At 40.2% G+C, this 576716-nt stretch overlaps 1 protein-coding gene and 2 pseudogenes across 4 annotated transcripts; all 3 read right to left on the reverse strand.

Moving 5' to 3' along the window:
* Positions 1 to 88588: 88588 nt before the first annotated feature.
* LDB2 (LIM domain binding 2) lies at positions 88589 to 458162 on the reverse strand. 4 transcript variants are annotated; one of them, XM_063108233.1, is made up of 8 exons: positions 457969 to 458162; positions 320845 to 320947; positions 159485 to 159657; positions 152560 to 152682; positions 149826 to 149909; positions 97730 to 97853; positions 94534 to 94676; positions 88589 to 89136 (listed from the first exon to the last, which is right to left on the reverse strand). In XM_063108233.1, the coding sequence occupies exons 1-8, from the start codon at positions 458098 to 458100 to the stop codon at positions 88906 to 88908; spliced, it is 1113 nt and encodes a 370-aa protein (XP_062964303.1). In that variant the 5' UTR covers positions 458101 to 458162; the 3' UTR covers positions 88589 to 88905. The 4 variants fall into 4 exon arrangements, with proteins under 4 accessions (XP_062964303.1, XP_062964301.1, XP_062964302.1 ...); XM_063108231.1 differs by having other exon boundaries at positions 94528 to 94676; XM_063108232.1 differs by having other exon boundaries at positions 94534 to 94679.
* Positions 261174 to 262572, reverse strand: LOC134386305 (T-complex protein 1 subunit epsilon-like; annotated as a pseudogene).
* LOC134386307 (large ribosomal subunit protein uL22-like) lies at positions 322585 to 324459 on the reverse strand (annotated as a pseudogene).
* Positions 458163 to 576716: the final 118554 nt, after the last annotated feature.

A 576716-nucleotide genomic window follows, 5' to 3' on the forward strand; every position in this document is an offset into this window, starting at 1 on the left:
TTTGAGAGGGGTAAAATGTCACATTTGTAAATTTGTCTAAATCAAATCAACTTTGGCCCAGAGCTCCTGCTCACCAAGGTCCATGAGAAGCCTAATGACATCCATTGGGCAGGGTTTGCCCTGCACCCTCCTGGGGACTCTCCACACTACAGTGTGGAGAGAGGAGGCTGCGGGTCATCAGTCCATGCAGATCTTGCCCATTCTGCTACATAATGCAGGGGTCAGATGCTGTTCCTTTAATATCCTTGCCAGCATCTCTGCTCCTGGTGGACCTCAGAGACATGCCTCACTGCACATATTTCCTTCAACTAGATCAGCGATCTGCCTCAAGGACCCTCACTTGGGCCCCTGAAGTCACAGTGCTTAGTGTCTGGGCTCTCCTTATGAGCCCCCACATACCCTCATCCAAGGTCCTGCTGTCTTGGAGTAGTGCCTAAGAGTGGACCACAGCCTCCACCACTGGGAACCCTCAAGCCCTCTGCCTCCCCTTGTACTTGGGCTCCAGCTCCCCAGTAATGAGCCACTCCTTCTCCTTTTCCCTTCAGAGCCCAGAAGCCTCCATCCTCTTTCCCACTAGATTTGCTGACCAATATGGTAGCCACGAACGGCACGTGGCTATTCTACAGAACACCTGAAATTTGTCCAGTTCAAATTACAATGTGCTGCAAGTGTAGAATACTCACCAGCTTCTGAAGACTTGGTCCAAAAGAAATGTAAATTATGTCAATAATAACTTTGCATTACATGTTGAAATAATATTTTACATATATTCGGTGAAATAAATATATTATTAAAATTAATTTCACCTGTTTTGTTTTACTCTTGCAAGTGCTTACAAGAAGATCTAAAATTCACATGTAGTTCACATTGCACTGCTGTCGGACATGCTGCTCTCTGCCCAGTGTCTTCCTCCCGACCTTGGGATAAGAAGCCAGGAGCATGTCCAGGGCAGCCCCTCCCATCAGGCCTGAAGCACAAGTGGGCCATTAACTTGGTCTGTCCTTGTTCCTGCCCCACTTTCCCCAGGGGGCCTGGAACTCTGCACATGGGCGCCTGGCTGCCTGGGCCTGCTGTGCACCGTCGGGGAAGAGAAGGGAAGAGTCCCTTTTATTCTTTCTCTCATGTATCTGCCGGGAAGGGAAACAGGGTTACTAAACTGAGCCAATGTCTTGGCCTCTTTTATTCTTAATCTTCTCTCTGATTTTATAGACGAGAAGGCTGAAGCCCAGAGAGGGGCAGCGACTTACCTCAAGACACACAGAGTAAGCTGCAAGAGGGTAGAGCAAAATGCAGTAACCCCTGCATCTCCCGAAGGCAAGTGAGAGCAACGGGCAGAGGCAGGGAGCAGCGGGGTGCCCGTCAGAAGGGTGAGTGCGCAGCCCCAACCGTGGACGATGCTTCTGGGATGACCGTGGTGGTGTTTGTGGCCAACGATGTAAGTTTAACCGTCCACCCCCATTCCCCACCTCCATCTTGAATTCTCCTTCCCGTGTACATCTCTCCTGGCCCTCAGTTTTCAATTCTTATTTCTACAGGAACTATTTTGATGGTGGTAGTGTGTTTTTTGTTTGTTCATTTACTTAATTTATTGTTGTTATTGTTTGCTGATAGCTGCTTCAAATCCCTTGTGAAAGAAGACAGGGTGGAAACAAACAAAGAAGACACAAATCACGACCATTTCTGTGCTGTCACCTTGGGTGTGGACTCATGAAGCTGCTCCCCAGGAGGAGGCTGAGGAAGGGGCCGTCTCTTCCACAGAACCACCCGCAGGCAGCCGGGGGAACGGTTCTTCCTCCGGAGAATGGGGGCATTTCATTTCATAAAACACAGGCCAGCAGTAAGGGGAGAGGTTGTGGGAGCCTTCAGTGAGCTGAAGAAAGGTTGAAAGACACAGAATCAAGATCAATTCCATGCAAGCTCCATTACAACTTCACTTTCTTCCCCCCTTTCTCCTTTTTGGGGGATACCATTGCTTTTCTGCATCAGAAACTCTAGGAGAAGAGGACTGTATTTCTCCGTGGACTTTCACGAAGACCTGGGTCTGTCTTTACCCTGGCTCTTATCTGCAAGCAACAATAGAGATTTTGCAAACAGCCCAGGATGTCTTTTTAGATTGTCATAGAAACCCATGAATGTCCCAGCTTTCTTCACTCTCTCCTCATGACCACCACCGTGTGAGAGATGAAGGGCAATCCGCGGCCCCGGACCTCTCGTGCTCACTGGAGTGGAGAACCTCAGCATGGGACGGCCTGCTTAGAGAGAGCTGGTTTTCACTGCATCAGCCCTTCGTAAGAACACATCTTTAGGGAGAATCGTTCAGGAACAGTGGGTTGAATGGCTGTTCACTGGAAGGCAGAATGCTCGAATGGGGACTCAGTTGTCTCATCTTATAAAAGGCCACAAATATTTTCTCCCACTCTGTTGGTTGTCTTTTAACTCTTTTAATTGTTTCTTTTGCTGTGCAGAAGCTTTTTAGTTTGATATAATCCCATTTGTTTATTTTTCCTTTGGTTGCCCGTGCTTTTGGGGTCGTATTCATGAAGTCTGTGCCCAGTCCTATTTCCTGAAGTGTTTCTCCTATGTTTTCTTTAAGAAGTTTTATTGTTTCAGGGTGTATATTTAAATCCTTAATCCATTTTGAGTTGATTTTAGTATACGGTGAGAGGTATGGATCTAGTTTCATTCTCCTGCATATGGATATCCAGTTATCCCAGCACCATTTGCTGAAGAGGCAGTCCCTTCCCCAGTGAATAGGCTTGGTGCCTTTGTCAAAGATCAGATGGCAGTAAGTGTGTGGGCTGATTTCTGGATTCTCTATTCTATTCCATTGGTCAGTGTGTCTGTTTTTATGCCAGTACCATACTGTTTTGGTTATTATAGCTTTGTAGTATAGCTTAAAGTCAGGTAGTGTTATGCCTCCAGCTTTATTTTTTTTGCTGAGCATTGCTTTGGCTATGCGTGGTCTTTTATTGTTCCATAAACGAATGAAATACTGCCATTTGCAACAACATGGATGGACCTTGAGAGAATTATATTAAGTGAAACAAGTCAGGCACAGAAAGAGAAATACCACATGTTCTCACTTATTGGTGGGAGCTAAAAATTAATATATAAATTCACACACACACACACACACACACACTAAAACCGGCGGGGGGGGGGGGGAAGAAGATATAACAACCACAATTATTTGAAGTTGATACGACAAGCAAACAGAAAGGACCTTGTTGGGGGGGAGGGGGGGAGGGAGAAGGGAGGGAGGTTTTGGTGATGGGGAGCAATAATCAGCTACAATGTATATCGACAAAATAAAATTTAAAAAAAATAAATAAAAAATAAAGTTTGGTTTGTTTAACTAAAAAAAAAAAAAAAAAAAAGGCCACAGCATCGTAGTCATGGTTGTCATTTGTTGGAGTTTCTGCTTTGTGCCAGAAACTGTGCCAAGTCATTGACATTGCATACCAGCTTTCTTTGTTACAGTGTGTCTCTGAAGTGTGGCTTGCCTGGCTTAGCTGAGGTTGGGTGTTACCCAGCCAGGCTAGACCTCTCACTTGACAGGAGTGAGTAGAATGCCTTTGCTCCAGGGAAGGAAGGACCATGTCTCTTCTGATGGGTTTGTATGTGCAAAATTTGTCTGGGGTTGATTTTGGAAGTCAGGGATAGAGATGGCAGGATTGCCATGCACAATAGTGAAAGAAGAATAAAAAAAAAGAGAGAGAGAGAGAGAAATTAGCAAGAATCTCAGCAGGAGGTGAAGCAAGCAGTGAAAATCCTGTGGTGCTGAAATGGCCAAAGAATAGTTTAAAAACAAAAATGTTCTAATGTTCAATTTAAAATTACTTGTTTTTCCATGATGTAAACCCATTCTCCAACTCCCTCAGGCTCCCCTCCAAATATTGAATAAAGTGTACTATCCTCACACACTCACAAATGTCCTGTGTGAGCTGTTTGGTTGTTGTCATTATTGTTGGAATTGAGGAAGGGTTTGAATTCCATATCTGGATCAAGATGAGGCAGAACCCTGTGTCAGCAGCAGCAAGACCTTAGAGACAGAGATGGTGGCAAGGATGTAATTGCCCCCTAATTTTTTTAAAATATTGGCAGAAAGCTCTAGATTTTTACAGTTCATGGAATAAAGGTTTCAATCTTATCAAGATTTTAAGAGTCTGGGAGATTCCTGCAGACATTTCTGGTTGCATATTATTGGATAAGCCTTTCTCTTTGCCTCTGTCTCTGTCTCTGTCTCTCTGTGTCTGTCTCTATGTGTCTCTCTCTCCTCCTTCCTTCCCCCCCCCTTATTTTAGGCTTATATTCAGGAATCCACACGTATACATCTATACATGTACACATGAACATATCTATACATCTATACATCTATACACATCTATAGTTAGACTTAGAAATATTTTAAAAACCTACCTCCAGGGAGTTTTGCCCACCAGGAGGATAAGGGGGAATGAGACAAGGATAGGTGGTGGGCCCATACTCTATTTGATCCTTTAATGAGACAGATCCTCTAGAATTTTCTATTATGTACTCAATTTGGGGTAGGAAGCCTCTAGGGAAGATATAGTACTATAAACTAGTATGCATATGCAATATATATTTTATTTTGATTTTGCAAAAAAAAATTTAGTCACTCATGAGTAGACCATGGCCAACAAAAAAGTTGATATTAAATTTGATCTCAGGATTAGCTATGTAAATCTTCTAACAGTGTCATCTATCACATCTCAGGCCAGGAGTTATTCAGTGATTTCTACTGCTCATATAAATTGTCTTTACCACATTTTTCTTTATATTCAGCTCTGTTAACCCCTTGGTTCCCATAGCATTCTGCTATGTTCTAGCCTTGGAAATACACTGTTATCTTTACAGACATGTTAGTATCTAATCTGGCCATATATATTTCAGGTTTTCCTAGCTGTGCTTGAGTGATCTGGGTGTTTATCAGAGATTTCAAATAAAATACTGCCTTCTCTGCTGCAGTAGACTTATAGTTTACTTTTAAAATAACTCACTTGAAATTTAATAGGTTTTAAAGCCACATCTGATTTAAGTCCCGTAAGTTTCAGCTTTTAAAAACATTCTTGGCACACCGACCTAGGGTTTTCTGAGCTATTGAGAGGAAGCACAGGCTTGCCATTCTGTTGTACCTTGTTGCTTTATTCACTGTACCTGTGTACATACAGGTACAGTGTGTATATATATATAAACCCACATATATACACATATACGTATATATGTGTATACAGGTATATACATGTGTATGTGTGTACACACACACACACACACACACACACACACACACACACACACAGTACCTGTATATATACATATATATACACAAACACATACACATGTATATAAAAAATAAAACATACTTGGGGTGGCCCATTAGTGAACTCATTGACCCATGATAAACAACTGGTGAATGTCTAAACTTTGGGGCAAAATCTTTCAGTTTATAAGTGGAGTGTTGGACTGGCAGCTTCAGCAGAAAAAAAAGAAAAATAATTCTTTAAGATATTAGCTTATTATAGTCAGTGAATTTTAAAAGTCAAAGAAATCACTCGATCAATGATATCTATTTTCTAACCTCTAATGTGAAAAACAAGAAATGAGGCTTTGATTTCTCTTTCTTGGCAAATCTAAGCATCCTTGGAGAAGGAAAGGAGAGAGGCTGAAAAATTGTTCAGCCTCACAAGTAACACCCTGAACTAGAAGCCTTCGGGGACATTCTCTCCCTTAGTTCTTATAACAATTCTGTGCAGAAATTATCAGTATTCCCATTTGACGGATGAGGAAACCGAGGCTCAGGAGGCACCAGTAGACTATGTCGTAATACACCTAAATCTCGCTGGCTCCCAAGCCCACTCTCTTGCTGTTTTGCTGCTCCTCCTGTGCTTCTCTGGTACTTGCAGTTCAGTCTTTTTAGATTCCTCTGGACACCTCTTCAAAATTCAGGAAACCCTGTAATAGGTCTCCAAGCAGTGCATCTACTACATTCCTAAATAGTGTCTCATTATTTCTCTTTTTATCCCTGATTAGGACCTGTCAAACTCCTTGTCTTAACAAGTAAAGCAATAATGGCTTACTGCTCAGTCTTCTTTACAAAACAACATTTGTTTTCTATACGTTGTTGATTTCACAGCATTTCCTGAAGGCATCCTGGCTGCTCACAGAATTCTTTCTGCTGTTCCCCTTCAGGATTACACTTTGATTCCTCTCACGGAGAGAAATCTTGCTTTTAAAGATACAGGGGGGAAAAAACTATTCTAATGTGGTCTTGACTCAAAATTGAAAAACAATTTGCAAGGTACATGCTGATGAGCTTGGAAAGAGATGAATGTCTCATGCTCTGCTTGTGGGTTTCTTTCCTGATAAAACTATTTTGCAGAGGAATTGTGAAAGCCTTGGAACTTTGCCATTCATTATTATGCTTCTAGAGATCTATCTTAAAAGTAATAATATCAAAGGTAGAAAGAACTTCATGCATAAAGAGATCACTACTGTGTTGTATTTAGAGGTGTTGAAGAAAAAAAATGCAACAATTTAGCTGACCAACAACTGGATAATGGTTAAGTAAACACAATGTATCCACTGATGAATATTATGGCATTAAAATGATGTTTATGCAAGTTTCAACTTTCATGTGACAAATCAAATACATTTATTTACATAGTTTCCAAATTCTTGTTAAAGTGATAGTGAAGGGATTTAAAAAAACAAAAATAAAAACAAACAAACAAAAACACAAAAATTTATAGAGTTCAAGAGAGTGAGACAGGAGACTAAAGCAGATAGAGATGGCGATGCATTTTTCAAAGCTAAGAAAAGCAGATTTAGTGTTGGTAACTGTGATATATGGCTGAGAAAGCTGAGCCCTAAGTGCCCACAGGAGTAAAGATAAGAAGAAACAGAAACAGATTGAAGTCACAGAGCCCTAGCAGGGCTCAGGCCCTCCAGACATCAGCCAGCATTGACAGGAAGGAATGGGTGTAACTGGAAGCAGGGAGTGTGGCTGAAGGTTTTTGTGGAAGCAGTAGGAACCTAGATCTTTCCCCCAATTAGGAGACTATTCTGTCCCATCTCTGCAGAAGATTGGAGGTTTACTCTCAGCAGAGGTTAAACCAAATTCTGGAACCTGAGACATGAGATAGAAAGAGGTAGGGGACCTGTAATGATGAAAAAAAATAGGGATTGAGTGGGAGTCAACATATTAAACTGTGAAATTCTTGGCTTCCTTTTCTCAACCGTGCTAAGAATGCTAGCACGCAAGCTTACAACCTCTGACAGGAGACTGAAGAATTCTCTGGTAGAAACTAGCAAGCCCAAGAAAAATAATCTGCAGATTCTGATAGTTTGGGGGACAAGGGAGGGGTCTCACATAATGCTCAGGTCCAAGTCCTGTCACTCTGTGGTGAAGCCCACTACTAGGTAAATCTTGCCCATACACAGAGTGCCCAGACAGCTTCTCTATGCCTCATTCTCAAATAAAAGCACACAGGAGAGGATCACCCGACATTTGCAGAAACCACGAAGTATGAAAGGTAGGCACCCAAACAAGTCATCCACAAAAAGAAACACAGATGAAACAAAAACAAGGCAGTAAATAGAAGAAATGAAAAACAGCACAACAGTTAATAATATAATTCCTTAGGAAGGTGAGACAAGATAATATGCCCATGAAAGAATTTAAAGAAGTATTTAGAAAATTAACAAACAAACAAACAAACAAACAAACAAACAAAAAACTTCTGAAAATCAAAAATATGATACTAGAAATGGTAAAAGTTCAATAAAACAGTTGGAAGGTAAAGTTGAAGTAATGTCCCTGAAAGGAAAACAAAGAAACTAAGATGTGTAAAAAGCAAAGTGGTTCTAGAAAGAAGGAACAGAATAAAAAGAAGAGAGAAAACTATGGAAATAACATAAGAAAATTTCCCAGATTTTAATGGACTCACTACAAAAAAATTTTTTTTAAAGATCTTTATCAAGCTCTATTAGGATGAAATTTCAGAACACTGTAGATAATGAAAGGATCCTAAAAATCCTCCAAAGACACAAAGCAGTGTGCATACAGAGTGTTAGGAATCAGAATGACAGCAGACTTCTCAGCAGCAACACTGGAAGCTAAGTGACAAAGGAGCAACTGCAAATTTAGAGGGAAAATGATTTCTATTCTGGAATTCTATATTCAGCATCCAGCAAATGATTATTCAAATGAGGTGCTAGAATAAAGACATTTTCAGGCATTCAAAGTTTCAAAAATCCTACTTCTCATACCCCCTTTCTCAGAAGGATGTGATTCACAACAGAAATTGAATATGTTAAGAAGTTGGGGGATCACAGATTCTGGAAAAAGTCAATTAACACAGAAGAGCAGGAGGGGATTCACAGGATGACAGGCAAGAGACATCCGAGGAGGACTGTTTGGGACTGAAGGACAGAGCTGTGGAACAGGGTCTCCAGCATAAATCCAACTGATGGCTGGGTTGTATGCAGAGAGTTTGGAAAATAATTTGTGATGGGTACATATAAAATTAAGCCAATTACATACAAGGCAAATTTTAACACAAAAGAAAACAAAACGTTTCAGAAGGGAGACTGTATTAGTCCATTTCTGTTGCTTATAACAAAATACTTGGAACTGGTTGACTTATAAGAAAACAAAATTTATTGCTTACAGTTTCAGAGGCAGGAAGTCCAAAGTCCAGGGAACATATCTGGAGAGGACTTTCTTTGTTGGTGACGTCAGTGATGGCAGAGTATAACATTGCAAAATGGTGGAAGCAGAGAGAAAAACCTCTTCATGTGCTTTCCTTTTAAAGCCCTCAGAACCATGCCCTGACCACCATTATTAACACATTCACTACAGCACGGTCCTACAATCTAATCACCTTTACAAGGCCTCACCTTTCAATTACCATAATAGAATTTCCCACCCTCAGCATGTAACAGAGGGGGTTAAGCCTCAATGAGGTTGGCGGGGGGGGGGGGGGGGAGGGTGTCATCCAATCTACAGCAGAGACCTAGGGAGTTATGAATAACACTTACATGGAGTCAGTCAGAAAAATATTAAATATCGAATAGGACAAATGTCACTATATACTGTAACTACATTGGAGAGATGGGGGAGATGAATAGAGTGTGCATGTGTGTGTGCACGTGTGTGTGTGTGTGTGTGTGTGTGTAGGGAGAATGAGAGATAAATTCCTAGAAGGAAGGTAATGCCTAAAACTGCAAAATTAAGAAATAGCTGATATGCATTATAGAAAACTGCTGCTTGTCCTGCCATATCAGTTTTCCTCTGAAGATTTATCAAATGTACATCTGCAAAGACCCTGAGCTCAAGGCTGGTACAGAACCCTCAGGGCTCGAACTATAGGAATCTTGTGGCCACAGATGATGAGCATATCACAGCCTGTGGACAAAAGGTCAGGAGGACCTCTGTGAATGTTGTAAACAGCTTAAGATCTCCTGGGGATTGAGGGGGATGGTATCCTAATGTGACTGTGGTTGACTTTCTCTACACTATGCACAGGAAAGGTTCTGAGTTATATTTTTATTTGATGTGCCAAAAAAAGATAATATGATCTTCTATGAACCTCTGTATTATGATGAAAACAAGACCCACTAGGAAAAGTAATTGCATTGCTTAGGATGAGAGCTGTGATAGTATAAAGGAAAGTGGGGAGGGTAGCCTGACCTAGCCTCTGGAGTTCAAAGTTTTATTCACAATACTATAAGCCACAGCTTGGAAACCAGCAATCGTCCAAAACCTAGAAATTTCAGTGTTACTCCATGAAGTAACAAGGTGAAAATAGAAACAGTCTCAAGAAGAGTTCAAATAAATTAATGGGTAGTGGTTCTAGAGATAAGCATTTTGAAAAGAAATTGAAGATGTTTAGAACACCCTTTGTCAGGACAGATTTACAAAAGTGAACTTTCTGGGTGTGCCCTCCTGTCTTTTAGGTAACACAGACAAAAGGAAACCAGAGCTTCAACCTTCCAACAAATTAGCCCTTGTTGCTCTTGTCAGGGTCACCCACTGTGTGGATCCTAGAATCGCGTACTCTGGGTTAGAAGATGCCTTAAGTTTTTCTTTCAGACTGGCCAGGCTCAAAGGAGTTGGTAGCTCCACTTAGGACTAATTTTATTATACTATTATATATTATATATGTGTGTGTATGCATATAATAGCATATAATATTATACTATATGTATTACTCTGTAATATAGTATTGCAATACTATATTTTAATCTCTCCTACTGGAACTTAGTGGCAGGAACAATCCTATCATCTGGAAAATTAGCTCTATATTGTCAAGCAGAAACATACACTGTGAGAGTGGGTCTTTTGTCACCTCACTCTGACAATCTCTTTTCCTTTCTCTTCTTATCCAGACTTGAGAAGTCTCAGTATTTATGAATGCTCTTTTGGAAAATGGATGTATTGAAGGGAAAGGCTGCTATAACAGAAATAAAGCTGAAGATGAGGAAACTATTTCCTATGAAATGGATTATCTAGATCCATGTGACTCTCTGTGTGGATTTCCCTTTGTCCCTCCCTGACCTGTAGTGAAGTCTTAAAGTCTCCTGTTTAGTATTCCCTGTGTTAGGGCCATCAAGAAAAGGATTGAATAAATCAGATTGATCCCTCATTTTACCAATGAGAAAAATAAGGCATACAAGGATTAAGTGTTTGTTCATGGTAACCCAGAGCTGAGAAGAACAGTCTTTTGTTTTAACCTATTCAATCCTCCAAATCATGAAGTTTCTTATGGCTTGAACTAAGTAGAATTTTGACCAGGAAGCTATGGTGCCTCTGAAGCAAGAGTCTGAGAATCTTCTTTGACTCCATCACAGCCGATTCACTCAGTGAACAGTTGCCATGGTTTATACTACGTCCTATTTGATTGTGCGTGATCCACATCAAACATCGTCAACCGGGAAACCCAGATTATCTGTGCTGTAGTATATTCAAATCCATAACTATAAACTTGATCTTGTGACCATGACCATGAATAAAGAAAAATTTCCCTTGGAGCGGTATGCTGGCATCCGAGGATGCCCATTTGCCTGGGCCACCTCCAAAAAGCACCTGTCATTAGAGCATGGGTCAGCAAACTATGGCCCGTGGGCCAAACTCAGCCCATTGCCGGTTTTTGTAAATAAAGTTTTATTGGAACACAGCTGCTCCCGTTCTTTGACCTATGGCTGCTTTTACAGATGGCAGAGTTGAGTAGTTGTGACAGGGACCAAAGTATTTATTTTCTGGCCCTTTGTAGAATGTGCTTGCCAATTCCTGCATCAGAGCGTGCTTTCTTGTTGCAGAACCTGGGTGCCCCTCTAATGCTGACTGATTTTAAATTGGCTCTTTCTAAAGTCTTTTTTTCAATTTCACCTCTGTAACTAGAAATATCAAGAGAAAAAAGGGCAAGGGTCTGTATCCCCTTACTGGCCAGTTGCAAAAAAAAAAAAAAAAAAAAAAAAAGATATATTGTGAACAGAAGTTTCCCAGTATGACTGATTAGAATTACCTGGGTAACATTTACAATAGAAACCTCTGCAGAAGACACAACAATTACAATTACTTGAAGTTGGTATGACAAGCAAACAGATATGAGGTTGTTGGGAGGGAGGGGGGAGAGGGAGGGCAGAGGGAGGTTTTGGTAATGGGCCACAATAATCAACCACATTGTATATTGACAAAATAAAATAAAATTTAAAAAAGAAAGAAAGAAATCTCTGGACCCATTCCCAGAGGTTGTGATTCAGTAGGTCTACTTATGTTGATAAAAATTATTCTGGTGTGCAGCCAGGAGTGAGAAACCCGAGGAAAGCACATGGAAGTTGGAGACGGAATGAGCAGGATACAAATGCTGGCTCATTCTTGCCATGTGTGTGATCTTCATTGAGGCTTGGTTGTTTTTTCTGTTAAGTGGAAAGAGCAGTTCTTATTGCATAGGGCTGTTCTGAGGACCAAATAAGCCAATGGTTATAAAACGCCTAGCAAGTGTTTGCACATAGCAGACAATTGGTTAGCACCCCTTTCCTTTCCTCCACTGGAGAACCCAGTGCCTTGGAAAGTGCACCAGTCAGATTTTCTTTGTTTTACCTTGTATGTTACATTTCCATTTCTGTTTATGTTCATTTTTCTCTTGTCAAACTATTCTTCAATCCACAAGCCCTTCTCGGTATGTATTAAAGCTAGAGGTGTTTTTTAAAAAATATTTCACAAACTTGTTTCGGGAAGCACCTAGAGGACAGGATGGCCCTAAATGGCTTGTTAGACACATCACTGTCAAAGGTCTTATTAATTCTGCTAAAAAATAAATAAATAAATAAGCACAAGCATTTCCATAACTTTTTTGCTTTTCATAAGGAAACTTGATATAAGGAAATGGACTTTATAAATTCAGAAGACAAACCACAGGACAAATTGAGATGATATCTGTGAAAATCTCTTTCCTTAGAAAAGGAAAAACCAATTTGGTCTCTTTGCCTTGGCATTCTCAACGAGTTACAGAAAGCCGTCTGGAAGTATTAGACTGTTTTTGTTTTCCTACCTAGCCTCCTGCCCCACCTGAGTTAACTAGCAGTCCCAGGGGACTTTCCAGCATGCTGACGACTTCCCACCTCAAGTAGCATATCTCTCATCTTCTCCATCTGAAAATTTTCTCAGCATCTCAGGAGCTTGCTCTGCAGGAATCAGACTCAGCCTGAAAGTAAGGAAACTACTGAAGGGCAAAGATGGTGGATAATTACCCCAAAATCCTTGTCCCCCATGGGATAATGCTGAAGGGTGTTCCATAGATTTCCTCAGTGGGTCACCAGTGGCATTGAGCCCCAGCTGCCCAATGTGTCTATCCCTTGCTAATGCACTCCTTCCTGGCTCTTCTCCCTTCCCTGTCTGAGTTTCCACCCTTCCTCACTTGGGATTTGTTGAATCGCCTTCCAGACAAACTGTCTGTTCCTAAGTCCTTGTCTCAGGGTATATACTTCTGTGAAAATCTAAACTAAACCCATGACCTGGTTCTGTACAGGGAGCTTTGAATTTGCATCTGCATTTCTAGCTTCAGCTTCTTTTTGCAAGGAGAGCTTAATCATTAGGATGACAGCCGAGACCCCAGCTATAAGGGAAACAGCCTGAGCTCCAAGTCAAGTCTATGCACTAAATCGTATGCACTTTATTCGTAGGTGAGCATCTTTAGGCCTCTCTCAAAACCTGTTTATTTTTTCTCTTTGCATTGATGTAAAAATCTTGTCTAACTCATTTCCAAATCCATGAATATGAAAAGCAGAAAATTCAGAGGTTGCTATAAGCACCGCTGCAAAACATGGTTGTTTCTAGCCTGCTGGTAAACAAGGAGACATAAATTGCTCACAGTAAAAAGCACTATAGCTTATGACCATTAAGTGAAGTGTGAATTACCCTACATACAGGCGCTGAGGACCATGCTATATTTCAGCCTAGAACAATAACTGATTGTGATTGTTAATTTTATGTGTCAACTTGGCTGGATCACAGTGCCCAGATCTGTGATCAAACAGTATTCTAAGTGTTTCTTTGAGTGTTTTTTTGGATGAGATTAACTTTTAAATCAATAGATTTTGAGTAAAGCAGACAGCTGTCCATGATGTCGGTGGGCCTCATCCAATCAATGAAAGGCCAAATAGAACAAAAGACTGACATCTCCTGAGCAAGAGGGGATTCTTCAGCAGTTGGTCTTTGGACTTGAGCTCCACTTTTTTCCTGGGTTTCCAGCCTGCTGGCTCATCCTACAGAATTTGGAATTGTCAGCCTCCATAACTGTGGGAGGTAATTTTTAAAAATAAATCCCATTCTCTCTCTCTATATATGTATATGTTCTATTGATTGTTTCCCTGAAGAACCCTGGCCAATACACTGATATTCAAGATAATGCATCTCTTCATTCAACAGCTATTTATTTGACCCCTTATTTTGTGCTGAGTCTCATTCTAGGTACTTGGAATATATTATTAAGCAGTTTAGATTAAGATCCTACACTGGTGTGCTTTCATTCTAGTGGGGGAAGACAGATAGTCAACAGGAAACATGAAGCATTAAATAATGTCCTACCATGCCAGAAATGATAAATAATATAGAGGAAAAAAAGAAAAAGAAGACAGTGTAAGGAGGCTTTGGGTCATAAAAGAAAGTTAAAATACAATCATCATATTAAGAAAGTAGATAAATATGAAAAGTTCTTTCACAAATTCACAAGTTATTTTTTAAGCTAAATGTTAAATTTTGAGATAATTATAGATTTACATGCAGTTGTAAGAAATAATACAGAGAGATCCCATATACTCTTTACCCAGTTTCCCCCAATGGCAGCATCTTGCAAAACTTTACTAAATATCACAACTGGGATATTAATATCAATGCAGTCAAAATACACAACAGTTTCATCACAACAAGCATCCCTCCTTCTGCCTTTTTACACCCACATCCCTTCGTTCCCTCCTTAACCATTTCTGTAATTTTGTCATTTGAGGATGTAATATAAGAAGAACCATATGGTATGTAAACTTTTGGAACTGGATCCTTTCACTCAGCATAGTACTTGGCAATTCATCTATGTTGTTGTGTGTATCAGTAATTCATTCCTTTTTATTGCTGAGTAGTATTCAATGGATTAGGTAGACTATAGTCTGTTTAACCATTCACCCATTGAAGGGCCCCAGGGTTGTTTCCTGTCTGGGGCTATTATAAATCAGTTTGCTATGATTGTCTGTATACAGGCTTTGTGTAAATGTAAATTTTCATTACTCCATAATAAATGTCCAGAGGTGCAATTCCTGGGTTATATGGTAGTTGCATGTTTAGTTTTGTGAGAAACTATCAACTCTTTTCCAAAAGGCTGTACCATTTTACATTTCCATCAGCAATGTATGAGTGATCCAATTTCTCTGCATTCTTTCCAGCATTTGGTGTTGTAACTACTTTGAATTCTAGTCATTCTGATCAGTAATGATATCGCACAGTGATTTTAATTTATACTTGACTAATGGTGTTAACATCTTTTTATGTGCATATTTCCCATCTGTATATTCCCTTTAGTAAAATATTTTCTTGTGTCTTTTGCCCATTTTCTAATTAAATTGTTTAGCTTTTTTCTCTTTTTTTAACACTGAGTTTGAGAGGTATTAATATATTCAATGTAACAGTTTTTTATTAGATATCAAGTTTGCAAATATTTTCTGCCAGTCTGTAGCTTATCTTTCATCCTTTTAACAGGGTCTTTCACAGAGTGCAAGCTTTTGCTTTTGATAAAATTCAATTTATCAATTTTTCCTTTTATGGCTCAGCTTTTGGTGTCAAGTCTAAGAACTCTTTGCCTAGCCCTAGATCTTGAAGACTTTGATCCTCTGTTTTTTATAAAAGTTTTATACCTTGATGTTTTACATTTGAATGTGTAATTTTGAATTAATATTTGTATCCAGTGTGAAACTGTGGGAAACTTATGTGAGGTTTATTGTTTTACCTGTGGATATTCCATTGCTCCAACATTATTTGTGAGAAAATTACATTTCCTTCATTAAATTGCTTTTGTACCTTTGTCAAAAATCAGTTGTGTATATGTTGCACTATCTTTGTCCTCACACAGATTTGCTACCTCTCTCCCCTGGGTGATGGAGATGCAAAGGATTACTCAGAACCCATCTCCTCTGAGCAGTGAGACAACCCAAAGTGGTTAACTTCCTGAAACCCTCAAGAGAGAGGCATTCCTCCTTGGGAAATTAACACTGTACTGGGGTTTTGTCTCAGTATTTATTCTCCAGGCCAGAAAGTTACAGAAAAAGAACATAGGTGGAGTTATGGCTAAGTATAGTTTAACAACAGAGGCTGGTAACATCAGAGAAATAACAAAGTGACATTCCGTAATGCAGTTTGCAAAAGGTTAAGTCAATCCACCAACAAAAGCTTGTTCTTAGCAAATACTGTGTTTTCCTACAGCAGTTTCCTCAGTATTTTTACATAACAATAGAGTAATTTTCTTAACATATCTATCAGTATGTTAATCTGCTCCAAGGGCATCTGTCCTTGAGAGCCAGCAACTTTGCTGTGTTACAATTCTATATCCACAACACAGACTTTAGCTTGGGGAAAGTTTCCTGTCTTTTGCAAGCTTAACATTTCTATATGTAATTTTAAAAGTTTAGGTTATACCTGAAAGTACAGGGCTTTGGAGGCTAGGCCCCTCTGCAATACATTTGCTTCATGAATGTTAGTATACTCCACAGGTATATATTTGTAAACTATTTCTGGGTTTTTTATTCTGTTCTACTGATCTACATGTCTATTTCTTCACCTACACCACACAATCTTAACTAATATAGCTATATAATATGTCCTGAAATCAGGTATATTCTTTTGCAAAATGTTTTTAGCTATTCTTATTCCTTTGCCTTTCCATTTAAATTTTAGAATGAACTTGCCTATACCCACAGAAAATTTTTACTGGAGTTTTGATGAGAATTGCATTAAATGTGTATATCTATTTGAGGAGAATTGACATATTTATTGTGTTGTTTTTCAATCCATGAACACAGCATTTCTCTCCATTTATTTTGATCTGTAATTTCTTTCATCAGCATTTTGTAGTTTTTAGCATACAAGCCCTGTGTATATGTTGTTAGACTTAAACCTATGCATTTTATTTTTCAATTGTAAATGGTATTGTTTTTTAAGTTTCAGTGTCCAAGTGCTCTTTGCTAATACACAGAAATGTAATTCATTTTTACATGTTTATCTTATATCACGTAATCTTGCTGAAGGAACTTTTTAGTTTTAGGAGTTTTTTTGCAGAATCCTTGGGATTTTCTATGTAGATGATCTGCAAATCAGGACAGTTTTACTTCTTTCTTTCTCATTTGTATGACTTTTATTTCCTTTGTCTTTTGCCTTACAGAACCGGCTAACACTTTCAGGACCGTGTTGAATAAGAGTGCCAAGAACAACATCATTGTCTTGTTGGACTGAAGAGAAGGGTGGGTGCCACCTCATTACTGCCAGGTGTGAGTAGAAGTCCAGGTTCCCCACTCAGCCTCCATTAACACCCAATGGGTGCGGGTCCTCTTTCCTGCTGTGTGGGGGTGAGAACTCCAGCTCCCCCACTAAGCTTCCATTGCTTCCTCCCTGGATGGAAGGGTGGACATGACTTCTTACTTCTCTCCACGTAGCCTCCACTGACCCCAGGCCAGAAGTGGAGAGCTGGCCTTGTTACCACTGGGCTCTGTTGGACGTGCTCTGTCTTCTAAGCCTCCTCTGACACCATCTCAGTGCAGAGGGGGAGGGGCACCCTGTGACTTCCAAGTGGGGGTGCCATTACTGTCAGCAGGGATGAGTGTCCCATTTCCCTATTTAGCCTTCTCTGATATTACCCTCCTCCAGCAAGGAGTCAGGGGAGCCTCATTACATCCTGATGAGGGTGGAAATCTAGGTTCTGTGCCTGGCCTTTGCTAATGTGAGTGGGTCACAGAATTTTCTGTGAGTTTGGCTAGAAAAAAAGTGTTATTGTCTGAAAGTGGTCTGGCTTTCTAGCTTGCCCCTTTCCTGGCTCTCTGGGTAAAGGAAGCGGGCTTCTGTTGGGGCTTTTGTTTTGCCCATGCTGGCTGGCATTTATGGGTTTTTGGCTTCTTTAGTAACAGTTTGGGATGTATGAGGCAAAATGAAATCCAAGGGAACTCACCACTCTGTCATTCCTTGGGTCCTCAGTGTCCTGGCTGATCTGCCTTCTCTCCACTCTACATAGTCTTCTTATATTTATTACATATATAACATCCAGGGTTTTTAGTACTTAGCAGAAGGAATAGGAAAATACATCTACTCCATCTTCCCCAAAGTGGAAGTTCCTCATAATTTTTTTTTTTTAATTTAAAATTTCTGTTGCTGAACTAAAGTTAGCAGAGGTGGGAAAGGGGAGAAAGGGTTAGTGAGAAATGGTAAAGGGCCACAAAAAGTGATTATATTATATAATGATAAATGTGCTAATTATCCTGATCTGAGCATCACATATTGCACACGGGTACCGATATTTAATGTGGTATCCCACAGATATATACAATCAATTATGTTTCAATAAAAAACAAACAAACAAGAAACAGTGACTCATCAAGGACGTCTGTAAAATTTGTTTCGCCATGTGTGTTATTGGACCAGAGTACTTGCCCCAAAGAGAATTATTTACTCTTCTCGGTATTCTGTTATAAATATTAGATATTTAAAGCTATTGAGTTACCTATTTCTAATAACCACAGATATTGCAACAAATAATGAACTATAAAGCATATTAAAGATAGTCCTCTAACTGGGGGATCTATGGAACAATAAAACTGGAGAGAAAATGGAAGCTGTTAGATCCTTCTACACTGAGGGCTGGATATCCGAGTTGGCGCAGCCCCAGTATGGAGTAGAGGTTGAAGGTGTAGGCTTTGATATTGGGTTGGTCAAGTTCAAACTTCTCTGTTTACAAGTTATGTGACTTTAGATAACTTACCTGATCTTTTTTTCCCCATTTTTAATTGTTATATAATTGGGATTTTAATCATACCTATTTCAGGGGGTTTGGGTATGAATTAAAGAAGTGAGTGTATATAAGCACTTATAACAATTCTTAGCACATATAAGCATTCAATGAACATTACCAATCATTCTTACTCATAGAGTGTGATTTAGAGAGAGTGAGTAGGCCCCTTCCACATACTTTCCTACCTATTTTTCATTAGTGGCTGGGATTCAACCATTGAGTAGTTGCTCAAGTTAAGGTTACGAGCCCTAGTGGATGCAAATGTCAAAAGGTCTGATGTATTATTCTGAAGGCACTTGTATCTTGTATTAGGGAGATCTAGCTATTACCTCAGCTGCCTATGGCAGACCCCCACAATGACAGTGGCTTAATGAAAAATGGAAGATTTTTCTCTTTCATCTAAAAGTTCAAGGTGATCTGGCAGTTCTGATCTGCGAAGTTGTCAGGGCCCAGGCAGCTTCTGTCTCATTGCTCTGAGGTCTCTAGGGTGCTGTCCTTGCCACATGGTTCCAGATGGCTCATCTAGTACCCAACTGCCAAGCATCAGGACAGCAAAGAGACTAAGGTGGAAGCAGTTGCCTTCTTTTAAGCCAGTCTTAGAAGATGCTGGTATCACTCACACTCATGCCCCACTGGCCAGATCTGAGTCACGTGGCCACATGGAGCCATGGAGATCCCTTTGAAAGCAGAGTTGATTGGTGAGTGAGCAGAGATTGGGAAGTCAAGTGTCTTTGACTTCAGTACTTGTGCTTAGGTTGCAAATTGGCACTTCCTGGCTCTGTAACTTGAAAGTTCTAGGAGAGGAAAAAGAATCTGGGGGGCCAGAGTGCTCCAGGGAAGTAAGGGGAGACTGATGTGGGAACAAGAGCATAGTCAGGGGAGGGCAGGGAGACCTCAGCGCAATCACACTTTTCCCTCACGTGGGACTTGCAAAGGCAGCATTTGCTTCAACTGGTTCAGGGGCCTCGGCCACGTGACTTTATTACCACAAAATGGTGGGCAGTGTTATCCTTTTTTTCCCTTGTTGAATCCTAGGAATTGGGGTCTACATTTGTTTTGTAAGACTATTGTAACAAATAACCACAAACTTGGGGACTTAACACAACAGAAATGTGTTCTCTCACTGTTCTGGAGGCCAGAAGTCTGAAGCCCAGGTGTGGGGAGGGCTGCGCTGCCTCTGACAGCTCTAGAGAAGCATGCTTCCCTGCCTCCCCTGGCTCCTGACCACTGCTGGCGATCCTTGGTGTCCCTGGGCTTGTGGCAGCTTGGCTCCAGTCTCTGCCTTCATTCACATGCCTTCTTCCCTGTGTGTCTGTGTCTCTGCCTCTCCATATCTCCACATGGTCTTCTCATAAGGACACCAGTCATTGGACTTTTGCTATTGTTATCCAGCATGACCTCTTCTTAGCTTGATTACATCTGCTAAGACCCTATTTACAAATGAAGGCACATTCGTAGGTGCTGGGGCTTAGGACTTGAACATATCTTTTTGAAGGATGCCATTCAACCCATGATGGGTCTAAGCAATATTTTTTAATTGATTAAAGCTAAGCCATGTTTTCTTAAAACAATTAAAGCCCCTTCTAACCCAGTGGCAACTGTGGGTGCACAAGAGAGCTCAAAGCACACTTCCAGCATCCTGGCAATGTCGGATCCTTGGCAATAGAGAGGCCTCCACTACATCACCCAGTGGATCCTCCTTAATACCTATGTTATTGCAACACATGCAGAAAACACCAACTTACCTTAGAGTTTGGGGAGAATGGAGATATTTAATGATAGCAATATGAGTAAATTTTTTTGTCTCTGATTATGTTCTTTTTTTAATTAAAAAATAGAAATAAAAATACAGATTGGGATAAGAGATCTTTAGTTTGGGGAGGTGATATGAAAGGCTTCTGGTCTTTATATCGTGCATCTGAAAAAGTCTTAATTACGCCAATCAAGGCAACATTCTTTTCCAATGAACTACATATTATATTTTCCCTTCAAGACAAAGATGAACATTTATGAAATTAAAGTAGGCTGAAAGAATCCATGTCAGGCATAAGCTCAGATTTATATTTTAGGGCCCAAATGACTGGGGGACATTAAAAAAACTGCTCACTGCACAACTGAACAAAAATGGTCTTTTTTTTGCACATATTTTGAACAAGAACGAGGAGTTTGCTTTCCCCAGTGCACAGCAGCCCAGCTCCCCTCCTCATTAGTCCAGTGCAGAGCCAGGGCTGCTCCCTCCGGCACTCATCAGCTCACTGAAACATGCTGTAGAATTGATCTGGCAGCCGTGAAAGGAGTTTGGAGTTTGGAGGCAGGGAGGGAAGCACAAGAGAGGGTAAGACTTCGGTAACATGGACTCTGTATTTTCAAGAATATCACCATGTTTGCCTAACGTTAAGGACTGTGACATTAGCAGGGTCCTCTGATCTTTGGGCTACAAAATTGTTGGCACAAGAGCCCTATAGTGTGCGTGTGTGTGTGTGTGTGTATGCGTGTGTGTGTGTACGTGTGTGTGTGTGTATGCGTGTGTGTGTGTGTGTGTGTGTGTGTGTGTTTGTGTGTGTTGGGGGGATATCTTTTGAGTCTTGGGCTTGAGGACACGTATTCAAAATGATGGAGTTCTCTCTGATTTAAGTCTGAACCACTTTCACAGGAAGAGCAAAGACAATTAGCATCTGTTGGTCATTTGCTAAATGTCAGGCTATTTTATTATTTTTGTTTAATCACCATAATAGTCCTGGAGGTCAGCATTGTTACTCCATTTTATAGATTAGGACACAGAGGATATTCAAAATATTTAATAATCAGAAAAGCACAGGCAGAGACCATTTAATAGTATAAGGGTACTTCAAAAAGTTCATGGGAAGATTCATATTATCTTTTAATTCTATTTTTACATGAACTGATGGAAGTACCCTAGTCCTCTGGCTGAGGTCCTGGAGTGCCCCAGGAAGGGGTCAGGGTAGCTGGGGCAATGGGGAGGTGCGCTAAGGGACAGAGGCTGTTTGTAAGTACAAAAGTATTTGGATAACTACCGGAGCATATGTACATTGGCTCTGCTTGGGAGGAAAGTTTGCTTCCCCTAAGACAAAGGTCCCAGTGTCTAACTTGGGATTTGAACTCAGCTCGCTCTACTCCAAAGATTACACTCTTTCCAAAATGCCACAAGTCTCATCTGCTCGCTCCCTCTTTTCGTGAGGGCAGAGCCCTTACATGTGCCTAGGAGCAGGAACCCTGGCAAGCAGTGTTCTTGGGGTAAATGATGTCAGAGCCTTTACTGTAAATACTTTCTAAGGTGGTGGAGAAAGTTTCCAGCATCCTTGGGAATGTGTGACGCATGTCATGATGTCAGACCGTATTTCAAAAGAAGAAAAAGGCATTCAAAAGCAGAGTTGGATAACTGAAAATAAATATTGCCCCAGAGCTAATCCTTCATTTACTGTATGGAAAACACCAGGACCTACAACCCCGATACTCCTGTTGGGGGAAGATAGATGTTCTGACACAATACTTTGAGAAACACCATTTCTGACTTAAATGATTATGCTAAGCATTTTGAAAGCTTCAGTTAAGATTTTGGTTTCCCCCTACACACAAAAGATAGGGTTTGGAGTTTAACTAATTATAGCACAGTATTCCATGGCTTTTTCTTTTTCTTTAATTTATTAATTTATTTTTCTTTTCAATTGGAGCATAAATGATTATACATATTTGCGGGGCACAAAGCTGACTATCGGTAGTTGTGTACAATATATGATGGTCAAATCAGGATAGTTAGCTTATTCATCATTACAAGATGTTACCATTCTTTGTGCTGTTAACCAGTTTCTCATTAATTTCTCATGAACCCTCACCCCTCCCGCTCCCCTTCCCCCTTTCCACTTCTGGTAACCACGGTTCTTTTCTCTCCTTCTAAAAGTTCAACATGTTATTGTGATTGCTGTTTCTTTCTTTCTTTCTCTCTCTCTTTCTTTATTGTTTATTTGTTTATTTATTTATTTATTCAGCTCCCACCTATAAGTGAGGACATGGGGTATTTCTCTTTCTGCTCTATGGCTATTTTTTATGAGTTGATTTAGGTCGCATGAAAAACTATGCCACCTGTACCCATTCCAGTATATACAACACAATGTTGCCATATCTCTCAGCTGACAACCTAAAACTACACATAAAAACATGTGGATGGAAATTAAAGGAGAATGCTTTCTCCCTCTAGTCGAAACAGAAGAGTCATGTAAAATCCTTTTTTTTTTCTTTTTTCCAGTGAGAAAAAACAATATTCCTTTCCAAATACAAACAGAAATCTACTCACTGGCTGTGAGAAAGCAGGCCTAGAATGGACACATTTCCCTCTCTAGGGATCAGCTTGGCTCTTATCTATATTTAAAAACCTTTGAATTTATGCCTCCTGCTGTTCTCTTGCATTTTTTAATTGCATCTATCTTACTAAGCTGTGTTTTCATCACTGACCTAATGCTGCCTCTCCTTTCCTTCTTGCAGATTCAAAACTCTTCCATGATAATCATAGAACTGCAGCATCAGAAGGCAATTCCCTAAGTGTGGTCCACACACATCCCTGGTGGTAAGCCGGATGATTGTAAGTGATAGAGGCACAATTACCTTTTTTAAATTTAACAGTCATGTCTTTATTTCAATGTGTATTAAAATACAGAATCGGAGCATCAAACAATGATTACATAGTTATTATTGCTTAGGACCATGCTGAACATCAAAAGCGAATCTATTATGGCCAATTAAAATATGTTAAGAAAATAATGGTACAGGTGGTGTGTGTGAATACAGCAAAGAGCATAAACCATTCGGGAGGCACTTCTATCAAGGTCTGAAATGGCATTCTCTGACATCGACTATGCTCTCAGCAGGCGGGCAGCCAGCTTCTCTGCTCATGAGGCGGGGAGGTAACTGCAAGAGTGTAATCTGAATAAATGAGGAGCGAACACATCCGCAGCACAATTGGAGAGGCTGGGCATTAGAAGAGCAGATAGCTCTTTTCCTTAAGTTTGGTCAGTCTGATATGCTGTTCTCCAAGTAAGCTCAAGAGCCTGCTCTGTCTACTTACCCATGCAAAGCACAAATCTGAGACTCAGCTCTACCCACTCCAATTTGAAGAAAGAGCCATGTCTACTTTGGACAGACAGAAGAGCATGCAAAGCCTGAGAGCAAGCATGCGGCAGCCTGTGCCAGGCCTTTCTGCTCTTGGGTGTGTCCTGGGCTGGCATAGAAGGCCATGGAGCTGAGCTTGGGCTGGCCAGTTCTCCCAGTGCATCGTATCAAGAAGGTAAAGGAACAACAGCAACAACAACAACAACAAAAAAAACAGGTGGAGCTGGCCACCAACCAGTAGATCGGCTGTCTGCTGTGGTGTTCACTATTCTGCTAATGAATGTAAATTCGGTGCATCCCTATCTCAACTCTGCTTTTGAGGAAAGGGAGAAGTATTTTTCCTAAGGAGTGCATTTACACAGAATAGTTGATGTGTTTGGATTCTGTGGAGAAGGAGAATCAATAGGATAAGTCTATCTACACATCTCTCTATCTCTATCTCTACATCTAATCTAGAAAGAGATTTAAGGTATTGGCTCACTCGATTTGGGCCACAAAAATCCCATGATCTGCTGTCTGCAACCTGGAGACCCAGGAAGGCTGATGGTATAATTTCAAAGCCTGAGAGCTAGAGAGCCCATGTTATAGATTCAAGTCTGAGTCTGAAGGCCTGAGAACCAGGAGCTCCAAGGGCAGGAGAAGATTAATGTTCCAGCTCAAACAGCAAGACAGAGAGTGAATTAAATCTTCCTATACCGTTTTGTTCTACTAAGGCCCTGGATAGATTGCATGATGCTCTCCCGCCCCGTCCCCCCAACGCCCCCTGCATTGGGAAGGGATGTTCACTTTACTGAGTCTACCAGTTTAAATGCTAATCTCTTCTAAGAACACCCTCACAGACACACCTAGAAATAATGTTTAATCAGCTATCTGGGCATCCCATGGCTGAGTCAAGTTGACACATGCAATTAACTATCACACTTGGTATCCTCAATGTGATGCTATATATGACTAAACTATTTAGACCTTGGAAAATATGCAGTGAACTGCTGTGCTTGTTTGAAGTTGTCTATGGAGTCTGCCTACAGTGCTAGATAAATAACAGAGGGGAAGAGGGAATGGATTTGTTTAGAAGAGCAGTTTCTGGGCTCAGCACATGGCTAATGCTAGAACTTCTCTCCCAAGTTCTTGCCTTTGGGAAGAAGAGTTGGATAAGTGAACCCTTAGATCCATCTCAATATTACCCTTCCATGAGCTTGCCCCTTATGCATTTTACCTTTTCTTTGTTCTTTCAGCTCCTGTATCACTTTATCTGGACAACTCTTAGGGTAAGTACACTGCCAATTATGTTTTTGTCGAATCCACTTTGGTAACATCTAAGTGCTTGGGGTGCACAGATCTCTTCATGCTCGTCTCTGCACTCTGCACAGAGTCCAGCTCAATGCTTTGTGAAAATGGTAACTCAGAAAAATGAAATGGAATTGAAGAAGGGGGAAGAAGTGGGGAAATGGTGTCACAAGGCCATGTGATCATACAACTACCCAGGAGACTAATGAGCCCAGCTAGCTCCTAGATGACATTTGTTGAGCACTTGGCAGCAGATTACCTTTGGCTGAGTGGGGAGGAAAAAAAAAAAATCCCAATGTAAATTCAGCTGTTTTAAATTTAAGGTTTGCCTGACTGCTCCATGATCACAATTGAACATGCTGATTACTCTGGCATAAATTAAATGGGCTCCAGTGATACGACAAGTTACATCCTAAATTCCAGGTGTTGACATGTCCTCCTTGCCCCTTTGAAATAGGATCATTGGTGATAACACATTTCACCTCTGTGGTGCTTATAAAATTTACAGGGTTTTTTCACAAGGTAATAAATGGCTGAAGAAAACAGGTGGAACTGTAGATGCTCAGTATATGTTGCTTGGGCACTCAGAACAGAAGCAGATGACAAGACCCTTATATGTTGTGGCCTAGGGACTTGGGCAGGGGGGCCATGTTAATCCCCATTACAGAGCGGGGAAGGATAGTCACTGCCATCACCAGATGGAGGTTTGAAGCCTGCCTCTGCTGCTTGGTATCTGTGTCACCTAGGCAAGTTATTTAACTTCTCTAAGATTCGGTGTTTTTCTGTGGTAGAATGGATCTGAAGACACTTGTCATAATAAATAAATAGCACTGATTTTATTACCATTTTAATGCAGGATCTTGTTTAATATTACAACAACTTTATGAATCTTCTATTAATATCCCTATTTTATAGATGAGAAGGCCAAGACAGCAGAAGCATGGAGAGCACAAGTAGATCTCCCAGGGCCATTAGAGGCTGAGGTGGGTTTTTATGCATGTCCCCAACCAGTGACTGACCCCACTAACCCACACTACTAACTTGAGACTATTATATTCCATAACTAGCACACGTGCTGGATGTGTTCATCTGAAAAGTTGTCAACTGCCCTTTTCTTCCAAGGTGGTGGAGAGACTTGCAGATTGAATATAAGATGTACCTCTGTCCTCGTTGGTGTCATGCCCTACTGGGTCGAAATCCAATAACTATTTTAACAGTGGTCCAGGAGCAGACAAATCCCTTTGTTTTCCTCTTGGCTTCATTGTCTTGCCTGAGAAATAAGAGGCTGGACTCTGAAGGATGATCTCCCAGCTCTTACACTCAAGGGAACACAAAAGGCAGACAAGTTCCATTGGAAAAGAAAAGAAAAAAAAGCTTGTTTGGATCAATATAAAGAAGTGAAAAGATCAGGAAAACAGAGCTTGACAAATGAGGAAACCAGTCGTGACGTGGGTGGGGTAATGGGAGAGGTCTGTGGTTCTTGGAGACTTTATCTAGAAAATTCTTCACAATTCTTAGAAAGCTTAAATGGCTTTTGAAAAAAGAGGAGTGAAATTCTTTGGCTGAGAAACGTGGCCAGGCTGCTCCCGGGCCTGTGAGCATATGTTTGCTAGAGGGTGAGCTTCAGATGGACATTTCCAAGCAGCAATGAGACAGAAAGCCAGCCTCGCCTATCCTTGACGCAACGCTAAGAAGTACGAGCCCATTTTGATTTTAGGATTCGGCAATATAAACGGCATTGGTATCGGGATGGGTGGTATCGAGGGTGGGTGTGAGAACAGTGAGACTGTAATAGAAAACTTGTGTTTATGGGGTCTGATAGTAATTTAAGCTGTAAACGTAATCTAGGAGTCAGTCTCATTTTCTGTGGTTCTTCCAGATGCGCCCAGAGGGGAGAAGCAATGCGTGGAAACATCCAACCCAATAAATAAATAAATGCATACACATTTGCAATGATTGCTTTCTGCCAGTATTTGATAAACCTCCCGAGCTAGAAAAATGGCTAATACGCTCTCCCACCTTCCCCGCTCACCGTCTCCCCGGCCCCTCTCTGCCTTCAAGGCTGAAGGCTTCATAGTCCGCTGAGATTCTGCTCCCCACATTATAAACTACGCACTTGCTCTCTGAATGACTCTCTATTCCTGACTGTGCTAAATAGGACCTCTGTGGCTATAGATGGGGACCAGTGTTTCTTTTGTTTAAATGGTGATGGCCTCCCAGATATTGTAGAATCAGTGGGGAACTGAGGAGTGGGGGAGAGGAAACTTCTTTGCCAGTCTACAAAGAATTGGGGTGGGAAGCAACAAAGAGAACCCCCCTGAGTTTCTACAATCTCTCAGTTTTAGTGAAAGACGAGGTTGTCCTCTGTAAACTATCCAAATGTTTCCATAATTGTTGAGCATTTGGACTAAAACAGGATCTTGGCTACACTTTCCCTGCAAATGGCCAGGGAGAAGGGAACACTCTCTCATCGGGTACAGAGGAGGGAAACCTGGCACCCTGCCTGGAGTGGAGATTTTGTGTTTTACAGAAATGATTCAGGGAGGACATCTGCAAGAAACTGTTGATCAGTGAAATGTGTATTTGCGCAAAACACACTTTCCCAGCTGAGCCCAGCCCTCCCTTCCAAACACTCCCGGCTGGGTCCTGCTCGTTTGGCACCCCCATTGCCTTGCTTAGGGCTGTTGCTGTTTGAGGATCTTAGTGTGTGTGAATTTCAAAGTAATTCTGCTAATGTGGGGGCTTCTACTATCTTATGGACCAGAACTAATTTGAAATCTGTCTACAGTTAAGAGCATTAGAAGGAACAGGCATTTATAACAGTTAACTTACTAATGCCAGACCCATTCTAATACTTGACAAATACTAACCCATTCAATCCTGGCAGCAATCAGGTATTTATTATCTCCATTTTACAGATGAGAAGACTTAGGCATAAAAATGTTAAGTAATTTGCTCAAGATCACATAGCTCGTAAGTTACGGAACCAGTATTTCATAACCAGCTGTCTGACTCCAGAGCCCACACTTTTAAGCACAATACTACAATAAAAATAACACCCACTTCCTAGGGTTGTTCTGAAGATCAAGTGGGATCATCAGTAAAGGTAAGCTTTAATGAACAAGCGTAGGAGAACTAGAAATCTTTAAGTGGTTCTTCTGATTCAAAAATCACAATTGCTGGGATCTTATATTTCTTCCCCCCCCCTTTCTTCCTTCCCTCCATTTTCCATTGACTGCCATGGGTGACTGAACACTTGATCTCACTGAGAAGGCTCTTGAAAAGTGAAAGGAAGGAAGGAAGGAAGGAAGGAGGGAGGGAGGGAGGGAGGGAGGGAAGGAAGGAAGGAGGGAGGGAGGGAGGGAGGGAGGGAGGGAGGGAGGGAGGGAGGGAGGGAGGGAAGGAAGGAAGGAGGGAGGGAGGGAGGGAGGGAGGGAGGGAGGGAGGGAGGGAGGGAGGGAGGGAAGGAAGGAAAGAAGGAAGGAAAGAAGGAAGGAAGGAAGGAAGGAAGGAAGGAAGGAAGGAAGGAAGGAAGGAAGGAAGGAAGGAAGGAAGGAAGGAAGGAGAGAGATGAAAGAAAGATGGCTCTCTTCCTTTCCTTTCCTCTTTCCCCTCCCCTTCCCTCACTTCTGACTCCTGAGCTCACACTTCCAAATAATCTTCTCACATACAAATCATTGATTGTTCTCAGACTTTGCATTCAGAAGGATCCAGGCAAAGTTTCTCTCTGTCTTTCCCTTCCTTCCTTCCTGATCCTTTCCTTTCTTTCAGAATGATATTGATTTGTTTTCCTGGATAAAAGGGTGTTTTGGTTTTATTAGATCGCCTGATGGGAGACCTGGTTCACAGGCAGCAGATCGGGCAGGCAGCCTGTGGATTTTCTCGTCACTCCGTCCCAGCACCCGACTGGTCTGGCACATGACCCATGTTCAATAAATGCTTATTTAAAAATGTTGGAAAGTGTGGGTTAACTCACATTGCCCAATCTACCAAAAAGCGTAAAGTGTAAAATGTATTTTTCCATGAGCAAAACTAGAAAGTTACATGTTCTTTTTTCTTGTTTTTCACAGCAAATTCATTCATTCACACCTGCTTTTCTCCATATCTTACTTCACATGTGGAATTTCAATAGTTCAAGAAGACAGGAAGGGAAGGAGAAACTCTTAATCATATATCAATTTTGGTATGCTAGAACCTTTTTCTCCCTTTCTGTCTCTCAAATTATAATTTTGAGGATCACTGGTCCACTGATGTTTCTCTCTTTTTAAATTTTTGATCCAGAATGACCTACCTAGACTGACCTTTTCTCAGGAGAGACAGTCACCCAGTGGACTAGGAGATGGTAAAGCTCAAGTAGGTACAGTTGGCAAGACTCTGATAGGCATGTACAAAAATATGAAATCATTGCACCAGCAGATTAGAGGTGATAAAGTAAAAGACAGAAGTGTGAACAGAAAAACAAAGTGATTTGTTGGAGAATTAAAGGCAAGATTAAAGGTCTAGAATAAAGAGATCATTGTGCTTCATCTTACAGCAGTAGTTTGTGATTTTATTGATTGATAGGCTGATTTATTATTTGTTGAATGCCTGCCATGTGACAGATGCTCTACCAAAGGCATTCGTTTGTATTATTTCAATAAACTGTAATTGAGAGTATAGACTTATTATTATTATTATTATTATTTTCATCTGCAGTATAACCAAGGAGTGACTGTAAGGCATCCTTGTCAATTTTTTGGGCTGCCTTTCCATGTTTGTGGACTTCCCCATATTATGGGTTCACTCCTCCACAAGGTGGAAGCCAGAAACTCACCTTCTAAACTTTCCTTGCTAGAATGTGACTTAGGCTCTAGATCAGATGCCACCATGTGAGATTTCAATTCAGAAACTAGAGTAAAGGAGGTCCAGGAGCTGGGCAGGATCATACTAACCAGTGACAGGCTCATCAGCACCCAGAAGTGACTGTGACAAAGGTTTCAGTGTGTCATCCAGCATCAGAGGCATGATCTGAGGCACCCGTGCCCAGAAGTGGCAATGGTAAGGGCACCACTGGAGAGCCCTTGCTGTAATTTGGAAGTTATTCCCGGATGTGTAGACTCCAAGTGTCATTCTCTGGCCCTCTGAAAAATTCCTAGAGCTTTTCTGATTAAACTAGTACTATAATTTGAATATCCCCCCAGAACTTATTGAAGCTTGACCTCCCTTATAACAGTGGTAAGAGGGTGGGTCAGACTATGATATTTGAAAGGTGGGGCTTTGGGAGGTGATTGAATCATGAAAACTCTGTACTCATGAATGAATGAATCCATTCATGGATTAATGGGTTAATGGTTTAATGGGTTATCAGGATGTAGACTGGGGACTTTGTAAGTATAGCACATGAACAAGCTTGGACAAGCTCTTCCTCAGCTCTTGCCATGTGATACCATGCATTGCCGTAGGACTCTGTACAGAGTCCCCACCAAGAAGACCCTCAGCAAATGTGTTCCCTGGACTTTGGACTCATCAACCTCTAAAACTGTAAGAAATAAATTGGCTTTTTTTTGTAAATGATCCAGTTTCAGGTATTCTACTACTAGCCACAGAAAATGGACTAATACAACTGGTTAGAATAATCTTATGACTGTTTCAGTGTCATGCTTATAGTTCTCATTTCAAGATGGTAGCCTGAGAACAGTTTGAAATATGTCCCTTCCACATCTAACACTTAGGAATAATAAAAAAAAATTAAGCTGATAAGTAGATATATTTTTTAAATAATACACAAATAAAGCATAGTAGTACTTGAAAAATGAGAGAAAACTCTTCATAGACCAGAAGCTATAAACAATTCTTAGAAGAAAGGATAGGCTGTGTGTCAGTCAGCTATTGCTGTGTAACAAACACCACAAAAAAAATTAATGGATACAGTAATTAACATTTATTTCTCACTCATGAATCTGGGAGTCAGCTGGGTGATATTGTTTCAAGTGATGGGATCTGAGTTGGTGAACATCTACCTGGTCTTAGCTGGCCTTGGGGTTTTTTTGGCTCCAGGTCACAGGTTTGGTTCAGATCTTTTCTACAGGTTTCTCATTCCCCTGGGACCAGCAGCTGTTCAGAGCATGTTTTTTCATGAGGATGGCAAAAGACTAAGAAAGCAAGATTAACCATGCAAGCCAGTCACTGCTCATATTATCAAACACACTACCACCTCATTGGCTCAGGCAAGTCACATGGCAAGCCTGTCATGAATGGTTCAAGACGTAGATTCATTTCTTGGAGGAATAAATATGTAGGGGGTAACAAATGCTTGCTGAACAATGATGTAACGCTGCTAGAAATCAAAGCTGTGAATGAAGGTTGTCATTCAGTTCACTAAGGGAGAAGTAAGACTCACTGAATATCTGATGAAGGCCAAGATTATGAGAAAGACCACAAGTTTGAAGACTATAAGAATGTATATATGAGGAAATAGAGTGAACAATCAAGAATAGCCAGAATAACGCTTTAAAATGTATTAGAGAGATAAAATAGGAGAATGCAGCAATTTTTAAAAAAGGATGTTATGAAGAAATGCTAAGTGGGTAACAAACACAATTAGAGATTTAAAAAATAAAAAATGTAACTTTGAATAGAAAATTTAGTAGAAGCACTCAACTGAAGTGTGCGTGCAGCTGAGTAACAAATGGGTGAATTTGGATACACGATTTGCCCATAGTGAGTGAATGCTGGTTGAATGCATGAATGACTATATCAAAATGGAACTTCACTAGATCACGTAGCCCAATGTTTCCTAATGTGTTCCTATGCAACCAGATCTGCTCAGTTATATCTAAATACTTCAAGTCTGTTCTTTGTACCCCTAGTCCCTGTTATAAGCTGTCATTCTCACTGACCTGAACTCCTGCCATCTCCTCTCCCTGGTCTCCTCTCATCTACTTCTGCTCCTCCACTATTTTTTTTTTCCTACCTTGGAGCCAAAGTGAAGTATTGAAAGCATAAATCACTCTCTTTTCTTTTAAAAACGCTGCAGTGGCTTTCTGTTGCAAGTCAGGATTAAGCCCCAGGTCTGTCACATTTTCTGTAGGGCTCTGTGTTCACTGCCTGCCTCATCTCTCACCATTTTCCACGTTGCTTATCACATGCCATTACACTGACCTTTGTTTAGCCCCTAAAATCAACCAGGATGTTTCTAGATTTGAAATCTTTGCCTCAATTCGGAACACTCATATAACTCCTCTTCTCCAATTTGCTTGGCAAATTCCTCCTTTCTCTTGAGGAATCAGCTTAACCTCATCTTAAATGTGTCATCTTAAAGATCACTTCCTTGTCTTCCCAGTTTAGAATAGTTTTCTTCATTAGCCACTCTCGTGATACCCTTCGTGTCACTTAATCACAATTATAATTATATACATGTGTCATGCTTTGTTTTGTGTCTGTTTCTCCAGTGTGACTGGAGGATATCTGAAAGTCAGAATTGTGACATATTTCTTCAGTGCTGTATCGCAAATTCCTAACTCAGTATTGAGTATATGGTAGGTTTTCAAGACATATGAATTAATTCCTCTTTGAATAAACAAATATATCAGGGTACACTCAACTGAATTGTGAATATACACCTCTGGATTTTGTGATTGAGTTAGTAAATCATACATAGCTATAAAAGGAAGAGCTGCAGGGAATTTTCTAGTGTTTGGTTTCACAAAAATAGTGAAAGTTATCCATTTTCCTAAGATTGGCTCTGAGGTGATCAATTTGTGTCATACTAATGTTGAGCTTTACCAGTGAGTTAATGGTCATCTCAGAAGCAACACCCACTCTGCAGGAAACACACTCTTCCTTCTCCCCATTAACTACTATTCCTTTATTGTCTCCCTCTTCACAGTTTCTATCAAATGTTGGTGTAACCAAGGACAAGATATGCAATGGACTGAATGTTCGTGTTCCCACAAAATTCATATGCTAAGTGATGGCATTAGTAGGTAGGGCCTTTGGAGAAGATTAGGTCATGAGGGTGGATCCCTCATAAACAGAATTAGTGCCCTTGTAAAAGAGGCCCCTTCCACCATGTGAGGTGACAGTGAAAAGACACCACATGTGAACAAGATACCCAATCTGCTGGAGCTTTGAATTTGTACTTCTCAGTCTCCAGAATTGTGAGAAATAAATTCCCATTGTTTATAGCCACCCAGTCTATGGTATTTTGTCATAGCAGCCTGAACAGACTGAGACATGGTATAAGACATTTTTAGTTGCCTTCCTAATGTCCTACCCTCTTCCTTGTTAATAGAAGCCCAACTTTGTTCAGGTCTGTCAACTTTAGGGACAAGGATCTTATAAGAGGCAGACCACCCCCAGTCCTAGAGTGAATATTGATTAGTCTCAACTAACTATGATAATTAATTATGAATGTATTTTCGTTAAAGAAAATTGGGGACTCTAGAGAAGTAGAAAACATACTGTTTCACTACGCAAATGCAACCATTTCTAACATTCTTTTGAAATTTCTTCCAGTCTTTTTTCTATGCACCAGTGAATTATTTTAGCATATAGTATACATAATTTCATATACTTTGTACCCTGCCTGTTTGCTTACAATATATTGTAATCCTTTTCTAAGTCATTAATTAGTTATTTTCAGTGGCTGCATATTTCATTGAGAAAACGTTTCTCAGCCAACAAACATGCTACTGTTTGTATTAGTTTCCTAGAGCTGTGGTAACAAATTACCATAAACTGGGTGGCTTAAAACAGCAGAAGTTTATTCTCTCACAGGTATAGGGGCTGAAAGTCCCAGGTCAAGATGTCAGCAGAGCCATGCTCTCTCTGAAGGCTCTAGGGGAGAAGTTTATCTAGGCCTCTCTCCTAGCTTCCAGACTTGCTGCCAATCCTTGGTATTACGTGGTTTGTAGATTCGTCATCCCAGTCCCTGCTTGCGTCCTCATGTGGCACTCTCCCTGTGGGTCTCTGTGTATCTTCTCCTCTTCTCATAAGCACACCAGTCATATTGCACTTTAATCCATTATGACCTCATCTTAACTTAAGTATATCTGCAAAGACCCAATTTTCAGATAAGGTGCTATACAGTGGTGCTGGGGATTAGGATTTCAATATTTATTTTTGTACGGATTTACTTCAATCTGTTACATCATTCTTCCAAAGTTCAAGAACTATTCTAATTTTTTACCATTATATGTACCACGACATTTAATATCTTCATTCATAGAGTGTTTTCTACATCTAGAACCATTCACATAGGATAGATTCCCCTAAGTGGGATTCCTGGATCAAAGTATACAAATGAATATTTCAAAGTTCTTCTGCAGTTACTATGCTCCTTCCCAAACTACCAACTTAAATTTCCATTAGCAATATAAGAGGATGTATCTTTCACCTCATTCTTGCCAGTATTTGGCTTTTTTAGTTAAAAAAAAAAAAAAAAGAAATACAAGCATATGAAGTGACTAATAAGCAAAAAATAATATCTTATAGTGTGCATTGAGGTTGAACATTTTCTCACAATTTATTTGCTAATTGCCATTTCTGTTTTTGGTGAGTTTTCTGTTTCTTTCCTTTGCTAAGTTATCTATGGGAGTCTTCGTGTTTTTCTTATCTGTTTTTCACATTTGTTGAATTATTTTTCCTAGTCTGCTGGTTATCATTTTTTTTTTGTTGTTGTTTTTATTCTGCAGAAATTTTAATTGGCATATAATTGCCCACAAGGGTAACTTTAAAAATGTAAGCAAGTATAGCATGAATGCTAATCCATCAGAATGGGTGCTGCTTCTGCACTGTGCCAGGATCTGTCTGCCCGTCTTTCCCTTTGAGAATTATTTTATCATTCCTGAGAATAGAAAGTTGTACTCCATTCAAAAGAAGGGAATTGAACTAAATCTTCTTTTAATTTTTATTTATATGCATTATATCCTTTAATTAATCAGAAATGCCTTTTAGTATATAGAATGAGGCAATTATGCAAACATATTGTGTTCTAAATTGTTAGCCAATTGTCCCAATCTCATTTATTAGATATCTTAACTTTTCAAGGAATTGACTAGTGATGAGTTCTTTATCATACATTAGAAGATGATACATAATAGGATCGTTTTTCTGGGTTATTGTCCCTAATGCTATTTTTTTGCACAAGTATAACATTATGTAACATTTTATAGATTGATAAAATACAGCATACTTCCCCTTTTAAAATTTCTTAAATATTATGTTCATAAGTGAATCTTACAATTGTTTAGTCAAAGTCAGGTTGGGATTTTTATTAAAATTGCAGCAAGTCACATGTTAATTAAGAAGAATTTATACCTTGGCAACATTCAGTCTCACCACGTGGTCTCTCTCTCTCCTTGTGTGCAACGTTTCTTTTACATTTCTCCTTAAAGTCTTGCAGCTTTGTGTATATAGGTCACACAGTTTTCATTAGATTTACTTCATGATATGTTGTCATTTTTGTTGCTGCTGGAAATAGGAATTTTAAAAATTATTTTATAAATTATTTTGGTAATCTTGTTTATCTTGCATTCAAACTCCTAAATTTTACTAAATTTTGGTTGTTTCTACCGCATGCCTTTGGATTTTTAAGATCAGTACATGATCTATGAAAAATAGTTTTTTCTCTTTTTAATATCTATTGTTTTATTTTATTTCTTTTTCCTTTGGTCAGAATTTCTCAAACAATGTAAAATGTAATGATAAAAAGCTTGCCTTTTGGGCTCTTGATTTTGATATTTCACCTTTAAGTGACTGCCAACTATTAGTATGAAATATATTTTCTTTTTATGGTAAGCAACATTTTTTATATGCCTACCTACATTTTAAAAATAGAAAGTCATCATAAATTTTAAAGTGACTTTGCAGCATTTATTCAAGTGGTGTAATTTTTGTTGCCTTTGACCTATTACTGTGATATATGATAATAATAGATTTATTATTTGCAAACCACTGTTGTAGTCCTACATTAAATGCTGTATGGCCCTGGTCCTGGCAGACTTTTACAAAATATAGTTGAATTACACTTAATAATTTGTTTTATTAATTATTAACAATAGTTTTGTTTAGCATTAATTGTTAATAGAAGAGCAGCAACTTTATTTTTGTCACATAGACCTTACCTTATATCAGAGAAAGAATTTTATGGCCTAGAGACTGAGTCTGGTATGAGAAGCTGGGGCCGCTCCAAGATGAAGGTATTATTCATTTATTTATTCATCAGTTTGAGCACTCTTTATTCTTTCAGTGTGAATTGACAAACATTTTCTGAGCAGCGCCTGTGCTAGGCAGGAGTGGAAGTTCCAAGCTCAGTTCCTGCAGTCAGGAAGAATTGGGTTCACATCTTGGACTCTGTCATTTACTGGCTGTGTGAACTTGGGCAAGTTAACTGAAAAGCTTCAGGTTTAATCATCTGCAACACAGGCATAGTAAATAGCCCCTGCTTGGCAGTGCACATGCAGATAATGTCTATAAAGCTCTCAGTGGTGTCTGCACACATAATACTCTATCCATGTTGTCATGATGTTACTACATCCAGGGATGCAAAAGTGGATGGGTCCAGGCCATATGCTGGATGACTGGGGTTTTATGTTAACTGCAAGTCATCCAGTCATTCCCAGGCCTCCACTGGTAAAGGTTTGAGCACTTTCCCACCTTGTGTATTCCTTGGGATGTCTGGGATTCAAGTCCATTTCGCTTCCTATTCCTCAAATCTGCACATGCACTCCTGTTGCCCACCTCTCTTTCTCACGCCCTTGTCAGGTCTTCTGTATAAGAACTAGACCAGCCAGATGATTATAGGAAAAGCAGGAGGCACACAACGAGGTCACCTGTGTCATGACATCTGATGACTTCTTGGTTGGGGAAGTTGAGTTGAATATACTTACGCAGATTTCTGTTAAACGTAGTATCAGGCCAGTGCCCTGAGAACTCTCACTTCCAAGGATGGTCACAATTAGCTTTTCAGAATGAATTAGTAGTCTCAGTTGCAGAAAAGATTAAGAACATGCAGATGGCTTCTCTACCCCCGGTGCTTCCTGATGTCCTCTTGCACAAGTTACGTTTCAGAGGTCTTGGCCTTGATCGCCTTTTAACAAGTGTCCTCTGCATGGAGCCTGCTCCATCAGTATCACCAAGGATGGCTGCCTATTACTTTTCTGGCAATTGTGATGATTTATTTTGTTTTGCAAAAGTGACTTATTGTCCTGACCTACTCACCTTTTCAGAAGCTGAGCTAAATTGTCTTGTCTCCTTGCCCTCTGTCCCCAACCCTTTCAGAAGACTGCCCCTGTTTCCCCGTGGGAAATGCACTTTCTGCAACGGAAGCCTCTTTAGACCTCTCGGGCTGCTGAATTGTCTCAGCTTGGAAGACAGGAGGTTTGTTATGCTCATTGTGTCAGCTGCAAACGTAACTCACTAAACCACCCCAGACACAGGATGCCATCAGTGATGCAATTTACAATACCCTAGTGCTCTTGTTGGCCAGTAGTGCTGGGTGGGAGCTGGGAGGTTTTCAAAGATCTGGGGCCATGTTTTCCAGCTCCTTTGTTCCCCTCCATCTTGCCTCCTCCACCTTCCCCTTTCTATGTAGGTCACACTGTGTGCCCCTAAGATTTCTAAGGCCAATTAGTAGGTTAGAGACTGTCAAGATATATTGACCTGCAAGATCACAGTATTTACTGTCATCATAATTTCTCATAGCATTGAAGCTTATACTGGCCCTCTGCATGGCTTTGTTCAAAGCCTGTCCAAGAGAAGGCCGTTTAGATATTGCAATCAGAATTCTTGAGCTGAACTATTTTTTAATTATAGCTTTGGGAGAGGGAGTTGTGTAGTTTGGGAAAGGAGTCCAGCTGGGAGTTAGCATCTCTTTGATCACCAGGCTGAACGATTTGCTTTGATCATGGAGACAATAGTTCATAAAAGAGCCTGGTCTCTTCCCGAAATTTGCAGGTAAACAGAGGGATCATTTGAACTGATTGTGGAATGAGCAATTCACATCCAAGACAATGGTCTCCTTTTAGCTGGATTTAGGGACCTAATCATTAACATAGCAAAGGGGATTGATGGATGGGAAAAGGTGGCTTCAGTCCCTGGAGAAATGCATCAAGAGGTCACTGGCTGGGTCCTCTGTGGTTGGATTCTTAGGTCCTGGATGGATCCTTCTGTGGGGCCCACATGGTATTCAGGCAAATCTGTATAAAAATGAACACCATAGGTAACCTTGGAGGGAAGAAGAACTCGCTCGAAAGAAGGTGCTTGGAATAGTGGGAAGCTTGCAGACCTTGGAGTCAGGGGAAGCTGAGATAAAATCCTTACCTCTCCATTTACTATCTGTGAGACCAGAGGCCAGTTGCTTAAACCCTTCTGTGTCTAAAGTTCTTTTTTCTGTACAAGTTGGACATAAATACTTCAAGGGCTATTTTTAGGGTTTAATGATGTACTTTTGAGAAAGGAACCCCGCTAGGTGCCAGGCATGTTGGGGAAGAAAAAAACACTAAGGAATCCTAAAACAATACTGAAAAATCCTCCTGCTGTATTCCTACACTACTGAGAGCAAACTGTACCCGATTTTCTCGAGCAAATTGTTTTAAAGTTGTATTCTGAATTGTGTTCTGATGGGACTTGTTCAAATACTTATTTATGAGGTTTCATTTATTTAAATTAGAGCGTTTGACCTTTTGAGGGGTTGCAGGAGTACTGCCATTGGGGGAACCATATAACCACAGGTACTCAGTTTGAAGAATGTTAGTCGGGCAGGGATTATTTAGCATTTAGTTATAAGTCTGGACTATGTGGTTTGGTTGTTTCCCCTTGCGTTACCCCATAACACTAATCAGCTGCCATTTGGTTGTAACATGTGAATAAAGCATCCAGATCTAATAGTTATTGTTAAAAGACATGGCCCTGAATAATAAGCCATTTACCTTGGACAGAACGGCAAAACCCCAGGCTCGCCTCTGCCTTAAGACTTCTCAGACACTTGGCTCCTAGGGAGGAAACATATCGTCTGAAGAATGGTCCCATCAGACTGCCTTCCGCCTTCCTCTTCTATAACTACCTACAGCTCTGCTACAGGCCACACGCATTTGTGCCACGGCCAAAGCTTTTCCATTCATTCTTTTTTTTTTCTGGTGCAATAGGAAATCAGCTTTTACTCAGGAATACTGGTGACCTGTGGAGAGATGCTAGGCTAATCCATCTCTCCAGTAAACCTAAAGGAGAATGGCCAGACTAAACTCATTTCAAAGACTCAGGTTTACTGAGGGGTTTTTAAAAGAGGGGTTTGAGGGAATGGAATGTGGAAAGGGACAACCAAGAAGGAGGGGGACATGAGCTGTGGGGTCTCCAAGCAAGGAGCCAGGTGCAAGGTCTCTCCAATTCTGTCTGGTTTCTGTTCCCATCCTTGATGTCATCTTAGGGTCCTGCTGGAGTTTGATGTGCTCCAGGGTAGAATCAGCAGAGCTTTATTGATGTCTTCTTTGGTTCCTCAGGGTCTGGATGGTATGTGTCTCGTGACAAGTTTGTAACTCTAGGCTAACTGAAAAACAACATTAATTCTTTCATACAATTGCCTCCCTACTCTTGAGTTACTTCAGTATATGTTCTCTGTTTGCTGCAGTAAATCATTCAGCAAACTTTTCAGGGAAGGTTCTTGGTTGACATACATGCCTAACCCCTGCATCTTTGAGAATGTCTTCCAGTTGCCCTTGTACAGAAATGATAACTTGGCAGGGTATAAAATTCTTGGTTCAAAATTATTTTCCCTTAAAATTCTGTAGATAGTTTTCTATTGTCTTCTGGCATTTAGAGTTGCCAAAGAAAAATCTGAGGTCAGCTTGACTTTTGCCCTTTTATAGGTAACTTGTTTTCTCTGTCTGGATACTTGTATAATTTTTTCTTTATCCTTGAAATTTAAAAATGTGACCAGAATGTATCTAGGTGTTGCTTTCTTTTCAGGTACCCTGTGTGCTTTTTCCCTTTGTAGATCTAGTTTGTTCTTCAACTCCAGAAAATTTTCTTCAGTTAGTTCCTTAATTGCCATTTTAGGTCCATTTGCTTTGTCCCCTGTTTCAGGTATTCCTATTAAGTGTAGATTGTATTTCCTGGACTACCCTGTAGGTCTCTCTTTTCTTTCTCTTTGCTTATCTTGATTGTTTTTCCCTTTTTCTCTACATTCAGTGAGACTTTCTTTTGTTTTGCATTTACTTCAGTTATTTGATTTCAGCTTGTATTACTCTCCTTTCTGTTAGTCTCTGAACTCCCTCATACTTTTTGAGCTGTCTGCCCATCCTTTCTCTATCACTGTTGATAGTTTGTTAAACTCTCTTGTTATACAATTCTTAAACCTTTCTACAGCTTCTGTTTCCAGTGCCATATCTGTTTCAAGAGGAGGCATTTTCTCGATTATTTAGCTCTGTTCCTTTCTTCTGAACTGCAGTATTATGACCTTTTCAATAGCTTTTCTTAGCAAGGAGGACCAAAAACAAAGATTAAGGGAGGTCTTCTGCAGCATGGAAAAGAAAACATCCAAAACCAAAACTCTTTCATAGGGAGCAGGGTGGGTCACAGAAGTGTGAGAAGGGTGGCCATGTGTGGAGAGGGCACCTAAAATGCCCAGCTATACGAAAATCAGAGGATGCCAGGGGAATGAGTTGTGGGTCACCAAGGCATTAAAGACTCCAGGTCTGCAATACTGCTCCATGCCATTTCAATGAATCATAAGTAAGCATCTACTGTATTAGCATACTAGGGCTATCATCACAAAATACCACAGACTTGGTGACTTAAACAACAGAAATGTATTTGTTCACAGTACTAGAGGCCAGAGGTCTGAGATCACAGCAGGGTTATTTTCTTCTGAGGCCTCTCTCCCTGGCTTGTGGGTGGCCACTCTCTTGCAGGATCCTCATCTGGTTTTTCCTCTGTGTGTCTACATGTCTGTTTTCAAATTTTCTCTTTTTATAAAAACACCACTCATACTGAATTACGGCCCACTCTAATGACCCCATTTTACTGTAGTTATCTCTTTATAGACTCTATCTCCAAATATAGTCACATTCTGAGGTACTGGAAGTTAGGATTTCAGCATATGGATTTTGGGGGGACATAGTTCAGCCCATAACACCACTTGTATGTCAGACACTGTGCTAGCACTTGAGGTGCAGTGATGGCCAGACCCAGTTACTGCCTGCAGGTCTCAGTCTCAGCCAGTCAGTGGGGATGCTTCCTGAAGGTCACATGTCGCATTATCTACTAGACACTTGAGCTTGACTTCTTCTCCATTTTGTTCCCTTTGGCAGTGCCGAACCTACCTTTCTTTCAAAAGTCAGTATGTCCTTGGCATCTGGGGCACAGAACATTTGGGTCTAATTCTTCTTTGACTCCTCTGACCAGCCCATCTCTGTATCTTCATGGTCTGGCTCATATGTCCAACTTTTCAATACTGGTGTTCCTGTAGGTGTACGTTGTCAACCCACTGCTTTTTTTCCCTCTGTATATTTTTCCTTGGGCACCTCATTCTACTGTGCCCTTGCTACTTAAAATGTAACCTGTAGACCAACAACATCAGTGTCCCCTGGGTGAAATATTGAGTCTCAAGTCCCCTAAGTCTAGATCCACTGAATTGTTACCTAGATTTTTAGCAGGATCCCTACCTAGGTGATGGTGTGCCCATTACAGTTTAGGAAGCACACTCTGCTAATGTCAGCTCCCACTACCTACTGCCTCCTGTCTATGACACCTCTCCAGCCTTCTCCCAACTTCCCACTCCTGTCTGTAGCTGCCTGGTGACTGTCTCTTCCAGGATGTCCCACAGGCATGGCCAACTCAGCATGCCCCAGCTGGACTCATCGTCCTGCCTGCCTTTGCTTCTCCTCTTCCTGCATCTCTCATTCCAGGGACAGCTGCAGCCCATGCAGTCCCCCTGCAGGCATGTGACCTCCTGTCTTACATATGGGCAATCAAGTCCTGCTCTTTTTTTCTCCCCATAGTCCTCATCTCTGTCTCTCCTCTCCTTTGTCGCTGCATTGCCCCTACTCCAGGCTTTCATCCTCTACCCCCTGAACTAGTACAAGCGACTCCCAACAGATGGATCGTCTGTGGCTTTTCCTCTCTCTGCTTCCCCTGCCTCTGCCTGGAGCCTCTGCTGCAGTTCGTTGCCTGGCAACACTCACTCATTCTTTAGGATTCAGCTCCCAGGATCCTCTCCAGGAACATTTCCTAACCCCCACCCCCCAGCCCCAGGAATCCTTTTCTCTATGTTTCCTAGTAAGTCTGGGCCTCAGTGTCTTTACCTGTGAAACGGGATGAATGGAAGTGTTTTAAGAAATAAATGTGTTAAGTTCTTGGAGCAGTGCTTGACATAGAGTAAACATGCAATATGTGTTAGAAGTCCTGGCAGCAGCCATTTTAACTTCCTCACAGGCAGTCTGGAAATTTCCTTTTCCTTTCCCTAGGCTGGGGTTTCCTAAGGTGTGGTCAGGTGACACCAGCATCAGAGTCATCCATGGTGGGATGGATATGAGGTGGCCTCCAGTCTAAGAAACTCAGCCTTGGTCCAGGACCTCTTGGGGTCAGGGACTGTGTCTAAGGCATCTGTGAGGCCTGGATGTCTCCCATTTGGGGCCAGAGCAGGTGCTCCTCAAACATTTACCGTACCAGGTGACGCTGGAAATTTTTGGTAGGAGAGGAGGGAGGCATTATTCAGGGTATGGTATTAAGAACAAAATAGGAACTACAAATGACTTTTTGGGCATTTCCTAAATGAGGAAGCTCAGGAGGGTACTGTCAGCTTGGCCGATTTATAGTTTTGAATTTGTGCCCAGAAGCTGTTTGCAGAGAGTGTATTTTTAGAAATATAAAATAAATACAATTAAATTAGAGAGATCTGTCAAGTATTTTTTGCTGGTTTTAAGACTGTCCTCTGACCATTACAGCTTAGGTAATGACAACTCATTGAATAATGGCACCATATATTTTAATTAAATAATCAAGGCTCTCCAATCATTACATTAATGAAGATAGGGGTCAAAAGCCTAGAACCTAAAAGAAAAGAGATTTTAAATGGACAGAAATAGCAATAAAAATGCAAATATTTTTCCTGGCTCTTTTCTGTTTTTTATTAACACATTGTGGGCTGAGTATGTGTCTCTCCTCATGTTTAAACAACTCATTGCCACTTACAATGCCGTAAATTCAGCCTGTGGAGTAGAGAACACACACACGCACACACGCGCACACACACACACACACGTTAGAATCAGGTAGACTCAGGTTTGTATCCTGGCTTACCAGCTGTGTGGCCTCAAGCAGGTTTCTTAACCTCTCTGAATTTCAGTTTTCTCTACTACAGAAAGGGGAGATTTAATACCAATACCATAGTTTGGCTGTGGGAATCAAATTAGATAATATATGTATAGTGAATATGTATTTGATCCCTCACAGTTAGGATGTAAGAAATGTTGCTTTAATTTTTTTTCCCCTTAAGCCAAAACAACTCTGGCTCAACCAGCACATACCAGAGTTGGCCAAAAATTTCAGCTTCTCAGTGGCTCCTTCATAGGATTGTTACAGGAGTTGGAGGATAGTTACAAGAGTTTCTTAGGTTGAGGACACCATTCTGAGGTTTTGTTTTGCAGGACCACATGGCCAAGAGCTCTGCTGGTAGCATCTGCTTCCCTCTTATGCACACACTTAGCTACAGGGCTGTCTGCCTCAGCTCCCAAAGATCTGGAAATAAGAGCAAAATCTCAGGCAACCATGCAAATCAAGTCAATCCGAGGTTTTGCCACTGTTAGTTAAAGCATCTGGAATTTACTCGAACATGCATCAGTATACAAAGTGTGATTGTGTGTGTGTGTGTGTGTGTGTGTGTGTGTGTGTGTGTGTGTGTGTGTGTTAAGCTATCACCTACACGCTGCTCACGTTCTAATCAGGAGAGCACACTCTTGAGATGCTTCGCTAGCAATAAACAGAAGCCTGCATTCTGGAGCAGACAGACAAATGTCTGAGAAAGACACGTGTGTCTGATATCCTTATTGGATCAATAATTCAGGCTTTGCTGAGTAACCTAGTAAATGTCTGAAATGGTTTTTCACTGGTGAAATTGCTCTGTTAACTAGAAGGTTGCATGCTAGAAATGGACTCTCATTGGTGACATTAAATGTGTGTGGACCGACTCAAACATTTTGGAGACATTCCCTGCCCTGAATCCTGTAAGGCTTTGGGCCTGCGCTCCTGGGCGTGGTACCCTCGGCTCTCTGTCCTCGCTTGCACCCCCTTCTTTGCACCTCCCCCGAGGAAGGAATTGTCCAACTGACTAGTTCCTGTTTCTGCCTTTGCTTGCACAGCTTGCATATATGGAATTTGTTACAGACAAACATATAGCTCCTATGCTCACTTCCTTTGGCTCGCATTGCTGGACTGACAAATGAAATGACCCACAGGTGTCCTACCTTGAAGACCACTTCTGGGTCCCCTGTGCTCTTCATGGGCCTCCTGAGCTAACCAGTTTGGAGAGCGTGCTGTTGATCCTAAACTTGAGTCCCAGCAGGACTGCCTCCTGTGTCATGCTGTTGATCCTAAGCCCAAGTCACAACAGGACTGCCTCCTGTGTTGGTCTGGACTGCAGGGGTTGTATTCTGTTTCAGCCTTTCACCTGTCCATGTGCTCTGTAACGTCAAGGCTCCCCTCTGACTCAGGACCTACCTGGTACCTGACTGTTTCTTCTTCAGGACAAGATTTTCTTTCTTTCCACATCCTATGTACTTTCTCACCTCCTAACACAGCCTGCAGGCAGGGGTCAAGAAGAGTTTCGCAAATGGACAGAGCTTGTGGCAAAATACCCTCAGAGGCTCCACTTGTTTCTCTTCTCTACCCACTCATTTGCCTCTGTCCATCCTTCTACCATCCACCTACCCGTAGTTGTAGCAAACGTTTACTGAGCATCAGCTGTGTGCCCTGTCTTTGCCAGTGAAAGGGAAGAAGAATAATTTTTTTCTTCAACATTCACAAGTTCTTAGTTGGAATGAACCCCGTAACAATAGACAGATTAACAAGAGAAAAACAAACAGAAGTTTATTAACGTGTATATCTCATGTATACGTGAGAGACACCCAGGGAATGAGTAGTTCTCCAAGAGGTGGCTTTAAATTCTAGCTTATATAACATCTCCAACAAAGAACAATAATTTTTTTAAAAAAAATTGCAAAACAAAGGAAAGGGGATTCTCCAGAGGCGGCAACATGTGGGAAGGCAAATAAATGGCAGATTAAGGTAGGTTTGTAAGCTTGTTAATGTGGACTCCTCTGGTACCATCTGCAGATGATAAGTGTCTAAAGTTGTGTTCAGTGGTTCTCTCTGCTATAAGGGAGGCAGGAAACCTTTTGTCTTTATAAATCTATGTCTACTCTCAGGCAAATAGAGGGAGAACAAAGGGTTTTCCTGCACCTGTGTCTTCTTAATTGCCTTTAGCCCAACAATCCTTCATATTTTGGGGTGACATGTTCTGGTCTCGCACTCTAGTAAGATAGTATTCCTGCCTCAAGGAGCTCACTTTTAGTGGCTTGGGTTGGGGTTGGGCTGTGGCCGAAGAAGTATTTAAAATGTTTTTAAAAAATAATTAAAATATACAAATTTTAAAATATTTATACACATGTTCAAATGTGGTAAGTGTAATTAGTGGAAGGGATGTATACAAGGCATTTTGGGCTCTCAGAAGAGAATCCCTAACCTGCCTGTAAGTGAACTGACCTTACTGTCCCGGGTATCACATTGAAATTCCTGGGGCCCACTTTTCGTATGAGCCCTGCCTGAACTTACTGTTTCTTTTGGGCAGTCGCCTGAGGAGACCACCACCCCAGCCTGCACAGGGAACTGAGGGGCAGCTGGGCTCTTGTAGGGCTTCTGGAGGCAGATGGCCTGGCTGTGATCCCCAGCCCTGCTGGCCCACTGCTGTAGGGCCTCCAGGATGTATGTAACCTGCTTTATTCCTCCCCCTGTTCTTCATCTGTCTAATGGTGCTGATAAGATAATGGTCTGTACCTCTCAGACCTGTGAAGAGTAAGCAAAGCATTGCCTTTAAAGCACATTTCACTAGGCTTATCACCTTTGAAGCTCCTCATTACATTCGGTTTTGTTTATTATTTATATCATTTTAATGCCCACCTCCTAGCCCCAGCCTCCCAGCACCCCAGGCCAGATTCCAGTTCCTGGGATTCCCAAGAATCAAGCCTCTTGCCCACACCTGCTTAATGTCCTGCTGTGGTTTGAATGGGTCCCCCAAAAGTTCATGTGTTGGAAACTGAATTGCCATTGTGGGTCTCCTCAGATGGCTGTTGGGAGGTGAGGCATGTGGGAGAGGATTAGGCCACGTGTGCTCTGCCCTGATGGAGGGATTAATGCTATTATCTCAGGAGTGGGTTAGTTATCCCAGGAGCGGGCCTCTGTTGAGTAGGATGAGTTTGGCCTGATTTTGTGTGTTCTCTTGCTCTTCTGCCATGGGATAACGCAGCCAGAAGGCCCTCACCAGATGCTGGCACCATGCTCTTGGAGTTCCTAGCCTCCAGAACCGTGGGCCAAATAAACGTCTTTCCTTTTTAAATTACCCAGTCTGTGGTATTCTGTCCTAGCAGCAGAAAACGAGCTAAGGTATTCCCCAATCACTAAACTTCTCTGTTTGCAAATCAAGGAGGGGAATTGTTCAACCTTTTGAAATTACTTTACTAAAATGTTTGCTCTAAGTGTATTCTAAAAGTGCTCAATTAATCATTTAAATAGATTTTAACTGATAAACATTTAACTCAGTAACAATTCTTTATTCCATTCTTTCTTCCAACAAACGTCTTGTAATGAGGCTTATTATGTAATAGGTGCTGAGAATATAGTGGGGACCCAGACATGCTGTTCCAGCCCTCAAAAAGCTGAGAGTATTGTAGGGCATACCAGTGGGTAAACCAACAGCACCAAAATAATGTACTAAGTTCCCCACAAAGGAAGCGGAGGGTGTCTGAGAGTATGACGAGGGGTGCCAGAGCCAGACGGGGCACCTATAAATTGTACCATTGAAAACTGACTTTGTAGTTATTTACTCAAATAGGTTTGAGTTCTCCATAGGTTCTGTGAGCTGAAGTAAGGATCAAGATCTTCTGCTTATCTTCAGGACAAGGCATAGTTCTGTGTGACGTACAATGTATATAGTAGGTGTTAAATAAACTCATTGTTCTTAAAATGGAACCATGTGAGTTTTGTTCCATGAATAAGCATAACACAATATTATTTTTAACCCTAACGTTGAAATTAGTAGGAGGGACTTTGAAATGGGACCACCTGGAAAGAATGAAAAACCATCATTAAGACATTCTGACAAGGCAAAGTGAGAACTCAAGGAAGAGCCTCCTTCCTACCAGCGTGTGGAAGCAGGTTTGGGGGATCTGCAGAAACCACTCAGAGCTTCAGAGATAGAATGACTCAGAGGGACAAGTGCTGGCAGGCACGTGCCTGCAGCATGGAACAGAAGGAGGAAATCCAAGTGTTCTAGCCATACATCATGCCTTTCAGCCGTGGCAATGGTTTCCCCTGGATCTGAAGGCAGACATTGAGACATTTCAGGAGAGTGAGTGTGTTTCTTCTGAAGATAGATTAGCCCCCTGCTTTCCTGAAGAAGGCTGTTTGTGCTCCAAACCACCTTTCCCTGGGTTGGTGACACATCTATGAGAGATGTACACCGATCTTTCTCCATGTACAAAAGAGTTTGATTTCCAGGAGTGCCTGTGGGATGTTTCAATTTGGGGAGTTCAGTGTGCTGCGCTTCGGAGGGGGATATCTGCTCTTTGTGAAGTTCTCTTTTGTTTATTTGGCTTGGACACTGCAAGGAGGGCTGCACAGTCACAGACAAACCATATGTGGCTGGGAATTCCAGTCTTTCTAATTTCTGGGTCTCACTAACTTCACCCCAAAGTCAGGGGTGAGTCTGCAAGTGACAGACACTGGGCTGTGGGAAGCATGTGAACTTCAGAGACCCGGGAATAATGCCGCCTCTGCCTCCAGCTATCTGTGTAGTTCTGGTCAAGTTCCTGAACCTCTCTGACTTCTGTGTCTTTATCTATTAAACTCAGATAATGACAACTTTCTATGGTTTATAATAGGGATTAAATGGTAAAAAATGGAAAGCAAATGGTACATAACAAGCAGTAGAAAAATGTGTCTCTTTCCCTTCCTCCCCTCCCCAGCCCTAACAAAGATTCCTTGAAAATATCAGTGAAGGCAAACCAGAGCTACATTTTCATATGGATAATCAATTTCACTGAATTGGAGAAAAAGATAGATATTGAAATTAGTAAAATGGTCGAGATAGTTTTGTGATTTAACATGATACCAGTATAGGAACTGGGCCAAAATGTCCAAAGCCAAGTCTGTGCCCAAGACTGATGTAATCCAAATCTTTGGCAATGGGACCCAGGTCTGTAGCTCTCCAGGTGATTACATTGTGCAGCCATGTTTGAGAACTAACTCTAGGAGAGTTTAGAAGGCCTGGGTTCAGGCCCATGTGTGACCAAGGAGTGGTGGTCAGTAGATTGTTAGTGATTAGAAATATGTAAGGGAGACAAGTAGTAACATTACACAACATCAAACAGACATCAGACTTGCTCTGAATAGTCCTAATAGTCAACCCATTGTGAAATTTCAAAAATTAAGTAAGTGCATGGGATTTTTACATTTGTTCTGAGGGGGCACAAATGAAAATGTACAGGAAAGAGTTTACATAGCTGACCTGGTGTTTATCATTAGACAGACCTGCTTTGGGGCTGACCCTTGGATGTCATCTGGCAATTTAGCATTTGGAATATTTTCTGTCTTACTGATAAAACTATTTTGTAAGCCTAGAGCACTGAACCCTGTGCCAGCTTACCTAAACTATCTATGGTGCAGGCAATGTGAGTGGTGCACCCTGCTCTTCTTAGTGACCAGATGCCTGAGTGACCAGCCCCCAATAAAAACCCTGGATTTCAAGTCTTAGGTGTGCTTTGTTGGGCAGAAACATTGTTCATATATTTCCACATTTTTTGCTGGAGAAAGGATCATATTCTATGTGACAGTCCCCTTGGGAGAGAAAACATAGATCAAAGACACAAGTAAAACTGCCTCTGAGTCCCGTGAGTCCTTGTGGCCAAGTCACCAAAAGGGCAGGTGTTTGTGGGACCACTATACATTTTTTTTGAATAAAATTGGAAATAAATTTTTTTATGGAACATATGCCACGTAGCAAGCTTTATATGTAGCCATGTATGTTTAGAGATATTTTGTGTGTAAAATAGGATGATGTTAATGAACAGAATTAGAAAAAAGATACTATAAAATACAGTATCCCTAAAGCCACGGTAAGAGGGACTAGGATGGAATCTAGAAGGAGTCTGGGCACACAACAGAGAGTAACATCATCTGTGGAAGACCTTGTGATGGATGGATGGCTTCACTAGGCCTGTGAACTTGTACCTCCCACCGGAGTGGCCATGACCAGAGTAGATAAACCAAGGGCTCCTGAATCCCCACCTGTCCTGTCTTGTTCCTCACCATCCCTGCATCTCTGTCTGATGTGATGGCAAAGCCCATTTTCTGCCTCACTAACCATCATGACAGCTGGCTTTCTCTGCCACCCTCTCAGTGTCATCAAAGAAGGACCAACCATCCATACCCATTCCCTGCCAAGAGGGAGTAGTATTGAAGAATGGTTGTGAACAAAGGGTCTTAAAAAGTCAAAAGTGATTGGACTGGACATCGCCTAAGGATCCTATGACCCTGAGAGTCTGTGATTCTGAGTCCCTGGCATTCTGAGTCTTGGTCTCCTCATCAGTAAAATGGGCGCATGACTGTTGACTCACAGCATTGTAGAGAAGATCGACAAATCTTCCAAAGAATGACAGCTCATCAGAGCTGGAAGGGCAATGTGGACTCCAAAGCACCCATTGTATGGAGGAAAAGGGGACACAGAGGAGCCATAACTCAGCTCTTCCATTCAGATATAGTCAGAGGCAGGACTAGGAGGCCCGTCTTTTGACCCTTCCTGCTTTGCCCTTTGCACACATGTTAAAGCCCTTCATTTATTTTCTGCTGATGGCAAATAGAGTCAAGTTTGCTACGTTTTACTGAGTGCCTACTGTGTGCATGTTAGATGTTTTACACGTATTATCTCATTTACTCCTCGCAGAGGTTAAAAATGAGAACACTCACAGACGTCCATGACTTGCTTGGGTCATTCAGTGTCAGTCTCGAATGTTAAACCCAGATGTTTTTCTCAGTCTTCTTCTCTCATGTGCTGTTTCCAGTGGGAATAATAAATTAGATAGCATTTCCAGAGCACTGACTATGTGCCAGGCACCTTACCCATCTCATTTAAATGCATTATTCCATTTTATCCTTGCAACAATGCCAGAAACGAATCCTGACCTCATCATCTGATTGCATCCACTCCTGAGGCAGCAGGGTGCCCGTTAAATCAGCACTGAGTATGTGGTAAATTATTAAATCTGAATGGCAGCCCTAGTATTCTGAGCCCAAGCCACACGCTGGTAGTTGAGATTACAACTCTGATTTAGGGCAGCCTTGAAGCCAAAGCCATGTCTAATTGGACAGTCAAGTCTTCACCGACTGACATCAGCCTCTGCCCCAAGTACTCCTGGAAATAATGCTTTCCAAATCCTTCACAAACTGCCAAGGTTAAGAGTTTGAGAGTAACATTGGTCTGGGTTTGAATCCCAGCATCTATTCACCAAGGATTCACGCAAGTTTAATCTCTCTGAGCCAGCTTCCTCATTGAAACAATGGGATGTATACAATAGGAACTGCCTTCTTAAGTGTTCCAGGTGTTTAAGAACTAGCCCAGCAAAGACACCAGTGTGTTAGTGTGGACACCCCATGGAGGTCCCCTGCTCTGCTGCGTAACTGGAGGGGGCAGTCAGAGGGGCTCTAGTGAGTGGTCAGGTCAGTGCTGCCAATTCAACCTTTCCTCTCCATTTCTCACTTTCCCCACAGGTGGATGTGGCAGTGAACTTGAAGTGGGTAGGGGGAATTTTGGAGGTTTGGACAAGAAGGAAAGGAAGTTGGAAAGTTTGTGAGAGAAAGAAGCTTGGGAGACCGACAAACTGGGAAGATCTTTCCTTGAATAACTAAGAGGAGGTTGCAGCTGAAACCAAGAAACTAGACGTAGGAAAGAAAACTAACTCTACTGAGTGGCCACTATGTACCAGGCACGTCTTAGAGGGTAGTGGTTCAACTGAGAGCAGTCTCTGGAGATGGACAGGCTGTGTATATTCTTGACTCCATTACTTGTTAATTGTGTGAGCTTTGAAAAGTTTTGTAACTTCTATGTGACTTATTTTCTTTATCTGTAAAATGGGATCATAATAGTATACATGGTGTTTTGATGTGAGAATTCAATGAGTTAATCTGGATTAAGTGCTAAAAACATGTCTGGCAAAAATTGAGTGCTCATATGTGCTGGCTACTCATGTTGTATTTGAGTACTTTATTTCATTTGATTACACCACAAGTTTTTATATCATTGTCTCCACCTCATAGATGAGGAAATTGAGGTTCAGAGAGGTGAAGTTTGATTCAGGGTTAGAACACAAATCTTTCTGACTCCAAATTCAAACTCTTCCTATAAGTCCACAAATAGTGGTAGGTCATGTTCCATGAAATGAAATATAGATGAAAAAGTTATAATGATGTATATGACAACCATTTCATGGCAACTAATCAAGTGTTATTAAGAAAAAAAAAAAAAGAAAGAAAGAAAAGAAAAAGAAACAAAACACAAACTAAAGCTAAGGGCAGCTCACTGTTTCTTGTATTAAAAGGGCACGAGAGGACAGGGAGAGGTGTGCCCAAGACAGCTTGCGCCAGCTTGTGAGGGCTGATTGCTAAATTTTCAGGAATTTTGCCAGCCTGTTGACATCCCCATGGTAGCTTGAAAATGGCCATGCTAAGAATACTTACGCCACAAAAACTGGAAAACACTACATTGGAAAGATAAAAACTAATACCTGAGGGAGGAAAGAGGGTAGAGGGATAGGGGGTAGAAATAAGATTTCTCTGGGTAGAAATTTCTATATAGCTTTGACCTTTAAATTATGCAAATGCATTACCAATTTTTTTAAAAATTAAAAACCTCTTAAATTGAAAACAAGCAAACAGAAGAACTAACCACAAGTCAAGTTGACAGCATAGCCAGAGAACAAACCTATTTCATGGGACTTTGGAACACTGTAATCTCAAATGGGAAATATTCTAAGGATTGAAAGAAGTACAAAGAAATGTTAAACTTCCATAAATTTTTTTTATTGTTTATGTTAATTTCAATATTTATATTTCAAAACTGTTTCTTTATATTGTTGGTTACAGCAAATGGATAATTATGTTAATGCTCTTAGAAATCGGCATTTGTTAATGCTCTTAGAAATCGGCATTTGCAGCATAAAAGAGATACCTTTATAAAGTGAAAAAAAATTAAGTGAAGCCACTATAATGTTAAAATTGAATAGAAATATTGGTAAGAATGCATGATTTTATCCATGTATTTCCATTCGTACAGACAAGTGTGCACGCACATGTGCACACACTGTTTTTCTAGACATAATTATAGAAATGGTAGCAATGAACACCCCTTGCATCCAGATTAGGGCCAGTAATTCAATTCCCCTCTAATAGGAACTGGAGATTCTTGGAAAATCACAAATTTTAGGTCTGAGTCCAAGAATAAAAAGAAAAAAACCCAAAAGGTGCAAGATGAACTAGACACCACTTTTTGTGTTAAGAAGGAAGGAAACATTCAAAATTTAATAGTGTAACGTAAAAAAGGAGACAGCTTAAAATGTGTCACAAAATGTTGAGAATTTGAATATAAAAACAGTAATAATTATAATAGATTTAAATATTTAATCAATAAAAATCTATGAGTCTGTAACAATGTTATTAAAATTAAAAAATAACCCTCATTTGTTCTCATTTGAGGCAGTGTTTAAAACAACTGATTACTTTGAAAATTGGTAATTATATGGATAAAGTAAAACGTTCATCTTGCCTTTCCAGTAGAACCTATGTTTTGGTGTTACCAGACAGCCTAAGTTGAGAAAGATATCCCTATTCTATTTTTAAAATTAGGTAATAAATAGAGGAGTGATAGAATATTAAAAAAAAATTTATTTTATGAGCTCTCTTGGAAATATTGATTGAAGCAAAGATTTTCTACTGGTGCTAAAATCATGAGACGAATGTTTGATGGGGAACTGGATATTTGAATAGGGTCAGAGAAACAGCACACAGGTTGCTTTGTGGAGGCAGGTGGAAAATAACAACTGTACTATTAGGTTGGGTAGTATTCAGTGGTAGCCTCCCTAATGGTGAGTTTATTAGTTTGCTAGGGCTGCTATAACAAAGTATCACAAACAGGGTTGCTTAAACAACAAAAATTTATTTTCTCACGGTTCTGAAGGTTAGAAATCTGAGATCAAAGAGTTAGCAGAGTTGGTTTCTGCTGATGCCTCTCTCCTTGGCTTGCAGATGGCCACCTTCTCACTGTGTCCCCATGTGGTCTTTCCTCTGTGTTCACATGACCATGTTCAAATTTCCTCTCCTTTTAAAGACACCAGTCCCACTGGATTACAGCCCACCCTGATTACCTCATTTTAACTCAGTTATCTCTTTAAATACCCTCTCTCTGGATACAGTCACATTCTGAGGTACTGGGGGTTAGGACTTTGACACATAAATTTTGGGGGACACAATTCATCCCTAACAGTAGATCAAGCAGAGAATATGTGTATGTGAATATGATTCGATGCAACGTGTAGTATATACTACAACCCTCATGATGTGTTCTAGTCAAAATCAGTCCAGCTAATTACATTAAGTATAGGAAATACCAGGGACAGAGGAACATGCCAAATAATATCAGTAGGAGAGAACAAGACAAATTCACCAACTGTGACAATTTGCAGGACAACTTGTCCAGTCTGCTAACAAGTAAGATGTTTTCCCATAATAGGAATTGTTTACAAATAAAAGAGATTTGAGGGAATGAACAGACATAAAATATCTTGTACTGGATTAGATATTGTTTTAAATGAATTAGATGTAAAGACTGTGTTAGGGTTAATTGAAAAGTTTTAAATATTGTGTAGGTAGTAGAGAAAAGGAAAATTTACTAAATGGAATTGACTAAAAATTTTATGTACAATATGATTTTACATTAATTAAAAAAATATACATGGGTACTTTGCTTCTCTGACCAAGATGAGATAAAAGAGACCAAATTTACCCTCTAGCCTGAAACAACTAGAAAATGAAAAAATATGTAAAACAATGGTTTTCAAGACACTGGGCATTAGAAAGAGAATAATGATCTGCAAGAGACAGAAAAACAACAAAGTAAGCCTCACGATTTCTCCAGCTTACTGCCTTTAGGGAGTTTCCAGGTTGTAATGTAGGGAGAAAGAACCCAGGTAGAACCTGGCAGGCTCCCTGAGTTGAGGAGATGAAGAAACGAGGTGATAAAGCTAAGAGTCTGAGAAGATCAAGGCAGATGGAGTTCACAGGATAGACTGTCAGAAGAGAGAGCTGCACATGGAGAGATACCCAGAGAACTGCAGAGGGATCCCCTGGAGTATTCGACTGAATACTGATCAGTGCATGTTTGTGATGAAACTACTTGAGACTTGGGAAAGAACTGCCAGAAAGTTTAGAGATAACACTGCCTGGATCTCAGACAGGACCAGGAATAGTGCCTGTGCCCACCAGTCAGACTGGAAAACCTCATGATTCACAGGCCACTGGGTAGAGCACATTGAAGGATCTTGCATTAGTAGTGGCTAATAATTAAGCCTAGACTGTGCAATGTCCTGGTCATATATTAATACATCTTAATAACAATACCGAAAAGGATCAAACTGTTTTCAAGTAACTTAACTATGTTGTGCAACAAAGTTCACATATGTTCATGGAAATACAAAAATATCCAGCGCCATCCAACTTAAAATTGACAATATCTGGCATCTAACCAAAAATTAGGAGGCATTTAAAGAAACAGAGAAAAATGACCCAGAGTAAGGAGAAAAGTCAATCGGTAAAAACCAACAGATCTGACAGAAATGTTCAACTAGTAGAAAGGGGCATCAAAACAGTTATTATAACAGTATTCTATATGTTCAAAAAGTTAGCTAGAAACACAGAATATATAAAACAAACCCAATAGAAATTTCTAGAAATAAAAACTACAATGTCGGATAAAAATATCCTTGATAAAATTAATGGCAGATTGGATGTTTCAGAAGAAAAGATTAGTAAACTTGAAGACACAGCAATAGAAACTATTCAAAGTGTAACAGAAAGAAAAAAGTGAATAATTATAAAAAAATATGAACAGAACATTAATAAACTGTGGTACAACTTCCAGCAGCCTAATATGTTATTAGAGTCCCAAAGAAGGTAATAGACAGGAAAATAGATAAAATATTTGAAGAAATAATGGCTTAAAAATTTCCAAATTTGATGAAAACTGTATACTTATAGATCCAAGAACCTCAGTAAATCTCAAGTACAAAAATTAGGAAGAAAACTACACTAAGACATATCATACTCAAATTGATCAAAACCACATGCAAAGAGAAAACTCCTAGAAGCATCTATGTAAAAAAGATTCTTTATGTACAGAGCAACAACATTAAGAAAGACAGAATTTTTGTCAGAAACAATGCAAACATGATGACAGTGGAACAGCAGTTTTTCAATACTTAAAACCAAAAAACTGTTAACCTAGAATTTTACATCCAGAAAAAAAAAAAAAAATCCATTGAAAACAAAGGCAAAGACTTTCGGATATACAAATGCTTAAGGAATTTATCACCAGCAGATACACATTACAAGAAATGTTAAAAGGAAATCCTGAAGGCAGCAGGAAAATGATAATAGTGGGAAAAGATCTTCAGAAAAGAATAAAAAGTACCAGAAATAAAACTTACTGCATGGGTTAATAAGTACAATTTTTCTCTTATTGTTTAAATCTCTGTATTAGCTCAAGTTGTTATAAAAAAACACAATATACTAAATAGCTTAACAACAGAAATTTATTTTCTCAAGCTCTGGAAAGTTGAAATTTGAAATCAGGGTGCCAGTATGGTGGGGCTCTGCTGGGGACATTCTTCCTGGCTTGTAGAGAGCTGCTTTCTTACTGTGTCCTCACGTCACAAAGAGAAAAACAGCAAGCCTTCTGATGTCTCCTTTTAGAAGGGCACTAACCCCATCACAAGGGCCCCACCCTCATGACCTCCTGCTGTGGATTGAATGTCCCCTCAAAACCTAATCCCCCCATGACAGTGTTAAGAGGGTGGGAAATTCTATTATGGTAATTGAAAAGTGGGGCCTTGAAGAGGTAATTAGATTGTGAGGACAATGCCCCAAATAAATGGATGAATCCATTGATGATTTAATGATGGTCATGGGCTTGGTTCTGAGGGCTTTAAAAGGAGAAGAAATGAAGATTTTGCCCTCACTCTGCTTCTTCCATCTGCCGTGTGACACCCTGATTTGCTGTGAAGAGCCACTACTCACCAACAAGGCTCTCACCAGATGTGTCCCCTGGACTTTGGACTTCCCAGCCTCCAAAACTGTAGGCAATAACTACTATTTCTTTATAAATTACCCAGTTTCAGGAATTTCTGCTATAAGCAACAGAAACAGACTAATATACCTCCTCTAAACTTAATTATCTCCAACAAAAAGCTCCATCTTCAAATACCATCACATTGGGCTTAGGGCTTCAACATATGAATTGGGGTGGGGGGACACAATTCAGTTCATAACATTCTCTTAAAAGTTAATTGATTGTGGTGGTGGATTCATGCTTCTACACATATGATACAATTGTACAGAACTAAATGCATACTCATGCATATCAGTACAAGAAAAACTGGGGAAATCTGAATAAGGTCAGTGGTTTGTATAAATGTCTATATCCTACTGGTGATATTGCACTATAGTTTTGTAAAATGTTACCACTAGGGGAAACTGGGTAAAGGGGTACAGGAATTTCTGTATTATTTCTTCCAACCTATGATAATACCAAAATAAAAGACTTAATTAAAGATAATTTACAGTTAAAACAAAAATAGTAACAAGGCAGTGTGATTTATAATACTATGTAAAAGTCAAAATGTATAAAAACCATAGTACAAAGGTGGGAGTTGAAAGATAGAGGTATAGTATTGTAAGTTTTTTATGCTATATATGAAATTGTATAATATCACTTGAAGTAGACTGTCATAAGTTAAAGATGCAGACTATAAAGCCTAAAACAACCACTATAATAACACAACAAATAGTTATAGTTAATAAACCAAAAAGGAAATACAACAGAATCATAAAACTCATCAACCCAAAAGTGGCCAAAAAGAAAGAGAAAAATGAAACAAAGACAGATGAAATGAATAGAAAGGCAATAGATTTAAACCTAGTCACATCAAGAATCTCTGTAGCAGAGATTGTCAAATTGGATAAAAAAGTAAGATCATCTATATTCCGAATACAATAAACTCTCTTTAAATGTAAAGATACAAACAGGCTAAAAGAAAAAGCATGAAAAAAGATATAAAAGGCTAATATTAATCAAAAGAAAGCTGTGTCTATATTAATATCAGAAAAAAAATGGATTTCAGAGTAAAAAAATCTTATCAGGAATGAAGAAGGCTATTTCATAATAGGAAAGGAGTGGATTTATCTAAATAACATGATCATTTAAAACTTCTATGCCAACAATAACAGAATGTAAAAATACATAAAGCAACACCTGATGGAATTGACAAAGATAAAGATACTCCACAATTATAGTTGGAGAGTTCAATATCCCTCTTTCAATAATTTTTAGAACAAGTAGGCAGAGAATCAATAAAGATGTAGAAGATTTGAAGAACACACAGAGGCAGGATTCAAACCCAGGTGGTCTAGCTCCAGAGCCTTGCTCTTAATCTTTAAGCTTGTTGGTCTGTGGGTTGTGGCTATCAGGACATTTCACTGTGTCGCTGGGTACCTATTCAGAATGGATAAATGAATTTACCAAGTATTGAGTCTTCCCTAATTTTCATAGATCCTCCTTTCTTTCATAAGGAGAAATCTTGAAGGAGATGCCATTTATGCGGGAGCTGGAAGACCAGGTAAGACTCCCCATCCTGCAAGGCATTATTTCACCTAGTACAGGAAAGGGATCCTGCAGCAGGCGCAGAAGTGGATGTGGTCTCAGGCTTGGCCAGTCTCTGGATAAACTATTTTCTTTGATGAAACACTTTGAGCATCCCAGAGCAAAGCATGTGGAGCATTCACATTCACAAAGCATGTAGAGCTGGTCTTACTTGTGGTCTAAGTAGGCAGCTGCCCTGCCTGTGTATCAATATGCTCGGAGGAAATCCCTTTGCATCTGGTCCAGCCTTTTGCTTCATCTCTCTGTGCTTTCAAGAATTTTCATTCTTCAGTTTTAAAGTATGATGTCCTTCAGCTACATTAATATGTTTGGATTCAGGATCACATGCTTTAATACAATGAACACTGCACTAGAAATTCAAATCTTAAATTTGCTGTTCACTTGCCCCAGTCATTTTACTACTACAAGCCTTAGCTTCATCTCCTTTCAATTGGGTCCACAATAGTGGATGTGAAAATTCAGTGAGATTATGTGCTTTTGACTCAGTACGTAGTCAGCGTAGATACTCATCTGGCCCTCACTATCATTAGGTTCCTTCCTTCCTAATGAACAGAAAATAGCAAGGAGAAGACCCAAGAGTGGGTCACATGGGAGAAAGAAGGGGTTGGCAGCCAATGTGAAAGAGCCAATTTTCTTGATCTGTATTTTTTTGGGGGAAGAATAGCCTCACACAGAGATCTATCTGTGCAAACCACTCAGATGTAAACTGCTTTGTATCTTGCTTTCTTTTTCTTGCCAAAAGCTACCCCACATCAATAAAATAAGCTGAAACATTTTTTTAAAGATGCTGCAAAAAGGTTGCTCCGAGTGGTAATCTTCCAGTGTATTGCAGAATTCACTCTAACTTTACTCTGGGTATTTGATCTTGAACCAGAAGATTAGCAAAATGGAATTGATAATGCTTCTCATCTCTGAAAGCAACTGAAGGGTTACTTCACAAAGTAACAATTTAAAAATAACACCTGAGTTATTCTAGAGCCATTTTCCTAAAGAGGCTGGTGGAGCCACTGCAAGAATGTTCTTAAAAGCTTTTTCAGTCCTTCAATCCCTCTCCCCTAAAGATCATTTAAGGAGAAGAATGAAACTTTATGTGATGAAATGAGAACTTGAAATGAATATGGTAAGAAGTGTTAAATGCCTGCATCAAAATTGCCAAATATCTCCAACATGGGTTTACAAAAAAGACATCATAAGAGTCCACATAGCCATTCAGGATTGGGGGTCCTGACTAGGTCAGAGACCTGCAAAATTTTGTGGATCACATTTTTCATTAAACCAGTGCAAGAGAAATAATGTCTCTGGGAGGAGCTGTTGCTCATCATTTGATGATTTGATAGTTAATAATTCTCAACCTCTCTACGCTGAAGAGTCTTGATCTATACAATGGAAACAATAATGATATCTACCTCAAAGGATTGTTATGAAGATTAAGCGAGAAAATTGATGAAAATGTCTTAAAATGATGCCTATAGTAAGTGCTCAATAAATTAGCCATTCTCAATTTTATTAATTATTCTCTTCCATCAAACCCACAGCACCTTCTATTTGCTGGGCACTGTGATAAGACGTAGTGTATCAGGCTCAGAGTTACAAACAACAGAATCTATCCTAGCTAATTTAGGAAGAAATGAAATTTATCAAAGGACATTTGGTAGCTCATAGAATTCCTAAGAGGGTCAGCTATTGGCTATCATTGGTAGCCACAATGCCAGTTTCTACCACTGAATTGCTCCAGGGGACCCTCTGTAGACCACTGGGAAGAGGCTCCTCAGCCTGCAGCCATTACTGAAAGTCAGATGTCCAACTTGCTGGAAATGAATTCTGCATGGTTTCCTCCTTCTTTGAGATACTACATCTCAACCTAAGTTTCCCTTGAGTTCATCCCAGGTCACATGCCTAGCTTGCCTAGCTGCAAGGGAATCTGGTAAAGTGAGTTTCTGGATTTCAACTTGGGATAAGATTCTTTGAAAGCCATGACAAATGTCCACTAGACCTAGTCTCTGCCTTCCAAGATCTCAGTCAAATAACAACACAGGGGTATAAATAAATTATTACAACATTTGGAGTTTGGAAGTTTGTATTATTATCCAGCAAATATTTACTCTCACTCCCCTGTCTAGTGAACCTGTTTGACATTAGACTTGTTGATGTGATCTGCTTTAATCTACATAATTATGGGAAGAAATGATGGTTTGGCAGATTCAAGCAAAGGTTTTAAGAGGTATCTCAAATTTTTTCCAAAATTTTTCTTGTGTTTCCACCCTATACCATGGAAATTCTCATGTATGATAGTGAGGGTGGAGGGGTAGAGTTCTTCTTCAACTCGGACACTTGAATTGAGATGACATGTGGATCAGACCCAAACTCAACCACACCCTGGCAGAACCATAACATCAAATCCACTGCTGCATCATGAGCAAGAAGTAGGTACTTGTATTTGTAAGCCTTTGATATTTGGAGATTGTTATATAGCATTATTGTAGACAAAGCTGATTGATGCAAGGAGGTAAAGGCAGATGGAAGTACATATACCAAGTACTGGAGGAAACATAGGGGAGGGGATATGTAACTGGGAATGTCAGGGATGGCATCACAAAGGAGATGACCTTTGGAAAGACTTTAGGAGGCATTTAGGATTTGTCCAAGTAGAGAAGCATGGGGAAGGTAATTTCAGGATGAAATATGCATATGCAATGGCACAGAAAATTGAAGTAATCAAGCATGGTTTTGGAAATTCAATGGGTTAACCCTAGCATTTCCTAAATTATAGTAATTTAAGCATCATGTGTTATCTCTGTAAACCAGCAGTATGATTTTGCTTATTTTTATTTAAATCAATTAACTTTCTTGTCTTGCTATCTCCCTTAATATCATTATAAACAAAAATATATGTAAAATCTCAAGCTTGACTGTGTAATCATCTTTCTAATATATATTAAAATAAATGCTTAACTATTTATTTTTAAAAGTTTAAAAAATAGTCTTCCATGCGCCACCAATTTTGGGTGCCCTATGTTGTTCTGACACTGCTAGTAGCCAACCTACAAAATATCTCTTCTCCCCTGCTTTATTACTGATAGAGCCACGATTTGTTTGAAGAAGCACTGTGCCCAGTTTAAAACGCTCACCTCTCCACACTCCTTTGCAGACATACCTTGGGTGCCCATGTGACCAAATTCTGGCCAATGAAATGTTAAGTCCACTGGGTGGTGCCTTGGGGAAGGCTATTATTTTTCTGATGATAAAAGTCAGATTCAGCTGGCAGGTGCCTTTTGCTTTTTATTTCCCTATTCATCTCTCTTTTCTTCTTCTCTGGAGCATAGATTCAGTGCCTGGACATGTAGCAGTCGTCTTGAGACTATGAGAACAGAAGGCATTTGCTAAGGATGGCCAGGCAGGAAGCTGGAAGGAGCCTGGTCCTTGCTGCTTTCCTTTAGCAGCTTCTGTCACCAAGGCACTGTCTTTGATTAAGTCTCTATAGATGAGTACCTGTTACATGCAGCCAAATACAGTCTTAACTGATACATATGATCTGGCAAACCCTAAGCTAGAATATAAGGCTGAAGTCTTAGAGGCCAGGAGATGATTCTTTAAAGGCAGACAAGGGCCGCATACCTTTAAAGAGCCTTGCAGAGCAGGCAACCAGGTACCGGGTTTTTCCCACAGACAATGGTGTTAAACGATTTGGAAGCCAGGGCTTCTTAGATTTAGGGCCTAGACTAATCATCTGCACTATTGTTAGTCCTTTTTTCATTATCATGGAACTCTTGTGGAAGCCAGAAGATTTTATTTCTAGACTTAATTATAAGAACTAAAAGCTGGGTAAATCACAAAAGGTCTAGACTACAGTTTGTTCAACTGTAAAATGCCATAGCTGCCTGTTTCCTGACGCTGCCATAACAAAGCAGCACAAACTACATGGCTTAAGCAACAGAAACTTATTGTCTCACAGTTCTTGAGGCCGGAAGTCCAAAATCAAGTTCTGGTTCCAAATTAGAGCTGGTTTCTTTGAGGGCTCTGAAGGCAGACATCTGTTCCATGCCTCTGTCCTGGCTCTGGGTAGCCTCAGGTGTCCCGTCCTTGGCTTGTAGAATTTGTTCTCTCCCTGTCTTCATAACATATTCCCTCTGTATGTGTCTATTTCTGTGTCCAAATTTCTAGTTTATATAAGGATACAGTCATATTAGGTTAGGTCTCACCCTAATGACCTCATCTTAACTTGCTCATCTGCAAAGGCCTTGTGACATAAGACATATATTTGGTCTCTGCCCTTGGGTCCTGACACAGAGCTCCCAAGTCCCTTGTGACAGGAACATCTTTTGTTATAATATTTGGTCTTACTCTTCAGTTTCTGACACAAGAACTTCTAAGATCCCTGGAATCTCTGGAGTAATAAGAGTGTCTTTTGTATGCTAATGAGATGACTGGTGGTTGGGGTCTTCAGACAGCTTCAGGATAGGAGCTGGTCACCAGAAAGACCAAGGCATGATCAGAGGGTTGAAACTCTCAGCCTCACCCTCAACCTTAGGGGAGGGGGAGGGGCTGGAGATGGAGTTAATCATCAGTGGCCAATGACTTACTCAATCATGTCCATGTAATTAAACCTCTGAAAACTTCTAAGCAGTGGGGTTCAGAGAGCTTCTGGGTCAGTGAATGCATCCACATGCCTGGAGGATGTTGCACCCCAGACTCCACAGGGACAGAAGTTCTTGCACTCAGGACCTTTCTGCACCTCAATCCAATATACCTCCTCATCTGACAGTTCATTCATATCCTTTATAATTTCCTCTATAATAAACCAGTAATAGTAAGTGAAGCGTTTCCCTGAATTCTGTGAGCTGTTATAGAAAATTATCAAACCTAAGGAGGGAGTCCTGGAAACTCATGATTTACAGCCAAGTCAGACAGACGTGTGGGTAACCTGGGGACCCCACTACTTGTTATTCACATCTGAAGTTGAGGGCAGCCCTTTAGGACTGAGCCCTTAACCTGTGGAGTCTGTGCTAACTCTGTGTAGTTAGTGGCAGAATTGAACTAAATCGTAGGTGTCTGCAAAGAATTGGAAAATTTCTTGGTGTGGAAAAGCCACACAGTTTTTCAGAAGTGTTGTGAGTAGAGAAACAGTATTCCTTTAGCCCTATTTCTAAATGAGGTCACATTCACAGGCACTGGGGGTTAGGACTTCACCATCTTTTTCAGGGACATGATTCAACCCATAACAATATGTATCTTTCAGAGCTGTTAATGTCACATGTCATGCATTGGTACACACTGGAAAACAAGGGGCTGTGGGCGGGTGAAGAATTACGATGCGTATGTGCTGGTACATTGATGGGAGAGAACACAACAGCTTTGTCATGGACATGTGACGGGCTGTCATGGATGCTGTCACTCAGTAGGCAGTGATTGGGCAGCCACTTCCTGGCTTTTGCCTCAGTTTCCATGACAGTATAATAAATAATCTCAACTAGTCCCTCTCTGCCTTGCTTTTTGATATTGTTGGATGTTCTAGGCCAGCCATTTTGAACTTTCATTGAAACTTTCCCTCCCCAGGACTTTATAACATTTAAACCTGACCTTGGCCAGGAAGGCTTTCACTGACATCTGAATCAAAGGGTGTGATGGTGACAACGAAAGTAGAGAGCTTATAACAATAACAAAGCCAAGTGGACCACTCTTCAAAAGATCTAAGACATTTTTTATGTAGCTGATGAGAGGATTAGCTTGAGATGAGAGGGTTTCTGTGGAACACAGCAGTCGATTGACTGCGATGCTGGAGAACTCTTTGCAGCATGAACTCTGTTTGTTGTGGGAAAACCTGAGTAAACAAGGAATGAAAACACAGAATGAACAATTCCATCTTTTATCCCCAGAAAAGGCGCTCTATTTAAAATTTATAAGGAGGTCAGCACTGCCTGACCCTGCTTAAATTTCCAAAAGGCCAATCACAAATATATTGCGCATAGACTCAGCTGGCTGCACGGAACAGATTTTATTTTCAGGATGACAGTTTCATTTCAGCCCGTTTTGCCCACACTTGGAAAGGGAGAGAGTTTCCTATGAAATTAACAGAGGGTCGTTTCTTATTCCATCTTTGCTTTTCTAATAAAGGATTCAGGTTTGTGACTGCCTTTCCAGCCAGGTTCACTCTAACAGGCAGACTCAGCTGTTAGGAAACAGAACTTGAGCTTTGGAGCTCAATATTCCTTGGTTCAAGTCCAGGTTATGCCACTTACAAGTGCTGTGACTTTGGGTACTTTATCTCTGGGATTCAATTGTACGATGGGGACAATAATTACATAAAATAGCAAGTTTGAATTGACCTGTGGAGTAGGTGCCCAATAAATTTTTAGTTTTCCTTTCCACTGTGGAGTCTTCTTCCTAGGTGTAGTGATTGAATTTTGTCCCCCCAAAACTCATTGAAGCTTGAATTGTATCCTCCACATTTTATGTATTAGAAACTTAGCCCCCACTGTGATTATTAAGAGGGTGGGAAATACTATTATGGTAATTGAATGGTGGAGCCTTGAAGAGGTGATTGGATTGTAGGACCCTGCAGTAGTGAATGGATTAAACATGGTGTCAGGGGTGAGGTTCTGAGGGCTTTAGAAGAAAAGGAGAGTCTGCCTCTGCTTCTCTTTCTGCTGTCTCTGTCTCCACCATCTTGCAAATGTGAGATCCCTGGGTCATTGTCACCACCACCAGATGGACTTTGGACTTCCCAGCCTCAGAAACTGTAAGCAAACAAATTTCATTTTCTTTGTCAATTACCCAGATCCAGGTATTCTGTTAGAGCAACACAAAATGGACTAATACACCAGGATTCTGCTTCTCCAGGTGAACCTTGAACCTGCTACATTTAGTCATCTGTCTGTCTATCTGTCATCTTTTCATCCATCTGTCCATCCATCCATCTGTCCATCCATGAATCCATTCATCTATATTTTGACCATTTCTTCTTGTTTTTTTTCCACCACCACTGTGTTCTGTCCCATTAGTCTCCCTGGACATCTGAAACTTATCTGATAAACCAATTCATGGGAATGTTTATGGACTTAGAGAACAAAACCTTTTAAAAATGGAAAATCATTAGGATTTTAGTCCAAATCTCTTTATTTATGAAGAGAGTTTGAGTAATTTGGGTGGTGCTTCATGGTTTAGTGGGGATACCATACTAATTTGTGTAGGTTACCCAGGCCTTAAATACCTAGAGTATAAATAAATAAAGTATTTTTCCATGCTTGTATTTTATAATAGAAAAGATGACAGTGATTATGATAGTGGTGGTGATGATGTTGATGGTAAAAATAGATATTATTTTTAGCCTTTATCATGTTCCCAATACTATACTTTATGTAGTACTTCATTTTATTCTCCAAAGAACTCTTTGGGGCATATATTGTGATTTTATAGGTGAGGAAACTGAGACTTAGAGAGGTTAAATAATTCACCTAAGGTAATGAAGCTGCTAAGCGGAGGAGTTATCACTGAATGTTTATTGAGCATTTACGGTATTCCAAGCACAGTTGTGAGCATTGTTAACACATTTAATCCTCACTACAACCCAATGACATCAGCACCCTATTATACCCATTTTTGGATGTGGATACTGAGGCACAGAGAGGAAGTTAAGGAACTTGGGAACTTACCTTAAAGCTAGAACATGGTAGACAATTCCAGCCCAAGCACCCTGGTCTCGAAGTCCTCATCCTGAACCACCATTCAGGGGAAGCCTGTTTTGCCAAGCCTGGCTGTTTTTCAGGCTGGGCTGTGGAGTGAGCAGCAAGGTCATAGGGCAGATCCCATCGGAAAGCAGCATGCACATATCTGGCTAATGAGATAACGTTCACAAAGGTATTTTGTAAATGAACGCACAGTCATGGTTACCATCACCCATCCTCAGCCTTGCCTAGGACATGGCCAGCAACAGCTTTGTCTCACCAGTGAGACCTGCCAGGTTGATCTGTCAGTCAGGAAGACTGAGTGGCTGTCCCTGGGATGGGAAACCCATCCTCTGAGAGCTCATAACCCAAACAGTCTGGAACCTGGGGCTGCATGCCCAAGTGCCCACAGGAAGCCAGGGAGACAATGTGATTAAGTGAAGGTGCTGGGTAAGAAGCAACACTATTGTTTACAGATTAAACCTGTAGGAATAGTCTTTGCTTCCTGCAAAACAATATGGCTGCTCACATGTTTCTTGATACACAAAGTTAGTTCTTTCTTTTATTTTCCAACTTTTGAAAGAAAGAGTACTGGAAATATCACTTTCTTCATAATTCTACCAGAAATGAAGTGATAATAACAACACATTTGCTGTCCAGCCTCAAGATGGGGGAGTGATGGGACCTGGGGAGAAAGGGTGAGCTTGGAACCATCAGAGTGGGCAGCTGCTACTCAGCAGTTATTGGTCAAAGGACTATACTGATCAATATCTATTGAGAAAACCAAAACACATCAATTATTTTAATGTGGAGCCTTATTATAAGAAATCATTAAACAGTTTGGAGGACTGAAAAGGAATAAGAAACACTCAGCTGGTAGCTGCAGGATACTGCTATACAAGAGAGGATGGGGTTCTCAGGGCCTAGAACTACTTCAACCCGTGTGGTAACCATGAGCCCCAGGTGGCCACTGAGCACCTGGAGAGCATCTAGTCCAAATAGTGAAGCTCTGTATGAATTACAGACTCGATTTCCAAGACTTAGTATGTAAAAAATAGTATATAAAAGATCTCAGTAAGTTTTCAATACTGACTACATGTTGGCATGATATGTTTTGGATGAGCCTAGTAAAATTCATTATTAAAATTAATTTTCCCTGTTTCCTTTTATCTTTTTAAAACTTGCTACCAGGAAACTTTACATTACATTTGTTACTCACACTTGTAGCTCCCATTATTCTTCTGTTGGACAGCACTAACTTGGAAACTTTGGAGCAGAGGCCCCATGCTGCTGGAACCTAGATATCTGCAGAGGGGAGTGGGCTGGCTGGTGCTTGAATCTCAGTGATGGAGAGCAGCTAAGCTGGGGTGTGGAAAAACCACAAACTGGAACAGCTACCCTGTCAGAGTGAAGAACTGTTGCTTGGGCGATAATGATGGAGAGAAAAGACATAGGAAAATATGTGTCTTTTCTTCTTCTCTACCTTCCAGACTCTCTCTAATGCCTTGTATTGGCAGAGCCCAACAGGGAACCAGCTGACAAAAGAGAACTGATTGCGGAGTCCCAGCCCTAGCATCACAGACCAATGCGAGAGTTATCCCCTGCATTCTTTTCTCTCTCCAATCTGTCTTTCTCCTCTTCTTTTCATTCAACAATGATGATTGAGTGAGAAAGAGACTTTGTGATTGCAACCAAGACTGAATAGCTAATTACTTCAAACCAATGTTGGCTAGTTTGGGACGTTTGCTCACTAGTCTCAGCTCTGCCCAGAATTTCACCTCTTGATGATAAAAGGCCAACCCCCTTCATTTTAATCCTTAAATCTCCACTTCCAAGAGTACTTGAGACACATAATGCCACAATGCACCTTTGTGCTTGTCCCCACTTGAATATGCAAAATAACCCAACCCTAGTTGAATATGTATGAGCTCCTGCAGCTACACCCTTAAAAGTTATAACTCCTGCCTGCTTGGGAAGCTTGGTTTATTTCAGGTCATCAGACTGACCTCACTCCTGGTGTGTGCAACCCCAAATAAAACTCCTTTCTTTTAAATGCTCAGATCGCTATATTTTGTGTTTCTGCTGGCATACGGAACAGAAAAGGACCCCCATGACACCAAGTATAGGGAAGGGTGGGTTTGGAGCTGAGAACCAGTAGTTTAGTAATCAGCATGCCTGGTATTGCAAGAACTACTTATTTTTCAAAAAAGCACGAACTCTAGATTTTTTTAAATGTGAAACTTTCCTAGTTTTAACTAGCGACTAATTAAATATTTTCTAAAACACTGTGTAGTACAAACAGTACATATGTAGGTCACATTGTCTGTGGGCAAGGATGTGGGGACCACGTTCTAGATGTCTCGAGATCTCTTTAGCCCTCACTGTCTGTGGTTCTATGAACATTTAATATGTGTGTACTAAAGATAATTGAAATTCCCTGGGGAGAGGCCACTGTGGGCTATCGTCCAGGAAGGCTTTGTGGAGGAAGGGAGGCCTGGAGTAAGACCTTGGATGTTCTTTCTTGTAAGCAGACCACCATACAATGCCCCTAGCCAATCATTTGCAGCTTTTTTATCTGCTTGTCTCCATGTGACTGCAAATACTAGTCTAAGTGTGCAGCATTATCTATACCCAAGGGTGGGATTTACCTGGGTCACAAGCCAGGCTCCTTGTTTGGGCCCAACACCTCAGAGGCAAGTAATGACTTTCAGACAGGGGAACGGGAACTTCCTGAAACTGCTCAGAAACTCTGCCTCTTTGTTGAGGTTTTTTGTTGATGTTTTTCATATCCAAAGGGGGTTAATCTCAGAAGTAGACTGTTTCCGTTTCCAACTGCTCTTGTTTGTTTAGTGATAAGGGAGGAATAAGATTATGTAATAAATCTTTCAAAAATTAAAATACTAATGCCAATGTTAAAAGTTTAATAAGGAAGACCCTTTAAGTGTGCTTATGAAAATGTAATATGGAATGGTTATTAGCATTTTAAAACTCTGAAAATTACAACCTGGATTGCACTGTTGTTCAGGCCAAGCTTTTCTCTAAGGAAAACCAACGTGCATTCCATTGTATACACTCTGATTGATTCACTCCTGACTTTAGCTCTTGAGTCTTGCAGGAGCCCTCCTTTCCTGGGTATTCACTCCATCCAGCTATCTCCATTTGAGCCCACTTACAGAATCTTTCCAGCTTAAGGAGTTCAGGTTTAAGGAATCCCTGCAGTCCCTAATGGTTTGGAGCTTGTCAAATTTCTGTGTGTTGTAGTTTGTGCCCTGTAGCTACCCAGTTGGTTGGAGGCTGTATCTGGAATGAGCTGATGGTGGAGTCTGTAAAGGCTGACATTCACTAGACCTGCTCGGAAAAGTGCTTCTAGACACTTTTATTCTGAATGAGCTGCTAAGACTTGTGACTTGGAGATGAAAGCAGGCCTGCTGTCTGAGTTCCAGCTGGGATAATGCATCAAGCTGAAGGTGACTGAACCTAGAGATTGGCTGTGGGATGGCCAGCCACCTCCTGGGGGCTTTGGGGTGAACTTAGCCAGAAGAGGTGCTTCATGCTGAGTGGTGGCAATATCCAATTTCTATTTTTGTAGAAATATCCCTTCAAGGTTAATAAGGAGAAGGTACTTCATTCAAAATTTCTTTCTAAAGCAGTGATGAGTTAACTTCTTTGATTTTCTGTTGCTTCTACTGCATATACCAGAGTCAAAGGAGCTGGAACTCAATTGTATAGTAGGTTTTTTCTTTCATTTATGTATTCATTAAAATGCCTAACATGGGACAATCACTTTGCCAGACACTGAGGATACAGCCATCTACCAAGCAGTCTTTGCCATCACAAAACATGATCACTACTAGAGGGGGAGGAAGACTGAAAAGACAACTGCAGGGTGATGTGTAAGTTTTGAGATGGAGATAAGCAGAAGGCGACAGGAAAGCATAGAGAAGGGGCCACAAACCTGGTCTGCAAGTATCAGGGAAGCTTCAGGAGGAAGTGAGGTGTACACCAAGAACTGAGCTATGCATAGGCATTAGCCACAGAGAGGGAGGGCTTCCTATGCTATCCCTACATCCTTGCAATAAGCTTCCATTTCTGAAGGTCGTCTATGCATGACCTTAGTTTCCTGTGGAGTTTTGCTCTAATTGACCAGTTTGGAGTTTGGAGCTTATTGGCCTTAGGAGCTAAGTCCTTGGGCTAAAGAAACTCTGATCCAGGTTTCCCAATCTGCCGCCAGCCCATGTATTGGAAGTTAACAGGAATGTGAGAGGCAGCAGATCTTTGAGTATGAAAAAGAACGTAGCATGCTCCCTGAAGTTTAATAGCTCCCTTTCTAATTTAACCCTGCCCTTAACTAGCCGACAACCTTGCACTAAGGTATAAGATAAACCACAACCTCAGTTTTATTCAATACCTGCTCTTACATCAAGGGTTGATTCACAACTCATCTCCTCTCCAGCTACAAGAAATGTAATCTTTCCCTCTGTTTCCATAGCATGTGTTCTCTGTTCTCTAATGTTATAGTCTTTTTATTTTTTTATGATTTCTAAATTTCTATAGAGTAAAGAGAATCAGTATTCATACATTACAGAAACAAGCAGAAAATTTATGAATTCAATAAAAAATTTCAAAACATTGAGTTTATTCATTCAACAAAGCTTTGAATACCAAGTTAATGCTGAACAATATATATACATATGGTTGCGTTAAATAAATTTTAATGACTGTAGGTGATTGAATGAAACGGTAGAGAAACAGAGAAAGTGAGGGAAACACAGTATATTTTCTTTTTTTATTTTATAATTAGACAATGTAAACATTTTCTGTGGCCCTTTAATGTTATAGTCTTAAGTTTTCCTTCTGCTAGGGTGGGGTGGCATATGGATATCTCAGAAACCCTGAGTATATTGAGTGCTTCCAGAAAGCATGATCCATCTTTGTTTACAAGGCCTTGCACATAGTAGAAATTTTAAAAGTAATTTTTGAAATGGATTGTTGAGTTTGACTAAAAGTGCAGTCACCGTCTTCTGGACAGGTAACTTGGCTTAGGAGCCCTTTTTATGCTCACTGGTTTTGGTTAGGAAGGTATCTACCGAAGAAGAAAATACTGGAAAGAGTTTGAAATTTAAAGGGTTTAACACACCTATCGCATAAAACTTAGGCTTTGAGAGAGTTAAACTCTGTTCTGTTATCTATGTCTTCTGATGAGATGCTATTAAAGGGCTACTTTCTTGGGTTAGTGTTTTATGTGATTCTTATAAGAAAAGGGGAAGGGCCATTACAGTGGAGCCTGGCCAAAGAGTGTGGCTCAATACATGTTTGTCTAGTTCTTGTTCTTATCTTACAAATCTGCAGAATTAGAATCTCATAGGTGAACACCAGTGACAATACAGCATGGTTTTGAGGCTCTGTATCTGTTTGCCTGTTCCTCTTTTCTATTCCTCCCCAATACCATGGCCTCCAAAACTTCACTGTTAGTAGCTCATTCCTTTGCAGCTAACACAGTTCTGTATTAAAAGATGTACTCCCTTCCCTGTGGGGAGTAAGCATTCAGAGTCTAGGAATGAATCTCAAAGATCCCTTTTGTTATTGTCAATACGAGGGCTTTGGTCTTGAAGACCATAGGAGTACATTGCTTTGAGATGGAAGTTCACATCACAGTATTGGGAATTCAAGTCTCAGTTATAAAAAAGTTGGCTTTCCTGAGAAACTGATTTGTTGTTTTCTTTGACCCCGCTATTGGAGTCAGGAGTAATGCAAGTCAGGTTTGTACTCCCGACCTCTTTCCACCCTCCTGCCTAGGCATTGGTGCATCTTGCTGGACCAATGAGTTTGAGAAGGGAAACTGAATGCAGCCCTTTCTCCTCTCCTTGCTCTCACAAAAGCAGCACCTGCTCGTATAGGCTTGTTGTAGTATGGTGAAAGCAGACCTCCTAGGGAAGCCTTCAGGGCTGCAGACCCACCGCTGACTTGCTGGATAAGTCTCTCTAATGCAGTTTAGGAAGGCTGCATGCCTGCAAATATAAGCCGCATTCTCCACATCAGCATTATCTGTAATAAGGTGGTATTTTATATCCATATACAGTAACTCAACCCCTGTCCAACTCTAAATTGATTCAGAACTTCGTCAGGAAAGTAGTCCCTTTCGTTGATTGAGATCCCTCCCACTCCAGTGTGATCATTCATTCTTCTACTTTTGCCTTAACCATCAGTAAATTTGGATCCAAGATAGTCAGGTTCAACTTAGGTATAATCAAACACAGCAAAATGTAAATAAAATATAAAGGAATCTTGGTATAATTTTTAAAATTTTTCTTCAGTAAAGGATTAGTGAAAATCATTTGGTCAGGTGTGAATAAAATTGTTTCTATTTGTTTTGGTCTCAATTTCTCTCCATTTGGTGATCATGTTCTGCTGATTCTTACCAGTTTGTCTCTTACTACTTTTATCGTAGGTCTGCATTTGTGCTTTTCTTTGATTATTGACATAATGTAAGACTGTAGACCGAAATCATGGTTTTTATATACTATTGTATAAAAATCAGATTTTAAATACAAGCCTTTAATGAAAAATATTTTTGAAGGGCAATGCTCCAGGAAAAGGTTCCCTCTGCTTTCAGACGGCCCCATCTGTCCCTGTCTCCATCAGGGTCCTACCTCTGCCTTTTTTCCTTCTGAGTCTGGCTGTCACTGTGTTTATATTCCACTCCTCTCAGCAACCATGAGCCCTTTGACTGGGGTCTGATCTAAAAATGGATTCCTCCTTTGAGCAGAAACTCAGATGCTCTTACATCAGCCGTAGAAATGATTTCCCCTCTCCTAAACATGGCAAGCTGGAGTATCATTGTTTAACCAATTTCTGCCTACTCTTGCGGGGTTGACAGTTTCACCAACTGGAGCCTCAGATTTTTCACCCATGAGGGACCAGACGTAGGCTGTCTGGCCTCTGAGTCCCTTATTTCCCCTTGCTTTCTTTTTAAGTGAGTCAGGTAGCCATGGAAACAACTGAAGATTAATGCTCAAAATAGACAATTGTTCATTTCTCTCTGAACAATACAGCAAAAATAAAGGTTGTTTTAGCAACAATCTGAATTCTAGCAACAAATTATGAGGTCCGGTTGCAGAATATAGATGGAAGGGAAGAGGTCACCTCTATGAATGTTTTCTTGAGCATCTGAGTGTTAAAATCATGGAAGGCCAGAGAGAGTAAGTTTACCACACATGGAAGCACCAGCTTTCATGAACACTGGATCTGGTCACTCAGTGAATACTTCAGTGGAACTGCAGTGCCACCCATTTTCCACCATAGTGGTCACCAAGCTCATCACATCTGTCCTACTGTCCTGCTGGGCCCTGTACTTAGAGCAGATGTAGGCAGGCTCCAGTCTGCTATCTTGTTTTGTGTTCTTCATGGCCCACCTCACCACCCGATATTATCTTATTTATTTATTTTCTCTTCCAACTAGATTTCCTGGGAGCAATATTTTGAATGGTCTACTTGGATCACAAGCCACATTCTTGGCTATAAGAGAGCAGAACACATTGATTTGCAGTCCTGCCAGTATTTCGCCCAATGAAGATGTAATTCCCCCCAAAGGAAATCGACAACTGTTACTATAAGAAAGAGGAATGGATGCTGCAAAACTAGAAGACAGTACATGTCAGCTACTGGTTTAGCGTGAGACAGCAAACGCAGATGCAGAAAGACTGTGTTGAGCCATGAGCCAGGGAGCCGTGTGGTTTGCAGAAGTAGTGGGAAGTGCACTGGGATTTTTCAGGCTGTGAGATTAGGAGTTTGAGCTTAGTCAGATGACTGCAACTAACTTTTAAGATACAGGAAATGGCTATTGTTAGTATTTTGTATTTCTTTGATTAGCATTATGGTTGAACATTTATCATCTGTTTATTAATGATTTCTTATTTATTTATTTATTTATTTTTGCTTTAATTTATCAATATGCAACATAGTTCTATAAATCTTATCATGTTCTTTGCCTACTTTTCTCGTAGAGGCTTATCATTTTTTCCAACCAATTAATGCGTTTTATTTTCATAACAATGGTAACTATTTGCCTGGTAGATTTGTGATACTTAATTCCCCCAATTAATAATTTTCTTTTGATTTTGATGTTACAAACAAGTTTAACATCTTTATGAAATGAAATAAAATGATTTTTTTCATGAAACTTTCGCTACTGATCTTGCACTTAGGAAGTCAGTCTACAATCTTAGATCAGAAAGATAATACAATTGTATTTTCTTCTTATTTTATACTTTTGTTTTACATATTTTGCTCCTTGTTCTAGCTGGAACTTTTTTTTTTCTCTTTCTTGTGAGTGCTGAGTGTTTAAAATTATGTCCTCCTCCCCTAGTTAGCTAATTGTGTAAACATCACTTATCAAATAACTCTTCCTCTCCCATACATTTGTGATGCTGTTTATATTATAAACAAAATCCTTAAATATAACAGAGTTTGTTTTTAAGCTATCTATTCTGATTCAACAACCTGTCAATTGTCACAAGTACAATATTTTTTGAATTATTGATGCTTTATAATATACTTAAATAGGAAAAAACCCTCCTCACCAGTTGCTCTTATTTATCAAAAAAACTTCTTAGCAATTCTTCTTGATTATATCTCTTAAAAAAATTTAGAATATTTGTCACAGAAAATTATTTGGGGGTTTTGATTGAATTTTTATGTTAATTTGAGTTGAACTTAACGTTTTTGTAGAAATGTAATCATAATAGCATTTGGTGTTTATTGAATACTTTGATGTTTCAAAAGTGCTACATAAATATTATCTCATTTAATTATCAAAATAACGTCATGGGATAGGTAATATAGTGGTACTTATCTGACAAATGAGGTCAAGAGAAATGATGCATCTTTCCAAAAATCACATAGCTGGTTAGAGGCAGTCAGGACTCAAACTCAGGTCTGCACATGAGAGATCCCCTAATTACCGTGTTTTGTTTTGTTTTTTCTGTATCTTAGTAGAGTTTTATTGTTTTCTTAAGATTATCCCTAGGTATTTTATATATACTCTTGCTTTTGTTCATTTTTTTTCTTCAGTTATTTTTGACATACATGAAAGGTGCTAATTTTTATATCTATATAATGCAAAATGGTGCAGACACTTTAGAAAACAATCTGAGTGTTTCTCACAGATTAAACACAGAGTTACCATATGACCCAGAAATTCTATTCCTAGGTATACTTATACTCAAGAGAAATGAAAACATATGTCTATACAAAAACTTGCATATAGTCACAGCAGCATTATACACAGTATCTAAAAAGTGGAAACAACAAATGCTCATCAACTGATAAGTGGATTAATAAAAAGTATGTCCATACAATGGAATATTATCAGCAATAAAATGAAATGAAGGGCTGGCCAGTTAGCTCGCTTGGTTAGAGTGCAGTGTTATAACACCAAGGTCAAAGTTCAGATCACTGTACTGGCCAGCTGCCAAACAAACAAACAAACAAACAAAATGAATTACTGATATATTCTACTGCATGAATGAACCTTGAAAACATTATGCCAAGTCAAAGAAGCCACTCATGAAAGACCATATATTATATGATTCTATTTATATGAAATGTCTAGATAAGACAACTCCATAGCAACAGAAGGTGGATGAGTGGTTGCCTAAGGCTGGTGGGCAGACGGTTGGAGGAAAGGGAGAGTGATAGCTAATACATGTGGGGTATGGGGTTTTGGGGGGCTCGATGAAAATGTTCTAAAATTGTGGTTATGGTTGTACAACTCTATGAATATACTAAAAACCTTTGAACTGTACACTTTAAATATGTGAATTATATGGTATGTGAATTATATCTTAGTAAAGCTACTATAAAAAATGATAATTCTAGGATGGTATCCCAGATGAGCACACACCCCCTTTTCTAGTGATGATTCTGTATTCATTCTAATAGTCACACCTATTATTTTCTGTTTCATTAGGACAGGCCATAAGCACAGCATTTATCACACATGGAAGCATTAGCTTTCATGAACACTTTAGGAATACCTTCTAGGATTGAGTCTTCTTGGACTTCAATGGAACTGGGCTGCCACCTTGTTTGATTAACCAAAGCTTTAATTGATGATGATGATGATGATATTTACTGTAATTTCACTATGTGCCTGATGCCTGTCCAAGCATTTTCTTTTACTTGTACTAATTCATTTAATTTCCAAACAAATATTCCCTTTTTAATGGATAGACAAATAAAAAATGTTTAATAAAAATGGTGGGAAGAATAACAAGGAAGAATAAGAAATGTTAATCCTTATAAAAATTCAAGGGATCCTCAGACATCATAATTAGAGGGAAATTTTTAGCTTCAAACTGTATCATTATTAAGCAACAAAGAGTCAAAATAAAAAAACAGGCTTCAACTCAATAAGTTCCAAAAGCACCGTTAAATAAAGAAAAATAAAACAAAAAATATAGTTGTCCCTTGGTATCCACAGGGTATTGGTTCCAGGACTTCCTCCTCCTTTGCCCCCACAGATACCAAAACCTGTGGATACTCTAGTCCCTTGTATAAAATGACATAGGATTTGTATATAATGTACGTACATCCTCCCTTACGCTTGAAATCACCTCTAGATTACTTTTAATGTCTAACACAATGTAAATGCTATAAAAATAGTTGTTATGCAGTATTTTTTATTTGTATTATTTTTATTGCTGTATTGTTATTATTTTCAAATATTTTGGACTGAATGTGAAACCTGCAGATACAGAGGAACGACCGTACTAAAAATAACAGACATTAATTAATTTTTATATTAATTTGAAATGAACTTAGATCTCTGTAGAAAAACCATAATAGTGCTTTCAAAAAACACCCTGGGGTCATATGGTTATACGTAAACTGGTTCTTTCTGACTTTCCTAGTACTGTAACAGTACTGTGCAAACTACTGCAGACCCCAGAAGAGACAGGATGCTGTCGAGTTTATTCTATGCAGATAGCATAATTCTGCTAGCTGAATAGGACAAAAGTAGAACAAAAATGAAAGCAATAGCCTAGTTCTGCTCTGAACACAGATGCATACAGCAGATGAATCAAGAGCAAATACAATGTAACAGTAGGGTAAAGGAATAATTTACCATGACCAAGTAGAGTTTAACCTAGTAAAGTCAGGAAATAACAACTTAATTCTTGATAATAGTGCAAAAAGAGGAAAAGTACATTTGATCATCTCCTTGGCTGACAAAATGGCATTTGCTAAAATCTAACTTCCATCAGTAATTAAATTGAAAAATGAGAAAATTTTACAAGATGGTTTTCTTTATATATTATAGAATCGACAGCATCATATTAAGTGAAGAAATACACTAGCATCAATTTCATTAAAACTAGGAATAATACAAATGCCTTGCATCACCCTCACTATTTAACATAGTTTAAGTTTTAGCCACTGTATTAAGCAAAGAAGTGAAAACAAAAGATGTATCTACTGACAAAGAAGACAGAAAATTATCAATATTTACAGACAAATTGATTATGTAGTTTAAAAAATGTTAAAGAATGGAGTGAGAAACTATTAGAACTAATGAGGAAATTCAGTAAAATTGTCCAATCAAGGCATCAGTATACAGAAATGCAACAATAACCAGAGAATAGAAGGGAGAGAAAAGATTCCATTGGTTTCATGAGCAATGGTTTTATTTTCATTTTCCAAATACCATGTATATATTAATCTAGCTTTTTCTCTGACTCAATAGCTATTTAGGAGAACTTTAAAATATTTTAAGTGGTTAAGAATATTTTGTTTACATTTCTGTAAAATTTTTTTGTGTTAATATGATTAAACTATGCAACCGGTACAATTACAGCACTAGTGAATTATTTTAGGCCTTTTTTGGCCGTATTATTTGGAACATTTTTGTATATATTATGTTAAAATGTGATATAATTATTAACTTGTCTAAAGAAATATATAAATATTTATTATATCAATCTAATAATTAGATTATTTAATTTTCCATGTCCTTGTTTTGTTTCTTATTTAATCTATGGAAACTGAATGAATGTTCTACCATTAACAAGTGTTCTTTAGCCACATTTTTGAGTTCTAATAGTCCTTTGATTTATATTTTGATGCTATGATCTTGGAACATAATGGCATTTTTAGTTAATAAAACATTTAATATTTTTTGCTACAAAATTTAACTTGTCTGAAATGAATATTTTTACTCTTGATTTCTTTCGGTTTATGTATAACTTTGATAAATAATTTTCTATCTTTTTAATTTTAATCATGCTAAGTCATTTTTTATACATGTTTTTTCATTACTCAGTATTGATTCTTTCTGTCTCAGTCTCTCTTTTGTGTTTGGCCGTTTAACAGGGGGAGTGTAAACCAGTTAAGTTTATCATTGCTCTTACTATTTGACCTTATTTCTCTAGTACTTTAAAACTTTTTTATGAGACTTACTTTGTCTTTTATTAACAGATTTCTTGTAGTGCTTTTTGTGTGTGTGTGGCTGGCCAGTATGGGGAACCATAACCTTGACCTTGGTGTTACAAGGCCATACTGTAACCCACTGAGCTAACCAGCCAGCCACTGCATTTGTTTAAGTCTCTAATTCATCTGAAAATATTACATGAAGGCTAAAGGATGTGAGATCTTGTTCTGAAATGAACAACCAATTATTTAAATATTATCAAATTTCATTCTTTTTTTTTTCGTAATTTTATTTTGTTGATAGATGTAAAACACCTTGAATTGAGATATAAACATACGTATGTTCCTGAACCGTCTTCCCCGGTTTGTCTACTTTTGCACCAGTGCCACACGATCGTACACGCTGCTTTGATAGCTCTTGTGGTCAGGTTCCCTTACTCTTATTTTCAAAGATGTTCTGGGCTGTGCCTTCTGGGATTTGGTTTTGATAATGGTAATATCAGTTGTCCTCCTTTTTGACCCTCTTTTTTATTTTTTAAATTAATCTGGGAGGGCTGTTTTAAGGATAGTAACTAACTGGAAATCATTTTAAACCGGAAAACATCCACAAGTCTCTTTCTAAGGAATATGAAACAATAACTCTTCTGGTCTTTAAAATATGGAGTTAACGTTATGCATATATTTGAAAGAAAAGAGAGAATTAAGGATGTCCATGCATGATCTCAGTGACTAGCTAGATTAAATTTGCTAATGGAAACAATTTGCTCCGTTTGAAGAAACACCGTGTCCTTCCTTTTAAAAAGTATGACATGGAGACTACGATGCCTCATGATCTGAGTTCTGCAGAGGTAAGCAACATTCTGACAGTCCTGGGTACTGGTGGAAGCAAAGACCTATTGGGTGAGTTGCAGAATTACCTTTCTTGGAGATCTCTCCCCTCACCCAAGATGTCATTCCTCTTCAATTATTTGTAAAGACTCTTACAAGGTGCACTTGCACTTGGCCAATGCAAACTCCCAAAACCCAGTTGCAGAGGTCACTGGACCTAAGTGCAAAGTAGCCACACTTGTTTCTAACCGCTCTTTCTCCTGGAGCAAAACCTCAGGCCAGTCATTAGACAGGCTGGACTCACCTCCATTGCAAAGAGAAAGGAGGTTTCCATTGGGCCAAATGGAATAATCCTTGCCTGCTGAAGGCATATTCCTGATTCAGTAGCGCACGGTGGCTTTTTCAACTGTTAGCACGACCGAGCAAACCCAGTTTTCCTGTAACTGAAGGAGCGGTGGTATGAAAGGCAGATGTGCACCTCACTTGAACAGCCAGGACTCTGGTACCTCAGGAATTATTTTAGAACTAATGGTTTCTGATGCTCAGTTGTTCCTTGCTAGCCAACTTTACCCATCGCACTTACCTTGGCCTTATTTAGAATTAAAGTCCAAAGCCTTTGGTGTAGCAGAGAAAGCACAGGCTGCACAGCCAGTCAGACCTGGGTTCAGATCTCAGTTCTGTTACCGATTAGCAGGATGTCCTTCAGCATCTTCCTGAGTGGCTCTTTGCCTCAGTTTCCTTACATGTTCAATCCTATTGAATGATAATATTAATGCCTCTCCCCGCCCCCTGGGTGGGGGTGAGGATTAGAATTGATGTGTGCAAAGTACTGGATGCAAAAGATGCTCAGTAAGGAGTAGCTGCTATGATCATGCACAAGTCTGTTTTGCTACATGTATGGGCAGGTTTTCTGTGACCAAGGAGTTTCCAGGGACATGGGATGTTCATTGATAAAAAACTGGGAGTTTCAGGAAAACTGGATGATTGGTCATCTTATTACGGGGAAACAACTGCTGCTTGTGACTGAGTGTGGAGATAGAAGATGCAAGGAATTCAAGCTCCCAGGCTCCGCTCCTTTGCAATGCCAGGCGTTGCTAGTAGTTGACACCCTTCTTCCCCAAGTGAGCTGCTACCCCACAAGCTCCCAAGCTGCCACTGTCAATCAGAGCTTCAGGGAAAATAAAACTTGTTTGATCCCTTATAGTGCCTAGGTTTTCCAAAATTTCCTTTTGCTACAAAATGAAAGTTTTTACTTTTGTGACAATGGACTTTACCTAGGCCTCAGAAGCTATTCTATTGAAACAATTTCACACTCATTTGTGAATTTTTGAGGATCTTTCTTAACACATTAATAATTTCATTAGAACATAACAGAAGAGTTTGCAAACCTCCAAACAGTAAACAACTACTTTTAACAAATGAAACAAGATCTAACCAGATATTCCCTCTAGCTATTCCCTAGAACTCCAGCCAGAGCAGGCCTCAGCTGGGGGGCAGGGAGTAGCTAAAGAAAAATCTGCTTGACCAAGTAGGACAGTCTAAATTCCTAGGAGTAACAGTAAAGTTTGCTTAACCATAAGATAAGAATAAAATTAGTTAAACATATACTTTCCTTAGGCTAAGCATGATTTCATGGTCACAAGATGTTTGTTCCGTAATAGAATAGCTTGAGATAATATCTGTAATGCCAATTTTGAGTTATTTTATAGACCGCCCTTAGCCAGAAGCCTGCATTGAAAGTTGTACACCTCCAGACTTAAAGGAGCCAAGAAGACCTTAGTCAAGATGCCAAAAATAGTTGTGCTGACTTCACCACAAGTAAATAAGATCCCCACATGACTCCCAAGGCCCCTACTCATGACTTTGTTCTATAAATGCTTGTGACTTTAAGCCATTGGGAAGTTCAAGTATTTGCAGCACTAGCTGCTCTGTTCTCCTTGACTGGCACCCATTAATATTAAAGCTAATCTTTTCTATCATGAATCTCGGTGTGCAGACTTACTGGCTGGACTGCACAGTGGGTGATGAGCTCCTTTCCTTTTGGTGACACAAATTAAGAACTAAAAGAGAGAGAATGACTTATTGGTATGAGATTTGACCTAAATCCAGAATCAAAGAAAAGGGCGCAAGATATAGCATTTCATCTCTGGAAGACATTCAAAGTAGGACTTTTTCATGAACAGATGCACTTAACTCAGGAATAGATATTTTCAGAAGATTATTTGAAGGTTATTGAAAATTGCATAACTTTTTCTTTGTCCAGGGTGGCGACATTCTGGAATGAATAGGAACAGAAAAAAGATAGGGCTGGGTGGGGCCTTTGAGATTGCTTCACCAATTCCCTTCCTTTATAGTTTTAATAACCTTTCCATGCATTTTTTAGCTCAATGGTTTCAAGTTTGATAAGCATCTTTATATAAACACTGACAGTGTAGATGTATTAGGTTTTGTTCAAAACCCAAACTCTTCCATACTCCCAGTGATCAGAGACACCATCTCAACTCCGATGGATAAATGGAGGTGAGGCCCGAGAGCGACTGCAGAGAAGCCACCAGACACTCACATGTACGTATGTATATCAATATGTCACCCCCACCTTCTCTCTCGTGAAGTCTTTCCCGACAACACTCAGTCACAGCATTTGCCTTTTCTCCAGGGATTTCCTGTGGCTTAACAAGCTTTGGAGTCATGCTCTGATTCAAGCTTGACCTTGGTATTATCTATCTGTGTGAACTTAGGAAAGATATTCAACTTCTCTGAACTTCATTTACAAAATACTTGCATCCTCAGGTTATGGTGAAGATGAAATGAGGTGAAAATCACTACACAATAAGCACACAATACTTTTAAAGGTAAGCCCCAGACCTTCAACTTCCTTGAGATTTTATTCTCTATGCTTTGTGATCACGTTGAGTGTATTCAGCCTTATATACTTGGCTAGCATTTTATGCTCTTGCCCTAACTTTATCCTGAGTGAAATGTCAGCACCTTTAGGGTGGGGATCAAGTACAGGAATCTCTAATAATGATCAACATAGTGCCGGGCACATGATAAATAACCAACAAGTGAATTTTGATTTAATAAGCTCCTATCAGCCTTCATTCAAAGAGCTTATTAAAGATTATGAAATTCTAATAGATATAAAAAGTGGGATGGACTAGTCATAAATGAATGAGTTAATAATTATGGTATATTCCATTAGTGGACCATTATATAGAAACTAAAGTCATGTTATTAAAAAATACTTAACAAGGTGACTCATGACATTATTTAATGAAAATGCCAGGATATGTAATTACTTATTCTATATCTGAGCAATGTTTGCAATGTATATGAGCCAGAAGAAAAGACTGGAAGGATATGTACCAGGATATTAGCAATGGTTATATCAGGTAGTAAAACTATTTTCTTCTTCTGTTTGTTCAAATAATCTACAATGAACATGCATTACTTTACAATCAGAAAAAAAAAAAACTAGTAATATTTTTTATAGAAAGGATGCAGGTGATATCCTATTAGAAAATGAATTTCCTAAGAATGCTGCAAATCCTGCTTTAGGAAAACTGATCTCGATGGTCTTTTTCCTGCTGCGCTCCATTCCATGTAGTAGCAGTATGGGCTGTGTTATCCTCTTGAATTAAATGTTCACCTCAAGGTTACAGAGAAATGGAGGGAAAAGAGAATTTCCTGCAAGGACTGGGCCACTTATTTATAAATCCCTTGTCAGATGCCCTTGATATTTTAAGGTCCTAAATGCAGGCCTCCCTGATTGTTCTATCACCAGAGGTAAGAGGAAAATCTTGATCTGTGCATACTCTTTGATAACCCCTCATAATTGGTAGTGAATGACAGAAAAGTGAATGTCAGGACAGCTCTCCCAGGCCAGAGAGCACCCAACCTGCAGATAGTGCATCTGACAGTGTCTAATAAGGTGGTTAGAATCAAGGTGGCATGTTGTCACTGTGCAGCATGCTCTGTGACCTTGAGCAAAAGTTTTAGCTGCTCTAAGTCCCATTTGCACAATGGGGGATAACATCTCCTCACTGGTAGGGATTGAATGTTTACGTCCACCCCAAATTCACATGTTGAAAGCCACATGTTTGAAACCCATAAGAAGGCCCTCGCCAGAACCCTACTGTGCTGTCATCCTGATCTCCGACTTCCAGCCTCCAGAACTGGGAGGATACCCACAGAGGTATTGCAAAGATTTGATGGCATCATGCTTGTCAAGTTCCTGACTTACTATAGAGGATAACCATTATTTTGACTCAGTGTGGTTTCATGAAAGGAGCACAGGCTTTGGCTCTGAGGACCCAGTTTCAAAGCTCACTTCATCCCTTACTAGCTGTATGACAAAGGGTGTCACTCAACCTGCCTGATCATCAGTCTTCACATCTGTATAATGGAGCCCACAATTCCTACTTCCAAGTGTGGTTTTAAGGAATGAAGAGTATGTGTGTAACAGATGTAGTAGCTGACAGCAGCCAGGCAGGGCAAATGAGCGAGTGAAATGTGCTGTGTGACAAGCTAGGGAGCAGCCGAGGAGGGAGCCGTGACTCAGCACCAGCCAGCTGTTACCACCCGTAAGAGACATTTTAATTTTAAAAATTAGAAATCTTAATTTTTGTGAGAAATTCATCAGTTTTTAACTGTTGACAAATCATCCGAAAATCTTCAGGCAGTGTTGTGTAGGTCGCCAGTGGTAGGTTAGATTCCCAGCTGATTACACATAGCCTTTGCCATGGGATTTTGCAGGGGACAGAGTATATTTCCCCATCCGCTGATATTGGGCTTGTCCTTGGGATTTGCTTCAGCGAATGGTTGCAGCATAACCAGATGTGTGTGTGTGTAATTTGGCATTCTTTCACTTCTGCCATCTGCTGGGAGAAGAGAACGCCCTGGGGAGCCACTGTGCCAGAAAGAGACATAAGGGGCAGACCCAAGATAGAGTTGCCCCAGATGACCCACAGTTTCCTCAGTGAGAAAAAAAGGATTATTACAAAGCAAAACCCAACTCATGCCCCACTCTGGGGCTCCTGGTTTGAGACCACTGAGGTAAAGCATTTGGCAGGTGACCGGCTCATGTTATTTACTTAATAAATGGTTACCCTTGTGATTATTCCATGCCCAACAAATCTCATGAGGTTTCTATGATAGAAGGTAAGCTTGACACAATGATTTGACCTCTGAGAAACTTGAACACACCCATCTGTCTACCTCTCACCTTCTGTAGTGGTTTGAATTATGTCCCCCCAAAACCCTCTGAAGCTTTAATTGTGTCCATTAGGTTTTATGTATTAGAAACTGGGCTCCCACTGTGACTGTTAAGAGGGTGGGAAATCCTATTATGGTAATTGAAAGGTGGGGTCTTGAAGAGGTGATTGGATTGTAGGACCATGCAGTAGTGAATGGATTAATAATGGTGGTCAGGGTCATGGTTCTGAGGGATTTAAAAGAAGAGAGAAGAGGGTCTGTCTGTCTCTCTCTCTGATCTCTCTGCTTCTACCACCTTGCAATGTGAGACCCCTGAGTCACTGTGGCCACCACCAGATGGACTTTGGACCTCCCAGCCTCAGAACTGTAAGCAATAAATGTCACTTTTCTTTATAAATCACCCAGTTTAAAGTATTCTGTTATAGCAACACAAAACAGACTAATACACCTTCTTTCATACCTTATAGGGATAAATGTCACCCCAAAGTTGTGCCATAGAATTATAGACTGTTTGAAACTTAAGACAATGTGTGGTAGACAGTGGTTTCATGATTTCTTGCTTGCGAGTTTTTGAGCATATCTATCCCACCAACATGTATGATCAAAGTTAGATATTAAGAATAAAGACTGAAATGATTTAACTTCTCAGAGCTAGAAAAGTCTCGCGGGACAGTGAGGGTTATTCAACACAACAACAAAAACTTGTAAGGAAAGAGCTGAGATAGAACCAAGAAACAAGTAAGTGCTCTAGGACCCCAGAGAGGACAGTGGGCCCCAACCAGAGCTGGGGAGACATCTCAGCGGACGTGAGAATCAAGCAAAGCTTTTAAAGATGAATAGCTTTTGTTACATAAGAACATGGGGAATGGCATTCTAAGAGAAAAAACACATAAAAGACCCATGAGGCATGAGTATTTGGTGTATCCAAAAAATAGAGAGGAGCCTAGGGTGGATAGTAATTCATGTACAAGTGGGGAGAGGCTAAAGATAAAACTGTAAGGTAAGCTGAGGCCAGGTCGTAAATTGCCTTGTATATTGTAGATTTTTTTTTTTTTTCAAAAGTGGCTGTCACTAATTCCTAATTCCTCCCCTTCTGGTATGTGTATGCCACTTACCCATCAAGTGTAGTCTATCCCTTGGTGACTTCAATCTGGGCTGGCCTGTGATTGCTTTGATGGATAGCATACTGAAGTGACTCAGTGCCAGTTCTCAGCACAGGCGATTTATGTTTTCTCTGTCTTGGGATGCTGGCTCTTGGGACACAACCTCTTAGAAACCAACCATTATTCTGTGAAAACCCCACAGGGAGGCTATATAAATGCACTCCAGTCAACAACACTGGCTGAGCTCCTACCCAATAGCCAGCAGTGTGAATGTACCATCTTGGATGCCCAGCCTAGTGAAGACTCTGATGACTTCACCCCCAGCTGGCATCTGAGACTTTAAAGTGCAAACCACCTGGAAAAGGCCAATGAGCTCTCAGAAGAGCAAATGATAATAATAATGTTTTGATAATGATAATAATAATGTTTTGATAATGATAATGTTTTCTTGAGTCAGTATGTTTTGGAATGACATGCTGTACAATAACAGATAACTGGAACAGGTGTTAAATAAATTGTCCTAAGCATCCTCTATAATGATTGCACATATGGGTGACTTTAAAGAACTGATAAAAAAACAACAACAACAACTTAAAGTGGTGAGGCAGGGCAGGGGATACCCTGGAAGTTCTCTTGGAGTACCATAGTGGGAAAGCAATCAAGCAGCTATTTCCCTATGTTTCCTTGGGCTCTGTTGCTTTGCACTGCACATTTTCTACAAAATGCTAATGTTCCAGGGAGGTAATGTGATGTACTAGGAAAAAAACAGACTTTGTAGTCAAGGGACATCCAGATTCAAATCCCAACTGTGTCAGTCCTGATGTCTGGGGGCAATTCACTAAATGGAGTAGATGCTTTGCCCCCCCGGCCCACACACTCTGATGTCCTTTATGAAGCCAGAACACTCATCCCAAGATGCTGTGACTGGTGCCATCTAGTTGACCTCATCTCTGCAGAACGGCCCTCAGCTGATGCAGACCATCTTGCTCTGAAGGTTAGTCTCCTCACACACCATGGGGGTTGTCCCCAGACAATGACAGACTGATACAGGTGCACAAGAGGCTGGCTGCTAGCACAAGAGGGGACAATTCTGCATTGAGGTCAATGCTCCAAAGCCCTCCTCCTATGTGTCAGGCCCAGGATATAGACTACCTACGTCCCCAGCTTTTCTTAGCTCTTTCTCCTTCCTTGTCCTGCTTCCCCCACTCTTTTAAAGGATTTTTTTCTGAAGAACAGTCTCTTAATGAATCTCATGCCCCCAAATCTCGGTCTTAGGCTCTGCTTCTGGAGATCCTAAACTTAGCTTCCCATTTTCAAACCCCCTTTCCAGAATTTGCTGAGATGATAAATTAAAATTGCCTGGCACTTAATAAACACTCAATAAATGATAACAGACTTCCTCTCTTATCTCCTCACTTGTGGAAATTAGAAAAACACGAGGAACGTTTTGAAACACCAAAGATTCTCAAGTGAATTTTCTATACCCTCTATAGGAAATCTTTGAGAAAAGCAAGCAAGAGAGACATTGCTTTTTAAGAATGAGAATATTAACACTTACTCTATGGAGCTATTGCAAGGATTCATTGAAATAATGTTTCTAAGCCTTAAGTAGTGCTCTCTAGTGCAGAGAAAGCACTCAGTGAGGGGAAGGTACTGCCTTTCTGTTTGACTGCAAGCTCCAGGAGCACGGGCCAGTCCATCCTTTTCATTAACCAGCACCTTTTCTCAACCAGCACGTGCTCAGCACGGAGAAGGCACTCCTGCATCTGCTCAAGCAACTGCAGTGAGCAAGGAAAGGAACCAACCATACTTCTGAAAGATGGCACAGGTTTCAGGACAGTTCTCCAGTGGCTTTAGACCGACTTAGTTGTCACCACTTTCTCACTCGTAGTTCTCCATACTAACTGTAAAGTGTGCTGGGAATAAGGGGGGACTGGCTGGAACATCTCAAGCTCTTTTCCAGCCCATCCCCTCAGAAACAGAATGCCCTTCCACACTTCAGCACAGTGACTCATGTGATCCTGGGGTATAAAATCCGGAATGGGCTGCTTTCCGGGGTCCTTCAACTGCAGTGCAAGTAGGATACACAAGTCGAGACTCCTTCTGCCCTGAGCTTTCCTGAGTCTTGGGGGACTGGCTCTCATGAATCCTAGGATTCTGTTGTCCCTTGCTGCCTATCTGTGAGTAATAAACCTACTTCATGTAACTTGTTGCACATGAGTGTATTCTGTCCCTTCGGACTCAGTCAAGTTGGTAACCAGTACACAGTGAACCTGCTTCATGCAGGTGTTAGCTAGACCATAATTTTAAGCTCAATACTTCTATAATCGTGGGCATATTTCTGCACACATACACAAATAGCCAGATTCACTTTCTTTGGTAGTTAACACAGTTTATTATTGGCACACTTATCAGTAAAGCATACATAAAATACAGCTGTTTTTAACACACGGAGCCACTGTGTCTTTACATGTGTGGAGAGACATATTAATATGCAAATGAAAAAATTAGTTCTCTTATAAAGTTTCACATAAATACACTGGAATTGCCCAAAGAGAAAAGTCCCCATAAAAGAACTAGGTGAGGGCTTTACAAAATATTATACAAGAAATATACTATGAAAAGGAAGAATGGTCAAATCAGATACAATTTAAAAAAAAAAAAACACAAAAAAGTTTCAGATTTATTAAACTGCCCACAAAATTAATGGATTACATGGCTTGAAAATATTTGGATCAACAGCAACTCTACAAATGCATAAATTCTCAAGGGTCCAACTGTCTCTCTTTACATAAAAATCAGCCCTGGTGTCTCTGATGACAAAAAGACATTTCTTGTTTCAGCATTCGGGCTAAATTGAACCAACTGACTTGAGAACCAGTTGACATCAGCTCGACCATAAATTACTTGGCTAGGCCCTCTTAGCTGTTGTCCAGTGAAGCAAAAGGTGAAGGAAAAAAAAAAAAAAAAAGGTACATTTAAATTACGTTCCAAAAGCTGATTTTTTTTCTTTTCTTTTTTTACTGAAACAAGAAACTCTCAGATGCAAGTCAAAAAGCAGAAAATATTTTACAATATTAAAAGTCACCTGTAGTTAGGTTCGGCATATTAATGAGATCCTGAGCACTGAGCACTTATAAACAGTATGGCCTTGGTCTGATGCATGAAAAGAAAATTCAACACAAACACATTGTTAAAACCGTGCCAGTAGATGCATTAGCATTTTCTCTTGTTTTAATTACGATCAGTGCCGGTATCTGCATTACCTGTAAAGGCCTCCAAGGAAGGGTCATGGAAGCTTACTTGGAATGATCTTCTCAATTAAAAAAGACAAAACGCAAGAAAGAAAATCAGATCATTGTTGTTTAGAAATAGATATCTGCTTGGAAAATCCTCTTTCCTCTCCTGTAAGCAAAGATCTGAAATTGTGATTATCACCCACGGGCCTATTGACAGTGGTGTCGATCATCTTATTGGGAAGCCTGGGGTGGGGGGTTTTCTGATTTGGTCTCTTGAGTGGCAGGAGGTTTACTGTTCCACGGGCTGTTGTTCCCCAGGGCGGGTGAATTGTTGAAGTCATCCTCGTCGTCCATGCCGTTGGCCGCATCGTATTGCGTGTTTTCTAATCTAGTGATTAGCCTTTCATCCTCGTCCCCAAACTCACCTCCCATCAGAGTTGGCTCTCCTACCACCATCACATCCTGTGAACAGCAGCTGACATTATTACAGGGAAACCTTGGGAGAGAGAAGCTCAGCTTAAAACAATAGTGGGAGGTGTTGGGGAACCTAGGACAGACACCCTCGTGTACTGTACGACAGGGTCAAGTCTCAATGTCGGGGGCCAAGACGCATATTTGATTTCTACAGGAAATAAACATCGCCTCCTGATGTGTAACAACCACGCGAGTTTATGTCCTTAGTGCGCAGCCTGACACCGGAGAACAAGCAATGCTAGCAATCTGCAGAAATAAAAAAATGGATTTTTCAAAATTAAAAAAATCCACGCTTTGAACTTGCTGACATTGGGGACTTTTGAGAGGGCTGTGGAACCTTCTGCTGGGTGCTTTTCAATACCTCCAAAAATCCACCACTTTTGTTTAGGATCTGTGAGTGGCTTTGGAAGTTAGCAGTGACCGGACATGCGTAAGGTGCGATTCTGTGATATTCACTCAACTCATTCCAAATGGTTTTTTCTCTGTCCCAAGCAGGATATACATTTTAATTGAAGACAGAATCTCTCTTTTCTCTACTCAGCCAGGCCCTCTTATGCAGCCAATATCCTTGACATTCTCTACTTAATTATGGTAATTAATTTAGGTAAAGTTTTCGATAAAAACAATGTTCACACTGATTTGACAATTTGCATAGCTAATTAAGTCATTAGCAAAAACCTGCTGATTGCCAACAAGCCCTGAATTTACCATCTGTTATTTCATGGAGCCTGTCACCTATCTCCACACAGGCAACCCTGCCACCAATCTGGGCAGTAAAGAGAACCCGTCTGTCCAGCTGGTGCCATGAAAGGAAGATGAAGTAGTGCAAATTATAATTACACTGATGAAGCTGGTAGTCATCGGAAATGGAAGCGTGCAAGAAGAATCCGTCTAATCACTCCTTTAAGTACAAATTGTCCTTCCATGCAAACAAGCCACCTCCTGTAGCTGGGAGTGCCATGGAAGCCACAGCCAGAGAGGCACAGGGATGGGGAGAAAGATGCATGCACAGGGCAAAGCTCTGGTCTCTTTGTTCAAAGGGGACCATATGGGGTTGATGGGTGACCTAGGCATGGGACAGGACATCTGGCAGGTGGATTCTTCTGGGCAGACTCCGAACAACACTCTACTTAAAAGTGCAGTGACTTCAGGAGAGTGACCAACTGCGATAAGCCTCTACTGAGGCCAGGTAAAGCAGAGCTGAGCCAGATGCTTTTGGAGATGGGAGGGTGGGTTTCCTGGCCAGGATGCTAATTCAAGAAACCCCTTTGACAACAGGTCAAAAATTCTTATCATTGGGGCTTTGCCAGGAGAAGGCTTTCCTAGGATGGTATAATAGAATACTGCCTATGGTCAGGAGAAGGGCCTGGGAGGATCTCCAGATCCCTTCTAGATTTTTGAAAGTGCCCACTGAATATCCTTTAATTACCACCTGTTCTATTTCAGAATGGAAAAATCTGGTTTTATTTATTTATTTATTTATTTATTTATTTATTTATTTATTTATTTATTTATTTATTCATTCATTCATTCATTCATTCATTTTTCCCTTTGAGTTAGGGGAGATAATCAATAGGTTTTCAAACTATGTTTTCTGACTTTTGAGTTGATAAAAATGATTTTAAAGAGAAATTCCCCAGATGGAATAAATGCTTAAAATGTGAACTTGGTAAACTCAGCAACAAAGTTGCTGGCAAGATTTTCAGATGTGTGCTTCCGTGATCATATTTATTATGCAACAAAGAACCAGAAATGACACTGATATGTAAGGAGATTCAGGAGGACTCTTAAGGTGAGATGCAAAATAGACATAGTCTTTTTGATTGGCAAGAACGATGACGGGGTTTTAGAGTGTGGCCACCACAGAGGCGTGAACATTATTGGGTTAGCCAGGCAGCTGCCATAGAATACACTGGGAGTGTTCAGGATAAAAAAGGGCCACTTAGTTACAGGCAATTAGGAGATTGTACTTATGATCAGGAACACAGGTAGATGGAAAGAACGGGGCAAGATTGGCCAGAGCTTGACATGAGGGTTAATCTCATCTCATGACTCGTGTGCAGCATACTTTGAAGGGCTTGGAAAACACATGCATAAGGTGTCACGGGGCAGAAGGATGTTAGAACCACCCACATGGGTCAGCATTAGTGTTGAGACTCCATGGTCATCAGAGATGCTGGGAGAGTATGAAGAGGTCAGCATGATTTGAACAGAAAGAGTAGAAAACCAGGAAGCAGCCAAGGTAAGCATGACAATAGAGGAAAAGTTCCCAGCACTCCAGATGCATTCATTGTATTAGAAAACAACAGTTATTCAAGAAAATTACTATGAAAATAATGGTTTAAATCACTTCAAAGAAGGCTGACAGAGGCTTGTAATTGTTTGGTGAATCTTTGTTCTAGGAACAGCTGGGAAAGATGCCCAGGCATAGGTGTTTTTAAGCATCCTAAATTTCAGAGTGATGCCACATTTGCTTTACTTAAATATCCTTAGACAGATAAATAATAATCATGTGTGTTTGTGTGCACTCATGATTGATAGATGACAAGCTATAAAAGACACGTGCACTGAGGACTTCACATGTACTTAGATACTTGAAGCCACTTATGAAATCATGCACGTTTCCATTTGGTTCTTCTGAACCTCTAGACTAGGACAGTGATTCTCTGCACTGGCAGTCTTGATTTCTTATCGTCACACAAAATAAATGGAGGCACAATGTACATTCTGGGCTGTGTCTGGCTAGGGGATGATAGCAGCATTTTTCCCCACCCCCACTTCTTTAAAAATCCCCCCAACATTGGTAGAGAGAGGCATGTCTTCCCCATCTCTATCTTGTGTGTCCCACGGGAGGCGATTGTGATGCATCTGTGCCCTTGGCTCCCCACAGGGCCGACCTCTGGAAGCCTGGAGGTGCCACCAGCTCTTGCCCATTTCACATCTTCTCACTAATCCCCTGTGCAAGGACCACCAACCTCTGAGGAGGACTGGAAGTGACTCCTTTCAGGGCCCCTCAATGCTTCTCCTTAAATTGGCCAGAAGGGGTCACTGCTGTTGAATGACACAGGTCTCCATCCCTCCCAGGGTTGAGGCTGCAGGTCGGGATCGCTCCTAGCCCCTGCTCATGGAGTGAGAAGCAGAATCCAAGGGTTAAACCCTAGTCCTCACCAGACACACACATTGCTGCCTCAGCAGCGACACAGACTACAGCTGGGCCGTAGTGGCACATGCTCTTGGACCAGGCAGCTAACGCCTGCAGAGAGCATTTCTATTTAAACAGTAAAGTAGGGTTGATCATTCAGCAGACAGGGTTAAAGGTGTGGTCGCTACAAGCCACCCAATGCTTATCATTTAACTTCTATTCAATTCGAGGACATGTGAGAATTTGCATATTTTCCTAACCTCTTTGTCTTCCTGGCCTCTCTTGGCCACCTGAAAGTTTTACTTAATTAAAACATCTTTAATTGCATGGCGTGGGGATGGTGCAGAAATTCAACTCTCACTTTCTAATGGTGTCTTGCTGACACAAAGTCCAAAGGGTCTGAACTCATTAAAAACCCTCTCGACACAGGTATCCTCCACTAAAATGCAGTTGTTGGTTTGGAGGACAGGAGCAGAATAGAGTAGAAAAAACTATGTGCTCTTTAAAATAAAATTGGAATGAGTTCGACTAGACCACCTACGTCAAAATACATGACATGTAGGCTGCTATTCTCAACTTCTACACCGTGCAGACATCACGAACGGATGGCCCACCAAACCCAGACTAGGCCTCAGAATCCTTCTCAACACCGTACTCTGTGACCGGCAGGAGAGAGGGCCACTTGTGCATACTTTTTCAGTTGATGCATTTACATCAGGCCATTTTCTCTATGCATTTTCCAATTTAACCAGGAGTGGGCATAACCTGTTCGTACCTCAATAAAGAGACTGTTTTTCTCCTTTGATTTTTCCCTGAACTTCAGGGGTGACAGTTGTAAAACTCAGTTAAGAAAATAGAAAACTACTTGAGGACTATTTTCATTATGTGGAGACTACAGTTCCTGGTGGTCCTAAAACTAAAACGGCCCCTTCCATCGCAGGCTGGCCAGTCTCTCCATGATCCCTTCTTTCCAGTGCAACAGGAGTGGAAACGATATGGCCTGTCTGTGGAAGGCAGGAGAAGAATCCCAGTGGCCCAGAGAGTTCTCAAGGTACCGATGGGGTTGGTTTTGGACAAAGAGAACTGACCAATGGAAAGTGGGTAAAGGTGGGTGGGGGGCAGATTGAAAGGCACATTTGTAAGTGAGGAATTCCTGTGTGAAGATCCACTGTGACGTGGACCGGGATGGAGCAGGATCAGAACAAGAAGGGTGAGGACAAGAGACCAAAAAGGGAAAACTGTGAGAAAGATGGAGAAGGTAACGTGGACCTGGTTGAAGGAAGTAACAAGAAACAGGGCACACTTCTGAAACACAGTGTCTAGAGGGTATCCCTGGAGCACCCAGAAAGTGTCAGGATTCAAATGACAGTCAAAACACCTGGTGGTGACATGGTGGTGTGAGAAGAGCAGCAGAGAGGAAAACCCACAAGGAATCGTGGAGGGGAGAAGGGACAGCAGATGTTTAAAGGAGCGTGAGAATTGAGAAGCGGTGGTCTGACCCTGGGTGGGGGAATCAGGGGACAGGAAAGAATTATGTAGCAGGGACAGTGCTGGAGAAGTAATGGGAGATGAAGAAAGTTTCTGCACTTTTTACTCTATTTGGGGACTACCCTCAGCTGTCAGCTTTGGGGTTCAAAGAAGCTCCCTTTCAAGTGGCCTTTGTCAAGACCCAGACATGAAAGAAAGGGGTCAAGGGGTCAAGAGAGTTGAGACCAAACCAGGGGCTGATCCTTCTCCTGAGCTAATGAAATGGGTAAAGCAGCAAAATCCATTGAGCTGCATATTCAGTGGCTGCAAATTAATTACCTGAGTTTTTGGGAAGGGCAGGCCAAATTACAGTAGGAGTCTGAGAGCCGGGAGCTAGTCTCCACTGGAGCATGGGGTCTCCCACGGTGGTGCTGAGAGGCCCTGATAGGACACCAGCATGCTGCTAAGTGATATTTTAATTAAATCTTAAGGGACATATCTCCTGTCTGTGACTCTGATGGCTTTTTAATTCAGATCCCATTGCAGCCTCGACTCTTAATATTCCTTTCTCATTCCCGGTTTGCAGGGGAAAGTTTCTGTGGCAGAGTTCCTCCCTCCCACCCCAATCCCTGCCCCTGCCTGTCCTCCCCCCCACCTCCAGCCTGCCCAGGATCTTTTTTGCAACAGCTAAAAGAGAGTTTAATCAGGCCCATTGAGTAGAAAGACAGGCAAAGGCAGGATTTCAGGCCTAAAAGGAAAGCGAGACTTACAGGTACCTGACTGGACAGACTCAGGTTTGCAGCCGGGCTCTTCTTCTTGCTGCCAGTAGTGTTTGCGTTGTTGCCAGCACTGCTGTTGGAAGTGCTGCTGGTGGAATTTTTTCTTTTTCTCCGTTTGGTTGTCGGTTGCCTTGTGGGTTCTGCTGCAATATGGAAAAGGGGGAGACAGATCAGTTCCAGGGCAAAAGCATCAAGGTGACCGTCAGCATACTGTCTCTCCAGAGAAGCTGTTTTTGTGAATTGAAAAGAATAGACCATTTAATTTTTTTTTAATTTCTTGTAACTGTACAAAAATAAAAGCAGAAAGCTGTTGATTTATTATTAGCATAAAATGTGTGAAACTCTTTTCTTTTGTATGGAGATAACATAATTTTTATTTAATTATTCTACATAATTATATGTCTACAATTTATTAGTATATTTTAGGGGTGAGCTACAGGTACCACTATAATAATTGAATCTAACATATTATTGCTATTAGAAAACCTAGGGAGATTTTTTTCCCCAGGACTACCTTCTTTTTATACCAAAGGGAGGATTCCTGGTATTTCTAGTGGACCTTCAGGGTATGAGAGAAGTTCGTGGAAAAATCGAATTGAAGGATAACGTGAATCCTTCCATGAACGACCATGAAGGATCTGTGATGCACCCTTGTATGAATGTTAGTCAGTGAACCAGTGCACAACAGCAGCACCTGCTGGCTAAGTGTCATATTGCAGCCCATCTCTATTACACCTTGATATTCTCAAGTTTTAAAAAAAAAAGGAGAGAGAAAGTGACAGTTCTATCAGCTGTAAATATGGAGCTTAAGGATTCCCAAGTTCAGTAGGAATACTTGTGGCTTGGATCCTGGTATTTAATAACTCCTACTAATTTTTAAATTGCTGGGGAAAAATGTCTTAGCATGTATGGTAGAGCCTGCATATTCATGAAGGGAAGCCAGACCTCTTCTGGAAAGGCCCATTAAAAAATTAAAAAAAAAAATTTTTTTTTTGAACCTGAAAGATGGAGCAACACCTTAATGGAAATATAGGGACCCACGGGAATGTGTAGTAAGATGGATCTTATTTGTTTGTTTGTTTATTACGTATAGAGTATTATTCAACGCCAGATACTATTTTAATATTTCCTATGTATTAACTATTTTATATGTATAACAACCCTATTAATTAGGTATTGCTATTATAATCTTTGTTTTGTAAATGAGAAAGCTTCAGAGGCCTTTTCCAGGCAGTTATTGAATAAGTTGGAAATGGCAAGTAAGAGCATCCTTTTTGCTAACCCTATTTTAGCCCTGACTCTGATGGAGAGAAGGCAAGCCAGGGCCGTACTGGAAAAGGCAAGGGGGACTTGTGACATTTTCTTAGAACACCTGTGCTGCTTCTAGGGACAGTGAGGAGCAACATCCAGCAAGGCTCATTTCAAAGACCACTTAGTCCAAGAAGTTATCCTTCACTTTTGATGAAGAAGATGGGGATTATGTTTCTATTTACCTAGCATCCTTTTTGCTTGTAAATATTTTGTCTTTTATGCTCAAAGATTTTCATCAAAGGGTCTATCATCTCTTTCAATAAAGTTATGAATACTTGTTCTGAAAGATGACAGAAACAGAAAATAGAATTGTCCCAGTTCATAGAGTTGGAAGAAGAGTTGAGTAGAACATTCTAAAGTCAAGTAGACACCCAGGCCTACCCCTGACAAGCATTTTCTTCCTTTGACCTTAAGAATGTAAATAGGCTTTTTTTTTTTTTTTTCCTGTATCTGTACTTTGTTCATGGAATTTTGGGTAAAGTACCCAAAATGCACACTCTGGATTACTCCCATTGGCAGTAGGTGGTTGTGGTAGTAAAAGCATGGACTTTGGAGACAAAAAAAAAAAAAAATCCACTTCGTGGCACAGTCTTCCTTTATTTATTAGCTATGAAAGTGACTTTGGCAAATTACTACTTTAAGTCTCAGGTCTCACTATTCAAAATGGGGAAAACAATAAATATCATAAGGTTATTATAACTATTTAATATTTTTGACTGTTTCATTCAGTGTTGTGCCCCCGGTGGTTAGAGCAGTGCCTCATGCCTAATGGGGGCTCAATAAATAATTGTCAAATAAATGAAATAATAAATAATATATGAATTATATACATATGTTGGAAAATATAGGTGCTCGAAGCATTTGGTGAGTGAAGCACTTTTTTCCATAAAGACTTATCAATATTGAAAGAGAAAATAGGCCAATTTAAGCACACTTAATATATTTGAAAAACCATATTTTAAAAGTCCAAAATTCCCCTGAGATGGGGATGCAACTATTCTATATAAAATAATGCTTATTTTCTCAGCTTTCTAAATATGTACTTGGTCAAATCTGCTATATTCATTTTATATAAAGCCCCTGGTTAATTACCAGTGGAAAGTGACCATTATATTTTGTGATTCAGTAAGCTATGTGCCTCGTGTTAATAACTACTCTTTATAAAAATAATTTTTAGGGAATGGAGACGTTTTGCTTTATGATCAATGAGGCTCGACACATGCCTGGGAGTGAAAATGTATTAGATAGAAAGACAATTAATGGTGACTTGAAGCAGTAATTTCAGAACCCCAGCAGGAGACTTTAGCATCTAAACAGCATTCTAGGGAAGTGCGGGAAACAGAATCTTTTATGAATTCTATGATCCAAGTACCTTTTGGTAGAACATATCTTTAAAAGCAGAACAAACTTTTTCCTTCCGTCCTTCTTTTCTTCTTCCTGTCCTCCCTCTCCCCCTCCTTCTAATCCTCTCTTTCTTTCTTCCATTTTATAATTTTTATCATTTTAAGAACCAAAACTCAAAAGCATTAGGCCATGAGAAGCCAGCAGTCTGGTCCAGTGGAACAATCCGTGGACTGGGAGACAGGAACCCCTGGTTCTAATCTTGGCTTTGCCAATGACGTTCTTGGTGATCATGAACAAGCATCTTACTTTTCTGGGTTTCAGGTTCTAACCTGGAAGCAAGGAGACCGTAGATGATTCCTAAGGATGTGTGCCCTTCACAAATTCAATGTCTCTACATCCAAAATCATGGTTAGAATATCCCTAATAACCTACTTTTCCTGATAAATTTATAACAATCTCCTTCTTTTTCTTATCACTTCATTCCCAGAAGAAGCCCCTGAAAACATATTTAGAAAGAGAGTGAAAAACGAGGGTGTACCTGGCGGGGCCACCATCCGCTGCCACTTCTGAAACAAGCAGGTTTTCAGGCAGTCTCGGGGACTGAGGTTGTAAGTTTTATGTCTCGACATCAGTTCCTGCATTGGCTCCAGTATTACACACAACTGCAAGGAGTTCAAAGACATTGGTGTTTTGCTACTTGATAATAGTGATTGCAATAAATAATGTTAACAGCTGGAATCAGTTAGAAAGCTTAAGGGTACTATTCCTTTTTTCCCTGGTTTTGATTTTCTCTACGCAAGTTTGGAGGAAAAGAGATATTACCAAACATAGGATTGTACTGACTTAATTTATTATTGTTTATAATATGATGTTACCGCTGAATGTGATTTACACACACACACACACATTTTCTGTACAGAATCTGGGGTATATATATATATTCTGAATTCACAGACTCTTTCTAGACAAAGAGAAAATCTCTCTTGCACGGAGCACAGTATGCTCTGATTTCCACTCCGGTTTCTGGCCGTTGTTCTTGTTTGTATAACCACACACCGAGAGGTACAATGCTAGTTCATGCAGATTATCTGGCAGTGAAATCCATCTTTTAAACTTTGAAGAACAGAGTGGCAATACAGGTACTTTTTGATCCTAATTCTAATGAAGGCAGATGATGAATGGTATTTTATTTTTCTTCATGTTCTCATTTGTATTTTACACCTGATAATAATGTAAGTTACACACACCAAAATTCATTCAATGTGGGAGGGTTTTCTGTGGTTCTATCCATAGACACTTGGTTCCCTCTTTCGGTTAGATTTTTTAGCTTTACTTTGGTCCAAGCCATCTGATGACAAAATTAATGACTGAAACAAGAAGGTGAAATCATTTAGGATTCCCTTGGGTTTTTCTGAATTCCTTCTCAATTGGAAGCTTATGAGAATACCATTGCATTGAGAATACTGTATCTAAGAGGACAAAGGCCACAATCTGGATTGCTACATTAGCTGCTTTCACAATTACAGTGATGCAAATGTTGGTAACTCACCTTCCCATGTGAGAAAGCACATCATTTTATTATAAAAGACAGATGTGCAGACTCCAGATTCATCAGCCTACCATTCTTATCACCCTCTTCCCTTATGCCATCCCTCATCTTGAGCATTTATCTGGAGACCACACAGGTTTTTGCCCACTGAGCTCCTCTACCTGCAATTCTCCCCTCCCCGCTTCCTGGCTAATGCCCACCCATCCTGGAAGATGTAGTTACTTTCTCTATTCAGCCTTCCTCCCAGATGTGCACCTCTCCCCAGGCAGGCTGAGTTGGGGCCTCTCTGCAGTTCTCCCGTAGCACCCAGCCCTTTCTGCTCTATGGACTTACTCATTCGTGCTTTCCATGTCTGCCTTTTCTAGTAGGCCATGAACTCTTTGAATCCTGAGACTATGCCTTTTATCTCTGTGTTCCCAGGTTTGGCTCCAATGAATGGATGCATTTAAAGAGTGATTCTTAGAAAGACTGGAGGATCTTTCTATGCCGATGTTCCTCAAAGTGTGGTCTAAGGAACATTTTCATCAGAACCAAATGGGCTGATGATTAAAAATACAGACTTCCAGGCTGTGCCCCTTCTGTTTCACTGGGTGTGGAGGTGAGGCCCTGAATCTGCATTTTAAAAAACCATATCCCCAAGTAATTATGATGAACACTACCAGAGTTCGAAGTCAACTGCTTTAGATATTCTGGGCTTTAGAATAGATAATAGACAGCAAGACATGCACAAGTCCCCAGTGGTTCTCAGCTCTTATGTCACTCACTTCTCACTTTCTGCCACTCTTTATGCTCCCTTCTTTCCTTCTCAGATCCAGATTATCTTTACTCAGGAAGATTCTTCAACCTTCTTGACCTATCATTGACCTAAATTTGCCAAAACCACTAACCCCATTTAAGGGCCAACTGTAATTTTCTTCCATTTGCAGTTTCTCTGGAAGAAAAGGGCAAGATTTCAAAGCCTGAATAACACAAGTACAATATGCCCCGCAGGGACAAAGCCCCCAACCCTAATGAGTCAGGCTGTAAAGTAGTGAGACCTGGAGTAGTTACAATAAATTTTCAATCTTGTGAAGCTTCTTGCTTACATTGGAGTCCTTTTTGAAATCTAGAATATCAATAAAGGCAAAATTGTGAAAGAGGCAGGATTACTGTACTATTAATCCCACATTCCAACATGGTGCAATTCTATGTGTATATTCTTCTTTTAAGAATTCTTTGCTGGAAATCAAAGTAAGTACAAGTTACAAACAACCTCACTGCCTTCCCCAGCCACTGATGCTCACCAGATCATATGGAGAAAAATATTCCACAGTCGTCTCTACAAGTAGATTTAAGAGTGGATTATCACTCAAAGAAAAATCATGAATAGATTCAGACAGGGTCAGAAGATATCTGCATCTATTATTAAGCAAAGATAGTAAGAAAAACTTTCAGAAAAATTCTAAGGACTGGGAAACATTTTTTAATGATAAAAAAATTTAGAAAATGTTTTAAAACTATTTCCTTTTGATTCATTCCCCATTCATTGTAAATGAGCTTACAATGGTTATGGCATACATGGGTGGAGTAGAACATGAATGGACTTGCAAGACAAGAGTTCTAAGCATGAATTTTCCTTGGGTGAGCTACTTAATAATTCTGGGTCTTGGTTTCACCTGCAAAACAATACCCCTCCTGTATACTGCTGTGAGAATTTGAGATACTATGTCTAAATACTTAAGAGTTCAACAGTCTGTAGATATTATGATTACATATTAGCAAGCACAGCACAGATTGCAAAACAAACCACATTTCTATTGCTTTAAATCATCAAGCATTTATTGAATTTTCTCCTAAGTGTCAGGCACTCTACTTAGGTACTGGAGGCACAAAGATGAGAATAACACAATCTCTGCCTTCAAGGAGCATTCTGCTCCCCTAAAAATGATTTAAGCATATTAAGAAACCTACGCTGTGTTTACAGTTCTAGTGTCTCAGGAAATCACATCCTTCTGAAGCAAGTATTTGTATCATATAACAAGTTAGATGGCAAAGAAGACCTGTTTGGACCTAGAAAGACTACCAGCGTCAAACATGCTCTAAAATAGGAGAGTTACATTTAATGTGAGAACCCGTGAGCTCATTATCTCTTTCTTTTTTACAGTGCCTTTCCTCTCTGGGGTTTTGGGAAACACCTTTTTTCAGGTGCTAATCCTCAAAATTTATCCTTTCCTCTTTACTATAAAAATATCTTCCCATCACTGCAACCCACCCCAAAGGAGCTTGCATCTCTGGATGCTAATCAAGATCCCCAAAGCCATTTTTCTTCCAGTGGAGAGTTCCCGGCTGGAGAGGCAGCCCTCCCCTCATTCATGTTGCAAATGAGGCTTCCTCTCTGCTGTTACCACGCAGTGGCTTTGCTGGGCTGTGTGCTGTAGGTGGCAGAACTAACTCAGATAAGAGCCTGTCTTCTTCGGCAGCAAGCCAATGCTTCTTGGCAACAGCAAAGGCCTGGGGCGTTATGAGATGAAATCAGGAAGCCGGTTGGGGGAGTGAGTTTGCTCAGTCACTACCCAAATCCTTTTGGAGCCATGATTCCTGTTCTCCCTAAGGTCTCATGCTCTCCTAAGAATCTGGTGAAAGCTGTGCAGTCTGTCTTTCAAATTTTATACAAAATTTCTGGAGGTTGATGAATCCTTTATAGCCCTATCCATTGACCCAAGGAAAAAGAGACGCCTGTTGGTAATAAGAATGAACCAGGATACAATATATATGCCTTTTCCACCTCCTGCACACACACACTCTCTCACACACACACACACACACACACACACACACACACACACACACCGCTCAAATTCACATTAATGGTCCTGAGCATTGTCACACAGGGTCCTTCAATTTTGAAGAGCAATTTTATCTGCAAAGTTGGGCCTGCTTCAAAGTTCCCAGTGGACCATTCCTTTACCTGAAAAGAAAGGCCATAGCCAGCATGTCTGCTACATCTCCAATATCTGCAGCAGCCTGCATGCAGGGGTGCAGTTTAGTTTGGCCTTCTGCAGTGGTGTTGGAAGATACCATGAGGAATCCCAGGACACGGTGGAAGGAGGAGCAGGAACCAGCAGGCCTGAGAAATCTCTTTGAGTCTGAAGCCCCTAAACCTGTGGTCCCTGCCAAATCCATTTAAGATCCCAAAGAAAGCCCTTGTGCATCCTGGAAAAGCTCCAAGGACACCTTTTGCAGATTTTGTGAGAGTTTTAGGGTGGCATTGCTCCCCTATGCTCCTGACCTCATTTTCTGGGATTCTGGCCCCAACATTGACCCTTTGGTGTGAAATTCTGTAATCACAACAGGGACTTGCTGAATGAGTGAATGGAGAAGTGGATGGATAGATGGATGCTTGGATGGATGGATGAATAATACATCAGCCAGATTTATAGCAAGGAGTCATTTGTTAATGGCAGACAAACCAGGCATGGTGCTGTGGGCTTACAAGTGATTAATTTGTCCATTTAATAAATAACTGATTGTCTCCTCTGTGCAGAGTGCTTTGTGCAAATGCATACACATGTCTCAACCAGGCAAGAAGAGCTTAGCTCAGTCCCAGAATTCTTGTTTTTTCATATTAACAGAGGGCCCAGCAAATATGGACCAGTACAGTATTTTGCTTTTGTTTTGGTTTTCATCTGACAACTCTACTGGAGAAATCTGATCTTCTTCAGCTACACACTCACTCCTGGTGCCAATATCTCATTATCCAGATAACAGGAATAAGTGGTGCTCACTAGAGGTGGCTGTGGACTACAAGAAAGCTGATGTCCTGGGGCTGGCATTTGCTCATTTTCCAACCTAGGCTCTGTCTACTACCAACACCTCAATTCCACCTTTTCTGAATGAACTCCTCTGAGTTTGAACTCTTCATATGAAGGTCTGTTCAGGGTCGCAGGTCAACACCTTGCTCAGGCCTTTGCTCATATAATTCTTCTTGCCCATAAGGCCTTCTCTTTTCTTTTCCAGTCCTCTTAACCAGGGGTTGGCAAACTACAGCCTGTAAGCCAAATCTGGATATCGTGGATAGCTGCTTTTGTGCTAGGACAGAGCTGAGTAGTTAGACAGAGTCCTCACAGCCCACAAAACCAAAAATATTTTCTATCTTGCCCTTCCCAGAAAGTTTGCTGACCCCTGATCTAAGACACTAGAGTTCTAGGGAGGTGGGCTGCAAATGACTTGTGTCTTCAAGACAGGGTAAGGAGCTTCAGGCAGGGTATAACTCAATTCACTGCTTCCTTCACTGAGAAAGTTTTGTGTCCAAAACATGTCAGATAAACTAAGCAATATAACACAGTTGATTTACTTTCTGGATGTAGCTGGTTTACATTCAGGAGGAAGTTCCCAGTCTTGCCAGGGACCAGCACGAGTCTGTAGCGGGCCACCGGTGTGCACCCCACACTTGGCTCACACTATCTGAACAATTACCTTCCTCCAAAACCCACCTCAGATCCCACACCCATCTCTGACCATCCCAGCCTGCAAGGAACTCTGCTTCTATAGAACTTTTCACCAATTTTCTGGCATACCAGTGTTATTTACACTGGAAATTTTCTTTTCTTGCGAACTTGTTCACCTCCTTATCTGTGGCAAGCCACGTTTGACTTTTCTCTTCCTTTTATTTAACACAGTATTAGGTATACTCAAATATTTGTTGTCATAACTTAATAATAGTTATGAAGTGCCTAATCTATGTCTGTCCCTGGAGTATGTACCTTATATACTATATCATTAACCCTCGCCACATTTGGTCCCCACTTTTACCAGGTGAAGAAATTCAGACTTACAATTTATACAAGGTGATACAGTTGTTTGAAGGGTGAAGAAGAGTTTCAGTCAAATTCATCAGACTCCAACCCTGTGCTATGAACTCCTAACTGCTCTATTGTCTACCTCTCCGAATATAAGCAGCTTCAAATGCTTCTAAGATGCCGAGTTCAAAGCTTTCATTGTCTTTGTGTTGCAACTTACACATGGCATTGATCTGTCCACAGAGAGGCAGGTGATGCATGAGGGTTACAGGCTTTGGAACCAGATCACCTGGGTTCAAACTCCCCAGTCTGCCATTCACTAGCTGCGTGTTCCTGGCTAAGAATATCAGTCGCTCTGAATCTCAGTATCCTTGTCCGTAAAATGGGATAATGATACTTATCTCCGATGGTTTGAAACAATGTATGTAACCCTTAATACAAAGACTGGAATAAGGTCAACACTCAAGTAATGGACATTATTGTTATTAACAGGCCAGCCCCACTGAGCCAGATCAGTGTGTGATGGGACTGGAGTAGATCACAGGGTCCCCCTGACTCAGGAGGTCACTGGATATCATGCCCCACGGGTGGTAATCAGGCCAACATAACAGTATATGAAATTTTAGTAGCTAATGTCTCTGATAATATCTGTGGTAATTTTATTTTTAGAATTTGGTGATCAATATAAAATATTCAAATCCACAAACTAGAGTTCTTTTTCTTTCGGTAACTTACTCCTCTGGCTGAATCTGAATTAGAATGACATCAGAGCACGGGGGTGAGGAAGAAGTCAGCTCTTGTCTGTGGGTGAAGGGGTCTCTCCTAAGAAACACATCACCAAAAAGAGATTTCATATTAAAAGGATAGAGAAAGATAATGTATGGAATCTAAAACCAAACCAAACAAAACACAAAACAAAAAAAGCAAATAATCCCCACCCAGAAGCAGGTAAGAATGAATAACAGGCGTCCACAGACTAAACTCACTCTGCCTTAGAGAAAAAACAAGAGAAAGAAGGAAACACTTTCCCTTAGAAGCTACGCAATTCCCAAACATCAGATTATTTGGGTTTATTCCCTGATAGGATTAAAGCTAGATTGGTTGTCAAATTCAAAACATCCTCCTTTTTTCCTGAAGATTCAACCAGAGGAGTGTTTGCTTTTCTCAGTTGTTTTGCAAACTGATTACTCATGAAAGTTATCACATCTAGCCCTGGAGACTGGGGGCCAGCCCCTCCTAGCTCAGGGAGATGAGCGTGGGGGTGACCGTGCAGCAGCTGCCACTCCAGTCTTGCAGGACCCATCATGCTTCCAGTGCATTTCAATATTTATACCTTGATCTCACTTTTGAGGCTGTTGATACATGACCACTGTGGCCACTGACTGCTTCTCTGACCCACCCAAGGGAAAAGCAGCAGCTGCATCAGACCAACTAAGCTCACGATTTGTGCTGCACATGCAGGACCCATGAAGACACTGTTCAAAGCCCCTGCTGTATGTTCTCTTTTGTCCTGATCCCATGACCAAAATTCTTCTGCCATATCTTTATGCATGGGCATCCCCCTCCATAGTGGTCCAGTTACTTGCCTGTTTGCTCTTAGACTGACGTCTTCTTTCCAGCTCTCTATTGCAGGGGACTGACCCCTGCACATTTTTTCCCAGCTGTCTTTGCCAACTGGCTTCATGTGAGATCTGGCCAGTTGAAGGCACCAGGGAAGACTGAAGAGAAGAGGGCTGTGTTAGTTTTCTAGGACTGCCATATCCAAGTACCATTGACTGGATGGGTGGCTTACAACAACATAATTTATTCTCTCAATTCTGGAGGCTGGAAGTATGAAATCATGGTATCAGCAGGGCCACGCTCCCTCTGAGCACTCTAATTAAGAATCCTTCCTTGTCTTTTCCTGGCTTCTGGTGGCTCCAGCAATCCTGGCGCTCCTTGGCTTGTAGCTGCCTCACCCCAATCTCTGTCTCCACTTTCACAAGGCCTCTTCCCCTACGCATCTCTGTGTTCTCTTCTCTTCCTGCAAAGACACCAGTCATTGGATTTAGGGCTCACCCTAAATCCAGATGGATGTTATTTTGAGATCCTTAACTAATTACATCTGCAAAGACCCTATTTCCAAATAAAGTCACATTCTAAGGTTCCAGGTGGACATAAATCTTTGAGGGACGCTATTCAATCTACTACATAGCTAAAGAAGTAAGGAAGGGTATTTTTTGCTCTCTTTGCAGTTGAGGTGGTTTCTCCAGCAGCTGTCACCAGAGAGATCCACTATGGTTCCAACTTCTTCCAGGTGGCTTGAGAGTAACACCTCCTGCCTTGTTTCTCTGGCCCCAGGACTGGTGATTGCCAATCTTAGGGCTGCCTCCTCTTCCTATGGTTGCATGCCCAGCTCTAACATCTTTATAAATAATTTGCCATGTTACATTTCCTCTATTGAAGTACCTGGTATGGGTTTTGTTTTCCTGGTAGTCTCTGACTGACATGCATGATTTGTAAGAAACTAAGCAACATATAAAAGATGAAGGACTTTGGGTATATGAGAGCCTCATGTGCAGTGGTTAAGCATGCAAATTCAGATTAGCTTCATATTCCAGCTACTTAATAACTGGGTGACCTTGGGAGAGTTACTTAATCTCTCGGTGTTTCAGTTTCCCTATTAGCAAAGTTGGATAACAATAGTACCTAACTAATTGGGTTATTAGGAGAAACAAAAGAAACCTACTTAAAGTACTGTATTAGTCTGTTTTTGTTGCTTATAACAAAATACATGGAACTGGGTAATCTATAAGATAATGAAATTTATTGCTTACAGTTTCTGAGGCTTGGAAGTCCAAAGTCCAAGGAACACATCTGATGGTGGTGACAGTGACCCAGGGGTCTCACATTGCAAGATGGTGGAGGCAGAAAGAGCAAAGAGAGAGACAGACTCTCCTCTCTTTTCTTGTAAAGCCCTCAGAACCATGACCCTGACCACCATTTTTAATCCATTCACTACTGCATGGTCCTACAATCCAATCACCTCCTCAAAGCTCCACCTTTCAATGACCATACTAGGATTTCGCATCCTGTTAACAGTCACAGTGGGGAGTAAGTTTCTAATACATAAAACTTGGGAGACACAATTCAAGCTCCAGTGAGTTTTGGGGGGACATAATTCAGTGCACTACAAGTACCTAACTAGGTCTTAGCATAGAGCTTTACATAAGTTTATTGTGATTAGGGTATAACCAAGCTGGGGTGGCAGGGGATTCAAAGAAGACATTCTAAAACTTATTAGGACAAATGTGTTAAAATTATATACATGTTTCCTGCTCTATGTAGATATGTGTATGTGTGTGTGTGGATATACACACACGTGTATATCCACACACACACATATACATATACACATATACAACCTGAAAATTAGATTTTGATGATACAATGGACATCTAAAATTTTGGTCACTGTGTTCTAGGGCAAAGTTGCTAGATGTTTCCAAAGGATAGAGGAAACATCTGGCTGGAAAGGGAGTGTCTGTCACTTAGAGGAGTAGAGGAAAATTTCAGGCAAATTTAAAAAATTCTCATTGACCAATTGCTGTACCTTCAGTCTAGCCCGGGTGCTGAAAGTGAAGGCCAGTGACTCAGGATTACTCTAAGTGGCTTTTGGCAAACACGGCCTCTTTATTGTCTGTCACTGTGTTAGTCAGGGTTCTCGAGGGAAAAAGAACCAATGGGATGTGTATACACGTGCATTTACTGTGAGCAGTTGGCTCACATGATTGCAGGGGCTACCAAGTTCAAAATTCATACAGTTTCCACAGCCTGGAAACTCAGGCAGGTGATAATGCTGCACTCTGAGGCTGAATTCCCTCTTCTCTGGGAAACCTTAGATTTTGTTCCTAAGACCTTGGATTGACTGCAGGAGACCCACCTACCTTACCAAGGGTAATCTGCTTTACTTAAAGTCTATTGATATACATGGTAGCCACATGTACAAAATACCTTCACAGCAACACCTACATTCATGTTTGAGCAAATAACTGGTACTAAGCCTGAGAAGGTTGACACATAAAATTAACTACTATAGTGCCCCTCACTAGACTAAAAAACAAGAGATCCAGGCTTCGTCCTAGGCTTCTATTTCATTTCTCTTTAATATTACCCAGCACCAACAATGGGTCTAATGTTTATGGAATGAGTGAATGCTTGAATACATAAATGCAATACAATGAAAAACAAAGCAAAGAGGGGATTTGACGTCAGAAAATGGGTCAGATCCTGTTTCCTCCACCTCACAATTGTAGTAACTCGGGGCAAATCATTCAAGCACATATCACATGCTATTTACCAAAGGCCCTGCGTGTGCTCAGGAAAGGGATACAGCCTCTGTTCCCTGAGGCTTACAGGGGAGGGACAGGTGATAGACATGAATTCCAAATGGGCTGCATATTATAAAAGAGAAGGGCAAACAGTGTCAGGAAGGGCTGCCAGGAAGAAATGGTATTTAAGTTGAGACACACAGAGATGAATTAGGACTCAGCCCGCCGAAAGTGAAGATGCGGGGACAGAGGCGGTGGAGGATGTCTCTGGCAGAGGGAACACAGGTGGGGATGCCAGAGGGAACGTAGCATCGGAAATCGCTACGTTGTGGACGACAGCACGTGAGGGAAGGCTCACCAGTGTGAGCCGCAGGGGAAAGGCAGGCAGGGGCAGATCAGTCAAAGCTTCAGTTTCTGTCGCACAGAAAAGCTGACACATGCAAACGATGCAGGCAGAGCACTCTGGGTGGGGTGCAGTTTGGGTGCAGGCCAAACTGAAATATGGTGAATGCTGCACTGTTTTTCTTTCCTCCACGTTTCCTGAGCAGGAGAAAGGCATTGGCGTTTTCCTGTGATTGGGGAAACAAAAGCACCAAATATCCCAAAAGGCAAACCTTGGCTGCTTAGTCTCCAAGTGGCAGAGACTGACTCCCGTGCTGCATGTAGGTGATCACAGCGTAGGGATATTTGCATTCCTCTCGCCTGTCCTCGCTGAAAGTGGGTGGCTTTTGTAGCATGTTGGTTATTTTTCCAGGGAACTAAGAGACTGTGTACTTGCCGTGAGGTAAACACTAACATTTATAAATGGGGCCTCATAATCTTAATACTGCGAGTGAGGGAATTTGAATATTGTCCTTGGGAGCTGTCAGTGACAGTTTCCAAGGCACATGGCTGTCTTGTTTGTGCAGTTATAATCCCTCCTGCACATTAACCCAGTGGTTATGCCTGCCTCCTGCTAAATACGCACACGACTGTAAAAGACAGCTTTGTGTTCTGGGGTTTGGGACAGCATCCCCAACGCTGCTGTTTGCGAGGATTTCTGGGCTGCTGGTCAGTGTGGGGATATCTCTCTCTTGGCTCTGAGCTCTCAAAGTGTGGCTGTATTTGGAACACTTGCTTGCCTCTTTGGGAGCTTCCACCAGGCAACAGCCCCCCAGCTCTGCTCTGACACAAAGGAAAGGAGTGATTTCTCAATAATGCGGCACTCAGCTGCTCTATGGCTCCCTGGCTGCCCTGATGATTGTGCATTTGTGGAGCCTCGTATCAGCAGCCACTTCCCCACCCAGGGACAGAAGTGAATTCAGTGAAAAGCAGGATTCATGTTGATGATGGCAGTGCTTTCTGAAAATGGAGCTGGCAGAGGCTGGGGTCCACTCATTCATTCAACCATTCATTCACTCAACACATTTATTGAACGTGTACTATGTGTACCATAGTTGTTCTAGGTGAAAACATAAAAGAAGAAAATCACGGCTCTTAATGGAAGTACATTCTAGTGAAGGAGATGGATAATAAAGAAATAAGCAAAAGATATATACCATGTTAGATAGTGATAAATACCGAGAAAAAAGAAAGCAGGGAGGGAGATATAAAATGTTGGCATTGGGAAGATTGAAAATGTGGCTACTCTGGCTAAAGGCACTGAGACAGGATGAATAATGACTGCTGTGATGTCCACGTCCTAAACCCCTCGAATCTGCGAATACATCAGGTTACGTGTCATAGGGAATTAAGGCTGCTAATCAACAGACCTTGAGGTGGAGAGATTAGCCTAGATTATCCAGGTGGGCTCAATACAAAGCAAGAGTATTGTGATGGTTCATTTTGGGTGTTGACTGGATTAAGGGACACCAAGAGAGCTGGTAAAACTTTACTTCTGGTGTATCTGTGAAGGCTTTTCTGGAGGAGATTGGCATGTGAGTCGGTGGAGGGAGTGGAGAAGATCTGCCCTCAATGTGGCTGACCCCATTCAATCAGCAGGTGCCCAGGTAGAACAAAAAGGCAGAGGAAAGGTGAATTCACCCTCTCTCTTCTGCAGCTAGGACACCCTTTCCTTTTACTCCTGTCCTTGGGCATTGGAACTCCAGGTTCTCTGGCCTTTGGACTCCAGGACTTGCACCAGAGGCCCTCCAGGTTCTTAGGCCTTCTCCGGAGGACTGAAAGTTACACCTTCAGCTTCCCTGGTTCTGAGGCTTTAGAACTTGGACTGAGCCTTGCCACCAGCATCCCAGCTTGTAGATGGCCTGTTGTGGAACTCCTCAGCTTCCATAATCATGTGATCCAATTCCCCTAATAGATCCCCTTTCATCCATCCATCTATCTATCTAATCTATCTATCCTCCATCCATCCATGCTATTGGTTCTGTCTCTCAGGAGAAACATGACTAATACAGTTATTTAAAAGTGCAAGAGGGAATCAGAAGGTAGAATCAGAAAGATGGCAGAATGAGAAGGACTTAATTTTGAAGACGGGAGGCACCATGAAGAAATATGGGCAGCATCTAAAAGCTGGGAAAGGCAAGGAGACAGATTTTCCCCAGAGCCTCCAAGAGGAACGTAGCCCTGCCAGCAACTTGATTTTAGCCCAGTGAGATCTGAGTCAGACTTTTGATTTACTATAAGATAATAAATGTGTGTCATTTTAAGCCATTGAGTTGGTAGTAATTTGTCTTAGCAGCTATAGAAATGAATACAAACACCCAAAAGGTGACTTCTGAGTAGAGATCTTTGGTAAGTTGCCATCTTTAGCACATAAAAATACAGGATGCTCAGTTAAACTTGAGTTTCAGATAATAAATAATAATTTATTAAAGTAATATATTAATAATAATAGTTTCTTTATTATTTATTTGAACAATCTGTGTTTTATGTGGCAACCTAAATTTCCGAGGAAGTTAGGAAGTGAGATATTTGGGGAAAACATTCCAGACAGAGGGAACAGCATTCTGAGCAGCGGGAACAGCAAGAGCGGAGGCCTGAGGGCTTTGAGAAACATCCAGGAGGGAAGCGTGGTTGGAGTGAAGAGATTGAGGGGAACAAGCAGGAGAAGATGAGGCAGAAAGTTTGTGACGAGCCAGGTCATGAATGTCACACTGAGGATGTGGGCTTTTGGCCTGAGGGAGTTGGAAAGACATTGTGAGGTTTTGAGCAGAGGCAGGCCAATGTTTGGGGCCTCCAGAGAATGGAGAAATGCTGACTGTAAGAACCGGGGGGCAGGGTCTTTACCCAGGGTCGTGAAGTCAGCGCATGTGTGCGGGTGGGCAGCGGGCCTTCTAATTGCTACAGCTCCTGCTGTGTCACCCGCAGTCAGAACCAGGAAGGTGTAGGGAGGTGTACGGTGGGAGAGGAGAGGACTTTAAGAGGAAAACAGTGGTTCATGACAAGAAATCTGGTTTGCCAGCCAATTAGTAAAGGACATGGGCAAAGAACAGATATGTGGAAGTGAAGACATTATGTACAAAGCCCAATTTTACTCTGGCACTCAGGTGTTAGGGAACTCAGAAACAGAGAGAGAGTCATGACAACTGTCTAATCTAGTTACTTCAGAGCAGCAGAGTGTAACCCCAGGTCCCAGGAAGTGATATTTCAACTCTTCAAACTCATCTGGGTTTCCTTAAAACACTTACAGGAGGAAAACACTATGATTATAATAAAACTCTTTTAGAAGCTTGTTAATGAATAAATCACTCACTGTCTCTAATCATACCCAGCACTTGGTGTCTACTGGGTGCCGGGCACTGGGCTCAGGGCCTCACAGGGGTTTTCTTACATCGTTCTCTCAGTACCATGAACTGTGCAGATATACAAATGAGAAAAGGGAGACTAGAGAGATTAAGTAACTGGTCCAAGGTCACACGGCTTTCAGGGACTCATTGGATCTGACCTCCTTGAACTTAGCCCCCAGTTACCCCACTCTTAATTTTATGCTCATGCTTGTGAACATGTCTTTATCACCCTGTGTTACAATAAGCTGAGTAGATAGATAGGTAGGTAGGTAGGTAGGTAGGTAGATAGATAGATAGATAGATAGATACAATGTTGCTTCTTTAATGAGACTGTGATCCGGGTGGCAAGGAGAGTTGACCATCTTTATATCCTCAGAAATCGGCACTTAGTAGGCAAGCAGAATAACTAATTAAAAGTGAATGAACAAATGAGGGAATGAAATTTCCTCTCTCAGCAGACATTTCTGCATAAAAGACTGACGGGGCCAAGCCACGGCCACAGCAGGGCCCATGGTCCCACATCCTCCACAGAACCAAGTCGGAGCTGAAAATCCCCCCCCGCTTCTGCCACTTCTTCTCTGACATCACTGCAGACATGAATATGCACGACTTGTAACTTCATTGTGCATATTTCCCAGAGAAACTATTAAGAGCCTTGAGAGGAATCACAGATTGTGGTCCTCTTTAGTTTTCTTCCATCCGTCTGCAGTTACTCGCGTTGGGGCTTCTCCTCCTTGTCTTCCCCTTATTTCACCTTGTTTTCCTTTCATTTTCCATGTTTTGAGAGCATCCCTGGTTTCTGGGTCCTTTATGCGAGATCTGTGTGTAATATTTGAAAGTCTGCTACTATTCTCGCCATTCAATCGATCTGGTATTCTAGGGCTTCCGCCCCTAACCTTTATTGGTATGTGTGTGTGTGTGTGTGTGTGTGCACATCTGTGTATAGTTTTCTGGTTGACACCTGCCTGATCCCATCAATTTCTGGCATTTAAAATCTAGATGTGAGAGAGAACGGGTTCCCCAGCCCTCTGGGAGCAGTGAGGGGCTTGGGGTGAGCATATTTGTTGGAGGTGGCTGGTCTAGTTGGCAAAAACAGCCCAGGTGCCTTCCAGCAAGAAAACACAATCACAAGTTCACTCTCGGCAACTATGTTTGGATGGAGTTTTAAATTCTTAAGTTATTTACAAACCACATATCACAAGACTCCTAAAATTATAGACTTTTGAAAGCAAGAATACTGTGGACATTTTTATAGTGGCAGAGTCTGAAGCTCATGGGATTTAAGAGACTCTGCCTGATCTCACATTGCTGGGTTGGGGTCAGCCCTGGAATTGTGGTCTTCTCTCCCCTTGCTCAAGGTCTTTTCCTTTCCACCATGTCGTGACACTTGGTAAAGTTTTCCTCTTTTCAAATCAGACATTTGCTTTCAGTTAGGCTTAGCTTCAGTCCTCTTTGCTAATTCTTGGAAAATTCCTGCAACCTGTAACTCTCCTGTGGCCTTCAGGACTCTCTGTTTTGCAGTGCTGTTAGGTATGGGCAAATCTCAGTTTGCCCATTAGTAGAAGGTCACTGAAAGCAAAGTCCTTCTCTATGGCCCCCATCTAAGGCAGAACCTAGTGCCTGAAGTCCTGAAAAGGTGCCAGTTCATTTCTGGTTTAAAACATATATTCATTTGGTACAAAGACAGATGAAACAGGAGTCAACATATACCTCCTTTCTTTTGGAATCTTCTGCATGATAAAGTCTTGTTTTGAAGGTCCAGAGAAACTTCCCAAAATTATAAGTTCCCAACTATCTTCTCAGAGACTCTCCTAAAGTATGTTTTTTCTTGAACTTTGTTCACCTGAGCCAGCACCAGAAATCCTAAAAACACTTTTAAGTACTTTAGGACACTGGCATAATGACTCATTGCCCTGTTACCCATCTAAACATCACAATAGCTCTATGACTTAGGTTATTATCATCTTCATTTTACAGATGAGCAAGCAGAGTCTTAGAGATTTATGTGACTCATCATTCATAAATTATTTCATCTACACAGCAATGATATGGATCAGGATTTATAATCCACGTTTTCAGAGGCCACTATCAGTTTTTTGTTGTTGTCTGTTTGTTTAAGAGAGTGTATGTGTTTGTCCCCAGACCCATAGCTGAAAAGTAGTGGATCCAGGTTTGAGCATACCTTTTTTGAACCATACCCATAAGCATGCTCAGCAAACAGTAGGTGCTCAATAAACACCTGTCGAACCAATGGGTTATTCCAAAGCCCACATTCTTCCCACTACCCTCTACCATTGCAAAGTTGTCCTCTCTCCCTCTGGCACATAGCTTTGAAATTGAGGCTGATTAAAAGGCATGTTGCCAAGTTGTCTTTTCTCAGGCCAGCTTTGGGCTGTCCAGTTCCTCTGTTACCTCCCTGTAACCCTTGCTCCCAACGGTATCTTTCGGAAACAGCTTAGGAAACGACAATTTCCCAGTCCACCATTTCTCTTCACTATCATGTGTGAAGTTGAAGAATGACATTTCCTTCCCCTTAATTTCTCCAAAAGGCAAACAACATATTCTTAGGAGTTCTGCATCATATCTCAATGCCTCATCTGTCTGATATGCAGACCATTCACTTTTTCTATTTGTGCAGCAATGAGGCCTTATCATTCTTGCTGCTTTTCATTTCAATTATAAAATGCATCCCCTGTCGCTCTTCACCTGTGTCCTTGGCAGTTGCCTCAAGTTCACATGGCTTCTTAAATGTTATTTGTCTTGTTCAAGTTCTTCTGGCCCAAAATAAATCATGGATTTAGAGAAACCATCCCTGTGTCATCCATTCTTGAGTGGTGGCATGGTTAAGGAGACATTCAAACCAGGGACATCGTTTAGGAAAACCTCACTATTGGAACAATTCCTGTCTAGGAACATTCTGTACAAAAACGCCCCAAAAGGGGTGTAATTGTACAAAACATCATATAAGGAAATACAGCAACCCATAGTTTTTTTCAGGGACACTTAGCAGTCCAAACTGATGGGGAGAAGCAGACGAGGACCTGAGATACGTGTGGCACAGTTTTACTTAGGAATAAAGCCTTCTAAAAAAAGGTTTTTTCTGAAGTTTCATTCTAGCTTAGCATGATCATTTTGTGCACTATAAACAAACAGAGATTATGCATAGCTAGAGTTTCGGAGAAAAAAAAATCAGCCTCTCTCTTCATCCTTCTCTCTTCACTTTCTCTTTAAATTATTTTTCTTTTAATTTTCAATATGGCAAAAAAATAAGGTTTTTGGGAGCATAACAAATTATGGATTGTGGGCATCACAATGTTTTCTCCAGGGTACACACACACACACACACACACACACACACACACACACACACACACACACACCCTTCCACGTTTCAGTACTGTGGCTAAAGCACAAATGCGGTGTTTTTCACAGAACTGGTGCTATTTTTAGACTGAATTGTAGGAAATCTGCAGCATTAATAAATGGACAAGAAGCACGGAACCGCAGTGCATGTAATATGCCAATGCAAGAGCTGGCTTGGCCTTTAGCCAATGAACTGTGGTCAGATGTTGCAGCAACGAAAGTAAAAACACCACTTACAAAGGAATGATTAATAAGCTGACAAACTTCCAGGCACTTATTTCCTATTTTTTAGTGCCAGCTATATTAATGTAGCATATTTTTTACTTTATTAGTAAATTCTTGGAGGCTAGTCCTCTTAGGTTTGTTCATGGACAGCATCTTAAATCAGGTGCAAATTATTTGGAGGAGTGGACATTTGAAAAACATTGCTTTTCTCCCTGTGACCCTAATGGACCATGTCTGTTTATTGTTTCCATGGCACCTTGCACTAAACAATAACCACTATGGCTGCCCAAACCCAGTGCTGCATGAACTCTTCTCCAACGTGAGCGTTATCTCATGGTAATTGATCCACGGGGGCAATTTAGTGTCACTTCTTAGGTCATGTTTGCTTCAGGGAACTTCTGTCCCTCTTGGTGGCAGTCAATCTGACATTCCTTGGATGACAACCGCTTCTTAGAAAGGGAGCCAGTCAATAGGCTCTATCCCCTCTATGGGATAAACTCATGATTTTATTCAGCTGGGAGGATGGAGTCAAATGAGGAATTATGGGATGAAATTAGGGTGATCAACCTGTTCCAGTTTGCCCAGGACTATTCCAGACTTTAAAACTGGAAGTCCCACATCCCAGGAAATTCCTCATTTCCATTCATTGTGTTGGTCATCACCCTAGATGGAAAGGTCACTGGCGTGAGCCTGAAGACCAGGAAGAGACCTGGGCTTTGCAATCAGACCCAGGTTCAAATCCCAGCTGGGCTCTACCAGCTGTGTGACTCCTCAAGCCTCAGTGTTATCAAAATGTAGTTAACAATGGGGGCCAACCCGTGGCTCACTTGGGAGAGCGTGGTGCTGACAACACCAAGTCAAGGGTTAAGATCCCCTTACCAGTCATCTTTAGAAAAAAAAATTAAAAATAAAAAAATATAAAAAATAAATTGTAGTTAACAACACCTCACCTGAGGTTATGTGAGCCTGTTTCTGGAGTTAAAAAACTTTTCCTGACTGCAAAAGTGAAAATGACAGCTACCTCATGGATCTGAGGAGACAAGGCAAAATCACATGTATGATTTTTTGCGGAGCAGTAACCTTCAGAGCCCTGGTCACCGTGCTCCAAAGTGTGTGGAGATCTCTCAGAAGTGGATCCTCAAAAAGTGGTGACAAGTGACAGAGTCAAATTGAGTCTACTATGACCTGCCCTCCTTTGGACTCTGAACATGGTTTTATTCTTGTCCATAAAGCTGAAACTTTCCCCAGGAGAGCAGGACAATGACACAGAAGGCAGCTCCTTGACCAACTCCCTAACGTCATCACACCTCTTATCAGAGGGACATCACTCTGGTTGAACAGACGGGTGCTTATGTAAAAGAACTTGCCCACCAATAAAATTCCATCTCGGGGTTACATAAAAACAATAATTCCTGGGAAGTTGAAAATTTTAATTAAATATATTCAGAGGGAGAACAGATTAATGCCTCTAAGCAAGAGAGTATTTGATGTTTATAGGCAGGCTCATGCCTGCTGAAGCAAAAATCTCACTGCCAGCGAAGCTACTAAGTATTGATATTTCCTACACTAATAATACTCTAAACCACATTCATAATAATATAATTAGCAACACAATTTCAATCATACAGCATGCGAGGACTCTGCATTATTAATTACACCAGCGTCCCCTTCCTATCAAGCACCATGCTCTAGTTTTAGTAATCAAGGTAAGCGATTTTAGTGATCAAGGTAAGCGATCGTTAACTTGAAGGGTGGGGAGCCTGGCAGAGAATGATGCACGTTTCTCTGTGATCACTAAATAACAATGAATGCTCTGTCCACAGCGCCTGCAGGGATGACGCCCGTTCTAAAGTCCAAGCTTGAGTAAATTTGGCTGTGCTCCCAAATTTTGTATGTTGCAAAATATGATTAATGTCCCCAAAGTGTTTATTCTATCTCAGTCTCCATCGTAAAACCCATAGGGCATCATGACACTTTTATGTTGATGAAGAAGATGCCTTAGTGAAGGTTTTAGAAACCAAGTCGCACCCCAGTGGTACTTGCCTCGAAATTTCCATCCCTTCCTGAACACTCTGGGCTGACTTTGCAGGAATTCTGCCTCAGGTACTGGGATAAGGAATGTGCACGTTTTATCATGGATGGTTTTGCTAAAGGCCTATGCTAGTTCTGTAATGAAAAATGTATTGAAACATATGAGGGTACTTCAAAAAGCTCATGGAAAAGTTTGTATTATCTTTTAATTCTATTTTTCCACAAACTTTTGAAGTACCCTCATACAGTTGTGCTAATTTATATCCCCCAAGTAGCTTAGAAGGGCACCCCTTTTCTTGTATCTTCACAGATACCATGTATTATTATTTAAAAAATAACGTGGACAATTTGATAGGTGAAAAATGATATGGAGTTGTTTTTATTTTCCAAGGTGAACTCAGAAGAGCACAACTCAGCTGAAATTAAAGCAAGGAGGAGGACGTGGGACCCAGAACGGATTAGGACAGATTCAGATGAACCTCTGGAGGATTCCCCTTGCTATACCCATTCATCTGAACACCACACTTCTTTCATGAAGCCCGTCCCAGCACACCTGTTTACCTGGAGATCTGTTAGCTCAGAACACCTGTTAACAGTGGCTCCTCTACCAGAATCTAGAGTTTTATTGTTTTCTTATTCTTTATATTAAATTCAAGCAAACAGTAAAAGAAAAAAAAAAAAGGCGTTTCTCAAGGATTTACTAGACACTAGATGGGCATTAAGCTAGCTTCTGGAGATGCAGAAATAGATAAGCTCTGTTGCCAAATTACAGCAGCAGAAAGCCTAGTGAGGAAGATGGAGAAGTCAAAATTAAGTTATAATTCAGTGGGAGAAACAAAAACATAAAGAAGATCTATGTTTAAGTTGTAATGTGCTCATTCTACTCCCCTCTTACAATGCATGAAACATGCTAAGAAACAGGAGTGGCCCTCATTGTAATTTTATGCTCTGAACCAGCATAAACAGAAGCATCTTGGCTGTGGGGCTTCCTAACGGTGATACCCCGTGGGGCTTGGCCCGCAATACCCGGGCCCCTCCTTGAGCCCTCAGGAGTGGCTTGGCAGGGATTCTTTGGCTCAGAGAAGGGAGCTATTCCCATTTCCTGGGTGAAGGTCAGAAAGGAGTCCCTACAGAAGGGGGTTTAGTGAGCTAGGTTTTGCCACACAGAAAGGAGGGAAAGTTATGTGCAGATGTATAGAAGTATAAGGTGGCAGAGTACATATGGGGGGTGTCTGATACTACTGGAAGGAGGATCGGTAGGAAATGAAGCCTGGGGCCTGCGAAGTGTATATGAGGTATATCAATGTTTCCTATAGTGTATGTTGCAGATAGTAATAAGTGTTAGGCAAAAGATTACAAAATATCTCAGGTTGAAGAAGGTTGAGATAATATATTGAATGAATTAAAAGTAAGCAAATTTCTTTACTGTAAGACTTCTCAGAGCCTTTAGCTAAATTCCTAGGAGGAAGACACAGAGGACACAGGATTTCCCAAACTTATCACCAGGTTAGATCTTTTTTTCTTTTTTTTTTAATTGGACAATGCAGGGATAGAACCCCAGACTTTGTTGTTATAGCACGATTTCTAACCCCCCAAGCTAACCAGCTAACTAGATCTTTTTTTTTTTTTTTTTTTTTGTCAATCAAAACTGTCATTTTTGTAGACCAGTAATAGTCAAATATTGGTAATTTTGTATGATTCAACCTAAAATGTTACCACTAAGCTCTGTTTCCAAAACTTCTGGCTTGGAAAATAGTTTGCAAAGTGTGAATATAAATATTTATTCCAACCCAGAATGCAATGCCCTGCAGGGAGCAGATGCGTAGGCATCTTTTTACTCCATCCCCACTTCTTCTCCACTCTCAAAATATATGTTGTTTAACAAAAACTTTTAAAAGCAGATAAAATTTGATGAGCTTTTCTATAGGACAAAAAAGATCTATCTACCCATAGCCGAAATGTTTCTAGATCATCTCTTAGTCTGACCCTAAGAGTGTAACACACAAAAAATGAGAAAGCTGAGTCAGCAGCAGGACCCAGGACGCTGGGCTGGTGCCAAATGTCTGCTGCATGAGCAAGTCACCCCATCCTGGAGTGCAGACTCAAAGAACATCTTTAAAAGTATGACAAAGCAAGAAATGTAATTATGACAAATCTGGTGTTGGGCTTCGTGCCAGTCTCAGCACTCTCCAAAGTGACACCTGACTCTCACTTTTGACAGGCTAAAAGAAGGCAAGAATTTCTCTAGCCATATTAGTTGCAACAGGCTTTTCCATGCTTCTCAGACCAGGTTCTGATGAGCTGGTTGCTGTGACTAGGTGAGAAGAGGGTGGATGGAAATGGTTGCTGGTTCTAACAAGAAAATCATCTGGGTGACCACAGGAGAGAGGGGAAGTGAAAACTTTCACAGGCAGGAGAGACCTTCCAGGAGAGACCTTCGTCACGAAACAATGCCACATAAAAGGCATGGATGGGATTTTGGGGAGGTGAGCCTGAGTAATGTCCTGGCCACCCCTCCCCCTCACTGTCAGGCCATTGTCCTCTCAGGCTCCTTTAAAAGAAGAGACTCAGGGGCCTGGTGGTTTCTCAGGCTTATGAACATGGCAGAGACTTCAAGCTCTCCTTGTATTCACTCCCTCACTCATTAATTGAACAAATATGTGTTGACTGTCCACATGGTATGTGCCAGGCTTTGTGCCAGCTGCAGAAAACAAAGCAGACACAGTCCCCACCTTCCAGATGGGGTTCTGTCCACGATCACAGGGGAAGAACAGAGGCTGTGGGACGCAGCGAGGAAGGACACTCAACCCAGACTTGGGTGGAGGGGTCTGTGGGCAAAGTTTTCCTGGGAGAAAAAAGCACCAGAGCTAAGGCCAGAGGGCTTAGATATTGATTCCTGTAAATGCTGGAGAATAAGAGTAAATAGGAACACTTGAATGCTTCTGAGTACTTTCATTGTGCTGAATCCTATGCTGGCATTTTCACAGGCTACCTCCTCTATGAAGTAGGTTTTATTATTTTTACTATGTATAGACAAAGAGACTGGTGTTTAGAAAACTCAAGTGCTTTTTCTATGGTCCCATTTAGGAAGTGGTGGTTCTGGGAATTGAACTTGGGCAGAAGGAATAATCCAGAGCCCTCATTCGTAGCTACTGTACTATGCTGCTGATCTCTGTGACTTGGGAGAGACCTTTGGGAGCAGGATCTTGGGAACAGGCAATGAAGCACCATTTGCAAAGGCAGATGAAGGAGAACAGCATGAAAACCCAATCCCAGGGATGCCAAGGGAGTGAAGACAGTCGGGAGGAGGACCAGACCACGAAGGGGAGCCCCGAGAGGGTGGCAGGCTCTCTCCCCAGCTGCTACCTTTGTCTTCTACACTGGATACAGAAGAACAGCGGATACAGAGGATGCCCATGGGTTTTGTTTGTGTAAAAGCAGCAACAATTAGCATCAATGCTTTCTCTCCCAGGCTAGATGTGACCACAGTGACAGAGCTGCTCTGGGAGACAAGTGGCTGGGAAGTGTGTTCTCAATCACATGCCTGGGGTGGGTGCCTTTGTCTACACACACTGGGTGTGGTCCATCCCGGCCCTGCAGCCCTACTATGCTTCCTCCTTCGGTGAGTGCTCAGATGTGCTGGGCTGCTGGTCAAATGCCAGGTAGCCTTCACCACAGCCCAGAGAGGTTGGTGCCTCCATTAGGATGCTTTTGCCTCGGGTGAGACGCACAAAAACCTGACACCTGCATGGAAAGGTGGAGCCAGCTCGGTGAGGAACAGGCATTTGTGTTAACTCAAGTTGGACCTGGAATGGGCACATTTATTCTCACTTAACAGGAAGTTGTCCTAGGGCAAGGGAACCCCAGTCACATCATCTTCAGCATCACATGGCCCGGGTGGGCTGGATGCTGGAGAATGGGTAGACAAGGGGGTGGCAGGGCTGCAGAAAGCCTTCCTGAAGGTTTGAGGGGATGGGTGGGAGGCCCAGAAGGATGGCACAGGTCAGAAGCCAAACCTGCCTGGGTGATAATCCCAACCCCCTGTCTCTTGACTGTGTGGCCTTAGGCCAGTTACTCAGCCTCTCTGCACTCAAAACAAAGCCCTCTTCAGGGCTGTTCTGAAAATTAAGAGAGGATGCATCTAAAGTACTGAGCCCCCTACAGAGATGGAACAGAGCAGGCGCTTTGTCATCTATCACAATATTACTCACTGCCGTTTTTTTTTTTTTTTTTTTTCTGAAATCATATTTATTTATTGCCTTTTTTGAGGTTTTTTTTTAAAGTTTGTATTTTTATGATTGGCATATGAATATGTGTGTGTGGCTGTGTGTCTATGTTTTGTCTGGGGAAGAGGGTCTTTCCTGCTCTTCAGATTTTCATGTAGAGAGATTTCAAGAACTCAGGCTCTTAAAAACACCAAGCCTTTTTATTTTTTTCTGAGCGACAAAGCAAGACTGTGGGAGAGTCTCACAGAAAAAGGAAATGCAGTTTAGTTTTACTAACTGTCAATGAGTTTGCCTTGCTCTCCCTTTCTCTGGAAGGAAATATGTAGATTTCCCTAGTTTCTTCCTTCTGTGGGAAGACCTGATATACAGATATACTGTTTCCTGGGAAGGAATAATTCAGAAAAAAACAATGTACACGTAAAACAGATTCAAAGTGAAAGCACTTTTACAGTCCATAATAGCCTGGTAAATACTCTGTTCTTTCTTTACTGAGAAGACTTCAGTTTTTGAATGAAAGCCCAGCGAGGTGCTGGGAACTAGGTACAACACAGTGTCTGAGGTCAACACTTGCCTGTCTTTTACAGTTAGATGTGAGAATGGATCATATAGTAGCTTGCAAAGAGCTTCCATGCAGGATGGTTTAGTGCTGCTAAGGTTTCCCTAACGATCCTGAAAGGAGGGTCAATGAGGGCTCTCCTCCTACTTTTACAGGCAGTAAAATCAAGGGGCAGAAGTTACATGCAACATCCCAGTCCCCCAGCCAGCCAATGCTGGAGCAGGACTAGCATCGGTCCTCTGCTATCTACTGTATAGGACAGGGCAGTGACGAGAAGGACCACTTAGTACTTAAAGATGTTGCCTCCGAGGGTAATAAACCAAACTGTTAAAGCCTCTTTAATTTATATTGTGTCACTTTATCCCTTGATGCATCCAGGCTTGGGTTAAGGGACTTGGGTGTTTAGATGTCCACAGAGCTGGCTTGTGGTAGTGGCTCTGAGGGCAGCAAGTCACACCGAAACTGTGCACTTGTTTGGCATGTGTCATGGGACTCCCTGCCTCCCTTCTTCATGTAGCAAAAGAGAAAAGCGTAATCCCTCTATGATGGGCCTGGACCGCAGGCCCAGAACAGAATAGTGAGCCCTGTTCTGTTTCTCCCAGCATCAGGGAGGCACGAAGGATGAAGACAGACTGCCAGCTGGACTGCTGAGCCTTGCTACAACCTGTGAAATGAGAGATCCCTGCTCTGTGCCCAGAGGTTTCCAGTCCTGAGGCATGGGATGTTTTTCTTTTATATCTGCTGGAAGGGAACCAAGAAAGTCCAACAAGCAAAAAAAAAAAACAAAAAAACAAAAAAAAAACAAAGCAAAAACAAAAACCAAACAACAAACAAACAAACAAACAAAAACACAACAGCGGAGATTCAGCAGTAGCCAAGGCGTGCTCTCCTGAGATTTCAACAGCTTTTTCTGTTTATTTCACTCATTTGTTGAGCACCACATTTGAGTGCCACATATAGCAGTTAAGGGATGACTTTGGGAGTCAGCCAGCTCAAGCTAGCTGTGTGACCTTGAGCAAAAAACCTCCCCCAGAAGCCTTAGTTAGGTTCCTCATCTGCAAAATACCACCTCATGAGACTGAGTCAACCACTCACTCATTCATTCATTTATTCCTTCATGTACCAAATATTTATAAAGCACCTACTCTGTGCCAGTCACTATTGTTAAGCATTCTGCATGTATTTTTTATTTAATCATCATGACAACCTAAAGTTAATCTCTTTCGTTTTCCTCATTTTACAGATGAGGAAACTGAGGCCAAGACAAGTGAAATAACTCATCTGAGGTCACAAAGCCAGTAAGCAATTGAGTTGGGATTGGAATTCGTGTAGCCATGGTCCTGCGCCTGTGCTGGTGAACAAAGCATAAGACTCAGTTCCTGCTTTTAAGATGCTAACTACCTAATAGGGGAGGCGACATGTAAATGGTTAAGCGGTATGTAGGCAAAGTTTCATGTCACAGATATGCATGTAGGGAGGTGCCCCAAGTTGTCTTAGAGCTGGGGATCAAGGAAAAGCTTTATAGATCAGATGAATTTGAGTTAAACCTTGAGGGACACATGGCTATTTTCTGGGTAAAGGGGGGAGGAAAGGGGAAGGAAGGGACTCCATGCAGAGGGAGAAGGGTGTAGAAAGGCACAGAAAAGATCAGGTGCGTTTGGGAAGTTATCAGGAGTTCATCAAGTTTGGAGGGCGGGGTACTTCCAGGAAAGAGGAGAGACACAGATCTTGAAGGATACTCTGGGGCTTTATTTCTCTCTGGTCACATATGCAGACCAGGGCAGTCTCTGCCACCTCCATTTTGGTAACTATGGTGACGGTGATACTAGAATGGATTTGCACAACTCCCAGCCATTTATGAAACACACACATTACACTACATCATTTGATCCTGTGAAGTAGGCAAGGCAGGGAGTAGTATTGTCCCTGATTTACACAAAAATAGTTCAGCTTCCAATTGTTTACACAGATCTGTAATTTGTTTACACAAATTTATTCAGCCACCCCAAAAAGCAGTGGTCAAACGATGGCTTTTTGATGTAGAGTCCAGTAGTTCACTATTATTTCCCTTATCCAGTAATCAATCATATTCTAATTAAAAGTTCATCATTATTGTGGCAGAGTTAGTGTTAATGTGCTCCCCTGCACTTCCCAGCCTTCCTTGCAGTTAAGCTGGAGTCACATGACTAGCTCTGGCCAATGGGCTGAGAGTGGACATGTGGCAGCACTACAGGCTAATGCAGTTAATTGCTTTCTCCTAATTGCTTTTTCCCTGACACAGCAACTTTGGACATTGCGTTTTCCAGATGGTATAGTTTCAAGACGGAGGATCCTGGGTGTCCAACCCCTGCTGGACTTTATGAAGAAAGAAATAATTCTTCATTGGGTTAACCCAACTGTGATTTGGGGTCTTATCTTTACTCCAGCATACTATCCTGACTACTATAATTCTCAAGATGTTGGCTTCCCTTCTACTTGTCTTTGTATTTTATTCCCCACCAGCTCTCCCTCCTCAATTTATTTCTCAGCCTCACTGGATCACTTAGAGTTCTCTGGCTATTTTCTTTTAGAGTTATTTACTGACAGTCTCCTCCTCTCCCACTTGATTATAAGTTCCCTGAGGGCAGAGCTGTGACAATCATTTGGAAAAATAAATTATTCACAGTAAGAGTGTGGCACAAAAGAAATGTGCATAGGATAAAATTTTATTTTAAAAAAAGATCCATAGAAAAGGACTATGTTGCATAGGAACATAGTGCTTTTTTAACCCCCAAGGCAGGCTAGCTGATTTTAGTAACGATATCACTTAATGTCAGATGATTCTTTGACTTGATTTTTCAGTCTTTGACAGGTTTTACACCTTTACCCCAAGTTAAGAAAATGTAAAAGTTTACAGAGAATTGCCTTATCTCTGCTCAACAAGAGTTCTATGTTTTACATGAGAGGCTGGGCAAACTACAGAACAGAAAATAGCAATGTCCACCAAATCAGTAGCACAAGGATAGATTAAAATAATGATAGGCTGTTAAACATTGAAATTGTGCTCACTACACAAGAGAACCTGAGTATTTGCTTTGTTATGCATGGGCTTGGAGCTGGTGAAATCCAAGCAACCACCATAATTGGGGTTCCTGACTTACTGGATGACAGTCACGTGTGTGCTACCCTGCCTGAGGCATCCTGAATAAGGGCTGAGCAGCAGGCAAGAAAGTCTGTGTGATATTTGCAACTTGAAGCATACTAATTTTCACTCTACCCCTCAACCCCACAAAAAAAGTATATCAGAATTCAATGAAAGAGAAGATGTGACAAGAATCTCACCTGATCTATAATATAAAAAAATAAATGACACACAAAGTTTGGTAATTTGGCTTCCATACGTGGCACCACTCAAACTGATGGTGAAGTACAGGAGTTGAGAACTCCTACTCCAAAAAATGTGTGGGAAGCTTCTATTAAAAGATTTTGTTTAAAGTAATGAAGATTCACCTTGTCAGGCTTGCTGTGGGTGTTTCCTTTCCTATTTCATGCCTCGGTCTTTTCTATTTCCTGCGGTACATTCTGGCAAGAACTATGGCAGTCTCCTCTGTTTTCCAGGTGCCCAGCCCACTGCCATGCACGTAGCAGCAAATCTGTAAATAGTCCTCATCTGTGATCACATCAGGGGCAGGCAGGAGAGTATAAGAAGGTCAACGCCCTAGAAGGCAGCTTTATTTACTCATTCACTAAGCAAGTAATGCCCAAACACCTGCCATGTGCCAGGCAATGTGTAAGCACTTGGCAAAAGGCATTGAGCAAGACTGATGAAGGCCCTGCCCACATAAGGCTCATATTTTAAAGGGGGGAGAGAAATGATGGAAAAGTAAAAAAAAATAAATGAATAGGTAAGTAAACAAGATATCGCAGATGCTAAGTGCCATGACGATAATAAACCAGGGTTATGTGATAGAAAATGGGTACAGACAGGGATAGCAGGTTTGGTGAAGGTCTTTCTGAAATGACATTTGATAAGGGCCCAGCCATCTGAAAATCTGGGGGAAGAGCCCCCTTGAGTAGGTTGGAGGGAGGAAAGGGCTTGGCTTATATGATGAAGGCTGAAGTGACTGCAGTCAAGTCAAAGAGGGGGACAGAGCCAGGGACCAGTCATAGAAAGTCTTATACTAAGTGCAAAGGAAACTATTAGAGGGTTCATTTTTGACATTACTATAAGGGGTTAAAGTGTAAACAGAGCATCATGTGGTTTACCCTTGTTTACTAAACTTCAGACCAGTCTCAAGAATTGATTTTTTTTTCTCTCCCTCTCTCTCAATTATTCTTTCTTTTTCTCTTCTAATAATGACTTAGCACCCAGTCTATACCAGGTATCATGCCACACGTTGCAGATAAAGCAGTGCACAAAAATGGAATTCCTGTTTTCATGGGTCTTGCAATCTAATGGAGAGAAATAAACAATAAACAAACACACATGTACTAGGTCAGGAGTCGTTCAGCTTCATGAAGGGAAGGTAGAAGGATTATAAGCTGAGAGAGAGCCGTGCATGTGTGGTGGTGCCTGCTGGCTATTTCTTTTTTATTTTTTTTTTTTTTAAAAAAGATGATGGGTAAGGGGCTCTTAACCCTTGACTTGGTGTTGTCAGCACCACACTGTCCCAAGTGAGCCACAGGCCGGCCCTCCTGCTGGCTATTTCTGATAGGGGGTCTTCAATGGGTGATCAGAGAAAAGACTAGAAAGAAGAAGACCCTCTGAACACCCAGGAGAAAAGCAGTCCTGGATGTGGGATGGCAAGTTCAAAGGCCATTGTCTGAAGAAGTGTAGGGGCTGGAGGGAGTGACTGGGGAAGAGAGCGGAGAGGAAAGATCATGGGGGTGGCTGGAGTCCGGACCACGTAGGCCCTCATGGGCCGATAAAAGGACTTTGAATTTCATTCTGAGATGGGAAAATGTTGGAGAGTTTTGAGCAGAGCTGCTGCAACATTATTCCATTTAAGCATAAAGCCATAAATATTAGAACAAGTGGAAACAGGAGAGTAGCTGGACCAGTGGCAGTCGTGGGGGAGGTGGGGAGCTGTCAGATTCAGGGCACAGTGTGAACAGGAACCAGCAGGATGGATGGGGCTGGGGGGTAAAGAGCAGAGTTAGAGAAAACGCCAACGACGTTGGCCAGAGGGTGTGCAGGAGAGGCCAGTTTGGGAAAGGGTGGGGAACAAGTTCAATTCTGAGCTAGATGAATTTGGTGTCTGTTAGACCTCCAAGTGAGGATGCTGAGAGTGCAGTTGGATGTGTGGGGCTGGACTTTACAGGAATATAAATTAAGGAGTTGTCAGCTTGAGATTGTATTAAAAGGTATGGGACTGAATGATATCTCCTAGAAAATAGGTGTAAAAAGAGACAAGAAATCTATGCACTGAATTCTAGGGCAAGAGATGGAGGAAAAACAGCCAGTGTGGGAGGAGGAGGACCAAGGAAGCGTCAATGTCCATAAAACAAGAGAGGGAGGTTTTAAGAAGAAACATAAACTGGAGCAAAGGAAAGTATTGCTGGACCTTCCTTCCTTCCTTCTTTCTCTCCACCCTTCAGTCTCTTGTTAGTCTGAGATCCTGTGGGCCAGATATTTCAGGTTTTTTTCATAGAAACGAGGACCCTGGGCTTGCTTCCTCCTGCTACCCTGCAATGCATGCAGAAATTTAGCAAATAAAGAGATAATCATATCTCACTACAAAGTGCATCCCTTGCACTCCATTCTTACATTCATAGCACTGCTGGTACTTTCCTTCCAACTTTTACCCATGGAGAATTGAAAAGACACTCCAAGTGAAGGTTCAGAATCATCAAAATGTGTACACGATCAGCATAAATGTCTCATTTTGAATGAATCCACTTCGATTATATATTTCATTCAGCTGAGAGCTCCCCAAAGAAGGATTATTCTGTATTCACCAGCAAAAGTATTTCAGATACCCTCTCGGGGGCAATGATTTGCCAAAAATTCATGCAACCTTTTTTTTATTAATGCAGAAAAACTTGAAGGTTATTAAGTCCATGCTTCTGACAGCCCCTGCAGTTACAAATAAAACAGCTAATGAGAAGAAAAACTGCCCCTACTGCCTTATTCCCAGAGCCCCAGCCATCTTTATGCAAGAATGTGGTGACAAATGATACTCTTCACCTTCCTAACATGCCCCTTCTCCGATTATAGATTTAGATGGATAACATGACCACAAGAGTTAGGTCCCGAAGCAGATGACTGCCTCTGGCACCCGCCGTATGCAATTCGAGTGAAATTTCCAAGAGCCAAAGGAAATAATTGCAACAGGGTAAGTCTAACTCTGCAACTGAATTTATAAAAATTAAAAGGTCTGAGAGGTAATGCTCATGAACCCATTTGTCTCATTTTTCCTCGTTAAGATTTAATTGAAACGAACTCTCGTAACTGTAAGAAAAGTTACATTCTTATTTTAGAGTAGCAGACAAAAGAAGGTAATTTTTTAAGCATCGAACTCTGCTTGAGATCAGCTCCATGCACTGCTATTCCACAATTGATACTAATGGAAACACACTAGTGAAATTCAAAAAATATAAGAAACCTCATTTAATCCTATCAAAATGGGGCTGAGTTTTGACATTTAAGGAGTATGGGTATCTATGTTTGAAGGCACAATTAAACCACTTCTGGACAAATTCTAAAATGTGAATTGGCCCCCTACCAAGTAAAACTAATTTAAAGAAAGTGGAAAGTCAAAATATTGTCATCTAAAATAATTACCTTATATAGACATGGTCATTCATTCATCCACCACTTCGATACACTGCGTGTGAGACAATTAACGTAAATACACTCTTACTTACGTATGCATCAGAGCATCTGGAAATGTAAGAATATGACAGTGTCCTCATTTGGGTTTTTTGAGGCTGCTAATGTGTATAAGGCCATTTAACAGCTTGCAAATGGTGGGATAGCACTGGCTACCAGGAGTTGCAGCTCCACACGGCTCCCTTTTCCTATCAATAAAAAAAAAGTTCTTGCCAAGGACACCAAAACTGCCTTTGCTCACCACAGCGTATGTTCCACACTTCTTAGTGGCATTTGACATTGTTACCCCTGCTATCATTTTTGCATATAACACACTCTCCTCCTTCTTGAGTTGCTAGATTTCTCCTGGTTGCCACCTTCTATCTCTGATGGCTGCTCCTTGGTCTCCTCTCAGGGTTCTTCATTTGTCTGTCCCCCAGTGTCCAACCTCCCCCACCATTCTTCCCTGGGTCTACTCACCTCCATGCTAGAGACCTTCCCAGGACAAGCTCTTCCACTGCAGTGGGTTGAATAATGTCTCCCTCTCCACCGAAAGATATATTCCAAGTCCTAGCCCCTGGAATCTATTTGTGCAAGCTATTTGAAAATAGGGCCTTTACAGATGTAATTAAGGTAAGGATCTAATGATGATATATTGGACTTAGGGTGGATCTTAAATCCAGTGACAGTATTCTTATACAAAAAAGGAGAAGACACAGAGAAACACATAGGAAAGACAGCCATGTGAAGATGGAGGCAGGGGTTGGAGGTAGGCTGTCACAAGCCTTGGAATGCCCAAGGCCACCAGAAGCTGAAAGAGACCAGGAAAGATATTTCCTAGACCTTCAGAAAGAGCACAGCCTTAACAACACTTTGATTGGGGATTTCTGGTCTCCAGAACATTGAGAGAGCACATTTCTGTTGATTTAAGCCACCAACATGTGGTAATCTGTTACAGCAGCCTTAAAAAATGAATGTATCTACCCCAAATGAGACCTCAAAGCCTACATTTAACTTAATAACTCCCAATTTCATAGCCCCAGCCCAGACATCTGTCCTGAGTTTCAGACCCTGGGCACCTCTGCACCTCAACTGGGATGTCCTACAGACACCTTCTTCCCAGACACACGTCCACCCTAGGGCTGCTGCCTGCTCCTTGCTGGCTCAGGTGCTGATGCTGGAGACTTGGGAGTTACATCACTCTTCAAGAACTGCTTATACCATCAAACTGGGCCCTAATTTTTGAGGCAGCAGCGGGATGCAAGAGCTAAGAACCCAACTCTGGAGCCCAAATGTGTGGGCTGGAATCCTCGTCCAGGCTCTTATTTTACTCACTGAACTTGGGCAAGTTTTCTGTCTTGCTACTTCAGTTTTCCCATCTGTAATGCAGGCTAATACTAGCTCCAATGGGTGTTGTAAGAATAAAATTAATTGCTTTTTGTGAAGGGCTTAGAACACTGCCTGGTACATAGAAAGTCCTATTTGTTTATTTTTTACAAATATTTGGAACTCTCCTGGTTCTTGACCCAAACTTGGGGTCAGCAAGGCCTCATCCTCTTCTGGAGGAGAAAACAGGCACTGACCAGGTGGGTCAGAAGAGCATCTCTGTGCCCACCTGTGCAGGACCTTGGAGCTCATTTTCTGTAGTTCACCCTTTGACTTTGATGAGCCGGCTTTACTCCAGGTGGTCCAATAATACGGTTCATCCAAGGCTTCTGACCACAAGTCCATGCCTCTCATCGGAAATGCTCATCCTCTTCCTCTCTATTCTCTCTCATCCTCCTGTCTTTCTTCCCCGGGTGCAGCCAATCAGACGCAGCCTTCTGCAGACCCCCTTCACTATGCCCCTGCGGGCTGAAGTGCACAGATCTGTTTATCATCTGTCTCTTCTGATGGACTGCCGGTTCTTCGAAAGCAGGAATGGTATTTTATTCCTATGTGCACCTCGAAGAGTTGGAAGGCTGCCCGCATGTAGAAGAGATGCCTGAAATCTTTGTGAAATGAATGACCATTTGTTGGTCAGCTTCTGCATCCCTCCGGGTACTGAATAACAGGGTAGGCCTGAAAATGGATCTTGGCTGCCAAATTATAGCCCTAAAATCCTCCATTTTAACAATTAGCTGAAAGCCTTTTGGGAAATGTAATAGTCCCTCACTGTTTAGATTCCAACAAAGCCCAACACCCTACAGCCTTCTGACTGATTATACACAGAGTGCATTTCAAAAAGAAAACAGCTAAGTGTGCCAGCGGCAGAGATGTGACATTGGGGAGATTAAGGAATAGGATTTCTAGGAGATTAAGGGCACAGAGCAAGACCCAAAGATCTATGCCTGGGAGAAGATGAAAAAATGGAAGGATGACATCTTATACAATTAGGAGGTATTGGAGTATCAAGACCTTTGTGGGTTCTGAAACCAACTTTATGCAGTTGTGACCTAGAACCCATGCAGTGATACACACTGTTCTGTCCAGAGCTTTTTCTGGACATGGTGGAAGCAGCACAATTTCTAAACGTTTCCTGCATCCTTCCTGTCTTTCTAAAGTTTTTTCTAGGTTTTTCTAAATGCTTGGCCCATAGCTTTTAGGGGAGTTCAGTGGCTTAGTGTTGTTGACAAATTGGCATTGAAGTGTAGAGCACGTGTCTCCCACACAGGGGACAGTTAACATCAGGACTTGTAACTGCATTAGGTGTCTGCTCTCAACAAGACCCCTTTCACTGCTTCGGTCAGCAATTTTCTGAGGAGTGAGTAGGAAAATAGCAATGGACTCAGCACTTCCTCTTAAACCCCACATTCTGTCTATCAGCAAATTCTGTTGACTCAACCTTTAAAACAGATCCAGGACACACCCTGGCCCAAGACCCCATTATCTTCTGTCCCGATTTTTGCAACAGCCACCTGACTGTGTCCCTATTTCCCTTCTTGTTCCCCTTCCATCTGTTCTCAACACAGCAGCCAGTCTTCCTGCTCAAGTTAAGTCAGACCACAGCACGCCTCTGTTGAAGGTGCTGCAATGTCACCCAGAGCAAAAACCCAGGTACTCTCGGTGTCGTACATGCCCTCTGCCATCTGTCCCTGGAAAGGATTGGAAAAGTTCCTCATGAAATCGATGCCATTAAGCTCAGATCAGAAGTGGAAACTTGGTAGACTTTTGCTGACATAGCAGTTCCTCTCCACAGCAGTTACAAAATATTTTGCTGAAAGGCAGCAGAAAAATTAATGGCTGTGGTTGGAGGGCTGAAGGCAACTAAAAATCTAAATGATGTGCAAGTCAACCGGTACATGGGAGGGTGAATGACCTGTGTTAGGCATGTTCTCCTCAGAGCTCCAGACTCCAGCCGCCATCCTTTTTCCTCTTCCTGCCAAGAAACCTTTGTCAGGATTGATCTCTGGGTCTAGAATGCTCTCCCTCAACTTTTCCCTCGTTAAAAGCAACTCATCCTTAAAACTCAGTTCAAGTATCATATTCTCAGGGAAGCCTTCTGAGATCTCTCCTAGACCAGAGGGAAGCTTCCTTTCTTATATTCACTCACAGACCTATATTCCTTTTCTTTAGTTTGAAATTATACACACATTTGTGTGAGATTATTTGGTAAATGGCTCTCCACCTGACCAGAAGCATATGAGAGGAGGGATGCATTTGTTCCTGCTCATCCTTTTATTTCTAGCACTTACCCCCTTGCACTGTACCTGGCATCTACCAGGCATCCTTTAAACATGTGTTATGGGAATGAATGAATGCCTGGTACATAGTAAGTGCTCAATTATTTTGGCGATTATTGCTAAGCTTGGTGAGGACAAGCACCACATCTTCCTTTTTATAATCCCCAGGCTTTGGAATATAGTGGGCACTCAGTAAGAGATTGTTTTGTGTATTATCAAAGCTAATGACGATTCCTTGGACTTCATCTAATAATCAGCATTTCAAGTATATCAAAAGTATTTTTCTCCATCATAAAACCAAGAACAAAAAAGACTTTATTTACATGGTCATTGCTACAGCTAGAAATTGCCTAAAGCCACTGGGAAATTAATAAGGAAATAATGGTTTTCAGAGGGGTGAAAGACCTCTAATAAGAGAAAACCCAAGTACATATAGCTAAAAGTTGAGTTGACTACATGTAAATATCGAAACGGAAAACAGTTATAACTACATTTATTTTAAAAAGTTTATCTCCTTATCAATTTATAGTTGGACATAATAAAGTCAGCCTGTCAAACACTTTTAAGAATGAATAAATAACATCAGAATATTATTTAGGCTCACATATTGGGGAAGATAGATTCTAGAGTTTTCTAGAAAACTCTAAGGTCAGAAATCCTAAGTTATCCTTTATTAAATAGATTTTTAAACAGTAACACTGTGTTTGTGTTAATATCTAAAGACTATTCCAGAGAGTCATATTAAAATGGTGGCAGCAGAATTCTTGCCATAAAAAATTTGCAGAATTTTCATAAGCAGACAAATCTCCCTCAGGATTCCAGACACTGGTTTTATATGTGCCTCTTACTTTTCTTCCTCCTCCTCCTCCTCTTCTTCTTCTTCTTCTTCTTTTTTTTTTGTATTATTTAAAGTCTATTTTGTTGGCTGTAAGAATAGCTACTCCTGCTCATTCTTGGTTTCTATTCATGTGGCGTATTTTTTCCATCCCTTCACTGCTAGGCTATGTGCATCTTTACAAGTGAGGTGGGTCTCTTGAGGACAGCATATAGTTGGGTCTAGCTTTTTAATCCAATCCATCAGTCTGTGACTTTTGAGTGGGGAGTTTAATCCATTTACACTTATGGTTGTTGAAACCCCACTTCTAGGTATATACCCAAAGGAATGAAAATCATCATGTTGAAGGGATACCTGCACTCCTGTGTTCATCACAGCTCTGTTTACAATAGCCAAGATATGGAACCAAGTTAACTGTCCATTGATGGATGACTGGATAAGGAAAATTTGCAGCAACATGGATGAGCTTTGAGAAAATTATGTTAAGTGAAATAAGCCTGGCACAGAGGGAAAATTACCGCATGTCCTCACTCATAACTGGGAGCTAAGAGAGAAAGAAGGAAGGAAAAGAAGACCATAGTGGTGTGTTGGACTTGCAGAGGGAGAGAACAGACCTAGGGATGCTAGGATGGGGGTGGGGAGGGGCACTGGGGACAGGTTGGGTGGGGGACATGGAGAATAATTGCATTTGAGGTGGTGGGCATGCCGATAGCATTAATTTTCTCAAAACTTGGGCACAGGTGCTGACAGTCAGCTCTTATCTCATATATGAATATGTGCCATCAATAAAAATTTAAAAGATTAAAAATTAAAAAAAAAACTAATATGTCATATTTCAAGAGGATCTTTGGGTTCACAAACCAAATTACAAACCTCAGTATTACCAAAAGCATTCAAAAACCTCTACTCAGAAATTGTAAAATAGCACAGCTAAAAGGCTAGAGGGCAGTCACATCACCATGGACCTGACCCTGGACATCACGTATCTCCTTGAGGAGAGACGCCCATAGAGACCCTGTAGTCCCTGAGTCAGGGCTTGCTGTGGATTGGATGTCCCTCCAATTAAGTCATGGACTTAATCCCCACTGGGAAAGTGTTAAGAGGGCAGGAAATCCTATTACTGTAATTGAAAGGTGGGGCTTTGAAGAGGTGATCAGATTGTGAAGATTATGCCCTAGTGAATGGATTAAACTATTGATGGTTTAATGGTGGTCATGGGCTTTGTTCTGATGGCTTTAAAAGGAGAGCATGTGAGAAGCTGTCACTCTCTCTCTCTAGCTCTGCCATCTGCCACGTGAGACCCTGCATTGCTGTAACTACCACCAACGCCCTCATCAGATGAATTCCCTGGACTTTGAACTTCTCTGGACTTTGGACTTCCCAGCCTCTGAAACTATAAGTAATAAATATGACTACTTCATAAATCAGCCAGTTTTAAGTATTCTGTTGTAAGCAACAGATACAGACTAATACAGGGCTGTTCTTTTGGAGGATCCCCAGATTGTTCCACAGCTCTAAAGATAAGACTCCACAGAAGCCCTGACATCAAGGTTGTTCAATGAGTAGAAAAATGAAACAAACACTCAATTATAGGGATTGTCCAAAGAGGAAGGTTAGCTAACACCCTTGCAGGGTTATGGCTGGGTGCCAGGCTCTCTTCTCCTCCCTCGTCCTCCTTTCTTCTTAAGCTTCATCGTTTATAATGAAACTCAAGGTTTTAATATCCAGATATTCAAAAGACTCACAGCTTATATCTGATCACGTTTTTGATAACTCTGGATGTTTCAAATACCCTCGAATCCAACATATAAAAAACAAATAAACAAAAAAATCACTCAGTGTCTCTCTCCACTCAATAACCTCATGCCTACATGAAATGAAATATTCTCCCTGTTCCTATAAGTAAAGGGAGCCAGCATCCCACCTGCTGTACAAACTAAAAACTGGGGGACAGCTTTGGAACCTCCATCTCTCTCACACTCCTTGTCCAATTCAATCACCAAAGTGCACTAATTTTTCTTTCTTAAAATCTTTCCAATGCATCTAAGTGATCTTCCCTTCATAACTTCCCATTGCTTTAGGGTAAACTTTTTAACATTGTAAGTGTTATTCATTCAATGTGTATAACTGCCATATATATTAAACTATATTGAAAGCCTTCAAATAAAAACTACGTGTATGTATATATCAGGAAGCTCCTGTCCACAAAAAACCCTAGGCCCACATGGTTTCACAAGAACACATAGTGTCATAAGCAAATTCTACAAAGCCTTTAAAAAGCGGATAACTTCAATGCCATTCAAATTGTTCAGGAAAAAGAAAAAGAAGAAATATTTCCAAAATGTTCATGAGGCTAGGAGACCAATAAGACTTGACACTGACAAAGACAGAATAAAAAAAGAGAATTTCAGCTGAAGTTTTTATTTGAATACTAATGCAGAAATTATAAATAATAATTCACAATATTTAATAATCAATGTGGCCCATTAAAAGAAGGATACATACTCAACAAGTGGGATTTGTTCCAGGAATGAAATGATGATTTGTTATCAAGAAATCTATCACAATGAAAGTTTACAAAGTTCTATACACGAGGAAATCAGCCTGAGTTCAAATCTCAGTCTGCCACTTACTGATTGTCTGAACTAGTCCAAGTCATTTCACCACTGTGATGTGAGTTTTATTAACTTTGGAGTGAGAATAGTAATGATACCTAGTTCTAGACTGGGCAAGAATTGATGAGTTTGTGCATGTAAAGAAATTACAATAGTGCCTTGGATAGTAATTGTACCAAAAAGCTTCGATTATTCTTATTAATGTATTTAATCATAATAATAAAAAGAGAAAAATAATGCCATATCCTTTGACACCAGAAATACATTTGATAATATTCTTCATTCTTTTTTTTTTTTACTTTAAATAGCTCTTAATAAAATAAGAATAGATATTACCTTAACATGGAAAATATGTCTATCTCAAATCATAATCCATCATCCTGCTTAATGAAAAAATCTAGAAGCAGTCTCATTAATGTGAAACACAGATAAGGATTTTAATTATTCTCACTATTATTTAACACTTTTCTGATGGTACTAGCCAATATAATTAGACAAAAGAAAGAAATAAGATATAAAAATTGAAAGAAACTTGTTGGCATCATTATTTGCAAATGATATAATAATTTAGCTGGGACAACCATGTAGTCAACCAAAAAAAAAAAAAAAAAATATATGTTTAAAAGATTCCACTAGGTGCTTGGGAGTAAAATTAATATACAGAAATCAATAACTTTTGTAAATATAGATAAAATCAATTAAACTATAAAGTGGAAGAAGAGAACTTATTTATGATTATAAACAAAAAAATAGATTATCTAGGTGCAAAGTTATCAAGAAATGGAAAATATATACTCATACATGTATATGTAATGTATATACACAAGGGTATTTCAAAAAGTTCATGGAAAATGGAATTAAAAGATAATACGAATCTTTCCATGATCTTTTAAAGACTCCCTTCCTATATATAACCACACACATATATACATACACACACACGCAAGCGCATACATGCACACCCTCAACATGTCACCAGGAGGCACAAAAAAGGCACTCAACAGAGGCTATTCAAGATTTTGGACAGAAAGATCAAACATCATAACAATAGCAATTCCTCCAGTGCTAATTTGTAAGTTTAATAGGATTCCAATAAAATACCAAGAAACTTATTTTTAAATTGGATAATCTAACTCTAAAGTTTGGATGAAGAAACAAACAAAGATTTAAAAACCCTAAGAAGAATAGTGAGATTATACCAGTGCTACCAAATACTAAAGTATATGATAGAGCAACAATAGTTTAAAAAGTGTAGTACTGGATTAACGATATAAAGGCAAATTAACAGAACAGGAATTGAAATACAGAAATGAACTCAAATACTTAAATCAAATTAGAAATATGCTAAAAAGAATATTTCAAATCAGTGAAAACAATACCTATTAGACATTACATGGTGTTTGGATAAATGAGTAACTGAATAGCTTCCTTGCACTTTGTAATCCCCCAAATTCCAGGTGGAGCAATTATTTACACACACACACACACACACACACACACTCACTCTCTCTCTCTCTCTCTCTCCCTCCAAATTTCAAAAGGGGCATTAGAAAACATGGAAGAATTTATATCTTTTATTATTAGCTAAAAGAGGGCTACTATTAAATGCAAAATATAAAATTGAAGCAATAGGGTAAATTTATTTAACACAAAAATACCCCCAAATATCCAATGAATAAAACAAAACTTAAAATTAAGAAAGGAACCCTCAAACTTGTAATTTCAATTGTATCACAAAAAAGTTGCTTCTTTAAAATGTAAAGCCCTACATATATATAAGAAAAAGAACAACCTAATAGAAAAATGTATAAAGTCTACAAACAAATAATTCATCAGAAAGGAAGTACAAATGGCTCTTAGTGTAGGAGGAGATAATAAATCTCTCTTGTAATGAGGGAAATGCATATTAAAATGAAAATGAGATACCATTTTTCACCCACAATATTGGGGGGGGAAAGAACAAATTTTGAAACCTCTAGTTGTTGAAAACTGTGGAAAAATAGGCATTTTCATATGCTGGTGGTGGAACTGGAACATGGGGCAACCTATGTTGAACGACTTGACAATATCTATCAAAACTACAATGCACATATCTTTTCAGCTGGCAATTTTACTTCCAGAAATTTCTCCTACAGATTTAGTTTTTTAGTTGTTCCTGCACAAAATCAAATATAAAAAGATTTTTGCATATTATTGTTAATAATAGTAAAATATTAGAAACAACCTAAAGGTGCATCAATAAAGTACAGGTAACATAAACTGTGGTATGTTACCACAGGGATATCCCTCTCCAGGATATATTTCTGTTGCTTTTATAAAGAATGCCAGTGCTCAGCACTTAGCATTGTAGGGATAGTATGCTACCATTTGTGTGTGTGTGTGTGTGTGTGTGTGTGTCTGTTTAAAACAATGTATGCTTGTAGATGCACAGAATATCCCTGGAAGAAAATGCCGGAAACTGGCAATGTTGGCTTCCTCTCGGGAGGGGAATTGGGTGGTTGGGGGTAGTTGTGAAAGGGATACATTATAAAGGTTTTTACACTCTTTAAATTTTGTACTATATGAATAAATTATCTATTCAAAATATGAAGATGTTTTTAAAAAAAATGAGATGATAAGGGTTGGTTAAGTGACTTGCAGTGTCTGGTACAGGGTCCTCAGGCAATAAATGGCTGTTATATTTATTGTTAAGATGCTGACTGGGAATTAGAAGATGATGGCGGGAAATGAAATATCATGGAAGCAAGTGACTGTCTCTCTTAGATATGGGACTCCTGTCCCTTAAATATTACAGTAAACCACATGAAATAGCCCAAAATTTAACATTTTTTTGACCTGCAAAAATAGCAATTTACACAACTTAATTAAATATTATTTTCTTCTGTGTACATTAGACTGTCAGGTGACAATGACAATAATGATGGCTCTTAGTTCAATTATTCTTTGCCATCAAACCTATGTGATTTCTAGATTTAGAGACAGAGAAACCCAAACCACCCTATACTGATAGGCAGGCACATGTGAATCAGCCCCATCTATTGGCCTAATATCTTGTTTCAGTTTCCTCATTTCTAGCATTGTTTTTATTAATATTTTATATGTGGTATTTATTAATATTTCTTTCTATTTTTGTATTCTTTCTTTTTAGAATGCTTAAATTGGAGAAGTACTTAGAAGTCATGCTTATCTCCCTTGTTTTACAGATAAGGAATATTTATTGAATAAAGCTGATGACACCCCACACCTACCCTCAAATACAGGGTTGTTTATAAACTACAAATAACAGCATCGAGTCCTTGGCAGGGAGTGCTACAGGCATTCAGTCTATCATGTCAAGGATAGTTAACAGCCTTCACACAAGTGTACTCAAGTATTCCAAGGCAACACTAGGATTTCAGGTTTTACAAATGGTTTGCTCTTTAACACTTCTGACTTTTCAAGGAGCACCTCTCAAGTTGAATCAACTTAAAATGATTCACCCTCCATTTACTGCATATCACATCCTGTTATAGGCATCAGAGAAGAAGAGACATGATTCCCACTTTCAAAAAGTTTACATCCCAGTAACAGGCATGGGAGGCAGAGAAATGGTGAAAGGGTGAACTGAATTATGCAAGATGATTCAACTGATAAAAAGTGCTACAAGGAAAATAAGACAGGTGATGAAGTGTGATAGAAAATAACTGGGGTGGAATGGTCACCTTAGGTAAGCTGATCAGGAAAGACCTCTTGGGGGAGGTGACATTTTTCATGAGACCTGAAGTATAGGGAGCCAGCCACACAAAAATCTGGCCAGAGTATTCCAGACGGCAGGACAATGATGAAGCTGATTCTCAAACAGCAAGTATTCATTGTGCACTCAATACGTGCCAACTTTATGGTAAGTACTTTACTAGTATGACTTCATTTAACCCTCTCAACAACTTGTTGAGGTCAGGGACTATTACTATCCCCATTTTATTGATGAGGAAATTGAGGCACAGAAAGGGCGGGGAATTGCCCAAGCTTCTACAGCTAGTTAAGTGGCCTGACACAGCAAGTACAATGGCCCTGCCATGGCAAGGAACTTGGTTTGTTGGAAAAATAAAAATCAGGCCAGGGGGTACTAGAGCCTGCAATGAGACAAAGTTGGAGAGACCAGATGCCGCAAGGCCTTGCAGGCTGAGCTAATAAGGACTTTGGATTTTATTTGGAGTGCCGTGCATTGTGCTGTCATCAAAAGGTTTCAAGCAGATAGTTTTAAGGTCCACCTCAGAGGAGTGTGACTTGACTTGATGTATGTTTTTAAAATATATGTGCAGGCACTATCACATGAATAAGAGTCTGGGTAATGAGGGATGGCCTTGAAGCCTGAGATTTTGGAAAAGTCCGAGATAAACAGGAATGTGAGGCATCATAGGATGAGTCCAGAAAGGGTTTGACCACTTATGATTAAGCTCTAAGTAGTTTTCAGTGTTCTCAATCCATTGCATCTACTGACAATTTGGCAAAATAGCTTGGCCGTCGCAGTGGAAATAACTGGCTTCATCCAGGTCTTCAATCTGGCTCTTGTTAGGAGGTGACATTTCTGTAGTATGACAGAGTGGTGAGGGCATCAGGCCAATATGGGATCCAACACCAGCCCAGCAATTTGCCCTCTGAATGATGTTAGATGACTCCCAGACCTTTCCGAGCCTCAGCTTTCTCTTCTGAAAACCAGACCATTAACGCCTACCTCCCAGACTTGTGAGAATTCAACAAAACCAAGTTTGTGTCTTGCCCGTAGCAGGACTCAAAGTGACACTAGTTCACTGTCCTCCCTTCTCCTTTGTAGGTATATGGTGGACATTTTAAATTGTACTTGTTTTCTCTTAATTATGCCCAAACTCATTGTAGAGCTGAAGGCCAGAGACGTGAACTGCACCTGCCTCCCCTCCCTCTTTCACATATCTGCTTATTACTGTCTACTGTGCTCCTCCAACTCTGCTAAGACAGATGATGAAGACATAGAATCTCGTAACAGTTACTGTCTTTAAAGAATTCAGCTTTTCCATGGGCAGAAAGACAGTGCCCGTGCAAAATGGAAGAGCAACCAGAGACCGGCCACAGAGAGAGATCCTGAGCCTCGTAACTAAGCGGTGAAACTTACCAGCCCCCTTCACATTTCAGGCTACTTCCCTGCCTATGCTCTTAAATTAAAAGAAATTCAGACAGCTCCGCCCTTGCCCCACCACCCCATCCTGCTTTCTCGAGACAACTTTTCAGCCATTCTAGGCAATTGGGAAGGTTATTTCCATCAACTCTGGGCTCCATCTAGAGCTTCAGTCTGCAAACCCCCAGCTTTCCCTTGGACCGACTGCTCATTTCCCACCTTACCATCTCCCTTGATTTTCAGTGTCTTGTTAAACAACAATTTATTTCTCAAGTGCTTGAAACAGGAAAATTACTTTCTTTAATCCAGGCCCTATTTGTACTTTTAAGGCCAAGAATTTTAGAAGCATTCATGGCTCTGAAACTGTTTTCAGTTAGAATTGCTCTGTTAAAATACTGTTTTTGTCTGTTAGGTTTTTTTGGTTTATATATATATATATATATATATATATATATATATATATTTTTTTTTTTCCTTTCATTTTTTAACGTTCTGATAGCCATTCCCTCTGGCCTGACTTTAGAAATAACTGTTTTCTAGTGACTGGGATGTCTGTATGTTATGGTTATTTCGTATCTTTAAGAGTTAACTGCTTTAATTTCCTTATCATGTAATCATATGTGCTACTTTTCTATCTCCAAATGCAATTAAAAGTGCCCTTCGGGTGTTGCAAGTCTTAATCATTCTCTGTGTGGAGCACTCCCATGGCTCCAAAGGACTTTGTCTGCCTCCTCTCAAAATGGGGCCTTTCTCCAAGGAGGAAAAGGTTGGGGTGGGGGGAAGGGGAGAAGTCCAGAAGGAGATCTGACGGCTTCGTTTCACAGGCCAACTCCCTCACTTTCTCGACAGCACTGTCTCTCCTACATGGGCACACTGAGGACCCAGTCCTTGCCCCACAGTGGGTGGCATGGGGCTTTGGGAAAAAGCCAGATCCAAGCCCAGGAAAGCATTGCTGCCGAACTACTTTGTGGCCCTGGGTACTGATGGATTTGTATCTATCAAATGACGATAATAATACCCATCTCACCATTTTATTAGGAACTTATATAAGTTCCTCAATAACTAATGGTGCTGTGATAATTATTGCCCTGGACATTCGCTGGAGAAATGGGAGCTGGTCTCTGAATAAAATTCATGTCACAGCACTCTATATCAGTGCCAGTGCTCAGCAAATGTCTGTGACATGTGCTCCTCCAGCCCTTGACTAGTGGTCACATGCCATGTGAGTCTGACGACCCCTGACCTTCTCTATATCATGAACAGTGGGATGAGTTCACTGGTGATGTGCTTGGATGTTCTGACAATGTCAAATCGCTATAGTAGTTTTGACATTCCTGCTCTCATTTTCTGGACTTACTTCATCAGAGGCAGTAACAAACAGTTTGCAAGCCTCCGGTGACCCATGGGCCATACCTGGAATTGCACACATTATACTGGAAGTCCTTTGAGGGTCTGTAATATGCCAAGCACTGAGTGAGGCCCAGGAGAGCTGCTGATGTGGCTTCTGCCTCCCCAGAACTTCAGGGCTTCATAAGGGTTTGTTGCTGCTCTATCTAAACACATGAATGGTGAATGGTCTACCCAGAACCCAGCCCATTCTGACTGTTGATAACTATGGTTCATCTCAATCTCTAAGCAGGGACTCCTATCCATCCTCACGCTTGTCATTTAGGTGGAAAAGGGGGGTTGGACTGTAATCCCTTCTCCTGTCATAAAGCCAAGGAAAATATCCTGGCTGAGAGTCAAAGCCTTATAAACATAAGAAACAAAACAAAACCTCTGCAGGATTCCAAAAGCTGACTCCTCCATGCTCACTTTCTTGGGGGCCAGTTCATATCATACTGTTGGGGGTGATTTTCCAAAGCTAATTGCCCAATTCTTCCAGGCATTGGGCAATATTCCTGTTGCTATTAGTGGAGGCAATGTGCAGGGACCAATATTCTTTAACGTATAACAAAACAAGAACAAAAATCTTCATTCACTTGGGAAATTAAAGGTATAGAATCAGAACCTTACTGTGAAACCTAAATTCTTTCATATCCAATTGATGATAATGCATATTTGAAAAGTTGGAATTTTTTAACACTAATGATAACAAAAAGCCTATATATAGTATTGAAAACAACCAGTGACAATGATTATACATTCGTAGTGACAATTGTATGGGGAAGAGTGCCAAATATATGGCACATGTCCCAAACTCCCTCCTACTACCCTTCTTTGCAGATAATCAATCACTCCTCTTTTTTTTTTAATCTTTCATGGAGTCTCCGAATCTCATCATAGAATTCAAGGCCACAGCCAATGTATGATAGATGAGAAGTGAGATGAGACTTACATGGCTTCCTGGAGTAGTGATTTCGAGTTTAAAAAGTGCTCTCCCCACACTGTTGTGTTATCCCTCATCTGTGCTGCAGTTACTGTGATTCACAATGGATGTAATCATTCACACATGCGACAACTGGGGCTCTGAGAAATTTAGGCATTGATCAGTATCATATAAATAAGTGGTAGCAGCGAAAGTTGAGCCCTGCTCTGCTGTTCTCAGATAGTAAAGGAGGGGATTGGTATTTATTACACTCCTTGCTGTGGATTCAATGTCCCCCACAAACTCATTGAAGCTAATCCCCATCATAACAGTGTTAGAAGGGTGGGCAATCCGACTACGACAGTGTGGAATAGTGAGGCCTTTAAGAGGTAATTGGATCATGAAGACTACGCCTTTGTGAGTGGATTCATCCTTCCATGGAGTGATGGCTTGTCACGGGTGTGGACTGGTGGCTTTATACGGAGAGCACATGGAAGAGCTCTTGCCATCCTTGCCATGTGATTGCCTACGCCACCACAGGACCCTGTAGAGAGGTCTCACCTGGAAGAAAGCCCTCACCAGATGTGTCCCCTAGACCGTGGACTTCCCCAGCCTTCAAAACTGTAAGAAACAAATTTTGTTTCTTTACAAATCACCCAGTTTCAGATATTCTGTTATAAGCAACAGAAGATGGTCTAATACAGTCCTTTTGTGTGCCAGGCTCTTATAAACTGCAGTTCATCTAATTTTCATGCCAACCTCATAAAACCAATTATTACTCCCAGTTGTCATACTTACTCAAGGCCATATATGTCATAAGAGGAACAGCTAGGATTTGAGCCTACATTTCTCTGAATCTGAAGCACATTTACTTTTCTTCCCACGAGGACTTTGCAGTCCAGACTTCTATTTGTAGACAACACTGTTAAAGCAGGACATGCATAGATGTTTAGAGGACTTCCACACTCAACATTAGAGAAATGATTAATCAAACACTGTCAAAACACCACACTGGAATATTTACTGCTATTGTAATTGGTTAATGATCACTACGTAGAAACATGCAAGTTTTTACCAAATAGCATTAAGAAATTGTATGTAACCTGATTGCTTTTATGCAGAAATTATGCATATGGATGGATAAAGAGAAAGAAAACACAAAGAAAATGTCTTTTGGCTGAGATACAGGATAGTAAGATGTTTTGAAGTTGAGTAGGACATAATGCATAAAAAAACCCCCCAAAAAGTATATGTATCCCAGCACCAAAAAAATCTGGCCAAAGGAAATAGACAACAATAATCACCCATTAAAAAATTTGTCCTTGAGACTTGAAAGAATGCATTTCCAAGATAATGAAAAGGGCATAATGGCATTTTGAGTAAAAATTAAATACTGATTCACAGCAAGCAGAAGAAGTGATATCGGAATACAAATTTGACATTAGAAATTTTGAGTATTTAAGTGGGAATTTCGTACACTACAGAGATCTTGAGGCCTCAAGCCGTTTCCTTTTAGTTCCTCAATGCATTCAATTTTTCTGCTCCTTAGATTTCATGGTGAACTTCTAAGTAGTGACTTTAAAAATGAATCATACATATATTTTTTCCAGATGCTATAAGACAAGTGAATTTACTGGAGTTTGATTTAAGTGGATTTTATCTATTTTTTTTTATGTCATTCAGAATCAAGTCTTCCATTTACCAAACCAACCATCCATTCAAAAGACGTTTCCTTGGTGCTTATGTGTCTTCATGTTACTCAGAACCTAGTGCAGGGGACAGATGAGTGGAGTGACAATTCTTAAACAAGAAGACCTGCCAAGAGCTAAGCTTGAGACTACGTGCACAGAACTCCAGGAGCACTGAGGGGCTCCAACCCCAGCTGAGGGTGGGAGAAAGATTCTCAGCAGAGGTGGTAGATGAATGGGTCCTGAAGGGTAAGAAGAATCTAGACGGGGAAAATTGGATGGGAAGGGAAGAGCAGAAACAATGTTCCAGGCCATGAGCCCCATCGTGAAAAGGCCTGGAGGCGAAAGAGCATGACCAACGTGGACCAACCGCAGGTGGTTCATGTGATGCAGGATGGAGTGCCAGGTGGGGAAGGGGCATGGGGCAAGGCTGGGAAGCAGCAGAAGCCTGATCATGGAGGGTCTTGAGTGCCAAGATAAGAAGGCACGGTGAAGCAGAGAAATGGATTAGCACACTGAAAACTGTAAGCAAGGCAAATTTAAGTCATCTGCTGAGACGAAGAAGATTGGAATATCCCCAGGGATATCAGAAGAGGAGAAAAATGCTGAGATAACCAGTGGTCCCCAGCTGAGGTTGGACAGCGTGGGCTGAAAGCAGACCTACTTGTCACAGTATCTTAAACTCCTTCAGAGAGGGAATGTGTTTCAGCCATTCTTGTAAACATCCTGTCCCATCCTTTTTGTGCCTAACACATAGTAGATGACACCAAAAAATCTCTTGGTTAGCTAATTAACATTAGTTTAGAAACAAGAACAGATGACTGTAAAAACTAATGCTGTCCCTGCAGCTTTCTGAGGGTACGAGGCATGTCCATTCTGTTGTTGGGGAGATGAATGAAAATAAAAATCACATCTCAGTCAGTGCCATCCTGGACCTTTGTGGGGGTTTCCTTTAAACAAAGACGGAATGTCTGCGTTGCCCATCCCCTTTCTCTTTATGGTATTAAAAATGATATAGACATGAATTATTTTCTTTTGAATTTTAAAATCATATTCCTTAAAGCTATTGAAGAAAACGTAGTTATTATATACAGTAAACATTCACATACAAGAATTTCATGTAAGAAATTTGAAGTTGCACAATTACAAACTCTGATTAGAAGGGGCTTTACTTTGATGAAGTCAAAGGCTAGACTTAAGGAAAAAGGATCAGACTCCTCGGCGTGTTGATCCGTGGGAGTTCTCACAAGCTCTGCAAGCAGGAGAATCCAACCAATGACTCGACTCTACCCAGGGGAGAGGACCAGAGACCCCTATAAAGTACACTTTGGCAAATGAGTAATGTAAGCTTTTCATGCATTTATCTCATGAGAGCCCAGTGAGGAGAGTGTCGTAGCTCCTTTCACAGATGAGAAAACTGAAGTTCAGAGACGTCAAGTACCTTGCCCAGTGACACACAGCTAGTAAGTAGATGTCCTCAAATCCATACTCTTGTCTGTCTAACCACCAACCTCATGCCATGGCAGGAGGCTGCTTACCCCGATCATTCTGTCTGTGGCTGGAAAAGTTTCTCTAGAATATACCACTCAGCTAGGCTATATGGTTTTGGTCCAAAACACCAACCTCTTTTGGTACCTAAAACCGACTTGAAACTTAAATTTCAGCCATGCAATACTTCCTAGAATTCTCCAGACCCAGCAACTCTCTCCATCCTTCCGTGACAATGCTCACAGTGAACCCTCTGTCTAGACTGCTCTGTGCCTCACGTGCCTGTGACCACCTGCTCATCATCATTGATTTCAGAGTCACTGCAAGGGCCGTCTCCTCTATGAAGACTTTGCAGCCTCCCACATCCACCTTCCATAACTTCTCCTTCCTCTGTGTCTGGAGTGTTCAAATCCCTACTGTGCCACTTACAGCTCTGTGACCTTGGGAAGTTACTTCTCTGTGCCTCAGTTTCCTGACCTGCAAAAGGGCACTAAAAATGATTCCCAGCTCATAACATTGCTGAGAATATTTTTTAAAACGTCTCTGCAAAGCACATAGCAGCAGTGCCTGGCACATGGTAAGCGCTCCATAAATGTTAGCTAGTGCTAGGTTTATTGCTGATATTTCTCCCAGCATATATTTGATTTTCTTTCTCATGTACCAGGCAGCAATGTCTCTGAGGGCAGAGACCTGGCACAAAGAAGGTGTGTAGGGAATGCTTGTGAAGTGAATGATGAAAATGGGCAAAGAGGGCCTGGTGGAAACTGACGAGGCTCCACAGTCAGGTTCCGTTGACTGGGATCACCTAGCACCTACCAGAGAAGTGCACTCTGCCTTCCCTATAGGGAATGCCAAGGGGACAGAAGGACCCATGCTTTCCCACAAACATGACAGTGTCACCTATTAAATGGTGCCATCACCCCAAAATATGAAACAATTCTCCTCCCCAGTAGATGGAGGACACATTTTGTGAAACCCGCCACCCAGTGTCTGGGAATGCCTAACAGCCACTAGGAGGTGACTTCCTCAATCTGCAGGCCCATTCCCAGCCCCGGCCTGGACAACCACTGCTGGGATACTAGATCAGCAAGCCCAGCCTCTCCCAGGCCACCAAGGCTGTCCCCAGAAGAAGAGAGACCGTGCCTCAACGACCTCCAGTCACAGCTCCACTGGACCACTGAGTCAGCCATCTTTGCATCTCTCAGCACAGAGCACCTCCAACCTTTCCATGCTGGGAGGTGATGGGAGGGAAAGGCAGGCAATTCAACATCCCAAATCAAATGGCAACAGCTGTTCTTGTCGCTTCAAAAGCATGGGATCACCAGAGGCCCCCGCATCCCCACCCCGGATGCTGGCAAACATGTGATTCAGCTCCATCATCTGCATTCATAGCCTCCAAAGCTCAGTCATCATGTACCACCTGCTTCTTGCTGCAATGACAATGCTACCTTAAACCAGCTCTGCTCATTTCCTGACTGCAGGTCTCCATGAGAATGAGTAAGAATTTCATGGAAATAATGAACTCGTTGTGATGAAGATAGATGTCTGTAGTTGCTTATAATCTGCATTGCTTAATTGTGTTACATGTCAGACGTCACATGCTGCAACTTCAACGTCTGGAACATTTAAAATCGCTATCTCCCCTTTCCAAAGCAAGATGAATTAATTTTTAAAATTCTTCTACTGCAATAGAAGGCCTTGGATTGATATTTGCCAACATACCTGTCTGAACTCTTTTTCTGATACTGGGAGTGGCTCCTGAAGGTCCTCATTAACTCTGTTTCAACAATACTTCAGATGCCCTTCTGAGGCTCGAGGCAAAGGCCAGACTCCTCAGAAGGATGGGGGAACTTCAGATTTTCAGGCAATTTTACAAATGAACGCATTTTGTGACTGCTCAGCTGTCTTAAAAAATCAGATGATAAGACTATTAGGGGAATCAAACCCCAGTTCTGAATGGAAGAAATAACCTTAGTCTGTCATTCCCAGACCACTAACCAGGCCAGGTCTCACCACAGCAGCTTTGTGCACTGATTTTGGGAAGTGAGTTTGAGATCCTGCTCAAAGGCCACTCCAAGGACTTGTACAGAAAGGATTGTGACTACAAAACAAAATTCACAAACCTGGACTGCACTTAAGGAAAAAGAAGCAGCAACATAAACTTGACGATGGGGTTGGGGGCCCTGAAGAGCGAACTGCTGTGCAAAGAAAGAAATCAACATCTCAGAGGCATATGCAGGTGGACTGTGTGGCTGCTTACTTTGCATGGATTCTGGATGCAGGACAATGCTTGCTTTATGAATGAAACCATATCCCCCACCTGTAACTCAGTGACTGCATTTCCACCCAAAAACCTTGTGTGATGTATGTTTCCTTTTCAGGCCAAATATGGAGGCTATGAGTACTGCATTGGCAGGGAATTTTGCCCAAAACACTTAATTTTTTAAAGTAAAAATTGAATCTATATCCAATTTTTACTAAGAATGAAATTCTGCACTTCACAGCAACGTTGATGAACTTAAAGAAAAGTATGTTAAGTGAAATAAGCCAGGCACAGAAAGAAAAATACTGCATGTCCTCACTAGTAAGTGGGAGCTAAAAAAATAAACAAATAAAGAAAAAAGAAAGATACAACAATCACAATAATATGTTGAACTTTCAAAAGGAGAGAACAGAACTGAGGTTACCAGAGGTGAGAAAGGGGGAGAGGGAAGGAGGGTAGTGAGAAATTGGCAAAAGGCCACAAAAAATTATGACATTGTATTATCATGAATATACTAATTATTCTGATTTGATCGCCACATATTGCACAGAGGTATGATATTCAAAGTAGAAAAATTTGTTACATGTTAGGCAGAGTCCATAAGAAGCCTTAGGAACGTCTATGTTACAGCACTGGGATGGATTTTTTCAGGAGACCCTATAGACATGGCCTCTCTCAGGACGGCACACTGATTCTCCTAAGGGGTGAGGGGTCCTTGGGTGTAGACATGGAGGCAGCCAGCTCAACAATAGCACATGAGAAACTTGAGACAACCAGAGAGAAGTAGCATCAAAGAATTTTAGGAGACAAGGACATTGCTAGCCTTTGAATTATTTATTCCAAGTGTCATACAAATATACAGAAGAAGTTCAACCCTGACAGATTTTAGGTTTGATGCTTTGTGAATTAAACCCCATCCTCTGTTGAACACAGACACCCACATACACACACACACACAACACACATGCCAAGGCACAGAACATACATATTGTGCTCTATCACCTCATTTCAACTCCTTGGTTCAAGATGCATACAAACCTCTGAGGTACTTTTCAAACTCACCAGGAAATGTACTTATTCAATTGGTCTTACCCTGAGGTAGTTGAGGGTGAAGTTTGTTAGTCCCATCCTCGTGATGTTTTTGGACAGCTGATCCAGGACCTGAGGATCTTGTGCCTGAAACAGAAAAAAAAAAAAAATTATATATTTTATCCTTATAAGATGGTCTCAAGAAAATCAGAGACTGTGCTATAGGTGCTAAGATATGCCATCTTGAAATTGTCGATTTTTCTTTGAAGGACGGGTTGCTGGAGGTAATTTAATTTACATTTTGAAGACACTTGTATATAATGCTCAAGGACATTTTTGGATCAATTGTGCAAGATCGGGGAGAGTCAAACTGCCACAGTTGTGCATTCAGTCTTTGAGAGAAATGGCGTTACTTGCTCTGTGAGAGGCCCCGGCTGTGTGTCTTTGTGCTGGGAGTTGCTGCGCCCTGCCTTGAGAGCTCCAGGTCCAGGGCCCTCTTTGGAGAAGGCAGCATCTCGGGATTCGGCAGAGCCATGCTGTAGGACTGGCCTTTGTTTCCTCCTGTGATGAACGTGGTTTTTTTTTTTTTTTTTATATATCTTGGGATTGAGAACTGTGTTTGAAAGCTGGTTTGGGCAGAAAAAAAATAAAAAATTCCTTCTGGATTTCATTTTAAAATGAGTCTCTTGGTTGCTGCTCTTTCTTTCTGCTCATCTTTCCTTCTTTCTTAACTGATGTAAGCAATTTGGCACTAAACGGAGGGAGACATAAGTAAATATTCCTTTGTCTCTATGTCTGCATTTATGAGACTATCTAGGTTACACTAATACAACTTTATTTTCTGTATTTACTTTTTCTTTTCTTTCTTTCTTTTCTTTTTCTTTTTTTTTTTTTTTTCTTTTTTGTGACCGGTAAGGGGTTCACAACCCTTGGCTTGGTGTCGCCGCACTGTGCTCAGCCAGTGAGCGCACCGGCCATCCCTATATAGGATCCGAACCCGCGGCGGGAGCACCGATGCGCACCCAAGCGCCACACTCCCCCCGAGTGCGCCAGGGGGCCGGCCCTGTATTTACTTTTTCTCACAGTGGGACTACAATTGGATTTGTGTATATAAATAAAACACAAAATGCATGAAAAAACAGAGCATATCAGTTTCATGTCAATTTCTTGAAAGTTGGTCTTTGTGGAAGTTGAGCCTATAGTCACTGAACCCCTCTCAAGTGGTAGGAAAAGTTGGTTCTACAGAAATGCATTAAGTAGTCATAGCCAACCTCAGGGAGCTTACATTTCAATCAAAAGACAAGATAATAATAAATAAATGGAAGAATGTTGCTGCTGTGGAGAGCCAAGCATCAATACCTGCAGAGGACCTACTATGTGCCAGGCATTGTTCTAAGTGCATTCACTCTTAACCCTCAAACCAGTTCTCTGAGGCACTCTTTATTACTGTACACATTTTATAGATGAGAGTCCGGAAACTCAGAGAGTTCACATCATTTGCCCAAGGTCACACAGGAACAGAGATACAGCCCTATGTGGTCTCAACCCAGGGACCAGGCTCCCAACCACTTCCCTCTGCTGCCTCTTAGTCTATTTTGCACATAATAGGAGTGGATATTCCAGACTTCTTTAAAAAGAGTGGAAGATGTGAACTGAGCTTTGAAAATTAAGGAGAACTGGAACATGGATAGTCAGAAATAATGGAGCAAGGCAGTGGGGTGCCACAGCAGAGAACACAAGGTCAATGGGCAGAGGATAAAAACCTGGAGAGACAGCATGGAATCAGATAGTTGGGAGACAGCTGGCTTATGAGCCTAGGCTTTTTAGTCAGAACCAGCAGGGTCAAAATCATGATTTTGCCACTTTGGGGCTGAAAAACATGGGGCAATTTGTTAAATGTCTCTGAGCCTCAGTTTCCTCACTTCTAAATAGGAATAATAACAACTCACCTCTCTGAGTGACTATGAGGATTATATACCTTAATGTATAAAAAACGTTTAGCACAGGACCTGGCATCGTAAACACTTAAAAAATGTTAGCTGCTGTTATTTTATTCTCTTCATTGCTCAGGGTCTTACAAATCAGGCTCACTAAGTCTGTTTTCATGGAAGCTGCTGCATCATGCATTATAGAGCAGGAATTTATTTAAGTCAATGCCTTTTGACTCCTTCAGCAGAAATTGCACCTGATTACTCACCTTTAAAAGAGAGCTCTAGATTGGCATTGACTCCACCTTTGCACCTCTTTGGTGATCAATAAATTTGATATCATTTATTGCCAAATGAAACCAAGAGAACTCAAATATTCCACTTCAATTCCAGCACTGTGGTTAGGAAGGACCAACTACTGTTGACACACATCTGAAGGTACAGGAGTCTTGAGTCTGGTCAGATGGTTCTAATTAAAACTAGAAATTGTTCTTGTTATTTCTTATTTTATTTCACCCCCTAGTTATACATAACAGGTTTATTAGCCCAGGCAGAGCAGTATTCGATAATAACTGAATGGAATTTAAGAAAAGTACAAACTGTTTATTGAGGTAACCTCAATTTGGAGTTTAACATAATAAAGTTTCAAAAATAGTATCACAAGGTACTAAACTTGGAAACAAAGGAGGGGGAAAAAGTCCTGTGGGTTAAAATGGTTGAGAGCAAAACTCAATATTTAGACTTAATTATCTAAAGTGTGACAACTTCTGGAGTTCTTTCACAGAGAAACAACTGGGTTTTTCCCCTTGAGTATAATGGAGGAGGGAAAAAAATAAAGGAAAATAGAAATTAGAAATTAGATTACTTACATGCATGGCTAGAATGCTTCTCGGAACTAACTCTCTGTATTGTCTAATGGTAAAGTGCCATGTCTTTATTCTCATGAGATCGTCAAAGGTGAACTCCAAGATCAGTCTGCCTTCTGTACATACCTAGAAACAACAAACAACACACTCACTTGTGTACTTTGTGAAAGCCACATTTTGTAACTCACACATCAGCTACTCAGCATGCTGTCCCTTACAGTCCTTGGGTGGTGCTGGCTCTTGGTGAAGATGGGACACAAGTGGTCTATCCATGGCACATGGGGACAAGTATCAGCTCTGGAATCAGTGGGTTTACAAGACAGCACAGCTGCTTGCTAGCCATGAGGTACTAGCAACTGTTAGTTACTACTGAAACTCCAAGCTTCCATTACTTCATTTTTAACTATGAGGACAAAACCCATCTTGTAGGGATATTGGGCCAAACACTCCTGGCACCCAGTATGTTCCATCCGAAATAGTACTTTCTCACTTTCTGCTTTTCCTCTATGTTCAGCATCCTTCTACCCCATAGGAGCTGGAGCTCTTGTTCTAATCTTGTGTATCCTACTCTGAGAGAATGTATCTAATAAATTCATTCATGTGAGTTACTATAAAGTTACCCAACTAGATGAAATTTCATTTCCAAAGAGAAATTCCAAAGGGCATTGCTAAACTCACAGCTGTGGGTATCAGTTACTGACATGTGGAAAGTAGAGGCTTGTTTAGAGAATATACTCCCTGAATTTCATCACATCAGCAATGACAAATTCTGCTTGCATAAAGGGCCAGTCTTGGAGGGGGATAGACATTTTATCTTTATAAGAAAAATATATATCATTAATGCAACATAATAGAATTTCAAAGACTCTCTTTCTTGGTAGAGTAATCAGTGACAAGGTAGCATTTATTTCTATCTTCTTTTGGTATTTATATAATTTTTAGCACCCAGCTCCTATTTTATTTGACATTCTTTTCACTGTTAATGACTTTGGTATGGAAGAAAATGCCAGGCAATCACACTCCACTGAGCCTCTATCAGCAACGAGATAGGAAGTGATGGTGGCACCTTGGTCCAGTTTAAGTAGTTACAACTCATTACCCAGCCTGTATCTGCCTTAGTGGACAGAGGCTTTGGCATCAGACAGTACTGGATTCAAACCCTGACTCTACTTTTTACCCATTTTGGAACACTGGGGAAAAAAATAATAAATTCCTTAAATTTCAGTTTTCTCATCTGTAAAATGGGGATAATAATATCCTTAGGTAGGGTTGTTGAGAAGATACTTTAAATGAATTATGTATGTAGATTACCTAGTATTGTGCCTGGCAGACAGTAGGAGAACAGTAAATGATAGCTTTACAAATAAAAGAAATGCAATTAAAGATGGCTGTCATAATGAGCTGAGACCTAGGATTTCATTAGCAGCATCTCAGAGGCTCTGCGGGGAGGAGCTCTACCTCGACTCTGAGATCCCCAACCATTTTCTGGATTCCACCAGAGCGGCTTTGATTTTATCTCTTGCTATATTGGGTTTCTGATCAAGCTCTTTTGGAGAAAGATTTCCTAGGCTAAAAACAGACACACAAAAGTCTGGAAACTTTAAAAAATGCAGTTTTAATCAATCAATTAATTAATTTACTAACTAACTGAATAGGGAATATGAGCATTTCTAAGACTATGGTCCATGAAGATGGTTAACATTTATATCAATTCTTTATGAAATATTAATAATCATTTTCCTCTTTGGGAATTTGATATAAGACATCACCATGTATCGGGTTCCAAATGTGTCCTCAGCACTGCGTTAGGTGCTTTTCATGCATTCTGATTGAAGGTAATATTTTCTTTAAACAAACCAATACAGGGGAATTACTAACAACTGTCAACAGGGTACTAGTCAAGGAAGATGCTATAACGTCTGTGGTTCGTTTTATCTAAGGTCTCAGAAACACTGCAAGATAATTACTGATAATATGGGTTAAGACATCTACCTCAGATTCAATGAGCAGAATCTGTGCGTAATTTCAGACATTTGGGTACCTTGCCCCAGACTCCTTAGTTGTGTAGTCTGCAGAGCCTTGTTTCTGGCATTTTAGTTATGAGAGTTGAGTGCACTGAGATGGGGGAAGACTTTAGTGTCCACAAACCACTCCCCTAGAACATCGTCAGCATTGAAATTAATTGACCAAGGTTTTCAAAAGAGTTGCATGGACATTAAGCCACACAATTCCCCCCAGAGTGTTAGCATGACAGAAGCCACCTGCAGTGACAGCTTTCACAAAAGGGAGGTAGCTATCACTACATCAACAGGGAAATGTCTTAACAAAACAGGATAGAGATATTGGGATGTTACAATCCTTTTTATAAAGACAGGATTATCAGATATTTAAAGAAATATTAGCCCAGTTAAATGTCAGGCTTTTTTATTATGTAATCTATTTGTTGTGTGTTTATGAAGCACAAGCCCAGAGCAGGTGGAGGTTCTGGTCTACGTCTACTGGAATAAAATTTCATAATAAGAAGGCATGCATGTAGTCCTTCTGATGGATTACTCAATTGGAGCATCTGTGAGGTCAAGTTAAATTGTGTTCTTTGTTCACTGTGAGATAGCAAACCATTTGGGGGACTTTCTTGCAGTCAAACTGTCATGGGTCTACAAAATGGAAAATTGAAACAAGTTTTGGGCTCCTTTTTCAGTCAAAACAAAGAAATCAGCTCTATCCAGCGCATACCATATGCAAGACAGGAATCCTTACAATTGAATGTGAGTTGACTGTGTTGGGTGTTTTCTTTAAGAAGAAATAAATGACTTTCCTGAATGAAAAATGGAGGAGAATTTTGGTCACTGCTGGTATTCCTCAAGTAATCAAACCCGCAGTTTCATCTCAGGCCCTGGACAGCCCCTCCACCCCCTGCCCCCATCATAGAAGTAAAGAAAACTAAAGGCTTTGTGATTTGTTTTATATGCAACAATCAGTAAATAGAATAAAGGCATATAAGAAAAAAATATATATATTCCTTTTTTAGAATGGTAAAAAATGGGCAAAGCCTAAAAAGGGAAGTTAGTCTTCTCTCTCCAGAAAAATTCTGTGCATTCCTCTTAATCAATACAATTAATGTAGCTTTTATCTAAAGTTGGCCTTATTTTTTAAAGCTGCCTTTCTCTTGGAATCCAAAATCAAAAGGGTCCCCAATTAAGAAAACATTTTCTGTTGTGCCGAATTCATGTTACCGTACTGTGAGCTCTGACATTTTGTTTCTGTGGTAACCAAAATCAGCTGATTAGTTGGCATGGCAACAGAAAAGATGTAATCCCAGCAGACATACTCTAATCAATGCCCCCAGCACAGATGGTCTCCGGAGGATCAACAAGAGAGGCTGGCAGGCATTCAACACATCACGTGCTGGCTTGAGACTAGGCCAGGAACAAGAGAACTAAAAAAGACCATTTCTTAAACTAACCAGTAGCTTTTTAACCCTTTTCTTTCTTTGACTAATTGCAAAGCAATATGGACCATGTAGTTGTATAATACAATAATTCTCATATAGCTTTTATAAAACAATGTGTGCTTTTCAGACTGGAACATTTATTTAATTTTCTTAATCATTATGCTTCAAATAGCATGCATAGAATAGTGCTTTTAGATGAACAGTTACATAAAGCTCATTGTATTTTACTTAGAGAGTGCATATGTGAATACACACACACACACATATATCCATACACAGGGCAATATGATCACTGATATTATAATTTGGTTACAGTGAGAAGAGCAAAAATTCTGGAGTATGATGTGGTTACAGGCTACAGAAGGAATGATGAACTGTCAATGGCAGAAGTGGGTATTCATATAGGAAAACTGGTTGGTGTACTTTCATGGTACTTTCCTACAATAGCAAATCATTTCATAATAGCAGAAAATAATTCCATAATAAATAATTGAGAACAGAAGAAACAAACTATGTTTACAGAGGTGGTAAAGGTGTCCGGTAATCGTGGTTACTATTGTTCCAGTTTGTAAAACCTAAAAATAACCCCAAGAATGTACCCTAGAGAGTGCTCTTCTCAGCATCTGCCAATGTTTGCATGCTCAAATATAAATATAACTTAGGGGTCTTTGATTCTGAAAACCTTGGTGCCTGCCTTTCTGATTATTAAGCCTTGTTTTCTATTTGGTTAAAAAATTGAAAACATAAAAGAAAAGTTTGCTAATACGTATTTTAAAATTATAATTACATATTTATCCATATTCTATAATGTTTCTCGCACCAGGAAATTGCAAAATGCTCACTATACTCATGAGGAACATGTTATAGTACTGTTGATTAGGACTGCAGCTGGTTTTTGATTCACCAGTTGACCAAATTTTCATAAAAGCAACCCAGAATCACCAGGTCAAATGCTGTTTGGGGAATGAGAGCTTATTGATAGTGTAAATTAGAACAATGTGATGTCACTACAGTGAAGGTGCTAAGTAATGCCATGTACTGTACCAATAGCAGGCTCCCCTTTAAAAATAAGCATTGGCTTCCAAACTGTTTTTCTTTGTGATACTGAAAGGTCATCAGCCCACTGTGTTATACTAAATAGCCATAGTATTTTGTTGCACAAAGATGAGTTATTTTAAATTAATATAAGAACAAAAGATGCTTGGCACATTTTTTTAATGTAGTATAATAATCACCAAGAAGCCAAAAAAAAAAAAGCTTCTTTTAAATTTCCTAAAAATAAATAAGCATAATTAGCATCTGGACTAAGTCCATATAACTAAACTACATTTCTCAGAAAGTGATATTTTTCATCATGATCTAGAAATATTCATTACAGGAGTTGGAAAATATACTGCATAGAGTGGACTATAAAAGGTGGGGTCCATGTGACTGATGTTTGGGGCCAGGGAAGTTGTGTTCAGGAGAGTGCCCAGGTCTTTCCGGAGCCTGCCTTGGATGCATGAACAAACCACTCAACCATCTGAGAGGGAAGCATTCCAGGCTATGAAAGAATGCAGCAGAGAAAAACCTTAGTTTCTTGATTTGAATGAAAACAGCACTTTATTAATTCATCAGAAGAATGGGATTCTTTTTGATCTCAAACAAGTCCCAAATGCGCAGCCCTATACCTTCAGAACAACTAACTATGCTTGTTTATGAAAAAGTTTTGGCCTGAGAAAGCAAGAAATTGAGTAAATATATAAAGGACTACTAAAAAAACGCATTTGTATTTTCAACGGTTACAGGCTTTGGAAGGAGCTCCTTAATTATGGCAAAGCTTTTTATCCAATTATCAGGGATTTTTGTTCCCTTAAAGCATAGGGAGTTCCTATACTTTTCTTCAGTTACCTGAAAGTAACAGTAAGCCTAGAGAAAAAAATGATAGTGAAGAACAGAGAAAGGCTTTGTCTGCAGTACTCAGACTTTGTAACACTAGAAATGAATGGCTTGTGTATGCATCTGATCTACAAGATTATGTAAATGTTCTGCATGTCCAGAATGAAGTGAGATATAGACAGATTAAAGCACTATTCAGGTGATCATTCCTTCCCATATAGCAAAACTCTCTTTCCAACACAGACTTCTGCATTCAATATGAATGTGTCTTTGTCTCCAAATGACAACTTTCCTCTCTACCCAACTGTTAGAACGGAAGAAAAACCCTACCCCTGTTCCACATTTATAATGTTTACTGACAAATTTGAGATACCATAGAATCAGAGGCATTTGAAGATTTGCTTTTGCATTTTATAACCATTTCCTTTGCTTTTGGTTTTGTATACCAGCATGGGCACTGGAAAGATTAAATGGCTCCAACAAGATCAATGAATAAATAAGGAACATTTTATTTTTTTATTCTTGCAGCAAAACTGCATAAGCAACAAACACATCTTTAGTTTTATAATTTAGGCTTTTGCAATTAACCCTGTTAATTCAACTTCTCTTAACTGTAAAGAGAAGGTCGTCATTTGTGTTTTGAACTAAAAGAGATCATTGCTGTCATTAATATAACAAATTAGTTTCACATTGAGTCTTAGTCAAAATGCATATGAACCAGGGTTCATTAAAATAAACTTTCAATTGCCAGGTTTTATGACTAGATATTTGCTTTTACTCATTTTTCTACTTGGGAGAAGACATAAAGGGATCATCTATAGTGTTCTAGAAAAATCTTTGCCCATAGGGAATATTTCACATGTCAATTATCTGTGTATGGCAAAGATCGTAATTGTAAAACGCATAGAAGATGAGGTTGAACTTCCTGCTTCTTTTCATTTTACATCCTTCATAGGGTCTTGAATTCTGCCTCAAACCCTGTGTCACCTGATCCTAGCAGCCGTCGTCCCCTCTCGTTTTTCTCATTCACTCTTTCACAACCAGCTTATGGCTCTGCTCTGCTCACTTGCTGAGCTGTCTGTTGCATGCACTGACCGAACTTCTTAGACTTTGGGAAAACAGACTTTAAATGCTGAATTCCCTAATTTCATTTATATTTTTACGTTTTTATGTTTCGTAAAGAATACAGTTAGATTATGGTCAGTGGATTTTTTCCCTGCTTGTTCAAATTTGAATTTAGGTTGAAAATTTTTCTTTTTAGTAACAAAGCACAAATACTAATTACATAACAATAGGAGAATGTTCTTTTGGCTGTAGAAGACTCTTTGTATAAAAATAAAAATTCCAATTTAGCAACTGAAGTTTAAAAGGCAGTAGAACCTCTTCCTCTTACTTTTGAGGCTCTATCATGTTTGATTTTCCCGGGCTCGGTGTCAGTTGCTCACAGAGTCTAGTTAGGTCACAAAAAAGATTCTCTCATGGTGCTGAAAATGTCTGAGAGATGAGAAGTCAGCTTAAAGTTCCAGAAGAAACCCATAACTATTATCTTTTAGTTCACTCAAAAGAAAAAGCCGATGTATTTCTGAGCCTGCCTTGTACCTTGGTAAACATGGGCTTCCCGTGCTGGGTGACCATGGCACACTGGTCGCAGTCCACCGTGATGGATGAGTTGTGGTATGACTCTTTCGAGTGTTTGAGAATGTAATACAGGTCGGTCACCCCTCCTTCAAACACAGTGCTAAAGTAACGAGGGATGAGGGTCCTGCCGATAGCTGGGAGAGAAACACAGAGAAACACACCATTAACAAAAATATCTGACACAAGCCATGCCACCACCGAACCTGCTACAACTGGATACAAATAATCTCAGGAAAACAAATCATGACCCTTCTAGGTTGCAGTTAGCAAAATATAATCCCCAACTATTCAGGAAAGATGTGTACAGTCATCTGATACTGTGAGCAATGAGAGGCAGTACAATGAGTTAATACTCTAAAAATCATGGGAGGAGATGCATTAAGTACTTGAATCACGTACATACTTTTTAAGTAAACATGTATTTTAAAAATTAGACACATCCAACCTACTTAGATTTTTCAGTGTGCTGTTTACAGAGCAGTTACTCAATCACATTTTATTTTTCTTATTAGTGGTAATAATACAAATTTTAATAACAATAATGCTTTGTAGTGTGAAGTATTTTGGCATTTTCTCATTGGATCTTCAGAACTACTCTGAGAGTACAGGAGTAAAACCCAAACAGGTTACTATGAATGTTTCAAAGTCACATGACTTGTAAGTAGATATTTGCGGGTCTCTTACTCCATATCTGCAAATACCAAAACCCCTGTTCTTTCTAACATTATGTCTCAAACTGCTTTAAAGAATGGAAATCTTTCAAAAGTAATCTGCATCTCCATATACAAAGAGATCCATAACTGTGTAAATGCTGGTAAATGCTGATTATGCTGTCTGCTTTTGGAGCTGGATATCTCTCTAGAATAAAAGGCCCATTTTAAGAGAACTCGATACCTTCACTTAGTCTAAATTGGTGTCTTTCATTCCATGTGTTCAGTCCTGCCCCATTTTAGCTTGAGCAATTGTGTAAGTAGCCAGACCTTTCTGATATATGATTCTTAGAAACCTGTAACAAGCCCTTGCTTCAGCAATGATTTGAAATCCTCTTACACTGGAAATCCCAACTTATGTCAGGAATTTTGCCTATGTGCAGATTTTAAGGCAAAGCCCTAAAGCACTCTCAAGTGATCCAGGGTTTTCAATAAATCTCTTATACCCACTATATAACGTCCCTGGAAAGACCAAAATAATATTTAAGGTAAATAAATTACCAAAGAGAGCTTTAGGTAGAGAAGATCACCCAATCATCACATGAATGTTTTAAAATATTAATTTCATTTTAAAAGAATCATTGGTAATCCATTCCACATGGATCTATATCTTTTTTGTACATGGATTTGGAAAAATAAGTATAAAGAGAATACCCTGCTAAACTGTTTTCTGAAGTGATCTGTAAAGAATCCTGATATGGATAAGTAGTCTCTGAATAATTTATGTAGTTGTTATTGCTTCATATTTGCTGCAGGTAAAATCAATCAACAAGTGCGTGCTAAATATTCCAGGATCTTCAGCAATTCTATCCTAAATAATCCTTATACATATATTTCCTAAATACCACCAAATCCCCATTGCTGCATGTTCGTTCTCTGAATATAAAATTCAAATGAGAGTAATTTGAGCCCACCATATCCTTAAACTTATGCATAGCTAATATAATAAAGAAAACTTTGCAATGCTAAAAACCTTATTGTACTTGACTAAACAAATAAAATTAATTGAATGCATTTCAAATATTCTAACTTAAAGCTAATTACCATTAATCAGCTCAAATAACTTGACAATTTGGGATCTGTACTGTTGAGAGAAAATACAAACCATAAAAATGCAGATGTAGGGTGAAAATATTTCACTACAATATCCAAAGAATTGTCACATTAAAAAGGTTATTGCAAATAACCAGCACTGGATTAGTCACATTATAGTTTATTTGTCATGAATCACACACAATTTAATTCCTTTATAGAGCTGTTTGCTGTATATTATCATCATTTTCATTCATAATATGGAAAATTTGAATGGGAAAAATGTTTGAGATTCCTTAAATTTAAACCCACATTTTTAATTATCCTCCCCACTCCAAAAAATGTAAAAACTACATGGTAAATATAGTTAGAAACACAGCTTTGTTTCACTGAATAATTTCTAGTACTCTAGGAAATGATTGATATAGATACCAGATGTATGCTCTCAGCCCTGTTTCCTTTGAGGGACTGCCCTGCCATTTTCCCCCTGGTTCTGTTTGGACCATTAGTCATGGAGCTTCACTGTCCACTCTGGTAGACTGTTATTCTAGGGGCCCCAATGAGCCATGACGATGGTATTCACACCCTTGTGTATGTAGTCTTCTCTCCTTAAATCTGGGCCCGGCCCTGTGCTCTGCTTTAATCAATAGAATGTGGCACGAGTGACCTTGTTTCAGTATTGGAATACACCTTAAGAACAGGCTCTTAACCAGTACCACAAGGACTTGAAATTTCTCTGTGACTCCACCCTATGTAAAGTGTGGGTGAAATTCTGCTATGTGCCAAAAATAAAGTGGCCACTAAGATGGGGGGGAAAAAAAAGACCTGGAAACTTCCACTTTGTGCTTGGGAAGGAGTCAGTTGCTATGTACAAAGTCCAGCAACTGAGAGACTGCCACACTGTGAGTTCAACCCAGACATGTGCAGAGGTCACATGAGAGAAATGAGTCCTCCAGCCAACAACCCCAGCTGACTTTCAAGCCAACAGCAAGTACTGTCTTGCTTAAGTGAAACTGTCCTGGAAGTGAGTCCTTGAGCTCCAAGCTGGTATCACATGGAGCACAGATAAGCTGTCCCTGACATGCTTTGCCCAACTTGCAGAATCATAAGTAAATAAAATAAATGTTTGCATGTCAAGCCAACAAGTTTTGGTGTGTTTTTAATGTCGCAACGGATAACAGTAGCACCCTTTCAACCTGCTAGGACTTAAAGGTGGACAAATCAGAATCCTTCCCTATAAGAAAGAAAGCAGTTTTGCCACTAAAAACATATGAAACACAGAAGCCTGCATACAGAGGGAAAGCAAAGCAGAGAGATGGGGTCGTAGAGGCCTGATCTGGGCCTTCATCTCAGCTGACGATGAAGCCAACTTCATCCTTAGAGGTCCCACTTATATGCAATGTACCCCTCTCCTTTTTTTTTTTGGCTTAAGCTAGTTTGTATTCTATTACATAATGTGATAATTACATTTCTATTACATAATGTGATAATTAATAGTTTATGAAATGGATTTGTGATTTTGAACTCTTTACCAGTATCTTCTGAATCCTAAATTCAATGTACAACTTTATTATTTTTGAAGAACTGAGAAGATTAACGTGTTCTTTTAATGCAGTAAACCATACAACCACATAGTTCAGTCTAATATAAATGACTTTAAATCAGGGAACGATTCAGATTTGGTATCGGTGATTTCCTAACTCATCAGCCACACCAATTCTGAATCTATTTAGATTTTATACCATCACATGCATATGTTAAACTTACATATTATATGTACACTTTAATCCCTGGCATTAAAATAACTTAAACATTGATATACATCAATCTACATTATGCTTCCATGAGAAGTATTATATTTTCCAAATATTCTTGGAGCAAGAATAAGACTATAACAGATTATAAAAGAGATTTCTTTTTTCTAACACATTTAGGCCAAAGCCCCCCAAATTGGGAAGTATGGAGAGCCAGATAACACAGGAAAATTTTCTGTGATGTTAGGTGTGTGGAACATACTATATACTATTTATCTATGTATTATCAAAAGAAAAGAAAACCACAGATTAAATTATGTAGGAGGTGAAATGTGCATAAAGAATATTTAGTATTATGTATCTTTATTTTCATTAGTTTCAATAAACTTTTTGATTTCCTGTTTAATTTTTTCTGGGACCCATATGTCCTTCAAGAGCATGTTATTTAATTTCCATGTATTTGTATAACTGCCAGAGTTTCACTTGTTATTTACGTCTAGTTTTAATCTGTTGTTGTCTGAAAAGATACCTGAAATGATTTCAATTTTTAAAAATATGTTGAGACTTGATTTTTGACCTTACATGTGGTCTATCCTAGAGAATGTTCAATGTGCTGATGAGAAGAATGTATCTTCTTTAGTTGCTGGATGAAATGTTCTGTAGATATATGCCAGGTCCAATCAGTCTAAAGTATAGTTCAAATTCTGTATTTCTCTGCTAATTTCTTGCCAGATGATCTGTCCAGTGCTGAGAGAGGGGCATTCAGGTCCCCTACTGTGATTGTATAGGGGGTCTATCTCTTTCTTTAGGCCTAATAGTGTTTGCTTAATATATCTGGATGCTCTGGTGTTGGGTGCATATATATTTATGATTACTATGTCTTCTTACTGGATAGATCCTTTTATCATTATATAATGGCATTCTTTATCTCTCTCTCTCTCTCTTTTTTTTTTTTTTGGTTTAAAGTCTATTTTATCTGATATGAGAAGAGCTATTCCTTTTCTTTTTTGATTTCCATTTGCAGGGTATACCTTTTCCATCCCTTGAATATTAGTCTGTGTGTACTTTTACAGGTGAGGTGAGTCTCTTAAAGATAGTATATAGTTGGGTCTAGATTTTTAATACAATTTGTCAGTCTGTGTCTTCTGAGTGGGGAGTTTAATCCATTTACATTTAGGGTTGTTATTAAAAGGTATTGTCTTACTTCTGGGCATTTTATTGATTTTGATTTGGATGTTTTAAATCTTTTATTCCTTTCTTCCCCTATTATTGTTTGTCTTTGTTCTTTCTTGTGTATTTTTGGTAGTGATTATTGTTTTTCAAATTCCAGATGCAGGACTCCTTTCAGGATTTTTTGCACAGCTTGTTGTGTGGTGGTGAACTCCTGAAGCTTTTTTTGGTCTTGAAAATATACTATTCCTACCTCATTTCTGAAGGATAGCCTTGCTGGGTATTCTTGGCTGGCAGTTTTATTTTTTTCTTTTAATATTTTGAATATATCATCCTATTTTCTTCTGGCCTGTAGAGTTTCTGTTGAGAAGTCTGCTGTGAGTCTGATAGGGGCTCCCTTACAGGTGATAACACTGTTCTCTTGCTGCTTTTGAGATTCTCTCTTTGTCTTTGAGCTTTGCCTGTTTGACTATAATGTGTCTCAGAGAGGACCTTTCTGGATTGAATCTGTTTGGGGATCTCTGAGCGTCCTGGATCTGATGGTCCATGTCTCTTTCTATACCTGAGGAGTTTTCCATTATTATTTCATTGAATAGGTTTTCAGTGCCTTTTCCTTTCTCCTCCTCTTCTGGAACATTCATGAGTTGAATGTTTGTGATCTTAGGGTTGTCTGCTAGCTCTATTAGATTTTGTTCATTTTTTTTAACTTCTTTTTTTCTTTTGTTTTTTCTGCCCATCTGGGTTACTTCAAAAAGATTAACTTCAACATCAGAAATTCTTTCTTCTGCTTCCTCTAGCTTGCTGCTTAAGCTTTCAGTTGTGTTTTTATTTCATTGAATGAATCTTTCATTTCCATGTTCTGCTATATTCTTTTTTAAGGTATTAAACTCTTTGGAAATTTCCTCCTTCATATCCTGGATTTTTCTTTTTTACTCATTTCATTATGTTGTCTAAATGAATCTTCTTGTATCTCATGAATTTCCTTAAGATTGTTGCTTAGAATTCCTTTTCAAGTCATCTCAAGGATTTCTGGTATTTGAGAATTACTGTATTCTTTTACTGGTGTCATATTTTCTTAGGTTTTTGTATTTCCAGTATCTCTGCATTGATGTCTGGTCATCTGGTAGAGCAGTTGCTTTTTCTATTACTCTAGAGTGGGTTTTGAGGACAGAGAATTCCTTTTTTTTTTCCTGGTCACTGCTGGTGATTCTCCTTATGTCAATGCAGTTGAGTGGATAGTGGGCTGCCTATACAGTGGATATGGTTGCTACTGTGGTGATAAACTGCCCTTGCAGGGGCAGTGCCTGTGGCTGTGGCAGTAGCTATGGTGGATCACCCATATGGAAGTGGTGTTTTTGGTGTGCTCCTGCCTGAGATCTCATGCATGCTCCTGCCTTCTGCTGAGTGGGGGAGCTGCCCACACTTCATACTTTGTGAATATGTTGCTGTTGAAAATTCTTAAAATGAAGCCAGGCTTCTAGACTGTCCCTGGGAAAGTGGAACTGGGACCTCTAAAGCTCAGGGTAAGAGAGACCCACAGAGTTTGCAAAGGTGGGACATACCAAAACTTGTGGGATACTGCAAAAGCAATTTGAAGAGGCAATTTAATTGCAATAAATTTTTACATCAAAAAAAGAGAAAGATTTCAAACAAATGACTTAATACTATACCTTAAAGAACTGGAAAAATAGAAACAATCCAATCTTAAAATTAGTAAATGGAAATAAATAGTTAAGATCAAAGCAGAACTAAATGAAATAGAGACCCCCAAAATGATAGAAAAGATCTCTGAAACAAAAAGCTATGTTTTTTGAGAAGATAAACAAAAGAGAGAAACCATTAGCTAGGCTAAGTAAAGAAGAGAGAAGACCAATAAAAATTAGAAACGAGAATGCAGACATTACAATTGATACCACAGAAATACAAAGAATCATTAGAGACTATTGTAAACAACCATGCTTCAACAAATTTGAAAACCTAGAGGTAAAGGATAAATTTCTGGACATATATAAACTGAAGACTGAACCAAGAAGAAATAGAAAACACGAACAGACCAGTAAAAAGCAACAAGATTGAAGCAGTAATCAGCGGTCTTCCAACAAAGAAAAGCCAAGGACCAGATGGTTTACTTCAGCCAAACCTTTAAAGAGGAATTAATACAAATTCTCTTCAATCTATTTCAAAAAGTGAAAAAGAGGCCATCCTCCTACACTCATTTTATAAGGCCAGCATCACCTTGATACCCAAACCAGACAAAGATACAACAAAAGAAGGAAACTACAGGTCAATATCTGTGTTGAACATAGATACAAAAATCCTCAACAAAAATTTAGCAATCAGAATACAGCAACACATCAGAAAAATTATACACCACGATCAAGTGGGATTCATCCCAGGGATGCAAGGATGTTTCAACATATGCAAGTCAATAAATGTGATACACCACATCAATAAAATCAAAGACAAAAAACATATGATCATCTCAAGAGATGAAGAACAAGCAATTGACAAAATTCAACATCTCTTCATGATAATGAAGCAAATTCATGACTCTCAGCAAATTTGGTATAGAAGGAAAGTATTTTAACACAATGAAAGTCATATATGACAAACCAATTGCCAATATCATCCTGAATGGGGAAAAGGTTAAAGCTTTTCCATAAGAACAGGAGCAAGATGATGATGCCCACTCTCATCACTCCTATTTAGAATAGTATTGGAAGTACTAGCCAGAGCAATTAGAAAGAAATAAAGGACATCCAAATAGGAAAAGACAAAGTCAAACTATTCCTGTTTGCAGATGACATGATCCTATATACAGAAAAACATAAAGACTTTACCAAAAAACTCTTAGAGTTGATAAATGTTTTCGATAAAGTTACAGGATACAAAATTAACATGCAAAAAGCAGTAGTATTCTTATGCTCCAATAATGAACTAGCAGAAAAAGAAACCAAGAAAGCAAACCCACTTACAACAGTCACCAAAAAAATAAAATCTCTAGGAATCAATTTAACCAAGGAGGTGAAAAATCTCTACAATTAGAAGTAAAAATCACTATTGTAAGAAAATAAAGAAGATACAAAAATGTAGAAAGACATTCCATGTTCTTGGATTGAAAGAATTAATATTATGAAAATGTCCATTTTACCCAAAGCAATCTACAGATTCAATGCAATTGTCATCAAAATATCAATCACATTCTTCACAGAAATAGAAAAAAAATACCATCGTAACATTCATATGGAACAACAAAAGACCCTGAGTAGCAATGCAATCATATGCAACAAAAATAAAGTTGGAGGCATTACACTACCTGACTACAAATCATACTACAGAGCTATAGTAACCCAAACAGCATGGTAACAACATAAAAATATACACTCAGACCAATGAAACAGAAGAGAGAACCCAGAAATCAACCCACATACTTACAGCCAACTGATATTTGACAAGGGCAACAGAAGCATACGCAGGGGAAAGTACTGCCTCTTCAATAAGTGGTGCTGGGAAAACTGGACATCCATATGTAGAGAATGAAACTAGACCTGTGCCTCTCACCATAAACCAAAATCAACTCAAAATGGATTAAAGACATACATAAGAACTGAAACTATAAAACTACTAAAAAGAAACACAGGGGAAACACTTCGGGGAGTAGGACTGGGCAAAGACTTTATGAACAAGACACCAAAAGCATAGGCAACAAAAAGAGAAATAAACAAATGGAATTATATCAAACTTCTGCTCAGCAAAAGAAACAGTTAATAGAGCAAGAAGACAATCTACAGAATAGGAAAAAAATATTCAGAAACTATGCATCCGACAGGAATTAATATCCAGAATATATAGGGAACTCAACTTGACAGTATAAGAACAAGTAACCCAATTAAAAAATGGGCAAAGGAGCTGAGTAGGCATTTCTTAAAGGAAGATACACAAATGGCCAATAGACACATGAAAAAATGCCCAACATCTCTAAGCATTAGGTAAGTGCAAATCAAAACAACATTGAAATATCATCTCACACCAGTTAGAGTGGCCATTATCAAAAAGACAGAGAATAACAAATGCAGGTGAGGATGTAGAGAAAGAGGAACACTTCTACACTGTTGGCGGGACTGTAAACTAGTGCATCTGTAATGGAAAACAGTATGGAGATTCCTCAAACAATTACAGATAGAACTGCCATAGGATCCTGCAATCCCACTGCTAGGTATATGCCCAAAGAAATGGAAAGCTTCATGTCAAAGGGATACCTGCACTTCCATATTTATGGCAGCTCTATTTACAATTTCTAAGAGTTGGAACCAACCTAAATGTCCATTGGCAGAAAACTGGATAAGAAAAACGTGGTATGTATAATCAATGGAATGCTACTCTGCCATAGAAAGGAAAGAAATTTTGCCATTCACAGCAACATGGATGAACTTAGAGTAGATTATGTTAAATGAAATAAGCCAGGTACAGCAGAAGAAATACTGCATGTCCTCAGTCACAAATGGGAGCTGAAAAAAAAAAAGGGAATGAAAGAAAGATATAAAAATCACAATAACTCTTTGAACTTTCAAAAGGAGAGAACAGAATGGAACTGAGTCCACCAGAGAGTGGAAAGGGGGAGGAGGGGGGGGGGGATTAGGGAGAAATAGGTAAATGGCCACAAGAAATGCTTACATTGTGTAATGGTCAAAAAAAGAGAATGTTTAAATAACACTCCCCTTGTAGGTAAATATGATTAGCCAAAAATAGCAAAAAACTAATTCATAACTGATCTGGATGTTGAGCCCTGCATTTAGGTTTTTTAGGGATTTCCTTACCATTGCTCTGTTTTGTTCACACCCATCCCCACTCCCAAGAAATTCTTGCTTTGGAATTTGATAGGCTGATGGTGTTGTAGAGGCAGAACCCAGCTTCTACATTTTCTTGTAGGCGTTATTTGTAGATATTAAGGTATATATATGACACTTGTAGATATTAACTAATTTCTTCCCCATTTAGAAACCAAATGGTACAAGTTGGGAACTCACTGAGAAGATATAGACCATTGTGCATCCTGCCCAAAGCAGAAAGTCTGCCTTTTAGAGCATTTCATCTCTATTAGTAACTATAAAATGCTTTTCTTAAACACTAAAGGATATATATAGGTAATTAACATGACAAAAATTACACATATAGAATAACCACATGGGAAAATATTCAAACTAGTAATCAAAGTATAAAATTACAACAATAAATAGATGAAAACATAAACCTGATGTGGTTGTGGTGTAACAGGCATACTCAGATAGTCTGAGGGAAATCAATGTAGTGATTACTCCTTATCCTGAGAACCTCTAAGTCTCTGGAAGTCTATTAGGTATGACTCTAAGCTTCTGGTAAATATCCTCACCACAGTGCAGTTCTAAAGTTCAGAACTTAAGTGCTCTGAAGTTCTTCAAGCTCTTTGAGAAACCCTTTGTAAGACCTTTTAATTTGGGGCCATCGTTTACTATTTTAAATGTTTCAAAGACTATTCACTTCCAAAAAAAAAATGAAAGAGGTTGAGAATTTGCTTAAAATGTTAAGTAAGAGGAAGATTTGTAACTAATAATGCATTAGGACCACTTAAAACTTGGCCATTATTTAGCTAATGATTTTCCAGCTGTGAAAAAAGAGAACCATACAAACAAACAATTGTGTTTTTAATTAGACAAAATTAATTGTATTAAAATAATTGATATTATGATTCTAAAAAAACATGATAATAGATACATTGCTTATCTCAACCTGGGTAGTTTTATATAATTCTGCTAAATCTGCCGTACCTCAGAAGTCCAAATGGAAATTCTACTATTGAGACACACAATAAAACTAAAGAATCATTAAACTTTAGACTTATTTGTATTCATAAATCAATGAATGCATTATGCTAAAATGTAAATGTAGATGCTCCTAGGAGTGAAATAAACAATACTGCTAATTTCATTTATGGTGAATAACCAAAACCATGAAAATAAAACATGCTTGGACTTTGACGGGATGATATTGGTTCAAGACAGATGCTGTTGTTCTTGGTGAAGAGAAAGCAAGTCAAACCAACTTTATTTTCATCAATCACCATGATTTTCATTCTAATATGCTTTTACTTATTTTTACAAACAAAGCAATTTAACTGAAGTATCTCTCTCTATTTACCTCTGTTGCTATTTCAAAGATTCGTTCATTTCAAATATGCTTACTAAGTATCTACTATGGGCCTGACATTGTTCTAGGTGAGGGAGATAAAGAGAAGACAAGTGGGGGACAGAGAACGAAAATGATGGCAAAGGGAAGCAGGCTTGTTTTGACTGGCCAACCTGCAAGGTTGCAGTGAGGAGGTGATGATGGAGCTGAGTTCTGATTAGATGAGGCATATGAAGACCTGGGATTGGAGAGGCCCAGGCCCGGGGACCAGCAAGAGCCCAAGACAGGAATGAGTTTGGATTTGAGAAGCTTAGTGTGTTAAGTATCAGAAAGAAGGCAGTGCTGCACGAGCACAGTCAAGGAGAGTAAGATGATAGATGAGGTCAAAGAAAGACGAAGGGTCATGCTGCAAATTGGATGTTTCCCCCAAACTCATTGAGACTTGATCCCCACTGTGACAATATTAAGAGGGTGGGAAATCTTACATGGTAATTGAAAAGTGGGGCCTTGAAGAGGTGATTAGATTATGAGGACCATGCTCTAATGAGAGGATTAATCTATTGATGGTTTAATAATGGTCGTGGGCATGGTTCTGAGGGCTTTAAAAGGAGAGCACATGAGAAGCTCTCTTTCTCTCTCTCTCTCTCTGCGTCTGTCGTTTTGCCATGAGACCCTGTGTCACTGAGTAGAGCCACCATCAACAAAGCCTTCACCAAATGTGTCCCCTGGGCTTTGGATTTCCCAGCCTCTGACACTGTAAACAATAAATAATTACTTCCTCAGAATTATTAATTCTGAAGAATTAATAATTACTTTCTTCTTCAGAAATTAACCAACTTCAGGTATTCTGTTAAAAGCAACAGAAATTAACAAAAACAGAGAATTGGTACCAGAGAAGTCAGATGTTGCTTACAACAAATACTTGAAAATGTGGAAGCAGCTTTGGAATTGGGAGTTTTGCGGAGCTAGAAGAATTTGGAAGGACAGGCTAGAAAAAGTGTAGATGCTCATGAAAGCTTAGAAGACAAGAAAAGCAGAGAATTGGAATATTTTACAGACTGGTTAAATGGTGGTGACCAGAATGCTGATAGAAATATGGACAGTAAAGGCCATGCTGAGGAGACCTCAGACATAAATGAGAAGTAGCTTATTGAAAACTAAGGCAAAGATCACCCTTGCTATGAATGGCAAGTAACTTGGCTGCATTCTATTCATGCCCCAAAGTTTTATGGAACATGGAACTTCAAAGTTTTGAAGCAGAGTATTTGGCAGAAGAAATTTCTAAGCAGCAAAGCATTCAGGAAGCTGCATGACTACTTGCAACAGCCTACTCTGAGTTATGACAGAAAAGGCATGATAAAGACAAAATTTGTAATTCAAAAGAAAGCAGAGGACAAAAAATTGGAAAACTTTCAGCCTGGCCACGTAAAGAGTGAAAAGGTGTCGTTGGGAGAGGAAAGCAAGGATGTATCCCAGAGACAGTTTGCTGAGATTAGTACAGAAGAAGGGGATTCTCGAGAGAATAGAAAAAAAGACTTTGAAGGCATTTTAGAGATCTTTGAGGCTGGCCCTCCCATCACAGGCCCAGAGGCCTACTGAGAGAGAATTGTTTCAGGAAACAGGCCCAAGGCACCTTCCATGGGCTCTCTGCCCAAGGCCACCTCAGGATGTCGGTAGCCACAACCTGGTTGCTTCAGTTTCAGCAGCCATGGCTAAACTGGCCCCAGGCATGGCTGGACCTGAAGCTTTGGAAGCTGCAAATCAGAAAACTTGGCATCCACATGGTGTTAAGCCTGCAAGCTCCCAGAATGCCAGAGGCATGCCACCCAGATTTCAAAGGATGTATGGAAAGGCCTGGGGGCCCAGGAAGAGCTCTATTGCAGGGACAGAGTCACCACGGAGAGCCTTCACTAAAGAGATGCCAAGCAGAAATGTGGGGTAGAGTTGCAGCACAAATACCTCACTAAGGCCATGCCTAATCGAGCCATGAGAGCAGGACCGCCACGGAGATTGCAGAATTGTGGAGCTGCCAGCATGCAATGCCAGCCTGTGAGAGCTAAAGGATGGCTGGAGACCAGAAGAGCCATAGGAGCAGAGCTGTGTGAGGACTTGGGGACCCACCCCCCACAACAGCATGCAGAGGATGTCAAACACGGAGTCAAGGTACATGATTTGCTAGCTTTGAGATTTAATGCCTGCCCTGCTAGGGTTTGCATGTATTTGGGACCTGTTACCCCTTTCTTTTGGCCTATTTCTCCATTTTTGAATGGGAATATGTACCCTATGTTTGTCCCACCATTGTATCTTGGAAGTATATAACTTGTTTTGATTTCACAGAGGAGACTTTGGACTTTTGAGTTGAAACAAGTTAAAACTTCGGGGGATGAAATGAATGTATATGTACATAAAAAGGACATAAATTTGGGGAGTCCAGGGGTGGAATGTTGTGGATTGGATGTCCTCCCAAAGCTCACTGAGACTTAATCCCCACTCTGACAGTGTTAAGAGGGTGAGAAATCTTTTATAGCAATTGAAAGCCAGGGCCTAGAAGAAGTGATTAGATTGTGAGGACCATTTCCAAGTAAATAGATTAATGCATTGATAGTTTAATGATGGTCATGGGCATAGTTCTGAGGGCTTTAAAAGGAGGAGTAAGGAGTTAGCTCTCTCTGCCTCCACCATCTGCAATATGACACACTACTTTGCTGTGAAGAGTCACTACCCACAAACAAGGCTTTCTCCAGATGTGTTCCCTGGACTTTGGACTTCCCAGCCTCCAAAACTGGAAGCAATAAATATTGTTTCTTACAAATTACCCAGTTTCAGGTATTCTGTTATAAGCAACAGAAACAGACTAAAACAGGCCAGATTAGGTGGAACTTTCTAAGCCATGGCTAAAGGTTTGCATTTTATTCTTCGTGCAATGACGTAGCACTGAAAATTTCTAGCCTATGGTACGATCTGATGAACCTACTCTTTCGTCCTAAATATGTCATACATCTGCTAACATGGCCCTAAAAACTCCACAAAAATTTTGATCTTCCCCTAAATCTAATAGGCATTTTCTATTTACCAAATTTTTAATAACTTGATAAGACCTCAGCCACACCACCTTGCACTAGATGCTAGGTGCTGGAGAAACAACAATGACCAAGATAGACCCCATCCTTCTCTTGCAGAGCTTCTGATCAAGCAATTCTTACTATCACTAATACATTAATTAAGGGCAATGAGATTATCTATTGCCTGACACAAAATAATGAATGAGTTGATGTAGTACGTCAGGGAATCTACATGTAAAACTTATATAGTCCGTGTCATTTAATTCAAGCCAGTGCTTCAGCACAGTCAGATTGTTTTGGATCCTGATTCTGTCAATCATATTGTGAGCTATTTCTATTAGATGTGTGCCTTTCATGATGGCAAAAATCTTTCAGCCTTTGCTCCAAAGTGCTGACAATAGCATTGTGCAGGAGAAGTACAGAGCAATGGAGACTACTCCTGGCTGGACCTCTTACACTTTGGGTGTGAAATTGAAATCCTTTACTGACTTCTATAGTAAGTCCTTGTGCTTGTTACTGATGGCTCACAGAGGTGTGCAGGATGAACAGGGAGAGAGTGAGGTGTCGGAAAGGACGAAGCTAAAGGATGGCAGACATCAAATTAGGCATAAAAGGCACGGGGAAGAGAGTGGCCCCAGCAGAGGGAACATTATGTGTTGGGGAGGATGGTGTGTTTCCCACCGCCAGATCTTCCCCTGACCAGATGTTATCTATTTACACCTCAGAGGATCTTGTCTGCGTGAGCTATTCCATCACCGAGGGCTCTTTCACTCTCTCCTTATAATATTCTTTTAGTTACTGAAACTTTATAAAGTAGTTTACACATGGTAGATTTATGTTTGCCCTCTGTGTTACTTTTTTATGTCAACATTTTTATAAGTACACTCTATTTCCTATTCTTCAAGATGAACTTTGAGATAATTTTGCTAAAAATTGGGAGAGAAATTAGTTCAAATTAAATTAAATTTACTAAGAAAGAGCTGAAAACTTTAAAATATTTAATCTTCCCATACAACGTCCATTTGTTTAAGTTTTTATTTTTATCTAAAAGAATTCTGTAGTTTTCTATGTATAGATACCTAACATTTCTTAAGATCACTCTTGAATATTTTAGTTATGCTGAATAGTTAATATAATTATTTATATTATATTTTTATTTGAAACCCAGACACTTAACTGAATAGTCTTTTAATATTAATAGCTTTTGGGAAGATTTGAGTTTTCCAGGTAAAAAAATATCTATTATTCCCAAATATTAATAATTTTGTTTTCTTCTTCCTTTCCAATACATTTATTATATTTTTTCTCATAACAATGGTTAGAACAGAGCTTCCAGAAAAAAATCAAATAATGAGGTAAACAGTGGGCATTCTTTTCTGATACTTTTAGAATGTCTCTAGGTACTTTCTGATACTTTTAAGGAATGTCTCTACAATTAAGAAAAGTACTATCCTTATGTTGAATTGAGATCATATGACTTACTGTGGAAAGAAAAACAAATTATTCTTCTAATCATTGTTTTTATTATTTTTCTTCTTAATCATGATAGAGGTTTAATTTGATCAAATGCCTTTTCAGTAACTATTGAATTTATTAATTTTCATTCAGAAACCCATCTACTAATATATTTTGAACTAGTGAACAACTTTTGTCCTCTTAGTATAAAGCTTATTCTCTCTTATATACACACATACACATATTTTTGTATAAATTTTTGCATAAATTTATTCATTCCTTTAGCAAATATCAGTGAAAGCAGATCTCTATGTGAGCTGCTGTGCTCAGTACTAAATTAAAATGACAGGGCCAGAAAAGACCTCAAGTTTAGTCCAGTGATTCCCAGTAGTATTTCCTAATCCTGATGGGTTTCTGAAGATCTTAAAATGCATTCCTAGCTATTTGCATATTTTAAAAAAGAATCATTCAAAACAGAATATGTTTAGCATGTCTCTCTGATTCAAGTAGGAATAGTCTCAATTTATGGCAGTACTGATTAGTTCCTGATTAGTGATTATGAATGGCACTTAACATATGTGGAAAAAATAAAATACTAAATACTGACAATTATTTAATAAATGTAATTAGGTTATCTATGATTATATTTTACACCCTCATTTTGCAGGAGAAGTAAAACTATATAGCTGCTTGGCGTCAGGGAGAAATAAAGTAGAGCACTTGTGGTTTTTAATCAACCAATTTTGGTTTGTTTCTATGTCCCGATTAAATTTTTATTTCTTTTATAATCACATAAGTAATATATGTGCAAAAATTGACATACTAGGGTACTTCAAAATGTTTGTGAAAAAATAGAATTAAAAGATAATACGAATCTTTCCATGAGCTTTTTGAAGACTCGTTGTATGACCGTCACACATGCTAACTAGCTGTTCACCAGAGCTGTTCACCAGAGCTGACATTAAGCTAGACCTTACTGCCCACACTCCCTTTCGTTGGGTGCTGCCTTGAGACAGAGTTGTGGCCAATGCCCAATGGACACTTCCATTGTTTTCATTTTCCTCAACAGAATAAACATCATGAAAGGAATTCCACTTCCAGACATGGCCAGTAAAATCATTCTATGTGTAACTGGCACACTGTCTCCCACCTCTGACAGCCAGATGCTAAAGACCCAGCAGGGCATTCCATGGGCCTCTCCTCCCCCACCCATAGTGGAGGAGTCATGAGATGGGAGGAGACTGGGTCTCAATTTCCACCAGGAGGAGAGCTACCACATCTCATGAAAATCCATTTAGACTTTAGAGCAAAAATACCTTTCTGTGGTGTTAGGTCATTGAAATATCAAGATTTATTTGTTTAAAAACCTAGGGTTAACTAATACACTTACTAATAAGTCTAAAGTTTCCCTGGATGTCTGTAATTAATTACTGAATTTTATCATCTACATGCAGATAAACCTTTGATGCTTGAGGGCTGAACCTTTGTGAGGAACATACTTTATAATCTTAATGGCAAAAGAATTAAAATTTGACAATATCAATGATAAAATTCAGTAATTAATCACAGACATCCAGCTCAATTGGTTATGGCTCCAAGTGAATCATTTACAACCCGTACTCACCAGTCTCAGTGTTAACCTCTCCCTAGGTCATCTTTGTTGTCAATATGTTACATAGCCTTCTAGATTTTTTAGTTATGCATTTATATACATACAAGTGCACTTTAAAAAGTTCATGGAAAATTGAACTAAAAGATAATACAATTTTTCCATTAACTTTTTGAAGTACCCTTTATATCCCCTTAGAAAACACATATTTAGTGTGAGTGCTTTTCATTTCATTTTGTTTTGCTTTTATTTACACAAAAGTTATATTAAATGCACTCATATAGAACTCACCTTTATTTACTCTATAATACATTTTTGAGCTCTAAACATGTTAGTGTATATAGGGCTAATTCACTGATTTTAAACCCTGCATGATATTCTAGAGTATGACTAATTCACATATTATTTAGACATTCCCATGTTGAGGGACATACAGATTGTTTTCTCAATTTTTTTTTCCCAACAGAGTAGACACTGAGAAAGGGAAAAATATATTTTATTTTAATAGATACCACAAACTGCTGTAAACAACCTACTCTCTCATCAGCCCTGATAGCATATGTTTTGCCCACAATCTTCACCAATACTTGATATTGCCAAACTTGAATTTTTTTGCCATTAAGATTATGAAGTATGTCCCTCACAAAGGTAAGTCCTCCAGTACTCAAGGTTTAGCTACATGTAGATAATAAAATACAGTAATTAGTTACAGACATCAGCTCCTGCGGTTATGGCTCTGAGTTAATCATCTACATTTGATCTTTTCAAATGGTTTGCAGTTTTCCACCCAAAATCCATTTACATGGCTGAAGGAAAAAACTGCTCCAGACTAGAGAAGTGAAAAAATCCCACTTTTTTATTTTCAAAGGTGTGAAACTTCAAGAATTCTTATAAATTTTTTTCAGTATGATTTATCTGGACTTCTCAAATTCAAACTGACAGAGACACCACAAGTCATTCAATTTTGTGTTTTAACATCAGCACAATTCATCTGGGTTAGAGAAATGTTGCTGGAGAAGGAGACATAGGTGCATGATTTCAAACTTAATCTAAACCAGGAATCTGCAACCTTTAGCAATTCCAAAGTCAGTGAAAGGGACGATTTCCTTGCTGTAGAGAGAAGGCAGACTTGGGTAAAAGTGGGCCCTCCCCTAGGGCTGGATATAATATGAGACATTTCTTTTAAGGTGTTACGTGGTCACTAAAATGGAAGCTAATAGAACATGACCCTGTAAAGAAGATTTTGAAGTCAAGGGAAAGGTTTGTAGAGTTAAAATAATAAACTGGCTCTCTCCAGCACCCTTCCTTCAAGCCCATTTCAATCTCAGCTATTTCTTGAGTGTTGTCATGCACTTGAAATCTTCGAAACCTTTGTTCACAAAGCATCCCCTGCCCTAGCCCCCTCTCTTCTGTTTTATCCATACTTTTTGGCATCCTCGAGACTCAGCTACAGCAGCATGTCCTACGGCTGAGCATCCTCCGCCTTTTCCTTTGAGTTTTCCACTCTCTTTTGTACTTTTTTTAAAAAAAAATTATTGAAACATAATTGATTGTACATATCTGTGGAGTACGGCATTGAATATCAATATCTGTGTGCAGTATGTGATGCTCAAATCAGCATAATTAGCATATTCAGCATGACACAGTGCACGGTTAAAGTAATTATAAACTTGGGTGCTACAGTAGAAGTTTCTGATTCTTATACCGGCTGTGCTACTTACTCATGCTGTGACCTTGAACACATGATTTATGGTCTCTAAACCCCAGTGGCTTCATCTGCCAAATGGGAATACAATCATAACTAATCAAGTGGGCAGTCACAAGTACTAATAATATCACGCACGTAAAGTACTTAGCACAGAGCCTGACACTGTGAAATGCATGTTAGCTGGTCTTATGGCTCCCCTAATACCTTGTGTACGCACAGACTTTGAGACTTACCCTGCTGTATTGTAACCATCAATTTTATTGTCTCTGCCTCAGTGACTGTAGTTCTCTGAAGATAAGGAACATTTCTCAATCATTTCAGTATCACAGTACATTTGTGATGTAAATAGCTACTGAGGAGATGTTTGGCAAAGGGATGAATGTGAATTTGGCACGTCTGTTTGGACAATCCGCCAGTCTCAGACCTCATATGCACACACATGGTTTCTAATGCAGAAGTAAGGCCACTTGCAGTTTATCCAGAGAGCCAAGACCACAAAAAGAGCAAAATTAGGTTTTAGGGCCCCGTATCTGGAATCTTCACATCTCAATGTTCTAGCCCAGATAATTATGGTTTAAAGATTAATCATTTTAAAAAATTCATTTTGGGATTAAGGTTATTTGGAGTTTTACAAATTAAAAAAGCCTTCCATCCGAGGCTACTTAGTTTTGATGAAGCTTCTCCCTTATTGTATCTGTGAGCACAATTCACAAGCATCCAAACTCCACACGTGAAAGCAGAAAGGCTCCATTTGCACGCCATGTCAGCTTTCCAGTGGCATTTAACAGGGAAGTGAAAGTCCTCGGAAAAGAGAAGCAGTAACAAAGGCTCAGATCCACATTCCATAGACGTCCACCGGGAGCTGTGCTTCTGACCCTTAGATTGTGTCTGCAAGAAAAGGAACAACTCTTCCTACAGAGAACTAAATGTTGCACAGGCTTTCTGGCAGCGGGAATACCAGCCCAACTGTGTCCACCCAAGTCTGATCCAGCTGCGTGGGCACTGGTTGTTGGGGTCTGACACTCTGTGTGCAAGTTTTCAGCAAAACTTGAAGTCAGGATTCAGGCAAGAGAAAGTGGTCTCTGGGCATTCTGTGGGTCTGGAATGGCCCTAGTGGCCGAGCCTGGCCCCCTGTTGCTGGTGCTCATGCACACCCACTCGTGTCCCTTGAGGGTTAAAAGGCACAAACACCCCACCCGACTTTCCACCACTATCCCATCAGCCTTTCCTCGGAGTGGCCCCATCTCCTTTCAGTGAGGGGACTGTGGTTCCATTCCCCAAGATGGAATGACACTTCTGGACTCTGTCTGCACTCCATTGCCTCCAGGAGGTAAGGTGACCTACTGATAGGGAGATGAGGAGCACAGACATTGACGGGATCACATGAGTTGGGAGCAGGGCCGCTGCATCAGGATGGGCGAGGCTCCGGCCTCTCTGGATCCCCTCTGTCTCTCCTCTGTTGCTGTTAAGAACTGATGAGAAAGTCCAGAGACCCTCCTGGTCTTCCCCTCACAGGTCTCACCAGGCCTGACTCTCTCCCAAGAGTGGGCCAGGGGGTCAAGAGCATGGACCTAGAGCCACCCTGCCTAGACTTGAATCCCAGCTTCCCCATATAGTAGCTGTGTGACAATGGGCAAGTTACTTAATCACTCCGGCCTCAGGTTTCTCACCTGCCAGTGGGGGTGAGAACAGTACTGACCTCATAGGAACATCATAAAGAATATGTGAAATCCTCTGTGAAATGCTCTTACCTCAAGCTAAACTCTACCTCTCTATCCTAATTAGATTTTGTCATAACATTCACAGCTACTCATATTATGTTATATTTGTATATCTCCTGCTTGCCCACAAGAATACAAGCTCCAAGAAGTGAAGAGCTGTATGTTTTTGCTCCTGGTTATAGTCTTACAACCGAGAGCAATGTGGAGCACACAGTAGGCATTTAATAAATATTTGTTGAATGACTGAACTTTGCATTGGCATATATTAAGATATTGATAATGTTATTTTATTATTGTATTCTGGTTATCATTATTATTATTAGCTTACCATAAGGACTAAATAACATGGAAAACAACCTGGTACCTGGTGTGTGTTCGACGCACACTAAATAAATGCTACAAAGAGAGACAGGAGAGAGATGGAGAATGTTAAAGGAAGGATAGAGGGATAGACACATTCCCAAGCGGAGGTGCTGGGAGAAGAATCAACTTAAGGCTGGGTTGGCAGAGAGAGCAAAGGAGCGGCTAGTGTTAGGAGAGGGTGGAGCTGGGGCTGGGCCACCTCAGTCCTTGGCCAAGCACCATCTAAGAGTGAAGCTTATAGGTCAGGGACACAAGGCCACTGGGAGAAAACATGTTCAGTGCTGCATTGGTGCTACCTGATGGCTGCATTGGGGATCTGGAGATATCTCCTGCATCAGGGACAGTCCTTTTGCTATTTCCCAGAGTGAGGAAACTAGGGATTCAGAGCCTGGCTCCTGCTCAAGTAAAAGTGCCCCCTCAGCCCCATATCAATACACATGTATTATGTACCTAGGTGGCGGGCCATATGCTAGTTACACAGTGATATTATTTCTTTCCAGGTGACCTTGTGGGTTAATTTGAATAGACAAAGTACACCCAGTGCCTGGCCAAGCTCCCAGGATACCACGGTGCTCAGTAGAGAGTAGAAGGTAGAGATGCATAGTGAGGGCCTTGCATACAGCAACTACTCAATAACTGCTTCCGGAGGGAGGGGACTCAGGTTGAAATACAGAGAACACATCCAGGATCACACACACCTTGTCTACATCCCACCTTTTACACAGAAAAACGAGATAATTCTAAGTGTTTTCATAAACGCATCTGCAAGGCAGCTGCTTTAGAGGATTTCTCTCTTTGCAGCAAACCCAGGACTGACTTTATTCATTAGCCTGCAGTTCCCAACTTGTTCAAGATTCCAAAGATTAAAAACAGCAGAGCAGCGTAATCCGGGTGCATTTCTCCTGCTTGTCTGTCATGATTTTCCCAGATCTTTGAATGACTGCGAGTGTGCACCTTGCTGCTCTAATAACATCTCTTCAAAATTCTCTCTTTCTCCATCCCTTCTTTTCTTGCCCTTTCTCTCCCCCATTCCTCATTTCCTTTCTCCCAAGACTTTTGTTACAAGAATTTCACCCTCTCCTCAGAGGGAACATTTTAGCTGCATGGGTTTATGGCTACCGTAAAGAAGCAAGTTTGAAAGGCAAAGCCAGACGTGATCCCAGCTTTATAACAAACTCCTGTCAAAACATAACAAACCACAGCTAGACATGAGCTTCAGTGACAGGATGCAAGACCATAAAGATGATGGAGATCAGACGGGACAGGCACTTTATAGAAACAAACACCTTTCTTGCCAACAGATAGGGTGAGTGGAACACTGAAAACCCTCCCTGGGGAAAAAAAAAATGGTCAGAAGAAATAAGGACAAAAACATAAAATTCAAATGACAGCCCAGCCCAAGGAGATAAACCCAAGGCAGACAAAGAATCCAATTTTACTAAATCAAGCCGACGTCTTCTCCTGACTTTAATTGACCTCAGTAAGCTGGATCCTGAACAAACATAAAATTAAGGAGCAGGGAACACCCAGTGGAGGAATGGACTATGAGTGTGCAGGTGTTTGAAGTTGCACTGTCTCGGGACACACTTGGTTCTGTATAGGAAACATAAAATGATCAGCTCCACTGGGGACAGACACCAGAGAGCCATAGGATGGCCTGAGGTCAGGAATTCAGTGTTCCAGAGAGTTACACATGGAAGATTCTGGATGCAAGGTCTGGATCCTGCCGTATGTCTAAATACCAGTTCAGGTTTCTGTGGTGTTGCCATTACCAGAAAGTAGTAGGCACAGGATGAGGAAGTGAAACTAATGTATGTAGCTTATCGGGGTGCCAAAGCCCCCAGGCAAAACTTTTCTTCTGTTAAATTGAAAGTGTTACAAATAGAGGAAGCCCTGCATTGGTCTGTATTTGACGGAGCCTATGAATTACTGAGGGTGGTATGCCCCGAATAATCTCCCCACAGTCTCTGGCTTTCCTCTGCTGGGTATTCTTTCTAACTGGTCTTCCTTCCCTTATTTACTGGACAATTCCTTCCCTTCTTGAGCTCCCAACTTGGGAACTACCTTTCCTCCAGAACACCTTCTCTGATTTCCACAGGCTGTGCTGGTTGGGTTACTCCCTGTGAGTTCCACGAGCAACCTACACTTCTTTGCTATAGTATTTATCACATCACAGGGGTGCTTAAGCTTAGACTATACCTGGGGAGCATGTAAGACAAAGATTCCCAGTCCTTACCCCCAACAGCACCTGCTTCAATAGGACTGGGCAGAGGCGAGGGTCTGGCATTTTTAACAAGTACCTCAGGTAATTTTGGATGCAGGTCATCCCCAGACCATATTCAGAGATACTCTGCTTTATTTAAGTTGTCTCTGTGTCCTCTTAGTACCTGGGTTCTGTGAGGACAGACACCACATCTGCCTCCCTCAGAGTTGTATTCATAGGATTTTTCAGAGCACACAGTCCCTAATAACAGCCACCCACTTGTATACGAGGGCACTGCAAATTGTTCGTGGAAAGACTCATATTATCTTTCCATCCCACTTTTCCACACACTCTTTGAAGTCTATTGTAGATATACAGTCATGTACCACATAACGACATTTTAGTCAATGACGGGCCACATACAGTACGGTGGTTGCCTTGGGTTGAATGTCCCCCCAAACCTTAATTCCCACTGTAACTGTTGAGGGTGGGAAATCCTAGTATGGTAATTGAAAGGCAGGGCCTTGAAGAGGTGATTGGATTGTAGGACCGTGCCCTAGTGAATGGATTAATAATGGTGGTCAGGGGTGTGGTTCTGAGGGCTTGAAGAGGAGAGCACATGAAGAGTTTTTTTTCTCTCTGCTTCTATCTTCTTGCAATGTGAGGTCCCTGGGTCACCAAAGCCTTCACTAGCTGTGTTCCCTGGACTTTGTACTTCCCAGCCTCAGACACTGTAAGCAGTAAATTTTGTTTTCTTTATAAATCACCTAGTTCTGGATATTTATGTTATAAGCAACAGAAAAAGACTAATACAGTGGTCCCATATGATTATAATGGAGCTGAACTATTCCTATTGCCTAGTGATATCATGGCACAACATACCCATTCTTCTGTTTCAATATGTTTACATATGCAAATACTTACCACGGTGTTACAGTTGCCTTCAGCATTCAGTACAGTTACATGCTGTAGGTTTGTAGCCTAGGAACAGTAGGTGACACTATATAGCCTAGGTGTGTAGTAGATTATACCAGCTAGGTTTGTGTAAGTACATTCAGTGATATTCACCCAAGCATGAAATCGCCCGACAATGCATTTCTCAGAATGTATCCCCATCATTAAGCAAAGCATGACTGTTTATGTGTATGTAGGTACCTGTGTGCATATGCATATATGTACGCATGCATATATGTTTGTATTTGTATGTATATGTATGCACGTGTGCATATATTTACATATGCATGCACATATTAGTCATTGAGTGAATGTGACATGGAGTTGTATTTCATAGGTCGCTGGGTCTGCTCTCTTCAACAGAGACGAGAATGCCCCTGACCATGGTGTGGGGGACTGGAGTGTGGTGTCTCATAATCTCCAGGTGTCATTACCAATGTCCTTCATGATGGGGTGCAGAGAAAATGAACGGGATTCTCAGAAAACGAAAACAAAAGCTTCCATTTCTTACTGTTGGCAATGCCTCAGTAACATGCTGGCTGCCTTTATCCCTCCCAAGACTCGCCAGGCTGCAGACCCTGATCTAAAGAACCTGAAGCCACCAAGTGGGAACCTGCCCTAGTGGCACTTCTGTTGAGAGGGCAAATAGTCTATTCAAACTTTTGGGACCGAAGTGGGTCCATGCAGTGAGGAAACTGGGAGAAACAGATTTGAAAGGTGAAGTCTCTTTCATAACATTGCCAAACTGTTATATTCCTGAGACTGCCCACACTTTGCTTAACATGTTAAAATACAGTTGAGTGCAGAGCTTTAGCCAAGGTTCATTACAGTGGGAATTTTGCATGATGAATTTGTTGGAGATGAGGGATTTGCAGCAGTCCAAGAAGGTAATTCCTACAGCCTCCAGGCCATCTGAGCATGTACGAATTGATAACCAGGGTGATCATTCGTGCAATTTCAGGCTGCGGGGATGAACAATATCTCACTAGTGGATAATATCAGTTGTCAAGCATATGTTTTATAACCCTCAGAACTCCCTCTTGTTTTTGCAAGCTGCTGGTGGATATCTTTGATTTTTTTGCTGGCTGCATAGAACTTTGGAGGGTTTTTTCGCCCTTCTTTTACTAGAGAAGTTAATGGTAGAGAAAAGTTGAAAAGTAACAATCAAGATAGCAGATAAAAACATGAATAACCATTTCATCAGCATTTTAAACACCATGGAAAGGATTCTAAAGGCATATTTTAATATCTTTAGCAAACTCAAGGAGGATCTTGCATATGTCAGATGCGCTTCTTTCTCTGCCTGGATAATTATCAGGGTTGGGATGTAATTGCCTGCCCCATCTCTCTAGCCCCTGGTTGTTCAAATTTCTGCAAGGGAAGGAACCGTATCTATCTCAATCACCTCTACATCTTGAATGTCCAAAACAGTGCCTGGCACAGTTTCCAAATAATATGTTCACGTATCACTTTGAGTTTCTAACAGCTAAAAGACTGAGCTGGCAGATAGACTGGGAGCCATGTCAAGCAGACATGATCCAGGAAAAAGGATGAGCCTATGCAAAGTGCAGGCAAAAGGAATCAGGAATCAAGAAGTAAGTTCTGAGTTGTTAGAATTAAGTGACTCGAACTACTTGGAAGGGGAAACCAAGAACAAGCTAAGACAAACATGAAGAACCCATGCAGGAAATAGGTAAGGAGTATGTTCCAAATCAACAGAAATGATAATGCTGCTAGAGAATGTTTTTCCCAGCTCCTGGGACTTCTTCCCTCTAGAGGGATCCCCACTGAGGTATCACTGAGAAGATACATGTGTTGGGAACTCTATAGAGAATGTGTGCTCTGCCTCAGCCTCTCCAGAGGCAGACCCTGTCCTGCAGAGTACCCATGCTGGTGATTGTATGGGCAGGTCTACTTGTTCTTGTGCTTAATATCAGGAAAGTAATTTGCCTGTAGATATAAGCCATGTTTTGCAATAACTGTTTGCACCAGAATTATCTTTGTCTTACTTCTCAGTTGGTTCTAAACTTAAGAGCAAGTGTTATTTATTGGAATCTTGACTCACTGATAAATAGTTGGCAGGTAGCAAATAAATTTTCACCTAATTCAATTCCACAAATGTTTTTCCCACACCTACTCTGTGTACAGTGCTGTGTTGTGTTTCAATAACTGAGACAAGAGTTCAGGCCAGGCCAGGGATACCTACGTAACATTATAGACTCAAGACAGAGGATCACATCTTTGAGGTCATGACAATTCATTCAAAGACCAGAGCCAACTTCCCAGTGCTCAGGTTTATATATCCAAACTCTTCAGTTGACCTGGGACTTCTGGGACTCCAAATGCATCTTGTAATGTGACCTTCTCGAGGGCAAGAACCCCACCTTAGTCTTAGTCCCAGTGTTTACATCAAAGCTTAACCTAGAGCATCATAATGTGATGGTTAGCTAGATGGATGGATGGATGAGAAGATGGATAAATCCTGCAAGACATAGAAAGATGTGTGTCGAGAAGAAGATAAAAATCACCTCCACCCTGAGTGATCATAGAGGCAAGTTAGAGAGGTTTTGACCGCTCCTAATAATTACATTTCTAAGTAAATTATTTAAATTTAGAAAGAGATTTTGAAAAATAATCTAGTGGGGATTTTTTTTTTCTAGATTAGGAACAGTATTTCAACATCAGTAAAGGTATTAAAAAAAAAAAGACAGATGATGTCTACTAGGATAACAAATCTATACAGAAGCTACTGCCACTTCCTTCATGGAGTCTTGTCTTTGCTCATGCAGCCAGTGAGTATCAGTGGAAGAGTAAAACTTGCTGTTTGATAGGGAAGGCTTACTTTGATTTTCCAGATGAGTCAACCAGTTGGAGAACCAACACTAAGTGCTTATTTAGAACTGGAGAATCCACAGACTGGACTATATATTTCAAGAGGAACAAATAAAGAGAAAAACAAAAACTATGAACGTCTGGCACATGGGAGACATTCAATAACTATTGGTTGAATGACATAAATGAACCAGACACATGCTTAAGAAAATAAAGTCAGGATAGGTACAAATGACAAATCACTAAGATGAGGCAGTGCTTAGAGTTACAGAAAATAGCTATAATATAATTTTCCCTCTACTCCCCAAATCCCTGAGTCTTCGGATACTTTGGGGATTAAAGACAAGATCTCAAGAAGAACCACAGCTATTGACTAGCTTCTTCATATGGAGGTTATGAATGAAAAGCTTTAGAGTTCACCTCTTCCTCTGCAGACAGAAACTATCATGGGGTTTGAGCAAGGAAGGACCAGATCTGGATTTAAATATTTCCCAGCTTTAAATTTCTATGATTGTTTTGGAAATAGCCTAGTAGTGCCTAATTTTCTCTCTTAATATTCACATCAAACCACTGAGAAACTAGGAAAAATTGTGCGGATCTGGTGTGGGGTGAAAACATTTGTTAATGAGGATCAAAATCTCTATGGGTTATACATAAAATTTTAGAGACTCAGTCTATTAAAAACAATGCCATAAAAAAGCTATAGTCCTAAAGTTTGTGATCCTGCATAATGGTCTTAATTCTAATTTACTAATTACTCCAACAGTGTCCAATCTTATCATAAGTATTTTTCTATTCCTATTTGTAGATACTTTGAACCAACTCCCAAAGATTATCACTGATCTATTCCAAAGCCAAACCTATAAGTAGCATGTAAGCTCTAAGAGGGAGACCCCTTGTCTTTTTGTTCATTCCTGTATCGTCAGTACTGGCCTATTTCCTGGCACAGAGCAGGCACTCAACAAATATTTGTTGAATAAATAAATAAATGATGACTGCAACAAATTCAGTAAAATAACACTCAGAGTAACTGGAGGAAACCTTGGCGGGGGGGGGGGGTGGAAGCGCATGGAAAATTCATAAAAAGGACAAAATGTTCTGCAAGGAAATGCCATTCCATTGCTTTTAAACATATTCTTTAAAATACGCAACTATCGAGGTGCTATCAATTTAAGTGACACTTGGAGATACTTGAACAAGTCAATATAGTCACATTTATAATTGGCATATTGCATATCACCTGCATGCCTTGAAAACTGCTTAAAGTACTTCAAATATATATACACATATACACAATTTTTTTAAAGATTGAGCTTAACATTCCCCATCACCTCTGCTAACCACCAGACTTTCTGTTATTTATTTGTTTTTGGTCCCATGGAGAAAAGAATTTCATACTAAATAAAATTACTATGATTCTGCATTTGAGGTGTCCAAATATCAGAGATGTTACTACAGCTAGTAATGTCATAGTAGCAATAGCCTTTCATTGCCACCCCCTCCAAACTCTTCTCTGCCAATTTTAGCTTCACAAAGGTACCAATTCTACTCCTGCTACTAAAAATAATGTTAATAAAATTGTATTGTATTAGGGATTTTTGTTAACTAAGTAAATTTTAGCTGCTCTTGTTATACATGCACAAAAAGTAACTATGAGATGATAGATATGTTAATTTGCTGCACTGTAGTGACCATTGTATTGTCTTTGTGTATCCCATAACATCATGCTGCAAACCTCAAATATAAAAAATAAAATTAATTAAAATAAATAAATAAATGGACAAAGAAATTTTAAAAAATAGTATTACTAACTAAATTTCATATTATGTGCTGGTCATTAAACTAAGTATTTTATCTGTGTTCTTTCCTTCAATACTCTCAGTGACTTTACACAGTAAATATTATTATCCCAGTTTCACAGACAAAGAGACCGAGACTTAGACACATAGAAGTCACACATCTAGAACATCTGATCCAAAATCAAGCAATCACTAACACATCTCGTGCCATGTTACCGTGTAGGACGGTTATATGTTCCTTGCATTTTTACTTAACTTTATGCACAATTGCATCCCCCACCACACCCAGCACCCAGATATCATCTACATCACAGGCGAGCGATGAATGTTTTGCTAGACTGACACCATTTTGTGAATAAAAGCTACAAAAGTACAATTGGTCATTTTCAAAGTATTAAAGAATGTGTTTCTCTGCATAGCATTTCAAAGAGAATACTCACACAATAGTATTTGTTTGAGATGGTTTAAATATACAGGGGCCTTAAAGATCTTCTAGTCTACTCATCTGCCAAGGGTATCTGGCCAAGTTCCCTAATCTTCGAAACCTTTCAAGGTCTCCCCATTGCCTTCAAGGCAAAATCTAGTCTTCCTAATACAGACTGCAAGGATTTCTCGTGACCTGGTCCTTGCTTACGTCTTCAGCTCCGTTGCCTCTGTTTCTTTTCATTCTCTCATGCCTCTCTCTGGGTTCCTACCGCCCTGCCCACATTGCAGACAGACACACACACTTGGTTCTAGCAGCAGGGAACTTCTTACAGTTCCTGTGCATTGAACAGTTCTCCCTTGCTTTTGAGTTTTAGTTCATGAGGTTCCATTGGCTTGGAATCTCCTTGTCTTTCTCTGGTTAATTTATCCTTTAAAATCCTCTTCCAAGAAATTTGAAAAAAGTATCACACAGCAGAGCTTCTGCTGTTCTTTCTGCTCAGTAGTAACAGAGCACTTCTCACACTGAATTGAACTATTTACTTGGTTGTCCTCCCATGAGATTGTGAGCTCTTTGAAGGCAGGGATCATGACTGATTCATTGCAGTTTCCCCATAGTACCAGGGTCACAGTAGACTGGGTAGATATTTGGTGAATGAGTAAGTTAGACCCAGAAGCCAGGATTGCCGATGCCCACAGGGTACTCTTCCATGAATACATGAGCTCATCAACTGGGAAAAACACAAAAGCAACAAACCCTTTGTGCAGTGCAGTTTTCTGAATACTGGAAGTGGTTTTTGCATGGGAAATCATTTGAACCACCCGGAAAACTGACAGAAGCTTAGGTACAGTCCTGAAGCTTACTAATTTCTGTGGCATCTCTAAATAATAGCAAGCACTTCCTGATTCTGAATTGGCTGTTTCATATGTGATAGCATCATCTGTTTTAAAAAATGTTTCGAAGCTTCTCCAGAAAGCCCATCACTCCTGCTGCATAGCATCTACATGGAAACCTTGTTCCCTTCTGCTTTGTCCCAGAACTGCAGAAAGGCCCAACAGGAAGGGGTTGTGAAGATCATCTTGTCCAATACTCTTATCTGTGGCATAGGTTGATATAGGACAGGGAACTGGAATCCTAAAAGGCACTGGTTAGTGGGCAACACTGCACATATTTGAGCCAAGCTTTTGTGCATTATCTGACTTTTTTGACAGCACAGCCTTATGAAGTAGGCACTATTATTAACCATTTTGTACAAATGAGGAAGATGAGGCATAAAAATGAGAAGCGGCTTGTCCAAAGTCACTAGAACAACTAGTGTTCTCTCTCCATCCAATACTCCAAACCTCCTCATTCCAATCAGAACACACCTCAGTTACTGGACTCCTGGAGAATGTGAGATGTACCTTTATCTCCAGTCCAAGCCCCTGGGTTTCATCTGCCCTTGGGTTATTCTTTCTCTCACTGTTTTGCAGTGGCATGTTAAGACATCAGAAAAGGTATTGCCATGAGAGACATGTTATCATAAAGCCTAAAGTTTGAAATAAGTCATGAATCACCAGCATATGTTGGCAACTTTGAGAAGACCTCACTCCCAAGTCCAACTAGCACTACATTCCACTCCCATATGCCTGAAATCTAGCCAGGTTTTCAGGGAAAAATCAGGGAAGTACAGTCTGCACCCATTTCCAGTGGCCAATTCTCAGGCAAAGCTTCTTTTCATTGCAAATCATCACAGACATCTTTTCATTTACTAGGTGTGTAACCTTGGGCAAGTTGCTTAACCTCACTGTGCCTCCATTTCCTTATCTATAAAATGGGGATGATAATAGTCCCTACTTCACCTGGCTGCTGATTAGATGAGATAACATGTAATGACTCATTAATAGTGACTCTCAGTGAAGGCCAGCTAACCTTGTATTTGACACGTAAGAGCCCCAACAGAAAACCTCTTTTGCTCTTTACTATGAGGAAATGCCAACACCTGCATAAAAATGCTACAGAAAACAGATCCATTGGATGGTCATGAAAGGGGACCTGGACTACAGATGGATGATTCTCCAGAAACTGCAAGGAGAACACAGAGAGCTGCCTCTTAGCTGTATGAAAGGCTGCTGCTGCTATTTAAAGGAACTCCCCTGAGGAGGCTGGAGGAAGGAGTGTCCACTCTCGCTCGATGCCTCCTTGCCCAGAGGCTGCATAGTCATAGTTAGGGCTTCTTGGCACAAGACACTCCATGAGTCACATTGGGAAGCCAGCGACCAAAAGATTATTCCCTTCAGTGTCATCCCAACCCACCAGGGTTCCACTTTCCATTCACTACTTTATGTGCTTAAAGCACCCGGAAAATAAATAATTATCGAAGGTACTAGAAATGTGTGTGCTAGTTACTGGTGTGGCCCATGAGACTGGGAGCAGTGTGCTGCTGGTCTTTTCCAGCTCAGTAGGAGGTTAGACTCACTAGTCCCTCTTCTATACAAAGGACCACTCCGCAAAGGTGCTTGTGGGAATCTCCCTCTACCTTCTCGAGAGAAGGAAAGAAAAACTGATACTCATTATCATTTCATCGTATCTTCACTATGAATATTTTGGGCTGTTATTCATTATGTGCCAGATCTTTTCCATTCACTATCTCCATTTTTATGGGTGAAGAAACCAGGCTGAGAAAGATTAGATTATTCACCAAGTTCGCACAGATACGAAGTGGCAAAGTGTTAGGATTCCTAGTGTGGTTAGCAGCCCAGCCTCCAAGGGGCCCCAATGCTTCCTGAATCCCGGTGCAGGTGGCCCTCCATATCTGCTGATGAGAAACCCAAGGATATAGAGGGCTGACTGTAAAGGACTTGAGCATCCATGGATTTGGGTCTTGGAACCAATGTCCTGTGGATACAGAGGGATGACTGTATTCACACCCTTATGTAATCCCTTCTTCTTGAATGTGCAGTATGATTAGTGACTTGCTTCTAGCAATAAAATAGAAGGTGACAAAGGTGACGGGATATCACTTCTAAGATCAGGTCACAAAAAGACTGTGGCTTCCATCATGGGTGGCCTGTCTTGCTTGCTCAACCTGAGGGGAGCCAGTTGCTATTTTGTGAGCTACATTACAAAACAGGTATTTCTGGTTCACAGACTGCAAGGACCTAATTCATGGGAGACTGCTTGGAAGCAGATCCCCCCAGCTGAGTCTGGAGATGAATGCAGCCGCAGCTGACTCCTTGATTACTGCTTTGCTAGAAACACTGACCAGAGACACCCAGCAAAGACACTCTTGGATTCCTAAATCACAACACTTTGACATAAAAAAAAGTTTGCTTTGTAAATTGCTAAGCTTTTACATAGAAATTTCTTACGTGAAAGTATTTAACTAATACACCAACTCAATTTGGTTGACCTCGTAGCCTGGGTGTTGGACTCTCACAACTACGTTGACTTTGGGACACTGTCTTTACTTCATGATGTTGCAAGTCAATGTTCTGCAGACTCCAACCCAAGTTTGCTCTAATGACCTCATGCCATTATGGTCTGCAGTGGGGTACGATGCAACAAAGCTGAGGGCTGGAAAGGGGGAGAAGAGGGAGAGGTAGTTGGGGAATTCCAAGGATTGACCTTTGCACTCTCCATCACTGCTGGCCTCTAAGGAGGAGGATCTCAGGAGCACATAGGTCAAAAACTGAAAAGCGATGGGTCCAGTAAGTATTTCAGCAGCCCTTTTGGGTTTGATTATAGCCCAGGTATCACACACAGTTGTGCAGTTTGGGCACTGCACCTTTGTGCCAGGGTATGGTGGATGAGAGCTGGATGAGACAGACCATATTCACCCCGAGGGGCCACCTTCTAACTCACACATGGGCTTGCGGCGGCTATGGTTGCTGCCATGTCTTAATAACAATGGGTAGATTAGGACAGGCCTTGTGAGGCCGAGGAATTGCCCCAATTATGGGAGCACCAGAAACTTGCACCATATCGCTCAACTGGGTTTTCTTTTACTTTCCATTTGTACTCTCTGTCAGTTGGTACAGTTTTTATGAAATCCCAGGCAGTATCAAAGACGTTCAAGGTGCTAACCAGAACCAAGACAGAGGTAACTTTAAAAAATTTTTGGTGTTTTTAAATCTTTAATCGATCTAATATTAAAGGGTGAACTGGGTGGTGTTCCTTTGGGGTAACCTGATGGGTGGGAATCAATGGGGGAGACCCAAAGGAGAACATGACAGTCAGAAAGAGACTCAGGGCCACCTGCACAACCTCGTCTCCCTCCAGTGCCAGAGCCACGGAAACTCTGCATTCTTTTAAAAGGATGCTTGTGCCCTATTTCATTCAGGGGCAAAGAGCAGTCTGGGTGCAGGGAAATGTGCAAGGCTGGCTCAGGGTGTGGGTTAAGTCTGGTAGGGCTGAAATTTGGGCGGTGACAAGGGAAGTATGCAAACCAATCCTAGGGACTAAGGAAGAAATAGGGACAGTGGTTGGACACAGGAATGAGAAGTGTTAGTTGTCTGGGCTCTCCCAGTATCCTCCACCCAAGTTCCTCACCCTACATCCTGGACTCTCATCCAAGTCCTACTTTAGCTCTGAGCCTTTGAGAGTTCTTCATACAATGGCCCCACCACCCACTTGGAACTGAGGGAGTCTCCATTTCATTGCCCCAGTACAGTGCAATAGAGATAGTACACGAGCTGACCCACTTTGCCTGCCTAGCAATACCACTAAGTATCCCATGCCTCCTCAGGCCTCGGTACCTTACCTATGCTACATCTCCCACCAGGCTAGTATCTCCTCTCATCTCCCCATTTTCTTTCCCACACAATTATCATCTTTCTGGTGAATTCCTATACACTCTTCAAAACCCAGCCCACAGATCATTTCTTCCAGGAAGTCTTTATTGATATCTGGTGACCTGCCTTCACTCCACTATCCCAGGCTGTGTCAGAGGAGCCACCTGTGCCCTCCCATAATGCCAAATATTTTCTCTCACATAACATCCAACTGTATTACAGCAATCTGTATTTATGTCTGTCTTCCCCACTAACTGAGAGTGCCTGGAGGGCGGGGCCTACAGCCTGCATTTTTGTACCCCAAACGCATGCTATAGACAGTCAACAGTATTCTTGAAATGAATAAATAAATGTGAGGGGAGAGCATGGGAGGCAAAGGGATACAGAATACTTTGCCCCTGAGATGCAGCTACATGCAGAAGCATGAGGCTCGGGCCCTGTGGGTGACTTTCTGCCCACCCCTCTGGGGCTGGGATGAATTGACTTGTGCAGCCTGAACATGCAGCCACTGCAAACACAGAAAGACAAACTAGTGCTATCAACTGAACAAACACAAGTGACTTAGGAGTTGAATTCTGCCCCTTTGCACTGTGTACACACCATTAAAGAAACCCATTCTGATCCCCGTGTGGAAGATTAGAAAGGCTCATGAATGGGCCAGAAAGTCCCTGAGCTGCAGATTAAACACAAGCAAAGGAAAACTAGGCTCTGTTTCAAATGGTTTGCTTTTAGTAAAATTGGACAATAGATCTTGCCTAACACCTCCTACTTTAACTTCTAAACCCTTGTAAACTCTATGTGAATCGTAAATATGTGGGTTGCATTCCTCTGACTCAATTCATCCAAATGTTGTTTTCTAAGGATTATGTGAATTTCAGGGAGCTCTTGAAAAATGGCATTCCTTTATCTCATGACACGGAAGCTCCCCAAATGATCCCTGCAACATGGGACAGTGTCATTTGACTTAGAACCTCTCCAGGGTCAGTTCCATCCCTTTGGCTCCCATGGGGGTCCCTGGCCTGAAGTTGTGTATTTTACCCCAAATTGATAGTGAGTGTACGTCAGATCAATCTGTTATGCTCCATCTTCCTGATGATTTTAGAACAAGAAAAGTAACTTCGGGAAAGGCCCTTCTCAACCTTCTTGCCTGACAGAACACTATTCTTTTTTTGTCCCCCACCATTAAAGAAAGCCTCTCTTAAATGTGGTCACCCATGCTCCTGTCCTTTTAAATAGTCATCATTTACCCCAAGATAATAAATGGATTTCAGCTCGTTAATTAAGTTCAAAGCATTGGGAGTCAGTGCTTGGGAACCATGTTGAGAAGATTCTGTCTTGTATTAGCATCAATTAAAAGCACATCAAGATTGACTTTTGATGTCTGCTCTGGACACAAGCAGAGGGAACGATGGGATGCACGCCATGTATGTGCTGTCCTTGTTTGTGCTGTAATGCAGTCACGCTCTTAGGGCTATTGAAAGGCCTTGGGGAAAAAGGAAGGAAGAAAAAAATAGATTCTGTGTCTCTGTCTTTGTTACATCATCCCCTGAGTCTTTCTGTGTTGGTTTGCCATTGATAATAACCCCATTCTCTTTTATCTGCTGTTTCTAATCTCCCAACATTGAGCAAACCAGGTAACTGACATAGAGTAAATATGGTTCCAAGTCAGGGCCCAGGGGCTCTGCTAAGAGTGAAATACAGGAGCTTTGCGCATGGGATTTATCATTCCTATTGGAGGTGCTGGTCTTCATTTCTCATGTCTTAGTTTCTCAAATGTGTTCTAGACAAGTGCAGGCTCTCATTAAGAAATGGCACCTAAAGACTGAAAGAAGCATGATCATATATGTGGTTAGCCAAGTAGAATCTTTGCAACGTTTAGGATTGCTTTACAGGAAGGCATATGCAGTATAAAATACCAACCCAAATTACTAAAGTCCCAAATGAGTTACATCGAGGGTCAAATCCTGATAGTCATGGTTATGGTATTCCCATTTTACAGATGAGATCATTGAGGCTTGGGGAGCTGAAGTGGCCTGCTTAGGATCATACCACTGTATCAGTGGCAGAGCTGAGATACTAGTCTGCCTGGGTCCATGAGGAATGCTGCACAAATGTAAAGAAGACTTTATCATTCTCTGCTGCCCAGCAGCATGTATTCTTTCCTCTTCCCCCAAACTGATCAGATCAAAGAAACTGGAAATGGAAAGCCACAGAGATCACAGTTAACAGGCAGTAAGCCCAAAGTATCGTCCTTGATGCCAGTTCATCGAGTAGATTAAGTGTGTTGTGTTTCTGATGGGGCTCTGGGTTTTTAGAAGATAAGCTGATCCCTAGACAATGAGATTCTGTAATTTACCTGAAGATCCTTCAGGCTGTGTGACAACTTATATTTATGTACTTTGTTTTCAACCTGCATCTTTATTCTGTGAAGTTAATAATAGGAATCATTTTATTGTAGTAAATCCTCTTACATTTGGACTAGGGCAATGTTGGGGGGATGGGGATGAGAGGGGCATTTTGAATTGGTGAGAAACCTAAATCATACAATGATTTTAGAGAGATGACAAGTTTTTAAAATTTATAATTTATCTGCCAGCTAAAACAAGAAGAACAAAAGCCCCAAAGCAGCTGGGAATCAAAGAAGAACAGGATTTGCAGAAAGGACAGCTGAGAAGCCATTTGGAAGGAGAAGGAATATAAATGCCCCTAAGAGCCTAAGAAGCACTGTCTGTGCTGTATTAAAGTTTACTCTGCAGTTTGAACTCCCTGATAACAAAAAATTTCCAGATAGGAGCCCAGTTGATCTGCTTTAATTGAAATCGGAAACCCCCATCTGGCTACAAGCAACTTAGATGCTGAAATTCCTCAAAACCAGTTTGGTCTAGGAAAAATAAGAGCACCTACTGTCTTGTTGTAAATCATTGGCTTTGGAAACATTGCCTTCAGTTCAGCCTAGCCAGGATAAAATATTCACAAATTCTACTTTGTGGAGTCTAAAAGAATGAGGTTTCAATCACAAAACCTGGATGGTTTTTTTTCTACATAACAGGAGGAATCCAAATTCTCTGTGAGAAAGGCTTGAATAATCTATGAAAGTCTTTGCCTAGCTGATATTTTAAAAAATTATCCTCTCTCCTTATAGAAGGGGTGGGCTTTCTCTAAGGAGCTGTTGAAAGAGCTGTAAGCAATTATGTGGGTGCTTAAATGATAAAATGTGACCAATGACATGAAGCCAATGATGACTTATGCATTAATTGCACAATTGTTTATGGAGTGCCTGCTCTGAGCTAGGTACAGGGCTGGCTACACAGTCAACCAGTGATCCCTCTCTGTTTTCTTGGAGTTTAAAATCTACTCAACAATACGCAGATGTTGCACAAAGAAATGTATAATAAATAATAAATTGTGATAAAAACTACCAAGAGAAGCCCTGGAGGTTCTGAGAGTATAACGGGGAGACTTAAGTGGGATGGGGTGTCAAGACAGGCTATAGAAAGAATGGGAACAAGGTAGTGGGGACAAAAGCATGAGAATAAATTACTCTTCAGTATCTAACTGTGGAGATTTCTTCTTCCATTCTTCTATGAAGAGTCCACCAAGAGATGGTCATGGCAAATGCTGGAAATGCAAAGTTGAACAAAGCACATCCTCTGCCAAAAGAAAGGGAGGAGAGTGTTCTGGACCCTGGGATGGGGTGCCAGGCGTCACATCCTGGCTCTCCCACTTACCAGCTGGGCAGCCTGGGCAAGTGACTGCACCTCTCTGTGCTTTGTTTCCTTATTTTTTATTTTATTTTATTTATTTTTAAGTTTTTATTGAATCAAAATTGATTATACAAATTTTGGGGGTTCAACATTGAGATATGTTGATCAAATCAATACTACAAGCATATATATTGTTACAAATCATAATTATTATGCCCCTTGTCTTATCCCTTCCTATCGCCCTTTCTCTCCCTTTCCCCCCTCTAATTACCCTAGATTTCTTCTCTCCTTCTGAAAGAGTAATGGTTACTCTGTTGATTTGCTGCCCCAATGATCTGTCCAATGCTGAGAGATGTGATCAGGTCCCCCAATACTTTCATAGAGCAGATGCCTCTTCTGTCACTCTGAAATGGGCTCTGTGGGGAGAGACATCCTCCTCCTTTCTTTATCTCTGCTGGTGACTCTTCTTGTGTCAATGCACTCCTCCAGTGGCTGGCAGACTATGTGCATGGTGGTCGTGGTGTTTTGCCACCTTCATGGCAGCCATACATATCATGGTGGCTATGGTGGGCCACCCACATGGAGGAGATGTTTTTGGCATGCTCCTTGGTGCTGGCAGTGTGCCTGGTTGTGGAGAGTGTCCGATTCCTGGCTCCATACCCCAAATCCCCCAGTGGGTCCTGAGGAACCGGCACAGTGTGCCTGGTTGTGGGAGGGGGGTCAGGTCCTATTCTCCATAGCCAGGGTCCCCAGTAAAGCTCCAAGGCACTGGTGTGGGGTGCCTGGTTGTGGGAGGGGGGTCTGGTCCCTTTCTCCATGCCTCAGGTCCCTGTGCAGGCCCTGAGGCACTGGGATGGTGAACCTGGTTGTAGGAGGGGGTCCAGTCCCCTTCTCCATGCCCTGGATCCCCAAGTGGGTCCTGTGGCACTGGCGAGGTGTGCCTGGTTGTGGGAAGGGGGTCTGGGCCCCTTCTCCATACCCCAGTTCCCTGGGCGGGCCCTGAGGCACTGGCGCGGTGTGCCTGGTTGTGTGTGTGGGGGGTCTGATCCTCTTCTCCATGCCTCATGACCCCAGATGGGGCCCTGAGGTGCTGTCACAGTGTGCCTGGTTGTGGGAAGGGGGTCTGATCCCTGGCTGCTAGCCCTGGGTCTCCGGGTGGGCCCTGAGTCATTGGTGGTGTGCCTGGATGTGGGAGTGGGGTCCGGTCCCCAGCTCCAATCCTCAATTTCCTGGGTGGGGCCCCAAGGTGCTGGTGGTGTGAGCAGTTGTGGGTAGGAATCCTCCCCCTGGCTCCATGCCTCATGTCCCCTGGTGGGCCCCAAGACAGTGCTGGTGTGCCTGGGCTGGAACTAATTTTTTGTCCTTTGCTTACTTCTAACACAGGGGAGCTTCTTGTGGGAACCAGTACTTGAGCTGTGTGGTTGACCTAAATTGCTGCTTTGCTACTGTTTCCCTAGGGAAGCCTTTTGGAGCAGCTCGGGGTTTAATGGTTGACCTTATAGGTACTTCTGGCTCTGATACTCGTTGCACCTGAGTTGTGTAGAAACTCTGATCTGGGCCTGAGTTTTTTCATCCAACTTCACCCCATGCAATTCTGTATTCCTGACCAGTCTCCTCTGAGTGGTCCTGCACTGATTGGGGGGCAGATCGGCTGTCCTTGCTGTGTCCCAGTATTCTCCCAGTGGGCCTGTTCCTAAATAAAGAGGAGATGGACACAACTTTAACAGCATCCAATGTGTCAACTCTTTCCTTTATTTTCAAATTAACTTCTGTTGCTTCAGTGTTTTGCCAGCCCTTACTGTACTGCACTATTAAAGTCTGCATCTTCTTTCATGTGTTTATTCGTTCAGCAAACACTTATCCAGTGATTTTACTTCTGTCTCCCAAGCACTGTGCTGGGTACTAGGGCATAATGGTTGGCACCTCACTCTGCCTGCATGCAACTTGTCTATCATCTGGTACTTGACACAAACAAGGGGACAGATTGATAAGATAAGATGAGAGCAACATGTGCTGTGATTGAAACAGGCACAGGATTTTGTAGGAGCACAAAGACCCAACCTCCAATTTGGAATTTGTAAGATGTTGTTTAAATTCTTATTCTTATTCTCTTGTGATACAAAAAGGCCATAGTAAATTCAGGTTTGGATCCTTCAAGTTTGGAACAAATTTTCAGAGCAGAGTTTGAGAACTTTGATAAAGTTTAATAAAGTTTGTTACAGGAGGAAAACAAACTGCATAAGAATTATAATCCTTACTTTGTCTCCCATTTCTTTGAATAATTACACGAAAATTTAATTCTAGGCAAAGTGTTTCTAATGTTGTCTGGGAGAAAAAACAATGGTTCTCGAATTTCTGTTGCCCTGTGAAATGATTTAAAGGTTAAAAAGCTAATTGTGCTAAATTGGGTCTATAGAAATTTGGCGTGGCCATGACTTGGCTTCAGAAAGTGCTGTGAAACAAAACCCAAAGATAGGTGTAACATTCTAAATACAAAACTGGCAAAAACAGATCTTTTAATGAAAAAATTGTAATTATGATGAAAGAAAATAGATAAAGAAGAAGCCAGAAGCAAAGGAATCATTTTTTCAAATATTGAAATGTAACCCCTATTTTGCATTAAATTCATTCCTTCAACCAACATACAACCAGTGACACTGCACTGTCCTAAGAGAATGGGACCTAGAGGCAATCAAACAGAAGTGGCTCTGCCTTCATAGCACTCACCATTGTGCAAAACACAGGCCAAGGACAAAGATGACTAACAGCGTAAGCCGTCTACCTGTTTCCAAATTTTCATCCATCCAGCCACCCATCCATCCATCCATTCATTAATTATTTGTTAAACACCTACTCTGTGCCACCCTATTTCATAAGTTTTTGAAACACTTTGGACTTCTTTGCAGTACCTATGTCAGTCAGAATTTATTCCCTACTGGTGTTATCATGTATTTAGTGTCATGTTACTTTTTTATTCTATAAGGGATAAGAGGGCAAGTATTCTACCTTGTGGCTGTGCCGGAAAAAAAAAAAAAATGTACAGAATGAACAGATAGACTAGTAGTCTAGTGGGGAAAGAGATAGGTAAATAGAGAACTGTAAGATGGTCTAGGAAGTGCAGTAACAGAAACCCTGTAAATAAGTAATGGATTGTAGAGGGTTCACTGAAGACGAAGGACCTCCTAAGTTCCTGGGCTGTGAGAGAGGCTTCCAGGGTGGTCCTGACTCTTTAAGGAGGAGGAATAAGCCACAAGGACAATTTTAGAAATGTGTCCTCATTCTTTCTTCCTCTCAATTGCTTCCCAGATCTATGGGATGAAAACAAACAAACAAAAGAATAGCAACAGCTAACATTTCCTGACCATTTACTATCAGCCAGGCATTATTAAAACCAATTGCTATATATTAAGTGATATAATCCTTATAACAGAGTCTACGAAGTGGGTAGTACTGCTGTCCCCAGTCTAGATACAAGGAAACTGACTTACAGAAAGCTGCAGTAACTTGGCCCAGGTTTTACAGCTGGTGATTAGCATATAGAGACTCAAATCTAGATAGTCTTGCACCAAATTCTCTTCTGGAAAGGGCAGATTCCATGCTGCAGGGCTCCTAATGAACAATGTATCTGATATTTTGTATCTAACATAAGATTCCTATTTGGAACTTGTCCTTATCGGGAAATATGACTATTTTTATATCAAATTCAAAAGTGCAAATAACAATTTTATTTTTCATTTAAGCTGGCTCAGTTTTCACTTTAGCCTCAGAGTCCTTGTCTCCATGATGCAGTGAAGAAAATTACCATCTTCTTCCTCCCCTGGTGGACAGAGCCCTGCTTTAGTTCTCAACATCAGGCAGCTAACATGGAATACAGCCCACATTGCTGGCTTAAAATGTGCATGTGAGTGTGTTATCCCAGGATTACACATTTAAGACGAAGAGAACACCAGTTCCAAATGATGGAGGAAAACTGAAATCTACAAAGAAGAGAAGAAGGAGATGGAAATAGATGGGAACATTCCGAATTTGGCTTTGACTGAGGGGTTTGGAGGTAGAGAGAGGGAGATGATATTTCTCTGATGTCTAGAAAGCATTTTAAGATAAAAACACCAGAAGGCTATTTTAGGAGAAGCAACTTTGTTTTAGGAGATGGCAGGTGGAAAACGGAAGGTTGGTATCTGAGGAGTACGTGGAATAGCCAATAGCTTTCAAATAACAATGGCTCACAATTTGGTATCTGTGAAAGGACCAGAAATGAGCCTATGTAGAAAAAATAATAATCAATAAGAAACAAAGAAAAGGTGAGGCATGGGGTAACTATGTTGGGAAAACATAGTTTAGGAACAAAAAGGACTCACTTAGTCACATAGAAAAAGAAGGCAGAGAGTTGGGGCCAGGGAACAGGGGACAGACCGTAAAATAAAATGGCACTAGCAAAATAAAAAAGGAAATAGCAAAAAACAATTACTAAGTGTAACCAAAGAAGTGGTGGGCATGATTTAATGTAATGAAATTTAAGAAGTGGTGGCCAAGGGAAGAAACAGACAATTCTGAAATACAATGAAGGGTTTCAACACAGCATGACTTCCAAACTCGGTCTCATCTCCCAGAAACCAAATGCCTCAGAAAAGTGAGTCACTTACAGGGAAAATCATAGCAGTCCTAAATAATATGGGAGAGAGGAATGAGGTCATGCCTACAGTATTAGGCCAACCAGAAAGTCTGAACATCCTAGCGTGATTAATATGACAAGGAACCACACAGTAACTACAAGAATATACCAAAGGAAAAGAAAATTTTTTAAAAAGCAAAAGGAAAAAAGAGAACATAGCAGGTAAAACACAGTACAATAACCTCCTTCTAAGAAAAAAATAAGTGAAAAAACAGGAAATGTCCCCAAAACCTTCATAATACAGAACTTGTTAAGACTTGATAAGAACATGAATTCAGTAAACTAAGAACTCAGACACAAGATGATAAAATAGCAGGAGAAGACAAACTGAGAAAAAAAAAGTAACAGAAAACATTAAAGAATAAAATAACATTATTGCTGAACTAATAATAATTACTGGGACTCCTGTTCCTTGGACCCAGATTCAGGGTCCTGTGTCTCCTCAATGTCAATGGTTCTCCTCCAGGTGGCCATGATCAAGTACTTGGAGGTGGCTCTTGTAAGGAAACTCGTGGGCCTTCATGCTGATTATGTGTTTAGTTATTGCCCCACTCAGACTACGAGCCCCTGGGAAGCAGACATTCTTCCTGAGTACCCGTTACAACCCCATAGGTGAATGCAGACCCTTAGCAGATGGTCAGTGGATAAACAGATAATTTGCATCAAGATCAATGTTGTTTTTCATTCAGTTTGAATGAAAAGGAAAAATTGTAGGGGAGTGGCAGGAGAACTTTCTTTTCTTTATTTGTCTTAGGAAATGAGAATGTTCTCCTTCCTGAACCAGAGGACTGCTTAACCCTCTGGACCTCCACATATGCATGGTGTCTGGTTAGGGCCACCCCTAAGGGAACACATTTCACTTCATAGATTTGTATATTTATTACAACAATTTTCTGGTAGGTGGCAGTAAGCTGTCTTGGTCTAAATAATCAGTTTATTACAACAATTTTCTAACAAGTGGAGATAAAAGTATCTTGAGGAAGGAGCACTTTTTCCTAATTCCCATGGAGGCTCCATACATGCTAATTGCAGTGCCTAGAGGATGACATACCCATGATCGAATCCTAATTCCACTAGATACTATCTGTATGATCTTGGAAAAGTAATATGACTGTTCTAAGGTTCAGATGTCTTATTTATAACAAAGGGTTGGTAATAGTTCCTTTCTCATAGAGAGGTATCAAGAAGTCATTAAGACAATGCAACTAACATTTAGCATGGATAACTGGCACGAATAAGACCTAGGTGCTATCTGCAATCATCATCATCATCAACATTATTTATTACTGTTAAATAGTACCAACACCCTGATTCCTTTGCATTTTACAAATCAAGAAGGCAAATTATTCTCATTATGCCCATCATGCCTGAAAATATTATAATTATTTATTTCAAGCTAATAAAATAAATTTTATTTTAAGTGCTTCAAAGTATTTTGTCTATTCCAAGTACTTGCCATGTAGACACCTTAAAACTACTTTTACATTTTTATCTTTGGTGAAGAGTAACTAGTGATCTTAAAAAAAATGTTGCGCAGTAATTAAGTGCATCTCACAAATAAAGTGTAAGAAATAAACTTTGTGTGTTACAGTATATCTTTCATTTACTAACTTTTCTTACAGAGTCTTGAGATGCATTCTGAGAAATAATTTGTTTGTGCAATGGCAGAAATAGCACCTAAACGTGTTCTTTCTCTGTTTTTTTTTTTTTTTTTTTTTTTTTTTGGTATTTCCTAAACAACAAACAACCCTTCCAAGTGCTGCTTCTTGAGTAATTGTTTTTTGTCAATGTTTTGTCAACTTGTCACTTGCTCATACACAGTTGATGAACACTCTCACAGCACAGCTGTCTGCATTCTGACAGAGAAACTCATTCCTTTGGAATGCCATTAAATATGGTCGTCCCATTTGAGTAAGCTCTGTTTATACCTAGGAAGAGTGGGAGAGTGCATGGGAGATTTATCACCACCACTTTGGAAAATTCTGATTTTGACAGAACTTTTTTGAATACAGGATGCCAGCTGGTGTATAGACACAAATGATGGTACCTGTGCTTCAATATTTCATTCCAAGCTCCAGGTGTTTTTATTAAGGATTAGCCCCTACCTGCAGTAAAGTGCTGATTTCTCACTACCAACCTAATCATTAGGTGTTTCACATGAACTGTTTTTTTTGTGTGTGTGTTATACTTTCTGATAAGTCTTCTCTCTTTCATAATTCCACCTTTTAGCCCCCATAATCCTCCCCTGTTACACTAGTCCCTTCCCATTCAGCTTCCACATCAGATATTCAGAACAATTGAACGTTCGGGCACCGTTATTTTTTCCCTCTTCCATTCCTACCATCTTACCATTCCGGGTACCTTCAGGTAATCTCATTTGCTCTCAGCTGGACCCCTGATATAAAGACATAAGCATAAACACTTAATGTGGGAAGAAAAAAATCCTTACTCATGCTGAAACAAAACAAAACAACCTCCTGCTCTATATCTCACTTGTGTTTCACTTAGACTGTGGCAAAAAGGAGAAGCCCAGACAGCTAAGCCCATTGATGACTATAACATCTTTTAGGCAATTGATTCAGCCCCAATGATTCAGACCGTCAGTTCAGAGCCTAAGCTAATTCACAGTGACTATCATTTCCTTTTATAATAGCTGTGGTAAAAAAAAGAAGAGATTGATTAGATAGATTCAAAATAAAAGTAAGGCTGAAAGAGGAATGTTTTATTTACTTAAACACAAAGAAAACCTAGAATGAATGAGTAACAGGAGGTAGATTCAGGTTGAGACAAGCAGAGATATTTTATCAGAAACAGCCAGGATTGTGGTTGATCCCATGGGCATCTGGTCCAAATTTAAATCTCAGACCTGCCACTGAGTAGCTGTGACCCTGATCTTCCTAAGTTTCAGTGTCCTTGTTTGTATAATGAGACGATAATAGCATCTACTCCAAGAGCTGTCTTGAAAATAAATAAAATGTAAGTAAATAGTATGGGAACTACCCAAGGTGGCTTTCAGAAGACCAGGTGGCCTCAGAAAGTGGAGAGCATCCAGTCTGGATCTGGAGTCTCTTTTAGTACCATTTTTATCTCTGTAGACAGAATGAGACATCCCGTAAGGCTCTTTCTACCCTTAAATTTTGTTCTTCTGTGAAGTAACCAAGCATCTGAGGACCCCTTAAACATTGAAATGGAATGTGTAAAACCAATAGGCTATTTACAAATATCTCTACCTTTTCATTAGAGCACGTCTCCAAAGAACAGCTCCCAAGTTACTATGACTTTCTCATATTTTTATTATTGTTTTTAAATATGCTATGATTTGAAGACATCTCTTCCCTCTCTCTTTTTGTCTGTTCACTTACTTACCATCTTGATTTAAAACAATTCGGTTTTAGAGTACTGAAAATTCCATATTAACTGCAGAATATTAGGTTATTCTTCCCAAGTCTTTACTCCATCCTCATAATTGGATTGCATAAACACAGTTTGATGTGTGACACCACAGAAACTCTCAGAAAAAAACAGAGCAGCCTTTCTCACACCACTGACTTTAGGCTTAGCTGTGTGACTTGCTTTGGCCAAAGCAATATTAGTGAGGTGGCATAGTCTCTTATAAGAGATTTACAAATTTGCCATAATAAAAGAATATGTCCTGGGTAGCCGCTGGTCCCAGCATGAATCTACCTGCAGCCTGGGATCAAATCCTACCAGCAGAGCTACAGCCGACTTGCACACCTAAGAGCAAGAAATGAATATTTGTCACTGTAAGCCACTGAGGTTTGGGGTTTGTTATGCAGCATTACTACAATAAGTTAACTCATGTTCAGGACCATCAGATGGTAAAAGATTGAACTGAGCTGTAACGCCTTCTGGTTCTCTTCCACAAAGCTCCTACAGCCACAAACAATAGTCAGTATATCAGCTATTAAGAGAAAAGAGGGAAAGAGTGCAGTCAGTTTCAAAAATATTCTGACAGTTCCTGAAAATGTCAAACACAGACTTGCCATATGATCCAGCAACACCACTACTAGATGACAAGAGAAATATAAACATATGTGTATGTAAAAAATTGTACATGAATGTTCATAGCAGCATTATTTATAATAGCTAAAAAGTGGAAACAACCCAAGTATTCATTAATTGAGGAGTGGATAAATATCATGTGTCATATCCACATAATGGGCTATTATTCAGTCATAAAAAGGAATCTTCATTCATATAGATACTACAGCATGGTCGAGCCTTGAAGACATTATGTTAAGTGAAAGAAGCCAGTGACAAAAGACCACATATAGTATGATTCCACTGATATAAAATGCACAAAATAGGCAAATCTTTAGAGACAGAAAGTAGAGCAGTGGTTACCAGGAGCTGGGGAAAGAGAGGAAGGGAAGCGACTGCTAATGAGTTTGAAGATTTTCAGGGGGTGATGAAAATGTTCTAAAATTGATTATGGGGGTGGTTGCACAGCTCAACGAATGTAGGAAAAACTATTAAATTGTGTACTTGAAATAGGTGCATTGTATAGTATGTGAATTATATCTCAATAAAGCTGTTATACAAGAAAAAGGGAAGAAAGTGTGTGTATGGTTATGCTAAATGTCTGGCTAGGGCAACTGTCGGAATCCTGCCAACATAGCCAATTGTATTGCTAGGGCTAGGGCCCACAGACCCTACGAATCTGTTGTACACACTGGGTCACAGACCTCTCATACACCAGGCTGGGTCACACCCCCCCCACACACAGGTCCATGAGCCAAGTAAGTGAGAAAAGATCCTGGGAGCCACCAGCAAGTTTGCAATGTGAACTCAGTCCTCAGCTTCCTCAGTGTTGGCAGCAACAGTGGTAACAGCTTGCAACTACCTCCAGCAGCAGTAGTGGCCTCCCCGTGGCCCCCCCCCGGGGGTGTCCCGGGGGTGGGGTGCCCTGTGGATCAGAGCCATTCATCCTTTCAACTTAAGTCCAGTAAACCAGGACAGCTGAGTGTGAGTCAGACAACCCAGGAACATCTGGGTGCACAGCACAATTACATTAGACAATAACCAAGGAACTCCTGGGCTCATGTGCTTATTTACATCAAAGGCTTGGGAAAACTCTGAACCCTTGAGGGACCCTGACCATTTTCCTATACTTTCCCTACAGTGTGTTTAAGAAGAAATATACAGTCCCTAGTAAATGATCACCTTTGCAAAGGAATGGATCCCGGGCTCCATGCTGTGATGCTTCTGGTGCCCACATCAAATCTGACCTCACCTCTCCCCTGCTCAGGGTCCTCAGGATGGAGCTCAAGGTCCTGGAGAGCCATTCAGGATTCCCTGGTCACGGCCTGTGCTTCAGATCACAGCCCCAGTCATTTTATTCTGATTGCTCCATGCCTTTGCTCCTGCTGTTCCCTCTTTCTGATGCCCATCTAGGTGAATTTCTATTTGGACATCAACACTGCCAAATTTAGTACACCTTACAGACTTATTCAGCTTTCTCCTAGCTAACCCTGTTCTCTGGACATAATACTACTGTTCTGTTTCTCATACTGTATTCTAATCATTGTCACTAGTCTACCTTCCCTAGTAGAAGAATTCCTTGAGAGAAGTAACTGTTTCTTGTATACTTAACCCATCACATAGCATCACATCACATAGCAAGTATTCAATATATGTCTATAGTTAAACCAGCTGATTTCCATTGCTCTCCAGTGTTATCTTAAAAGGCAGATGTTCTCATCTTATACACAAAGAAGTTGAGTCTCAGAGAAGGTTAAGTAGCTTGCTAGGCTCTTAAAGCTAGTAGGGCCTTTAGCTCAGAGCTCCCACCTCAAATTTCAGCTCCTTTGCACTCCACTGTCATAAGTGAGACATTGTCAGCCAGATCTGATGAGAAATTCCATAGCAGATGAAAGTGTTCTCAAGCCATTCATGCCTCAAGACTTTTCTGGGAGGAAAACAAGTCTAAGGTGTGTGGCTTTGGACAAGCAAGCACTGTTCATTCATCTTTGTCCCTTTCTGTCTCCTCTTCTCAGCTGTCTGGCTTGGTGAACCTTCTGGTGACTGGTACCAGAGACAAACTATATAACTCATCATATAGTCATCCCTCACATGCATTGATATCTGCAACTTCCTTTTACATTGTCTGCAGATCAAGTGAGAAAGATACTCCAGAATCTGGTAAATACTATTTGATTCTTCTTGCCTTGATCATAGAGCTCACAAGCTGATTTGCAGTCTTGGGAATAAAGTGGATATACAACACAAGCCCAACATTTTAATGCAAAAGGACTATTATATTTAATCGCTTCTCTCAACTTAACTCCTTTTTTTCTTCCTTAAAATTTCTCTATTTTTTTGTTAACTGAAAAAATCCAAATTGCTGTAGTTTTTTTAAACCCAGCCATGGCTGGAGCAATTCCATTTATATTTATAGCTAAATTCCAAGTGCATATACTCTGCTCATGATTAATTCACAGATGAAGGGCTCTGAGCTTGAATGTTCTAAGTACAAAGCAGGGCAGAGTTTAAAAATGATAGCTGAAGCCAATAATTTGAAATTTTTTTTAAAGTCAGAAATCATAGACAGCCACTGGTTTAAAAATTTATGATCACTTAGAAAACTACTTTTTTATGTAGAAAAAGAAAATATTAATCCTATGTTAACTAGATGCTGGCAAGAAGCCAAATCTCAACTTAAAACTTCATTTCTTTATATCTTCTCTTGGCATAATCCTAGTAGGGATGTTATCCAAAACTTGCTTCTGTCAAGAGGTGAATACAATATTTGGCCTTCAGGGTAAGCTAAAGTAAGAACTGCAGGTTTACACTGGGAATGAAATGCTTCCATTCCTCATGATGAGGTGGAAGTTTGCCCAAAATGTGCACTGTAAAATACACGACCAAAATCTAATTGCTCTAATGTGTTGTAAACTTTTCACTTTCCTTAGGTTTCTGAACACATGGTCATGTTGGCATATATTAAAGAGCAAGAAAGAATCAAAACGTTTAACAGAGTTTCTTACACAAAGGAGCAAAACAATAACATACCTTATACATTTGGGTAGGGTAAGTTAGTCTACAGGGTGCATTCTTTTGTTCTTTATTCAGAACATGTGCATTAAGACCTGCCAGGAGTCATGAGAGCTGCTGTAGGTCCAGATTGCCTGGATCCCAGCTCTACCACTCCCTAGCTCTCAACTTCTGTTCCTTAGTTTTCTTGTCTGTAACATGGAGATGCCAATCATTGTTCTTACTGCATAAGTCTGTGTAAAGGGCTTGGAACAGTGCAATGAACTCGTTTTCTTATTATTACTGCCAGAGCTTAGACATGAGCACAAAATACTGACAATTAAACTAAGGATTAATGCCATGCTATCAAAGTACCTCAGAGGTTAGGGCTATTTGGAACAGTAGTTTAAGGAACTCATAGAGTTGGTGGCTAGAACTGACTGAGAAAATATCTGTTTTAAAGAATGTTTATCTTTTCCTTCTACCTATAGGTGCTTGGTGGGTTGAGAGTGTCTCTCTTTGCTCCCAATTCTGCCTGCAAGGGTGGCACCTGCATCTTTCTAAGATTGCTATTTAAGAAAAGGAGAAGCAACTCTCCTTTTCAAACAAAGCTTTTCTGCTGTTTAATCAAGATGAAGAGTAGTTGGAAACAGCTGGAATCGACATGCGTCATTTCCAGTCCTGGCACCACCACTTGCAAGCTGTGTGATCTTGAGCAAGTTTATTGACCTCTCTGTGTTAAGTTTCCCCACCTATAAAATAGAGATTTTAAAATGGAGAACTTATCTGCTCGGGCTATGTGAGGGGTCAATGAGTTTATATATCTTAAGTATTTAGAACTGGGCAGACAATATAGTAAGTACCAACAGCACATTTGCTGTTTTTTTTACATACCTTCTTTATGTCTTGTTGGTTCGCCTAGTGTAATTCTTTCATTCATCCAGTAAGCAGTTATTGATGGTTGACTATATGTTAGGGTTAACGCTGTGTGTTAGGGTTACAGAGAATCTAAATATAGGACAATTTTTCTAAGATACGTATTCAAAGGGAGAACAATGTTCTGCAACTCTACTTATAACATTTAATAACGGTCAACACATTCGTGTTTCTGTTTTAAAATACAAAATCTGCAATGTATAGCAACAGTTGGTAAATTCCTTGTAGTGTTGGATTATGGCATATGTCTACAAGTGAACACATTGAAGGACACCCCCACCCAAAGTGTCATATATCCCTTATGTCAATGAAATTAAAACAATGTAAACTTTTGTCTGGAGAGTTTGGGAAAATTTTTACATCTGTGTTGTTACACAGTCGAGGATGACTATGTTATCTAGGTTTGAAGAGAATATACACTTCCTTTTTAATTCCCTACCAGGAATCATTCATTCACTACCTCACATAAGTCTTTGCAATCACTGTGTGTCAAGCGCTTGTCCTACGGTGTCATAATGGGTAAGGTTGGTGTTAGATGTGACAGCACCAGAGGTAGCTACCAATTTCATGAAGGTTTCTTTGCAGCTCCAAAGTCCAGGTCAATCGGGTGCAAATGTTAAACATTGTTCTTTGCTTTTACTGAAGTCATTAGTACCCATATATAAATTAAAATGACTTAGACTTTCCATTTTCACATGCCCCCCCAAGAAACAGATTCCAGTCAATATTCCCCTTGCGAATAATTGTCTGGAGTAGAACTGCACCTATTTCTGGAATGAACGTAGGGACAGCCAGACTGAGCTGCCTCGCTTTCTCAGTTGATTCTCCTGGACCCCAGGGTTGTTTTCATCCTGCCTCTTCTTTTATTTTTTTTCTTAATGTCTAGGCTTTTAATAAAATTTGAAAGCTAGATATTTTACCCCAATTAATGGTATTTAGAATAAAGGTGCAGTTTTCCCTTGGCTTTCCCATGACTAGGTCTAACCATGACCTTGTTTCTTCTCTCTCAGAAAAGGAGCAACATTATTTCCCTCAATGGACTTGGTCACTCGATCCTAACCAAAGAATATCAGCAAAACACATGGCTTTACGCAGAAGGGAGGTGGCATACCATGGTCAAACAGGTGTCTTTAGAACCTCCTCATTAGCCCCTGTATCCCAAGAATGCTAAAAATGCTGTACTCATACTTTCTTTATGAAGGTGAATAGAGTAATTAATTTTTCATGTTAGTAATGCACACCCAAAACATCTGAAATCTGAAATGAACAAACCTCAAGGAAGCAAAATATGCTCTTCAGAACCTAAAAGCTGCTCAAACATATTGTTTTTTTCCAAAACCAAGAACTGGAATGTCAAGTTGACTCCAGAGAGAATGCTTTGCTGCTGAATGAGATGTCCTGGACAATTCTGAGTTTACTATGTTCAGGCTGATTGATATTTAACCCACCCTGGTCTTAATGGACCCCTTGCACCCCATGTGTGGAGGAAGGGTGGGCTAGCCTGCACAGACAGAGCTCTGGAAGGAGATACTGAGATGCTGCCAGCATTCCAGCCAGACCTCAGGTACCACTTCAAGAGCATCCCCAAAGCTCTCTCTGTCCATGGGCTTTAATGAAGCCATCTCCCAAATACACCAGGTGTGAAGCTGGAAGCTTCAGTAACTCCCACTTTTTCAGAGGATAGGGCTACTTTGGTGACAGTTGATTATATTCAGTCATTCATGCAGCTCCCCCAAGGACATGATTTTTATTTTTAGAGAAGGCTCTATTTGCAGACTGTCGGGAGGGAACACTCAGGAGAAGCTATTAGCAGTCACTTGTTTCAATAAACATTGAATATAACATATGCCTCTCAAGTAATGTGTATCCAAACATACAATTTACAAATAATTAACATCATGTTAATTAGTCACATTAATTTATGCCACTTTGTGGAATTATTTCCTCAGAGTGTTTAGGAACGCTGCCAGGAGCTTGAGCCAAACAGTGTGAAAATGGGCTTGAAGTTGACTGTTGTGAGTGGCTGTGAAACACAGCTTTAGCACGTGGCTGGGGAGCACTGCAGCTGACAGAGACCTGCCCAGGCTTCCAGCTGCCTGACATGAGAAAGCCAAGCTGCGTCAGGGGCTCTATCACCTCTCTTGACTTGCATCCTCCTTTTTCATTTTTTGGCTTCTGTTAATTGTTGCTGAGTGTGCATTCTCTCCACCAGTGACCACACCCGACCAGGTAAACCCCAGTGGGCTTACAACAGGTGAGCTGGGATGAGCTTTACATGTAGCAATATTGTGCTGACAGCTGGTGTTGGTGATTAAAAAATAGGGAACAAAAATAACAGCAAAACAGCAGCTGGGAATTACCCCCTGTCAACAAAGCTCAAGAACATAAAATGGCAAAAGTGAGGTGTTGATGTCTCCAAATAAAGGGGGATCCTCAGGAAGTCTTTGACTGTCTTTGAAACACTGGCACCTTCTCCAAGATCCAACCCCACTCTTCTCCAAAGTGCTTAAATCAGGGCAACAATCCAGTCGAGCAGTTCAGGAATGACAAAGAAAGATATCCAGAGAAAACAGACTTTGTGGACTTTGCTGATGGAGCACAAATTCAGTAGGAAAAATGAACAAAACCAAACTACAAAATTAAGTGGAAGTAAGAGTGCCTACCTCAGGGACTGGAGTTCATCTTAGTGGCCAAGTCACAATGAGAGTAAGACAGCTTTGTAGCATAGCAGAGCCAGCCACAAGTTAGGAGTCTGCGAAAGTTTCCAGATTGCTGCTTCCCAGATCCAGTTGGTGTTATTGCTAAGCCCAGAGGTGATTATATCGAATGTTTATTTTACTGGGATAACTAATTTGATAGAAAGAGATGAAATTCAGACCCCTTTTCTAAACTTCATAGTGTAAATTCTGGATAGATCCAGACAAGACAAGGAATCCTGTCACCACCTTGTTTTCAATGGTGGCATTCCAAATGGGTAGATGATTCTAAATTGATCACACATATCAAAACTAAAAACCTATAAGCAAATGATACTCCTAAGGTTCAAATATTAGTTTGTATAAAAATCTCATGCAGACAAATATTTGAGGGTGAGAACTTGACCAACATAAGGAAATTATGGACAATAGCAGGAACAGTAATCCAGGAATCTGAGACTCTACAATTGTGAAAACAAGAAGATTGGAGTTGATAATCAACATAATTACCTCCAAATCGCTGTTTTGTCTATTTATTTTCACAGAATAGGCCATTGCAAGCTCCCCTACCCCATCAAAATCACAAGAGTTTTAGAAGAAGTGAAGGGACAAAATAATGAGGAGACTTGAGGGATGCTGGAGAGGCACTGTGAGATATTAACACCAAACATCATCCCATCCTCATGGAGTTTAATAATCTAGTGGGAGAAGCAGGTGTGTGCAGAAAATATATATATATAAATTGTGATATAAATGACAATAAAGCCTGCCAAAAAGGGGACTTAAATATGTGTTGTGCGACTCAAAGGAAGCCATGATCCATTCAGAAAGATCGGAAAATTTAGCCTAAGAAAATTCTTATCCTGATATTTGTTCCTAGCTATCTTAAGAGAGAAATTTAGAGCTCTATTTCTATATGAATACATTGATATATATGAGGAAAGGGTATTTTTCCCCCATAAGAAACTCTTGACTTATTGGTATGAGAATCACATTAAGTCTATAACTTCCCCAAAAGTCTTGGTTAATAACAATATATTTTAAGTGTTGCTTTTTAAATTTTATTTAGGGCTTATTTGATTCATTTTAACTTTGATTAAATTTGGTTCTCTTTAATATTTATCCAGTAATGTTTCAGAATCCCAAAGATGTGAATACTTGAAAGCTCTTCCCTAATGTCCAGGAAACCATTGAGAACATAAAAGCAACAAAAGTAGTCATCCTAGTGTTTAAGGACGTACTGAAACTTCAAAGAGATTCGAATGAAATCTGCACCTATTTTGCCCAATCTGAAATTGCACTCAGCAGGAGAAGCTCTTCTCCCCATGAAGAAATCTGAAAATGCATTTGAAAAAATAGATCCATATTTTAATTAAAAGGGGCCATTCTGAGCCCAGCATGTGGAAGTGCAGCATTAAAATTTGTGACACTAGCCATGGGGGACAGAGGGGCCAAAAGGGTCTTCCATCAGCAGTGGGAGGTCAAGGTTGATCTTTCTTGAAATACAGATTCTCACAGACATGAAGGGGTCTGTTCTGGCTTCAAAGCACTACCCAAGGACAAGGCACGTTGACGGCAGGTCTGGAGACCCATTAGGGGAGCTGTGGCGGGATCAGAGTTTAAGCAGGAGAGTGCTTCTAGTGAACAAAAATGCTCATGGATGCAGATGAGTGCAGGAGTGTGTGTGTGTGTGTGTGTGTGCATGCATGCATGTGTATGTGACAGCCAGAGATGACTCCGTCAATAACACAAACACATTAATAAGTGTCAATTCACATTTACACAAATTTTAAAATGAGTGTCATTTGTTCCACAGACTTTAGAAATATGGGCTACTGAATATCAATGGCATTTGCTGGCATTATTTGGAGTACAATAGCTGTCAAACAGCTCATATGTGGCATTTAATAAAAATGAACAAATTAAGCCAACTTGTGGCAGTGAATTCTCAATGCCAGAATGTGTACACTGGCCATAATGGCCAGTAGCCAATCTTGGCATATGCAGTACTGCTGTATTTATGGACATGTACACTTAAAGTGTAACAAGTAAGAAAAAATCACGTGTATGTGTATGAGTCAATTTTTTTGATGTCAAATGTATTGCTTCCTTTTCTGAAAGAAAGTGCTGGTTATTCTTGGAGGAATGCATGCTTAAAAAATGTAACCTGGCTCCAAAGGGTTGGGTTTCACATTGCCTTAGCTTGCTTCTTGACTGAATGCCACAGCAAGCTCTGATATTTCCATTCTGAGCACCAGAGATGGAAGGCCAGGGAATAGGAAGGAGAGAACAGTAACCCAGAGAAGAACTCCTTCACCCACCCCTTTCTCTGGTCAGTGAGAACAAGGCAGGAGAGGTAAGGATAGGATGGCTCAGCACTGAGTTTTGTTGGAGCTGTGCTGTCCAGTAAAGCAGCTGCTAGACACACATGGCTATGAGCACTCAAAATGTGGCTAGTGAGGCTAGGAACTGAATTTTAAATTTTAGTTCATTGTAACTTGTGTAAAGGTAAATTCAAAATCGGAAGCAGCTCAAAAGACTTTTCCACCAAACACAACTTTATAATGTCAGTAGGATTACATTTCCACTTAACTACTACATCCCATAAGATGTTGTTGTTTTGCAGTGGTGTGTTAGGCACACCTGTTGTTTGTACTATTACACATAAACACATCATGGCAAAGTGTGTTCAGTCCCTGTCAACAGATTGATTCAACTTGAATATTTTTTTTTTTTTTGCACATATAACATCAAGACGTGCTTACTTAAATATTTTACACAAACAGCACAAGTTACAGGGATACGTATGTAAATCAAAACTGGAAATCAAATTGAAATAATTGTTTTAATTATAAATTATTTACTTACTTTCTAGTTAAAATAAGTAAGCATAGACAGATTTTAAAATTTAAAATGATAGGACTGTGTAAAATTGAGGGGAGAGTCACAAGCCAGTTCTACAACTGGAAATGATAAGAAAAAAGAGATGAGAAGAAGGAATATCACAAACCCCAGCAGGAATGTCAGCTACAATTTCCTGCAGCAGAATGGAATGAAGCTGTTGTGCAAAAAAAAAAAAAAAAAAAAAAAAATTAAAGGTAATAAAGTAGACAATATAAAGAGATAATTTCAGCAAATACATAGTAAATTTAAAAAGATGTTTCTTCTCAACACTCAACATAAAAATGTGGCTCCTAGAATATGATTACTTTAAAATTTAAAATTATTCATATGCTTGGCATTATATGTCTGTTAGTGTCATGGTACCAATAGATGCTCAATCTTCAAAATCTGTTTCAAATCTCCCCACCCCATTATCACCCTATGACCATTGACCTTCACCTCTCACTTGCTCTGTGATAGTCACCACCTAACTGGTCTCCTGGATTTACTCTTGCCTCCTTGTATTCCATTCTCTGTTCATCAGCTAGCATGATCTTTTTTTTTTTTTTAATTTTTTAAAATTTATATATATATATTTTTTTATTTTATTTTGTCGATATACCTTGTGGCTGATTATTGTTGCCCATCACCAAAACCTCCCTCCCTCCTCCCTTCCCCCGTCCCCCCCACCAATGTCCTCTCTGTTTGCTTGTCGTATCAACTTCAAGTAATTGCTAAAGTAGGCATTTCTCTAAGGAAGATATACAAATGGCCAACAGACATATGAAAGAATGCTCAACACCACTCAGCATTTGGGAAATGCAAATCAAAACCACACTGAGATATCATCTAATCCCAGTTAGGATGGCTAAAATCCAAAAGACTCTGAACGATAAATGCTGGCGAGGTTGCGGAGAAAAAGGAACTCTCTTACATTGTTGGTGGGACTGCAAAATGGTGCAGCCTCTATGGAAAATGGTATGGAGGTTCCTCAAACAATTGCAGATAGATCTACCATACGACCCAGCTATCCCACTGCTGGGAATATACCCAGAGGAATGGAAATCATCAAGTCGAAGGTATACCTGTTCCCCAATGTTCATCGCAGCACTCTTTACAATAGCCAAGAGTTGGAACCAGCCCAAATGTCCATCATCGGATGAGTGGATACGGAAAATGTGGTATATATACACAACGGAATACTACTCAGCTATAAAAACGAATGAAATACTGCCATTTGCAACAACATGGATGGACCTTGAGAGAATTATATTAAGTGAAACAAGTCAGGCATAGCATGATCTTTTAAAAGTGAAAATCAGATCTTCTCCTGCCCATCACACTTAGAACATTCGCAAAGCCCGTAGACAGGCCCAGGAGGCCCTGCATAATGTGGCCACTGTTGTCTTCTCTAATCACTTTTCTCATCCTCTCCCACCAACCTCCCTGGACTTCCCTCTGTTTCTTGGAATTGACATATCTAAAAATATATTCCAACCTCAGGGCCTTTGGACTTTTGTCTTCTGTGTCTGTGTCTGGAATACTCTTTTCTCAATTCCATATATGTTTGTTGATTAAATGAATTAATGGATGTGTAGGGATGGGTGAATTGGATTAGACATTTGAATTTCATCCAGAATTTATCCATTCATCCATTTATTCAGGCAGATGCACATTATTTAGTCACCACTATTTGCCAGACACTAGGCTAGGGTCTGAAAAGCCACATATTTTAAAAACTTTCTCTCTATAGGAAATAAAAAGAGAACATGGTTTCTGTTTGTGATTTTTCTTCTTCCAATTTTGGAGGACTAAATTTATCTACAGCTAAGCCATTCCAGAAATTTTATGTTGTAAGTATATTAAAAACAGAACAAAACAAAAAACTGGGGCTCAACTTGATGATCTCGTAAGCAGAATATAAAAAGTTAATGACATTAGGAGTCTCAGCCTGGGTTGGAAACAGATATACAGAAACTCCAACTCAATTAATAGGATGGAAGAGGTCAGCAGGGCAGGTTCCTCTTGGGCAGGGGCTACATCTTATTAGGTTTTGTATCCTCAATGCCAGCTCCACAGTAAGAATTCAATAAATTCCTGCTAAATTGAAATCATCACTTATAATAAGCCCTTAATAAGACTGTGGATTCCTTGAAGGCAGGTCTACATTGGTAGGTCTCTGCATTCTTGAGCTCCCCCATATGCCAGTCTCCACTATCATTTATGTGCATTATGGATAAACCTTAAGTCCTAAACATATCAGGCAAGTAACATAAATGAGTGAAATTGGCCAGATGTAGACACGAGGGTAAAGAGACTGGGGACTGGGGAGAACAGGCCCCATCTACAGGGGCCCAGTGCTGCTAGATCTTTTTTTCTAAAAGCTGAAAATTTAGATTTTTTTTACTTGAAATCTCATTACTTTTAAATATTGGCAATTAATTGAGAATGTTTGAAAACGCTTTGCAGGACAAACACATATGTAGGTTACATTTGGCCACCGGGGATTCAGGCCATAACCTTGGTGTTAAGAAAAGGGGGCATAAATAAATACTTCTTAAGCATCTATGCACATAGCAGGAGTTGGGCTAGGAGCTTTCCACTCTCCATCTCTTTATATTCCCCCAACCTCCCAAGTACAGGGTATCATTAGCTCCATTTATAGAGGAAAGCAATAGGTCTCAGAAGGGTTAAGTGGCTTGCTTGAGGTCATAAAACCAGAAAGCTGGTGAGGTAGAGTGAAAATCAAAGACATTGATCTTTCCAATATATTGGGCTGCCTTCTAATTACAGATAGCAGATCAATTCTTAAACGGGAAACAATCAAATGAGTAAACAAACAAAATAGTTCCTTTACTAAGAAAAAAGAAACTGGTTTTTACGATAGGGTCATCTTTGAAACATGAGCAGGATCACCACCTAGGAAATGTTTCCCAAAGACATATTCTTACATATGTCAAAATTCTTCTCTACTTTCTTAGAGCATGTAAAGACCAAGACTGCCCTGAAATATAAAAGTTGCATGCATGAAAAAGGTCTGAGATACACTTGGCAGTTTGATCTTTCTGTGTTTGGTTTGCAAAGGCTCATTTTGCAGACATGTGTTCTTGCTTAGAAATGCACAGAGGTGGATAAATCACTGGGTCGGCGTCCTCAGAGCCAGCTCCATTAACTTTCTTGGCATGATCTCACCACTGAAGTCAACATGACTTAAGAGTTTATATAACATTTTACTAGGCTTTAATTCCATACTTTTCCTGAATTTTAATGTTCATCTGATGGGTAGAAAATAAATGTTGCTCATGACTCAGAGACCAAAGTTTTGAAAATTTAATTTGTTTTAAATTAACTTATTTGGCTAATTTTGATTACAAGTAGATAGGAGGGAGAGAGTTTTGAACATCCCCGAAAGGAAAACATTTCTCTCTCTCTCTCTCTCTGTGTATATATATATATATATGTGTATACTATGTGTGTGTACATAAATACATATATATATATGTATATATGTATTTATGTACACACACATACTATACACACACACTCATATAAACACACTACAATGTAATCATCCTTCTAAGAAGTGGACAGAAGTTCAAAGTCCTATTTAATAAAGAAAATAGGACCATTTTACCATGATTATGAGTCATGTGACTTTGGTGATTGCATTTGACTGGCTTCGTCTACTGACCCCTAATGCTTGCTTTGTAATCCTTAACAGACTTTTGTAACTGTGTAGCTCAGTGTTCCCATTAAAAGGAAGGAAGAAGGAAGGAAGGAAGGAAGGAAGGAAGGAAGGAAGGAAGGAAGGAAGGAAGGAAGGAAGGAAGGAAGGAAGGAAGGAAGGAAGGAAGGAAGGAAAGAAAAATATCATCACCAAAACTCAATTAATCAAAACTTTACTGTTTGGACAAAATCTTTAGACCAGTGGATCTTAGCAAAAGACAATTTTGCTCCCCAGGGTACAGCTAGCCATGTCAGGAGACATTTTTGGTGTCATGACTTGGGGGGATGCTACTGGCATCTCGTGGGTACATGTAGACCACAATGCACAGATAATATATGACATGAGAGATGCCCTAAAGATAAAGAGATTATGCAGATATCTTTTATCGCAGAGGAAAGAGACATGCATATTGCCTCTGTTTCTCTGATATGGAATCTTATTTTGCAGTTGGATTTTGGCAATACCTCACACAGTTGTGGGGGTGGCACAGAATTTGGGAAGGCTGAACTCAAGACCCAAAATTTGCTCAGGTCATCAAGTGGCCTTACACAAGGTCCTTAAACTCATTGACACTCAAAGCCCTTACTTATACATGGAGATAGAAATTATGACACCCACCCATCTCACCTCAGAGGATATTAAGAAAATCAAATGTGATAATGACTGTCAGTGTGCACACAGATAACCACCACTGCCACCACCATCATCACCATCATCATCATCCAGGAGAATTGAAAATGTCCATAAGGAAGCAACATGATTTCCTTTCTCATTCATTCATTTCCTTAGCAAACATTTACTGTGCCCAGCTATGTGCCAGGCACCCTACTATGTTCTGGAGATATAAAGATGAGCAAGACATTAAGACCTTGTCCCCTTACTGCATCAGCTCCTACTCTACATCATCTTACTTTATTGCTGGATAGAACAAGAGTAACAGGTTTGGGGTTAGATGACACAGACAACACATGAATTCCTTATTTCAGAGTTCCTGTCCTAACCAGTGATCCCAAAGAAGAACACAGTGAGATTAGGAATGTCTGAGGACATGTTATTGGGCAAGGTTAGAAAAGGGACTGCATAAATCAGTTGGCATTTGGTCCAGTCTGACCCAGTCTCAGGCTCACGCCTTCCTGGAGGCACGAGGAAAATGGCCATTGTCCTACACAGGCTAATGGGGACTACTTTCACATGGCAGCAAGGTTCCCTGGGGTTTAAATTTAACTCCCTGGAGAATCTATGAATAGACTGCAGATTTTAAAGCCAAATTATACCCTGTCCTTTCAAATCTTTCTTCCAACACCCCAGGAAGAATTATCTCCCCCATCTTTCTATGCTCACACTTTCCCTCACAACACTTTGTGCAAGACTCACCACATTGTGCATGACGTGTGTGCACGTGTATGTTTATATAATGTGTCTGTACCCACTACTAGACAGAAAATCAAGGAATGAAAGGAAAGGAGCAAACAGTTCTGGACAGACAGCCAAGTACTATCCTCTGAGATATATCAAGTACTATCACTTTGGCCGATGGTTTTTCGACTTCACAAATATATCAGAACCTTCTGGAAAACTTTATAGAAATATAAAGGGAATATAACAGTGGTTAGGAAGTGAACTGAAAGGGTTTAATCCTAGATCTGCCACTTAATAGAGATGGTCCTTGGGCAAGTTAACCTCTCCATACTGCAGTTTCCTCATCTTTGATGAGGATGCAAAATCATCATAGAGTGGTTGTGAGAATTCAACAGTGCCTGGCACCTAATCAGTGTTTGCTGTAGCTGTTATTACTGTTATAACTATTTTTCATCATTGTCATCATCGTCATTATTATCACAGATGTGTTTCATTAGTTTCAAGGAATTAGGGCCCAGTTGTCAGTATTTTTTTAAATGTTCCACAAGGTGGAGAGCTACTGACTCAGCATGCAGTAGGCAATTCATAAGTGATTGAAGAATAAACGAAGGAAATGAAGGTCACACCCAAAAGAAGAGATACAGAGCAGAAAGTGAATCAAGAAAAAAATGAGAGCCAAAAAAATGTAGCTAATGTGAAGAACATCTTGCCAGTCAGACCCTAAAGGACATTAGTGGAAGAATTCATGGAATGTTCTTCTCTGGGAACTTTAATTAATGAGCAGATAACATTCATTCTTGGGAGGTTTCAGCACAGATAGTGCCTTGAGCCAAAGGAAGCCTTTAAAAATCTCTTAGTCCCCTTCCAGCCTTGCAATTATTAATTTCTCCTTTCTACAGGACACAGGTAGAAGGAAGGAGGGTAACCGACTGCTAGAAAATCTTAGATTAATTCTACACAACTTCTCTTTGTAAATATCTTTCTGTTTCCACTTCACCTTGGAAGAACTTGGTCGCCGCCCCTTCCAGGCCATTTCCTCACCACTTACCCATTCATACAGTAAGCACACGTTGGACCATGGCCTTTCAACACATCCTGCCTTAGTTCTGGGAATTAGTATCTTATTGATCTTTGCCCCAAACCAGCACAGAGGATGCTCAGTAATCATTTGTTAGAAGATGAAAATAACCCAAACAAAGCTTAGTGCAGAAGGCAGCTCGAAAATAAATATTGGACATAAACTTCTGAACTCCCTGACCTCCCATTCCTGCTTTTTGTAAAGCCCACCCTCTCCTTCACAGTGCTTTATATAAGTTAATATCTAGTGAAAATATACCATTCACTCATAACAAACTGTGAGGAAGACTTTTAAATTACACTTATATATGTTTTACAGTTTTATTTTCTTTGAATAAAATGATAATTTAGAACATTATAATAACAAATAGAAAGGAAGACTCCTCCCCCCAAGATCTGCTACTGACTCTTGCTGGACCCTGAAAGGGTCATGGAACCACTCCAAATATTTGTTTCCTGGGGACAAAGAATAAAGAAAATAAAGCTTTTCTTCTAGAGAGCCCAAAGCACTTCCTTTTGCATACTTTCTTTGGTTCTCACCACTTCCTTTAAAAGCATGTGGGATTCTTCTTGCTGAGGCACAGACATGCTAAATGGTTCTCTCTAAAGTAAATTAGCCATCAAAATGAAAGCCAGAAGAGAAAACACTATCCTCCTACTAGAAGTTCTAGCCAGTGCAATAAGGCAAGAGAAAGCAAAAAAGAATATCCAAATCGGAAAGGAGGAAGTAGGACTATTCCTTTTTGCAGATGACATTGTCATATACATAGAAAATCCTAAACACTCCACAAAAAAAAAAAAAAAATACTAGAACTAATACATGAATTTAGTATAGTGGCAGGATATAAAATCAACACACAAAAATGAATAGCCTTCCCAGATGCCACTAACGAAACAGCTGAAAAAGAAATCAAGAAAGTAATCCCATTTACAATAGCTATCCCCCAAATGAAATACCTGGAAATGAATTTAACCAAGGAGGTGTAAGACCTATACAATTAAAACTATAAAACATCATTGAAAAAAAAATTGAAGAGGACACAAATAAGTGGAAAGATATCTCATGTTCATGGGTTGAAAGAATTAATATTGTCAAAATGTCCATATTACCCAAAGCAATCTAAACATTCAATGCATCCGTATCAAAATACCACTGACATTCTTCACACACACACACAAAAACTATCTTAAAATTTATATGGAACCACAAAAGGTCCCATATAGCTAAAAGGCAACCTTGAACAAAAAGAACAAAGTTGGAGGCATCATACTTCCTGACTTCAAAATATACTATAAAGCTACAGTAACCAAAAAACATGGTACTGGCATAATAATAGACAAATAGACCAATGGAATAGAATGAAGAGCCCAGAAACAAACCCACACACTTACACCCAACTGATTTTTGACAAAGATGCCAAGAATATACAGTGGGGAAAGGACAGTCATGTCAATGAATGGTACCAGGAAAACTGGATATCTACCTGTAAAAGATTAAAACTAGACCCCTATCTCTCACCATAAACAAAAATCAGCTCAAAATGGATTAATGACCTAAATTGATCTAAAACTACTACAGGAAAATATAGGCAACACACTGTACCCACAAAAATAAATAGAAATAAAACTGAAAAATAAAGAATTTTTTTTTTTTTAAAAGAAAGCACTATCCTGATTTTGGTGGTGTGCTGGTAAATGTTTAACAACTGGCTCTCTGGAAACAAAACTGTCTGATTTGTACTGCTTACCAATTTCTGTGATGTAAATACTCTCACTGTGGCTGATTTCAGGCTATTGACTATGGCATCACTGACTCCAGAGTTGGGAAGAGAGGCTCACAACTGGCTGTCGTGAACAGTTGTGACAGCCCCAGCACACCACTGTCTGACTTCCCAGACCAGCACCTCATCACTCTCATAGGTGTGAGTTGGTGGTGACGCCCACCTCCTCCATACTATTTTATGACATGTACAAATACAGTTATGGGGGCTCTTATGTTTCAAAGCAGGAAGCTCCTTGGGGGAAGATGGTCGCTTATTCACCTCTGTGCCCTGGTGTTTCGCATAGGGCAGCTAGTCAATAAACCGCTGCTTCTAAGAAATACATGTATTTGTAATCTGAAGTCCTTGAGAACAAAACTTCCCATGTTAAAAAAATTCTCATTACATATTACACAGGTTCTGATTTACCCTATTTTGTCCTGATACATGATTTAACCATCCCAGACTGTCAGGTTGATAGGAATGAATGCTTTGGCAATTCCAAGGAGTAAAATCTTTCTTTCTGGAACTGCACAATGTTCCCAGTGATAGCTATCACCCTGGGAAACACAATCCAAGCAATGACCAGCACATTCTCACAGACTGATACGAGCTAGTCACAATTTCCTCCCAGCACACTTGGCAGAGAGCTAGGGGCTGTAGGGACAAAGCAATGTTAAGTTTTGATAAAGGAGAAAAAGAGAAAATGGGAATATGAAAGATGTCTGCATGTCTGTGTCCCCCTCAAATTTATATGTTGACATTTTAACCCCCAAATTGATGGTATTAGTATGTGGGTCCCTTGGGAGGAGATTAGGTCATGAGGGTGGAGCCCTCATAAATGAAATTAGTGCCCTTATAAAAGGGACCCCACAGAGCTGCCTTGTCCCTTCCATGATGTGAGGACACAGTGAGAAGGCACCATCTATGAACACACGGGAACCTCCAAACTCCTCATGGGAGAAACAACCTGCTTTAGTCATTGACGAGGCCTAAGTAGGATGTCAGCTTTAAACATTTGCCAGGCCCAGATAACACAAAGCCACCCAGCCAAGTGTGAACTATCCCATTGTTCCCACTTCACCTCCCTTAGAACCTGGCAAAGGGTAAATGACAACTGTGTGGGATGAGGGTGGGGAGGTGGCAGGAAGAAGGTGAGCAGACAAGAGTAGAAAGAAGAACGATGCTTTTCTTCCCACCATAGACATAGTCTTCCAGTTTGAATCAGGTCTGAGCTGCAGAGGAGAGAAGATCTAACTCAAGTTTAAGCTCTGGCTGCTCTTCAGCAATAGATAGTCTAGTTACTAAATTGAGACCATGTTTGAAACTTAAAGTGGCTGAATGCTACCTGGGAGTGAGCACAAAAGACATGGCTAACATTCCTCCAGGGATGGGGGAGAAAACCCTCCCATAGTGGGTTTTCATAGCAGTCCCCCAAAAGATACATCCACCTGGAACCTGTCAATATGACCTTATATGGGAAAAAGGGGTGTTTGCAGATATAATAAAGTTAAGGATCTCAACATCAGATCATCCTAGATGAGGGTGGGTCCTAAATCTAATGACAAGTCCTTGTAAGTGAGAGAAGGGAAAATAGTCAGAGACACAGGGAAGGAGGTCTGGCAGGATGGAGGCAGAAATTGGAGAGACACGGCTATAAGCCTCCTTATGCCAAGGATCACCAAGGATCACCAAGGATTGTCAAGGATCACCAGCAGGCCCCCAAACTAGAAGAGAGTCCTGGAACAGATTTTCCCACAGAGCCCTCAGAAGAAACTAACCAACCCTGCTGACACCTGGATTTTACTCTTCTGGCCACTAGAGTTTGAAGAGAGTAAATTTCTGCTGTTTTAAGCCACCAAATGTATGGTGATTTGTTATAGCAGCCACAGGAAACAAAAGCAGCATCATATAAATTTAAAGATACAACAAGAAAACCAAGTAAGGTTGTGTTTTATCATAATCCTCAGGACAAGCGTGTGCCGTACCCAAGTTACAAGTGTTTTTACTTTCCCGGCTCTGGCTCACCCAGGGGCTATAACAAGCAACGAAGCCTCCCCACGCCTGGCCGCTGTCCCGGAGGCTGCGCGTGTGGCTGTGCTCTCCTCCAAACTGCAACCCCTCGATGGCGGGGACTCTTCCCTTGCGCTCTGTTTTCTGCCTCTGGAAGAAACCAGGCTGCTGCTGCATGTTGAATAAATACAAACAAAGGCAGCATCATGGCAGCCTCATGAGTTACTTCTCTGCTGGTTCCCTGAGTCTTGCTTCAATTTAAAGGACAGTCAAGGTTCCACTGGGTTGTCACTGCATGGATGTCCACAGAAGCTCAGGTTTCATGTTATCTGTGGCTTCACCCCGGTTACCAGCTGTCAGGTAACGGTTTTATGGAGACAGACCCTGGAGAGAAAAATCCACAATATTTTGCAAAATCTAAGAAATGGAAAGATTCGGGGGTTTTGAAACGGCAACAAACTGGACAGATGCCAGTGCAGAAGGCATGGCAACTTCTCCCCCTTGACTCAATTTTGACAGAACAGGCAGCGGTTGTTTTCAGACAGAGCTTCATTGTATTTTTAAAAATGAAGAAAAAAGGCGAAGAAAAGGATCTTATTCCATCCATGTTGGTTGTCTCGAGGAACAGGGTGGAGGGTGGAAAGGTGAGGTATGCAGAAGGTGGTTAATCTGTCTCCTGAACATTATGACTATCTGTTAGGTTAAGATCATCACTGCAAAGCATCTGGGAATGTCAAGAACCACCCAGCCCTCATTTGTGTATTTGCTTGTTTGTTTGTGAGGGTAAAGGCAAGAACAGACAGGGTGAGGGGTGTGCCAGATGACACACAGAGCCAGGGAAAGGACTTGTGTCCCGGCCCAGATCTCTTCCATCTCTAGGCCTGGCCCTGCTGAGTGTTCTCGAAAGTCCTTGAAGTAGTATCTTACAAAACTAAGAAAAGGCACTTTCACCACACCATGCTGCCTTCCAGTGTTCTCTAAGCTTTAGACAATGAGAAGGGGAAGGAAGTTAGCACCTAAAGTCCTTGCACTGAGACAAGCCCAGGGCTACATTCTTTACCTGACCTGAGATATTCCATGCTGTCCTCCTGACCTGCAATATTCCACACTGTTCTCCTGACAAGCCCACAAGGTGATGAGCCATTATCATCCCCATTTTAGGGCTGGGGAAACCAAGGTCCAGAGAGGTGGAACAATTTGGCTGGTTTCCAGCAGACCTGGGATCTCCCAGGTCTCTGTGTGGTGCACCTTCTGCTCCATCCGCCACTTCTGCCCACAGCGGCTTGGGGAGAAGGTGCGAATAAAAGGAAAACACAAGTAACGAGGGCTTTGGAGTAAGGCAGAGCTGGGCTTCCGGCTGAACTCTCACCTCGGGCAGTCACAGAACCTCAGTTTCTCTCATCTGTAAGGCTGACTCACGGATGGCAAGTAGGTTTCTCACTGGGAAGCATCTGCCTAGAGTGGAGGGTTGAGAATGATTCGGAGGCACATTTGGGTCTGTAGAAACAGAGTGCCGGGAGCGATTAGCAATGTCTGCCTGGATGGGGTTGAGGGAATGCAGGTGCCCACACTTCAAACAGCTGTCCCTGGACTGTACCCTGGCTTCACATACTTCATGCACCTTTATGTTATGAAAGAACAGTTGCAGGTAATGGTATGACATGTGTGGCCAATCACCTTTCTCTCACCCTGGGCCTCTGCTTGCATTTTGTACCATCTGGGCCTCAGGGAGGATGATGGTCCAGGAAACTGGTACAAGAAAAGAGTAATTTAATTTATCTGTGAACGGCTCATCCACTCAAGCATTCAGCAAGACAACCATAATGGTAGCCGCAGCATCCAGGAGAGGAGACCCTTTCTCTCTCTGTTCTCCCAAGTGTGCCTGAGTCACCATTCCCTGACTTCTTGCCTTTCTTTACCGCTGTTTCTCTTTTACCCACCCTTAAAGGTGTTTTGTCATTTCTGAAATCTCTCAAGACCATTATAATATGGCTCTCCTATGAAAATTCCACGTTATTCCTTACATTTGAAAATCTGTCATATACTACCATATTGTATTGTATGCATGGTTATTTCAGACTTTCTCCATATGGGTTTATATAAATGATTTAGCAGAAAGGACTTTGTACTCAGAAAGATTTGGGTATGAATTTTGCCCCTTACAAATTTTTGAACTCTGCAACCAGGGTTGAACATCTAACCTCTATAAGCATGAATCCTGCACCTATAAATGGTGTGGTAATATATGCCATACTAGGTTTTACAGGAGATTCAGCAAAATTATAGATGCAAAGAGCCTTGCATATTGCCTAGCACAGAGTAGAGACTCAAAACTGTGATTCAATATCACTGTCATTATAAGGTGATTTCACAACACCTTAAAAATTGCAAAAACAACAAACACATGGTAATAAAAATTATTACAGGGCGGATTCATACGAGATATAAGCAGAAGAGTAAAATGTCAGGGTAAGGAAGACTAGACTCAATTTGAGGTACTCGTGAGGTCATGAAAACCATGAAGACTCACTGTGTGCAGTGATGGAGAGAGCACAGAACTCCTGGGTCATCCCCTGGAAAATGAGGTAACAACACCTAGCTCAGAGCTCATTAATGAGATAATACGGATTAGTGTCTTGAGCAGAGTAAGCAGTCAGTAAATTAAAATTGCAGGTTTTGTTAGTTTTTCACATTCTTTGATAAATTGTTGGTCGTGCTAAATTCTCAGTTTTCTTATCTTTAAAGTGACAATCATAATATTTTTCCTATCTGGTTCGAAAGAGATATATTTTGGAATGCAGTTTCTTAGTGGAAATCAAATTCTGGATAAATTTGAGTTAGGATTTTGAAATGTCTTCTTGTCCACCTGGTTTAATGTAAATACCTCTTCTCACAGGAGAAGCATGACTGAAATATAGCAAGAGGTTGACTAATACGTGTTTGTTGAATGTTAAATGAACAGAATGGTACTAATAGCTACCACTTATCAAGTCTCTATTAGGAACTGAACACTATTTTAAAAATTGAGTACTCACTCTTTTATTTAATCTTCCAATAACCTGTGTAACCTGCATGGTGGATAATATTTTTTAACACCCATCTGCAGCTAAAGAAACAATAATAATGTGCACTAAGCACTCACTATAGACTAGGTTCTGCGCTAAACATTTTACAAATCTTATTTTACTCTGTGGTACCATGGTGATTTATGCTGGCTCCAGCCTGGGTTTGAATTTCTGACTCATCTATCCTCCTCGGGCCATCAGTCACTTTCTGGGCTTTCCTTTCCTCGTCTATAACATAGGGATGATAATATCACTGACCTTGTGAATTAAATGAGTGAACACAAGCAAAGCTCTTAGAACAACACTCGGTACACAGTAAGTGCTCTGTAAATGTTAGCTATTATTATGATTATTGTCTTTCAATGAATAAAATATCAAATAAAATGAACAGCACATAAGGGGCAAGCTGTGTGAGTGCAAAAAGCTCAGGAGGGGGGTCTAAAGTCTGCTTCCGAAGAGGAGGCAGCTGCAGCGCTCAGCTCTGGCCATGGTGCATGGCTGGGATCAGGAAGCAATAGCTGGTCGCAGCGCCACCGTGGCCAGCAATGGACGAGGGGACAGCCGGCCCTCGGGGCAGAGGAGCAGGGCATGGCCAGCAGGCACAGTGACTGTGGCGATTTCAACATGAATCTCTCCGGGTTGGACTGTTCCCAGCTCTCACAGGCTCACAGCTCCAGGAGCTGCAGCCCACAAAGGGGCGCTGGCCTCTTCCCGGAGACCTGGGAGCCGGCTGAGCTACTCAGGGGAAAGTGCATGCAAGGGAGGAGAACCAGGAGCCGCAAAAATGGAGCGCACGACTTAGAGCTGGAAAGGCCTTAGAGGTCATCTCATTGAGAATGTTTTCTTTTAAAAAATAAAAAAAAGGAAAAGGAGAACAATGTCAGCGAAGTTCCATCCCTAGCCCAATGGCATTCGCTCACCGGTGTCAGGGCTGGACCTCAATCCTGGCCCTCTGGCCCCCTGCCGACCCTCTGTGCACCCTAGTGGAATGGCCACCTTTTTTGAGACTCTTGTTTCTCCCGTTACCATTTCACAGGTGAGGACACTGAGATGTCAAAGGGTGAGATGCCATGACATGCATGGCCAGGCACTTTGGAAGAGCATGAAATAGGAGGGATTTCAACCAGCACCTGTTTGACCCCAAAGCAAGTGCTCTGAACACTGATGTCAGTTGTCAGTTAAGCGGGCATTTGAGGAGTATTCTCGGGCTTCCTGAATTTTCCTCCAGAAGACTTTACATGCTGTATGGTCTTGTTTATGATCCTCGAAAATAACAGCATAAGCATCTCTGGGTCATCTAGATGACCTACAAATAACAGGGTACTAAGACTGGGTTTCTGCATCTGCCTGGGTAGAGGGTTTAGGGCGCACAGCTCCAAGGGAGGGTATAATTGACAGTGTTACACATTCAATGCAGAGTCTCTGAGACCAGATCCCGAGGGCCCACAAACTTACAAAGTGGGGTATGTGGTCTTCAGATTAGAAAAATTCTGTATGGGACAACATCCTTCTCCCAAGTCCCAAGGGCTCTTGAAATGCAGTATCTGTGAAACCCAAGCAATCCAGGCCTGGGCATTGCCCCTGCTGCTGGCCTGGCCCTGTCTGCTCTGTCCAGGGAGGGTTGTGAACCCCACTCCCTGCCTCAGGCTACGCCCACCCCATAACTGGGCCTGGAAATATTCTTTCCTTTTCTCAATACCTGGACTTGAATCCTTACTGCACTTGATTAAAGAGCAATGACTTTATCAGCAATCCACGTTCCTTGAGTGTTTTCTAGGAACCAGATATTGTTTTACTTATTTAATGCATATTCACCCATTTGAGAGTTAAAATAACCCTATGGCTTAGGAATATATATTATCACATTCATTTTACAGCTGAGAAAAGTGAGGAGCAGAGAGATTAAACAACTTGCTCCAGGTCCTACAAGGAGTCAAGCTTTGATACCGGGTAGTTCCTTTTCTCCTCAAAGGGGGGCGATCTGGTTTAATGTGATATATCTGGAACACAGCAGGTTTTGATAAATGTCGTTTGGTTGCAGAGAACTGATGGATGAGAGAGCAAGTATCAGTGTGGATATGGGCTTAAACATGGGCTTAAACCTGGGTTCAGGCCTTTCACCAGCCACGTTCCAGCTGTGTGACTTTTGGCAAATGGCTTCATTTTCCTGAATCTTGTTTTTGTCAAATGTGGAATGTGGATAGGAATGAAGACACAACTCCAAACAGCACATAGAATGTGGTAGGTAATAAGTAGATCTTCTTCTTCTTCTTCTTCTTCTTCTTCTTCTTCTTCTTCTTCTTCTTCTTCTTCTTCTTCTTCTTCTTCTTCTTCTTCTTCTTCTTCATCATTATTATCATTATACTTTTGAATAATAGGAATTAGAACTCTCATCCTTCAAGTTCATGATCTCCATGGTCTGCGCCATTTACATGGAACTGAACTCCTTGAGAGAGGAGGTGGAGATAAAGGGACTATCAGCACTAGGAGCCATGGTGTCAGAAAGTAGTTTCTGACCTAGGAATGAGCCTATGCTTAAGTCATTCCTATCTCACGAAAAAAGCAAAGTGCAGGGGGAAAGCAACACGGGACCTTAGAATGAGCCCGTGCTAGGAATGAGGAGACCTGGATTCTGCTTCTGCATCTACTGCTAACTAGTACTCTCTGCTAGTAGCCTTGCTGCTGGAACGAGCCTTAGCAGATGGCCTTGCCCAAACTGCTCTATTAATAGAGGAGACACATTGAGACTTAGAAAGGGTGACTTTCTCAGTGTCGTATAGCAATTTGGTGTACAGGCCAGAGCTGAGATTGAGACCACATCCAGTCCTTTTTTAACTGCCTCCTGACTTGCTTCCAGCACACTCCTTGCAGCCCCATTCCTCTCTCAGATCAGTGACCCCAAGCCATGTATCCATATCTACTATTCTCTCTCCTTCTCTCCTGATCATCACTGCAAAGATACAGTCAGGTACTGACCACCATGGGCCTGGATCCTTAAAAAAAAATCAACTCTATACAAAAGGATATAGGGATTTAGTTGAGGTGATTCTCAATTGCCATTACAAATATTAAACCATTAAGAGGTCGCACAAAGAAATAAATGATGGATATCAGTATCAGAGAAGTTTAAAAAATACTCTATGCATAAAGAGCTTAGAACAGACTCTGGTACACAGCAAGTTACCAGTGTAATGTGAGCCATAATAATAATTATAACAACAATAAGAGTTGTCATTGTTGTCATCGCCATGATCACCATCACTATGACATCCCATCCTAGACAACAGTACCCTATGTGGAACTACTTTTCAAACACAGCTTGGGATCCAATGGGATTCATGAAATCAAATTACTGGATCAAGGCCAGCATCTTAAAATATTAAATGAAATGGAACAAACAAAATAAAACTGAGTAAGTTAGAAAGTTATCAAAATGCATTTCCTGTGGTAAAAGGAGAGTTTCATAAATTTTTTTTCCCAGTGATATGTTGTGTGTGTGTGTGTGTGTGTGTGTGTGTGTATACACACATATGTATTTGTATACTAATTCACACGTAAAATATACTTATTACTGCAGCTCATGGTCAAAATGCCTCGAAAAACACTGTTCGGCAAAGCGTTGGTGTCAGAAAGACCCAGATCCTGGACGGGCACAACTTCTCATATAAAATTGCCTGTTCCCCTCCTGGTTGAATGACTCGGCCCAAGGGAACGCCTTTTCTACTGAACTTAAGTTCTGTCCTCTGGGGTGACACAGCAAAGAGCAAACTCCTCCCGCCATGACAGCCCTCAGGCCCTCCAAATCCTGCTCCCTCCCAAGCTAAGCCTTTTCTCTTCTTTCACATCTGATGAAAATCTTCTGATGAAATTCCTAGGCCACCACATTCCTGTTCATGTGCCACCACAGCCACTACTATTTTTTAATATCCCTTCAGTATCTTTTTACAAAGTACTTTCACAGACCAGAAGTAATACTGTATTATTTCTGAGCCCTTGCTCCATGCCAGGCACTGCACTAATTGCTTTATATTTTCTGTTAGTCCAGATCCTTTAGTGCAAGTGACAGAAACACAAATAAAAATGGCTTAAGCAAAGAAAATTCATTTGCTGACAGCACTGGAAACCCAAGGGATTTAGATGCAGTTAGATCCAGATAAAGTCATTATAACTCTATTTCCTTTGTTTTCTGTCTTGCCTCTGCTTTATGACTTTTTCCGCAGGTGGCCACCTGAGCTTGAGACCTACGTCCTAGCTCCCCAACTTGAGAAGAAAAAGAGCTTCTCTTTCCTGATAGCTCCAGCTAAAGTACTAGGTATGGTTCTCAGTGGCCTTGCTTGGGTCACGTGCTCATCCCTCCAAGAAATGAGCCTAATCCCACTGAGCTTCATGGACGAAGTTTGGGCTTTTGTGGTGCTTGGAGGAAAACTAAGAGGGGGGTGTTGTTACCAGAAAAAGGAGAATGAATATTGAGCAAACTAAAGAAAGAGTCATCTACCAGCGAACTCACAATACTGTAAGCAAGACGTTATTCTTACATGTGGCACTAAGGTAAGCATGATTATGTCATTTAACTAAGATCTCATAGCCAAGAGGTGACAGAGCTGGGACTCCATCCCAGAAGTCCCAGGTCTTCTTCCTCGCCGTCTACCACACTTCTTTGCCTGCACTGTCCTCCTGGTTCTTCCCTGGTCTGGCCCATGAATACCACTTCCCTTCATCCCTGCTCTGCATTCTCATCAATGCAGACAGTCGCAGCTGCCTTTGCAGGAGCCTGGCCGCATGGCTGGTTTAGTTATTTAAAATCTGGACCCTAATGTTTAATCAAGTTCTTCCAGCCTGTATGGCTGTTGATTATTTTCTAAAAGATAAGTGAGTGTATATTCATTCTTTTGTATTTAAAAAAGGATTTTTATATATATTGATACATGTAGTGATATATTTGATCAATACATGGATCCACAGAGGAGAGTTGAGTGCTTTCTGTATGGAAGACATAAGTGAGATTCAGAAAGGTTAAATAATTTGTCTAAGGTCACACAATTATTAGTGACGGAGCTAGAATTCCAATCCAGCTATTCACGTAATTTCTAATAGTTAATACCTGCCCTTGTCTTGGACTGTTAAGAGCTTTAGGAACCGTGATTTTCCCCACCTACTTTTCACCTAGCTTCTTTCCCAAGTTTTTGTCATTACCAGTTAATAACTCTGTGTTCCGATCTAAATCAGAGATCCGCAAACTATAGCTGGAGGTCTATTTCTCTAAACTGCCCCCTCACCTGTTTTTATAAATAAAGCTTTATTGGAACACAGCCATGCATATCCTTTTACATGTTATCTTTCATGCTGTAATGCTGGAGTTGAGTAATTGTGACAGAGACCTAATGGTCTGCAAAGCCTAAGATGTTGACTGGTCCTTCACAGAAAAGTTTTGCCAACCCCTGATCCAGGTCATTGTGAAGAGCTGAACTGAACCTAGCCAAAGATCTGCTCTGCTGCCTACCGCTGCAAGTGACCTGCTCTGTTGCCCACCAGGCAGTGAGTGATCAGCACTATGTTGCCGGTCCTCGTACAGAGCTGGTATACAAGGACAGTTTACTGACACAAGCCAACACAAGCAAAATGGCAACCCTGGGGCCCATCCAACAGTGAGTTCTTCACCAACATAAGCCAAATGATCCTGAACAGAATTTCCAAATATCTACCATCTTTTTTTTTGCTTCAGAAAATGTTTCTTTTCTCATTACTGTGAATCTCTTACTTCAGAGGTCCACTGCCATACTTATTCACACCACAAATAATATGTCACCACCACTGTGCTCTGTGCTGGGGACTATTCAAAGCAGTTCTCAAGGGTGATGTCACAATACTTTGGCCTCAAAGTGATCTGTGAAGTATCCACAATTAACTGGCCAATAATAATTAAAGTCCTGAAGTTTAGAACTAACTTACTACTAAATAAAAAACCAGAGCCAATTCAAGTTCACAATAAAACATGACCTAATACATAGAAATGAGACTGCAGACCCTGGATTAAACCCTGCCTTAGTTTATTCTACCTGCACAACCTTGGGCAAATTACTTAACCACCTGTTGCCAAATATCCTCATCTGTAAAATGGGAATAATAATAGTACTTACCTAAAAAAAACTTTCTGTGGTAGTCAAATCAGTTAAAATATGTGTTGCCCGTAAGAGAATGCTTGGTGTGTAGTAAGGGCTATATATGGGTTAGCTATTGTTATTTGTTGAGTGTTTATAATATGTAGTTGTATGCTAAGAGCTTTGCATGGATTAATTTAAACCTATAACCCTGTCACTGTCACCTGATTTATGATATGCTTGCATATGAGAAAGGAGGAATTAGTTACAGCTGGTATATGGAGATCTGTGCAGAACCCACAGCCTATCTTAACTATGCCGTATTCAGAAATAGATTTTAACTGGATGATCTCATTACTCAACTGCTTGGAAACAAATGCTTTTTAGAATAGCACATACACAAAAATAAGAACTTACAGCTTAAACCTCATTTGCTTAACTTCCTCTTAAAATTTGGAAGGGGGGGGTGTCTACTAAAATCTAGGTATACCCTTGACAGCCCATCAAGCATGTGGACATCATCTGTCACATGTACACTAGAAGAGAAATTCTTGTAAATCTCTTTTCTAGGGTACTTAGAATCACATTCCCTTTCAGTCCATCATGAGTTTCTTCATCTGTAAAGAGCCAGTCTCCCAGGTTTGTTGTGAGGAGGAAATAAGATACTCCATGTAAAAACTGCTTCACTCAGCTCCCGGCTACTGACAAGCGGATGACTGTCACCGCCAGAAACTTCAAATCATCTGCCATTGCCCCTATCGGGTCTGGGCTATCTCAGCAGTCAGAGTTCAGGCACGTTTCAATCTGGCAGCTCAGCCAATTCCCCAGAAATGGAAAACCAACAATTAGAACCTGGGCTTAAGATATGCAACCTCATGAGCAATTAATGCAACACTGTCTAGTCCTAACACTTCTAGGACCTTGAAGAAACCCAGACTCTTAGGAGCCAAAAGGGGCCCGGTGGTGAGTCACGGAGTCCACCTCCTTCCCTGCTGCGAAATGGGTCTGTGCCACTGAGAATTATGCAAGAGCTTGGGGGGGCCCAGCACATCACAACAATGCCACCACATCTCATAAACCATCTGCAGAGAGCTCCTCCACACGCAGTTGGGTGACTGGGACTATAATTAAAATACACGGGCCAGGCTCATGAACTTATAGTTGCCTTCCACCCAGGACAAAAGTGGGATGCAGCTAAATTGGCTTCATTTTAATGTCTCACTATTTTCTTAGTCTCAGCAGAAAACATGCTGCCTGGCGTCCACTGGAATGCAATTTCCAGAGCTGCTTCCTGGCACCCTGGACAGATGCATGAAGGAGAAGAAGACTCCAATGACAGAGCTCACCTTGTAATAACAACAGCAACCTTGGCCCCTTACTGAGTACATACCAGGTTCCTTAAAGATGTTTTCTTATTCATTACTCTGAGCAATGCCCTGTGAGGTAGGTATAATTATCATTCCCATTTTTACATCTGAGAAAAACCAAGGCTCAGAGATGTCAACCAATCTGAGGTCACACAGCTTATAAGTGGCAGAAGGCTATTAGAAGCCAATTCAGTCTGGATTCAGAGCCTGCAAGCCTAACCCCAACTCTATTGACTCCCAGAGTTAAGGTGTCTCCAATACCAGCTGTATCAGCCTGTTTTGTGTTGCAATAACAGAATACCTGAGACTGGGTAATTTATAAAGAACAGAGGTTTATTTGGCTTATGATTCTGGGACAGCTGCATCTGGCATGGGCCTCAGGCTGCTTCTACTCATGGTGGAAAGTGGCAGGCAGCTGGCGGGTACAAGCAGATCACATGGTGAGAGGAAGCAAGAGAGGCAGAGAGAGGGAGGTTCCAGGGTCTTTTAAACAACCAGCTCTCATGGGAACTAACAGAGGGAGAACTCACTCATTACCCACCCCCCCAGGGAGAGCATTAATTCATTCATGAGGGATCTGCCCCCATGACTCCAACAGCTCCCAACACTGCCACATTGGGGATCAGATTTCCACTTGAGCTTTGTGGGGGACAACACATCCAGACTCTACCATCAGCATTCTTTTGTGGCTGGGTCTCAGGAGCAGAAGAGAAGGAAGCCTGGAAGGAGTGGATGTGAAGTGAGTGGCAGTTTTTGAGCTGCTGATGAGTCCAGAAGACTGAGCTCTAGCAGAATACCAGGGAGGCAAGAGTTAAATGGAGCCTGGCCTCCTATTTTCTTGTGTGCTAGTTTCTTTTTTAAACTATACTACTGGGAAGGACTACAGGACTTTCCTGCTCCTTATTAAAAATAGAAAATCTGTTAAGGCAGCAGCTACAGCACAGAGGCAGACAGATATATTGCAGGCAAAAAGAACCAAACTACAGGCAGGCCAATAGCAATGGAGGTGAGGCCTGCAGTCTCTAATTAAACCTAGTGCCTCTCTCAGGGCCAGAAAGCAAGAAACAATAGCGATCCTCTTTCCCTGCAGCAGCAGAGAGAATGTGTCCTTCCGGGAAGAAAAGAACTGATTCCTTTCTCCCTCCTTCCTTCCCTCTGTCTTCCTTCTACCCTCTCTCTCTTTCTTTCCTCCTTCCTTTCCCAACTCTTCATTGCAGATTCTGATTTGTGACCAATTCTGAAGGAGAGTGGTAGTTACCATGTGTTTCCTTTTCAGGGAAAAAGACACGAATCTGCTACACAGGAGACATCTTTGCTTGAAATCTAGAAATACAAAGTTTTCATTTGATGTGATCTGGCTGTAACACCCGTCTGACTTCTTCCCCTTGGAAGTGTGCAAGTCCCCAGATCATCAGCATATACATATTCCACTGAGACCAGGTTGAAAACACTTGCCGATACTTAATAAATTACTATTGGGTGAGTGAATAAATATTAGAAGTACAAGAACTCCAAAGTTGAGGTTATTCCTGCTGGGATTAAGTATCGCTTTAAAAATGGGTTAGCAATGGGGAAAAGACTTGGGTCTTCTTACAAGCCTATACACCCTCTGTCTAAGAATACGTTCTCACTAGTTCTGAAATTTGTTCCATTCCTTTGAGGAACTGAGATTTTTAAAGAGGGTTTGGAGTTTCTTTTAATGCTGATGTGTGCTCTTCTCCTCCCTACATTTATAATAAATATTTCCTGGGGTGAGTTTTGCCCCCAGGGAACATTTGGCAATGTCGTCACAACAGGTGGGAGGTACTGGCATATGGGATGCTGCTAAACAGCCTGCAATGCACAGGGCAGCCCTCCCACCCTCCCCCAAATTATCCAGTCCGGAATGTCAACAGTGTCAAGGTTTAGAAAGCATGGGTTACCCCGGTGAGAGATTCCTGGTGAAAAGGAGGGGAAATGTGAAAGTCAAAATGACAACATTTCTCCTTATTATACATTTCCTCCCCACTTTCACAAGCCCATTAAATTCTGTGGGATAACTGTGCCCAGAGCACTGAGAGAGCCTGTAAAGAAATTAGACAAAGATCAATAATAATAATAATAACAGTAACGACTCACATTTGTATATCGCTTTACCATTTATCAAGCGCTCTCCCATACATTAACTCCACTGGAGGTACGCTAGGGAAGGAAGTTGGAAAGATTTCCCTAAGAATATTTCCCATTTTATGGGTTTCCAGAATTAACAGTTTAAAACAAATTAGAAATAGATTAAACGAGGTACCTTTGGTCAAACAGAAAAGCAATTACATGATAGGAAATTGTAATAATCCATCACAGGCATCTGGTTCTGAATCCCAGAGCCAGTTGCAGTTTCTGCTGGCATCTGCTGTTGAACACACGACTACAGAAAGAGATTGCTTTTTGTCTTTGAGATGCAGAGATAAGAGCAGTTGCCCCAGAGGAGATGCTAGGAGAGGGGACCTAAGTTTTCTCAGTGATAATTCAGGTGAACCTGTACTTTATTGAATGCCCACTTACTGAGCTCTACCTTACCTGTTGGGTGCTTACATACTATGCATTCATGTCTGAGCACCATATTTTTGCAAGATAAGAATTAACATTCACCTATTTGATGTATTTCATAGACAAGGAAGCTGAGAAGTTGTACAACTGCCTCAGAGCAAAGGACTAAGGACAACTAGTAAGGCAGGATTTGAATCCTGGTCTGTCTGCCTCCCAATTCACGTATGTACTATTACATCGGTTGAGATCTGTGAATACATGGTACCCGGAGCACAGAAAGTACTGAATAAGTATTTGTTGATATTGTCATTTGCAGAGAGAAAATTAAAGAAAAAAAAATCTCATCTATTTACAGTGTGCACAAGTGTGCGCACATACACACACACACACAACACACACACACACACACACACCTTTCTGATGAATTCCCCATCAATGTTAAGGGAGTGTACTTGGTTTCTATTCTTTTTCAGCACTATGAAATCAAAATATCTACTTTATTATTTAGGAACCCCAAAATGAATTCCCTGTTTGTCCTTATGTTTATATATATGAAAGTTCTGCGAACAATATGATACTCAATTTTTTTTTTTTTTTGTCTTTTTTCGTGACCGGCACTCAGCCAGTGAGTGCACTAGCCAGTCCTATATGGGATCCGAACCCGCGGCGGGAGCGTCGCTGCGCTCCCAAGCGCTGCAGTCTCCTGAGTGCGCCACGGGGTCGGCCCTGATACTCAAATTTTTAAGTTGTGTGGACAATTTTAAAATTTGTCATCATACCTCCTCAGTACCTCAGATGCACTTATTTATTTTTTTCAACTTTTTTTTTTGGAAATCATTGTAGATTCACATTCAGTAGTAAGAAATAATACAGAGAGATCCCTAACAGCCTTCACACAGTTTCCCCCGATGGTAACATCTCACACAACTATAGTACGATATGACAACCAGGGAATTGGCATTGACATCCATTAAAGTCCACCCACCTTACTCAGATTTCACCAGTTTTGCACTTGTGTGTATGTGTGTGTCTGTGTGTGTGTGTAATTCTGTGCAATTTTATCACACGGACACATTTTATTTTATGGCATGGTAAGTACTCTGTGTAACATCAAATATAAATCAAAACACATACACACACCAATAATAAAATGCATTTCTAATGTAGACACAGTAGTTCAATGATTCATTGAGGGTCATTTCTGTACCAGCCACTTTTATAAGGAAAAAAAGGGACATGAAGAGAAAGAAAGCATACCTCCTGCTTTTATGGAACTTGTGTTTTCATTGGAAAAGCAGGAATATGGATAATTACAGGACCAATTAGTGCAAAATGAAAGAATCCTTTCAATTAGGTGCAAAAATAATCAAGATGAATAAAATTATATATTTTTGTGCTTATTATATTGGCCTTGATCCCAAAGTCACTTGTACCTTTAACACTATACATGTCTTAATATATTAATAGTGCTCATCTAACATATGTTTTATATTTTAAACTATTAGCTCTAATGATCTATCAATACGGTGTCTGTGTATCTTCTCCCATTGCAACAATTCAGGTCAATATGTTGAAACATAAAAATAAATTAACTCCAGATTTGATTTATTTACACACAGATTCCCCCATTTCTTTTTTATAAGATTATATAGAATTCCACTAAAATGCATATATCTGCCTGTGCTTGCTTAAACAAAAACACCTGTCAGATGAGGAGGGAATGTTTGGCATATTGGCAGGCGCACTTTAAGCTTTTACAAATAATAAGAACAGTGTTTCATACCCACACAAAAGCCTCTGTTGGGAGAAGCCAGAGGAAAAGTGTTTCATGACTGAATAGAATCATGTCTGAATACCTGATACACTCAATTTCTCAAGGTGGGAGGTGTGGGCTTGAGTGTGTGTGTTTGTGTATTAAATTGCCTCACCTACAACTGAATCCAAATGCATTTTTTCTTTATTGCTAAATCTAGCCCACTCTGTCCTAGAGTGACTTCTCAACTCAGTGTTCAACATCGTGTGAAAATTCTGGAAGATATTGATAATAAAAGAGTAAGGCAAGACTGCAAAGCATTCTGTCTTTTTCTCTACCGCATCCCCATTATTGCTAGAGAGTGGAGAGCTAATCTAATCCTGCTGTAAGTGTGAAAGCTCAGAGGTATAAGGAGGGAAAGCCCCTAGGCCAAGATCACACACTAGTGGCCCGCACTGGATTAGAGCACCCGTCATGGAGTTTCTGCTCTGTGCAATGTACCATATCAGGCGCTGTGGGGAATTACACAGAAAAGGAAAAAAATCTACCAACCAGGAAGCATTATTCACCACTTACTACATATAAGGCACAACACCAGTTTCAGGGACACAAGTAGCTCTAAGAAATCATTTCTACCTTTAAGAAATGTATGGGGTGATATAAGAATAACATAATACATGATTTAAAAAAAACAAACAAACATATGGTCTAAGTTATAAATACAGTAAGAATACTGAAAAGAAAAAAGAAAAATGAGAACCAAGTCAAGGAAGGATTCTTGGATATGCTGGAGCATGAGTTTATGTGGAAGGTGAGAAAGACTTACCTGGACAGAAGGGTAAGGCAAAGGGCACAGGCGGGAGGAGCCAGGTACCAGCGGGGAGGCCAGAACAGAGACCCTGCCTTTTGGTATTGAAGTCAGACAAGCTGAGATTTGATTCTTGGCCCTGTCACTTAATAGCAGTGATTTTGAGAAAGTTCCTTAATGTGTTCGAGCCTTGGGTTCATCTGTAAGTGGGCTAGGTCAGTGCCTATGTGGCAGGGTTGTGGTGAGAATGGCATGTGTTCATACCTGTGACACACTTGGCAAAGCCAATAAGTGCTTGAGGAAGACAGCCATGGGGTGGGGTGGGGAGAAAGAGAATGAAGGAAAACAGAAGGATGGATAGAGATCGGGGTGGCCTGAAGCCAGGCAGAGGAATTAAGCTTCTTTCCCAAGCAGCCAATGGTCTTCTGAGCTAACCTAACTAAATCAAAACAAATAAGCTACATGCATGAAACATGTTAACAAATAAAAACATATTCACAACCAACAGTACAGAATGGAGAGAAACTCTGAAGTAGGTGGGTAGGAATTGCAAAGGACAAATGGAGGGAGGGATGACTAGATTGGGTGGGAAAATCTAGTTCTCTCTCATCGGAGAGAACTAGATTACCATTCACATCTCTGCATTCGGGGCTTCACCCCAGCAGCACGGCTGTGCTGGTTTCATATTAGACAAGACCCCTCCTTGGGAAAGTAGCTTACTAATCCGAGGTTCTGCTTGATTCCATAGAGCTCCAGAATATGTATTGCTTTTAGATCAAATATCTTGTTTCATATAATTAAGGTGTTCATAAAGTTTATTGCCTAAACTAGGAAGCTTTTGTTCTGACAAATGCTAAATCAGATGGGCTGCCAGGAAATTGTCCCTGTTTTGTCCAGCCAAACCAGGACATGCACTCCCGTTCTATACAGCTCACACAAATAATATCAAATTTCTATTTGTTAGTCTACCATGGAAAGTGAGAAATGGCTAGACATATTTTTGCCATAATTGGAAGTATCTGAATTTGAATATAAGTCCCTGCAAACTTTACGTCGAGGGTTCTGGGAGACACCTCAAAGGTGTAGGAAGTCATTCCCACAGCATCTGAAACTCGATTACAAGAGAAACTGATAACTTTCATTCAGGAAAGATGGGCCATTCTGTAAGGACCAGGAGAGCATAGAGAAAGCAAACCATGATTTCAAAGATCAGCCCCAAATCAGAAGCACCAAGGGCAGACTGGCCAACCCACCAAGCAATGGCACAGGGAGGCACGGCAAGCTGTTTCACGATCATGTAGCTCTATGGGGTACACTTGAGGATGAGTAATTGTAGGATTTATCTTCTCGCAGCAACACAATAAAGGTTAACTCAGGAGCTATCATTTGTTGAACAATTATTTTGTGCCAGGCCACTGGTAAATTATTTTCTTTTTTGACAGTTGTATTGAAATATAATTGACACACAATAAACTAAACATACTGATTTTTAAGTATTCTTACACCTATTTGGCCATCAAGTGTACAGTCTATGTGTGTCCCACTATCATATGGTGTGTGAAGTGTAGTGTTGGGCACTAGTGGGGTTTCACAGTGTAGGTGACCCTTGCCCTGGGCTTTGGGTTTCCAAGTGGAGTGAATTCACTATAGTAATACTCTGGGCTTTTCTTGGGCCCCTTCCCTACTCTATTCCAGGAAATGTGGAATAAACTATTTGATAAATTCTGGAGGAATTGCTAGGAAAATCTGGTTTGGTCTCATCTCTTCTTTGGGATAGAACTGTCTACCGAAAGGACTTATGCTCAGCTCCTCCTTGCCATATGGCTTGCAGGGGTAGGGCCTGGCAGGCAGATGCAAGGTTTGCTGGCACTGCCCATGACAGAGTGAGTAAGTGGTTTTCTCTGTGGTCCCACGTGGAAAATCTGACTTAATTCACAGGGCCATCACCCCATTTTCTAACCTAGCCTTCACCTTTATAAAGGTAATAGGTGATTTCCACAAGCTTGAGTTCTTTCATTTTTAAACAAGTGTAGGGATGAAGAGTGCTACTTATTATGCTTTTCTAAATCTCCACCCATATAGCTACAGCCATCTGATCTTTGACAAAGGCACCAAGTCTACACACTGGGAAAGAGACTGCCTCTTCAGCAAATGGTGCTGGGAAAACTGGATATTCATATGCAGGAGAAAGAAACTAGACCCATACCTTTCACCATATACCAAAATCAACTCAAAATGGATTAAAGAATTAAATATACATCTTGAAACAATAAAACTCCTTAAAGAAAACATAGGGGAAACACTCCAGGAAGTAGGAGTGGGTACAGATTTCATGAATATGGCCCCCAAAGCACAGACAACCAAAGGAAAAATAAACAAATGGGATTATATCAAACTAAAAAGCTTCTACACAGCAAAAGAAACAATCAACAGAGTGAAAAGACATCCAACAGAGTGGAACAAAATATTTGAAAAATATACATCTGACAAGGGATTAATAATATCCAAAATATAGAAGGAACTGAAACAACTTTCCAGCAAAAAAACCCAAATAACCCAATTAAAAAATGGGCAAAGGAGCTGAATAGGCATTTTGCAAAGGAAGACATACAAATGGCGTACAGACAAATGAAAAAAGGCTCAGCATCACTCAGCATTTGGTAAATGCAAATCAAAACCACTTTGAGATACCATCTCACTCCAGTTAGGATGGCTAATATCCAAGAGACTGAGAATGATAAATGCTGGCGAGGTTGCAGAGAAAAAGGAATTCTCATACAGTGTTGGTGGGACTGCAAAATGGTGCAGCCTTTATGGAAAATGGTATGGAGGTTCCTCAAACAATTGCAGATAGATCTACCATCTGATCCAGCTATTCCACTGCTGGGAATATACCCAGAGGAATGGAAATCATCATGCCGAAGGGATACCTGTACTCTAATGTTTATTGCAGCACTCTTTACAATAGCCAAGAGTTGGAACCAGCCCAAATGTCCATCATCTGATGAGTGGATAAGGAAACTGTGGTATATCTACACAATGGAATTCTACTCTGCTATAAAAAGAAAATGAAATACTACCATATGCAACAACAACATGGATGGACTTAGAGAAAATTATATTAACAAAACAAGTCAGGCACAGAAAGAGAAATACCACATGTTCTCACTTATTTGTGGGAGCTAAAAATAAAAAATAAATAAATAAATAAACACACAAACAAATAAAGGTGGGCAGGGAAGAAGACACAACAATCACAACAATTCCTTGAACTTGTTAAGACCAGTGAACAGGTATGATATAGTGGGGGGGGGTTGGGGAGAGAGGGAGGGGGAAAGAGGAATGGGTAAAGGGTCACAAAAATCAATTACAATGTATATTGAGAAGTTAAAATAAAAAATAAAATTAAAATAAATAAATAAATAAAATCTCAACAGTAGGGAACCTATGAAATATAAAACAATGTTTCTGACCTTATTTCTAGGTTGTGGAGACAAAACATATATACACAAATTAACTGAAAATATATGTAATGCAAAATTGCACTTTTAAAATGCTTGTGCTAATGTAAATGGCACTAATGCATTTTTATTTTATTTTTAAAATTTTCATCCTTTTTATTCATATGGTCAAGAACTGAAGGGCAATGCATAGAAATAAAATAATTTTAGTAGGGTGAATGAATGAATGATCCTTTTAATTTTTGGTGTGATGTCGTTGAATAGTAAAGAAGGGAAATGTGTCCCTGAAGAGTGAGAGAAGAAAGGAGAAAGGAAAGAGGGAGAGAGAAAGAAGGAGAGAAGGAAGGAGAGAGGGAAGAAAGGAAGGAAGAAGGGAAACCTTTCTAAGTTGTTAGTAAAATAATGAATGAAGTAATGGTCAGTGCTAATGTTTGTCAAGCATTTACTCTGGGCCAGGAGCTAATGCTTTACTTGTACTAATGCCTTTAATCCTCACAACAGTCCTCACAGCAGTACTGCTGTTTTCATGTCCATTTCAAAGAGGAGGAAAATGAGGCCCATGGAGTCGAGTGACCTGATCACAGTCCATGATCTGTAAGGTGCAGGGGCTGGGAGAGGATGTGAACATCTGTGGGCTGCCTTCAGCCCATGTGCTTCTAATGTTACACTCTCCAGCCACTGATGATGTGTCACTGAGAGTGGCTGGCAGGGAAGGAAGTTGGGAGAAGACAGGTGAGGAGGGCGCGAGAGTGTCCCTGAGGAAGAGCTGATGGCATCAAGGCCAGAGGTGAGTCAAGCAAAGGGTCCCCATCAGAAATGCCTGCTGGCCAGCCTGGCCACAGCAGAAGGTCTATGCAGGAACAGAGGACATGGCTGAGTCTCTCACATCTCTCTGCCTTCGTGCAGGAAAGATGATCTCTTTTTGCTCAGAACATCTTTCTCTTTCTTGTTTCTTTCCCTCAATCAAAGCTAATTTCAAGGTTTACCCTCTGTTATAGACACAATGTTTGTATCCCCCACCAAATTCATATGTTGAAGCCCTAATCCCCAATGTGATGGTATTTGGAGGTGGGGCCTTAGGCAAGTGATTAGATCATAAGGTGGAGCCCTCATGAATGGGATTAGTGCCCTTAGAAGAGACACAAGAGAGATGATCTCTCTCCCTGTCATGGGAGGATACAGCAAGAAGGTGTCCTCCTGAAAACCAGAAAGGGGACCCTCCCCAGGAACCACGTGGGCCAGCACCTTGATCTTGGACTTCCTAGCCTTCAGAACTGTGAAGAATACATTTCTGTTGTTATAAGCTACCAAGTCTATGGTATTTGGGGTACAGCAGCCCAAACTGACTAAGATCCCCCTCCTGTAGACTCAGCAAAATGGAAGCAGGGAAACACCATCTGTCCCTGCCTTATCTCTCTTTTGCCAACTGCATTTCAAGACTGCCTCTGAGAATGGGTATCAGTACTTAGTTTCTTAAAATTACCCTGTGAGCTATTAAAATAATCACCATTTACAGGGTCCTTTATGTGGGGATCTACACTGAGGACTTACTTATCACATTGACTATTCACAAAGATCACCTAGGAAGGATTGACTCCAGTTCAGAGATTAGGAAATTGAGGCTCAGAAAGGCCAAGCAGCACATCCAGTGCCACACAGCAAGTAAGCACAGAAGCATGGATTTAAGTCCTGGTCTATCTGCCTCTAAAGTCATGCTTTTATCTATTGCTTTATACCTTTCTCCACTTTTTCAATAACTGGGAGGGGATACAGAATGGGGTGTAGGACAAATGCAAATGAAAACAAAAGCAAACGGGACCCTCACACCAGCAAACACACCTGCTCCTCCTATCTCACTATTTAGCATTGACAGTCCCTGATTCTTACGTAACCAAAGGAAGCAGAAATACCCACACACAATTTAATTAAATAGTAAGTTTAGAAATTTACCATTAAGATGAAAAGTCACAAGAACATTGGATTGTAGTAGGCAGAATTCTAAGACGTCACCCCAAGATTACTGGCTCCTGACTCTTCAGGGTAGCACAAACCTAGGAGCTGCTGCAAAGGGATTTTGGAGTTGTAATTGAAATCCCAAATCGTTAAGATGTGGAGATTATCAAAGTGTGTAATTTAAAGGGCCCAATCACATGAGCACTTTAAAAACAGAAGTTTTCTCTGGCTGCTGTAGAAGAGGAACTCAGAGAGATTCCAAGTGTGAGAGGGATTTAGTTCGACAGAGGTTCTCCCAGGCTGAAATGAGGGAATGTCAGAGGCTCCAGAAGCTGAGTGGGGTCCCTGGCCAATGACCAGCAGGAAAATGGGGACTTAGTTCTACAACCACAAGAAATGGAATTCTTCTAACAACCAGAAAGAGCTTGGAAGTGAATTCTTCCCCAGATAAGAGCCCAGCCCAGCTGAGGCCATTAACTTGGGCCTTGTGAGACCCTGCACTGGGAACACAGTTGAGCCCATCTGGACTTCTTACCTCCAAAACTGAGAGATAATAAATATCTTCTATTAAAACATTAGGATTGTTATGATTTGTTACAAGGCAATAAAAACTAATTCAAGAATTTCACTGTGATAGTGTAAATTATTGAAATGTACTCTATTCCTCATTTTAACAAGACGTATGCATCCAGTTCTGCAAACTGGACAGCAGGAAAAATCTCTTCTACTTCTAGTTAAGGCATGAAGTTAAAGCATTAAGTCAAAGCATTGATTTAAACCATTGACATTAATTTAAACCATTGGGTACCTATTTATAAATGAAGATTTATAGCAATGTGCACAACTGATTGATTTTCCAGGTGAGTATATACCTTTGTTAAAAAAAAAATTATGTCATTTTGAACATTGCTCATCATGTGTTTATTCTAAACATACAGAGAGAAGACAACCATATGAGAAAGTTGATGGAATTTGAGTTTTGAATAAGTAAAAAGTTATTTTCCTGTATCGTAATGGTTTTAATCTGTCAGGAAAAAAGCAAAGCTTTAGAAACAAGTCAAAAAGTAACTAGTCAAAATAAAAAGATTTCAGTTTAGGTTCTGCCAGCTCTGAAAAGCAGTCTGTTTCATCTCTTGAGGATGAGTGTAAGAGATGGAGAAGTAAGCATGTGGTAATGCCTATAGGAAGAAGAGAAGGACCAGGCACTGCCAGCCAGCTCCTCCCTCATTTACCACCAAAAGCTCTGCCTCCTCACTGATGATTGAGCCTCCACACAAGATGGCGGTGAGGACAACCAATGCTATTTCTTGAAGCACTTAGAATAATGACAAGTATAGGAAGATATCCAATAATCGTTCATTCTTGCTCCTTTAAACTGCCCACCAGTTAGTTGGGAATGCTGCTTCTCCACTCTTGAGGTTACTTTCCTATGACAGCAGCTCAATAATTGAAGACCCTTGGCATGCTCAGCTCAGCACCTCCTTTCCTCCTCCAGGAAGATGGCTGTTCACAGTGGCCACCTTAGCTTCTGGGGGAGGAGACTTGCCCCAGTGCAGCTTTGCCTACACCAAGTTCTGGAACTTAGAATGACAAGCACACTTGACAAACAGATCTCATGTTGAGTCCTCCAGCCTGGCCTCTCAATAGCAAAGGTGACATTTCAGCCTAATCTTTGATACTATATTTTATTTCACTCCTTGTTCAGAACCAAGATGGGAAACAGAGTGCTGGTTATTGGAGCTCCTATTCTGAGCTACCAACAATATCCCCCAAGAAACTATAACTCATCCCGGTTTCATTTTGATGTGCATGATTGAGCTACCAAAAGCAGATCCTTTGATTCTAGGACATGTCCCTTAGTGGATGTCCCATCTTATTTATAAATTTCTCTGCTAAATTACATTAATGCGGTTTTTCAGCTTACAAACTCACCCCACCTGGGAGCTCTCTAGCCCAAAGATAAATGAGAGGTAAACTTAAATAAATGCTTATGGGGCCCAGAAAATAATAATATGTCACTTTAAATAATCTGTCATAAAACCAACAACAGTATTTACGTATCTCCAAATATATCTCTGTTGGGAAAATTCCACTTGTAGATAACTGTACAGCTGGAAGATAACACAGAGGCCTACTTCCTGCTCTAAGACTAATGTAATGTTTTCCCCAACCCCAAGAGCTAACATAATTTCAAGTATAAACTAGCATGGCCTAAAAATATATACCACAGTAAAGTTGAAAAAAAAACTGGATTTTTTTTGAGAATTATGACACCTGAGCTCTAGAGCTAGTGCTTCCATTGATTAGCAATAGGATCTTAATCAAATCACTTGATATCATTTATAAACCCAACTCAGTTTCTTTGTAAAAGAAGTCATTTGGACTGCAATCTCCAAAGTCCCTTTCAGCTCTAAAATTGTGTCATTCTAAGGGACAATTAATAAAGAACACAGGAGTAGAATTATTCAGAAATTTGGACACATATACTTCCAGAAGAGGGTAAACTTTTATGGGTGAGCACCATTACCACTGGAAATTGTTCACCTTAGGAAGGTTCCATGATAGTAGAAAGTAGAATTATGAATTTACATATTAATTAATGTTAGATGCTGTAACAAATAAGCCCCTGAATCTCAGAGGCTTAGCACAACAAAAAGCTTGGTTTTTGTTCATCCACTCTGAAGAGGAGGTTCAATAGGCAGCCTACCTTGCAGTAATTTCAGGACCCCAACTCCTTCTCTCTTGTGGCCCCATCACCCTCAGAGTCTCTATTCCTTCTAATCCATTTAGATGAAAAATAAGGAGTAAAGAAGGCACACATGCTTCTTAACCACTCAGCTAGAAAGCAAATTACTTTTCTCACATGCTATTGGCAGCAATGGGTTATAAGACCTAGCCTAGACAGAAGAGGGCACAAAAGATGGTACTGGAATTACAGTTCCTGGCTGAGCAGTCACGTGGCTGCAACAACTTTTCTCTATGGAAAATGAAATTCAGTCTTTGGAGAGTTGATGTAATGTGCTCTTCATAGATTTAAACTTTCTATTTTCAACAGCAACTTTTACATTAGCAACTAATTTCTGCCTTATCTGGTTTTAATTATGTGATATAAGTGTGCCAAATAAAATAGCACCAATTGTGGTTAAAAGCAAGCAAAACTCATCTGAAATCTATTGTGTGTTCTGCAATGTGTACCTTTCTGTTTTCAATGTGTGCAAGCAGAAATACTAGCCAGATGACTCTAAGAGAAAAAAGCGTGACTGCAGTTACTTTTGTCCAGTTGTAATAAAAACCCACACACAAAGAATGACTGGATTTAGGTAGAATTCAAATCATCAAGAATATTTTACAAAATACGTATATATTCCTTGATTGCTCATTCAATATATTCTGACTTATTGAGCTGCTTACAGAGTTATAGTTCTTGTCAGAGGGGAAAAAACCCTTTGAAAAGGTGGCATGTTATTATCTAGATAGCTGAACCTTATTTTTAATTTGCTGCCAAAGGCAAAGAAATGTCTAGATTTAGTAAATTCAGATTTCAGCCCAGTAGAAACATTTGGACCTTTGGATTTTGGATTTGATATTATTTCCACTATACATTATTGTCTATGAGGGAAAAAACACATATTAAAGAACAATAATTCAGAACTCTAGGCCAGCAACAAGTATCAACTGAAGCAGGGTTTGGAAAACTTTTTTCGTAAAGGTCCAAGTAGTAAGTATTTTATGTTTTGTGGGCAATATACTCTCTGTCACAACTAACTATTCAACTAGCCTTTATATCAAGAAAGCAGAAAGCAGCCATCTATGATATGTAAATAAATGGGCATGGCTGTGTTATAATAAAACTTTATTTACAGGAGCAGACAACAGGCTGGATTTGACCCACAAGATGGCAGAAGACACCAAGTGGAAAATTTTCCTGCACATTGCTGGGAGAGAACATCAGATTTTTTCTTCAATTTTAAAGCTAAATCTTCCAGGTTTGTTTGGAACTTCTATAAAATAAATAACATTTTCATTATAAACAGGTGATGAAAGGAAAGGATATTTACCAGCTGCTAATGAACAGAGTTTGAGACCCAGGAGACCAGGTTTTAATTCTGGCTCTTTCAGGATAGAGGATGTGACATGTGCTTGCCTCATTTAACTGCAATAGGCTTTTGTTTTTGCTTTCCTAAAACCAGGGAGTTAGCCGAGATTACCTCAAATATCCTCTACATCTCTCAAGTTCTTTTAAAACTGGAAAGCTGACTGTGCTGGAAAAAATTTTAGACTTGGACTCAGAGAACGCAGCCTCACAGCTTACTGAGTATGTCACTATGAACGAGTTACTTTAACTCTTTAAGGCTCAATGACCTCATTTGTTGAATGGACCTAATACTCTCTGCCTAAAAGGACTAAATAAAATAATGTATGTGAAAATAGATACCAAGAGAAAAAAGGTTTAATGTCCCATTGCGAATTGAATCCAAATGTGATTCCATGACTAATTTAAAGAAACTTTCTTTGCTATTATCCTAATGCAATAATCAAAGCTGCCTGTACCCCCTTAGAATCTAGAAGTATTCTGTAGCAAGTGATCATAAAAACTAGGTAAAAGTAAATCAGAATATATAAACATGGCACATGCCCAGTTTCTGTGGGGCAGAAAGCTCTGAGCAGGCATGGCTATGAACGGGCATCCCTGACCCCTTCATGAGATCCTCAGAGAACAATAGCCCAACTTCTCCCTTCCTGTGTCTGTTCCTTTATCACAGACTCAGCCAATAACCCACATCCTAAGAGAGGGCTGCAGAATGCACAATTAGAAAGAAGGTTTATTATTTTTGCTGTGCCAGTCAGCACTCCGGCATCTCAGTACATTTCTTTTCATTGTACTTACACAATCATACTCCACAGGTGGCGTTACCCTTCTCATTTTACTGATGCAGAGGCTGAAACTCCAACAGCTTAAACAACTTATCCAGAGACAAAACGTGTGAGGAGGACTGTGTGACTCCACACATTGTGTTCTCGTGCTTATGCGTGAAATCTCAAGAAATGATAAAAACCTGCAGGCAGAAATGGTGACAGCTGAGGCAGGGAATCTGAAACCAGTCTTCCTCATGAACCTGAAAATCAGAGACTGCTTCCCCCAACCTCTGGGCTGTAAGAAGATGGATAAGGCAGAGAGACCATCAGGATCTAAGTCAGGAGTACTAGCTCGATCTTGACACTGGAACAGAGCCTAGGATGTTGCAGGCCAACTTTAACTGGTTTTGAATGAATGAATGAATGAATGAATGAATGAATGGAGAATTGCTCAAATTCAAGATGTCAGTATCATATTGGTCCATGGATAAAAATGACTGTTGATCTGATTTTGTATTTTTAATTCATGTCCTTGCTTTTGCTACAAATCATGTATTGTATCTTCTCCATCAATCTTTCACCCTTTTGAAGTCTGTCTTTCTATTTTCTTTGGCCTCATCTTCCTCTTCCCCTGATTCTACCTCCTACCTCTTCTCTATCCTCATCCCAAATGCTTTCAGGAAGAAAGCTTGAGAATAATTTTTTTTTCACTAGTGGAATATAAGGTGAAAGGAAAGGATTTATTATCTTTATATACATTTAGATTGTCTGACTTTCCTGTGTAAACTTGGAAATAAACCCATTAATTTGAGTTCATGAATACAATGCCATGTGCTTCTTGTTGAGAACTGCTATGGACTGAATATTTGTGTTCCCCTCAGATTCATATTTTGAAATCTTAACCTCCCATGTAATGGTATTAGTAGGTGGGACATTTGGGAGGCGATTAGGTCATGAAGGTGGAGCCCTTGTGAATGGAATTAGTTCCCTTATAAGAAGAGATACAAGAGAGATGATTCTCTCTGCTCTCTGCCATGTGAAGATACAGCATGAAGACAGCTGGCTGTAAACCAAGAAGCAAGCTCTCATCAGACACTGGATCTGCTGGCCCCTTGACCTTGGACTTCCCAGCCTCCAGAACAGTGAGAAATAAGTGTATGTTGTTTAAGCTGCTCAGTCTATGGCAATCTGTTATAGCAACCCAAACTGACTAAGACAAGAATCATATTTTCAATCATGGGAATAGTAATAATAACAAAGAGGTTGATTTAAGGAATATATAAACAAAGTTTGGATTTCTTGAGAAATCAAAAAATATCAGACCCTCCTGGGAGATGTACCCACCCATGTCAACTAATGCACATTCATTCATTTGGAGAACATTCCCCCTCCTGTATTTCCTTTGTATAACGTACAGTGCTAGACCTGGATCAAAAAGGAGTCCAGGAAAAAGTTAACATGTGAGAATACATTATTCTCAAAACTGTCCAAAGATTTTCATGAAAGAGAAGTTAGCATGTTTTGGAACTGGAATTAATCTTGTTCATTATAAATAAAAATGTGTAATGCAGGGAGTAACTGGTTGAGGATAAGTCCTTATCCAATTTAACACACATTGCCTATAGTTATACTATATATATATATATATATAGTATCAGACTTGTTCAGCATCTAAGTGTCAGGCAGGCTAGACTTTCTGTTATTCTCTAGGTTCCAAAACATTTCATGAGTCAGAAAAAGAAAATGAGACATAAGACTTAAGTGAATGATTCCTAAATATAAGGTGTAGAAGTGCATTAACAGGGATTTGCACCCAAATCTGTTGGACCCTAAATCCTTAGTGCTTTTGCAACCATTCTGAGCACATGAATGGTCTTCCGCACAGCAGGAACAGAGCAATTTAGCAGTAGATGGATGTGAGGATTTGGTAGGAAGATAAAGGAAATCCCCATGAAATCAACAACTTTTGGATAAAGTGGAGATTGTTTTAGGGATCCCTTATCCCACCAAATTCAGCCAGGTGCCTAAACAGCCTCCCACGCCCACATAGCAGAGGAGGCAGGTTGCAGGCACTGATGGCAGCTGCCTGAGTCTTGCAGCTCTGAGAGGTCACAAGATCATGAAGCACTGAGGAATCACCTACCTGGCTGAGGGGTTAGCCCACTCTGTGATGTAACTGAGTTTTAGTAGCAGCAGCTTTCATTGAGTAAGTGTTTACCATGGGCCAGTCATGATGCACTTTGTTAAGTATTTTGCATGCATGATTTCATTTAACCTGCATAACCTTTTGAGGAGGTACAATTATTCTCATTTATTTATTTATTGTTAATAGATGAGAAATCTGATGCTTAAGAGGATAACTTTTCCAAGTCCACTCTTTGGTTGGTAGCAGGGCTATGATTCGAGTCCAACTTTGCTTCATACTAAAATCTTTGTTCTCAACTCTGTACCCACAGATATTTATGATCAACTATGCTTCAATTTTTTTAAAAAAAGATAAGTAGTAAATAAGTAAATAAAATAAACAAGTTTGGAAAAAAGTAAATAAATAAAATAATCTTTAATCTCCCCATTCATAAAACAATTGCACACACTGAAATCTGATAACTATGTACACTTCATGTATCAGCTGAGACACTCACCAATGGTATTTGGGAGTTTAATGAGCAGAATTCCCTGTGGGATCAGAGCTGGAATAGGATCTGCATCCCATTGGAAGCCACAGAGGGAAGAAGAACCAGTTGCTAAAGAGGGTCCAGACAGGAGGAGATGCCACAGAAATTTGTTTGTAAGAAAGGATCAGTAGTTAATGCACTTTTGTGAAACATTGGTGTGGCCTTTTCTATATATGACACACACACACACACATGCATGCATGCATTGCACTGATACATAGATACAGGCCCTCTCTACTAATCCTTTTGGTGTCTCCAAAGTTCTAAACTAACAGAAGCCCTTCAGATATTGATGAGGAGATGTGCATGAACAGGGACAGACCAGCCGACAAGGGTGTACATGCTGGTCACGGTTAGACAAAGCAAGGAAGATGTCACACTCCGGAATGTTTGATGGGGTATGTTTCAGAGCCCATTGGGAGGCCTTTTCCAAACTGCACAGGCTGCTCACTATCAGCTTCATGGGCTGGGATCTGGATGAATCTGGTGTGTGGGTGCTTCTTTGTGGAAAGGACGAGAAGCAGACAAGAGGAAAAAAGCAGCATAAGGCTAGCATCTTAGTACCTCTCGAGGAATCTGTGAGAAAAAGAGAAATTCCCTCTTTAGGTCCACAAGAGGAAATCAAGTGAATTCTAGCCCTTTCTGAGCATGGATAGAGAGATGCTTCTCCATCACCCGCAGTGAGTCCAGGAAGCCACCATAATACCGTGCAACTGCGGAGACTCCACTTGGTCACAAAGGACACTTAAGTGCTTAAAGCTGCTCAAACGGCAGAGAATGACAGAGAAGGCAGAGAATGACAGAGGCCATGGGAGTTGCCACCACTGCCCAGGCACAGGATAGATATGAAATGATAGCTTTTCGCTCTCCCCTTGCATTCCATTTTTTTAAACGGCATTTTGCTGGGTAGCTATAATTACTGTTACACCATTGGATTATATTACAGGGTCTGATAATAATTTTTAAAAATTGTAGTTTCACTTTTCTCACAGTCCTGAAAGACTCGTCCAGGAGACCTAGTTTGGGGCTTCTCCAGTTCAGCTGCATTCAAAACAGAGAATGGGCTGAATTTCAGTGAGGTGTTCACAGTATGTAACACTCCACCCACCAAATCTGCAGGCACAAGCAGGATTTTTGTAGCCTCAGTTCAGAATCTCTGCCTGCTATTCTTGCCCTTAGCAGTCCTTCTACTCTCCTAATGTATGTGTTCAGTCTTAGCACTTTCCTTTCAATATAGTTTTTTTTAGAAAACTATGAAACAACATATCAGTTTTATAGTTTTGGATTCTGCATCGGGCAGAGTCCAGCCAAATAAATGAAAACCACTTCAGGTATTTCAAGCAGAGGGAATATAATACAGGGAATTGGTAACACACATGATGGAAATAGAGACAACAACTAGGGAATCGTGGGCCTTCTAGAAATTAGTCACAGCAGGAGGCTGCTACTAACTGGTGCTGGAGAAGAAAAGACAGGAATTCAGGATCTAAGACCACCTGGTGGGAGCTGGAACACACCATGAGCTGGGATATGGAAGGAGGGGCTGACCTTTAAGAGGTAGATCACAAAGGATAAGCAGCTGATGCTGGAGACAACACCCAAAACAGAGGGTGGCGGAATATGCTAGCTGTGTCTTTCTTCTGTTCTCCACTTTTTTTTTTTTTTTTTTTTTTTGTCTTTTTCATGACCGGCACTCAGCCAGTGAGTGCACCGGCCATTCCTATATAGGATCCGAACCCGCGGCAGGAGGGTCGCCGCGCTCCCAGCGCCGCACTCTCCCGAGTGCGCCATGGCTGGGCCCCTGTTCTCCACTTTTCTGCCAGTGTCCACCCTTGGCTGAACTTGTGTGGTGCCCGGAAGACAGACAAAACTGGAAAATTCCTACTGATTCCTTAAGGTCGGATTCACACACTACTCCCTTCATGAACCCTCCCTTCAGATTCTCAAGTCCCTTTACATGAACTTTCTCATGATGCCACATTTGGCTATCCATGATAGTTATGTGTGGATAACAGTCTGTGAGCCTTCCAGAGATAAGCACTATGGAGGAGTCTTTGTGGTATCCCCCAATCTTAGACATAAGAGATAAAAATGTCTGATAGACCTGGGTTCAAATCCTGGCTCTCCCACTTATAAGATGCCTGACTCTTGTTAATTTTTTAAATCTACCTCAGTTCTCTCAGCTGTATGAAGAAAATAAACTTGCTGCCAGTGTGAGGATTCGATGAGATGGCAACTAGTTCTCTGAGCACAGTAAGCAAGTAGCTTCTTATTGTAATGCAGTCTTGCCTGGATTGCAAGTGAATTATGATGCATTTGGAGAGATAATGACTTTCATTTGCTCTTTTCCCTAACTAATTTGCTGTATATTATATTATATACAACCTAATGGAATTGACTATGTCTGGTTAGAAACATCTAAGAATAGTTGGACCTTGAAGCTGTAAATGTGAAAATCTATTTGTAAACTCTGCTTTCCTTAACACTAGAAGAATCCCGGGAGAAAGGAGCTTCGGATGGAGGCTGCAGAAGGGGTCAGCCCAAATTGGGTGAGACCCATATGCACACTTAATCAACTTCAATAAGCCACAGATAAACAAATCCGGTTGGGCTAATTTCCATTGGCCATGATGCTCTTTAAAAAAGAACACACTGTCCTCAGTCTTACTCACAGGGGAGTTTATCACTAGGACGTGTAGTATAAACAATGCCACATCAGCTACTGACAAGATTTTCCAAGAAGTACAGCTGGGTACTTGAAAGATCTATGGATTTTTGCACCTGCTTTGACCATCTTGAGAGCTGAGGTAAGTAATTGTAAACCAAGGGACAACCCTCTCAGTCTCAGAGGAAACAGGGCAAACAAAAATATCAATCCTACCAGCTAAGTTCGATTAGAACCTCCGACACGAGCATTGAAACTTGAGGAAAGAAACAAAGTCATGCTTCAGTAAATTAAGTCATAGGGGGGCAAACTTCCTAAAGCTTAAAATAAACCCCTTCAGTGACAGAATTCTAGAAATATTTTAAATATAGTTAAAATCACTCTGCAATTGCCCAGAAAGAAATATCCTTGAGTCAGTTGGATAGTTTTACCTACATTGCAAGAAAGTCGTCTCAGATTTCCTCTCATACCTCGTAAAAATAAGCACCCTATCAGCAACGTTTAATAATCATCTATTATATAGCAGGCAATTTATTTTTATTAATGATTTCTAAGTCTTACTGTATAACTGTAAGGTATACTTCATTATACAAATCTTAGAGGTGAGGAAACCAAGATGATTGGTCACACAAGGTCCAACAGCTTCTAGGTGGCAGGGCTGTGATTCTAGTCCAGGACTGCTTACCTCTAAGGCTCTGAGGGTTTTTCTCTTTCGGCTGGACCATGCTACTTCTCTTATGTGAGAGAGTATTACTTACCCAGTCATCTATTCGTTTAACAAAGAGTTAATGAGGACTTACCATGTGCATGGAACTGTACTAGGTACTAGAGCTATAAGAATAAACATGACGCAGAGCAGCTTTGCAAAAGTGAATGTTCACAATGGCTATAAAATTCTCTGCCCTGAAGGGAAATATTACTATTTATTATTTAATAGTAAGTAATAGTAAATAATGAATGTAATAAATCAATAATAAATTTAATAGCAAATAATAATATTTACTATTCTGTAAATAAGGACTGTGAGCTATTAGTGGCATTTATGTGATTCTGCCCATTAGCCGGGGGTCTAGGGGAGCTGTGGAGACTAATTGACAACAGGGCAAGAACCCAGAGAAGGGGATGGATTTCGGGACAGAACAAACACCATTGTTTCTTGCTTGGAGGAACAAGGCAATATCTAATTTCAAGAATGAGAACTCTGGCCAGCATGTCTGAGATCAATCCAGACTGGGATGATTGGCTGTGGCAGTTTTTGTCTCAGGCCTTCTTTGGGGAATAGAGACAGTTCCACATCTTCTGAGCTCTGATTCCACCGTTTTCTGTCTTTAAAATGAAAGGAAGAAGTTAACATCATTTCTGATGATCGTCATCATTAAAAGGAGTTTAGGTGTCTGAAACATACAGGTTTCATTTCTTCTGTTAAGGACCCCCTTTCTTCTTAAATTAATGATCTTTTGAGAAGCTGCTTCCTGTCCTGAATTTTATTTACATCCTTTCTCTACCTGCTAATTATCAACACAGTTTATGATTACACTGGGTTTATGATTACACTGGCCTTTCCTCTTTTATATCCAATGACTTTATTGTGCTAAATCTGTGGCATTTGGTGACACTCTGAGAACCACAGTACTGAAATGTTGTAAATGTAGTGTGAAAGGAGCACCATTTGCTTGATCTCGAGACCCAAAAATATGTGCTTGGAGGCAGAAATCTTATATGCAAGAAGCATCGAGCGAGTACGAAGACATCAAAACATAGATGCTTATAAACATATGTGCTTTTACATCAGAATATGATGAAGTGTGAGTTAAATGCAAGTACAGTGACTCATGACCAGAGTCTATAAAGCAGAAAATGATATTTAATTAATTGCTGGGACTTTCAAAATAAGCATGATTAACGTGTTTTTATCAAGTCTCTTGCTAAAACATACCAACAAAAATTAGGTGTGACCTTGCCCTTAGAACTGTAACCAGCCTAAAATCCAACAGCAGCAGCAAAGGGATTACTTCCAACCTTGCCTTGAATTTGGAGCTGTACAGGTACTGTGCCCTGAACATGTAATATTTATAACAGTCATACAAGTTTAATATTTCCTTCTTTGCTGTGGAAAGAAAGAATACTTTTTCCCCCCCTTCTTTTTTGGTAAAGCTCAGCACTGCAGGGGGAAGAAATGAAAAGAACCTCTTTGGTTTGGAATTTTCCACTCACCCCCACCCCCCTCCATCAGTCTAGTCAAGAGAGCATAGCAGGAGGGACAGAGCCAGGGAGAAAAATACAGATACAATGATTTGTCTTGTGGAGTTTCAGAACAGCTCAAGGTCCATGAGGCTGATTTAACTTGTGCTAAGTAGTGACTAGGCCTCATTCGCTTCTCTTTCCTTACAAATGCATATAGCAGCCCCTATGTAGACACAGGAAGCGTGGACTGAAGTTTGCTATGGAAACCCAAGACAGTTTGTGCCTCTGTTGTGAGCGTTTACATTAACTCCTATCTTTCTTATGGTAGAAATTACTGTAAAAGTGTTTTCTCCCAACATTTTCTCCCCGGCCCCCAAGCCCCGGTTATTTTTAGAGTGAGAATTAGGTAATTATCTAGACCAGGCCCCCTGTAATTCTCATTAAAAGCCAGCAAATAAAACTGATTCTGAGGGCCTTGGCGTGGCTTCAGGCAGGATATTGGGAGCAAGGATGCCATGTCTTGAGATGTGCAAAGAGTGAGTCCCCAAGAAAAAGAATAAAATGTGAACCATTTTATGTTTATCGATCATGATTTTATTGGAACATCAAGAATTTGGTACCTAAGACTCACTAGGGAGAAGAGTCAGGCAACTGTGGCAGCCCCAGAATCTTCTGGTGGGGTTGTGCCCTTGGACTAGGGGTCACCTGTATTCTCATGCCTTCTGTGGCCTGCATCCCTGTGGGGCTCATACAAAAAACTGCAGACACTGTCCCTAGAAAAATGCCCAAACACATAAACATGATCAAAAATGTGTATGTATTTTCAGGGCACAGAGTGACGGCTAAAGAGTCCTCTTGAGATTCCTTGGACCTCAAGCTACAAATCTGTGTTAGAGGAAGCTACAGAATAATAAAACTCACTACTAGCCACAACTTGCAAAAAAAAAAAATAAATTGATTGACAGATGGAAGCATGGGAAGTGGAAGACAGATAAGAAGGAAAGGCAAGTACAGAGATTCCTGCACAAGGAGCGTCTGTGCCCCCGTCAAAACTGGTGCCAAGAAGCCACGAACTCCCTGCATCGTCGGACCATCAGAGTTACTGTCATAGCTCTCTAGTGTCCATTGAACGCTGCTTACACGCCTGGCATTGTCCTAAGTGTGTTAGCTGTATCAGCACTTTCAATCCGCACAACTCTGGATGGTAGGTACTTGCTACACATGTAGCCAGTGAGAAAGAACACTGTGGCACAGAGAGAATAAAGCCACCAATCTAGGCCATAGGATGCCAGTTCCTTTATGATGATTAACAACGAACCAGTCCTCACACAGGGTTTGTCACTGTCCAGAGCCTTCAGCACACATCCCATCAGAAGTTTCAATCCAGATGTGCCCCACTTCGATTTAGGAGGGCTGGGAGGGGAGGATGCCTTTCAGAAAGTGAGGCACGAGCCAACGTGGTGGACCCTCCCAGATGTGGAGAACGCGGATGCCTCATTTAGTCTGTTGTGGTTTCTTCACAGAAACACCCTTCATTAAAATAAACATGAATGACAATGATACTTCCATTCCAGGCAGTGAGTATTCCCTCAGCCGTACATTCCAGCAGCAGCTGCGATCAGTCAGTATTCTTCAAACAGAGGGAAAAGAAGCCCGGAAAGAAGGGGGCAGAGGATGCAGAGAAAGCTTCTCAGAGTCGGAGGAAAGTGTGAACACGCAAGAAAACACGGCAATGTGTGTTGTAAACTGCTGTTTTCACAAGCAACCATCGGGGTCAGGAATCCATTAAAATCCTTCCAGTAAGTTATCCCAAATGTGCAGACCCAATCCTTACTGAAGAAGCTTCCTCCAGTGTGTGCACACAGCTAAGCTCTGCAGTTGTGAGGCAGAACCACAAAAGCAGCACGCATTACACTGGCAGCCCCAGAAGCTTCTGCTCTGACTCAGTGGTACGATGTGATCAGCCAAGAGGGGCAAGGTGACAACGGGAAGCTTACACTGTTCAAAGGTTGAATGACTTCTTTTCTGTATATATTGAAGTGAGGTAAGGTCATCACCATCAATTTGCATCCCAGTTTGCTTCCTTGAGAGGGAGTGAAAGAATGTGTGGCAGGTAGCCCTGTAATTATTCCACACTCTGGCTAGTATCATCTTGGGAACAAGTGTCTCAGCAGAAAGAAAAAGTACGTATTTATGGGAAGCACTGTATTCCTATTCCACAGGGTCATGAAGGTGTCATGGTGCAGTGTCTTGGTCTCAGCCTCATTCAGTCCCTCCCCAATCTCTCTGCTGTGATCTGGGGTTGTCACAGAACGAAAAACATACCACAAAAGGCAATCAGATTTAGCAAAGAAAGAGTTAGCCAAGTATTTTTAAAAGATGAAAAGCCTTATAGAATGTGATAAAAAAAATTATACACAAAATAGTAGTATTTTAAAATATATCTAAATATTTTTTAACTTAAGCATCATCTGATCGAAATGGATTGATCCAGGGATTGTCAAACATTTTCTGTAAAAGATCAAATAATAATTTGTTTGTTTTTACCAAACAGCTATTTTTACTGTATCATCTACAGTGGCTGGAAAAAACATGTAATAATAAGTAACTGCATATGCATCACAGGACACCTATTTATTTAATCACAGTCGTGGATCTCACTACTACGTTTTATTCTACATTTCTTCTTTATTCTTCAGATTCTCCAGGCTTACGGATGTCACCAGTCTTCAAAATCATTCTAACCATTTATGTTGCAAAAGATATCTGTTGCTTTTTGCCAGTCAAGGTTTCTATGACATGTAGTGGCTTCATGTCATTTGTACCCTTGTGCAAACAGTCAATTCCAAGAGCAGGGCTCATCTCCTTCCCCTGTCTGGCTCAGACTGCGATCACAGTCTGCATGGGATTCATGCCACTGTTTTCAGAAAGGGCCACGGGATGACCTCCAATGCCTCAGCAAAAGCTCTCATGGAGTACAGCCCCAAGGCTGGGCACGTATCTGCCTCTTGGCTAACTGCGAAAGCACAAGATATTTCAGCAGCCTCTCCTCCATACACCACGTGATTATCATGCATGAGGTTCCAGATGATACACAAAGCATCATGAAGGGATCGTTTTGCTTCCTCAATTATCATCTTATTTCCTCCTCTAATGGAAATGGTTACTGCTCTGGGGTTCTTACACTGCTCGATGACCAGCATTTTGTCTTTAGTTGTCCCAAATGAGATCTCCTGTACCAGACCAGCAAAGTCCAGCTTCTCAGAGGGGAGTTCAGAGAACTGTGGGATGATCTGTCGTCCTGTCGCAATGGCGACCAGCTCAGTTTCAGGTCCTCCTATCTGGCAAACGGCAGGCAAATTATTCTGAAGGAGTAAGTGGTAAGCTTCATCATCAAAGCCCCACTGGTAAATTGCTAGGTTAGCACCAGTTTCATTAATCTGTTGAATCGTCTCTTGGAACGTCTCCTTTCTGTATTTCTGAAGGACTTTAAAATTTTCTGCAGAGATCACGTCCAGCTTATGTTTCATTTTTGGTTTAGGGGGCTCAAATGGACCTGTAAGAATTGCAATCTTAGCATCTTCCACCTTTTTCAGAATCTGTGGGTGACTGAAATCCTTATCCACAATCACACCATTGATCAGTTTCGTGTCCTCCAACCTCCCCCCCATTTTGCCTTCTACTTCAATAAGTTTGAAGTCCACATCTCTCCACTCCATGTCTGCTACCGTGAGTATGGCATTCACAGCAATTTTGGTCATTTGTCAGTGACAGCTGTTCACCACTTTGGAGCCCAGCCTGGTTTTTGCAGTCTGAATCAGGGGTTCAGTGTCCTTGATGTCAGCAAGGACACTATGGCTGATCTTGTCCAGGTGTTAGAGAGCCATGTGGCCATCCTGTTCATAGCCATCAGCTATTCTGATGGGTGAATGCCTCGATCTAGCAACTGCTCAGCTTCTTCTAACAAGGAACTAGCCAGGACAACCACTCCTGTGATTCCATCTCCAATTTCATCATCCTGTGATTTGGACAGTTCGACCATCAGTTTGGCAAGCTGATGATTGACATCCATCATGCTTAAAATCATCGGCCCCTAGCAGGGCAGCAAGCGTCTCTGGTGACCAGTGGGTTCCATGTGTGGGCTGCTCTCAAGGACTGGTCAGAGGCTGCGGAGCCTGAGCAGCTGCTCCCGGGTTCTTTTAGCCAGGGCTGAGCTGCTGAGTTGGTGCTAACTCTGCAAGCAGCCGATATTTCAGTAATGAACTAACGATTACTCAGTTTCCCAATCATTAAACAAAAACAATCCAAGTGGCCATTTACACTAAACTATTTTTTTCGGAGTTAATATATGTGAAAGAAAAAGTCGGCCCCAAGAATCAGGATCAGTTTTCTCTCCACAGCCTGGTTTGGGCCCTTCAGGAAGTAGAGCCGTAATTCCTGGGTGAGGAAGAGTTGAGAATTGGGCAGTGGGCTGAAGACATTTGAACCCACCAGCATGACAATAGACCCATTTGCCAAGAGACTGTGCTCTCTCTATTGTAAATTGGTCATAGAAAAAGGTATATTACCCTTTCCTGCACATCAGTCTTATTTTGTGCACTCTGTGGTTGTGAAAATGGATTTTCTTAGAGAAACTGTCAAGCCATTCCAGGATGGATCTAAATGCTGTTACTGTGCTGCCTACGGGGATGGGGGCAGGAGGGGTTCCCAGAGGCCAAGACACCTGCAGCAGACTCACCTGCAGAGATTTAAAAAATAACAGATTCCCAGGGTCCACCCAGACTGCTTCTGATTCAGTAGGTCTGGTGTGGTGACACGGGACATATATTTGGGGGGAACAAGACACCAGCTGATTCTAGTATCAGCCAGGTTCGGAACTCACTTCTCTGGTCAACTGGATAGGCTACTTGGGGAGGGGACGGAGCAAGGAAACGGCAGCTTAGAGCCTCCATGGACATCACAGTGGCCAAGCGCAAAAGGAATTTCAAGGACTGCCAAGTGCTATGTTTCTGTCTTCAGTAATGCTGGATCACAAGTGCCTCAAAAATCTTGTCTTTGCCAAATCCACCTCACTGTGTGTCTGCCCTAGTGCTAGTAGAAGTATATCTCCCATACTATACTCATTTATTTGCAATACAATTTTTTTCCACATTTTTCACTTTCTATTTACTATCAAAACAGCATTTGTTGAGCACAAACTATATGCATGACCATCCCCTGTAGCCTTCTCCTGAGACTTCGGGTGCTACTCCACTTGTCCGTATTCGCGTGCTGCCCACCAGAAGTTCCCAATTACGTCCCAGCAATGCTTGGCATCTGAAAGCCAGTGTTGCTCCCTCTGCCTCCTCCAGCTGCAAGGAATTAACCACTCATTCTTTTTCCAGTCTGCTGAACTGTTGCAGACTCTGAGGAGCTCTCCCCAGCCCTCCAGCATCTCTCTCAGGGACCACTGGAATAGCCTCTAACTCTTCTCTCTATTGCCCTCCTGCCCCTTTCAGTGACTTTTTCACCAGGCACCTGGAAGATCTTAGGAAAAATATAACTCAGATTCAGCCACTCCCTTGCTTAAAACCCTTCTGAGCTCTCTATGAAGCTTACAGGGTGAGGCCAACTCCCAGAGTGGCCTCTGCCCACCTGTCTGCCGCCTACCTGTGTCTCACTTGCCTTCTCCGCTCTGCCCTGCCTGGCTCCCAGCTCTTCGACAGTCCACCACGTGTGTCCCTGCCTTCAGGACTTTGTGCTCGCCTTCCCTCTGCCTGAACCCTCTCCTCCCTGGTCCTGAGGAGTTTCATTCCCATCAGAGATCCCATGTGCCTCCTGATTCCCTCCACATTGGGGGAGAGGATGTTGGGCAAGGGAGATAAAATTTCTGTTCTTATGAAGTTAATGTTCTATGCTTTGGGTCAAGTGTGTCCCCCAAAATTTCATGTATTGGAAACCTGATCCCCATTGTAACAGTGTTAAGAGGGTGGGAAATCCAATTATGGTACTTGAAAGATGGGGCCTTTAAGAGCTGATTACATTGTGAGGACTGTGCCCTTGGGGATTGATCCACTCATGGAGTAATGGGTACGGCTCTGAGGTCCATAAAAGGAGAGCGAGTGAGGAGGTGAGCTCTCTCGCTCAGCCCATGCTTGCATGTGATAACCTGCTTCTTCACAGGACTCTGCACCACCAAGGTGGCCCTCACCAGGTGTGTTTCCTGGTCTTTGTACTTCCCAGCCTCTGAAACTGTAAGAAATAAATTTCATTTCCTCATAAATAACCCAGTTTCAGGTATTCTCATATAAGCCACAGAAATGGATTAATAACACTATAGTAGGCAAAGACCAACAGAAAACAAGAAATATATAAACACAAGCAAGACTGATTTAGGCAGTGGTAAGTACAGTAAAGAAAGGTGAAACAAGATAATGTGTTAAAATTTTGTTTACCATTGCAGTGCCAGCACCTGTAAAAGTGCTGGGAACATTGTAGGTATTGAAAGTTTTAGTAGAAAAAAATGAATTATTTTTTGTGTGTATGCATTCTTTATATTTAGGCAAAATGAGTTATAATTTACGCCCTGTTCTACATTCTACTTTTTGCAGTTGATAATATATCATGGAGAGTTTTCTGTATAAGCACTTGAAGACCTATACCATTTTTGTTTTCAATTTTTCATCTACTGCATCACACACATTATTTTTATTTACCCAGCTGCCTCTTGACAAGTTGTTTTCCAGTTTTGTTTTGTTTTTAATTACAAACATTTCGCTGAACATTTTTGGACATATATCTTGATACACTGAGTGAAACACTAGTAAAGAAAATTCCTGGGAGTATAACGATAGGGTCAAAAGAATATCAGCAATATAATTTTGATAGATATTACCTAATTATCTTCAAAAACGATGTCACCATTTGCATACCCACCAGTAGTGTGTGGTAATGCTCTTTCCAAACACCTCACAGGTCCCATTATTATCAAACTTTTAATTTGTCAGTCTGATAGATTTCTCCTTGTAGTATTTGATTTGCATTTGTTTAATTACAATAAGGTTGAGCATCTTTTCATATGTTTATTGACCATTTGTATTCCTTTCAGAACTATTTTTTCATATCCTTTGCCCTTTATTCTATTGGATTGTTCATCTTTTTTCTTGTTCTTTTCTGCGGGTTCTTTATAAATTAAGGATATTTGCTTTATGATTCATATTACAAATGTTTCTTCCTGGTTTGTCATTTTTTTTTTCATTTACTTACTTCATATTTATTTATTTGTGTGTGTTCATTTGCCATACAGAGAAGTTTTTAATTTGTATAAATGCAAACTCATTATTTTTCTTTCTGGTTCCTAGGCAATAGTTTATTTTTCATGTAATAAGCATATTAGTGATCTTGCCATGAACAAAGTTTATAGAGCACAGAATTCCTAAAGTCTTGGCAATAAAAGGGCTCTTAAAGAAAGCCAAGGAAAACTTTCCAGCCAATGACTGAATTTCTTCCATTATATCTCTGATGACAGATCAGCCAGCCTCCCAGGAATCAAGTTTCCTATTTTAAGAGGCAGTCCTTCATATTGCTAAACAGATTTTTACTCATTTATTCAAATAAGAGGTACAGGAACTGTGGTCCAGGCAGGAGAACAGAACAATCAGAGGTCGCAAGCAGACAATGGCATATTCAGGGGAGAGGCCGGCATATCCTTCACCTTTAACTATGAGATAGTTCCTTCTAACACAGAGCCCAAATCTGTCTCCTAGTGTTTTCTCGTGATTTTGTGATAAAGCAAACACATTTGAAATAAAAGATTCTGCCACTGTTTTTGATGCATGTTGCAAAAATCAAACCAACACTACATGATAAGGATCAGCACTAACTAATTGTGTAGTAAATCCTGGTACAGATTTCATTCCCTGATGATATTATCAAGTAATAAGTATTTCTTTCCACTTTGTGCAAATGGAATGTACTTCTGTGAGTCTGCCTGTAAAATAAGTTCTGTATATCAATACCATTTTCCACTGACTTTTATTATGTAACTAGCTACGTGATGGCTTTGTATCAACATCCATTATGCAAATAGAGATATGTTCCCATGGAGAATATTTGAGATGGAGAGGTATATAGACTACCCAGAATTATAAAGAAACTCCCCTCAGAATTGTAAGAGAAATAAGGCAATAACTCCAATCTTCAAAAATATAAACTATGGAAAAGAGGAACAAGGAAGAAAAGGCCAAAGATAAATGCATAGCTCAAAATGATCATTATTCCAGAAAAAAACTGCAACCTCTCATTGCTCCCTTCTCTCCTCCCCGGGTGGGGAAATAGAGAAGAGCCTGAGAGAGGTAAGAATTCCCATGATGCACTCTCTGCAATATGGTAGGTGCTGCATCCACTTAGAACTCATGATGGTAGGGATGCCAGATTTAGCAAATAAAAATACAGAAGACTCAGTTAAATTTGAATTTCAGACAAACAACACTAATTTTCAGTGTAAATGTGTCTCAAATATTGCATGGGTTCCCTGTGTTCTACTTGACAATTCTGATAAATGGTCAATTCATTTTCCATTTGGAAATTCCAAACTCCATAAAGGTGACCCTTAAGGCACCTAAAACGTACAAGTCCTTTATATTATGTGTTAAGTACACTTGGTTACTGTGTTAAGAAAACATCCTGAGAAGTTCCAAACATCTTAGGAAAAAGCCAACCACATATTTTACTTACACATAAAGACATCCTGACTTAAAAAGCAATTGCCACTTTCTTTCCCACTGGAAACGTCCGGTGGGCCAAAAAAAAAAAATCGCCAGATTTATTTTATTTTGTACGGCATTTCATAATCAATCATGTCATACCTGCAAAAATGGGCTTGAATTGGAGCAAGGCAAGGCAATATATGCTGGGCAGAAGCCAGATGGTGTGGTGGGAAATCCATGGAATATTCTTACCAGTGTCCCTTGTACATATACAAAGTGTGAGAGCTTGAAGTGAGAATAAAATCTCATAGGTTTGTGAATGAACACAATCACTTCTGACACCTCCTGGACCAGTTTGAATACAAAAATACTTTAGGTAATGAGTTAAAAAAAAAAAAAAAGTTAAAGCCTTCCTCTGAATAGGTAAGAATAAATGTTCTCATCAGCTAATGCAAGTGAAGGGACAAATGAGTGAGCAGATCACAGCCTATATTGAACAATAGTAATGTAAGTAGCTCTTGTTTTGCATTGTGTGTTTTCCGTATATTAACTCATTTGTCACTCAGAACAGTCCTGTGAGGGAGAAACTCTTATTATCTCCATTTCCTGCTGAAAAGCCTGAAGCACAGATGGGTTAAATCATGACCCGAGGTTAGACAGTGAGGAAGTGGTTAAGGAATTCAAACCAAGGCAGGGAATATGATGTTTCCTTTCTAAGATGCCACACGCCACTCAGAATACCTGACAAGCAAAGAGTAATTTTGATTCTACCAGAATCTTTAGTGGGCAGCCTCAGCCTTCACAACTGAAAACACTCAATAGATACCCCCTGAGCTAACAATCATGGTCTCAGTCTATTGACCAGCCTTATCCCCCATTTTGCTTCCAGAAGTAAAGCAAAGTGGATCACAAAAGAGTCAAGTGGACTGAGTGTCCAAGACCTGCCTGGCAGCCATGCAGCTTTGGACAGGTCATGGGCCTCAACATCACAGCAGTTTCCTCATCAGAATGGGCAATGAGGGCTGGCCAGTTAGCTCAGTTGATTAGAGCGCAGTGCTGTAACACAAAAGTCGATGGTTTGGATCCATATACCAGCCAGCCTTCATTGCCCATTCCAATGGGTAAAAAAAAAAGCTGCAGAATGGACAATGATAAAATGATAACAGCAGCTCTTAATCTGTGTTAGTCACAAGGCTAGGCACTTAGCACACACGGCACAAAGAACACTGTGAAAATAGCCCCCGTTGCTGCCCCTGGTTTGCAGATGAGGAAATTGAGATACAGAGGAGTGAAGTGACCCTCTGGAAGTCACACAGCAAATAAGAAGCAAAGCACAGAGTTGTATCTGGTCTATTTAACCTCCTGGGGGCTGCTTCAGCCTGTGGGCTAAGTGCACAGCTGTGGTATTCAGGCTGGCTGGATCTAGTCCTGCTCTTGCTGAGTGACATTGTTGACATTATTTAACCTTTCTGGGCTTTGTTTTCCTCTTCCGTAAGTCATGTTAAGATTAAAGCAGACAATATATACAAAGTGACTATAGCATTGCCTGGCACCGAGTGAGCTCTGACACAAGCTGGGTACTGCCGGTACTATTACTTTTACTATTGCTATTGCTATGGCTATGGCTATGGCTATGGCTGTTACTATTGTTATCATTATTGCCATTACAATTGCTATGGCTTTGCTCTTACTATATATGCCTTTCTAAGTCAGCACATTGCCTTGGTCATATAAAAGGAAGAATTTACAGCTCAAAACGACGGTAATTCTTGAAATTCTAGAAATTTGAAGGTGAAAGAAGAAAAAAATAAAAATAAAACAAAGACCAAAGTTTCTTTAGGAGAAAAGAAGTCCTTCTGAAGGGCTGCTGGAAAAGGATCAAAAGGAGAAAAGATCTGAAATATCTAATCCTTTGAGTTTCAGATATTTTCTTCCCATTTTCTTTGTGATATTCAGGTGCTAACACTTGAACTTAGAAGTTCTCTTCTTGGTTATCAATATATTTCCTAAGAAGGATCCATAAAATGAAAAATCCAAACTGCGTGCACTGTCATGCCCATCCCTCACCCCTTACCCTGATGGGCACATCACCCTTAATCACCTAAATATGCGTTGTTTTAGAAGTCAGCACCAGGTTCCACCTACCCCTCTTGCCCAATGAGCTCTTCCAGGGTCAGTTTCAAGAGGAAGGTAAGGAAGAAACGAATTGAAGGTGAAAGAAAGAAGCTGCTACTGTGTTTTGGGCTTTACTTTCCTTGCCCAAGTGACTCTCCCCTGCAGGCCCTTTAATGGGATAAACCTCCTCTTATCTACTTCATTCAGGGGAGGTGGAAACAATGGCTGTGGAGGTCCATGCCTCTTCTTGGTCTGCATAGGGGGGACCGATGAGTGAGGCCTAGTCCCACCAGCGTTTGCACAGACACACGCCTATGTAAAAAGACTGGCAGCACAGCTGGAGCATCGTTCCTTCCCGCAATGCATAACCTGCCCTAGATGAACATCCTGCCCTGTTCCTCCCACTGAGCCGTATTGAATTGCTCCCAGCCCTTCAATATCCAATGTACTCTCCCTCACCTCATCTGTGTCCCATGCACACAATTCCCCTGCATGGAAAACTCCCACCCCTCCCCTTCTCATCTCTACTCATCCTGAATGGCTAAGTTTAAACATGGCATCCTCTAGGAAGTCATTCCTGATCACCAAGTCTGGGTTAATTGTCTTTCCTGTGTACATCTACACACAATCAACTCCCATTTATTTAGCATCTTCTATGTGCCAAGCCCTGCTCTAAGAAATGAAGGAAATAAGTGTTGAACAAGTCAACATGGAGAGAGAAATGGCAACACAAGCAAGACAGTTTCCAGTAGTGGTAAGGGCTATAACAGCTATAAGAGGGAGATTTGATAAAGAGAAAGGAGGGGAAGCTACCTGAAATTGAAAAACCAGGCATTCCTTCAAAGGAGGAACTAATATTTAAGCAGAGTCCTGATGGCTGAGAAGCAGCCAGTCATGACAGGAGCTGGGGCAGAAGCTACAGGTGAAAAGAACTATGGAAAGATTCTGAGTCAGGAATGAGTTTGGTGTGTGGGACGACAGAGAGTTCCCTGGAGGAAGCTAATGGTTTACTGTCATCTCAGTAAAATCATTGCCATGGCCAGTATACAATCACTGGCCATCTGACAGGCAGAGAGCAGCTGAACATATAAAATGAGGTTTAGAATAAAGCAGCTGTCTCCTCCACTTACGGGCTGTGTGGCCTTGGACAAGTGTCTTAACCACTGTGGTCATCAGCTTCCTCAGCACATGATAGTGCTTAAAAGCAGATCTTAGAGTTAGTCAGACAACTGCATTTTTACTAATTGGGTGGCTTGTATTTAAGTTTTTTAAAGCTTATTTTTCCTATATGCAAAGTGGGTCACATACATAAAGCTGGCATTTAGTATATGGTCAACACATTATAGGAGTTATCATTGTTGTAGTTAATCATTTATGTGCAGGGAGTTCTAACAGCAACTGTACAAATTGTTTTAAAATTAGACATAGTTTATGTGCAGGGACTAAAATTTAGTGAGAATTTACCACTTTAGTGTAGTTGATGTTTCTTTTTTTACATTTACTTAATGACTATTTCTCTATTTAACAGCATCCTTCTATCCATTAGGGAAGGACTTCTTCCAATCAGATGTATCTAGTGGTAGTGTTAATTGTGTACCTCTCATTTCCCCAGCCAGTGACCTACGCTAAACCAAACAGACACTTCTTCCTTGGAATCTGAATCTTAATTTCTTTCTTTCTTTATTTTTAATTGAGCATATTTGTGGGGTAGTGTGTTTCCATACATGCATAATTGTACAATGATTTACGAAGGGTAGCTAGGGAATCTGAATCGAGCAGAATCAACAAAGCAGAAAAAAGATGGCATCCATCAATTTTAGCAATGATGCCTAAGAAAGTCTTTTCTTGTATAAGACTATTATTGTTGTTTCTGTTTCCTCCAACCTCAAGAACTGCAAAAATCCCTTTCCATTTTCAATGCCTGTTCTCCTTTTCTTATCAATTCTAGAAGACTTCCAATAGATTCCCTTTTGCTTAAATTAACCAGAGTTATCTTCTTTCGCTTGTGATCCAAAACTGTAATCAATCCAGATAACTACATATTATCATTGTTATTGTTATTAGAGAGGAGGGTCTAGCTACCAATGTTATTGTTTATTGTTATTTTTGATGGTGTGGGAGGCATAACCACACACACGTCTCCTGCCTAGATTGGAAGTAGACAGTAAAACCAAAAGAAAGCCACATGCACCTCTACTCCCTTTCACATTCAGACCTGCGCCTGCTTTTTGTATGTATCTGTTCATATAGCTTGCTTGACTTGCAGTTAAAGACTAAAACCTGGCTAAAGTTCAAAACAAGGAAAAATTTACAAACAACAGACTGGGCTGCTGGTTTAATGTCTGTTCTGAAGGTCAATGATGTAGTCAGATAAAGAAAGCCTCTGATCAAACAACAGAGAGTGATGTTTGTTAGGTGTGCTCTCTGTGGGGAGGACAAGGACATATATTCAAAACTCATAGATGACACTGAATTTCCTACCTGGGGAAGCTACAGTCTGTTCTCGCACAATTGATTTTAATGAAACAATAAGAAAGGCAGGTAAAATAAAGATGAATAGGTAACATTCCAGAGGACCTGGTGGGGTCCTGTATGTTTACTCTAGGTCTGATTCTGTGATTCTGTCCATGATTTTATTAATTTCTTTTTAAGTGCATGAAGATTATTTGGTTTAAGAAGAAATTTTCCGTACCTATACTGTAATTTTTAACTTGCTCAAGTTCTCTCCCTCTACATATAATAGGAATAAAACGATTTCTGTTATTAATTGTGCAATAATAATTATATATGCTGCTTTCATAGTTTATATGAATACCATCATGTATAATTCACGAACCTGTTGTAAAGACTACAAATAAGTTGTGAGCCCTTCCATAGGAGGCTGAATCAGTGTCCACACTCCTTCAAGGCCTCCTTGCATTAGAATTATTTATCCATGCCCTATGGCATCTGACTTTGCCTATCTCTTGTTTCCCATCCACTGAAGTTGGGTGTGACTGTGTGACATCCTTTGGCCAATGGAAAGTAGGTAGAAGCAACAGGGTGCCTTTTCTGAGCTGAGGTTTTTTTTTTTTTTTTTTTTTTGACTGGTAAGGGGATTGCAACCCTTGGCTTGGTGTTGCCCGCACCACACTCAGCCAGTGAGCGCACCGGCCAGCCCTAGGAGGCATAGTGAGTTTCCACTCTCTCTGTCCCCTCTGGCAAATCACTACGAGAATATGACCTAAGGAGAATGAGGAGCCAAGCCCAGCCGAACTGTAGCCTGATACAGAGCTGCCCTAACCCAGCACAGCCCCATAAGGAAAAAAGTAATGCTCGTTGTTCTAAGCCACTCAGTTTTGGTGTCAGACAGCAAGATTGCAACAACAGCTAAGCAATGTACTAGCCCTTATCATAAATTATATCATCCTTTGAATGATTTTAAGCTCTGAAAAGTCAGGTTAGGCTCTGCCTGGTCCATTGTTTCTCTGCTTTCTGGGAAAGTTTATAGTGAATAATATTGAACGGTCCATGAGTCTGTTGCATGAGTTCTTTATGTTAGTCTATTTCCCTCTCTCTAATCAGATATAAACTTAAGAAAAATAAGCAATCCTCCCTTAAGAAGGATATCCATGAAGTACATATGAGATTACTTTCACTTTTCCAAGTATAATGTTTTTGTTTTTGTTTTTGTTTTTTTGGCAGCTGGCTGGTACAGGAATCAAACCCTGGACCTTGGTATTATCCACACCACGCTCTAACTAACTGTTTTGTTTGTTTGTTTGTTTGTTTGTTTAAGTGAACAACAGCAGCAAAAAAAAAAACAAATACAGGCAAATCTTGTGGACAATAGCTCAGATGCTATTTTTAAAACTGTTATAGAAAATATTTGTTTTTTCTTTTGATAGTGGAAGGACCAGCCTGATATTTCACCAATGCCAGTAAAAATAATTCTGGATTTGCATATTTTTTTATTCATTCAACAAGTCTTTTTGATGCAATGGAGTGAATGTTTATCTGTCCTCCCCTCCCCAACAATTATATTTTGAAATCCTAATCTCCAAGGTGATAGTATTAAGAAGTGGGGCCTTTGGGAGGTGATTAGGTCGTGAGGGTGGAGCCTTCATATGGGATTAGTGACCATATGAAGGAGACCCGAGAGAGCTCCCCTGCCCTTTCCACTATGGAAAGACACAGCAAGAAGGTGGGCATTTGCAAGCCAGGAAGAGGGCCCTCCCAAGACACCTCTTCTTCCAGCACCTGATCTTGGACTTCCCAACCTTCAGAACTCTGAGAAATGTATTTCTGTTGTTTATCAGGCACCAAGTCCATGGCATTTTGTTATAGCGGTCTGAACAGACCAAGACATATGGAGAGCAAGATCATGTTTCTTGGTCTTAAGTCATTCATGCTGTTGTGGCAGACACAGTTCCATAGACATCTGAAGTTTAGTGTGTTAAGTGTCTGGATAGATAGAAAGAGGCTTCTTCCCATGGGCACATAAATAAGGGAGTATTGAACTCAGACCCGGGAGAAATCAGAGGTGACTTCTTTGAGCAAGTGATAGCTGGCTGTATCTTAACTAATGAGTAGGAGATAGCTGAGCAAATACTAAAATTGAGAAAAATAACATAACAACTACTGCAATTCTCCTCAGAGATGTCATGACAGAAACAATGACAGGGATCCCTTGATTAGAAAGAAGCTTATTTATGATTGCTAAGTGTAGTGCATGAGCGCGGCATTTGTTTTGGATACTTTACCAACCAGAACTTTGTCCCTTCAATATCCCCTGATCCTCTAAGCAAATGATTAACTTCCACTCTGGGAAACAGTCCAGGGCGAGACAAAGTCTGCAATCCTTTTAGAGAAAAGAGCCACAATTTCAATTTATTTGCCCTCCATAATAAAATTAATAATAATACTATTGTACTTAATTTGGGGACAGAAGCCACTTATGGAAGTCTAGGAAATAATTAAATGAGATAAAATCTGATAATTTGTGAATTATCTTGCAACCCAAAAGACAACGTTTGGGGTCATTTTATGTCACTGAGAACGTCACCTCAACCCTTGTGACATATAACCAGACTACCATCTTTCTGTTATATACATTTTGGCAAATAACTGATCATAATAGTGAAATACAATTCTAATGCTATGCTCTAACCTTTTAGAGGAAGAAAAACTCCTATAATTAAAATATTATACAAAATGACCAAAGGGACGTGGGAGTAATGTAAAATAAATCCTGGAATTTAGTCAGCTTTTTAATCATTGCTAGTTAAGACAATTGGTTGGGCCTGTTATTTTCAGCAGCAAGTGACATCGTTTCACATGATAATTCTGAGGGTTAATTGTTGCCATTTATTCAACGCGATCTTCTCCATCGGCTTTATTTTTATCTGTCAGTACACCAATACGCCATGATTAGCATAAATTAAATAAATTCTGTGGGTTCCTAAATTATTTTACACTGGTCTTTTTTTTATTTTCCTCTCCAAACATTTAAAGGTTAGGGAGGGGTGAATGGTTTGGTGGCAAATTCCAGCAGCCAGCTGCTCAGCCACAGCTCAAACAAAATGCTTAAAAACCAGGTGATTGATTTTCAGAAATCTTGGGTAGAAAAACACATCGTGAAAAATGTCATCACGAAAGATGTCGTATCATTATCTGCTGACCTTTTACAGAGGCCCACGCGACTCACAGCTGGAAAGCAAGAAGCCCTCCATGCAAACTTAGATAATGCAGAATGGGAAAGATTTGCGTGTGCGCCTAAATGAGCCATTCGCAGTGTTCGAACTGACATGGGTGACCTTGGATGGCTCCAGTAACATTTGTTCTTAACAAAGTGAGTTTTATCTGATTTAGAAACTCCATTCTTTTAACCCTGCCTTATTGGTGGTAACTGATCTTTCACCGAGAAACTCACCACAGAAATCCTTAACTTAAACCCAACTTTTGAAAGAAAGTCTCTTACACAGAATAATAAGTCTCTTCCAGGACCTGTTTCCCATCTACCTCATTACCATCCAGGACACCTACTGCTCCTGCCCACCTACACTCCTCCCCCTACCCACCTACATTGCCCCCAAAACCCCGGTCACCTCTTCCTCCTTCTCCTCCCTACCTTACTCTTTTGGGAACTTACCTACCACCTATCACCTTCCTCCTCTGAAAATAGGGCCCCAGAAAAACTCCCCTTCTTCAGCCAACAACATTTATTTGTGCCCCTATTAAAAATCAGACTCTGGGCCTGGTGCTGGGGATACATTCTTGAGACAAGGTAGAAATGATACCTTCTCAAACTTAGAGTCACAGGAAAGACAAATAATTGTAATACATAAAGTGATAGACATATTATGTTAGGGACTGTAGAAGATTGAATTATGCCCCTCCAAAACTCCCTGAAGCATGAATTGTGTCCCCCAAGTTTTATGCATTAGAAACTTAGCCCCCACTGTGACTGTTAAGAGGGTGGGAAATTCTATTATGGTAATTGAAGATAGAACCTTGAGGAGGTGATTGGATTGTAGGACCATGCAAGTAGAGAAAGGATTAAAAATGGTGGTCAGGGGTGTGGTTCTGAGGGCTTTAGAAGAAAAGAGAGGAGAGTCTGCCTTTTGCTCTCTCTGTTCTCTCTGCTTCCACCATCTCGCAATGTGAGACCTTTGGGTCACTGTTGCCACCATCAGATGGACTTTGGACTTCCCAGCCCCAGAAACTGTAAGCAATAAATGTCATTTTTCTTTATAAATCACCCAGTTTCAGGTATTTTGTTATAAGCAACATGAACAGACTAATACAGGGACAGTACAGAGACCTACGAGAACCGAGGACCTTCTTTTCTCCCTCCTCAAGTATCCCACGTTCTCTGTTGGAGCTACCCTTCCCCGCCCCCACACACGCTACTTTTCTCCTCAATGGGATGGTGGGGTGGGCAATACCTTGACTTTCATTGACAAGGAAAAGGTGACAACAATAATGTGCTCCTTACTCTACAGGTCCTCATTCTGCCAAGCCACCTCCTCCTGCCTTGTGCCTCAAACACTTGAAAGGCACAGCAGATCAGTTCCTTTTTTCCTACCAAGCTGGGGGTTTGGACCCACTGGCAGCTCTTCCTGTGCCATGTGCTCAGAATTCAGGCCAGTGCAGAAGGCTCTCTATGACCTGGAGGCTGCCTCTTCTGTCCATCACTGAATTTTCATTTCTGTGCCCAATGCCTATCTCAGAAAGGTGCCCAATAAATATTTTTTAAGCCAAATGAATAAATTTGTGTTCGATTAATGATTTAAATGTATCATGATTCTTGTTTTAAGAATCATAATATATTGAAATATGGTGGATGATGTTTGACTAGAAAGGATGACTACACGAAATTAGTCTGCAGAGTGTCATATACAGCGAGAAAGGTTCAAAACTATTGCGAGTCTGATTTAAGGCCCAATGAGAAGCTTAATCTATCACTTATAAACCAATTGACTATAAGTAGCTTCAAGTCCCAAACGCCTGACTTAGACTGTCATTTCCATAAGCACATAAGGTCTCTCTTGCCTAGCACTGAGTCCATATTATGTAGTACACAACACAAAAAGGTGCTCAATTAATATTTGTTGAATATATTAAATGAATGAGCAAAAATAAACTTCTGACTCACAAGACATTTGCATGGAAAGGGCCTTTTGTGCAAACATTTACCAACTAATGGCCTGCAGAACTGTCTTATTTGATCTGCACCTTGTTTTTCTAAATTTTGAATTTTTTGCTAACGTAAAAATTTTTAATATAAAAACATTTTACATCCCCCAAATTTCAACTTCCATCTTTCCTTGAAATATCAGAGGATCTAGAACTAGTGTAGGTAGGAATAATGCCAGTAGGTATGTCACCTGGAGCTTTAAGGAGCTGATTCCTTCATATGATGCACAAACTCCCTAGTTCACCAAGTCCCTATCTGGCCAATTTCATGCATCCATATGCCCCTGGAGATATCTGGCTTTGCAATCCTGATCTATACAAGCACATTAAGGAAGAAGCAAGAGAGATTGTTTGAGATTAGCAGCCCCAAGCCAATCTTAAATTTTTAATAATTTGTAGCTTAAATCCTTTGGCATATATAAATGTATATATATACACACACACACATACACATATTTTAACAGAGAGTTTAAAATAGAGAGTGATGGCCTGGAAAGAGGAACAACTTTAAAAAAAATATTTCTGCCTTTGTCAATAAAACTCAAAACACTACTACACCAGCCAAGTAAGCTGCAAACAGCAGGGTGGGGTTAGATAGCTGGTTCTCCACATGTTCTCTGCTGGCCCATGAGGAAGAGAAGGGATGACCATGAACACACGCAGTCTGGAGAATACTAGAAGAATGTGTTGTTTGACAGTAAAATCAACCAACAGCTTTAAAAAGTGAAGTGCTTTCATTCAGAGGCTGGCATCTGACAGTCAAATCATGCTTCCTGGGGTTTGCCTTGTCAGTAACAAAATGATGTGAAAATTACTGAGAGTTTGTCAAGAATCCAGGCTTCCTAAGGAATCTGGAGTTACTTATTTATGGGCAGGCCCTCAGAAGGTGGAATAAAAGACAAATAACAGCTATTGAGATGGAATAAAATAGACTCCCAAAGCGGAAAACAACCTAAGGAAGCCACCCCATAGTAGTCAACAGAAAGGTTTTACTTCAGGAAATTTTCTTTTTTAAAGTGTGTCTCCAGGGATATAAATTTGATTTGCACGTGGGCATAAGACCCTGCAACCTATCCCTAAACAATATTCAGACTGAGCACTATCCTTATGCAAAGAGCTGTAGTTGTTTAATTTTTCCACTCTTCCATCTTCTGGTCCACTGTTTATGGCCCAGCAACATCTTCCAATGAAATGCTGCATCCACAGGGAAAGAGGCAAAGCCAAGGGCAGGGAGTGACGGCCCCAAGAAAAGGCCGAAAAGCAACTGGCCCTGCGTTTGTTGCCTGTGGCTGGGAAACAATTTTATTGCAATCAGCAATGGACCCAGACTCCACAAATCTCATAATGTATCCTTGGCTAACTAAGGGCCTTTCTGAAATTTCAAAATGTGCATTTATCCACCCACTCATCCAACGATGCTTCTAAGTATCAGGGATCATGAAGACCAACGCTGAAGCACTTGCAATCTAGGGGGATGGATAACCATGTAAACCTATAATCATAATGTAATGTGGTAAAAAGTATGGTAAAAGAATCTCTAGGGCACCTAAAATAGATAGTAACGGGAGGATTCGCTCAGGAAAAAACTTCTGGTAAGAGTTAACGAGTGGAAAAAGAAGGGCGAAATGGTGTCTAGGCAATGACCACAGTACTCATGGTTTGTTCAACCTTATGTGATGGACGTCTACTTTGTGCCAGGCACCATGCTTGGCTCCAGGTCAGTATGCTGGGCTCTGGTGCTAGAAGGTGTTATTGTTAATGGTGCATGTGGCACCACTGGGCAACTCGAGTAGCCCAGTCGTGCTGGAATAAATGAAGAAATGTAAGTGAAGGTGGGAAGAAACGAGAATAAATGGGTAGGTAGGGCAATATCACTAAGGTAAAATTTAAACATTTTCCTATATTATTTATCAGGTTATTAAGCAGGAAAATAAAAGCCTTTACACACAGATCACAAGTCTGATCTAGGTTTTAACAAGGTCCCTCTGAATGCTGCATAGACTATGGACTGCAAAAGGCAAAGAGTGGAACAGGGACCAGGTAGGAGGATGGGCTAGTGATCCAGAAAAGCAGATGAGAACCTGATTTCAAAAATTACTAGAAAGTTAGAGTAATAAAGTCAGTACGAGCCCAACATGAGGATGGACATACAGATCAATGGAATAGAATTGAAAGTACAGAAATGAACCCTTTCACTTACTGTCAATTGATTTTTGACCAAGTTGTTAAGACAAATCAATGAGAAAAAATAAGTCTTTTTAACATTGTTGAGGTAATGGCTACCCACATGCAAAAACATGAATTTGAATCCCTAGCTCACACCAAATGTAAAGATAAACTCAGTATGGATCATAGACCTAAATGTAAGAGCTACAAACAATAAAACTTTTAGAAGATAATGCAGGCCTCGTGTTAGGCAAGGATTTCCTAGAAATGACACCAAAAGGATAGTCCATAAGACAAAAAAATTGAGGATTTCAACTTAATCAAAATTAAAACCTTTTGTGCTTCAAAAGACATCATGAAGAAAGTGAAAAGACAACCCACAGACTTAGAGAAATACTTCAAAATCATATATCCAATAGGCAACTTGTATCCAGAATATATAAAGAACTTTTACAACTCATCAATAAAAAGACAAATAACCCAATTTAAAAATGGGCAAAAGACTGAGTACACATTTCTTCAATGAAAATACACAAATAGCCAAAAAGCACATGAAAAAATGCTCAATATCATTAGTCACTAGGGAAATACAAATCAAAAGCACAATGAGATGCCACTTGATACCCACTAGCATGGCTATAATCAAGAAGATAATCACAAGCATTAGAGAAAATGTGGAGAAATTGAAACATTCACACATTGCTGGTGGGGATGTAAAATGGTGCAGATGCTTTGAAAAACAGTCTGGCAGCTCCTCAAATGGTTAAACATAAAACTATCATATTACCCAGTATTTTAACTCTTTGGTATCTATTCAAGAAAAAGAAAAATAATAAATGTTTGAGGTGATGGATATTCCAATTACCCTGATTTGATCATTACATATTGTATAGACATGTATCAAAATATTATGGATATCTCATAAATATGTACAATTATTATGCATCAATTAAAATTAATTAATTAATTTTAAGATTCTCCAAACCACAGTGGTAGTAGTCAATATTGTACACTTTAAACCATTTGCCAAAGCCTTCAGTGGATTGCTTTTTAATGACTATGAATATAATAACATCAAAATTTCACTGTGATATTGCTACACAATTATATTACTAATATAATTAGTAATATAATTATATTATTTACATAATTTTGGTTAGAGTAAATGACTACTACTTATTGAAATGACTACCTTTTTGCTAAATGTAATTTTACTGCAGCCTATTCATAGAGAGGGCATCCAGCTTTAAACATTGATTCTGTTTTGTTTTAATTTAATCTAGTTTGAAATTGAATTAAATACATCACAGTAATGTTTAAAGAAATGATAACATATTTTTACACAGACTTATACACAAATGTTTATAGCAGCATTGTTTATAATCACCAAAAAGTGTAAATAACCCACATGTCCATAACTGGTGAATGAATAAACAAATTGTGGTATATTTGTACAATAAAATACTATTTGATAATACGAAGGAATAAAGTACTGATATGTGCTACCACAAGGATGAACCTCAAACTTATTAGCTAAGTAAAAAAAGCCAGACACACAGGACCAAATACTGTGTGATTCCATTTATAGAAAACGTACAGGAAAAGAGCAAATCTGTAGAGACAGAAAGTGGATTAGTGGTTTCCTGGGAGAGAGGCAGGAATGAGGAATGTGCATATGGTCACTGTGGGTCCCACTGGGGTGATGGAAGTGTTCTAAAACTGGGTGTGTGGTGCTGGTTACACAACTCTGTAAATACACTAAAAACATCATTGAATTATGCACTTTTATGGTATGTATAAAATAAGCTGTAAAGCTATTTTTAAAAGAGAACAGACAAGGCATGGAAGGAAGTGATGTAAACCAAGAGTAAAGAAGTAATATCAGAAGAACGTGGCAACTAAAAAGATATGACAGTGGGTGCCGAAAAAGAATCCTAGGATTAAAAGCAAGGACAGTGGAGATTGCTAATTGTAATAGAGCAACTATGATGTGCTGGACACTGTTATATACTTAATAATCATCATATAGTTTTTGTAGGAAATATTATTAGGTTGGAACAATTATTATCTATGTTTTATATATGAGAAAATTGTGCTGAGGCACAGAGAGATTAAGAAATGTGAAACAAGTCAGGCACACAAAGAGAAATACCACATGTTCTCACTTATTGGTGGGAGCTAAAAATTAATATATAAATTCACACACACACACACACACACACACACAAAAAAAAAAAAAAAACCGGGGGGGGGGGAAGAAGATATAACAACCACAATTACTTGAAGTTGATATGACAAGCAAACAGAAAGGACATTGTTGGGGGGAGGGGAGGAGGGAGAAGGGAGGGAGGTTTTGGTGATGGGGAGCAATAATCAGCCACAATGTATATCGACAAAATAAAATTAAAAAAAAAAATAATAATAATATAATGCACTATAAACAGAAAAAGAAAAATTTCTGAAGGTCACACAGTAATTTGTGACTGAGAAAGCCATTTGTGGAGCTAGAAGGACAAGAGGAGGGATGGGTTTCACAGGCAGCCCTGGAAATTCACTCTAATGCTTGACAGTTTTCTGTTCCTTGACACTCACATCACACATGTTGACCTGCCCAGGAGAGAGAACATTCACATTGCTTCTTTTTCAGCTATAGACTCTGGCTAGAGCAAGTTGCTTTCAGCTCTGCCATTGCCTTCTGTATGGACGTCCACTGATAGATTGATTAGTTCCATTTGAGACCATCAGAAATGCCAAATGGAAAGTCAAGGACAACAGCCAGAGAAAAATTAAGAGCAGTTAGGGCTCAGTCACTAGTGAGAAGATATTTATTTATTTATTTATTTATTTATTTATTTTTTATTTTTGTCTTTTCCGTGACCAGCACTCAGCCAGTGAGTGCACCGGCCAGTCCTATATAGGATCCGAACCCACGGCGGGAGCGTCGCTGGGCTCCCAGCGCTGCACTCTCCCGAGTGCGCCACGGGCTCGGCCCGAGTAGATATTTAATAGACAATTAACAATTTCCTTCTGATGAACAGCCAGAAATAGCCACAGAAAACACTGGGTGCAAACCCGCTTTCTTTGGCAGGAACTAGAGAGCCATAAAGCCATCTTATAATAGTTTCATGCTAAAAAGTTTGTCCTGAGAAACTGACTATTCTTTGATCATTGTTCAAACCAGGGCACTATTTTGCTTGGCAAATGACTCTGGAAAGTAATAGGTATATGGTTGGTGTGTTTCTTCAGCAAGAATTACACTTGTGCTAGAGATGAGCACATCCTCCCCACTTCAGGTAGCCGGGCATGAGAAAGCTTGCTCAACTGGCCTCAGCTACCCTGACGAGGCACATTTCTCCTAGGGACAGTGGCCTGGTGCAGGTAGTGTCCAGAAAAGAACAGCTGGCTCCCCAGAGGCTTCCTTTGCACTTCAGGCCCTTGTGCTGCCATGCCAACTCTCTGTGCAGCTTCAGGCAAGCTCCATCTCCTCTCTGGAGAGAAAATGAGAACACTACAGAAGACAGGGGCGAGGGTCTCTTTCAGCTGAAAAGTTCTTCTCTTCTATGGTAGTCTGTGCAACAGCCCTGCCTATTAATTGCAAATTCCACTAGGTGCTGTAGAGAAGGAAAGAAACAATATGGCACAAGGCGGCACCTAATGGTTAGAACAGTGCATTAGTTTCCTGTGGCTGCTGTAGCACATCACAAACTGGGTAGCTTAAAACAACAGTGTAGTCTCTGTTAGTTGTAGAAAAAAAAAAAAGATTTCAGCTGCATTGGTTCCTTCTAGAAGCTCTGAGGGAGAATCTGTTCCATGCCTTTCTCCTAGTTTCTGGTGGTTGCTGGTAATCCTTGGTGCTCCTTGGCTTATTGACACATTGCTCCAATCTCGGTCTCTGTCTTCATGTGGCTTCACCGTGGCCTTCGCCTTTGTGTCTCAAAACTCCCTCTTCTTTCTCTTATAGAGACACCAGTCATTGCATTTAGGACACACCTTAAATCCAGCATGATCTTCTCTTGAGATCTTTAACTACATCTGCAAAGACCTAATTTCTATATAAGGTCATAGACAGGATTAGAACGTGGACTTATCTTTTGGGGGGGACATAATCAACCTGCTAACAAAAAATTAACATTTAGTGAGATTTAATATGTGACCAACTTGTTTCTAAATGCTTCTCATGTGCTATCACACTCAATCTACACAACAGCTCTACATAGTAAAAACTTGTATGCATTTTTTAAATGAGGAGAACAAAAGGATAACCAACTGGTCCATATGAGCCAGTTATTAAACCAGAAAATTGGAATGCTTCTAGAGCACACACTGGGACAAGGATTGCATGCTGCTTCCCATACAAATGTAACCACAAGAAGTGCAAGCTTTATGCAGATTATAGGTGCTGTCAGTTTTCATTCATTCATTCATTAATGAACAATATTACATATGCTCAATATACACATGTGCTCAATACATATCTGTTAAATAAATAAATGCCTGAAATACAGCAGGTTCTGTACCGGTCACTGGAGTATAGATGTCAACAAGATTCTAATAAGCCTTAAACAAAATAAAAAATGGCTCTTCTCTGAGATAGGCCTAAATTGTGTTTTGATTAAAACTAGCAGTAAGGCAGAAATTCGAGACACGAAGAGTGAGATATAGGAGATCAGACAGAGGGTTATTCTCCTGTCCGTTTTTTCCTCTATTAATAAAACAACATCAGAAACAAAAATAAACAAAAAATTACATGACATTCACGTATTACCGATGGGTTTCAGCCATCTGCTTGTGAAGACTCTCTTACTCTTTTATTTGCACTCTCTCTCTTGTTCTGTTTCTTATGTTAGGGGGATCGCCTCAACTAATTATTATTATTATTTATTTATTTTTTTTGGTGGGTGGGAGCAATCACTAAGGTTCAACCCACAAGCAGGAATCTGCCACAAGGAACATGTGTGCATGGAAGTGGGGGTGGTGGTGACACTGCTAAAGACCTTTTTAATAACCTCTTCTGGGCACATTGAGTGGCACCTGTATGACAGCCAATCATAGTTCCATCAGTTCACTGAAAGCAGAGGTAATGGTTGGGTCCCTCCTGTTCTTTAGTAGTAGCATGAACTGAAAGCTGGCATAATTTTTGAACATACCCTTTTCCCAGAAACTTTTTAGGCATCACATATTCTTTTTATTGGAATACTGCAATGCTCTTCTTTTTGGTTCACACAAACCTTGATATGACTACCTTGAGAGTAATGGTTAACCATCACAAAGAATTTGTTTTATATGTTTTTCCCAAAAGAAATGAGGAATAAACCCATTCGATGTACAGTGAGTGTCTGGGGCATCAAGCCTCTGAAGAGGAAGACAGCCAGGGTGTCTTACAACAGCGGTCCCTCGAGAGACCTGTGGGCAAGAGGGGTCAGCAAGGCTTCTCAGCTAGGGTGTGCCTTGAGCAAGCCCCGGGATGGTAGCTCCAAAGAGCCGGAGGGGCAGTGATGAGGCATTATAGAGTGAACAGAGATCGGACTAAAAGCGCATATCCGTGGGATAATAAATAGAGTATCTAGGATGGAGTACAGTGTTTATTTAAAGAAACGTGTATTTTTAAGACCGGAGAAGGAGATTGTGAAAGGCTCTGAATGCCAGGCTGTGGTATGGGAGCTATTCATGAAATGAGGAATTAGTGACATCACTTTCAATATATAAAACCTTAGGGAATAAAATAAACCTTCACATCAATGACCAGTGGTTTTTAAATCTAGAATTTGAGGATTAGCGTTTAAACTTTTTCTTTCTCAGATAAAATCTTATGTGGAACCCCAAATGACAAGACAGGAAAAACTGGTTTGAAAATGAACCAAGGTCCACTTGGTCTTCTTCTTAAAGGATTCTCAGTGTTCTGCCCCATTCTCGAGGGTTTCTGAGAACATGGATTAAGCCTTCCCACTCCCACCCACGAAACAGGGTTCTGCAAAGTACAGTGATCATACCATTATGATGTACATAGTAATTTAGTATGGCTACAGATAAATATTTATACTAAGTTTTAATATTCATGTATTTATTTTAATGTATATTATTATATCAAGGACATGATTTCATGGACATGGTGATTTAGAATGAAGCTAAACATAAAAAAGGATTTAATTTAAAATTAAGCTGAAGAAAATATCATTAAGTAATAGTGCAGATTAAGTTTTTAAAAAGACTTTTATAAAACAGGCGTTTCTCAGCTCTTCAAAGTAATAGGTGGTTAGGTTAGCATGGGAAAAAGGAAGCCTGAAGTTAGTAGCTTTAATTTCTTCACTTTTTGCCAAAGCTGATGGCAAATAATAATGATAATAATGGTGGGGATGAGGGCTAGGTTCATTTTGCTCTTTTTCTCTGTTCCCTTTTTACTGAACTAGACATCGGTGAACAGAAGATGACTCCGCCGAGAAAACGATAGTTTAAGTTATTCTGCAAGCCAGCAAAAGCAGGCCTGGTTAACTAGGTATTAACTGCACAAAACTGGATCATTACCTTGAATACAAAGCATCCTGCACCGCCCCATCGCACACCCTCCTGCACATTAGATGCATTCAAGGGAGGTTGTGGGCATTGCAAATAGCTATATATTGAGTCATTACTCATTGACTTGCTTACACTGGCTGGGAAGTTTTCCCAGAGGAAGAAAAATGATCCCAAACTATAATTAAAACTCATATTTGAAGAATCTTAATAATAATATCAAAATGTCTTCTGTGTTTCTCAGTGCATCAGCCTTTAGCTACCCCACAGCCCTGCATGTAAACAGTAAATCTATAAGATCATTTTTACATTTCTTTACTGTTATGTTTTATTATGCTCAAATCTCTTATTGATAAACAGCCCCCTCTTAGCTAGACTGATTGTGTTTCTTGATATTTTGCCCAAATTATCACATCAGTGGCTCCCCGTGTGCATTTGTGCCCTTCAAGTATTCCTGAAAGTGGTAATGGGGCCCTCCCAGGCAAAACCTTCTAAAACTCATCATTTTTTCGTCAAAATATGGCTGCCAAGGTTAATTAAAATATCAAGTTTCTTTGCTTTAGGCAGGAATTTTAGAAACTCAGTATGATAACAGTGCTATCCCCTGCAATCAGAAGCTCCATCTTTTAGTGGCAAACAATGGGAAAACAAGTTAATTGTTATGTATTAAATGCAGTTTGGTAGAAAATAAATCTTTCAAAATGTGGAACCCAGGGAGAGATTAATAAAAGATACCCATGTAAGTTAAAAATGCAAATAAATTTGAATTTGATTGGTGGTGGTTGGAGCATTGATAGAGTCGCATATTCGTTTACTCAACAAAGAATGATTTATTCAGTTTCTACTGGGTGCTGGGCATTTTACCAGCTACTGGGGAAAAAGAGGTGTCTTAGTACACTTTCTGCTCCTATAACAGAATACCAGAGACTGAGTAATTCATTTGAAAAAAAAAAAGATAGAGAGAGAGAGATTTATTTGGCTTATGGTTCAGGCGGCTGAGAAGTCCAAGATCAAGGAGCCACCTATGGTGAGGTCTTTCTTGCTGCTTCATAACATCCTGGAAGAGCCAGAGAGAAAAGGGTGGCCAAACTTCCACGTTAATGGCATTAATCCATTCACGAGGGCAGCCCTCATGACCTAATCACCTCTTAAAGGACCCACCTCTTAATACCATCACAATGGAAACTAAATTACCTGAGTTTTGGAGTGGACATTCAAACCATAGCAAGAGGCAAACAAGACTTGAGTCCTATCCTTAAGGAATTGCCAATATAGAAGGAAATATTACAATATATGATTATATATATATGTAACATATAAATTATATATGTGTATGTATGTGTATATATTCTTCAATCCATTTAACATGGTGAGTCTAATGCAATGAAGAGAAAAATGAAAATTGTTTAACATAATTTTTCAAGATAAGATTGAGTCAGAGCTTTAATGGCTTTAAACTAAATGCTGTTCTGACAAATTTTAGTCTTGATGCTTAACTTTAGACATAAGCCACATAGGCAAAAATTGAGATCTGCAAATTGAGGCAGCCAATCTATACTTGTGTAGTCATTGACCTAATGAGTGCTCTATTATTTCTCAATGTGTATCATAAAAAGCATCATCCCTTTAACTATTCCTCCAAAAACCAGGGAAGGGAGGTCATGGTCAACAATCTAGGAATTACTGAGTTCTTTCTCTCTCCATCTTAGAAATTCATGTCAACCTACACATACAAAAGCTATATGAGGTATTGCACCAAATAATATAGTTTAGTTTACGGAAACTGGTCTTCCCCAAACTTGCTTGATCAATGGATGGCACTTTTGTGTATAAAATCTATTGATGGGTCATGGAACTAGTACTCCCCAAAATGTTCTCTTGGAAATGCTGCAGCAAATACACAGATAACAACTGTATATCTATTGCTCTTAAAAGAATATCTGTAAACTTCTTATGCTGTTGACTCCAGTGGAAATTTTACAAAGGTTAAACTTCCATGCCCTGTTGTACACATTTCCAGAATCTAATATTGACACAAAGTATGCAAATTGAAACTCAAAATAAGTAGGTATGTAAGAAGGAATAACCTGTACTATGAAGTTATGACCAAATACAAAAGAAAAAAAGAAAAAACAAAGCAAAACAAAAAAAACACTTTTCACACACAGTGGGCAATCTGTTGTTAAACAAATCTTTATGAATTGCTTGGTTTTCCATATTTCTTTCTTCTTGACATAAACATAATTCAATTGTTTGACTCAATTTTTACTTGATTACTTTGTTAGCTTCAAATTTTGGATTACTCCTTCAGGGAAGGCTAAAATAATTCAGCAGAAAACATGATCAGCCAAAGGGAGTCATGTTCTTCAGTTGTAAAGAAAGTGCCTACAAAGAGCCATAGGAAGCTCATTAGCTTGATGGAATATGTTCATAAGATCAATGAAGTAAGTCGAAATAATTTTATTTCCATTAGATTAGGTCCACAGAGAATGACCAACTCTTTGACCCTTTTTGTTCTTTAAGAAGGTATCTGTAGCATCAAATATCACTTAAAATGTTTCTCATTTGCCATCATCCATCCCACTGATCCCTTCAAAGATGCTAAAGTGTCCTACATTCCTACCTTTCTCATTCCCGACCCATAAAGGTTTTAGCTAAATTTTCTCCACTAAAATGATCATATTTGTATTTATAATTATCAACATTACTAAGAGTAACATTTACTATAGCTCTTAAATGAGATAATACAGGTAATGCATTTATAACAGCTTCTGATCCAGAGTAAATGTTTCCTGAGTATTGGCTGTTATTGTGCAATTATGTATTATTATACATTATGTAATTCACCAGTAATTATAAATTCAATCTCTCCTTCACTCCTTACAACCACTCTATTGGGTAGATATTGTTTTCCTCATTTTGCAGGTGAGGAAACTGAAATTCAATGACACTAAAAAACTTGAGGCAAAACCCAACCAGCTACAGATCCTAGAAATTATTTTAAATGTAATCAAAAGCCAGTTTAAATACCTGCCTTCTTGTAATTCACTAAACTTCAACTATTATAATCCCTCTTTCATATGATGAGAAAAATTAAGCCCAAAGGAGTTCAGTAGCTCGTTCACAGTCACAGAAGCCTGGTATGATGGTCAGTTTTATGTGTTAATTTGGTTAGGTTCTCACCCCTAGTAATTCAATCAAACACTAATCTAGGCATTGCTGGGAAGGTATTTTGTAGGTGTGATTAAAGTCCATAATCAGTTGACATTCAGTACAGAGATTAACCTTCATAACCTGGGTAGGCCTGACTGAATCAGTTGAAAGATGTAAAGAGCAGAGCTCAGGCTTCCCTGAGGGAGAAATTCCATCTGTGGACTGCAGTGTCAGCACATATCTGAAAGTTCCAGCTTTCCCTTCCCCAGGGGCCTGCCCTATAATTTTTGGATTTGCCAAACCTGACCCCACAATCACATAAGCCCATTCCTTGCAACAATCCACCTAATATATATCTCCTACTGGTTCTGTTTCTATGGTTGAACCCTGACTGATACACTTTGATTCAAACCCAGATCTCTGTGTCCAGAGACAGAGTCCAGCTCTGAAGCTCTAGCATCATGGCAACTACCAATACTCAACTCATTTAGGTCAAATGAGTCTTGGTTTGGCAGATCCGCATCTACTTAATTAAAAAGCTTTAACAATATGCACCATGAATAAGCAAAATGGATGTTCTTGTAACACTACTTTTCATCTACTATTTCTAAAATAATAATAGTAATGCTAGTAGTAATTAACATTTACTACGGAATTACTATGTTCCAGCAAAGGGCCATGATCTTTGAAATCATTATTTTATTTGATGGGTACAAACTATAAAGAAGTAAGATTCTCCTCAATATAAAGAAGAATAAGATTTTTTTAAGTGGTCCAAAGTAGACTGAACTGATCCAAGAGATGGAAAGCTCTACATTTGCCAAGAAATGCAAGCCCAAGTTCAAGTCACTTGACAGGGTAGAGAAGGAATTCAGCACTGGATATTAGCTGAAGCTGATAAACTCTAAGCTCACTTGTTCTAAAATTATGTCCTCTGGCAAATTATACATTTAGGCTCCACTATATTTTTAAACTGCTGATAAAACTGTCTTCAAATGACCGAGTATGTGCATGCTTGGACTTTTTGGGGGTCAAGTTAGAAATAAAACAATGACATTATCTTCTCTTGTGGTCTCCCACAAGGGTGACAACAAAGATTTATAAACAGGTACACAATAAATGCAAGTTAAATCTGAGTCAATTCTCAATTGTCCACATTCGTAATTGGAGCAAATGGACTAACAAATCAAAACAGCAAACAAGAGCCAGTGTATTATATCTTTGGTCTTGAAATTCTGTGCTCCACCTTCTCCATAATGAGATAATTCTTGTCTGAAAAAATATCCCATTTCTAGATAGAATTCTGGTTCCCCCTTTCTGTTTTCAATCTTTATATTAAATTCATTAGAATTCTTAATTTAACTGAATCAATAAGAATTAGCATCAATTTCTTTTTAAATTTTCCCTGGACTCTCCAAAAACTTCAGGCAGAAAAGGGCACAATTATTCCACACAAAAGTTTGCATAGCACTTGGATCAGCAAACCTAAGTCGTGAAGCTAATTAGTTTGCTAACATATGAAAAGCACTTTGCTTCCTAAAGGTAGCTCACACCAAACCTTCCCACAGTGGGAGATTCTTTGTCTCATCTTGACCCTAAAACGACCCAGTTACTCTGTCATAGAGTTGGGACGCAGGCCAGTTAGTTTCTAGTCTAAGCCAAAAGTTTAGAGAACGAAAGGACAGTGACCTTTGTCAGGAGCTTCCAAGAATTTTAGGGGGCCAGAGATAAGGTATGAAGCAACTGGTTTTATTTCCTAAGCCATGAATCATGGCTCTGCAAAGTAAGAGAAAGTTCCAGCTTCATTTTTGTTTTATTTAAATAAAAAAATAAGATAGTGTAAACTACTTCGAGACAGAACAAAGTGCTGTGCCCAGGAGAGACTGCTGGACTAGAAAGTAGAAGATCTGGGTTCTAGATCCAGGTCTGTCAATAATTACCTATGAGACAGCAGGCAAATTACATCCCTTCTATGGGCTTCAGTTTCTTTATTATAATAACTACTACTTGTTGAAAGCTTTCTTCCATAAGTCTTGGCTATTTTCCAAAAGCACTTTTGAGTTTTAATTTATAGAATTCCCACAGACAGCCTTAAGTATCATTAGTAACCCCATTTTACTCATGTCAAAAGTGAGGCATAGAAAGTAACTTGCCCAGGCCAGGATCAAATAAGCTTTCAACCCACAACTCTTAGCCACCATGTTATAATGCCTCTTAGCTGGAAAACATGAGAGTTGAACTAGATGTTTTCTCAGGATCATTTAGCTTCCGTATTCTGTGATTCTACAATATAGCAAAATGTCTATTAAATAGAAATTTTTAAGGGAAGGAATTTCCTTCAGAAGGAACATCCATTTGAAGAGATTTTCATCTTTCAAGATGCAGATCCAATGTCCCTTCCTCTCTGCCTTAGCACATCCTACGATCACTAGCACATCCTAAGTGAGATGAGTAGTGCCTTAAATCCTGGCTTTGGCACCCACCACACTTCCTGGTACTATCTTGTCCTTCTCATCTACTTGACTGCTCACTCTTCTAGGTCAAGACCATGACTTGATCATCTTTGTGGGATCCCAGAAGCTGTAACATTATAGGCGTCAATAAGTACTTTATTTATATATAAGTATTGTATTTAATAGCATGCCAGCTGCATGAGGCAAGACACTTCCCAATTGTGACAAAATTGGGGCTGAAAGAATGTATAAGAGTGAGGTAGTCGAAACACCTAACCCGTTTCCCTGCCATCCACGAACTCACTTCCTCCTACACCCCAAACTGTCTTCTCTGGGCTTGTACCTTACTATCTCCTGCCACTCTCCCCTGGAGCCTTCTTGCTGTTCCTTATCACACCAAGAAGGCCCTACCCTCAGGACTTTGAGTTTTCTGTCCTCTTGTCTGGAGTACCCTTCTCTCAGATCTACAAGACACATTTCCACACATTCTTTGGATGTCTACTAAAACGTCAAGGGATGAGAAAGCCCTTCCCTGACCACTTATAGGAGGAAGTAACACCCTTCACCCGCCTGATACCTCTTGCCCATGACATTTCCTACCACCTGAGATAGAACAAAGCCATTTTTCCTCCATTCGAATGACAGCATCATAAAGTTAGAATCTTTCTTCTATTCATCTACTGCTGTATGCTCAAAGCCAGGAACAGGGCCTAACACATTGTAGCAGATCAAAAACTGTGTAGATCAATGAATGGATGAACAAAAACTTTTCATCACACAAATATTGAAAATGCTGTTTAAGGGCTTTGTTATGATAACAATAAATTTAAATGTGAAACATTAGGTTAATAACCCAAAGTTTGTCTCTGGTCAGCTCTCTGGCCTATGGCTTGCTATATTTGTGAAGAAACTACCAAAAGGATGCGAAGTGCATTTCTTTGCTGTGATATTCGGGTCTTCGTGTTCCAGCACTAAGAGGGAGCGTGAGGAGTACGTGTACACAGGATGCAGGGAAATCACCTTAGTGCTGCTGACTACGTAGCTGTGTTATTGAACATCTGCCTCTCCCTGCACCCCTCAAAGTCATGAAGTCTGTCGCGTTCAGCTGTGCTTTTAGTGACAGGGCCTGGCAGGCAGAAGGAGTGCTTTAATGACTGTTGAGTGGGTGATGCCAGCGCTGAACTCAGAGGCTTTGCTGTAGCCCCATCTCAGGTTACCTTCGACCAGGCCATGGCAAAGCCATAATATACGAGTTTAACTCCCCTGTGAAACTCTACTCTTATACCCCTTTTACAATCTATACTTTCTATGCCATGTCAGTACTTTTCAGGACTCCTCATCTCACTGGTTGGTTAGCAAACTGAAATTACGAAGATGAAGACTGTGTCCAAATCTGAGTCTACAGCCTATGCAAACAGAGGTGTTCAATCGACACTCAGGAAGTGTTAAATAAATGAATAATTAAAGAATTCATAGAGAAGCTTTCCCAAGAGAAGGGTGTGCGCCTAGGAGGTACTACGCCGTACACATATACGTTATTCTGGTCACTTAGTTAACTGATAGATGTTAGAATTTTTGTTTTAGGGACATAAGAAGGGAAGCCCAGAGATATAAAATTATTTACAGATGGTGATATCACACATCACTGGTAGAGGCACAAGTTTGGGGTTTGCTCACTCTGCCTCAGAAATCAGAAAATCTGATTTTAGTAAGGATTTGTCCTGTTCTCTCATTGCACCTGCTTGTGCACATACAGGAGAAGCAGAACAGCTCCCTTGGATAATTATATTAGGGCTACCACTATCTACTCACTGACATGCACTTGAGTTATTAGTCACGGTAAGCGTTTGTATATACCGTACCTAAACATCTATCTGCCTTTGTCTGCATGTGTAAAGAGAGAGAGGTGGCCAGGCCATATATAAAAGTAGAACTCTATCCCATAACCTGCAGCAACCTGCCCAGGAAGCCAACCCATTATCTGCAATAAACAACTCAGGAAGGCAGCTTGCTATAAGTCAGATTTGTGGGAAGCCAGATTGCTATCTCTAGTGACAATCTAGGAAATAAAGCAATAACTCTGTAACAATGAGCCCAGATGGGCCAGGCCTTAATTAATAACTGAAAGCTTCCCTAATTTTCGTTCCCACTTCCAACTTTGAACCAACTGGAGTATTCCAAATGGGCACCCCTAACCAATCACATAGCATGCCTGCTCCTAGTTAACCCACCCAGGCCAGCAGCCTCCAGTCAAGGCACACCTGAAGCCTTCCCTTTTTCCCACTTTGCTGCCCGTCTTTGACTTTATGCCAAAAAGCAGGTGACGGTGGCCAATTCCCTTGCTACAATAAGCTTTGAATAAATAATGTTTGCCGGTTCTCATTTGGTTGGTCTTCTTTACATATATATATATATTTTTATAAATATAAAAAATATATATATTATATATAAAAATATATATATGCCATTAGTATACAAAATTTCTATTTGTATACATATATACCTACATACATGCATATATATATATATATATATATATAAATTAGGTCTATATATATATTTCACATAACTGCTAAATTATTGTTTAATATTTTAAAAATATATTCCTTAAAAAGTGTTTATTTTGAAATCTTAACACTTCTATCTTAAACAGAAATATAGTAATTTTCTAATATGCACTAAAGTAAGTGCCTATTAAATTAAATATCTATTCATTCAGTTATCACCTAAAAACATTTCACATACTACCAGTAGTATGTGTAGCTTAGTTAAGCAAATACTGAATTTGTAGTAAAAAAAAACCAAACCTGTGTTTGAATTCAGCTCCACCCATCACCTGCTCTGTGGCCTAGGTCAAATGACCTAACCTCTCTGGGTCTCTGGGTCTTGGGAACTTACCTGAAAAATGCCAATGATGACTCCAAATCTACAGGGTTATGGTAAAGATAAAATTCAAGTGTACTTATGCATGCACCAAGCTCAGGCAGATACTCAATAAATACATTTATAATTTAATACATGCAAAATTACAGAAGGCAAGAAGGATGAGAAAAATCTGTAGCAATAGAATCAGGTTCCCTGAATTTGTTCAAATCCAAATGAGTATCAGGAGTCCACCTTTGGCCAACTACGCAGCAGCCAGAAAATGTTCATCTGCATTAAGTAAAGTGCTGACAATGAAAAGCTATTTAAACCACCTTAACTGAATCACAAGATATTATCTACAAAGGAAGACTTTAAACGGGGAAGAAAGGACCAGCTTGTGGCCATTTACAACCAAACAGAATCATTACCGATAACATGTGTTCAATGGCTGTTTAGGGGATCTTTGAATGCTGGTCAGAATTAAAGCTCAGAAAGAGAAAAATATTCCACAGATGACAAAACAGTCCCAAATCTATTTTCACACATTTTCTAGAAAAGACTGGGTCTCTTTCAAAAGCTTTAAATAGACACTAACAGTAAGAAATCTGGAACACAGAAATTGCAAATGTACATTGTATGTGTGCATAATTATTTCTTAACAAACATCAGTCAGGTTGCTTTCGAAAAATGGTATAATCGAGGTGGCTTGATGGTAAGATATTTCATAAATTACTGCACAGGTTAATAAATCGTGGAATGCATTTAAAAGATGGGTGAGGGGATCAGATTCTTCTCAGGGTATCTTAGAAGCAGAACTAATATGTTGGGTAGATGCTGCCAAGGGCATCGATTCCTGATTCATACACCCAAAGAGGATGTAACAACCTAGGTTACAGGCTGAGCCAAGGTTTTCCGACTTTCCATCTCGTGTGCATCTTACTACATCCTGCTGGAAAGCTGAGCAAGAATTTAGCCAGGGAACTGAATGCTCTGGATTTCTGAAGGTTGTATTTTTTTCCTTAGCTCTGCACATAAGAATGAAAGTGCTTAATTAAAAAATAAGGACATGGGACAGGGTGGAGTATGGGGGAAAAGAAACAAAGTATAGAATAAGATGGAAAAAACAATAAAATTCATTGGAATAAAGAAATAATAGAAAATCTGGGGGGCTGCAATGTGGCAAATCCTTCATACAACACGAAGACCTATCGAACCTGGTGCCATCCTTCAAAAAGCTTACAGAAGTCAGCTTACCCAGAAACTGTGCATTAGTACATGAGAGGAAAGAGAGAAAGAGATAGAGACTAGACATACAGATAGGTAATAGACAGAGTATTAAATAGTGTAGTACAGTATCAAGTATCAGGCAAAGCATTAATATTAACTCCAAATATTTTTAAACCCTGCAAAATTAAAAAAGCAAGAAGTGACAAATTATAATTTTTTTTTTTGCTTATATGAACATCTCATTTACAGAAATAGTCAATGATTATATTTACAATCTAAGCTTTACTATAACACGGCACAATAACTAATCTCACGTGTCTATTGTTTGTATCAATGTAATTTCTAGCTGACTGCTACATGAAAATACTTTGGTATGTCAAGTTTATGGATTCACCTAGAGTGTCCTCTTTTTAAGGGCAGGACCATATCATGTATATCTTTGTATCCCTCAACAGGCACAGCCAAGATTTAGTATGAGATGAGAGCACAATAAATATTTGTTAAATGGCTAAACGAGAGAAAACAATGATCTCACTAACAAATAAAGGAGAAGAATACAAGGGTTCTAAAATGAGGCTGCACAGGACTTTTTGCCCCAGCAGCCTGCATACAACTAAAGTGCTAAACCTCAACAAGAAATTAAGGCCACATTAAAAAATCAAATGGATCCCTTTTTTATTGGAAGGACTTGAGTATGGATCTATGGTCTGCTAATGCATGAAAGATGTTCCTTGTCATTATCAGCCACATCCTGAAAATATGGATGACAATCTCCTAAATAACACAGAAAAGGCAAGTCCCTGCCTCGCAGAAAATTCAAGTGCTTCCCTTTTTCTTTACTGTATTTCAGATGATTTCAGATTTCAAAGCAAACCTCATCTTTCACGTTAGAAACAAAACCACAAACCCTCCAGCCTTTTCTGCTCATGCTTCGAATTAAGCTTGTCATATTAAAAGAAGCTTTATAAGTTCAGCCTTTATTTATCCTATTATTTATCATAAGGCTACACTATTTAAGGGTAACGCATATTTGTTTACAGAGGATTGGCCACAGAAACCACTGGGCTACATGAAGTTCAGTCGGAAATTCACATTTAAAAGGTAACCATCTTCTCTTTGAATGGCAACTGACAAGAAAAGATATAAAACATACCAGCTCAGCCAGAGAGCAAGAGTGGGAGGAGGGAATTAACAAATCTTTGAAAAATAAAGCTGCATAATCTGCTATATTTCAGGCTGCCTTTATCCTCCAAATCCCCCATCTTTGTTTAAGCTACAAACAGGCTCTATAAAAATCAGCTCACCCCCCCCCCCCCGCCCCATTACACACCTCCTTGCACAAATCAAATGAAGCTTTGGCTGAAAAACTGATAAAAAAAAAAAAAAATACACCACCACCCAACACATGAGCAAGCTGATGTATTTAAAAAGTGGTTATCATTTTTGATCCTCTCCTTTCTCTCTAGGGGATAGATCACCTTTCTAAGAAGCACACAAAACCTTGGCACTGGGCATATTTCACCCCTTGTATTTGTTTTGATTAAGGATTTTCTAAAATAACCACTACACGAAGTGTCTTATCATTAGCATTGATTTTTAACACCTTAGGAGTGAACAGTTGCAGTTTAAGTGTTTAATATCAGGGAGTAACCATGACCACCTCCTGATATTTGCTCTCACGATATAGTTTTTCCTGGCAAAACACGTTCTTCTTATGCTGAAAAGAATGCTGGCTCTGCCTCATCCAGAGACTTTGGGTCTATCCTGTTTCATTTTGTTTTCAGTTTCAGTTGTTTGTAATAAATTCTAGATTCTGGCCAGCAACGTCAGAAAGAAACACATCCTCTTGGCCTTTGTGTTCTGGCTTTTGTCCTGATTGCAGGCATATTAGGGGGATCCTAAGATGCTCAGAGCCTATCTCTTTTATAGCTCTGCTTTACAGGCTTTCAGGCCAGATCGGAGTGTCCCCTTACACAGCTGCCCAGCACCAGGAATCTCTGCTTCACAGTCACTATCACAGTTACAAGTTAATGCCTATCTCATCTGTGATACTGTGAAGTCCATAAGGGCAGAGATTGTTATTAATCTTTAAATCTTCCATGCCCAGTGCAGTGAGCTAGGCGTGATAAAGACTCAATATCTGTACCACTTAGCATATTATAGATTTTTTGTAATCATGACATTAGCTAAAATTTACAATGTACTACAAATCCAGTACTTCATATACATTATTTCAAGTATTCCTTTCCCAAAGTCAATAAGGTGGCTACTAGTGTCACCATCCCCTTTCACAGATGAGAAATGGAGACTTAGAGAGGTTAAGTCATTTGCTTGGTTATGAAAGCATGGGATAGAATCAGGGTTTAAACTCACACAGGCTGACTACAGAGCACAAGGGATGACCCGGTAGCTTCCTCTTCGCTCCATATCCGCTCCCCACACTGGGCCAAGATCATCAGGGTAAGACTGTCATGTCTCACTCATTGTTGTAAAGCCTGGTGCCATGTAATAAGCTCCTACATTCTTGTTCTGAGACATTTGGCCTAAAACATAAAACAGGCCTGTTCAATTACATATCATTATTGTTATTCCTGTTGACTGTCAAGAACACTGCTACTTAAAGTTCAAGTGACATCCCCCAGGCCTTTTGGAAATCAAAAAGCAAAGTTGGGACAAAGTTTTCCCAGTGCTTCCTCAAGGGAGTGGGAATTGGAGAGAGGGAGAGAAAGCAAGAAGAAAACAAATAAAGGAATTGCTCTTGGCCACCAAAAAGAATCAGATGGGAATAAGGGAAGGATGTGCACAGGAGAAAAAAGAGGGCATCGAAGAAAATGGTATGCTGGGTGCACAGGTGAGACTCGGGGAGGCATTTGTTGGAACTAGAGTGGAATAGAATGGAATGTGTTGGAATAGAATGGAATGGGATGGATTGGACTGGAATTAAAACATGTGGCCAGCTTTCCACTTGGCACAGGCCTATTCTAGTATATTGGTTTACTTTTTGCTATGGACTGAATTGTGTCCCCCAAAATTCACATGTTGAAGCTCTAACCCCCTATGTGATGTATTTGGAGATGGGGCCTTTGTAACATTAGAAGAGGTCATGTGGGTTGGAGTCCTCATGATGGGATTAGTGCCCTCATAAGAAGAGACACCAGTCAGACAGTCAGACAGTTCTCTCTCTTTCTCTCTCTCTCCCCTCCCCCAACCCCATGCATAAAGAAATCACGTTAGCACACAGTGAGGTGGAAGCCAGGAAGAGAGCTCTCACTAGGAACCAAATTAGTCAGAACCTTGATCTTGGACTTTCTAGCCTCCAGAACCATGAAAAATAAATGTCTATTGTTTAAGCCACTCAGTGTATGGTGTTCTGTTATGGAGATCCAAGCCAACTAAGACACTCGTACTTTCCTAAAAGGTCTTGAAGTCAGCCTGCTTGAGTTTCCAAGTCCCTTGGTCTGGACTAGGCTGTCCTCAACTGGTAACATTCTCTGAGAATTTTTTTCCTCATCTGGATCTGCCTGCTTTCGTTCTAAAGCAGTTCGTTCAGGAAAGCAAACCAATACAAATCCAAAGGCATCTGAGGCAAATCTAACTCCTTTTTCAAAACTCACCCAATTGGCCTTACAAGATGTGGGTGAAATTCTAAGAACACCCCAACAGGAATTCAAAAGCCTTGCCCTGAAAAGTAGATCCGTTCCTTCAAAGCAGTTTTGTGTAAACAATTTAACCTATCAATCTCAAATTGCTTAGATTCCAATTGGCCTAATTACAGATTTAAACCTGCTGCATAGAGAAAAAATTCTCCCTCCCTAATGAACTGTTGTTTCAAGACACCCAGCTTTATGGTTTTCAGCCCCCAGCTTTGCCTTTTCACAGGGGCTCGGGACTTGGTTGGAGCTTTCTTTCATAAATGCAAATACAATTATTAGTTATGCATTTCAATAGAACCTACCATGGTAAAGGACAATACCATGGCACTCACAATAACAATACATTCCTTTTTATCCCCTGCAGAGCTCCAAATGTTGCTTCATTAGTGTGGATTTGATCACAATGCTCTTTGCTGCAAATGCTATATAATGTATGATTATTAACCTACATCAAGCAAATCACAGTGGCTCAGTATACTGTTTTTTTACTAAATCAACCCATCATTAGTAACCTTGATTATTATGCATGGATAGAATAGGACTTTATAGTACAGATAGCTTGAAATTGCCATGGAAAGAAAACTCATTACCATTCACAGCTATAGTTCTATCTAGAAGTCAAATTGAAAAAAAAAAAATGTGAGAACTGCCTAATACAGAAAGTTTTATTTTGATGAGAGACACCTGAAATGATTTCTCATCTATTTGGACAAACAAACACATACATTTGAAGTATGAGCTATTAGGGACCAGGATGGTGAAAAAAAATTATGGGATGCATTCTCCCCTGAAAATGGATTTGGCAACAAAGCAACACCAGTGTAAATTAAAAATGAACACTCTGTACTTAGAAAAGCAAATTATGCAAATTCACCCACTTTCTACCTAGCTACTGTTTCTCTGCATTGGCTGACTTTAGTGTCCAGGAAAGAGGCAGAGGGATATTCACAATCTGCTGGGTTAGCTGCTGAAGTTCACATTAAGTCATAGTTGGGGAAACTAGACTTAACTGGAACTGGACACACATTTTAAAAAACTGCCAGAACAAGAAGAATGAAACCATGAACAAGTACCTTATACTCAGGACCCTTCTTAGATTGAGTGTTCAGATTAAATACATCAGCTCAACAAAAGACACAGGCCAAAAATCAAAGGAGGCTACCTGTTACCTTGATGTAGCATATTTTCCTACCTCTAATTCTAGTGCAAGGTAGGAATACAAAGGATCTAACCTAGCCACCTATGACTATAAGGTGAATTGGAGTGGTATAAAATGTAAGCCTGAAGTAGATGCTCCAAGCAACATAATTGGAATGAATTTTAACAGGTATCTATTTACTAGGAATTTTTTAAAAAGAGCTGTCTAAGGCTAGTATCTGGCTGGAATAGCAATCTTGGCATCTGATTGCTCAGCAGGTCTGGAAGTTCTTGACAGATCCAGTGGGCACAAATACAGTTTAGGGATTGGCCTGGGAATCAGGAATCTGGCTGCTGACATAGTAGGCAAATGATTCTGGGTGATAAAACCAAACCCTTACAACTTGGGGTTTAATACATCTGCCCCAAAGGAAAGCTGTAGGAATATAATGAAAGAATAGAAGAGACAGCCTTGTGGAAATAGCAACACTGGGTAAAAATTATTTGTGTGGCACCAGGGACTTCAGAGTTCACACATTTTCCAGCATCCATTCACAGGATGAACATTGCCTCGTGACACGGCAGGCATGCAGAAGGGCTGCCTTCTGATATGATGCATTACGCTGTCTCAGCTACCGTACACAAACCATCCTAGGCATCAAGGCAATAATTAACTTCATTTTGATGTTTCCTAATTATCATGTTTACTTTTCACATGATCATCACATATTGGCTTATTTTCTAAAAATATTGTTATTAGTGGTAATAGATCTAATAAATAAAATTTCAATACTTGGGAGAGATGAAGCTGCAGAACACAATGCATATTTTTAGAAAGGCAGCCTGGCATAGGAAAAAGAGAACAGGATTTGGATTCAGGAGGGAAAAAATCTGAGTTCAAATTTTGATTCAGCTTTAGATTTCTCATCCGGTAAATGAGAATAATACTCACATTTCAGAGCTATTGGTTGGATTAAGTGAGATGTTTATGTAATGTTCTTAACCTAGTTTGTGGCACATAGTAGGTTCTCCTTAAATAACAACTGTAATGATAATAATGGTAGATAATAAGTATGGCTAGTTGGGTCAGATCTTTGGAGTGAGGTGTTTGAAAACCCATCCACTGAAGTAATTAATCCAACAACTATGTATTTAATATTGTTGATTAGGTAAATAAGCAAATGAGAGAATGAATAAATGAATGAATATGATTTAAGGAACATGCCAACATTACTAATCAGTAAGAATTTCGGAAGTTGAATCTCTGGGCCTGGAAACAGTACCTGGTGCTCAGAATTTGTTGTCTTGAATGAAATAAAACTGAATTAAAAAAAAAATCCCAAAGAAACACTGTTGCACTGGGGATCACCATTTCCTGGTTTTTCACCCTCACCTTGTCCTACAAGAACATTTGTTCATTTGCAGACACTCCTCTCCTGCCCCATCCCCTTCTTCCCTCTGCGATCGCAGCTTCCCCCACCCTCTTTCCCTCCAGCTGTTGCCCACATCTGGGATGCCCTATCTCTGTCATCTTTCCTCTCAAAGTTGAGGAGGAGCTGATTGCCATCTTCTAAGGACTCAGCTTGCAAAGTAAAATGCTGTAACTTGGGTACAAAAGAGTGAGAACAGTCATCATTCCTCCAAGATAGGGATTGATGATATAGGTGGGACATCAAACTGTGAATGCCTGTTCACCCTGGGGCCCCTGTCTTTTGTGTTCCACACCACCCTCCTCCTAACATGGTGGGGGAGGGGAGGGGACACTTAAGTGTCCTGGAGGATCTGTAAGAAGACAGTGTCAGACTGACTCTCCAGGTGAAGTAGCTGCTTTCACCACTGGGGGCTGGTGAAGTTCTCCCCTCCCTTTCTCCGTGTCTCTATTCCATTAAGAGCAATTGTCCAGGGAACTGGAGCTGCAGGCCGGTGCAGAGACCACGCCACAGCAGCACCAGCCACCGCAGGCAGAGGCCAGCCCCACCTCCCTTCTCCTCCACTGCTCCTTCCCACCTAACATGCCCTGCACCCCAGAACCCCAGCTCTGGGCAAGAACAGTGCTCTGCTGCCCCCTCCTTCTGCTGCCTCTGGCTGACAGGCACACACGTGCCAGACTCCAGCTCACCTGCTGCATTCACCTGCATGCAGGGATTTCCAATCCCCCAGCCTGCTCAGAAGACGACCAGACCAAAAGACAGTCAAATAAATGTCTTTCCAGATAGGAAAATCAGTATTCGCCCCACAGTATTTTTGAGTTTGTATCCCCCAAAAAACAAAAGTCCAATCTTTATATTGTCTATTTGCCTATATTTTTAAGGCTCTCTCCCTGCTCAACTTTGATTTGATTCTTTTATCTAATACCTAATCAAAAGTAATATTTCTGCAGCACTTTGAGTTGTATAAATATGGCACTGAACAGGAGGGGATGTTAATAGCTTTAGAGAAAAACAATGAGAAACATGTTGAATTAAATATAGGAGAGCCTGCATTCGGATGCTGCTGTTACTACTAAGCGGTTGTGTGTGCAAGCCACAGAATCTTCTTGAGCACATGATACCAAACTGTGCAGGTCCAGAAATACAATTTCTAACATACCTTCAAATTCTGAAGTCTTGACACTCTATTCTTCAGTTTATTAATAAAAACAAAACAAACAAACTCTAAAATTGGAATCCTTTTGCTTTTAGGAGGTAAAATAAAATGTGACAGAAATTCATATCAACAGAGACCTCTACATTAAAAAAAAAATTAATAATTTAATTGAAATATCAAGTATTTAAATTAATAATTTTTAAAAACCTAACCTAGAAACAAAAAAATTGTTGCATGTTTCTCTGAGGTATTCACTTTGATTTAATCCCCCAAAATCAGAATTAAAAAATTCACGTTAATGAATTTGTACTTGAAGTTAGTTTTAAATATAAATATTGACAAATATGGGTATTTTTTGTAAATAAAGAGTGAGAGTAGAAATTTATAATGTGTATTTTGTGATAATAACTAGTGCTGCTGGGAGTACAGGAAAATGGACTTTCTTATATAAGAGTATTACTGATAGGAGTTTACACTGATACAAATTTAAAGGATCAAAATTTGACCATGTCTATTAAAAGTCTTTAAATGTAAACCAATATTTCAAAATTTTACCTTTATTCAGTGATTTTTTTGTGTGAATTTATTTTAAGGAAAAAATTAATTTGTGCACAAAAATTTAGTGACAAGATATTCATTAAGGCACAATATTAAAAAAAATGTCCAATGACAGAAGAGCAGTTAACTATATGAAGCCAATTTATAAGATAATGAAAAAATGAAAAGATGCTTATATATTGGGCAAAGATATATATATTGATATATATACATACATATTGAGCAAAGATAAGGACAGGTGATGGAGTACATACAAGTAAGGTTCTGATTTTGGAAGAAAAAAAAAATCTATAGAAAACAAAAATTGGAAGGGTATAAACCAAAATGTTTAGTAATTTGTCTTTCAACTATGCAATTATGGATAATTTCTGTTTCCCTTCTTTCTTTTTTTCTCTTTCTATTTTTGCTTTTCTGTGTTTTTAAAATTATCTTCAATGAGCATCCTTGTGTTTTTCCTCTAACAATTTATGTTTCTTATGAAAGGGATTTTAGAATAAGGATTCACCTTATTCTAACTGACAGAAACTCGCTATCCATAGGTGTTATTAAATGCAATAGTCATTTAAATGAGTTTGCACTACTCTCAGATCACATTCAGTTTGGTTTCATAGTTAACTTTGGTCTTTAAGGTGACAGGTGTGGAGCTGAAAGCACAGGATCTAGAGGCTCTATTTAGAATATCCAACCAGTGGTACCACCACCTGATGTGCTCAGTATTTTGGGAGGAAGCTATACATGGGACATCTCCCTCAGGTAGAATTTCAGGAAAATAAAGGTTTAGGAATTTCACAAGCCCTATTATTGGATACACCCCTGATCTTCTCCTATCTCCCCACCACCAAGAGATGGTACGACTTTTGTCATCCTGTGACCAAAATAATGAGAACTATTTTTTTTAAGGAAAGAAAAGGAAGAGAAAGAAGAAAAGGAGGGGAAGGGGGGAGAGGCAGAGGGGGAGGGGAACACTTAATGATAAAACAGAAGAGGAGCTCTGAACTCCGGAAATTATTTTCTACAGCCTTTCTATGAGGCAGCTCCATTGCCCAACACTAGAAGCTACCACCTAGCCTGTGACATTTGATGATTACAAAATCCAGATTTACTTATGTCAAATTAAAAAAACCCTTTTATTTCACACCATTTATGAAGACTTTTAAGGCTACCGAGGTATCCTCAGAGGGAAGTGAAAATCTGGTTCATATGTATTAAGTACAAGGAGACAGAGAACATTTGGCAAATTAATGAACAAATGTTAGCAGTGTAAAGTGTAGAATGAATGAATATGCGAATGGATGAAATAACATTTGCAGTCCCATATTGAATACATTCTTAACGTGGATTGTTTACTCATACTTTATGCAAATCTTCTCTGTTCAGGCTGGCTGATATACCTAGTAATTTGGGGTTCTTTGATAAGGAGGGCAGTTTAAAATTCTGGGCCCAATTCTCCTAACGGGATAATCCCTGTCACTCTGGAATATCTGTTTCAAAATCCTTCTGATAGAAGAGGAAAATAATCAGTTAAGGAAAAAGAAGAGAGAGAAACTGAGAAAGAGAGATTGAGAGAAACTGCCTTCCAATTCTTCCAAATGGAACGTTCAAGTAAGCTCCTTAATTAAACCAATCCAAGTCACCCCCAAAATAATCTTCCTTCAGAATTCTGAATCTTGGCCATCCTGTCAGTTTCTGAAACTCCAGTTGATGATATAAAAATATAAATTTTTCTTTTGTGGAGAATTTTTGGAGTAGGGGTGGACAGCAAGTACAAAGCAGAGAAGAAAAAAAGATAAGTCATTATGGCTTAAAAACATATGAAAGCAACTTATTTTTTTAATAAAGTGGATTGCATTTTATATTGAAATTTAAAATGTTCATACTTTGAGAAATTACAATCAAAATGCATTATAAGAGCATGTGTTTATTTATTGGATTAAATGAGGGAAGTTTCTTGTACATAAAATAACGGAATCATGAAATAACATGGTCCAATTCACATGACTCATGGAAAGAAAAAATTTTAAATTAAATTTGGAATTGGAGATGGAAAAGAGTTAACAGATATTTTATTGTGAGACCTCAATAAATACTTCTTGGTTTTGTTTTATTAGCACTAAAATATGACATCCTCCATTTGAAAGAAATTAGGTTTGTCTTTGATTCTCTAAAAGACAGTTTCCATCATTTCTTTTTCTGGCAGATGCCCAACTGTTTAAATTCTTTCACCTTACTGCATTTGGTTATATTGCCAGCTTACACTGCCTTAACCGCGCCACTCGTGAGCCTTGGAGGTTTATAGGTGTCTATCACGATGCATTCTCTGGTAACAGTTGCTTAGCTACATTGCAAATCTTTTGTTCTTTGCCCCTGAATCAATCCCACCAGGCCTCCAATAGTGTGAGCTGTTCTTTTGATTGTCCCTCCACATCCTGTGCCCTTCCTGCTGCTAAAATCAGCATGCCAGGTACTAACTCATGAACTTTCTGCATTGGTTTGATTTTTGTCTCATGCTAATGTGCTACTTGTCTAATACAACTAAGGGACTTCTGGGATAGAACCACTCCTCAGGTTTCTCTCTCATTGCAGAACTATCTTCTGCATGACATTTTATTCATGTGTACAAATATGCATTTTTCTTCTATAGTAAATGACACAGTGATTCTCTGGATGCCTTACTCTATCATACAGGCATATTTTCATTCCTAGTTTAACAGACTTTTCAGCCCTAATGATTACTTGGAATATCTCCTTAATGCAATCTATGTATTTTATGTATACTGCAATTTTAAACAGTCTTACCCTCCATATCATAAATGTGATTTTCAGTAATGAAACCAAAATGTATAGCACAACCCAGAAGTTTATGGCCAGGAAAGACTCCCAATCAGTAATGCTATTTGTGGCCATAAATCGAGCATGTTAAAAAACGCATTAACTTTCTCAAGTAATCAGGACCAAAGACATAATTTGATAATTGAAAATAGTTATAATCACATTTCTCAAGTTCTACTTTACTTCAGATTTATACTCACAGAATAAGGAGACTTTTGTCACCTTCAGGGATGGCGTGCTCTGCTTCTCATTCTGAGGCAGATCGTTCCATTTTGGAAAACTATTTTTTGGAAAGATCTTCCTTTTAAAGCACTATAGTCTATCAGTGTGTTACTTCCACCACTTCCAACTAGTTCTAGTTTATTCATTCAACAATAGTACTCGGTGCCAAGCATAGTGAAGTACAAGATATCGGAGATGAAGAAATGAAAGGCCATAATCACTGTCCAAGGACATCTCCAATGAGGTCCCCGTTGAGTAGCACATAAGCAGATAACCATGACCTATGAAAGCAGTGTCCAAATAGATATGAGTGCCACATGCCACGGGCACAGACAGAAGGGAGCAATTCATCCTCCAGAGAGAACTAGGGAACGAGGTGGACTGTGAATAATGATAACTGCCACATAGAAAAGACAGCAAAAGCACCGGGCAGAGTCGTTCTGTCTCAAGTCTCAGATCTCTTCATGCTGTCAGCCCAACAGATACATGAAAACACTCACGGTCAGCTTGATTTGTCTCTTCTCCAAGGCACATTTGTTTCCCCAGATTTTTTTCGACCTTCAAAATTTCTTAGAGAGATTTAGCTTGACTTCCTCCCCTACCGCCACCTTCCACTTCTGCCCCCTGTAGAGACTAGTTAAAGCTCTGATTTGCTCTCACTGCATTTCATGTATTTTGCTCTTAGCACTTATCACAACTGAAATTAATTAATGTGATCTTTATTAGCTCTTTATCCCTCCAGAATGTAAAGTCTACATTATCTAGAATCTAGAGTATAGATTATAAGCCTTATGAGGGCAGGGACCACAGCTGCCTTGTTTGATGTGGCCTCAGAGCAAAAACAGATTGAACTGCACAGCATGGACATAGTAGATATTTGTTGAATGAATCCACGAGTGAGTAAGTGGACCATTTCTTATACGACATGGTTTTGAGTTCTTTTACCTACACCCACCTCCAGCTGGCTTAATCTGTAGCTTACGGAATTTAATGCATTTTTCCAGACTTTTCTACTTACTTCTATGTACAAGGAAGAGACCTCCTGAGAAAGGTATTTCACAAGCCATAGAAGCCCCTAGATTTGGACTCTGCCACAAAGGGTGGAGAAGAAACAGACTTTTCCAAGGTCTTGAAGGGTGACTAGAAAGAGGATTCAGAGCCCAGCACACAAAGGACATGTGGCTGGGCCAGACTCCCTCTTCCTGACTCATCAGCATATGAAAAAGCAAAGGGCGTTCAGTTCATGGAATCAGAGGCCTCCAAGAGCAGCCCTGTCATACTTTTTATAGGTTTCATATGCTGGAAACACAACAGTCTCCTTAAAAACCACGGAGCAGTTTCTTAAAGCCTAGATCCAGCCAAACAAAACCATTAACCATTTCCCCAAAATACTTTCTTCACTTTTCTTGGGATGTGCTTTTTCCACTCTGCTCCTATCTCACAGCCCCGCTCACCTCTGCCCACCTGAATTCCACCCATAGCCTCTGCCACCCCCCCCAGAACCCCACAGCAGGAAATGACCTCTCTTCTCTGGTTTCACAGGGCACTGTACACTTGTTTAATGGCATTTGTCAGGATGTTTTGTATTCTAATTATAATACAATTATGTATATGCCTCAAGCCCAGGAGATAGAATTCTAAGATGGCCTCCAAGATTCCCACACACCCTACAAAATCCCACCTACCCCCCCCACCCCCTTGATTGTGAGTGAGACTTGTGACCATGGCGGAATATCATTCTATGATTATGTTACACTATATGGCACAGGGATGTTGCAGATGTAATTAAAGTCCCTAATCAGATGACTCTGAGTTCATGAAGAGGGTGGGCCTGACGTAATCAGGCAAGTCCTTCGTGTCAGAGCAATTTGAAGAGAGAAGCTTTCTCCTGCTGGCTTAAAAGAGCAGGCTGCCATGTTGGGGAGGGAACCAGGTGCCCAAGAATAGCAGGAAGCCTCCAGAGATGGAAACAGTCCCTGGTTAACAGCCAGCAAGAAAGTGGAGCCCTCCATCCTACGCCTGTGGAAAACTAAATTCTGCCAACAGTCCTGAGCCTCAGCTGAGATTCTAGCCCCAACTGACACTTCGATTTCAGGCTAGGGAGACATCAGCCAAGCACCTAGGTAACCCATCCTGGACTCCTGACCCAGGGAAACTGTGAGATAAGAAATGTGTGTTGTTTTGAGCTGCTACATTTGTGGTAATTTGACATGCTGCCAAGAAAACTAAAATGCCCATCAAATAGGTTGTCTCCAATTTTTTGCACATCACTGAATTCACTGTGGTTAATAACACTTCCTATTGTACTAGCTCTGAAATATTTTGAAGATGATTCAAAGAACAAATATAATAATAAATGCACCCCATAAATTATGTTTCTTCCAGGCTATTTCCAATAAGCAAGGGAGTATAGAACTTCTAGCTAGTCACTAATGACTGGAGTCTAGTGTTTTATAATAAATCAGGAGACATAAACTTGAATCCTGAATCTGTCACTAACTAGCTGGGTTGCCTTGAACAAGTCAAAGCCAAGTCAACATCTTGGTGTGTTAGCTACAAATAATCATAATAATAGCTATTATTTGTTGTTGAACTCCCATGTATCAGGAATGATATGTGCATTATTTACAAATACCATTACACCACTGCCAGATAGACATAATTTTTGTTATACAGATAGAAATTGTGAGGCTCAGAGAGATTAGGTATAATTTTGAAGGTCATGGACAGGCCACGATTTGAAGCCAGGTTCGTCTGACTCACAGTCCTGGGCTATTTGCCTTCAAAGTGAGGGGTTACTGGAAGGTACTCTCTAATGAAGTCATCCCAGAAATACAGACTGAGTATGTGATTTCTACATACTCTTCTCTCCCTGCACCTCTGGGGTAAGTCACATCTGAGTTCCTGTCAGTCCAAATGTACCCAGGCTGAGACAATGGCAGGGTCCCAGCACCCAGAAGGAAGACTGCATGGGTCTAAGATCTCTTTTTTTCAGAACAGTGAAAGGGAAGTCAAGCATGAACTTTCTGAGTTTCAGAGATATTCTCAGGACCCTTTTGGGAATAAGCATAAATCTTCAAAATTTTCCAAAGTTTAGCAAATTCACAATGACAAATGCAACAGTTCCTCTAAGTTGAAGTTCATCTCTTGGCAGTTTTGGAGGCTTGAAGAAAATGCCAGCAACAAGCACTTGGAAGGAAATAAATTTTTAGATTCCCTGAAAACATGGATAGTTATTGTGGAAGACATATGGAGGATCCCATAATTCTTGAAAAAGAAAACGTATAAATGTCAGCTTTGTAGCAGCAATGTCAGAGGGATTTCAGCATTCCACACTTAATAGTGATGAGAAAAATGTGCTGGAGGTACACATTTGCCTTTAAGAACGAATTATTCTTAACCTGTGTTGTTTCTGGAAGGAGTGAATGAGGCTAGAGGGAGGTAAGTTTCCAGGATCCAGAGCAAGAGATTAGTTTTTTTTTTTTTTTATCTAAACAGGCAATATTTAAAGGTTCCCTACTGTTTAAAAAGCTGTTGGGAAGTGGGATGGTAAAGGGGCCACGACACGGGCCAGGATGGGGAAAGAGTTCAGCTCTGCCTCTCTCTGTTCCTCACTTTTTTTTTTCTTTCCAATACAAATAGTCAGTACCACACCTGCTCTCAGCTCGTAGCAAGGATGCAATGAGACTACACCATCCGGTCTGCTCAGCAGTTACTAACCACAGCCTCTCTAGCACTTACAGAGGCAAGTGCCGGGCTACAGGCGTGAGTGAGCTTACAGATGGTCCTGATTTATGGAAGAATTTTATAAACTGCAAAGCATTATCAGAATGTTTGTCATTTTAACCCATTAACCAATCTAGGAGGTTATTCTTGGACACATTTGAAAAACCCTAAGATAACAATCCACCAAGTATCTGGCTCATTTTGAGTGGCAAATAATATCATAGCAAGAATTACTTATTTTGGACTACAAATTGGACTCTGTACCTATGTCTCTTTTTAGACAAAACCACAGCAAACATTGGAAAGTCTTGAGTTGTTTTATTTATTTATTTATTTTCTTTTCCAAAGGGAAAGAAGAAATGAATAAAATTGCAATTCAAAAACAGGGAAAGTGGGAAGAGAAATGGTATCATGTGCATTCCTTATTTTCCTAGGAATGGGTCATCTTCCTTTTTTCTTCCTGAAGGCTCAGAATGGAGATTGTGCCAGTTAAACAGTGCCCCGATGGCCACAAAGCCCAGAGCTAAGAACGGAAGGAACACAATGGAAACTCCAACTGTCAGGAGACACGATAGGACCTCAGGAACAGTGCTACAAATACCTAATGAGAAATAGATAATGTCTTAGAACTTCCGTAACTCATGTCAATGAGGCAATGATGAAGAAGAGCCTGAATTTAATAAATCTTTTCATATTTCCACAGCTGGACCTGCTTACACGGGGCTGGTAGACCATTTTCTTAAATAAGGCATGGTGCTGGTCTGACATTAGTTTAACAAGGTAATTATCCAGTGAAAAATAGCTGCTGCACTGCTGTGAACCTGAATAATCACTCCCATAATTACTGATTTTGGGGCCCATCTTTTAAAAAAATAATAGAGCTCTAAGTACAAAGCATTTTATAGGAAATACATTCTGGTACAGTGTCTAGAAATGTGGAGAACTATTAAGGATATAATTAGCGGTTTATTTACATAATCAGTCAAACACCGTTTATCATTTCTCTTATGGTCCTATTGAAAGGAAGCAAATAAGCACGGGAATGTTAAGTTATTTTATGCAGGCAACCTTGAAAAAGTTGATTATTATTCGATTTTTTAAGGCTTGAAAGTTGAATTATTCTAAATGTCTCAACTGAAAGCTGAATAAGTATAAGTGACTTAAGCAAATATTAGTACTACTTTACATATATGACATGACAAATATTTCCAGAGGAAATTTTACGTGGACAAATATATCTCTCAGGTGGCTAACTTTAATTTTTGAAACATTTTCAAAGCTTGCATTATTCCTGAAAACACAGGCACACATTTTCATACTTTGTCTGAGAAGCATCTCAGGTAGCTGATTTTTATTGGGAATACAAGAGAAACATGAAGATATCATGTGTGTCTACAAAGAAATAATCTCTGAAGCATTACCGACTGGGCTGGGTTCAAAATTAAATTCTGCAATAACTATTGTTCAATGTTTTCAGGGCAACAAACCCATCCTGACATAGCAAATGATGCATTTTTCAAAGTAAAACAGAGACAATCAAATTGCAAGTAAGTTATTCAAAGATAGGAGTAAGTAAGACAACCGTATTTGTAGGAAAGTTTGTAAAAACAGTGTAATCAATCCTCTTTTTGCTCTAGATAATATGGAGGACAGATTCTGATGTGCAAGTAATTGTTCTGTCTCACAAAATGGGAGTGGCTTTATTATCATATTCCCAGGTGAACTCACTTTCTCTTTTTTCAGATCTCCAAAATGATTATTAGTGTCAATTGTTGTTCAAGTCCTGCCTTGGTGAAGAGCCAAGGATACATGTTGTTCTGAGGAAGTTCCCATCAAAGAGTATATTAAAGATAGCACCCACTGGGAAAAAGCAACTTCATAAAAATAAACAAGCCCTGCATCATGGGTGTGTGGAGCAGATTCTCCCTGGATGAATAAGAAAAGCAAAATAAAATACACGGAGGCCTCAAGTTGTGTAAGCTCCCAAATTCAAATACTCCAATATGACTACCTTGATTAAACAGTAAATGATGAAATATATCCTAACAGGTAATTTTGTCACGGAGCCTCTATATTCTTACTGAAAGAATGCTAATTTAACCTGATTTCAAAAAATGCTTTATTTTACCCCATCTGCATAAATAAGTTGTGTGCACAACTTGAAAACATGACACAAATGTGAAGATTAAGCTATACATTGGCTTGTGGGGGAGGCTGCCCAGAATTAGCTTCACCCACTAAACTAAAATATCACACACCAGTATTATACAAAGAAAATATTGTACACATCTCAGCTTAATGATAATTTTTCCAAATGCTTTACCTTAAAAAACGGTACCAATGTTACATTTGGAAAGAGTTTAAAAATATGGTGTTAAACATTATTAGGAACAGCTTCATAAACAGGCAGAGGGCATCTATATGAAAAGACATGAATAAATCTGCTAGTAGTCAAGTCTGCGAAACAATAGCTCACTAGATCTTTAGCTCCTCCAAAGCAAGAGATTTTGCTCATTCATCTTCTTGTCTTCAGGGCCCAGAAAGATTACACATAGAAAGTTCTTGAGAAAGGTTAAATTGATAAATAGGCGTTTCCCCTGAAATTATGTCTAGTAAGAGCCGTTCAATAAGAAGATTCAAATACCTGGTTAAGCATTGCTGAAGACTACTTATTTTATAAAATTTGATGATGTAATTGGACTTGCCAAGAGGTTGGTACTTACAGTATGTGGTGAAATATTCTAGCAATGTATGGTCCTAAGCACTTAAGGAAAAAAAAAAACAGTCAGTACTGATTTTTTAGGTTGGGTGTATGTAATTTTAGTTTGGAGCTTAAATTGTGAGTTTCAAGCCCTGGTTCTGTTTGTGGACAAATTTCCAAATTGCTCAGTGACATTTCTCTTACTCTGTAATACAAAATAGGTTGTAACAACTTGAGACTGTGATGATGGAAACTTTTTAAAATCATGGGAAAAACCATAGGTGCAGTAACATGCCTGGAGGCTAGATAATCAGACATCCTGGGTCACATTTATACTATTTACCAGCTCTACATCATTTATTTTGTTCACAAATACCTAACAAAAGCCTTGTATTTGCAAGATACCGCGGTAGGATGTTTTCTGTCCTGAGCTAATGACTACGGGTTTTAGAAGGTTAGAAAGAAGTCTTTGCCAGTCTCAGTCTTTTTCCACTTAAAGCAGACTTGATCATTCCCTTCTCCATGCCCCATAGTACTTTTTTTCCCATAAAAATTGTTAACATTTAAGGTGTACAACATGATGCTTTGATATATATACATAGTGGAATGATTACTACAGTCAAGCAAATTAACACAGCCATCTTCCTATATAGTTACCTTTTTGTTGTTGTTGTGAGAGCACCTGAAATCTACTCTTAGCAAATTTCTAGTATACAATACAATATTATTAGCTATAGTCATCATGCTGTACATTAGATCTCTAGTGCACTGTAGTACTTTGCTTACTATACATTAGCTCTCTAGTGCACCGTAGTACTTTGCTTATCCTGTTCTTATGGTGTTGATGCTATTGCATTAAAGTTAATAATTTACCTGTTTCTATCCTTTGTTAAACTGGAAGCCTCTGTAAAGCAGGCCATATATCACACTACTGTGTGCACACGCAACGCCTGCCTAAATGTCTGACAAAATCAACTGCAATATGAACTTTTGATTTAAACTCAGCCAGACCTGTACCCTCACTCTCAACCCTCTGCTGAGATGCTTCTTTCTTTAGATGGAGTTTATAGTTGCTGGACATAAACAGAGGCAAGACTTTTGTAAATAAAAAGACTGGGTAAATCTCTTAGAGTCTCTTTTTGTATAATGTTCCATGCTCACACCCCATTGCATCCTCTCTGGAATTATCAAGATTTTATATTTGAGTATGAACTAGGGACCTTCAGGTAGGGCTGCCATATTTAACAAAGAAAAGAGTTAAATCTGAATTTCAGATAAACAGCAAATAGTTTTGTAGTATAAGTATATCCAAAGTATTGTATTTGTATTCTTATATTTTATCTGGCAGCTCTACAAGATGATGAGTAAGCTGGAGGTAAGTAGGGTCAGGTGAGGTGTTTCTCAACATTTTTTTTGTTATTGTGCAGAACAGTTATCTTTTCCATCCCCAGACAATAAGTGCCAGTAGCACCACCTGTCATTGTGACAACATGACACTTTTCCTGTTACCCACTATGGGGTAGTGCCATCTTGGTCTGAAAACCACAGGAGGATATACTCCATGAAACCAAGAGTCAGGAAATGCATGTGCTAGGACCCCATAGATATCGTAATCACACAGCATCTCAAAACACAACACATAATGGCCATTATCTGGTTAGTGCCTTGTTCAGACCTCCCAACTAAGCTCTCGATGGCAGTCATAGATCTGACTTGCATAAGCTTGTACTTTTGACAATTTTAACTTCATGAGAAAAGACAGAACAACCATCCCAGATTTGGTAACAGCTTGACTTACAATGTGTAAGAGGAATATAAAAACTCACCAAATTCTAAAGATCAATTATAAATATGGTAATAATTAAACCTTCAACTTGTATAGCACTTTAAATTTATTCAAAGCACTTTTCTGTCCATTATCTCATGTGATCATTAGTGTGGTATTTATTAGAGATGAGAGAATGGAATGTCTGCTCAATCTATTATTATGGCCAATTTGTGACTTCTGATACCATCAATTTGAAACCACAAATGGGAAGTGATTCAGTCTCCTTTTCCTCCTTCAGAAATTTATCAGTTCATCTATCAGTTGTGGGCTTACTCTCAAGTCATTTTTATGACCAGTCCGAGATTTTTCCATTAATGTCATAAGGTAATCTCTTTCTGAGCAAATTAGTTGATTATACTAATTTAAGGTAGGAATTTTAAATCAAATGAAACAAAAAGTAAATGAAATTTTTTGTGATGGCCTGCCCCCCTCCCAAGAACTGTCTGCCCAACTAAGCCAATGTCTGACAAACAGCAAGAGCTCAGAGGGTTCTGAATGAATGAATCAATGAATGAGTCAGGAAACGAATGTCAAAGGAAAGTCTGCTTTAGTCATAAGTAAATCCGCTCCAAATCTCACCAGACTAATGAAGACTGTTGTTGAAAGGGTCACTTACTAAAATCACAATGTCGGAGGCTAGAGCCATCCAGAAACCATTTAATGCAACTCCATGCAAAGGAATGCTTGTCCAGACTTATCTATGTCACCATGCAACAAAGATGCCACAGTCACAGGCAAGAAGCCATTCCCGTAATTAACCATCAAGGATTATTCTGAGCAAGTGTACTCTTTTCTCTAAGATAAATTTTTGGTTGCAATTGAAGTCAATTTCCTTTTATTTAGTCCTCAATAAGATGTAGAGCCCAAAGGTGCCCAGAGAAGTTACTGGCACTTGATAAATGTTCAACAGCTCCTTGCTCTCTGAGCAAAATGGGGGATGGAAATCTCACCCTCCGTTAGACAAATGTTATAATTGTAATTGTTTGGGACTTGTTTGTTTAAATCACCACCTTCCATTAATATCAGTTTTTCTCCCAACTGGTCATTAAATTCTTAGGGTTCCCATGTAGAAAGAAGACAGGTCTGATCTGGCTCTGCCCAAAGTCCTTCCTGGACTGTGCCGAGTGACTGAATGAATAGTCGGAACTGTCCTGTATTTTAATTCCAAGTAGCTGTTGTATCATAGGACTAACCCATTCATTCATTCATCTATTCATTAACTCATGCAGCAAGAATTTACTGTGTGCTTTCCATGGGTGGCATTAAGCTTAGGTTACAGGCATATCTCATTTAATCTTCATAAGTATTCTACAATGTTGGCATTATTATTATAACCTTGGTATTACAGATGAAGAAACTGAGGTTGAGGTAGTTTAACCAACATGCCTGGATCTCCACCCCCATGAATGAAAAAAAAAAAAAAGAAGAATGAGGAATGATCAGGGGAATAGTTACTTTATGAAGGACCAAATCCCCAGGGCCAGGTGGTACATGCCCCTTGAGGAAGCTCAAGAGCATTAAGCACTGGCCACATGAACCTCTGCCTGTCCAGATTTCAGGTGGATGCTTCAGAGGCGTAATTCATAGTAAGAACATATGCAGAGATTCTGGCTTTGAAATCCCTTTCCCTGTGTGCTGCAGAGTATGCTCTTTGCATGTAACTTTTTTAAATGGCCACATTCATGCCACAATATTAAGTGTGGTATAAAAATGCCTTATGCTAACTATCAAGAAGTGATTTTCCCAGAAATATATTTTTAATCATGCAACATGATATAAGAGAGAGAGAGGAAGAGAGAAAGAGAAAATGGGGGGGGGAATGCTTTCAGAATTCCTATATGGCAAGCACAATAAAACTGTAGCTGGGTGAGGTGAACCAATAAAAAGCAGTAGAAAAACAGTAACAGAGATAGGGCAGCTGCTTGGGCCCTGCAGAATTTCTCTACCTTAGGGGATCACGACCAAATACACAACACATAAAAACACATATTACAAGGTGAAATTGAAGAACTTAGTCAATATTGCAAAGCTACCGGAGCTTTCAGAAAAAAAAGGGAGGTGGGGAAAAGATGTAAAAGAGGAACAGTGAGCATAGACATGGCTCCACAGAGGGGCTGACTTGTGGTTCTTCAAACTATCTAATGAGACTCGGTGACTAAGGAAGATAAAGGCACAAGGCATGTTGACATTTCCTAAAACAACTTCCTCCCCCACCTCGTCCCCAGCAGTCACAGTATAGTTTTTGGCTAGTGTGACCATGAAGGTGTGTGGTCCTGCTGGAAATCCTCATCCCAGACAGAATACAGAAGTCAAGTATAATAACTAGTGTATGACAGAAAATTACTGGGACCTCCAGCCCCAAATTACAAACAGTAGTTAAAGGGTTAATGAAATTGTTTTTATCTGAATTGTCCTGGGTCTCAATCTAGAGGCAGCAATGTGCTCATTGGAATTCAGGCAGATAATAACAACAGCTAATATTTATGCAGCATTTTCAAGGGGGTGAAAATGCTGCTAAGAACTTTACATGTGTTGTCCCATCAAACCTCACTTTTCAGACGCTTCACAGTGAACTCAGCTCAAATCACACAGGTAGCAAAAGTCGGAGCGGAGTTTGAACCTGGGTATCAGACCTCAAGCCCCTTTTCCTAAAAGGTGGGCCAACAGGAAGTGCTTTGAAACCAGAAGGCATTTTAGCAGTTACATCATCCCTTCCCTCACTCCCCACCAACTTCCAAAGCAATGCCAACCCAGACGTAGTTTAACCAAGTGTTCTGCAGTCTTTAGCCCCGCCCCCAACTTACAGACCCCCACAAATACTTAATCACCCCTGTGATCCCTATTCCCTCCTCCTGCTCACCACTTACTTATCAATAGTGAGAGTGGATTTCTGCAGTTGAAAACTGGGAAGGGAGCCTAACCTCATCAGTACTGCGTTTCAGCAGCAGGAACTGTCCATCTGCAGACATGTGGGCTCCTGCCTGGCCTGGGAGACTCTGCAGCAAGCTCTACACATGGTGCACGTGATAAGTCCCTGCTAAATGGCAAACTTCTGCAATGCACAGAGGCTAGGAGGAGGACAAGGGTTACTATTTGCTTCTAGGCTCTTTGATTATATAATCTCATTTAATTTTCTAACGGTCTTTATGCTACTGACTTGCTGAAAAGGAAGGAATTTTCCAGCCCTGGTGCTCTTCTCTCCTGAGATACCACCTAATCGAGGGGGAGAAGTACCTTCCTGGAGCCACCAACTTCTCCAGCTGCCAGAAAAACACCTCCCCAATGCTCTCCAAGGCAGGGGCAGACATGTGGCCTTAGGGATAAACAGCCCAGTTTCTAACACAGTCCAGTAACCTTGTCTGTCCTTCATCTCTCTGCACCAACCACCACCAGTCTTCTAGGAGGATACCCCTGGTTTCCATCTGGCCTGACAGTCTCTCCACCTGCCCACTCATACCCCCTGGGGCTCCCACCTCCATCAGGAAAGTGGAGGGCTTGGGGGCTGGGATACATGGAGCAATAGGATCAATGTAGAGATTTCTGAAAGGAAGGAACCATGTATCATCCAAAATATAATTATTTCCTGAATTATAATACTGTTGAGACTTGAAGTAGATCAGATCATATCCTAGAGTTTATCTGATAATACCAGCAGAACACTGTGGATCAAGTTCTTCCAGTTTAAAAGAGTCCAATGATCTCAGCAAAGGATTATTTTGCCAACATTCTACTTGCTGACATAAGCTTTTCTCCAAATATCTGTTCATTTAGTCACACATTCATTTATGCATTCAACAAATGTTTATTGAGCATCTATTATGTCTGAGTTCCTGTATTAATCTGAGAATTCAGCAATTAACAAAACAAAGCCCCCTCCACATGGAGATAACATTCTATTAAGGGATAACAGGCAACAAATAAATAAGTAAACACGTATTACAGGATTTAAGGCAGCTTAGAGACAGAGTAGCTTAGAGCCAGAAGGACCCTCTAAGATGCAGACATGGGGAGGGGAAAGGAAAAGTTTGTCTTGGAAGGGCTAAAAAATAAGCCTCATTTAGAATATTTCTTATTACCTAGTTTGTGTGTAATTTGGGGAAATAGTTTTGCAAATACAAATATAATAGCCAAGTCTTATTTTCCTTTTCAGAAATCCAAAGCAAGGAAGAGCTGTGGCTTCCAGCCTGGGGACAGCCAGGCGTCTTCCCAGCCGGTCACAGCATGCTTGGACTGCGAATGGGTGAAGGTGGCAACACCGTGCTGTGCTCTGTGCTCAGAGCGCTGCATAAACAGTGCTCGGCAGGCGTTCTAAGCAGGCTTCGTCTTCCCGGTCTCCCAGTCTCGGCTGTCAATCAGCTGTCACCCGCCTGCACATCAGCAGTGTGTGCACATCACCCGGCTGTCAGCAAGGCAGCTGATGAGACTCGGCTCAGGACTGTCAATCATCTTTGTTTCTCTTCTCCACTTGGGAAATATTTTGGCTCAGAGAAACAAAGAATCCTGGGCAGCAATGGCTCCTAGACAGGCATTTACGCCTATACATGGAGGTAGGATCCTAAACAAGTGCTGATCATGCCTCACCCCCAATGATGCTGGGGGTGGGAGTGGACAGAGGGAAGAGCAAGAGTCGGTTTTGTCAGTACAGGCTTCAAAACTGTAACTCTGGTTCCCTGAGCAGACCCTGACGGATTCCCGAACCAACCAAGCACAGGAACATAAAACGATAACTTGAAGTTATCTGAGCTTATGCCTCAAAAAATAAATAAATAAATAAATAAATAAATAAATAAATAAATAAAATAAGGCGGCTCAGAGGATGGATGACCGCTTGGTCAGAAAGTATTCATCATTGATCAGGCGGTCTTTTGGGGAGGGAGTAATTGTTGGACTGCTGCATTCATTTATCCCCCAGGGACTTCTGAAACACATCTCCAGGGCGCGATGCTGCTTGGGGGACTCATACCCCAGAAAGCAAGTTAACTCGGCAGGACCCCCATGAAGAGGGCTTACCAGTGCTTACGAGAGTAGTCATTTTATTGAATGTAAAGATACTCTAAAACAGCCATTGTGAGACATGCTACCTACTCCCCTCACCCAAAATATTTATTAGAAAAGTCCCATGCCCTTAAAAGCCCAGAATACACAGATCTAAAGAGATGCTCCCAGGAACAAGTTTCAACAGGGCAGCAAGTTTACCCTGTTCCCCACCATTGCAAAATCATCAAGGCATATAGTAGCAGAATCAATCAATTCATCATGTAATTAATCCAAACAGTACTAAGTTATGGAAACCCCCCCAAAATTAAAAAAAAAAAAAATTACTCCCTAGTGGCTTTGAGATAGATTTAGCAACAATCAGAGCTTTTAGTTGTGTTTATCAAGAGCATTATTACCTATCAATTACCAAATGTTCTGCCTTGGCTCATTCATACAGTGGTCGATTTCATCACCATCTCAGTGTTTGTGACAGTGGGGATGTTTTCCCCTTTGACAAATCCTTTCATACGTGCAATGCTGATTTCTGAAAACACATCTCTCTCTGATCTAACTGGACATTAATTGCTTTTTTGCTGATGTATCTATGCTTCTTGGTCTGATAGCACAACCAGCAAATCTGATTTCTGACAAGTTGGTTGAACCTAATCAGGACGGATCAGCTGTTACCCAAGGTGCCACAGGCTGTAATTTGAGGATCTTTACAGAGTTATCACTTGCCGGAAAGACAAGGAGCTATAATTGTGTCAACACTAATCCCAAACTGTGTGTTCAAAGCGGCTATGGCCTCCCCACTCCACAAGAATAGATAGCACTTGTCAAATAAATACCTGAGATAATTGATAAGAAGGAATTAGAAGGATGTGGTTGATATAGGGACGGTGAGAAAAATTTTTTTTTCTAAAGATACCTTCAGTGGCAGAACATTGGGTGTCAAATGTGAGCCGTCAAGGATTAAAGAGGGTTGCAGAAAACAGATGCATGGAAACTTCCCATCATTCAGCTCCCACTTATCATTGGGTGATTTGGTTCATATTTGCCTCGCTCTCTAAACAGGCAAGTACCCAAACATTCTAAGCCTCGAAGGAAATCTCTCAGAGCTGACTCGGGCTGCCACCCGTTGACAAGGCCTTGATGCGAAGCAAGAACATTGTCAGGAGTGGAGGTATTATTGTCAGGCTGTCAGCACTGTGCTGTTCACTGAAGACCCCTGTGGTTTTCTTACAGGCACACAAAAAAAGGAATATTAGAAAAATAAACTTCTTTCTTACTGTATCGCTTTGGTCCATCTTCCAAACAAAATGAAAGGGTTAATGTGGCGTCATCTTCAAAAAATTCAGTGGCAAACGCGTCCCACCAGAGGTTGTCACTATCCTGCAAAGAGACAGATCATTTATTTAACAGGTGAGAGCAGAAAATATCTCAAAGAGAGGAAGAAAAGGGAACAGAAGAGACAGAAAAGTCCAGAGGCTGCTTGCTTGTTACTTAGCATATGTATTTGTGTTTGCTCTAGGAAGGGGTGGGTGGGCATGTGGTCAGTCTTCAGATTAATGGCCTCAAATGGGCACTGAATTCGAGTTCCATAAGTGAGTTAACACAAACCGAATGAAAATTAATTCTTGAGAACATATTTGGGGAGATTTAATAAGCATACCATGGAACACAATGTGATTTATTTTTCTTTTTAAAAGGGTTTGCACTTCGGGCCGAGCCCGTGGTGCACTCGGGAGAGTGCAGCGCTGGGAGCGAGGCGACGCTCCCGCCGTGGGTTCGGATCCTATATAGGAATGGCCGGTGCACTCACTGGCTGAGTGCCGGTCACGAAAAAGACAAAAAAAAAAAAAAAAAAAAGGGTTTGCATTTAATGTCAAGTACATTCAACTTATTCTTTTTTAATCTTGCTCTCTCTGCTCTTTTAAGAGTCCATTTTTACACACAGAACCCACAATATTACAACCAAGTAAAGGTGGTTAACTTTTCAAAAAATAATTTAATCAAAAAGGGATGTTCCTGACTCTAATTCATGCAAATCTCCCTATAAAAGATACAGGTATGGCTACATGGTACACACACACACACACATATACACACACACAGAGGGATGAGTTTATGCACAAGCAGCCATCACATGCATGTGGACTACTCGAGGGTCATTTTAAGACGGTAGGCAACCACTAGCATGTTATCAAAATGATTATTAAAAATAGAGTAGTTCAGCAGAATGTGAACCACACATATGAACTCTGTTTGTCTTGGTTAAGTGTTTCTCTTGCTCATCCAGAAAACACTTTGGAATTGGCCCAGCTTAAGGCAGTTAAAATCATTGCTAATCTCCAAGAGGAGAAGGGGCCTCCTATAATTAGGAAGGTTAGACTGAGTGTGGTATTTGAAGGAGGAATCATACCCAAGCCTTGTCCTCTGTACAGGATTCAATTTACCCTCAAATTCTTAGGCACAGTTTTTTTTCACAGAGAATTGTTGGTTAGTGCCAAATTTTAGGACAAGACGCTTCCCAGCTGCCTGTCAGATGGCGGGGGTGGGAGGGAAGAAGGGAAATGTTCATTCCCTGCTCAATCGTCCCCACCACTGGAGCCCTGGCAGGGATATTGAAAGCCTCCCTTCTCCCCATTAAGTTGTTCTGCTTATGACAACATTAAGTTGTTGTCACTGGCAGGCCTCAGGAATGAGCCTTCAGTCCCGGCAAGAGTAATTAAGAAGCCATGGAAGATTGATGGCATGCTCTCCTTCAGAAAAGAAGCTCAGACAAATGAATTTTTGTGTCTCTCTTCCTCTGGCTCCCTCCCAAACACCACACCAAAAGCCAATCCTTTTCTTAGTAAAACAGAGTAAATATAAACCACCCAAGGCCAATGCATGGATCCACATGCAAAACACTCCCCTTTATCTTCTTTCAAAAACCAATATTTATTGAGCACTTCACCATGTGCAGACCCTCGGAATACACAGCTGGAGGAGAGACTGGGCCCTACCCTCCAAGAGCTCAAACCCCACTAGCAGAAGACAATCAAGCGAGAAACTAACGGGCAGCCTCGCTCCACGTTGGAGAACACGGCACGTGTCCTCAGTGCCGTGGAAGCTGTTGGAGATTTCGGAAAACTCAGTGGGCTTGGAAGCGAAGAACCAGCTGGGGAAAGAAGCCCTATTTGGAAGACTGAATACATTGGTTTATTTGACTTCAAAGTGCTGCACAGATGGGAAAAGAGTCATAGTTAACATTTATTGAGTGTTTACCACATGCCAACCCCTGTTCTAACTACTTTATGTGCATTTTTCTACTTAATCCACACTACTAACCTGTTTCTTTTTCTTTTTCTCTCTCTCTCTTTTTTTCCTTTTCCCAGTACAAATATAAGCTTCTTGTGAGCAGGGGCTTTGTTTTGCCCACCACTCCATCTGCCACCCCCAGTACAATGTCTAGCTCATGGTACTAATAACAGTAGTTCAATGAATGAATGGAGCTGCTCATATTATCTCTGCTTTGCAACTGCAGAAACCAAAGCTTAGGTGGTAAATGTAACTTACCCAAGGATCCTCAGCCAATAAATGGTGGAGAAGGGATTTAGGCTCAGACCCCGGGACATCCCAGAGCTGTCTGAACCTCTGCTCTGTAGAGCTGCCTGCCACATTTCTCTTGTAATCTTTAGGAGGCAGGGGTTAGGATTCAGAGAGAAGAGCAGAAGAACTAAAAGGAAATATCGTGTCTCAGGTTGCCTCGTTCTTCAAGTTCCTTGCTTTGCCGCACAGCTTTGCCACCAGGACTCATGCCCAGGAGAACGCCTGGCTCTGCACAATGCAGCAGCTGGTACGTCATCGGTGGAATTCACTCCTGCGGGCCACCCTGCCTCTTCCCAGCTCTGTGGACATGGGCAACTTATTTTACCTCCCTCAGTCTATTTCCTTACTTGGAAAATGAAGATGACAGCAACAACAACAATAATAACCATCTGGCAGAGTAGATGCGAGGATTAAGTAAGTTAGTGGGTATATGGTGCCTAGCAGAGAACCAGAACACAATGAAGTCCAATAAAATGCCTTTTTCCTGACTCTCTCTGCCATCTTTATATCATTTCTATGGCAGAAGACATTCCATGGCCTGAAGAACTGCATCTAAAAAGAACTTTGTAGAACAGTCTGTTTATAAATCAAGCACTTTCCCCTATCATTTCAACTGTTCCCAACCAACTTACCTGAAAACAGCATCTGCCTATGACATGGTTAAAAAGCCAAGCAGAAATGTGCAAACTCCCTTATCTTTATTATTATTTTTTTTACTCTTATTTGCATTTATTTTATGAGAATTTATTCTCGAGCCATAAGTTTTTGTTACTTCAGTGTCTTCTTGGGGTATCTTTTTCTTCTGTGCAGCCTCCTCTTCTGGTTTGGGAACAATTTGTTCCTTTTCAGTAAGGATCATCTTGATGCAGCAGGGGGAGCTCATTGCTGGGTGAATCTGACCATGAGCTCTGTAAGTGCGGCACACATCTTGGGTGCTTTGTTCGCCTGGATATGCTCAATTACCGGAGAATCTACATATAAAGCCTTATGTTCCGCATTACTCTCTGCATTTTTAAGCATGTGCAGCAAAAAATCAGCACTCTTTTTAGGCCACCGACCCTGTGTCCAACCCCACTGTTTGGCCTGGGCACACCGACCAACTCCACCATTGTAACGCCTGAATGGTACACATTGCTTCTGTAAGGTGACATCCTTCAAGTATCCTTTAGATACTTGGTGGCTTTATGAATATGCATACTCTTGATGGCCTGAGCAGTTTCACAGGTGTTCTTAAGGTGAACATGAAGATTTCAGCCTCTTGATTTGCATGATTTTGTGGGGTTTTCTGGGTCAAGCAAATCACGAACCATTTTCAAAGATCACCTTAGGCCTCTTCCTGGAAGAGCTGTGCAAACTCCCTTTTGCCTTGCTCGTTATTCAGAGGCCCAGCGACTGGATCAAGTGCTCCACTCCCACGTTCCTATCATCTAACTCTAGGTCTCTGGCACTTCTGCTAGAAAATGGACCGGTGAAAGGCAAAAGCCGAGGGAAATCCTGGCTGATCTGAGATCTCTGGGAGAAAAGAAAGGACTCGAGCTAAAATGAGAATTGTCTGAGCGGCCTTATGTGTTCCACACGGTCTAGATAAGTGAATTTCTGCAGAAGCTGAAAGAGGCCTAATGACCCAAGAAAGCGAGATGCCATTTAATTCCAACTAATTACATTAAAACATGGGATGAGTCAGCATCTCCAGAAATGTCAAGTTTGCTAGGAGAAGGGCACGTCGGGTAACTACACACACACACACACACACACACACAAAATTGGCTTTGGTCACAAATATTGGAAGAACATCCCCCAAATGAAAATGTAATATTTAAGCTTATAGTGCCAGACACATAATAAATAGATAAATAATATCTGGGGGCTGATAGAATGGATGAATGAATGAAATCCTTTATTTTACCATCACAAACCCAATTCAAGAAAGTCACTCTACAAAGTTGTCCATAGATCTTGATTTTTGACCCTGCTTTGTCTCTTCACCAATATTTTTCAACTCACATAAAGATTCTTCGCTATGTTTTTAAATTAGAATTGTCAACCACCCCACCCACATATACACACACTTATATAAAATTTTTGAGTTAGTCCTCAGTTATGAGAGAAAAAATGTTTTATGTAGGAAAGGGAAAAAAAGCAATAGAGCTTTAAGAAAAAAGTACTAAATATTGAGTACAGGCCAGTCTTGTGTTGGCTGTGTATGAGGAAGCTGATTGTCACAACAGCACACATCTGGGGCCCCCAGGTTAATGACAGTACCCACAACCCAGTATTTCCTGTGTGTTTTACATGTATTGAACCATCTTATTATATTCACAGCTGCCATAATTGCTACCAAGGGGCAGAGCAGCCAGCCTTACAGAGAATTTATGTCCTTAACTTCTATGTCACACTGACGTGGACATATGAATTCTGCCTCTTAATAGCTGACCTTAGTCAATTCACTTAACTTCTTTACATCTGTTTGCTCATTTGGTAAGTGGGAATAATGATCTCAGTGGACTGTGAGGACTGAGGAGAAACTGCCCAGCACATAGTAGCTGCTCAGTAAACGTCTACTATTACCACTCATTATTATTTCATTTGACCATTAAGATATTTATAAATAGAGAATCTGAATTTCAAGAAAGTTAAGCTCTTCAGTAATGATCAGACAGCAAGAAAATGGTGAAACTGAAGTTCATGTACAAGTCTGCCTAACTCCGATCCATGGATTTTTCCTACATAATTTTCCACATAATTTTTTCCCACATAATTTTGCTTTAATCATCTTAGGCTACAGACCAGAATGGTTCACAAGAGTTAGAGATTAGCATTGCTAGAGGAAGTTCCACGTGAGGAAATTCCCTCCTCTAACCTTTTTGGGGTTTGTACCCTTTCCCCTACCTTCACGTGATTTTCCTGATGGTAAATCTCTTTGAACATCTCTTGCTTTTGTTTTGCTTCCTGGTATACAGTCAAGGGGATACGTTCTGAGAAATTCATCATTAGGTGATGTAGTCCGTTTGTGCTGCTTATAACAGAATACACAGAACTGGGTGATTTACAAAGAAAATGAAATTTATTGCTTACAGTTTCTGAGGCTAGGAAGTCCAAAGTCCATCTGGTTGTGGTGACAGTGACCCAGGGGTCTCACATTGCAAGATGGTGGAAGCAGAGAGAGCAGAGAGAGAAAGAGAGACAGACTCTCTTCTTTTAAAGCCCTCAGAACTATGCCCCTGACCACCATTTTTAATCCATTCACTCCTGCATGGTCCTATAATCCAATCACCTCTTCAAGGCTCCACTTTCAATTACCATAATAGGATCTCCCACCCTCTTAACAATCACAGCAGGGGGCTAAGTTTCTAATACATAAAACATGGGGGATACAATTCAAGCTTCAATGAGTTTTGGGGGGACATACTTGAATCCACTGCAGGTGATTTTGTCATTGTGCAAACATCATAGAGTGCATTTACACAAACCTAGATGGTATAGCCTACTACACACTAAGCTATACGGTATAGTCATTATAATCTTATGGGATCACTGTTGTGTGTACATATGCTATTGGTTTGTAGTTGACCTAAACTACATTATGCAGAGCATGACTGTAGTTCCTGGGATCAGTTAGGCAATTTTGTAGAAAAATTTTGCATAATAAAAGGCTGGGAGTTCAGGGAATCGCTGAAATGCAGCGACAAAGATCTCTGCTGAACCAAATAAGAAATCTCCGGCAGAAGAGCTAATAATCCTGATGGGTAGAAGGTCAGTTCTTAGCCACACAGCCATGTCATAAGTAGAGGACAACAGAAGAAAAAAATCAGTCTCTCCATTATCCCACTGGTCATTGTCAGTCACCCAGAATGGTGTTTGCTGTGCAAGACAGATGCTTCCAGCACTCTGCTTGGCCACATGCAAGGGACAAAAAGGAGCTAAAGAGATATAAAAGCAAATGTGCTAGTTAAAATTCTGCAATTCTTTGTATAGACTAGCACTTCCACCTCTCGACTGTAAACTCAGCACCAACGTCATAGGAGAAATGGAAGAATCACGAAATTCCCAGTTCTCCCTTTGGGTCCTGTAATGTGGCCAAGTACAGAGAGACAACCGGTAGGAGTCTGCCCAAGCAAAGTTATCAAAGCTGGTTTGAGGCAAGGATTCCAAAGAGCTCAGAATCTGGTTTCCTCCGATTGGAGGGGGAGCAGGATGCAGCTGAACACTCTCACTCCAAGCACATGATCATCTCGAAGTCAAACTAACTTGGAGATTAACTAGGAAGTTCACTGAGACTGACCAGTCAGTCAAGATCAACCTTTTAGAGTTCCCAAGTAAAGGTTATGTTCATGCCCTCAAAACCTAACCATGAGCCTGAGGCCCTGTTCCCAGGTGTGTGGGGTGGGCAGGCACATCTGTTACTGGCAGATGTAAGAGACACAGCAATTGGTGTATACATTCTAAAAGAGATTCTTCCCAGGGAAAAAACATTTTTACCACACCAGAAAGGGGCCAGCATAGTCAGGAGCCTGCTGTTTGCCGCCAAGCTCTGCCTGTGTGTAGCCAAGGGACCTCCAGCAACTCATCTTTTTGGGCCAAGGGCTCCTTGTCAATTGCTGCCTTCCTGCCTTTGCATGTATCATTCTTTTGGCCTGGAATGTCCATCAGATGCCATGCCCCAGTTCGTGGACCCCTCTTTCACTGTCTGCTGTATTAGGAAAGCTTGACAACTATACCTGCATTAGTGTGTGTATGGAATTATAATTGAATCACCACCTTATAATATACAATTATCTAAAGTTCTTACTGCTGTAGCAGACTGAGTTCCTTAAAGATGGGGACTGGGCATGATACATCTCTACATCCTCCCATCCTCAGCAGAGCTCTCTATAAATCAGCACCTGATGAAATCATGGAAAAACTGAGTGAACAGAGGGAGAGGTTGAACCCACAGAGTGAGTAAGATTCTTTTTCTAACACTGTAGGAATCTTAACAATCTAAGCTCAGTGGCTAGGGGACCAGGACAGTGTTCAAGTGAAGGCTTCTTTCTGCCACATGACTGATCACTTTCCATCAGTGGGATACCCCAGACATGCATGTCAGAAGTTCATATTGAGGCAGAAAGTTTACAAATTATCTCACACCCACACTGCCATTATATTGAGCCACATTCGAGTGAAACGTTGGTTAAGATTACTTACAGGAATGAAACGTTAGTTTTAAGATTCTTTATAGCCCATAAATACTCTTTACTGAATGCTACTCAAAAAAGCCAGGCTTTACATTATTAATTTTTAAAAATATAGAACAGAAGATAATATGATGAAGACTCATAAGCCCATTACCCTGAATTAACAATTATTAAAATATCTGATTTTCCTTTTTTAAAGCAATTAAAAATAATAAACGCCCTGGGTCCCAATATCTTACTCTACTTTTCTCTCCCCTCCCCCAGGCCCCCATAAACAACTATCTCATGAAAATCATATGGGTCTTCCTAGCCATCTTTTGTATTTATTTACATACATGATTCCGTTCATATATAGACCTATTTTGTTTTTAATATTTTTTGAATGGTATAATACATTATGTCCCCTTCTCTAAACATGACATTTTTCATTTAACATTGTTTTTAGAGATCAACCTGTTCTATATATTGAGGCTTCTTCTTTCCTCATATAAACTACATTATAATGTGCTGAATGGACAAAAATTTTTTTTTAAACATTTTGCTACTAATGATCTGTAGACAGTTTCTAGTTTTTTGCTGTTACAGTAACGCTGCCATAAGTATCTTTGTAGTGCCCCTTTGTGAATATGTGTAAGAATTTCTCTCAGGCATATACTTCAAGTGGCTGTGCTTAGGCAAGGGGTATGAACTTGTCTTATTTTGATTCTTTCATTGGAGGTCCCTGCACTTCCATATTAAAGATCTTTGGTCTGGTCGATGCATGAGTAGCGATGAAACAAAGAGCATTTCTAAGGGATGCATTTACAAGGGGGATCTATTAGCAGGAGCAGCATAATTACAAAAAACAGAGTCTAGCTCTTCCAGGAGAAGAATGAGCATCTAGAAACCCAAAGAAGATACAATAATGGGATAACAATAATAATAATAATAATAATAATAATAATAATAATAATAATAATAATAATAATAAGTTTGCCTATCATTCTCTTAAAGGAGAAGTTGGATGTTAGGGGCTTTGTTCAGCAAAAGGAGGATTATTTCTTGACACTGACACAAGAAAGGAAGCATAGGTTTCTGATGGGCCTCCACGATGACTCATGGGACAGAATGACAGAGTCCCAAACACCCCTATGCATGTATAGATCTAGCCCTACACGCCTTGCCACAAGGCTTCTGACCTAGGAGGTGTCTTTTGCCAACACACAGATATATCCAATCATTGCTGTTGTTTAGTATCTGAACTGCACCTGGTTAGTGTTTAGTGAATATTAATAAACAAAAAGTGGACTCTTTTCCCCAAAGCTGGAAAGTAACAATAGCATAAAGCAACCTCTAGGAAAATAAAGATGAAATTAACTCAGCCTGAACACAGGCAGGGGAAGTGTTGCTGACAATTCTCATATATTTTAATTAGGTAAAAATACCATCTAAGCTTTTCCATTCTAAATAATCCCCTATATGCATTTCTGAGATTGAAATCCTTGGTCCCTTTGTCCTATCTCACAAGTCAGCCTAAGTTCCACTGGCAGCCAAATCATATATCAGGATGAGAGACACACTTATGTCAAATAGCAGAAGAGAGTCTTAATTGTACTTAAAAATCCACAAAAGCATTTTGCTTCCATCCTGGATTCTCTCCTGTTCCCAACCCTATCCCTCTCCACCAAAAACAGGATCCTGGTGCCAGGGCTGCCCCCTGGTATCTTTAACTTAAACACTGACAGGTTACATGGGATTTTTGCCAGAGTAATTATTTTTCAATTCAACAATAATGAGAAATTACCATGGCAACCATTTGTCATGTGGTACACATACACCCCCTCCAAAGAATGAACCATACTTCAAGCATCTATTTCTTGAAAATGTGGGCTTTTTTTTTTTATTATTAAAATAAACTTAAACAGGTCAAAGTAGAGAGCATTGTGAACGGGTCTGAAAGCAGGGAGATGGGCAGGGCACTGACTTTCTTCAGTATCTTGCGGTTCTAGAAAATAAGAATATCTCATCATGTAACCCACCCTCTTGTGCACACACACACAGACAACACTCTATTAATTTGTATCTTACCATTTAGGTCACCCCCATTTTACCCACCTCAGCTAACCTCTCTCAGAAGATACTGAAGGAAGAATAAATGTACCTTGACTGACTGGGGCAGAAGCACATTTGGCCAGACTTGCTTTTCCTGAATTTCTTTGCCTGCCACATCGATAATACTGAGACAGCAGACAAAAAAGATCCCAAATCTCCTGCCTTCTGCCTTCTTTTTTGTAGAGTTCCCCTCACAGTGAAGGAAGTGCAGCTCATTTATTTTCTAGGACTACAAGTCCTTTTGATTTCTTACTTTCTAGCTACACATTCTCCAAACAAGGGAGTCTTATATTATCCCCTGCTTATTCTGAATCAGCCATATTTAGTAATAAAAATCAGCAGTGACAAAGCACTTACTGTGTGCTGGCCACCATTCTGAACTCACTACACATTACGTAAACTGCTTAAAACCTCATAATGACCCTATGAGATAAGTGCTACTATTAACCCATTTTATAGATGGGAAAACTGAAGCACTGAGAAGTTAAACATCTGCTTAAGATCACATAGCTATCAAGTTGCAGAGAAAGAGTTCAAATACAGGGACTCTGGCTCTGAAGTTTAGATTCTTATATCCACTCCACTATGATGTCCCTTTATCCAGAACACTATACTTCAAAACATGTCTTCTTAGTTGTTTCAACATCCAATCAATGCTAAAAGCACTGAATGTTTGGGGCTCCCTCCCCTGAAGAGATAGTCCAAAGCAGGCTTTCCATCACATCTATGGAATTCTATATGAAGACAGAGAAATAAAAGCAATAAGGTAAGACCATTTGCTCTTACCAGCTGGTAATTGCACAGGCATGTAATGGATGCAGGGAGAGAATTTTAAAACCCCCCCCCCTTTAATTTATCTTTATGGAATTAAAAAAAAAAAACAACGAAAAACCTCATGTCCCAGAGATTGAATTTTTCTTTTCTTTTTAAATTCTCAACTATGATTTTGTTCATTCTCAGCTAAACTGCATTTTATTTAACAGTAAACGTTATCATTACAACAGAGAAATTCTAAAACGGCATGTTGCCAAGATAGTAAATCGTGTATCTTGCTAGAGTATCTCAGGGTTTCACTTACAATTCGAGGATTCCCCTTCAGAAAGTGCTTTCTATATTTCACTCGCAAGTGCAAGTGGATGCTGCCTTGGGAAAGAGGCATATTAAAATGATCAGAAAGACAGCAAAACTTGGCATCCAGGAGATACAGCTCTTCAGCAAAACATGTGTCAGTGTCTTTTCACCCAAATACCTGGGAAATTCATGTATTTTAATCTCCATTTTTGACTCACTAAATCATTAATAAATTGTGAGCATTCTGAAGAGAAATGTTATTTAGGATAATCTAAAAATAGTGACTAAAATGTATGCAGGTTTAGTTGCCAAAAATTGGGCTTTTTCCACTGGACTTATCACAACTGGAATAAAATAATATTTTATTTGGAGTTTGGATTCCTGTCAGCTTTAAGAGGGCAAGACATCTCTTGTGTATAGACAGCACCTAACACATGGCAGGCATGTGACAAATAATTACTCAATTATTTAATTATTTAAATCATTTCAATTAACAAATAAGTATTTATTTAAACCCAGAAGAAAGCCAATTGTGTTATTTTCATGATGGTTGAACACTGCCACGTTCTTTTTGGAGTACATGTCTGTGAACCAGGGACTCTGATTCTTTAATGAGTGGATCAGGGACAATGCTTAGAGTTTCACAGTGTTGACATTTTCTAGTCCTCGTGGTGTCCCTATCAGTTTGGCATTTTCATTATTCCAATTAAAACGGGGAAGCTAAGGCCCCAGTAGGCTGAGGATTGCACCCAAGGTCTCAGGTGAAGTCAGAGGCAGCACTGGGATCTGCACTCCCTCTGATTCCTGAACTCGTGTTGCCATCTACAAAGCTTCACTTGCTGCCTATTCTATTCCAGAGCATTCTGGTGTGAAGGAGGAATGGTGTTTTCTTTATAATTAAATTTCCTATTTTATACTCAAATATGAAGACGTGAACTCTAATATATCAGAAATAATATACTGGGAACCCTAGGCAAAGTCACATTGAAAATGGCATAGCAAGGCATTGCCCTAGAAGCACAGGTCTTGCTGATGACAGTCTGTGGCGATGAGCACCATACCTCACATGACATCACACCACGGAGGTGGGAGAGGTCCCGAGATGCAGGCTAATGTGGTGAGCCAGTCACGTGGACATCCTTAGAAAAGCTCACCCTGGCATCAGGCACAAATGTTCTGCACCAGCACAAACACAGCAGACAAGAGCACATTTCTGGAAAAGCTCACATAATGCAAAGCTTGTTTCTGTGACCCACCCAATTGCATCTGAATAGTTGATCAACTGACAGGAAAAATTCCTCAAGTCACGACTAAAAATTGAAGGATTGTGCCAGAACCAAGGCCTTAGGAGGCCACTAGAAAAGAAAACTCAAAGAAGTTCCTCCCTTTTCTTACTTGGGAAAAACAAACAACAAAAAAAGGTTTTGTTCTCAAAGATACATGTAGGAAACAGAGCATATTCCCTAAACCGAGAAAGAAAATACTAGGCTTATCTTGATGATGGCTGGCCATTTCCAGTCTCTTCTCTGTTTACACATCTGTTTACCAGGGGACTTAAATCCTCTGTTATATGCCAATGACATCCAAGCCTGTACTACAGCTTCCAGCTTCTCCCCAGGACTCCAGAACTGCAGCTCCAGCTGCCTATCCGACCTGTCCACCTCGTAACCAAAGAGGCATCTCAGACTTAACATGGCCAAAGTCAAACCCCCTCACCCAAATCCACTCCCCACCCTATGTCTATTCTTCTCAGTCCTTTCCATCTCAATAATGTAATTCCAATTTCCCAGTTGCTTAAGCCAACATTTTAGGACATATGCTTGATTCTTCTCTTTCCTAACCCCACACCTCACATTCATCAGCAGATCCCATGACTCTACCTCCAACACATGAACAGAACCCAACCATGTTTCCCTCCCTCCACCGCCACTCCTTCTCTGAGCCTCCAGTAACTGCATCCTGGATAATGGTGACTGTGTCTTAAATCATGTCACCCGTGCTCTGCAGAGAAGCCTGAATGGTCTTCTAACAGCACCCATGCAGTTGCATCCCTCCCTAATAAAACCCTGCCTCCCATGGCTTCCCATGGCTGCTACTGCTGCAGAGCACGCTGTCCTGTGTGGCTGGGACTTGGTCTTTCTCTTTGCTCTTGGTTTGTCCACTTCACTCTCAGCACAGCTTATAGGGCTAAGCTCTCGCCATGGGAACCTCCGTCTGTCCCCAGGTCAGATATTATTCCACCACCCAGAGGATGCTTTCCCTCTACTCCGTGTGGCTGTCTCTTCCCTGTCATTTGAATCTCAGCTTCCTCATCACCTCTGATCATCCAGTCTATAGAAATCACCTCGTTATCACATCAGTGTATGGTTTTCCTCCAGGAAGCATTTATCACTAGATTTTGTTTGTTTATTGTCTTCTCACCTACAAGAAAATTGTGTTCCTTGGGAGCCAAGATCCTACTGCCTGTTTTACTATGAAGCCTGGCACATAATGGGTGCTTAATCAATGACTGCTTAAATAAACGAATATACAAAAAAAAAAAAAATGTGTTAAGCAAACAAGAAACAAGAAAAGATAAATCTATCAAGGAGACCACTTTAATCGCCCTCTTCCACAAGGTAGCCATGCCCAGATCCAGACCTGGCATGGCCCTATTGACAGCAACTACATAATAGAGTACCAGGAACTTATCAGGATCTTATTCACTTTAATTTTTAAAATAAATACATGCCATGAATTAAAAACATTGGAAATATTCATGCCCTTTGACTCAATAATTCCATTTCTGGGAATCCATCCAAGGGACATAATCCAAAAATATGTAAATGCTTTACATGCAAAATTATTTATCACAGGAATATTCATAACCAGAAAAAAAAAAACAAAATAACTAGAAACCGTGTGCTTCCTTTACAATAAAGAGAATGATTCAAGAAGCTATGATATATCCACTAGGGAAAAAAATAGGAATCTTTGAAAGTAATGTTTATGCATGGTTTATAATAACACAAAACGTTCTTACATTGTAATGTAAAGTGAAGGAGATAGGAGGGGTAAGGGGAAGATGCAGAGGAAGCTTGTGTGGGAAACGATCACCTGAGAGAAACAGCACTGCCAGGGGTGGGTCAGGATGAGCTATTCGTTAAGTAGTGTTGGGACAATTAGATTTTCACATGGAAAAAATAAAGTGATACCTCACATACTCATAGTCAAACATAAGTTCTAGATGAATTAAACATACAAATGAAGAAAACCCCAAATTCCAAACTACTGGAAGGAAAGATACAATGATCTCTATCCTTATGATCTCAGAAGATGGGAAAATTTTGTAAACACACCAGAAGAACAAGTCATATGAGAAACAAGTGATCCATCTGAGTGCACAAAAATATAAACATTTCATGTGACAAAAGACATTACACACAATATGGCAGTAGTAGTGACAAGCTGGGAGAGGATTAGTAACTAGCATATATGACAAACTGCTATGAACCAAAAATCAACCTAGTGTAAAAGAGCCAAGAATGTGAAAACACCATTCCCAGAAAATAAACCAAAATGGTCAATAAAGCTATAAAAAGATGCTCTATTTCACGTGTAGTCAAGAAAGAGAAAACTAAGTCATTGCACACCCACGTTCGTGTCAAAAATCAAAAACGTGAACAAAACCCCATGTTGCTGGAGATGCGAGGAGGCAGGGTCCCTCTGCCGACTGCCACTTCTCAGCAGCGTGTGACTCCCCGCGCAGCGTCCCCTCTTCCTGCACCCCTCTCCTGGACCCCGCCGCAGCCCGACCAGCTTTCCCTTCCCCCTGCATTCCTTCAGTTGCCATATTCCTGGCACCCCACGTTCTCCCACTCTTTCCCAGCCATCCTTCACTCATTTTTAAGGCTTCTACCCCAGTTTTGCCTCCCAGGCCTCCCAACCTATGGATAAGTCTCCATTTTCTAGACTAAGTTGAATGAATTTTTTTTTTTAATTCAATTATACTGTGAACCTCCTGGTGACTACTCCTGCAGTACTATATTTGAATTTTATTTTATTTTACGTTGTGTCTAGTCTCAGCAATCAGGCCCTGAACTCCATGGGTGGGGACATTATCTTCTTTGGGTTGTTCTGTGTCTTCCCACTGCTTACCTGGAACACATTTGTCATGTGTTTAATGATGAACCAAACACTGTGCATTATCTATGTTCAGCTTTTGAACTACATTATCAAGGAGATATCATGATTGTCCTCATTTTGTAGGTGAAAAAAACCAAAGCTCGAAAAGGTTGATTTTCTCAGTCACATGGTTGCTACATGCAGGACTCAGTGCTCAAACCCATGTAATCTGGCTCCAGAAATCACTGCTGTGTGTGTGGGGGGGGGGGAGCAGGAGGGTAGATAATGGGAAAATTCCTGGTAATAAAAGATCCTATACACATGTGCATGAGTGTTCACAGCTTCATTTTTCACTTTAGCCAAGGAATGGAAACAATCCAGATGTCTATCAACTGATGAACAGATAAACAAAATGTGATATCTGCACACAGTGGAACGTGCTGTGAACGATGAAAGAAGTGGAATTATGAGGCATGCTGTATACAATACATGTCTCAAACATTAAGCTAATGAAAGTAGTCAGACACAAAAAACCATGTATTATGTGGTTCCACTCTCATGAATGCCCAGAATCCTAGCTCTGCCACTTACTTCCTATGTGACCTCAGGCAAGTGACTTAAGCTCTCTGTACATTTGTTTTATCATTTGTAAAATGAACCTAATACCTCACTCTTAATTGTGAAGATTAAACTAGATAATACATGGACCGATAGCTGAAACAGTAAACACACAATAAAGGACACTATTATTAAGTGGTGGGGAAAGTCCTGAAGCCAGAGTCACTGTGAGTATTAAATAATATGTATTAGCAATGCATCCCGCAGTACAGCCTGCACACTTTGCAGCCAGATAACCTGGGTCTAGATTCTGGTGCCATCACTTCTTTGCTTTGTAACTTTGGGCAAGTTACTCAATTTCATTTGTCTTCCCTGTAAAAATGGGAATAATAATAGCAGCTACCCAGAGTGCTGTTATTGGGATTAAATGAACTGATACGTTAAAGTGCTCAGAACAGTGCCTGGCGCATAGCAAGCACTCAGTAATTTTTGCCCACCATTATTGTTATGGTTGTCAGTGTTAGATGGCATAAAGACACCCAAGATAGGGCTCGCTATTCTCAGAATATGTATAATCTACTTAGCCGGGTCCTGACACTTATACAGCTGATGTAGTACTGACACTGACAGCATACTGCCCCACCGCTGGGTTAAAAACAGGGTGCTCCTCTGTCTGTCCTCTGTCCTTCTCTGTCTCCTTCATGAGACTGAGACTGCAAACTCCTCCAGGACAGGATCAGTGTCCTGATTGTCACTGTACCCCTGTGCCTTGCACGGTGCCTTCCTGGGAAAGAGCAAGAGCGCAGTCTCTATCACAGTGAGTTTCACTGCAGCCCATCTGGAGCAGAGCCTCTAGTTTGCACACCAACCTTAAATCCACCATTGCACATGGTTTGGGCTAATTTGCATCTCAGCATCTCAGAAAGCTCTGCATTTAGCTATTCAATTTGCTTCCTTGTCAACTAGCAATCACAACTTGCAAGGCAAAAAAGAGCTTTTGAAAACTGTGGCTTGCCTGCCAGCATCCATATTTAGACCTGCAGGAGTTTTCAGCCTTCCTTCCATCTCCACGGGAGTCAGGAAATGGGGTTCTAATTCTGATCCTCATACTTTTTTTTTTTTTTTGCTAAGAATCTGAAGTGTTCAAAATGTCCTTAGAGGGTGTGCTTGAGCCTCAGTTTCCCTATCTGCCAAATATGAGGAATATTCTAAGGATCCTTCCAAGGGCATCCTGCCAGAACATGACTTCTTCAAGAATTTGTGGTCCACTGAGAGAACCTGTCCACCTTCCCCACTCTTGCCTTTGAGATCCCTTGTGGGGATCTTAGGCTAAAGTAAAGACAACATCACCATCAAAGGATGTAAACTAAAAGGTTTCCCATTCCATCACCTTCCAGGGTCCAAGGAGAGTGGGATGGGAAATACACTTCAACCCAAAGGATGGTAAATGGATTTCAATCCAAGTGACCTCATTAATGGACTGGTGGTGGTTACCTAGGACTCTAATTCATTCATACATTCACCAAATACATACTGAGCACATGCTAGACACTGTTCTAGCACTAATGGTAAAGCAGTGAAAAAAAGGACACCAGTTCCTGTCCTCATTGAGCTCATTTACTAGTGGATGGCAAACACTAAACAAGATAATTAAGTAAAATATGTCATTTATTAGTGATAGGTATGCAGAAGAAACAGTAAAGCAGGAAATGGGGACATGAAATACGGCGGTGAGGAAGGAGAAGTGGAATTTCTGATAGGGCAACCATGGGAAGCTTTCTGGAATGTCTCTTTAGATCAGGATTCTCAACCTCAGCATTACTGACATTTTGAGCTGCATGGTTCTTTGTTATGGGCCACTGTCCTGTGCATTGTAGGATGTTTGGCAACATCCTGGCCCTCTACCTGCTAGATGCCAATAACACCCCCTTCAATTGTGACAACATCTCTGCCAGATGTACTCGGGGGCAGAGGTCAAAACTGTCCCAGGTTGAGCACCACTGGTTTCGAGTAAGAACCTAAAGAAATGGAAGGAAGGAGCCACACAGAGATCGAGAAGGATTCTGTACAGGCACTAGAGGTAGAAGAGTGGACAAGAATGGCCCCAGTCCCCTCCCACAGGCAACTTACATCAAAACCAATATCCTCTCAGTGACAATTAAATTACAGCTGGGATGAATGACATGAGGGAGAAAAGTACATCGTGTTATGAGAGAGATGATGGGGGGTTCTGGGAGGTGATAAATGACTTCCTGCAAAAGTGATTTAAACCAAGTGCTGAGGCATGAGAGCTTTGGTCAGTTGAGGTGCAGAAACAGCAGGTGCAAGAGCTCTGAGGTTGAAAGACTGTCATATATCTGATCTGAGGGTTGGAAGCCAGGGTGGGAGGCTGTAGATGAAGCTGGTGAAGCCCCAGGGGTCCCCCATGCAGTACCTGGAAGAGCTGGATAAGACATAGGCTCTCATCCTACAATCAATGGGACCTCATAGAAGGGCTTTAAGCACGGAAGCATCATGATCAATTTAGTGTTCCAAATTCTATGACAAAGTCAAGTAACTTCTACTTTTTAGTAGCTATGCAACATTGGGTGAATTCCTTCACTATTCTGGGCCTCAGTTTTCCCACCTGTGAAATGGGGAGCTAGGACAATAATTTTATCTGCTCCATGTGTTTGTGGCAAGGATCAAATAATATGTGCAAAGCACTTAGAACTGGACCTGGAACACAGAGCATGGAGCACACTCAGTAACTCTCAGTCTTGATTAACAGCACTCTTCCTAAACAAATACTAGCTATCCTTTCCTTCCCTTTCTCTTGGAAGCTGACCAGTGCCTGAGTGAGATTTACTGCTGGTTTGGCTTTCACACGCAACCTTGTCCCTACCCTGCCTTCCCCAGCCCCCACCCCAGGACACTCATGCCTCTGCTCACAAGGTCCTGCGTTTCTACTTCTAGTGCAGCACCTGGTTGGCAGCTTCTGAGCACACCTGGACTTACTTTCCCCATCAGTGGTCCTTACTGGAGACACATAGTTGCCTTGAAAAGCAATGTCAAAGAGGCCTCCACATGCTAAAATGCAGTAGCACCTCACACTTGTATGTGAACTCTAGGGCCTGGTTTGGGAATGTGTCCTCGAACAATCAGCTGTCACCTTTGCCAACCATCACAACACCCCTCACCAAACACACACGCACACACACACACGCACACATGCACACACACACACACACATGCACACATACACAAAGCGATAAGCTGCTTCCTCACAAGCCATATTATGCTTATGAAATTGTTCTATCTGTAAAATCTTCTCCACAATTCATGGTCTAGATCATTTCCACTAGGTGATACCCACGGGAACTTTCTTCCCATTCTTCCCTCCCCTCAGCCCAACCTCCCCAGCACCCCTGCCACTGTCTCTCCACACATGCTTGGTGGGTGGGAGCACACATCCTGCTTAACTCAAAATTCCAGCACCTGCTGGCTCCTGGCATTAAGGTAGCGCCTCCTCTTTACCCCAGTCAATGTCTGCTGGAGGGCTTGATGTATCTAAGGTAATGCCACATACAGCATCTTATTTGTCTCACTTGATCCTTGCACCAAGCTAGCGAGATCAACAGAGAAATCTAAGGCTCAGGGAGGTTAAATAATTTGCTCAAAATCACCCAGTAAGCAAAGACAAAAGCCATAACCTATACACGAAACTTCTAATGTCTAGTGACTGGACTTCTGTTTTGAATAAAAGTTCCACTTGCCAAAATTTAAAAATAATATTTAGGCTCAAAATATGCAATAAATAATATATATAACAAATATACACAAAAGCACTGCCTATATGTTCCTGAACTTATTGTTATCACAATAATGTGAAAATAGTAGCAATAATAATTAACAATTATTGAGTCTTTTCTCTGGGCCAAGCAGTGTGCTAAGCACCTTACAAAACTGTCTCATTTGATTCTGACAGTATTTCTGTGAGATAGATATGAGTATTTCTAACTTACAGATGAAGAAAGCATGGCTCAGAAACGTTAAGTAATTTAACCTAATCCATTTAACTAGTAAACAATAAAGGTAAAATCAAATGTAGGCCATCGTGATGGTTAATTTAATATGTCAACGTGATTGGACCATGGGGTGCCCAGACATTTGTCCAAACATGATTCTGGGTGTGTCTGTGAGGGTGTTTCCAGATGAGGCTAACATTTGAATGGGTAGACTGAATAGAGCAGATGACCTCCCCATTTGGTGGGCGACTCCCAGCAACTCAAGGCACGAATAGAACAAAATGAGTAAGAAGCAGCTCTGCCTGCCTGACTGCTTGAGCTGGAACATCAGTCTCCTCCTGCCCTTGGACTAGAACTCACACCATCAGATCTCCTGATTCCCAGGCCTTTGGCTCTCCTGGTCACCAGCTTTCTGACTTCAGACTATAAATCATGGGACTTGTCATTCTCAATAACTGTGTGAGCCAATTCCTTATAATACTATTTATTACTCTATGTATACAATGTATATATCTCCTATTGGTCCTGTCTCTCTGGAGAACCCTGACTAACATGGTGGTATATTCTTAAGCCCTCATTACCATTGTCTATATTAAGTAAAAACAAAACTGCTTTTACTCCAGGTGGAGCAGAGGCATTAATTATCAATAGTGTGCACCAAGGGACTCTGAAACATTCGCTAGGTATAATTTGTTTTGTCCCCATGTCTCAGAAGCAGCTACGTCTTCCTGCTTGCTTATATTTTGGAAAATCATACTACAGAAAGGTGGGCAGTGGTGGAGAGATGGCTTTGGGTTTTCAGGAGCCTGTTTGACCTTGTAGCTCTGACATGATCTGCATGGATGACCTTGGACAAGTCATGTCCCTCCTTGAGGAGGAAAGTCCGTTTCCTCATCTGTAAAACATGGGTTACTTTTACTTATGTGCCCCAGGGTGCATGAGGCTTATGTGAGATCAGGTCTTGATTATTTTTAATTTAATCCTTTCCAAAAACACAAAAAAGTTAGCAAGCAAAGGGAACCACTAGCTCCAGGAGCAATGCACAATGTAAAAGAAATACTAATTCTGTTTAATCTGATTCTTGTCCAGTCATCTTAACTGAAGGCTAAAGTGATTCCGCAGTAATAAAGGGAATTATAACAGCACCAGTGTAGAAGCTTGGAGAGCAGTTCTAGCACAGAACAAGCAATTATACACTGCAACAAATTAAAAACTAAAAACAAATAACAGCAAAAGGGGAAGGGGGAGAAAACCAAATCCCTTTAGAAACGCTATTTAATAAAAGCAAATTCTATTTTCTATGGAATTCCAATCAAGGGGCACTTCGGCCACAAGGAGGCAATTAGAGACATCTATGATTTAAAGAAAATGCAAAACTTGAGGACAAACAAGACAAGTTTGTAACAAAAGGCGACTTCTCATATCCCAGCCACCAAACTGCAGGACACAGAATGGCTGAAAAGCTTGTACACAGTGAACATCAGCCAGAGACATAACCCCCCAAAGTCAGCTCTCCTTGCCTTTTTGCTAAAACACAAAGGAAATGAAGATTTAAACAAAGCAAGGGCCAGGCATAAAGGACATTGAGTAAGGACAACCCCTGCAGGTGTCCATCCAGGCCTTCTGTGATTTAACAAGGAGGAAATGTGAGCTCTGCCTGTGCTCTTTGGCCTTGGTGAGAACATGGCCCTATTCCTTATGCGGGACTTGAGCACCCATGGGGCTCCCTTTCCTGACCATAAGCATCTAATGCAATTTTAGTTTTAAGCAACGTTCCTCACAGCAGAAACATGTAAGCCACTATCCTATGACTTGGAACTCTTCCAGCTTCACACAACAAACAATAGGACCCATTTGTCCTGCTGACATCATCCCATCCCCTCATCTCCTCAGGCCTCGCTCAACAGCTTTCATTCTGTTTTCCAAACCCCCCAGATTAACTTCTGCTTCTGGGTCTTGTACTCACTGTTGTCCTCCTGTCAAGGCTTCTCCTTCACGTACTTGAAGACACGACTCCTCCTTGCTATTGAGGTCTCAGCTCAAATGTCCTCTCTTGGAGAAAGGCCTTCCCAGCATCGTCTAACTGAAGTAACTCCAGTTTCTCTGCCCATGATTCCATCTTATTTTCCTCTGAACACCTGTCACTGTGCAAAGCTATCTGCACCATTAATGCATTTGTTTGCTGGTTTAACCTGCTGCCTTCCCCAACCCCTCCTGTAGGTAATAAGCTTCAAGAAAGCAGGAATTTTGTCCTTTTATTTGTTTACCACTGTGTTCCTAACTCCTAGCACAGTTCCTGGCATAGAATAGGTACTTAATAATATCAATAGAATGAATAAATAAAATGGTGGGTGCTTGGAGTTTCTGAGTCTTTGGAAAGACTGTTTTAGCCAAGAAGTATTTATTTCATTGGTTCATTCTTTGAACAGTCGTTGAGTGCCAAGTATGTTCCAGGAGGTGGGGATACAGAGATGAATTAAATCTGATCTCTGCCACAAGGAATTCAGAGTGGAGACGGAGAGAGGGAAGGAAGCGGCCCAGCAGTATGAGGCGAGGTGAGGCACCTGTCAGGTACGAGGGAGGAACTTACATGTGACAGGTGATGATGCTGTCTGGTCAGAGGTTTGGATCACAGTGTGGAATTCAGAGGTCCTCACTGTTAAATAGGCAGGTGTATAGTTTTGGGGCTACTGTAACAAATTACCACACACTGGTGGCTTAAGATAACAGAAGATTATTCTCTCACAGTTCTGGAGTCTGAAGATCTAGAGTAAAAGTGCCAGCAGAGTTGGTTCCTTCTGAGAGCTGTGTGAAAGAATTGGATCCATGCTTTTCTCCTGGTTTCTGGTGGGTGCTGGCAGTCCGTGGCATGCCTGGGCTTGCAGGTGTGTCGCCCCGTCTCTGCCTCCATCTCTACATGGTGTTCCTACATGTGTCTGTCTCTGTGTCTGTTTTCTCCTCTAACATGGGTATTGGTCACTGGATTAGGGGCCACCCTAATCCAGTATGACCTTATCTTAACTAATCACATCTATAAAGACCTGTTTCCACATCAGGTCACATTCTGAGATTCCAGGTGGACATGAATTTTTTGTGGGGAGGAGGAGAGAGGACACTCTTCAATCCTGTATAATTGGCTACAACTTACTCTTTGATTCCAGAAAAGATATTCACTTTCATGAGTGCTAGTTGTCTGATGGATTTAGCATGACAGAATTTTGCTCTCCACTGAGCACATGGATGTGCCACAGTGTGAGGCGTGACCCACATACTACTTCTCCCCCGATCTACTCAATCTACCAGGGGCAAGAGGAGCAAAGTAGGTCAGTGGCGGGCTGCCGACCATGCCCCCTGCCTGTGCCTCCAGCCTCCCTTGGCTGAGGGCTTGTGCTCACCCGCTCTGGCTTTATTTTCTAACTCAACAGTCTGGTGTGTGTCCAACCACAGCACAAGCCCAGTGAAGCGCTCCCACCCAAAGATACTATGAAGACTCATCATAAACGGCTCAAGGAGGGTAAAGGAACTGCTGTCAGTTACAGCTCCTTTTGCTTCTGGGTGGCCCTTGACATCCTGGCCTCGCCCCTTTGCTGCCTCTTCCTGCTCCTTAGCTTGACTCCCGATCAATTGCTTTTCTGATCCTATTCCATTCTCCTGGGGCTTCCTTCCAAATCATAGCTGGGCCACAGTCTTAGCTCCTCTTGGAGATGACAACCAAAGTCCCTGGAGCCCAAAAAGAGGATGGTTAAATGGAGAGAGTTAACAGGTCTCCTGAAAGGAGAAGGTCCTGGCCACCTCCAGGCAACACTGAACTCCAGAGTCCAGGAGGATTCACAAAGTGGGGGTCAGTGGGGAGATGGCGAACATGAGAATCCAGCAGCCCAGAGTCCAAACCCAGACCTTTAAACTTTGACCTTCATTAGACATCACACTGTAGATGAGCTGCTTAACTTTGCAACCAGTTGTTGCCTCACTGATACCAATTCCTATCATAAAGTGTTAATACGAATATATATGTGTTAAATAAAATAATAATAATAATGCATTTAGTGCAATTGAAGTCACATGAAATGTGCTCAAGAAATGGTTTTTGAATTGCACCAAGAAAACTGAGAACCTAACACAGAACTAGTAAAGTTGGGAGAAGGAGGAAAATATACTGGATCAGGGTCTGGAGAGAAATGCACATACTTTTATCGATATACAAATACAGATTTCCCCCATGGCTTATACATTCTCATTCTTCAGGTAACCTAAATGTAACCTCCTCAAGTGACCTTGTTGAGCCACCTGTATCTAAAAGAAGTCATCTCTCCTCTGTTTGGTCTTAGTCTATTTTCCTCATACCACTTATTACCAGTAACCATTTTTTGGTTTTATTTGCTCGTGTGTTTATTGTTTGTCTCCTGCTCTAGACTTTAAGCTGCTTGAGGGTACAGAGTAAGCTCTAATCCCAGAGCCTAGCACAGGGCCGTATACTAGCTAAAATTGTAAGTAAATGAACGAGTAAGTAAATAAATTCTGACAGAGTGAATGGAGATGCTGCCATATTTTCATCATTTTAGCAGTTTCAAAAAAAAAAAAGGAAAGGAGGAAGATTGCACATTTTGGAGAAGGAAATGAATGAAGTAAATATAATTAAAATTTAACTTCTACTAGTGGGTTTATCACAGCAAGTCAAGAATGGCAGGGACCTTTCAAATCATCTAGAACAAGCACCCAACTGGTGCCTGAAATCTTTGGACAACATTCCTGGCCATTGTGTTTAGACAACTGAACCGAAAAAAAGGCAATAAGGACAGGGGGAAATTAACTTGTCCTGTGCACCCGTTTTCCTCAACTCCCTGGCATTTGGGCTGCTTTAACCGCCTGAGGGCCCTGAAGTTTAGTCTCTTTAAAAAAATGACCTTCAAAAACATAAGGACACAGTCATGGCCTCTCCTGCCCTTTTTTCATCACCCCTAGGTCATTCAACTCATTCTCAAAGGACAGAGTCTCATGTAGTTTCATCATGCAAGTTGGTGGGTGGGGCTGAAGTCAAAGAGCCGCTTAACTTGCCACCCAGTGTCATTCCTGTGTGGATAACAGAGCGCGAGTGAAAAGACCAGCAGATAAACCCAGCCCATCTGTGCTTAGAAAGTGCATTTTGTTTCCCATAAAGCCATAAAAGGTTTCAGATGACACATGTGCTTCAAAAAAGACAGATTCTTAAATGAGAGTGATTTCAAGAAGATCGGGCATCCTGTGGTGCACTCAGGGAGGGAAAGTGAATTGCATAACCATTGCTCATCTGAGCAGTGCAGAGGAGTCCTGCCAGCAGCAACACAAGTTCAGATCCCAGGCCCCGAAGCCAAGTTCTGCAAACAGGCTCCCCTGCAGCTCGCGACCCCCCACAGCTAGATGGCCAGGCTAACTCATTCGTTCCAACGTGTTTCCCAGAAAAAGGGAACACGGGAAAGAAAGAAAGTGAGCTTTGCAAAATTCATGGCTTTGTCCTAAAGCTATCCTCCTCTGAGTTACAGGGAGACAATGAGACAGGGATTAAAGAGCGTTGTCCTGGGAGTCAGGTTTTCTAGGTCTAGTTTTAGAACTGGACGAATCCTTAGACGTGAGCTAGCTCGACTCTCTAATTTTACATCCGAGGACACTGAAACATTTTTGTTCACTTCGTTATGTGGTTATCTGTGTAATCTTGAGCAAGTGGCGAAGCCCGGCGAGCCTCAGTTTCCTGATCTGTAAAATGGGAAAGATGATGATAACATTCTCCACCCTTAAATGCTTGTGATGATTAAATGATATGGGACATTTCACGAATGTGCTGGGAAGGAGAAAGCACAATGGCTAGCTGTTATTTTTCATTCAACAGATAGTAATTGGGCTCCTACTACGTGCCAAACTCTGCTCCAAGTAACGAGGATGCAGCAGGAAATGAAATAAACATTACTTCACCCTCATGAAGGCTGAGGAGAAGACGGACACGAAAACACAGATTCACAAGCCCTCTTGATTACCGTTGTGATAAGTGCTGGCCGTAAGCTCACACTGCTTGTTGCTAACAGAACTGGAACTAGAATTCAGATGACACAGCTTAGAGATTTTTAACTTCCGTGATCTCTGTTGACATCTACCTCACCTTCCTCATTTGCATGAGGGGCTTGTTGACATATGATGACAACCTGCATGAATGCCCCTCCTCAGTGTTGGTGAGCCTGCTAGGGGGGCACCAATTCAGTTCTGGGAACCCTTCCTTCCAATGAGACATGAGCCATTTGGAACCAAGTGTGTGGACCAATATGGCAAAACCATAGCGGATAAGGAACCCTTTGGAGACGGGAGAGGAAACCAAACAGACTGAAGATAAGATGCTGTTTACAAGGTATGGGACCTTTCACCAATTACTGAACTTCTTTAAGCTTCAGTTTCCTCGTCTGTATATTGGAGCTGGTAATTCTCACCTTGCCAATTTGGTTTAAGAATTAAATAAGAAAGTGCAGAAAAAGCACTTAGCCTAATAATGCATGCAGTAAATGTTCAGTAAATGCCACTTATGATTAGAAGGAAGAAAGGAGAGTTCCAATGCAGAGGTTCAAAGCACAGATCATTTCTCTTTCTGTTCCAAACCCTCCAATAGCTTCTCAACCATCTGCTCACCATGACATCTCTGTCCTCATCTCCCTATACTCCCACACTCACCCTAGTCCAGCCAGATCCCGTTATTCCCTGGACACACCAAATACAGGCTACCTCAGTGCCTTTGAACTTGCCAGCCCTCCTGTAGAAGACAGGATAGCATAACAATGAAGAGAATGGGCTCCAGGGTTGAACCTCTGGGTTTGAATCCCAGCTCTGCCACCTACCCCATGTGTGATTTTGACAAGTTACTTAACCTCTGTGTTTTAATGTCTTCATCTGTAAGATGGAAATAACATCACTACTCACAGAACTTGACCTCTCCGTGTAGGCAAGAAGCAAATGAGAACAAATGTAATTTGTTTAGTTCCTGGCCACTTGGCTGGCTGCCTAGCTGGTAGATAGTACCAGCACTCCACACACCTCATATCTAATCTCCACAACAAGTCTGAGAGAAAGTGTTAATAGTCCCATCTTAAAGATAAGAAAACTAAAGCCAAAAACAATTGAGGCACATCCAGGACTCAGATCCAGCCCCACTGGCTACGGAGATCTTTATACTCTCTGTGTTCCCCCAGATCTGTTCACCCCCTCTCAGTACAGTTTCAGATTCTAAAATCAATAAAATATGAGATCACTGAGGCACATGTTTATATATTGTCCCTGTAGGCTTGAGCTTCAAAAAGGGGCACTACTCATCTAGTGAGCATGTGTGAGCTAGAAAAGCCCTTCCTATCCTATACTGCAGAGGCAAGTAGGCAGACGCCACGCAGAAAGGATGGGAACTCAGCCCCACGGGGACGTGCACTCCCTTGTGGCTGTCTCATAAACAAGTGGGGTGGAGACCAGAAAACACTTCTTCAGTGACTGAAATCTCCCCAACCTTTCTCCAGCACCCGACCTGCCAATGAATGAATGAATACCTATGAAGAGCATAGCATGGTGACTGGCAGCGTTAGACCTTATGAATATTTTTCATTTCTCCCCAGGCTAAGTGTCCATCACCTCTACTCCTTCTGAAGTCGGCAGAAAATGAGAGTCAGTACGAGTGCACGTGCACATGCGTGTAAATCAGAGACAGGAGCGCTTGTCTGGGAGAGCAGGGTTGCTGGAAATAAGGGGCTCTGGGGTCTGTACTGATGGGTAATCTCCACATGGGAAGTGCTTTATGACCCACATGGTGGCCAAGTGGAAGAACAGAAGGCACAGAGATGGTCAAAGGCAGGGTGGGGCTGTGGAGCCTGTAGACAAAGCCACATCTAATTCTCCTTGAAACATGGCCATGTACAAAGAGTTTCTCCACCTGGGGATGAAAGAAATCAATAGGCTAAATACCCTGCGGTATCAAAGAGGCCAGTGCAGGAACAAACCACTTCTTCACTGTAACCCAGTCACTGGGTACCCTGCCCTCACTACAACGGGCACAAAAACAAATTACATTTTTTGAAGTCTGCGTCTTCAAGGGTCTTGTGAACTAAAATGTTAAATTACGTGGATTACCAGCAGGCAGAGAGATACTCATAAGGTCTTGTTACTGAGCCAACGCTCGTGGCAATGATGACTCAGGATCTGCCTTTTCCTAGCCATTTGACGTTAAATGTCATCGACACCACTAATGCTATACTGCACTACACAGATAATAACTGATGGAGTTTGGACATGTTGTCCCCTCCAAAACTCATGTGGAAATTTGATCTTCAATGTGGCAGTGTTGCAAACTGATTGAGTCATGCGGGTGGATCCCTCATGAAGGGATTAATGCTCTCCCTGGGGAAGGGGGGATTAATGAGTGAGTTCTCGCTCTATTAGTTCCCACGAGAGCGTTGCTTAAAAGGCCCCTGGCACCTTCTCTCTCTCTCTTGCTTCCTCTCGCCATGTGACCTGCTTGTATCTGCTGACTGCCTGCCACTTTCCACCATGAGTAGAAGCAGACTGAGGCCCGTGCCAGATGCAGCTGTCCCAGAATCATGAGCCAAATAAACCTATCTTCTTTATAAATTACCCAGTCTCAGGTAATTCTGTTATAGCAACACCAAATGGACTAAAACAGAAAATTGGTACTGAGGAGTGGGGTGTTGCTATACAGATACCTGAAAATGTGGAATGCCTTAGAGACTTATGTGGTGGTGAGCAGAATGCTGATAGAAATGTGGACAGTAAAGGCCATGCAGATGATGAAGTCTCAGGTAAAAATGAGGAACTTATTGGGAATTGGACAAAAGATAACACTTGCTACACCACAGCAAGGAACCTGGCTGCATTGTGTCCATGCCCTTGGACTTTGTGGAAGTTGGAACTTAGGAGCTATGAACCAGAGTATCTGGTGGAAGAAATTTCTAAACAGCAAAGCATTAAGAATGCTGCATGGCTACTTCTAACAGCCTACTCTGAGTTATGGTGAAAAAGGCATGATGTAAAGCCAGAATTTAAAATGGAAGCAGAGCGTAAAGATTTGGAAAATTTGCAGCATGGCCATGTGGTAGAAAAGCAGAGAGCATGCAGTGGTGCAGCCTAGCGACCATTAGCTAAGAAGATTAGTACAAAGGAAAGGGATTATCAAGTGAAGGGAAAAAAGGCCCTGGAGGCATTGCAGAAGGCTCTGGGGCCAACCTTTCCATTTCAGGCCAAAGGCCTAGGGAGACAGAATGGTCTTGGGTAACAGGCCCACGGCACCCTCTATGGGCTCGCTGCCCAGGGCCACCTCAAGAAGCTACTTCCAGCACCAGCACCCAAGCTGCTTTGGCTGCTCTAGCCGTGGCTAAATGGGCTCCAGGTGTGACTGGACCTGCAGTTTTGGAAAATACAAGCCAGAAGTCTTGGCAGCATGCACGTGGTGTTAGGTCTGCAGGCTCACAGAATGCCAGAGCTGGGAAGGCTTGGGAGCCTCCACCCAGATTTCAAAGTATGTATGGAAAAGTCTGGAGGCCCAGGAAGAAATCTGTCACAGGGGTGGAGTTACTGCAGACAGCCTTCACTAGAGTAATGCCGAGCAGAAATGTGGGGTCAGAGTTGCAGCAGAGAACTCCCAACAGTGCCATGCCTAGTGAGATGCCATGCCGTGAGAGCAGGACCGCCATGGGGACCACAGACCTGTGGAGCTACCAGAGTGGAACACCAGCTTGGGAGAGGTGAAGTGTGGCCTGAGACCAGGAAAGCCATAGGAGCGGAACTGCCCAAGGACATGGGGACATAACCCCCAGTGTGCAGAGGCAGTTGAACATGGAATCAAGGTTCACAGCTGGAAGAACTTTTGCTTTTGGTCTCAGAGGAGACTTTGGACTTTGGACTTTTAAGTTGGTGCTGGAACAAGCTAAGACTTTGGGGACTGTTGGGATAGAATGATTGTATTTTGCATGTGAGAGGAACATGAGTTTTGGGGGGCCAGGGACAGAATGATGGAGTTTGGATGTGTTGTCCCCTCCAAAACTCATGTGGAAATTTGATCTCCAATGTGGCAGTGCTGGAAACTGATTGAGTCATGGGGGCAGATCCCTCATGAATGGATTAATGAGTGAGTTCTTGCTCTATTAGTTCCCATGAGAGATGGTTGTTTAAAAGACCCTGGCACCTCCTCTCTCTCTCTCTTGCTTCCTCTCACCATGTGATCTGCTTGTACCTGCCGACTGCCTGCCACTTTCTGCCATGAGTAGAAGCAGCCTGAGGCCTGTGCCAGATGCAGCTGTCCCAGAATTGTAAGCCAAATAAACCTCTTTCCTTTATAACTTACCCAGTCTCAGGTATTTCTGTTACAGCAACACAAAACGGACTAAAACAATAACAATGATAGTAATAATGATGATAATGATGTTACAATAGTTACTGTTACCCAAACACTTTCACATGTGCCAAGCACCAATGCTAAATACTTTTCATGCATTGACCCATTTAGCCATATCAACAATATTCTGAGGCAAGTACTTTATTGTTCGATTTTAGAGATGAAGTCACCAGGCTTTAGAGAGATAGTAGGCAGCTCGCTCATAGTTAGGAAATAACAGCACTAGGACTCAAGCTTGTATAGGGCTTACACCAAAGACATGCTCTTATAAACATTGCTATGTCTCTCTAATTTGCTCCATTGTCTGGACCTCAGTTTTGGAACCTGCAGAATTATAGGGTAATGCACCAGACAAAGTGATTTCTAAATGAATACCTGCAAGTCTGCAACTCCAGCATTACAGACTTCTAGACCATTCTCCAGTTTTTAAAGGGCAGTAGGAGACACCATCTCTTCCCAGGGTCTCAGAGGCTGGTTCCAAGTATGAGGGTCTCTGTGAACAATCTCAGATCTTGCTTTTCTTCCTCTCCATGATGAGGAATGGCTCAGGATGTGGAAATAGCTTCCGAGGCAGAGAGAAAGCTGTGCCTTTCCTTAAGCCCGTCTCTGTTCATTCTCCGCACTGTTCAGTCTCGAATGGAATCCCTTCCCCAGAGAATAAAGTTCAAATTCCTCAACACACCATTCGGGCTTTCTGAGGTCTAATCCCAGCCTGCCATGGGAGCCCACTAATCTCTTTCCTTTCTACTTCTCCCAACAACTCTATCCCCACTCTATCATACCCTCTGTGTCTCTGCATCTGCTTTTATTCTCTCTAAAAATAAACATAGTGACAGAAAACTTCAGTTTGGCAGCACGTTGAAGCTCTGGCTCCCTGGGTATAGACTGCCTACACCCTTTGCTCTGTCACTCTTAAATACCTTCCATTCCCCCACAGCATCTAGTTTGCTACAATGAATGAGTGTTGCTCTATAATTGAGAAAATAAGTTATTTTTAAATTGTTAATAATGGCATGGAAAGCTGCTTATGATATAATAGCAAATGAAAGGAGCACAATATCAAGTTCTACATATATGTGTATATTTAATGATCCCAATTTTGTAAACATAAATGTATTATTTTTTTAAGTCTGGAAGAAATTCCGTAGGTGGTCGAACTAAAGTGACCCAAAGAAAATGTCTGTTTGGTGAAAAACATGGCTCCATCCAAGTGTCCCCAACACCCCCAGCCACAGGTACTCCAGCTCTCAGAAAGGGCAGGGGCTGAAGCAAGCATGAGCCATCTCCAGTCTTTTCCCAGTCGCCTCCTGGGTCTCAGTTCTCCCATAGGCCAGGCCAGAACCGAAGGGGAGAGGGTCAGCTCCCTGGGAGAACACTCTGTTCTCTGCTGCGCAGCCTAAGGCTTTGGGGTGAGGACAGACAGATCACCACAATGAACGGTTGCAAGTGCCCATTCTGGCTCCACAAGCAGGCCAGAATGTCACATGGAAGAGTTGCCTCCTGTGGCTACGATGGCAAGGCAGCCGCTGCATCAGGTGAAAGCAGAGAAAACGTTCCATGACATTCCTGTGATAATAAGCTCTGGTCACGCATGGGAAGTGGTTCCTGAGAAAGGCATGACGGGTACACAGGGCAGCAGGACAACACACTTGGTGGCTGGCTTGCGGCTCACACTGTCGCTGGTCCACTCCCTCCCTGCACTGCTCACCCACCCAGTGAGAGAATGACCTAAGCTTCCTCCTGAGAAGACTTGGCTCCTTCATCACTTTTCCAGAAATCCACATTTCAGGGTCTGTTCCTGGAATCATGTTAGGTATTTTGGCTTATCCAGAAAGGTTAAAAACTCTCATGACCCTCAACCCAGCTTCATTTTTCTCCTCAAGTTTTGAAAGCCAAACTCAAGGGACTTTCTCCAACATGAATTATGCAGTAGATATGATAAGATGAGATTCCACCTGCTGCTAAGGGACTCGCCTTAGAAAAATGTAATCAGATATTCATTTCCTGATATTAACAACCACTAAAAGGGAGCTCTGATTTCTGGAACAAATACCTTAAGACGAAAGTTTAAACATATATGTTTTAATTGAATTTTTTTCCAGCCCAAATGTAATTGACAGCATCCTATATTCATCATGATCCACAGGCTCTGTAACTCATAAGTCGGCTGATCTACCAGAATGACTTTTCTACATTCTTAATCCTCTTATCAACCACTCAAGTTTCCAGGGAGACTCATTAGCAGAGCTGGCAAATGCTGTAGGCGGCATCCCTATCAACCACAAAAGTTTTGAGCATCTGCTCATCTATACATTTATTTGCTCATTGTCTGTCTCTCACCAACTAGAATATGAACTCAAAGAGGCAGAAGATTCTGTCTGTTGCACCCACTTCGGTGGCCCTGTACCTAGAACTCTGCCTGGCACTTGGGATTCCCAACACATATTTTCTGACTATGAATCTCTTGTGTACTGAGGAACTGGAGCCTGGGGATGCAAACCAGCTCTACCCTAAAGGGATTTTTCGCTTCTCTGGCTGGGTGGACACACACGTATAAACACACAATTAAGCAGAGAAACACCCGGGAGCATACGCTAAGAGCCAAATGGTTGGCACAGACATTAGGGGCTAGGAAAGGGGGAGGAATCCAGTCAACAGGGTCCCCTTCATGCTCCCTTTCCTTATCTTATGTCAACCTCTTGATGTTGAAAGAAGACTTAGAGAAACTGGGAAATCCTCAAATGCCCAAGCCTTCCTGTTTAGGGGAAATACACGTTTCACCAGAAACTAGAGGCACCTGCCTCTTCTCCCGTCACTGAACCAGACCCTAAGTCCTGCACATTCTACTCCCGAATCTTTCACGAATGCGTCCCTTCTCCCCCGAATTCATAGGGCTCTGGGAAGGGACTCATTGTTGATATTTAAACAAAGTAAGTCACAAAATGCAAATAAAATACTTCCCTCTGAAATACGAAATAGGTTGAAATTTTTTTTTTTTTAATGGCTGCTAAGGAGAGAAAAAGTACCGAGTGCTGAAGAGGCATTTTTTTCATATTTTCTCTCTTTCATTCAATGAATGTATATTGAACACCACATACTAAAAGTTGGGACATACCGGGAACCATAAAGACACAATCCTGCCTCAAAAATCATATGATCTACAGATAGGATACACAATAATAAATAGATAAGAAAAATAGGGTGTGACAAAATCCATTGTAAGCACAACATAGGGTGCTGTAGTTGCAAAATAGGAGGCAAACCTCCCTTCAAACACCAGTTCTGCCACTGCAAAAGCCACTTAGTCTGATAAGTCACTTCCTACTGACTTTGGTACTCAGGAAGTTGGAAACTTGCAGGACTGCTGTGTAAGGATTTGGCACCCTTCCATAGATAAGAGGCATAACAGAGCACGTGGCCACTGTAGGCTCTCAATATAATGTAACTGTTGTTATTAGAAAGGGGGATGTCAGGACTCAAATTCAGATTTTCTTTCCACTACTTAGGTATGAATGAAACTAAGCTTGGGATACGAGTATCTGACCACTTCCCTTCCTCCCAGCTGCAGAGCTCTGTCCTTCCCTCCTCTGTGCCCAATGGGCATTTCCCTGCACAGGTTGAAGTCTGGGCATTGGGGTGTGCCATGAGTTGAATGTGTCCCTCAAAAGTTAATGCATTGAGAACTTGATCCCCATTGTAACAGTGTTATGAGGGTGAAAAATCCAATTACAATATTCAAAAGGTGGGACCTTTAACAAGTGATAGGATTGTGAGGACTATTCTCTCATGAATGGATTAACTAATTCATGGAGTAATGGGTTATCATGGGTGTGGACTGGTGGCTTTATAAGGAAAGCACATAGGAGAGCTCTTGCCATTCTCGCCATGAGATACCCTGCATCACTGCAGAGAACCATCACCAAGAAGAAGGCTCTCACCAGATGTTCTCCCTGGGCCTTGGACTTCACAGGCTCTAAAACTGTAAGAGATAAATTTCACTTCTTTATAAATGACCCAGTTTCAGGTATTCTCTCATAAGCAATAGAAACAGACTAATACAGAGTGGGAGTAAGGCATCAAAATCCAAACATATGAATGATATCTGGCTCTAAGAAAATACCAAGAGCTTTCCCAACAGCTTTTCAACTGCAGCAAGAGTAGCCAAGAAGCTCGGGACAATTCTGTTAAAAGGAGCCTGCAATTTCCTCAGGGGCGAGGTATCTTTGCTCACTGCCAGTACAGGTTGCCAAGGGATGGCTGAAGGGGGACTTTCAGGGTGGTGATGGGAAGGACGTGTTCTATATATCAAGCTCCTCCACCCCAAGGAACCCAACTAACTTAAAATTGAAGACAAAAGAAAGTGCTTGCTATGCTAATTCTTCAAATGATGAGTCTTCCCATCCATGGGAGATGTATGGGGTGGGATCTACCCAGGTATCTGACCAGACACCAAGAGAAACTGAGAGGTACCTTAGATCCTAGACTTGCAAAAATGTAGGTCTCAAGCCACCCCACACACAATGGAGACACTCCGGAGCAGCTTCTGATCTCTTCTGTGATTCTAATAGCACAGTGCCTGATACAATAGCAGAAGAGGGGAAAGCACTGGTAGATGAAGGAACAAACCAATGAATGAATGAATGAACAGAGGAAAGAAACAGCTAGGGATTTGGAACTGTCTTAGTTCAAATGACACTAACAGTGAATCTCTGAGAACAGGCAGGTTTATAGGTGGGTGCTATCCCTGCCTCCAACACTACTGGCAGCGAAGGGGTGCAACTGAGCAATTAACTCCTTCCTGCCCAGGCTGGTGGAGAAGCAGGGCAGCCCACAGCAGCACAGCACAGCCATTACACGAACAGTAGGGGGTCCCAAAAGCCGCCAGACCGGATTTCATTTTGGAATGCACTATATGATTTTTTTTTCTGCTGCTCTAGCAGCAGCAGTAGCAGCAGATTTACTCTCCTAATTATGTTTGGCTTTGGTTAAATTAGTTTGCATTCCCTGAGCACACACTGGTTGGGGGAGGGGGAGCAGTCAGCAGAAGGAGGTGGCCTGAGAAGATGCCAAGAGGTAGAGAGAGGCTTCTCAGAGGGTGATACACACAGCCAGGCACAGGAAGAGGCTGGGTAGCAACTGCACAGTATCCACAGATCCAAGAGCAATGGAGAAAGTGATGTTCTGCCTAAAGCCTCCATTCATTCATTCTTTCATTCATTCATGCTACAGACATTTATTGAAGACCCACAATGAGTTAGACATCAAACTAGGAGGTGGAGGAAATTTCAGTGAACCAGCTTCCTTGACCTCATGAACCTATGTTCTGGAAGGGGAGTAAGACAAGAAACAAAGAGATAAAGCACAAATTCCAGATGCTATGAAATCAATGTGACAGAGTAAAATGATAGGACTATTTTATTTGTAGTAGCAGCCTCAAACAGCGATAACAAAAATAATGCAACTACCATTAACCCACTTATTCAGTGCTCACTACATTCCAGACACTCACCAAGCTTTTCATGTAATTTTCACAAAAACTCTATGAGATGGGTATGGTTATCCCCATTTTACAGAGGAGAAAATCAAGGCTCAAAGAGTTTTAGTTATCTGCTCAAGGACACAGCAGATGACTTTTAATGCAATAGTGCCCCTTCATGCCCTTATCAAAGGCCTACCATTAATAACAGGAACGAGTGACTGAAACAGCCACTAAATACCAGACACTGTAACCTTACAAGAAAGAAGTCTTCCGTGTCACGTTTTACCAACTGAGACTCCACGTGGCTGATTAGTTGAGCCAGCACAAAAAAACTACTAAGGAGTGAAGGCAGGATTCCAACTCCAGTATGTGTGACCCTCAAGTCTCTTTGCTACCCCAGAATACAATACAAAGCAGTCTGACGGAGTTAATAACTGCTTTCTTTTATAACCAGAAGTATCAGATGTTTAAAAGTTTCGGAGTCACAGCACAGGAAATTTCCAGTTGTTGTTTCAGGTAATCCCACGTCAAGCTTAACACTCTAGCAAAGTTACCTTGGGGAATGAACCAGAAACAGAAAAATGCCTAGAACCAAGGCAATGTGCTAACTATAGAATTATTAAATTGTGGTATCCTGAGCAGAGACATCAGTAGACAATACAAGACTCAGTACTGTGTATGCATGAGAGCTATATATGAATATACACAGGCAGTTTCTCAGCATCTTTTCTGCTCAGCAGACTTCTATTTGCTAGGAAAGCTCAGCTGCCTGACTCCGGACATCTATTTACATGACTACCTGTCATTATCAACCGCTGGGTTTGCTTTCTCTACTGAAACCCAAGCCAACATTTCACACCACTGCAACAGTTAAGAGCACTTTATAATTTCCATGATAAAGCCTGTTCTTTGTCCTTTAATACCTCACCTGTTTTTTCCATTTGTAGTGAACTCAAACCTAAAAGGGGAATTGTCAAATCAGGATTTTTTTTTTTTTAACAAAAGCCATTATAGATAGAAGCAGCTGCTTTTGATTTATAAACACTGTAATCTTCCCCAGGCCTTAGATATTTTTTTTTGACAACATCCAGATCAGAACCAATTTAATTTTGAAAGATAGCTAATCAAGTAATTTGCTGTAGCATCTCTCTTGTTCTCACGGTGGTTGAAGGGGGCTGGGAGCCTCTTAACGGAGAAACCAGCACTTCATTGAAGATTATGAATTGACCCTTCATGTATCATAAAATGTTTACCTATAATCTCCAGAAATAAGATAACTCCTATGCATTCATTTCACCAACTAACTTGAGCATTTCAGAGAACCACATGAAATAGTACACATTTACATGATTAAAACTTGAAGATCCAAACATTTTTTATGTGCAATACTTTTCCTTTAAACTCATTTTTTTAGAAACTTATATAGATAAATTCCCAATTTTGAAGATAAGTGAACAATCTCATAATCTTTATTTTGTAATTTTCTATACTTACAATACCCGAACATCTACATACTTAATAAGCAACAAAATGTGGATTTGAGAATTTCACATATTGTGAGATCGTTATAGTTACCCTGAGTTTTTTATCCACCAAACTTTTATTGAGCCTTTACTATATGTCAGGAATATGAGCTACCCTTGGAACTCATGTTCCCATGAAGACAGCAAGGCAACCCATTGAATTTTACCTAGCAAACACTTATATTTCTACCATGTGCCAGGCTCTGTTTAAAGTACTTCATAAACATTTAATCCTCATGACAACCCTACACAGGAGGTATTGATTTGCTCCCTTAAATTTTGTTCTTTAAATTTGATTTGACTTGAGTCTTAGCCATCAAATTCTATTTCTCTCTACTGTGTAGAATAGAAATTGTCATCCTATCACACAGAATAGTTTTTTAAGATCTATGTCACATTCTAATGCAGAGGAAAAGTGTCAAAGTTGAAAATTGCTCCTGGTTTACTAAACCCCCTTCTCCAGAACCCATTATCTAATTGCACTTTCTGAGCAATATCCCTTTTCCTCACAAAAGATGCATCATGATTATTGGGAAGGCTCAGAGCCCGTAGACATTGCCCTGCCCACGTGGGCAGATGAACGTAAAAAGCTGGCATTCCTCCCAGTTATCCATGTTTCTCTCCCCTTCCCTTTACTCCTCTCCTCTCTGCAGTGAGACAGCCCTTTCTGCTCAGTGACTTGCAAGCAGGAATTACGCAAACTCTTACAGGAAGCTTTAACAGAAGGAAGGGGAGAAAGAATCTGCATTTATGAAGAAGGCACTTCTGAAAGTGTTTTCAGCATACCGTGATAGAAAGAAACATGAATTTGGATGTACAAATCCCAGCTCTGCCCCGTACTTGCTGTGTGACTTTGAGCAAGTCACTTAACTTCTCTGAGCAATCGCCTTGTCTGAAGAAAATCTATTTTGTAGATTCCTATGAGAATCAGGTAAAATTAAATTATGTGATACAATATAAGTATAATGGCCCTTTATAAATATTGGATCCATCCCCATTTTCTCCTCCTTCCAGGACAATCTGCTACTGTCATTATCATATACAAAATAACCCATAAGTGTTTAGAAAGAAAAAAGACTCCTCCCTATCCTGAAACCCTGGGAGAGACATATGGTTCCTGTTTTATAGATTTGCTGAGATGGACTAATTCCCACTCAAGATGCCCTTTCTGTTCCATTTTCCTGCCCCTGAAGGAAGCTAGCAGCCACAAACCCTTACAGGGGAGAGAAATTGTTTGCTCAAGGGCAGAAAGGGAAAGCTCTAGCCTGTGAGTTTTTCATTTTATCAATCTGGATAACTGTCCAAGCCTTCCTCAGACCCAAAAGGAAAGGATTCGGCCCCCAAAGGAATGGTCTCCAAAGAAACACCCCCCCCCGCCTTGACTGAAGTATATTACTATAGGATTTCAGCTTATATAAGTAGAGGTTGAAGGTGGCTATTTTCTTTGCATTTGATTTTCCAAATCAGGAAACTTCATTTCTAAATGTGCTAAATAGAATCTACAGGATTTCTTCAGCTGACAAAAGGAAAGCAGCTGAAAATCGGCATACACGTTGCTTTTAATTCAAGCTTCTGTGCCCTTTCCCTGGGCCTTATTGTGTAGGGGATTACACGCAACTCCTGAACCCCAGGAAGAAAACAGTATAAAAGCACCTTCTAACCAGGGCAGGATGAGCCTGGTGACTTTAGAGCCTTAATTCTGAATTTTATGGCTTCTGTGGGGTTATATCAAATTGTCAGTGTTCCTTGCAGTGGTGTTTTGTACTTAATTATACTTCGAGTTTCGGCAGGTGGAATTCCATTTGAAGCCAGGCCACCTAGTCATCCGCTTCCAGATTGTCATTTCAAGCTTCTCATTTCTAATCACTAGGGTCTTTACCCAAGATGGGATTTTCCTCAAGTTAAAGGGATTTTTATCTTGTAAGCAGCCATTCATATATACAGTGTTTTGTTTATAGAAATAAAAACACCTAAATAGATCTAAATCCTTGATATAAATAATTCACAAATTATAACTAAGGGCTTTGTGATAATTTCTATTTGTAACTCTCATTTTAGTCTAAGTCACTCTGTTGGGGCAGGAAATGTGAAACCCCAAATGGTTTTGGAGCAAGGCTGTGTGGGACATCAGTCTGAACCGTGTTGTGGTAAGAATCACCACGTAGACTTGGGAATTCAGAGGGGCAAGAATTTTCCAGGCCATATCACCATTTTACAGACGTTGAGGCTAACTGAGGTCTGTGCAAGCTACACAGGGTCATGAGAGCAATTAAAGCACTTGTCTGGGACTTGAGGCTTCCATCTTCGCCCTCGTACTGCCTCTTTCAGTAAGCATTACCATATCCGAAGTCCATTTGCACGCTTCCAGAAGTGCCACGCAAAAGGAGGAAAGCAGCTCTCTCACTTATCAGAACAGGGCATTTTGGGAACCCACTAATGACTTAAAGCCCACAGCAAACAGCACAAATAAATGCATTAGGCACTGTGGGGCTGATACCCTGGGGTAGAGTGGGATGGTTTGGCTTAAAACCCCTAAAATGCCAGGCTGTAATCTACATCCTGAAAGAATTTTGGTTGGCAGGAGGTGGGAGCCAGGAGATGCCCTGGCAAAGGCAATGGGTGATTAAAAGAAACATGCAATAATATCAAGATGACTATCTCAAGACGGCTGCAGCTCCTCCTAATCCATCACTTTACCTTCAGTCTGCCCAACAGATGTCTATGGAAAACTCACATCTCATCTTCTTACACCCTCCTTTATGCCCCTCAGTGCCCTCCTCCCCACTTGTTTTCAAGATACAGGCTCAGGGTTCAGAGCACTGACACCTGGGGCTGGAGCCCTGGCTTTGCTACTGGGCTGTGTGACCTTGGGTCTGTTACTTAACTTCTCTGTGCTTCAGTTGCTTCATTGCTCAAATGTAAATAATAGGAGTATCTACCCCATAAGGTTGATAGCATCAGTAACGAGTCAATACCTTTAAAGAACTTAAAACACTAAGTGTTCAGTAAAGTTACTACTGTCCCTTATAAATATTCAACCATTTTTTGGCTTACAGAAATGACAATTTTGAATAATTCAACCTAACCATTATTAAAATTCTCAGCCTTACCAAAGCTTCATCTTTGCTTCTCTTGATTTAACTCAATCATCATCTGCTCCTGGAACCCTTCGAGATGCTCAGTCTGAGGTTATTCCCTCATACAATCACGTGTTCACTTACTCAACAAGAGAGTATACAGCACCCACAGCCAAGAGCCAGAGGCTGGAAATTAAACAGTGAGCAAGATTGATACAGTTCTTCCCTCAAGGAGCTTAAAATCCAGTCAAGGAAGACACAACTGAGAAACTGACAATCAATAGAACAAGTGCCTTTCTAGGCTAGTGAGGGTGCTATGAGGAGACATACTTGAAGACAGAATCTTGATGGGGAGCACGACTTCAGGGCAGGGAAATTTTTCTGAAGCAAATAACCTTTACTCAAGACCTGCAGAATGAGCAGGAATTCGTCAGATGAAGAGGAGAAGAAAGATTGTTCCAGAAACATCTGGCCCTTTCTGTAAAGTATGTTGGATGTGGCTACAGAGAAAGAGAGAGAGAGCTTGTGGTGGAGAGAGTAAAGAGACCACAAGTACCAGGGACCCAGTTATAAAAGGCCTTGTGAGTCCTCTAAAGAAGTATGGGCACAATTTAAGGAGTCAGTTGCTTTCAGGATCATGCAAATGCAAAGCTGCACCTGACAGTGAATTTGACAGCGGCCCCTGGGCTCCTTGCTGGTCTCACCATATCCCTAGCCCTGCTGGGCTTTATTTTGAGGTCAATAGGGAGCCCTTGAAGGGACTTCAGAAGGAGAGAGACACCTTCCTGGCAGCACTTGAGATGGCTCACTCTGGCTCAGCTTGGCTGATGGACCAGAGGGAGGCGAGAGGAGGGTAGAAAGCCGGCTGCTCCTCCTGTGGGTCCCCAGAGCACTCTGACTTTATCTTTAGCAAGTAACTTATGATATGATACCAATTTTTTTAATTGACATGTAATAATTGCACATGTTTGTGGGCTTCAAAGTTATATTTTAATACAAGTATACAATGTGTGACGATCAAATCAGGTTAACTAGCATATCCATTACTGCGAAAATTCATCATTTCTTTGTGATAAGATCATTTGAGCTCCTCTCTTCTAGCCATTTGAAGACATACAAAAAATTATTGTTATAGACACCTAGCACTACTGCAGACCAGTAGAACTTATTTTTCTCATCTAGCATAATTTTGGTAATACCAATTTTTAGTTATTCCTTTATCTGTGTGTCTTCCAATAGACTCTGAATCCCTTGAGAATAGGGACCTAGGAGTCTCTCTTATCACCCTAACCTCCAGGACCAGCACCATGCCTAGTACATAATAGATAGTCACTAAATGATAACTATTATTATTATAACTATTGTTACTAATACTTTTTATTGTTGGAATCCAAACACACAAATGCTATTGCTATAATACCACATGGCAAACTGGATTCCATGGAATATCAACATTCTGAGAAACATTAAGCAATGTTTGGGGTATTTGTGGGGGGTGGGGAGGGGCTCTGTAGTCAGAAAAGTTTGCTTAAAAACATTAAATGGGATTAGTATACATGCATATATTTCCAAACTCCCACCGCTGAGAGGGCCTGGAAGCAACAGCCCTCAGTAACAATGAGCATAGCCCAGACTCTCCAAGAAAAGATAGCAGGGTTTCTTTAAAAAATGGCTAATTCTAGAGCAGGAACAATGAATATGTAAGATGAGCATGGAGTACCTTGTAGTGTCAGAAGATAAGGAGGTGACTTCCCCCCTCGCCCCTGCATACACACACTGATGAGGCTGTGTCAAAGGGACAAAGGAGCCAACTGAAAGATTTTGAGCTCCCAATGGCAAAAAGTACAACAATTTGAATAACAAATAATGTAGTATTGGATTATGACCCAAAGTATAGCACAAATATCCATGAATCCATGCTGATACAAATAGATGGTTGATTAAATAAATGAGGGAGAAGGGACAAACCTCCCATGCAGGAGAATTATAAACAATGTGTGTAGGTGCTCTCCTGGAAAGTTGGTGGAGACTTCCTCCCCACCCCTCATGCTTGGGCTCTGCTTAGTCATTTCCTTTCAAAGAGCATGGTAGGGAAAGAGGGTAACCTGGTAAATTCTACCTTGGCCAGGTGATCAAGCTTAACATCACCTCTAATAAGCCACGTTAATAACATGTACCTTCAACATGACATGGTGAGAATGGCACTGTACCTCTGTGGTGTCTTCCAAACTCCTATAACTCTTTTCTAATCATTAGAAAAACACCAAACAGAATGGGAGAACATTCTGCCAAATATCTGACCAGTATTTCTCAAAAATGGCATGGTCATCAAAAACACGAAAAGTTCGAGAAATTGTTCCAGCCAAGAGGACCCTAAGGAGACATGACAACAAAATGTAATTAATATGGTATCCTGGATGGGAGCCTGGAAACATTGTGCAAAAACTGAAGAAATCTTAATGAAGTCAGGATGTCAGCAATGTATTAATGTTGGTTCAGAAGTTGTGACAAATGTATCATACTAACTTAATATCTGAACAACTGGGGAAACTGGGCACAGGGTATGTGGGAATTCTTTGTACTATCTTTGCAACTCTTCTGTAAATCTTAAAGTATTCTAAAATAAAAAGTCTAAACAAATTAAATGCTTTATTTATTATCTGACTTTTCCAATACTTTAATATTCTGAGATACATTGAGAATCTTCCCAAGTTAATACGACTAATGAACTAAATAGCTGTTACATTCTCTTGGGCCCTGGTGTTCTCCAGAATGGTTAAAAATAATAATAATAATATTAGCTAGAATTTATTAGAGAGGCTCTGAACATCGTGGTTAATAATGTTGTCCCATGAGTCAGATTGCCTGTTCACATATTAGCATCACCACTTAAAAACTTCATAATCTTACGCAAATTATTTAATTTAATTGTGCCTTGGTTTCCTCAGCTATAAAATGGAATTAATGATGCTACCTAGCTCACAGGATTATTAGGAGAGTTCTCTGCATTTATATAAACAAATATGTACATATAAATTGCTCAATATATATGACTCTCATTGTGACTTCTTGAGGACTGTCCATATGTCCTTTCTCCACATTGCAAATACTATCATACGATGTAGTTCTCAGCTACCATTTTCTAGAGAAAGGAGAGCATTTTCGTAACTTGCTCCAGGTCAGATAGCTAGAGAATGATGGAGTCACCCAATCTGGGAGGAAGCCCAAGGTCAAGACCTAGAATCTTGGAAAGAAGCAAGAAGACCCTTAGTACTGAGAATCCAGAAGAGGGAGGAATTTCCAAATGATAAGAGAAAAACTGAAAGCAGAGGAACACAGCAATAAAACTAAGCCTGGTCTGCTTTGCAATTTCACAAGCACCTTCCTGACCACCTCTGCTAAAGCCATAAACTGCCCCCCCATCTTCCTCTACCCACACCTCTTAAGGGCCAAGACCTGCTGGACCTTTCTCCACCCAGCCTTCTGTACAAGGACATATTTTGTCCCTGAAATGTCCAGCTCCTCCTACAATATGGAAGAGTCCCTGTGCACTTTTCTTCTTTTGCCTCTGGCCTGGACTCTTTGTAACTTGCAGTCACTTCAAATCAAGTCACAGAGAGCCTCAGTGCTTACTCATCATAAGATTGGGTTTTTCATCTCTCAGCCAACTGCACAATTACAAGAAAAAAGAAAATGCGAAGCTATCCAATATGAATGATTCAAACCTTAAAAGTCTGGAAGAACCAGAAATGGATCCCCCCAACTCACAGTGTGCTCTGAATCCCCAAACACTGAACATCGTGCCTGAAGAACCTGCTGGCCACAAGCACATACATGGTAACCTATGGTACTAGGGGTAATGGTAGCTAATTAGGGGTGGAGCTATTCTGTGAGGCCTGAGAAGCATCACCCATGTGACATAACCTCCACGCCCAGTTTCTTTTCCCGTTGACAAGCAAATACCCATCAGAGTTCATCCCCTGTAAACACCAAGTGTGAGGGAGAGGATAGAATAAGGGATTGTCCCCACTGGCTCTTCTCCTACCTTCCCTTTTCTTCCAGAATGTAGGTCCCTGCCGTCCTGTAGCCTATGCCCAGTTTTGTACTGAACTTGGCTTCTCCCTTACATCTAAAGAGGGTTTATGATTAAACAAACAAACAAACAAAAAAATACCAATCAAAACAAAGGTAACAACTAGGGAAATGGAGTCTGTCATCAGGTTTCCTGAGTCCTCTGAATTGACCTTTTAGATTTTTATAATTCTACAGTCTGCAGCCCTTGCTCAACAATTTGCATATAAAACAATTTGCCAGATAAAATACAGGATACTCAATTAAATTTTATGAAATCAGCCTAGGTGCCCATCTGCAGATGAGTGGATAAAGAAGATGTGGTGCATATTCACTATGGAATACTACTCAGCCATGCAAATGAATGAAATTGTGTCCTTTGAGGCAACATGGATGAGCGTGGAAGCTATTATGTTAGCAAAAATAAGTCAGGCACAGAAAGATAAATATCACATGTTCTCATCCTATGTGGAAGGTAAAAAACATAAATAAGTTGGACTTTTAGAAGTAGAGAGTAGAATTGTGCTTACCAGAGGCTGGGGAGAGGGGAGGGGAAGTAGGGAGGAGTTGGTTAATGGACACAAAATGACAGCTAGATTGAAAAAAAAATAAATCTTAGTGGTCTACAGCAGTGCTAGGCATCTGAAATTAATGATAATTTGTTGTTTGTTCTCAAATGGCTAGAAGAAAGGAGTTCAAATGTTCTCATTACAAAGACATGATAAAATTTTGCAATGATAAATATGTTAAAATTTGATTTGATCATCACACATTGCATACATGCATTGAAATAAAACTCTCTACCCCATAAGTACGTACAATCAATCCATTTCGATTAAAAAATAAATAAATTTCTTCTTAAAAAATATTTTAATCCTGTTTAAAAAAAAATTTTTTTAAAGTCACATAGGTCAAATCCAAAAAAAAAAAAAAAATCTGAATTTTAAACAAAGAATATTTTTTTAGTAAAAGTATATTTCATGTGATCTTTGGGACATATCTACTCTAAAAATGCACTTGATAATTACTTGAAATTCATAACTGGGCATCCTGTGCTTTTATTCGGGAAATCTGGCAACTCTACACATAGTGAAAATTATATTTTTAGTAGATTGCTTTGTTCAAATGGTATCATGCACAGATGCCTAGTATATGAATAAATTAAAATGAAAGATTGAAGCCCAGGAGGGGAAAGTCCAAATTGGAGTGTCAGAGCTGGGGACAAATGCAGGCTTCCAGAACCCAAGACTCAGGCTTCTCTTCCTTACTGTCAGCAAAAATTATGAAAATTTTTGAAATGGGCATAAAAGATTCAGGGGTGCTCTCTTCTTCAGGATTATCTCCACTTATAGTGTCTTTGAGCTACTCTGCAACTCTGTAAACTGTGAAAATTGATAAAAATGTAAATGATCCTTGTCTGTAGACACATATTAGCTGTGTTAGTTAATTGTTGCCGTATAGACAGACCAGTCTCTGTATCTCTTTATAAACTTAGGTTAGCATTCCTTTAGTGCCTATAAACATGTGGTTCTTTGATTCCTCTCTTGAATTCTCCTTCGAATTCGCCCTTACAATATCTTATCACTTCCCTCATTAACTACTAGGTTAAGTAAATCTTTGACATGCATTTATTTTCTGTTTATAAGATGCATTATTTTTCATTTTGTGAACAATTATCCTTTGATAGTTTGTCATTCTTTTCTGTACATTTAGCCTAAAAGGAAATCGAAGATGGAGACTGTGCCTAAGTAGTTATGAGATACTAAAGAGTCATGAAAGGAAATGGACTGGATGCAGAGGAACAGAAGAGAAGACATTTCCAAAGCATAAACCTGATCATGTCACTCCCTGTGGGACACTGTCCCTAGACTTTATTGGCATGTCCCTGAGGATGAAGTCAAAACTCCCCATCGTGGTTCCCAAGTCTACCTGTGCAGTGCTGGTTTTCTACCCAAACCTTTACACATTCCAGAAACCCTCTCCTATCCCCTCTTCATGGGGCTGCCTCCAGCTCCCTGTCTGGTCAGACTCATTTTGATGGACTCCCATCCTGTGGGCTCCATAAGCCCCTCGGGCTTCAGGAACCACAGCACTTTTCTCTCTGTGTTGCCATTACTGTTTGTCTGTAGCCCACATTAGACTGTGCTGTTAGGGCAGGGACCAAACCTTGCTCTGCTTTGTTTACTCATGCATTCCCAACTCCAAGCTGAGGGTGTGGCACACGGAGAGGCTCAAACGTATTTGTTGAATGAATGAATGGAAATGGAAGCATAATAGGTCCACATGAATGCAGAGAAGAGGGAAGCTAGAGGGATGAGAGAGAAGCACAGGAAGGAAGGCTGGCACACTCATGCTACCTATTTTCTTAGAAAAACTCTTCAGGGTACAAATCGCCAAGCCACCCGCCTCCCCCGGGTACTGATTCACAGTCATCCAGAGAGTTCCTTTCATCTAACTATACAGATCTAATTATTATATTATTCAGAGCACAGCAGAGGAATTTTCATTACCCTTCCTGTGAAACTGAGTGATGAAATTGGACAGGTCCACATAAAATCTCACAGTGTTTTATAGCCTTTCTAAAAAATGAATAGAAGTTTCCTATGTGAAAGTAAGAAACAAAAAAATATATATTTTTGAACCCCACCTACTCACAACCTGTAGAAAAGCCAATCAATTGTGAAAAGCTGCTTCCAGGAAAGAGGCAAACTTCAAACTTATGAATCCTTTTCTAATGTGTTGCCCCATCTCCACCTTCAATTACCATTTAAAAGCTCCCGAAGAATTCCAGGATCCTATAACTCCTCAGGATTCCCAAAGGACAACCTGCTTTTCGGCTCTCTCTTTCCAAAGTGTGCTCACTCTGGAGGCTGCGGTTTCCATTTGTAAAAGTACTTGCTTTGTGCCTCGCACAGGTGAATTAGCTAGATGGTCTTTGCTGAGGAGCTGCGAGTCTCAGCGAGCATTAAGGATGGTGCTTAACTACTCCCCTGCCCCCCACCCCACTGCCCATTGCCCCATCTCCTCTGTGGCTACGAGCCATCCACATATCCTGCTGGAGATGCATGCCATCGCTGACTCTAACGTTCACATTTCAAGAAACAAGTTAGGTCTGTTTCAAGAGACACATGCAGGTACTGAAAGAATACTAGAAAAGAACAAGGGCTGAAATACTCGGACTGCTTGCCATGTACTAAGCACTATGCTAAGTGCTTTACATGCATTCTCGTATGTCCTTCTCACCAGGCCTGTGTGGCACTATCCATTTCCACTGTCACTTGAGAAATGAAGAAAATGACTTGAAGATGTCAGGCAACCTCCCCAAGGCCTTACAAGATGGTGGCAGCAATAGAATGAAACCCCAGATCAAACATCAGGGTCTGAACTCATAACAACTCGAATGTATTTGTTTGGGAATTAGGGGCCAGGTTTTTTATTTCTGCCATCTCATTTATCTCCCAATGCTACTCTGCACTATTCGATTTCTTCACAAAGCACATGGAACTTTCCCCAAGCCTCACAGCTAGGAAGGGCTGCCTGTGGCCAGCAGCCAGTGGAACTGAAATAGGCATGGGACATCAACTGTGCAATTGATGCAAGAGGCTCTGAGTGCTAGTATGAGCTCCTGACCACCAGGAGCATCAATCTCAGAGCAAGATTTTAAGAGAAAACCCTCCAGGCTGGAAGAGTGTAAAATAGGACTCATCATTGCATGCTTGCCTGAGATTCAAGCTGAGTCTTAAGATATTGAGGGGGGCAGTGATCGGGCTCACTGGTCCCCTTCGCCACTGGCTCCTGAGAACATTTTGCATCTCATTGCTTAGAGGAAAGACTTTATAGGGCTGGCATCCCAGGAGATTGTTTGAAGTGGTTATATCCCACTATAAGGACCCTCCTTGTTGGACTACGTCAGAGAGAGCGTGAGTCATGTGAGCACTGGGCAAATATCACTAAATTTTGGTTCAGAAAGCACTGACCCTAGTTTGTTGGTTCCTCTACTGCTTCTCATCTTCTATCCATTTTTCAGCTTAAAGTCCAAAAGCTTATATCAAGTCATTGACTCATTACTGAATTCATCAATTTCTTGAGAATCAGATAGGAAAATATTGCTGCTCTTAAAGAGCATCTAGAAAGATGCTGACTTCCTAAGAGAGCTGCAACTTTATAAAAACTTAGTGGGTGTATTTGTTTGGGAGTGGGAGGAGAACAAATATAAACGTATATCATTTAAGAAAAGTGGTTCAGAGTTCAATTTATAAAGGAGGGTTTGACCACAGGGCAGAGGTTGTTCCTATTTTAAAACTGAATTGAATCAGCACACACTCTGTTAGGTGTGTGAACCCAACAAATCACTAACAATTGATGAGGAATAAAAATGCAGCTAGCTCGGCTTCACATATAACCAACAATTTTTCAAACACATAATAGGACAAAAGTGGAAAAAGATTTGGGCTGGAGAAAAATAAATCTGGGTTACAATTTTGTGTTTTTTTTTTTCTTATTGTTACTTAATTTCACTGCATCTTGGTTTCCTCATCCATAAAATGGAAATAATCATACCTATATAGGTCTGCTCATGTACTAAATGAGACAAAGGGAGCAATTAATGTAGTACATGCTGAAGATTAAGCAATGCTTATTCTTATTTTAATTTTTGTATATATTACTAATATGGATCTGAATTAGCTTCTAAGTCAGCCAGCTGGTAAGAATAAAGCATTGACAGGCTTCTGTCTTTAAGAATTGTTAAGGTTACTGAAGGAATCAAACAGATTCCTGAAGATTGTAAATTTATTTCATCACTCGACTTTGTACTCTTAGAATATGATTATGAATTGCATTTTGGAGAAAGTTTTTTTAATTGATCCATATAAATATGTAAATTGAGAAGATAGAGCAATACCTATTTTTATAGGATAAAATTTTATGTGTACAATACATGCAACATATGTATGTATAAACACATACACACATAGAAAGAGGATGAAACAAGGAGAAAAGGACAGAAACAGACATTTGGATGGGCCCGTACCCAGGGGTAAACAGGATGTAAAATGACAAGTTAAAGAGAATTAAATCCCCTAAGCACCTTACTGTTGACATATAATTATTCAGGTTGATTATGAATACATATATGCTACTTTATTGTGTTTGATTTATGCAATACAAGCAGTGCTTGGTCAGCAGTGAAGCTTCCTTTCCAACAAAGAAGGGGTGACTGACACAGAAATACAAAGCTCAAATGACTGTACTTGTCTTGCAAGTGATGTTCAGACATAGCTTGGCAAATACAGCAGAGGGAGGCACTAGTAATTAGTGAGGACTGTGGCGAACTGGAGGTTCCAGTGGAAGGAGGGCAGTATCTACTCAGCTACAGGCAAGTGCTACCATTTAGGAGGACAGCCAGATATTTTCTAGGTTTATCTATTGTTTGTTTGTTTGTTGTTTATTAAGTTATCTTTTTTCTTTTTCTTTGGTGAGACACTTTAAAACTGGATATATGCCAGTTTGGGCTGTCATAACAAATTCCTATAGACTGGATAGCATTCTAGCTTAACCAAGAGAAACTTATTTCCTCACAGTTCTGGAGGCTGGAAGTTCAAAATTGGAATGCTAGCATAATTGGATTCTGGTAAGGGCTCTCTTCCTGTCTTGTAGACAGATGCCTTCTCTGTGTGACAGAGAGAGAGAGAGAGAGAGAGAGAGAGAGAGGAGGGGACAAGCTCTCTGGTGTCTCTTCTTCTAATGACACTAATTCTATCATGCTAACTCCACCTCATGATGTCATCTTACTTTAATTACCTCCCAAAGCTCCTATCTTTAAATACCATTTACATTGAGGATTAGGACTTCAACTCATGAATTTCAGGGAACACAAACATTCAGTCCATAACACTGGATTCAAATATTTAAAAATGCTGGGTAGGCCAACAAAATTCATCTCTTTATCAGCAAGTGTTTATCTGGTCCAAAGTCATTGGTTTATGACCAAATAAATTCTACCCTCTATGCTTCAGCACATTTTATCACTTTAAAATTACAGCACACACACATGCAAACACACATACACACACTTTAGACATTTTGTCAAATGCTTATGCAAGGGGAGAGAAAATCCAGGTGAGCGGTGAGATGGCAGATAAGAGTGCTGGGTTCGAGGGAGGGCTTTAAGACTGTGATCAACTCGGTTCAAACTGATTTTAGAGGCAATTGGGAACCACTACCTAGTTCTCAGGAAAGAAAATGCCAGGATAGCAATTACAGCAATGAAAGACAATTCCTCTGACTGTATGTAGAATCAACTAGCGTACAAAAAGCCTGCAGAGAGAAAAGGCAGCTGGAGCCTATTCCCAGACTGAGGACTGTGCCATTGGGAGAAATTATTCTGTGGCTTTGCATATGCTGATTTCTGCCATGAGGATTTTCTTCCCTTCACTCGGGCACCCTCTCTTCTCTGCCTGACAACCGTAATGCTGTCACGAAGTGTCACACCCTTTATGAAGGTATTGAGACGGTTATAGTGATCATTTCATTTACCAAACACTATGTGATCAGTTTCATATGAAGATTTCTTATGTAATCCTCACCTTAACTCTACCAAGGAGGTGGTATTATCATCTTCATTTGCCAGAATAAGAAACTGAAGTACAGTAAGAAAAGTAACTTTCCTAACTTCTCCCAGGTTCCAGTCGACCTGGCCATGACTTGAACCTAAGTCTGTCTAATTTCAGTTCCTGAGCAACTGATTCATACTCTACTTCTAGCTTCGACCCCTATTTCTTCAGCTCATTTAGCTCCTCCCATTTCTGGGCTACCAGAATACATTGCTCATACCTCTGTTAAACCATTTACTGCATATCTTGAAACTACCTAATTACACATCTTTCTTCCCCCCTTGAAACTGTGACATCCTTGAGGACAAAGATCAGAGCTGTTTCATCTTTGTGTTCTCTAGATGCCCAGCTCAGTGCCTGGCCCACTACAGGCATTCAGTAGATGGCAAATAAAGGCACAAATAAATGCCCATCAGGCTGGCCTGAGCTCTGTGCACCACAAGGGACAACTGGACACTGGCAATCGGCAGAGCTGGATGTAGAAGGAGATCTGCTTTCAAGTGAGCAGACAGTTTCAGAGGAGCTGATTCGAAGGTGATTTTGTTTTCACATCATTGAAAACTCTTTCTGCAGGAGTTCTTCAGGACTCAGAAGACAAGACTGCTAAGTCTTGAATCTGAACTTCAGATACTCAAGGCCATGGGACAATTTCAAAAATCTTGACCAAATTTTGGAATGTTTGTGTTTGGTGTTGAGAGGAAGTTCAAGTAGAGCTCCAGATAACACGCTCTGCAGACAGACTGCCCAATTGTAGTCCCAGCTCCTCCCCTTCCCAGCTATCTCACTAAGGGCAAGCTGCTAACCTCTCCTTGCCCCTTTTTCTTATCCATAAAATAGTGCTAATAGCAGCACCCATCTCATAGCATTGCTTTGAAGATTGAGTTAATATGTGAAAAGTACTTAGCAAAATGTTATATATACATATTAGCTATTATTAGTATTTTTATGTTTTAAATCTCCTTGGTAAAAGAGCCATGGATTGGTAGCAAAGAAAACTGTTTTGTGACCTGAATCTGCCCCATTCTGGGCCGACACTGACAAGTCCTCTCACATGTGATATGGCCCTGTTTTATGTTATCACCCCTGGAAGATAAACCTAATATATGTGTATAATTTCATAATCCCATCTGGAGAATGGGTTTTTAATTCCTGCCTTTAACTTTCACAAGTTTAAAACTGAATGTGATCATGCCTTGAAAAATGTAAACAGTTATGGTCTTATTATAATAATTATTTTTATATTCACAAGTAGAATATTTCAAGAGCCATGTGGCCTTAATTAATCATGGATAATAACCAAAGTCATCCATCTAACCAGGAATAATGCTGGATGCTAAAAATAGTCTATATACATGGATGGAACACAATGAAAAATCTCTCAGTGTGTAAGAAACGGAAATGTGTCTTCTGCAAGGATATGAAGCATGCCTTCAGTCATTCTGTCCCTATTTTTCACAATCCCCTTTCTTCTTGCTTTCTTACTATTCCAGCCTTGCCTACCACAGATTTCCCTGAGGAACAGCAGCTCTTGGTGAATCATGAAGATTATTGGCTGCTTACAGCTAATGAGCTATTTCATTTGCAACACTGTGGAAAACCCACCAGATCTTTCATCCTAATACTCATGGACAAGTGACCTGTAGAGAAACACGACCCTCCCCACACCAATGCACTCTTTAAATATTGTATTTGGAGAAACTGCAATGGCTAAAAGATGAGTAACAATGACCAGGTTCCTATTTCTTCACACCTAGTTTTGATTTTCCCGTGTTCTTCCAAATATTCGTTCATCCATCAGCCCTGGCGCATGAGAGATTGCCAAAGATTTCTAAACACAGCAAAAAAACTACAGATGACTCAGGAAGTGTATCTCTTGCCAATGGGGAATTTTCACTCAACACTGAAATATTTAAATTCACCCACAAGGTGGAATTAATTTTAATAACAGTTTATTCAACCCAATATGTTAAAAATATTATTTCAACATGTAATCAATACTTAAAATTATTAATGAGTTCTTTTGCATTCTTTTTACTTATACTAACTCACTGAAATACGTTGTGTACTTTATAAATATAGCACATCTCAATTTGGACACAAGTTTCATTGGAAATGCTTGATCTGTATTTCAATCTCATAAAATTTACAGGTAAAAAAGATTCATATACCAAAGTTGCTCCAAATATACTTAAGTTTTTCCATAACTGAATTGATATCTATTTTTAAATTCAAATTAATTTAAAGTAAATAAAAAGAAAATTAAAAAAAAATTCACCTACAAAAGGTAGGCTTACTCCAAAGTGTTTTTTCTTCTCCCAATTCTGTATGTCAATGGAACTTCTATACTAAAAATAAAAAAATAGAAAAGTATAAGAGAACACACACCTTTAAACACTCATTGTAGTGTGTAGAATCATTAAAAAGGTAAAGAAAAAAAAAGAAAGAGAAAAAGAAAGAAATAAAAACAGGAAACTCAACAATCCTAAAGTTAGTGTATATCTCATTCTTCAGATATGTCCCTGTGGAAAACTCTGGAATCTTAATTATGGCAAATGCCAATGAAACTTTTCTTTGTCTTTGGAGCTCAAATGCGACTCTAGACAAAGCTCCCCAAGAGAATGACAGATAAAACTTTACTAGTTTCAGCAAGACATAGACGTGGCTCTTCAGCAAAGACTTTTATAAAGTCAGGGAGATGCAAGATAGCAAAAAATCCTGGAAACAAACAGAAGTGCAGCTGGATTTTATTAATGACAAGTGGAATCTGGGAGCCTGGAAATTTAATGCAGTTTCCTCTTTTAAGGTTATTTTTTAAAAAACAAAAGAAGAGAAAACATGAGATAATTAGGAACTCTTCAATTTTCAGTATCCCTTAAAACTGCTTAACTGCCTCTGATAAAATTTTCAAAGCAGAAACTTAAGAGACGGTTTTGATTTAGCAAATTTTATAACAAAAGCGGAGGTTTATAGAAGCTCCAAGAAATAGAGGTTATCAGTATTTAGGGGGCTTACCAGGGCGATTAGTGACAAAAAGAAAGCCTGTATAAGTTCTACTAGTTTGAGGCAGATGGACTGTTTCCCCCATTGACTAGAAAACTTTGTGAAATATCAGAACAGTGAGTTTTCCATATTCATATCCCAGGCACTTAGTATCCCAGGACTGGAGCACACAGCAAGTCCTAGTGTACAATTATGGCTAACTCTTTACCGAAAATTTGTGCTGCTTCTTGCATAGAGTGGTCTTGTCACTGGAAAGTGGCTGACCATCTAAAGGAACTACATTGACAAGTCCTGTTTGCATCTTGTGGCCTTGTTTTAAGTTATCACCAATGAAACATAGCCTAAGAGACATGTGTCACTTCTAGATCATGATTTTTAAAAATGGGCAAGTGTATCTTTCCTCTCTTTTTCCACTTTCTCAGGCTGAAAGTCTAAGATCACTGAGACCCTAGGGGATGGCAGAGCTACAGGTGGAAGGAGCTTGGGCTCATGAATCAGTACGTAGAGGAAAATCGCTCACTGTCCAGAAATAGCTACATTGACCAGATGTACATGGTAGATATTGACACTGTGAGGTTTATTTGTTACAGCAGCTATCCTTATCCTAATACACTATTTTTATATAAGAACTTGAATAGTGGGGTTTTTTGTTTTGGGGTTTTTTGTTGTTGTTGTTTGTTTTTTGTTTTTGTTTTTGTTTTTGTTTTTGTTTTTGTTTTGCTTAATATGAATGTTTAATTCAGATCATATAGTAAGAAAGGTAAGGCAAACCAGTTCAACAAATAGGCATTGAGTGCCACTGCTAAATTAGGCTGTTCAGGAATAAAGGTGAGTACCGGCCGGTGAGATCTCAAGCTTTCTTTGATTCGAGTTGGAGATCAGGCAGATACAGATACAATTACTATACACTAAGACCTTGAACTCCCACCTCACTTTTGAAGGTGGTGGCAGTTATCACTACATGTCAGTGAGTGGGTCTTGCACAGGATTTACAAAACTTCTTTGAGCAGAGGGCTTTAATCAAGGTCAGTGCCTCCAGGCACAGTGACCACAAGTCTTGCACCTAAGCCACCTAGGTTCCTGCTTTGGGAAATGATCTTAAACTTCTGCTAGCCCATCAAAAAAAAAAAAAAAAAAAAAAGGACTACATGGGAATCGCTGATAAACTGGTATTGATTTTTACAGATCACCCTTGTCAAAAGGATTCATTGATGTGTCAATGCATGTTGTCAAAAGGATCATAGCAGGATGGCTTTGAAGGATTTATAAGAAATCTACAGCCTTTAATACACTCAGCGGTAAATAACTAACAAGTACTGCACATATTGATTCTTTTCATGTGGTCAATTCAATCTTTAGCTCACTAATTGTCAGTATTGACAAACAGTTCATGATCTAAATGAGCAGCTGGACATTGCTCTGAGTGGAATGCTTCCAAATGGCATTTTCCTCGCTGTTCTCAGCCTCATGTTAATGGAGCAGCCTTGCATGTAATCGGCTCTAGGTGGGGGAAACGTGCGGTAATTAATTCTTCCTTAATGTCAAATGTTGCTATAAAGGGACAAGGGAGGGAGGGAGAGGCCAGTCGTGGGGCCCGTCTGGTGCCCAGTTCCATGACACATATACAGCAATCTCCTCCAACAAGGACCGTCTCAAATGCCTCTTCGTAGGAGTGAACTTTCCAAAATCACAACAGCCATGGGGATTTCTACCACCTCAACCCCTACATCCTTCCCAGGGAACTAATCTTACATTACCTATGTTGGACTTTATCTACTTATGTTTATCTATTGTGTTATGTCTAAATCTCAGTGTTTTAATTGTATTTGAGCTTCTTAAATTTGAGGAGGAGATAGAAATTGGTTATGATTCTTACTTAGGAAGATGATAAAAGCTACTAATACTCCCTTTAGAAAAACATACAGTTAACAAATCTGAAAAAGGTTTTCAGAGGGTTCACAGAAGGGCTATGGGGGGGTCTGTGAACCCCCTCAAACAGGAATTGAGCTGAGGTTCAAATTCCAGTTCCACAGCCTCCTATCTGTGTGACCTTTCAAATGTAACCTTTCAGTTTATCCATTCTCAGTATAAGAATACTAAGTTACAGAACAGGTTTGTTGAAAGAATTAAGTGAACCGATCCATGGGATGTGCTTGTACATAGTGTCTACTCTAAAACACTATTAGCATCATTCACGATTTCTGAGTTCCTTTTTTCCTTCATTTTGCAAACATTTACTGAGCACTAATCAGGGTAAGATGGGCCTTTTCCTGTGCCCCCTGGTTGAGCCATCCAAACCATCAAGCAGAGTGTCTTGCTTACCATAGTTGCTCAGTTAATGCTTTATGATAGATTAATTATGATTCTTACCATTCAGTGGAACAAATTTGAAATCATTCTACTATGTTATTTTTAATCAAACATTCAAATACTGCTATTGACTAAACTGTTTTATAAGTCTCTATGGTATACTCACTAAACTTGAAGTAAATCTTTTAGAGAAAGGGCATTTATGAGACCATATTTTCTACAACAATTATCCAATCTATTATTTCTGTGGAATTGTATCACATTGTAAATAGTTTAACCATACCTAAATGCATTTTTGCTTCCCCTCAAACATATTAATTGAATTTAGTAGAATAGCCATTTGCTCCTGTTACAAAACAGACACACATACCAACTTATATCCAGCTCTGCTGTAAAATATTTAGTTCTCCACTGGTGAAAAATACTATAAAAATGCAATTAGCAAGTGCAAACAAAAAGAGTGACACCAGGATTGACACATGTGTATTTGATCTTTGAAAGCACTTTTTAAAACTTGGAAGATTATCGGCACAACGAATATTATATTGTTTTAGTTAACAAGATTATCAGAGCTCATTTATAGGCTTATAGAAATCTTTCCAGTTATTTTTATCAATCATTTTTTTTCTAAGCCTCCAATCCTGCCCCATCCTACTTCATCTTTATTTTGCTAATGGGAAAATTTGGGATTATCACAAATAATCTTAAACTCTATCACCTGGATGAAGTCTTCTATTCCATCTTTTATAATTTCTCACTGTATTTTCTGATAATTGAGGTTTAGCACATTAACATTAGCAAGGCGTAGAGCCTTAGTGTCTGGAGACAATGACTGACACTCCATTGTCAAGAGATGTAGCTTCCTAAGGAAGTGACATTCTGTCTGATCTTACAAATGTCTCCAATGTCCAATTATCACCAGCCATTTAGGTGACTGACAAGATATCAAGGGGAAATTCTTTCCAGATCACTTTCTCTCCTTCTTTTTCTTTTCCTTTCTTTCTTTTGCACAGGAAGGACTCCTTATTATGATATAAAAAGTATGAACAGTAACTCGGTAGTAGTAGCAAAAGTTTTAACATAGAATTGCTTGTTTTGTTCCTCCAAACCAAATCCAATCAGATCATCTGCCCAGCATAGGAGCTACCACTCTTCTTTGATTCAGGGTTTAATCTCTTGCAGCCCTACAACTCTGATGCACAAGGGAAAAACAAGAACAAAAACAATTAATTCTTGAGAGTGGAGCCAGTGCATAAGATGTAAATGTAAATATACATATACACACACATATATATTTAAATTATGGGAAAAACATTAGAGAGAACAATGACTCTGAAGTCTTTGGCTTCGGAAAATAAGCTGGTCATGAGCTAGGATTGGAATGATTAATTAAAGAGAACAAGAGTATGAAATAGTATGATATTTCATTATTATGAAAATGCACAGCAATAATTGTATTCACCAGAAGCTTTCTTCCAAGGAATACTAAATATTTTGCCAACATTTCCACATTAATCTTCTTTATAATCTTGCAAGATGGCAAAGAAGAAAAAACTTAACATTCAAATGGGATGTGGACCATAGAATATGATGTTGATGACAGACACTTCTGAGATCTGTGTGCCTCGGTTTACTCATTTGTATCATAAGAATATTCGCAGCATTTAATGTATAGAGTTAGTGTGAGGATTAAATGAGAAGGATGCAGATAGAGGCTGAGACGAGAGCCCAACACATACTGAACACTCAGTATATGCGAGATGATATTATTATTATCATTATTATTGTTATCATCATTGTTAGTACCTTAGAATACTTGATACAAGTGAGAGAAAGTCACCTTTGCATTTTCTCTCAGGCCTCAGTGCTCAAGAGAGGAGTAAACATCTCAATTCCATTAATCAAGCACCTACTGCACATGGTGCTGCAGAATACACCGAAAACCCATAGAAAGAGTTTTCTGCATTTATATATTACTTTTCATTTAAAAAGCACTTTTAGATATGTTCTCATCTATGACCCTCCATTTAATAAGTGAGAGAACAAAGGACCAGAGGGGATACATGACACACCCAAAGTCACCAGCAAGTTTGAGGCCAAGATAAATTCAAAATGAATTCATCACTATGGAGTTCTTTCCACCTGCAATGGGTATCTGTGTGTCTTTGGGCTTTTTTTTTTTTTTGACTATTTGACTACTCATATTGATCCCACCTTCCTAATAGCCCTTTGGTTTTCCTTCTGGAAAATTACCTTCTGCTCAGTGTGTGCAGGCATGGTGGGAGGTAAACAAAGTCACCTACAGAAGCTGAGGGAGTCCTGTGTCTAATCTTCCAGATCTTCTCTTCCCATCCAATGCAGCCATATGCCACTGGGGAACCAGGATTAGAACAGTCAGATTCTCTCTCCTATGACTTTAAATCTTAAATAGCAGGACGCAAGGTTGGAAGAAAAGAGTGGCTTCAATCCAGTGATTGCAATCAGATTAAAAACCCTGAAGTCATTTCTGCTGCTAATATCCTCTGGTGTCTACAGGTTCCCAACTCCCCTAAGCCTGATTCCTCAGCCTCCCTGCCCATTCTCCATGCAACCCCTGTAATTCTCCAATAACTTATCTTCTTGCTTAAGTTAACGAGAGTTATATCCTGTTTTCTGCAATTTAAGAGCCTGAGCTGATGCAACACTACTGTCCTTTTCTTCCTTTCCTTCATTCCATTGACAGACTTATTGAGAGCTTATCCAGGGCCAGCTACCACACTAAGAGTTATGGTTTGGAAAATAACCTGGATTGAAAAATTGAAATCACCTAAGAGAGTTTAAAACAAATATGAAGTGCCACAATCAGGAGTAAAAAGTGATGGGCACCAGAAAACAGGCAGATCAAAAATATCTGGAGAGAAAACAAAACCTTCCTGCAGAAGGAGGGACTTCACCTGGGTCCTGAAAAATGAGCAGGATTTGCAACCCGTCGTTTTCAAACTTTCAGGGTCTAATACTAGGAGGAAAAAAACATTAGTGGTCCATTCTTAAGCACAAGTATCATCCTTTTAAGAAGCAATGCCAAATTTATGGAAAAGAGGAGCATTTGAGGAAACACGATTCTATATATTCAGGACTTTCCAATGTATTATTTATCATTTGTTCTCATCAACCCTGAAAATTATTACAGAGCAAGAGTTTTAGTAAACATTTTTAATTTCAAGTCCAAGGCAAGGTATTGTGTTTTTCATTGTACTCATCAGATTTATCACTGCGATGACGGTCTAAAATCCTGCTTGGTTTAAAACCAGGGTTTCCAGCTGAAAGCTATAATAATACTACCTTGGTCAGTACCCTAACCAGACCAATTACTTCCGATTAAAAACTCACCACTAAATTATCCCTGATACTAGTGACATTGGTGGGTGATGGGGAGGTATGGCGGGGTGGGGGTGGGGGGTTAGGGATTAACAAAGAAGAGGCACTTTTAGTTGTTTCTCCTATGTTCAGAAGGGTTTACACAAATCCAAAGGATTTCACTGGGGTTTTTGTTGAAGCTGAATAAAATAAATCCAAAACCTTTCCATTTAAGATTATGTGGTATTTACTGAAATTCAGTACCCCTTCCAGTGAATCCTCTATTTTTCCCAAAGACTCTTTTGTAAGATCCTCCTACCACAGGGCCTTGGCACAGGCTGTGGTCTCTAACTGCCTTTTCCCACCCCTTCTTTTCCTACCTATACACCCCGTTAATCAAGCCTCAAGTCGAAGTCACCAGTTTAGCGAAGAACCCCCTTAGGAAGCCCTCAATATCTGATCTGAGTCACCCCTCTCATAGTTCACTTTGCTTTTCTCTCAAAAGGTGACAAAGTTGTGATTATGTGCTGGCATAATTATTCGATTAATGATTGTCACCCAGCTGTATCATCTTCACTGAAAAGAATAAATGAGCAAATGCAGAGTTCTAATATATTTGGCTTAAAATCCTACTACTTCCAAAGACTATGCAAATACCTTATGTATATGCAAATATTGATACATATCAACACAGATTATATATACACATTATCAATACATATCAATGTGAATCGTAATACCTGCCACTCAATGCATTTTCCCCAAGTTCAAAGCTGTCTTTGTTCATGGATCACTTTTCATCAATTTTATCTTTATTTTTAGCTCTCATTTTCCCTGATGACAGTTTGTAACTCGTTCTGTTTTCTTTTTCATCTTTCACACCAAGAAGAGCAGAGCCAAACCTGACGCTTAGATGTACGAATTCTTGCGGGCTTTTATTTCCTTTCTCTTCGTGTATGTGGTCTCAACTTCCTATTTCTACCTCTAGTTTTTTTACCTTGTTCTTTACATAGCCACATTGTGCACACCATCGTAAGTAGAAAGACTCACTTCCTCATCTGCATGACATTGCACCCTGTTCCTGCATCTGTTCTTGTGCCCACCACGTGGTATTATTTTTCTTGGTCTCAGTCTTCATTGCCTATAAGACCGTGTGCTTCTTACAGGCAGGGACAGGCTTTATTTGCTTAGGAGTTCCCATTTTTGAGCATAGTACCTGGCATGTAACTCTCAGTAAATATTTGTTCAACCAAAATGCCTCAAGTCTTTTTTTTTTAAAGGATTGGCATATCGATGGATCTAGTTCAAAACCTTGAACACAAATGCCTTTAATCTTTCTATTTAATTTCCTTCATAGCTCACCTTCCTACTCTCTCCTGATAGAAAGATGTAATCCACTGTATTCTACATGATTTGATGTCATGAATATGATTAATGTGCTACTCAACCTCTTGCCCACATCACTAATAACAATGTTAAAGAACAGTGGACCTGCTACTGAATGCCACTCCAGCAAATATGATCACGTCTCTCTCTCTCCTTGTTTTCAGTTCTTTATCTCTTTGAGGTCCCATAGGGATATTCATTTCTAAGACCAATTTGAGTTAATTTTTGCAATTCAGATATCAAGAGACCTGATGATATAGAACAAAGCCTTGTTCACAACCCAAAAGCAGTAAAGACCGAACCTCTGAGCTGTAATGTAAGTCAATGTTCAAAAGTGTATTTACTTACTCTACAATAATAACACGTATTTACATAGCACTTTTTGCATGCAAAGTATTGTTCTAAGAACTTTTATGTATACCAGCACTGACTTTCATTAATATTCACAGTAGTCATATGAGGTGGGAATGATTATTATCCCCATCTTACAGATGTGGAAACTGAGGCACAAAGAGATTGAGTAACGAGCCCAAGAATTCAGTCAAGGCAGTCTTTGCCCCAGAATTTGTGTCATGCTGTACTGCCTCTGGGGAACTGCTTACCTGTAATATTTGCAGCTACTCGAGTGTTCTGGTTATCCATTGTTGCATTAAAAAAACTGCCTGCAAACATAGTGGCTTAAAACAATCACCACTGTATTAAATCTCATGATTTTGTGGATCAGTGGCTTGGCTAGGTGACCTTCTGCTCCACATAGCATCAAATGGGTTCAAGCTTGGGGATGGAGAGTCCTTGAGACTTCCCCAAGTGCCTGACCCCTTGATGGGGACAACAGGAAAGCCGGTCTCTACTGAGCTCCTCTCTTTCTCTGTGTGGTGCTGGGGTCTCTCCACACAGTTCCTCAGCAAGATGTCTGCATTTCTCAAAGGATGGCTTAGTGCTCCCAGGGACCCAAGAGGAAGCTGTCAGTCTACCCAAAGACCAGGCTGGAACTGGTGCGGTGTCACTTCTGCAGTACATTCTTGGTCAATGCTGTCACAGCCTACCCTGAATGCAAAGACAGGGGAAACAGACCACACCTCTCAATGGGAGAACCAATGTGTATGTCGCCACAGTAAGCATTACAAGGAAAGTTGGTTTTCAGGCGATTGAGCCAAAATACAATATTTTGTATTTTGTTCCTTATTTTTGGTTCTGTTTTTTAAATTAACATATTTTTACCGGTAAGGTAAAAGAAAAAGAGCCAGGCATTCTGTCAGGCATTTTCCTCCATGTTATCTCAATGGCCACCAAACAGGACTACGGTGAGGCTCCTGGCAAAGGTGATACACCAAGGCTCACTCCTGAAAAGTGAGTACACCAAGGCTCTGAGAGGTTAGGGAACTCACCCATTGAAGGGCCTGGACTTAACCCCAACAAGAATGGTGTGTATTTTGTCTTTTCAACTAAATGGTAATTTCTTCTTATGATTTTATAGGGTTGTTGATTGGAATGAAGAAGACACAATAATAACATACTAATGTACTTCATTTTGAGACAGTGTTAGTTGAATTCAGTATGAACTGGGGGTGTAACGGTCCCTCTCTGAACCGAACCTCTGTCTTTTCATCTGTAAAGTGAATGGTTTGGTCCAGATTAGTGTTTTCCAAACTGTATCTTGAAGTCAGTTTATAGAGACACAAACAACATTTTTTAAACAAAGTAGTATAAAATATAAAATAGAGCACATCCCATGCAGAGTGGTAAGTATTGCTTGTAGATCCTTTGTTTCAGTTATGGTTGCCTGTGTGTGTGTGAGGGTGTGTATCTGTGCGTCTGTGTCTGTTTGTGTGAGTGTGTGGGTATATGTGTCTATGTGTGAGCGTGTGTGTGTGTGAGTGTGTGTGTGTCTGTGTGTCTGTGTGTGTATATACTGGATGATGCCATAACATGCATTGCTTGCTGTAGGTCATAGAAAAGAAAAAATTTGAAAATCACTGGGTTAGGTGACTCATCAAAAAAGTATGATTCTGGGAACAGTCGTGATTTCAGTCATAATTTTGTATAAAACAGGTTATATCTAACTTGCTTTGAACAAGACCCTGAATAAAATGATGGTTATATTATATTTGACATATTTATGGGCTTATATATTATTATTCAAACCCAAAAAAACATTCAGTACTTTAGGTCAAATTTTGCTCAAACAAAAACCTTCCCTGAACCTCACCTTCCTGCCCTCAGGAAAAAAAAATCTCTGCATAGCAAATATTCCCAGGACCAAGTTCATATATTTTGTATTCATTTCAAGCAGCATTTTTCTTTTAATAAAGTTTTACTGCCACAAAAGAATTAGGACCATCCTTCCAATTTGGAATGTAACATGCACAATTCAATTTTTATTAAATGTAATGATGTCTAGAAATTAAACCCCAAGAGAATTTTTAAAACACAGTGTGAGCAATATCATATTGATGCTAAATTAATTCAGGGGATACAATCTGCAAAAGTAAAGAAGTGATTTAGAGATGAAAGTGTCAGATTTGGGGACCAGATGAAGTGAATGAACACTTTCTTTTGCCCTGAAATTCCTTGATTCAGCAGCTCTACTACACATGTTGACAGGCACATATTCTGAAGCATTAAGAGTCAACATGAATTGTGGATGACCTTGTTTTTCTGATCCTCTCAAATATAAAATAATGCAGACTCTTCTCTGTGTATTCAGCCAACAAGCAAGATATATTTTTTACTCTAAATGTAGACGCACTTTATGTTGGAAAATACTGATTTCCTAAACTTTTAGAAATTGGCACTCAATTAAGTAAATATTGCATGAGGAGTGAAGTTTAGATGGGCCTTTGGCAAAGATGTCTGATATTATTTGCTCAAAAAATTTAGAAACAGTGTAACCAAATATCAATTTCCACATAATAATATGTGTATGGGCTACATTTTAGTATTTTTAAAGGACTTTTTATGGTTCATTTATGTAAAATTATGTTTTGGATGCCAACTTTGTGCCAGGCACTGCTCTAGGCCGCAGTGAACAAGACGAGGTCCCCTGGAGTTTACAGCTACACGGAGGGGAAAGACGAGAAACAAGAAAACAAAGGAACGAGATGGTTGCAGATTGCGATAAGCGTTGCGAAGGGAAAAAAAAACAGTCAGTGATGACTTCAGTTGTGCAGGTCAAGGGAGCCTCTAAGGAAGTGACATTTGAGCTGAGACCTGAATGGCAGGAAGGAGTCAGCCCCCTGCAATCCCGAGGGCAGAGCTCTCCTGGCCGTGAACTTGCTGGGCGAAGACGCTCTAGAGGAAATACCCGGGCATGTTCTCTAGCAGCAATGCAAAGGCACAGACTAAAGAGTCTCACGTAGTCCACACTTTCTCTCTTCAAGAATATGTTGCATTTAAAGAGCTTGTTCTTCAACCTTCTAACTTCAGTCTCTCTTTGTTCCAAATTTTGAGACAAAAAGGAGTTGAAGAAAAATGTAGTAAAATTTTTCTGCATACTACATGCTCAAAATAATCTGGTAATTTTTTAATCATTTCTTTATATTTTTTCTTTTGCTTGTTGTTAATCTTATTTTTTAAAGTCACTTTAGGACAAAGATCAGAATGATAAAGTTCCATTGTACAAGGGATTTTTTTTTCTTTTTCCCTTGAGCCTGATTTCTCTAAATATCAAATTTCCATTAGCAGTGGGCTCATCCAGTGCTAAATATTTACAGCTTTTTTTTTAACTTCTTCATCGTTATTTGATAATTTTAAAAACCAATCACCAATTACTTTACAGCTGCCATAGAAAAAATACATATCATTTTTTGTCAATAGAAAATATGCAAAGTTGGAGCTAATTTTCTCCAAAATATTTCACCCACTTGGCACCTTCTTCCACGTGAAACTGTTCCCCTTTCTTGCCACATCTTCACTCCCACTCATTCTAAGGACAGGGAAGATTTGGAAGCAGTTCACAGAAAGGGTTCATCGACTTAGCTATGCTGCGGGTTTCAGTGCAATGTTTCAGCATCAAAAGTGCTATTTTTCTTTCGTTTTTCAAAAAGATTGAAAATAGACCACAGCCTTTAAAGCCACTGGCCTTTTACATGGAATATTTGAATTTTATTTTTGATACCTGAGAATAGAAAGCCTTCTAATGTTAAAAAGAAAAAGAGAGAGAGAGAGATCAGGAATTTATAAGGTAAAACCACTGGGCAAATTGCCCAAGTTCTCTGAGCCTCATTTTCTGCAATGAAACGCATGGCCTCTATTATTAAATAATGGAATTTTAGAGCTGGAAGGAAGAAATCCTAGAATTCATCTCAGCTCTGAAGTTTTGGACATACTGTTCTCACTCACTGGAATGTTCGGGCTAACTTTTTCACCTGACAAACTTCTCAAGAGCTTTCAAATGAGTTGGTATTGGCCCCAGAGACACCTAGACTCAAATCCTAACTCTGTTTCTTAGTAGTTTATCAATTCAGGACCTCATTTATAAAACGGGCTTCAAACGAGGACTTAGTAGGATTGTAAAAAAAGGCTAAATGAGATAATCCATGCACACCTGTCTACATACCGCTGAGCTGCTATCTGTGTCTAGTGTCTACCCATGAATACTAACAATTATTTTTACAGTAGCTGTCATTTTATCTGATATAAGAGGGCCTCGTAGTTGGCAAATTAATAGAATATTGGTTACAGCAGATGCAGCATGGCCTACTGGCTGCGAGCTTTAAGCATTAACCAGTCTGTTTTACAGAGGGGAGGCAGCATGACAGCTAACCTAGACAAAGTAAGTGGAAGATATCTTCAAGACCTTCCACCAAATTTTTTTTTTCAGGTCTCAGTTTAAATATTTCCTCTCAAAGATCTGTTCTTCCCATACTCTCTGCATAATCTTAGTTCTCTCTGTTCTGTGCTCCCATAGGAACAATCAGTATTTATTGAGCCATGTTATGTGCCAGGCACACTTCTACATATTTCAAATACATTAGTTCACTTAATTCTCACAACAGTCAAATTAAAGAGGTGTCAATGTCTTCCTCAATATCACATACCTAGTAGTGTCAGTGACAACTGAGACCCTAGACAGTCTAGCTCCGGAGTCCGTGTAGGTAACCACTGTGCAGCCAGCCAACCCACAGTCACCTGCACTCCCCCTACTGGGGTTCTTAGCACTCTTGATCTAAGCCCACTTTGTCTGTCTTCCTGAGCAGCTGAGCTCCACGAGGTGAAGATCATGTCAGTATTGTCACCTCTGCATCACCACAGAGTCTGATAAGGATCAGGCAGTCAATACATGTGGGAGCTGACTATTTCCAAACCGTCATTTTACAGATCAGAGAATGAGGTCAAATGAGGTTTAGCGACCTGCCCAATGAATGGGCAAAGCTGCTGTTGGAACGTGGGTCTCCTCATCCCGAGACCACTGTCTTTCTGCTTCATCAAGCTACTTCTTGTGTTGATTTCCCTGCTCAACGTCTTCTCAGTCATTTCACAACATCTTGTTCCTGAAGTCACAGCCCCAAATCCCATTCCATGTCAGGTCTTAACATTCAGTTTCTCTGAACCTGATTGAAGTGTTTGATATGATGAGTTGTAAGTATATTCTTTTTCTTTCTTTTTTTTTAAAAAAGAAGGAGCAGTAAATACTAAAACATCCAGATAGAAAGTAAAACACAGGAGCTTAGGCCCTATCTGTGCCAGCAATGATGCCCGCACCCACAGTACCAGGCTGCATAATCACCTCTCTGGCAGAAGTTCCACAATGCCATACCTTTGAACTAAAAGAAAAAAACAAATAAATAAATAACTAGCTCTGCTGATGAGCAAGGTATGGCAGCTGCTGGAAAAATCTCCCACATGTAACTTACAGTCATATCATCCTCCCTGATGTTTGTTTCTTCTTCTCACCGAGATGAAGAGAAAACCGAACTGTGCTTCTAGTGCACAATCTTACCTAATTATGCCAGCTGATCACTTAAAAGTAATGTTTGCACACAGGCCGGGAAGATGCTTATAAGAACCAGCTGGTTGATAAAGGCTATAAGTGAGGATTTGATTCCTTTTCAAAGACTGTTAACTATTTACATCTATTTTTAAACACCAACTCGCAACACGTGTTACTGAGTGGCACTGTAGAGAGATACTGTACTCAAGTTCCACAGGGGCAGGCAGACTTGGGAATAAAAGTACTGCTCAACACATAGGAAGTGTAACGTTGCCATTTGCTATTGCAGGACAACTATTTGAAGGATGACAGACTACTGTGCCTCAGTTTTTAGACTCAAACGAAAGATTATAAGAGTTATCGAGGTAAAGATTGTGTGTGTGCATGTGTGTATGTGTGCGTGTGCTTTTGCACAAAGCAGAAAGGTACAAGTTAAATACTACTAGCTTTTGGACTTAGAAGACTTAAGTTAGAATATTGGCAATGACGTACCATCTGCATACCTTGGCCAAGTTACTTCATAGGCTGTGGGGAGGAGACCAGATGATGCCCAAGAAAGTCAGGGCATAAGAAGACTTAATATAATGAAAGCACCACAAATATAGCTTATTATCACTCATGAAACGATATAATGAAAGCACCACAAATATCACTCATGAAACTCATTGTATACGTGTGTGTACAATATGTACGTATATATTTTCGTTATGTATTATCATCATATGTAATCCTTATGTATAGGTAAATCATTAATATCAGTCATATTGGTTTATATCTAATGTCATACTTATCAATCTAATCTACTTACAGATTAGATAGAGGCATGTGTAGATAGAAGATAGGGATAGATACAGGTACAGCTATACCTTTAAGACTAAAATAATATTCAGATCATGATTGGGCAGACTGATTTTAAATCACACACGTTTCACAAAACCAAAGTTATCAGCACATATCTAGTCCCAATAGTTCAGGGTGTCTTTATTTTAGTGTAAACAAAAGCAAAAGGACAAAAATGAAACCAGTTTCTAAGATACTGGCTATTTAAATGACATAGTAAATATTAACATTTACCAGGAGCTGATCTATATTTTCTATTTACACAAATTTGTAAATAGGGAAACTTCTACCCCCAGAATATGAATATTCACAAATAAATGGATGGATTAAATTGTTATGCAAAAGACATTGTCTCTGGGCACATTGAAATTCCCTTTGCCTCACTCTGATGAGCAAGGCTCCTCCCGCAAATGGTTTTATAAGACGGAGTTCTTCAACAAGCGTTTGCAGCAACTACTAAACCTCAGCGCTAACGTACACTATGAAAAGGGAAAATCCTCTTTCTAAACCCGTTTATTAGCTTATTCATTTGCCTGCAAACGCTTGAGAAAATCTCCTCTTTTCAACAAGCTTAAACATTTTGGGAAGAGCCAGGACAAAAAGAAAAAAGGAAAAGGAGAAAAAAGGAAATAAAAAGGTATGTTAAATGCAAGTGGAAGAGCTTAGTGAGGCGTCGAGACTGACATTTGAACTGCAACCACGTGGCAGGTAATTCGAGATTGATTAAATACTGAACAAGTCTTGATTGGTGTAGAGATTCAATCATAATCAAGATTCAGAGACAGGAACGGAGAGAAAGATTCCCCCATGAGAACCTGAAGTCTGAAGAAAGTGCAAACCAGTTGCACAGAAAAGACATTTAGAGAATTCTTATTTGCTATTCATAGTTACGTCCTGCCATACTTAAAGGAGCACTTGTAAAATAAAAACACCCCCACCACCAGGAAACAAGAATCCAGATCAGATGTTGTGCTTTATGAATATCTCCTTGAAGGTACTGCCTGTCCTCTTCGCAGAGGAGGCAGCTCCACTTGGGACAGCATTAGGGAGACAGCTGGTGGACAGCATCAGAGGGAGGGGCTGGATTCAGGTTCAGATTGTCAGAGGGGGTTTGAGTTATGAAAGATGAAAGAAACAAGTGCTAAGATGCATCTAAAGAGATTCCATTCATTTTTTGCTCTTAGGCATATTCGGAATTTTCCTACCATACTTGAAAAGAGGAAAGAAAAAAGAAAAAAAAAAAAAAAACAGCATGAGAACAAGGATAACCTGTTAAGAAAAGCCTGCAATTCTGACATGCTTGACAATGGACTTTGCAAGGCTCTAAGTTTAGTTCATAAGATTTGCTAAACAGATTAGTATTGAAAAGGCCTTATTTTTGAAAACAGAAAAATATATACAGTCCACTTTCTGTATCCAGGGGTCCCACATCTGCGGATTCAACAACCAAACACAGATTAAAAACATTCAGAAAGAAAGTAACAATACAAATAAAAAATCAATACAGTATAACAACTACTTACGTAGCATTTACATTGTATTATAAGCAATCTAGAGATGATTTAAAGTATATGGGAGGATAGTATTCTATGCAAATACTATGCCTTTTTATATCAGACTTGAGCGTCCACAGATTTTGATATTCATGGGGGACCTAGAACCAATTCTCCACAGAAACCGAGGGATGACCATATGTGGAATGTACTATAAAGCATATGTACTTCACCGGGCCTGGTTTTCAAAAGCCTTGCAGTTTCAAATATTGACCTTGCAGAGGACTGGAAATTTCCCTCAGGCTATAAGTCTCTGGTGTAAGATAAAGAATTGTGGCACAGCAAGGTTGCTGGCTCAAAGACAGATTAGCTACTGATTGATATCTAAGTTGCTGGAAAACTGTAAGAGGGAGAAGGAATGTTTGCTAAGATCAAGCTTTTGTTAATTGCCTTACTGGAATGTCATCTGGCTTGTTTCACTGAAAGTTACCAGCCTATACTGTTAAACTATAACCCCACCTATGTCTCTTCCTGTAACTTCCTGGTCTGGAAAATAAATGTAGGAAGAGAACCCCAATTCGGGGTTAATTTCCTGAGGAAGGGTTGCCTCTTGCTTGAACATTCCCAAAGGAAGTTAACCACTTCAGGGTCTCTCACTGCTCAGAAGAGATGGGCTTTGAGTAATTCTTTGCATCTCCATCACCCAGGGGAAGAGGGGTGACAAATCCATGGGGGGTGAAGCAACACAAAGCAACAACCATATATATAATCGGGAATATGAATAGATCATGAAATGTTCATGTCTGCATACAGTTCAATATTCATATTTTGCCTGCACTGTAAAACCAACATTATCTTGTTTTTCTTACTTCAAAATCTTGCACATATGTCTGTGCTTTGACAACTGGCAGGGAGTTGGGGGTGGGGCAGAGAGAACCAAGCAGAATCTCGAAGTTTCATGGACGAGCCCCAGAATTATCAGCATCTGGGTCCCTGGCCAGATGAAACACCCTGGTTGAGCTAGACCTTGAGACCCTTTAGTGATTTTCCAGCCTCTTATCTCTTAACTGACACAAACTGCTGCCATCAGGCAGACAGGCGCTTCTGGTTTTCTCCTTTTCGACTCATGATTGTTGCCACTTTTGTACTTCCTTTCTCTTCCCAAAATCCTACTCTCTCTCCACCCCTCTCTTCCACCAAACCATTTCCTTTCCTTCCTATCCCAAATTTTCATTTCCATCCCTTTCCCAGATGCTTCCATCTGCTCTCCTGGTCTCCACTCTTTCCCTTCCAGGAACTCCACCTCGGCTCTTGCAGACACTCTTTGTAGGATGTAAGTGGCAAGCCATCATCTTAGGACAAAATAATACCCAGGCTTCTAAAAGAACATACAAGGCCCACCTCCACTTGGCAAGTAACAAGGTTTGCATATCAATACTTCCTTTCGGGCATTCCTTTACTCAAGGCAAGCTGTTGCGCTCACTGTGTTTCCTCTGGCCCTGTGTTTCTCTACCTTTTGGATTTTGCTCATACTGTTCCCCTAGTCTTAGATACATTTCCTTCCACCTCCTTCAGTGCCTTTCTGTATACCGCTCAGTGGGTAGGATGGGTCTCTCCTTCCAGCCCATAATCTGTAGCCTCCTCTCTTGGATGTGTGATTGTGTGCCTGTGTTAGAGGTATAGAGTCCTTGAGCACAATTTCATCAGTGCTAGATTATAAAATATTTGAGAGCAGAATCCCTTGTAGGTTTCTCTTGTGTCTCTCCTAGAGTTTCAACGGTCCCTTGCTTGTGATATATATCGTGAGAGAGTATGATAGTGGGAAGAGCAAGCCTAGAAACTTCCATTTTAGAGTTATCAGGACCACATGCACTTTTTTTAAAAATCCTATCTGAAATGACAAGGAAGCACCAGAGAAGGTGCACAGTAAGGGGTGAAGGGAAATGAAAGAGGTGGAATGGGTGAGATATTTTGACAAACTTTTGAAAGATGAAAATTGAATGGAGAAATAGTAATATCCTTATTAAACGTGGAGACACACAGAATGTGGCAACCTGCAGAAAAGGACACCAAAGAGAAGTGAACCAGTGTATCCTGCAGAACCCCAAAGAGTCTCAGAATGTGGACATGTGGCTGAAGACAGTGGGAGAAGCATGGAGTTGGGAATAGGGCTCTGATTACAGAGTGCTTACATGCCCAGGCCCCCTGCACCACCCTCCTCCTCTCTAACTAGAATGCCTAGCTGCCTGCAAACCTCAGCAGCTCTTACCCACCCTAAGCAGGGAGACAGGAAGGTCTGTTCAGGAGAAACTAAAAAAATCCAGAAAAAATGAACTCTAGAAACTGCCATATGGGTCATTCCAATGAAAACACTAGCTGCTACCCAATCAACAGGGGTGAGACCCACCAGGCAAACAACACTCACACTCAGAGCTTGTAAATAGATTTTATCACATGTTTAATGTAAGAGGACAACCAAGGATCCCTAGATTAAAGCAATTTTCCAAACATAAAACAGAGAGACTGACATAATTAAGTAGGGGGGTAAAAATAAGCCAAAAAAAGAAAATGACAATACAGGAAGCATAAGAAAAATTAAAAACAAACAACACACAAAAAAACACCATCTGATTTTTACAATCATTGTCTATATAGTGCTGTAATAACTATATGTCAATATCACCTCTAAGTTGCATGACCTTGGGCAGCAGCCTCCCTGAACATGTTTTTCTATTTTAAGAACAAAGGCCATAAGGAAAGACTGTACTTTCCTTAGGAGGATGGAACAAGCGGTGAGGAGGCTGATGAGGCCGGAGTATAGTGAGGAAGAGTGACATGGAGATAAAGTCAGAGCAAGAGTGGAGCCAGGTCATACAGAGCTCATAGACATAGCAAAGGTGCAGGCTCTCTTTTGAGTACTATGAGAAGCCATTGGAGGGTTTCGAAGAGAGGAGAGACATGATCTGACCTACCTTTTCAAAAACTTACTCTAAGATATTGTATGGAAAAGATGGTGGAAACAGAAGGAGTAATTCCCAGGGGTGCCTTTCACAATAATCCTGGGACAGAGCGTAGTGGCTTGACAGGGCATTGATGTTGCTGGTGCTAGGGTGGAAGAGTCAGATTCAGAACATCCAAGGTGCGTTGCTGGATGTTCTAAGATGAAACTACTGAGGAACCCAGGTAGCTGGGGACAACTTCTTAAAAAGAATGTGGCAGAGCAAAGGCGCTACTTGTCTTCTTCCTTCTCAAGAATTGGACCCCCAGATTTTACTTGAGCACGTGACTGCCCAGAAAACAGATTACTGCATATATTCCAGTCTCCCCAGCAACTAAGTGTGACCATGTGACCAATGCAATGTCAGTAGAAGTAGTGTGAGCCTCTCCTGGAAATTGTCATTAAAGGGAAGAGGCAAGCCCTTCCCCTTTTCTCCCTCTCTGTGTGCTAATCTGGGCATGACCAGGGCTGGAACAGCCATCTTGGGCTCTGGAGTGGAACCCATGTATCGAGACTGGGACAATCAGGAAAGAAGCCTTTGTCCCTGCTGATCCTGGTGCACCCATCCGAGCCCCAGATTGCCTGCATTCCCAATGAAACTTCTTAACAAAGTTCAATTTGTTTACAGTGCTTGCAGCTGAACCTAGTCCTAACTGACTCAGAGGATAATAAAAATAACTATTAATCCACTTATTAAATGTTTACTATGCTCCAAGTAATATGGAAGGCACTTTTGTGTTCTTTAATCTTCATGACGCCAAGATGGAGGTACTGTTATTATCATTATTTTACAGATACAAAGCTGGTGCAGTGAGAAGTTAAATAACCTGTCCGAGATCACTTGCCAAGCTTATAACTGGCAGAGCTAGGGTAGCTAGAATTTGACTAATAGAAAAGCGGAAGACAGACTGACAAAATTTTAGGGAAAGGGGAATACCTTTAATATTCTTATCTGACAGTGTTACATTTTGACCTCTTACATTGACATTGAAATACAAAGGAATCCAGGTTATGTTCCTAAAACTGGATTAAGTTTTTAAGATGTAACATTCTTTGAAGAAAGTGTTAACGAATTTAGTATATGCTAAGCACATTGACACTAATGCTGCTTTTACAGCGTAACTTCAAATTTCATAATGAAACAAAATCACACAGCCTAAATCTTGAAATTGATTAGAATAAAGATAGGTAACTGGGTTTGCATTTTTGAGCTGCATTTTAACAATCTGCTCACGGTGCTCTGAGAAAGGCTACTGCCCAGACTAAGGATCATCAGACTCAAGGGACCTCTGTTAGTATCACCAATACTGCTGATTAAATGGGGAAGTAAATGACACAGAAATTAGTTGGGGGTGAAATTGGGAACCTGTCACATTCCTAGAAAGCAAAATTGCAAGACCATCTGAACAATTTGGAAAAATCCTATAAGTGGAATTCAGAAAAGCTTAATATTTACTAAGTAACTAATATACAATCCCACAAATTGATTTGAATATCTCTATCCTTCTCATAATGAAATTGAAACACTGATAAAAAGACCAGATCTGAGCCTTGCTCCATCCAATACTCAGCTGTTGGACAACAATATATATTTGTTCATTTTAAAAACAAACTTTTATCTCATAACAAATTCTAAAGAAAAGGAATCAAGTATGTTTAATAAATCATAAAATTAGAAAAATTCAGTTTGTATAATGTTCAGGCCAATGAGATATTCCTGAAGGTTCATTGTAATCTGTAAAAGGGAATATTTACAACTAGTTCATAAAGGACTTTAAAATGAGATCTCTCTAGAAACGTATTTTCAGTAGACATTTCTCAGTGTTGGTGTCATTGAGAAATATACACAAAGGTGATACTATGACACAAACAGAATAATAAATAACTTTTCCTTCATTAACTTTTTATTCATTCATTCTACACATGCTTTTGAGTGTCTGTTGGGTGTCTAGTGTCTTTACTTGCTATGTCTCCTTTGATACTAAGAATATGATCTGGTCACACCAACCTCACTTTCTCTCAGAGTTTTTGCTCATTTTCTATTGCACTGTCTATTCCAGCTCCATGGTCCCTTGCTGCTCCTTCAAGCATACTCTGACCCCAGGACCTTTGCACTTTCTCTTCTCACAGTCCGTAAGTCTCTCACCCAGACATCCACATGATTCACTCCCTTACTTCAATCGAGTGTCTGCTCAAATGCCACCTTCCAGAGAGGTCTTCCCTGGCTGTGATCTCTAAATGAGTCACCCTTTAACTTGATATTTTTTTAAATCATAGCACTTATTTCTTCTTGACATTCTGTTACATATCTGTTTGTTTATTTACTAGTGTTCTGACTCCTCTACAAGAGATGGGTTTATTGTCTGTTCTGTTCACTGATTTCCAGTGCTTGGCTCAATGTTTGGTCCACACTAGAGGCTTATAAATAGTAGTACAAATGAGTAAACTTTGCAAGAGGTCACAAACTTAAGTGTTAGGTCTGTTATGTGTTTGGGGGAAAAAAATGAATGAATTGTCAAACTTTCACAGTCAGGACTTCCATATTCTCTTGAAAAATCAGATCTGGCATGACTGAATGACTGAGTCATCACCTCATAATAGTTGAGTTAGAGTGGAGGAGAGGGAGCCCTTCTTACACAGGGCATATGTTCTGCATCTGTGACAGAATCTCATCAGCCCACTTATTGTCTTCACCCTTACAGGTGTGTGACCCCTATAGGAACTAGCTTTAGAAAGTAGGATCTGTAGGGGAAGGGAAGAGTCTGTCTTGTTCACTATTATAGTCCCAGCATCTACCTACACAGTCACTGGCACATGGACTTATTGGTTGAAACAGTAAATACATATGTTCATTTTATATATATATATATATATATATATATATATACCCAATATATATAATATGCAGTGAGTATATATCTCCCTATCTTTCAAATGAGGAAATTGAAATTCAGAGAGGAAGTAACTTGTCCAAATCACAGAACTGGTATACGAGGGTACTTCAGTAAGTTCATGGAAAAATAAAATGAAAAGATAATACAAATCTTTTCATAAATTTTTTCAAGTCCCTTCATAAAATGCAGATGGTATTTAAACTCCAGACTGCTTGACTCCAATTGCGTGGTTCTCACACCAAAAAGACAGTGAAGGAAGAGCTTGATTCAGGCATCTCCTACCTCCAGAATATGGACCTTGATTTTTTAAATTGAGGTAATATTTCTGTGGTGCAAAATCCACAGATCTCAAGTTTACAATTTGAGTTTTGAATTATGTTTATACCCATGTAACCACCATCCTTATCAAAACATGAGCATTTCCTAAAACATCCTTTCAGGCTGCTTGCCAGTCAGTCCCATCCCTACACCCAGAGGTAGCAAGGGTTCTGATCAATTGCCAAAGACAGATAAAAACTCAGCTCTTCTTAAAGTTCATATAAATGGAACCATTCACTACATACTCTGCTTTGGCTTCTTTCATGTAACATAATATTTTTGAAAGTCTTCCATGTTGTTATGGACAAACCCAAATTGTTTATCCATTTTCCTGCCATGGTTTCTGCCTATTACTAAAAAAAAAAAAAAAAAAAAAAAAAGCTGCTATAAATACTCTTGAACACGTCCTTCTGTGGACATAAGTTTTTATTTCTCTTGGGTATATACCTAAGAAAGGAATTGCCAGGTCATTGGGTGGAGTAGATGGAAGTTTCACTTTATAAGGAACTGCCAAAGAGTTTTCCAAAGTGGTTTTACCATCTTATACTCTTTTTTTTTTTTTTTTTTTTTCATTTAACATTATTATTATTTTTTTTTTTTAATTTTATTTTGTCGATATACATTGTAGCTGATTAATGCTCCCCATCACCAAAACCTCCCTCCCTTCTCCCTCCCCCCCTCCCCCCCAACAATGTCCTTTCTGTTTGCTTGTTGTATCAACTTCAAATAATTGTGGTTGTTATATCTTCTTCGCCCCCCCCCCCCCCCCGGTTTGTGTGTGTATGTGTGTATGTGTGTGTGTGAATTTATATATTAATTTTTAGCTCCCACCAATAAGTGAGAACATGTGGTATTTCTCTTTCTGTGCCTGACTTGTTTCACTTAATATAATTCTCTCGAGGTCCATCCATGTTGTTGCAAATGGCAGTATTTCATTCGTTTTTATAGCTGAGTAGTATTCCATTGTGTAGATGTACCACATTTTCCGTATCCACTCATCTGATGATGGGCATTTGGGCTGGTTCCAACTCTTGGCTATTGTAAAGAGTGCTGCGATGAACATTGGGGAACAGGTATACCTTCGACTTGATGATTTCCATTCCTCTGGGTATATTCCCAACAGTGGGATGGCTGGGTCGTATGGTAGATCTATTTGCAATTGTTTAAGGAACCTCCATACCATTTTCCATAGAGGCTGCACCATTTTGCAGTCCCACCAACAATGTATGAGAGTTCCTTTTTCTCCGCAGCCTCGCCAGCATTTATCATTCATAGTCTTTTGGATTTTAGCCATCCTAACTGGGGTTAGATGGTATCTCAATGTGGTTTTGATTTGCATTTCCCGGATGCTGAGTGATGTTGAGCATTTTTTCATATGTCTGTTGGCCATTTGGATATCTTCCTTAGAGAAATGCCTACTTAGCTCTTTTGCCCATTTTTTAATTGGGTTGCTAGTTTTCTTCTTGTAAAGTTGTTTGAGTTCTTTATATATTCTGGATATTAATCCTTTGTCAGATGTATATTTTGCAAATATTTTCTCCCACTCTGTTGGTTGTCTTTTAACTCTTTTAATTGTTTCTTTTGCTGTGCAGAAGCTTTTTAGTTTGATATAATCCCATTTGTTTATTTTTCCTTTGGTTGCCCGTGCTTTTGGGGTCGTATTCATGAAGTCTGTGCCCAGTCCTATTTCCTGAAGTGTTTCCCCTATGTTTTCTTTAAGAAGTTTTATTGTCTCAGGGTGTATATTTAAATCCTTAATCCATTTTGAGTTGATTTTAGTATACGGTGAGAGGTATGGATCTAGTTTCATTCTCCTGCATATCGATATCCAGTTATCCCAGCACCACTTGCTGAAGAGGCAATCCCTTCCCCAGTGAATAGGCTTGGTGCCTTTGTCAAAGATCAGATGGCAGTAAGTGTGAGGGTTGATTTCTGGATTCTCTATTCTATTCCATTGATCAGTGTGTCTGTTTTTATGCCAGTACCATACTGTTTTGGTTATTATAGCTTTGTAGTATAGCTTAAAGTCAGGTAGTGTTATGCCTGAGCTTTATTTTTTTTGCTGAGCATTGCTTTGGCTATTCGTGGTCTTTTATTGTTCCATATAAATGTCTGAATAGTTTTTTCCATTTCTGAGAAAAATGTCTTTGGAATTTTGATGGGGATTGCATTGAATTTGTATATCACTTTGGGTAGTATGGACATTTTCACTATGTTGATTCTTCCAATCCAAGAGCATGGAATATCTTTCCATCTTCTTGTATCCTCTCTAATTTCTCTCAGCAGTGGTTTGTAGTTCTCATTATAGAGATTTTTCACCTCCTTGGTTAACTCAATTCCTAAGTATTTTATTTTTTTGGTGGCTATTGTAAATGGGCAGGCTTTCTTGATTTCTCCTTCTGCATGTTCACTATTGGAGAAAAGAAATGCTACTGATTTTTGTGTGTTGATTTTGTATCCTGCTACTGTGCTGAAATCATTTATCAATTCCAACAGTTTTTTTGTAGAGGTTTTAGGCTGTTCGATATATAGGATCATGTCATCTGCAAACAGGGACAGTTTGACTTCATTTTTTCCAATCTGGATGCCCTTTATTTCCTTCTCTTCTCTGATTGCTCTGGCTAGTACTTCCAACACTATGTTGAATAGGAGTGGTGAGAGTGGGCATCCTTGTCTAGTGCCTGTTCTTAAAGGAAAAGCTTTCAGCTTTTCCCCATTCAGGATGATATTGGCAGTGGGTTTGGCATATATGGCTTTAATTATGTTGAGATACTTTCCCTCTATACCTAACTTATAGAGGGTCTTTGTCATGAATGAGTGCTGAACTTTATCAAATGCTTTTTCAGCATCTATAGAGATGATCATATGGTCCTTGTGTTTGAGTTTATTAATATGGTGTATCACATTTATTGATTTGCGTATGTTGAACCAACCTTGCATCCCTGGGATGAATCCCACTTGATCGTGGTGAATAATTTTTCGTATGTGTTGCTGTATTCTGTTTGCTAGTATTTTAGTGAGGATTTTTGCATCTATATTCATCAAGGATATCGGCCTGTAGTTTTCTTTTTTGGTTATATCTTTACCTGGTTTTGGTATCAGGATGATGTTTGCTTCATAGAATGAGTTTGGGAGATTTGCGTCCGTTTCAATCTTTTGGAATAGTTTGTAAAGAATCGGTGTCAATTCCTCTTTGAATGTTTGGTAAAATTCTGCTGTGAATCCGTCTGGTCCTGGGCTTTTCTTTGTTGGGAGCCTTCTGATAACAGCTTCAATCTCCTTTATTGTTATTGGTCTGTTCAAATTTTCTACGTCTTCACGGTTCAGTTTTGGGAGCTTGTGTGTGTCCAGAAATTTATCCATTTCCTCCAGATTTTCAAATTTGTTGGCGTATAGTTGTTTATAGTAGTCTCGAATGATTCCTTGTATTTCAGATGAATCAGTTGTAATATCGCCTTTTTCATTTCTAATTTTTGTTATTTGAGTCTTCTCTCTTCTTTTTTTTGTTAGCCATGCTAATGGTTTGTCAATTTTATTTATCTTTTCAAAAAACCAACTTTTTGATTCGTTGATCTTTTGAATTGTTTTTTGGTTTTCAATTTCATTCAGTTCTGCTCTGATCTTAATGATTTCTTTCCGTCTGCTAACTTTAGGATTGGATTGTTCTTGTTTTTCTAGTTCTTTAAGGTGAAGTGTTAGGTTGTTCACTTGCCATCTTTCCATTCTTCTGAAGTGAGCATTTAATGCAATAAATTTTCCCCTCAATACTGCTTTTGCAGTATCCCACAGGTTTTGGTATGATGTATCATTGTTTTCATTAGTTTCAATAAACTTTTTGATTTCCTGCTTGATTTCTTCTTGGACCCATATGTCATTAAGTAGAATGCTGTTTAATTTCCATGTGTTTGTATAGTTTCCAGAGTTTTGTTTGTTATTAATTTCTAGTTTTAATCCATTGTGGTCTGAGAAGATACATGGGATAATTCCAATTTTTTTGAATTTATTGAGACTTGATTTGTGACCTAATATGTGATCTATCTTGGAGAATGATCCATGTGCTGATGAGAAGAATGAATATTCTGAGGTTGTTGGGTGGAATGTTCTGTAGATATCTGCCAATTCCAATTGGTCTAGAGTCTTGTTTAGATCTTGTGTTTCTCTACTGATTCTTTGCCTAGATGATCTGTCTAATATTGACAGTGGAGTGTTCAGGTCCCCTGCTATTATGGTATTAGTGTCTATTTCCTTCTTTAGGTCTAATAGAGTTTGTTTTATAAATCTGGCTGCTCCAACATTGGGTGCGTACATATTTATGATTGTTATGTCTTCTTGATGGATCAGTCCTTTTATCATTAAGTAGTGTCCCTCATTGTCTCTTTTTATGGTTTTTAGTTTAAAGTCTATTTTGTCAGATATAAGAATAGCCACTCCAGCTCGTTTTTCTTTTCTGTTTGCATGGTAAATCTTTTTCCATCCTTTCACTCTTAGTCTGTGTGAATCTTTATGGGTGAGGTGGGTCTCTTGTAGGCAGCATATAGTTGGGTCCTGCTTTTTGATCCAGTCAGCCAGTCTGTGTCTTTTGATTGGGGAATTTAAGCCTTTTACATTAAGAGTTGTTATTGAAAGGTGTTGATTTATTCCTAGCATTTTATTGGTTGTTTGGTTGTCTTAGGTGTCTTTTGTTCCTTGGTTTCTGATTTACTGTTTGGTTTCTTTGTTTGTTGGTTCCTTAGGTTGTAGATAGTGTTTTTGTTAGCTTGTTTTCTCTTCATGAATGCCATTTTTATTGTACTAGCGGGTTTAGATTTTTCTTAGGTTTTTATGGCAGTGGTAGTTATTTTTCAGGAACCAAACCCAGTACTCCCTTGAGGATTTCTTGTAAGGGTGGTCTTGTGGTAGTGAACTCCCGCAGTTTTTGTTTGTCTGAGAAATATACTATTTGCCCCTCATTTCGGAAGGATAGCCTTGCAGGGTAGAGTATTCTTGGCTGGCAATCTTTGTCTTTTAGTATTTTGAAAATATCATCCCATTCCTTTCTAGCTTTTAGGGTTTGTGATGAGAAGTCTGATGTTAACCTGATTGGGGCTCCCTTATAGGTGATTTGACGCTTCTCTCTTGCAGCTTTTAAGATTCTCTCTTTGTCTCTGAGTTTTGCCAATTTGACTATGACATGTCTTGGAGAAGGCCTTTTGGGGTTGAATACGTTTGGAGATCGTTGAGCTTCCTGGATCTGAAGATTTGTGATTTTTCCTATACCTGGGAAGTTTTCTGCCACTATTTTGTTGAATATGTTTTCAATGGAATCTCCATTTTCCTCCCCTTCTGGAATACCCATGACTCGGATATTTGAGCGCTTGAGGTTGTCTGATATCTCTCTCAGATTTTCTTCCATGTCCTTGATTCTTTTTTCTTTCTTTTTGTCTGCTTGTGTTATTTCAAACAGCCCATCTTCAAGTTCAGAGGTTCTCTCTTCAACTTCGACAAGCCTGCTGGTTAAACTCTCCGTTGTGTTTTTTATTTCGCTGAATAACTTCTTCAGTTCAGCAAGTTCTGCTACATTTTTTTTCAGGACATTGATTTCCTTGTATATTTCCTCTTTCAGATCCTGTATACTTTTCCTCATTTCATCATGATGTCTAGCTGAGTTTTCTTGTATCTCATTCAGTTTCCTTAGAATTATCACTCGAAATTCCTTGTCAGTTATTTCAAGGGCTTCTTGTTCTATAGGATCTAGAGTATGAGATTTATTAACTTTTGGTGGTGTACTTTCTTGATTTTTTGTATTTCTGGTGTCTTTTTTTTGGTGTTTATTCATTGTGGCAGGGGGTTTCACAGTCCACCGGTTTAAGACTAATGACTAACTAGGATGTTGCTGTGGTTGCCAATTTGGTATGGCTCCCGCCGTGACTGCTCAGTTGGCCTCTAGTGTCTTGTGTGTGTGGTTGCCTCGGGTCTTGGGCTTCTCCCGGGATCCACCTTTCTGGTCAGCTTGTACTCTGCTGGGCTGGTGGATCACGTACCACAGCGTGTGTGATCTCTGTTGAGCTTTCACTTTCTGTACAGGACTTCTCCCCTTTCCGTGTGCTCTGGCCCAGGCTGTTAGATCGTGCAGTGGCGACCCCACCGGGTGTATGGTTTCTGTCGAGTCTCCGCCTCCCTGGCCGCACGTCTCCCCCCTCTGTGCACACTGTGCTGGGTTGGGGCGTGTCTTCTGCACCCCTCGTCTATCAGCTGGGCCTTCAAGACCCTGCTCAGCACCGCCTCGCCCAGGAAGTCTACCAGGTTTCTGCTAGGCACAGACGACCGGTCTCTCTGGGTGCCTTTGTAGCACTGTGTAGATCTTTCTCGGGTCTTGTTCACCTTTGTATCCCCCCGGTATAAACCGAGTCTAGTGCCCGCCTGCAGCCTGCTCTCCGGCAGGTTCAAGCGGACCTGGGAACTGTCCTACCACACTATTCCCAACCAGAAATTCGTTAGGCTTTTTTCCAAACTGGTGGTCGCAGAGATGGTATCTGCCTCCCAGTAACAGGAAGTTTACCGGGGCCGGAGTCCAGGGTGTGGTGGAGTGACAGTCGGCCCGCCCGTACTTCCTAGCCCTCCCAAAACTGGTCGGGACGCCCCACACCCCCAGCCCTGCCAGAGAACCGTGGAGGGAGTGGGAGAGGAGGTCGACCCGCAGGGTCCGGAAAGCCCCGCGCCAGGCCAAGCAAATGGGCTCAGTGATGGCCGAGCAGGGCGGAGCTGCCCGCACCTGGGAAAATGGAGGCAGCACCGGGGTAGTGAGTGGCCTGGTGGTGCAGGCGGGAAGCCGCGTGGGCATCCACCCCCCGAACGGAGCTGTGCTAGGGATCACTCACAGTGCTGTGCCAGGTCGGGTGCTCGCTCTGTCTCTGGTTTGTTGCCTTCCGTGTTCTCGGCGCTGCCGCCTCGGGCTGTTCAGTCGCGGCGCCGCTCGGGCGCTCCCAGGAGTCTTCTTTAATGCCGGCTTGAAACCTCGAATCCTGGATAGGGCAGCTGGCCGCCTTCAGTGCGGCCCCAGCCTCCGGGATCCTGGCTGCATCCACAGCAGCCCTGGCGCCGTGTTCCCTGTTTCAAGACTCACTTTTGCAGCTAAGAATCAGTTCTTTTCCTGCTCCACACTTCAAAGCTGTTGCCTGTAAATGAGGCAGCCTCTCCTGCCGGGGGCAAAGTGGCGTTGAGCCCCCACGACCGGCCAGCAGCAGCAGTCCTCCCTTAAGAGATGGCCAGAGGAAGGTCCACAAGTTTCCCGGCTGCCTGAGGCCCAGTGGCCACCTTTTCCACCTCAGCTACTCCGCGCCAGCCGCCGCAGCTGCCGCCATCTTGAAACTCTGTCTACCATCTTATACTCTAATCACCAATGTATGAGAGTTCTAATTGCTCTACAGCCTCACCAATATTTGCTATTGTCAGTCTCTATAATTTTAGCCATTCTGTCGGTCTGATGTTTTGTTTGAGGATGACTCAAAACATACACTCATTTTTCAGAGATAGGAATCTTCCTCCCAACTCCTCCAGTCCTACTGAACTTCACACTTAAATTATCTGTGCCATTGTGACACGTTGGCAAATGTTTAACAATGGAACATTCAGGGTTGTGAGATAGAGGGCCCTTATTTGTAATATTTGCCAATTCCTCTCATGTAAGTTCTTTCACTAAGGATGATTTTAAGCTACCAACATTAAACACAGAGTTGGGGGGAAAAAAATGCACACAGGGTGGGGGGCCTCTTGAGAGCTTGCTCTGACACACCACTCTCTGTTTGGTGCTTCCCGTGAGATTCTATCAATAGAAAAGGATCTACATTTTCCAATGACAATGACTGTGACAGTGTGAACCAAGGGTTATTGGTGACTGACTAAGAAGAGAGAGAGGGCTTTCCATTCCATTACTGATCTCCCTCTCAACATTTGAAAAATCTCAAATTACTGAGCTTATGGGACTCAAATTAAGGGACTCATTTGCACTTATTAAAAAGCTTGGCTGGGAGGATGACCTTGGATAATGGGGAAATACACTGGGCTCTGAGGATGGCTGTGTGTGAAATCATACACACATTTTAGTCACTCCCAGGTCCTAAGGAAGTCCATAGGTTCCTATTTTCCAACTTGGCAAATTTACTTCCTCTGGTGGAGTCAAGTGCCTCTAAACCTGAGGTTTATCTTGCCTAACCATTGCTACTTTCTGTTGCTCTCTACCATAAACTGGCAGTTCTCAATGCTCAGGCAGAGGCCAAGGTCATCCGTGCTATCGGACCCCCTCCCTCTTTCCAACATTGCTTTCCTGTTCTCAAATGCCCTCCCTTTTAGCTTTGCTGGCTTCCTTTTCAAATCATTCATGCCTGCCACTTACTGAATTCCATCTAGGTACCAATGCTGTGCTCAGAGTTTTACATACATGGAATTATTTAATCCTTAAAACAGTGTCCCTGTGTTAAAGATATCACTGAGGCTCATAAAATTTAAATAATCACACTGTACAAGAGGAATCCCCAGATTCTGAACTCAGCACTTTTTATAACCATAGCCCAGATGCTTTCCATTTTGGAGGAAAGCACCAATTAAAATCTCCAGAATCACTAAAACATTCCTGAATTATTATTAGTTCTTATGGTTGATTAACCTTTTATACACAATGAGCTAATACATAACCATTATTTGCCCAATAAAAGCAAATTCCATATCTCACCTTTTGTTTTCCAAGTGGTTGCTAGTCCAGGCTTGTGTGGACCCTGGTAGCAAGGCCAAGAGGGAAACTGGTTCACAAAATTATTCAGTTCAGTGTTAACATCCTGGCCAGCACTATCTATATGACTTTAGGCAACTTAAATAACTTCAGGATATTTGGAATAATAGGACATACCTTGGAGAACTATCTTATATATTTAATAAATTAGCATATGTAAAATGTCAAGCCCCATACCAGGCACATAATAGGTGCTAAATAAATGAGATGGTAACTGTTATTATTTAGGTCAAGACCTGTGGTTGATTGTTAAAGTAATAGTCCACAATGACTCAAACCTCCTCTGTTCATGCCTTGGCATGGTCTCTTCCCATGTTGACTCTGGGCTTGGCTACATGACTTGCTTTGGTTTCTGGAATGTTAGAAAACAGGATGAAAGCAAAGACTTGAAAGTCACTTGCACACTGGGATTGCTTTCTTAAAATGCTGCCTCCATATGAAAAAGCCTGAGCTAGCCTGCTGGAGACACGTGGCCCAGCCAGCACCTAACACCAACTGCCAGACATGTGCATGAAACAATCTTCTTCAACCATCTAGACCCAGACAAGCTTCCAGATGACTGCAGTCATGTGAGTGATCCCAGGTAAAACCAGCAGAAGGACTACCCGGCTCAGTGCAGCCAAATTTGTTAACATATAGTATTGTGAACAAATAGAATGGTGGATGTTTCAAGCACTAGACTTGGGTACAGTGTGTCAGACAGAAATTTGTCATTCATATTTAAAATTCCCAGCACTTGGCATGCTAGCTCATACACAGAAAGGTTCTTGGTAGGCATTCACTGAATTCTTTAGGTAGAAAATTTGCACTTGAGATTGTGATACCTCCAAAAGCAGGAACTAGGCTTCCATGGCATCTCAAATAGTTAGAACACAAAAAGGCACAAAATAAGGCTTTTTGCAGTCATGGAAGCTTGACTTGATTTGCATTTAAAGAAAATCAAAGCCCTGTTTATATGAACAGCTGAGATATGTAGGCATCTTCTTGAGCAATGAGATCTCTCACAACACAGACATTTTTTTGACATGGAAATATATGAGCTAAACTTTTCATCGAAAGGCACAATCCAGCTGCTATGCTAGGAGAGGCTGACCTTCTCTCTAATTAGGAGAAATTAGAAATGGAGATCAGCAAGCAACAGATGCAGAAACTCAAACTAATCTGGCTTTCATTCTTCCAGCTCCCTACCTCAAATCCCTCAGCATGTGACCACAAGGGCACCTTTCACTGCAGCCGTATTGACATTTCTGTGGCTCCACATCTGGAAAAGCAACTTTTAAACTTTGTTTCACAAGCACGTTTGTGGCTCCCTTTTGGCCTTTAAAGACACCAGTACACGTTTTTTTAAACCTACAGCTAGGCACTGTACTATAGGATACTATAGGATGTATCCTTGGGAGGTTACATGCTTCTTATTGCATATAAAAAGAAGGACACCCAGAGTGCACTGTCACCCTCTGGAGAACACAGCAGAGGAAGCACCTCCCTTCGGAGTTCCCAGCACACACTGAGGTTACAAACTTGGCTCAACCACTTCTCTACCTGGCAAAGCAGGCAACTTCCAGTGTGAGGGAAAAAACATTAATTTGTTTTCCATGAATGCTAATACATGATTCAGCCTTCCACGCACTGAGTGGAGAACAGAAAGCAAAAACATGATTCAACATGTGGAAGAACTGACTCTAAATACTGAAATGCATAATCAAATCAGTGACCCAACCTCAGGAGGCCTCATCTGACTTTGTTTTTAAAGCCTCTTCCCCAGGAACAATGAGAAGTTGAAATTTTGCTCTGCATTGGTGACAAAGTCCAGCGTCTCACAGGAAAGCAGGACTAGCTTCTCCAAGTGTGTCCTGCAAGGGAAGTCTGCAAATATGCTGTACCCACAATAAAGGAGGAAGAGAGATAACCAGTGTCTGAGCTTCTTGTGTTCCAAGCACTTAATATACACACTATATTTAAGCATAACCATGACCCCATTGGGTGGGAATTATCTTCATTATACATGAAGCTGGGAAGGTTAAGTAATTCTCCCAAGTTGGGTAATGTGTCAACATTTAAGTTAGGAAATTTGGCCAACTTAAGAAGTTTTTCATGATCAGTTATAGATAGGGCTGGGCAGCTACTTAATGGTAGAACAGAGATCTGAAACTAATCCAGCCTATGTTCATTATAAGAAATCCTAAACTGAGAAAGATACTCTTCTTTAGTATTACCTTTGTGCCACTGTGCAGTAAGCTTTACACCAATTTTCTTATGTAAACTATAAGGAAATCACTCACCTTGATTTGTAGCTGAAGAAACAGCTTTGTGTGAATCTGATTCCAGTTCTTTATGAACAGTCTATGAATAATACACGCACGCACGCACGCAGGCACACGTGCTTGTTGGGCCTTTCTAACTAACGTGGCCAACATTTTCAGGGAGCACACTAAATCTTTGAGTTGGAAGCAACCGAAAGGTTTTCTAAATCTTTTGCATGCTAGTACTGTGATAAATCCCTTTCTTTGTCTATAGCCCTCTTCAGTTTATTAAGCACTTACAGAATCATCACCCCTTTTTAACCTCTCAACAATCCTATCAGGAAGGAAATATTATAATCATTTCACAGATGAGGAACTAAGGATTTGAGAAGTTGAGTCACCTGCTCCAAGTCTATCAGCCAATAGTGGCAAAGTCAGGCATTGGGCCCAGTGGTCAGTGCCACTGATAAACATGACACCCATGTTGAAAGAAGTTCAGATGGAAATGACCTTAAGTGACAAAGTGTAGTATAAATTTATATATGTATGAAATCACAACTATGTAGATATATACATCTCAAACCTTTTATGAATGAGCCTGATTACAAATAGATGCAAAAATGCATATCAGTAGTTTCCAACACATCCTTATTGGCTGCGGAATATTTATCCAGGAAGCCATGACAGGGAAAAACTCACAGAAAGTCAACACTGGGGAGAGGAAAAGGTGAAAGAGAGAAGGCCATGTCCACCATGTGGCTTTAGTAGCCGATCTACAGCACAGAGGCTGTTTGGGATTATGTGGGTGACAGGACTGTAATATGGTTAAAGCGTGGACTCTAAGGTTCAAAAGACTCAGATTCAAATCCTGGCTCAGCCCTTGTCAACAAGCTGTGTGAACTTGGATGATTTATTTAGCATCTCTCAGTTTCAGACAAAGATGCCCAACTCATAAAGATTACTAAATATATTACAGCACTTGGCACGGTATGGATAACACACACATCTTCAGAAAATAATAGCTCTTAAAATGGTGAATTGATCATCTTTTTGTCTAGAACTAACAATGGGCAGAGAGATCTCCTTCTTTGCCTGTAGCAACTGGGGCGATACCCCATTCACAGCTCACAGCTTCCTGGTCCAACCTAGAAGAGACCCTACAAGGAAGGAATTTGCTGCCAGTAATACAGCCTTGATTAAGAGCATCAGAGGGTCTTTGCTTGGTTGCAGCTGCATTCCCCCCATTTCTGCATGTGTACTCAAACCCAGGGTCCATGAGATAGACCGCATCTCATGCAAACTCATAACCTGTGAAATTGTGTTTTGATTGGGTGCACCACAAATGCCCGGCCTTATCTAACCAAGTCCCTGAGGAAAATTATAGAATACCATTTTTTTTTGTAGCACCAGTAGAAAAAGATTCAGTTATTACATTTTTTAAAATTCTGGGCAGGCTTAACCATAGCTAGCCTTGACATTTCTGAACAGACCTGAATTTCCAGAGAAAGCATGGCTAACACAACCAGTATACTAAGGTTTTTTCTAGCACATAGAGAATGTGAGTGGATTCACAATATCCCAGAATAATCAATATTCTCTCTCGAGTGTATGAAGCAGATGAACCAGATATTTAAATTACATGATGACATGGTTTATTCAAATTCTCCCACCTGGTGAAACCACTTTTTGAATGGCATTATACATTATGTGTGAACCGACTTAACAGGTGTTTGATAATCCTTTAGAAGACGTCGCATGTGAGTAAGATTCTAATTCTCACATAGTTACCTTTGAATAAGAACAGTACTTTCCATCTTGAAAGCAACCAACACACAGAAAAGTACCAGACGCGTTGTGCATTATGTATTCTAACCTAGATTTAACGGGAATGTGGCCCCTTTCTCCTTCCTTACGGCAGGATGCAGTATGTTAAGAATGTTTTGTAAACTCTTCAGCCCTATACAAGTATCAGTCATTGTGCTGGAAAATAAACTTTATATTTACCTTGGAATCAAACAACTACAAAAACTTCAGAGTTGAGAGGAAACCAGGAGGTCATAGAGTCCAACCTCCCATTTTCAAGTGGGCCCCTACAGATGAAAACCAGATGACATTTTAAACAGACCACTTTCAAATTAAATGTCAACTGCATATGATGCAAACTAAAGCACCATAAACTCTTAGAACACAAAGCTGTTCCCAGTTTCTCCAAGAGGCCATCAAGACCCACATGGAATTCATATATTCATTCTAGAAGTCTATAAATGTGTATTGCCGGGTACCTCTTGAAGAACTCATCTATTTTCATAGCTTTGGCGAGCACATTTTAAGGTTATAATCCTTCCATATGCCTTTAAGAGTCACCTTTGTAATTCTACTCCACATATTATTTTTTACTCAGAGTCAACAGATATAAGGCATAATAAAGCAACCTAAGCCCGGAATCCCCATTGCTGGTTGGGAATTTAAAACTTTGGCTGTCAAATACCTCCAAAGTGCAAATTATAGTGGTTTCCTGACCTTGAAGGGGTTTGTTCAATGAAAGGAAAAAGTCAAGAAAATCACACAATGGGTATGATGAGAATGTCAGAGAAAGAGAGGAAGAAAGAGCAAAGAGAAGCCAACCCAATGAAAGAAACTAATTTACCAAATAAACCTTAAATTTCCACCAATTAAACAAAATCCACATTCCAAACAGTAGTTTAAAATAAATGATCTAGCTAATTTACATTTATATACTTTAATAAAAATGTGCTTAAAATTATTTAATGTACACATTTATTAAGGCATTCAAAAACATTTCAAATATGCATGACTGACATTCGACTGAAAATTTAAAATTTACAAAAAACTTTCACAAAGATCACATGTGAATCTTTCCATAGTAGCCTTTGGGTAGTGAATATTATTAAGATCTCCATCTAACCAACAACGCATAAGAGCTTAAGCTCTGAGACCACTGCTTAGGTTTGCGTTTTCGAAGCCAGGCTAATTCATCTCTCTGAAGGAGCAATTTGGCATAGAAGGTAAGAGGTCAGGTTCTGGAAGTTTCTGGGTTTGAATCCAAGCTCTACCACCATCAGTGCCCCATTCTCCTGACCCGTAACACAGGGCTGTTGCAAGGATTCAATATTAAGCTCACAAAGCCTAACACCGAATAAGTCTACTGAAAAGGGAGACTGTTATCTTTATACTTAAACAAAAAGGAGATCTTACAAAGAAAAAAAAATTCAACATAATCTCATCACACAACCATTATTTTTCTTCCTATACTTTTTACTTTCCTTATTGTTAGCATAATTGCAATTGCCCAGTATATACAAATCTGTACTGCGTTGTGTTTACTTAATAGAACATAAACACTTTTCTCACAAACACCTTATTCAATGCCTATACCCAGTAAATTTACTATAATGTAAGTAATCATTTTCTTAGTTTTTAAACAGTGAGGTTGTTTCCAATTTTAGTGTTAAAAATAATGCTGTGATAAATGTCTTTGGGAATCTAGCATTTTCCACATACCGGATTATTTCCTAAGAAGGCATTTTCTCTGTGTGCTTCTTAAAGGCTGGAACCAAATCTGTCTTCACTGTGCAGCCCCCAAAGAGTACCATAGAGTCTGACTCCAGAAACAGTTACAAATGAGTGAATGAATACATGAATGAATGACTTCAACAGATTCGCGTGTTAAATATTGCGTGTAAGTGTACATATAGTTCATTAAAATGTGAATACCCAGTGCTAAAAAATATGGAATACTCTCATAATACACATTATTGAAGTCCTTATCAAATGGTGTAAAAATGGTGCAATGCTATTTTATCAATTTTTATTCTCTAGAAAAGGGTTTGCTTTTCCTGTTAAGGACAGTAAACGGTGGGTCAGCAAGAGATAGGTGTGTGAGCAAAGACTAAATTCCTCACTTCTTCCCATTTCCCTGGGTGTCTCATTTCAAGTTTCTTAGCCAATGACGTCCTTTCACTAAAGCTTTATTTACATCTCTGCAGTTCCACATCTGGAAAAGGAACTTTTAAACTTTATTCCACAAGAACTCTTGTGGCTCCCTCATGGCCATTTATATAGTAAAGTTATTAAGGATTTGTTTGTACTTTTTCTGTTAATCCTTTTTTTTGATACTGTAATTGGGATATGCCTTTGAGGCACAGAAGTTTTTAATTTTTAGGAAATCAAATTGATTGATTCTGCATTCAAGAAAATATTCCCCATGCCTTTTCTCACCTTGATATTTTTGTCACTGACTTCTCAAGACATTGGTTCAAAGTGGTACTTTCCTGCTCTTATTACTGAATTTCTTCACAACATTAGCATATTTTTCAGAACTCTTGAAAACATCGCTCTTCCCTGACCTATACTACCTAGTGTTTTCTTCCACCTGCATTAGTTTGATTTCAGGCTTGATACTGTATTAAGAGTTCAAAGCAAATGGAATGTGGTTTGTGGTTAAAATGTACAAGAGGGAAAAGTACATCATGTTGCGTTTCTGCTAATGGTAGATCAAGAGTAAACATTCATACACAGATACAGCAGAATCTACTGCCTCCTGCAGAAACTTCACTCTGGCTCTTTAAAAGTCAACAGCTCAGGCACATTGAGTGAATGTTTCAGCCCAGCCCCAGACTAGAGATTTGAGGGTCTCAATTTCACTGTGCCAAAGCTGGTGCTGGGTGGGGGGGAGGGTGTTGTACAAGGTCAGGGGTCTTTGTCCTGTGATCCCTGATGATCTAGAGGGCCTTGAAGGAGAGAAACAGGGGGTGCAGGGGTGGGAGCAGATTCCCCAGTCCCAAATATGCACAGTGATCCTCCTTATTAAAAAGTAGCTTTGGTTACTACAAGCAGAGCTGTACTGGGTGTCACCAAGGCCCCCTCTCAGAGCTGTCATGTGAAGATTCCATGACCACCCCTGTTTCTTTTGAACATCGGTGGTTGTTTTAGCCCTCTCAGTAACAGCTTTCTCTAACAAAGAGACCCAGATAGCAATGGGTAAGGCTCACTTTTCTCTCTTGCTTTCCTTTAGCAGCTACAAGGACTGGCACATGTTAGGGGCTCTATAAAAGTCTGTTATGGTTGCTTATATTAGTTACAACATAGGCTATTTATAAAACACAAGGTTACCTATTATCCCACATCCACTGTTTCTTCTTCCAGCAACATTCGATGACAGCAGTAATTATAAGAATAGTACCTATAATAACAGCATGGGGACTTATTGAACACCTACTACGGGCCAGGCACTCTGCTAGGTGGTTTATATGTACTATCTCTTTCAATCCTGAATTTGAAGGCCAGATGGGTATTATTAGTCCTCATTTATGAGGACATTTATGAGAAAACTGAGTGCCAGCAAAGTCAAATAGTTTGCCCAAGGCAAAATGAACTAATAAGCAGCAAGGCTGGATTTTAAGGCCATGTGTGTCTGGTCTCAACTCATACTTTTTCTGCACACCGTACTGTCTCTAAGACTCTGGCCCATTCCTGACATTTCCCATATTGCCTAATACACTTGGTTTCCAAGAACTTGTTAGTTAACAGATGAGAAACCTCACCCGTAATATGTAAACCCATCAAGATGGCTAACTAAACTTTAATAATTTTAAATAACTAATAGCCCAGTGGTGTCACGTTTTATAAACAGAAGGCAAAGTTTGTCCTCTCTTGTCTTCCCCTAGTGCCGTTGATAGCAAAAGATTGAACTCTCTAGCAGAACTGCTGCATTCTAACTTATTGGAAGTGGGTCTAAACATTCTGCCTATATATTTTTTATGGCCGAAATGCATAGAAATCAGACTTTTGAAGGATTTTTTTTGACTTTCTGTGGTAGTTTGAGAGAGAATTTCTAGAGCTATAAAAACACTGAATATGTAAATTTTGAAAACATTTATATGTTAAAAATACTGAAAAACAGCCATGTGTATGCCTTGCTAAAAGCAGGTAGAGGGGGATGCGGCGTTTGCAGTTTGTAGACTCCCCAGAGCTCTTTATTAATTCTTTCATGTCATTTACATGAAAACGGGGCCCTCCTTTGTATGAAGATGCTGAAGCCAAACCGCATGGACAATGCAAATACGCCAGCGAAGAGTGCTCGTCATAAAAACATGCAATTTATTTCAATAGTTTCTGTGGATTTTTATCTCGAAGTCTCTTTATGATACTGACAGTCATCAAGCAATGTTTGTCAAAGTCCATTTCCCAGACGTTTAAATAAAACTGTTTTGCTTTGATGAGTTTTATACTGAAAGCTGGAGAAAGAATGCACTCTATGCAAATTCCTCTGCTTTTCAAGTTTGTTTTGTATCTTCCTCTTTTCAGTTTACCTCTCACCTGAAATTTGAAACGTGGTGCGGAGGGTAGAGAAGTGTTAATTAAAATTAACAGTGACTCGATTGATAAACAGGCAGAAGCAAAAGCAGACAATTCAGAAACAAGAAAATGTAATGACTAATAAACATATGGGAGTATATTTATCCTCACTAGTAAGCTACAAATTACAAATGAGAATACGAACACTCAATAGTTTTTGACAATCAAATCAGCAAATGTTTATTTTAATGATAATGCTTAACAGAGACCACCACGGTGTGGTCAAATGGCCGTTCACATTCATACTGATGGGACGATCATTTGCACAATGGTTTTGGCAAACCGGTGTTGACATTTTGTGTGAAACTCAAGCTCTCTTCCTTTGTGATCCTCCTTAAGGATGCTACCCAAATTGTGGAAAATTTGTTATAATCACAGTTATCCATCTAAATACCAACAATCATTAAAAACAACTAAAGCTCTAGCAATAAATTAAGTCATCTTATTGACTGAAAGAAATACTGGGCAAGCATTGGTAAGTGGGAAAAATCCTTTTTAAGAAACCTTTTAAAGTAATATTTTTGGAACATGGTGTAATGCAAGTGAAAAAGCAAAATATAAACGTTTTGTACAAACACCATCCCTTGTGAAAAAAATGAAAGAAAAAACTCTACAATATGTACATATTACATTGAAACTAGGGACAAAGTGAATTATAAAAGCCAAAAAAGAACTACGTAAAGGATCTTGCTGGCGAGTCATTGCTAAAAACTTAGCATTCATTCTAAACTAAGACTGTATAACATGGTTCTGCAAAGAGATTACAAGCTCAGTTTGGAAAAGTCCACATAGATACAGCATAATCTAATTAAAGGCATTTTCATTCAAACTAATTTGAAATTTTAAGGTTTTAAAACAATGTCAAAAATCTTCGGTATTCAAATATTTGGCACAACTTTCTGAGAAGACAGCAAATGTATTCCATGTGCTTCCAAAGGAGCACGAATGTACACATGGATGGAAGATGTAGGAAGGCAGAGTCTAGTTTAGCATGTGGAAGAATTTTTCACCTTCAGAGATATCCAACAATGAAGTGGGCAGCCTAAAGACATATTAACCCCCTCGACTTGGACAGAAATTTAGCAGAGGCTGTGCTAGAATGTAGAGAAATATTTTTCTCCCTATACTTTTTCCTACCTCCATCTGAGTAATCCCCATCTCAGTAAATGACACCAATACCCACATTGTTGCTGAAGACAAACATTTCAATCTGCTATTTCCTTCACCCCACAGATCCAATACATCAGCAAAATACATCTGAAATCTACCCACTTCTCCCCAGTCCCACCACCACCATCCTAGTCCAAGCCAGGATAGTGTCTTGTGGACCACTGAAGGAGCCTCCTAAACCATCCATACTTTCCTGTAATTCACTCTGCACAGCTGCCTGCAAAATATATCTACAGCATAAATCAGATCATACCAATCCCCTACTCATAGCTTTTCAAAGGTTTCCCCAAACACCAAAATTAAATTACTAAGTGAATATTGAAACCCTTTTCCCTGGTCTACAAGGACAAATTCAATCTGGCCACTAACTATTTTGTCAATCTAATCTCAGGCCATTTGCTTCAGTCATATTCATGTTCTCTCTCTCTCTCTCTCTCTCTCTCTCTCTCTCTCTCTCTCTCTCTCTCTCTCTCTCTCCCCCCCCCCCTCTCTCCCTCCCCCTCTGTCCCTCCATCCCTCCCTCTCCTTGCCATTGGCTTCTACCTGTTAGTTCTGCTCCAAGATATCCACAGAGCTGGCTGCTTTCTTGCATAGAAGTCTTTGTTTAAATATCACTTCACCAGGGAGGACTTCCCTGACCACCCCATCTAAAGTAATCCTAACTATATACTCCTTCATCCTCCTCTTTTATTTATTCCTTTCACTTAGATCACTGCTTGATATCTTCTCATTTGTTTTTCTTTTTTGCTGCTTTGCCTCCCACAGATTAGTCACCCCTTTTCTCCTGAGTGATGAAGCAACCAAAGATTACTCAAATCCCATCTCTTCTGAGCAGTGAGAAGCCCCAGAAAGGGGTTAATATCCCAGGACCCTCAAGCGTGAGACATCCTTCCATCTGAGAAATTAACCATGAATTGGGGTTCTCTTCCTGCATTTATTCTCCAGACCAAGAAGTTACAGGAAGAAACATAGGTGGGGTTTTTCTAAGTACAGTTTAACAAGTTTTACAATAGAAGCTGGTAACATTCAGTAAAACAAGTCAGAAGACATTCTGTTAGGCAATTAAGTGATCCACTAACGAAGGCTTCATTTAGCAAATATTCCTTTTCCCTCCAGCAGCTTTTAGTAACTTTACCATATCAATTAGTAACTTGTTTGTCTTTGAAACAGCAGCCTTGCTGTGTTATGATTCTTAACTTGCAACAGAGACTCAATAGCCTGGGGAAAATTTCCTGTCCTTTGCAAGGTCAATATTTGAAACTGCAAGGCTTTGGAAAACCAGGCCCTGTGAAGTACATTTGCTTTATGAATCCTCTACACTTTTTAAAATTGATTTTGTCTAATGCAAGCTCCATGAGAGAAGGACTCTGTTAATCTTGTCCACTGCTTCATTCAAAATGCCTGGCATAAAGCAGTTGTTTAACTAATATAGCTGGAATAAATGTTAGATATACTCTATCAGGACTGAACTCAATCCACACAGGAAGAGCACAAAGACACTCTCCAAGGAGCCTGGTGACTCATTGGGAAGCCTTCCTAGAGAGTTGTGCTGCATCAGATCTCAGGTATAACAAATGCATTAACTCTTTGGGAGTCTTTTAACTGTACAGTGACTAATGGAGTCTCATGTGACACTTCATGACGTGACTGTTTCCTGTTTATCAAAAAATAACACATTCTTTGAAGTACAGCTGTTGAAAAACAGCTCTCAGGAATATGTGGGCACTTGATCCTGCTTCCCTCTGATCTATCACTCACTGACCATTTCATGGGTGAAGTTCGCATCTCCTTCTGGAGGGTAAGCACCTTGAAGGTAGGCACAAGCTCTCAGCCTTCTATCTGGTCCCTGTTACATGTGATCCCTTCTAGTGCACAAGCTAGTCTCAGAGTAGCATTAGCATACTGGTGGTTGACTTTAAGAAAAAAAATCAATTATGAAAATCATGCCTACTTTTAATAATGTTCTCCAAGAAGGTGAAGCCCTTTCAGTTTAAAAACTCCAAAAATATAAATAAACTTTGCATCCCTCCATCTCAGTATTTCAATAGGTGATGTGCTACATAGGTCCGTTGGAAGGTAAGCAAGGTGATGGGGGTTGGGCCTACAAAGGCAGCAGTAGAAAGAGTAAGGTTCTCTGAAGCTCCTGTGTAGGGTGAGGGTGGGAGGCACTTTCCAAGAATCTGTTATGGAAGCTACCAAGGAGTGGCCAGTTTCCCTCCACATAGATACATCTAGCCAGAGGCAGTGTGGGGTAATGGAATGTTCACGGGCTTTGGAGTCCTACAGGCCCAGCCAAATCCTGGCCCTGCTACCTACTAGCTGAGCTTCATTAGATAAGCCATTTAATTTAGTAGAGGTTAAATTTCCCTTGCATGCAAAAAAATTGATGGTTATGTCTACATCATAGAAACATTAAGAAGATTAAGTAAATTTAAGTATGGAAAAGCTCCTGAAAGTCTCAGCACCTAGTAGATACTTAATTTACATGAGTTTATTTCCCCTCCTTCCTGAGCACGGAGGAGAATTTGAGGATATCAGACTTCCCATATTGTAGAAATCTGAACAGCCTAAGAATCAAAAAGAAAACCATACCATCATCCAAAACCACCATTTCCATCCTGTTACCACCCAAAGAACCAGCACGTAGAATGATTTTTAACAGTGTCTTCTTGGTCTCATATGGCTGAGGAGACTGAGGATATATCAAATTCTGGATTGAGTACATGGGGACGGTGGAATCATTAACTGAAATACGGGACATAGGAAAAGAGCAATAGGGTGAGTTTGGTTTGGGACTTGGTGAACTTATAGAGCCTGTTCAAAAGCCAAACGAGCATTTTCAGGAAGTGTTTGGATATACAGGCCCAATACTCTGAAGTGAGTTCAGGCCTGGAGATCGGTACATAGGTGACAGTTAAAACTGTGTGTGGGGGGGTATGTGGTGTGTTGGGGAGAGGGGGAGATGTCCCCCATGGAGAATGTGTCAAGTGAGGGGAAACTTGTTCACAAGGGCTACCCTAGGAAATACCCACATTTACAGGGGTGGGTAGAATCAGTAGGGAGTTTGTAAATAGTTACAACTTGCTCTTGAAGTTGGAGAGGCTGATTTTTAATGTTTGCCAATTTCTATGGTGTAAATACTTCACCATAGCCAATTCCAAGCTACGTATATGACATCAACAGGCTCACAGAAGTTGTGAAAAATGAATATCGGCTCTCACAAGCAGGTTCGAGCCAACTCCAGTGCCTCACAGGGTGGCAGGAAGGACAGAATGTGAAGGATAAAAAATAGTTATGGAAGGGGGAAAAAAATCCTATTAGGACAACAGTGTCATGAAAAGCAAGTGACTTGGGTTTCTCTGTAGAGATGAGGGCAATCACCACAGAAAGGTCCAAGAAGTAAACACAAAAGATGTCATTCGGATTTGTAGGTGAATGAGGCATCAAAGGCAGAGTCACCAGAGGGATGGGGGGAAGTCAAGCTGCCTTGAGAGCAAATAAATGGAGAGGAAGTGGAGGCACGTGTAGACAATCCTTTTGAAACACTAGCTTAGGAAGGCAGAAAGCAGCAGAGGAGGAAAGCAATGGCTACAGTGGGCTGCAGGGACAAGGTAGGGTTTGGGCATAATCTGAGAAGCACAATCCACAAGCTGGAGAAGAGCACGGCAGCTAAAACACGCTGGAGATGAAGGGCCACCGTGTCGATAAGAGGAGAAGCAGGGCAGGTGGTACCGAGCTCCACAGTGCACCAGAGAAAGAAAGAGACTCCCGGGATATGTCCTTCTGCGTACTTTGTCATTATTACCTCTAGTATGAAAGAAACAGTAGTGACCCAGCTTGATTTCTGAGGTCACAGATAATTGGGAGCAATCCAGATCATGTTCACATGTCCTGAACATGAACAGTCCGTGTCATGTGCCAGCTTTGTGATCTCAGGCAAGACTTACTTTCTCAGCTGTAAAATGGAGACAGTAATAACCTCACCTCGATGGCTTCTTATGAAGATGCAACTATCTAAAACGTACAAAGGACCTCTCAGGGTTCCTGGCATAGAGTAGAGCCTAGGTACATTTTAGTTTCTTTACTTCATTCTTTACCAAGAACGCTAAGGCATTTAAGCTAAAATCATGAAGGTACCATGTGCTCTACTCATGACTGGGGAGGAAAGAAATGTTCCTTCTCTCTCTCTTTTTTTTTTGGGGGGGGGCAGGTACAAGGATTCGAACCCTTTGCCTTGGTGTTACAGCATTGTGCTCTAACCAACTGAGCTAACCAGTCAGCCCCAGGAAGTATTCCTTCAGCTGCGTAAGTCACGCAGCTTCAGACACATGAGAGGATAAGCAGGATGGATCTTTCTGCTCCCTCACACACATCTACAGAGCAATGAAGTTGTGAACTTTCATGCACATGGGCTGAAGGAGGTCAATTGCCACATGTAGGGAAATCCATTCATAAAGTGCTTGGAGAATCATCTGAACAAAAGATGTTACGTTAGTATCTACAATCATTACCAATTACATATTCCATTGGTATGAATCAAGGAAGGACATAGTATGTATAAATTCAGAAGATTATACCTAGGAAATTAACGTGCTACAGCTTTCCCTAATTTGACACTAGCTATTTTTAGGATTTTATGAGCTCACTTCTTATATGAACTCAATACAAGAGTAACATTTGTTTTAGTACCCTTAGATGGTATGTTTGGGGTTGAAAACTTATTTATTTTCCTATTGTAGACATAAGAAAGTTAGGCAGTTGCAGAAGTATAAGAGTCAGTCACTAATACATAAATCAAACAAACTGATCCAAATATTTTGAGTAACAGAGGTTACTGTACCCTGAATTTTATATAAATATTGAGTTAGGTTTATTTATATTAGTTGGTCAGAATTTGAAAAATAAAAAAGGAAAAATTACTTTAAGTTTAGGGAAAACTTTGGCCCACATCTCCACAAGCAGATAGGTAGGCATTGCTTCTCAGCAGGGAGCAACCAAAAGAAAACCCTCTAGCTTGCAGAAAACACCATTATATTTTCCGGTAAGCATGTACTATGACTCTTCCTATTGCATATGGAGCAGAAACATTTTTTCACGTGCTATTCTGCTATAAGGATTAAGATTTCATGTTTCTATAATTTTTTAAGTTAATTGTTTCAATTACTATATTCATAAATACATTTTCTTATAAAAAATTAAAATACCAAATAAATCAAAAGTCACAACTGATGAACTCTCTAATGTGAGTCTCCTCTCTTCATCCAAAATAATGACTGTTATCATTTTGTGTTAGCATTTCAGTGTGAACCCTTTCAGATATTCATTATTTTCTTGTGCATTTAAATATATATGTTATGTATATATTATATATGTTTCATATATAATAATTTTATATAGTTATATACATATGTATAACTGTATAGGGGAGGGCAATTTATAAGTAATATACTCTACATTTTCTGAAACTTGCCTTTTTTTTTAACAATAAATGTTAGCCTTTTCATGTTAGTACATTTCATGCAATGCGGCATTTTACTATTTTATCAATGCACATAATAATTTCATCTTTGCCCTGCTGGTAGAGAAATAGTTTCAACACATGTACCAAAGATCATTATCCTCAATAATACGTCACTTCTAAAAATCAATTAGAAAAAGACAAACAATCCAGTAGAAAAATGGGCAAAAGATACAGACAGCTAGTTTGCAGAAATAAAAAACAAAATATGCTCAACCTCAGTATGAGTTAGAGTAGCAGTTCTCAAATGGTCCCCAAGATCATTTCAGGAGATACACGATATCGAAGTGATTTTCATCATACTTCTACAGGATTTGTCTCTTTCTCTGTGTTGACATTTGCACTCACGGTGCACAGCAATGTTGAGGAAGACTGGGGGCCCTTAGTGCAAATCAAGGCAATGGTATCGAACTATAAGGGAGTCATTTTATTTATCACCACCATAAACTGAAGTTAAAAAAAATTCCTTGGTAAAGCAGGAGAAATTATAACTTTTTCATATTCCATGAGACAAAATGAGAAGGATGAATATAATCTCTAGAAAAAGCACTTGTGTGATTGTTGTAAATTCGACTAGTGGCTTATTTCATGCAATATTATTTTAGTTAAAAGAACAACTGAAAACTGTAGTTATACAGATATGTATTTGGCAGACATTTTCTCAAAAGTGAGCAGAGTGAGTCAATCACTTCAAGGACAACAACTGATAGTATTTGCTGCCAGTGATAAACTTGGTGCTTTGGGGAAAAAAATTAAATTATAAAAAAGTTATATCTGCTTCTGTGAGCTTGACAGCTTCCCAATACTTAAATACTTTCCTGATGAGATTGATGGTGATATTAATGAATGTTATTTTTTTGCTATTGTATAATGAAATATGTCAAATTTGGAAGATATGCAAAACTCAGTGAACCAATATTTTCCAAATAACCAATGCCTGATATTACAAATTCATGAGTGGGTAAAATATCCATTCAAAGTGCAAGACAGACTAATGGATTTTGATATTAGAAAGCATGAAAAGTTCATCGATATGGTTTCAGATTCTACACTGCAACTAATTTTAAGAAACTACTACTTGTAGAGTTTTGGTGTAGCAACAAAGAAGAACATTTATAATTATCTCAAGAGGCTATTAAAATAGTCCTCCCCTTTCCAGCCACAGATCTACACGAGACCAATTTTCTTCAGCCAAAACAACATGTCAGCAAATTGAATGCAGAAACTGATATGAGAATTCATCCATCTTCTATTAAAGAAACATTAAAGAGATTTGCAAAACTGCAAAACTATGCCACACAAAAACTCTTTCGGGTCCTCAAAATTCTTTAAGAGTGCCAAGGGATTCCAAGACCAAAATCTTTGAAACCCCTGGTCAAGAAAATGCAAGTTAAATTTAGATACCATTTTTAATCTATCCGTTTGGCTAAAAATTTCAAAATTAATAATATCAAGTGGTGGTGAGAGTACATGGAAGTGGATATTCTCATACTCTGAATCATAAAGGGAATGTAAATTGGTACAAGCACTTTGAAGTACAATTAAACTGTATCTGTTATAGGGGTTAATGAAGATTTTTTCAATGAAGACTGCACATGATAAATGTCTTAGATTTCACAGGCTGCAGCTGTAATTGCTCAGCTCTGCCAGTGTAGGAAAACAGCAGCCACAAAGTGTGTGTGAATGGATGGGTGTGGCTGTGCTCCAGTAAAATCTTATTTATGTTTAAAATGTGTACATTCTGTGACTCAGTAATTCCATCTACTCTAGAGAAATGCTCACACCTATGTAGTGTTTAATATCTTCTGGGCACCATTCTAATCACTGCATATTTAACTCATTTAATCCTCACAACAGTCCTATGAGTAAATACCATTAGTTTCCGCATTTTATAGATGAAAAACTTGAGTACAGAGTGGTTTAGTAATTTACCTGAAGGCATACAGCTAATGCATGATGTTTGCTGCAGCATTGTTTTATATAGCAAAATTCTACACATGACCTAAATGCTTAGAGACATTAAGCATGATATTTGATCTGGTTGGTATCTTTCCTTATTCAGGTCTCTCAAAATTAAACGGTTTTCTACATTCATTTCTTTGTCTATTCAAATGCTACAAAGTACTTTCTCCTTAAAGCTTTTGTAAGCCATCTGGCCAGTACTGATCCCTGCTCTTCTTAATCCCCATAAAACATTATCTCTGTAGTTTAGAGATAGAATATTTGTGGAGTTTATGTCCTCAATGATCACGTGTTGTAAGGTGGGGAGGTCCTCAATGGTCATATGTTGTAAGGTGGGGGGGTGTGGGAAACCATTTCCTTCAAATGTCTTCTATCCAATATTTCCTTAAAATGTCTGCTGGTAGAGCAGCAGTTCTTGAAAGACTGAGAATGAATGAATCTAACACTCTCTTTCTATTCTTCACAGTCTGTGGCCATCTCTACCACCTCCACCACTACAAGCCCCCTCCAAGCCCCCATCCTTGCTTGTCTGAGAAGAAAAATCTCCAGACCTATGTCTCTGTTCCCATTTTTGCCTAACTACAATACATTATCTTCACAGCATCCAGGGTGAGTATTACATAAAGTTTAATTCAGATCAGATCTCAGCTGAGAAGCCTCCAAAGGCTTCCAGCTGAATGGAATCACAGGTGTTCACCAGGGCCTTTGAAGCCTGACTTCATCTGACCTGACCCACTGCTGTCCTGGCTCACACTGCTCCAGGCACACGAGGGTCTTTGCCATTCCCCATGACAGATCGAGATATTCCTGCTGCAGAGCTTTTGCACTGGCTGTTTCTTCCGCCTGGATGCTCTTCCCTGAAATATTGGCAAGGCTCGTTCTCTCACTTCATGAAGGTCTTTGCTGCAATGTCCCTCATCGGTGAGGCTGACGACCCCTCTCAATAAGCGTACCTCCCCCACCCAGCTCCTTCACTCTCTCTTCCCTTACTCAGCTTTACCTTTTTCATGTCAGAACCCAGTACACCTTGTATGTATATGTCTATGTCTTTACCATCTCTCTCTCCCCTCAACCCAATCTAAATAATGCCCTGAACTTTGCTGTTCAATAACTATATAGATTGAATGAGCCTCAGTTTCCCCACTTCTACAATCGGGATAACACTCTCCCTCACAGGATTATCAATCATCATTATTATTTATTCTATTATTAAAATATAGCAAGTCGTGCCAGGTGTACTGTTAACACTTGCCTGCCTTACCTCACATAATTCTGATAACAGCCCAAAGAGATTGGTAAGATTATTATCTTCCACGTCGCAAATGAGGAAAGTGAGGCACAGAAGGGGTGAGTCACTTGCCCAGGTCCCCAGATCTGCAGTAAGTCATAGAGGTAAGAGTCAAAGCCAGGAGTTGAAAGCACAGAGCTTATATGAATGCAAGGAATTACTGTTTACATTACTGCTACAACAAGGGCTCATGTGTGGTTTAGGATCCCCCCAGGATGTGTGTGCCTGTGTTTACAACCCAGGAGAACTGACTGCTCAGGTGAAAAGAGGGCTTTTTCCTCACCAGGGACTTTTCTTAAACACTGCTTGGGAAAGCTGTTGGCTAAGTCCATTTCTGATCAGATAATGGTTTGACACTAATTCTTCTATTTTCGGCTGGCACCAAACCCGGTCCTCAACTTTATCACCCATTGGTCATCTGTGTCGCCTGGAAGGAACTCTGGGTAAGGTACAGGAAAAAGGTGGGGGTATTGTTAGAGCTTCCTGCTGGCCAGCACACTGGCCTATTGTTGGGTTTATTTTTTTAAACTATCACATCACAATTATTTCGGCAACATCCTTTTTCCATCCCGGACCTGATACAATATTTATTAAACTATACAAACTGCGTCAATACACAATTCTTTCTGTAATGCCATCCAAGTTCTTTAGGGTATCTTTTTAAATTTTAATCCATTAAAAGATTTTGCTAATTGCCATTTGATCAGCCAAATACACAAATTTGAAATCATAGTTTTCTTAAATGAAAAGAGGTTTTAGATAGAATCTTGCTCAACCACTGCATTTTTTAAATAGAATTTCTTGAGATTACTAAATGCCAGCCACTATGCTATGAGGCATCTCATTAAAGCACCATCACCACCCCAGGGCTGTTAGTATTCCCATTCTACAGATGAGGAAACTGAGCTACGAGAAGTGGTAAAAGTACACTCCTAATAAGTCATAGATGTGTACTCTGACTCCTGGAAGGCCCACTCCAACCTCTAACCACATACAGAAAAGAGAAATGCTTTGTCCTTGAAATATTTTGCCACTTTAACTTGTGTTCAACTGAATTCTGTAAGTAGCGGAACCCCATCCTCACCAAGACGGGTGGTATGTGTGGGGGATTCACCCATGTTCCACTTACTTAGCCATTTAACTAGATTTTAAGCTGCAGTTTGAAAGCCATAAGCAATACGGCAAGACTGAAGCTGCCACATTGCCTCATGTCTATTTACCCTTGCTACTGATTTCTGTTTGATTACAGGAGCAAGTCTTCACAACCAAATCAGGACTGGGAGAAATGCTCTCTGCTTCCTCAATAGGTTCCTGTTACTTTTCCCTACCGCTGTCACTTTGGATTCTTTAACTGTGGTGTAACCAGAATCACAGATTCAGAGACTTATTACAGGGAACTTGTAGAGTCGGGAGGAGACATCTTCATTTTATTCAAAATAGGAGGCTCAAAGAGGAAGGTGCCTTTTCCTGGACCACATGCTTAGTGGCAGAGGAGTTACTCAAAAGGAAAAGAGAAGTAATGTTTGTCAAGAACCTGCTATGTACCAGACACATTTTCTAATGAAACAGCAATAATACCAAAAATAAAAATAATAATAACTAACATATATTGAGCTCTTAAAATTTGTTAGGCACTACACAAAATGCTTAATTTGAATTTAAAAAAAAATTTTAAGCCTCTCCAATCTTTGGACACAAGTACTATTATTACTCCCATTTGACAGATGAGAAAAGCTGTCAGAGAGGTAAGTCAGTCATAGAGATAAGATTCCAAGATCCTGGCCTATCCAGAAACATGGTCCTTGCCTTATTTCAGGCAGGAAAATTACAATTAGAGGGCAGATCTCCAAAGCCCTAACCAAGCCAAAAAGTATCTTCCTAACCATGGACTTTTGCCGAGACCAACACTGAAGAAGACAGATGGATTTTGGTAGCCTGGGAAGTGATGTTACCTGCCAGCCCTGTGGGAACTTCACTTTCCCTGCAACTCATTGGCACTTTCCTGCACCATTTAACTCATCTCACTGATGAGACCTTTAAGAAATGCATCATAAAAGCATTTTAGCCTAAATTAGAACCTTGATACTTTAGACAAAAGGAGCACCACTGTCACAGAGAAAACAAAGTGGTTCCCACATCTGAGCAGATATGCAATCCTCTCAGATTATATGTGTTAAACCCAGAGGTCTCTAACCAATCCACCTCTGATCAAACTGGAAGGAAATGGTACTCTGTCATCTATGACTACAGAATGCCAGCAGGCTCAGTGGTCTACTTTTAGATGCCTACACTCTTGTGAACGAGTCCTAAGGCTGCCACCCATTAGCTGTGTGATTTCAGGCAAGTTACCCAACATCTCTGGTCCCCATTTTATTCATCTGTAAAAGTAGAGATGGACTAAACAAAATCAGTGGTCTCTGCCAGCCAAATGCTCTATGATTCCTTGGCAAAGATAATCTCATTCAATGAGCACTTGTTTCATAATTAGATTATTCAATGAGAGACTCTATAATGCTGAAGCAATATTGGCAGTGATCCACATTTGTGCACTAAGTCATGGATGGTGAATTTATTTCATATCCAGCAATGTAGTGACCTTGACAACATCATAGTTCTTTATCACATGGTTCCACATCTCCCCAGTGAAACAACCAGATACTCCAGAGGCATACCACAACTATAAAAAAAAATCTGAAATAATTTGCTGGAAAGGCAGGCATTAGTCTTGACACAAGGATTCTGTAGCTTAAATATAATAGGCATGGTAACTAAAAGGACCTGTCCTAAAGCCGTTTGTTCCATCAGGGAATGGAGGACTTCTCCTCTGCTTGACGACAAGTTTATAACAAACATAGACATTAAAAATAATCATTGGAATTTTCATAAAACATTTTTCCTACCACTGAATTCTTTCTCTTATCTTTTTATATCTACTTTACACACAAAGAAACTCAAGCACACTCACTAAACTAATCAAAAGAGGTGAAAAAGAATGTGGGGATTGTGATTTTCAGTTAAGACCCAGCCAGTGACAGCCTGAATCACTCTAGGTCAGGATTCCTCAACCTTGCGTCTTTGATGTTGGGGTTGGCTAATTCTTGTTGTGGGGACTGTCCTGTATATTGTCTGGTATTTAGCAACATTCTTGGCTTCTACCCGTTAGATAACAATAGCTCCCCCTCTAGTCGTGACAACAAAAAATGTCTTCAGATTTTGACAAGTTTCTCTGCCTGGCAAAATCAGCCCCAAGGGGAGAGCCAGTGCTATAGACGTTCAAAGAAAACAGGAGGGATAATAACTCCTTGGGTCCCCTGATGACACAGGCCTCGCTCAGGCCACCTCCATTCTCCCCAGATAGCTTCATTTGTTTCTAAACTTCATCAATCCCAGTCCCCCTTCTAATCACAAGTTCATGCTGAACCCCTACTTTAAAACTCCCAAGCCATGCCCTCATTGGCTGCAGAATCATATACATAGCTTTGTGTGGCCTCCAGCCATGGGCCAGTCCTAGCCCTGGTGCTCCAGCCACATGGTAGCAGCAGACACACCATATGTGGCCATTCTTCCTTTGCACATACTGTTCTCTCTGCCTGCAGTGTCGTTCATGTCCTCCCAAACACAGCCCATGCATATCCATCCTCCTGAACTCATACACTTGTTCTGAACACTCCATAGGTGCTCAAGAGCTATTAGTGGAACTAAATTGACTCCCTGCTCAAGTGCCCCAGCCCTTGACCTCAGTCACATTACTCAACTGCCTTTGACCTCAGTTTCCTCACCTATAAGGTGGGCACAATGATCCCTCCCTTACAAGGTTGTGGTGAGAAATAAAGGACATCGAGTGGCTGCCACAGAGCGAGGTCTCAGTGAAAAGTTCCTTCATCCTCCTGTTCTTACCAGTCTGTGAAAACTGTTTTACAAGAATGGGCTCGATCTCTGGGCTATATCTTCACACATTTGGTATACAGAAACAGAACCAAAAACCTTAAAGTCTCTTTCTTTGGAATCCTGAGTAATATTCCATGATTTCCAGTTTTGGGTTCCTAGATCTCTTTCCTAAGTATTTAGAAAGAAGAATCTAAGTTTGAAACCAGTGTAACTATAGAAACAGCCCTATCTTGTGTGAATCAAAGAGCCCTCTGGCTCTGGCCCTTGGTGAGTTCTCTCCAAAGAGTGCTATCTGCGACCCACACTGTTTGCAAGCGTCAGTAGTTTTTAAAAAGGCTTCCAGTTTCCCACGGGAATATAAGGAAATTGGAATTATTAAACCAAACGATAAGAGAAATGGGAACAAAGCCACAGATCCCCGCCCCTGAAGTCCAGCAGATTCGAAGCTCTTTGTGTAACGTTTATAGAGATGCCAACTCCTCAGAGATTGGTCACCAGGAAAAGGAAGAGGACGAGGAAAAGGAAGAGCATACAGAGTCACAGCCGGCTGAGCAAAGAAGCCATCCATCACCAGCATTTCCTGGGCAGCCTGCACGGTTCCAGTCACAGAGGGCACTGGCTCCGGCCAGCCAAGGACAGAGGGAAAAAACAACTTTGGCTTTGCTTTACTAGTTAAGTGAACAGACTCCTTAAGAGTGCTGATGTATTGACTAATGATCTTGACAGCCAGCGTGCCGAGTGCTTACATGTTTAAAGGGCAAGAATAACAAATCAACAAGTTATTAATTTAATTCCTCTTTGAAAAGGTGCCAAAGGTAGAGAAAACAATGAGAGGAGCATTTGTCATGTTTACATCAGATCACCTCACCCTCTGCTTCCTTAGCAAGCGATTTGCACACAGGCATGGGTTGAGACCCCAGGCTGGGGCGCTTATTAAAGTGCAGATTTCTAGGCCCATGTTCAGGTGTTTGGTTCCACTTGGTCTTGGTTTGGAGCATGGGATTTGCGTCTTTACTAATCGCCTCTCATGCCGATGAGTGATAAGCAGGGAAAGAGGCAACCACTTGGAGAAACAGTGTGCGGAGCCGGTACCTGGGTTATCTCTCACTTGACACCTGCTCCTGGACTACCTTTCCATCCCTCTGCTGGAGCTGGAGCCGCTTGACGATGCGATGAGCAGCACTTCCAGGCCTGGCTCCAAGACCTCCTGTCCCGTCCCACGCACTCTCTCTCTCTGCTTGCTGGCTGGTTGGATGCAGAGGCTCCAAGAGAAGCTCTGAGCAGGGGAGAAGTGATACCACAACCCAAGAAGGTCCCTGAATATTCAGTGGAGCAGAATTCCATCCCTACACCCACCAGCCCGCACTGCACTATCACACGAGTGCGGGAGAATCGGTGGGGGGAGGGCACATATTTTATTTTATTAAGGCACTGAGATTCGACAATTTTTCTTACATTAGTTAGTCTAACCTGACCAATATACATTACTCTTTTCTTTTCTACCATTTGATTAGATCTGCATTCAAAGATTCAGGGTAAATGCTTTAAGGACAAAACTGGGAAACAAACACAAGGGGAAATCAAAGAGCGATTCATCACATCAAAATCTCATCCTGCCCTCAGATATGGTAATGAAAACTCCTTAAAATTTAATAGGTCTCTTGGATTTCCTTGCACATCCAAGATTACACCTTAGATCTCAGTGTACCTTGGGGCCAAACTAATACAGTCAGTGTTAGACTCAGGTAAAATTTAAAGTAAACACTCAAGTTGGGGGTAAACTAATTATCCCTAGAGAAATAAAAGCCCTTCTCAGGGCACTTGGAATGCAGAGGAATCTATCACAGAAACAGGAACAGGGAACTATAACCATCTCTTAGGAAGTAGCCCATTCCTAGAGTTTACTTGGCCATCTTCAGACCCCTTGGGCTCCACCAACCAGTATTCAGAGGCTAACACCCTCAGCCCCATTGCAGGAAGCCTCTGCATTCTCTATGGGAAGGAAAAACGAGCATGGAATGCTCCTCTGTGACTAGCCTGATTTATAGGGACTTGGGCCGTGCTGGCAGTAGGCTCAGCTCCACAAGACATGCTGGAGAGCACACGCAGGGTGTCTCCACTAGCCAGCTCCTGCGACAGCGAGGATCCCCTCTGCCTCAAAGAGAGGGACATTTTCCATCTGGTGAGTGTGTCCTCACCCATGAAGCTAACCCTTTCAATGGAGGGGGAAGCATCTTCAATTCCTTTCTTTTTTCTTTAAGCCAAACTAGCCTCACACCAGAAGAGCAGGTGACACCAGAGTATATTGATCAGCATTTGCCATGTGGCTGTTTACAGTCACTCTGGGAATGACCCAATTTGACATTGGTATAGAGATGAGAAGGGGCTTGCATCTCAGAGAGCTCACCCAGACTTCCAGCCACACTGGCCTTCTCACTGCCCCAAGAACACTCCACAGTCATCCCTACCTTTGCACCTGCTGCCCCTCTGCCCAGGATATTCTTCCCCAGACCTTCACGTGGCTCATGCCTCAGCTTCCTGCAGGCCCCTGATTAGATGTTCCCTCAAAGAGACTCCCTTTCTGAATCAGCTACTCCCTTTCCAGTCACTCTCTAATCCCCGCCCCATTTTATTTTTCTTCAGAGGCCTTATCTCCACATGGACGTGTAATAACTTGTTCTAGCCTAACAGGATATCTAGGGAAGACCGTGAAATAAGGGCTGCAGACTTGGAGAAAAGAAAGGTGATCCCACAGACTTTTTCCCCTAAGTGCCATTTAAAAACAATCGATACACAGAAAAAATCATCACTATGGAAAACACACATGATACAAGGTTAATAAAAACATAGTTTACAACTAGTACACCTCACAACTAGCTGGAAGGGACTGGGATGAAATAGACAAATATTAGATACAAGTGATGGAATAATAATAGTTTTTTACTTTTCAAAATTCTGTATGCTACTTTATATTACCTTCTTAATTTTAAGAATGCATTTAATAAATATAATAAATACATAATATATAAATCAACTAAATCAAAGTAATAAATCAAAGCATTTTGTAACAATCTGGAATAGTCTATAGAGGACATCTGATCTAACACCCTCATTTGCCATATGAAGAAACTGAGTCTCAAAGAGAAGTGAATTGCCCAAGGTCATACTCAAGGTCAGTCAGTGAAGAGACAAAGTAAAAAGCAGAACTTCGTTGCTCTCCCCACTGCATTATTTTCCATAGTCAGCCAAAGAAAGAAGTCGTAAAGGAAGCTGGAGATGAGACAATTAATTCTTACTCCAGATGTCAATTGATTCAATGTATGAAAACTTCCTCAGTCTTAGTAACAGTGCCAGGTCTATTATTCCATTCCCTATATCAATCAGATCTAAAAACTTGAAGCAAAAATGGATCTGCATGGCTTGCATAATATGACAGCTTGTATTTTCCAAAGACGGTTATATTAATATGCATCTTATCCCACATGCTACAAGGTGATGTAGATATTCCCATACTGAGAAGTAGGAGTTTCTTTTCCTTCTTCCTGAAGCTAGCAGGACCTTTGTGACTGCTTTGCAAAACAGAATCTGATAGAAATGACACCTTCTGAGATGAGGTCCTAAAAGACAATATGGCTTCTTCCTGGCACACTGTCCATCTGATGCTTGTCCCTTGGAACCCAGCCACCATGTTGTGAGGAAGCTCAGAGCCCATGGAGAAGCTGTGTAGGGGTTGTGGCCAACACTAGCCCAGCTAAGGTGCCAGCCGACAGCCAGCATCAACTGGCAGACATGGCAATGAGCAAGCCTTCACCTGATTGCAGCTCTCAGCCTTTGGAACACCCTTAGGTAACACTGAGGGCAGAAGAGATGAGCTGTGCACACAGAGCCCTGACCAAACCGCAGATTCATAAACAGAATAAACGTCGTTGTTTTTTATGCCAACAGATAACTGGAAGAGCAAGAGAAACAGCAAGATACAGGGTAGGTGGTGTCCAAGATTTGTAGTGCTGTCTGTGTAAAGAGGGGCTATGGTAGATATAGTTACTTAGAGAATCACTAACTTGAGGAGATAGACAGAGCTGTTTGGAAATGGAGAAATAGGCACCAGTAATTGATTAGCAAAAGATGATAATAGCTCTAAGATTTCAAGGTGGTAATAGGGATGGCAGTGAAGAGGTAGTCTATAATCAGATAGCTGGAAGGACAATTCAGTACAGTGTAGTCCAGGGATGGAAAATATTGGGCATTCATAACAAACAGCTCCCTCCTATGCAAATAGCAGATACCAATAATCAATGACAGCATTCTATCCCTAACCTAACCTGGCAGCTTCAAAAGCAATCCACTAGCATCTTTTGGAGTTGTCACATGAAATGAAATTCATTTGCCATCTCTGATAAAGTCCAGACCTCTCAAATTACCAAGACCCAGAAAGTCTGTCATTATAACGTCCTACATGAATTACATATGCATTTTCCACACCTTTCTTTTAATCACACTAGAATCATTTATCTTAATGATTTAAACGGACCTTAATAGATGATCTAATCTAGCTCTATCATTGAGAAAGTAGGTATTATTCATTTCATTTTACTGTAGGGTCAACCGAGGCCCAGAAAAGGTAAAAGACTTGCCCAGAGTCTCCCAGCTTTAATGGGATGGGCAAGAATAAGGACCAGACCTCTATATTTAGTGCCTCCTGATAGTACTATTACTATTCAAAAATCTCTAATTGCTTCAATATCAGATTCTAAGGTTCCAGGGACACCATTTGCAGATGTCAGAATGCAAATTAATAGCTGTCAAACTGGGTGTACTTTGCAGATTAAAATGCACAGCAAATGCTACTATTTATATGGATTCTTAATATCAGAGAAGACAGAGTCACCACCCACACCCAAGCCCTTGCCCCTCCCCAGACAACGACCCAGCTCTGAAATCAAAGCAAGTTGGCAGAATCTTAGGGCAAAGCACACCAAGATGCACCCAGGCAGATATAAATGACTTTGTCTCTCTCCTCCTTCCTCTTTCAGCCACACTTCTCCCTTCAAAGGATGAAGACCACAGTAGTCATAACCGTGCCATGTGTAACACAGACGTACTTCTTGTTCACGTGAGGCAGTGATGCCCAAGACCTTCACCTAGGAGCTTTTCTTCAGCCCAGTCACTCAACCTTTTCTGAGGCTCTGTTTCCTCTTATGGATTATGATGGTGTTGATGATGATGATGTGATGATGGTGATGGTGATGATGATGATGGTGATGATGATGATGATGTGATGATGATGGTGATGATGGTGATGATGATGGTGATAGTGGTGATGGTGATGATGATGGTGATGGTGATGATGATGATGATGATGTGATGATGGTGATGGTGATGATGATGATGGTGATGATGGTGATGATGATGGTGATGGTGATGATGGTGATGATGATGATGGTGATGATGGTGATGATGATGATGGTGATGATGATGGTGATGATAGTGATGATGGTGATAATGATGGTGATGATGATGGTGATGATGGTGATGGTGATGATGATGGTGATGATGGTGATGATGGTGATGATGATGGTGATGATGGTGATGGTGATGATGATGGTGATGATGGTGATAATGATGGTGATGATGATGGTGATGATGGTGATGATGGTGATGATGATGGTGATGGTGATGGTGATAGTGGTGATGGTGATGGTGATGATGATGATAATGGTGATGGTGATGGTGATGATGGTGATGATGGTGATGGTAATGGTGGTGGTGGTAATGATGTTGATGAAGATAATGATGAGGAGGAGGATGTTATTGGTGATGATGATGATGGGTGTGATGGTGATAATGCTGATGGTGAAGTTGATGGTGATGATAATGGTAATGATGTTGACGACAACATTGGTGATGTTAACTGGTGCTACTAATTATCAGGCACCATGCTAGGTGCCTCAGTGCTTCATGTTATTCTCAACTACACTGTGAGGTGGGCATCACTATTGTTATTATTATTATTCCCTTTCATCAGGTGAAGAAACTGAGCCCTGTCAAGGTTAACTTCCCCAAAGACACACAAGTAGTAACATATTTCAAATTAAAAATCATGCTCAGGCAGGCCAGTTTCAGAGGCAGAATTCTGGCACACAAATGTCAAAAACCCTGAAAAATAGTTCACAAGTGCCTGAAGTTTTGGGAAAGATAGATCATGCTATGCTGACCCTTCTGAAAGGGAGGTGGCGATATCAGCCAACCCTCTTCAGAAAGAGGGGTTGTTCTAGAGAGAAAAAGAAATCACTGATGTGATGGTGCTTCTAAAACTACCAGGTCATATGAACACTATATAACAGTGTTAATTCAGCTAAAATTCCAATAACACTCAGAAAAGGTAGTTACTATTACTATCTCCTTACATTTAAAAATGAGAAAACTGACTTGTAATCAGTTCAATAATTTGGCTGAGGAATAATTGAGCTTAAATTCAAATGCAGTCAGGTATCAGGGCTTGAAAGATGAACTGCTATACTTCGGGAGTTCTAAGAACTATGGTTATTATTGAGTTAGGAAGTTCCCACATCAAAAAGGTACATTTCACATGCTTCATCCCTTAAGTCTGGAGATTGTTGTAACCAATACGTAGATGTTCACTTTCCCCAGTGATATCTTTGATCATCCTCCACTTTAAGTATCTGAGGAATACCCAGCCATTTTAGGTCTCAAATTTGGAAGTGAACCAGAAGGTCAATGTGGAGATACAAGAGCAGCACTCAATATGTTCGTTGATTTCTTTACCTACTTACAGCCTTTTCTCATCCATGCATCTCAGACTTTGCGGACTTGTTCATTCAGAGTGACAGTAGTCTGAGCTGATGTGAGTGGGTGGCCACGATGGCATGACAGCTGGCAACAACACTGGAAATGAAAGAGGTTGCTCCACACCTTCCCCAAATGCTTTACTGGAAAAGGCAAGTCACTGGGTTTTCTGCAAGACAGCAGCAGAAGCAGGCCACCAAATTCAGAGGCAAAGAGAGGAGATGCAGAAGGTTAAGTGGATTCAGTATTTGGAGGATTAGCCATAACCATATCAATATGAGGGGATGCTGAGGAAGCCCAGGAGTCTGCCACACGGAGTCAATAGGCAGCAGGATCCATTGCATTCATTACATGAAAAAGACCTAAAGCCTGATTCAGATTCAGAAATTATTAGAATTGAAAGGAAGTTGAAATGCCACACAAGTTCAACTTCCTCAACTTACAGATAGGAAAAGTGATGGCCAGGAGGGTAAGTGATCCTTCAAAGTCACAGAGCTGATTAGGGGCTCTGCAATCCTGCTGACTGTGGTGTGCGTGAACAGAGAGTAGCCTCTTTTGGAGTGTGTGGGGATCTGTGGGTCACCTCCACACCCCTTAAAATGATCCCATTAGCAGATACAAAGGCCCTTCCTGATCTGACCTGACTATATCTGCAGCCTCCTCCCTCCTCATGTCACTCTGCCCACAAAGTGACCTCCTTGCTTTCCTTTAACCTACCAAGCATGTCTCTACCGAGGCCTGCATATGCTGCTTCCGGTGCCTGGAATGCTCTTTCCTTAAATACCCATATGTCTCAGCCCTGTGTTGGAGCCAGCTCATATCAGCTCTCCTATTGTTAAATTTTCAGGAATTTTGTAAGACAGCTCTTAACTTACAATTACACACGTTATATTAGAAGCAAAGGTAATAAATAGTCAAAACATCCTAATTATTTTGCTACATTTTACTGTCATTAGTGCTCTTGAGGTTATTTTTATGTTTCACATCTACAGGGTAGAAATACTGAATAATGATACATGTCTCTTCCCAACACCATGCTTAGTGGCTTAATGTTGGTAGCCTGAAATTGGCCATAGTGGGAATATTTACACCACAGAAATTGGCAAATGCTACAACTTAGGGCTTGATTTTTTGTTTTGTTGATTGTCTAGGTTTAAGACAGCGATGCAAAAATTGTTGATAATGCAGATTAAGCATAAAAGTGTGTCATGTCAATAGTCGTTATGTTGTGAATGCAGAAAATTTGAAAAAATATTCTTCTAGTATTTGAAAACTATTATCTGATTCTGAAGAGCAGTGACATGTCATGGAATGAATGAATTTCAGATATTAATCTCTGTTTCATTTGTTTCTTATTCATTAATGCAAGAGACAACATCAGCCAACCTTTATATCAGAATTACTCTTATTCATCAATTAAAAATAAAGTTTGGCTATGACTGCAAGAATTTGTCAAAAATCAATAAAAGTATTTTGGGAGAATTAATTAGCTATGAAAAATTTATAATAAAGAGTATTGTAGATTTTATTATGATTTATGAACTGTAAACTATATCTTTCTATCAGTAAAATTTATAATAAACTAATGTGTGTATATATATATATATATATACATGCTTTTTTCTTTTTTTGAGAACCAGGTGTTAAACATTAATCTACATACCAATGGTCTCACTTCTGCATTTCACATGGGTCTCTGCTCAAATGCCATCTCTTCAGAGAAGTCTTCTTTGACCACATTATCTAAAGTAGTGTCCATCATAACTCTTTGTCCCTTAATTACAATTTATTTTTATCTCTTATCTATCTTTATTTTTATCTTTATTTTTCTTCACAACAGAGATATATATCTAAACTTTAATCATTTGTCAATAACAAGTTGCTGCTCTTCTGAATTGAGTACTTTTCAACTACGACTTCATGTTATACCATACATATATTTGTTGACTTGTCTACATATGGTTCTGCCACTCGATTGTATGTTTTTTTCCTCCTGCACTGAAAATGGATGCCTAGTGCATAGCAGACACTTAACATGTATTTCTTAAACAAATGTCTGAGCACAGCAGACCATCTCAGATTTTCAGGTAAATTCATGTCATCTTTTGTTATAAGCCAATGTTGGAAGACTGTTAAACTCTCAGTGTTACAATCAAGAAGAACATATGAAAATAGTCTAGAAATCAGTGCAAGAAGAAGAAAAAACAGAAAAGATTTTATACCTTCTGACCAGTGGTATGACTTTTACTTAACTTTCAATATTTTTCAGCAAAATATGACAAGATCTAGAGTTATGTTTCATATGATTTCTGCAAACAAAGCAAGGAAAGCAAAAGATTCACCGTATTCAAACCCAAACTGGCCAGATTACTTATAGGGAAGTTCGCCTACTGCTCAGGGCACATTCTAAGAGTCCCAACAGCAGCCCAGTCCCATGGAAAGTAATCAAACAAGGAAGATGCTCACTGTCTATTGGTGGGTCAGGCACGTCAAGGGGCAGGTTGGTAAAAATGCAGTGAAGGAGGAAGGTATATAGAGCATCTCCACTGCACGCGAAGAAGAGCTGAGCACCCTGGGAATATTTAGCCCAGTAATGAGAAGACCTAGAGCCTCAGGATAATTAGCTATCAGTGTTTGGAGAGTGCAGGGCTATCTCACAGAAGACAGAATGGGCACAGAAGAGGGCTGGTGATTGGAAGTGACTAAGAGACATACTCAAGTTTAATTTGTTTAATTTCTTTTAACAACTAAAACTCTGAGACAATAGAAAAGATTGCCTCAAAATGAGGTAGGCTGCCCATCACCAAGAGTGCTGGAGCAGAGCACAGGGATGGATGGGCTCAGGATGATGGAACAGAGAATCCGGCATTCAGCCAGTGGTTAACCTTGGTGATATTAATGGTCTCTATTCACCCAGAAATCTTAGTGCAAAAAGTGTTCTGTGTCTTTATACTTTCTACACTTCTACCTCATGCCTAAAGAAAAAGCAAGTTTTCTAAAACAAAAAGTATTTAGCATATTTTAATATTATTTTTATATTTCATATTATTTAGCATATTTATAGTCTTAAAACTTACTATTTGGGAAAACAGCAGTGGTGGCAACAAGTTTTTTTAATGATCTTATTGAGGTATCACAAATCATAAAATTTGCATGTTTCAATTTTTAGTAAATTTACCAAGTCGTACGATCATTACCACAACCAGTTTCTACAGATTTCCACTATCCCAATATGATCCATCATATCCATGGCAGGAATTCCTGTTCCCATCCACCATAATCATACAAAATGTGGTCTTTTCTGACAGGCTTCTTTTGTTTAGCATGATGATTTTGAGGTTCATTTATACTGTGGCACCTATCCAAATTTTGTTCCTTTTTATGGCTTCCATTGTACGTATATACCACATTTTTTTATCCGTCATCAGTTAACAGATATTTGAGTTATTTCTGCTCTTTTACTGTTAAGAACAAGGATAGTATCATTTAAAAATATCTCTGAGTCTCTATATAAACCAGACAATGTCGTGCAAAACCAAAAACCCATGGAAACATTTACAACAAAATTAGATGACAAGACCATGATGGTAGTGTGCAGGCTGAAAAATGTGCAGATCTTAAAGTCCAGTTTCATATCGTATTTAGTGAAAAAAATCATTAGAATAAATTTTAAAGTAAGAAAGAAAGTTTTATGACAGTAAGTACAGTAAAATCCCAAATACTTATATCTATAAATAATTTTATTAATTCTAAGATGCACATTTCTTCCAATATCAATCTGATGTCTCAATGCATGTTTTACAATCAGATTATGATTTACCATCTCTGTCAAGCCATCAGTGTCACTGTACATGTACAAATATTCAAAACAGAAGCATCTGGTCAAGAGGATGTTGAATGTTCCCAACACAAAGAGGTGACAAATGTCTAAGGTGATGGATGGGCTAAGAACCCTGATACGACCATTGCACACTGTATAAATATACCCAAATATCATACTGTACTCCAGCAACATAAACAATTATTATAGGTCAATTAAGAAAAAAGAAAAAAAAAACAATTTTAGAATCAGAAGTAGATTAGAGGTTACCAGAAATAGGGCGAAGAAATAATGAGAAGTTATTGTTTAATGGGTACAGAGTATTTATTTATGATGATGAAAAAGTTTTGTAAATAGGTAGAGGTAGTAGTTACACAGCATTATTAATGTAATTAACTCCATGCAATTGTATGTTTTAAAATGCTTAAAATGGCAATCCTTATGTTATATATTTTTATCACAATTAAAAAAAACAAAAACAGAAGCATTGTAATTTACAGAACAGGTGTGGATGACTTGGAGAAAATGGGAGACAGAGATGGATCACTCTTTAAGCCCACAGAATCAAATGGTTGAGGGTAAGAGTTGGGAGAGTGTGCATCCAACAAGATTAGCTGGATTCCTGAAAACTGAATTCAAATTTAGGCAAACTCCACATAATGCAAAGCCTGCTCAGAGCCCAGCATCACCCATGGTTGTTTTTCTAAATGAGTTATTTTGAAGAATGCTGTCTTGCCAGTGTTTTGGATGGCACAGAAGTTATACTACGTGAAAAATCTTGGACAACAATTCTGAACAGTTAGACCCTGAGCATGATAAGCCTTAGGAAGCCTAACCAATTGCTTTCATTTATATTTTTTATAAGAATGAGATTTAATAAAAATTTGTCTAAATCTAAAAAGGCTATCTCAATAGTATAAAACAAAAATTCCATGTGATAAGAAAAGGTGACATAAACCCCAAAATACAAGCCAGTGGGACATACCACCACAGCCACAAGCCATGCTTGTTCTCAGAGTCTGATAGGACTCTGCAGGAAGAAGCAGAGAAGGCTACAGAACACCTGATGGACCAGAAAATAAGTGATCAAAAAGAGCCAACAAATATTCACTGAAAACTGAGGCGGGCCAAACTGAAAATAGCAGCCTAACATGGTAGGGAAACTCGAGAGAGTTAATACTAAAAATGCCAATTAATACCATATAAGGAAAGGGAGTATGATTAAGACAGGGCTTCTGGGCTGGCTGGCAAATTTCTGATCTGGTGGTAGCCAGACAATCTCTTTCTAATTCCTTAAGCTTTACAAAATTAATTGATCAATTTAACCATACATTTTTAAAAGTTACCATGGTTGGTTGCTGGATAAAAAGCAGATCTTGAAGCCTGTTGTACATGCACTGATTCAGAGAATTTATAGAGAAGCAAAGAAAATTAAAGCTCATGGAGAAAAACAAAAACAAAAATCTTACGATTGATTTTACTTAAAATTATTTTAAAAATCGACTGCATTTGAGAATGAATCATACTTTTAGTCACTTGCGAAATTTCTTCCAATTTTATAAAAGAAATTTTCGTCCAATAGAAGAGTCTGTATCTAGAATCATCTGATCTACACTGATCTAGAAGAGGCGTAACAGTATTCTCAGCAGGTGGTGACTCAGAGCCCTCTCCCAGGAGGGCTGGGCGTGCCTGCAGAGCAAGGAGACATCACGTTATGTAAGCAGACAGTCAAGCACAGACTGTCTCCAGGGACAAAGAGTCAAAGGCAGAGTCTAAATGTTGGAGGTGATGCGTGCTTTATTACAGTAGCATACGCAATAGCAATGCCATTGTCCATATAAGTCTACAAAGTACCCTGCACGTTCCTCCCCCCCATTCTTATTGGATTCTTGGAATCCTGGGTACTAGGCAAGGGATGCATTATAAGAAGGAGCTGAAGTTCAACAGGGGAGGCCAGATGTGCAGAATGGTGGGCTGGGGCTGTGACCCACGTCTCGGGCCCCAATCCTTCTACCCTCCTATCAGGCCTTTCCACAACCAACTCAAAGTCACCAAACTGTCTTGCATTACCATGCTTTAGAGGCACTGAAGGTTTGGATAAACTGACTATGCTAGACAGAAATTCTTCTTAAGTACCCTGCGTGCAACAATTTCATCAACATTTAGTATTCTGGGCCTATTTCTTTCTCTGAAACACCTATCGAGTTGATTGATAATTTATGCAATGGTGATGTTCTGCTGCATTTAAATCTAAGGTTACACAGCTCTACCCTAATGTTGCTTCTATGTTTTCCTACCTCATTTTTCCTTAAAGGAGTCAAAACTTGGTAGATACAAAAGAGTTACAGCAGCTAAAGCGTGGAGTTTGAAAGATAAAGATTGCTAGGGTCACCCTAACATATCCATATTGCACCATCCTTTATAGGATTTTTCTCTACTAATAGACGATTAAATATAAATCCTAATGTACATTCCATTTTACATGCAATATGGGTTAGTTACTGTTGCTATGGAAACCTTCACTTTTGCATTTACTGATTTTAATTCTGTGACATTTGCTGACTTTAGTACAATGTAAAGTTTATAAATATAACATACAGGTTTGTGGAGATTTTTTTTTTAAGGATTTAATTTGCATAGCTAATTCCATCACAAATCTCTAGGTGCATTAGGGGAAAAGGCATCAAACTGATCCCAACTAACAGTAATCACCAAAGACCAGGCTATTTCCAGAAATAACTATTTCCATCGATCCTCAAAAATCTTCCTTCACTAACTAAACGCCCCATCTATTGTAAAGCCTTTTAACCATTGATTCAGTGATAACTTCCCAACGTGGAATTTTTCCAGTGCTTCTATTTATTCAAAATACTTTCAAATCTGTTACCTTTTTATCTTTAACATCAGCCTGGTGAGAGACAGGATAGATGGGGTTTTAAGAAAGAGAATGACTCACCTTGGAGACAGCTTTCAAACTAGGGCAACTCTTTGACTTTCTCTTGGAGCTTCAGGGGCTCATTGCAACAAATCACCCTCTTTTTCTTTTCATTCCCAGTCCTGGTCTTCTTTGCATCTTTGGAATTTAGTACAGTTCCCATATGTGGGATAAATGCATGCTCTCTAAATGTCCATAATTTTTTTTTATACTTTGACTATTGCCACTTAACAGATACAGAAACTGAGACCCACTACGCAAACCACCTAAAGTCATTTAACAATGCACTGGGAAAATAATGCATCCATAAGCATTTCCTGAACTGACATGCATTTAGGATGAGCCCCCAATGCTTTTGAGGGTTTTCTCACAGGCATTGGTGAAAATGTTCTAGATCCAGAGAAATCATTGTTGAGTCTGTCCTGTCTCTTCTGAAGCCTAGATTCAGGTAACCATTCACATACATACATAGATATAAAAAAGGCATGTACAAGAAGCATTTTAAGTGATGCCATCAAAGCCTGCACATTTCAATAAAAGAAATAAATTTAACCAATATTTGTTGAGCCTCAATATTGTATCAGACACTGCTTAGCAATCTTCCAGGAGCCAAATGTCTACAGTTGTACTTGAAAATGAAGAAAGAAGGTGAAAGAAATCTATATTGCCACACTTAAGGCTTGTAGGGAAAACGAAGACAGGCCAACAAAATGGCAAATGGCTTAAGAGAATCACAAGAGCTTTTTGAAGACAAGAGGCACTTGAAAGAAAACAGGACCACTAATAACCAAGGAGAAACAGAGAAATAACGAGACTCAAAAATGAAGAGGATGAACTCAATCAATCTTTGCTTTAAAAAAAATTGGAAGGACGTTGAACAAAGTGGTAAATAAAGATGACATAAAAGTTAACGTTCATCAAAAGCAGGTAAGGGAAAAGGGCTTGGTGTGTACACAGCTCAGGGAAGGCAAAGCAGGCTATGGAGGCGTCTGACAGAATTGATCGACATCCAGGATGTGCTGTTATAGTAATTTCAAGGGGATTCTGGGAAGCAGATAGAGTGAACATCTTTAAATCATACACCGATTTGGGGGTTGAGGACACAAGTACCTACGCTGACAAGAATGGATAGAGATGAAGGGTTGCTCCTTGCCAGCAACCCTGGAGCTGGGGAGTGGTCGGCCCCATCACATTGGAGCTGACGGTGAGTTGTCCTGCCCATTGCATTTAAACTTCAGGGCCTGCTACCTCTCTCGTATTCTTCATTCATTAAAGAAAATTCTAGATTATCTTTTCTGCCCCTGGTTGGGTGTTCTGTGCTGCTAATACAAGGATGAGCCAGCTACAGTTCCTGACCTCAAAAAGTCCAAGGCGTGTAACCCCCATTGTGGATTCTCAGTCAACACATGCTGGTCCCCTCGTTGAACGTGGGGGTCACTGAGGAACTGACGGCAGGGCAGAGTCATCAGCCAATGATAGCCTTTAGCTCTGACCTCCCTGGGTCTCAGTTTCTTCATGTGTAAACTATCTGGGGAGTCAGCAGTGTTGACAAGTGAAGTTCAGCTCTGGACCGGGGCACACCCAGGCTCAAGCCACGGCTCTTGCTGGCTGTGAAAAATGGGAGAGGAGACCGCCACTTGCCGCAGTGGTGTATGGCTTTATTGAGACTCTGATGCAAAGCACTTAGCTGTGAGACCGGCATACAACAAAAACCCAGTAAATGTTCACTAGGATTATCATTGTTTCTGCTCTTGAATATTTTAAAATTTTGCTTTTTGCTCATCCAGTCTCCTGCCTCCCATTTTAGGGCTTCCTAACCATTCAAGGTTTTGCATGATCTGTTTATTCCTAAAATTCTTTCAATATTACCTAGCTGTCTACCATAGTTGGGGCAGTGGGATTTGGGATTTTTTTTTTTAATTCACTTGTAACAACCTGGAAGTTTCACCAAAAATTACTATAATCAATTTCTTGGTAAAAATTAAAATTTCTACCCTATACTCAGACAATGTCTCATGACTGGGGGGAAACTCATGCTGCTTTTGATGTGGGCTTTTAAGTGGGCTTAAAGAAGTTGCCTTTTTTCTTTCTCCCTCACCCAAGATTTAGGTGACAATAGGTTAGGGAACTTTGCTGCAGTCATCACTGGGGCATTTATGCTTTATAGCTTTATCTCCTTAGTTTGGGATGTTTAAGCAGTTTAACTCCTCCAAAGATCACCAGACACTTGGTGTCATCGAGAAGTTAATGGTGCTCTAGATTAGACATATGAATATTTGGGTCACAATTCACAACACACCTCAAGCAACTTGGAGTGTGAGTGTGCGTATGTGTGCACATGTGTGCATATCGCAAAAACACAATCCCAGCTGGAAACTTCCATCCTGGCTGCTCTCAGTAGCCCGCCCTTTCCCAGCATGACACTTGTCACCCTTTGTCATAGCTAGTTGTTCAGCTGGATGCCTTCCCCACCAGGCTGTGAGCATCCTGAGGGCAGGGCTTTCCCTGCAGTCCTCAATCATGGAACACATAATAAAAAAGCTCAATAAGTTACTGAGGAATGAATGAGTGAATTCAACTCCATTCTAGACACCATGGGGTGCCACCTTGAATGCTGCTTCTTGAATGGTTTTAAAATCAAAGCTGTAATAAAACTAACAGCAGCGTTCTTTCTTCTCTCTTTTTCTCCTGCCTTCATAAAGGAAAAAATCACAGGAAATGTAGAATTAGGACTGGAAACCTTTCCCCATCCATTCTCGCCCCACCTCCCCCATTCTCTCATATACCAGGAGTATCTGGTATCCCTCCAAGGCGGTCTCCGGGGACTGGGTAATCTTATATAGGGTTGAGCTAGTTGGAAATACAATGGAGTGAATTAAGGCTGAGATTTCAGTTTCTAACTATAAATGTCTTGACTTATTTTCCTTTCAGACAAACACCTGGAAAGATAATAAACTATATTTTAATGTTTGTTTCAAATACAGTATTTTTTTCAACAGACAAATGTAAAGTTTTAAGTCCAGAAAAAAATAGGTTTAAATCACCATCCCAGCAAGCAGTTTATAAAACAGTACACACAATTGATCATTTCAAAGCAGTTTAATGCACTTAGCCAACAGGCATTAATAGTCTTTTCAGAATAACCTAACACCTTAAGCTTATTTTCTAGTCTTGGTTCAGATGAATCGTAACCTTTCTAAACAGCGGATAGTATGGGTCGCCCGCCTAATTGTAGCATATCCTGCATTTGCATTTTAAGCTTCTTTTATGATGACAGGAAAAAACAATCACTGGGTTTTCCTTTATGTGCAGGTTTTAAGACAATGGTGCAGAGAGCATTTTGAGGCAAAATGTGGTCCTCCAGATCCGGCAAGTTTGAGGGGAAAAGCCAGACACAGTAACTCAGCAAGGTGCCCTCACCAGGGAAGGTGGGAGAAAAAGGAAGTTTGACTGAGAGTCCAAAACACATTATTTACCTTGATTTTATGTTTAATGTGGCAGATTAAAACAGAAACACACAGTCCACCTAACTGGAGTCATAGACTCTGGGGCTGAAGAGAGCTTGGAGTTCACATCTAGTCTAATCCAGACAAGTCAGAAGAGGAAAGAGGCTCAAGACAGGGGAGATTTCTCACGGCCACAGGCTTACATTTATAGAGAGAGGAAGGTGTGAAAAGGATTGAAGAAAACGCCCATAGAATGAAAAAAAGTCTATGGGCCTGCAAGGCAACATGAAATACCATGTGGGGAACAGAACAGCCACCACCAAATACCCACCTGGGTTTGGCAGTTCACCCACATGGTCGTATTTAGTGCTTGGGATGTCCTCTGAGGTTGGTATATTGTTCCCTCCAATGTGAAAACCAAGGCTTGGAGACTCAGGGCTCGTGTCCTGCACAGGGTTGCAACCCCGCTTTGTCTTTCCCACTTGACTCACTACCACACCACTGAGGGGTCCTTGTGCCAGGCAGGCTGCCAGCTAAGGGACATTTCCCAGAAGCCGTGGCACATCGCTTCTGGCTTCTCACAAACGTCTCAGTTCTGTCAAGGGGGGGGGAGAAAACTCAAGACTGAAGACCCTGGGCACCCATGCTCCAAAAAGGCTGCCAAGAATTTCACGGCCCACACTGGGCCTTACTGATGGGCAAATAGAAGGTCATGGGGCAGGTTATGTAACCTGGGCTTACAGCAATTTTGCATCTTAAAAATAAATGCCATAAAAATCCATCTTTTGCCTCAGATACACTAGGCTAAAAATATCTCAGCCAGCCAGTAAGCGTGTGTGACGTTTTTCTTTATGCATCTCCCCATCCACTGATTCCCAGCAGACAAATAGGCTCCTAGACAGGTCACCAGTCCACCCTCCACAAAGGGACCGATCGGAGTGTTCTTGCTCAAAAGCAGATCAAATTGTTTCACTCCCCAAGCAAAAAACCCACCTTGATTAGTTCCCTTTGCCCAATAGTAGAAGTTATTGCTGACTAAATCTTTGCAATGTTGCATGTATTAGTCTAAGGGCTTAATGGTCTTGTCTTACTAAATTCCCTAAAGCAACCTTTTGAAGTGGAGACTACTGATGTCCCATTTTCCAGGTGAAGAAACAATGGCACAGAAGGTAAATAATCATGCCAGGGCTCTCTTTGAATTCATCACTCTACAGGTCAACATATAGTCTCTAAAAGGTAAAGACCGACAACCCTGCGTGGCATCCCAAAGCCTCCACAGTTTGGCCCCCACTTCCTGCCCAGGTTTATCTCCTACCACCCTCTCCAAACTCACCCAAAACACATATACATGTATTCCCACTCACACGTACACCCCAGAGCCTAAGCCCCAGCCATGCCAAAATCCTCATCCTTCCTCAAATATAACATCACCTTTTAAAATTCAGTTTCTTTGCATGTGCTGTTTCTTCTATCTAAAACACCTTTCGCAACACCTTTCCGAAATTGGCAAATTCCTAGGCATCCCTCAAGACCTTCCTTCTCTGTAAATCCTGCAAATACTCTGTCCTCACTAAGCTCTTTTAAGACAGGGATGCTGCCTTCTGCATCTCTACACCAGTAACTCCACATAGAGTAGCTGCTCAACATCCATTAAACAAAGAAGCCATAACAGTAGTAGTTAACACTTACAGGGTGCAGGCACTGTGCTAAGCACTTTATAAGAATTATCTCATTTGCTCTTCATAACAACCCAAAAACATAGATTCTGTCCCCGTCTCCTCATTATCCAGGAGGGCAACCCAGGCAGAGAGGGGTAAATCAACTTACCCAAGGTCACACAGCCACTAAGTAAAGAAATAACTTTGCATGAGTTCAGGAGCTAAGCACTTAATGCTAATGCTGTGGTAGGTGACATAGTCTCACTGCACACCACTGTGATGCAATAGGAGCATATGTGTATGAGGCTCATGTATAAAATGTATATTATCCATATAAAAACAGTAATAAGTCAGAAACTAGTCACAAAATATGCCTTTTAAAAATAGATTGCTATTGGACACAGAGAATATCAATTGTCATGAAGGAAATACAGACGTGAATAAGATAGTACCTGACCCCAAGGATCTCTCCGATCCAGTGAGGAAAGTACGATGACATTACTTACAACTCATGGCATAACCCACTTTTTGAGGTATCCCTTTTCTCCTTTAATCAAAGATACGTCCTTCAAACAGTGTCATAAATTAACTTGCTGTATCACAACACACTGGTTCTAGATCGAAATTAACTCTTTGCATTACTTTAAGATCCCTCTTCCCAGTATGAATTGTGCAAAAATCTTGATTTATGGACCTTATGCAAGGTTGCGTGTGAGCTGCCTCTTGACTCAGAAATAATACGAGAGAAAGAAAAGCAGGGGGAAAAAATCTATTTTCAAATGGGGGGGGCATCTTTCTTAAAAGGAGACAGAGAACCCTGGATTCAAGATTTCTGGCTAGTACTAGATGCTAATATAGTCATCATAACAGCCATCACAGTTAACTCCTTTCTACCACCATCCCTCTACCTTACTGGGGGATAAGATTGACTGTAAAGAATACTGATTCTTTGAGTTCAAATCATGATACAAAGGAGCCAAATAATTTTTTAAATATCTATACGGTGTTAATTTTTAAAACAAATAGATGTATGAATAATTCAGGCAACTCAAAATTATTATATTTTCAGCATATTTAAGGACATAATAATAATAATGATTGTAATTTCAGTTAAAAGAGCTGGATTTAAGGACATAATAATGATTATAATTTCACTTAAAAGAGCTGGATCCAAAAGGGTGTTTTAAATGCCCCTAAGCAACTAAGTATATATGAATGTATGCATTAAATGTATATACTAAAATGTTAACAGTAATTTTTGCATAGTAAAATTAATGATAATCTTTTAAAGCATATGCAAATTTATTTTAAATATATAGGCAAAGCAAACAATCATCAATTCAAATACAGTAAGGGTTATTGATGTGTTTTTTAACATCAACAGCATGATGCTAAAGATCAGTAGCATTTTAAGGCAATTGGAAAACTGTAAAAGGAGAAGAGCTTGGAACATAAAAGTTTTTGAAGGGTTAAGGTATAAATCAGTGCTTGGTAAGAGTGTCTATTCTGGGTCAGTTCCTGGTTCCTATGTAGTGACAGGCTAGTGCTATGACTAAGAAAACCTGAGATCACTTATGAATTGGCAGCACAACATGTAAGCTCCCAACTGGGTCTAGTTTCTACACTTCTAAAATGAGGAGCTTGGGCTAGATGATCTCTCGTGTCTATTCCAGCCCTGAAATTCTAGGATTCAGCTAAGTTGGGAGTGGTAAGCCTCACCAAACCAGAACTTTTCAAAGGCAGGTAATATGTACCGACTGCTTAATTTCAATTTCAAGTAAGAAAATTCAGTCAACTGCAGGGCAATCATGGTTAAAAATTATAAAGGCATAAGAAAGGTTGATTTTTGTGTGTACTGCCAAATGGTCAGCCTTGTTTATTGGTTTAGCATTTGCTTGCCTACACAGATTTTCAGTGTAAGATAAAATCCTCAAGAGTCCTAAGAAATGACCTACATTGGGAACCAAAATTTAACAACCACTGACCCCTCCAAAAACAAAGGAAAAGAAAGAAAAAACCTGCAAATGATTTAATGTTTGAGCTATGCAAGATATTTCTCTAGAAAGGTTGATAAAAATTATTATCGATATGGAACTCATGCCCTGGTTAATAAAAAGAAGTACAGGAGGGTGTGTGTCATTTAAAGAATTCAATATGAGCAATCACGGAGACGGTACAATGGAATGAGCAGGCACAGTGAACTAACGCCCAGTTGCACCTGTAAGGAAAGCAGAGACAGGCAGCATTTCTACCCATCAAGGTGATCCCTCTGGCCAGAAAGAAGCCACACGGTACCATTCAGCACATCACCAGTTCCACCCATGTGTGCATTTTCACTGTGTTAAGGAGTAAGCCACAAGGTGTCATAGCGGATCAATTGGAAGGGCGGTTATCAGTCCAGACATGCAGGTGGTGCTTCAGGCTTCCGACCAGTGCTGACCCAGCTCCTTTGGAGAAGTCTGTGCTGGGCTGCATATTGAGAAGCACATCTCTTTAGAAGAAATGGCCAGGAGAGGCCAGCGGGTGTGTGCTCTCCCTTCCTCCCCTGAGGCTCCCATTTAGACAGCCCTGCACAGACCCTGGTGAAGAGGAACATTTCAGTGTTCTGTTGTCTCCGCTGAGTTCTTGGATGGAGCAAACCCTGATCACGGCTTTTCCCTACAGAATGGAGTGTATGTGCTCCTGTGCATTGATCAACTCTTAATATAACCATGAGTATGTCTGAGGGATAATTATAACCTGAACTTTGGGAAAGACCATGGCCTCTCTGCCAAAGCATTACTCTCCAAACAAGATGGTATATGATTATTATGTCATCACTGCTATGTAATGGTGAAAAGCCCTTGTAGCATTATCACGTATTATGCGAACACCAAACCCACAAGTCCTAGAACATGTTATTGTAAGTTTTGTTCATAAATTGAAATATGCTAGTGCAGCCGCAGGCCATGTAAAAACTGTGTTTAACAATACTTTTAGGAAATCAAGCAAAGTTTTGCATGACTTACACTATTTAATTTGCTGAAAAAATAGAGAATAACATCATCATTATCATCATCATCATCATTCTCATTTATTGAGCACCTATTATGCACCAGATATTTTACATGCATTAGCCCTTCACTGCACAATGTAAAACTCAGGCTAAGAAAACTAAGTCTCAGCAAAGTTAAGAAGTTTTTCTAAGATCACACGGCAAGTAGGAGGCAGAGCCAGGGTTTGAACTCAAGTTTGTCTTATCATAAGTCATGCTGAGGTTCAGGATTTTGTATTTAAAGCAGGTCACTCTTTTAACTCCAGAACAGGGGGGAAAAAAAAAAACTGGTGGCAAAAATTGTACATATTTTCTAAAAAGGAAATATGCTGCACACATACACAAACACAATCCGACTGGGACAAGTATCTCTGTCTCTGTCTCTCTTTTTGTATGTGTGTGTGTCCTTATCTCTCTTTTATCTCTCTGTCTCTCTGTACATGTGTATCTTTCTCTGTCTCTGTCTTCTCTCTCTCATTCTCTCACACACAAATGTACACAGCATACACTTAGCCAACTAAGTTATTATAGACCACAACACCATGTACTGATATAACTTCCCATATTTTTTCTGTTTTGCAAATAACTTCAAATAAGCTAATTAATGGCCCTGAAAGCACTTTCCTAAAATACAAAGTGTTCCAGGAAATGTAAGGTAGTATCATGATTCACATTATAATTCATGGCTTCAGAGGCCCCCAGGTAGATCCAGACAGAAAGAAAAGTGGTAGAAATATCAAATGAGAAAAAACCACTAGGGCAAGTATAAATATTTTTAATCAGAAGTCAGGAGATTCCCAACAGATCTACACTACCCAAAGGGCACAGTTCTCGGGTCAGCACTTCTTTCACAGACGAAATTCTTCTTTCTCAGGGCTTTTTCTGGCTGGTCTGGCTATGCAGTCTACCAGTGAACAGCAACTGGTCTATTAGGCTCTCAGATTCTTCTCCAGCTGGGACTGCAGGCAATTGCTGGTAAGATTCAGGGCAAACTGCAGTGTCAGTCTGGAAGTACTAGTTTCACCTATAGAAATTGTTTATGTGAGAACATTCATTTTTCCTAGGACAGGTGGAACTTAATTTCCTTTATTCAACATATACATTTTGCATGACAGCTACATGCTGCGGGGCATTGGAGGGACAACTATCAACAGAGCCACCAGGTCCCTGCCCTCACAGGGCTTATATTCTGTTGAGGGCAGGCAGCACTTAGGAAACAAAGAAGCAGCAAGAAAACATCAGCTGGCAGTAATTTCTAAGAAGAAAGTGAAGAGGGGATGCAACAGAAAGTGATTGGGGGTTCATTTTAATTGAGGTGATTGAGGAAGGTCTCTCTTTGATGGGGGCATCTACGTTGGTCAGTAGAGGACCTCCTAAGAGCTGGGACTCTCTAATTGATTGCCTGCAAATAAAGCAGTACCATGCCAAATTCTAATCCAAATTCGTTCTTCTGATCCTTATGTGAGTTATTATGGAGGAAGCCATGTACCCATTCCACTACTGAGGGCAAAGCCCCGAGATGTGAAGCAACTCAGCAAGCTAATAGATCCAAAAGAAGCCCCTCGTGGCTTGAGTCTAGTGAACACGTGGTGGGAGATAAGACTGGACCATCAGGAAGGAGCTTTAAAGCTAGTGGGAGAAGTTTAGAGTTTGTTGTAGGTGTGAGGGGAAGCTGGGGTCACATGGACTGATTTATGCATCAAAAATGCCACCCTGGCTGCTTTCAGGGAGTGGATTATAAGGTGGAATGAGGGATCAGGGAGTGCAGTTAAGAGGACATGGCAATCCAGAAAAGAGAGGATGGGGGCTTGTAATGTCCCCAGAACAGAGTAGGTCCCTCTTTCAGATGGGTCTGCCAAATCTTTAATACTAATAAGTCTTCTATTTTTCATTGGAAAAGTAAAATTTCAACTTAGGCAGGTCAAAAGTGATGCTGATGTGCTGTCAGGGTCTCCAATAGGGAGTGGACAGTTGGCAGGTAACATGGCCTCACCGGCATGCTGCAGCAAGGAACAATGAATGGGGGAGTTAGAAGATCCAGCCCCTGGAGATTCAAGTCCCAGGGTGTCCATGTGTGGACTCAGACAGTCTTCACTTCTCTGAGCTTCGGTTTCCTTGTCTGTTAAAGGAGAACAAGATATGTGCATCTTAGGCCTTTGGGTGGGTCAAATGAGGAGACCCATCTTATTTCCAATAATTGGAAGGCATTTACTCTGACTGTAAAGACAATGGGCTCTCAGGTGGCTAAAGCAGGCTGTCAGGTAGGGAGGAAAAATCATCTCCCACAAAGAACTTCTGCAGGGAGACAGGATCTGGGGGAGACTGCCTGCCTCCCAGGAGTGGATCAGACTATGATACTGAGAAGCCTAAACATATCTGGATTTCTTATCCTTCTCTGTCTTTATTTTCTCTAAGACGATAAAGAAATTGATTACCCACAAAGGAAGCCAATACTATGTCAAATTCTAATTCTAATTTAATCTATTAATACTTAATTGATTATTATCACAGAGGAGGTGACACTACCAAAAGTGGGATAGCTTTTTTACATACTCATTCCACTCCTATTTAAAGCAATCAAAACACCATCTTTCACATGACTCAGAAGAGTCAAGCACTGGATAAAAATCTGAATATTTTTTAAGTAAAAAAAATAAAACTTTTAGATGACCATGCATAATATTCTACAGCAATTCCAGTGATTTTTCAGATAAAGCAAGTGTATTAAGTATTCTTCATTAGGGAGTGTGATTTGGGATTTTTGGTTTTTTGGTTTTTGTTTTCAACAACCAGGGTACATTGGCTTCATCCTTTGGAATTTCACATGGTCCCTTTTAAGTCATACATTTGGAGATTTTTTTTTTTTTTTTTTTTTTTTTTTTGTCTTTTTCGTGACCAGCACTCAGCCAGTGAGTGCACCGGCCATTCCTATATAGGATCCGAACCCGCGGCGGGAGCGTCACCGCGCTCCCAGCACTGCACTCTCCCGAGTGTGCCACTGGCTTGGCCCTAAGTCATACATTTGGGAAAAAAAAAAAAATACTAGTAGAACCAAGTTAGGTGAGTGGGGTCAACTTCCAAGCCACCTCCAAAGTCAACCCGTCCTAGGAAAAATGAATGTATTCGTATTAAAAATTTCTACAAGTGAAGCTAGAATCCTAGGTACTACTACTTATTTCAAGAGAGATGCTATAGCAGATAGTTAGGAGCACAACCTCTGAAGCTAAAATGCCATCCATTTGACTGGGGACAATTTTCCCAACTTCTCTGCTCCCAGTTTTCTCATCAGTAAGAATACAGATGTTGGTCGTATGTTGGTCGTACCTATCTCATGAGATGACCATGAGGGTTACATAAGCTGATGTTCAGAAAGCACCTAGTATTTTGCTCAACAGAAAGTGAACTCTTTATAGATGCTAGTTATTATCATCACAACCACCTGTCAGAAAGGCATGTGCCTCTCACGACATGTATCCACCCGGAGTACACTGTGTGTTCATCTATCGTGGCGCTCATTGTGAGAGTTGGTAAAAGACTTTAGAGGACAGAAAATGTCCTAATCATCTCTCTGTTTCCAGAGTTCAATATTGTCATTGCCTGAAACATAGAAATTCTTGAAAGAATGACTGAGTTTTGTTTTTAGTATTAATAGTGGCCTATGTTCAGATGCATGCTGCCAGAATTTAAGTTTAGAAAAAAAAAAATCTAGGCTCAAATTAATATTAAAAAAAGAAAGGAAGAAGAATATCTTGGTCGGAAAATGACAAAGGCTGTAGTATCTACATTAGTTGAACAGTTTTCAAATGCTATGTTTTCCGACACTTCAAAAAGAGACTGTTTCCCAGATCAATTAGATTTTGAGACCCACCAACCAAATCCAAATGAATAAGTTTATGAATCTTGTTCTTGGCAATTTATAAAGCTGGAGGTTTGGGGTTGTTTGTTTTACATTTTGTTTGCTTTCAGAAAGGGGGTTCTCTGTGCTCCTCATGAAAAATGAGTTAATGTGGACAATTGTAATAAAAGGAGATTTATGGCCCTGTTCTCAATACAATTTAAATTAATTTCTTTCTGAAACCCAAACAAAAAGCTAAATGCTTTAAAAATGCATAGTGTTTAAATCTTACATCATAATTTACACACCAAAAAGGGAGAAATTTAAATGTGCATTGATTCCAGGCTGATAAGAATCTGTGTTGAATGTGAGTTGAAAGATTTTTTATTTTTTTTCTTCTTGGCCTCCTACGAATAGTTAGTTTGCAGCAATTTTTAATTAAAAACAGTTCCCATAGTAAGAAAATGGAAAAAACAAAAAAAGACTTCAGGAAAATAAAATCAGCACAAGAGTCCTTCAGTTTGTTTCCTGAGGCCATGTAGAAAGCCTGAAAAATAAGAGAATTGGGAAGTTCTCGTTTTTTAAAACTGCACTTTTGGTTTCATTTAACATTTTCAAAATAGCTTTCCTTACCACCACCAATCCCCCTCCCCCTGCTCCTAACCAACCCCCTTCAAAAAACTTGGAAAGTTCTGTTTTGAACACTGAAAATCATTCATATAGCTCAGAGAGTACCAGCAACCTTTTTCTTTCTAAATTTCTGGAGGGGGGGGGGACCCTCCAAGTTATCAAAAAAGCAGTTTTCTTTTTTTCCACCTATCCAAATTACCTAATCTCATTTTAACTAGACTCCATCTGAACATCAATGATACTAAGCTATTCCATGAATAAACATGATGTTACAACGTGAAACCCTGTGACTGAAGTATGTAAAAATGTAGCTGAAAGAAAAGAGGACTGAGAACCCCCTTCCCCTCCCAAGCCCTCCCCAGGGAGCTTCAGAGTTGAGCTGAGGAGGGTGAAAAGCAGCAGATTTAAATTTCAAGGTCTTCAAACATTTTTAACATTCACATTAAATCCTGTAAAACTAAAAACTGTAATTTTAATAAAATCCTTGTGTGTATGACTTCATGTTGTAATCACAGTTTTCTCTTTGGAATGGGATGTGTAACACTGATAAAGAAAAAAAATCTCCAAACAGAATAAGTACATAATGGAACTCACACTTTCCTGGGATTTATGGTATTTTATTAAAATTAGCATTTAATTAAAATTATTTTTAAAATGCATATACTTAAAAACATCTTCATTTGAATGGAGACGTTTTTGGACAGAAGAGTCATGTACAATAACAAAGATTTTTTATAACTTGATAAACTTTCTTAAATTCTATAATAATCCAATGTCAGTTCAATCTCTTCACTTAAAATGATGCTTCTCATATATTTTACCTATATTTTCATCTCATAGCACAGACCTCAGGAAATGAAAAAATACATTGTTTCTCTTTTCATTGAAGCTTTCCGCAGATCAAATTCTGAAGTCTTTAGAACAAATTTTTTTACCCAATCTGACTGTACTCTGTGTGCAGTGTTAAACTATATAATTGTGCTGTTGTATTCTTTCAAAATACATTTGGCTCAGCAAGACCATTCAAATACATGAATTTTAGAAGACATCAGGAAAATTTATGGCAGCATTCACAACGGGGAAGCAACCCCCTTTCCAGTGCCTGGGAATTACAGTGAGCAAGTGACGCAAATCTCAAAGTGTTTCTCACAATTTCATTTTAAAAGGGGGGAGGGGACACCCACACATTTCTTCATGAAATTCCACTGAGATCTTGGTGTTGCAAAGAAATTTTATTTCCCAGAACAGCCAGCAGCATTTAAAACATATTTTGTCGTTGCTTACTTTTCAATGCGTTTACAGTCCTTTAAAAAGAGGTGAAGTCCTGTAATCCCTTAGACACTTGCTTTCTTCCTTTGCCGCAAAGATTAGGGTTCTAAACAACATCACGATATAATAATTGTGGGGAATGTGGGGTGAGCACTTTAACGGGAGAGGAAAGCAGATAGCTAAAGCAGCTTCTGCTCAACAGGAGGTACCAGGTCCCAAAAAGCGTCAAAAAGAATTGAGTTTCTCAGGGAAGGTGTAATTTCAAGGGCATGGTTCTCAAACTCTCTCTCCTCTTTTATGTACTGATTCATGGATTGTCTAGTCAACAAATGTTTATTGAGTACCTACTTTGTTCAGGAAGTGCTTGCCCTAAGTGCTTGCTTTAAACAGGACTAACAGAATCAGGACCTTCAAGTTTTCTCCACTATTATCTGATTAATTCAGTACCATTTATGATTTTGAACCAAATGCCATAAGCAAAGAAATAATATCTGAGCACTTTACTCTGTCTCATGATACTTTCTCATACTAAAGAAAACTGATCTGAATTTTCAAATGAAAGGGGTAATGCAGATAATTCACCGGCGAAGAACCAAGACCCACACCAACTAGTTACTGACAGAAACTAGTTAGAGATATTATTAATTTCCAATCCAATGCTCTTTAAACTAAAACTATCCAAGCTTCTGCAGAACTTTGATTTTACTTAATTGGAAGAAATGCATCAGTCCCCATGAGAGAGTGCCCTGAGGACCAGCCATCCAAGGAAAGAAGGTAAACATCAGGGTTCTTTACTAATTTCTTTCCATAGAAAAGGTTTCTAGGAAATTTCTACAATTTCATCATCACAGACTGGTTGCTATAATTTCTTTCTAGCCAAGTCTATGATACAAAAAAATGGAGAATTGAGAGTATTACCCAGACGTGTGTGTGTGTGTGTGTGTGTGTGTGTGTGTGTGTGTGTGTGTGTGTGTGAATAAACTGATAACTGTTGCTGGATATATTGTAGTTTATTTCAACCAATCCCTCTCCAGGGGGATTTATCAAAGCAGCTTTATCATAAATTGTAATCATTGGTAAAGGCACAGTGTAACATTTTCATAAAAAGTTATTTTTTCTAAGTACATATCATGATCAAAATTTAATACTTAATGTTAATATTTAAATATCTTAGGGACAATTATTTGATTCTTTCCTTTTTTTCATGTGAAATGAAAACAAATTTATGCTGTTGGGTTCCTGACACCATTTATTGCTTGGAAGAAAAGAAAATAAGAAGTGTCCAGTCAATTATTTGCATAATTATAAGAAAGATCTAATTAAGGGGTACAGGGGTTGGCTCTAAAACACACCAGAAAATAGTTCACAGTACTTTATTGTCACAGGAAAAAAGGTTTAAACAATTTTTTTGAGGATTTGCCATAATAAGCTTTCCTCTCCCACTTCTTGAGCTATAAAGTAGTTTTTTCCACTCAGAGCAAAATCTTTAAAAGTAATACTCCATCACCCAAAAGTTAGGAGTTCCAGAGTTTAGATCTCACAAAAGATAATATGCCATTTTTGAAAAACATACTACTAATAGGGTACTTTTCAATGTTTTATCTCAAACGTGAAACAAATGTGGGAACCCTCTTGCACCCTGCGGATTTTTTTGAGGGCCAGGGTAGGGAAATCTTGCAGATAAGTCTCCTAGCTCAGAAGTGGCCAAGAGATTAAGCAAGGGACAAGGGACACACGGGCGCACAGATAGAGAATGCTGCCCTCGTTCCTGACTGCAGGAGGATGCGAGAAAAACCTCTTCTGCAACTCCTCAAAAACTTTCTAAAATGTAAGGTGAACATGGGTTATTTTTAAATCCTGTTGCTGTTTAAGAAATGAACCATAATGGACCTAGTCTCTTTTATAAAACTAACCATACTTTTTTTTTTCAAATTTGTATTGCAATCAGGTGCCTGAACTATAAGACATTTTCTATCCTTCTAATTATGAAAGCAGGCAATGTCAACCAATAGTTTAAGTAGGAATTTAAAATTCCAACACACAGTTGCAAAGATCTAAATGAAACATACAAATTGTAACACACACTAAGCAACACACACAAAACACATGCACGAATCCCATTTACTCCAACAGCTAACCATCCTAAGCAAAATAGTTCACACTGCTATAGAAGCAACTGGCTTGTAGAGAGAGCAACAGTACCAGCAATTATATTTAATATCTATAGTGTCTTAACATATAAAAATAGCACTGATAAAGACAACCCAGCTTTTAAAAAACTGTAACTCCTTGTTCAGCAGTTAGCCAATCAGAAAGCAGGTCACACATTTTGTTAGGTGTATTAAGTACATTAAAGATCATGAATTCTCTATGGCTCCATTGACAATTCAAGCAAGTGTGTTTTATTTCATAATACAAACTTAATTGAGTCCCTTCCCAGAGTTAAGAGTCAATCTTCAGTCTAAAATTCCAGCAAAGCTATTCCCTAAAAGCTCTTTGGCATAAATCCTCTGGGTATTTGTACTCTGCAGAGAAGACTGAATTCCTAGTAATTTCTCATTCCTAAAGCAACTTTGGTGCACCTATAACAAACTCCTTTTCAGAGCAATTCAATACAAAGCCTTAACTTACAGACAAATAGAGAATCCAGCAGCACAACCTGCCAGCTGAGCTAGCACAGAGAAAAAAGTCAACTGACATTAAATATTTAAATTGCAAGAGGCGAGTCTGAAGTTTTGCATTTAGAAAGTTCTGCAAGTCCTGTTCTCTCTGCTCCCAGAGTTGCTAGCTGCCTAGGAGGCTGGGTCTCCCTCGCTCAGGCACCAGATCACAAATATGCAAAACCAGAGCTGACTTGAATGGTGAGCCACCTCCTGTCCTAAGGTAGGGTCCTTAGGGGGCCCTGCCATCAGCGATAGGAGAAAGTCAAGAATCCCCTTGCCCCAAGCAACTGGTTTTGGAATTTAACATGGAAATATACAAACATGTGTCCCTCCAGGGCTAGTTCTGAAAAGTATGCAGGGTTACTCTTCTGCTCCCTTTACCTCAATTTTGGTGACTTTGAAAAGCAAATACAGGTCAAAGCAGACTTCCTCTGGAATTTGTAAAAGAGTACATACATATTTTTTGCTAGATCATCACAAAATCCCTTGGATTTATATCCCAAGAAACACTAAGAGGACCGAGTAGGAGCCTGCACACACCAGAGTTCAGGGAGAGCAGCATTTCTGCAGACCCAGCATGTGAACCAAGTGCTGGTTCCTCTATCTCAAGATTCCGGCAGAAACTGTCCTCTGCTCCAAGAGTTGCTGTGCCTGGAAGCCCAGCGTTCAAACTAGTGGATTCATCCTGCCGCTCATTTCCACATACGTGATAGTATCTAGTGGGACACTTCCCATAGAATTCAGCCAGAAACCCTAGAAACAGCCCATGCACAGTTTTAAAACAAACAAACAAAAATACACAAACACATACTCAAGGTTGAAGTACTTACCTCTGTGCGAGACTGCAGTCTCTTGTTCATCTCATAGATTCGGTACTCTGGCTGTACCATGTATGGTGTATGTCTCCTATAAAATGGGCCGAAAGGAGAAGAATAGAAGGGGTCATGTGGTGTGCTGGACATCTTGCCTGCTTGTCGAAAATCAAGCTAAAGAGAGTATCAGTAACGTCCATGCAGAGCACATGGGCTGTGTTCTTCACAGTACAAAGTAGACGCACGCACACACGCTCACACACACACACACAGAGGCAGGCAGGCAGGCAGGCTGAACACACTGGCTGGGAACTGCTGTGGGAGCCTCTATAGTGAGAGAGAGAGAGAGCGGGAGAGCAGGGAGGGAGGCAGAGAGGGAGGGAGGGAGGGAGGGAGGTTGGTAGGGAGGGAGGGAGAGAGAGAGAGAGAGAGAAGCTGGATAGCTTTAGGCTCCACTGCTTGTTTTTAAAGAAGCAGCTTGTGGAGAGGTCATTTCCTGTCCATACTGTAGACTAGTTCAAAAATATAATTCTCCTCTCAGTCTGACAAGAGGTCTAAGGTTTGGTTTGAATTTTTTTCCTCCAGCCAGGACCCTTCACAACCTGATGGCTAAGCTTGTTAGCATAGAGGTGCTTTAACCGCTGCCTGAACCACTCTCCCCTGACAGCCACACGGTTGTAATGTAGCAGAAATGTGATTACTACAAAATAACAGAAACAAGGGCCAGCAAAGTGGCCCCCCGATTTTGAGCTGGTGATTCACTCTCATGCAGAGATGTCTCTGGGCATTAACCTGCCGCAGTTTGGGGCTCTACTTGCTGTTGTTTCAGGAGCTTGTTGTATTCTGTGCATTTCTGTCCTTCTCACCCTTAGCCCCCCAGTCATTCCTCTCCCGGGCCCTTTCCCTCTTCTTCTCCCAACACTTCATTCAAGCCCCCTAAGGTGGTGTAAGAGGGCCTGGATTCAGGTTATGGTATCGGAGCATTTTCAGGTAAAGACAATTATCCTGAATGTGGAATGCCTAAAATACATCCATGAGGCAATGGTCATTTTCTCTAGAAGGAAAAAATAATACCAAAAGCAGACCTCCCAATAAGATAGGATAAGCAAAGAAGGAGAAAACTCCCTCAAAAATGACCATGGAGATTCAGTCGAGTAGGAAACTGCAGATAACTGATTGGATCTTCCTCAAATAACATGTCCAACTCTGATGGAGAAAAGGTCTTTATTTTCCAAGACTGGTCAAATATATAAATCTTTTCCCAACTGTGGCTTATGATAAATGGAAGAAAACCCATACAGCCCATGGGAGGTGAAAGAATCTCTATAGAGAATTAAGGGATCTTTAAGATAATCAAATTCTGCTGGAACCAATGATAACCAGACATACGATACTTCAACAAAGCCTAGCCACAGAAAATTTAAATGTATTGAGCGAACACCTAACTGGGTCAGTGGTATTAAGGAAAGAAAGCAAAGACCACCAAAAAGCATGATGAATGCAAGACCTGAATGCAAATGAATGCAAATGAGACATTTCTTCTTTTTAATAAGCAGATTAATTAACTTTCTGCCCCAATCATGGCTTGGGGTATCTCCAAGTCACTAGCCAACAGGGGAAAAGGTATTACTAATTCTGCAATTTACACTCTTAAGGATACTCAGGCACAGAAATGTCCCCAGATTGCTGTCTTGATCAGTCTTTTTCCATAATTGCATGAAATGTTTGCAGAGTCCACCCCAAACTTCCAGCAACACAGCCCAACACAGTAATGTCGCTTGCCAGGATGAGATTACAGGAGGTATTACACTAAGGCTGCTTGGAACTTGTGCTGGGAGACCCCAAGGCAGGCCAGTGTGCTTGGTTTCAGGTTTCATTACAAATCCAAAAGCTGGACTAAATTTGCTGCAAGGTTTGTCAAAACACACAACCTTCTAAAGAAAGTATTTCAAACAAATTTGGTGTGATTTATGTTTTGGTATGGCGGCCACTGCAAAACCTAACAGTTCCTTGTGTTTAAATTCCCAAACTAAAGACCTTCCAAGAGCTTAGTGCCTGCCTGAGTTTGTGTTTATGAGACAAGAATTGAAGTAACACCTAGACAGGCGTGTGCAGCCCAATAATGATCAAAACTGGAACAGCTCAAAAACCCATGGAGATAGGGAATCTCTTTCTGAATAAGGGTAAGTTTTGCTCTCATTAGTTCTTGCCTACCATTCCAAGTTATAATTGGAAGTATTTCTTTCTGTTAATACCCAAAGACTCCAACTTTAGAGCTATCTGAAACTTTGTAATGCCTGGTCCACATTCATCAACTCTCATTCCTGCTATTTCAAGAGTCTCCAAAATGGGTTCCCGACTCACAGATTCACAGTTCTCTTCCAAGTTGCAATCCATGCTTATTCTAATCAAAATGTTGATTGTGGAAAAGTGAAACTGGTCATGTTCCATGTTTTCTCCTTCAGTGTTTCCTTGCTGCCAGTAGGAAAATGTCCAAGCTCCTTATGACGTGGCACACAGGCCTCAGTAGGACCTGCATGTGCGCTCTCTCTCTCTCTCTCTCTCTCCCCAAGACATACACACACTCACACACACACCCTCATTTATTTGTTTGTTTGTTTATTCATTCACTCGTTTGTCATACTTGATCTCACAGGAGTTACAATCTCTTCTCATGCATGACCACATTTGTACTTTTGTCCCTTGTTCACCTGCAAACTCCTACGCATCCTTCTATCCAATTAAATTTGCTCCTCCCCATACACCTTTTTAAATTATGCCAGCATTAGTGTGTTTATTCAAGAGATACTCCATTCACAGTGTGTGGGAGCACAGGCTATAACGCCACTGACCAGAGCTCATTTCAACCCTGATGCCACATGAACTTCAGCAAATGACTTAACTTATCTGTAGCTCAGTCATCTCGTTTGTAAAATGGGGACAATGATACTAACTAGTTCATAAGATTGTTGCAAAGAATTAGATAATACATTTGAATGTATTAGAACCCATACATCTAAAGGCTCAACAACTTTACTGTTATTAGGTGCCTGAAATCTGCTCAGGTGCAGGAGAACATGGGGAAGCCAAGATGGACATAGCAGGCAGGCCACCTGCCTTCCTGCCCTATGCAATCTAGTGAGGGGAAGAGGGAGATCATAGAAGAACTAGGGGACTCTGGGAACACCATTTAAAACTACAGTGCATGCTATGATGGAAACGAATAAAAGAAAGAGATAGAAAATCATAAAAATAGTAATTACTGTCATTTGTTAAGTACTCACTATGTGCCAGACTGCGCCAAGTGGTCTGCACAAATACTCAGTTACTCTCACATTAAGTCTGTGGGATTGATTACATTACAGATATGGAGACTGAAGCTTCAAGATGCTAAGGAACTTCCTCAAGGTCATGCAATGAATAAGTGTCAGGGACAAGATTCACACCAAGTCAGCCTGACTACCTGGGTCTTCAGAATATTGGTGCCCAGAGCCCAGGTCAATACTGATCTCAAGGGCATCTTTGTTCTTTGTCTCCTGTGGCCAGCGAGGTGCCAAGATGTGTGGACCTAATTAAATGGAAGAAGCAAGAGGATGAATTTTAGAAGAAGCATCACCTGTTGTCTTTGTCCTGCTTAATTTCAGACATCCATTGTCTTCCAGTCTCACTCCCACTCCTTCTCCAGAACCCTTGCCAAACTGCTCACACCTTTCTTATTGTCTAAAATTTCCCAGCACATACTCCCAAATCTGCACTACTAGGTGTCTAACCCTTTGCACCATCAAGTTACCTGGTTGGTTTTGTCACTCAACTGTCTGTCTTCTTACCCTGCTTCTTGAGGGACCAGTTATGACTTGTTTTCTTCTGGCCCAGGGCTGAGCCTGAGAAGAGAAGGAAAGAAATTGCTAATTTCAGGGCTACAAATCAACTCCTTTGGGAAACCACAGGAAAACTCAAGTAAACAATGCTTATGTACCCTCAAAGGAATAAACCTAGCCCAGGTGCGACAGTTCTGTTACCCACAAAGATTGAGCCATGTTCATTTATGTATTATTTTTCATGTTTAGAATTGAATAAGTTCCAGAAGTCCTCGCACAGACAATCAAGGTTCCCTGAAGCTGGCCTGCTCTTTCAGCTTGGAATCTCGTCTGCCTACATTCACCTTAGGTTTAACCCACAGAGTGTTGATTTTTACTTTAATTTGAAATACTTGCCCACAGTATAAAACGTGAAGGATTTCACATGCAATCCAGATTTTCATCTTCTCTTGAAAAGTCATAAACTCTGGCAACCCTTGGCCCCACCCCTGCCTGCATGGCAAAGTGCAGCTGAAACTGCTGATTGGTTCCTGTTGATTTGTCATGGTCTCTGTCACTCTCCAATGCCCCTAATTTCCATTTACCTGCCTAGTCTTGCTAGGTATTTGAATCTTTGTCCTTTTCCTTAATCTATCAAGTGCACCCTTTTCAATTCCTTCAACAAAGCTCTGTTTGCATCAGAAGCTAGTTTCCTTACCGCTCTTCAGTTCCCCCTCTCCACCCTTTCTCACCTATTACGGTGTCCCATGCTTTCTTTCTGCTCCTTCATTCAATAAGCATTTAATTAATAGGTATGTGCAAGCTACAGCAGAGATGTGGTGGGCGGGAAAAAGATAAATAAGGACACAGAAATCATGATCTTTGTTTTCAAGTGACTTTCAGACATGCAAAAATATGCTTTCTTCATTCAACAAGTATATATTGAGCCCCAACTATGTACTAAGCACCAAGCCAGATGCTGGGAATATAGCCCCCAGGAACAAAAGGTAATCTTCAACTCCAGGTAGAGAGGCAGTGTAGAAAAATGTTTTCTCTTTCTTTCTTTCTTTTTTGTTTTTTGGTTTTTTTTGTTTTTTTGGTGGTTGCCTGTTAAGAGGATCTGAACACTTGACCTTGGTGTTATCAGCACCGTGCTCTGACCAAGTGACCTAACCAGCCCGCCCTAGAAAAATGTTTTGAAGGATGAACTTTGGAGCCTCACTGACTTGGCTTGAATCTTGACTCCTACATTTAGCTGTATGACGTCAGGCACTTAACCTCTCTCTGCTTTGGTTTTGTCATCTATGAAATGGGGCTAATAACAATCCTACAATTCTTATGAGGGCTAAATAAGTTAATTAATGTAAATGTATTAGAGCATTGCCAGGTATTTAGTAAATGCTCATAATTATTCCTGTTATTATTAGAAGAGGTAACAGGAATTAACCAATCTCAGAAATAAATGTAAAGTTTACACTCCAAGTGTAGAGGACAAACTAGGGGAGTAGGCATTCACAGTAGAAATGGGACAAAAAAACCTAAGCCATCTTCAAATTTACAAATGAAGTGGAAAGAGGGATAAACTCAAACTAGTTAAATCAAGGGAGACTTCACGGGGGAGGTGGCATTTATGTATATCCCTGAGCACTGAGTCAGAGAGACAAAGATGAAAGTTTGGGAAGGGTCAAAGTAGGGGGATCGCCATGGAAAGTAACATATTTGACATCAAGCAAAGTCAAGAAACTTTGTGAAAATAGAGATAGTAAAAAGATGTTGATGCCCAACTCCAGAAGGCCTTAAGTGCCATTTTAAGGAATTTGCCATTTATTGCATGGGTACTAGGAAGCCAAGAAATGACAAGATCTGTGCTTTGTTCAAGCAAGATGACTTGCAGATACAAGAAGGATGGATTGGATTCATACAGACCCAAGAACTGACCTATGGGAAGTGTTGGGAAGTTGATTCCATGAGTCAACAGAAGCCCTGCATGCACCTACTCAGAGACCACTCTCTTGGATCATAGGAAAGAGAAGACCCGGACAGAGGTTAAAAAAGCTCTCTCTTTGTTCTTGGCTATCAGCTAGAATTAAAATGTTTGGTGATTTTGTGGAATTCTTAAAGGCTTGTCTTCTCAACAGCATCAGTAGCAATTGTTCAGGCACTTAAAATTTACAAATTAAGTTCATGGTCAAGGAGGGAATTGCTATGTCCATCAAAGAACATGGACTCTGTCCCCACCCTGCAGTGGTAAAAGAGTCTTGAATTTCCCTTCTTGTGATGTTCACTGTCATTCTCTCATGTCCTCTTGACTAAACCAAATCTAGAAAGTAACTGTAATGACTAAGGTAGGCCATAGCCAATGAGAACACCTCATTTATAGAGTATCAACAGTAAAATCCAAACCCATTGCATGGACAATTCAATATACATATAATTATTCAGTAAGTGTTTACTGAGTGCCTGTGTTGTCCTGGACCCTCTGTGTGAGCTGGTCCTCTCCCGTCTTTCCAGCCACTTCTTCCAGCTCATTCCTGTGACGTACCAAACTCTTTCCTCTAAATTCTAGAACTCTTTACTTTTTGGCTCTGGCATGGCTAGTTCTTTCTCAGCCTTTAGTATCAGCTCAAGATGTAATTTCTTCAGAAAGGCCACCTATGATGAGGTTATATATATAATCTATCAATGCTGCATCACTTTCTACTGTTGGAATCTTTGTTAGGTCTCTAACACTGTTCACTCCTTGTAATCATGAAAGTATTTGCTATTTACTTACATATTGCCTGTGTCCACTATGAGATTGTAAATTCCACAATTGCTAATGATGTGCTAGTTTTATACACCAAGGTACATTCAGAATTTAATATGAGACCTGGCACATGTGGGTGCTTAGTATATTTTTGTAAAACAAATTGTTCAAAACTTAGAATGAATCCTAGGAGCTGTCCTAGAAAATTTCATCCCTTAATTCCAGGCCAGACCATCCATAAAATAGGGATGTATAAAAGCTATTATTCATTTATAAAGTATTCATCAATTTATTCATCAATAAAGCATTTATTGTATACTTACTATGAGTCAGGTACTATCCTGGTACTGAGCAAACTAAAATGGGCACATTTGTTAACACGAGAAACTCCCTTTCCAGAAGCCATTTCCCTGTAAGTCCCTTTGTCATCAGGAATTGTTTAATATCCAAAAGATCGCAGACTTACTATTGAGACTTCTGTAATCAATGTCTGATTAGCCACATGGTCTCCCATTTAATGGATTAAATATTTAATCCATTATTAAGTAATGGGAGACCATGTGGCCAAGTTGCAAGGACCCTGCATTCTTGGTCCAGTTTTGTTCCTTCCTCACTATGAATTGGGTAAGTCACATCACAGCAAGTAGCTTTAGTTTCTTTATTTGTAGAATGCAGGTAATAGGACTAATTTCACAGGGCCCCTGTGGAAGCTGCTCAATAACAATAAACAGCTGTTGCAAAGTGTGACACATTGTTCCAAGCACATTATAAATATTAACTCATTTATTCCTTAAGGCAATCCCATAAGAAAAAGACTATTATTGTTCCCACTTTCCACATAAGGAAACAAAGGCACTGAGAAGCTGAGTGACTTGCCCAAAGCTATGCAGGTAGTAATTGGTGGAAAGAGAATGGAAAGGTAGTCTGGCCCCTCCCTGTGGACACTTTCAAACAAGGTGGTCCACAGCCTCTGTCCGTGTCTGCCCTCCATGTGAGCTGCTCGAGGGCAGGACATTTCCAGTATATGGTTGCGTAGATATGCAACATTATTTTTTTATGGAGGAAGAAAAATATAAAGGAGAGGATGAAGACAGAGTATCATTTGAAATGTTTTGGCTTGCAAGTAAAAGAAAACTTCCTCCAAATGTCTTATGCAAACAAAAAAAAAAGTATCCCCCAAAAGTGAATTCATTTGCTTATGTAATTGGAAAAGTCAGAAGCACCTGAATTCAAATACAGTAGGATCCAGGGGCCCAAATTTTGTCAACAGGACTTGGACCCTGCAGCTGCCTCTGTAGGTTCTCCTCACTCGCTGGCAGACTGTCCACGTGGTAACTGCAGGCAGGACTGGGCTTATATGCTCCCAATTTAGCCCAGCAGAAAAAGAGGTTTCCTCTGCAGGAGTTTCAACAAAAATGCCAGCTTTATGTCTCACTGTGGGGTCCACCAAAATATATGTTCAAGTCCTCCAGTACCTGTAAACTTATTTCTGTATAGGGTCTTTGTGGATATAGTCAAGTTAAGATGAGATCACTCTGGATTATATTGGGCCCTAAATCTGATGACCGATGTCCTTACAAGGAGAGACGCAGAGACATAGACACACACAGAAGGAAGATGGCCATGCAATAGGAAGGCAGAAACTGGAGTGATGCGGCTACAAGCCAAGGAATACCATGGACTGCCAGAAATCAGGATGAAGTAAGGAAGGACCGTTTGCTAGAGCTTCAAGAGGGAGGATGGCCCTGCTGACAACCTGAGCTTGGGCTTCTAGCCTTTAGAACTGTGAGAGAATAAATTTCTGATGATTTAAGCTTATTGGTTCATGGTACTTTGTTACAGCAGCCCTAGCAAACTAAGAGAAGAAACATGAATCTGGTACGCTGAGCCTCTTATATCCAACTGCCAAGAGGCTGCTTTAGCTCAAAACAACGTGAGTTGGAAGGGAGTGCAAGGAGATCCTGCCTGTTGTCTTTTCCTGGGCTAATAAGGATAATAATAATAACAATAGCATCATTTACTGATTGCCTACTAATTGCCATGCAAAGCTGAAGTCTGGTGCTTTATGTAAAATTACATCACTGGACCCTCACAACACCCTGCTGAGTTAGATATGTTTTCCTCTATGCATGAAGAGCCATCATACACAGCATATGATCCTCTTTCTTATGTTACAGGTGAGATCCATGAGAGTAGGTTCCATATCTCATTAATCTTCATATGACACCCTCTCCACTAATATCTCACACACACACACACACACACACACACACACACACACACACACACACACACACACACACCCTGTGCCACGCCACTAAACTGTGTTTGCACCAAATAAAGTGGGTGACAGATATCTCACATATGAGCAAATGGCAGCCTGTGGTTAGGGAAATCTCTGACTGTTAGAAATACTGTTCTAACATACTGAAAATTATCATCCATGATAATAATTATCCACGTTTTTCTCCTTATGCTGTTTTATCAGACCTTACTCTCAGCCACCCTGCAATCTGCCAGAACTAGCCTTACTCATCCTGACTTCAGCCACGTGCCTCCTGCATCCCCTCCCTCCCTTGAAGCTCCACGGGGAGACTTGCAGAGGGGCTGCTGACACGCTGAAGGCAGGGGACAGACAGCATGCTTCACAAAGTCTCCCAAACACTGCCAAAGACAAACTTCCACAGTGCGACTTGAACCTGGACAATCATTCGTGAACAAAAGAGCCCTGGTGGCCGTGCCTGCTCAGAATTGACTTTTGAGTCCCTTTATTATTGGGACTGACATCTGAAGTGTGTGTCCATTTTTCTTTCATAAAAGCCCTCCCCTAATCCAAGATCAAACAATTTATTTTGGAAAATAACTGTACATAATGGTACATTTCCCAGAACTGGCCAGGTTTCCCCCTGTCATTTGCCATCGCCTTTGAAGTACTTAATAGCTGCTGTAACTTGGAGAAACTACTATGTCCCCAAAACTGCACTTACTGCTGCAACTGCTTGCCAGGGGCTTATCATTTACTCACTGCTTTTATCAGTCCACTTCTTGCTTTTATCTGCTTTGTTTCCCATGTGAATTGTCGTTACATAGTTTTCTACCCATCATTTTTAAGATGTGGAGGGTTTCCTTCTGTGGATGGACCTTATCTGATCTGTCCTCTGCAGTTGATATTGGCATTATTCCCAATTTTTCTCTAATACAGCAATTCTTGAATGACTATTCTTATATCTTTTGGTATATCTGCATATATCCACAGCACAACTCTAAAAGTAAAATCATTTTAAGGCAAAGGGTATGCACTTTGTAAAACTTTTGTTACATATTGCCAAATGACCCTATAAATGAATTAAATGGATATAGTGCCACCAATAGTTTTTAATTTTGATTTCATTTTTTTGTTGGCAAGCATGATACACACTCATGAAGGAAACTGATTCAATACTTCAAAGTAAGGAGAGGCGGAATGCACTTGGTTTCTCCATTGCACATGCTGTGTAGAAGGACATGGCAGCTCCCCTCTGTAAGCATGTGGTGACTCTCCAGCCACCAATGTATGGGTGTATGGTACTGTAGCTGAGAAATCCCTATTTTCTAATTTTTCACAATTGTAAACAACAGCCAATGACTATCTGGCATTCATCCTTCAGCACTGGAGGTAAATGTCACTTCTTGAGGAGGCTTTCCTGACTCCCCAATCTATATTTCAACTTCCTTTTTGATTAATTAACTCAACTAAGAACGCTTTGCATAGAAATGAGCACCCACACAGTATTTCATATGTAGCACATCATAACAAACTAGGTCTATGTGCATCTATAGATATGCAGCAAACATTTTACAATGTGCAACATGCTGTGAGATATGTTATCAGTCACAACTTAATTTCTAACTGAATCAATATTTTATATACACAATGATTTACATGCTCAGTTCAACTGGACAAACATTTGTTGTCATCATGATGCATTGGATACTAGGCAAGTGTTGGGGATTGTGATGGTTAATTTTATGCATCAACTCAACTGGGCCACAGGGTGCCCCGATAGTTGGTCAGACATTATTTTGGATGTGTCTGTGAGGGTGTTTCTGGATGAGATTAACATTTGAATTGGTAGACTGAGTAAAGCAGATTGAGAGGATTAACCTTACATTGCAGGAGGAAACTGTAATGGCCTCTCCTGAAACATTTGCTGAGCAAGACAATGCTGATTCTCCTTAGAACCAGCCCCCACACTTTTTGCTTCTAGACCTGAGACTAGACTCAGTCTCCTCAGGCCCATAAAGGTAAGGAACACGTGTGACCCATGAGGAGGTGTGTTACACTCCAAAAGATCTACTTGAGTTTTCTAATTTATATAGACAGAAAATTGGGGTGCATGTGTGGAAATGGATATTAAAGGTGTGGGATAATGATGGAAGGAACATAAAGTTGGATCAAGCTGAATTTATTGACATGGGCTTGCCAAGCAGAGATTCTGCATTTAATGTTGCAGCTCAGGGAGTTGGAAAGGGCTCTAATAGTTTAGTTGGTTTGTTGGTTGAAATGTGGATCTGATACACAGTGAGCAAGTTGGAAATTCCAGACCTGCCTTGATTTAATGTAAGGGAAGGAATTCAACAGCTTAGGGAGATGGAATATTAGTGTGGATTTGTCATTTAAAACCTATTCACCCACACTGGGAGAGTCCAGAGACACACTTTTCACCATAATTCTGAGAAATAAATTTATGAGAAGAGCCCCAGCATCCTTGAAGAATTCTGTGATTGCTCCTCTATGCAGGGCAGACTTTACAGTGGTAACTGCAGTCTCTGAGCTGGGAAACCCAAATGCAATTGGAGTAATTGGAGTAATCAGATCCTGGGGTGGCAGCTCTCATCCACCAAAGGCTAGGTAGGAGTGGCCACAGTAATGGATAGCTGAGCCAAAGCAGCAATCAGAATAGCCCGATTCACACAGACCAGTGGTGTTGACTAGGTGATCATGGTGTTCCTGAAGTGAAATAGAAAGAAAGCCTATTAATTCTTACTAGATGTGTACAAGCAGAAAAGTTCTAGGTTAAATGAACAAAAGTCCAACTTTCCTTCCACAAGATGATATCACACTGCTCCATTACACTGATGACATCATGCTGATTGGACCTGATGAGAAAGAAGTATCAACTACTCTTGACTAACTGGTAAGGCATTTGCATGTCAGAAGGTGTAAAATAAATCCAACAAAAATCCAGGGGCCTTCTGCCTCGGTGAAATTTCTAGGCGCCAGTGATGTGGAGCATGTCAAAATATTCATTTTAAGGTAAAGGATAAGGTGTTGCATCTGGCCCCTCCTACAATCAATAAAAGGGGGGGGGACACAATGCTTAGTAGGTCTCTTCAAAGTTTGGAGGCAACATACTCCTCATTTGGTTGTGTTACTCCAGCTCATTTACTGAGGGACCCAAAAAGCTGCTAGTTTTTAGGGAGGCCAGGAGAAGGCTCTGCAACAGGTCCAGTCTGCTGTTAGACTTGCTCTGCCACTTGGACCATATGATCCATCAGATCTGATGGTGCTAGAAGTATCAGTGGCAGATAGGGTTGCCATTTAGAGCCTTTGGCAGGCCCGTACAGGTGAATTGCAGCATAGGCCTTTAGGATATTGGAGCAAGCTCTGCCATCCTCTGCAGGTAACTACTTTCTTTTGAGAAACAGCTCTTGGCCTGCTACTGGTCTCTTAGTAGAGACTAAACACTTAACCATTGGCCACCAAGTCACCATGGGATCTGAATTGCCCATCATGAACTGGGTGTTATCTGACCCAGCAAGTCATAAGTAGAGGCATGCACAGCAGCACTCCATCATCAAATGGAGGTGGTGTATACATGATTGGGCCTGAGCAGGTCCTGAAGGCACAAATAAGTTACATGAAGAAGTATCCTCAATGCTCATGCTCCCCGCTGCAGCTACACTGCCATCTCTCTCCCAGCCTCCACCTATGATCTCATGGAGAGTTCCCCCCAGTCATCTGACAGAGCAGGGAAAGACTTGGGCCTTGTTTACAGGTAGTTCTGCATGCTATGCAGACACCATTAAATGTGAATAACTGCAGCACTATAGCTCCTTTCTAGGGCATTCCTAAGGACAACGCTGAAAGATAATCCTTCTAGTGGGCAAAATTTCAAGCAGGGCACCTGTTTGTTCACTTTGCCTGGAAGAAGAAACTGCCCAATGTGTGACTATATGCCAACTCGTGGGCTGTGAACCACAGTTTGACTGGGTGGTCTTGGACTTGGAACATGATTGGAAAATTGGTGACAGGAAATTTGGGGAAGAGATATGTGGATAGACCTCTCTAAATGGGCAAAAAACATGAAGATGTTTCTGTCCCATGTGAATGCTCACCAAAGGGTGCCTTCAGCACAGGAGGATTTTGATAATGAAGCAGTTAGGATGGCCCATTCTGTGCATACCAGTCAGTCTCTTTCCCCGGTCAACCCTATCATTGTCCAGTGGATGATGAACAAAGTGGCCTTGGTGTCAGGAGCTGAGATTATGCATCGGCTCAGCAACGTGGACTTCCACTCACCAAGGCCGACCTGGCCATGGCTACTGCTGAGTGCTCAACCTACCAGCAGAGGAAACCAACACTGAGTCCCCAATATGACACCATTCCCCAGTGTGATCAGCCAGTTATTTGGTGGCAGGTTGATTACATTGGACCACTTCCATCATGGAAGGAGCAGTGTTTTGTTTTTACTGAAATAAATATTTACTCTGGATATAGATTTGCCTTCCCAGCATGCAGTGCTGCCACCAAAATTGACATCCATAAACTTATAACATGCCTTATTCATCATTAGACAGCATTTCTTCTGCTCAAGAAACTCACTTCACAACAAAAGTATGGCAGTGGGCCAATGCTCATGAAATTCACTGGGCTGACCATGCTGCCCACTATCCTGAAAAAGCTGGCTTGATAGAATGGTGAAATGGCCTTTAGAAGACTCAGTTATAGTGCCAGCTGGTTGGCAGTACTTTATAGGGCTTGGACAAGGTTCTTCAGAAGGCTGTATGTGCTCTGACATACACACACACACACACACACACACACACACACACACACACACACACACACACACATATACACACAACTCTTTCTTCCATATTCCATAGCCAGGATTCACTAGTCCAGGAATCAAGGGGTGGAAATGACAGTGTCACCACTCACTACTACCCCTAGTGACCCACTAGCAAAATTTTTGCTTCCTGTTCCCACAACCTTATCCTCTGTTGACCTAGTGGTTCCAAAAGTGAAATTCTTCTACAAGGAGACACAAAAATGATTCCATTGAACTGGAAGTTAAGGCTGCTACCTGGCCACTTTGGGCTCCACATGCTTCTGAGTCAACATCAAAGAAGTGAGGTACTGTACTGACTGGAGTGACTAATCCTAACTTCTAAGGGGAAATTGGACTACTATTCCCCAATGGAGGTAAAGAACTCCACAATAGAGGTATGGCAGAGTGTGTCTGAGACACAGGAAATTCATTAGGGTGACTCTTAGTATTACCATCCCCTGTTATTACGGTCAATAAAAATTACAATAACCCAATCCATGCAGGACTACTAATAGCCCAGATCCTACAGGAATAACTGATTGGGTCATCCCACCAAGTAGAGAACCGCAACCAGCTGAGGTGCTTGCTGAAGGCAAGGGGAATACAGAATAGCTAGTGAAAGAAGGTAGTTATAAATACCAGCTACAGCCATGTTGCCAGCTACAAAATTGAAGACTGTAATTGTAATGAATATTTCCTCCTTATTTTGTTATAATTATTCTTGTGTGTGTGTATTAAGCAAAATACCTTTGTTTTCTTTCCTCTCATGTCTCCTCACATGTAATGTGAGATGCGTTGACTTTATATTATAGTATTTAAGTATTGTTAACTTAACATCATAGTATTTAAGTTATGAGATATCAAAAAGAAGAGTAAACATCACTTAAGGACATTACTGCCTCTTTGGGGAAAGGGATTAGTGCATCTCTGATTGTACACAGGATAGTTGCATGTTTGGTGGAATTTTGACCTTGTTGTCTTTATTTGAAGATTACATATAGTTTAAGGAGATGCATACGAATGCCAAGTTGACAAGGGGTGGACTTGTGATGATTAGTGTAATGTGTCAATTTTTCTAGACTATGGGTTGCCCAGATATTTGGTCAAATATTATTCTCTTTGTTTCTGTGAGGGTGTTTCTCAATGAGGTTAACATTTCAACTTGTAAACTGAGTAAAACAGATTGCCCTCCTTAATACAGGTGGGACTCATCCCAGTTGAAGACCTACATAGAACAAAAGGGTGACCCTCACTCGGGTTAAGAGAGAATTTTTTCTGTCTTTGGACTGAAATTGAACATTGGCTCTTCCTGGGTCTGAAGCCTTCAGGCCTTTGGACTGCAACTAAAACATCAGCTCTCCTGGTCTTCAGGTCTTTGGTTTCAGATTGGCACTACACCACCAGCTCTCTTAGGTCTCTAGCTTGCCAACTGTATTAGTCAGCATTCTCCAGAGAGAAAAAATATTAAAAAGTAGGAGATAGATGATATATAGATAGAGACAGATAGATAGATAGATTGATAGATAGATAGATAGATAGATAGATAGATAGATAGATAGATAGATAGATAGATAGATAGATATTGTAGGAATTAGTTCATGCATTATGGAAGCAGAGTAGTTCCACCATCTGCTGTCTGCAAGCTTGAAAACAAGATAGAAATCTGGTATAATTCAGTAATTCATTCTGGGTTCAAAGGTCTGAGAACCAGGGGGGCAAATGGTGTAATTCCAGTACAATTGGGTCCAACGGCCTGAGAATCAGAGGTAGGAGGATGAAGTGGTGCTTGGGTAAGTCTCAGAGTCCAAAGGCCCAATCACCAAGAGCCCTGATGTTCAAGTGCAGGAGAAGATGGATGTCCCAGCTCAAAGGAGGAAATTTGCTCTCTTCTGCTTTTTTGTTCTATTCAGGCCCTCAGTGGATTAGATGATGCCCAATCACACTGCTGAGAATGGGTCTTCTTTATTCAGTTTGCTAATCCAAATGCTAATCTCTTCCAGAAACATCTTCATAAACACACCCGGAAATAATGTATTACAAGTTATCTGGCCCAGTCAAGTTGATACATAAAATTAACCGTTACACAGACTCAACTACAGATCTTGGGACTTGTCAGCCTCCATAATCATGTAAGACAACTTCAATATATATATTGTATGTATATGCATGTATGTATATATGTAAATATATATATATATGAGTTCTCCAGAGAAACAAAACCAATAAGATGTATCTCTATCTCTCTCTCTATATATATATATACATATATATATAAATACACACACACATATATATGACTAATACAGGAATACAAATATATGCATAAACAATAAACAATTCTGATATAGTAAGACATGTGGGAAAATAAAAACCAACAGGATAGAGAAAGAAGTAATTCAATTGTCTGAGAAGATCTTGGAAGATGTGAAAGAATGGGTGAAAATGGAGCAGGGTTTTGAAGAATGAGCAGGAGTTTAAAAAGTTAAAAAGAAAGATGGATAATATCAAAGTATGAAAAAATAGAATGTGAAAATTCATAGAAGAATAAATCAGCATTATGTGATCAGGACCTCCAAATTCTTGAAGAATTGTTGAAGTATAAAGAATGGAGAAGGCAGAGGAGATAAGACTACCCACGTGGAGTTTCTGATACAGAAATACTATTATTTTTAATTACATACTATTTTTGGTCCCTTTGGTTGAAAACAATTTAAGATGGCTTATTAGTAACAGATGATTCAGTTCAATGATCCAGACTATAATCAAGCATTAGTATTGACAATGACACAAGACGAAGACCCTCAAGAAACTTGCAAGATAGTCTTCATACCTATAATGAGATTCACAGAGAGGCTGTCTGGTTAGCTCAGTAAGTTAGAACATAGTGCTAATAACACCAAGGTCCAGAGTTCAATTCCTGTATGGCCCAGCCTCCAACATTTAAAAAAGAGAGAGAGAGAGAGAAAGAGAGAGATTCATGGCGAGAATTGCTGAGTGGCCAGGATAAAGGTTGAGGGATTCGGAAGTACAGAGTGATTCATCAAAATCTCTGGGAACCAGGACATCTTCCTATAACAGTGAGCTATCTATGGATCATTTTGTGTTGGAATCATCATACTATACTCTTTTACTGACTCGTGTTTTCTACTGAAATGCCAGCTTCCTTTCCCTGAGAGTTACATAAGCACAAGTCAAAAGTTGCAAAAAGAATCAAGAGAAAGAGCACTTGAAAATGTAGACAATAAAACAGAAAAATCCCATAACCATATTGTATACTTTATATATATTACATTTACATAAAACTATAGGAACAATCTTTATTTTTTAAGTCATGTAGTAGTTCTCCAGTTATCAGTGTAATAATTAGAGAAGATTTTTAAAAAATTAAAATAGAGAGGCAGTTGAAAACCAGTAATTCTACTCAGAAAAAAATTACTGACACTTTGGCATACTTCTTTTTAGGAATTGTTTATACATACATAAATTAGTTTCAAGTATAATTGTAATAAGATTATATATAAAGTTTTATATCTTTTCAGTTAACATTATAACCCTATATACCAGTATGACCATTTTCTTATATCATTAATCTTTGAAAACATGATTTTAAATAACTGTGTATAATATTCTAGTTTATGGGTGTAGCATGATTGAATCAGCCATTTCATTATAGTTGTATTTTTAGGAAGTTTCCAATTTTTTGGTCTTTTGAATAACAATGATGACATTCATAGTAAATCTTCAGCTCTATTTTTTATTTTTTCCTCTAGAGATATCTTAGGACAGGTTCTCTGAGAAGTAGAAGTCAAGGCAGGATTAGAAATGCAAGATATTATTAGGAAAAGTGCCTGAGGGATAATGGAGAGGGAGCTGGTAGAGGCTGGAAGAGCTGTCAGATCAAGGTGCAGATCTAACCCCTGCGAAGGAGAGAGGAAGGGAGATGCAGTGGACGGAAAAGTGACAGTCTGAAGTGTCATTCGATAAAAATTCCAGAAGTCCAATGGGTGTTATTCAAGCCAAAGCTGCCCATCAATGAAGTCTTGCATCTCTTAGCAGGTGTATCAGCCCATGGGAAGAGGGGCCTAAGCACTAAAGCTATGGGGGATTTCAGAATGCAGCAGCTGGAGCTGTCAACCAACTTGTTCCTGGCATTCAGAGATCTCAGAGGCACAGTTTCATGACCACTGAGGAGGAGATCCTATGAATAGGATACTAAGTTCCAAAGGGTAGAAAAAGTGTTAAATCTTTTGAATAACATTACAAATTCCTTTCCTTTTTGATAAATATCTTAACAAGTATGAGTACAATTTTTTTTAAATCTGTAATTAAAAGGTAATCATATACCGTGTCAATTAACCTAAAGCAGGAATCTGGTAGGTGTGTTTTAGAATTAGTATCACTCTGATCGACTTAGATAAACACAGACAAGGACACTGATATACGCACAAACAGGAAAGCACCTGTTTCCATAATAAACTCATCTTCACTCAAAACCAGCCCTTCCTTCTGACTTTTCCATTTCTGCTTATATAATAGATTTTTTTCAGTAACTCAAGTTTAAAAGTGAGTCATCCTTAGTGTAACAGATGCCCAATAAATAACTCTTAAATTAATAAGTTAAGTTAAATAAATAGAACTACACCATGGCCCAACCCTGTAAAATGTACAACTCCACAAGGTCTCTAATCTTGGGATTTTCTTTCTTTTCTCAGGGACCTTCCTCATGGTTGGGTTTTTGTTACCACTTACAAAAATCTTTGTAGCCATCTCCTGACTGTTTTCTCCACTTCCAGGCACACTGTTATATAATCTATTCTATGCTCCACTGCCACAATAATTCTACTAAAACACAGTTCTGACCTGTCTCATCTCTGCTCAGAAACTTTCCAAGGGTCAATAAAATGTAAATTGTCAACAAAGAATTCCCACAATATAGTACTATCACACATTCCCAAACATCCCTAATTATTGTACATATTGGTTGCCTAGAGCTGCCGTAACAGAGTGCTACAGATCGAGTGGCTCAAATCAACAGAAATTCATTGTCTCACAGTTCTGGAGACTGGAAGTCCAAAATCAAGGTGTTGACAGGGTCGGTTCCTTCTGAGGGCTCCAAGGGGGAATCTGTACAGAGGGGGAATCTGTACTGTGCCTCTCTCCTACTTTATGGTATCCCCAGGTGTTCCTTGGCTTGTAGATCCATCCCTGCAATCTACCGCCATCACATGGCGTTCTCCCTGTATATGTTTGTGTTCACATTGCCTTCTGAGAGGGACACTAGTCGTGTTGGACAAAGAGCCCATGCTAATTCAGCATAATCTCATCTTAATTTAAATTGCACATGCAATGTCTGTTTCCAAGTAAAGTCACATTCTGAAGCACTTGGGGCTAGGACTTCAGCATATCTTTTCTTGGGGGAAACAACTCAGCTTATAATGTTGGGACACTGAAAGGAAATTCCCCCAGTACACAGTAAAATGAGAGGGACGATAACGTAGGTTTTAAGTAAAGCTATTTATATTCAATTTAAAGGATTGCACTTTATTCTAAGATTATGTCCTCTCTGTCTTTCTACTGTTGAAATATCCTTTGCTTTAGTAATAATGATGTCATGATAATGATAATGACAGTAAATAATCATTTTTTTCCCAAGGGAAGAAAACAAAAAGTGGGCAACATGTTGAAATATTTTTGAAATTTTCCTTATTCAAGAAAAGTGATCTCCAAAATCTCTCGGTCACATGCCCTTATAGGAAAACAAATTGAGTAAGTGCCTACAGAAATATTTTATTTGTTTATTTTTAATTTATATCTGAACATTACAAATACTCAGGAGTTTTAAAGGATTAAAGATAAATAATATTTCATTTATTTATAATGACATAATTTTGGAGCAATCTTACTAAAGTTATTATAGATAAAGGTTTAGTGATAACAATGGGTTTGACCACGCTTATTATTTTGGTAAGTCATAGTTTAGCACAGGGATATGGCCATTTAAAAATTGGGTTCTAAATTCAATTTATTTTAATATTTTATTATCATAGTTGTCAGGACTGAAAAATTGCCTTGAAGAAGTAAGTACACAATCATGCAATATGTGCTGAAGAAGAAGTTTATGGTTACTCATAGTGGATATATAAATTCATATTTAAAATAGCATTCTTGATCATGTAAAATTTGGAGTTGAGCAGATCAGCTGGTTTTTTTTATTTTCAAACCCTATCTTGATTTATAGATTTGATGAAGGCGCCAATGTAAATCCAATGAAATATGAATACAATGAAACTTCTGTTTTTTAATAAAATTAGAAAATCCCCATTAGACAAATACCACAGTTATTATTGTTCCATTGACAGATGGAAAACTTTGGTGGTCAAAAGTACGATGAGAACAGGTTACATACCTAGTCTCAAAATCTTTCCACATCATAAACTTTCAATTTCTCAAAAAAAAAAATTTACAATAGACATGTAAGACACCATCTTAATTGAGTGATCAAGGTTAACTTGACTGGTAACTAAACATACTGACATCATAGACAACCTGATGTGCTACACTGTGAAGGGCATCACTTCTGTGATGTTTTTGACAAAAAAAAGTCATGATCTCAGTCAAATCAGGAGAAAACATCTGACAGAGCCGAACTGAGGGACATACGATAAAATAACTGACTACTATTCATTAAATATTAGAAACAAGACTGAGGAACTGAGACTAAGATGACAACTAAATCAATGTGAGTTCCTGAATTGGATCCAGGACCAGGAAAAGAATATTAGTAGGAAAATTGGCAAAACTCAAATCAGGTCTGTAGAATAGTTAATGGCATTGCAGCAGTGGTAAATGCCTGATTTAGATCACTGTACCATAACTACGTAAGATGTTGACATTAGCTGAAGCTGGGTGAAGAGTATTTGGGAACTCTCTGTATGATTTTTGTATCTTCTCTGTCAGTCTAAAATTATTTTAATATAAAAGAAGAAATTAAATATGCCAAATAAATTGTAATATTCTCTTCCTGTATATGCTGGATCCTCTTGCCCAGTCCATGTTAGATACCCTAACTTAAGATTCCCCAAACTGGTCCTTGTGTGCTTCCTTGCTCCTATGCTTTTGCTAACGCTATTCCCACCATCAGGAATTCGCTCCACAATTAGTCGAAGGCCTACTGAGTGTACAAGCAACTGATGTCTGCAATTGTTGAGCTGAGTGCTATCGTTACCAATCTACCCCTCATTATTGGTCAGTTGATGAACATACTTCTAAAGTGCGCTCTCAGATATATGATGATTCCAAATTGTTCTTGCCAACAACCCAGGCAAGAAAGACAGGTACCATATTCTAACACTGTTTTTACAGAAACAAATTCCAAGACATCAAATAATTTGCATACTTAGAGTAAGTGGACACAAGCATGTTTACTGCGGAATAAAGAACCATTTGCTCTTTTCCTTCTCTTTAGCCACACCCTAAATTAAGTAGGTACAAATGTGCCTTTCATTGATGAATTCATCATTTTGCCCAACCTGCATTGTTTGTCTCAGCATCAGTGCTGAACAGAAGAGCACATGGAGTCTGCAGAGATGATTGGGCTGAAGGTGTTTGTATTAGCCCATTTCTGTTGCTTAAAACATAATATTTGAAACTGGGTGATTTATAAAGAAAATGAAATTTATTGCTTACAATTTCTGAGGCTGAGAAGTCCAAAGTCCATCTGGTGGTGGCAACAGTGACCCAGGGGTCTCACATTGTAAGATGGTGGAAGCATAGAGAGCAGAAAGAGCAGAGCAGTCTAACCTCCTCATTTACTCTCTTTTTAAAGCCCTCAGAACCACACCCCTGACCACCATTTTTAATCCATTCCCTACTGCATGGTCCTACAATCTAATCACCTTTTCAAGGCTCCACCTTTCAATTACCATAATAGTATTTCCCACCCTCTTAACAGTCTCAGTGGGGGCTAAGTTTCTAATACATAAAACTTGGGGGACACAATTCAAGCTTCAGTGAGTTTTGGGGGATATAATTCAATCCACTACAATATTCTCACTGACGGACCTTTTCTAGAAGTAGGTTGTGATGGTTAATTTCATGTGCTAGCTTGACTGGGCCATTGTGTGCCCAGATATTTGGTCAAATATTATTCTGGGTGTTTCTGTGAAGGTGGTTTAGATGAAATTAACATGTAAATTGGAGGACTTTGAATAAAGCACGGTTACTCTCCCTAATGTGGGTGGGTCTCATCTAATTGGTTGAAGGCCCAAATAGAGCAAAATAAATGACCTTTCCCAAGTAAGGGGGAATTCTCCAGCAGACTGCCTTTGCACTTAATCTGCAAGATCTGATGGCCTTTAAATTAGAATATCAACTCTCCCTGGATCTTCAGGCTGCCAACCTACCTTGCAGATTGGACTTTCCAGCCTCCATAATTATATATGCCAATTCTTTTATATATGTATATATATACATATTCCTGAATATATATATAAAGCTCATGGAAAAATCAAATTTAAAAAAAAATTCAAATTTTTTCATGAACTTTACATATATGTGTCATTGGTTCTGTTTCTCTGGAGAACACTAACACAGTTGTCCTGTTTGTTCTTGATGTATGTGTGTTCTTTGTTATTTGCCTCTTGTTCCCCACAGTCATTTGCAGGAGAGGAGGGAGGGCAGCATAATTCGGGTATTTTCAAGTCTGATTATAATTAGCTCACAATACTTGTACACACTATTGATTAACTTTGAAGCTTCTACTGGAAAATATACATTTTGGTATACAAGGAAATGGCTGGAATATTGACTAAAGTAATTTAAATACACTCTTCTCAGTGTATCACAATATGATATGCACACTTATATGAACACTTGTCTTTTATTATTTGGCATAAATATTGCTAGCAATATTTAACAGAAAAGTACTCATTTCTTTGCTTTATTTAAAACGAAAACTTGTGGTTGTCATTTACTTTTCTAGTTCAGGTGTGGGTGGGTTACCACCTCTCTCCCCATCTCTCCCATTTTGCCTTTGGAGTATTTATTAAAGCACCATATTTCCTAAAACAAGTTAAACATTTCAGCATCCCTTTTATTCACCGCATACAGGGCAAACATGCTGTCTTAGAATTCTATGATGTGTCAAGCTTCGGTAGTCAACGTGACCCAGATCTTAGATCATATTTCCTTGAGAGGAAGATATTCTTCTGAGCCTGAAGTATTGGAGACATTTCTCTTTTGCCGTTGGGGTCTTCATATCAGCTCCGTTTCAACCCCTCCTACATTAAAATCTAAAGTATAATCCCAATTATTTTGTTATATGTGAATTTTGATGCATCAGTCTCCCTAGTTTTAAAAATAAGGCTACCATCCACTAGAATCTGGTTTGACTGCACATTTTTCTCTCCAATGTGTTTACTGTAAGGGGCTTTGAGCCATACATTTTTGCTATTTACAGGACTCTATTCAAAGTAATAATGAAATTGGATAATTACCCAAGATTCAGGTTGTCGGGTTTGGGGAAATGGTAGAAGTGGTAGTCAGAAGGTTCCTACCTGGGAAACTAGATAGTGACACCAGAGCAAGGGGAGAATGGCCCTGCAGGTTGGTGTGATCAGTATGTGCTCAACAGGAAGTGACGTGCCCACTCTCATAGGTGGAGTGTGATTGCCCATTTAGAATTAAACAATGAAAACAAACAAAATCAAACAGATTACTTGAGCATACAGAAGGAAAGACTCTGCTATTAGAATGGGAGCATTAAACACAGGATGAACAGCTCCCATTCGACAGCATCAGCCATGTGCAGGTGCTGTGTCAAACCTTGGGTGTATTAACTCAGTTAGTCCTACAACCACTGTAGGACGTGGGCATTGTTCCTCTCATTATGCCCTTTTAGAGACTAGAAATGTAAAACTCAGGTTAAAACACTTGCCCTGGTTATGTTAGTAAGTGGCTGAGCCATAATTTGAACTCACTTGTTTTATTCCAACACTTTTACTCTTGAGCAGCACAATAAGTGCCACCTGCAGCCAAGAGAGTCACCAAGGCAAACACTGGTCATGTCCATGCACACAATGCCAGCAGAGAGAGTCTCCCAAAATTCCAGTTCACCTGGCAGCTACCTCAGTTAGGAAAATCAGAGCCTAATACCATTATACATTTTCTGTTTTCTTCACTCACCTCCCTTTTAATTATGCTCTGCTCACCAATCACATGATTTGGCTTCCAATTTTTATTGGGGAAAAAATGTCACAGGATATCCATGCTGCCTGCCAGGTGGGGTTCTTGTAATGTGGTCCATGACTGTCTTGGCTTACAAATGCCCGTCTCTCCTGAGGTGGCTGGAGTAGGTCTGGCTCTCTCCTTTCATTGCCCTGGGAGCACAGGTAAAACACCAACATCCCCAGCTTCAGTCCAGACCTCTCAGAGAATTCAGCAGACTTCCTGCCACCCCATGAGGTGCTCATGGCAACCCAGGGGCCAGACAGCTGATCAGTTCTGATGACATATCTTTCTTTTGAAATTCATCAATTGCTACCAGAAATAATCTCAGAAATGTATCTATAAAAAGCTATGTAAGACCTACCATTTTTTAATTACACAAAGTTCCTGCCTTCTTTCCTTAATCAGACACAGTCTTTTCCCCTTCTGGACAATTTCCCCCTCTTTAAGCAGGTGATGGCCAGATTGGAGTGTGATTTCCCTGGATAAGGGATGTTTACTGGTGAGTCTGCAGTCTGAGTGCCCCATCGCCTCCTGCCTCCCTCTAGTGGCAGCTTCAGGGATGGCAGGCACATGAATGTAAATTGTAAATCACACCTCATGGTGCCCTTGTTTAGGAATCCTCCAGGGGTCTCCCCATCGGTTAGAATAAAACCCAACTATCTACCAGATTCTACAAGGCCACAAGCCATCTGGACCCTGCTTATCTCTCTGACTACTGCCATCTCTTTCCTCCTCACAATCCTTCTGCCGTCATTCTAACTTCAAATATGGCAAACTAATGCTCCCCTTAGAATCTTTGTATTTGTTTTTCACTTTCTGGAATTCACTTACCCCAGGCTCTTTAAGGCTAGCTTCTGCTTGTCATTTCGGTCTCAGCTTAAGTGCCACCTCTTCAAAGGAGTCTTTTCTAACCATCCAATCTACAGAAACCCTCTTTCTTCATTGCATGCAATATGTTTTTATTCCTTTATGGTATTCACCACTACCTGACATTTTCTTGTTTAAATCTTTGTGTTTACTTCTTTTGCAACTTAAATGGAAGCTCCATGGACAAACAGTGCTTGTGTTTTTCAGCTCTGTATTCCCAGTGCTTAAATTAGCACCTGGCACACAGGAAGGGACTCAGTATGCATTTAGTAGTGAATCAATTCTGCCTCTCTCCCATCCGAAATCCATGGCAGATAGAATCAATCAAGTACTATGCTCTCCCTCTGCGTCTACAGCATTGTGAGGACCATCCACTGGAGATCCTGTGCTCACCCCTTGTTCAAAAATAAATTCTAGACAGAATCCCGAAAGTCAGAGATGATATTTTAAAAGAATATTCTTATAATATTGCAATGGAGGAAAAATCTCAATGGAAAATATATTCCAAAGTTAAGCCAGAAGACAATAAGGAAAGAATTGACAGATGTGACAATAAAAACATTAAATGGTGTACAACATAGTAAATCAAATTAAGGATAAGTGAAACATTTGGTAAAAATATTTGTAAAATAAATAACCAAAGATTAATAATCTTAATTTTTTAAATTTTATTAATCAGTAAGAACAGGAAAACATTCCTATAGAAAATAAACCTTACCTATAAACAAACAATTCACACAGTAAAGATGGCCAATGAGAATGTTGAAAGGGCTCGCTTATAATCAGGAAAATAAAAGTCAACAGAGAATTATTTTTCCTATCAGACTAATAAGAAATACAGTGTCGGGGAAGGGGGAATGGTGGTTGTTATCACTGGGGAGGAGTGAAAATGGGCAATGCCCTTTTGCAAGGCAATTTGTCAGCACCTACAGGAATGTATGGTGCACATGCATGATCATTTCATAGCTGAGTATTTAGAATGGACAGTTCTTTGAACACAAGTGAGACGAAATACTTTTCATGTTAGTTGTTCATCCATATGTTTTTCTATTCTGAACTTGCCTGTTTATGGCCTTTGCTTGCTTTTCCATCATTAGATTGTTGGCTGAGTAAGACTAGAAGATAAAGAGAAGCACAAAGAGGTCACTAAAGTTTACTTCATCCTTCACATAAGGGCTATTAAACTCCTTTATCATTTCACTTCCAACAGTGGAGCCAGTGGAGGCAATAATACAGGTACAATCATTTCTTAGCAATGGCCCCACCCTCAGGAACTTGCAATCCCTCCTAACTTGATAAAAAGACAAAATAATTGCATGTAATGTAATTCATCATGCATTCTTCAATTCAATTAGCAAACATTTATCAACTATCTGCATTTGCCAGGTGTGGCTTTAGCTGTCCTTCCTTGTCCCATTTGCCTGCACTTACTGGTAAAATATGTGCAAATACGGACAACCTCTTAAGAAGCCATGGCAGAGGATTCAAGGCCAGCCATCAGAGACTACAGAAAAGATACCCACTTTGTCCTTCTGAGCCAGAGGAAAATGCTTTTATTAGAATTTTTAAAGTAGAAATCTTAAAATTCTCCACATATAGTTAAGTTAAAAAAAACAAATGTTAACAAAATGCTATGCATATTATGGCTTTTTTTATCCACTTTTGTTAAAATATTATATATACAAGAGTACTTCAAAAAGCTCATGGAAAGATTCATATTACCTTCCAATTCTATTTTTCCACGAACTTTTTGAAGTACCTTCATATGTCTATACACATATTTTCATATATGCATATTTACATAAATGAATTTGGATAGGAAACATTGTGGAAGAATATATTTCAAACTTATTTTCTCAAAAGGTGCAATTTCACTTTTTTTTTCTTACTTTTATTTCCACAATTTTCTGCTACTAATGTATACTACCCCAAAAAACTAAGAAAAAAAAATTCTTGCATAATAGATAAAGGTGGGTTCTATTATCAAATGTCCCAATTTCCTTTTGGTCTCTTTTCTGTCACTTCCTAATCTTATGAAATAGATAGTTACTTTAAAATCCTACTTAACTATTCGAAGCCTTAGTTTTTACACCTGAAAATAGTGATAACAAGTAATAACTGCCCTTATAGGTTCTTGGTTTGAATTAAATTAGATCAAGTAAGAAAAGCCCTTAGCACCACAGCTTCACACTTAGTCATTACTCCCAATGTTAGCTCATGTCATTTTTTCTTCTTTTCTTATATGCAAAAATGATTAAAGTCAATGAAACATTAGGGGATCTATAAAAGCCATAACTATACACTCAAGAGTTGCTCGGATAGTCCCAGTTTCAAGTATGTTATCCTCTTGCCAGACCACATGTACTGATTTTGATTTAGGACTCATGATTTTCATCAGGCTTATGTTCCTTTTGTCATCTTATCATAATATCTAACATTTTTTAGCACTTGCTATGTGCTATACAATCTTCTGAAATGAGAAAAATATAGCTCAGAGAGTCTGACCCAGAGTTGCCTGCAGCTTCAAGATTCATTCATAGCCAAAGCCTCTTATACAGTTAACTGGAATGTTACCTTTCCTTCTAAATGGATTGATAACCTTAGTCAATTGTAAAGGTAAAAATGCTTCTCAATGAAAATATATTTTTCAACCCATAATACTAAGGATTAAATGTAAAAAAAAAAAAAAAAGAAAAGAAAAGAAAAAATCCTAAGGTTATATTTTATCAAGTGAATACCACGTTGATATTAAAAGTTGACAAAAATTGAACCAAAAGAGAGAACTACATACAGACCATTCACTAATAAACATTTATGCAAAAATCTTCAATAAAATAAAAGGAAACAGAATATAATAGCACATTAAAAATATATACATTATAACCATGTGTGCTTTTTTCGAGGAGTGCAAAGGTGGTTCAATATTAGGCATTGTGTTTATATAATTTATCATATTAATAGACCTAAAGAGAAAAATCATGTAATTATTTCCATAGATACAGAAAAGACATTTGCCAAAATCCATATGCATTTATGTAAAAGGAAAACAATAAAATAAGAATTAATAGATATTTCCTTGACATACTAAAAATCACATATATGACTTTAATAATGAAAACAGAAATTTTTATGCTAAAGTCAGAACTAAAAAGAGTGCTGTTCAATATTTCTATACAAAGATGCTTATTAAATTAATGTTATTAATTAACATTTTGTTGGAAATATTAGTCAATGCAACTAGGCAAGGAAAAGCAACTAGAGGCACAAAAATTGGAAAGAAAGAGGTGAAACGCCCTTTATTTGCAGATGAAATAATTATACATCTGGAAACCCCAAGATAAACAATAAAACATCATTACAAAACAATAAGAGTTAGAAAAGAATAGGTTGTAAAATGAACATGTAAAACCCAATAGTTTCATATATTAAAACAAAAACCGGACAGAAGATAAAATGGAAAAGAAGGCAGAATTTATGTGATAAGAAAAAGAAAAAAGAAAAATACATAACTATAAATTTAACAATTAGCTTTTCATTAAAGAAAACTCTTGTAAGATCTAAGAGCAGTCTTAAACAAAAAAAAGTCAAACCATGTTCCTGGATAGAATGAATCAGCATCATAGAAATGCTAGTTTTCCATAGGTTAACTTATAAATGTAAGGCAATCCCAATAAAAATACCACCAGATTTTTTTTCTAGACAAGTCAATTACAAAATTCATTTGGTAGTATAAACAAGCAAAAATAGCCAGAAAAAAAAAAAAAAAAAAAAAAAAAACTCTGAAGAGAGGAGCTAGGGGGAAGGCTAGCCCTGTCAGATATTACAAGCTTTTGTAAAGATAAAGTGTGGTATTGTTGCATGAACAGACAGGCAACCAATGAAACTGAAGAGCAAACAAAGAAATAGACATAATTATAACGGCAAATTTTGTATATGGTAAAAGTACCTTCACAAGTAAGTAGTGAAAAGATCAACTTTTTCATAAGTAACATCAGGATATGTGGATAGTCATATAAACAAAATAAAAATGAATCTATTTCTCATGCCATCCAGCAGGATAAATTCCAGATGGATAAGAGGTGTAAGCATAAAAAATGAGGGCTGGCAGATTAGCTTAGTTGGTTAGAGCATGGTGTTTTAACACCAAGGTCAAGGATTCTGATCCCTGTACCAGCCAGTGCAATAAAGAAAAAAAAAAGTGTAAAAAATGAAAACATACAAGTAGTAGGTAAAAATATGGGTGAATTTTACTATAATGCAGGGTTGGAAAAAATCTTCCTTAACTATTATTCAAAACTCAGAAGAATTATAAGAACAAATAAATTATAAAAAGAAAAAAATATTTACATGGAAAAAGATACCATAAGCAATGGAAAGAAATATGTATCTTATATAATAACAAATTGTGCCAACAAATCTCCCTAACATACATGAGCTTCAAAAATATTTTTAAATACCTGCAATTTTATAGAAAAAGAACTGGAGAATAAACAAAATGTTCATAGAAAAATACATTCAAATGCCTGTTAATAATGAATAATTACTCAAATTCATTCATAATAAAAGAAATCTACTTCAGATTGAGGTGCTATTTCTCAACCAATAGGTAGCAAATACATGCTTTCTTATTAATTTGGCAAAAAAATCTGTAGACAAGACTTTAGGCAAGTAGACACTTTCTTATAATGCTGCTGCAAGTGCAGAGTGGTACAATTCTTATAGCAGGGAATTTGGCAACACAGAAAAAAAATTAAATGTGCATTTAAACTCTGACTTAATCTCACTTCTAGGAACATATCCCAAGGTACATTGGCAAATGAAAGGAGGGAAGGAAGAAAGAAAGGAAAAAAATAGAATAGTCTCAAGGCTATTTATTGCAGAGTTAGTTATAATAGCAAAAACATGGAAATGACCCCAATGTCTATCAATAAGAGATTGGTCAAATAAATCCCGGTACGTTTACACAATGCAATATCATGCAGATTTATAAAAGAATAAAGAATAGCTCTATCTATGTGTTAGTATACAGTGATACACAGAATATAGTGTTGTGTGAAAAAAGAAAGTTAAGAAAAGTGTGATTAGTGTGCTGTTTTTAGGTAAAGGGAGTATGAATATATGCACGTAACTGCTTATATTAATAAAAAGCAAATGATGGAAGGACAAACCATAAAATAAAGGAAAACCATTATCTATACAGAGGGGTTGGTTTTGTAGATTTGGTTTTATTTAGTAGTTTTGACTTTGGAACCATAGAAAATACTTTACATAATTTTAAGACAAAATTAAGTTTTTTCAATTATTAACAATGAAAAGTAAAATAAAACAGATGAACTTCACTGTGTTCACAGTTTGTGTCAAATCCACAAAGAGAAAAAAATCCCAAGCGGTTGTATAACACAGTAATTTGACTGTTTATCCCTAGTGGGATATACCCTGAGAACAAAAAGAACTGTCCCTCACCCCACAAATATGTAAACTTTAAAAAATAATCCTATTGTTTATGGCCATGGCAGTGTTGGTGGTGATATTACGCTGAGTCTATTGTGTGTGTATTGAGAAATAATGCAACTGCATGATTATGTGAAATGCAAATTTTATCATTCCTCTGAGGAAAGGGCTATGAAACAAATGACCCATTTTCTTCAATAAACAAATTGTAGGAAGCGGGGGAAGGGAGAGAGAGAGAAACCACCTATATATTAAAATGAACTTAAACACCTATCAAATAAGCAAAATATGTGCACCTTATCTCAATTCTGATTCAAACAACATGTTTTTTAAAGGGTGACATTTATGAAACAATTGGAAATTTAAGTAAGACTGGATGCTTGATATTGAGAATTTATTGCTTTTTTGTTTATGTAAATGAATGAAATTGGAGTTATGTTTTTAAAAGAGTTATTATCTTTATATATATATATATGTATGAAGTATTTATGGACAAAATGATAGGATAAAAAAATTAGCTTCAAAATAGTAAGAGGAGGAAAGTGGGTGGAAATATAGATGAAACAAGATTGGCCATTAGTTGATTAATAATCATTGAATTGAGTGATGGGTACATGTGAGCTCATTACATTATTCATTCTATTTTGTGTATGTTTGAAATTTTCCACAATAAAATAGTTAAAAATGCCAACATTATGTTATAAAAATAAACAAAAGATTGCTAAAATTTTACAGATTTATAAATAAAGCATAAATTCCAAAACAAATTAAAATCTTAATAAAGAACTAGGTTTTGTGAATCTGTAACTTTAGTACATTGAATACTAATTGTTTAAGCCCAAATGCAATTTCTGGTTAATGGTTTCTATGCACAAAAGCCAATCTCAAGGACACTATAAAATAAATTTAACAATAAAGAGGCTTGGCTCTTGAGGGAGACAGCCTGGATTCAAATTCTTTCTCACCACAAAGTTGAGTTAATAAATATAAAGTGTGTGGAATAGTGCCTGGCACGTAGATAACACACAGAAGATTCCAGCAACCATGATGACCATCAGCCTGGTCAGTGGAAGGAGAATAAGCCTGGTTTCAAATCTTGGCCCTTCCATTTATGAACTAGGAGCAAGCTATTTGGCTCCATTTCACAAATATATATGAAAGTGCCTTCTGCACTGTACCGGAAAAAATGGGTCTCTGTTCTTGAGGAGGTTACGGTCTTGTTGGGAGTTCAGGACCCGCTACTCCAAGATATGGCCCCTTAGAATTGGAGAAAACAGCAGAAACTGGAAGGTCTCTCTGCCCTTTGACTGGCCTTCTCCCCAAAAGCAGGTCATAAAAAATTCTTTTACCTTCCTCTAAAGCACGTCATAAGACCCCCAGAGGTACCCTCCCCTATACCCTGAAGAAAGAAATGTCCTTATCTCTGAAGACACAGGGACACAGAGAAGAATCTAAACAAATAGACCTTGCTGAATTTCCTTCTCTTTGTTGCCATTAGATCAGACCCTTTTTTCCCAGTCACACTTCCTCATCATACTTTGTATAAAAATGTACAGCTTTCCTGTTCTTTGCATCTTGATTTTTGAAGGCTCCCATGTCACATAAAACATATTAAATGTATGAGTATATGCTTTTTTCTTAATAATCTGTCTTTTGTTAGGAGCTCCAGCCATAAACCTGGTAATAAGAAAAAAAGATATTTCTTCTCCACTCCAGTTTCTGCCACCCCAGATGGGACAGCTGAGATATCCCAGTCACTTCAGATCCTGCAGATGAGATCCTGGGAAAAGAGACAAAAAGCCAGCAAAAGGAAAATTTGTTTGGATTGTGAAATAAATTTGTATGCTTCTCTCTTGTTAATCTGTCTTTTGTTACAGGTGCCTCAGCCAAGAACCTAGTGATGAATGAGGAAAGAAAACTTTCCTCCCCTACAATCTACAGTCTAAAGATATCTCTCTGTTCCCAGTTCTAAAATTATCTTAATAATCACAGATGATAATACCTTCATTGAGGTGCTTTGCAAATGAAATAAAGAGGGTTCCAATGATCTAAACAGAAAAATCTTCAAAGCAGAAAAAAAATGTTTGTAGCACCCCAGCTACAGGAAAATAACCTTCAAGAGCACTGGCTTATGTTTTTTCTTTGCTCATCATGCCCCCAGCTGATGTTGGTTTGCTCTCCAAACGGACCTACCCATTACCCTATGCGCAACTAACTTTTGGTTTTTCCTATTAAGCTGAAAGGGGTTGCATTAATTCTGAAGTTATTTATTGCTTGAATTTTTAAATCAAACCTTAGCCCATTTTGTCAAGGTAAACTGATCCCCAGGTACCCAGAATCCATTCACCTTTTATTTATGCATTTATTCAATTAGTAGTTTCGAGGCCCACTATGTACAAAGCGCTGAGCTAAGACTTGGGACAATCCTAAATACATAAGCAAAAGAGCTTTGTATTCTAACAAGAGGAGAAAGACAATAAACAATATGTTCAATAAATTAATGTATTTTTACTATATAAAGTGGTGAAATGTACTGTATTAGTCCATTTCTGTTGCTTATAGCAAAAAAACTGGGTATTTTATAAAGAAAATGAAATTTGTTGCTTACAGTTTCTGTTGCTGGGAAGTCCAAAGTCCAGGGAACACATCTGGTGAGGACCATGGTGGTGGCAACAGTGACAGTAGAGGATCACATTGTGAAACAGTGAAGCAGAGAGAGAGCAAAGAGAGAGTGACAGACTCTCCTCTCTTTTCTTTTAAAGCGCTCAGAACCACACCCCTGATCACCATGTTTAATCCATTCAGTACTGCAGGATCCTACAATCTAATCACCTCTTCAAGGCTTCAGCTTGCAATTACCATAATAAGATTTCCCACTCTTCTAACAGTCACAGCAGGGGCTCTTTCTAATACATAAAACTTGGGGGACACAATTCAAGCTTCAATGAGTTTTGGGGGGACATAATTCAATCCCCTACATGTGCCATGGGGGCAAAATGTAGGGAAGTGTAAACTGGTTTTTAATAATATTTGCTGATTGATTTGTGTATATTTGAATTTTACTGACCTCTGTAAATTACCTACAACTTTTGACTTTTCACAAACAATTGTTTCTGCAGACACCCAGTTAGTTCATCAATAAACATAGAAGTTTAGACTCAAGTCTATACTAGACGTTCCAGGAGAAGAGGCTGGGGGTGGGGATGGGGGTGTTTGGGGCAGAAGAAACCAAATTCTGTTCATGTCTTCATTTCTTCAAGCCAATTCTTTGGATCTTCTGGTGTTGACTGTTAGAGAGTTGGTAAGAGCTTACAGGGGGAAAAAAACCCAAAAAACCCAAACTCAGATTTCGATGCTAACATGTGGTATCATCAATCTTTCGGCAAGGCAACAAGCCTACTGCTTCAGAAGAGTCTAAGAGAGCTCCATACTCACATGTTAAACTTGGTAAATGTTTCTTCACTGAGTGCCCTAAAATTCTGGTATATTGCAGCTTGGGTTGTTTTTTTTTTACTTAATAATTTGCTTTCATACAGAGCACGTACTCTTTGTTGCCTGCTGAAGTTCCCAAACAGGCTCTAAATGTATTGTCGAGTTCTCCACGGAAGACTATTATGATAGTTTGTCCCACAGGACTCAAAGACATGGATTCTCTGTCTCACTCTCTAGCTAGATGTGTTGGGTCAAGAGTATCCTCTCTCTCCCCTCTGTTGGGGTTTGATAGTTGAGTCTGAGAAATGAACTGACCATAGACTGATTAACAGGAGAGAAGGCATGCAAATGGGTTGTGTGCACAGAGGCATCCCGGGAAGGTGAGTAGCCTATAACACAGTGGGTTTCAGAAGCTTGTACACCCTTCTTCATAGGTGAGAGGAAAGTGGGGCGTGTAGACAACTTAGAGGGGCAGGTAAATTATTTTTAGGGAAGATGAATGGGCCTGAAGAACAGACAATAGTCTGGGTCAAAGTCTGTCTGGGCTCTGTGTGTGATGTCAACTCCAGTCTTCTTTCCTGTGGTATGCCTCAGTCTCCCCCCAGTTGATGAGATATCTGGGGAATGGATTCACAACAGTTGAGTATCTTCTGGAGGATCCATCCTTTAAGGTAGATAGGGGAACTTCAGAGAAAGCCCTTACCTGAGTGTGCTGTCCCCAGGTGCTCTCAGTTTGAAGTTCAAGGTGGCATGTTTTGGGATATTGTTTTTTGAACCCCAACAGTGCTACTGGCTGCTCACTTTGCCACCCTGTCTGTTCTACCAGCCAGTGCTGGGCAACACCATGAACTAAGTCTGGTTCCTTCTCAGCACCTGTGCGTTATAATGTCTCCTACTGTCATGGCAGTAGCAGGTCTCTAATCACGTGTGGCCCATCGAAGGGGCTCTTCAAATGTAGGGAAGCCTCCTCTCCAAACTCTTGCTAGGCTGCTGGTCTTACCATTTAGCCCATTCCCTCCCTGCCTGACCCTCTGGGTTGACTTTTTCTTGGCTTAGGTTAGCTCAGTTGTTTGCAAATCCAGTTGCATTAGAATCAGCTGGGGCTTTTGAAAAGTAGTGCCAAAGTCCCACCCTGATGGAATTGGGTAAGGGAAGGGACTGGAAATCAGTATTTCAGAATGGTCTCAGACGGAGCATTCGTCTTCCAAGTGCAGCCAAGAAGAATGAATCAGGCCACAGCTCTGTGGTGAGGTGTCACACCTGCTCTAGCACTTCCAGTTTGTTTATTTGAGTCACTTTTACAGTTTTCCAGAACTGGGGATCTGCCATTTATTCACTGACTCCTCTGAGCATGTGCCATGATTACTCCTCCGGTCACTGACAGGTCACATCAGGCTGAGGAGGTCAGGTGCTGGCTGGACAGCAGGCAGTGGGACAATCCAACTGGCTGCTGCCACTACAACTTGATCAGCATCACGGAGGAGTCCAGGAAAAGGAAGCTAATGTTATCTGCATGGTCCACACAGTAATATATTTCTGTTCTTTATCTTTCTAGATTGAGAAGCTGAACTGTTTCCATGGTTACAATGGCCACTTAATGGGGCAAAAGGAAGAGTAAACATGGCATGGGGCATTCAAAATGCCAAATGTCAGCTTTTGTCTTGGGCCACATGCTAAGGAATTAAAATAGGACTCATAGAATTCAAAGGAATTAAAATAGGACTCATAGAATTCACCTCAGGCTAGAAGAGCAATTCCTGGTAAATTTATTCACACTAAGGTGCTAAGAACTACACTCTGGGCTGACAATCCCACCCACCCCCTAATTCTCTCTATCTCCAACCCCTACCCTCAGATAAAATTCTTCCCAGGCTTGTCATTGCTCAAAAGATAACATTCAAATTCTTTGCTTTGTCTTATAAGGTCCTGACAGCCTGTTCCAGTATGTTTCTGTGTCTCCTCCTGCAGACACGCAGGTGCCTGGCTTAGCATGTCCTCCCTACCGTCTCTCCTTTGACTGGTGAACTCTGACTTCCCTCCAGAGCCAGCTCATTTATCACCTCCTCATGCAGCCTTGATGTCCCTATCAGAATGCATATCCCCACCCAAATCCTTCCTGGCACGTATACCATTATATTGATTGGTTTACGTATCTTTCTCCCCAACTAGGCTGTAAGATCTTTAACAGCAAAACGATAACATATGGTATTTACCTTTGTAACTCTCAGGACCGAAAATGTGGTAGACAATGAATATATGCTTTTCAGAATAAATGAAACATCTATGAAGTATGAAGTGTTTTTGCTCTAAAAATGTTAAACATGAAACTGAGCCTTTTACATATACCTTCTTATCTAAAGAAAAGACAGATGAAGAAACCAGAGAAATGACACTCTTAGGAAACAATCAGAATGTGGTTTTATGGACAGTTGGCCTGTTTTCTTTAAATAATTCACCGGCATGGGAAAGAAGGGAGACAATGGGATGGGGACTCCTCAAAAAGTTCACGGAAAAATGGAATGAAAAGATAATATGAATCTTTTCATGAATTTTTTGATACGAATCTTTTCAGAAGTTCATGCCACCCCAAAATATGAAGGCTTGGTATGCTGATTACTTTAAATTGAAGGCACAGCAACTGCCGGCCAAGGCTTACCTACCTGGAGACTGGATCCTCCAGAAAGAATTTAATTGTCCTGGGTATCCCCTCACCTCACTCCCAGGAATCTCATCATTCAGAGGAGATTAACTCATATCACATGAAAGAAGACCACATGCCCAGACTTTGTCACAGGCTATCCCCTGTTCTTTGGGCACATCCATTCTCTCCCAAAAGTCATTTCCTCTCCCCTCAGTTGCCTACAGCCCCCGCCCCCTTCTCCTATGAAAAGGGTATACAAGCTTCTAAATTTTATTGCCTGGCTGTGTATTCACTTTTCTTTCTCATGGTGCCCTCGAGCAAGTAATAAATTTGTAAACCTTTTCTCCTGCTAATCTGTCTGCTGTCAGTCACTTTATTTCATGGACTCAAATTACTGAAACTTCAGAGGGTGAAAGTAAAGTTCCCTTCACCCCAACAATATATTTCAACCAAACACAATGTGTAAACCAATTACAAAGACATTTTTGAGATCATTAGGAAAATCTGAGTATGAAGACGGTATTAGATGATATTCAGTTTTATTATTCACTAGGTATAAAAATAGTATTTTGGTTATATACAAAATGCCCTTATTTAAGGGTAAAATAATGTGATTTAAAGGATTTTCTTTAAAATAACACAGAAAAATTAATAAATACACAAATAAGGCATAGTGGGTATGTGGTATAATAAAAAATATGTAGAGTATTTGGTCTTTGTTCCCCGTTTCTGGCACAGAGCTCCTAAATCCTTGGAATTTCCTGAGAGATAGGGATGGTCTTTTGTTATTCACAACAACCCCCTTTCAACCATATCTGAGCATTTGCTGTTGAGGTGTCTCATGGGACGGCCCCTAGGTAGCTTCAGGATGGGGGCTGGCCAATGGGAAACCAACCATGAGATGAGAAAGTTAGAACCTTTAGCCCCATCCCTGGACCTCCAGGAAAGAGAGAAGGGATGGAGATTGAGTTTAATCATCAATGGCCAATGATTTGGTCAATCATGGCTTTGTAATCAAACCCCATATTAAAAACCCTAAAAGATGAGGCTCAGGGAGCTTCTGGGCTGGTGAACCCTTCGATGAACTGGGAGGGTGACACACCCAGAGAGGATGTGGAAGCTCCATATGACCCCCACCACCTCCAGACTTTCTTCTGTACATCTCTTGCATTTGGCTGTTCTGGGGCTGTATCCATTATAATAAAATAGTAATGGTAAGCTGATTTCCTGAGTTATGTAATCATTCCAGTGATTTATTGAACCTGAGGGGAGGTAGCGTGGGAACCTCTGAATTTGCAGTCAGCCAGGCAGAAAGAAGTACAGGTAGCCCGAGGACCCCCTTTGCAGCTGGTATCTGAAGTGAAGGCAATGTTGTGAGTCTGACCTGTTGACTTGTGGTGTCTGTGCCAGATTTGAATTGTAGGACACCCATTTATTGTTAGGAAATTGGATAATTGGTTTTTGTTGAAAAATGACACAGGGTAATTATGGCAAAATGTTGATCATTGTTGAATCTGTGGGATGGTCATATGGGGGTTCATTATACTATTCTATTTATGTGTGCTTCCAAACTTTCGTAAAAGCAACATCAAAAACTTAAAAGAACATTCTTTGTAAATTCATCTGTTTGTTCGAAAAGAATACTTGCAAACTTTAGCTATCCTAGTGGGATGCAGTGGTGTCTTATAGCAATTTGAATTTATATCTGTTTTATGACTAATGATGTTAAACATCTTTACATGTGTTTGTTGGGCATTTGTACATCTTCTTTTGTAGAGTGTCAGTCCAAGGTATGTTACCAAAGGAAATGAAAACATTTGTCCACAGAAGGACTTGTGCAAAAGTTTAATGTCAGCTTTATTCATAATAGCAAAAAATAAAATAAACAACCCAAATGTCCATCAACAAGAAAACAGATAAGCAAATGTTGGTATATAATGCAATAGAATATTACTCAGCAATAAAAATGAACAAAATACTATTTTATGCAACAACATTAATGAATCTCAAAAATACTGTGTTGAATGAAAGAAGCCAGACACAAAAGAATGCATATTTTATGATTTTGTTTATAAAAATTTCAAGATCCAGAGAAATTGACTTGTGGGCATAGAAGTGAAAATAATGGTTGTCAGGTGAATGGAAAATGAATGGGAAAAGGCAGAAGGGAACTTTCTGGCAGAAATGTTCTATCATCTTGACCGGGCTATTGGTTTCACAGGTATAAGTATTTGTCAAAACTCATCAAGTTCTACACATAAGCCCTGTGCATATATAATTATAGTTCAATTTAGAGAGATAGAGACAGAGAAAGAAAGAGAGAGAAATACCTACCACAAAGGAGTGTGTTGTTGCAGTGGAATTACAGACATTCCCAAGGGCAGTATTTTAAGGTGGAAGGCATACGTTTCTGTTCTTTCTGCCAGGTGTGAACCTGTGACTCAGGATTGTTCGTGATCACCCTGAGAAATCTGAATTCCCTTTGCTTAGGCATCAATGCCAAGCTACTGGTGACCCTGAGATTTGAACTCCTCTGTCTTCAGTCACAATCCAGGATTCTTCATATGATGCCATGGAAACAGTGCTAGCTTTCTGTAGAGGCCACACAAATGATCCTGCTACCAACATTCTGAAGAAGCAGCAATATTATTAGTGATGAGTGGGCTGTATTTGACTGCAAGGAACACAGTGGAGAGGCATATGCTTCTTTTCAATTCTAAGAGCTTATCACATTGAGTTCAAGGTTCTCGGTTCATGCAACTTACCTGTTGGACTTCTCTGAGAGCAGTAATAAAGGCTCAGTAAGGAAAAGGACTAGGTAGAATGTAAAGTTGTTTTGTAAATTTCGAGGTTGCTGCTTATTTGGGTGTTTATGCACTAGAAGTGTATTACATTAGTCGTATTTGTTTAGACCACAGTAGAGTGTGTTAATCCTCCCCAGGTGAAGGTGTTGCACTCTCTATTTTACTAGTAAGGAAATTGAGTCTCAAAGGCATTAAGGGATCGGGTCAAGGCCATTTAGCTGGTAAGTAGCAGAGATGAGGGGGGCAGACCTTATCCCTACAGCCTCACCATGTTAAAGTACCCGGCTGATTTCTAACTGGAGTATCTGACCCTGATTAATTCAGGTGGGGAGAGCTTTCTCTGGAGCTTGAGACATCACTTTTCCTGCCTTTTACAGCAGCTCTCAACCAGTTACTGACAAAGTCCTTGTGCAAGTGCCCCAGCCCCTTACCTTGGATGGGATACCTCTGAGATGCATGTCTACACTGACTTCCACATCTGCCCAGTGGGATTAAGCTTCTGCTCCCTTCTATTGTAGCTGGCTTGAGACCGTTCTCGGCTGCCTTTCTTTCTCTGTGTCTCACCCAAAGAGCATGCCCTTCACCTGCCAAAAACTTCATCTTGAGTCCTTGTATCGGTCGGATTCTGAGAAATTCAAACTAAGACAACGAGATTCAGACCTGAGGAATTTCATTTACAATCTGTTCTTCCACTACACCGTAAATTTCAGGTCAAACTTATGAAATTGTGATATTTGACTTTTTTGACCTATAAAAATGGTGATATCATGCAGTTCAACTGAGCAGTAGTAGAAGTTGGTATGCATGTGCATCCATACAAATAAACACATGAGAAGGCATGCATACATGAAATGCACATATGTGCATGTGATATGAACATAACACACTGTTTTATAATATGAGAAGGCCCCCCACTTGGTCTTTCTAAAGTAAAAGTCTTCGTATCACTCACTTCATTAAATCCTTCAGTAACTGAATCATCCCCTTGGTAAAATTCAGGTTCTCTAGAATCATATAAATATTCTATTATCTTTTGGCTGAGCCCTTTTCTCCAGCTTATTCTCTGCCCTCTTTGTTCTGTTTTACTAAACTGCTTAGAATTAAATAATAAAAGAAAAAAGAAAACACTGTGCTATTTCACATTAACAATTCTTTGCCCTCTCTCACTGGTAAATGATCTTTCATCTTTCACTCCTCCACAGACAGAAACTCCCTCTGTGTGAATGACTCCAGCCCTCCCAGGACCACCTCTTTACCTTGGATATAAATCCATGATTGTATTAATCACATTGAACTATAATAGTTTCATTAGCTTGACTGTTTTCCTTATCAGAATGAGAGCTCCTAGGTAAAGGCTTAGTTTGATCGTCTCTGTATGTCCACTGTCTATTGTAGAACCTGGTGCATAGTAGGTGCTCATTAAATGACATTGAATGAAGATTAAGTCCAGACTTGAATTTTGTCATCTAGGCTTTGGTACAACATTGTGCAGAAGGTATGTGGCAATGCCTATTTCATTACAGTGCATAGTGACTATATACTCAAAACAAAAGTAAAGACATGGAACACTCTGATACACCATCCAAAAACAGGTCTGAATATTTGACCCAAAAAAGCGTCCTGGGAAAATGGAGCTATGCTAAAGCTGTGAGGTCTGAAGTTCAGATTTCCTGGGATCAAACTCTGGTTCTACCTACCTCGGGGAAGGCAAGTCTCTTTATTCTCCTGTACCTTAGCTGCTCCATCTGAAAAGGAAAATAACAAAAGAACCCCCCCCCCCCCGAAAGAGCTGTTGCAAAGGTAGTCCAGTCCTGGCAATAAATATAGGCTATGGATAGCTATAATGTGAGCAAGTCCACAGCATTTATTCTGGATCTCATGTAAATACTAAGCCTTGGTCTCCAAATCTACACTCAGGGTAATTTATTAATTAATGTAACAAACGTTTATATGTCTGCCATTCTCAGCTCAGTATCACATCTAAGGAAATCACGGTGAGGAAGATAGACAGACCCAGGACTTTTCCTCATGCAGTTTCTTGCCTCATGAAGGAAAACAGGGAAGTAGAAACATCTTGTAAGCTGAGAACTAAGGCTGAGCTAGTTAGAAGAAAGGGTGGAAAAGAGAAGACGGGAGCTATGTTAAGAAGTGTGGAGACTTTATCTTAAGAGCAATGAGTGTCAGTCAGGAAAGTAGCATGATCTGAGTGAATCTTCATGAGATCACTCAGGCTGCCAAGTACAACATGGAATTTGGTGGAGAAGGAGATTGCAAGGCAGGAGCAGAGAGATCTCACAGGCAGCATCTGCAGCCAGTCATCCAGGCAGGAGTTGATGGGAGCCTGAACTAGGAAAGTGATAGTGGCCGTGTGTGTTAGTATCACAGACTTGGTGGTTTAAAGGAACAGAGCTATAATCTCACAGCTCTGGGGCCTAGGATCCCAAATCAAGGTGTGGGCAGAGCCATGCTCTTTCTGAAAGCTCTGGGGGAGGATGCTTCCTTAACTCTTTCTAGCTTCTGGTGGTTGCAGCAATCTTGGACATTCCTTGGCTTGTAGACTCCAGTCCCTGCCTCTGTCATCACACGGTGTTCTCCCTGTGTGCCTCGATCTCTGTGTACAAATTTCCTTTTTAAAAAATAAGGACACCAGTTATTGTATCAGGGCCAACCCTACCCCAGTATGATCTTAACTTGAATAATCTGTAAAGATTCTATTTCCAAGTAAGATCACACTCACAAGTACTAGGGTTTAGGACCTGAATATATCTTTTGGGGGTAAAAAAATTCAACCTACAAAAGGATTGAACCAAATAAGTGAATTTGGGAGATGTTACCAGGTGGTTTATTCATTCCAGATGGTGAAGGATACAGAGGAATCAAAGATGTTGTCTGGAAAGGAGGCTTGGGCAAATAATGGGTGAATAGTGGATACTGGGTGAATAACAGTGCAATTCACTTAAAAAGGAACCTGGGAAAAGAGAAGATTTCAAAGGACAGATGACATGTTCACTTTTAGACATGCTGCTGGAGATACCACATTGACCAGCTTCAGAATCCTTTAAGGCCAGCTGTTTGGGTGGAATTTGAGAATTGAGGATTGGATTTCTAGATGGTAGAGCTTCAGCAGTAGACTTTTCAGTAGACTTGAAAGAGCATGAAATGTGGAATCATAAACCTTGTGTTTTGAGTGCTTAGAAATTACACATGAGAGAAGCTCATCTTGTGTATGTCTAGGATCACCAACTTTCTAAATTAATGTAATGATGACTCATCTTAATATTTGGGTAAGACTTTATAGAATATTACTATATGCATTAAGTGATTAGTTCTTACAATAACTCTGGGATGAGGTAGAGTAACTTGTCTGTGTTTCTATAGCTAGTAAGGGTCAAAAGTGGCAGACCAGCCCAGGTCTTCTGGTTCTAAGACTGCTGCTCACTTTATAACATTCCACTGCTTCTAAGAGGTTCCCTGATTCCTACTTCCCATATAGCAACAGCCACTGGTACACAATGCTTTTCTTTTAAAGTGCTCATACATATCACGGCAGAGGAACCCATTTTCCTGAGCTCAAAAGATCTGCTTAGAAAGTAGATGTCCACAAAAATATATGGATTTAAATCCTCTGACTTCAACATTGTGTAATATTTTTTCAGACATAGAAAGCAATATATTTTTGAAAGCAATTTGAGGACCCTAGATTATAAAGTATTATATGCAAATAAAAAAGTGATTGAAAAAGAGCACTAAGCAAATTTTTGAACCTAAAAAATAGAATTCCAAATATTGCTTTTAAAATTCCAAAATAAGATAAATTAGAATAATACATTTTTCTCCAAATATTTAAGGAGGGGGGCGGATAACTGTACTCATTGATTCTGTTGCTTATAGCAAAATTCCTGGAACTGGATTTGTAAGAAAACAAAATTTACTGTATGCAGTTTCAGAGGCTGGGAAGTCCAAAGTCCAGGGAACATCTCCAGTGAGGATCTTCTTTGGTGGTGATTTTACAGCAATGCGGGCATCTCACATGGTAGAAATGGTGGAGAAGAGAGAGACTCTCATGTGCTCTCCTTTTAAAGCCCTCAGAACCATGCCCAAAACCACCATTAAACCATCAACTTAATCACCTCTTTAAGGCCCCACCTTTCAATTATAATAATAGGATTTCCCACCCTCCCAATACTGTCACAGTGGGGTCAATTTTCCAATACCTGGAACTTTGGGAGACACAATTTTATTTATTTATGTATTTATGTTTATTTATTTATTTATTTATTTATTTTTATGTTAAAATTAATGAATATAGGTTTATTTTTTTAATTTAATTTTATTTTATCAATATACAATGTGGTTGATTATTGTGGCCCATTGCCGAAACCTCCCTCTCCCCTTCCTCTCCCCTCTCCCTCCCAACAACCTCATATCTGTTTGCTTGTTGTATGGGAGACACAATTTAAACTTCAGTGAGTTGGGGGGGGGCATTCAATTCACAGCAGTAACCTTGCATTTGTAATACCTTATTATTATAACAATAAGTAGGACCTTTGGGAATTATTTAATACATTTTCCTTTTCTGAGATTAGCTATATTTAATTCAGCACTTCACAAAGTTTACTGCATAGATGATAATAAATATTATTTTTTTAAAGAAATGGGGTGAGGATGGAAAATCTTAGATAAAGTTAAACGGACTAAATTATTGCAGGACTACTCAGGGCCTTTGATATGCTAACATGTATACTGAATCTCTAAGAAGAGGGATAGAATGAGTGAATAGTTGCTAAACTTATAAAACCCTTTCATTACATAAGATCCTGAAGATCAGCATATCATAAAATACACTTCAGGAAACAATCACTTAAGTAATCAGAAAGGATGAACATTTGCCTAATTTTGAGAATCAATAGAATAAGAGATTTCTGAGTTTCCTTTCCTATCTCAGTTCTATATTTAATGTTAACATTAACCACATTCATCCTAAATAAGTCACTTAGATTTTAGCTCCTACAATGTAAACTTTATGTGGTCAATAAGTATTTATTAAGAACTTACTCTATTCTGGGCACAGTTCTAGGCACCAGGCTTCTGAAGATAGATAAGACAGCAAATATGTCCATAAAGTCATGTGTCCTTTTTAAAAGTGAAGTCTTTGGCTCCCTCCTCCTTCTGCATTCTATATCCAAAAATTGCAATTTTTCTCCTTATATAATTGACTTGAACCATCTTTTCAATACACTTTCCACAGGGCAGAGATCTGAGAGTTTGTCAGATCAACGTCCTAATTTTGTAAATGAGAAGAGTGAAACAGAAAAAAACCGGTCCAAACTTACAAAGTAGTCAAAGATGAAGGTGAGATCAAATTCAAGACCAATCAATTGGCTTCTTCTGGCTACACCAGCCTCTATTCCCTTAGGTCAATACTGAGCCTTCAATAAGTTGCTCAGATTCTTAAGTTATAGCCCACGCTCTTAACACTATAGCTTGACTGATTCTCAGTTATATATGCAAGGAACTGCTTTCAGTCCCAATATCCAAAACCTTTAAGTGGCTGGAACGGAGATGGATCTAAATCTTATCTCTGCCACTAACTAGCAGTGAGAATTGGGACAAGTTTCTCAGACTCTTCAGGCCTCAGTTTACTCACCTCTTCAATGAGGGCAGCAGTGCCAACTACTGTTGCAACAATAATAAAATTACAGAATAAGGAGTCAACTTTAAGGTTGTGCTTACCAAATAATGTTAAAACTAACATGCGTGTTCATAAGACTATTCAATGAGTTCACCAGGTTTAATTAATCTCAATCTCTGTGACACATACAATCTGAGGTAGGGTCGTCCATACGTGGCCTGTACCCGATTTCACTCTCCTCAACAGAACCTTTCCCTGGGGCAAGAAAGTGGAGGACTGGAGCAACTCTCTGAGAAGGGTGGGTAAAAAGAGTGAAAAGACAAAAATTTACATCTCAACAAGCTGTCCCATTACTCGTGTACCATATATTGTTCCATTTCATAGCCAGATACATGTCTTATTTTTCAGTTCTTTGAGAACAGGGAATTTGTTTTGTTCCTTTCTGTATCATTCAAACATATTACATTAAGCAGTTCTTAATACAGCGCCTCACATAAGCTAAGCACAAACATCAACAGCCTAGAAGGAATATTTCTATGAATGAATGAGTCCATGCCAATTCCATCCTGAGGTCCTGCTCCATGTCTCCTTGTGTTCTGCCAGTGGTCTCCTATGAACTGGAGCTGCCCCCTGCCTTGTCAGACCCACCTGCTTTCATCTTCTGTTGGGAAGTTTTGTTTTGCTCCCTGAATCCAACCATCAGCATTGAATCAAGACTTGTTACAAAACAATCCAGCTCAGTGACACTTAGGGAAAGAATCACCTACAGCATCTTAGCAGATCCCAGCTAAATAAAACACATCATACATTTGACAGAAAAAGCAAGATTGTGACTATATCTCAAGTCAGCATGAACAATGGGGCTTTGAGCTACGAGGAAGGGCAGGAAGAAACTACTTGCACACTGCAGACCATTAGGCCAGAAACTAGAATACCAGAGCGATCTGTTAGCGTGCAACTTGACACACCAGAAGTGCCTGCTGTCGATGACACATCCATCTTCAGATCAAGCTAGTCGTCCGTGAGGAAGGCTGCCAACCCCTACCATCTGAGTCAAGTGTCATCCCTGGCACATGGGTGCTGCTTTCTCCACTTTACAGTTTATGACAAAGTCTCCAGTAAAAAACCTCAGGCACTTGGGCCCTGCAAACACACGTCTGTAATTTCTCTTGTCATCTTACGGTAAATGAGGATGAGGTATGGTCACTGTCAGCTAAACCAAAGCACAGCTGTCCTTTAGAGAGATGCTTCAAGAACAGACATCGTTGTTTACAGGCTGGCTGGCAGCACATACAAGTCCCCTCTGCATGGAATCTTACCCACCTAATTCCATCCTGTTGGGATTATTCACCTGCCACATGTACACCTGGTCTCCACCAGACCATTACTCATTTGTTTTACAGAACTTTGGGTCACTTTCTGGCTGTTCTGTGGCTATAGTTGATACCTGGCAAGTCCCACCCCTGCATCAAGTCATTCCACAGAGTTGCCTGAAGCATTGGTCTAGGAAGCCTCTGAGTTGCCTTGTGGGTGTGGGATGTTGGACTTTGGAGTCAGGAGAACTTGAATTCAAAGTGCAGATCCAACACTAACCACATGATACCAGACAATACTGAGCATCCTTTTTGTACCTATGGGGGGCAATAATCATGTCCAGACAAAATAATTTGTGATATAATGGAGTGATTGGAAATAAGCCAAATGTCTCATAAGGGCTAGTTGTATAAATTATGGCACATTTGTGCCTCGGGGGGAGCGTCTTCCCTATTTCTGATGCTTCCTTTGATGTGGTGGGAGCTCCACTAGAGTAATCTCCATTCGTCTCTCTTCCATAGAAAAGGAGGGGTACCCTTTCTCGGTGGTGAGCATGAGAACAATGAACTGGACATGCTTAGCCAGTCCTTCCCTCCTACGTCTTGTGAGCGAGATGCCCACAGGGGTCCCTGCTCTCTATGGAGAGAGGGAGGAAATTCTAATTCTGGGGCTCAGTATTAGGAAGTCTACAAGTCTTCAGCTGTCAGCTGCTGTGTCCAATATCAGTTTCATTAGGGAGGAAGGTTATATTTATTTTTCAAATAGTTCAGAATTCAGATAAGAAAGATGCTTTTTGTTTTGAGGATCCTCTCAAAGTCCCAAAATAACACCATAGAATAATTTAATTCAGGGTTAAAATAGTTTGATAAATATATGGTTATTGACAAAGAATAATAAAGTGATGTTTGGTATATACTGATAGAAAAAAAAAGACCATGAAATGGAAAGTACGTTATGATTCTGTTTTTGTTTAAAATACATGTATTTATTTATATGCAACATGTAACAATAGGAAAAAAGTCTGAAATGGCAGCATAGTTATCTTGGGGTGGTAGGATGCTGGGTGTTTTAAAAATATATATATTCTTTTTTAGGCTATGTGCATTTTAAAAGTCTACAATAAAAGTATATTCCTGTTTTATTGCTGAAAATACCAGTTATTTATTTGCTAGAAAATAAAAGTCATTTTCAAGATTGTCAAAAACACAAATGTCCCACCATTACCTTTTTGTGAGGTCATTGCTTGGATTGATAGATCAAATCATAAGTAATTATATGGTTGGGGACCATCTGGTGTCACTGGTTTTAAATGGGCAAGTTTCCACAGGCTATAAATCCCTTTGAGTTTCTGAACACTAAGGACCAAAAAAAAAAAAAAAAAATTAGATACTTCAAAATTTGAGTAATTCTGTATGTTGTGTTTGTGTCAAATGAAAGAGGAGGGACAGAGTGATTAATAAACAGATCACATGAAAATGTAGAACTGTCTGGCTAGCAAGAAGCCAAGAGTTGCTTGAGCCTCCAAGTGGGACACCAGGGCGTTCTCCCCCCGCTCTGCTTTCCCCATGGGAGGGGTGGTGGCCTTTTTTTCTCTATCCCAGTCTAGGTCTCAGTTTCATTCTCCATTCCAAGAAGCCACTACACATTCTTCAGCTTTGGCAGGACAAATGACACCTTTCATCTATCTCTCTTCCTCAGAACTATTTATTTTAGGGATGAGGAAAAAAAACACATGGGAGTTAAGTGACTCTTGAAGAGTCATACAGCTGATGATAGGACCAGACACCTGATCTTTGATTCAAGCCAAAACACTTGTATTGGGTCCTTTGCATGAGATAATCACTGTCCTAAGCCTTGTGGAGCTACTTAGGACAGGAGAGGAGAGGACATGTACCTGCCTCCAAGAAGTTCACCATCTGCTCGGAGTTACTCCAATGCATGGCAGAAGTAATCAAATCACATACTGCAGAAAAAATGAAGTACAAGGAGAGAACGGGAAAAAAGACTGATCATGATTGGAAAGGTTGGGAAACCCAGTGCTCAATCCATTACACTGGGATAAACGATATATTACGAATATAAGCCTAGTGCATGGCAGATGCTTGGTAAATGCTAACTGAATAAATTAGTAAATAAATGTTTAAAAGGGTATATATATATATATATAAAATATGGTCTTTAAATAATTTTTCCATATAAATTATTTTTTTATTTTTTTTTTTTTTTTTTATTTTTTTTATTTTGTCGATATACATTGTAGCTGATTAATGCTCCCCATCACCAAAACCTCCCTCCCTTCTCCCTCCCCCCTCCCCCCCAACAATGTCCTTTCTGTTTGCTTCTTGTATCAACTTCAAATAATTGTGGTTGTTATATCTTCTTCCCTCCCCCCCCCGATTTGTGTGTGTGTGTGTGTATGTGTGTGTGTGAATTTATATATTAATGTTTAGCTCCCTCCAATAAGTGAGAACATGTGGTATTTCTCTTTCTGTGCCTGACTTGTTTCACTTAATATAATTCTCTCAAGGTCCATCCATGTTGTTGCAAATGGCAGTATTTCATTTGTTTTTATAGCTGAGTAGTATTCCATTGTGTAGATGTACCACATTTTCCGTATCCACTCATCTGATGATGGGCATTTGGGCTGGTTCCAACTCTTGGCTATTGTAAAGAGTGCTGCGATGAACATTGGGGAACAGGTATACCTTCGACTTGATGATTTCCATTCCTCTGGGTATATTCCCAACAGTGGGATGGCTGGGTCGTATGGTAGATCTATTTGCAATTGTTTAAGGAACCTCCATACCATTTTCCATAGAGGCTGCACCATTTTGCAGTCCCACCAACAATGTATGAGAGTTCCTTTTTCTCCGCAGCCTCGCCAGCATTTATCGTTCATAGTCTTTTGGATTTTAGCCATCCTAGCTGGGGTTAGATGGTATCTCAATGTGGTTTTGATTTGCATTTCCCGGATGCTGAGTGATGTTGAGCATTTTTTCATATGTCTGTTGGCCATTTGGATATCTTCCTTAGAGAAATGCCTACTTAGCTCTTTTGCCCATTTTTTAATTGGGTTGCTTGTTTTCTTCTTGTAAAGTTGTTTGAGTTCCTTATATATTCTGGATATTAATCCTTTGTCAGATGTATATTTTGCAAATATTTTCTCCCACTCTGTTGGTTGTCTTTTAACTCTTTTAATTGTTTCTTTTGCTGTGCAGAAGCTTTTTAGTTTGATATAATCCCATTTGTTTATTTTTCCTTTGGTTGCCCGTGCTTTTGGGGTCGGATTCACATCATATTCAGGTTTTAATTTTAATTATATAAAAATATATAATAGATATACATGAATTTATATATAAATACATTTCAATTTTAATCATCTGTATATAATATATACTTTATATACATATATAATAAAATACATTTATATATGAGCTTACATGTAAATAACATATTTAGATGGAAATACATTTAGGAGGGTATATATACAGTCTTCAAATCATTTCATGTAATGATGATAGTTACCATAATGATTATCAGACCCTGCATAGTTTTACGTACGTGATCTTGATTTCCTCAAATCTTATGGGATGATAGTATGCACATTTAATGGATACTAACAAATAAAAAAATGGTAACAGCTAAAATTTTATTTTGTAGGCTAGGCAATCATCTGAGTGGTCTGCACATATTATCTGATTTAATTCTCAAAACATTCCCATAAAGTGGGTCTTATTATCTTTTACAAATGAGAGAATGAAGGCAGAAAGGGGCCAATTAGTGCCCATGAGTGTCAGAGCTCCTACGCGGAGCAGCCTGTGGAGAAACTGAGGTAAGCACAGGTCAGCTGACTGCAGAAAGCAGTTGATGGATCATACTGCACAGTTTGGGGTGGACAAGCAGATGACACCCAGCCTTTAATATCACCTTCCAGGGACTTACAGGGGCACTCAGACTAGAGCTCAAAGAGCCACCACAGGACTTTCTGAGAGAGCTGCAAGCAGGACCTCACAGAGGTCAGGGCAGGGAGATCACTTGTACCTAGGACACAACCAGTCATCTGGATTGTGGTGTGTGATTTAAGACCAGCAAAACTCACCTTTTGTGGCTGCCTCTAAGAACAGAGGAGAGGGTACAATTCAGATTGTTTCAGAAGCTATGTAGGTACATTGGGTAAAGGACATAAAGAATAAGTATGATTTGTAACAACGAATATGCTAATAAAAAATAAATTAATAAAATAATACACCTTGACAAAACAGAAAGAAAAAAACAAAAACAAGAAGCTGTGTAGGTACATTTCCTTTCAAGGTACACATGAAGGCCGGAGAAGCAAATATCCACAGAGCTCTCCAGCTACACAGTGGGTCTGCTATGGCTGAGATGGGCTGACTTGCTTAAACAGGGTCCAAGCTCCAAAGTCAGCTGTGGAAAGAAGCAATTTGGGAGTCACCTATAGCAGCTGGGATCTCCTTCTCTCATGCCCAATCAGGCAAACTTCAAGATGCTTTTCCAGTTAGGTGGACAGTGTGAGCCTGGCACAGACAACCGCATGCTCCCTTACTCCTGAAAAGGCCACACGTTTGCTTTGGTGCTGGCCTCAGAAGACTTCTGCAAGTGCCAAACCACTAATCATATACCCTTTCAATCAATCACTGCATTGTCATAAAAGGCAAGACTACCGGGCATCTCTGCTGTTCCAGTTAAGCATTTTCATAGACAGGGAACTGGGGGAAGAGATGGAACTCTGAGGAGAGGGAAAAGCAGAAATGAACATTAAGGAACAGAAGTGAGGTAAGGGGTGTGTGAGTAACCTGGTGTATAAGTTTGTCAGCACTGCTGTAACAAAGTGTCACAAACTGGGTGGCTTAGAGATTGACAGTCTTATGGTTCTAGAGGCTAGAATTCTGAGATCAAGGTGTGGGCAAGTTTGGTTTCTGCTGAGGGCTGTGAGAAAGCCTCTCTCCCATGCTGCTCTCCTAGCTTCTGGTGATTTTCTGGTAATTTTCTGCGTTCCTTGGCTTGTAGGAGCATCACCCCAATCTTTGTCTTCATCTTTCCATGGCATTCTCCCTGTGTGCCTGTCTGTTTCCAACTTCCTCTCTTGTATAAGGACACTAGCCATTTTGGATTAGGTGCCCACACTACTCCAGTATGACATCATCTTATGACATCTGCAATGACCCTATTTGCCAATAAAGTCACATTCTGAGGTACTGGGGGCTAGGGATTCAACATGTGAATTTGGGGGAGCACAATTCAACCCATAACATTAGGTGTGGCTGGAAAGTCAGTAATAAGGCTAGAAGGCTAGATGGGTTGGATTATGCACACTTGAGAATAAGGCTGAGATGTGTGTGTGTCCCTTCGACATATTGTCTCCTTACTCATGCAAACTGCAGTCACTCTCAAGCTTGTTCGGGCAGCAGAACTCTCGAATGTTCCTTGTGGGACACCATGAAATAGTCATACATTTACTTCCATTGAACACTTTGGAATAATTATCCTTACCACTAACTTACTTCTTATCCTTTATGAATGAGAAAATATTGTATTGATTCATGGTTGGAAGTGTAGTAACTCAACATTTGCTTGAGTTACTTATTGGTAGTGAAAAATATTATTCATAATATCCTTATTACTATAGAACTTCTAGGAATATGCCACTATGAAGTTTTGAATCTTTAGAAGTGTTGAAAATATAATATAAAGAATGTTTGATTATTAAATAAAAAAATGTGAGAAAATATTTGTAAAGTAGATGAGCTTCAAAGGATAAGAAAATTTTAATACATAGAGCTTCTACAAATCAGTAAGAAAAAAATCCATTAAAAATAGGCAAATCTGAAGTGAAGAAGTAAAATAGGCCATGCTCATAAAACGAATGTCATCTCTGTATTAATCAACTAAATGAAAATTAAAAGAATGAGATATATTTTTTACCTAATCAGATTTTCAAAGATTACAAATTGCCTGTTGTTGGCAAAAGGGCATAGAAACACAATCTCACATACTAGAGGGAGATTTGGCAATATGTTTCAAAGTTTTAAATGTGTATACTTTTTGATCTACTAAGTCTTTTGTTTGTTTTTGTTTGTTTGTTTGTTTGTTTTTGCAGGGGAGCAGCTGACTGCTATGGGAATCTGAACCTGTGACATTGGTGCTATAAGGCTGTGCTCTAACAAACTGAACTAACCAGCCAGCCCTGATCCAGTAATTCTACCTCGAAGAAGTTATCCAGAGTAAACAATAAGGATTATGAGAAAAGATACTTAAAAGTAATAGTCAAAATAATAATGGAAAAATAGCTAATATTTATTGAATTATCTATCAGTCACTGTGGTAAGTGTTTTGCATGAACTGGTTTCGTTCCTAAAACAATACTTTGAGATAGATACTTCTATTATTATTTATTATTATTATTTGAAATAGATAACTGCCATTTTATAGTCGAGAAGTTGAGCAATTTAGCAAATTTCCTTGGGGATCATGAAAGAAAGCCCATTGTACCAGAGTTTATAATAGAAAACACTTGGGCACCACTTAACAGATTAGGTAGTTAGTTAAATAAATAAAGGTACATTTACACCATGGGATGTCTCCGTTGAAAAGAATGAAATCTATATATATTGATGAAGAGATAACCATGACACATTATTGAGTGAAAAAAGGTGGCTACAAACACTATATACATAATTACTTAAATATACACAAGCATTTCAATTATGTACTTCAAAGTATTCACAGCAGTTATCTCTAAAGGGAAAGAATATGAGGTCTACTTTATGAAATATGTTTTATTTTAATTTTAATGGTAAGAATGTATTACTATTGAGGCTGTCCTGGAAAAGCACCCTCTCCTCTACCTGAGTCCTATTCCAATGGTGAAATATGACAAAACAATAATGCAAACAGGGCCCCAAATGGCATCATTATTACTAGTGAAGTTCATATTACAGAGTATTTACGGGCAAGTGGGTTCCAACCTCCCCCATCTAACTTCAAGGCTAAGATCACGGTGTGGGAGGCTCCAGGAAAAGGGGGCCTCCTTCTCTTTCATAGTCACCAGTCAGAATATGTCATTTCTCCTTCTCAGCTGGGATGGGGGAGTGGGAGGGTGGCACAGTGAGATCGGAGTGATACGGGGACATAAGATCAGGTGGGGGAGAAGAGTTCCCCTCCCCCAAAATTACTTATTAATGATCTGTGATATCAAAGATACCCAAGTCCAAATCCTCAAAACCTGTGAATGTTCCCTTATATGGCACTTTGCAGATGTGATGAAGTTAAGGACCTTGAGATGGGGAGATTATCTTCGATTATCAGGTGGGCTGTAAATGTTATCACAAGTGTCCTTATAAGAGGGAGGCAAAGGGGACTTGACTGCAGAAGAGAAAAGACAATGTGACCATGGAAGCAGTGGCAGCGCTGGGGAGAGGTCTGAAGATGCCACACTGCTGGCTTTGCAGACAGAGGAAGAGACCAAGAGCCAAGGAATGCAGAAGCCCCTAGAAGCCGGAAACGGCAGGGAGACAGAGCCTCTCCCCAGAGCCTCCAGAAGGAACCAGCCCCGCCAGCATCTTGTCTTTTGTGCAGTGAAACTGATTTCAGACTTCTGACTTCCAGAACTGTAGACAATGAATTTGTGCTGTTTTAAGCCACTGAGTTTGAGTTAATTTGTTACAGCAGCAACAGGAAACTAATACATGATCCTAAAATATTCAAGAGCTATGTTTGCATCTTTATCCAAAGTATATAGAGGGTTCTGTTCACTATGATTCGTAGAAAATAATCCACATTCTTTCTCTTCTTTGCAATTACAGAGCACACACTGCTTAAAGCAGTGATCTACTTCTCTCTCAAATACAGTGAGATCTTATTTACCTGCTATTGTGGATAATGGGGCAAGCATATCAGTAAATTGTTCAAATATTGAAACATCCTTATAAAATGCCAACATCTCAACATTTTATCATTTGCCTATTTTTCTAAAAAGAATCATATTTTCTCTTGAATGTGACTTTCTGAACAGATTTGAGCTCTCTTTTTTGGGAAGGGGGGTATTGAGTGTCATAAATGTGACTGTATAAAGTAGGACCTGTGTAGTCAAATGTCCTTAACATATTCAGATATAATATTGGGCTGTTCACTTCTATTTCAAATTCTCACAGAATTTCTATGGTGTCTGGATTCTTTGGTCAGATTATTCTAATTGTTTTGTCTCCGTCCCTGGCTTCTAAATGGCTGGTGTACCTCAGTGTCGCTGCTTCTACGCCTGCTATCTTAATTGCTGCTTCTAATGTACAACTAAATAGGAAATCAGAAAACTAAGCTTGTAACAATAGTTTCTGAAATAAATAAGAGCTAAGCTTTTAAGAGGCTTTCTTGTGAGTGGAGTGCACAGATGCTTTTATATGAATTGGGGACATATATGTGTTGGCTTTGCAAGCACCCAGTCAGCTAATTATCAGTATCTGAAATGGTCTGTTTTTCTGTTGGTCAGGCGATGGGCTCTCTGAAAGCAGGAATTGTAAATAGCAATAATTGATTGTACACCTACTATGTGCCAGGTGTCACCACTCCTCCCCTCCACAGAGTCATGGCATGTCACATTCATTCAGCTGAGTGCATGGCTCATAATACGCAACTCGAATGTTTGTGAAATGAAAAACTTGAATCATGCTTGTCGCTGCACGCATCTCCCTCAAACGTGCAGTAAAAGGGCAGGGCATTCACTGCAGATTCCCAGGAACACAAACCGCTAACAAATGTATCTTGTTAGTCTGCTGTCAGGAGCAAGATTTTTATCAGGAATGCTGTATTTCTGAAGACACCAGAATAATTTCCTCCTAATAAATTTCCATCTTATTTAGAGAAGCGGAGATTCCGCCAGGAGCTCAGAGCCTCCTGGGGTAGGGCTGGGGCAGCTTTGTACTGCTGGATTAGATGTGTGTGCATGTCCGCACGGTGCTGCGATGAACCCAGCCCCCCATCAAAGCCCATTGGGGCATTTAGAACGAGAGCACAGTGGCACTCACAGCATGGGTATAGGTTCCAAGCACCCTTTTAAAAGGATCTGAAATGTGGAGTCAATGGGCTTTCTTTCCCTTTTGGCAGAGGAGGAAATGGGTTTTCCTGCCTGTTCTTTCTTGCAAAGAGAACAGAAAATATTTTCCTGTGTCCATTTCAGATTTGATTTATGGAAATTTGGAACACTTAATGCTATGTGGTTTTGGTTTTGGTTTATTTTTTTACATTTTGGGGTTTGCTCATAAATTCTCCATTTGCACTAGCAGCCCTTCCAAATGTGTCAAGAAAATACACCCAAGAAGGGAATTTCTGATGGCCCCAATGGGTTAATTTCTGCCAAGGGTACATGAAAGGTTTAATTGTTTAAACGTGGATGACATTTCTTTAAATAGGTAACAAGCTCAGTCTGTCTCTTCTTTCCTCTGCTTAAAGCTTCTCCCCAATTCTTTAATAAACAGAAAAAGAGTCTTGGGATCCTTTTTCTCTTTTTACTGAGCAATGTTCTACTTTTTACTAATCCCAAACTATGATGAAACTACAAATTCTTCTCTCCACCCCCCAGGGATATCAAGCAGGCTCTTCCAAACAACAGCTAATGAAATAAAGAGAAATGATGTAGTTTTTTGTTTTTGTTTTCCCCCACAAAGAAATACCATTCCAGCTTGCAAACTAATTCCATTTGTGATTTAGAGGGACACAGCAGCTTTCCCTCTAGAACTTCCCTGAAGAAAGGAAGAATGGCCATCTCGATATTACGTAAAAATTAATGTCAAGCCACAAGTTATTAGATCCTATTAGGGATTTCTTTTAAGTAAATTAAGGTTATATATCACAGTTTTCCAAGAGGTGTGGGTGTTTTAAATCCTCCACATTAAGAGAACATCTAAGATTTCCTGAAATTTATTAGTAAACATGATTCAAATACTGGACCTGGTTGTTACAAAACCGGCTTTTCTTTTGTGACAGGCTCATGTTTAAAAAAAACATAGAAATGAGATGATGGATCTTATAACTGAAGGATTTTTGACAAGGAAAAGGAGCCATATGGTTAGCGAATCACGGATTGTGAGTCGATCACCAATTCTCTAATTCATCAGGTCACCAGGAAATTTAGGAAAGACGCTGTCGCGTGTTTGTGTGCACGCATGTGCATGTGGTGCACGCAGTCACATTTGTGTGTGTGCAGGTGTATTTCAAGCCACACAGGGGCGCTTCCCTGTTTCCTCCAACTGTACATATCTGTGTTTACGTTTCATGTCTTTATTTCTTCAGTAATCAGGTTTAAGCCAAATTTTATTATATTTTCTGCATCTTTCAAGTAGCAAGTTGATATTAAACTCCAGTGTTCATGCAATACTGAGGAAATACGTTGCTGCCCAGCACAGTGACTACACATCTTACATTTCATTTCATTTTAATTTCATAAAATTTTAGCCATGTCTAGGTGGAAAGGCTGTTTTCTCAGGGCAGGTGCCTATATTCTGGATGCTCTCACACCCTCCACAATGACTTCCTTCCAGAATTATCTTTACTCCATTCTCCTGCATCCTAGGGGATGCCCCTTGCCATTCTTCTGTTGAGACAGTCACTAAGGAACGTGACTCTCTGCTTATGGTTCAGTTTCAAATTATAAAAGGAAGATAGATGGTCCCTACAGCTGCTCAGTCTTGCATTGGTTAATTTTAAGGGAAGAGAGATGGGGCAGGAAGGGTGATTATTATCAAGTTGCTTCAGCCCTGTGTCTGTCACATTGCTATCACCTCACCATCCTGATAGTCTATGCCTTGCATGCTGCTGCCCCAGTCCTCCCCGGATGGGGAGTAAAGAGGCCTGAGTCCCACTTTCTGGTCTGCCATCAACAGGCAAAGCTGAACTCACGGGGATCTCACTAGCAGCTTTGCACAATGCTTAGCTCTCTCCATTGCTACCTCACTCCATCCTGATGATGCCCTGTGAAGTAAGCACTTACTAGGACTAACTCCATTTCGAATATGAAACTGAGGCTCAGGGAAGTTAAATGATTTGCCCAGTAGAGGAACTGGGGTCTGATCCAGACATTGGGACCCAATGTTGCTGACTTGGAGTGGGCCACCCACCTGTCTCAGCTTTTTTGTTCAACTAGAGGTTTGAATGGATTTCCACATTTTCTTCTAGCTCTCGTATTCTATGGTGTTCGCTGTCTCTCTGGTTTGCATATCAAGTTTTAAAGAGAAAGCCAAAAACCTTGCCATCATTTGGAGAATGCAGCTCCATGCTGAGATTCTACAGTCGGGTTCTCAATGGTTATACATATGAGGGTACTTCAAAAAGTTTGTGGAAAAATGGAATTAAAAGATAATACAAATCTTTCCATGAACATTTTGAAGACCCCTCATATATTCTCAAGCACAAGAAATTAACACAAATCCTAAACAAAACATAGGAATAAAAAAATTATGCTCCATTTCCAACTGAAAAATATTAATGACAGGAGTCCAATTTTTTTGGTTCTTAATTTATCTCTGCCTGCTGAAAATGTGTAGCACTTTTATACAATGTTACTTTTCTAAAAGTTCCCTATTGCAGAATTGTGTGTAGTATTAATTCATTGTGCTAAAGTAAAACAAACAAACAACAAAAAAACACCTTTCTTACACACTTAGAAAAATAAAAATCTGGAAATATAGCAAGTTAGTGACATTTTTGGGGAGTCAGGGGCTTAAAACTCTTTTTGCTGTTGCTGTCGTTGTATATAATTTTTTCATGGGCTTATATAACTTTTGTAAAAAGAAGAATAAAGAACAATAAACTAAAAAACAAGAAAACAGACAAAGAACATTTGCTCTCCCTCATTTAAAATCCTTCCCATTTCAAACTGAGGAAGAACACACAGGATGAGGGGTGGGATGGGGAATGGCAGAGATTTCCCTGAGACCGAATCTAAATTGCTCAGATCTCCAATGTGTTTAATTCAGAGTGTAGTGATGGAGAGACAGTCTTGCACAGGTTTCCCCCCAGAACTTCTCTCCAGAGGATTTTTTTCTCCAGCACAGCTGATGTCTGAAAATGAGGTTCTAGATCCTGTACCTTCTTTTAATGATGCACTACAGCTCTACCATCCCTTCTGCAGAATTCTGAAATCTAAAATACTGCGGAAATTGAAAAATGAAAGCTTTATTTAAAACTCATTTGGCTGCAAACTCTAACATTTTACTGATAGTCTTTAGCCCACTTAGTATAATAATTAATATTTTCCTGAAGAAATAGACTAGATTACTGTACACAATGAGTTACCTTTCTAAAATTTAAATAACTCTGAATTTCAAAATACATCTGATCCTAGCATCTTGGCTGAGGGCTCAGTGACCTGTACCTAACTCAAGATTCAGTGCCATTTAAACCTCACAAGGGGTCGTGGCCTGATTGCGTACATACAGCTCTCTCTCCCTCTCTGGACTTTCTAGCTAAAGTTATCCCTCGTGACACACATCATATTGGATTTGTCAAAAGAGTGCAGAGTACATTCTTGGGGGATGAAACTAGAGAGAACCTTCATCGAGAAAGCAAAATTTTAAGACACGGAAAAAATAATTGCAAAGTGAATAAACCACTCTTTCCCCTCTTTGCCCAGAAAACAGTTCTGCATCTCAAATGAGAACTGCCCTTGCATTTCCTCTTCTGTATATGCTGTTCTCTTATCGGTAATATTTTCATGGATAGGATACGCATATGGAAGGACAGAATTGGGCATATTTTTATAGATAGGTGCTCTCACCTTCGTACACATTCTGAGTGATTACATTCACTAGGATGTCAGAAAGCATATCAAGAAGAGAAATCACTTTAGACATCCTAACTTGGGCAAATGAGTCTCTTCTATCAAATATTTATTTTTTTCACCTTGCAACACAAATAACGTGGGAGAAGAAAGATACTCGTGAGGTTATCAGTGGAGGACAGGCTGTTCAAGGAGAGGTAGGCAGATAATCACCTCGTAGTCAAAACTTTTGAAGAAACTGAGCTACCAAAATTTAGGCAATTTTGTCCTATGAGATCATAAATTCATCAAAAACAATTTTCAGTTTCAGGGACAGACTCAGCCAAGTCTGGCCTCTTCCTAGCATTGATGGTTCACACGTTCTGTGGAGCAGGACAGATTTCTTTGTGCAGTAAGTAAAGATCCTATTTAAATTATTGAAATCAGCCCAGGGGACCATACCTTCAGATAAAGATTCACATATTGACTCTCTCACACAGCAAAATCTGGCGATGTGATTTCTTGAGTTAGTTGCCTTGGTTTTGTCTTCTGTAGGAATATCAGGCTCGGAAAAGGAAAAAACTGAGAAAATAAAAATGACTTTTTTGCTCCATCCGGTGTCTCCAGGTTTGTTAGTGTCTTCTTTTGACTCAGAATCTGTGAGCCCCAGAGCTTAGTGAAGATGCGTTTCACCAGCGCACAGCTCAAGGTGGTGCAGGAGCAGAATTGTTGGAAGGGAACAGTGTGAGCAATGCATGAGACGGCCCGGGCATCTTTGGAGAAAGAGGATCTCAGGAGAGAGTGTAAGAGCTGGGTAGTCGAAGTCAGAAGGTCCAGGATGAATCCTGGCTCTGAAACCTGGAAGCTGTGTGTTTGACACTAGTAATTCCAACACTCTGAGCAGTTTTCTCATAGCCAAAATGAAGGCTCTCAGACCTGCTCTGTGGATACAAGGATTCAGTGGATCATGTATGTAAAGAGTTGAATGAAGTGCCGGCAGGTAAGAACTCTCCAGATTACAGTTTTTTTATTCCCCTTATATCCCTCTTACCCACTCTTCCTCCTCCCACCTTCCTTGCACTTTTAAGGTAAAAGAAATGACAAATCATAGTTTCAGGTTTACCTTTGTGGGCACGCAAAGCTCTCCATCATTCTCTCAGAAAGCATCGCAATTAAAAACTAAAATAAAATGTTTGCCATTCAGATTTTATTTTAACCAGCCCACAACATTTTTTATCCTCCTTTACCTTTCAGATATCCTGCAGCTGACAGCAGGGAAGGCAGACAAACAGCCTTTAGATGTCTCAGATTCTTGAATTTTCCACTGCTTATTAAAATTCTTTCTCACCCATAACCTGATCCCACAGGCCCTTGACTGTGAAGCCTGAAGAGCAGAACCCGTCTCAGTTTTATTCATTTATTCATCAAACATTTATTGAGCATCTTCTACACGCCAGGCACTGCACCAGGCTCTGGACCAGCTCGATGAAGAACAAGGTGACGTTTCTATTCTCGGCTAGCTCACAGTCTACAGGAGAGTCAGACAGAAATAAAATAACCACGGCATGATGAAGAAGCAGCAGCAGTGATAGAGCTTATTAGGAAACAGAGAGAAGTGGACAGGGAGCTGCTCAAGGTGGGGCGGGGGAGGGAGCATGCACAAAAGTTGCAGAACTGAGCTTACTTATTAGACGGCCTAGGGGGGCTAGACTTTCTGAAAGCCTCTCCTCCCATTCAGGGAGACTTCTAACTATGCAACCCTCCTCATTCTCTTCTTATTATCAATTATTAATACTTATCTCTCCACTGTGTTCATCCACTGCTGTGTCTCTAGCATCTTAGAATTGCATCTGTACATAGTAGATGCTTGTTACGAGCTGAACCGTGTCCCCCTAAAATTCGTATGTCGAAGTCTTAACCCCAAGCATCTCAGAAGGTAAAGACATTTTTTTTTTTTTTTTTTTTTTTTTTTTTTGTCTATTTCGTGACTGGCACTCAGCCAGTGAGCGCACAGGCCATTCCTATATAGGATCCGAACCCGCGGCGGGAGCGTTGCCGCGCTCCCAGCGCCGCACTCTCCCGAGTGCGCCACGGGCTCGGCCCAGAAGGTAATGACATTTGTAGATAAGGTCTTTAAAGAGGCAATTAAGTTAAAATGAGGTCATTGGGGGTGGGCCCTAATCTAATATAACTGGAGTCCTCGTAAGAAGAGATTAGGACACAGACATGCCCAGAGAGAAGACCATGGAAAGACACCAGGTGAAGACCACCACCTGCAAGCCAGGGTGAGAGGCCTCAGAAGAAACCAACCCTGCTGATACCTTGATTTTGGACTTTCAGCCTCCAAAACTGTGAGGAAATACATCTTTGTTGTTGAAGCCACCCAGTTTGTTATAGCAGCTCCAGAAAATTAATGCAATGCTCAAAGTATATTTGTTGAATACATAAATGATGTTTGCATTTTTTTTCTTTTCTACAACCAAACTATGGCATGCTGGCAGGCTGCTAGCTTATTAACTGGTACACAGTAAGTGCTCAATAAAAGTGTGTGAGTTTGTTGGTTGACATTAACTCATCTCCAAGGGTCACACTGGATGTTTTGCTTCTTTTAAAAAGGTAGAAAATTTGTCCAACTTTGACCCCATGATTTAATTGCTGGTGACTATAAAAGAGTAGGAGAGAATGAAAACTAACATGTACTAATCCCCTGCCTTGTGACACTCATTGGGGTGAGAGCTTTCAAACAACTGTTCAGTTTAATGCTCATAATCTGTGAAACGGGCATGAATACCTACGTTTTATAGATGGTAAAACTGAGGCTCAGAGAGTTTTACCAACTTGTCTAGGGTCCAATGCCACACCCAGTGTTTCATGTCTAAAAATCGGTGTTTATACAGCACTTTTCCTTTCCTTCAACTCTTTCATGTCTGTTCTCTGACTGGCTCCTCTCAGCACTTCTGTGATTCAGAAAACCTAAGTGGCTTTCCCAGTGTGATGTGTGTTTGCTTAATTTATATTTTTTAAAAATTTAATTCTGCTATAGAAATAGAATCTACATAAGAGGGGTCTTCAAAAATTTTGTGGAAGGATTTGTATTATCTTTTAATTCTATTTTTTCATGAACTTTCCAAAGTACCCTTGTACAGAATCATGTAGTTTATGAGTCACGTCAGACATAAGTGAGTGTCACATATTAAACATAGATAAAATGAATGGAACAAATAAGAGTGTTTCCGGGTGGAAAGTGATTGGAAGATCCACTCACAGGGTGCAGTCACACCAGTGTTAGGTGGATAGTTCACACCATCCCTAAAGTGAGTCACGCCCACCCCACCCTGGTAATATCCTTTATGGTCCCATTGTGGCTCTATATGTGCTCTGCTCAAGAAATACAGATAGAATCTGTAGCTCCTCAGCAGATCACAGGCAAGTTGACACTCATGTCCAAGTATACGCATCATTCCTCCCGCCACCCTTTTCTGTGTCTCTCCAATAGAGCAAGAGCCATGTTCCAGGGACTGTCCTTCTGCCATGTCCCTCCCTAAGCCTCAATTCTAGTCCTTGAAATCATACCATCAGTGGGGAAAGCATGTGAAGGGATGGGGGATAGGTGGGGAAAGGGGGGACTAACCCAGAATCTAGGTGGCATGGCCCTTCTACCCACTGGCACCCTATCCGAAGCATTCTAGCCAGTTCCATCACTTTTCCAGTGCATCTGTCTGAGTTTCGGGTTTTTTTTTTTTTTAATTGACACATTGTAATTACACACAGTTATGGGGTACAATCTGATGTTTTGATACATATATGTTGGATAATAATTGGGTTAGGGTAGTTAATGTATCAATCACCTCATGCATTTATCACTTTTTTTGTGGCAAAAACATTCAAAAGCCTCTCCTCTAGGTATTATGTAATATACAAAACTTAGCTGTTAACCATAGTCGTCCTACTGTGTCACTGAGTTTTTAATGTTGGTCAAATAAATGGATTGGAGTATCTTAATTTGCTCTGTCAGGCTTTCTGTTCCGTCCCTCTGAGACAGCCTGCCTGGTATTGCATGTGAGGATAACCGCATCGAGGTAATTTGCACACGTGATGCTGACCATGGTATATCTGTCTAATTCTAAATACTTTGTCATCATGACCCTGGGCTCTATCCCCATGGGTGTCTAGTAGAAAAGTAGACAAGACTCCCCACCCCTCCCTCATCAAAATAACCTCTGATGGAACTTTTGGTTCCTTGCAAAGTCTGATTTGGGGCCTTCGTTTGCATCATGTGTATTAAACTTGAACCAACCTTTTAGTCACAAGTATGGAGTAAAGGATGGTGGCGAGTTGTCAGAAGGATGCTGGTCCTTGCTCCATGTCTTCTGCTCCAGAGTTCTGCCTTTGGACACACTCTGTCTCCTCTGTGCATCTCAGTTCCGCATCTGAAAACTGGGAGTGGTTTTTATGCCCTCTGGCCTTCCTGCCAGGAAGTGAGAGGAGAGCAAGCAGATTGTGAAGATTAATTCTAGGTGTCAACTTGATTAGATGAAGGAATGCTGAGAAACCTGATAAAGCTATCTTTTTAGCTGTGTCCACGAGGGTGCTTCCAGAAGAGATTAGCGTGAGAGCCTGAGTGGACTGGGTGGGAACGATCTGCCCTCAATGAGTGAGAACCACCTACCTGCTGAGGGCCCAGAGAGAACAAAAAATGGAGAAAAAGATGAAGCTCTCTCTCTGTCCACTGGAGCTGAGATACACTTTTCTCTCCTGTCCATGGACATCAGAGCTCGAGACTCTTCAGCTTTTGGGTTCCAGGACTTACACCAAGAACACCATTGGCTTCCCTGGTTTTGAGGCTTTCAGACTCGGACTGAGCCATGCTACCGGCATCCAGTTTGCAGATGGCCTATTGTGGGACTTTTCTTCACAGTCACGTGAGCTAATGCCCCTAAAAATCCCCTCTCATATGTTTATCGGTTGTGTCTCTCTGGAAACCCTAACACACAGATGAATAATAACGTTAACCCTGTGCCTGGTACTGTTTCAATTTACCTGCGAGGTAGACACTAAAATTATCCTTGCTTTACAGAAAGGAAAACTGAGTCACAGCAAGGTTAAATGGCTTGCCCAAGGTCACATAGCAGAATATGGACAGAGCTGGGATTTGAACCTGGTGCGACAGGCTCTCAAGCACAGCCAGTGTTACCTCAGCGCTCAGCAGAAGAGAGCCTTGTGCAGCAAGATGCAGCGGTTTCCTGCAACTTCCTCTCCACTGCAAGGAGAAAGAACATGTGCAACAGGAAAAATGGAACAGGGCAAGCAGCAGAGTCTAAGGGGAGCTTTTCTAGATGGACAAACTAATGAATGAATGAGCAAGCAGCACACTGGGCTTCACAACATCCTGGGGAAGGCAAATTGCCAGGGTGAGCCACAAAGGCCTTCACAGAGGAGAGGACAACAGAGCACGGCCTTCAAGAATGAGCCAAGTGAGGAGAGAAAGAATTCTACCTGCATGAGACCTAAGATGGCCCCAGGAGCAAGCTCCCCGAGCATGTGAGCTTAGCTGCCCATTTCCACCATGGTCATTACCAGTTTCACAGCTCCCCTCCAGATGCCTCCCACCACAGACACATGGCCAACTCCAACTTTATAGGGCAAGGGAGGTCTTCAGGTGGATACCTCTTTGGCTCCTGCCACACCTTCCAACTTACCTGCTGCTACACCCGCCTGTTCTATTTGGCCCGCCAGGGTGGAAATGGTATCTTCCTGCCCACAATGAATTTCTTTCCTTGTGTCCTAGAGCAGAGCTGATCTCAGCACTTCCTCAAGGTGATCCGTAAATTCTCTCTTGACCTCCTTCTCTTCTGTCTATAAGCTCCCCTGGTGAGTGCTTTGACTTCCAGACTTTGACTTCCAGTTGGGTGAAAGCTACCTCCAAATCTATGTCTCCATGAAGTCCTATCCCCTGGGACCCAGGCCCACTGAATGTCTCTCTAGGTGTTATAGTTTTCCCTTCAAATCTAATTTCCTTCCCCCTACTCCTCATCTTGGGGAATTATACCAACTTTATTTTATTACTGTAGAGGGAAGTCTGAGAGTCATCTGTGACTCTTACTCCCAACATATATAGTAGTCTTGATATTTACAGTTCTAACATCTTATGCATGTGTCCCTTCCTCTATATCAGGGGTCTGTAAACTTCAGCCCATTGGCCAATTCAAGCCCATCACCTATTTCTGTAAGTAAAGTTTTAATGGAACATGTTCATTCATTGACATGTCTAGGGCTGCTTTGGAGCTAGTTGGGCAGAGTTTAGTAGCTGTGACTGAGACAGTGTGGTCTAGAAAGCTTAAAATGTTTACTATCTGGCCCTTACAGAAAAAGTTTGCCAGCTCCTTTATCTCTTTTCCCTGGGGCACCCCTCATTAAAGCCCTTGACATCCTAATTCACCTCAATCATTCATCCAACAAATATTTATTGATCTCCTGTTATGTGCCAAGACTCTGTTCTACAAGTTGGATTTATACAGTAATAAACCAAAGCAAACAAGGAGCATGCACACCGGGACGTTCTTACTGCAGGAAATGTGCGCTTGAGGGACCTCCTGCCTGGAGCTCCCTTCTCCCGGATGGTTTCGCAGCTCCTTCCTGTCCTTCAGGTCTCTGCTCAGATGCCACCTCATCAAGAAGCCTCAGCAATCTCACGTGACACCCTCCACACTTACTGATGCCTGATGGTTTTCTTCACCACCTCCATGTCATGCATTTGTCTGCCTCCTTCTCTCCCTTGCCCTCAGAGCAGAAGCATTGCTCATTTTGCTCGGTTTCCACTTCATCTCCTCCCACCCATGATTCTGGGCCAGCTGAGCTGCCCGTGCCACTTCCAGCCACGAAGAGTTGGTGTTAGTAGGGGTGAGAGGCAATCCTAGGACACTTTATGAAGGTTGTTACATGTCTAGCTAAGGAGTTTGGTTTTAGAACTTGGAGAGGTGTCCATATGTCAAATGTACCTAAATTCACAGCTTTACCAAATAGCAAGAGCTCTGGGCACCAAGACTAAGAAAACTTGGAATCTAGTCCTAGTCCTGACTCCAACAATTGAGACTGCATCACATAGTCCCAGGTATCCATGTCGCATCTGTCAAGGGTGGCCAGTAGGGCTGACCTAAGATTCATAAAAGTCCTTCTAGATCTAGTGGATCCTTGAACAACCCTCCCTGGAGGCAGAATCCATTTGCCGAAGATAGAGGGTGTTACATTGTACAACACATACACAAAAATACAATGGATACTGATAATTTCTTTTCGAATTCTGTTCCTCTCACTAGCATTGTGACCTTGGGCAAGTTGCTTTATCCCCTTTGCCACATCTCCAGAACTGTATGATAGGGATAAAAAGTATCCCTACACAAAGTATCCTTACACAGAGGGCGGTGATGTGAGACGGTCTGTCTGAAGCCTGAAACCTCATGTGGCACATAGTAGGTCTTCAGGAAATGTTAACTAGGACTATCACTACTGTTAGTTGTTAAAAGTATACCTGAACCTGACCCCCAAACTCCCACCATATTAATTTTTCCTTCTATATCTACCACTTACAAATTCTTCCTTTTTTTTTTTCATTTTTTTTTATTGTGGTAAAATATATGTAACATAAGGATTGCCATTTTAAGCATTTTAAAACATACTATTGCATGGAATTAATTACATTCCCAATGCTGTGTGACTACCACCTCTATTTCCAAAACTTTTCGTCATCCTAAACATAGACTCTGTACCCACTAAGCAATAGCTCTCATTATTCCTTCCCCTAGTTTCTGACGCCTTTTTAATTCATTTCTTAATTGGCCCATGATAATTGTATATATTTATGGAGTGCAGTGTGATATCTGGGTACATTTATACAGTGTGTAATGATCATGTCAGGTTATTTAGCATATCCATCACCTCAACCATTTGTCACCTCCTGAGAGACAGGAAGAATAAGATCTGCTGTTCTATAGCAATATGGGAAGAGTACAGCCTCCATCCATTTTGAATGTAGAACAATTTCATTCTCTTTTGTTTCTCTCCTGCTAATCCACACCCTCAGGGTTTCACCCCCAAAAGGCTAATCAAAGGAATTCCTTAAAGAAATCAAGTCCGCCCTTTGGACCAGGCCAGTGCCAGCTGTTAATAATGCTCTTCCTCCATCCTGCTTTATAGCTGCTATTGTCTCTGTACGCACATATCTTCCTTGTTACATAAGGCTTTGGCTTCAGCTTTAACTCAGAAGAAAGATAAAACCTCTTAATCTTGGGGATCTGATCTGAATCACTCCCTGCATTTCTGGGACTGCAAAGAGAGGCATGGGCTCTTGCTGAATCTCCAAGCCCAGACAGGGCTTCTCAGAGGAGCCAAATCTCCGCCTGCCACGCATGGGAGCCTGGGAGGGGGAAGCGGATTCTGAGGCTGCAGCAGTGCCAAGGGTGGAGATGTAAAAATAGCCAAAGCTGCCCGTGGGCAAAATTCCCACTGGATGTTTGGACTTTAAAAGGCGCTTCCAAGGGAGACTTTGCTGCTCACAAAACAATGAACAGTAAACATGAGGGGGTAGCATCTTCAGGGGAGATCCTTAGGAGAAGAGCTCGCCTGGACTCTTACAAATCACAACCCTTAGCCTCAGCCCAGTTTCTTACAATGCAGCATAATCAAGATTGAAAAAGACAGGAAATATCTACAGCAGGCAAGAAAAAATCCACTTGTACACACAGGGTGATAAATCCTGCTCTAATCTCAGACTAGTAGGTTCCTAGTCTTTTTCATTTTTTTCTCTCTATTTATAGAATCATAGATATATTTCATTTTCTTTCAGTGTTGGAAAGAACCTTAGAGTTCTGAGCCAATCATCATATTTTGTGGGAGGAAATAAACCCAGAGAGGTATTGTGACTTACCTGGGGCCACATAGCCAAGAAGAGGCGGGTCCAGGACCACTTGTGTCCGGGTCTCTCAGGGATTGGAAATTTCCAGACCCAGCTTCCTACAAAGATCTGCCTGCCTCCCCTTCATGGGTTCATTATAAATTCCCCAGATTACAAGATTCTATTTCCTTGATGCCCTCACCAACTTTGGAGCAAATTTTTTTCTCCTGTTATAGAAGGAGACACCTAGGCTCAGGGTTCAGGAGACCTGCACCAAGTCACCGGAAGTGTACACAAAGGATCCAGACATCAAATGCAGATAAAACTCACTCTCACCTACATGCTGAAGGCATGCGACCTGAGGCCAAGAACATCCCCATTTCTGAATGTTATTTCCTGCTCTGAAAGCTGATCATCCTTCTGCGGCCTTCAGCTGGTTTGGGTCTTTTGTTTTCAGCAATTGCACGACCCTGAGAGTGGGCACCTCCTCCAACCATACTCCTGCTCACCATTCTCACCTCCCTAGTCCCAGCCCTGTTGTCACAGCTTCATGCTTTTAACATCAGAATAATCTCTCCAGAATTGAAATTGGGATCACTGCTCCTGTTTAAACCCTGTCACTGCTCCCCTTTGCCCTAGAGTCCAAACTCCATCATTCAGCATATGAGTCTGCACAGGATCACAGCACAAAGATCTTTAACTGCAGGGTGTGCAGAATCTAGCTCAGAGACAAATTTTGTTCAGTCCCCAATGTCCTTATATTTCAAATATTTCAACTTACAGGTGCTCATTTCTACTCCTCTTGAGAACAGAGAAGTTACTCTGTATACCTTAGTTTTCTTTCAGTAAAAATGGGTAATGATACAGAAAACACATGAAGCTGTGCTTAAGCAGTGAATGCCATGGCTCATATTAGATCAGGTGGTGCCAGTGGGGGTGGCCCAAGTCAGCTGAGCTGAGAAGTGGTGCCCCACGTGGGAGGCGCAGGAGATCACCAGTGCTCCCGAGCTTCAACAGTTCCCCCCACCCCACCCCACCCCACCCAGCCCTTGCATTCCCTCATTAGAGCTACCTGTCCAGCATGGAGCTGTTTGAATGTGAGACTCCTGATAGAGTGGCCTGCACTCGCCCCATTTCCTGCTTCCCACGTTTTGAGAGACACCAAGTGGCCTGGGTTTCCTGCACGTGCTCTTGGTGCTGCGCCTGAGCTTCGCTCATTCACAACACCTGGGACATGTACTTCTCTACTGCTGACCCCACCGGAGAATAAGTCCATGCCCCACCCCACGAGGGGTGACACTAGCACGTGGCTCAGAACCAGGCACACCGCAAAAGCCCAACAAGTGTATTTAGAAATAAGCTAAACTGAGAGGCCAACACAGCTAACACATCGACATAGATTTATGTACTCTCTTGGCTTCTGAAGAGCCTGCACTTGCAAACAGTAACACCAGACTGTATCCAATTCCAGAGAAGAGCCTGAGTTTGGAGTTAAATCGAATTGAGTAGAAACTCCAGCTCTGTCACGTATTTGCTACCTCAGGCTAGTTACATAATCTCTCTGAGCCATCAGTCTTCTCACCTTTCAGAAGGACGTGCATCAGCCATTTTGCTCCTAAGTATTATGAAAACATATAATCATGCAATGACTTGTATATAAATTGTCAAAGCAGTTTTATTCACAGTAGCCAAAAACTGGGGGGAGGGGGTGGAAGTGTCTATCAACAGGTGAATGATTAAGCCAACTGTGGGGTAACCCATGCAATGGAACACTGCTCAGCAGTAACAAAGAGCACACCATTGGTACCGGCAATGACATGAACGGATCTCAAAGGCGCTCTGAGTGCAAGAGCTAGACACATGTATGATTCCATTTACATAAATGTAAACCAATCCATGACAAAAAGCAGTTCAGTGGTCGCCTGAGGTCAGGGGTAGAGGGAGAGATGAACTCTTAAGGGGACTGAGCAATCCTTTGGGGATGAGGAACATGTTCTGAATCGTGATTGTGGTGTGACTTCATAGGTATACAACACTGATAAAACTCCTCGAATTGTACCCTTCAAATGCCTATACTCGGCCGACCCCGTGGCTCACTCGGGAGAGTGCGGCGCTGGGAGCGCAGCAGCGCTCCCGCCGCAGGTTCGGATCCTATATAGGGATGGCCGGTGCGCTCACTGGCTGTGCGCGGTCACAAAAAAGGACAAAAAAAAAAAAAAATGCCTATACTCTATTGTACAAAGAAAGATTCCTCAAGAAATTTGAAAAGAAAAATAACATTAAAACTATAACCCCTATAATGTCTAGCAGCATTTAATAGTGATAAACGAGATACTCCTGCTTTTTTTTTTTTTTTTTGCAGTAGTTCTTACTTTAAACATGTAAAAGAGTTAATATTAAGACCTGTTTCATTGAGGAACTGTATAACCTTATTTTTTACAGCAGCTATTTGATGCTTCTCCATGCAACCTTGACAAAGTTCACTGTAATTTTTAATTTAATACAGTAGTGTTTACACACACACACACGCACACACACACACACACACACACACACACCCCACATGCACTTAAACCATTCATGTGTAGGCATATTATTAAAATATTTAATAAATGACTTAATTGATGGCAAAAAGAAAGTGCAAGCCAGTGCCTGTCTTGTTTGGTAGTTGTGTGAGATAAATGGCCCTGGCATCTAAACAGAAGGACTCCACAAAAGCGGCCCATCTTTACTGACCTATGGCTCCTGGAACCCAGGAATCCTCATCCAGCTCATTTCTCATTTTCTGTCCCTCACACTCACATGGACCTGAAGTGGCCCTTTCCTTTGGGTGTGTCTGGAAGACACCAGCATCACCAGCTTCCCTCTCAGGTTCCAATTTTTCTCCAAGTATCTAGTAGACAAGATTTTCCTAACAAGGACAATGAAAAAAGACTTCATAGCAAGCGATAAATGGGAAACACGGGGGACGGTGAGAGTGGGTGCCATCCTTTATCATACCAAATAACCAAATACCTGTTGCCCACAGTCCACCCTTGACCTTGCTCAGCAATTTCATTCAGTTTTTGCTTGTTATCTTAATAGGCATCTTCCCAACATTTACCAAAATGCGGTAAGTGGAGTGATCATTTTTCTAAAGATAAAAATGATATCCCTGTGCTCTTCGTCTCTCCCTCTTAAAGCTGATGCTTGACTGTTATTTTAACTCTAGCTCTTTTTGTCTCTCTAGGATGGCTCAGTGCTCTGGCTTTGTCAGTAATGGTTGGGGAGACAAAAGGTTAAACCATCAGCTAGAGAATGTGATCACCACAGACCTAGACTCCCGGTAGTTCATTGCAAATAAAAACAGCAAGTTTCTTTTAGCCTTAATTGTCTGTGTAATTACCTTAGCCCAGATAGATACAGGTTCAGAATCTCAAGAAAGGTAATTTTTTTTTTCTCTCTCAATCCATCAGTTTCATAGTCACTAACATTTATGGCATGCCAACTGTATGAAGCAACTCTGCATTAAATATTGAGAGGTACACAAAAGACTTATTATAGATGCTATTCATGAAACTGCTAATAACCTAACTGCAGAAACAAGATCATTGGAATACCTGATGCATACCACGCAGTGCACCAGCAGCAAGGATACAAGGACATGTCATCTGTGGACCTACAGACTAGTAGGTAAGAATAAGCAAGCCAAAAAAGGGTGAGGGCTATCTAAGTGATTATTTTTGTGACACTGACTCATAAGTATGGTAGGATTTCAGGAAAGAAACAGTCAAAGTACAGGAGCTGTTAGCCAACAAACCTTTAATGGACAATTACTCTATGTTTAAGCATTACCCCTTAAACTTTTGCCCACCAATCATCACAGACTTTAAGTGAGATTCTAATCATCTAAAATGATTCTGTATCCTGAGCTAAGAGCTAATCATTTAATGATTTGAAGACACATAAGAAAAGGAGTATCCATCCATGCACTGTAGCTAAGTCACTGCAGGCCAGGGGATCCATCCTTCTTCATGTTTTTGATCCTTTATATTTCCCTCTTTTAAATAAGAAACTGATGATGGACTTGGGTTGATGTGTAGTTATAACTCTCTGCTGTGTCTTCCACAGGATGCAGAAGGGCAAGTTCATTGCATTTCTATAATAGAAGCACAGAAAGTCAGCAGGAATTGTAAACAAAGAAGATTTGGGCAAAAGATTTTGCTAGGGTTATATTTTTCTCCATTTTTGATGGGTCCACCTTCTGGAAGGAAACAATACCAGCTTTCTTTTAACAATGTCACCTCTGCTAATCTCCTTTGCTGCCTGTGAGCAGGAAGAATCATCACATGGTGATATTTGAGGTCTCAGATCTATAGATTTTTTTCCCTAAGATTTTTCTCTATCACAGGCACTGATATATTAATTCACACGGAGAAATTATGTCCATTGGGCCCCAGTGCCCTCTTTGGCATGGTCAAGGCCTTCTCTTGCTATAGACCAACTTGCTCAAGGAGCCATACCCTAATTAGAAGGTGCTAGGTGAGCAGGAACTGGAACAAAATGTCAGTTTCTAACTGATTTACTCAAATGCAGACATCTCCCCACCCAGACCCGAAGATGCAAATGTGGGCTTCCCTGGACTGTGTAGAGAGGACCACTGTTTAGTTTCCGCTGGGACTCCTCCCTGTCATGGAGCTTCGCATTTGTCTCTACATTCAGTCAAGTCACACATGTGGCTTATGACTTGGACATCATTCTCTCCCCTTAAGGAGACTTTGAACATCTCTGCTATGATTTTTACAACTATTAATTTCATACTTGAGCTTTCAGAAGGCAATTTTATTTTCCTTTCTTCCAAATTTCTATGATATCATATCATAATCCCCAAACTTGACAAAAATACGGAATCAAAAAATACTCATTGAGGGGGAAAAGGTGTTATTGGAACTGAAACCTCAACGTGGTGATTGCAGTGTGCGGAGCTAGAGTGGAAGGACATTCCAGTACAGAATGGGGAAATACGAAAAATGGGATACGAATTTGAAAAATTTCTGCCATCCCTGGGCTATTTCCTGAACATATCATGACACCTCTGGGCCTTTTGTCCACATTGACTTCTGGAAGGTGCAGGCAGGGACTGAGATGCCCTTTGCCAGCTTTCCATTTCCAAATATGTGTTCTTCTTTCAGTCTTTTAATATCCAGTATGATATGGCAGAAAGGACACTAGGAGGAAGAAAAGTGGAAGGAAGAAAGGAAAGAATGGACAGAGAGAGGGAGTGAGGGAGAGAAGTAGAAAAGAAGGTTGTACTTGCCATCAAAGTCCTGGATTCAAATCCTGGCTCTGCCACTCACCTATGTTTCTTGGACAAGATGTTTTCATTACCTTTCCAACCTCAGGTCTCTCCTTCAGGAGGATGAGAATATTACCTAGCTCCTAAAGTATGAAGTTACAGGACTGACCAAGAGAATGCACATACAAAAGCCCAGAACAGAGCAGTGACTAATAAAATGTCAATCAAATCAGATCTGAAAACCTAGCTAAAATTTCCCCATCCTAGTAAAGACGTACCCGACTCCTTCAGCCACTAGCAGCCCCTTGCCTCCTTGCTCCATTACACACGGCAGGCACTACCATCACAACACTCACCGTGACCTGCTATTCTCTCTCAGGTCCCTGTCCCATACAAGATTGAGAGTTCCTCGATGGCAGGTGCCAATCCATGTCTACTGAGGAACTCTCAGACCTGACGCTATTCCTTACACAAAAGGACATTACTTGTAAAATGAATGAATACATGTCATCAAAATCACCAGACACAACTAACTCAGAAAACGGAGGTGTCTATCATTCTCATTATGAGAAATCTTTCCCACTCTGTGCAATCTTTGTGTTTTCCAAAGTACCAGTAGATATAGCATTTTGGATTTGCAGTCTTCAGTTTCCAGATGCATTTACAACTTACCTCACCAGGGCAGGGCTCAGGGATATAAAATCACCCAAGGAGAGTCTTGTTTGTGTAGGAGCAGCAATATTTACTAGTTCCTATGTGTCTTTCTTTTACAAATTGGGAGAGTGGAGCCATAACTCCTTACTGATGTCAAAAAACAGATTTTTCCCCACAGTTTTTAGCCTTTCTTTTAATTGCTTTTTATCATTAGTTATAATTTTAGAGCAGAGATTGTTTTATTTTCCTTGTGTTCATCAAGATTTTAGAGGTGGTAATCTAGCTTCTCTTACATGCACACAGAAAAAAAAAGTAAACGGAGCTCAGAAGGAGAGTGTATAAGGAAGATGTCAGGAAAGAATTCAGAGCTCACAGTGGCTCTAAATGCTTCACACTGAAGGCCAGAGCAAAATCAGGATTTAATATTAATGTATAATTGGTTCAGAGCCCTTTTCTTCATTTTGGCTTAAAAAGAATACAGTGAAGCAAGCTCAATGTATTTTCCCATTAATACTATTAAATAAAATTTTAATTTAATAAAATGCATAGATTTTAAATGCTGTTTGATGAGCTTTACAAATGCATATACCCCTGCTATCATCTCCATCAAGATAGAGAACGTCTTCATTTCCTCCACATTTTTCTGCATGCCCCTTTTTGTATCCCTTCTTATTCCCTGCCTCCAAGTCAGTAGATCTTAATATTTTGGGCTCCATGAATTGTTTTTATTTTTATTTTTTAGAATATGATGAAAACTGCAGACATCTCCCCACGGGAGCAGGTAATTGAGGTATTGTGGATGAATCCCAGGTCAAGGGCCCCAAGCAAGTTTTTTAAATTCTTTTATTTATTCATTTAAAAATCTTTATTGAGCACTGAGCAGATGCTTTGGGATAGGCATTGGGCAGACAGTGGTAAAGAAAAAATATCATTCTTCTCTTGATCTTGCAGCAAGGCAAAAAAACATATATATGAGAGCAAAACAATCAGACAGTGATAAATGCCGTGAGCACAGCAATCAGCCTGGGTGTGGTGATAAAGAAAAGCATGAAGAGGCTACATATGGACCAGGTGGAGAGTTCAAGGAAGGCCTCCCTGAGGAGATGATGATTTAGTGAAGACCTGAAGATGGATGGAAACCAGCCATGCCAGGAGAACTTTCCAGGAGAGACAGCAACTCTTTGCCTGCTGTCCTATCTGAATAACCCTCCCCTTCCCTCTACCCCTTCAAATTCTATTCTCCTGAAAGACAAAATATTAATTCTACTCATTTACAAAGCAGACCAAGTACTTAGAAGAAAGTTTGCATTTTCACAAAACATTTCTTTTAGTTCCTGCATAGAAAGTTTTTTTCTGATTATCTATTGGCTATGCAATAAGTCACTCCAAAATCTACTGATATAAAATAACAATTATGATTTAGTTCTCTTTCATGATTTTTTTGGGTGAGGAATTCAGGAAGGGTCTGGTTGGGGAGTTCCAGCTCAGTATATCTCATGAAATTGGAGTTGGGATTGGCAAGAACTGGAAAAACAAGAGATGGCCAGACATCTCTTTATTAATATGGTCTTGGTGATTCTCCGTATGGTATCTGTTGGCAAACTACTTGGACATCCTCATGGCATGGTGGTCTCAGAGAGGTTGGACTGCTTCCATGAAGGTCGAAGGCTTCAAGACTGAATATTCTGGTAGGAAAAGCAGAAGCTAAATTACCTTTTTTGTATGATCTAGTTACACAATGTTACTTTCACCATGATCTAATTGTCAACCTGTCAAAAGATTTTGAAAGGAAGAGATAAACATTTGATGAGAGAGTAGCAAGATTCTAGAAAAGCATCTGGGATAGGAGATATTGTTGGAAACATCTTTGGAAACTACAATCAGCCATGAGGAGGGTAGAAAGACGGATAAGAAAGGAGGAATGAAGGCTGGCCCATGGCTCACTTGGGAGAGTCTGGTGTTGATAACACCAAGGCCACAGGTTCGGATCCCTATATGGGGATGACCAGTTCACTCACTTGGGAAAGTGTGGTGCTGACAACACCAAGTCAAAGGTTAAGACCACCTTACCAGTCATCTTTAAGAAAAAAGAAAGGAGGAATGAGGGCATCCCAAGGAGGGTAGAGATGGAAAATGGCTCCAATAAAGACAGGAAGGCAGGTAGAAGAGGTGCACATTCATTCAGAAAGTGTGTAAAGAGGAGGGAAGAGTATTGGTTTGGGTGTTTTCAGCCACCCAAAATAGAGAGAGAGAGAGAAAGAAAAATTTTTGACTTAATTGGATTAAACAAGAGAAAGCATTTTCTTACCTCACGGGAAGTTCAAAGGTAGGTCATGGGTGGTTGATTCAGCCGTGGCTTAACAATACTATTTGTTCCCAAATTCTTTCCATAGTTCAGCTCTTCCATCTTCCAGCATGGCAGACTTCCTGCCAGGTGGCTCATTTTATGATCTCAATGTGGCTGCCACAGATGTGAGCATTATATGCATACCTACCATTGTCTAAAGATAATTACAAACCATTTTTCTTCCTCAAATCTTTTTCTTAAGTGGTTATGCAGACCTTTCATCATGTTTCATGGACCAGATGTGGGTCCATGCCTACTCCTCAACCAATCACTGGCAGAGGAAATGAATGGGTTGTCATGATTGACTTAGGACAGCTTGCCTCGGGTGGGAGATGAGTAGAAGCAGGAGGAGGAGTCATTGATAGTGATAAGACGATAGGGACAAGGGATTGGGGGACTTGTGAATTCAAATAATTGCTATGAAAAAATAGAAATAAGTGAGTGGGAAGGCCAAGAGATGGTCAGAGACAGATTCTTGAAATTACGGCTATGACAAGGTTAAATATGTGACTAAGATAGTGAGGGGTAAGACAGGTGAAGAGAAAGATCATTGAGTTAAAAAGAATGAGAAATCAGGAGACTAAGAGAAACATGATTCTTGGGAATATTAAATACACCCAAAATGGGACAGGAACAATGATAGAAAAATATCCTACTTGAACGGATAGAAAGGTAGAAAGCGTTAAATGCTTTGATATGAGATCTGTAACTTTTACATGTCATATGTGAAGACTTATCTGGCCTACAACAGTGCAAACATAATGGAAAAGTTAATGAAATAAGAGCTTAGGTAGTCTACAGATGTTTCTTGACTCCAGTTTTCTACTCTATAGAAAGATAATTGATCTAAATAATCAACTGAATCATTTTAACATCCTCTCTAGAGTTTTCTAATACTCCTTAATGCCACCAGGACAAAATACAAACTCTTTAACATGACTTACAAGGTTCCTGATATATGGTCTCTGCCACTATTTATAGTTCAGGTGGTTTCTACAAACTCTTAATCACACATTCTTATTGGAAAAATATTTTTGAACATGCATTCCCAATGTATATCAATTTATATACTATTATATTAATATATTATTTTATAATAAAACACGTATTAAAATAGACATAAAAAATGAAACATAAGTTATGTGAGCAGCTATGATACAAAAAGTCAAAAGAGACTTTTTCTGAAATACACAAATCCAAAGGTGTGACTGGAGGTTTCAACACCAATTGTTCTCTTAACAATTGATAGGACAATTAGAAAATCAGTAAAAGTATTGAAGAACTCAACGTCACTATCAAATAATAGGATCTAATCAACATTTATAGGATATTACACCCAACAATAGCAGAATACTCATTCTATTCTAATATTCAAGTGTCCAGAGAACAAATACCAAGATAGATCAGATCTTGGGCCATAAAACAAACTTAAAATGGTTGAAATTACGTACAGCATGTTCTCTGACCACAGTTTAATCAAACTAGTAATCAGTAACAGGAAGAAAACAGGAAAAGCTCCAAACACTTAAAAACTAAACAACACATTTCTAAATAATCTGCAGGTCAAAGAGGAAGTCTCAATGGAAATTTTTAAAAACATATAAAACTGAATGAAAATATAACACATCAAAATGCATGGCACACAGCTAAAGCAATGCAGAGAGGGAAATTTATAGCACTAAATGGAGACATTATATCAAACTAAAAAGCTTCTGCACAGCAAAAGAAACAATTAAAAGAGTTAAAAGACAACCAACAGAGTGGGAGAAAATATTTGCAAAATATACATCTGACAAAGGATTAATATCCAGAATATATAAGGAACTCAAACAACTTTACAAGAAGAAAACAAGCAACCCAATTAAAAAATGGGCAAAAGAGCTAAGTAGGCATTTCTCTAAGGAAGATATCCAAATGGCCAACAGACATATGAAAAAATGCTCAACATCACTCAGCATCCGGGAAATGCAAATCAAAACCACATCGAGATACCATCTAACCCCAGTTAGGATGGCTAAAATCCAAAAGACTATGAACGATAAATGCTGGCGAGGCTGCGGAGAAAAAGGAACTCTCATACATTGTTGGTGGGACTGCAAAATGGTGCAGCCTCTATGGAAAATGGTATGGAGGTTCCTTAAACAATTGCAAATAGATCTACCATACGACCCAGCCATCCCACTGTTGGGAATATACCCAGAGGAATGGAAATCATCAAGTCGAAGGTATACCTGTTCCCCAATGTTCATCGCAGCACTCTTTACAATAGCCAAGAGTTGGAACCAGCCCAAATGCCCATCATCAGATGAGTGGATACGGAAAATGTGGTACATCTACACACTGGAATACTACTCAGCTATAAAAACGAATGAAATACTGCCATTTGCAACAACATGGATGGACCTCGAGAGAATTATATTAAGTGAAACAAGTCAGGCACAGAAAGAGAAATACCACATGTTCTCACTTATTGGTGGGAGCTAAAAATTAATATATAAATTCACACACACACATACACACATACACACACAAACGGGGGGGGGGGGTAAGAAGATATAACAACCACAATTATTTGAAGTTGATACAACAAACAAACAGAAAGGACATGGTTGGGGGGGAGGGGGGGAGGGAGAAGGGAGGGAGGTTTTGGTGATGGGGAGCATTAATCAGCTACAATGTATATCGACAAAATAAAATTTAAAAAAAAAAAAAAAAAAGGTTTTAACCCCCAAGAGGGGCTGTGGTTGACTGAGGGAACAGGAGAGGGTTTGAGCAGTTGCATGTTGCTGGGAGCACGGCTGTTGTTCCATGGGGCATGCATCTGCTCCGGACGTGCATCAGGTAAAACAAGAGAGGTCTGATGCAAAGCTCTTCAACCTCCCAACCCTCTCTCAGAAGCACAGCAGAGCATCAGAATAAATGAATAGAAAGGCAGTTTGTAAATAAATATTGTAGATACTCAAAAAAAAAAAAAAAAAAAAGAAAAGACAAAGAGTTCCGATGAATAACCTAAACTCCCACATCGAGAAACTAGAAAAAGAAGGAAAAATAAATACAAACCAAGCAGAAAGAAGAAAGTAATAAAAAGCAGAAACCACTGAAATAAAAAACATAGAGAAAATAAATGAAACAAAGAAACAGATCACTGAAAAGATCAATAAAATCCACAAAACTCCAGCAAGACTGACAAAGAAACAGAGAAGACACAAATTGCCAGTATCAGGAATGAAACAGGAGATATTACAGATCGGGCAGACATCAAAAAGATGAAAAATATTAACAACAATTGTACCCATATACATTTGACAACTTAGATTTAAAGGGACCAGTTTTTTGCAAAACGCGAACTTCTCCAACCACCCAATAGGAAATAGATCATTTAAATATTCCTATAACTATTAAGGAAATTAAATTTGCAATTAAAAACTACTTTAAAAATCTCCAGGCCCAGATGGTTTCATTTTAGAACTCTTTCACCGGTTTTTTTTTTTTTTTTAATGCATATCAATCGTATAACACCTCTTTCAAAGAAGAAGAAATTATACGCTTTTTTATTTTACAAAGTTAGTACAGTACACCCTCTCTATCCATGGGTTCTGCATCCACGGATTCAACCTACTGTGGATTGAAAATAGTCAAAGAAAAAAAAATAACAATACAATAAAAAATAATACAAATTTAAAAGAAGACAGCATAACAATTATTTACATAGCATTTACATTGTATGAGTTATTATAAGTAATCTAGAGGTGATTTAAAGTATACAGGAAGATGTGTAGGTTATATGCAAACACTACACCATTCTGTATAACAGTCTTGAGCATCCACAGATTTGGGTATTCACAGGGGTTCCTGGAACCAATCCTTTGTGGATACCAAGGAATGATTGTATTATCTTAAAACTAGAGTTTTCATTTTTTTACTGTCTTTGTCTGGTTAAGGTAATACCAATATTCCTCATAAATATAGACAAAAATTGTTAACAAAATAGAATTCAACAATATATAAAAAGAATTTTACACTGTGACCACGTGGAGTTTCAGTATTATAAGGCTGGCTTATTATTTGCAAATCAATTAACATAATCCACCAAATTAACAGACTAAGGAATGAGAATCACATGATCCTAAAAATTAATGCAGAAAAGGCGTTACACAAAGTTCAATACCCATTCATGATAACACTCTCAGAAAAATAGGAATAGAGAAAAACTTCCTCAGCTTGATAAACAGCATCTCAAAGAAAAATGATAACATTATTCTTAATGGTGAAAAACTGAATGCTTTCCTGTTAAGATCAGGAACAAGGCAAGGATGTCTGTTCTTACTATTTTTATTCAACATTATGTTAGAAGTTCTAGTCAGGGGCATAAGAAAAGAAAATGAAATAAAAGGCATACAAATTAGAAAAGAAAAAATAAGAATTCTCGTATTTGCAAATGAAATGATTTTCTACATAGAAAATTTAAGAATTTCTATTTAATAGAAATTCCTAGAACTAATAAGTGAGGTCAACCAGGTAACAGGATAAAAGAAAAATGTACAAAAACCAATTGTGTACTCTATAGTATCAATGAACACGTAAACAACAAAACTAAAAGAGCAATGCCATTTATAGTAGATTAAACAGAAAGAAACAGCTTAAGTATAAAACAAACAATGCATGGGCAGGACTTATATGATGAAAATTATACAATGCTAATGAAGGAAATCAAATAACTAAATAAACAGAGGAATATAACATGTTTACAGGGTGAAGACACGACATAGCAAAAATGTCAATTCTTCCCATACTGATACACAGATTTAATACAATTTCTATCAAAACCCTAGCAAGATATTTGTAGATATAGACAAAAGTATTCTAAAATTTATATGGAAAAACAAGGGAATTAGAATAGCTAAGGCAATTTTGAAAAACAAAATAGAAGAATCAGTCTACGACATTTCAAAGCTTACTACACAGCTACAGTAATCAAGACTATGTAATAATGGCATATAGATAGACACATACACTAATGGAACAGAATAGAAAACCCAGAAATTGACCCATACAAATATGCCCAAATGACTATTGACAAAGGTGCAGAACCAAATCAATGGTGGAAAGATAGCTTTTTCAACAAATGGTGTCGAGCAATTGAACATGCATTGGCATAAAAATTAATCTCAACCTAAGTCTCACATCACATACAAAACTTAACTCAAAATTAATTATAGAATTAAATGTGAAAGTATCCAACTCTGAGGTGGAAAAAAAAAGCATAGGAGAAAATCTTCGGGATCTAAGGTTAGGAAAGAAGTTTTTGGACTTGATACCAAAAGCATAATCCATAAAAGGAAAAGTTGATTAATTTCACTTCATCAAAATTACAAACTTTTGCTCTGTGAAAAAGAATGAAAAGACCACCTTAAAATGGGAGAATATATTTGCAAACCACATATCTGACAAAGGACTAGCACCTAGAATATATTTTTTAAAACTCTGAAAACTCAACAGTAAAAAAGGCATATAATTCAATTAGAACATGGGCAAAATACATGAAGAGATATTTCACTGAAGAAGATACACAGATGGTAAATATGTACATGAAAAGATTCTCAACATCATTAGCCATTAGGGCAATGAAAATTAAAACTACAGTGAAATTTTAACCAAGTTAAAATAAAAAGCAGTGACAACACCAAATGCTGGCAAGGATGCAGAGAAGCAGGATTATTCCCGGTGGAAATGTAAAATTTTATTGTTACTCATGAAGATCGTTAAAAAAAAACTAAACATGCAACTACTATACAACCCAGAAATTACACTCCTGGACATTTATCCAAAAGAAATAAAAATTTATATTCACACAAAATCCTGTACATAAATGTTTATAGTAGCTTGATTTGTAATACCCCAAAACTGGAAACAACCCAGATACCTTGAATTGTATATGTGAATGGTTAAACCAGAGTGGTACAGTCATAGGATGAAATACTACTCAGCAATATAAACTATTGATGAGTGAAAAAAAGCCAATCCCAAAACGTTACCTACTTTATGATTTCATTTATGAAATATTCTTGGAATGACTAACTTACACAAATGGGGAACAGATTAGTGGTTGTTAGGGGTTAAGGAGAGAATGGGGTGAGAGGAAGGTAGGTATGGTTTTGAAAGTGAAAACCTGAAGAATCTCTGGATGATGAAACGATTTGTATCTTGACTGTATCAAAGTCATGATCCTGGCTGTGATGTTGATGTGCTACAGTTTTACAAAATTCTACCACTGGATAAAATGGGTAAAGGGGTACACAAGGTCTCCTGTGTTATGTCTTACAATTGCATGTCAATCTACAATTATCTCAAAATAAAAAGTTTAATGTAAAAAATTCACATACTTTAACCTCCAGATCTAAAAGCTGAGTGAACCCAAAGCAGGATAATTTTTTTAAAAAAAATCACCTGGCAATCACATTATAGTAAGTTGTTCAGCTGAAAACAAGAGATTAAGAATGAATCATAAAAGCAGCCAGAGAAAAAAAGATCCATTAGAAACATTACCACAATATAAATCATATGGATCACAACTAACTTCTCATCAGAAACAAGGAAGCTTAGAGACAATGGAACGGTATCTTTTATGTGTTAAAAGAAAAAAGAATCTACCAATATAGAATTGTGTATCTAGCAAAAATCTTTTACAAAGCAAGGGAGAGCTCTGCCTTCTTGTAATGGTGGTGAGGTAGGCAGAACTCTAAGATGGCCCGCCATGATCTCGGTCCCCTGGTGTTACACTCTGTATCATCTCCTACCCTCGAGTGCCCTGGGCTGTTGCCGCTTGCTAAGTCAGGGCACTCATCTACAGAAGAGATCATGGGGTGCTCATGGTAGGCAGGATTCTAAGTTGACACCCAATGAACCACACCCTTGTCTAATCCTCTCTTCTTGAGTATAAGTGGAATCTGTGACTTGTTTCTAACCAATAAATATGGTTAAGGTGATGGGATGTCCCTCCTGAAATTAGGTTATTCTGTGTGTGTATGTACAAATGCATATATAAATATATATATTTGTATGCACATATATCTCTTTCTCTATATCTATCTTTCTATGTATTTATCTATCTATCCATCTGTGTTTTTAGCACGATGAGAGAGACTCCTCTTGCTAGCCTTGGAGAAGGGAACTGCCATGTAATGGACTGCCTATGGGGAGTACTACATGGCAGAAAACTGCATATCGCCTCTAGAGAATGTACTCTTCAATCCTACAACGTCAGGGAACTTAATTCTGCCAACAATTGAATATCAATTCATGAGCTTGGAAGGGGATACAGAGGTCCAGAAAGTACTAGAGCCAAAGTACAAGCCAACAACCTCAATTACAGCTTTGTGGAATCCCATGCAAAGGACCCAGTTAAGTCATGCTCAGACTCCTGACACAGGGAAACTGTGAGATAATAAATGTGTGTTGTCTTAACCATCTAAATTGTGGTGATTTGCTACACAGCAACAAGGAACTAAGGCAGGTGAAACAACTTCATTGGAATAACCTTCCTTCAGATAACAGTTATAAAACCTAGACAAAATATTCTTAAAAATCACCATAAAACAAGTTAAATATATTTCAAAACTTTCATATGGACATATTTCACTCCCTGGCCACAATGATATTTAATTAGAAATTAATATCAATGAGACATTGAGAAAAGCTGCTTGATATCTGGAAATTAAACAATGTATTTCTAAATGATCTATGAGTAAAGAAATAAATAAAAAGTGAAATTAGGAAATACTTTGAACTGAATGAGATTAGAATATATCAAAAATTGCGGGAGGCAATTTGCAGCAAAATGATATCTAAAATTCTTATAGAAGAAAAAGAAAACTGAAAATCAATTACCCAATTTTCAAACTTAAAAAGCTTGAAAAAAAAAAAGACCAAATTAAACCCTAAGAAAGTAGAAGAATGGAAAGATCATAGTAGAAATCAATGAAAAAGATGGGACACTAACCCACTTATTTTATGACAACAGCATTAAGCTGATAACCTGAAAGGACAGAGACGAAGGTGAGGATAAACAGCATTCCTGGTGTCAGTGTAAAATGCTACAGTTTCTTTTATAAAGTTAAAACTTCACCTATTGATCTAGCAATTCTACTGCCAGGTGTTCATATAAGAGAAATAAAGTCAAATGTCCATTAAAACTTATGCAAGAATGTTCATAGCAGCCTTATTCATAATTGCTTAAAAACTTGAAACAACACAAATATCCATCAACAGGGGGATGGATTTTAAATTTGTGGTAAATTTATACAGTGAAACATGGTTAGCAACACTAAAGAACAAACTACTGATAAAAACAACACAGATGAATTTTACAGACATCATGTTCAGCAAAAAAAAAAAAGCCAGGTACACACACACACAGATATACTATATGATTACATTTACATAAAGTACAAGAAAAGATAAAAGTAATCTATAGTGAGAAAAGTCAGAAAATGGTTGATTCGAAGTGAGGGGAATTGACTCAAAGGGGGCATAAATAAGAAAATTTTCCGGGTTGATGAAAATATCCTATATTTTGTTTGAGGTGGTTATTACATAATTATATACAATTGTTCAAAACTAATTGAACCAAAGACTTAAGATCTGTGTAATTTATTATCTGTAAATGATACCTCAATAAAGAAGCTAAAATAAGATATAATTTTCAATGAACAATATTTTATATTTTCTCCAACATGATGTCTCGTACCATTGGTTTGCTAATAGCTTAGGCATAATGCGTTCAGAATTATTAACAATAATTGATGAAAATTTATTTTCCAAGTTGTCTTGACAAAAGCAATTTTATTATCTCCATTCCTCTCTTTCTGTCTGATCTGATTAGTCTGTCATTGTTTTTAGGAGGCAGTGTAATACCAGCTCTATTCTCTTGGTTTTCTTTGTGTTTGCTTTAACAGTACCCTAGTCCACCTTTATCCACAAGGGATATGTTCCAAGACCCCCAGTGGATACCTGAAACTGTGATAACACTGAATCCTACCATGCATTTTCCCTTATAAACACACTGTATACTGGGTATATATGTGCAAAGGTACTTCAAAAAGTTCATGGAAAGATTCATATTATCTTTTAATTCTATTTTTCCATGAGCTTTTTGAAGTACCTTTGGATATTCTACTCATGTGTGTGTGTGTATATATACATATGGCACAGTAAGAGATTAACAATAATAACTAATAATAAAATAGATGAATTATAACAATCTACTATAATAAAAGCCATGTGAATGTAATCTCTCTCTCTCTCTCAAAATATCTTATTGTATTGTACTCGCCTGTTTTGGACTGCAGCTGACCACGGGTGACTGAAACCATGGATGGGGAAGAACTGCTATACTGTATTGTCTTCAGTACAAATCAGTTTCTTTGCAGGAATCTTCCCAAATGGCTTGCCCATTTAATTTAGTTAAAACCAGTTAAAATAGCCAGAATACAGCTGGACACAGGAAACCCTCAGTGAGTCAGGATATGGTAAAAAAAAAAAAAAAAAAAAAAAAAAACAGCAAATAAATGAATGTTTGCAAGCTCTTCATGTTGTGGAACCCAGGCAGACCTGCCTCACACAGGGACTTGCTGAGGACTCTAGTACTAACCAGTACATTAAAAATGAGCAAAGCTTATTTTATTTTTTATAAAGAATAAATAGAAGTACGGGTCTATCCCCAGTGAGCCATCTGTGTGTCCACTTCGCTACCCTGCTCTGTCTTCTCTCGTACCACCTCCTTTACTATCACTTATCCTTTAGGTCTTAGATGTCACTCCTCTGGCAACCTTCTCTGAGTCTTTAGGACTGAGTTAGGTGCCTCAGGGCCTTTGCACAAGGAAACAGGCCATTCTTTGGCTTAGACAACACAGTAAATACACTCCTTAAAATCTTCCTTTTTTGTTTATTCAAGAAATTGATATTGCTAATTATGTTCTAGGTACTGTCACAGGCACTGGTGATTCAACAGTGAACCAACCAAATAAATATCTCTCTGCCCTCATGGCACTGAAATTCCAGTGGGGCAGACAAACAATTAAAAAACAAGTGACTTGGTGATAAGCATGAAGGAGAGAAAATAAAGCAAGGGGTTCACAATTAACATCTGGTGGTCAAGGACAACCTCACTCCAAATGTGACCTTGAGCCAAGAGCATAAGGACAAGGACCACGTGAGTATCTGCAGGAACATTGTTTCAGGAAGAGGAAAGATCAGCCTTGCTGAAGGAGAAAGGGCAGAAGCAGGGAGAGAGGTGGGCAGGTCAGCCTCTTTTTCAGAGCTAGCATCATGGATCTTTCTTGTTGATCGATACCAGGGATAAGGAGAAGGACGACTCAAGGAAGACCCCCAGGTTTCTGCTTTCAGCCAAAAGGAAGACAATGGTGTCACTCAGTGAGACAGGAAAGAGTAGGAAAGAGCAGGTGGATGGGAAAAGGGGAGGCAGACGGGGTCAAGGGTTCATATTGGAATGATATATTTTAATTTCTCGGTATATAGTGCTCATCTGTTTTAAATTTGAGGGCAGCCAGGCTCAGAGAGCACAGTTTACTTGCTGTAGTAGATTGTGTCTACCATCCCTTACAACATGACTTTTCAACACCTGCCATCAAGACCAGAGTCTATTTTTCTGCCCCTTGAATGTGGGCTTAGATGTGTGACTGTTTTGGCCAAGTAGGATATTAGCAAAGGCGACACAAGCAGAGGCTTAGAAAGTCTTCTTGGCAACCCCATGACCACCACCATGGGGACAAGCTGGATCCGGCCTGCTGGATGATGGAAGCACGTGGCCAAGTCACCCCAGCTGACATCACCCCAACCAACAGACACATAAGGAGTGAGGCTACCTTGGACCATCCAGCCCTGGTAGAGCCATCCCAGACCAGAATGCGAGAATTTTTTTTAAAAAAAGTTTGACTCACTAAATTATATAAGCAAAACCTAATTGATAGACTTGCCCCAGATTCAGAGCTGATGGGTAGTCAAGTAAGGAATTGTGGCTTTCTTCTAAATTCACTGCTTTTCTATTATTCCAAGACTAGTCTGTTCTTATATTAGTAGAATTGGGACCAGGAGCACTCTGAGGCCACATCCCCCAAGCTGCTGTCTTAACACAAGTGAGCATTAAAACCCACTCCCCTTGTTAATGTGCAATCTCTCTCTCTCTCTCTCTCCCTCTCCCTCTCTCTCTCTCTCTCTCTCTCCTTCTCTCTCTTTCCTTGATGAGACAATGTTGCTGTAAAAACAACCAAAGAAATTCAATTCAATCTCTGGGGAAATTTATAGCAAAAAAAAATTTGCAATGCCAGTGCTTTTTCCATGGCAATATGAAGCATATGGGATCTCAGAAGCAGCATCTATCACAATATGTTGCACTGCAGTGCAGGAATTGGCATTTTCTCCAATTCCTCAAAGCACAGTTAAGAGCAAAATAAATGTAAAGATATGAGGCCCAGGCTACTGCTGATATGCTGTCCCTTTTAAAGTATTCTACTGCTTTAAGGAAAAGAAAAATAAAAATACAAAAACCAAAGCCCCCCAATGTAGGGAACTTTCAGTCCCCAAAAGTCTTCGAGCTGAATCCCAAACCCAAAGCATATTCAAAGTTGTCAATAGGCTCAAGGGGTTCAGCCACTGCAGCTCAGACAAAATACAGGGACTGCAGGACAGCATTCTGGGGCCCCAGATGAATGGGAAGGGGGCATTCAATACCCCAGCCTGGCTTAAGAAACAAGGAACCCTGAGCTCTAGCCCCTGCTTTATTACTATGTTCTTGCATGTCTTTGGACAAGTCATGTCATAACCAGAGAGGGGTGACCCATCGAAGTCATCATTAACCGTGAACACTTTAGCACAGGATTCATTGTTTAGACCCAGGACTAGTGATGGGGTTCAGGACACCCTACCCAAATGATGGCACCTTGGCACTGGAGAAAACAGCAGAAACAGGAAAGTCTCTCTGACCTTCTCCTGCCCTTCTCTCCTGCTCTGAAGCAGATCACAAGACCTTCACTGACAAGGTGCCCTCTCTATACCCAGAAAGAAGCATCCTCATCTCTGAAGTCACAGGGACACAGAGAAGAATCTGAACAAACAGGTCTTGCTAAGTTCCCCCAGTTTATTACTGTTAGATTATACCCTGCTTTGTCCTACTATATTTCTCCACAGCTATCCACCTTTCACGAAACCTAAGCAGAAAAATACACAGGTTTCCCTGTTTCTTTGGGTCTTCATTTCCTTATGAAGTCTCCTGTGCCATGTAAAACTTATTAAATAAATGTGTATGCTTTTCTCTTGTTAATCTTTTTTTTTTATAGGGGTCTCAGCTATGGTGGGCGAGGAAAGAATTTTTCCTCCCCTATACTCGTAAGCGTCCTCTGAGTCACTGAGAATAGAAGGAACCAGGGTACCCGAGTTAGCCAGGGAACCAGGGGAGCGTGGTGGGTGCTTGGAGTTTACATGCTGACAGGGTGAAAAGGACTGTGGCCAGTGGAGGCGTCTTACTGCAGGTTGTGCCATTTAGCAGTGGGTGACTCTCATGAGAGCCAACGCATGGTGCCGAGCACTTTTAAACTCATCATTTAATTAAATCTAGCCACAACAGTGGGGGTGAGAGTGAGTCCTATGGCCCCCTGCATCACCAGCAAAAATGCTGAGCCAGCAGGTGTTGTTACATGACTTATCCAATCCTATAGCCAGTAAGCGATGGAGCTTAGATTTCAACCCGGGTCTATCAGTCTCCGAACCCCATGCTTTTATCATTTTAATCTTCTTGGAATATAAGACTTAAAAATAATGCCTATAAATATATTCTGAAATACCGTAGAAAGGATATCATGGTATTCTCTGGCAGAAAAAGATATAGTAGTTAATTATAAAACACGATTATAAGTGATGAAATGCATTTCTTCTCTTCTTGCTCCAACAGATTTATTAAATACAAGTGTTACATGACACCCAGGAGCCTTCAGTAGGAAATGAAGACCCAAAGAAACGGGGAAACTTGTGTATTTTTATGCTAAATCAGATGAAAAGTGGACAGTCGTGGGGAAATATAACGGGACAAAGGGGGTATGATCTAATGGTAATAAACTAGGGAGGGGAGGCTCAGCATGGTCTGTTGGTTTAGATTCTTCTCTGTGCCCCTGTGCCTTTAGAGATAAAGATATTCTTTTCCTGTGAGTATAGGGCAGGCAGCCTCTGAAATGAGGGTCTTATAATGTGCTTCATGGGAGCAGGGCAAAGGGAAGGTAAGAGTAGTCTTCCTGTTTCTGCTGTGTTCTCCAGTGCCAAGGTGCTGTATTTTGGGATTACTCCCTCCAATCAAGTCTCATACAGCTTGTCTTTCCTCTTTTAGAAGCACAGCAGTAGTCCCTGGGAGTGCAAGGGCCCAGAACGTTAGCACCTGCTTGGTCATCTCCATAAGAAATATCTTAATAATGCATGGAGCACCCCGCCTTGCTGTTCCCAGTGACCTGCAAGATCAGGCCTCAGGCCTCTACATCAGGAGAGAATAAAAGCCCAGAAATGGTTCTGGGATTCAAAATAATTTTAAAGAGAAGCCTGCCCCTGGCTTCTACATCACTTAAAGTTATATTTTTAAAATTTTAAGTAATATTTGAAAGTAGATAAATTAATTCTACTTATGTGTATGTGTGCATGTGCCTCAAATTTAATTAAAATCAACAGAAAAAAAAATTACTTGAAACGGAAAAGCTATAAATCCAAGAGTTTTCCAAATCAAAAGCAGCTATTTAAAATTGTATCCCCTACATGGGACCCACATACATGATGACAGATGAGATCAAAGCCACCTGATGGTCCAATCAGGATATAAAGAGCATCCCTTACTATGTGTTATGCATCCTGTTAGATGCTGGCAAGATGGGCAGGATGGAGAATTGTTACACAATAAGGTGCCTGCCAGAAGTTTTTGAAAAAGGTGAGCATATAAATATCACACAAGCTTAGAGGAGAGTCCTAGGAAAAGCTTTACTAGAGGGGTTAGGAGAGGGAGAAACAGTGAATTCCAGCTTCACCACTTACAAAACCTGGGGCTTCTGGCAACTTAACCTCCCCTGAGCTCAATTTCCTCTTCCTGACATTAGGGATAATACTTTCTCACTTGGCAGGGAAATTAGAGGAATACGTAAGATAATGCTATCTACCAAACTCACCCCTTTATAAGGATTATTTGCGGAAGACTGTCCAGATATAGATTCTCAGACCCCTTTCCTTCTGATGCCTGGGACTCTGCTTTCAACAAGCATTCCATCGGGGATAGAATCAAGGGAATTCAATTCAATTCCCTTCACCCCATTCCACCTGACCACTCCAAAACCACATAAATTACTTTCTTTATTTGTATTTATTCTTATTTTTAACTCTTCACTATGAAATCATTTTAGGGTTACAAAAAGTCACATAACCAGTATAATGAGTTGCCTCATACTCTTGACTCAGTTTCCCCAAATATTGGTATCTTACATAACCACAATACAGTTATCGACATCAGGACATTAACATTGATACAATATAATGAACTAATTTATAAACCCTTCATCCATTGTCCCACTAATGTCCTTTTTCTGGTCCAGGATCCAATGCAGGCAAATGCAAATAAACTAAACATGGCACGGTGGCTAGACAAATGTCTCATCTAATCAAGTGCCCTACCGTCCTCAGCCCCTTTGCACATAAATGCTCGAGCTGCCACTGCAATCCATGTGGCCATTATGATCAGGAATTAAAGTGAACATTGAGAGAATAATTTTTTATGCTCTTGGCACATGTTAGTATAATCAATAGAAACTAGCAGAAAACAAAAAATTCTTATTCATCATATGTAAAGAATCGAGAAAAGAGTGATAAAAGGTGGAGAAGAGCTTGAGCAGAAGCCCTCGGCTCCTGTCCTTGCTCTCCCCTTGATAAGGCCGTCCCCAGCCATAACTACCTGACACAACCCTCCCTATCAGTCAAGGCCCATTACATGACATGATGCACGTAAAGGATTTAGCTCAACGAGCACAGAGGGAGGACTCAATGAATGTTGGTTATAATTTGTTGTTACTCTTTCTAAAGCCACTGTTATTGTGAAACTACTCCTGATTCAATCCATGAAGTACAATTGTCCCATTTTCTAATCCTCTTCCTGTTCTTTGAGTCTCTCCTATAGCTCTAAGGGAATACATCCTGATTTATATTGTGAATATCTGTGAGCTTATCTGACACCCTACTAGATTGTAAATTCTGATCCTTTTATCCCCTGTGGAGGCTTCCCAGGCATTGTGCAGATCCCCCTGCCAGTAGCTGGCCTCCCAAATGCACTGGGGCATCCACCCTGCAGATCCAGTGATTTAATTTATCACCAAACACTCTAGGCTTTAACTTGTTTTAAGCATCGCTGTATAAAAGCTGCCATTGTGTTTAATAGAGGGAAGCACCTGTTATAAACTAAGCCTCTTATTAGAGTCAAGTTTTTACCCCCTTTTCAGGAAAAAAGATAACCCCCTTCTTCAGGTGGAGCACTTATGGATAATGAGGATTCAAAAGCAAGGTCTGTATTTGGGGTGCCTCATCATGGTCTGAAAAGTTGCCTTTTAGTAAAAGGAGACAAAGAAAGTTTAAGGAGGTTGATGATGCTTTCTGCTAGCGCTCTGGTTCTTCACATCATCAAAGCACTTTACACACATCAACTAATGAACACTTCATCACACAGCAGGTAGTCTCCCCCAGGAATTGGAAGGCTCTAGGCTTCAATGCTACAGCCAGAAACTTGAAAGGGGCTGAGTAATTTGTAGCTAACAATTGCATTAGTAATTGTGACTCCTAAAAGAGAGACAATCAAATCTCCTGCCTTTCACAGAAAAAATCCTTGTTAGAAGTTTGTCGACTGACTGACTGAATCATGCTCAAGGACCTATCTCTGCCCTTCCCTTTCCCAAGGTCTAATCAATACAGCACAGGCCAAGTTCATTCGAAGAAGTTCTTTTCAATGCTGCATTAAATCATGTAATGTAAAACATTTGGGGGTTTGAGTCCCTTAAAAAACCCAATGAAATCTATGAACCTGGTCTCTAGAACAATGCTGAGTGCACCCATATACTGCAAACATTTGCATGACTTTTCAGAGTCTTTCTGAAACCCAAGTTAAGACTCTGCTGCAGGTATGACTGGGAGGCAGCGAGTTTAAAAGGAATCACGTGTGTCCGGGTTTGGGAAAGGTAATTTATTCTTCCAAGAATACTCTGTTTCACTGGTTTGAAAGCAAAATGTAGAGGTGCAGTTGCCCTTTTCAGATTAGGTATCAAGAATATTTCAACATGTTATATTAATATGTTTCTTTTAAAAAACATTAAATAAAATAGTACGCTTTCTGTTGCAGCCATTTGCAGAGACCTTAGGGACTTGTTTTTCTTCTGCTGCTGCTCATTTTTGATGACACATTCTCATATTTGGGAAAATAGGAAATAAACCGCCTGTCTCCATAGTGAGTGGATGTGTGACTAGGGAAGACTTTTCTGAAAACTTGCCTGACAGCTTCAATAGCTATGTTACCTAAATCCTCCATAAATACCCTCAACAGAGCTAAAGGAATCTCCGACACCAATACCTAATTCCCAGCCTTACTGAAAGTCAGGAAGGAAAAATAGTTTGTGGACAACCATATGCAAAAGAGCATCACTTTCTAGGAAAAGTGAGCATTTTGAGAATGAGGCTGGGAGAGAGGCAGGCGGAGATCAAAAGGAAGTTTGAAAACCATTGGGAGGGACCCTCAAAAAACAAGAGTTTGCATTTCAGTGGTCAGCCTTGAAATGCAGAAATGGAAGATTCCTTCTGCAAAGATCTGTGGTATTCACAAGTGCCCAAACCATAAAGCAGTTTAGGTGGGGTTTGTTTTCCATGAACACAATATCACTAACACCTGCACCAGGGGTTGGGTCCTAATTTCCTGGTGATGTTTGTTTTTTTTTTTTTTTTTTTTTGGTGGAGAAGAAATTAGCAAATTTGGGGCCAAGGGAGAGGATTCCATGAACAAAAGCCAAAGATGAAAGCTTTTTCCACACTTTTCACCAATTGATGTGCAAACTTACACTTCTACCCAGGTGTCCTTAAATGCCTGAATGGTCCAACTGCTTCATCTACAACAGGAACTTTGAAGTTCAAGTTCCTGATTCTTAGCTAAAGGGCTCAGATGAGATAACCAGCCAGGAGGGCTAGTCTCCTTCCTGGGCTTCTTGTCAAGCATCCTGAATGCCTTTTTCCTGACCCATCCTTTCTTTCCAGATTGAAAGTTACCTGAGTCCGATCACTATATCCAGCTCTACCTGCTCTTTTCATAAATAAAATGGTCAAGTGCAAATGTAGCCTCACTGATGTTCAAGTGCTTAGCACATCTGTCTTTCCAGGTCAGCTTTGGGGACCGTCCTTTTTCCTCTGAGGCACAGTGAGGCTACCAGGGAAGGCTGCCTCATTGTTAAGTTCCTGCTCCATCCTGAACTTGAGAATTGTAGGGTTGGATTTGAGTTTGGATCCTGCCTTAGCACCTTCTGGCTTTGTGAGATAGGCAGCTTGCTTGAACTCTTTGATTTTCGGTTACTTCATATGTAAAAGGCAGGTACCGTGCCCACTTCATAAAATTGTGGCAAGGATTAGATGAAACATATAAATATATTCAAGTGTATCCTGCCTCATTTCATGAAGGATTTTCAGTGCTGCACACCCACACAAATATGCATTAAAATACACACACACACACACACACACAAAGAGAGACAGAGAAACAAAATGAGGAATACTAAAGGTTTAATAAAATATTTTTTCTTTTTAGTAAAAATAACACGTACTCGTTTTTAAATTTGAGGTTTCAGGAATGCATTTTATTTTAGAAACATTGTTTCAAACTTAAGAATAAATGTACAGAGGTTAAAGAAAACACAAGATATACATTTTTCAATTTACTTTTCAATTTCATTTACTTCCTGTCCTGGACAGGAAGTGAGTTATCACCCTGTCTGGTTCTGCCTCCAGGATGGCAACACTCAGGTCACGATGCCATGGGAGGGACAGGGAGGAGTTGGTTGATGCCCCTGAAGCTTGCTAATACCAAATTCCTTGCATCTGAGTGGTGCCTTGTAAACCCCCATAAGGTGAAAGATATGGGAATTTGTATGCCTGTGGAAGACCAGAATATGCCACCCTAAAATATGAAGCATTGTCGAGCTGAAGGCAATTAACAAGAAGCAGATACAGGAACATTCTCTGCTCTCCCTCTATTTGCCTAAGAGCAGGATATAGATTTGCAAAGACAAAAGGTTTCCACCCTCCTCCTCTACCAGGGATAACAAAGGTTGATCACTGAAGACAACTTTGGACCCTGGAGATGGTACCAGAGGAATCCAATTAACAAGCTTTACTAACTAGACTTTATCTGCCATTCACTTGCCTTCCCACAAGTTGCCTCCCCTAGAGACTCAAAGTCCTTTTCCTTTGTCTTTTCACTTCTCTAAAATTACACTGTTCTTTGTGGAAGATGCTACATAAGCTGGAATATAAAGCCACCTCTTAGAGAACAACTCATTCCCTGGGTGTCTCCCATGTGTATATGAAATACATGTTAATACATTTCTGTTTGTTTTCTCTTGTTGATCTGTCTTTTATAACAGGGATAACAAAGACATTCAGCTAAGAACCTATGAGGACTAACAGGTAAAAAAAACTATGCAATCTACCCCAAGTGAATCACTGTGCAGTATATGCATGTATTGAGACAATACACTGTACCCTCCAAATATGCAAAAGTGAATGTTAGTTTTTTTTTTTAAAGTTAAGACTTTTAAAAATTTTAAAAGGTAAAATTCAATGAGTTACCATTTGCTGGAAAAATAAAACTGTATTCATAGTTTTAAAAACCATCCCAGGTCTCTATCTCAGAGCCTACTTGGTACCAGGGAACTTTAGAATCTCTACTTTGAACATTTTCCTTCCTTACTCCCTACCCAGCTGTAGTTTTATTTGTGCTCCCATTTCTTAAAAGGTATATCTTTATTTTATCCAAGGATCAAGATATTAACCTCCTAGAGTGATTCTACCTAGCAACCAGCAGCAGGGGAGGTGAGAAAAAACATCCTCATGCATTTCTCCACCCAAATGGATGGTGGTTGGTGCCTCTTAATTTCTAATGATTATTCCAGACATATGAGCCATACTGAATGAGTGGGAAAACACACACTGTTTGTTTCTCCTTTGCTCTCACAGCACACTTATCAGCACACAAGACTACCTTCTGGCTTCTGTGACCAAATGTGTGGAGGTTTTCTCTCCACAACCAGTTTGCAGTGGGGCACCAGCGGGGTGTCTCCCAATTCAATTCTGACACTATCTACCTGGAGACAGCATCAGATCCCCCAGGCTGAGGGCTCAATCCCCAAGACTGCCCCCGCTTATCTTCAAATGCCAGTTGCAAGTCCAGGACTTTGGAACTTTTGATCAACCAGCTATAAATCAAGGTTTCCATAACTCCCTCCTTGGATTCTATTAGTCTGCCAAGTGGCTCACACAACTCAGGGAAACACTCACTTACGTTTACCCATCTATTACAAAGGATATTATAAAGGATACAGATGCAGAAACACATAGGGCGAGGTATGGAGTAAAGGGCACAGAGCTTCCATGCCCTCCTGGGTGCACCACCTTCTAGGAACCTCCAGGTGTTTGGTTATCTAGAAGCTCTCCAAACCCTGTGCTCTTGGGTTTTTACGGAAGCTTCGTTACATAGGACAACCATGAAGAAGTGTGACTGGATAAAAAGGGTCTGATGTAACGCTAACAGCCTGAGTGGGGAAACCCACCAAGACTGTCTGTCCAGGTTCTTCTGGGCCTCTCTGTGCAGCCTTCCTTCCTCCTGAGTATTGGGTAGGGCCCCTCCTGAAAGGTAGGTCAGAGAATTTCCTGCCTCGGAGAGAAAAAGCAGAAGGTGAAATGAGGGCAGGAGAAGGTCACAGAGTAGCATGAGCCAGGAACCAAGGATGAAAACAAATATATAAATATCATAATATCAAAAATACATTTCACCCATTAAGCTAAATTCTTGAATTCTGACATTTTAACATAAATAAAAACCTGAAAGCAATTCCACTGCTTTCTTCTGGGAACAAAGTGTGAAAATGTTACTTTCAAAACTGGGGTACTACTCATTGTCCTTCATCTATTTCTGCCATCTCTACCAGTTGACATTGAGTGCCAGGAACTGTGCTGGGTGCTTTGTGTGCCTTATCTCACTTTGGGTGGCTCACCGTGGCCTATGGGATAGCACTCTCTCTTGTCATCTCCACTTCACCAGCAAAGCCACTAAGGTTGAAGGAGGTTAAGTCATTCAAAGTTATGAAAGTAGCAAGTGACAGAGCTAGGATTCAAATCCAGCAGTTTCTCACTCCAAAGCCTGTTTTCTATCCCACTACACTTTACTTCTTCCTCTGCTCTGTGAAAAGAAGCTATTAAAGATTCTAGAATAGTTGACAATAGTTTGTTTTTATCATAAAAGGTTTGGATTGCAGTGGAAGAAATGTATAACACAGAGAACCTTACCATTTTAGCCTTCCACTTGGAAACCCACACCCTCTAAATTTATGTATTATATTCCAAGCACCGAAGATGTCAAAAATGAGTAAGATGTCATTTTTAAGAAATCATAGTATAATGGGACGAGAAATGAAGAAGATTATACCTTTATTCAGAAGTATGACAAATTAGAAGGCAAGAGGAAGTAAATAACTCTTTCTGAGGGTTTCAGAAAAGGTTCCCCAGAAGGGGCATCTTCTTGAGCTAGCTTCAAAGCCTGATATCCTCCAGTAAAAGGGTATTTCATCCATAAGCCTGAGCAAGAGTGAAGGCCTGTGGAGATGTTAGTGTGCGGCATGTAGGGGCCTGGGGCTGCAGGGGCAGAGGTGAGGCTGTATTTTTCTGTCCATTCCTGACTGAGCTCTGCTGGACCATTGTCATAGAAAGGAATCTCAATTTTATTCCCAGGAAATGTGGTCACCAATGCTAAGAAATGTGTTTTAGTGCATTTTAAAATCAGAGCCTGTATTAAACTATACCATACTATACAGAAATTATAGTATTAAATGCCTGATTCAACAGAAAGGCAGTGATCGTGGAAGCCACACACCACTAGTCTCAACCCTGGTTACATTTCGCCTCCTGTCCCTGGGGAAATCTCCTAATACTTTAGAACTTCAATTTTCTTATCCATAAAATAGAGATGCTAAAGGGTGATATTCAAAATATTTAACTGGTATGTACAGGTACCCAGCAATTAAAAGAGAAGCCAGCCCTTTGGAGCTGTCCAGCGTGCACTGTCCACAATATCCAGCCTGGAGATGACGACATTTACTTCATGGGGGAGATGTGAGGATTAACTGGGACAGAATCTGGCCCACAGAGATCCTCAACAAAGGCCAAGCAGATCAGGATCGCATCCTTTCGGTGTGCCTTCTTGACAGCAGAGGCAAGAAAGTAGGCATTTCCCAGACTCCCTTGCAGATAAGGTATCAAATACAAATTAGATTCCATCAACCAAAGTACCAGGGTACTTCAAATAGTTTGTGGAAAACATAATCAAAAGATAGTATGAATCTTTCCACAAATTTTTTGAAGTACCCACATACTGTATAACATTTGGAAGACAAAAACGAGGCTGACACTTTGCTCCTGCTATATCTGTGGTGACTTACTTTGTGGGTGTTCAAAGTTGGAACATGGAACATCCATTTTGCTGGTCCAGGGCAATGCTGGGGTAGCTGCAGCAGTGGCCTCCTGATCGTCACTGATTCCTGATATTGGTGCTTCTGGATCATGGCTCCATGGTGATGTGATTCTAGGAGCTGACATCTTTGCAGCAACTTCCCAATTAAGCTCCCTTGGTAGAACAGTCCACCAGTGTAATTTTGACAATCATTCCTGAAAGTTTGGACTCCAGTCTTTCCCCCCTGGGATGGATTTGATTCTATGCTACTAAATGTAAGCTGATTAAATTCTCCAACCCAACTTCTGGGAATTTAGATATACCTGTAATTCATATGTATGCAAAACTGCATGTATAGAATTCACTGAAGCATTGCTTCGTATCAGGAAACAGTTGGAAATCACATAAGCGTCCATTAGCAGGGAATTGGTTAAATAGATTATGTTCTACCCATATAATTAAATCCTTGCTGACAATTTTATTTTTTTCAAAGGAAATATATATAGTATCTATCTAGTTGTTCAGCTACAAAAAGATGTGCATAACATAATGTTAAGAAATGTTGCTAAATATTTTATTTTTTGCTTGGATAGCAACACCTACAACTCACAGCTCATATACTTAGAAAATGATAACTCCATCCCCTCACTCTGGGGTGAGTCCTCTCTTGTCTCAAGCCTGAATAATTCATGTAACCCCAACCCTTTCTGAGGGGATTAGTTCTGATGGGAATACATGACCCAATTCATGCCAATGAGATGTGAAAAATAGTTGGTTTGAGGCTCTAGGAGGGGGAAAAAAAACATTAAAATTAAAGATTCTGGATCTTCTGAGAGAACTTCAATAACTCTGTCTCTCTGCCTAGATATGGACATGTAGGTAGGTAGCTCTGGGGATGTTAGCGAGTCATATTGCAGCCACGATGGGAAGCCAGCCTTAGCAATGACATCATGACAGGTAGAGCAGAATGAAAGAGAAATCAGACCTCTGACAGTTAAGCCGCTGAATTAAATCAACACTGAACCAAGCTCTTTCTCTGAACTTCTACTTATATAAGTCAACAAATCCTGTTATTATGCAGGATACTTTGAGTTTGATTTTTGGTTACCCGCAATGGAACATATTCGAAAAATTAAGTGGGAAAAAAGACAAGGAGCAAAAAAAAAGTGTATAATGTATTACCTTATTTGTGTTAAAAAACAAACATTTTATTTATTTACTTATTCATTCATTCATTCATTCATTCACTCATTTATTTATTTTTGGCAGCCGGCTGATACAGAGATCTGAAAAAAAAATTTTTTTTTAAATGCATATATACAAATGTGTTTGACTATGTATAGGAAATTTCTGGAAGGAGACATAAAACTGTTCATTGTAATTATTTCTGAGTAGTGGGTTAGAGAGGTCTGGGGTAAGAGGAAGACTTCGTTATTTATCTCTTGGTATTTGAACTTGTTTCATCAGTTACGTATATTACTTTAATAATTCTACTTTTAAAATAGAATGGTCAGTTCTTCTCATGCAGAAATATCTCCACAAAGGAATGGTTGGCATCTGTTTAATAATTGTTCACACGGGCAAAAGAAAATGCAGAGGGAAAGAAAAGAAGCCCCTCTTTGGGTCACATCACCTCTGCACTGAGGGTGGGGGAGAGGGGGAGTCATCAGGGTCTATACCCCCCTCAGCCAAGTGTCATTCAGGAAGGGGCGGCTGCCTCCAGGCTTAAGACGTAGAGAATGTTCTCTCATGCTAATCTGCATGATCTCTCTTATAGGTGGAATCTAAAAGTTGAACTCATAGAAACAGTAGAAGGGAGGTTACCAGGGGTTGGGGGGCCTGGAGGAGAAATGGGGAGATGTTGGCCAAAGGGCACAAACTTTCAGTTATAACACGAGTAAGTTCTGAAGACCTAATGTACAGCAGGATGATTATAATATATACATATATGTATAAAATAATGTGTTATATACCTGAAATTTGCTGAGAGTACATATTAAATATTCTCACTAGGAAAGGGATTACTATGCTAATCATCTTGATTGTGGTAATAATTTTACAATGTACATGTACATCAAAATGTCACATTGTACACCTTAAATATACACAATTTTCATTTGTCAGTTATATGTCAAGAAAGCTGGAGAGGGGCATGGATAGAAGAAAAGATGTAGAGGAGGCCAGCAGTCTACCAACAACATGCCGTAAGGTTTCGTTGGCCTCACGCAATTAAGCTGTCCCCGCAAGAAATGTGGGGGCAGTCGAAGAAGGAGGCATGTCCCCGAGTCCCCTCCCTCTATGCAGTTGAAGGACCTTTGCCTTCTGTCTCGGAGGCTTCTGCAGAGAGGCCAGTTGAGAACCAGGCATCACTTGTGTTCCACACCAGCTTCTCCAGTGGCGACAACCTCGGACAGCGAAAGGCGACCTCTGGGCCCATGACAATGCTCTTCACACCAAACACCACTTGGTCATCAGGATAAACCTTGCCTGGCTTTTTCCTTCCTCCTTCCCTGCCTGTGTTCTGGTTGCTCCCTGTGTTAGGGTTCTCCAGAGAGACAGAACCAATAGGATGTGTTATACATATATGAGAGGGGATTTATCAGGGGAATTGGCTCACGTGATTGTGAAGGCTGGGGAGTCCCAAGACAGGCTGTCTGCAAACTGAATGCAGACAGTGTGGCTCAGTCCAAGTCTGCAGTACTTAAAAGCAGGGAAGCCGATGGTGTCCTTGGTGTAAGTCCTGGAATCCAAAAGCAGAAGAGTCGTGAGCTCTGATGTCCATGGACAGGAGAGAAGAGTGTATCCCAGCTCCAGCAGATAGAGAGAGTGATTTACTGTTTTTCTCTGTTTCTTTCTCTCCAGGCCCCCGGCGGATTGGATGGTTCCAACCCACATTGAGGGTGGGTCTTTCCCACCCAGTCCACTCAGACTGTCACCTAACCTCTACGGGAAACACCCTCATGGACACACCTAAAATGATAGCTTTACCGGGTTTCTTGGCATTCCTTAATCTAAACAAGTCAACACCTGGAATTAACCTTCACACTCCCTTTGCCTGGAATGCCATTGTGGGTCACATCTAGTATTGAGCAAGAAGTTGGTGAGGGTGATCTCTTGGTACCCACGTGGGTGGAGGACAGGAAGGGAGCAGAGCAGGCAGAGGGCAGGCTGGGCCATGGTGCAGTCCAGCAGGGCCTCAGCCGACCCCACAGGAGCCCTGAAGCCGGGATGGCCCTTCAGAGTTGTCCCAAATTGAGGTCAGAGTTCAGGCTTTTCTATTACCACATCAGTCTTAGAGTGCCCCAGGGAGGGGTGTGGCCTTGGGCAAGTGGCCCTCTGCTGCTGGGACAACCTTCCTGCAGCGCTGGGGAAATAAGTCCTTCAGGCCTGAAGGGGCTCTGGGGGCAGGGCACAGTGTCCCCACAAATGCTTCGTGTGCTTGCCAACTCCCTTGCTTTCCTCCACACCTGCTCTTGTAAACTACTTTCAGACAGGGTCATCAGGGTCCTGCTCTGAACTTTTACCTACAGTTTTTCTCAATGAAAAAACGTGTGTCTGCCTCTGTGCTAAGCACTTCACATCCATCACCTCATTCCACAGTCCAAACCACCTTTGAGGTTGGGATTATATTGCCCCCATTCTACAGATGAGGAATCTGAGTGTCAATTAGGTTAAATAACTTACTCAGGTCAAAACTGCTTATAACCGTGTGTTCAGGAATATCAGTGATGGATATCAAAGGGAAGCCTTAAAGAGAAAAGGAATCACAACAGCAGGTGTGGAAAAAGAAATGCAATCAAAATGGCAGCATGTGGGCATGGTGGGGACCTAGGTTGTTTCCCTTCCTCTTCATTAACCCTTCCCCAAACCACCCCAATCACACAAGCTCCAATTAAAAGACCTTGGACATCTCTTTGTCACCAGTCCTTCCTAAATTCCTTGAATACAGAAATTCTAGAGTCACCATGGTTCTGGAAGTCCCATTATGGAGAGGGAGAAACTAGGACTCTCAGACTCTGGCTGTAGGTCACCCAGATAGTTAGTGGGACCCAGACTCCTGTCTACACTATATTACTGCATCTTGACAACTCCCTCCTCTCTACCTAATGGCCACTTAAAAAATTATTACTACTGTTACTATTTTTTAAAATCAGATAAGCCTATTTGTCAATGAAAATGTAGAGAATAGACACACCCCCACCCTGATTCTGTCCTAGTTATAAGAGTTGAAGGGACTAAGAGAGTGGAACCCACAATTTCTAGTCACTGCACTTATTTTTAAAAGGAAGAAAAGAAAAAAAGAAGCCTAAACGATGCTATTATGGTGGCTAATTAAATTTCTTTTTTGCTGTTACAATGCATTCATTTTTGAGGATCATTACTTTTCGTGTAGCTTCTTTCAAGAGCTTGGTTTAAGGGTTTAAGTGAAGGAAACCGCAAAGCAAGCCTTAAAGCCACAGGCCACACTTCCACCCATGGCAATGAGCATGTCGCTCAGGAGCACTCCAGGAAGAGAACACAATTACAGAGCTGCCATTTCATATAAAAAGAGTAAGAGCAGCTACTCTTTTTATAGAAGGAGAGCCAACGAGTTTGCAGATAGGGTGCATTTGCATATAGCCTTTAGCTAATGTTCAAAATTCAGGGTGCTCATTTCCTATGTAATATTCATTTATTCCACCAAAAGACATGAGTTGTACTAGTTGTGCCGAGAACTCTGATGTATATGTGGGAAAGAGGGTAGAGAGTAGACGAGGCTGAGATGAATTTGGGGAGAAGATAGCACGTGAACAGGACCCAGTGGTGTGGTGTACTGGAGTCAGCTCGTCCTGGTGCAAGATGATAGTGCATGTCTGTCCTCCACTCCATGTTCAGTCACATTTTGTTTGTAGTTTGAATGGGCCATTGTGAGGTTATTTACATCACAGAAATTGGCAAATGCTGCAATTCTGGCTTATTTTCCCCTCACTTCTCAGAATGAGTTAGTTTACCAGCACCACACTGGCTGGACCTTATTTTCCAGAAGAGAAACTGAGGCAGAGATAGGCAAGCATCTTATTCTTTGTCTTTCTTTAGTACAACAGCGCACAAACTCTTTGGCACACCATACATGCTCAATAAATATTTGTTGACTAAAGTGGAAACATCCAAATTTCTTTCCTCCTCCTCCCCAAGTTATTGATAAACGTATGTGAAAGTGAGGCAGGGACAGAGTAGGCACACGCCCCAGGGAGGCTGCTCATCAATATTCAGACCAGATCAGCGCCCCACACCTTTTAGCCTGGCGGTTAATGGACGCATAATGTGCTGGCAACAGCTTAACCACCCCACTAACCAGCACGCTCCACCGCTAAACCTAGGCCCAAGAAGGAACAAAAGTGCAGATGACTGTCATTTCGACCTTTCACCCGTGATGGAATGAACAAGGTTAAAGGCAAGTGACTCCTGTGCATGACCAGAAACTTCAGAAACTCAGGGATGCATAACAGGAAGCTGATAGTACCTCATTCGGGCTTAATTACCTTAGAGCCTCCCCCACTGCCGAGTATTCCTCTCCTTAGTTAGGACTGAGAAACACCCCCATCCCAGAACAACATGTAAACCCTCTCCCTAAAATTATGGGGGAGCATGTGCATTTCTCCCTTGCAGAGATGCCAGCACACCACTTCTGCGCGTACCTTCACTTTGTAATAGAGCCCTATTATGTTCCATTTCTCTGTCCTTCTCTTCCTTTCTTTTTTCCAGTCCCATGAAAGATTTTCTTTCATGGATAGACCAAGAACCAGGAACTGCCACCAAGTAACAAAAGTATAAAAGATGATGCAATGATAGTAAACTAAAATGTAGATGCAGAAACAGATACCTAAACCTTAGAAAACATAACACTGGTTGTTGCAGAGAAAATAAATTGCTGACATATTCCACTATAGCGAGCTTTGATTGCCCCTTCTTTTTCCCTAATCAAATTAGACACTTGAACATGATCCCTCAAGATCTCCAAAGGGCATCACAGAGCCTGCAAGACCATTTTGGACAAAGGTTCCCCATTTTGAACAGCAAAAGTCTTCATTCACTACCACAGAGTTTTCAGGTCCTGAACAAAACTTTACCCTAAAGTGAAACCGATGCTCTGTACACCCAGATATTTAGGAAAAGGCCAAGTAAAATTCCAACAGATGATACTTGAAAGTTAAAGAAAACCAATCTGCTGGCGTTTGGAAATGTGTGTTGGCTAAAATGAATAATAAAAGAGTATGTTTTCCATTGGAAAATGATAGGAGTTGGATATGGGATCTGAATACTAAGGGGTTCCCATATTAAACAGCTCATTTTTATTCTTACCTTTTTCAAAGTACCCAGACAAAAAAGAAAGTGTTAAAGAAAGCATTAGTGATAACACATAGTCACCACTCACCAATACTATATTACAAATGTCCAACTGGAATCAAACTACAAACAAAACTCAGTTCTGAACCCTCAGTGTATCACTTACACTCCTCTGTCTACCCTCACTCCACCTTCCCCCCCACCACCCTCCACTTTGATAATGATGTAAATGCTCAAAAGTCAAGATTGGGTTAAGAAGGGACCAAAAAGAATGTTTTAGATGAAATCAGATGTGACCCTGGAATCAGGAGCATTTGCTGAGCATGGTTTTAATTACCGGGGCTTAGTCTGCTTCCCAATACCTGCTTTTTTGCTGCAGCTTGGTGCACTTCCAAAAACATGCCAGGCCTGCCAGGCTGCCAGCAGGAAGGGTTTATGGCCTCACACTTCATTCAAATAAATAAATAAGTCAGAAGCCCCTAAGGCCGTCACATGTTTAGAAGCAATGAAATTGCAACCTACTTACCTCTTCTTAGCATTTAAATTCCCAGCCCAGTTACTGCCTTGCAAGCTGCAACTAAACCTTACTGTGAAGGAATTAAAATTCTTTTGCTCTGATGCAGTCTGGCTTATAGCATATGGCCATAGCTGAAGCCCAAGGGCTCATCCTGTATTTTCAAAGATCTCATAAAGTTGTCCAGCCCTCATGAAAGAAAAGCATTTTGCATCTTAAAGTCTGCAGGTTCTTCATTACAAACTCAAGTTCTTTACACAGTGCAGTCAGTTGAACTCTAAGGTCTAGGCACTTCAAGATGCAAAGGAAATGAAGTCCATAAATGTGGGAGTTGGGGTCTAATATCACTGGAGGAAAAGTTTCTTTAAGTCGCTGAAAAGGAAGACATGAGAGAGCTGAGTACTGAAAGCAAAAAAAAAAAAAAAAAAAAAATCACTTGCTTACTTGCTTATGGAATGGGAAGGGGAATCTGAAATTATTTAGCTTTGAAAGAGCATAGTGCCAACCATCAAAATTCTCCTCTTCATATAGTTCAAGTGTTGAGATGATGGTTAATTTTATGTGTTAACTTCGCCAGGCAATGGTGCCCAGTTGTTTGTTAAACACCAGTCTAGATGTTGCTGTTGGGTATTTTTTAACAGTGATTAACATTTAAATCAGTGGACTTTGAGTAAAGCAGTTAACCCTTCATAATGTGGGTGGGCCTCGTCCAATCAGTTGAAGGCCTTAAGAGAAGTGACTGAGGTCCCCCGAGGAAAAAATGATTCTGCCTCCAGACTGCCTTCAGACTCAAGGCTGCAACATCAGCTCTTCCCTGGGTCCCCAGCCTGGAGGCCTGCCCTGCAGATTTCAGACTTGCTAGCCCCCATCATCACTTGAGGCAATTCCTTAAAAATAAATCTCTCTCTAAACACATCCTATTGGATCTGTTTCTCTGAAGAGCCATAACTAACCTAGTTGCTATGCACAAAAGAAACAGGAAGGAGAACTGATGCTTGGTGTGTGCAGCAAGCACTTATGATTTCCCTCACCTCTTTAATCCTTACAACAATCTTGTAAACAATTCCTCTATCTTCCAGATTAGAAAACTGAGGTTTTGATCATGCCCAGAATCATGCAGCAAGTAAGCAGTGGATCTTACTCTCTCTCAGGTCTTTCTCTTAACACTTGTGACCCTTTCAGAGCATCATTTGCAAGCATCCTTGTGCTCTTTCTCCTGCCCACCCCCACCCCTTCTGCCAGCAACCACTGATCTGCTTACAGTCACTACAGTTTGCATTTTCTGTAATCTTATTTAAATGGAATCATACAGTATGTACTCTTTGGGGTGAGGGTGTCTGGCTTTTTTCACACAGCAAAATTATTTTCAGATTCATCTTGTGTTTATCAGTAATTCATTATTTTTTTATTCTGAGATTTATCCCATTTTATGGATATACTACAGTCTGCTTATCCATTCAGCTGCTAGTGAAAATCTGATGGTTTCCAGTTTTTGACTATTACAAATAAAGCTGCATATGAACATTCATGTACAGGTCTTAGTATGGACATCTGCCTGGTTGTTTCATACTGCCCGCAAACACAGCCACTCTCAGCATTTACTCTTTCCTGTGTTATCTGTCATTGCTTTTGCATTACAATGGCAGGGTATGTAGCATACTGGCTTGCGAAACCTAAAATATTTACTTTACAGTTTTCCAACCCCCACTCTTGTATAAATTCCTGAGAGTAGAGTGACTGCTTATAAAGTAGGGATTTATTTCGCTTTTCATAGGAAGGACTAAACTGTTTTTCCAAATTCATTCTACCATTTTACATGGCCACCAGCAGTGTATGAGAATTTCAGTTGCTCCATATCCTTGCCAAAACTTAATGTGCTTATTCTTTTTAATTTTAGCCCACTCTAATAGATATGTAGTAATATCTCATTATGGTTTTCATTTGCACTTTCCTGATTACTAATGATATTGAACCTCTTTTAATGTATTTATTTTCTGTCTCTATATCTTTTTTGGTGAAATCTGTTCAAATATTTTTTTCTATCTGGGAGAGGAAGGATTTATTTCATTATTACTGAGTTTTGATAGTTCTTTATATATCATGGATACAAGTGCTTTATCAGACACATGATTTATTAATATTTTCTTTCAGTCTATAGATTATCTTTTCATCCTCCTAACAGGGTCTTTCACAGAGCAAAACTTTTTAATATTGATGAAAGTCAGTTTATAACTTTTATTTATGTATCATACTTTAGAAACTATGTTTAAGAAATCTTTGCCTTACCAAAGGTCATAACATTTTCTTCTATGACTTTTATAGCTTGGGGTTTTACCCAAACCTATTTTGAGAACTCTTGAGAAATGATCAAAATTTCTTTTAAATTTGCATATGGATATTCAATTGCAACAGAATCATTTGTTGCAAAGACTATCCTTTCTCCACTGAATTGTTTTTGCACCTTTGCTGAAAATTTATGGACCACGTATATGTAGGTCAATTTCTGGATATCCTATTCTATTTCATTTATCTATTTGTCTAATCTATCTTGATGCTAACACCACACCATCTATTACTGTGGATTTACAGGTTTTGAAATCAGGTAGTAAAAGTCCTCCAATTTTGTTCTATTTTCAAAATTGTTTTAGTTAGTCTAGGTGTTTTGCATTTCCATTTGAATTTTAGAATCAGCTTATCAATTTATATAAAAAAAAACATGCTGGAATTTTTATTGGAATTGTTGGATCTATATTAACTGGGAAAAACTGACATCTCAATAATACAGAGTCCTCTGATTCATGAACATATCTTTCTATTTTTTGCTTAAGTGTTCTTTTATTTCTCTCCATAATAGTTTGTAATTCTGAGAATACAGGTCTTCCAACTGCAGACTGATTGAGAGCAACTGTTTTCCTGGCACAATAATGTTCACAAAATAAATAATATATTTTATCATTTAAGTTTTTAATATTTTACTTATGGATTTTTTTGCATTAATTTTGATATTTTTAAATATTGCATTATAATATCATTTATCTTGATTACTGAACTTTTGGTGCCCCCTTCAATCTTGGAACTGAGCTCACCCTCATCCCAGTCCTGCCTAAGTATTTCATATTTTTTATACTGATTTTTTAAGTTAAATTTCCAATTATTCATTGCCAGTATATAGAAATACAATTGACTTTTGTACTTGATGCTGTATCCTGCAACCTTATTAAACTAACTTATTAGTTCTGGTATATTTTCTGTAGATTTCCTTGGATTTCCTACGTATTTTATCATGATATCAATTTTCTGGAAGAGATTGGGTAGAACTGGTATTCATTTCTCTCTTAAATGTTTGGTAGAATTTGCCATTAAAGGCCATATGAGCCTGGCATCCTTTTTTTTTTTTTTTTTTTTTTTTTTTTTGGTGTGTGTGTGTGTGTGTGTGTGTGTGTATAAGGTTTTTAACTGCAAATTCAATATCATTAACAACTATAAAGCTATTCAGGTTACCTATTTCTTCGTAAGTGAGTTTTGGTGGTTTGTGTCCTTTGAGAAATTTGCCTCTTCATCTAAGATATTGAATTAATTGGCATAAAGTTATAACATGTCCTTATAATCAATTTAATATCTGTCAAATCTGTTTCTATGTCACCTTTCTCATTCCTAATGTTGGTAATTGTTAATTTTTTTTTCTTTTTTATCCTGATCAGTTACCTCTCTTCTAGAAAAACAAAAAGAGCTTTTAGATGCGTTGCTTTTTAAAATTGTTTTTCTGATTTTTATTTCATTGATTTTCACTTCAATCTTTGTTTTTTCCTTTTTGTCTATTTACACTCAGTTCCATTTACTCTTTTCTTTTTAGTTTCTGAAGGAAGAAGGATTTGAGACTTTCTTTTTCTAATATAGGTGTTGGTGCTGTGAATTTCCATCTAAGTACTGCTTTAGCTTTATCCCAAAACTTTTGATATGTTGTAATTTTATTTTCATTGGATTCAAAATAATATCTAATTTCCGTTTTAATTTTTCTGTGATCTATGAATGTGTCATTTAGTATCCAATTATTTGGGGATTTTTCAGGTATGTATTTCTATTATTAATTTTTAATCTAATATTATTATGTCCACAGATAAAAATTCTTATGAATTTAATCCAATTTATTGAGACCTTTTTATGGCCCAGAGTATAACCTATTTTGATAAATATTCCATGTGCACTTGAAAAGAATGTTAATTCTATCATTATTGGGTAGAGTGTTCCATAAAGTTCAATTAGGTCAAGTTAGTTGTTAGTGTTGGTCAAGACTTCTATACCTTTGTTAATTTTCTGTCTGGTTTTTCTGTCAATTATTGAGAGAGGCATGCTGAAAAAATCTAATCATGGATTTGTCTATTTCATTTTTCAATTCTATCAGTTTTTGCTTCGTGTATTTGAAGCTTTGTTGTTATGTACATATACTTGAGATACTTTGGTATGTTTGTAACTTTAAAAAAACAGATAGATAATCTTGTGACCACTCCTTTTACCCTCAAACATTGCAATCCTGAGGTTTTATCCTTTTCCTAGAGTGCTGGAATAAACAATTTGTCTTTCAAATCAAATTGCTTTAGAAAAGAATAGCCAAATACATTTTTTAAAGCAGCATGTTCTCCTCTTCTTAAGGTACTTGAAATCTCATCGGAGAAGCAAGACCGTGACACTGTAGCAAACAATGCAAGGCCATTTGTTGTTAATAGTCCAGATCCAGCTCAAAAAATTCTGCAGGATTCCAAAGGGGCCGGAGTTCAATCAGCTCTGGGGCTTGTTTTCATGCTTTCATCCTTTGTTCTTCCTCTGTCCCTCTCTCCAGGAAGTCTCTGTGTCTCTCTCTCTCCCTCTCCCTCTTCCTCTCTCCCTCTCTCTCTCTCTCTTCCCCTCTCTCTCTCCCTCTCTCTCTCCTCTCTCTCTCTCTCTGTGTCTCTCTCTGTGTGTGTCTCTCTCTCTGTGTCTCCCTCTCTCTCTCTCTTTCTCTCTCTCCTTCCTTTCTTCTCTTTCTTCATTTCACATTTAATTTATACCTAATTCAAGTCTGTTTCTTTGTCAAGAAGAGAATACAGAGTTGATTCAAACCATGTCCCTGACCTCAGATGTATAAGAAGGGAAATTGGCTTGGAAGAAGTGCAGCTTGAGTTGGGCCTTGACAGATAATAGCTGATGGGCATGTGCTGTATGAAGAAGAATAGATTTGATACACTCACTGTGAAATGAATTACGTGGTTTTTGCCTGTAAAACTACAAGTCCACAAGTCTTCTATTTAATCCTTGTTGACCAAAAATGAACAGTACATTTTTGTTTTGTCTTTTCTACTATCAAATCATATATACCTTAACAATTTGGGGGCAAGGAGACTAAATGACAGGGTAATAACCATTCCTAAACACACCACCTATATATAACTATTCATAGACATTTTAGTATTTTTCTAATGTTTTCCTGTGTATTAGATATTATCATTAAATTTTATGTCTTCAACTTTTCTTAATATCCTTTCCAGAATTTTCTATTTTATATAATTTTGGTCAACATAATTTTTAAAATAGTCTCACTGAATGGCTAAACAATAGTTTATTCTAAAATTTCCCTATTGTTGTATATCTAAATTATTACCAATTTTCCTTTATTAAAAATGGACTGCCAATAGATTTTTATAAACTCTATATTTATGAATTTAGTGTTTTATAGATGAAAATAACTTTCGGAGATTATCAAATCCACCCATCTCAATTTTCAGAAAAGAAACCAAGGGTATGGGTAGTTAATTGAGTGCTTTTGAACTATGCATCTCAAACTTTAATGTATATGAGGATCACATGAGGATTTTGTTAAGCTACAGATTATAATTTAGTAATATGAGGTGGAGCCTGATATTCTTCATTTCTGATAAGCTTCCAGGTAAACAGATGATGTTCAAAATATGATTTATGCATCAGATGAAGGATTTGAGTCCAAATGTGTCTGTCTGCAAAGCCCAATCATGAGGAACTACTCTATACTGCCTCCCTTTCCTAGGGTAAGGCCAGTGGCTAACTGGGACCAGTGAAAAGAAGCTTTCAAATGTAATTGAAATTTAATTTGATTATCTTAGTTAAGGACATCTTTTCTACCAGCTGTTGGAGATATGCAAGCTCTGGCTGAATACCCAGTTGGTAGAGATTTAATGGAAATTCTGTGATGGGAAGGAGCATCTAGCATCTGCTGACCTTGAAGTTCTTCCCAACCTCAAGGTTAAGATTTTAGAAGTTAATACGGAGTACTTTAAATTTTTATCCGAGCAACTTGCTTCTCAGCCATTTAAGATCTGAGCAGCCATTTTCTTACAGAAGTTACATTGCCAGGCAGAAAAGTCAGATGAAATTAGTACCTTCTTTTACCAGACGGGGTGGGGGTTAGAGACCCAGGACACGGCCAGAGTTGTCACTTGAAAGAAAACCCTCTCTCTTTTGGAAAAATAAAACCTCACATGTGAGAAATTTTCAGAAATATAATTTGCATTTGAAGAAAATGTCAGAATTATTTAACACAAGATGGGAAGCAAAAGTAAAAATGTAAATGACTGGGGTCTCTTTACAAAAAGGAAGATAGTGTCGCTTCTTCGTACAGACGTTTCTCTCTGCAAGGTTTTCAAATGATAATGTCCTCCTTGAAACATGTTAAATGTCTGAGTCGTAAATTTTAAATTGCCACTGCATGATGAGCTCTCGCAAGAAGAGAAAGAAAAGACTGCTAGTTTTTCATGCAAGCTACATTATAACTCCTGAGAATTCTCATTTGAGGTGTTGATTTTACTTAAGTTTTCCTAAAACTGGAGACCCTGATAGGTAGGTGCACGGATGACACAGACAATGCCCTAGAAATGCCCACCCTGTGCAGCCCATGGCTGTGACTGCTTCAGGTGTGGGCTCCCAGGACCAGGTACCTGTCAGACGTGTCCCTTTGGGTTGGACACCCGCAGCACATTCTGTCTAAGACCAAGCTCATTATCCACCTTCCCCTGCCAAACCAGGTCCTCCTCCTGATTCTGAATAAATTTATCTCATGTCACCATCTTCCTCCTCTTAAGAGCACAGATCAGACCCTAAGCAGATCCTCCAACACCTGCTCTGCATGCTCACATCCAGTCCTGGTGCTTCTCCTGTTTCAAATGATGCAAAAATTCAATCCCTACTGCCTCTGTTTAAGCCCTTACAGTCTTGGCCTTTCTGTTATGTCCTGCACACCACTGCCAGATTATGCTTTTTAAAGGACAAGTCATCTTCTTCTTAAGTGCAAGGTCACTCTTTAGTCCGGAATCTTCGACTGACTAGAGCCTAAAGGTCACACTGCCTCACCTAGCATTCAAAGCCTTTTGTGGACTGCACCAGAACACATAGATATGACCTGATGTGGGTTTTGATGTTAACTTTTCAAATAATGAGTATCCTTTATAGTGTACTTTTACAGTTAGTCATCCAATATCCCCTGCCCCTTCTTACTGGCAGCCAAACACCCTGGCTGGCTTTGAGGAAGCCACCTCTCCCCTCCTTGTAGCCCACAGATGCCTGGCTACCAAACCCCACCCCTGGACCTCAGGGGAGGAGCATGGCCAGGGCCCATTCCCTGGCCACTTCCTGATATTATGAATGACAATTCTTGGTAATGTATCTTATGTAGGCCCAGCCTGGGCAAACAAGACTCAATTCTCAGGTTTTTATTAGACTCTCTTTTCTCTGGCCTGGATGTTGAGATGACACCAAGCAAAGAGGAGAAACCCAACTCAGAAGAAGCCAGGTCCAGAAATGGTCCCCTACAATGTTTTTGAACCTAAATCAAATCTTACTTAAAGTGAGATCTACCCTGGGGATTTGGCAGTTCCGTGAGCAATCACTCTCTCCTTCCCCAATCCCCTGCTTTTGTTTTCTTACACTATGAGTGGCTTTTTAAAAATTGCAATGGGAAGACGTCTAACTAGCATACCCTTCCATGGCTATTAAATCAGCAAAATTGCAAAAATGATAATGACCAATCTTTTGGCAAGAACATGGGATATTAGGCTCTTTCCTGTACAACTTACAGAAATTTAAATTGACACATATATGCACACTCATGCATATATATTTACATAAAATTTTAAATGTGCAAGCTATAACACTCAAAATTCTCACTTTAATAATTTTGTCTTAAGTAAATAATCAAAAATGTGTGAGACAAATTAGTTAGCAAAAGTACCCACAATTGTCATTCATAACATCAAAAATTGGAAGCAGACTAAACATAAATAGAAAAACCAGGTAATAATACATTTATACAACACAAACTAAGCAGAATTTAAAATAATATTGCAGGGTAATATTTGCATGTTAAAATATTCATAAAATATAAACTATAAATTATAGCTAGAGTATGATTTCATTTTTGCTTATAAGATGTAGATTTGTATGTATATAGACAGAATGTGGTGGTTATACCCCAATATATTACCAATGGAGGGAATACCAGTAAATTTAAGACTTTTTCCTTTTTATTATATTTATTTTTTAAATGTGCTTAATTAAACAAACTACAAAAATAACATTTAAGTAATGCTTTTTAGGGAAAAATCATTTAAATACTGCATTACAGAAATATTAGAACAAAGGAAAAGAGCACACGAATAATCATATCACTGTAGTAAAGTCGTTCTCTTTCTCACATGACTGGGTATCTTTATTTACAGTCTTTCTCTAGTTATTGTTTTCGTTTATATTGTAGCTATTAGAGTTTACATAAAATTTTGCATCCTGCTTTTGTTACTTAATATTCTATTGGTGTTTAATGTTTTCCCAGCTCATTATTAGATATTTCAACCCAACATTCATAATGGATAACATTCCATGGATTTATTGTAGTTCTTTATTTAACCATTTGTATATTGTTGGACATTTAGGGCTGTGTCCCATTATTCAAAAACAGACTCTGCAGCACTAGTATATTGGATGGTTTCCTTCTGAGAAATACCCAGAAGAGGACCTATTTCATCCTCTGAGAAAAGACGCTTCCAATGGCACAGTGTGAATGACAGCTAATCTGATAAAGCTATCACCTGTGCCCATGTCTGCCTCTCACCAGAAATCCTTCTTACTGCAAGAGCTTTGGGGACAGCTACCTCTGCCCAGGCCACTGCCAGGATCAACTTTTCAAGTGCAATGGGCGAGAGCTTCTGAAGCCCGGAAGAAGGCTGGGACCAGGCCAAGGGGCTGCTGGGGAAACGCTAAGAGACAGGAGCTGGATAAGCTCTTTCCAGTTACTCCTAAGTGCCACTTATGTGTTTGTGGCCATCAATCAAATCAATATCTGACCTGGAGCCTGGTTTCGCAAGAAGTTGAGCCATCTCCTTATGTCCAAGGCTAGAAAATGGAGACTCTGTAATGGATAGGGAGGGCCCTTCTCCAGTGAAGGAGGGAGGGAGGGTAATGGAGAGAGGTTGGCGTTGGGTCAGGAGGCCTCAGTTCCACCAGCCAGATAGGTGAAGTTCTTCCCGACAAAACAGGGCAAATGACACCTGCCCTGCCTGGAAGGCTAAAAGCCCTCAATGAGAAAATGCAAGAGAAAGTCCCCATCAACTCTGGAGTGCTGCATCCACATTTGGTCAGAGTAAGAAAGCAAGACGGTGCTCTGCTCATTACCTTTGCAGTGTCTGACAGCAAAGGGACTTGTTGGTTCCTTTATCCCACACTTCCTGAGTGCCTACTGTGCACCAGGCCCTATTTAGGTACTTGGGATACAACAGTCAACAAGACAGATAAAGCCATTCACAAAACTTTACATTCTAGTGGGTAAGAACAATGTAAAAAGACAATTTCAGAAAGTAGTGCTCACAAAAAGACAGAGACTACAGGAGTGAGGAAAGTGTTTTCTGCCATAGTGTGAACAAAGTCTCTAACAGCTGATAGTCGTGCTGAGGCTTGAAAGTTGTAAAGGAGCAAGCCACCTGACGATCTCGGGGAAGATGGAGCTCCAGAAAGAAGGATGAGCAAGGGCAAGAGTTCAGAGTGGGAACAAACTCAGAAGGTTCACAGATCAGAAGACAAGAGTGGTAGGGGCTGGAGCTTAAGGAGTGCTCCAAGTAGGTGTGTGGGGGTTGTAGCAGGGAAGCTGAGGTAGCAAAGGTAGGTGGGGGCTAGACCTACCTCCTCCCTGGAATACCCTAACCCTATTCTATGGTTTGAATGTGTCCCCCAAAGTTCATATGTTGGAAACTTTTAATCCCCAGTGCAACAGTACTGAGAGGTAGGAACTTTAAAAGGTGATGAATCATGAGAGCTCTGCCCTTGTGAATGGATTAATTTCTTATTACAGGCGTGGATTACTTATCACGGGAGCGGGTTCCTGATAAAGCGACTGTAGCCCCCTTCCTCTCCCTTTCTCTCTCCATCCACCTCATGCAAGGGCTCTCTCTTGCCCTCACCCATCACCATGGGGTGATGTGGTAAGAAGGCCCCCACCAGATGCAACCCCTTGATCTTGGACCACCCAGCCTATGGAACTGTGAGCCAAAGAAACTTCTTTTCCTTTATAAATTACCCAGTCTGTGGCATTCCATAGCAGTAACAAAAAGACTAACCTACTTGTTTAACTGCACACCCTTTCATACACGTCACCAGAACCGTGGTTGGCACATCTGCCCTGTGAAGTCTTCCCCAGCCACCCCAGGCTGGGTTTATCTTGCACTCACGGTCTTGGGCTGTGCTTCACTCTCTCCTAAAACTGCACCCAGTGCACGTATATTTGCTCTCTTGTCTGACTCCTCCATGAGACTGGGAGCTCCTTTAGAACAGTGTCTGACTTTGCCTTATTCTCTCTCTGTCCCTCCGTGGTTTTAATACTGACTGGCATACAGTAGTCATTCAATAAGTGCTCATTGGAATAAAAACTGGTTAACAGAAATTAGGTTAGGATAGAATGACATATTTATTAACACCAGAGAACAAAACAAAGATCATCAGAGCCAAAGATAAATAAAGAACTAAATAGAGCTAAAAGTCTTTATTTACTTAGGCAAGGGACCAACAGCCAGTGAAGAAATTTACAGAGGGGCTCCTTAAGGCTAAAATGCCAAGTTACTTAATGGCTAGAAAGGGGTTTTATGGGAAGTTATTCTAATAAGGATCAGACATTAGCACTTTGAACAGAACACTCATGGACTAAATTATTGTGTCCCCTCATAATTCACATGTTGAAGCCCTAACCCCCAATGTGATGGTATTTGGAGATATGGTCTTTGGGAAGAAATTAGGTTTAGATGGGATCATGGGGTAGAGCCCTGATATTAAGAAGAGGAAGAAACACCAAATCTTCCTCTCTCTGCTATGTGGGGACACAGTGAGAAGGTAGCCATCTGCAAGTCAGAAAGAGAGCCCTCACCAGAACCCCACTATGTTTCACCCTGATCTCAGCTTTCAGAACCGTAAGAAAACAAATTTCTTATATTTAGGCCACCCAGTCTATGGTATTTTCTTACAACAGCTCAAGAGACTAAGACACATGTAATGAGTCCATTGGTCTGCACAGGATGGTTTAAAATGTCTCATTGTTCCTTGGTCAGCAAAGAGTCTTCAGTCAGACAATGCATTCTCAACAGGGGTGATATCACCTCCAAGAGAGCAAAAATTGCTTTTGGGGCTGAGGTGGTGCACAAAATACTTACACTTCTCATGGATAAAGCACAGATGTACAGCATGGAAACAGATATCCAGTATATCTGTGTTATTAAAATTTTATGAGAGGAGGTGATTAGGAAACAAATATCTAGAAGGGGTCCTTAGAGAGTCAGTAATGAAAAATAGATTGAGGAATACTGAGTAGGACCCAGGCAGGGTCTAATGTGGGGTTACTCAAGGTAGGTGAAAATTTTTCCTTTTACAACAAGAAGCTGGAATTCCAAATCCTCAGATTCTGTCCTGTTACCATCACCTACCATGAGGCCCTAAGAGAGTCGCACAGAGAGGATCAGTTCAGGAAAAGGAGGTTTGTTTCTAGCTGAAACTTTGGTCCTCATAGCTCAACTGAGTATCAGAAACGCCATGCCAAAATAGTTGATTTTTCTTTCATATAAATGAATCCCAGAAGTAAGTGGCCCAAGGCACATATGGGAGCTCCACAGTGACCTTGGGCATTGGTTCCTTCTTCATGGTCTAAAAATGATTGCCCGAGCTCAGCCATGATGTCTGAAGTCCAGACAGCTATAGAGAGAAGGAGTAGAAGGCACACTGTCTCCTATTAAGGTCACTTGCAAGAATTTATATATACCACTTCTATTTACACCCCACTGTCAGAACATACTCAAATGACCCAGTTGCATGGGAGGTTAGGAATAAAGCCTTAGTCAGGGCAGCAATGAGCTCGGCTCAAAGTCGGGAGATCTATTATCAAGGAAGAAGAAAAGAACAGATGCCAGGAGACAACTAGCAGTCACTGCCACAGTGCACAAATTCCATATGGACCCTCTGTCCCTGGTGATCTAATCTACATAGTGCAGAATCAGGAAGATTCCTTTAGCCTGAGTAAATAGATCTTCATGGATTCCTATCTCTTTGGCCTCTGTGGTGGTTAATTTTATATGTCAACTTGACTGGCTAAAAGGTGCCCATATAGCTGGCAAAACATTATTTCTGGGTGTGTCTGTAACAATGTTTCCAGAAGAGATTCGCATTTGAATCAGTAGACTGAGTAGAGAAGACTGCCCTCACCCGTGTGGGCTGGCATTATCCAATTCATCCAGGGCCTGAATACAAAAGAAGGCGAAAGAAGGGCAAATTCTCTGTCTTTTCTTGGGCTGGGATCTCCATCTTTTCCTGCCTCAGACATCAGCACTCCTGGTCTTGGGCCTTGGGACTAGGACCAGAACTTCTGCCATTGGCTTCCCTGGTTCTCAGGCCTTCAGGGTTTGCATTAGGTCTACACCACCGGCTTTCCTGGGCCGCCAGCTTGCAGATGGCAGACTGTGGTTCTACTGAACTTTCTTAACTATGTGAGCCAATTCCTCAAGATAAATCTCTTTCTGAAAATCTGTTTATATCCTATTGGTTCTGTTTCTTTGGAGAATACTGACTAATACAACTTTCCCCTAGTTTCTACTTGATTATCTAAGGTGGCGTCAGAACAATGAGAAGAGATGCAGAGGGTATGTTTTCACTGGAAGGAGTTTCCAGGCACCATTTTGTTTGGAACATCAGAGAAAGAGAGATAGAAGAGGCACTGTTCCCTACTCAGGCTTATTTACATCATCTAGTGAACACTCTGTCCCCCAGTAATGTGCTTTGATTAACATTCTACACCCAGACTCATCCTCCACACTGTTTTTTTCTTTCCAGGAGTTGGGGAAGGATGAAAAGGGGTTCTAAATTTCCTGTACCCTAAAGACCATCTTCCTCCAAGAGTCACCTGAAGCAGAAAAAAAATAAGGGAAGAGGCATGTCAATAAAGTCCAGTCCTGATGATGGACATCTGTAGGGAGATGCATCTCTAGGGGGTCCTGGGAGACTAAGCACATGGACAGCCCAAAAGGGGAAGATTCCTAAATAGATTATTTTGGTAGAGCATGCCAAGTGCTATAATCCAAGTATGAACAATACTCAGATGCTGATGGAATGCAAGGGCAGGAAGGAGAGAAGCATTACAGAAACTGAGTCATGATGTTGGAGGCACCAGAAGTGGGAAAGAGGCATTCAAGGCAGAGCAAGGACCTGAAGGAGTGAACGTGGGAAACCTGTTTTGGAAAATGCTGGGTGGTTTGTTTGATGCATAGGCTATAAGAGGCTGGGGTTGGTGGAGGTGGAGGGTGGGAGAAAATACATTAGAGATGGACTTATTTGAGGGGAAATGGTGGCAGACAAGATTCTAGTCACTCAGTTGTAAATGTTCTTTGTGATGAAAAGATTCTAGTCTGCAAGAAATAAAGAGCCTGAATTTAGAGGTGATGGGTAAGAACAGAGCCTGGGGAGGTTTGGGGGCTAAACCCCAGTAATCCTGGCAAAGAATACATTTAAGAGCTATAGGACACAAGGTGGCCAGAAACCCACCTGTAGAACCCATTCCAAAACCATTGTTAAAAACCCAGCTGTACTATGTTGAATAATGTTTTCTCCAAATTCATGTCTACCTGGAGCCTTAGAATGTGACCTTATTTAGAAATAGGATCTTTGCAGATGTAATCAGTTCAGTT

The sequence above is a fragment of the Cynocephalus volans genome, chromosome 9 (genome assembly GCF_027409185.1).
Source record: "Cynocephalus volans isolate mCynVol1 chromosome 9, mCynVol1.pri, whole genome shotgun sequence".
Classification (NCBI taxonomy): domain Eukaryota; kingdom Metazoa; phylum Chordata; class Mammalia; order Dermoptera; family Cynocephalidae; genus Cynocephalus; species Cynocephalus volans.

Bases quoted from the DNA above. Each gene is read 5' to 3' on its own strand.
- LDB2 (XM_063108230.1), bottom strand. From the start codon at position 458,100: ATGTCCAGCACACCACATGACCCCTTCTATTCTTCTCCTTTCGGCCCA. The intron at 149,910-152,559 runs GTAAGTAATCTA...TTTCTGTTTCAG, and splicing joins GAAGCATTCTAGCCATGCAT to GCACAAGATCCTCAGGTCCT. The intron at 97,854-149,825 runs GTAAGACCAATT...AACTCCTTGCAG, and splicing joins TCACCCTCAACTACCTCAGG to TTGTGTGTAATACTGGAGCC.